Source organism: Equus caballus, chromosome 3 (assembly GCF_041296265.1).
Source record: "Equus caballus isolate H_3958 breed thoroughbred chromosome 3, TB-T2T, whole genome shotgun sequence".
Classification (NCBI taxonomy): Eukaryota; Metazoa; Chordata; class Mammalia; order Perissodactyla; family Equidae; genus Equus; species Equus caballus.
Genome location: NC_091686.1, coordinates 5,450,770 through 6,027,485, shown reverse-complemented (window position 1 = coordinate 6,027,485; position 576,716 = coordinate 5,450,770). Strand labels below are relative to the sequence as shown.

The 576,716-nt window shown below is 39.7% G+C and overlaps 4 protein-coding genes and 1 long non-coding RNA gene across 31 annotated transcripts; 3 read left to right on the top strand and 2 right to left on the bottom strand.

The window, feature by feature from the left end:
* Positions 1-15,813: 15,813 nt before the first annotated feature.
* RBL2 (RB transcriptional corepressor like 2) lies at positions 15,814-93,256 on the bottom strand. Of its 7 annotated transcripts, XR_011437306.1 has the most exons (25): positions 92,865-93,255; positions 90,527-90,657; positions 87,528-87,728; positions 84,248-84,312; positions 80,848-80,976; positions 78,465-78,625; positions 78,309-78,373; positions 77,232-77,418; positions 73,350-73,516; positions 70,821-70,930; positions 70,005-70,108; positions 66,495-66,632; positions 64,984-65,148; positions 64,353-64,464; positions 61,905-62,174; positions 61,423-61,703; positions 61,156-61,332; positions 51,982-52,053; positions 51,200-51,305; positions 50,460-50,665; positions 49,667-49,831; positions 40,297-40,468; positions 35,543-35,770; positions 34,392-34,535; positions 32,519-34,162 (listed from the first exon to the last, which is right to left on the bottom strand). XR_011437306.1 is itself a non-coding variant. In XM_070262941.1 (23 exons), the coding sequence occupies exons 1-22, from the start codon at positions 93,102-93,104 to the stop codon at positions 40,298-40,300; spliced, it is 3,423 nt and encodes a 1,140-aa protein (XP_070119042.1). In that variant the 5' UTR covers positions 93,105-93,255; the 3' UTR covers positions 15,814-16,930; position 40,297. The 7 variants fall into 7 exon arrangements, 6 of the variants coding, with proteins under 6 accessions (XP_070119042.1, XP_070119041.1, XP_070119043.1 ...); XM_070262941.1 differs by lacking the exons at positions 32,519-34,162; positions 34,392-34,535; positions 35,543-35,770 and adding an exon at positions 15,814-16,930; XM_070262940.1 differs by having other exon boundaries at positions 33,982-35,770.
* AKTIP (AKT interacting protein) lies at positions 27,529-38,945 on the top strand. Of its 6 annotated transcripts, none has more exons than XM_023636992.2 (10): positions 27,529-29,328; positions 32,044-32,155; positions 33,322-33,527; positions 35,860-35,924; positions 36,011-36,111; positions 36,594-36,682; positions 36,761-36,859; positions 36,950-37,057; positions 37,924-37,984; positions 38,146-38,945. In XM_023636992.2, exons 2-10 carry the CDS (start codon positions 32,114-32,116, stop codon positions 38,254-38,256), a joined length of 882 nt encoding a protein of 293 aa, XP_023492760.1. In that variant the 5' UTR covers positions 27,529-29,328; positions 32,044-32,113; the 3' UTR covers positions 38,257-38,945. The 6 variants fall into 6 exon arrangements, with proteins under 6 accessions (XP_023492760.1, XP_070119044.1, XP_023492759.1 ...); XM_070262943.1 differs by having other exon boundaries at positions 27,532-29,328; positions 38,149-38,945; XM_023636991.2 differs by having other exon boundaries at positions 29,297-29,523.
* A 22,534-nt stretch (positions 93,257-115,790) lies between the features above and the next one.
* On the bottom strand, positions 115,791-348,082 carry CHD9 (chromodomain helicase DNA binding protein 9). Of its 12 annotated transcripts, XM_070262934.1 has the most exons (43): positions 336,736-336,945; positions 330,529-330,645; positions 328,969-329,111; positions 285,422-285,504; positions 275,085-275,288; positions 265,644-267,266; positions 219,104-219,435; positions 205,188-205,299; positions 201,326-201,472; positions 200,310-200,378; positions 200,167-200,222; positions 199,357-199,474; positions 196,471-196,557; positions 196,106-196,243; positions 190,593-190,714; positions 187,131-187,374; positions 183,112-183,288; positions 181,657-181,800; positions 181,283-181,538; positions 179,963-180,173; positions 178,063-178,258; positions 175,611-175,778; positions 174,736-174,915; positions 168,344-168,454; positions 160,037-160,233; positions 159,380-159,579; positions 155,479-155,638; positions 154,952-155,041; positions 148,737-148,840; positions 148,164-148,281; positions 147,467-147,524; positions 144,275-144,317; positions 142,907-143,126; positions 141,131-141,333; positions 137,033-137,941; positions 135,869-136,032; positions 134,828-135,100; positions 133,917-134,085; positions 128,863-129,002; positions 128,329-128,550; positions 124,434-124,562; positions 121,638-121,742; positions 115,791-119,273 (listed from the first exon to the last, which is right to left on the bottom strand). In XM_070262934.1, the coding sequence occupies exons 6-43, from the start codon at positions 267,099-267,101 to the stop codon at positions 118,392-118,394; spliced, it is 8,712 nt and encodes a 2,903-aa protein (XP_070119035.1). In that variant the 5' UTR covers positions 267,102-267,266; positions 275,085-275,288; positions 285,422-285,504; positions 328,969-329,111; positions 330,529-330,645; positions 336,736-336,945; the 3' UTR covers positions 115,791-118,391. The 12 variants fall into 12 exon arrangements, with proteins under 12 accessions (XP_070119035.1, XP_023492745.1, XP_023492746.1 ...); XM_023636977.2 differs by lacking the exons at positions 275,085-275,288; positions 285,422-285,504; positions 336,736-336,945 and adding an exon at positions 347,570-347,689; XM_023636978.2 differs by lacking the exons at positions 275,085-275,288; positions 285,422-285,504; positions 328,969-329,111; positions 336,736-336,945 and adding an exon at positions 347,570-347,928.
* Positions 347,747-368,794, top strand: CHD9NB (CHD9 neighbor). 4 transcript variants are annotated; one of them, XR_011437304.1, is made up of 4 exons: positions 347,747-348,225; positions 352,355-352,545; positions 361,402-361,539; positions 366,382-368,794. XR_011437304.1 is itself a non-coding variant. In XM_070262938.1 (2 exons), exon 2 carries the CDS (start codon positions 355,043-355,045, stop codon positions 355,199-355,201), a length of 159 nt encoding a protein of 52 aa, XP_070119039.1. In that variant the 5' UTR covers positions 348,101-348,225; positions 354,938-355,042; the 3' UTR covers positions 355,202-355,336. The 4 variants fall into 4 exon arrangements, 2 of the variants coding, with proteins under 2 accessions (XP_070119039.1, XP_070119040.1); XR_011437305.1 differs by lacking the exons at positions 361,402-361,539; positions 366,382-368,794 and adding an exon at positions 354,938-356,044; XM_070262938.1 differs by lacking the exons at positions 352,355-352,545; positions 361,402-361,539; positions 366,382-368,794 and adding an exon at positions 354,938-355,336 and having other exon boundaries at positions 348,101-348,225.
* Positions 368,795-495,258: 126,464 nt separating this feature from the next.
* On the top strand, positions 495,259-544,472 carry LOC106782953 (uncharacterized). Of its 2 annotated transcripts, XR_011437677.1 has the most exons (6): positions 495,263-495,388; positions 535,644-535,734; positions 541,662-541,739; positions 542,980-543,119; positions 543,559-543,714; positions 543,987-544,472. It is a non-coding gene; the product is annotated as an uncharacterized lncRNA (long non-coding RNA). The 2 variants fall into 2 exon arrangements; XR_011437676.1 differs by lacking the exon at positions 543,559-543,714 and having other exon boundaries at positions 495,259-495,388.
* The last annotated feature ends 32,244 nt before the right edge of the window (positions 544,473-576,716 follow it).

The window sequence follows — 576,716 nt, the reverse complement described above, 5'->3', positions numbered from 1 at the left end:
TCTCATACATTTTAGCCATCATCCCCCAATCCTATCCTCCTCCCAGGCACTGGCAACCACTTACCTGCTTTGAATTTGCCTATTCTGGACATTTCATATACATGGAACCCCGTAATATGTGGCCTTTTGTGTCTGGCTTCTTTCACTTAGCATAATGTTTTCAAGGTTCGTCCACACTGTAGTATCAGGGCTTTATTCCTTTTTATGGCTGAATAATATTCCATTGTATGGATATACCACCATTTGTTTACCCATTTATCAGTTGATGGTCGTTTGTGTTGTGTCCAGTTTTTGGCTGTTGTGAATGGTGCTGCTACGAACCTGGGCATACAAGTTGTGTGGGCCTTCAAGCCTTTTAAGACACCTCTTTACTCAGTTTTGTCCCATTACAGGGAAGGCTCAGCTCTAATTTTTCATGGAAAAAAATTGGAAACCCTAAATCTCATGTCTTTTTATTTAAAAAAAATTCCACTCCAAAATTTTCTGTTTAGCTATTGTTTTGCAGCCTTTAACCCACTTGGAGACTCAAAATATCTCTGAAAATCATCTCAAAACAGTACTTGAACTTTGGCCCAACTCCTTCCTCTGGTGTGTTCCTCTCCCGTTTTTAGAACTTGGGACAAAGCTCAGGGAGGCAGTGATGACAATAGCTGAGAATAAAACACCACCCCTTACTGGCAAAGGGGGCTCCCTCACTTCACGCCCTCGCTCACTCTTCACACCTTTCCCCAGGGCCTGACCTGTGCCAGAGCTGCCAACCCCTTGGAGGAGGTGACAGGAGACATCTGGCAGGTGCAGAGATGGAGAAACCAGAACCCACCTGTTCTCTGGGAGCCCAAGCAAGGGACGCAAGGGAACCAGCTACAGAATAATTATAATGCCTCCCAAGCTCAACGATTCCCAAGGTGTGGAGGGCACACGTGTGTAAAATGGGAAGTGGTATTGGAGCACATGTGGACATGGCATAAATAACACTGAATCACAAAGGACAGAGTCACGCCCTTTTCAATGATCTTTTAACCCTTCAGATAAAGCACAGAGAATGTCTCAGTTTGGTGCTAACAGGTCTTTAACACCTTTCTTGAATCCCACCTCCTCTAAAAGGAAAAAAGAAGATAGAGACCCAAGTCTCCAGCTGTAATAATATTGAGCCAGAAATTGGAAACATTGCTTTCATTGTATTTATTTTACAGTTGGCTTCTAATTGACTAGTCTCACGAATTTTTTCCGTTTACTATTGTGACTTAAAGTTTACTTTTAAAATAAACATATTTTAAGTTTTTAAAAAGTGTGTTCATTTGAAGGAAAAGATTAAGTAAATAGGAGAGCAGGTGGCCAGCAGACGTGGCAGAAATCGTGCAGGTGGCATCCACACGGCCCCGGGAAATACACATGGATGCGCTCGGAGGGCTGAGGGAGCCCCAGCTCCGCCTGGAGACGCAGGAGAGCATCACACGAGGAGCAGCCTGGCATTAAATCACAGAATGACGGCTAATAATTTATAGATGGAAGGGTCCTTAGAGATGGGGTCCTAGCTGCAGCTTCTGCAAGTGAGGGAAACTGAGGCTCGGAAGCATAGGAGCCAGTAAAGGAACCCACACTGGGCTCTGTGGCTATGCAGCCACCACATGGGTCATAGCATCATATGCCATCTCTTGCACGGCACAGCTATGTCATGTCATAGGACATTCTCTTGCCAGCTGACCCAATAAAATAGTACATTTTGCTTCCAGTAATGTGACTAATGAGTATGGTGCATTGCGTGCTTCTGTCTTTGCCACTTCACAAAGCTCCATGGATGAGGCTCATTTGTGAAGAATGATAGAACTCTCCGGCTCTCTCTAGAAGTAAGACAACAACATGGTTGTAACTTCTACAACTGGTTATTGTGCTGCTCATTGAATATTTCCAATTTTCGTTTCAGATCATTTCTTTTCACATCGTAAGATTGTACTTCCCTGCCCTGCTAAGCTTGGGATAATTTGTTACACAGCAATTGATAACTAATACAAAGTCTGGCTTTTTTCACGTGGCATAGTGTATCTGAAATGCATCCACGTTCTTTCAGTCATTTGTTCCTATTTATTGGTGAGTGGCATGGCTTTAAATGGATGTGCCACAGTTTACTTCTCCATTTAGTAGTTGAACTTTTGAGTTTTTCCTTGCTTTTTGGCAATTATGAGTAAAGCCACTACATAGTGTGATCTTTGACTTCATACTGCTCTTCAACGTGAAATGGATTTCTCACTGTGATCCTCACAGTGACCCTCAAGGATCACTGTATGAGCTGGCTCCTGCCACTGGCCACTCCCACCTATTCTCTGTGGGGTCTTCACAGGCTCACCTGCTCTGTCTAGAGGCCAGGTGCTCCCGAGCCCAGGGCCTGGCACTTTCTGTGTGTGAGGGCTGAGGCTTTTGCCTGGTCCTTCCCATAGCTGGCTCTCGGATGCAGTGCCTCCTTCTCAGGGGACTTCCCTGACATCTCTACCCAGAGTCATCTTCCCCAGCAGGGCCTCTCCCCCTCACCCTGTGCATTTCCTTCATAGCACCCATCACAATCTGTAAACAACCACTGTTTGCTTCTTTCTCTCCTCTCCTGGAATGTAAATTCTAGGAGGGGAAAGCCCTTGTCTGTCTTGTCGAGGTCATAGCACATATTTTGGCACCTAATAGGTATTTTCTGATGGAATGAGCAGACGAATGAGTAGATACAATTGGGAAAGTAGCTTAGGTTCCACTTATGTAAGTCTGAGCGCCAGGTTACAAAATCTGTACTGTGTATAGGCAATGGGAAAATACTGTTGAAAAGGTAACTTGGGAAAATTCTGTTCACTGAAAATAAAGTTTGGGTTACAATGAGCCATAAAGAAAGCAGAGATCTGTGTACATATATCCTATAGACACTGAATATCCTACAATGTGGTGTCCAGTTCTGTTAACATAGGAACACAGGGAAATGGCACTTAACATTTAAGATATATCTGACCGATTTTATCACTTAAAATTTCTTGCAATTTAAGGACCTATTATTCCAAAAAATATAGAGCCTTGTTTATTTTCCCCTAGACCAATACTCAAAATTAAATGGGGGATGATGTTATCGTGTGTGTGTTCTTGAAAAGAAGGGCATAAAATATATTGATGGGTGTGTATCTCATTTTTATTGGCAGTAATGGTATGTGTGTAAAGACACAAATAAAAGTGCATGCAATACTCTGGTGTAACACACTGCGAGCTATAAATTTATTTTAAATGATGAGCTCTTAAAATAGACTCTCTTGGAATAACAACAAACAAATGTGATAATGTTTTATTAAAAGATTAATAGGCAAACCAGAAATCGCTTAATTTGTCTCTAAGGTTTCTGCCTGACGGCAAATCCATACAAGAACACACAAAAGGTGCTCTGGCTTTATTCAGTACAGTGACGTGACATGGGTGGGGTACCACATTGACAATATTCCCTGGAACCCATGATGGAGACCCTTTAGAGAAATATAGAAGTTTGGCACTTTTCCCGCAGAAGTCCATACTCATTCCACACAGTTTTATCAAGGGCCTTCCACGTGGCCCAGATACCCTGCCAGGACTGAGAATGAGCCGTGAATAAAGCGGACATGTTCCCTGCCCTCCTGAAGCTTACGGTCTAGAATGATTGCAAGGGCAGCCCCAACCTAGTCCTGGTGGAAGGGCCCTCCGTCCGAGTCATTTGGTTTGGTCTGGCTTTCTCATAGTCTCATGTAGACTTGCTCATGGGGCCTGAGCGTGGCTCACGTAGGCATCAGCAAGCAGGGCACATAACGGAGTCTTCTCACAAGCGGATCAGTTTCGTTCTAACTCTGGAGAAGTTTAGCTTAGGGCCCATCGCGACCCAAGGATGGCTGGCTAAGCTGGGGAGGGCCCCGTAGACGGGGTGTTCAGCAAAATGCCCCTTAGACAATTGGTGGGTAACAGAAGTATCTTGGAAAAAATATTAATCACCTTTTTACTTCGTCCTTTCTGAATGTGATCCTCTCCCCAGTTGCCTGGAGGCACCAGCCTTCCTGGGGGACAGAGGAGAGGTCACGGTTGTTTACAGCGAGGTTGCAAGAGAAAGCGTCCTGCTCAGTGTCTGACGTTCAGAATTGCTGTGCAGGGCCAGCCAGACTTGTCCCGGGACGATTGGCTGGGTTATTTTATCTCCTCAGTTGACATATCAAGAGCCAAGCGTGGAAGCAGCTATGCTGGGGTGCTGCCAGAGTGGAGATGAGGTCCCCATGGCCCTGAGGATGTGCGGCCTGTCCTCGGAGAGAGGAGCACATGGTGCAGACCTGGGGCTGTAAAATGTGTTTTTCCACGACCCACAGTAGGAAATTCCTTCTCCATTTTAACCAGAACACACATACTGTACACACACACACAGATAATCAAATTTCAGAGAACAGTTCTTAACCCTGTTTTATGTAGTATTTTCTCACTTTTAAAATTCTATTTTTGAGGTCAGCCCTGTGGCCGAGTGGTTAAGTTCACGTCCTCTGCCTTGGCAGCCCAGGGTTTCACTGGTTCGGATCCTGGCTGTGGACCCTGCACAGCTCATCAGGCCATGCTGAGGTGGTATCCCACATAGAGGAACTAGAACCTACAGCTAGAATATACAACTATGTACTGGGGGGCTTTGGGGAGGAAAAAAGGAGGAAAATTGGCAACAGATGTTAGCTCAGGGCCAATCTTCCTCCAAAAAAAAAAGAAAAGAAAATATTCTGTTTTTGTTTTCTTTGTTACTGTTGGTCATGACCCACTTTATTTCATCCCCCACCAATGGGTCATAACTCACAGTTTGAAAAACACTGAGGTAGAGGAATCGGCCTTGGCCCATGTGGGAGGAGGAAGGTAGGAGAGACGAGGTGAGTGAGAGAGGGAGTCAGATGTGTGTCTCTATTTCCCTGCTCTGCACTTTGGCCTAGAGGGAGAAAGATGTGACAAAAAGGAATGGGGGAGGCCAAAGGAAGACGTATTTCTGCCCCAGCTCCCCTGAGGACCCAGGAAATAGATCACCGCCCTCTGTGCCAACCTGGATTAGGCCACAGCAGACCAAGGAGGGTGGCATGTGGCCGGGCAGAGGAGCACAGATTTCCAGAGCTGCCTTCCATTCCAGGCTCTCATGGTGTGGATGCGACCAGGAGCTTTCCCCATCCAGGAGGGGAGACCCCACAGCAGAAGATGAGAGGCCTAGCCAGGCCAGAAGGTTGTGTAGGGGTTCATGGAGGGGCGAGCCTCTACCTGACAAACGTGAGGCTGTCAGGAAGACTGACCAGCAGAGGGAGACCAGGTCACAGGTTCCCCCTGCCAGCCAAGCAGTAGCTGGTGGTCCAGGGACACTGTCTGAGAGACGCAGGTACTCGAGACACTCGCCACAGCCCCCCCACACTCACTCAGTGCTGCCTCGGAGAGAGGCTGGCTGCGCAGGCGGAAGGCAGAGAAATCGGACAGCCCAAATTCTTTTCTCCTAGAAGGCAGAAAATTACCTCGAGAAGTTGTTAGAATTATTGTACTAGGTTGGACCTAATCTAGCCTCCTCACCCACCTTGCTTTGCACCAAATGGGGGCTCATGAAGACTAAATATTTTCTAGATAAAATAAAATATGTTCTATGCCCAGATAGGGTAATGCCAGTAAACAGAGCACCAACTCAGCTAATTGTGACCTGTCCCCCACATGATGCCCTGAGTCAGCCAGGGGAATGCTGCTAAAATGTTTAAGACTGGATGGTGGAGGGGAGCCCTGGTTTACGGTGTTTGACAATTTCCGTTGTGTAAATACTCCCACCTTGGCCAGTTTCAAGCTACCAGTGAGGTCACTGAACGCTGAGTTAGGAAACTGACGTGCCGTCCAGCTGCCTCTAGCACATCAGGCTCGCTGCCCACCCTGTCTGAGCAGATGGCCTGTGAGGCTGCCCACGTGACCAGGGGCCGGATAAACTTTCTAGCAATAAAAATTCCCTTCTCTAGACACTGGTTTAACTTACTCTATGGAAACGGCGCTCTGCCCCCTGTGGACAGCCCTTTAATTTAGCAGATCTCCCAATTCCCCAATTTCTTCTCTAAGCTTCTCTTTCAGGAAAACTTCAGAGTCTGTGCCTGCACTCAGCCACCCACCCAGCCAGGACACTCTTGTGCTTGAGCCAGCCCAACTGACAGAATCAGAGCAAACCACCCCCTGGAGGGAGCTCCAGAGGTCATCGAGGCCAGCCCCCTGCCTCTAGGCAGGACTCCTTAAATCGTCCCAGACAGAGCCCGCCTCATGCTGGGCCATTTGCTCTGAGCGCCCTGAGCAGCCAAGTAAAGTTTTGTGCTGACTGCGTGGAGCGCCGTCGGTGGCAGCACGCACCGCCAGCTCATAAGGGAATCATTAGTGACACGCAGCAGTGTGCGAGGGCCCCAAGGCCTGTGGCAATTAATCACCTTTCCTCTCTCGGCAGCACCAGCTGTCTCAGATGCAGCCATCCTCGAGGTAGCCCTTTAATTGTCCCTGGAGAAGGCAGGTGGGTGAGGGGCCACCTGAGCTAACGTTAGCAAGCAATCCTCCCGAAGAAAGAAGAAAAAAATTTTTTTCGAGTATTCAAATATTTCTCACTTACTTTCCAGAGTCTGTTATTGGTATAAAGGTTGAAGCTCAGGCAGCTTAACTGTTATGTGGAATGACCTTTAGTTTTAATATTAATATATTATCGTAAAGTCTATGCGAATCATGAATGCAATTTTGGTATTCATATAAAATGCCACACGCTGAACCCATTGCAACTTTTTTTCCCTCTCGTCCTCCAGTAGGCTGCAAACGGGGTGAATTAATATGCGTCATCTTCCTCTCCCCTTTATTTACTTAGAGAGGGTGGCCAGGCAACTTTATCAAGAGTAACATTATCAAGAGCTTTTCTGCAAGCTTCTTTATCATATTCACATCCGCATCTGCTCGACACTTGTCAGTGTCAATCAAATCGCAATAATACGCAGATGATTTGCTCATTTGGTTTAATAAAATCTTTCTGCTTATTTGCGCTGCCTCCATTACACCACGTAATTGCTGTGCCGCGGAGGTGAAAGGCAGCCAGTTGCCTGGGGGATAAGAGGAGACGATTGCTATATGAAGGATTTGTTTCTTTGCCTCTGTCTCTCCCCAGTCACTCATATTCCTAAAATTAATATTGTATTTGAATCCAGCCCAGCTATTCTTATGCAGGCTAACATTGTTATTACTTATTATTTGGATGTGAAGTCATTTATTTTTAGTTTTATGTCCAAGCTGTCAAGCTAAATTTCATTGTGAACTGCCACATACAATTTTTAACTGCCATTTAAAACGAGATTCCAACTCTAAATTATGGAGAGAGCTTGTTCAAAGGGCCAGCCTGACAGGAAGTGCAGCAAGAAGCCGCTTTCCCTGCAAATCAAAGGGGCTCCCCGGGATGCTGTGTGTGGAGGAGAGCGCACAGCCTTAGTACTGCATGCTGCCCTTGATGGTGGCCAGACCCGGTGGCCGTGCAGAGAGAGGGCGCGCAGGCAGGTGCAGAGCCCTGGGCGGCACCTCTACTTGAGTGTGTGCTGCTGCTGCTTAGAGAGAAGCGGGTAGGGACTGTGTGGCCGGCCAAGACAGGCTTGCAGAGAAGATGCCAGCCTGCCAAAGCTGTGGAATGATTTGATGTTGGGCCTGGGGGCTGCATAACCCCCTCAGGAGGCAGGGCTCTGCCAGGTGTGGCTGGGGAGATACCGGTCAATTTTCAAGTTGTTCATGGTTATGCTTTGGTATTCCCACAAAGGACACCATTTTTCATGGAGCACAAACAAGTATTTGGAAGCTTTATCTTGTCGGTTTAGCTGGATCCTGGTGATGTGGGCAGCTGTAATCCCAGGGACCACGTTCCCTTCTCCATGCCCTCACGTCTGGTATGACATTCGGTGGGAACGGACTTCCCACTGGCAGCCTCGCACCGGCAAGCACCCATTGCACCCCTCAGCTTAGTGCGTTACCTGAATCCACTCATTAACTGTCTGTGAAGACACCATCTGGGATAAATAGCAAGCTTGTCCTGTGAATGAAAAATGAAGATGCTGAGATGGAAGGAGGCTAAGATGATCAAAGCTCTGGAAGCACCAGATCCAGCCCAAAGAGGGGCAAAAAGAAGAGGTTTTGCCAGGAGGAGGCCCAAGAACAAGCTGGTGCTGGGATAAAGCGGCAGCTGCCGTCAACAGCTCTGGGACCACGATCTTGTCCCTGGGTCACCACCAAGGACTTGGGCTTTCTTTCTCCTCCAAGAAGGTCCAGTGTTTGAGGAAGCCAGTTGCAGACCAACCCAAGAGCCGCTCACGCCATCGCTGCTGTCAGTAGCACATCAAGGCTTGCAGCCACGCCCCGGGCCCAGGACGCTTTCCGGGCCCTCTGTTAAAAATGTCAGCGCCTGCAAATAGACCCCGAAGGTCCCCACTCCCACGCCCCTCCTGGCATCGGTCCCTGCTGAGCTAGGCCGTCCTAGACAGACCTCAGCCGCTGGGACACCCAGCCCCAGCTTCATGTCACACGGCAAGGCGAGAAGTGGGAACGTTTGGGTCCCTCCTCCTTTTCCTCTTGGTTGATCCCCCTAATCTCTGGTATTAAAAGGGCCTTAATTCTAAACGCACACACTTTGTCTTGAGTGCCGACTTGAGTTTATGAAACAGAACACACTCGTGGAGGGCAGAGGCGCTGCGGTGGCTGCGGAAGGCTGAGGGGGGTCGACCCCAGCAGGACAGGGTATTGGGGATTTCTCTGTTCCTCCGCCCCTTCGTTTCTTTGGCACGGCAAAGAGACTGGTGTTATTTTCACAGATCACAGATTTTTGTGAGCTGGGGCAGGGCGGGGGTACTTGAAGGGAGCTCCTAGTCCAAGCCTGCCCTGCCTGGCCTGTAGTCCAGTCCATCCGTCCTGCCTGAACACATCTCAGGCTGTAATTTTCGGTGGGTGAGTCATGGCACCGGCTATATTGTGAATCTCGCCACCAATGTTTTTATTTTTAAATAACTTTATTGAGATGTAATTCACATACCATACAATCCTCCCACTTAAAGTGCATGATTCAACGGATTTTAGTATTTTCACAGAGTCATGCAGCCATCACCACAGTCAATTTTAGAACACTGTCATCATCTCAGAAAGGAACCTTGTCCCCTTTAGCTGTCATTCCCATAAGCGCCCCTCCGCCCTAAGCAACCACTAGTTTACTTTGTTTCTACAGATTTGCCTCTTCTGGACATTTTAGGTAAATAGAATTATATAATACGTGGTCTTTTGTGACTGGCTTCTTTCACTTAGCATAACGTTTTCAAGGTGTATCCACGGTGTAGCGTGGATCACTACATTCGTGTGTTGCTTAAAGATAGGGACACCTTCTAAGAAATGTGTCATTAGGCGTTTTCGTCATTGTGTGAACATCATAGAACGTACTTATACAAATCTAGGTGCACACCTAGGCTATAAGGTACTAAGCTTATGGGGCCACTTATACATGAGGTCTGCCTTTGACAGAAACGTCGTTATGCAGTGCGTGACTGTGCTGTGTTCCTTTCTATGGCCAAATCATATTCCATTGTAGGAATAGACCACATTCTGTGTATCTGTTCATGGGTTCATGGGCATTTGGGCTGTTTGCATCTGTGGCTATTGTGAATACTGCTGCTATGAACATTCGTGTACAAGTTTTTGTCTGAACACCTGTTTTCAATCCTTTTAGATATATATATTCCTAGGAGTAGAATCACCAGGTCATTGCCACCAACTTTTGATAATATTTAAGACTAATTTTGGCCACAGTGACTCATGTCATTTATCTCCTTTCCCCCTTCTTCAAACTCCTCCCCCCATAAACAAATTCCATTGGCATAAACATTCAGAGTCAGCCAGGTCTATTTTACTGAAGATTTCATACACAGACCAAGGAAGGGGTCCATGGTGAACACCCACCCTTCCTGATGAATAAAAATCTCCCTTTGGCCTCCTCGGTCTCCGTCTCTCTTCTCTCTGGCCCCCTCCCCAACCTTTCTCCCTCCACCTCTGTCTTCTCCCCTCATTTGCTCCTTCTGTAGGCACAGCTCCTTCCAGCTCAATGCCCACACATACTCGTTAATACTCTCTTTAAGCAGAGAAAAGACCGCACAATGAAGAGGATAAGCCTGAACTCAGTAAACTAGATTCTTCAGTCACGGGGATCCACCCTCCTCAGAAAACACTGGGAGATGGAATATAATTTCTCCCAGCACATTACAACTGCCAATGGCCCCCATCCCAGGGACGTCCTCGTCAGCTTTCTGCAGGGCCCTTGGTTTATGCAGAGGTCTCACACCAGTGACCCAGCATGGGTTTGATTATACCCTCAGTGTTTGAGCATTTTTCAGTTTTCTGCTTTTAAAAGTTAGGATGTCTCCCATTAAAAAAAAATCCAGATTTCCAGTTTCTCTTGGAAAATTAGAAGACCTGACCATGGTAAACCGCGTCCTCGCCTGGCGCTGGTTGGCCAGATCTGAGCACTGGTTGCCCCTTAGGCTGGAAGGTACCTTACCCCAGCCCAGGCCTGACCCCTGTCCCTCACTTCTATGTCCTGTCCTGTGTTCTCTGTGGGCATTTGGATAGCTGGCCCATGCTCTATGGCAACCTCAATGCAGCGCCAAAGAAAGAGCAGGTCTTAGGAATACTCAGGACTCCGCCTGCTGAGTGTGGTCAGGCAGGAGCAGGTGACTCTGCTGAAGGCGACGTACAGGCCAATGACACGGTAGGGATGCCGTTTAACCCCCTCTGAGGAGCCGCGGAGATTTCTGTCCTTCAATAGAACGCAAGACTCATGGAGGTCAGCAACCACTGCCCAGAGAGCCAACCAAGCAGACGATTCATTCATTCAGCAAATATTTATTGAGCACCTACTATGTGCCAGGCCCTGTTCTCAATTCTGGGGACACGGCCAGAATATCAGAGAAATCAGAGAAATATCCCTGCCCCTGAGGAGCTGACATTCAAGAGGGGGAAACAGAAAATACACACGATACAGGAGTAAAACACATGGTTTATTAGAGGGGTGGGGGAGGGCAAAGCAGGAGAAGCGGGTGTTCGTGGAGCTGAGGGAGGCAGGGCTGCAACTGTGGACAGAGTGGCCACCGTGGACCTCACCGAGAAGGTGATGTCTGAGCAAAGGCCTCACGGAAGTGAGAAAGTGAGCCACATAGCTGTCTGGAAGCAGAAGAACTTTCCAGGTAGGGGGAACAGCGAGTACAAAGGCCCGGCACTTGGCACACTGAGGAAGGGAAGGGAAGCTGCCGCAGCTGGAGCAGCATGGGCAAGGGGGAGAGTGACGGGCGAGGACAGAGACTAGGGGGGGTCTTAGGGGACGCTGCAAGGCCCTTGGGTTTTACTCAGAGATGGGAAACCATGGGGAATGTTGAGCAGAGGAGTGACAAGCTCTGAGTTAGGTTTTGGCAGGATCGCCTTGGCTGTGTTTGCAGGGTGAACAGGGAGAGACCGAGAGGAGTCTTTGACAGCAATCCAGGTGGGCGGGGAGTAGGATGGAGGCAGATTAGCAGGTGAGAAGCGGCTGGATTCAGGATGCCCCTGAAGTAGCGGCAGCCCAGATTTGCTGATGGGTTCAGTGTGGGGGATGAAGGAGTCTAAGGTTCTGACCATTTACAACACGGGAGGCCTGTGGAGGATTGTTTCCAACATTTTGCCATAATTAATAACCTATTACCTTTGGAGTTTTGCACCTGTGTGAGCAGAAATCTGTTGGATAAGTTCCTAGATGCGGAATTGTTAGGGCAAAGGGCATGTGCATTTGGATTTTTAATAGATATTGCCAAAGGTGGTATCAATTTAAGCTTCCACAAGCCATATATGAGAGTGTCCTGACACATTTTCTAACACAATGTGTTACCAAATTATTTGATCTTTTCTATCTTAGAGGTTTTTTAAAGCGAGTTTTAGTTTGCATTTCTCTTCTTACAGGTGAGATTGCCTGTAGGCCTTGACACAGAACCCAGAAATGTCACTCAGCGGGAGAATTCGATGAGAAAGTCTGGATTTGGTGCCCGGTCCTTGCTTGGCCTCTTCCAATGGCCCAGGGCTGTTCTGGGCCCCTTTGCCCAAGAGGAAATAAACTGAGACGCTTATTCCCTCACGGGTTTAGTCAATGGACGTGGATCCGCCCTGAAATGGTCTGCTTTCAAAACAGAAATGGAGGAGCAATTCTTACCAAAAAAGGATGACTGGTCCATGGTGGTGTTTGAGGCTCTGTACCACTGATTCATTCATTCATTCATTCAACCGGTCAGCTACTGACTGAGAGCCTGAGATGCACCAGGCACTGGGCTGGGCTTTGAGGAGGTGAGAGAGTGAAGACCCCTGGGCTCAAGGAAACGGATGTTGTAGCAGGGGCCAGACAATAACCAAGCAAACAAACAAGGATTTCAAGAAATAGTAGGTCCTGTGAAGAAAGGAAAATAGGACCATGTGACAGTGACTAAAGAGAAGGTCTCTGGGGAGGTGACATTTCGGCTGAGGCCTGGAAGAGGAAGGGAAGGCAGTTGTTACGCAAAGATCTGGGGCAGGAGCTTTCCTGTCGGAGGGAGGAGGCTGTCCGAGGGAGCAGCCCAGGAGCAGAGCGGAGGCTCGGGAGCGGGGCCGAGTGCGCCGAGGACAGAAAGCAGGGGGCGCGGACGCGAGCCGGCCGCGGTCAAGGACTGCATTGTCTGCGGCTGCAGTTTGAAGCCCAAGGGAGGTTTAAGCGGTGGCGGGACGGGGAATGGTCAACAATCGGGGCCGGGGACGGCTGGGTAGTGTTTGCCCATTTTGTTGGTGTAAATATTCCCATCGTGAGGGATTCCGGGCTACTAACGTGAGGTCACTGAACTCAGTGCTGGAAAGAGATGCGCACAGACAGAGGCGCCATTGGGTGAAAACGGTAGGTCCTTCCAGGACTTGTTTTACTGAAAGGATTCTGTTAAAGGGCATTTTGTAAAGCAAAGCGTTACAGGCTGGTAAGAGGCGGCCCCAGCACACCACTGGGTTACGGCGGAGAGTCACATGCGTAGAGTCATATTCGAAAGATCATTCTGGCTGCTGCGCGGACCTTTTTGATCCTTGAACTCACACCTGCCAACGTTGCCTTCACTACAGAGCCAACCAGATCATTGCTTCCTACAGCCCGCCTTCCCTTTCTGCTAGCATCTCCCAGCCTCAGGTCTGAATTTTATTTCAACAAGGGACTTAATCTTGTTTGAGGCTGATTCATTCCAGCACCAAAAGCCACTTCTCTTTAACTTCTCCTTTTGTGTGGACATAGTCCAGAGCAGAAAGGAAAACCCTTTGTGACTTTCCACGCTGTTTTGGTTGCCCTCCTGCCGTGGGCATAGAGACTGGCTCTTGGCAGTGCCCTGTGGACTCTTGTCTGTCCCCCTGCCCCTGGCTCCTGAGCCACTCAGGAAACCACGCTCCTCTAAAGACTAGCCGATTGTGTCTGTGTTTGGAATGTCACGCATGGGGACAAAGAGACCTGTTTCTCTTTCATTTCCATGCAGGTTCCATGTCTAATTTAAGGAGGGGATGAGAAGCGTAAACAATCTTATGATGTCTCACCATCCTTAAAATTCTGAAATTACTTTGGTCTTTGTTGGTCAGCAAATAAATTAATTTTCACTTGAAGAAACATCATTTTGAATGCCTTTCATTCTGGTCTGGCCTCATCGCACGGTCCAATTACCGAGGCGGCTACCGCCAGCACGGACGCCGTGGGAGCCGTAGATCAGAAAGTGTTTACCCGACTTGCAGGCATCGATTCATTCAAGCTCTCTGACAGAGCTGATCATATTTTATTTTCCCAAATCTTCTCTCTCAAATTGATTTTTCAGAAAGTTTTTAATACAGGTTTATTCACCTGGCTAATCCATTTATCTTCAGTTCCACCTGTAAAGTCAAGAAAATCTCTGGGGTGACCTGGGAAAGGAAAGAGATGTTCTCTCTCTGCACTTAGCTCTCCACCTCCCCCGCTCTGACCCCTTCCGTGCATGCACACTGCACACACGCTCGTATGCACACTCAGACCCCACACACAGCCCTCCACACGTGCAGCTAATTAGCTGTGAGACTGTATACCTCACTTCACCTGCTTAGGACTCTGTTTCTTCTGCAAAATCGAAGGATTGCACTATTTTAGCTTCCAACTCCTTTCTGACTTGAGATCTTTAGAATCAAATTGTTAAGAGCTGGAAGGGATGAGGGAATCGAAACCAATCTCTTCTTTTCAGTTGGGGAAGCTGAGGATCTTGCTACAAGAGATGGCACCCACGTCCTAGCTAATAGTGGCAATCATGGCGGGCCAGTGATGGGGAATGGACTGCTAGACCACAGCTCCACAGCCCCTGCCCCCGTCCCTGAGGCCAGAGGTTACTTCTCTCTGTCCTTCTCAAGAGCAGAAAGACTTTGTTGCAGAAGCAAAGACCTTTCTCTGGGGGCACTCAGGCAAGTGGCCGCTTTGGGAGGTGTCCTCCTGTTGTTGGAGCAATTGAGTGGGTAGACAGACACAAATTAAAAGAAGCAGGTCTTGAAAACTAATACAAATGACATGAGAGGCTGTGGGTGGCTGTGTGTGCTCTCACGAAGGGCGTTACCATCGAAGAATCTCAAGCATAACTCCGACCCTTCCAGGCTCCTGGAAGTGTCGGTGTGCCGGGAAATGTATCAGGCACCGTGAAAATGAATGTGGTGGAGCCGCAGTGCGAGCTTAGTCTATGGATTGCGTCTGTCTGCGTGTCAGAGGCAAGCATGTCTGTGCCTAGGGTCCCCACCCTTCAGTAGGTCCCAACTGCAAAGGTAATAACTTGTTGACACAGCCCAGCCAAAGCAGCAGCCTGCCCTGGATTATGCAGAAATCGCTCGTGACCTTCGGCCCGTGGCTCTCTGGAGCCAGAATGTGTGCGCTCTGTCATGATCCTATTTCAGAGGGGGCTGCGCCTTTGGCACATGTGCCTGCCTTTTCCTCCACTGTTGGGTGGACTTCTTGGGTGTGTAGTTTACAAAAGAGAGGGGACAAGCAGAAGTATTTGTTGTCACAGGAGAACCTTCGCATTGCCCCCATGGCTATCAAACCAAACGTGATGTCATCCAGGGGCTTATTGTCACTATTTTGTGCTGCAATCCATCTCTTTCACACTCCTTTTTCACAACATGCAGTCAGCTGTCTCCTGTGTAAGCAGAGAGAAGAGCGTGACCTACCCAACCGGAGAAACAATCCGTGGCAATCCAAGGCCTCCCCTCGGCTACGCTAAGTTTTTGCCCAGGAGCTACCGGTCTCCCGTTAACTCCTTGCAACCATCAGCTCTGAGAGAATTGTTAACTGAGATTCTCCCTCAGATCAAGCTGAGGTGGCGCAGCTGCAGGAAAACGGATATAAAAGCACAGAAGGCCCAGCTGATTGACAGCCCTCTCATTCTTGAGTGGGCTGCTCTCTCATCTTTACAACTTGTGTTGTAAATACGGAAGATGGCCCTCTGCCCATGGGGTTACCAAGTGCTCAGTAATAATAAAATGTGACCCTTCTCCTGAATAAACAAGAGAGAGGGCAAACCAAGAGGACCATGGGAGAGAGCGTGTCCCGTCATTGAAGAGATGCCTCTCTTTCCTGTCCTGGATTTCTCTGCAGTGTAAGAGTCATATGCCAAATTATTGAAGTGGCCATTGTGGCCACCTGCCTCTGCCAGCTCCTGTACCCTTGACAGACCCCAGCTTGGGCCTATCCAAGGAAGGGACCCATGCAGTGACCACTTTCTCTTGCATTTGTCACATCTCTTTAATTAGACTGCAAGCTTTGTGAAGTCAAATGCTGTATCCACTCTTTGTTTCTTTATCCCTCACATAAAAAGGACATATTTTCCAGGTCTTTGTTTCCTTGGTGTCACCTCTCAATCATATAGAGACTGTTGGCTGATGAATTGGCTAGAATTCCTCATAGGAAGATAGGCATCCAGCCCAAAGGGGCACTATTTAGCAGCTTTGCAGGGGTTGCCAACTGGCAGCCTGGGGGCCATTTTTGGTCCCTTGTTCATTGGCCTGTGTTGTGTTAGAAGCAACATATCGAGGCAGGCATGTGGCCTGGCCACAGCGCCAGAGTTTTAGATCTATTGGCTCATACCTGGCTTGATTCCCATATTCATGTTATCTGCTGGGCCATTTGCCTTGTGCCCACGGCTTAGAGAATTCTATTAACACCTTGTTGGCAAAGACAGGTCATGGAGTCAATGGGGACAGATGGGGGCCCATTTTTACCCATGGAGAGGTTGGGACTGGCAAGAGCTTTGACCTTCATTTTATCATGTCTGTTTTCCTGGCATCCGAGATTGATGCTATGTGGTGGTTTGTGCCCCACCCCATCCTCCTAGCCACAGACAACGATGTGGACTGGAGGCCTGGCCTGTGCTAGACCATCAGAGTCCCTCTGCTGGGAACTGGGACCGCTGGACGGAGAGACATGAAGAACCAAGCCTGCCGAAGGTGGTGTCCAGGGCTGACATCCTCTCAGCTTAGGACCAAGAGTTTCTTGTTCCCAAGATTTCTGCCAGAAGTCCAAGACCCCAGAATGGAGGGTCTTTAGACTAGTTCATATCACATGACAATCCTTGAACCAGCGGGGGTGGTGGAGAGTGAGAAGGAGTGGAATATTCTGATTGGCCAGTCCTGGTTCACTTGGAGCTGGGGTTGAGGGGCGGAGTCAGTCCCATCTGAACAACCTGGATGAAGAGCAAGTTAGGAGGGTGAGCTCTCAAGGGAAAGTAGGGTGCTGTTATCTGGAGGAGAAGCAGAGCTTGGTGAGAGGGAAGACATCAAAACAGATTCCATTTCTGCTGCTTCTCTGGCTGTGGCCTCCTTCTCTGAGCCTCAGTTTCCTCATCTGCAAGATAGGGACAGTAAGGATTAGCCTACTGGGTTATCGTAAGGATTAAATGAACTAAAACGTATAGAATGCTCATCACACTGACCCAGAGTAACAGCTCAATAAATGTTAGCAACAACAACAATTATAGCTACTGTTACCACCACTGCTGCTTCCACCGTTACAGTGATCTTCACGGCCCCTTCTGGTTAAAGGGTTTCCTGACTCTAAGTGCGGTCAGAGAGTCATTATGGGAGACTGCCGACTCTGCTGACCCACGCTGCAGGCCGCTGGATAAAGCATCATTAGAGCACCTTGGTGCATCTGGCGCCTGCGGAGCTCAAACGTGGCCCAGCCCCATGTTGATACAGCGCATCGGGAAACCCTAGTCACAGGCCGGCTTTCCCCGGGGCCAACAGACGCCTCTAGGAGTGAGGACTGCAGAATGGACACTCATCTTAGTGTGGGAAGAAGAAAAACAATGAGGCCAGTACACAGCTGTGAGGAAGCAAGCATTCCAGGCCTTCCAAAGGCATTTATTCAGTCACCAAATCTTTACATGCTGAATTAGTCTCCTCAGGCCGCCCTAACACCACACCACAGGCTGGGCAGACAGCAGGAATTTATTTTCCCACAGTTCTGGAGACTGGAAATCCCAGATCGATGTGCTGGCAGGTGTGGCTTCCTCGGAGGCCTCGCCCCTTGGCTTGCAGGGGACCTCCCTTTTGCTGCCTCCTCACACAGTCTGCTCTCTGAGGGTGAATCTCTGGGGTCCCGTTGTAGGCCCAAATTGCCTCCTTTCACCAGGCACCAGTCAGCTTAGGGCCTGCCCACATGACCTCAATTTCATCATCTCTTTAAGGCCCTGTCTCCAAATATAGTTACATTCTGAGGTTCTGGAGGTGAGAGCTTCAACATACAAACTTAGGAAGGACACAATTCAGCTCATAACACATATCTACTGTGCACTATTTTTTTTTTTAGGTAAAAGGGCTATAAAAGTGACCAAAGGGGCTGGCCCCGTGGCCGAGTGGTTAAGTTCGCCTGCTCCGCTGCAGGCGGCCCAGTGTTTCGTTGGTTCGAATCCTGAGCGCGGACATGGCACTGATCATCAAACCACACTGAGGCGGCGTCCCACATGCCACAACTAGAAGGACCCACAACGAAGAATATACAACTATGTACTGGGGGGCTTTGGGGAGAAAAAGGAAAAAAATAAAATCTTTAAAAAAAAAAAAAAGTGACCAAAGCAGAAAAAAATTAAAATCCCTGATTTCACTGGCTTTACATGGGTCAGGGATGGGTTGGGGGAGACAGACCATAAACAAACGTGACTATTTAGTATGTTTGCTGATAAATGCTATGGAGTAAAATAAAGCAGGTCCTGGAGAATGGGAAGGAGTTGCTGTTTTAAGTCAGGTGGTCAAGGAAGACATCACTGACAAGGAAGCATTTAAGAAGGAAACTAAATACGTTGACTAGGGGCCGGCCCTGTGACCGAGTGGTTAAGTTCATGCGTTCTGCTTCAGCGGCCCAGGGTTTCGCCGGTTCTGATTCTGGGCAAAGACATGGCATTGTTCATCGAGCTGCACTGAGGCAGCGTCCCACATGCTACAACTAGAAGGACTTACAACTAAAAATATACAACTATGTACCGGGGGGCTTTGGGGAGAAAAAGGAAAAAATATCTCTAAATAGGTTGACTGATGAAAAGAATTATATACCATAACCAAGTGGGATTTATCCCTGGGATGCAAGGATGGTTCCATATATGCAAATCAGTCAATGTGATACACCACATTAACAGAATGAAGGATAAAAATCATATCATCTCAATAGATGCAGAAAAGTCATTTAACAAAATTCAACATTTGTTCATGATAAAAACTCTTAACAAGTTAGGCATAGAAGGAACTTACTTCAATACAGTAAAGGCCATATATGAAAATCTCACTGCTAATATGATACTTAATGGTGAGAAATTGAAAGCTTTCCTCTAAGATCCATAACAAGGCAAGGATGCCCACTCCTGCCACTTCTATTCAACATACTAGAACATACTAGAAGTCCTAGCCAGAGCAATTAAGCAAGAAGAAGAAATAAAAGGCATCCAAATCAGAAGGGAAGAAGTAAAATTCTCTCTGTTTGCAGATGGAATGAACTTATATGTAGAAAACACTAAAGACTCCACAAAAAATTTACTAGAACTAATAAATTCAGTAAAGTTGCAGGATACAAAATCAACATACAAAAATCAGTTGTGTTTCTATATGCTAACAACCCACTATCCAAAAAGGAAATCAAGAAAACAATTTCATTGACAATAACATCAAAAATAATAAAATAGAAATAAACTTAACCAAGGAGGTAAAGACTTGTATACTGAAAACAATAAAACATTGATTAAAGACATTTTAAAAGGCACAAATAAGCGGAAAGACATCCTGTGTTCCTGGACTGAATTAATGTTGTTAAATGTTCATCCTACCCAAAGCGATCTATACATTCAATGCCCTACCTACCAAAATCCCAATAGCATTTTTTATGAGAAAATAAAATCCTAATGTTCATATGGAACCACAAAAGACCCCAAATAGACAAAGCAATCCAGAGGAAGAAAAAAGCTGGAGGCATCACGTTTCCTGATTTCAAAATATATTACAAAGCTACAGCAACCAAAACAGTATGGTACTGACATAAAAACAGACACATACACAAATAAATATAGTTTTAAGTATTAATTTGTATACTTAAATTTGTCATGAGGGTAGGTCTTAGGTTAAGTGTTCTTAAAGAGGATGGGAGGAAATTGTGGGAGGTGAATTACATGTTTACGGCCGAGATTATGGTGATGGTTTCATGGGTGTGGCCTTATCGCCAAACTCATCAAGTGGTATGCATTAAATATGTACAGCCTTTTATACATCAATCATACCTCAATAAAGTTTTGGGTTTTTTTTTTTTTAAAGAAAACTAGCGTAAAAAAGAAATAACAAAACTATATTTGCTGCATATGTGTTCAAGGAAATTTTACTGTTTTTTCATTTATTTATTTTTTATTGAAGTAACATTGGTTTGCAGCATCCAAGTTTCAGGTGTACATCATTATATTTAGACTTCCGTGTAGCCTGTCACCACCAAAATTCCAGTGCTGTCTGTCACCACACAAACGTCCCCTTTATCCCTTTCACCCTACCCTAACCCCTTCCCCTCTGGTAGCCACCAATGTATTCTTTGTGTCGGTTTGTTTGTTGTTATTATTTTATCTTCCAAATATGAGTGACTTAATTAGGTATTTGTGTTTCTCTGACTTATTTCACTTAGCGTAATACCCTTGAGGTCCATCTAGGCTGTCACAAATGGCAAGATCTCCTCTTTTTATGGCTGAATAGTATTCCATTGTATAAATACACCACATCTCCTTTATTGATTCCTCTGTCAATGAGCACTTAGGTTGTTTCCAGATCTTGCCTATTATGAATAATGCTGCAATGAACACAGAGGTACATGTATCTTTTTGAATTAGTGTTTTTGTGTTATTTGAATATATACCCAGTAGTGGATTAGGTGGGTCATATGGTATTTCTATTTTTAATTTTCTGAGGGATCTCCATACTATTTTCCATAGTGGCTGCACCAGTTTACCTTCCCACCAACAGTGCACAAGGGTTCCCTTTTCCCCATATCCTCTCCAACACTTGTTATTTATTGTCTTTTTAATAATAGCCATTCTGAAGGGCATGAGGTGATATCTCCTTGTGGTTTTGATTTGCATTTCCCTAATAATTAGTGATGTTGAGCATCATTTTTTTTTTAAAGATTGGCACCTGAGCTAACAACTGTTCCCAATCTTCTTTTTTTTTTCCCCTGCTTTTTTCTCCCCAAATCCCCCCAGAACAGAGTTGTGTATTTTAGCTGTGGGTCCTTCTAGTTGTGGCATGTGGGATGCCACCTCAACATGGCCTAATGAGTGGTACCATGTCTGCGCCCAGGATCTGAACCCTGGGCCACCAAAGCAGAGCGGGCGAACTTGACTTGGCCACGGGGCTGGCCCCTGAGCATCTTTTCATGTGCCTGTTGGCCATCTATATATCTTCTTTGGACAAATATCTGTTCATATCTTCTGCCCATTTTTTGATCGAGTTGTTAGTTTTTCTTGTTGTTGAGTTGTATGAGTTCTTAACATATTTTGGATATTAACCCCTTAGATATATGGTTTGCAAAGATCTTCTCCCAATTGGTAGGTTGTCTTTTTGTTTAGTTGATGGTTTCCTTTGCTGTGCAGAAGCTTTGTAGTTGGATGTAGTCCCGTTTGTTTGTTTTCTCTTTTGTATCCCTCACTACAGAAGACATATTCAAAAAGGTACTGCTAAGACCAATATCAGAGTGTACTGCCTATGTTTTCTTCCAGAAGTTTCATGGTTTCAGGTCTTACATTCACGTCTTTAATCCATTTTGAGTTAATTTTTGTGTATGGTATAAGATAATGGTCTACTTTCTTTCTTTTGCATGCAGCTGTCCAGTTTTCCCAACACCGCTTATTGAAGAGACTTTCTTTTCTACTTTTAACATATCAATTTCTTGTTCTATATAATGAGATCCTACACTGAACAAAATAATCCAGTTACTCACAATTATGTCTTAACTGGCCAAGCATTTCATCACTTTAAAATGAAACACAGTATTGCAAAACTTCCCACAGTGTTTTGACAGCTGTGTTTTGGGAACTGCATTTTTATATCAGCAGAGATTGGCAGATTTCAGCACAACTCTTCATAACATTTAAGAACAAAATAACTAGCCATACCATTTTTCTTGTATCAGCACTGAAAGCCTACAATGTAATAAATACCATGTATTGATGGGGGAGAAAAATGGAAGTGTTGTGAATGAACTGTGTGGATATCTGGGGGAAGAGCATTCCAGGCAGAGGGAACAGCAAGCGCTAAGGCCCTGAGGCAGGAGCATGCATGGAATGTTTTAGAGTCCGTGGGGCTGGAGTGGAGTGAGGAGGGGAAATATGCATGGGGATGAAGTCAGAGAGGGAGCCTGGGACAGGCGAGCTGGTGGCAGCAGCTGGATTACCTGGGGCTCATAGGCCTTCAGTCTGCATGAGATGGGAAACCGCTGAGCGGTTTGAGCTGAGTGACACGGCCTGACCTGAGGCTTAATGTGCTTACTCTTCCTGTCGTGTTGAGAACAGAGGGAAAGGAGACGTAATGGAGGCCGGGGAAGCCAGAGCCCAGCGAGGAGGCTGGCGGTCATCCAGGTGGGAGGTCAGAGGTCTGGTGGCTCGGACCAGGCTGGCAGCAGTGCAGGCAGACGAATGACTGGGGCTTATCTGTTTTGCAGAAGCCCTTGCTCCTCTTCCTCTCTGTGCTGTGTGACCTTGCCTCTTACTGCTGAGGGACGTTTCTGGTCAGGAAGCAATAGTGGCGCACCCTCTCATCGCCCGTTTCCTGAAGGGCCGCAGGGGGCACAATGGCTGAGAGTTGGGGCTATCCCAGCAGGGAAGAGGAAGGCCAGGCCCCCACGGTTGTGGCAGGCAGGGCCTCCTGCCGCACCGCATGCTGTGGGATTTAAGGCGGAGAGACCCGAGGAAACACGCTGTGGGGAGCGAAGATGAGAATGGAAGTGGTCTGGGGCCGCGCGTTTTCTCCCAAACCCTCTTGGTAACGGGTTTCCCCAGCGGGCCCCGGAGGGCTCCTGGCCTGGGTTAATGTGCTTCCGGAAGGAGCCTGCTGACACCTTTAGACACCGAACAGCGCAGCTTTGACTCGATCAGCGATTAAATTTTTGTCCCGAGAAGCTGGCTCACACGACCCTCGGGTGATGGCCTCACTCTTGAGCGACTCATCTGAGTGACTGCACCTCCCGGCGACACCTCTGCCCCCGCATTTGTACCTAGACGCAGACGCCATCCCCTAGTTTAGCACCCTCGACCGTAGCCACGCGGGCATGCTTGGGGCAGGCCTTACATGGCACTGTCGCAGCCCGCCTGCGTGCCAGGAGTGCGGAGCCGTGCGGAGGGGGGCGGCGACCGCCTGCTCCCCGCACCACCCTGCGCCCCTAACCCCCGCCGCCGCCCTCGCTGCCCCGGGCGGTGTCCTCTGGAGGATGCAATCCTCTGCGCTCCGGGCGCTTCCCCGCTTGGACTTAAGGCCGTGAGCCCTCGTGTGCGCGGAGCGGCTCAACTGCCCTGGCCACTTATCCTTAGGGGAGGAAGATTCAAGTTCTGGTTTTGACAGAGGTGGGAGGAAGGTGGTTGTAGAGGGGTAAGTCCACGTGGGAGGACACCAACCCGGGGGCTCGGGGTTAAAGGCATGACCCTTTCCAGGTGGGGCAGCCCTGAGGAATGGATTGAGATAAGACCCTCAAGGCGTTTACGGTGTCTCAGACCAAAGGTTCAGTAAAGCCGCTTCTCCTGAATCCAGTCTCCGTGTGCTTGAACTCCTGTGGCGATGCCACCCTGCTTGAAACTATTAAGCACTTTGTTTCAGGGAAATATAAAACTTTGCTACGCATGAATTATTTTCAGGAATGCAAATGTAGGTGCAGGATTTTTTTTTTTAAGAGCATAGATTTGCTTAAAATGTACGCATATTATTTTCCATGAAAAACATACTTAGGGAAATGATTTGGCTGCATGCATTCTTCCCACTGCCCACCAGAGGGCACTCGACCACCAACCCTGGGGGTTCTTAGACACCCAGCGCCTTCCGAGTTCAGGGCCGCGTTGGAAGGAACAGGGAAAGGTTCGCGTGTTAGTGTCAGTTGAAGGGGAAGCGCCATAAAATGGAGTCGGGGAAACTGCTGCCTGTTCCTGGGGGAAATGCAAATACACGTGAACTCATTAGGCTACAGGGCAGTAGTTTGTGCTGCCGCCTCTGTGCAGACACATTCCCAGAGGCAGCAAGGGTGCACCTGGCTGTGATATTCCTTCAAGCAGTCTTTATTTCCTCTTTGCCACACATTAAGGAATATCTGGTACCTTGTCACATCAGAGAGAATAAAAAAAGTGAGCGTTCTTACAGGTACCAGTTACAGGGACCCGCGGCCTCAGCTTGGCTACAGAGAGGATGTGGCCAGTGTTCAAGTGTGAAATGCATAAACGTCCATCCTTAGGATCTCACTGCTCCCCTCACTAACATTTGCTGGCACAGCAACCACAGCTCGCCACCTAGTGTCTTCGGAACCACGTTCAGCTTTTGTGAACTGGATTCGACGTGACTAGCAGAAAGTACCCTGCAAGGGGCCATGCGAGCATGTCCGATTTATTGATATTTCTGAGAACAAAGTCACTGACAGGAGGGAAGTAGGAATGGCCAAAGGACCCAACTGAAAACATCAAAATGTACTAATATTTACAGTATCCGGTAGTGGAGGAACTTGTGTTAGCGCAGAGCCTGTGTCCGTTCTTAATTGTTCCTGCACAGACATTAGGCTGCAGTTCCACTCAGTCCATAGTCCAAGGAGAAATCATAAGCTCCTCACCATGAAGGACTCCTGCCAGAAGTGTCGAATCTAATCAGGTCTTCAGACCTTACAGTTTACAAGCAATACAAGGAATACAAGGAGAGAGGATGGAGCGGAACATCACAGGAAATCCAGAAAGAGAGACATCCTGGTCTGTTCGAATAGCCCACATCATAGGGGGCTGGGCGGGAGGCCTGTTCTAGAGATTGAGACAGAATGAGCAAATGCAACAAAAGAATCCTGATTGGATCCTGACTTAGGAAAATAACTATAAAAGCTTTTTTATGATGTGTGACAATTTGGGCAATTTAAATAGGCGTGGACAGGCAATGAGACTAGGAATTCAGAGAATTTTCTCAAGTGTGTCTGTGGCACTGTAGTTCTGCAGGGGAATGTCCTTGCCCTTGAGAGATACACGCTGAAGTATCTAGGAGGAAGGTCATGATGACTGCAACTTATTTTTAAATGACTCAGGAGGAAAAAATTAGTTTGGAAAAGGAAATATGGCAAAACCATTAAACCATAACCATTGTTGAATCTAGGTGTTGCGTACAAGGATGGTCACCATAGTCTACTTTCCTGTGTGAGAATTTTCATAATACAAAGTTGGAATAAATGATGTTGAACAATGTTATTTCTTTTAGGTGGCAGGCTCTCAAAACCACCGAGGCTCCTTGTCTTCCACGAATCACTATTGTAAGAAAGGAAGGTGTCTGTGGCTGGAACAGTGCCCCGCCCACAGCAGACCTGGAATTATTTATCAATGGATGAATATTGCTTTCTCTCTCTCCCTTTGGTTTTTTTCTGAACCTGCCACTCTAGCTAAAACTAACCTTGAGCTTTATCATCTTTCCGAATGCTTTGAAACCACAGAATGAGGTGGTTTTTGCAAAGATAACACCAATGAAAGATTGCTCTTGTGGCTGGTGGTATAGTTAGCAGACCGCTCAGAGAGTGGGTGGTTATTTGTAGCGACATGCCACGTTCAAACGCTGTTTGATTACAAAAGGAAATCAATGCTCCTCCAGCCCCCCACGAGCTGTAACGTTGTCTATGGGCTGCTTTTCCTTAAGGCATAAACATTCACAGTGGTCCACACCTACTCTTAAATTTGAAATGTTGTACTCTGTAAAATTCATCTGTCTATCCAGTCATCCATCCATCTGTCCACTCATGACTTTACTCAGGCGCCAGGACTTATGGGGAACAGGACAGGGAAGAAAATCTGATGCAACCAAAAACTTGGAAGCACATTTGTGACGTTGTCAGCAAGAACGGTAATGATCAGTGAGCATGGAGAAAGGGCAAAAGCCATATCGTCCCCTATAGCACTGTTTCTCAACCGTCAATCATTGTCACAAATGCATGATTTCCGCCATATCTGAGGATCATGACTAACTGTAGAATTATTACTTACTCAGCGTACTCCCCTAAATCCATTCACTTCAAAAACAACTTAAATGCCTACCGTGGTTCATCCTAAACATCACTGTCCATAAAATCATGGTTCTGGTGTGTCATACTTTTTTCTGATGTATTAAAACAAATGCACAGCTATGTAATCATCTCACGTTTCTTGAACAGTACATGTGATCGGTGATACGTGTACCACACTGTACAGGAATCTACCTTTCAGAAAAGGATTTAGGGGCTAATGGATAGGTCTAAAAAATTGGCTCCTGTGTGTGCACATGTGTGAAATACATACATATTTCACTAAACTGATCTAAACTGCTTTGTACAATTAATTTCCCAGAGACCAAAAGAAGAATGGATTCAGTGAATGTTTTGCTGATTAGAACACGAGCAGGTGTCCTGAGTACTCACTGAGATCACATCTATTAGTCCTGATGCAAGAATTAATCTTTCCACACAAATATTAGACATGCTCCAAAAGTCTAGAACAATGAATCCAGTATCAAGTGACTGAAAATGTTTTCTAGGTAAGGTTTAAGGTCAGCTGGGTTTTTTTCCTCAGTTGTATTTTAGTCTCAAAGAAATGGTACCTGGAGGCTGCCTCCTCATTTCTCTTTGAATAAATCATCCACATTCTGATAATGAGCTGCTTTCTTGGTGCAGAGCTGGGGGCGTGCAGGTTGGCAGGTGTTTTAAATATACTTTAGTCCCTTCTGTCCTTCGTCTGTCAAGTATTTATTGCATACCTACTATGTCCAGGCACTGGACTGGGTGCCAGGGGCCATGAAGAGCAAAAGCAACACGGTTCCTGCCTGGCGCAGCTTCCACGACAGAGCAGAGACAGACGCTAATAAGTCATCTCCCAAGTAAACAGAAAATTGCCCTGAGGAAGCGGTGCTTGAGCTGAGATCTATGTCGGGGGAGAGAAAAGAATATTCCAGGCAAAGAGAACATCTAGTGCAAAGGCTCCCTCCTGTGGTGGGGCAGGACGGGAGAGCATTGTGCCTCCAAGGAATTAAAAGAATGCGAGTGGCTGGAGCCTGGTGACAGGCAGGGATGGACCCACAGCCATGCTAAGGAGTCTGCTCTTTGCCCTCACAGTGAAGGGGAACCACTGGAGGGTTGGACACCTCCAGAACAATCGAGACTCTGTCAGCAGTGGGGAAGGGGAAGTGTCAGGCATGCAAGTACCAGTACTTACAGAAACACCCCAAGCATGGCCTATCCAAAACAGGACTATTTCCCCATTTCCCACCCTCCCATAAACAGTACGGTTCACTGTTTCTCATCTCAGTGAATGGCCTCACCATTCATCCAGTAGCTCGAGCCAAAAATCTAGGCATCGTCCATGATACCCGCCCTTGTCTTCACCTACCCCCATATCTAATCCAGGCCAAGTCCTGTCCATTCCACCTTGTAAATATCTCTGGCACTCCTTCACTTCTCCATCCACCATCAAATTCATGCACTCGTCTCTTGCTGAACCACTGCAACACTTTCCCAGATGTCCTCCTTCTCTCACAGCTCTGCAATCTGTTCTCCATACAAAGTGGCCTTTTCAAGATACTCATCTGATCATGTCACTCCTCTACCTAAAATCCAGGGATCCAGGGTAAATCTTGATTAGCCCGAGCCAATCCTGGTAGACTCGTTCACCTTGCCCTTGATTGGTTTAGTTGTGGGCGGAGACCCACTGACTCATTTCTGGTCACTGGAACCGGGGCGCTACTTCTGGGGAGCTTCTGGGAAAGGTATTCTTGCTCTTCGAAAGAGGCCATTGGACGAAAAGGATCCCTTTTATTTTGCTAGACACTGTCACATCTGGGTGTGTCTGGAATGGCAGCAGCCATCTTGCCAGCCTGAAAGGGCAATTCCAGGAACTGTATGGAGAGCAGTTCCTCGCTATGTAAGCCAGTTTGAGTCGGGTTTTCCGGGATACACGGCCGTGAGGATTCTAATTGATGGGTGTCTGAGGCATCCGGTGCCAAGTGGGCAGTTGGACACATGCACCTGAAGCTCGGGGGACGGCTCTGAGCTGGAGAAATGTATGCGAGTCCTTGGTGAAGCTCGGGGAAGGGATGAGGTTGCCGAGGGCAGAGCAGTGTGGGAGCGGATGACGAGCCTGCAGAGAAGGCGGCGACGGACTGGGCCAGACAGGTGCCTGGGGAGAACACCTGCGTCCAGAAGGACGTCCTGCTGCCTCCCCTTTTATAGTGATTGAGACTCATATTAAGGGCATTACCACATTCCTAAGTGTATTCAAACTGGACCAAAGGAAGCGGCTCAAGAGTGTTTTCAGCTGGAGAGGAAGTGGGACTTCAGAACCAACCCTTGGGATTAACACTAGGAGAGTTTGGCTGCCTGCCACTTAACAAGGTCATTTTACCAGAATTTCAAAGGCGACCAAAGATTGAACAATCCCGTGTTTTAAATACACTTTATTTATCAGAGAATATTTCTCCTCTTGTGAGAGTAAGATACTGAGTTGGGTGGAGACTGGAAGAGCACCCCAAGAGAAGGCACCGCTGAGAAAAGGCTTGGAGGTGTGAGAGCCGAGGGCAGTCGTCACAGAAATAGGTCCGAGGCAGACGTGGGAAATGAGATGGGAATATGGGAACGAGGACAGCAAAGGGGGTCCCTTGTAAATCCGGCTGAGTTTAGATTGTATTCAATCTGCAACGGCTCCCGCGGAAGGTTTCTGAGCGGTCAAGGGTTAGAGGCGGTAAAGGTGTCGCAGATCAAAGTGAGGGTTTGTGTAAAAAGAACTCAGAGCACCAGGAGCTGCGTCGCCGTGGGAGAGGGTCTCAACCTTCAGTGTGCACCAGCATCACCAGAGGAACTGGCGACAGATGTGAATTTCTGCTACTCACCACCTCCCGGATTCGGATTCTGTAGGTTGGCTCCAATAGGTGCATTTTTAAAAGCTGCTCTGGTGGCGCTACTGCCAAGGGATGACTTGGGAGTTTAGCTCCCGTCATCGGTATCCATTAGCTCCTCCGTTCTTTGACGGAGAAAACGAGCGTTTCTCAACGTTATAGAAAGCGTCCTTCCAGCTTCTCCCAACCTGACAGCCAACCGCCTCCCCCCTTCCCGGCCGCTGGGAGCCGGCGGCGCGACTCTGCCACCTCGGGCCTCGCGGCACCGCCAGCCGCAGCCGAAGGCCGGCCGGCCCCGCCCCCGCCCCCAAGTCTCCTCTCTCGGAGGCCCCAGCCCGCGCCGGCCCCGCCCTGGCCCAGCCTGGAAAACCCGAAGTCACAGTCTCCCTGAATGGCTGCGGCGGCCACGCACAGGCCCGTGGGCGGGTCTCCATGGTGACTGGCGGACGTCGGGACCAATTATGTCCAGGCGCTTGTTTGTTTCCTCCCCATCCCTCCCCCGGGGCGCATACTTCCAAGACTGACAGTTCGTTTCGGCGCTGTTACGTAAGGGGAGGGTCAAGTGCTGCCCCACCCGAGCGGAGCAGGTTTGATTGGCAGGACAGAGTGCTGGCCCAACGCCCCCGGAAGAAGGTCCTTGACGGACAGGTATGGGAGCCACTTGACGCCGGGAGGTTGGGCGGAAGCTTCCGGGCCCAGGGGCGTGGGGCGTGGGGCGGAGCCCGACGCTGAGAGCAGGGCGGGGCAGGGAGCTGGCAGGGGCTGGGCTGGCGCTGCGGCGAGGGATGCTGTCGGGCGGCGGCAGCGCTCAGCAGTCGGGAGCACTGCAGTGAAAGCACCGAGGTGAGTTGCACTGCCAGGCCGGCTGGTAGGTAGGCGAGCTCCGTGGAGTGCTTCAACCCGGGCCGCGGGCGTGCTGGGGCCCGTCATTTGTCTGCCCTACCGGGCGCTCTCGACTCCGTGGCGACGGCGGCCTTGCTGGGACACGGGGGCTGGGCTGGGCACCTGTCCGCGTTTGCAGGCACCTGCTGCGCCGGTTGCCGCGGGCCCGGGGCCCGGCGGTGGGGGTTGTCCGGGAGCTGGGCCGGCCGGCCTGAGGAAGGGAGACGGGCCCGACCGGCTCGCCCCGTCTGGGGCCCGCCCTCTCCGGCCCCGGCCCCGCGCCCTGGTTGAGGGGGACGTCCCCGAGCCCCGGAGGCCCTCAGCCCCGCGCCAGAGGGGCTCGCAGGCCCGTGCCTGGCCTCGAGCAGACTGGGAGGCCCGGACATGGCCCCTGCCTTGCATCACCTCGAGACAGGTTTGTCCAGATTCTCTGCGTGCGCGAGATGGGTTTCCGCCCCCGGCGAGGGTGCTCGTCCCGCCTGTGCCCAGCGAGCCGGGGTCGGCACAAGGCTCTTTTCGTGTTTTCTCTGGTCTCTGCTCTGTCGCCTCTTAACGTGGAATTTAGGGCTGGTCGGGGTGATGTATTAAGCTAGTGCCTATTTAGGGACTATGGCACATCGGAGGAAAGCAGCGCCCAGCTCTAAGTTTTGGCTGCTGTCATGTACGGATCATTCGACAAGGTCCAAGATACTGACTTCTCAGCTGTGTGATATAAAGGAGGGCAGTCCTGTTTTGTTTGTATGACTGAACAAGAAGAAACTTAAATTGTTCCGTGATAACTAGGATGCGTCCTATGTCTTCCTTCCATCTATGTCACTCTAGTCGGAAAATGCTATACCGTGCCTGGGTAGACTGGACATCTAATAGATGGTGGAGTTATTCCTGAAAAGTGTGCTAAAATCTCTCCAAGTTGCTGCTGGAAACAGACAGCAGTAGACAATACCTCCTACTTAAAGGGAGGAGGAACTGGGGGCCAGTTGTCTTTGATTTTTAAAGGCAAAGTCATAGAATCATTAGGTGTTAGACTTGGAAGGGACCTTACAGGTGACGGATCCACCCCGGTAAATTTACATGGTGGTGAGCACTGTGTCCCTTGGGAAGGAGACCTGTTCAATCAGGTCTGTCCTAGATGACAGTGGGATGCTGCACGTTACTTTGCATCTGAAAACCAACGTTTTCATTTGGGCCAAACAGGAAATGCATGACCCCATACATTTTTGATGTCCCAACCGTTTTCATCTGTATTATAGTCACCTTTAAAAGCAGATTTGCAGAGAGCTTTCAGCAATGAGTTGCTCTTTATTGGATGTAAGTCAACAGGTTAGTGGAAGAACCAGGATGCTCATTCCTTTGATTTAATTACCGGGTGGCATTACATCTTGGAAAGCAAAACAGCAGTAATTGGCACTGGCCGGGTATGGGAAACCTCGTACCCACTTGTGGATGTCATAGGCTTGTCAGAAAACAGAGTTTTGCTGATTAGGGACATTTGGTAAGTGATTTTCTAATGATTTGCTTCTTAGGAGTTTTAGTAAAGTGTTGCTAAGTTTTGACCCTTTTCACCTTCAGCCTTTTGATTGATGCAAGTAGGAAGTCAGAGAAGGCGCTCCACTTTAAACATAACCCAGCCTGGGGGAAATGCCAGAGCAGAGAAGTTGCTGTTCTTACAGCTTAGCCCCCTTCTTTTCCTTTGCCTCTTCGTGTTTTTAGTAAATGACCCACTGACTTTGCAACCTTTGAGACGTGCTTTCTCATCTACTTCTTGAAGCTTTGGTGGGAGATCTGTGTTTGTGAAATGTCTCTTATGCACTCCTCTTTTGCATTTGTATGTATTGCTTGGCGATTCCTTGAATGCCTAATCCTGCAGTTTCCATATTTTAAGTAGTTGAAAAAGGTAGTTTCTTGGGGATGGTCCCGACAGGACCCACTTACCCCTCTGTCTTCTTATATGCTCCACTTTCCCTCTGTTTTTTATTTCTTTGCCTACTAGTTTCGCTGGAGAAAATAATTTTTTACTTAAGAAAACTAATCAAAGCACTCTTAGATCAGCCCCCGCGGCTCTTTACTGCACGTAACTCCTGACCTTTTGTGTATATGGGTACAGTGCATTCTGAACCTGGCTTTCCCGCTAGTCCAGTGCCTTAGCTAGTATGCTAGCAGCAACTGCCGTCATCTGTATCTTCTGCATTGCTGGCCCCAAAGCTGAACTGTGTCACTGAATATTCTGAATCTTGGCCAAGGACTCAGTACAACAGATTCCTGTAAGCATTTAAAGGTGGGAAAGAAATGGGAGTCAGAAGAGGGGGGTGAGTATCGAAGGACCCTGTTTCTGAAGTATTTTTTCCCCTAGGTTTTATAACTATATGTAACATAATGTTATATTGTATTTCTATTTAGAGTGTCAGATTTAGTTCTTAACTACGTCAGAAGTCTTACCTGTGGGTGTTGATGTATTTCTGTGTTTTCCCATCTCATTTTAAGGTAAAGTGAATTCTGAGGACGGAGGAGTTTGATGACAGACCGCTGAATTTCTTTGTTTGGAGTACGCGTTATGAACCCTTTCTGGAGCATGTCTACAAGCTCTGTACGCAAAGTAGGTACAGCTGCTAAATGTAGTGAGGGAACCCATCTGTGTCACGATAAAGGCCAGTAATTCATACTGAGGTTGCCTGTAATCTTAACAAAATTACCTGGTTTTTCTAGTTTAGGTTTTACTTTTGAGAAATATTTATTTTGTTGCTTAAGGTCAGTTTTTAAGACTGCAATTGCGTCTCAAATAGAAATCATTCTGGTACTCATAATTCTCAGATTATTTTGACTTAGGTTATATTTACACATGATGAAATTTATCACACGTTATTGTAGTAGTTTTTCTTCTGAACTGCACGATTCCATGGTTGGAGAAGCCTTGGGAAAGGCCATCCAATGCGGTTGAGTCAGACTTGAGGGCACTGGCTTAATTTTTCTAAATGTCTACTTTTTAATTGCAAAAATAATACATTTTAGGAAAACAAAATATGCAAACAGAAAATGAACATAACCCCTAATTCCACCTCTAGGAGAACACTACTGTGAACCATCTTTTTTTCTATGCACATGATACACATTTTAATACAGCGAATTAAACAGCCTTTGGCTGTACTTTGAGCCAAGGAAGTACCTATGAGATGGTAGTTTAGTCTGACTCATTTAGACCTTTGTCTTTGACTAAGGGTGACAGTTTATGCTAGTGATAGTCCAAATGTGGAAACATATCCATTAGGGGCAAAATCAAAATTGGACCCATGGAAGTGAGCGCATAGCTTCATTCCGAGTGCTGGTAACTCACTTCAGTCATCTATGCTACTTATTTTGAGCTGCTTAGCACCTGACCTTCTGCAGGGTCTAAGTGCCAGGGACTTCTCTAGTCTTGGACAGTCATTTAATTGCTTTAGTAACACCTTGCCCTCTTTTTGGGGCGACCAGGAGAAACCATTTCTTTCTCTGTTTCACTTAAATCCTGTAAATATTGGGTTTATTGTCTTTATAGGACGTGGCTAAAGAGTGTTTTCTAATGCTTTAGTCTTGCTCCCGTTTGTTCTGCTCTGTGTAATGGCCTGCCTGCTCAAAGGACTTTCAAGTCATCTTGATCATGATGCTGAAATGTCCTTGTGAAAGAGTAACTCCGGCTTTTAGGTCAAGGACTAAGAGTCCATCACATGTACTCTTGTGATTCAAGAATCATCCTAACAGATGTTCTCACCACTTCGTCTTGAATAGCGATCTGATGGTGAAGAGAAGACATTAACGGGGGACATGAAAACCAGTCCTCCACGCTCTGCTCCAAAGAAACAGCTGCCTTCTATTCCCAAAAATGCTCTGCCCATAACCAAGCCCACGTCTCCTGCCCCAGCAGCACAGTCAACAAACGGCACACATGCTTCTTATGGACCTTTCTACCTGGAATACTCTCTGCTTGCTGAATTGTAAGTTCTTAACAAACTATTTGGTTAAATTTTGAATGACCCGTGCAGGTGAAGAATGAAATTTATTCTGATGGACTCAGTAAATGGCAGCCTTTCAATCTTAAAGCTCAAACCTATCCTCCTCCACTATCAGCGTTAATGTATATAGAACAATAAGAGGCTGTTGCTGGCGATATAACCTTTCTTTTTTCTTTAAAGCTTTGTTTCCAATTGTAACCAATCATATATTACAATATTGATTTACCAAGAAAAAATTTCCATGGCTTAACCTTTCTTGACCAAGGCCTAAGTAGTGTTATACAAATATCTTCTAAATGTAGTGATTCCTGTTCAGAGCTTGGGTAAATAAGATTTAAAGGTAAATATGTGCTTTAATTTCCATGTCTGTTTTGGAGAACAAGAGGAAGAAACTAAGGTTTATTAAGTATCTAGAGTCAGTCAGGAACTCAGTAACTTAATTTTTGGTCTCCCTTTATATGAGATGAGGAATTCATCTCCTGAAGAGGTTGTTGTAGAGGGCAGGACAGTGGGATGGTGGCAATCTATTCTTTCTTGGGTCCAACACAGTTGGGGGCTTGTGCTCCATTCTGGTGCTCACTTTGTAAAAGGCATCCTGACAGATTGAAAAGATGGTCCTGGATGGAGGTCAGAAAGCCAGACCTTAGGAGTGAACAATTAAAGGATCTGGAACCAATGACTTAGATAAAACTTAGGAAGTGATTATTAAAGCTATCTTCATTTATTTGAAGGTCTGTTATTAGAAAGGGGATTTGACTTATTCTGTATGACCCCCAATGACAGAACTAGGCAGTTACAGGGAAGTTATAAAAATTTGGGCTCCATGTAAGAAAGAACTTGACTTACCACCAAAGGCAAAATTTGGACTGAAGTTGCACGCATCTGCAGAGTGTGAGGAGATGAGCACTGCTGCAGAGTGCTAATGTTGATGACATTGCTCCTGGCCCAAGATAGGGGCTCAGACAGTGAATGAATCCAGATGGCATTTGACTGGATAATTTGTTCCAAGGGAAGAAAGCATGGAGAAGTCTTAATTTCAATCATTTTAGAATTCCTTTGTACATGAAGTTGTTTCAAAGCCTCCTGAGCCCTCCCTCGGTGTACTAATGTAATGGTCAGACGGTCCGAGGCCCCAGTGTAATGGGCTGAGTGTGATTTGGTAGCAGTGGTCTCTTTAGCTTTATAATGGAGGCCTTGTGTTTGAGGCTGGGCAGGGAGTTGGACAGGCTTCTATTGTGGTGTTAAATCTGCTGTCTGTATTAGAACACAAAGTTGCCTTTCTGGCAGATCTCCCTGTAGTAGATACATCTGCCAACTGTGCTGCTGTTGACATGCTGAATTTCAGTGACTTAAAAATGGAGTAACTACTTTAAGATGATTAAACATAAGTGCAATGGCAAATAGGTAGTAAAAACAATCAACTAAGCTCCAATAAGCTACTTCTCAATAAAATTCAGGATTGGCAGCTTGTCTTTTAAGGCCCTAGGTCAACACTGTTCCTTTCAAGGTCGGGTCACGGCCTTACTTATTTAGGCTCACAGCTCAGTTGCAAGGAACAGAGCAGAATGGCTGTCAGTGGGTGACGAGGTCCCAGAAAAGCCAGTGCAGCCTTGGTCAGTGTACGTGTCTTGTTTCAGCACCCAGCGTTTCCCACGCCAAGGCCCAGAGAGTTCAAGTGTTTGAATTGTGGGGTCAGGTTAGGAGCAGAGTAGTGTGAGCACCTCATGCTGATGCCTGCCTTCACCAATAACACTACGAATCTCAACATGGCCCTGTCACACGGACTGGCGTTCAAACTGAAAATGATACCTACGTGAGGGCAACACTGTGGAATTTTAATGTATTCTTTGTTACCTAAAATTGTGTTTAAAAATGGCTTTTGAATGTGTGTGGGTGAGATCTATTGTTCATAGTCACAAAAGCAATAATTTTACACATATTCTCATTTACCTAAAACAATATCCAGAACCTAAGTCAGGTCGCATTATTCAAATTACCTACAGGTTGGTTTCCAAGATGATGTTTTGGGGAAGCTGATTTTGGGAGGAAAACTTGATTCTTTGTGTACGCCTGTTTGGCTTTAATTTCTGAATCTGGGGCCTTTTTTTGGTTCAAGTTTCTCTCTGTGAGCTTGTGTTGTGAAGCCAGTAAACGTAGCAATCAGGGCCAGATGAGATTGTGATTACTTGGCTTGTATAGATCAGCTGCCCCTTGAGGAACCATTCCTGTTGTCAAAAAATGAATGTGAGGTGGTTTGATCTCTGTGTCATTTACAGCCAAACAGTTTCATCATTCTGTTGCTTCTGTTTTTTAGTACCTTGGTTGTGAAGCAGAAGTTACCAGGTGTCTACGTGCAGCCATCTTACCGCTCTGCATTAAGTAAGAAGGATTCACTATTAATTTGTAGCATATTTAGTTCCTCTGACACAGACTTTCGCCTTAATTGTTCTTATTTTTTCCTACAGTGTGGTTTGGAGTAATATTCATACGGCATGGACTCTATCAAGACGGTGTATTTAAGTTTACAGTTTACATCCCCGATAACTACCCGGACGGGGACTGTCCAGTAAGTAGGAGATAGAGTCTGCTGCTTCTGTTGGTCAGTGAGAAGGGCTTAAACGACTTTAAAGATTTTTGGTTCTTTTTCTGACCTCACACTTTTATGATTTCAGTTTCTCAAAATGTTTGTCTACTCAGTAGTCTTTTAAGGGGATTTACGTGCATTGTTGCATCTTTTGTCACGCCAACCTTTGCCCTTAGCTTTATTTACTTCTCTGCTCAGGGTGTGCAGGTGAGGCTGAAAGCTGTACCATAGCACTTACTATGGGAATGGCAATCACTGTGCTGTAGTAAAGAGTGACTTTTTCTTCCTTCATTGCAAAATGTAGTTTTATAGGAAAATGGTGAAAGTAGTTAACCATCCTCTTGAGGCAGCTCTTTGACTTAAATCAACATGACTGCCTTGTCTTGAAGCTCCTTTTACAGCTATCTGTATGGGTCTGATAAGCTCCACTGTGTCCATTAAAGGTTGTCTCTCTTTAAATCTAGCGCTTGGTGTTTGATATTCCCGTCTTTCACCCACTAGTTGATCCCACCTCAGGCGAACTGGATGTGAAGAGAGCATTTGCAAAGTGGAGGTTAGTAAATAAGTATTTCCTTTGGTGACATAAGTCAGCAAGAGGAAGCTTCAGTAATCATGCCATGTTTCCCTTTAGGCGGAACCATAACCATATTTGGCAAGTATTAATGTATGCAAGGAGAGTGTTCTACAAGATTGATACAGCAAGCCCCCTAAACCCAGAGGCTGCAGTACTGTATGTTTCTTTGCTTTGTTATTTAAGATAAATTTGAAAATGCAGCTAAGGAGATTTTGTTGGTAACTTTGATTTAAACTTTTAACACAGGTATGAAAAAGATATTCAGCTGTTTAAAAGTAAAGTGATTGACAGTGTTAAGGCGTGCACTGCTCGTTTGTTCGACCAACCTAAAATAGAAGACCCCTATGCAATTAGGTAAGTGGTACACTGCCTACGTAATTCAACTGCACTTTGCAGTACCGTGCTTCCATTTTCCGAGTGGTTTCAGAATGGGGATTTAAAAGTGTATAATCTGTTAGTTTGCAACTTTTATAACTTGCTGTCGACTCGATTTCTGATATTTCTTGGGCTCTTCCCTTAAACAATAAGCTTTACATTGACTGGCATATTGTGCAAATAGCAAGCCAATTAGTGACTTTGGTCTCCTTAGATCCTTATAATGTGCTCATTCAAATGTCAGGACTTTTCTTTTCAGCTGGCGGTTTTAGCTGGAGCTCCTCTTAACTGCCATATCCCCATGGACATTCGGATTTGGCGAAAGGGAGACTGAATAGTGTGAGAGTGCATAGTGTGACTAGTGGGTTCCTTTAGCGCTGTGGTATTTGATCTTGGGGGAGTGTGTCTGGAGGAGTATTGAGAACAGAAGAATTGGTGATTTCCCTTTGGCAACATTGGTTTGCTGGGCAGGTAGCATACTGTGGTGGTGAAGAGCTTGGGCTCTGCAGATAGACTGGCTGGCTTTTGCACTTACTGGCTGTGGTGACCCAGAGCAATTACTTAATTTTACTGTGCCCCACTTTCTTCATCTTTAAATAATAGAACGTCAGGGGTCATTGTGAGGCTTCAATCAGCTAACCCATGTAAAGTGCTCTAAAAGGGAGAGTCGTTACATGAGAAAACCAGTTAATGTCTAAAACTTACATGTTGACAACTGATTAAAGACTACTCTTTAAAAGTGTTGTTCCTTCTTAAGTTTTTTAGGGGAACTGGCTTGAGTATTAAAAAATGGATGTTACACAAATTTAGTAAGCCAGTTTTTAAATGTTTTTCTCTTCCTTAAGCTTTTCTCCATGGAATCCTTCTGTACATGATGAAGCCAGAGAGAAGATGCTGACACAGAAGGTAAGTAGACTGCCATTTTTGAAATAGTTAACTCTATTTCCTTTCTAAAGTGCTTCACTGGAGACTATTCATTATATACAAATAACTTTGTGGGAAATGAGTTGGTATAGTGCTGAAATCTCATCACTCATTTTTTGATGTCTGTTTTTGATTGTGCCTAGAAGAAACCCGAAGAACAGCACAATAAAAGTGTTCATGTTGCTGGCCTGTCATGGGTAAAGCCTGGCTCAGTACAACCTTTCAGTAAAGAAGAGAAAACAGTAGCAACTTAAGAGCTGGTGAATCCGGTGCACCATGCACTTTTCTGCTGGACTTGGGCCTAGTTAAAGCTGACCAATGGCAAGGGACTGCCTGAAGAGTAAAACTGTGTGAACGATGACTGATACCAGTGTTGTCCATGTATACTGAGGTTCTAACGGCAAGTTTTGGAAACCTCTCTTTAAGTAATGCATTACTTCTGTCAGAAGTGTCTTTAGGGTGGTTATCTAGTTCAGTACTCCAAATTATTGGGGACCTTGAGGATTAAGTATTTTTCTGAATATAATGCTAAAGGTAAGTCGCATTCATGTAAACTAACAGTAGACAGAGATGAGCACTCTTGAATGATTTCTGGATCAGTGGTTTCAGTGGTACATATGTTAGGGTATGGAGAGGAGAGGTATAGCGAGAGCAGCTCCCATAGCTTATTAGCACTTTTAAGTGGAAGATCGTTTGAACCTCAGTCTGCAGCCTACTGTCTTACTGATTTACAAACTGCTGTCAGTCACTGAGGCACACATTAGGTGAGTGAGAGGAAACCAGAACACTAGTTCAGTTTTGTTTTGTTTTTAAAGCAAATTACTTACTGTATTTTTATGGCAGGAGAGAGAAAAGGTGTTAAGACGGTTTCTAATGAAGTCAGATATTTAAATGATGAATGACTAATGTGTTTTGTAGAGAAAAAATAAAACAATAAATGATCGTTCTTTGTCATTTATGCAGGAAAGTAAATACCTTTTTCTCAATATAACTAAACAGATTAATTTATAAATGCTTTATTGAAAAATACACTTATTTTCATATAAAATTACAGTAGCAGTATCTTGAGAGGTTTTATAAATATTTTTGCAGAACACTATTCTAATTGAACAGTGTAAGTTCCATATTTCTTTCAGAGCAATGTGAAGTTACCTAGTAACTTTGTTTATACTGATTCAATTTACAATTGAATTTTCTCCCTAATAAGATTATTCGTTCAACGTTAAAACTGCTGGAACAATAGCGATTAATAAAGGTGTATATAGATAATTCAATAGCTGTTAAATAACATTTTCTAATTTGTATAAATGGTACTGTGTACTAATAAAAACCTAAATTCTCCAACTATTTTCTTAAACTGCCAGGAACACACTCAAAGATATTTTAAAATATATCACCTTAATAGACATGTCTTTTGGATAACTGCCTCCTAAAGGAAGAGGTCATAATTTTCCTATTAATCCCCTTAATTCAACTTGATTTAAAATCTTTACTTAGCCAGCTGATCCCTCTTAATAATCAAAAACTGGAGAATTTCAAATATGCCCAAAAGGTGGCTACTGGGGCTTTAACAATTTTAAAAAAGTACAAAAGCATCAAAGAAGATATTGAATGTTTAGCCTAGAAGTTTTATACTTAATAAAGTTCACATTGTAGAAAGTGCCATCGCAAATATACAGCAAAATCTGGGTTACAAAATCATGCTTTTTACAGCTCTAAAGTGCCACTTCTTATACAAGTTCACTCACACATTGCACACCAAACAATCAAGCACTTTTGTCACACTGCACCACACCTAATGGGAGAGGGAAGAATTACACAAAGGGAATGGGAGACATGGGCTAATAACCTAGGACCTCTGAATCTGGGCTCTCGTTATGTTTCAAGAATGCAGTAATTTCACACTCCTACCAGGTGTTTTCGAAAAAATACCTAGTTTTTGTTTTACTTTTTGTGAGGGCCAAAGGTGACCACAAAACGGGTAGGAATGAATCGAAATAGTTCCTCTGCTGGAACACGTCATTAGAGACCTCTTATACGAATATTTGAGCATACTTTGTTCTCTGCAATACTTGCAAAAGCTTTGCCAAAGAGTTAAAAAAAAAATCCAAGTTTGGATTCTAAGCAGCCTTGAGGGCAAGCACTGAATGGTAGGAAAAAAGGCAGTTGGGATGAGTCAGAATATCCTATGGATACTGGAAGGATTAAGGGAAAGAGCCCCATAATCGAGCATGCATTAAATGATGCTGCTAAACAGAGTTTGTGAGAAGACAGTTTCAATACCATGGACTAACCTCAGTGGGAACCTCGGTCATTAGCTACATCTTGTAGACGGCGCAGTAAGGCAGAATGATTTTCTGGGCAAATTCTTTTTGCAGGTGATTCACTTCCGTCTTCCAAAAGAATCCCTCGCTTTTTGGTTGGAGTTTCTCCTGTCCGGATCATACTGTTAATTTCTCTTAGTCTCTAGAGTGTGGAAAAAAGAGATATAAAAACTTTAAAATGCTAATATACACAGTTCAGTGTTAAGTCAAAGAACCTCAAAGGAGTTAAGTAATTTATCTTGAAGAGTTATAAACATCTTTATAGAGAAAAGAACTATTATATATCCTCCCAATTTCCCTTCTCAGCTGGCTGAGAGTGATGACTGGCTGGGGTAGAGGCAGAGTATGTCTATTTGCTAACAAGTTCCGGGGGTGATTTTGATGTACACTTTTCCACAATGTAAGAGTTCACAAATTTGTGACATTTTTTTCTTCCATTTTTTTTTTTTGTAAAGATTTTATTTCCTCCTTTTTCTCCCCAAAGCCCCCTGGTACATAGTTGTATATTCTTCGTTGTGGGTCCTTCTAGTTGTGGCATGTGGGACACTGCCTCAGCGTGGTTTGATGAGCAGTGCCATGTCCGCGCCCAGGATTCGAACCAACAAAACACTGGGCCGCCTGCAGCGGAGCGTGCGAACTTAACCACTCAGCCACGGGGCCAGCCCCTCTTCCATGTTTTTTTAAATAATAGTTTAGGGCATCACATTGCTATGCCATATTTAATCAATTCCAAACATCTCCATTTTCTTTTAAAAAATAGCACGATTTTACACAGTATCATGCCCTTTTTTTTTCAGTCTAGTGTAACTCATTTTTTAGCAGCCATTCTCAACTGGAATTTCACAAGAGAAGCCTTAATTCCCTAAGGCATCCATTGTAGTTAATTTATTAGTATGATCTAGAATGTGCGAGTTAGTTATATATTATCCTTTGGAGAACTGAGAACAGTTAGGCAAATTATTTTCTGTGTTCTGTGGTTCACATGAGGAACCCTGACTGAGAAAAACATTGCCAGAATGTTAGAGAGACTGGATCTGTCTGTAGTGCCTTCAGCATTAAGTTTTTCCAAAGCCCCAAAAGTCAGTTATCACATTATTTTCTGGTAATTTGTTGGTTAAAAAGTTTTTTTCAGTGTGCTGCTAATGTCCTTGTCCATGTTTCCTTATGGAAAACATGCGGAGCTTATTTCACACACATTTATTACAGGAAATTTCAGACATAGGAAAACAGAGACAAGAGTACATTCTCTCTTGACCATCACCTCACTTCAACAGTTTTTGTCAGTCTTGTTTCATCTCTATCCTCATTCACTTCCCGTCCCCCCAGACTGTTTTAAAGCAAATCCTAGACATATTTTATTCATAATACTTACTTTTATTCTTTATTTTGAAACAATAAACTTTTTTGAGGTTTTATATAAAGTCACCAATGTTGTTTATCATCAGCATATGCAGCTTCTCAAATCTTAACCATCTTAGAAAGGTTCCCTTTAACTCTTTCCTTTTTACCCACTTGCCTTCCCAAAAGTATGGTCTGCATTTGCTATCTCTAGTCTCCCACTTACTTGAATAGTCCTTAAATTGTTAATTGTACACATTAATTATATAAATGTTATTTGTATATAATGCATACATCTTTTTATGACACATATATTACATGATGTATAATTGTATATCTTAATATACATAGCACATTAATATACATTAATATATACTGTACATTAATGTGTTATGTTGTGTATATATATAATTTACATACAATACACAATTTTCTATACACCATAATTTATTTATATAATATGTACATCATAGTTTACACACAAATTTTTACTCCAAAAAAAATTCATACAGAATACACCTACGCTGCTTGTCCTCACCGAATTCCCAGAGACACTTACTATTATCATTCATTTACTGAACAAAGAAAAGACTGGGCAGCCTTCTGCTCTTTTAGGAATATGCTCATTAGAAATGTAATATTGTCTACTAAGTGGGGTTTCAAAAATTTTTAATGGTTTATTTCATGTATTGGTTGGAATATTTGCTCAGTCAACATTATGCCTTAGATCTTCCCATATCAGTATATATGGATCATCTCTCTCTAACTGCTATATAGTATTCTATAGTACATCTGCATCACTGTTTATTCCCCTATTGATGTATTATTTCCTCCCAATTGTTTAATACTATAAGCAAAGTTTCCATAATTTATTATTCAAAAAGCTGTACCAATCCACTGAAATTGCCCTGACAAGTGTCACTAATGATCCATCATCTTAATTGATCTTATGTGGTATGTGATAATTCTTTTCTCCTGGTAGTGTAAATATTAGGATATTATAGGTTGGTTCTAGACCCAAGGTACTGCTCACGTTGTAATATTATTCCTTGATCTCACCTATGACCTATCAAGTCATGATGGCAAGTCTTTCTCCAACCAGCAGTCTAATATTGCTATCATTTATTGGAGAAATTCCCAATTCTGAGCTAGCATTTTTTTTTTTAAATCTCCCCAGGTGGTGACAAGGTACATGCAGGATTAAAAGCCACTGATCTGGATGCATAACCTAACTTTTTTTGCACAAATAATGTCATTTAAAAAAAATTTACATATAGTAAAATTCACCCTTTGAAGTATACAGTTCTGCATGTTTTGACAAATACTTATACTCATGTAACCACCATGATAAAGATATAAAACAGTTCCTTCACTACAGAAAATTCCCTCATTTCTAGTTAACCCACCCAAGCAACCACTGATGATGTTTCTCTATAGTTTTGCCTTTTCCAGAAGGTCACAGAAATGGAATTTAGTGTCTTTCACTTAAGCGTTAATGCATCTGAGATTCACGTGTTGCTGAATCTATCAGTAGTTTGTTCCTTTTTATTGCAAAGTAGTAGGCCGGCCATTGTCTAGGTGTACCACAGATTTGTTTATCCATTAACCAGGTGAAGGATATTTGGGTTGTTTTCTACTTTTTGGCAATTAAGAATAAAGTCATTATAAACATTTATGTACATGTTTTTCTATGAACCTAAGTTTTCATTTCACTTGGGTAAATACCTAGGAATGAGATTACTGGTTATATGGTAAGGCTATGTTTAACTTTCTAAGAAACTGTCAAACTATTTTCCAGGTACAATGGCTATGTTACACCATTTTGCATTCTCACTAGCAATATATAAAAGTTCCAGTCGTCCCACATCATTGCCAGAATTTGTTACAGTCATTTTTTAGATTTTAGCCATTCTAACAGGCACGTAATGGGTGAAGTGTGTTCGGATCTTTTGCCTACTTTTAAATTTGATTGGTTGTTTTCCTATTGAATTTTGATAATCCTTTATCATACAATTCCTTTATCAGATAGGAGATATGTAAAATTTTCTCCCAGTCTGCGCTTGTTTTTTCTCTCTTTTAAAGAGCAGAAATTCTTAATTTTGATGAAATCCAATTTATCGATCTTTTATGGCTTGTGCTTTTGTTGTTCTAGCTAAGAAATCTCTAGGTAACCCACGTTCATAAAGATTTTCTCCCGTGGTTTCTCTTAGAAGTTTCATAGTTTTAGGTTTTACAATTTATGTCTTATGTTTAGGTCCATTTTGAGTTCATTTTTTTATATGGTACAAAGTATGGGTACAAGTCCATTATTATTTTTGTGTATGGCTATCCATTTGGTTCAGCACCATCTGTTGAAGAGGCTGTCCTTTCTCCACTAAACTGCTTTTGCACCTTTGTTGAAAATCAGTTGACCATATATATATGGTTTATTTCTGGATTCTATTCTGTTGATCTATATGTCTGTACTTTCACCAGCACCACACCATCTTACTTACTGTAGCTTTATAGTAAGTCTTGAAATCAGATAGTGTGAGTCCTACAACTTTTTCAAAATTGTTCTAATTATCCTTCGCATTTTCATATAAATTTTGGAATCAGTTTAATTTATACAAATAATTCTGCTGAGATTTTGACAGGAACTGGGTTGAAATTATAGATCAAGTGGAAGAAAACTGATATCTTGATATTGTTTTCCAATTCATGAACATGGTATTTCTCTCCATTTTCTCAGTCTTTAATTTCTCTCACCAGCTTCTATATTTTTCAGGATACAAGTCTTGCACATCTTTTGTCAGACTTATCCCTAAGTACTTAATTTTTTAATGCTATTTATAGTGTTTTTAAAATTTTTTACTTCTGATTCTGATTACTTGTGGCTAGTTATAGAAATACATTTCATATTTGTAATTATGTAACCTTGCTAATCTTATTAGTTCCAGTAACTTTTTGTAGATTTTGTGAGTTCTCTACGTAGAAAGTCATGTTGTGAGTTGAGACAGTTTTATTTCATCCTTTTCAGTCTGTGCAAGGACCTACAGTGACAATGTTGAATAGAAGTGGTGAGAGCAAATATCCTAGCCTTGTTCCTGATCTTAGAGGGACAACATTCAGTCTCTCACCATTAAATATGATGTTAGCTGTAGATTTTGTTGTATATATTCTTTGTCAGGTTGAAGAAGTTCCCTTAGAGTTTTTATCATAAATGAGTGTTGGAGTTCGTCGAATTTTTTTCTTCAACTACTGAGATTGTCATCTTCACTTTCTAGAAGATTTTGTATGGAATTGGCATTATTTTTCCCTAAATGTTTGGTAGAATTTACCAGTTGAAGCCATCTGGGCCTATAGTTTTGAGAGAAGATTTTTAAACTACAAATTCAACTTAATAGATACAGTAGTCTTCCCTTACCTGTGGGAGATAGGTTCCAAGATGCCCAATGGATGTCTGAAACCGTGGATAGTACCGAACCCTACCTATACTATGTTTTTTTCCTATACATACATACCTATGATAAAGTTTAATTTATAAATTAGGCACAGTAAGAGATTAACAACAATACTAATAATAAAGTAGAACAATAATAACAATATATTGTAGTAAAAGTTACCATAGATCTCAGCATATGATTTTTTTTCTTTCCTTATTGAGAATTTTCACCTTTTCACCAAAAGGAAGCACAGTGGCTTCTCTTTGGCATATCTGAATTGTCAGCATCACCACTCTTGTGCTTTGGGGCCATTATTAAGTAAAATAAAGGTTATTTGAACACAAGCACTGTGATACCACAATAATTATCTGATAACCGAGACGGCTACTAAGTGACCAGTGGGTGGGCAGCATATACAGCATGGACATGCTGGACAAAGGGATGATTTCACGTCCTGGGTGGGAAGGAGCAGAACAGTGTGAGATTTCATCGTACTACTCAGAACCGCATAATTGAAAACTTATGAACTGTTTACTTCTGAAATTCTCCATTTAATATTTTCAGACCATGTCTGACTGTGGGTAACAAACTGAAAAGCAAAACCAAGGATAACGGGGAACTACTGTATAGGGCTAATTGATACTACTACCTTTTAAGTGTGTTTCGGAAGTTTATGTCTTTCAAGCAATTTGTCCATTTCATCCACATGATCACATTTATTGGCAGAAAGTTGTTTTTACCTTCATTATACTTTTAATGTCTGCAGAATCTGCACTGACATTTCTCATTTCTGATATTGGTAACATCATTTCTTTTTCTTTCCTGATCAGTTTACACAGAGATGTATCAGTTTTTTTAATCGTCTCAAAAAACCCTACCTTTTAATGGCCTTAATTTTTTCTACTTTTAGTTGTCTATTTCATTGATTCTTACTCTTTTTCTAGTTGCTTAGGGTGACATCTTAGGTCACTAATTTGAGACCTTTCTTCTTTTCTAATATAGATATTTGGTGCAACATTTTGATATGTTGGATTTTCATTTTCATTTACTTTAAAATACTTTCCAATTTCTCTTTTCTTCTTTGACACACAGAAATATGCAATTTAGTTTCCAAATATTTGGGGGTTTCCAGACATCTTTCTGGTATTGATTTCTGATTTAATTCATCATTTGAATTAAATACATTATTTGAATCTTTTAAAAATTTATTGAGACTTGTTTTATTTTCCAGAATGTAGTCTATCTTGATAAATGTTCCATGTGCACTTGATGCAGTTGGAGTGTTCCATAAATGTCAGTCAGTTTGGTTGATAATGTTGTTCTCATCTTGAATATCCTTACTTATTTTCTCTGTCTGCTTCTATAAATTATGTTGAAATCTCTTGACTATTTTTTTTTTTCTGTCTAGGATTGTATGTCCTCTCTATCACTAGGAAATGACCTTTTTTGATAATGTTCTTTGCTCTGAAATCTATTTTCAGATATTAACATTAATGATATTAATGTAGCCATTCCAGCTTTCTTTTGATGAGTGTTAGCAGAGTATAACTTTTTCTATCCTTTTACTTTTTTAAAAAGCAGCTTTATTGGCTATAATTCACATACCATATAATAATTCACTTGAAGTGTACAAATCCATGGCTTTTACTATGTTCCCAGAGTTGTGCAACCATCACCACATTCAATTTTAGGACTCTTTCATCACCCCAGAAAGAACTCTGTACCATTAACAGAAACCTCCACTCCCCACAACCCTAGGCAATCACTAATCTTTCAGCTTCTATAAACTTACCCATTCTGAACATTTCATATAAATGGAATCATACAATAAATATCCTTTTGTGACTGCCTCCTTTCACTTGGCATAATGTTTTCAAGGTCCATCCATGTTGTACCAAGTATTAGTTACTGCTTTTTTATTGGAGTAATATTCCATTGTATGGATATACATTTTATTTATTCATCCATTAATGGGACATTTGGGTTATCCTCTCATTTTAAACTATTTGTGTCTTTATATAAAGTGGGTTACTGATAAGCAGTAGTTAGGTCTTGTTTTTTTTTCCAGTCTTATAATTTCTGCTTTTTAGTTGGTATATTTAGACCATTTACATTTAACTGCTGTTGTTTTCCCATGTTCTTTCCTTTTTTGATCTTTTGAATCGAGTATTCTGACTCCAATTCATTTTTTGCATTTAACTCTTTAATCCATTTGGAATTTATTTGGTTATAGGATGAAAATCAATACAGTAGTCCTCCCTTCTCTGTGGTGGATATGTTCCAAGATCCCCAGTGGATGCCTGAAGCTTTGGATAGTACCAAAGCCTATTTATACTAATGTTTTTTCCTATAGATACATATTTGAGGTGTGACAGCAAAACTAGCATAGATTTCTTTTTCTTTCTTCACATTTTCGCAGAAGATTCCTTCTTACTGTAGATCTTAGCAACCTCAGCATACAATTTTTTTTTCGTATTAAGAACTCTGACCTTTTCACTTCAAGGAAGCACTTTATGGCTTCTCTTTGGCATGTGTGAATTGCCAGCATCACTACTCTTGCACTTTGGGGTCATTATTAAGGCTTACTTGAACACAAGCACTGCAATACCATGACAGTTGATCTGATAACCAAGATGGCTACTAAGTGACTAAATGGGTGGGTACGAAATACAGCACAGATACACTCAACAAAGGGATGATTTGCACCCGTGGTGGGACAGAGCAGGATGGTGTGAGATTTCATCACGCTACTTAGAATGGCACGCAATTTAAAACTTAGGCATTTTTTATTTCTGGAATTTTCCATCTTATATTTTTGGACCATGGTTGACCACAGATGAAGGGGGACTACTGTTTTAGAGGAACTATCAGATTCATCTCTTTCAACTCCAGTTGCTTTTGGGACTGTTGCCGATTTATGTTTCCAGCTTTCACAATCCCACTGGGAAAATCACTGAAATTAGATTAAACCTGTGTAATTGTTGGAGGAAGTTTTATCTTTTTAATATTTAGTCTTCGTATTCAGAAACATTAGCATATCTTCATTTATTCCAGTTTTATTTTTAATCTAGTTCAAGTTAAATAATTTTTCTACAAGGGATAAACTTATTCCAAGGCATGTAACACACTGTTAACATTGTAGGAAAAGTTTTTCCATTATATTTTCTAACAGATTTTTGCTGCTTTTTTATTTATTTTCCCTAACTCTTTATTTTAAAAGATTTAAAGCCTACAGAAAAGTTGGAAGAATAGTACATTGGACACTCATTTATCAATCATTAACATTTTACCACAGTTGTTCTTTATATAATGTTTTTTCAGCTGAACCATCTGAAAGTAAGTTGCTGACATTTGGACATTTCACTTTTCTCCTACATAATCCAGTCCCATCATCAATACCAAAGAAATTTAAGTCCATATTAAATTTTCCCACTTGTCTCAAAAATGTCTTTTGTAGCTGTGCTTGTCTATGCAGGATGCAATCAGAGATCAAACATTGCATTTGGTTGTCCTGTCCCTTCAGTCTCATGTACGCTACAACAAGTACCCTCCCCACCATCTACCATTTCTTCGCGACACTGACTTTTGTTTTTTGAAGAGTCCAGGCCATTTGTTATATATGTGTGTTTCTAAGCAATCTTTATAAATAGAAACTGCATGTAAGGGCCTTTAAAATCCCATTACACCCCTTAACACAGCGTGTGATCCAGCCTTATTGCCTCAGGGACATTTGTTTTCTTCCCTTATCTGCTTCTTCAGGGATACCCTTCCACAGCTCAGCAACTTGCTAACTCTTCATCCGTTAAGGCCTGACTCAAGCTTCCCTCCCCATTGCAAACTGAGGCGGATGCTACCACAAAATCTGTGCTAATATGACTATCACACTATACTGCACAAAATGCCCATTTCCTCTATTAGACAGAGAATCCAGAGGACAGAGAGACAGCCCTGTTTGAGAAACAGCCACTCAGTAATCAGTTTAAGAGATCCAAATTTTCTTTTTTTTTTTTGGGGTGAGGAAGATTGGCCTGGAGCCAACATCTGTTGCCAATCTTCCTCTTTTTGCTTGAGGAAGATTGCCCCTGAGCTAACACCTGTGCCAGTCTTCCTCTATTTCATATGTAGGATGCTGCCACAGCATGGCTTGATGAAAGTTTGTAGGTCCATGCCCGGGATCTGAAGCTAGAAACCCCCGGCTGCTGACGTGGAGCACACAAACTTAACCAGTATGCCACCGGGCTGGCCCCTAGAGATCCAAATTTTCTTTCCCTAACAGGAATTTGGAATTTAAAATTTTACAAATGGAATAAAAAACACAAACTTTCTGATTTACAGCAGAATGTTCAAAATGCACAAACAGGAAAAGAAAGGAATGAAAATAAATCCAAATCCCTTACCCTTTTCCCACTTCTAAGTTCTCCCCTGAGTCCTGTCTTTTGCTCCATTGGGACTTAGTGGTCACTTTTCCCTGGTGGTTCCCGTCACTCGTGTGAGTACCAAGGGTTTCCCATCAACCCTGTTTCTAGCATCCTAAGCATTCTGGGGTTAGTAAAGGCCAAGATTTATGTCAGGCTCACCTTTGAAGGACTGTTGCTGAAGTAGTAGAAAATCTTTTCACGAGGAGAAAGCATTGTTTCATTTTTATGTGGGGAAATGTAGACAGGATGATTTTGAGACAACTGTATTCGGCGAGGAGAGCCTGTTCTTACAAATGGATAGGGAGAGAGCGGAGGAGCATCCATCTGTTAAAAAAATAAATAAATAAATCTATTTCTAAGAAAGGTAAACAAAATTTCTAACTAGATTTTTGTTTTGGAAATTTTTTTATTGAAAGAGTAAAGAAGTATAATAAATATAGTAGTTTTCTGAATGGTAAACAGTGATGTACCAGCAGCAACAATTAAACCTAAAGAAAACCAGACAAATAGCAAACACTCTGGTGCTTACTTTGTGCCAGTCACTGTTTTAAGTATTTTTAATACATTATGTCATTTAATCCTCACAACCACCCTATAAGCTAGGGACTACACTTATTCTCATTTATATATGTGAAAACAGGAGGCACAGAGAAAGTTAAGTAACTTGCAAGGTCACCACAACTGGTAAGTTTTGGACACCTTGAATGCATGCAGTCTCTCTCTTGCATTACTATTCTTTGTAGGGAATCCAAATACCATCTTATTCTCATTTAATGCTTCACAACAATAGAAATTATGTTTAAGTAAATTCTTTCTGTTAGAGACTTCCTCAGTTTTACTTAACAAAAGAATTATTTGTAAAACCAGTTTACATATGGAGCAGCTCAAACATAAGTGATTCCTCATTCCTCCCAAGTGAAAAAAGTATGAAATAATCCCCTGTCAGACTTACTACATTTGCCTGTAAGTACTTCATGGCAAAAGTTTTAATTTGTTTTATGTAGATGTTGTTGTAGAACTGAATGAGGTCTCCCCTCTCCTCCTCTTCCATGTCACTGTTGGCCCCTGTGAGACGAGTAGGTGTAGGAGGGGCACTGCTGGGCTGTGGAACCGGCAAGGTGCTGCTTGACCTCATGACAGGACTGGAGTCTCTACTGGCTGCAGCCGGTAGAACAAAGGGTGTGAGAAAGACGCTAGTGCAGATTGTTTTTGAAAAGAAAATTCAGTAGGATGAAGGCAAACAGCTACCTGCTCTACGTATTTAAGGGCAGCAAATGGGCACTCTGTTTTTCAAATCAGGGAGCATGGCGCAGATAAAATATTAAGTACTAACTTTACCTCCATGCCATAAATGTAGCAAGAATTTACTGAGCCCTGCAAACCAGCATGGTTTCAGTTCACGTGCCAGACTTTTCTGGAACTCAGGCCAACAAATTCCTGCCTTCTCTAACCTTCTCTAATTCCCCTAGAGAAAAATATCATGCACAATGTGCCTCAAAGCTATGGGATGAAGGACAAACAACTTTGTCACTAAATTTAGAATTCAGTTTATTCCAACAATCCTTTGCCAATAAAATATTTTCATAGTTTCTATAATAGTAATTTCATTCAGTAATCTTTAGTCTTTTAGGCCTAAAAAATAAGAGAAGCTCCTAACTTTGTTTTGTAAGAGTTCATAAAGATCCTACTTACTTCTGTCTTTGTTTAGTTCTGTTGGAGAATTCTGATGGCTTCTGCTATCACTACTACCAGAATTTCTTCTTTTCCTTTTCCCTTTTATCAAAACACTTCTATAAACCTTTAGAGAGACCACGAGAAGGGGACACAGAGTATTATTTATTGAGCACATCCTAGACTATGTGACCCTGACAGGTTATTCTCACAACAACCCCATGTAGTAATAGTCGTCCTCAGGAGAGGTTCATAAACACAGGCAAGGTTATATATGTATTAAATAACAGATCCAGGATTTACATCAGGGCCTGTCTGGCTTCAAATTCCAAGTACTGCCTATAATACTACAGAGCAGTAATTGTACCCAACCATAAATCAAGTTATTCTAAGTCAAATACAAAGAGCTGACATACCTATGTCTTTGAAATAAATCAACAATATTAAAGGTAATTGCATTTAATGTTACCTTGGTTTAATGTGCGGTACTATGTTTCCTAAACCAGACTGAAAGGTGAGATAAAAACCAAACAACTTCCTAATTTACATCTATCTTGTGATTATCTGAATTAAGAAATGACTCCAGAATCAAATATTTCACACCATTAATGTTTGGGGAAAAGAGGACGTAAGCTAATCAAGATGTGAAGTTGTCTGTCAATGAGTAAAGAAGATTAGAGGCTTCCCTTAGAGTCTTAGTTGTTTATCCTGGAGAAAAGGCCCCAGAATCAACTGTGGTTAATTTTTTGTATTCATCAAAGACTTTAAGCTTTATTTTCAGCCCTGAGGGAAAATTCAGTTACCTGGCTCCGGGCCTGTGGCTGAGTCCTATAACAACGCATAATATTCTGAAAAGATTTGTCTTCTTTTGTGACCTGGCAAAGAATAAGAGTATTCTGAGAGAGAAATTGACTTCCAGCAAACATGGTAAGGAGCTCTGTGAACCAGCTCCCCAGTGAAAATCACATTAAAAAAAACAGCCATTTAAAGTGTCTGGAAATGGTCCTAAGGGCATATAATAAATGAAGAAATGTCTACTCAAGAAAATCTTCTAAAATTCAGTAACAAGAGAGGGAGTAAGTGGTATCCGAAACAAGACCTGGAATAAAAAAGTACAGTAACAAATGAAAAATTCACTAGAGGGACAATACAGTAGATTTGAACGGGCAAAGAAAGAATGAATTAGCAAACCTGAAGATACAGATTGTGCATCTGAAGAATAGGAAAAAGAGTGAAAATAACAGCTGATTTCTCATCAGAAACTATGGAGGCTAAGAGGCAGTGGAAGAACATATTCAAAGTGCTCAAAGTAAAAAACTAAACTAAGGATGCACTATCCAGCAAAATCATTTTTCAAAAATGAAAGTGAAATACCACCTCAGAAAAACAAAAAACAGAATTTGCTGCCAGTAGAATCATCTTACAAGAAATACCAAAGAAAACTTCTTCAAACTAAAAGCAAGTGACCCAGACGTAATTCAAATACACCCGAAAAAACAAAGAGCTCTGGTAAATTATGTAACTGTAAAAACAGTATAAATGCATGTTTCTTCTCCTTCCTTCTCTTAACTGATTTAAAAAGTAATTGTATAAAACAATACATATATAATGTACTCCTGGACCTGTAACTATAGAAATGTGATATATTTGCCAAAAAAAGCAGAAAGGAGAGTAGGAGGAAAGGTATATTGTGCTAAGGAAATGACTCCAGAAGGCAACTTGAATCCATAGGAACCAATAAAGAGAATAAAAAATGATAAGCTTAATATAACTAAAACTATAAATACTTCCAGTCCTTTCTTCCCTTAGCTCCTTTAAAAGTCATAAAATTATATAAATTCATAATGTATTGTTAGATTTATAACATTTATGGGTGTGATCTGTTTAACAATACTACCACAAAAAGAATGAAAAGGAAACAGCTATATAGGAGTAACACTTCTGTATCTCACTGGAAGTAAGTTAGTATAAATCTGAAGCTGATTTTGATAAACTGCATATGTGGTGAATTGGGGAAGGGGGAGATACTGGTCAAAGGGTACTATAAGCTTCCAGTTATAAGATGAATAAGTTCTGGAGATTAATAAACAGCATGGTGACTATAGTTAACAATACTATATTATATACTTGAAAGTTGCTAAGAGAGTTGATCTTAAGTGTTCTCAGTACAAAAAAAAAAAAAGCTACATGAGGTGATGGATGTGAACTAATCTTATTGCAGTAATCATACTGCCATATATACATGTATCAAATCACATTGTACACCTGATACTTACAAAATGTTGCATGTCAATTATATCTCAACAAACCTGGGGGGGGGGAAGAGGGAGGGAAAAAAAAAAGATGTATACTGTAAGCCCTAAGGTAACCACTAAGAAAATAAGCTTAAAAAAGTTAAAAAGTCATTAGTGAAATTAAAATGCGACATCGGGAAGTATTCATCTAATGCAAATGAAAGCACTAAAGAAGGAACAGAGGACCAAAAGGACATGAGACATATGTAAAAAATAAAAAGTAAGATGATGGACATAAATCCAGTTATAGCAATAATAACATTAAATGTGGATGAATTAAATAACACAAAAGGCAGAAACTGTCAGACTGGATAAAAAAAGAGATCCAACTATACTCTGTCTATAAGAGACACACTTTAGATAAAAAAATATGTTTCAAGAAAAAGATAGAAAGAAACATATCATACAAACAGCAACCCCAAGAAAGCTGGGTGGCTATACAAATATCACACTATAAAATAGACTTTAAAACAAAAAATAAAGGTTACCAGAGATAAAGAGGGACATTTCATAATAATAAAAGGGTCAATCCATCAAGAAGTTATAATAATTACAAACATACATGCACCTAGTAACAGAACACCAAAATATATGAAGTAAAAACTGACAGAAATGAAGGGAAAAAATAAACAATTCAATAATATTTACAGAGTTCAATACCCCACTTTCAATAATAGACAGAACTAGGTGGCAGATCAAGAAGGAAACAGAATACTTCAACAACACTATAAAACAACTAGACCTAATAGACGAGAATATACATTCTTCTTAAGTGCATACTGAACATTCTCCAGCATAGACCATATGCTAGGCTATAAAACAAACCTTGATAAAAGGATTGAAATAATACAAAGTGTGTTATTTGACCAGAATGGATTAAACCTAGAAATCATTAACAGAAATTTGGGAAACTCACAAATATGTGGAAATTAAACAACACATCTAGATAACCAATGAGTCCAATCAAAAGAGAAATTAGAAAATACTTTGATATGAGTGAAAATGAAGACACAACATACCAAAACTTATGAGATGTGGCTAAAGTAGTGCGTAGAGGTAAATTTATAGCTGTTAATGCCTATATTGAAAAGAAGAGATATTAAATCAATTATCTGACCATCCATCTTAAGAAACACTGAAAAATTAAGAGCAAAAACCAAGCCTAAAGCAAGCAGAAAGAAGGAAATAAAATTAGAGCATACATTAATAAATGAAACCAACAACTGGTTCTTTGACAAGATCAACAAAATTGACAAACCTTTAGCTACGCTGACCAAGATAAAAAGAGAGAAGATTCAAATTACTACTGACAAAGAATAAAAAGGACTATAAGGGAATAAACTGTGCCAAAAAATTAGCCTAGAGGAAATAGACAAATTCCTAGAAAGACACAAATACCAAAACTGATTCTAAAAGAAAGAGATAATCTGAATAGACTCATGACAAGAAAAAGAATTATTCATCAATAAACTACCTACAAAGAAAAATGCAAAATTAGAAAAGAAAGGAACACTTTCCTGTGCATTCTATGAATCCAATATTACCCTGATAACCAAACCAGACAAAGCCATAACAAGAAAACTACAGACCAATCTCTCTTACGAATAGGACAAAATTCCTCAACAAAATACTAGCAAGCTGAATCTAGTAACATATAAAAAGAATTATATACCATGACTAAGTGGGATTTAAACCAGGAAGACAAGGTTGGTTTAACATATGAAGATCAATCAATGTGATATGCTATGTATCAATAGAATAAAAAGCAAACATCAACAGATGCAGAAAAAGCATTTGACAATTTCTAACACTCATTCATGAAAAAAACACTCAACAAATGAGGAACAGAAGAGAACTTCCACAACGTGAGAAAGGCATCCATGAAAAAAAAACCCATAGCTAATATCATACTTTAATGATGAAAGGCTAGATGCTTTCCTCCTAAGATCAGGAACAAGACATGAATTTCTGTTCTCAACACTTCCATTCAATGTACAATAATTATACTGGAGGTTCTGCCTAGAACCTCTAGTAATTAGGAAAGAAGATAAAAGGCATCCAGTATGAACAAGTAAAACTATTTCTATAAGCAGAGTACCTGATCTTGTACATAGAACATCCTAAGGAATCTACTAAATTAGAACTAATAAATGAGTTTAGCAAGGTTTGGAATATAAAATAAACACACAAAATCAACAGTATTTCTATACGCTTGCAATGAACACATCAAAAATGAAAATTAAGGGCCAGCCCTATGGCATAGTGGTTAAGTTTGGCGCACTCTGCTTTGGCGGCCTGGGTTCATGGGTTTGGATTCTAGGTGCAGACCTACCACTCAGCCATGCTGAGGTGGCGACTCACATACAAAACAGAGAAAGACTGGCACAGAGGCTAGCTCCGGGCTAATCTTGGCAGATGTTAGCTCAGGGTGAATCTGCCTCACCAAAAATAACTAATTAAAAGATGAAAATTACATTCATAACAGCACAAAAAAGAATACATAGGAAGGAATAAAGTTAACACAAGTATAAAAGTTATACTATGAAAACTGAAAAACTGTTGAAAGAAATTAAAAATGATCTAAATAAATGGAAAAATATCCTATGTTCATGGATCAGAAGATGACAAAATTGTTACAATGGTAATGCTTCCCAAATTGATCTACAAATTAAACACAATCCCTGTCAGAACCCCAGTTGACTTTGTGACACAGTCAAAATTGACAAGCTGATAGTAAAATTTGTAAAAAAATTTCAAGGAACTTACACTAGCTAAACTACTTTGAAAACAAAGAAAAAGGTAGGAAGACTCTCATTCCCTGATTTCAAAACTTTTGTCAAAGCAACAGTAATCAAGAGTAACTAAAAGCTGTCTCTCTAAGAACAGGAACCAGACAAGGATGCCCACTTTCATCACTCTTATTTAACATAGCATTGGAAGTCCTAGCCAGAGCAATCAGGCAAGAAAAAGAAAAATTGGAAAGAGAGAAGTGAAAATGTCACTAGTTGCAGATGACATGATTTTATATGTAGAAAACCCTAAAGAATCCATCAAAAAACTTTTAGAAATAATAAATATGGTAAAGTTGCAGGATACAAAATCAACGTACAAAAATAAGCGGCATTTCTATACACTAATAATGAAGTAGCAGAAAGAGAAATTAAGAATACAATCCCATTTATTGCGACAAAAAGAACAAAATAACTAGGAATAAACTTAACCAAAAAGGTAAAAGATCTGTACACTGAAAACTATAAAACATTGTTGAAAGAAATAGAAGACAGGGGCTGGCCTGGTGGTGCAGTGGTTAAGTTCGCACGTTCCACTTCTCAGGAAACCCTGATCCCGGGTGTGGACATGGCATCGCTTGCCATGCTATGCTGTGGTAGGCGTCCCACATATAAAGTGGAGGAAGATGGGCACGGATGTTAGCTCAGGGCCAGGCTTCCTCAGCAAAAAGAGGAGGACTGGTAGTAGTTAGCTCAGGGCTAATCTTCCTCAAAAAAAAAAAAGACAAAAAGAAATGGAAAAATATTCCACACTCCTGGATTAGAAGAATTAACATAGTTAAAATGTCCATACTTCCTAAAGCAATCTACAGATTCAATGCAATCTCTATCAAACTTCCAAAAACATTTTTCACAGAAATAGAACAAAGAATCCTAAAATTTGTACGGGGTAATAAAAGACCCTGAATACCCAAAGGAATCCTCAGAAAAAAGAACAAAGCTGGAGGTATCACACTCCCTGATTTCAAAATATACTATAAAGCTATAGTAATCAAAATAGCATGGTACTGGCACAAAAACAGATACACAGATCAATGGAACAGAATCAAGAGCCCAAAAGTAAACCCACACATCTATGAACAGCTGATTTTTGACAAAGGAGCCAAGAACATACAATGGAGAAAGGAAAGTCTCTTCAATAAAAAGTGGTGGGGAAACTGGACAGCTGCATGCAAAAGAATGAAAGTAGACCATTATCTTACACCATACACAAAATTAACTCAAAATGGACTAAAGATGTGAATGTAAGACCTGAAGCCATGAAACTTCTAGAAGAAAATATAGACCGTACACTCTTCGACATCGGTCTTAGCAGCATATTTTCAAGCAGCACGTCTGACAGGGCAAGGGGAACAAAAGAAAAAATAAACAAATGGGACTACATCAAACTAAAAGGCTTCTGCATAGCAAAGGAAACCATAAATGAAACAAAAAGACAACCTAACACTTGGGAGAAGATATTTGCAAACCAAATATCTGATAAGGGGTTAATATCCAAAATATATAAAGAACTCATATGTCTCAACAACAAAAAAATGAACAACCCAATTAAAAAATGGGCAAAAGATCTGAACAGAGATTTCTCCAAAGAAAATATATGGGTGGCCAGCAGGCACATAAAAAGATATTCAACATCATTAACTATTAGGGAAATGCAAATCAAAACTACAATGAAGTATCACCTCACTCCCATCAGAATGGCTATAATTAACAAGACAGGAAACAAGTTTTGGAGAGGATGTGGAGAGAAGGGAACCCTCATACACTGCTGGTGGGAGCGCAAACTGGTGCAGCCATTATGGAAAACAGTATGGAGTTTCCTCATAAAATTAAGAATAGATCTACCATATGATCCAGCTATTCCACTGCTGGATATTTATCCAAAGAACTTGAAAACACAAATGCATAAAGATGCATGCACCCCTATGTTCACTGCAGCATTATTCACAATAGCCAAGACTTGGAAGCAACCTAGATGCCCATCAGGGGACGAATGGATAAAAATGTGGTATATATACTCAATGGAATACTACTCAGCCATAAAAAGGGATGAAATCTGGCCATTTGTGACAACATGGATGGACCTTGAGGGTATTATGCTAAGCAAAATAAGTCAGAGGGAGAAAGTCGAATATCATATGATCTCACCCATAAATAGAAGATAAAAACAACAACAAACACATAGAGATAGAGATTGGATTGGTGGTTACCACAGGGGAAGGGAGGAGGAAGGAGGTTGAAAGGGGTGATTAGGCACATGTGTGTGGTGATGGACTGTAATTAGTCTTTGGCTGGTGAATATGATGTAATCTACACAGAAACTGAAATATAATAATGTACACTCAAAATTTATGTATGTTATAAACCAATATTAACGCAATACAAAATTTTTTAAAAAGTGTATGGTACTGCATAAAGAGATACACAGAGAGAGCAATGGATTAGCATTGAGATTATAGAAATAAACCCATGTGTCTGTGGTCAACTGATTTTTTTTTTTTTTTTTTTTTTTTTGAGGAAGATTAGCCGTGAGCTAACACCCACCGCCAATACTCCTCACTCCTCTTTTTGCTGAGGAAGACTGGCCCTGAGCTAACATCTGTGCCCATCTTGCTCTACTTTATACATGGGACACCTGCTACAGCATTACTTGGTAAGTGGTGGGTAGGTCCACACCCAGGATCTGAACCACTGAACCCCGGCCTACCAAAGCAGAGTGCCTGAACTCAACCACTGTGCCACAGGGATGGCCCCTGTGGTCAAGTGATTTTTGATAAGGGTGTTAAGACTATCAATGGAGAAAGAATAATCTTTTCAACAATAGTGCTGGGACAACTGGATAGCCCCATGCAAAAGAATGAAGTTGGACTCCTACCTCATACTGAATATAAAAATTACTCAAAATGGATCAAAGACCTAAATGTAAGAGAGAAAACTATAAAATTCTTAGAAGAAAATGGGGATTAATCTTGGATTTGGCAATGTATTCTTCAATATGACACCAAAAGGACAAGCTATAAAAAAAATAAATAGATTGACTTCATCAAAATTAAACATTTTTTTTGCTTCAAATAACACTATCAAGTAAATGAAAAGATAACACACAGAAGAAAATGAGAGAAAATATTTGCCAATCATATACCTGATAAAGGAGTTGCATCCAGAATACATAAAAAACTTCTACAACTTGACAGCAAAAAAGGAAACAACCCAATTCAAAAATGGGCAAAGGGGGGCCAGCCCTGTGGCCCAGTGGTTAAGTTCGCGTGCTTCACTTTGGTGGCCTGGGGTTTTGCTGGTTTGGATCCTGGGTGAGGACATGGCACTGCTCATCAAGCCATGCTGAGGTGGCATCCCACTTGCCACAACTAGAAGAACCCACAACTGAAAATACACAGTTATGTACCGAGGGGCTTGGGGAGAAAGAGGAAAAATAAAATCTTTAAAAAAAGAAAATGGGCAAAGAATTTAAACAGATGTTCCTCCAAAGAATATATACGAATGACCAGCAAGCAAATGAAAAGATGCTCAACATGACTGGTCATTAGGGAAATGCAAATCAAAACCACAATAAGGTACCAGTCAATACCCACTGGGATGGCTATAATAAAAAAAAGGAAAATAAATTGGCAAGGATGTAGAGAAATTGCAACTTTCGTGCATTGCTGGTGGGAATATAAAATGGTGCAACCACTGTGAAAAACAATACGATACTTCCTCAAAAAATTAAACGTAGATTTACCATATGACCTAGTAATTCCACTTCTGGGTATATACACAAAGAACTGAAACCAAAGATTTGAAGAGATATTTGTATACCCATGTTCATGGTGTCATTATTTACAATAGCCAAAAAGTGGAAGCAATCCAAGTGTCCATCAATAGATGAATGGATAAATAAAATGTGGTTTATCCATACAATGGAATATTCAACCTTAAAAAGGAGGGAAAGTAAAACTCATGCTACAACATAGATGAATCTTGAGGACATTATACTAACTGAAATAAAAGTCACAAAAACAAAATGCTGCATGATCCCACTTATATGAGGCACCCAGAACAGTCAAATACACAGAGACAGAAAGTAGAATGGCAGTTGCCAGGAGCTCGGGGGAAGAAGAATAGAAAGGATGAGTATGTAGTTTTACTTTGCAGGGATGGAAATGTTTTGAAACTAGATAGAGGTAGGGGGTGTACAGCATTGTGAATATACTAAATACCACTAACTTGTTCAATTTAAATTATTTTTTAAAAGTCATATAATAAAAAGTGTTGATGAGAATGTGGAGAAATCAGGACCTTCATATACTGCTAATGGAAATGTAAAATGGTGCAGTGACTTTGGAAAATAGTTTTGGAAAACTCTGGAAACCATTTCCTCAAATGGTTAAAGATGGAGTTACAATATGACCCAGCAATCCACTCCTAGGTAAATACCAAAGAGAAATGAAAACACGTCCATACAAAAATTTGTACACAACTGTTCAAAGCAGCATTATTCATAATAGCCAAAAAGTGTAAATAACCCAAATGTCCATCAACTGATGAATGGATAAACAAAATATCATATACTCTTACAATGGAATATTATGTTCTAAAATTGACTGTAGTACATATTTGTGACTATACTTAATCCACTGAGTTGTACAATTCAAATGAGTGAATTATATGCTATGAGAATTATATCTCAATAAAGTGTTAAAAGTGTTCTGACTAAACCTATTGTGGTAATCATTTCACAATATATGTAAATCAAACCATCATGCTGTACACCTTACACTTATACAGTGATGTGTGTCAATTATTTCTCAATAAAACTGAAAAAAAAAAAGTGTTTTGAGAGTAAGGAAGTAGCATCTTTACTTTTTCCTTTTATATTTCAAATGGTACTCACTTTTGCCATCACATAAATGGCACACATTAACAACTGGTCCAGATGTCTGTCCATCATAAGTTCAGGACACTGAATTATAGAGAATTCAAAGCAGGTCCAGATTTTTTTCCTCAGTTCATCTGAAATATCTAGTTTAGCACAAAGATCCCGAAGGCGGACACCTGCTAAGTGGTAAACCTAGTAGACAAAGAAAAACATTTCAAACTTTGTTCATCTAACACTTATATTTCCCAAGCTCATGACTGGTAAAGGTACATGAAAAATTACCTTTCTAAAGAAAAGGGATAAAGAGCTAGTCTTCCTGGGTCTAAGACTGCTGCTGGTTACAGGTGGGCCTTGTTTCTGCTGTTGTCCTCCTGGGGAAATCTGCTGAATGGCCACCTGACCAGGGACTTGCAAGGTTGTTCCTGACACCTGCTGAGAGCTCAAACTTCCAGCCAGGGCCTGAGCACTGAGGGGCTGAATGGAGCCAGTCACAGCTTGTGCCTGCCCCCCAACATTGACTTGGACTGGGAAGAATGTTATGCCTCCATTTTCATTGGCAATACCTATGGTTTGTTATAAAGAAAACAAGCACAAAGAAAAGTTGATAATACAAGGTTCTCCAGGCAGAGGTTTCCAATTTCTCCCCCTCCAACCCTTTCCCTCCCTCCACTCTCATTTCATAGTGTCATTCCAGCCAAATCTCAGGTATCTTTCCAATAAACGCCACAGAGAAAGAACTCAATAGCCAATTCTGCCTTCCTTACCTTGTACGGGAATGGTCACAGTTTGTCCATTGTTGGCTGTGACAGTGGCTGTTGCCATGGTGACCAAGGTCTGTCCAGGAACTGGTGTGACAGAAACAGCCTCCCCAGATACATTCTGCACAGGGACAGCATTGACGAGGGGCTGTGGGGGAATGCGCCCAGGTGTCCCTCCATCAGAGGGGCTATCATTCTCAACAAATAGCCGCCTTCTGGTAGAGCTGGCTGTTGGGGAGCTGTACCTATCATATAATGTGGTTGGAGATGTTATGCCTAGGGCCAAAAAAATTGAAACAAACCGTTTAACTCAAGGAAACTGAGATCTAATTTCCACCCAAACTATTACAATTTTCAAAACTAATCACAGTGCTGAAATGCTTCATACTTTAAAAAGCAAACAAAAATTACAGGAGTCACATCATAGCTACATTCAACTAACGAAAACTCAACTGAACACTATTAAGCGCAAAATTTAAAGAAAGAAATTTTTCTCTATTTGTCTCACAGTGCTCCCTTCTTCACTCCACCTTCTGCTAAATCAAACTAGACTTTGCCCTCCACTACCACAGGGAGTTGATGATTCAGGGGACAATTTAAAGAATTACTCTATTTTTCTATGGTATTTTTGACCACATTCAATTTCCACCTAAGACACATATAAGATGTGATTTCACCGTAAAGCCATTACTTGATAAGAGGAGTTGATGGACTTGATATTACTATGGTATCACCTGGAAGCATTTCCTCCCAGTTGTATGAATTTTCATCTTTGTCTTTTTCTATACATACAACATTACTGAAACTCAATAATGTTCTTCAGCAAGAATGGACATACATGTTTTGGATTCAATTAAGCTTAGTTTATTATTTTTTTAAACAACTTTATTGAGATAATTCACATACATTTCACTCATTTAAACTGTACAGTTCAATGGTTTTTGGTACATTACATAATTAATTTTTAAAATGGTGATAAAATATATATAACATATAATTTGCCATTTTAACCATTTTTAAGTGTACAATTCAGTGGCATTGATTACATTCACAGTGTTGTGCAACCATCACCACTATCAATTTCCAAAACTTTTTCATATCCCAATTAGAAACTGTGTTAACCATTATGGCTTAGTGTATTGTTAAGCATTCACACCAATGTCTGAATTTTTAAGAAGTAAGCATTCTTTTCCCTCTTCCATGTCCAGCTGTAAAAACTACACATCACTGGGTTTTTAAATTTCTAAAATATAGGTAGGTAAGTTATAAGAGGATGGACAGGAGTAGTCCTGATACACTGTGGCTTAACATTTCAATTTCCTGATGATACAAAAGCAAATAAACTTACTGGATTTGTACTTGGAACAAAGCTGCAGAGTCAGAAAGAATGCATTACAATCGATATCTTCTAAAATATTAAGAGATCTCATGAAAATGGAGAAGTGATAAGTACAAAGAAAATGAAGTTTAAAGCCAACTCCTAATCCATTGGTTAGGGAAGGAAAAAACTATAGAAAAAGAACTGCGGAAGACCAGCTGTCAGATCTATGGATCTGAGTGGATAATAAGCAGAAAAATAGTTAAGCCGTTATGACTCCTTTTTCAAAAATGAGGAAGTTTTCATAGAGATCATCTATATTTATTGAGTATGCACTGACATACAGTGATTCCTGATTTTAAAATTGACCTTTCTTCTACAGCTAGTGCTTATCAATTATATCAAAAAGTTGATCCAAAGAAAGAAGAATATCCTTCTAATAGCATCCAAGGAATTAGAACTTTCTGGATTTACAGAATTGCTTTTTAAAAAGTAGTTTTATCTCAAGTATATAAACTTAAACCTTGCACCTGGCAGATGTTATAAAGAGCTGCCTAAAATGTGACCAGATAAATAGCAAAACTTCCCAACGGTGTTACTTCTTGAGCCAGCACTGCTGTTACATTAACCAGAGTAGCACAGCTCAACTGAGAAAAGTCAAAGCTGAACAAACTCAAGCCATTCAGTCCTCTTAACTCACTGGCTTGTCTGTACCTAATTGGATAACACACTTCTATCTGTAAGAAGCTTTTCTGTCTCTTCTGATTTTAAAAGTAATTCATATTCATCTCAAAAAATTTACAAAGATCACCTGGAATTCCAGCAACGAATAATAATCATTCTTAATAGTTTGGTTTTTCCATTTCAGCTCTTTTGTATGCTTATAGATAAACATACATTTAAAATATAGGAATCATTAACACATAGTATTCTATCTTTTTTAAAGACACTTATTATAGTACATTTTCCTCTGTTCTTAAATCTTCTTCAAAAGCACTAAGTGGTCTATGTGACACTATAATGCACACACTCCTTTCTCCTATATGTACCCTGTCAACTTCACCTGTACTTTCAGACGGAATTTAAATCCCCAGATATTAGGCCTCCGAATAGTCCCTCTAGTATTTTAAACTTACTTCTTCCAAGTCCTCCAGTATCAGCACGAATTTCAGTCACCCTTCTGGGAGTCAAAGGGGAGCTAGCGATACAAATTTCATCTGCTCTTTCCAGGTTCTGTGGGGGCATGACCTATAAAGAATTATTTACACCAAATGTCATTATTCAAAAAAGCATTTTAATTAGAAATACAATAATCTAAGGCAAAAGAAAACTACCTTGGCTCATCAGTTATTCCACCTAAATCAATCAGCTGTCTTTTCCACTTTTATAACAAAGTTAAAAAAATTCTAGCAGGCTTAAAAAATTCCAAACCTAATAACTGGATACTAAATATGAATCAGCCTTCATTACTGATTTGGAGAATTAGAATATCAACCAATCTAAGGTACAGAAACTTCATTAGGAAATCAAGACAGAGCACTGAGTTCTTATTCTGTCACTGAAACCTTGGGTAATCACAAATTATTTCTAACGCTTTTTTCCTCTTAGATGTAGGGGTGATTGTACCATATTAAAAAACCCAGCTGCCGTCCTATCCCCCCATAAGGAAGACACTAAGTTTAACTGCTGCCTGTGAAAGAGGATTATGAACAGAGTTGATATTGATGCACTTTTGTTACAGAAAGATGTTAAGATAGTTTCACAAACCTCTTCACATGTAGGAACTCTGTTTTCATTGTCTCTAATTCTGTCCCAGAGTGGAGACTCTGGTTTCCATGCCAAATGATCCAAGATCTGTTCTTCGATCTGATTAAGGTGTTTTACTACCTCTCTACAAAGGCCATCTTCTGCTCTAATGAATATTTCTATAACCTAAAATAAAGAAAAATGCCCTGGTTTAATAATAATTTTTTCAAAAGAACTGGTTATTAAGTGTGAAAGCAAAATGAGTAGATTTACATTTTTTTAATATATTTATAAATACAACAAAGTCAGTTTGTCAAAAATTACAAGTATATTGGGGCCGGCCCCGTGGCAGAGTGGTTAAGTTCGCACGTTCCAGTTCAGTGGCCCAGAGTTTCGCCAGTTCGGATCCTGGGCGAGGCCATGGCACCACTCATCAGGCCATGCTGAGATGGCATCCTACATGCCACAACTAGAAGGACCCACAACTAAAAATATACAACTATGTACCAGGGGGCTTTGGGGAGAAAACAGGAAAAATAAAATCTTTAAAATAAAAACGACCATTATAAAGAACAGTAATATTTTGAAATAGCTGTTCTTCCTCTTACTATCTTTATAAATATTTAAACTGTATATATGAATTATATAAAATCTTTTTTATAATGATGTATTTCAAAATTTTTTAAATGAAAAAACATGCGTTGTCTATTGAGGTTGAAAAATATTACTCATAAAATTTCATATTTAAAACTCTAGGAGCCGGCCCAGTGGCGTAGAGGTTAGGTTCATGTGCTGTGCTTCAGCAGCCAGGGTTCACTGGTTCAGATCCTGGGCATAGACCTATACAAGCCATGCTGTGGCAGCATCCCACACACAAAACAGAGCAAGATTGGCACCGATGTTAGCTCAGCAACAATCTTCCTGAAGCAAAAAGAGGAGATTGGCAAGAGATGTTGCCTCAGGGCCAATCTTCCTCACTTCTCCCCCACCCTCAAGAAAACCAAAAATACAAAAATACAAAAATCTCTAAACATTAGTTTTGACTACTGTATGAGAATTAAGATAAATTCATACATTAAATCATTATCCAGAAGGAAACAACTACCAAATCAATGCTATAACTCTGTGCCCCTATATAACACGAAAAAAAATTTTTTTCTGAAAAACACTTTCATTAAATTTCCATAAAATAAAAAAATAAGTTGCCAAATAAGATTAGCTAGTGATATATTTGCTACTTTTTAAAAGACTTCTTAGCTCATAAAATCAAAGTATTCTAAAAGCCTTTATTAGATAAAACGAGGAATCAAATGAAGCTTTTACCCAAAATATGTCTTTAGACTACATTAAAAGAATTTATATAATTCTTAAGACTCTCCTATTTGTTCTCTGCTCCCTGACACAATGGAAATTATTAAATGTGTAATTAAAAATAGAAGTGTACTTAAATATTAAAATGAACTAGATGGGTAACAACAGGAAATTGAGTCTCATCTACAATTTTCTTATCACTATCAAATTTTGAAAAATACCTTATAAAAATGATAAAGTGGCACATCGAATATTTCAGTAACAAATGGAAAATTCCCAGGAGGCTTATAAGAAAAAGTGACGACCTCAAGGCAGCAGGCCAAAAGCGATCTATGGAATGCATCTTGTTCCAGAATGCCCTATGAAAAATCAAATTATTAACATTGGGAAACATTAGTCTACTCTAAGAAGACATTTCATACCCAGTCAAGTTAAATAAAAATACCAAAGGAAGTCTTATTGTCTAAGTTAGTGAGAAGTATGTGCTTATTTTCTTCGAAAACTTTAACTTTATAAATAAGCCCATTTTTTAGCAAAAAACATATTAAAGAAATGTATAAGAACTTTCAAAAATCTTACACATTGTGAAATATAGCTAATAAAAAAGAGTACATCCCTAACCAAAATACAATACACCCTGATGCTTAGAAGTATAATGATATGGAAAGGTGTTACAGAACAGTATTTACAGTAAGACATCACTGTCATAGAAAGATGGCTGAAAGGAAAGCAGGTGACTGGCTACATGGTCATGGACGAGAAGTCAACATGTTTATCTCAGGGTGATATAATCACAGATGATTTTCATCTTCTTTTTTTTTTTTTGCTTATTACTTTTCCAAAATTGTACATAAACATTTATCATTTTTAAATTAAAAAGTTACTCAGAAAACAAGAGCATAGGCAACAAGAGAAAAAACAGATAAACTGGACTTCATCAAAATTAGAAACTTTTGTGTATCAAAGGACACTACAACAAAGTGAAAAGACAACCCACAGAATGGGAGAAAATATCTGCACATCATAAATCTGATAAGGGATTACTATCCAAATATATAAAGAACTCCTACAACTCAATGACAAAAAATCAAATGACCCAACTCATAATTGGGCAAAAGACTTGAACAGACATTTCTCCAATGAAGATATACAAAGGGCCAATAAACACATGAAAAGATGCTCAGCGTCACTAGTCATTAGGGACATGCAAATCAAAACAACCATGAGATACCACTGCACACTGATTAGGGTGAATATTTTCTTAAAAAATGGAAAATAACGGGCTGGCCCCGTGGCCGAGTGGTTAAGTTCGCGCGCTCCGCTGCAGGCGGCCCAGTGTTTCGTTAGTTCGAATCCTGGGCGCGGACATGGCACTGCTCATCAGACCACGCTGAGGCAGCGTCCCACATGCCACAACTAGAAGAACCCACAACGAAGAATATACAACTATGTACCGGGGGGCTTTGGGGAGAAAAAGGAAAAAATAAAATCTTTAAAAAAAAAAAAAAAAAAAAAAGGAAAATAACAAGTGTTACAGGATGTGGAGAAACTGGAACACTGGTGCATTGTGGGTGGGAATGTAAAATGGTGCAGCCACTGTGGAAAACAGTATGGCAGTTCCTCAAAAAGTTAAACGCATAATTAACATATGATCCAGCAACCCCACTTCTAGGTATATACCAAAAAGAATTGAAAGCAGGGACTCAAATAGATACTTGTATACCAATGTTATTAACAGCATTACTCACAATAGCCAAAAGGTGTAAACTCAAATGTCCATCAACAGATGAATGAATGAAGAAAATGTGGTATATACATATATGTATCTGTTATACACATATATATGTGATATATATAATGAATATGATTCAGCCTTAAAAAGGAATGAAATTCTGATACATGCTACAACACGTATGGACCTTGAAAACAACATCCTAAGTGAAATAAGCCAGATACAAAAGAACAAATATTGTATGATTATATGAGGTACCCAGAATAGGTAAATTCATAGAGACAGGAAGTAGAATAGACATTACTAGGGGCTGGAGGAAGGGATGAATGGGAAGTCATTGTTGACTGGGTACAGGCTTTCAGTTTGGGATGATGAAAAAGTTTTGAAGATGGCTAGTGGTGAGGGTTGCATAACATTCTGAATGTACTTAATGCCACTGAATTGTGCACTTTTTTTTTTTTAAAGATTGGCACCTGAGCTAACATCTGTTGCCAGTCTTCTTTTCTTCTTCATCTTCTTCTTCTCCCCAAACCCCCCCAGTACATAGTTGTATATTCTAGTTGTGAGTGAACTCTGGTTGTGTTATGTGGGATGCCACCTCAGCATGGCTTGATGAGCAGTGACAAGTCCGCACCCAGGATCCGAACCAGTGAAACCCTGGGCCACCAAAGTGGAGCACACGAGCTTAACCACTCAGCCATGGGGCTGGCCCCCTGTGCATGTGAAAATGCTTAAAATGGTAAATTTTATGTTATGTACATTTTTTTTTTTTGAGGAAGATCAGCCCTGAGCTAACATTTGTTGCCAATCTTCCTCTTTTTGCTGAGGAAGACTGGCCCTGAGCTAACATCCATGCCCATCTTCCTCTACTTTATATGTAGGATGCCTACCACAGCATGGCTTGCCAAGCGGTGCCATGTCTGCACCCAGGATCCGAATCGGTGAACCCCGAGCCGCCGAAGCGGAACATGCGCACTTAACCGCTGCACCACCAGGCTGGCCCCTGTATATATTACTACAATTTAAAAAAAAAAGAAATTTGTAATAAATTTCTTATGTGAGTATACAGATATGCACTTATCAGACCCTAAACTGTAACTATGTTTTATATACCCTTCTGTATGTTTCAAAAAAAAAAAAAAATTTGTCATAAAACAGCATTTTAAATTCCTACAGCCATATTTTATATATAAAAAAAGAAATGTAAATAGTTACAAGGAATTAGAACAATTATTGGTCAATTTTATAATTTTCCTTAAAGTATCGTTTAAAAAGTCAGTTTTTAGGGGCCGGCCCAGTGGAGTAGTTGTTGGGTTCCTGCGCTCCGCTCTGGTGGCCCGGGGTTTGCCAGTCTGGATCCCGGGCATGGACCTATGTACTGCTTATCAAGCCATGCTGTGGCAGGCATCCTACACATAAAGTGTAGGAAGATGGGAGCAGATATTAGCTCAGAGCCAACCTTCCTTAGCTAAAAGAGGAGGATTAGCAGTGGATGTTAGCTCAGGTCTAGTCTTGCTCAAAAAAGAAAAAAATTTCCTCATGTCATTGAAAGTAAATATCACTTGTTTAAAAATCAATTCACATTCCTTAACTAGTAAAATCTAGGAAAAACAATTATCTTAGCCAAAGAGGAAAAGTTGAATATTTATGTTAAAGTCCTATCTAGTCAATACTAAATTTATTCTTGCTATATAAGGCTTGAATAAAAACTCTATGTTATTCAAAAACTCAATTAAGGCTAAGTCTGAATGTTTTAATCCCTGACTATAGAGTCTTACTATCCACAGAAATTGTAACTTATAATACATGGCCTGCTGCAACGAGAAACACTAAGTGAGATGACTCAGTACAGAAGTTTGCTTAGGTGCCAATCTTATTCCCTCAAAGCCATATATTATTTCTTCAATAATGGCTCTTTTGTTGCTTTTTTTTTTCCTGAGGAGGGCTGAAAGGAAACTACATTTTATTGTGCTAATCAATACAATGGTTATTTACTCACAGATAAATCCATGTCTCCCAGTCTTTTTTGTTCCTGCTCGATAACAGATTCTAATACTTTATAGTAGAGCATCTCTGCAAAACGAAAATGTTTGCTGGCAATTTCTGCGTAAATAATAAAAAACACAAAAATCACATGCAAAGAAAATAAATATTGTGGACAAGGAGGGTCTATCTCATCCCCTGCCCACAAAATAAAATTTAAAAACAAACTCAACACTTCATATATATGTACTTTCTATAGTTGCTGTTCCAGTCATGCCTAAAATTCCTTAATTTTCTTCATGGTAACAGTCAAAGTTTTCTAAAATCGTGAACTGAAAATTGCGCATAAAAAATGTAATAGCATTCCATTAAGATTCACACCTTTGTTTTGTATGTTTGAACAGAGCAGCTCTATGCAAAGAGGTATATAATTGGTTTACTATTCCACTCACACTTGGTTCTGATTCATGACATCAGACAACTCCTAGGACAGATGTGGGCATGTTAACAGTTATATATTTTGTCCTTGTTCCCAATATTTTGAAGAACCACTATACTTCAATATTTAATACCCAGTCTACAAAAGAAAACTAAAGATTTTGCAAACAAAAAAGTAACTGAAGTCCAACATAAAAAGGTATCAGTCTAAAATTTCTCTCTTACTGAGAAGGGCCCAGAATTCAGTTGGTTGACAAAAAAAATTGGACATCCATATTCTAGCCCTCAGTCTAAGTCATAAATCTTTTCTTCTTATTTCTGACTCAGTTACCAAGAAAGGACTCCATGTGGTTAAGTCAAAGATGAGAACAATATAGACAATATTAAGTCTTACCTTTAGCACAATTACTGAAATCCTCATCTGGCTGGAAATGCTGAGAATATATTTCATACATTTCTTTCAATCTGTTAGCAATAGCCTGGGTTGGATCTCTGGAACATGTCCTAAAAAAATAAGAAGAAATTAACTAATTTAAAGGTCTTGCCAAGTCACAAAGTGATAAACTATTTACAACTCTGTAACTTTACTAACCTATAAATACAAAATAGTTTGAAGAGAAACTATACACTTTCCAAATTAATCCAGGAGATCCCATACTTCCTTATTGAAGGTGTTGGTATTATCATTTTGAGTGAAAAAAATATTTGCGTGGAGCTGTACCTTTTACTGTAGTAAGTTTAATAACCTTGACCAGTACCCATTTGATGTCCAGGCCTGGACCCCACCTACCCTACACATCTGCAGTCACTGATGACAAACAAATTGCCCTCAACTGTGTCCCCAAAGGGCAGTACAACTCCCATTAAGAACTCCTGGAAGAAAACAGAATGAAGGGGTATATAATCTATACTACAAACTCACATAAAGCATTACTGGCATTCTACATTTTTTCTTCCAAAACAAGGTTTATTTCATTGACTTTTTCTTTTTTTTACTAGAAAGGCAATATTATGTTCAATGCAGAAGCATTATACAAATTGTCACCATGTGGGCTTTTCTAACAACTATATTTTTATCTTGATCATAAATATACATATTCATTGTAAAAGGGTAGCAAGTTTAGAAAATTTAAAGAAAGTAAAAATTAATTATAATCCTGCTAGAGATAGCTACTGAATATCATATGCAAGCAGAATTTTATTTATGAACACACATATGCAGGTACTTTTTTATGAAAACAGGACCTTTTGGTTTTACCTAGTATCTACTGGTAATACTTAACCCCACTAATGGTATTTAAGATTAAAGAAGCTGCTATGCCTAGTTAGAGACTGTAAAGAGATTTAGAAAATACAGAGATTAAGACAGGCTTCTAAAATGTATTTATAAAAGGCTTCTGAATTCTAGGTAAACAAGGTCCTCTGAGAAACATTACTTAAGAAGAGGCCATACAGACATAGCCTGTTGGGTGTTAATCACAATCAAGTTTATGAATAAAGCACATTTCATGAAAATTTAAAGGAAAATCAGTCAGCCTTGCTATTTAATGAGTCTAGCTATGAGTGGGAAATTACTGATATGTGTATACAGGACCTTCTTACACCATACCACCAGAAATAAAATGGGCTCCTACAGGGTCTGTGTTATCAAACCTTTAGGACTGGAGGGGCCTTGGAAGTAATTTTGTCAAGTAAATTTGCTAAAAATTATGCACAGGTAATGAGATTCAGTCTATTGTGCTTTTCACTAAAGCTCACTGATATTCTTGCCAGTCTCAGGCAGATCAAAGGAACTAAAGGCAGTTAACTTCCTTTTAGGCTAAGGGTGTTTTACATAGCTTACAGAAGTTACAGTGGTTTCCCACTGGTTATGAATATAACTCTCTTATCTTTTCAAATCTGACACACCCTTCAGAAATTTGCTCAGGTCCAATCCTCTTCATGAAGTCCTTTGACAACTTCCATCTTTACTGATCCTCCCTTTTCCTGAAATCTTAAGATAGAACAGTTGGGGGCTGGCCCTGTGGCCAAGTGGTTAAAATTCACACACTTCACTTTGGCGGCTGGGGCTTTGCCAGTTTGGATCCTGGGTGCGGACCTAGTATGGCTCATCAAGCCATGCTGAGGCGGCATCCCCTACATAACAGAACCAGAAGGACCTACAACTAGAATATACAACTATGTACTGGAGGTCTTTGAGGAGAAGAAGAGAGAAAAAAAAAAAGGACAGGCGACAGATGTTAGCTCAGGTGCCAATCTTAAAAAAAAAAAACAGTTGGTAACAGATAGCTTGGTAGTTTATTCTATAGTCTCTGGTGTCATTGGTTAGTGTATCCTGTACTATATTAAAGAAACCTGAATACTATGGACTGAATGTTTGGGCCCCATCCCCCAAATTCTTATGCTGAAACCTAATCTCCAATGTGATGGTATCTGGAGGTGAGGCATTTGGGAGGGGATTAGGTCATGAGGGTAGAGCTCTCCTGAATGAGATTAGTGCCCTTATAAAAGAAACCCTAGAGAGCTCCCTTGCCTCCTTCTGCCATGTTAGGACACAGCAAAAAAAAACCCCAGCTGTCTATGAACCAGGAAGCAGGCCTCATCAGGCACTGAGTCTGCTGGTGCCTTGATCTTGGACTTCTGGCCTCTAAAACAGTGAGAAATTAATTTCTGCTGTTTATAAGCGACCCAGTCTACAGTATTTGTTATAGCAGCCCAAAGACTAAGATACTGAGGAAATATAATCTTCTCTTCATACATCTTATATTGCTATGTCCTCTCCAGACTAACAACAGGACTGAGCATGCAACTGATATAAAATTATTAATGTGTGAATTAAGGCACTAATAGTGAAAAATTAAAATAGAGTATTGGAAAATGGTCAACAACTAAATCTTAGAAGGCAAGAAGGGCTCAAACTAACCTTAGAATCTGTTCCAGTTTCTCACTTGGTGCATTCCTGAGGCCTGTTAGCATGGTGTGAAGACGACTCAAGCTATGTGTAGCTGTAGAAACTGGGGTCACACAAGGGCTGTTATCCTTAATGTACCTCACACCAGTAAGTGGTGTGGAGATTCTAAGTGCTTTAGACTAAAGGGGGAAAAAAAGAACATTATTTCAGATCAGAAAGACTTTCAATTACTTCACAAATGGGAATTCAAGCGAATCGGATTTTGTCTTTACGTTACCGAGAAATTTAGTGATTCAAATATCACCATTCTTGGAATTTAAACATAACCTCACTAAGAGCCACCACTATCTATGTGAAGATGTGTGAAAGAACAATTTGTATTTTAGCCAACTAAAAAGTTTGTCTCTTAAAAGTTAAACCTTTAAGATAAGGCGTATTTCTCCATCATCCCACCTTCAAAATTCAAGCTTGAAGGCAAAAATAAGCATTAAAAAATTAAGGGTATCACTGGAAATGGAATTTCACAGCTCCCATCTACTGCTATTTTTGTATATACTCAAAGATTGACAAAAGACAGCTGTGAATTAAATCCGGCCCAAATGAAATCCACGATTTAACAAAAGCCCATCTAAACTATCAAACATGCTTCAGAGAGAGAGGATAAAATAAACATTCTTAGAGGCAGAATACAAGCCAATGCAGAAAACAACCTACTGCAGAATGGCCTTCTTCAGTCTTCTTGCCCCTCCTTTACCTTTAGTTACTAGAGTCTATCACAGTTTTTTTCCCTCTAAAGTAGACAGATCTTCAGAGAAACAAGTTTAAGTCGGCATTCTTGAATATAAATATGAAAAAGATACGACTTAATGTCAAAGAATTTAAGCATGAATACATATGTTAATAAAACATCTTTTCTAATTTTTCCAACAAATTCTGAAAGGGTGTAAGAGTGTTTTTCAATATTCAAGATATACTATATTGCCCTTTGTATTAAATGTACTTATTCTAGACACAGCTGTAAAAATACCTAGCAAAATTTTCACCTGGCAACAGAACTATTCAAGTTTCATGAGATACAGAAAAGTAAAGAAATTCACCATAAAAGAAATAAATCTATATGCTTTTTCTCTGACAAACAGGAGTAGAACCAAGATTTCCACTTTGTTTCAAAGAAATTAATTCCATAATTTTGTTTTAGGTCAACAAGGTGATCTGGGTAGATGAACTACATGCAGAAAGTTGCTGTCTGCCCTCGACAGCTTTTCTTGCTGCCAGTTTCTTCCCTGTATATGAACCAGTGCCTTGCTGGGAGAGAACAACATCTAATACTTTTGCAGGAGAAGCTACAGCAGCCAGAGCACCTCACCACACTGCCCACGGGTAGCAGAGCTTCCACAAAGGAAACAAGTACAACCACCACAAACAGCTTCCTGCCCACAGCCCTCAAGGTCAGCGTGGGGCTTCTAGGGAGCACCGTTAAAGTTCTTAGCTTAAAGCTTCCTGTGCATTCTCATCAAAAGGAGTCTTTCTTTAACTCTGGCATAAATATTAAGTTAGTGTTTTTAAAATATTAGGGTGTTCCTTTTCCAAGTAAAGACTTCTAAATTCTGGAGTGCCCCAGCGTTCTGTCCTGAGGTCTCTTTTATTCTCTATGAATTCATACCTCTAGGTAATCTCTCTTCATTCCATGGCTTTAAAAGCCATCCATATCCTGATGACTCCAGAAGATATATACACAGCCCTAATCTCTGCTGTGAACTCCAGTCTTGTATATCTAATTACTGCTCAACTTCTCTACTAGGATGCCTAAAAGACATCTCCAACTGAACACAATCATAACCCCAACTCTGGATTTTTTCCCCCAAACTCATTCTTCCCTCTCAATAAATGTCAATAGTAAATACTCATGGAACGCCTACTATGTGCCAAGCACTGAGTACAGCACTGGCCACAGCCCTCATGAAACTCATATTCTAATGCAGGGAGAAGGATAATAAACAATTCTTTCTTTGTTTCTATCCATCGATTGATCTATCTACCTACCTACCTACTATCAGACAAATTTTTCTTTTACCTACCTAGCCAGTGATAAATACTACGAGGAATACTAATTGTAGAGTAGTAGAGAACGGGAGTCCTGGGGGCTGGGGAGGATATTAGCGGTTTTATTTTATACAGGAGTCAAGTTATGAGAGACCTGAATGAAGTGAGGAAGTAAACTACATGAATATTGTGAAGAAACATGTTCTAGGCAGAGGAAACAGCAAAGGCACAGGCTTTGAGTTGGGGGTATGCTTGTTATAGCTGAAGAACAAAAAAGGAGGTTAATGTGGCATGAATGGAATGGGTGAGGAGGAAAGTGGTATGAGATGAATTCAGAGAGGTAGCAGGGCTAGATCACTGAAGACCTTACAGGCATTTGTAAGAACTTTAGCTTTTATACCATTTACCCAACTGGAGTCACCACGATTTTCTTTTTCTCACACTCTAGATCCAAACCATCAGGATATACTGTGGGTGTTATCTCCAACATACAACCCAGATACAACCGTTTCTCTGATCCAAGTCACCATGAACTGTCACCAGAATCATCGCAATCGCCTCTTAATTACTACTTTCACTCTCACCCCCATCCCACCTCCCCACAAGACATTTAAAAATGTAAATCAGTCAGTCACTGTTCTCTCTAACACTTTCCCAATAGCTTTCCTCTCCATCAGAGCAAAAGCAAGAATCCTTACCATACAGGCTTCCAAAGCCCTATGTGGTCTGCCTGTGCCTTTTGTCTCCTTCTCCCCTCACTTCTTAATCACTCTTTCCCTTATTCACTCTATTCCTACCACACTGACATTCTCACTGTTCCTCCAAAAAGCCAATCATATTCCTACCTCATGGCTTTGCACTTGCTGTTCCTCTGGCTTCAAATACATTTCCCAGCTATTTGCACAACTTGCTTCCTCACTTACTTCAGGTCTCTGTTAATGTTATGTCCTCAGAGATGCCTTTCCCAACCACCCTATCTACAATAGTTCAAGACCCATCCATTCTCCCTTCTCCTCAATCCTTTGTACGACTACTCTATTTTTCTTCAACTACCAGCATCTGATATGCTATATATTTACTTGTTTGGTTATCTATTGTCCATCTCCCCACACTAGAATATAAAACAGGATATTCATGGCTGTTTTGTTCACTGATGTATCCCCAGTGTCCAGGACACAATCTGGCATATAGAAGACTTTTAAAATATTTGTTGAATGAATAAGTAAACTAATCTTAAGTCTGGTCTTACAGGTGAGTTACCCCTTGGAATTATCCATACCGCCTCTGGAGGCACTTGTCAGCAGTTGAATATTTTCTGTGAACACCACAAACTGAAGGAAAACTCTTAGTCTCCATCATCGTAAGTGTCTGCATGAAATAACACCACACGATCCTGAAACTCAGTTTAACAGAATTTTCTTAAAAACTACAGATTCTCAAATCCTCTAGTCTCTTAGAAGAAGGCACCAATTCAGGTCAATCAACATTTTCTAAATGCCTACTATATTCAATATGTAAAGACTGTATATCACTAGCCCATCTTTTCAAAACCAACAATTATCAATCAGCATGATACATTTATTTAAATTTATATTAAATTCTTTTTCTCAGATCTAACCAAAAACTTTGAAAGTTGATTTTGAGAAAAATTAAATCAGTAAACATAAGAGATAACTTTTTCAGTTAAGGTTAAGTATGATGGGAATTTTCTTTTTTGTATTGGAAGCAAGTAAAACACACACACACAATTACCAAAATAAGAGAGAACCTCTGGCATGGCCGCTCCTGTAATTCTACTCTTCTGGCACAGCTGCTCCTGTATTTCCCCTCTCCTGGCATGGCTCCACTCACCTTGTCAAAGTGCTGCTGCAGGATGTTTTTCATCTGCACTCTTTCAGCAGTCTCTGTTCCTGAACCAGTATTCAGACACCTCGACAGAGTCCCAATTTCCTCTTCAGCATCCTCTCCAAGAAATATCCGTTCATCTAAATTCCCAACAGATAAAACATACTCCTCATAGGCCTTATTGATGGCTTTACTATAGGAAAAAAAAAAGGCAAAAAAGTACACTCATAGAACTGCCATTTCAGTTAATGTTTTAAGCCACTTAGTTATTTCCTTTTTTTAACTACTAAAAGTTCTAACAATTTTGTGAAAGTTAAATTTTAGTGGGATCACTGTTAATTATAAAAACTGAGGAGTATAAATCGCAAGCTTGCTACACTATGCTCCTCCATCATACAGTAAGTCTATTTTGCTGACAGTGTTTCAGGGTGTGTACACTGTACCAACCTGCCTGCTAGGTGCAGCTTCTGGTGAGAAGCTAAATTATCTTTCCTGGTTGCTCCAAGCACCTCTGAAGACCTCAGTACTTCTATATCATCATTTTTCTCCTATATGGTTCCAAAAGAATTTCTTTATTTCAAAAATTATGATCCAAAAGCTCAACTGTTAAAGCTTTAAAGAACAGCCATACAATTTTCGATAAATTTTAAAACATGTGCTTAGATGAACAGTTGATAGAATTTCCTATTGCTTCCCTCTATTGTCTCACAAAACATATTCTAAATTTCCAGGGTATAATTAATAAAAAGAGTAAACTCTGAACTTTCTTAAGTATATAATTTAAAACATTAAAACGGTTTTTTTTTTTTTTTAAAGATTGGCACCTGTTGACAACTGTTGTCAATCTTCTTTTTTTTTTGTTCCTCCTGCTTTATCTTCCCCAACCCCCCATACATAGTTGTATATCTTAGTTGCAGGTCCTTCTAGTTGTGGGATGTGGGACACCGCCTCAACGTGGCCTGACGAGCGGTGCCATGTCCGCGCCCAGGATCCAAACCCTGGACCGCCACAGCAGAGTGCGCAAACTTAGCCACTCGGCCACAGAGCCAGCCCCCAAAACGGTTTTATAACAGAAATACTCACAAACTCTCTCCAAAGTTCCCAGGTTCTAAGAACCCAGTAAGATTTTCTTCTTTTCCCTTAAGGAGCTATGATGAAAGAAAAGATCCTTAAGTCATCATATTAATAAAATTTTTTCCCAGAAAGTATTTTCACATTACTTCTTTACTACTTACAAACCTTTTTTTCGTAAAGTTTCCTAATATAAGGTTTCCAGAAATGTTCCTTTATTCCCTTTGCTTCCAAAACTAGGCCATCATGTAAGGAACAGAGTTTCTCAATGACACAAGGTGGGTCAGAGGAAGGTTTAGAATCCTTAGCATGAAAATCTTCAGACAGGCCTATGATGTATAGAATCATAGAACAGAGACATCAGGTAGCATTCAATAAACCAAACTGTAATAAACTAAAATATAAATAATAGAGAGTATAATCAGCATATGAGTTAGCATATGAGCATATAGGAAATAGTATATACGGGCCTAATTTAACTCTATTTAAATATACCTCAAAAATAGCAAATAGAGGTAAAGTGTATCACTACTCAAAAGATTTCAATTATGTAAGTACAGATGGTTAAAAAAGGAAAATTTGGGGAGAAAATATTTGTAAATCATATATCTGACAAGGGGTTAATCTCCATAATATATAAGGAAGTCACACAACTGAACAATAAAAAATAAAACAGCCCAATCAAAAAATGGGCAGATGATATGAACAGACATTTTTCCAAAGAAGATATACAGATGGCCAATAAACACATGAAAAAATGTTCAACATCACTAATCATCAGGGAAATGCAAATCAAAACTACACTAAGATACCACCTTACACCTGTTAAAATGCCTATAATCACTAAGACTAAAAATAACAAATGTTGGAGAGGGTGTGGAGAAAAGGGAACCCTCATACACTGCTGGTGGGAATGCAAACTGGTGCAGCCACTATGGAAAACAGCATGGAGATTCCTCAAAAAACTAAAAGTAGAACTACTTTATGCCCCAGCTATCCCACTACTGGGTATCTACCCAAAGCATTTGAAATCAACAATCCAAAGTAACATATGCACCCCTATGTTCATTGCAGCACTATTCACAATAGCCAAGACATGGAAAACAATCCAAGTGTCCATCAACTGATGATTGGATAAAGTAGATGTGGTATATATATATATATATATATATATATATACACACAATGGAATACTACTCAGCCATAAAAAAGACAAAATCATCCCATTTGCAACAACATGGAAGGACCTGGAGGGAATTATTCTAAGTGAAATAAGCCAGACTGAAAAAGACAAACACCAGATGATTTCACTCATGTGGAATATGAATAAACACATGGACAAAGAAAACAGTTCAGTGGTTACCTGGGGATGGGGGTGGGGGATGGGTACGGGGGGTGAAGGGGAGCACTTATGTGGTGATAGTCAAGAAATAACGTACAAGTGAAATCTCACATTGATGTAAACTATTATAAACTCAAAAACAATTTTAGTATATTGTTATATGTCTAAAACACGCAAAAATAAAACATAACTTTGCAAATAAGCCTTGCATTCAAATAAAAACTACCACTGGAAAAAAATTACTGTTCAAAGTATATGCTGTTTATATGCTTTCATTTAATTATATTAGATGTATTTATCCTATTAATTCATAGCTTATTCTTGCCCTAGACCCAGTGCAAGAAAAAATATATTTTTTAAATAATGAAAGAGGAGAAATATGAAGGGAAGCATCTATATAGAAATATAAACGGTAATTAGGAAGGAAACGAGAGAAAAATAGAATACAAAGAACATTACATTTACCAAACCAGGAGTGACTGAAGTAACTAACTCCACTAACTTTAAAAATCTACGTCAAGTCAGACAAGCTGAAAATCTCATTATAGCCACCCCAAAATCGACACTCAGAACCCTACACCATGGTATTATTCAAATAATGGTAGCATTATATACTAGCTCTACAAATATTTTTTAATATTTGCTTTGTAAATCATAATTTGGTCTCTTACCATACATCATTCATAGAAATTACATACCTAAAAGCCTTCCAAACACATTGCCAAAATAATTATCATTTCCATACATCTTTTAGTTTAAGAGCTAAAGATTCATTTTACTTACTTTAGAACCATAACTACTACTCTTCTGTAGAAAGAAAGTGAAATGAAGATTCTTTCAGTAAATCCATGTTGACCTATTGTGTGTCAAGCAAGAAGCTTGACAATGTAGAAAAATACCATCAGCTCTAACGTCATCTTTGCTACTCCAAATTGCTAAATCCCTTCTTCTTCTTAAGCATATTTCAGAAACTTCTCAAGTTGTCATCTAAGACTTAAACTTTACAATATTTGTAACTGCTCTTTCCATAAATATTTTTACAGAGAGCTGAACTCCTAGTCATAAGTACTCTGGATAACATGACAATCGAGCTTTTCAAAGCACTTAGATTCCCTGATGCTGGGAAACCTGTACTATGTCTACAACACCCAAGAGCAAACATAATGTAGAAATGTGAGTTGTCCAGTAAGCTTTGATTTACAAACTTACCTTTAAAATTAGGGTTCACAAGTTCTTTACGATTGGAACATTGAAGGGCATTTCCATAAACTAAGTCCAAAGCACACAGCAAAAGATGATAAGAATTGACCAAATCATCACTAATCATGGGGAAATTACCTACAGAATTATAAATACGAAGAGTTAAATTTGAATTAACTTTACAATATTTTAAAAATAATTTCTTCTTTAGTTAAAATATTATACAACACTATACAAAGCTGACTCAAGAGCTACATAAAATGTTTTGACAAGTTTACATTTTGAAATATTACTCTCATAGTTTAATAAATTTCTAAGAGTTTAACGAAAGCCAAAACTTTACTAAAAATGCTGTTCATTCACTCAATATTAACTAAGAATTTATTAAATACCTAATATTAAATGACCAAAATTTTATCACCATTGGTTTTTCCTTTGAAAATTCTGAACAGAAACAACTTCATAAATTATCTCAAACTGTAAGAAATTGTTTTGTATGAAAATATTTTTCTGCCAAGAAAACTAATAGAAATACTTAGACAGGAACAGCTGAAACAATGATTCATATCATTATTTTTTTAATGTATGTACTTTAAAAAGACCAGAAGCTATAATCAGACTCCTAACAGTACCATTTTAAATACTTTTCTACATAGTAATATAAGCTTATACAAATTAATGCAATAGGATAACCATGAAAGATACTTAAGTTCTAGAGCTAATATCCCAGGAGTAAATTGTTGATGCTTCATAACAAAGAAAAAAGAAACCCAAACTTAAATCTATAGACATGTCATTTCTCCAGTGCTGGTTTAAGTCCAACATGTAAAACAGTTTTTACAGGCAGTTAAACAGTTTTATTATTCTTAGAAATTAAGAAATATTTCCAGATTTTTTATAACTTTAAGCATATCCCTTTTTTCACTAAACACTGCAAATATATGCTTCATATTAATTTCACATTCTTATAACATCAGATGAATTCAATTTAAATAGCTAACATACATCTGAAGAATTATTTCTAAACCTCAATATTTTCACACTTAATGCCCACCCAAATGTGCACACACACACACACACACTCTCTCTCTCTCTCACACTGCTTTGTTTCAGGCTTTTTTCTCTCCTTTCCTCTAAAGTTACCACTTACCTCTATGTACCAGGATAAGTAACTCTTTTTTCGCCTAGATGCAAACACTCAAGAAATCAACTTAAATTAAATTAAAGAGAAAAAAGTATTTTTCTGTTGCCAGAAAGGCAAATGACAATTAATAGGTTAAACTTTGCCTTGAATAACCAAACTAACTTTCGTTAGTTCCACTGTAAAGATGTTTAATATTAAAATATACTCAGTTCCTCACATGTAAAGCAGGAAGTGGCACTTTACTGGTTTCAAGCTACAAAGCAGCCTATCACACTGACAAGTCTAAACTTGTCACTGGTGTGAACTTGCCATAGAAGGAAAAAAACAGCAGCAATCTAACTTCCAACAAAAAGCTAAAATGCCCCTGAAGATCAGAAGCTAATTTAAACTCCAGGACTGTCCTAACATGATATACTTTACATGTCAAATCCTGACTTTAGAAATAAATTTCACTTCGTGAGATATTTTATCTTGCAATCAACAAAAATAACCTATTTAACCTCCAGAGTTGACTTATTTATCGGGAATGAGATTTGAGATCTCATGTGAAACAGGAAGTGGCACCTATTGGTCTTCAGGCCACAAAGCCCTTCATGATGACAAGCCCAAACTTGTCACTGGTGTGTACTTGACATAGGAAGTCAACAGAGATAACAGGCAAAAAGTTGGCTACTTATCAGGAATGAGATAATCTGGGATGCCCACATGTTGCAGAGAAAGTCATGAGAAAGGTGGCTATAAAAGAGTACAGCTCCCCTCAAATAACTAGAACTGAATAAAACCAATTAAACTACTCTATTAGAAAAGATCTTAGTGAATCATAAAAGATCATAGTGCTGGACTGTGAGAGGACAAAGTCTCTTCAGATCAAATAATTATAGACTGAACTAATAATAATAAGATAAAGCTCAAACACTGAGTTAAATGCAGAGACAAAAAGTATACCACCCAAGTTGAACAAATGAGACCAAAATCTAAGAATGATAAAATTCCTTTTTAATAGTTTATATAGTACCAAATACATTTACTCCCAAGTACAAATACACCATAAAAGACATAAACAAAACAGATAAAAATCCTACAATTCAGATATACCTGCCCACAATCAAATGACAAGATTAATATCACATATAACCCCAGCCACAGCAAGCTAAAAGTGGCAGCAATTGTTGCAGCCACTGTGAAAACAGTTTCCTTATTTCATGCCACCGATCACATCACCTTCACCTCCACTAAAGAAACATGCCAATGTGATAAAAAGCAAAATAACAGCTTATTTTTGACAGAAGAAAGATTTTTCTTTTCAATCAAGCATGCAGCTCAGGCAAAAAAGGATGAGCTCTCTAACTAGCTAGAAAGGACCAACTATAATCAGACAAACCAAACCTCAAGACCAAGGGAGTGACACATACTTGCTAGAAGGTCTTCACATCCAGCATGAAACCAAGAGCTAGGAAATCTGGATTCAAATCCTAGCTCTGTTTCTAGCAGCTAGTTTCTGGGCCTCAGTTGCCTAATCTTTGAAGTAAATAAGTTTGGTTAGTTGACCTAATAATGAGAATATCTTATATTTATAAAACTCTTTCTAGCTCTATGATTCTTTGATTTTAACTTTGCATTTTATTGGGCTATCTTAATGGCAAAGGCATTCTACCCATCTATAGAAAAAAGCTACGTAACTTATGTAACTGTACTTTCTTTTCTTCTTTAGATTACTAAGAATCATTTCTACATAGAAATACAGAGAGGACAAAAATACAACAAAAATATATTTCACTGAATGCAAACCTTGGGTAGGTTAAATAAGATGAGAAGGGAGAGAAAATAAATTGTATGTAAAGAAATATGATCAAGCACATTTATCTGAACAAAATGCAAAAAGTAATCTGATCTACTTTGAGGATGATCAGTCCCACTCAACTAAACAACACATGTCTCATGAAAAACACAGCTCAAGATACTGGCACAGACACACTAAGGCGTTTTCAGTCCACAATTCAGGAGAATAATTGCTTTGGATGGAAAAGATGTTGTGTAAGAACAAAATTAAAAGATTTCCCATTTAATAAGAGAAGTTTTGGATACTGTAAAGAAAATCAAAAGATTCTTTTATGAAAAGCCAATACTTTAAAAACAATCTGGGATTAAAACCTTTGAGAAATTTTTCAGTAAGAATCTTTTCCTGATACACGTTACAGATTAACAAAAGCAGTACTTGAACATTTAAATAAACTAATATCTAAATAAATAATACTCTTTTCTTACCTTTTGCATATATAAAAAGCACCCAACAAAAATGGAAAACTTCAGACACTGTACAGGGCTGTCGCCTTTGGGGGGAGAAAAAAGTCATGAGATAATAGAAGAATTAGAAAAAGACATCACAAATGACTATAAATTGAGAAACAAAACCCACAGTTAGAGGGAGTGATAGCAGATTCACTTCACATGTATAATGTACAAGAAATTCTGTTCCAACTAAATATTGATAAGGAAATAGCTGGGAGCCAGGGAAAGAGTTCATCTCGGAAAGAAGAAAATTCTGAAGAACTATAAAAGCTTTTCGAGGACATGATAAATACAGTAGAAAATAAAATGAGTAACAACAGTTCTTTTGATGGCATCAGCGAGGCTAATGTTGCCTTAAGACCCAGGTACGTACTTAGATATTTCCCCAATTTTTTCCCCCTATCCTAGCTGATTAACTCTAAACCCTTCCTCCCTAAAGACATTCTAGAATATAGCCAGTCACAAAAGGACTTTTTAATGTAAATTCTGGGCTTCCTATAATTCCTCACACTTCTATCATTAAGAATTTCCTGCTGTATTTTGCCAGGTCGTCTGCTAAAGAGAGTTTCCGACCTGTTTTAAGCTTGGCTTTTCTATCAAAACCTCTGCCAATGTTTAGATAAGACATCTGTTATTTCCACATCCTGACAGCCTTATTCTAAAAAGGAGACAGGTTTAGTTCCCGCACTGTCATTAGTTACGTACACTTGCTCTCCATGTGCCTTAGTCTCTTCATCTGCTAAAAGATTATTCTACTTGGGTATAATATTGTACTTAATTCACCAGTCCATGGCAAGGATTAAATGTCAGCGCCCTGCTTTAAAAGTAGCCTCCTACCACAGGCATGTGATAAACTATCTAGCTTTGATGTCTAACAAGATAAAACTCAAACTTTTTAGCTTAACACTGAAGTCATTCTAAAAACTGGCTCTAGGGGCCGGCCTGGGGGCACAGTAGTTAAGTTGCACGTTCCACTTCGGTAGCCCAGGGTTCAAATGTTCGGATACTGGGCGTGGACCAACGCACTGCTTGTCAAGCCGTGCTGTGGCAGGCATCCCACATATAAAGTAGAGGAAGATAGGCACGGATGTTAGCTCAGGGCCAGTCTTCCTCAGCAAAAAGAAGACGACTGGCAGCAGATGTTAGCTCAGGGCTAATCTTCCTCAAAATAAAATAAAATTAAATTAAATTAAAATAAAAACTGGCTCTATAACTCTAGAACAAACCTAACCTACTCAGCCAAATGTCTTCTTGCTTTGCTGCTTCAGTGTCTTCATTCTTTATCCTCTGCATAGAAGGCTCTATATCTCCAAATTCACCTAGGAAAATCCAACACACTGTTGAAGACCTATTCTACTTATTCCATGGAACCTTACCTGACTGGCTCACACAGAGGGGTTTATTTTTGCCTACAAAAGTCCTACACTTCTATTATCTTTTGCATTTATACATGCCTCCTCTCCCTGACTATCCTGTACACTCTCAAAAGACAGCGTCTGTGGGTTTTTGGCTTTTTTAAATACTTGTGACCTACATGATACCTAATAAAGTACTTCACACAGTAAGCTCTCAATAAATACTCAGTGACAAACTTTCAAGGCTGGTGTGGTGAGATGCAGTACAGAGTCGTGGTGAAGCACGTGGGTTCTGCAGGCAGACTCCCTGAGTTTCAATAACGGCTCCACACTTACTAACTGTGTGACCTTGGCCAAACTACTTACCCTCTCACGGGCTTATTTTCCCCCAGCTGTAACAACAGTATTAACTTCATCAAGTTGTCATAGGGATTAATTGAAGTAAATACATGTTTAAGTATTAGAAGATTTCCTGCCCCATAATAAATGCTCAGTAAATGGCATACATCATTATTATTATTATCAGTCAAAAGTACTATTAAAAAGCATACAAAGTGACATAAATGTAAAATTTTTAAATAAAGTTATCTTATAATTTTCTTAATTAGAATTAGGTAGTATATAAACCCTAATAAATATCAAAGCAAGTACAATCAGAAATCATTTTCTACAACACTCCAAAAAAAAGAAGATATCCCATATCTTTCTATAAATGATCACATGAGCCTCACTCAGACTTGGAACAAGGCTTCTATCCAAACTTTAAATTCTTAATCGTAAATAGCCAATTCCCCAAAACTGCAAGCAAACTAGACCAGCTGCTTCCCTATCAGTGGGGTCAACTATAAAAAAATGTAGTTTGTTTTATTTTTAAAAGGTGCTCACTCACTGTAAACATCCTTCACAATTTGGGAAAATTTCTATATTGAAAGAGAAGCAAACATTATTCATTCGTTTATAATAACTCCTTTTCCCCTACTTTTCTTGTCAATGTTTTCCTAGTTCTATTTTTTTTTAAAGATTTTATTTTTCCTTTTTTCTGCCCAAAGCCCCCCCAGTACACAGTTGTATATATTTTAGTTGTAGGTCCTTCTAATTGTGGTATGTGCGACGCCACCTCAGCATGGCCTGGTGAGCAGTGCCATGGTCCGTGCCCGGGATCCGAACCAGCGAAACCCTGGGCCACTGAAGCAGAGCATGCGAACTTAACTACTCGGCCATGGGGCCGGCCCCTCAAGTTCTATTTTAAGAACAAATTCCCACTTCTACTTTATGAAAAAAACTTTCATGATAAAGGTAGAGAATCTGTATCCCATAACTGCCCCTATCTATCGGGAAAGATGGAAAACACTGAGCCAGAGTAAATGTATAGACTTTACAGACATGATCAGAAAGCACAAATTCCTAATAGTTTCAGTTCCCCTATTCTCTCCCCAATTCAGTTTCTCTACTCTTGATTGCTGTAAACATCAAAATAGAGAAGCCATTTCAGGGAGATTATTACTCAGTTTGACATAAAAGTTAAATAGTAGAAATAATCGATAGGTATTATATATAGAAAATAACAGAAATAATGAATATGGTCAATAATAGAAAATTAAGTAGTCAAATTCTATACCTAAGGTGGCTAATGGGGTAACATATCTAAGGTCTGACTTTTGTATTTTTGGTTGCTTACACGAAAAGGGAAAGTTTATGTAAACAAAGACCCCATACACTGTGCAATCTGAAAGAAGTCAAATTCTTCATGAAAAGCAAGAAGTTATTATTAAAAGAAAGCTACTGGAGAAACAGATTATGAAATCACATTTGTTTTTTAAGACTAGCAAAATACACTGAGGGATCAACACTGTAGCACAAACAGACATGTGTATTCCTGACTAACAAATATAAAAACATACCGCTGTTTTCTTCCTCTTTGTTGACGAGGCTGCTCCTCTTGAGGATATTTAAAAATGTCCTGGAAGATGGGTTCGTATTTCTTAAAAATTACAGCAGAAACAGTGAAGTTTCTTTCTAATCTCTCAGTACGTTCTCTGAAATGTTGGGGTAGATTTGCCATGTCTTCCCACTTCTTCATCTTGTTAAAAAATTCAATTAAGCTGATATTAAAAATAAAAAATGACATATTTTCATAATTAACACAAAGGTAAATGTATAAATATAGGTAATTAAAAGTAAACAAAAATTAACTCATTAAATTATATTACATTTAGACAGTGATATAAAATCACAACTTGTGCCTCTGACTAGCTTAATCTCTTACAGATTGGTTTATTTCTTTTATCTTCTTAATCTACTTTTCTTCCGAGATTACCTGTGGGTTTTTAAAAAATTATGAAATATATAAAAATACAAAATAAATAATTAACAATTAACCGAGTAACATAACCAACATTCATGTACCCAAATGCCAGATCTAACGAATATTAACATACCGAATCAATTTTGCCATATTTGCTTCAGGTTCCACATAAACAGCCAGAGTTCCCATTTGTACTCCTTCCCAATCCCATTCCCCACTCCTCTTCCCAGAGGATAACCAGCATTCTAAAGTTAGTCTGAACCCTTCCCACTCCTGTTTTTATACTTACTGTACTTACTATGTTTACTATACGAATATATATGTATCCATAAACAGTAAGTAGTATCTTTTGTATGTGTGGTTTTAAAATTTTATATAAATGGTATCATTCTGTAAGTAGCATTCTGCAACTTGCTTTTTCATTCAATAATGTTTCTGAGATTAATGTTGATATATGTAGATCTAATTCATTCATTTTAACTGCTAAAAATATTCCTTCATATGAACTTTCATGATTTTTTAAATTCATTCTCCAGTTGAGCTTTCTAATTTTTCATTATAACAAAAAATGCTGTAATGAACACATTCTTGTACAGGTATGTAACAGTTTCTTTAGAAACTACCCCAAGAAGTAGAATTACTGAGTCAGAGAATGTGCATTTTCAATTTCACTAGATACTGCCAAATTTCCCACTAAAGTGATTGTGCCAAGTTATACTCTCACCAGCGTACACCAGCAATACAGAGGTCCTGTTTCCCCACATAAAGACCAAACTTGGTATTTACCAGACTTCAAATTTCCCCTACTGATGAGAATGAAATGCTATCTTGTTTTTACTTTGAACTTCCTTGGTAACTAGTGAGACTGAACATCTTTGCCTATATCTATTAGCTATGTGGAGTTTTGGCCTTTGTGAAATTGTTTTATTTACCCATTTTTTAGTTGCTGTTTGTCAATTATTTAAACATTTGATAGTAGTACTTGATATAATTCTGGATACTGATCTTTAGTCAGTTATATGCATTGTAAATATCTTCTCCCAATCTGCTCTTTGTTTTTAATCCATCAGTCTATTATGGCAGAAAAGTAAATAATCTGAACCCATAGGTAAAAATTTAAAGATAAAAACTGAGTTTTTGAAATGGAAATAAAACTGAAGCCTGGGATTGTATTACTTGCATTAAAATGTTAGATAACTTTAGTTTACTATAGCTTATAATCATGATTCCATAATTTGACCTTTGCTTCTAAAGTTCCTTGTCCATCACTTAAGTGGATTACTCTGCCTTCACTTCTTTTCTTGGTAACGATTATGCTTTTGCATCTTATTTAAGTTCACTTCTGCAGGTTTACAGCCCAGGTGTTCAACTCTTTATGCACTGCCCCTTGTTCTGAAGCCTAAATATAACTCAGGATGGAGTTCAAGGTTAATAAACAGACTACGGCTAAAATATTACATTTCTTGTTAATTATTTTAACAGTAAGTGATTTTTTTTTTTTAAAGATTTTATATTTTCCTTTTTCTCCCCAAAGCCCCCCGGTACATAGTTGTATATTCTTTGTTGTGGGTTCTTCTAGTTGTGGCATGTGGGACGCTGCCTCAGCGTGGTTCGACGAGCAGTGCCATGTCCGCGCCCAGGATTCGAACCAACGAAACACTGGGCCGCCTGCAGCGGAGCACGCGAACTTAACCGCTCGGCCACGGGGCCAGCCCCCAGTAAGTGATTTTTTAAACCCTTAGGTCCATAAATTTTGACAGTGGTATTTCTCCCTAAATTGCCAAACATCCTTTTCCCACCAATCTTTAATAAGCCCTAAGAGAAAATTCACCCAAAGGCACAAATAATAAATGTAATCAATTCAATTACACAACAGACAGAAAAAGCAATTTCTGCCTCTTCTTTAAAACATTATTTGACTTTTTCTATAATTGATTATAATAGTGTCGCTTTTCTCCAAAACAGGAAACTGAGAAGTATTTACATGTACTGTTTATACTAAGTTACAAGTCCTGTACCTGTAGCTCAAAGTTTAATACCATATAGGGCCGGCCCAGTGGTGCAGCGGTTAAGTGCGCACGTTCCGCTTTGGCGGCCCGAGGTGTGCTGGTTCGGATCCTGGGTGTGGACATGGCACCGCTTGGCAAGCCATGCTGTGGTAGGCGTCCCACATATAAAGTAGAGGAAGAAGGGCACGGATGTTAGCTCAGGGCCAGTCTTCCTCAGCAAAAAGAGGAGGATTGGCAGCAGTTAGCTCAGGGCTAATCTTCCTCAAAAAAAAAAAAAAGCAAAGAAAAAGCTTTCCTAAAGTTTCTCAATATCCTTATTTAGACTTCTCCCTTTGTAATCACAATGATGAATCAAAACCTTTAATAGTAAATAGTAATTTAATACCTTAAAATTTAAATATTTCTCACCAAAGAAGTAAAATATAATGGACACTAACTTAGATGTGGTAAAGAAAAACCATGACCTAGCTTCTAAATTCAGTACTCCATAGGTACAAATGCTCAGAAAATGATGAGCAAAGAGAATTAATACCACCATGATGATTTTCAATTAGTCACACTACTTTTCAAACTCTAACATAGTTACCTCTGCTCTGAACATCGGAGGATTCTAGTTAAAGATACATAGTTTCCTTCAACTGTCCCTTTGCTTACAGTTGGCACAGATTTTCTGCAGGCCACATATAAGGCACACGCTAACCAGTGAAGATCATTTCCCTGTAAAATAAAACAAAATTGACTTTTAGCTAATGAGCTACATATATTTCAATATAAAAAAATTCTTGTGTTTAAACTGAAAGTGTTATTTATACGTTTGTGAGAAATTGTAATTTCAGTGATGGCCGGATCCCATGTGTTCTTTTTATAATGTGACATGGACATTCTTCCACTCAGTGGTAGGAGTCTGGGTTCCCTTACTTTGAACTGTCTTAACCAATAGCATAGGTGAAAGTGATACTATGTAACTTCCCAGATCATAAAAGGCAATACAGATTCCACCTGGCTCTCTCTCGGACATGTGCCTTGGGAGTCCCAACATGAGAGCAGAATACCTTGGGCAAATTACTTAACAGTCGCAGAGGCTCAAGTTTCTCATCTGAGGACTGTGAGAATTAAATGAGTTATAAGTATAAAGCACAGAAAATACAAGAAATCAAAGATAAAGTTCTATAACCGGTATTCTGTATTAAATACCACTTGAGCTTTATTTTCCATTGTACACTTCCATGAGCCTGACATCCCACATTATCTCACAGCATACCTGACTACAAGCTCCACAAGGGCAGGAATTTTTACGTTTTGTTCACTGCTCCATCCCCCGCACCTACAACACTGTCTGGCAAAGAAGAGGTGATTAAAAAATACGTGATAAGTGACGAAATATTCATTCATTTATTGGGTAAACTGAGCTAAGAATGTGAGATCGAAGTCTTAAAAAAATTGAGTCATCAGACGTGTTTTCAGAAATAATTTACTAATAGTCTATCATTTGTCAGTTGCTTATACACTGACTTCATATGACTTAACCTCTATGAGTTGAAACATCACAACTATATGGTGATAATACTTGTTTTATCTAATTTACAGGATCATCCTGAGGGTAAAAAAAGAGCTTATTTGGAGGCAATTACGCCCATCACCAAGAAACAGTCCTTCTCTTTGCCTGACCACAGGGACCACCGAGAAATACAGAGGAACATTCAGCCCGAACGCCTAAGTATATGAAGAGCTTTGTCAGCTCTAAAGCACCGTCTACATGAGGGCTTCATGTGCCAGAAACTACACGTTACCTTATTTAGCCTTTAGAACAGCTCTGTGGGGTAGGTACAAATATTTCAAATTGACATATCACAAAATTCAGTTTTGGAGTGGTTAAGTAAATTGTCCAAAGTCACCCAGGTCTGTCAGATTCCAAAGCCACTGTATCAGTCGCTTTTCTTGTTTTTTCTTTTCTTTTTTTTTTTTTTTGTAGATATAACAATGGGGAGAAGAAATTCAATTAAACTTCTATTAAGGCAAGAATAAATTTACAATAACCTTAGTGATTGATCCCTACGCAAAAACACCCAATTATAGTCAACTAATACCTTGCTTCGGCCTCCTCACTCTGAGCCCATTTGCCCTCCTCTTCCCACAAACTGTACAACAACTTAAGAAAATCCTCGGGCCTCCAGTTTAAATGCCACCCACAGGCCGGCGCACGGCGGATAAACATCCCGACTTCCGCGTCACTTCCCATTGGCCCGCAGAGGGGAGGCGCCTACAGAGCCGAGCCTCACTGGCTGGAATGGCCATTTTTCTCGTCGGCAAGCCCGTCGGAAGAGAGGGACGGAACACGCCTAAGTCACGGCGACTACTAGCGTCCTGTGCAAGGGCTGGGCTCACCAGAAGGCCCTAAAAGACGGACGGGGCGAGTGTCTACGCAGGAGGCAGAAGTCCGGGCCCTGGCCCGGGGCGGTCCGTCTTTGTTGACACAGACCCAAGCACAGCCCGAATCCGCACGCGGGGGCCCACGGCGCCGCGCCCGGACAAAGGCGCCCGGCCGCAGGGCAGCTCCCGGGGCCGCCGGAGCCCCCCGAGCCCGCAGGGCCCCGCCCCCTCCGACGGCCCGGACGGCCGCACCCGTGCGCTCTGCCCAAAGGTGCTGCATTCTGTCATCGTGAGCCCGGCACGACCCCAGCCTCGCGGCGCTCCTTCAGGGCAAGGGGCTCCCCCGCGGCAGCCGACAGGGAAGAGCCGCGAGACGGGTTCCCTGCGGCAGCTAGACGGCTTGGCAAACCCAGCCTCCCGGGACGAGGGTGCGCGGAGGGTCCCCGCCCCCTCCAGGCGGCGACCGGAGCCCGGCCTGCCGGGGCAGCCCCGCGGGCGCGGCCGTCCCCGCCGCGACCCGGCCCCGAGAGGCGCTCGCCGGCCGCCGGGCGTACCTCCAGCGTGTAGCTCTCGCTCATGCTCCGGTAGCTGTCCCAGGCCTCGGCCCGTGCCGCCTCGTCCATGTTGAGGCGGCTGCACAGCTCGTCGAACCGCTGCTGGGTCTGAGGGGCTGGCGACCGGGCCGGCTGCCCTGCGTCCTCCGCCTCGCCGTCGTCGTCCTCCTCCTCATCCGAGGCTGCCGCCGCCGGAGGAGGAGGCGGGGGCGGCGGCGACTGGTCGCCTCCCGACGGCATAGCGCACCCTGGGCGGCCGGTCCTCAGGTGATGTGAGGGCCCGGGCCCGCAGCCATTCAAACCGCGAAGCGCCCGCCTGTCGCCGCCCGCACGGCGACTGCGCCGCTGCCAACGGCGCTGGACCTCACGTAGGCACCCGTAGTTCTGAGCACGGCCTGCCGGGAAATGTAGTTCAGGCCGGAGGCCCGCGGGGGTCAAAAATCATATTTAAAAAATCAGCTCGCCCAGTCCCCCCGGGCTGAAATAAAAGCAGCGTCTGTACGTGTTAATTACTACCTCCCCATCGTAATACGATTCAGCAGGGATGTATTGAAGACCAGGCATCCAAGAAACATTGACATATGAAGGTTTAGGTCCAAGGTGTCCCCAGAAATAATACTCGTCACCTGGGTGTCCTTATCTAAAACAATAAGAATAATAGCAAGGGCCTGTATGCGTAAGTAGAAATTTCGTCGTCGCTCCTAATTTCTAGTTCTTTCCTATGATTTAATTTTATGTTTGCTTTTCAAATAATTATTGGATTTTTTTCAAAGCAGTAATTCTTTTTTTTTCCCATAGGGCAAATTTACGTTCACTGTAAGTGACATATTTCTACTATCCTCAGTCCCTCAACTGGCTTAGCTTTATTCCTTTATTTTTCTTTTTCCTTTCACATCTATAGTAGACTTGAATCACCTTATTTTCCGTCTTCTTTGATTTGTAAATGGATATAGTGTAAAACATTGTCATGCTCGAGGAGGCATGAGGCATTGCTGTTTTGCTATGGAATCACTTTTCTCTCTCTTCATTGACTCTTTGAACCAGCTGCCGTACTGTGAGGAAGCCCAGGTCACTTGGAGAAGCCTATTGTCAAAGATAAACAAAGCTGGACATTAGTTAAAGGGGTGGAAACAGATTTTATTCAGCCGCTACTGACAGTAAGGGAAAGACCTCAGCTCCATTCTGATTTGTGCAGAGGCAACTGGGCGATTTGAAGGAAGGGTGAATGGGGCCATCCCGATGGCAGTGGCATGCTAGTTACATTCGGGGCCCTGCTTTGGTGGCCCAGGGTTCACTGGTTTGGATCCTGAGTGCAGACCTACACACTGCTCGTCAAGTCCTGCTGTGGCAGGTCCCACATGGAAGAGCTAGAAGGACTTACAACTAAGCTTTAGGGAGGAAAAAAAAGAGGAAGATTGGCAACAGATGTTAGCTCAGGGTCAGTCTTCCTCACCAAAAAGTATACCTTAAGTAAATAAATGAAATAAAGGGAGCATGAAGGAATAGTGATAGGGAGCTCAAGCAAAAAATTACAAAGATTTGGCAAGTCTAAATGTGACTAGGCCAGCTGTGTCTGCTAGCTGGCAATTCGTTGAAGTTAAGATTCTGTTCTCCCACAGAGACGGGGAAACAGAGGCCCTGTCCTTCCTAATGACTGCATTTTTCAAAGGGATGGCTTTCAGGTCGTTGAGAAAGACACTTCTGATTCGTCTCCTGATTTGTAGGACTTACAAATACATCTCAAAGGGACAGAGGAGAGAATCACAATTGTAAGCCCTTTTCAGTAAATGCCAGAAGAAAGGGCGGTCTGGGCCCTATCATCAGGTTTTGGCTGGAACAAACTGTAAATCCTGGCAGTTTTGAGCAGTCTCAAGCAGTCATTTTAATGGGGAGCTAGAGTCATCCTAGGGCACAGCCTTACTCTGCTGGAAGCCATGCTAGCGTTTGGTCATCTCTTAGTGCGGAGGTTTGGACAAGAGTTCTGCAGTTCTCACCAAGTGCACGGGACCCAAGGCCCTAGCCCTCAGCCCCAGCCACATTGAATGAGCCAGTTTGGAGGCAGGTCTCCCAGCCTTCGGTCAAGCTGTCCCAGCTAACATTGTGTGGAGCAGAGATGGCCCTTCCCACTGACCCCTGTCCAGCTGCAGATTGGGGGCAAAGGAAAGAGTTATTATTTTTTCAGGTCATGAAGTTTTAGGATGGCTTGTTATGCAGCAATAAATAATCAAACACCTGTTAAGTGTGAGACGTATCTATCAATTATCATGAAAGAAAAAAAATCACTTAATAATTGAATTTTTTCTTGGTAATTTTTTATGCCTCTAGCAGTCTCTCCAATAGATTAAATATTTTAACCTTAAAAAGCTAAAATTACTTAATAATTGACAACATTCCTTCAAAAAAAGAGATAGGTTTTAAGTCAGAGCCACTTTTGATGATGGAGATTAACTGACTTGGACGTAACTTTTGAGCAAGTTGGTAGAATAGATTCTTAGACTATGCTTACCAAACAGTTATTTCTCTTATCTTACCTCCTTCTTCAGATGTTGGAGTGGCTATCTTAAAACACAAATCTGATCAGCTTGTGCCCTTGCCTAAATGGTTTCCTGCTGCTCTTCGCAGGAAGTCACACCCTGCACTGCCTACAGGTTCCCTCTCCCTGCCCTGCATCCGAGTTGAAAATCTCTCCCTCGGAGTTCCCCTATCTCTTCAGTCACTCCTTTCCATTCAAGTACCACCTTAGATGTCAGTTTCTCAGATATCCCTACTGAATATTCTCATGACAATGATGATAATCATAATGAATTGTTTACATGTTTGATTATGTTTCATGTCTCTTGTTCTCATGCTACACTTTGAGTGCTATGAGAGTAGCAACTATGTTTGCGTAGTTCCATTCTGTGACCTCAGACTGATGTGGTGCCAGGCATGTATTGACTCACCATAATATTTACTGAATGAATGACTGATTATGATCATTGAGATATATCTTGTTTTTATTAGAGCCTTAGATTTTGTGCATGTAAAATCCTTACTCACGTTGTGATCTGATAACTCAATAGAATGTCAAAGACCAAAAATGGCAGTCACGTAAAAATAAATTTTGTATTTACATTATGTTTATCACCTTAAAATACATGACTTAACTGTGAAACTTTGCAAAAATTTTATTTTATTTTATTTTATTTAAAGATTTTATTTTTCCTTTTTCTCCCAAAGCCCCATGGTACCTAGCTGTGTATTCTTAGCTGTGGGTCCGTCTAGTTGTGGCATGTGGGATGCCGCCTCAGCATGGCTTGATGAGTGGTGCTATGTCCGTGCCCAGGACTTGAACCGGAGAAACCCTGGGCCGCCAAAGCAGAGCGGAGGAATTTAACCACTCGGCCATGGGGGCTGGCCCCTGCAAAATTTTTTTATACAACAAAACACAGTGATCTTCAAACTTTTTGGTCATGTCTTTCTAAAAGAATTGCCTTCTAGAATATTTTAGAGTTGACATCTAGAATTTTTCATTAAAAGTTTGATTAGGTGCAAAGGATGTAATATCTAGCATGTAATCATAAACCTTTTAAAATAAAACCAATACTAAACTTTAAATGTATCCAATGGACTCTAAATACCATAACAATTTGATACTCACTATCATCTATTTTAAAAATACATGAACAAAACTTCTTTTTAACAATTAGAAATTTTCTGTCGTTCCTTTTTCTCCTTCACCTCATATTCCCATCCTACTATCCCAACAAAATTTTATCCTAATATGTTTTCTGCTTGAAAGTCCTTTTTGGATCTCTTTCAGATTTCCTTTTGACAAAAAAGTACGCACAAATTAATTTTTTAAGTGTCCTATTTATCCTTTTCTGTGAGATTCATTGAGGTTTGCATGCGGTGAAATTCCCTCTTTTACACGTTTGGCCCTATGAATTTTGAGAAATACTTACAGCCATGTCCACCACAATCAGGATACAGAGCATCTCCGTCACCCTGAAAGTTTCCTTGCGCCCCTTTGTAGTAAACCCATCTTCACATAGCCCCTGGCAGCTACTGATCAGTTTCTGTTCCCAGAGTTTTGCCTATTTTCCAAAATGTCGTATAAATGTAATCATAAAATGTATAGCCTTTGAGTCTGGCGTCTTTCAAGTTAGCAAAATGCTTTTCAGATTCATCCCAGTTGCTGCGTGTGTCAGTTCATTCATTTTTATTGATAAGTAGTATTCTGTTGTATGAATGTGCCAACGTTTATTCATCCATTCACCAGTTCAAGACGTCTTGTTGTTTCTAGTTTTTGATGGTCATGAGAAAATCTACCGTAACATTTATGTCTGTTTTTGTGTGACACAGGTTTTCAGTACTCTTGGGTGAGTATACTAGGAATATGCTATGGACTGAGTGTTTGTGTCGCCGCAAAATTCATATGTTAGAGTCCTAACCCCCAGTGTGATTGTATTCTGAGATGGGGCTTTTAGTAGGTAATTAAAGTTAAATGAAATCATAAGTGTGGGGCCCTAATCCATAGGATTGGTGGCCTTATCAGAAGCCACACGGATGCACTGCAGAAGGGCCACGTGGGCACACAGCGAGGAGGTGTCCAGGCAGAGTAAGATACAGTGGTATTACTGCGTTGTTTGGTAGCTAAACTTTATAAAAAACTGCCGAATTTTTTTCTAAAGTGGCTATATCATTTTGCATTCCCACCTACTTTGAAATTTCAGTCTATTTTCTGTGTTCATGAAGGCATAAGTGTTAAATTCCTTTCAGATCACATGATCAGATGGCTTTTATTGAGACTATGGCTTCAACTGTGTTTGCAGTTGGTTTACGTGTCTCTCATAAGTATTAAAAAAAAAAAAAAGATGCGCTGCTGCCAGCAAAAACTGTTGGTTTGTTTTGAATTTCCACTTGAGGGTGCTATCTACTCAGGCAGGGCTGAGGCCAATTCACATTTCACCTGGCATGGGGAGAGTCTCTTGTTGAGACCTGAGAGAACTGGCATTTTATTTGTGATTCATTCCAGCCAGGCATCTGTGTCCCTTATGGATCGATACTACGAGCCCAGCAGGTCTACCCCTCAAACCAGTTTTGCTTGTTGTGGATGAGGATCTTCATGCCAAAAATTTAATCCACAGTATAAACAACAGTTAGCTAGATTGAGTACCCAGGGAAGCTTGGCAATCTGGAATAAATACAACCTGCCCTCTTAGCCCTTTCTGTTATTATAAACAACTGTTGTCTTATGATGCCTACAAGGCCTGTTGGAGGGGATATTGGGCTACATACCCTCAACTGCTTTGTACTGCTGAGTTTTTAAACACTTTGTCTATTTTTCTCTTCCTTCTTGCATTCTGGCTATAAGATGTTTCTCTTCACCAGGGTCACCATATGACCTTTTGGGAACCCTTTTTCTCCTTTCTTTTATTGAGGAAGGAGTACTTGCAACTAAGTAACTGAGGTGGCTGAGAATGTGTGTCAAGGCAAGGACCAATGGACCATGAGCGAGGGCCTTGCTATGAATGGAGGGCATGGACATTAGTGATTGAGGTTAAGGAATCAACCTTGACCACAAAAGACCCTGAATAGCCAAAGCAATTTTGAGAAAGAAGAACAAAGCTGGAGGCATGACACTTCCTGACTTCAAACTAATTACAAAGCTGTAGTAATAAAAACACTATGGTATTGGCATAAAAACAGACACATGGAGCAATGGAACAGAATAGAGAATCCAGAAATAAACCTGCACATATATGGTCAATAAATTTACAACAAAGGAGCCAAGAATATACCATGGGAAAAAGACAGTCTCTTCAATAAATGGTGTTGAGAAAACCGGACAGTCACATGCAAAAGAACGAAACTGAACCATCTTACACCATACACAAAAATCCAACTCAAAATGGCTGAAAGACTTGAACATAAGACCTAAAACCACAAAACTTCTAGAAGAAAACATAAATGATAAGCTCCTTGACATCAGTCTTGGCGATGATATTTTGGATTTGAGATAAAGAACGAAGTCAACAAAAGCAAAAATAAACAAGTGGGACTACATCAAACTTCAAAGCTTCTCCACAGCAAAGGAAACCATCCACAAAAGGAAAAGAAAATATTTGCAAATCATGTATCTAAGAGGTTAATACCCAAAATATATAAAGAACTCATACAATCCAACAGAAAAGCAAACAATTTCATTAAAAAATGGATAGAGGATCTGAATAGACATTTTTCCAAAGAAGACATACAAAGAGCCAACAGATACATGAAAAGGTGCTCAACATCACTAATCATCAGGGAAATGCAAATCAAAACCACAATGAGATATCACCTCACACCTGTCAGAATGGCTGTCGTCAAAAAGACAAGAAGTAAGCAGGATGTGGAAAAAAGGAAACCCTTGTGCACTATTGGTGGGAATGTAAAGTGGTGAAGCGACTATGGAAGACAGTATGAAATTAAATTCAAAAATTAAAATTAGAACTACCATATGTTCCAGCAATTCCACTTCTGGGTATTTATCCAAAAGAAACAAAATCGCTAACTCGAAAAGATATCGGCACACCTATGTTCATTGCAGCGTTATTTACAACAGCCAAGACACAGACACAACCTAAGGGTCCATCAATGGATGAATGGATAAAGAAAATGTGGTGTATATATACACACACATATACAATGGAATATTATTCAACCATGAAAAAGAGGGAAATCCTGCCATTTGTGACAACATGGATGGACCTTGAGGGCATTATGCTAAGTGAAATAAGTCACACAGAGAAAGACAAATACTGTATGATCTCATTTATATGTGGAATCTAAAAACAAAAACCCAAACTCATGGATATAGAGAACACATTGGTGGTTGCCAGAGGCAGGGGATAGGAGGTGGGTAAAATGGGTGAAGGGGGTCAGAAGGAACAAACTTCTAGATATGAAATAAATAAGCCCTGGGGATGTAATGTACAGCATGGTGACTATAGTTAATAATACTGTATTGCATATTTGAAAGTCACTAAAAGAGAAGATCTTAAGAGTTTACATTCCAAAAAAATTTATAACTATGTGTGGTTGTGGATGTTAGCTAAACTTATTGTGGTAACCGTTTGACAATATATACATGTGTCAAATCATTATTTTATATATAGTATTATTATATACCTAAAACTCATACAGTTATATGTCAATTATATTTCAATTTAAAAAAAGAATTAAAAAAGAAATCAATTTTGGTCGTTCAGAGGTTTGGTCCTTGGGGTCTGATTATTCATTCGTTCATTTAGCCAGAGAGGCTGTAACCCATCCATTCAAATATTCAACAAATGTTTAGCGAGTACCTACTGTGTGTCAAGTACTTTGCCAAGCACTGAGGGTAGAGTAGTGAACGAGACAAGCGTGGTCTTTGCCCTCACAGAGCTTGTGATCTTGTGGGGAAAGCAGACCAAGAACAAGTAATTATCAAGTGTGAATAAATATAAAAGAATTTCAGGGAGCGCATCACAGGAGACTTAACCATGTGTGTGTATGTGTGTGTGTGTGTGTGTGTGTGTGTGTGTGTGTGTGTGTGCAGGGGCAGGGATAGGGTTGAGTGGGTGGGTGGAGGTGGACCAAGGCTTTCCTTTCTTCCCCTTCATTTCCCTGAGGAGAAATCTAAAAGTCATAGCTAGAGGAACGGAAGAGGGTAGAGGAAAAAGCTTATGCAAAGACCTTGAATCAGGAAAAAGCACGGGTGGTTCTGGGAGTTGAAGGAATGTGAACGTGGTTTAAGTGTAAAAAGCAAGAGGAAAAAGCCATGAGGTGGGGTAGAGATGAAGTCAAAGGCCTCGTGAAGATGTTGGACTTGATTCTAAAGATGACTGGCAGTCACTTAAGGTTTCAGGTCAAGGAGGGCAGTGACACGCCTCTTTCCCCAAACCTAGAACAGTGTTTAGCACTAAAACTAAAAGGTGTTCCACAAATATTTATTGACTGAACACCTAGCTTGACTTCCAGGTCTCAGCTGAATTCCGTAAGGCCCACTGCTCCTGAGACAAAATCGACCACGCTGATGGGACCGATTTCCTCAGTCATCACTCAAAAATGTAAACCCTTCTAGTCATTTCTCTCTCTGAGTAACTGCAGCCAGGATAAAATCTCCCCATCCTTCACTGTCACCCAGTCTTTCACCGTGCCCTCTGGAACTCCTAGCGTTTCCTTATATCCCACAGGCTTCAAGCCCAGGAGCAGGGGCCGTGTCCTCTCTGGTGCCCACGGTGCCGACCAGACCTCGCGCCTCTATCCTCGTGTCGTCAAGGCTCATGCCCTAAGCCCACTGTCTCCGTTCTTTACTGTCAGAAAATAGTAACACCGTTCTTCCAGTCGATCAGGCCATACAACTTAGGAGTTATCCCTGACTCCTCTTTCTCTCACCTCCTGCATCAATCCATCGGCAATTTCTGTCAGCTCAGTCTTCAACTATTCAAAACCTAACCAGCTCTCACCCCGCCATTGCCAATCCTCTGATCCAAGCTTCCATCATCTCTTACCAGCATTATCGCAATTTCCTCCTGTCTGGTCTCTCTGCTTCCTTCCTTCCTCCTACTGTAATTTCTTCTCAACATAGAAGCTGTGATGGTTAATTTTATCTGTTAATTTGGCAGAGCCACAGTGCCTAGATAGTTGGTCAAACATTATTCTGGATGTTTCTGTGAGGGTGTATATGGATGAGATTTACATTTAAATGAGTGGACTTTGAGTAAAGCAGTTTGCCCTCCATAATGTGAGTGAGCCTCATCTAATCAGTTGAAGGCCTGAGTAGAACAAAAGACTGACCTCTCCTGCGCAAAAGGGAATTCTGCCGGAGACAGCCTTCAGACTTGAGTGGCAACGTTGGCTCGTCTCTGGGGCCCCAGCTTGCTGCCCTACCCTGCAGATTTGGGAACTGCCAGCCTCCATAATCATGTGAACCAATTCTTTGAAATCTCTCTCTCTCTATATACAAATATATTTCCATGGTTCTGTTTCTCTGGAGAACCCTGACTAATACAGCAGCTAAGGTGACTTTTTAAAAAGTAAGTCATACCCCATCTCTCCTCTGCTCAGAATGCTTCGACGCTCCCCATCTGATTCAGAATAAAAGCCCAAACCGAGAAAATGGCCTTGTACAGTCCTGCAGGATCTGAGCTTCCACCCACCTCCTTAAGCACATCCACTGCAAACCCCACCCCCCTCTGCCCCTCTGGCCCGTAGAAATAAAGATACTATACACACAAATTTGCGATGTGGCAGCACATAGTGTTTTTAAAGTGATGAGATTGGGGTGTGATGACCAAGGGAGTGAGTGGAGAGGAGAGGATGAAGGACTGGCTCCCACGTTCGGAGTTCTGAGAGGAGAGGAGGACAAGGGGAGACGGAGGAGTGAGAATGAAGAAGGAGGAAAACAAGACGGTGTAGTGTCCTGGAAACTAAGTGAGGAAAGAGTACCAAGGCGGAGGGAGTGAGCACCCGAGTCTAACGATGTGGATGATATACGATGACTTAGGAATGATGTTGGGTTTCCTAGTAATGAGGACATGCATGCGAGAGCAGTTACGAATGGTGAGAGAAAACCTGATTGAGGCAGGTTTGACAGGGTTTGGGAGGAGAGAAGTGAAATGCAGAGATCTCCTTTGCTGCAAAAGAGAGCAGAAAAATAATGCAGGAGCTGGAGGGGGAAACGAGGTCAGAAGAGTTGGGTTGTTTGTTTGCTTTTGTGTTAAGAGGGCAAAACCACAGTATGTATGCTGTTGATAGAAATGATTCAGATCTCTGAATCCCTGGTTCCTCCTGCTTCCTTCCTTCTGCTTCTTTACCTGGAGGAAGTGACTCTTCTCTCCAGGAAGAATCCACTGCCTGCGCCCTGGACCTCCCACTCTCCCACCATCTCAGGAATCTTCTGCAGTTGATGATCCCTCACTCAACATGCTCCCATAATAGAAGCAAAACCCATATATATTTCAGATTCCCTCTGAGAGCCTACTATTCCCTGCCTCGAGGGTAGACTGGCTGTGAAAGAAATTAGTTGCCTAACTTCACTCTCATTTCCTTGCTGCCCACCAACTCTAATCCAAATTCTCCTTGCACCTTTCCATCCAGGAACTTTCTTGTCTTGAAATCCAGTGGCTACATTTCTATCTTCCTCATATTTGTCCTCAGCAGCTTCCAGCACCAATAACCACTGTCTCCCACTGTAACTCTTCTTCGCGTCCCTTACGGCCTCCGTGGAACCCAGGCTCTTGATTGCCCTCCTGCCTGTCTGATTTCTCCTCCGCTGCCTCCTTGTTGCCTCTCTCAGGCCTGTGTCCCCGGACCTCTTCTCTTTCACTCTACCTTCTCTCCTAGGCAAGCTCACCCGTTCCCTTGGCTTTGGTCATCATTGCTGCATGACTTCCAAATTCATCTCCGACTTAGACCTTTCTTCCGACTTCCAGTCAAAGTGCCTGCTCAGTGCCTCTCCTTGCATGGCTCGTGGACACTACAAAATAAACATGTCCAGGATACACTCCTGATCGTCCTCCCCAAATCCTCTTCACCTCCAGCCTCATTAAATCTCATTACTGGAACCACCACCACTCATCCAGTTGCTCAACCGAGAAACCTGGGAGCCATCCTTGTGTCTTTCATCCATTAAGTTGCCAGTCCCATGAATTTCACTGTCCAGATAGACAATCAATCAATCAATATATGACAGATACAGATATAGATATATCTTAGGAATTCCGTTTCTCTGGAGAAAACTCTTGTTTAATCCTCACAACAACCCCATGAGGTAGATAGTATTTTGTCTAACGTCACACACAGGCAAGTAAAGTAGAGCGGGGACTTCAATCTAGATGGTCTGGCTTTGGGTTCTATTCTCTTAACAGTTTCAGAAGTGCTATTTTAGATAGGATGGTCAGAAAATTGAGAGCAGAATGAAGTGGGTGAGCAAGCTAAGCAGAGATTTTGAGGGGAAGCATCTCAGTAGAGGAACTACTGAATACAAAGGGCTGGAGGAAGGTCGTGTGTCTGGAGCTGAACAACAAGGGTAAAAGTGGTAGGAACTGATCTCACAGAGCGGGTGTGGGGGCTGGCCTTGTCGCTTCTCATAGGCCAGGGTGAGGACTTTGGCTTGCTCTGATGCAGTGGGATGCCAGAGGAGGGTTTTGAACAGAGGACTGACGTGATCTGGCTTATGATTTTAAAGATCACGTTGGTTGCTGTGTATGAAATAGACTGAAGAGGGAGTGACGGCTGAAGTAGGCAGATCAGTTAGGAAGTTTTGCAATAGATCAGATGAGAGATAATGGCGACTGGGACCGGAATGGAGATGGTAGTGGTGGTGAAGCGTCCAGATTCAGGTAGTGCACATATGCAGATTCATGTGCCAGTACACACACACACACACACACACATTATTGTGAAATAATTTATATATACAGAAAAAATAATAGATAAAACAAAGTGTATAAAAACAAAATTGAAAGCATAATAATTAATAAAACCAATACTCATGTAACCACCATCCAAGTTAAGAACTATCAGCACCTGAGAAGGGCTCAGCGGGCCGTCCACAACAGCATCTCCTGTTCTCCAAGACGTAATCAGCAATGTAATTGCTGTGTTCATAATTCCCTTGCTTTTCGTTATAGTTTAATGCTTGTATATGTATCTCTCTAAACAATATAATGCTGTGTTTTGGAAAAATGCACAGCAAGCACAAACATAGCTGTGTCCAGAAAGGGCAGTGTTGCCTTTCCTTCTTGGATGAAGGCTCCCAGGAACAGGGAAGCTGGACAGGGTCTCAGGGTCAAGGTCGGGCTTTACCTTCTCGGGGAGTTTATAAGGGCCCCTGCTGGGAAGTCAGTGGGCAAAGTCGTGAGAGAGTCTTGGGAAATAGAGGGCTCCCCACAGCTGGAGGATCTGGTGGGGTGCGTGCAAGTCAGGGGCCGGATGTCCAGCAGGAATACGGTCAGAGGAAGTGGGCTGCTCTGTACGTTCAGTTGTAAGCTTGCCAAAGGCTCTTCCAGCTCCCGGGAATAGGGCAAAGCCAACCCTCTGTGGGGTGAAATGAGTGTCCTCAGCTGACCCAGGCAGTAGGGCACCACAGAGAGCAGGAACTCCTCAGTCCACGGTGCAGACAAGCCGAGTGCAGAGAAGAGTCTGAGGTACCTTACCAGCACGTCCTGTCCCAGGATTAAAAAGGGGGTCCAATGGCAGCAGTGGTGTTTGTGATGACACACACTGCTCCAGTCTGAACCGCAGCCCTAAGGGTCCCTCCTGTATGTGTTCCTCTATCTGGAAGCGTTCTCCTCAGCATTCTGAAACTACAGGATGCTGTGTTTCGGTGTGGGTTTATTTTCATTGACTGTGCTGGACATTCAGAAGTAACTCATGTCCTGCAATTCTGGTAAATTCTCTTGAATTATTTAGTTCCTGGATATTCTTTCCTTGGTTTTCTCTATTGTCTTTGCCTAGAACAGTTATTATTTGAATATTGGACCTTCTAAATTGCTCTTACCATTTTTTTAATCTTGCATCTCTGCCTATTTTCTGAAACATTTTCTCCACGTAATATGCCTATTTAACATTTCTATTGAGTTTTCATTTCTGCTATAATGGTTTTACTTTCTGACTTTTTGTTCCTTGAATTATATATGTATATATTCTATTTTTATATATATGATACATACGCTAATATATATTTTTTCCTCTTCTTTTTTCTTCCCATGGATGTAGTTCTCATCTCTTTGAAGACTTTTGGAAAGATTTCTTCTCTCTGCGAAGTTTCTGTTCCTTGCTCTGTGTTTGTCTGTTTAGGTTTCTATCTTCTATGTTAAAAGTTGTCCTCAGATGTATGGTAGATCCTGGCAATCCGCTCATAATTAAAAATCGGGGAATAAAAGCTGATAGATGTAAATGGCCATGAGGTTTCTTTTTAGGGTGATATAAAGTTTCTAAAATTGGATTTTGGTGATTATTATACAACTCTTAAATATACTAGAATCCATTGAATTGTACATGTATATTGGGTACATTTGTGGTATAAAAATTATATCTCAATAAAGCTGTTTTTTTTTTTAAAAAAAAAAACCTAAGAGGAAGCTCTGAGTATGTGCATGGGGTTTGATGACTGAAGGGCAAGATTTTTCAACCTTGTCAACTACTGATATTTTGTACCTAATAATTCCTTGTGTGGAGTGGGAGGTAGGATCTGTCCTGTGCATTGTAAGACGTTTAGCACCATCACTGGTATCTACCCGGCAGATGCCACTGGAACAGCTCCCCACCACAAGTTGTGACACCGAAAATGTCTCCAGACATTGTCAAATGTCTCCTTGGAAGGAAAATTGCCCCCCAATGAGAACCACTGCTGTAGGGTGATCAAAGTGTGCTTATTTGCTGGGAAATCATCATGAAACTAGCTTTTTAAGTATTTTCTCAGGAGAAAATTAGTCAGAGTCCCCAGGGAAATGTCTCTTAATCTCCTGTTGGAAAAAATGAATCTGAAGGCCAGAATTCTGGGAGCCAAGTAGGGGAAAATGGCTTGTGATATCTGCGTTAAGCTTTTAGTATCAGTTACTTAATCCTTTTGTTTTCAAATGGTACCCACATCCTTGCCTGTGCCAGGAGTCCCCTAGTCCAGAAACACTTCTCCAAATAATAGACCTCTAGACCTCTGCTAATAAGAGAAAGTGGCAGCCAGTGGCTGAGCGGTTAAGTTCGCATGCTGCACTTCGGCGGCCCAGGGTTTTGCTGGTTCAGATCCTGGGCACAGACATGGCACTGCTCACCAGGCCACTCTGAGGCGGTGTCCCACATGCCACAACTAGAAGGACCCACAACTAAATATACAACTGTGTACTGGGGGGCTTTGGGGAGAAAAAAGCAGGAAAAAAAAAAGGGAAGATTGGCAACAGTTGTTAGCTCAGGTGCCAATCTTAAAAAAAAAAAAGAAAGAAATGTAATATGTGTTAGTGTTCAGCTTTTCTGACTGCCAATTTGCGATTTAGCTTTTTTGGAATCTTATGTCAATTTTCACTGGTCTATTTTCTCTTCAGTTTCTGAAATTCTACAATTGTTATTTTTTTCTTATTCTCCCTGTGTTATGGGTTTGTCATTAAAAAAATTCTCTTCAATGTTATTTAGTGGAATTTGTGAGAATGCAAAATTATATGCATATGTTCAATCCACCACCTTAGCCAGAAAAAGGGGAACACAGAACTAACAGGGTTTGTTGATGGCTTGGATGTGGAGGGATGAGAGAGGGGGCTCAAGGATAACAAAGGGGTTAGGTCTGAGCAACTGGAAGTATGGAGGGGAGTAATCAAGAGTCTAGTCTGGGACATGTTAAATTTGAGATATCTTCTGGACATCTACGTGGAGGTGTCATGTAGCAAATTAGATACACTAGTCTAGAGTGTAACTGGAGGTCAGAGATGAGACGTAAATTTCAGGTTCATCATATAGATGGATTTAAAATCAAAGACTGGATGAGATTCCCTTGGGAGTGAGTGCACAGAGGAAAAGAAAAGAGATTCCAGAACTCTTGTTTTTCCTCTTGCTCCCCAGGGACTGCCCTTCGTAGAAGCTGCTAGCCAGCCTGAGCCTCATGAATCCGCCAAAGGGGTGGGAGGAGGGGAGAGGGGTTTCCACATCTCAGTAGGAGCTCTGTGGAGGCCAGGTGGTTTGAGCTGACACTGTTACCAAACACAAACACAGGTTGGTTTACCCATCACACAGTAGGGCCAATAACTGAAATATCAGGCTTGTGGCAAGGAAAGAGGGTTTATTATTATCCAAAGGCAGCCAGATGAGGAGATGGGAGTTAGAACTCAGATCCACCTCCTTGAAGGGAAAAAGGTAGGGGTTTTTATCTGGGAAATGGGAAGCATGAGGCCTTGCTGGTTGGTGCCTTTCTGCCAGCCTGCATTTGGCCTTGAAGATTGAATTTCTTTTTTTGGGAGAAAGATTAGCCCTGAGCTAACATCTGCCAATCTTCCTCTTTTTTCTGAGGAAGATTGGCCCTGACCTAAAATCCGTGCCCATCTTCCTCTGCTTTCTATGTGGGACGCCTACCACAGCATGGCTTGCCAAGCAGTGCCATGTCTGCACCCGGGATCTGAACCAGCGAACCCCGGGCCGCCAAAGCAGAACGTGCGCACTTAACTTCTGTGCCACTGGGCCGGCCTGAAGATTGAATTTCTTTTTCCTTGACTGTCTGGCCTTTTCTGGTTAGTTTTCATCTTCAGCCTGCGTTTGGCCTTGTGAGGCTGAATCTTGACCTCTGACCCTTACTTCCTGGGAGAGACAGCTCACTCTACACTAAGGAGGGACAGAAAGACCTGGTTAGTTTTTTTTTTTCCCTTCTTCTCCCCAAGGCCCCCCAGCACATAGTTGTATATTGTAGTTGTGGTCCTTCTGGGTGTACTATGTGGGATGCCACCTCAGCATGGCCTGATGAGCGGTGCCATGTCCGCGCCCAGGATCCGAACTGGCGAAACCGTGGGCGATGAAGCCCATTGCGTGAACTTAACCACTCGGCCACGGGGCTGGCTCCAGACCTGGTTAGTTTTAAACAACAGTTGATCATGTTGAACATTCGCAGCAGCAGTTAGCAAAGCTTCTCTTAAAGTTTTTGCTTGTGGAAAGATTTTTTTAACTCAGTTCTCGGTTTCAACAGGGGAAAATGTGGGTGTTTATTAAGGTAAAATTAAAAAGATTTTACCTAGAGTTTGTAACTTTTACTTTCTGTCAGTTTTTAAAAGCAACTTTATTGAAATACAATTCACATATCATAAGATTCACCCATTTAAAGTATACAATTAGTAGTCTTTAGTATATTCAGTTACACAACAAACGAAAATCTGTTTTAGAACATTTTCATCATCCTGTAAAAAAAAACCCATACCCATTAGCAGTCCAATGCCCCCAGCCCTAGGCAACCACTAATCTACTTTCTATCTCAATAGATTTGCCTAATCTGGACAGTTCATATAAATAGAATCATACACTATGTGGTCTTGGACTTAGCGTAATGTTTTCAAGGTTCATTCATGTTGCAGCATGAATCAGTACTTCATTGCCTTTTGATTGCTGAATGATAGTTCATTATGTGGATATATTACATTTTATTTATTCACTCATCCACTGATGGACACTGGGTTGTTTATATTTTTAGTCTATTATGAACAATACTAATATGAATATTCGTCTACAGGTTTTTGTGTGGACATGTTTTCATTTCTTTGGGTATATACCTAGCAATAGTATTGCTGAGTCATAAGGCAGCACCTTGAGAAATTGCAAAATTGTGTTCCAAAGTGGCTGTCCCATTATACATTCCCTCCAGCAATGGATGAGAGTTCTAACTTCGCATCTTTGCTAACGCTTGTTATTGTCTGTCTTTTCAGTCTGGCCATCCTAAGGGGTGTGAAGTTCTATCTCTTTTTGGTTTTGATTTGCATTTATCTGATGGCTAATAATGTTGAGTATATTTTCATGTGCTTATTGGCCATTTGTATATCTTCTTTGGAGAAATGTCTGTTCAAATCTTTTTTTTTTTAAGATTTTATTTTTCCTTTTTCTCCTCAAAGCCCCCTGGTACATAGCTGTGTATTTTTAGTTGTGGGTCCTTCTAGTTGTGGCATGTGGGACGCCGCGTCAGCATGGCTTGAAGAGCGGTGCCATATCGGTGCCCAGGATCTGAACCAGCGAAACCCTGGGCTGCTGCAGCGGAGCGCACGAACTTAACCATTCAGCCAGGGGGCTGGCCCCATGTTCAAACCTTTTTTCATCTTACAACTGGGTTTTTGTCTCTATTGTTGAATGGTAAGATTTCTTTATATATTCTAATACAAATTCTTTATCAGATATATGATTTGCAAATATTTTCCCCAGTTCTGTGGGTTGTCTTTTCACCTTCTTAAAGGTATTCTTTGAAGAGCTAAAGATTTTAATTTTGATGAAGCCAATTGATTTTTTCTTTTCTTGTCCTTTTGGTGTGGTGTCTAAGAAGTTTTTGCCTAACCTAAGATCACAGATTTATTCTTAGGTTTTCTTCTAAGAGTTTTCTAGTTTCATCTCTTACCCTTAGGTCTATGCCGTATTCTAAATGAACTTTTGTGTATGGTATAGAGAAAGGGTGCAACTTCATTCTTTTCTATATAATTATTCAGTTGTTCTGAATATCCTTTCCTCCATTGAATTATCTTGGCACCCTTTTCTTTTCTTTTTGAGGAAGATTAGCCCTGAGCTAACATCTGCCACCAATCCTCCTCTTTCTGCTGAGGAAGACTGGCCCTGAGCTAACATCCATGCCCATATTCCTCTATTTTACATGGGATGCCCCCACAGCATGGCTTGACAAGTGGTGCATAGGTCCCCACCCAGGATCTGAACTGGCGAATCCTGGGCTGCCGAAGCGGACCATGTGAACTTAACTGCTGTGCGACTGGGCTGGCCCCTTGGCATCCTTGTCAAAAATCAATGGGCCATCAGTGAGGGTTTATTTCTGAACTCTCATTTCTGCTCCATCGATCTGTATGTCTATCATAATTCATATACCACACTGTCTTCCTTATTCTGGCTTTGTGGTAAGTTTGGAAATCAGGAAATGTGAGTCCTCTGACTTTCTTCTTTTTAAAAACTGTTTTGGCTATTCTGAGTCCTTGCATTTCTGTATGAATTTTAGGATTCAGTTACGAATTTCTGCAAAGAAGCCAGCTGGCATTTCAAGAGGGACTGCATTGAATCTGTAGATCAATCTGGGGAGTCTTGCCATTTATTTTTAGGTCTTAATTTCTTTCAACAATGTTTTGTAGTTCTCAGTGTATAAGTTTTGCACTTGTAAAAGTTTACTTCTTTTGTTAAATTTATTCCTAGGTACTTTATTCTTTATGATGCTATTATAAACGGAGTTTTCTTGATTTCATTTACCGATTGTTCTTGCCTGTATATAGAAATACAATAGATTTTTTCTATTTTGATCTTGTATCCTGTAACCTTGCTGAACTTGTTTATTAGTTCTAATAGTTTTTTAGTGGATTCCTTAGGATTTTCTGTATACAAGATCACATCATCTGCAAATACAGATAGTTATACTTCTTGCTTTCCGATCTGGATGCCTTTCTTTCTCTTGCCTTATTGCCCTGGAGAGAACCTCCAGAACAATGTTGAATAAAAGTGGCAAGAGTGGACATGCTTGTTTTGTCTTGACTAGGAGAAAATATTCAGTCTTTCACCACTAAGTATGATGTCAGTTGTGGGTTTTTCAGAGATGCCCTTGGTCACATCGAGGAAGTTCTCTTCTATCGTTTGTTGGTCATTGTTTTTTTTTTTTTTCTTCTTTAAATCATGAAACAGTGTTGGACTTTGTGAAATATTTTTTCTGCATCTATTGAGATAATCATGGTTTTTTTTTCTATTAATAGTATAATGATTATTTTTTGTATGTTGAAACAATCTGCATTCTTGGGATAAATCCAACTTGGTCGTGGTGTATAATCCTTTTCATATACTGCTGGATTCAGTTTGCTGGCCTTCTGTTGAGAATTTTTGCATCTGTACTCAAAAGGGATATTGGTCAGCAGTATTCTTGTGATACTTTTGTCTAGTTTTGGTATCAGGGTAATACTAGCCTCATAAAATGAGTTGGGGGATGTTTCCTCTAACACCTTTGGAAGAGTTTGTGACAAACAGGTGTTAATCCCCACCCACCACTCCCGCCCCTAGAGAGTCTAGTAATTTGAGTCTTCTCTTTTTTATGGGCCAGTCTAGCTAAAGTTTCGTCAATTTGGTGATTCTTTTAAAAAACTACTTTTTGGTTTCGTTAATTTTCTCTATTTCCTATTTCATTAATTATGTTTTTTCCTTACTTGGTTAGGCTGATCTTTTCCTAGTTTATTCAAGTGGAAATTTAGGTTGATTTGAGAATTTTTTTTTCTTTTTTAAGATTGGCACCTGAGCTAACACCCGTTGTCAATCTTTTCTTCTTCTTCTTCCCAAAGCCCCCCAGTACATAGTTGTATATTCCAGTTGTAGGTCCTTCGTTTGGTTGTGCTATGTGGGACGCTGCCTCAGCATGGCTTGATGAACAGGGCCATGTCCGCACCCAGGATCCAAACCAGCAAAACCCTGGGCCGCTAAAGCAGAATGCACGAACTTAATCACTTGGCCACAGGGCCGGCCCTTGAGAATTTTGTTTTCTTGATGTAGACATTCACAGCTATAAAATTCCCTACATGCATTGCTTTGGCTGCATCTCATATGTTTTGATACGTTGCATGTTTGTTTTCACTCATCACAAAATATTTTCTAACTTTGAGATTTCTTCTTTGACTCATTGGTTATTTATGAGTATGTTGTTTAATTTCCACGTATTTGTGAATTTCCAAACTTAGTAATTGATTTCTCATTTCAGTCTATTGTGGTTGGAGAACATACTTCATCTGATTCAATCTTTTAAAATTTGAGACTTTTTAATGATCTATCATATAGTCTAGCCTGGAGAATGGTCCTTGTGTGCTTTAGAAGAATGTGTGTTCTGCTATTGTTGGGTGGAGTGTTCACTTGATGTTTCTCAGGTCTAGTTTGTTTATAGTGTTGTCTTCTGTTTTCTTGTTGACCCTTTGCCTACTTGCTCTCTCCATTATTGAAAGTGGGATGTTGAAGTCTCCAACTATTATTGTTGAATTGTATATTTTCCCTTCCAATTTTGTTAGCTTTTATTTCATATATTTTTTAGCTCTGTTGTTAGATGCATTATGTTTATAATTGTTATATTTTCCTGATAGATTGACACTTTTATCATTATAAAATATTCTCCTTTATTTCTAGTAACATTTTTCTTTTAAATTCTTTTTATCTTTCATTAGTGCAACTACTTCAGTTTTCTTTGTGGCTACTGTTTACATAGTATATCACAGGTATATCATGCATATCTATGATAGATACAATCTACACAATTCATATATGTATGATTTATATATGTATACATATATAGTTCATATATGTATATATGAATTATTTAATTATAATAAATGCAGGCATTTATCAGTGGAGAGATTATATACTAAATGATGCTGGGACACTGCATAACTATTTGGAAAAATTAGATTAAGTTTCCTATCTTAGGGGCCGGTCTGGTGGCATAGCAGTTAAGTTCACATGTTCCGCTTCTCAGCGGCCTGGGGTTGGTCAGTTCGGATGCCAGGTGCAAACATGGCACAGCTTGGCAAGCCATGCTGTGGTAGGCGTCCCACATATAAAGTAGAGGAAGATGGGCACGGATGTTAGCTCAGGGCCAGTCTTTCTCAGCAAAAAGAGGAGGATTGGCAGTAGTTAGCTCAGGGCTAATCTTCCTCAAAAAAAAAAAATTCCTATCTTATACTAAATGTTACCAAAATAAAGTTTGTCAACAAAGGCATTAAATAGTTAAAAAAAAAATGTATAAAATTTGGAGGTGGAAAGTTTTCTCTATGGAAAAATATAAAAACCTTAAACCTGAATAGATGGAATATTGAAACGACCACATGAAAATGTAAAACTTGCACATTAAAAAAGAAAAAAGCAAAATTAACAGGAAAACTGGGAAAAATATTTACCACTTACATGAGACGTTCTGCAAAGAACATGAACACTTAATGCACAGCAGAATACAAATGGCCCTAAGAGATAATTGATGTTAAATTACTAATAAAGAAATATATACTAAAACAGGACTCTGTTTTGGTAAGGAAAATTGGCCCTGAGCTAACATCTGTTGCCAATCTTCCTCTTTTTGCTGAGGAAGATTGTTGCTGAGCTAACATCTGTGCCAATCTTCCTTCATTTTTTGTATGTGGGATGCTGCCAGAGCATGGCTTGATGAGCAGTGTGTAGGTCCACGCCCAGGATCCAAACCCATGAACCCTGGGCTGCCGAAGAAGAGCATGAGAACTTAAACCACAGCACGACGAGGCTGGCCCCAGGAGTCTATTTCTTATCTATCAAACTGACCAAGATTAAAAGAATTATAATGCCCAGTGTTGCTAAGGATTCATAGGGAAGTAGTTTTATGCTGTGCTGTTGGGGTATAAAGTAATCTAACCTAACTGGTTTTAAAATTCGAACATAACTATTTCATGCCTAGGTATCTATTCTAATGAAAAAATCCTAAGTGTATGCAGTTATGTGTTAATATGTGCATAATGTGTTAATAAAGTTAAACACATTATTGTTTAAATAGCCCCAAACTGAAAAATATCTAAATGCTAAATAATTAATTGGGTATTAAATAAATTATAATGCCTCTATGTAGTGGAATGAGAAAGTCCTTAAAAATGTTGTGGAAGATTCTTTAATGACCTGGAAAGATTATCATAATACAGTAAATAAGAAGTTACCAAATGGTATGTATAGTATAACTCCATTCTTATTAAAATAACACATAATATGTATCGCAAAGAGAAATGACTCAAAGATTAACAATTATCTCTAAGTGCTCAGCATTCGGCATTATGGGGGGCTTTTGTTTACTTTGTGCTTCCCGTGCTCCTCCCATCTCCCAGATTCTCTATAATACGCCTGTCTTATTTTTTACTAAGGAAGAATAATTTAAAAATTCATCAAGATGTTACTTTTGCCTATTAATTTGACAAAGACTATCTCAAAAACCATACACAGTATGAGTAAGAATTTGGGGTAAATGAGCACGCACAAAATGTATGCTGCTAGTGGTAGTATAAATTGCTACAATGGCATCACTGTAAACTTGGCAACACAAATCAAAACCCTCAAAAACAGAGGAAGTATTTTCATTCCTGGGGATTAAGAAAATCATTAGGGATGGATGAAAAAAAATGCATCTATAGGCGCCAGCCTGGTGGCGTGGAGGTGAAGTTGGTGCGCTCTGCTTTGGCAGTCTGGGGTTCACAGGTTCGGATCCTGGGTGCGGACCTAGCACTGCTTGTCAAGCCACACTGTGGCGACGTCCCAGGTAAGTGGAGGAAGACTGGCACAGATGTTAGCTCATGGCCAATCTTCCTCACACACACACACACCCTACAAATACATATATAAACCCAAATGTTGATTTTTAAGTTCATGGTTAAATAAATTACATCTGTATGAGCCAATACTATGTATTGAAAACCACACTGCAGGATACTTATTGACACAGGCCAGTATATCAAGGAAAGAACAGTCAATATTATGCCCCATGTAGTACTGATTTAATATGAAAATTACTGTATAGTTGAATGTGTTTAAGTTAAGCGACTGTATGGTGAGACTCCACTGTTTTACCTTTGTAATTAGAGGAAAAACAAATTTCTTTCACTTTTATAAAAAACACTACTGGGGCTGGCCCCGTGGCTGAGTTGTTAAGTTCACGCACTCTGCTTCAGCGGCCCAGGGTTTCGCTAGTTCGGAACCTGGGCGCGGACATGGCACTGCTCATCGGGCCATGCTGAGGTGGCGTCCCACATGGCACAGCCAGAGGCACTCACAACTAGAATATACAACTACGTACTGGGGGGCTTTGGGAGAAGGGGGGGGGGGAAAGATTGGCAATAGATGTTAGCTCAGGTGCCACTCTTTAAGAGAAAAAACCCCAAAACCCAAACACAAAAAACACTACCAACAATGGCGATGAATTAGGAGAGACTCTTAAGACAAAGGGGAAAAATAATTACTAATTTCCAAAATGGACTCCTTTAAGAGGTTAGGTATATTTCTGAGTCTTTCTGGACTTTTTAAAGGTGCAGGGAAAGAAAACCTAAGAAAATAATGATATTGTTGATATATTTATAGCCAAATTCTGTCTTTTAAAAATTATTCCAACGCATTCTTTCCCTTTGAAGATTTGTGACTATGGTTTCTTTCATGGAATAAGATAAATTATATATAAGATTTAATAAAAAAAAAGAAGTGTTATCATGTACAGAAGCTGACATCATGGGTAGTCAAAGAATATGTTTAATAAAAAATAATTAAACTTCCATTTGCTCTATAGAACATCATAGAAAGTAATTTAATAAATTACAAATGACTTTTTAAGACGTTTGCTCAACTACAGAAAGCAAATTCAGACTACACAAAACACAACTGGTAAATATTGCAAATGTCCAAAAGAAAAATTGGACTAAGACTTGAATCATGAAACCTGAAACAAGGGCTATCAATACAAGGCAATAACAGCTATAATTCTTTTAGTAACTACCAACACATACTTGGATATCCTTTCAACTGCAACTTTAGTATTATGTAATTCTACTGATTTTTTTCCTTATAATCCTTAACTTTACACAACCATATTTGCATGTTGTTTTTTAAAAAGGTGATAGCCAGACAACTTTTCCCAAATCAATATTAAATAGAAGTGTCTTGAAACCCAAGAGAATGTTTAAAGTTAATATTAGCCTTAATGCTTTGAAAACTGCAATTGCCTTATTACATAGAAAGAGAATCACTAAGATGTTAACCAAATTCATTTGACTGTAATTAGGAAAATACTTTATCTCATAAATTGGATATAAATTAGATTTCAGTGATAAGATCTAGGGCTTTTTTTCCCTTTTGTTTAAATTGGGGAAAGAAAGGAATAAAGATCATGTGGGTAGAACTAGAAGGAGAGAAGGGAAATATGGATGATGTTGAAATACTCCACCGGCAAACTAAGTTAACTGTGTTTGAAAAACTTTGGCTATCTCATAGGTGTGTTCTAGTTAAACAAAAGTGCAATACTGCAAAGGGGACATACTAAATATGTAATATATAATTTTCATGATGAAGAATTACTACCCACTTCTCCTGGATGGGCATTATAGTGACTATTGCTAAGACATTGCATAAGGGACTATCAATTCAAAGTACTATTTTAGGAAAATACAAAAATCAATATAATCCTAATGGAACTCATAATTTTGTAAGTAAATACATATAACACTGTCTCTCTAATAAGGGGTTAGTTATTTTACATACAGAAACATAATTTACTGGTAAAGGTCTTGGAAAATCCAATATAATTGCTTAATTCATGACAAAACAACAGAGCTTTATCAAAACATACTGAAAATTTTTTCTGTGGGAGAGATGTGGGGTACTTTTTTCCCCTAAATTTATCCCCTCCCAAAATTTACCACTGACTTATTCAAGTACCAGAAAAATGCTAACATTTATCTCTCCTTAGCATGTAAATATTTTATCTCCAATTCAGTTCCAATTGTTTTAAATGTTTATGAAGATGAACCTGGACCTCTACCTTGTCAGAATAATAGCAGCTTTAGCAGGAGAAATTGTATCACAAATCGAATAGACAAATTTTACGTGGTAAAGGGTTCTAAGAAACTGATCAGAAGCCTTGGGCTTCCTTTTTCTGGTTTACAGGTATAACTTGTATATTTTTTGAGCTTATTCAAAGTGCATTTTCAAAATGGGCAACTCAGTATATTACACATAAACTGATAACCCAACACTGATTCTGGGCAACATTTAGTCTGCTTACACCTAGAAACTCAAAATGAATTTAGACTATCTGCACATTACTTTACCACTATTATCGGTTAATTTTGGAATATTTGCATGACATAAAACACAAATAGAAATCTACACAAATAAAGCAAACAAACAATTTCTTTTACATGAAGTATGCTGTGTTGAAAGTTCTTTTCAGTGGCATTTCATGAGTCTGCCTTTTCTGAACCCTGGAAATAGACATTACTCATCTGAGACATAATTATTTCTAATAGGAGGCCAAACTTTGAAAAGTTAAAACTAAGTATGTCTAGAGGGTGCCAAAGTCACATGACACAGAATTATTTTATGACTTAATTTTACTGATATCATATTAAGCTCAGCAAAAAAGCAAGTCATATTTCTTGCCAGATTAACATGATATATAGGATGTGTTTAAAAAACCCCTGAAAACAAGTATAGAATTAGAAACGAATGTAAACTTCCTAAACTAACTCAGCTGAGGTAACAGGTAGCCAGTTAAATTGGCTGATTGGGAAACTTATTTCTTCTTTAAAACACACTTGTACCTGAATTGGAAACATCAGCAGTGCATCACAACACTAGAGCATTTTCATGTAATTAAAGCAATGGATGGTGATGTAGATTCTACAGCTTTCATGACATTCATTAGCTGCCCAAATTATTGCTGAGTTTTGATCTGTAAATTATAGGTGTCAAGGAGGCTGTAAAACTATATTCAAATTAAATCAGGAATATGCATAAAGTATTCTGTGTTCACTGCAAATATATTAAATATACAACTCTTATTGAGCATAATTTTCATAAAATTAACCCCCAACAAAATTATAATGCCTTTTGTTGTAATTTTACACCTTTATGTATTTGATAGTACATGAGTTCAGAAACTTATGAATCTTAAGAAATATTACATGCAAAACGTCTCTGAAAGCAGTTTGCACTTCTAAACAAATAACTGAAATGTTCGGTCAGTAAGTTATTGATGCACTCAACACTGGGGTATTTACAATTAATAATTAAAGAAAAAATCCAAAATCAGTTCATAATTTAAGTGCAGTCTGAGAATCAGTCTTCATTACTAGAATCTGAATCCTCGGATGATGACGACGTACTATGAGATCCAGACGAAGCGTCGGCTTTCTCTGAACCCTCATCTGTGCTGTTTCCATTGAGAGGACTTGGTTCAGTTCCCCCTTTATCTTCCTGATCTCTAATTCTGGAATCTTCTTCCTTTACTTCTACAGACTTAGATGAGTGTAAGTCACTGTTTTTGTTTTTCTGTACATCAAAAGTATTGGACTGGGACAAAGTTGGAATATGAAGATTAAGGCCTGGAGTGAGAAGCATCCCTGGATAAAGTATATTAGATAGTAATAGTGGGTTAAGAGCTAATGGGTTGGCAGCTGCAGCTGTATTTAATGCAGCAGTAGAGGATGTTGAAGGAGAACTTGACACAGAGTTTTCTCCACTATTCTCTGAATTTTGGCTCTCTGTCCTTTCTTTTTTTCCTTCTAGCTCCTTAGAGTCATTTCCCTTTTTTTCTTCTGTTCCAGATTCTGCAGGCTTTGTCAGGAGTCCTCCCATGCCCAACAGATTTGGTAATCCAGTCATTCCTGACAGCAGCATGGGGAACATGGCGGCCACGTTTTTAGCTTCTCCTCCAGAAGAAAGGCCAGCAGGCATTCCCATCAGCCCTGCGGTTACTTGCAGTGACTGCAAGTTTTGTAGGTTTTGTTGTAAGGCCTGAAGAGTTGTGAGATCCACACCTGGAAGTAATCCATTGGCTAACAAAGGATTGCCTGAAACACTGGTGGCAGTTGCAGCTGCTGCTGCTGCTGCTGCGGCCTTGGCAATTCCACTTTTAGGCCGTCTCCCTCGCCTGCTTACTTCCTCTCTTACAACAGGACCAGTGAGAATACGTTCAAACATACTTTCTGGAAGAAACCCCTGGAAAAAAATTCATTTATAATAGTTATATTAAAATAAAATCAATAGCTATTGGCTTGTGATACAAGTAACCTATCAAAAATAGGAAATTAACATAATCAATTATGAAAGAGATAATCTAATTTCATATTATTTGTAAGTAGTGGCTTGAAACAGCTCTTCCACTTCTCATGTCATCATAGGATAAGAGAGCAGAAAGAGGTCCCTAGCATTCCTCCATATTGTGAGGCATAAGTTTGTAGAATAGTTCTAGAAAACACAAGGTCCAAAGAAACTTTTTCATGAGGGTTACTTCCATACCCTTAAATGTTTCACATCACCAATTGCTCTGGAAGACTAAAGAAGGGCCCCTCTTCTAATCAGGAAGAACAACAAGGAAAGGACAGAGGAAGTGAGTAAAAGATTAAGATTAAAATAAAGTTTAAAGATTAAAATAAGATGCTTCATATCAATCTTCTGACTATCACTTTGGGCATAAGAGAGAGAGAGCCAAGCTGAAAAAGATACTCAACAGGGGGGAAAAAAATCACTTGGCTCAGAAGAGCAGTAGTACCTGCAGAACTGGAAAGCATCATGTCCAGGACAACAGAGAACAATCTATCCTACTTTCTTGTAATTCTCCCATAATTTTCTGGGGCTCAAAACTCCTAGAAGTTTTAGGAGTTTAGAACCGCTAGACCAGCATTGTCCAATAGAAATATAATGTAAGCCACATAATGTAATTTTAAATTTTTTAGTAGTCATATTAAAAAAGGAAAAATAGAAATAGGTGACACTAATTTTAGTAATAGTGTCTAACATAATATAAACAAAAATATTACCATTTCAATATGTAATCTATAAAAATTGAGACATTTTATATTCTTTTTTCCAAACTAAGTCTTCAAAATCCCAAACCAGTGTTTTACACTTACAACACATCTTAGCTCAGACTCGCCCTCTCAAGTGCTCAACGGCCACATGTGCCCAGTGCTACCGTGTGTGACAGTGCAGCTCTAGATAGTGGTTTAAGACTTTCATGCGACTATTTTTTAATGTTGTTTTGAATTAATCAACTTATTTGTTTTCTTTACAAAAGCATTAGAGTTCACACTGCAGAAAACATGACATCACAAAAATACAAACAAAAAAAAAATCATCCACAGTTTCACCATTCAGAGATAACCACTGTTTACATTTCAGGATGTGTGCTTCCATTTTCCCCCTGCACATATATACAGATTCTACAATTCTCCTCATTTCCCTGCCTAGAATGAAAAATAGAATCATATTGAACCTAGTTTTATAGTCTCCTTTTTCATTTGGGCACCTGTAGAAATACCTACCACTTATTTAGCATTCACCATGTGGTTAGGCTTCACCATTCCAAGAGCTTAATCATTACTCCATTTAACATAACGTGAACTTTTTCTCCCTTGTTTTCAGATGTTCTTCTAAGATGTAATTTTTAAAATAATTGCGTATTTTCCAGTATATGGACGGAACATTAATATATTCCCAATTTTTTACTATTACACTATGATGAATATCTTTATATATATTTCTTTCCCCACATCTTTGATTATTCTTTGTGGCACTGTTCAAACAGTATCTTAGAGGTTATAATAACAGATCAGTATATATTGAGTCTGCATTCTAACTTAACAAGCATCTGAGAAATTTGTAACATGTTCTGCAAAATAAAAATTGTAAACTAAAAAACACTGTCACATGTTCACAAAATATTTAGTTAATTCTTAACTTAAAATTTAATCTTAGGGGCTGGCCCAATGGCATAGTGGTTAAGTTCACACGCTCTGCTTCAGTGGCTTGGGGTTTGCAGGTGTGGATCCTGGGCACAGACCTACACAGTGCTCATCCAGCTGTGCTGTGGTGGCATCCCATATACAGAAGAAAATAAAATAGAGGAAGATTGGCATAGATGTTAGCTCAGGGACAATCTTCCTCACCAAAAAAAAAATGTATTAATCTAGGATATAATTAAATAAAATTTAACCTAAGATAAGTCTAATTTTTAAAAATTATATACATAAATTTTTTTTTTCTGGTGAGGAAGGTTGGCCCTGAGCTAACATCAGGGCCAATCTTTTTCTATCTTGTATGTGGGACACCACCAGATGTGCCAATCTTCTTCTATTTTACATGTGGGATGCCAGCAGATGTACCAATCTTCTTCTATTTCGTATGTGGGTTGCTGCTACAGCATGGCTGACAAGTCGTGTAGGTCTGTGCCCAGGATCCGAACCGTGGACCCTGGGTTGCTGAAGTAGAGTGCACTGAACTTAACCACTATGCCATGGGGCCGGCCCCAGATAAATCTAATTTTTAAAATGATGTCTGAGTAAGTATTTATGAAATACTCACAGATTGCTTAACAACATCTCCCCATTCAGGAGCTACCCCATACTCTGAATTTTCTTTCAGGAATCTACATAAATCTTTCAAAGGAGGAGCAAATGCACCTCCAACCTGTAAATAAAAAATGGATTGTTAAGACACTTAAAAACACAATTACGGAGACATTTCTTACTTTTATTCTGTACTGTACAGAGGTTATTTCTTTAAAACACATGTATTCTTTGAACCACTTTTGATGATCTTTTAAGGGTTACCACGACCCATTAGGGCTACTAATATACCATATAAACATGTAGTAATGTAAATTTTAAACGTTTTAAGTAGAGTAACTGAAGCAGTAAAATGAATATCATTTACTGTGCACTTACTATGCTGGATAAGCAGTATTGCCTCGTTAAGAGTATATCTTTTGGAGTCAGACTTACAAGCTGTGTGAACTTGGGCAAATCAGTAAATCTCTTTGAGCCTCAGTTTTCTGATCTATAAAATGGGGATAACAATAATACCTCCCTCACAGAGTTTTATGAGGATAGAATGAGACAATTCAAGTGTCTAAGCATAGGGTCGGGCACATAATAAATGTTATTATTATTCTTATGATATGCCAACTATTGTGCTAAGAACTTTAAGTATATCATTTATTTTAGTTCTTACTACATTCTTTTGAGATAGCATAATTTCTTTTTTCAAATGAAGGAACTAAGCCTTAGAGAAGTTATATAAATTGCTTAAAGCTAGCTAGTAATGTTAGGGTCAGCTTTCAAACTCAGGTCTCAAAAACCCATGCTCTTATCCATTATGTAAACTGACACCTTAAAAGTATAAAAATATACATATCCTTTGTCTGTGGGGAGTGATATAACCAACTAATTGTAAGTAAATTGGAAAAAATAAACAAAAAAGCCTACATATAACAATGAGGATGAAACTGAAACAAAATAATATTTTGAAATTTGAATGATTTAAATGATTTGGACCTACCGATGTAATGTTCCTTTGGAGTCTAAAGATACTTCTTGACTAATTCCTTCTTCCACAGCTCTTTGAATGAATACATACTCTATCTTGATGGGATATAGACAGGGTTTAACACGGCCAGTTATAATAACCTATAAGTATTCCTATCTAGTATTTCCTATAGTCTTTACTTAGTCTCTGTAGTTTCTGTTGCCTTCTCCTTTTTATTATCCCCTTCATTAAGCTCCAACTTAAACTGGAGGCCCTATGGGTGGTTTATGGGGATTCAGCAGGTAGGTTATTTTCCTTAGTAACTCATGAATCCTTAAGCCTGTACTCTAGAGACTCAGGACAATAAAAAACTTTACAAAATAAGGGAAACGAATAGGCCACTTATCAGGTTACAACAATTAAAAATAAAATTTGGAGTCTTTAATATTAAGTTAAAATATGAAATTGTTCCATTTCCTTAAAACTGGCTAAGATAAATTTGTTCATATCCAGTAATGATAATTTTTATTACAAGATGAAGTGCAAGATTTGTAACACAATCTACACAAACATAACATTAGGTAAAATGCTACTAATGTGTTGTCACCTTCTTTCCCTAATACATGACATCACTTCAAAGTACTAACAAAAGTTGAATAAGGTATCTCTACAAAATAGCGAACAAAATTAGTAAGTTGGTGCAGACAACATTAAACTGTTATTTAAAAAATAGTTTTCTTCCAATTCCAATATTTATTCTGAGAAATTCAAATGATTTTCTGTATTTTTATACTAGTAGTGAGGTTATTTATCAGAGAGCAAAACAGAACTAGGGAATTAACACGACCTATGTAAGGTAATTTAATTTGTGAGTAAAGGAACTCGAGAAATTTGCTGTTCTTACACTGGGGCCATTTTCTCCTTTCTTATTTATTTTGTTGCTTGCTCATCAGAATAAAAAATAAAGTAAAAATATCAAAGCTATAAACTTACAAATGGGTGCCACAAATGTTCTATCATTTACTTTATGAAGCGAAAGAGACATACACCAATCCAAACATAAAAGAGAAACAATCTGGGGAAACAAATGTTGAGCCACACTTTGTTCAAAAATAGACTTTGGAAAATCCTTCTCTTACCATTCATTAATCAATAACACAAGAAGATAAGCACGGGGTACCATTGTTTATAAGGTACCTTTGTTTAAGACATTTTTTTTTCCATCTATCAGAAAATTATGTAATATGTCGATTTTGATAGAACAAGACACTTAATGGCAACCTGATGGAAAATTATGGTGATAAACATATAGTCAATGACGGCTCTGATGAGAATGGTGTCGCCTTTCATCAGGGTTTCTCAACCTTTGCACTACAGAGATTTTGGATTGGTGTTGTAGGGGCTGTCCTATATACTGTAGCAGGTTTAGCAGCATCCCTACTCTCCACCCACTACATGCCAATAACATCCTTCCCCTGCCTGCCACCTCTCCAACACCCACCTCCCTACTCTTGAATTGTGGCTACCAAAAGTGGCTCCAGACCATTGTCAAATGTCCCCTGAAGGACAAAACTGCCCGCTGTTGAGAACCACTGCCTTAAATGTAGTGCCCTTGTGTAGTGCCATTGCTTAGGCACAGATATGTAAAGTGACTTGCTTATTTCATTCAGCAGTTTAGCCAAAGATGTGGGATTTGAAATCAGACTGTGTAAAATTATAGTCCATGTCTTTTCCCAGAAGTCTACTAGGTTTAACCCATTTGCAGGTCTATGAGGAAATACTAATGAAATAGTGTTCTACAGAGATCTTAAATATTGAATCAATACAAAAGATTAACAACAAATATATAAATACCTTTCTGGCATTTCTTCTGTTAATCAGCTGAACACGTTCTTCTCCAGTGAGACTATTAATATCTAGTTTATTGGGGTTTCTGCAACGATGCCTTTTTTGTTTGGGCTTCCCCTCATGGAGCTGCATTCTCTAAAATGTATAGACAAAGAAACAGCTTTAAAATCTTTACCTATGCAAACAGTACAAATAAGCTGATCCAAGCAATTACAGCCTATAATATTGAAGAGATATCTTTCATATATCATATAGAATATCTTATATCTTCAATATATGATATTGAATAATTTACCCTTTAGTTATGCTTTAAAAATATTTAAGCTTTAAATATTTTTATATTTAATATAATAAAGGGCCGGCCTGGTGGTGCAGTGGTTAAGTGTGCACGTTCTGCTTCAGCAGCCTGGGGTTCGCCGGTTGGGATCCCAGGTGTGGACATGGCACTGCTTGGCACGCCATGCTGTGGCAGGCGTCCCACATATAAAGTAGAGTAAGATGGGCACGGATGTTAGCTCAGGGCCAGTCTTCCTCAGCGAAAAGAGGAGGATTGGCAGCAGTTAGCCCAGGGTTAATCTTCCTCAAAAAACAAAAAACAAACCTAAATAAGACTTTAAAAAGTATTGCATGAATCTTTTCCTCAAATTACATATTTAAATAATTATTCAAGGCTACCATAATAATCAAAGTTATCATTCTGTTTGAAAGTAGGCTCCCAAAATGAGGAGGACATTGCAGTTCTTTCCTTAAATATCCTCGAAGACCACTGTATTCCTACAGTGTCACTTGAGGAGTTACCAATAACGCTGGAGCAGTTCCTTTAAATTGAACGGTTCTTTACTTTTTCTCCTAACACATTTCAGCACCAGATTTTCTCTGTGCTCCGACATGATTTATATCTGTGCTAGTTAGTGGCTTTCATTTCTCTTTATCTCACTGACAGACTTTCTTATCTCTTCTCATGTAATCCTCACAATACTCAAAGATATTACTCTTATTTTACAAATGGGAATCAAGGCTCAGAGAGGTTATCTTCCTCAAGGTCATGGCAGCTAGCAAGTGGCCATATCTGGCAAAGAAACTCCATCAAACCATGCTGCTTACCTCTACACAAATGTTAACCAAGCAGGGCTTGATGTTTGTAGCTATTTCCAACCAATCAGAACGTTACAAGAGACTAACGCTCACACTCTTCAGCATGGCGTACCAGTCCCATCACAGCCTGGACCTAATTCACCTCTTCTATCCAGTTACTATTACCCCACTCATTCCCTCACATACTCTGTAATATCAGACCAGTCACTGTTTCATGAAGATGCCTTACAATCCTATCCTCTTTTAACTGTCTTCATAATTGTTCTATGCCAAAACATTGTAAATGCCTTAAATATCCTCCTCTTGTGTTAATCTGGTCAAATGCCTATTCAATCTTTCATCATCCAACAGACATATGTCAGCTCTATTTTCTTTCTATTTTCCCCAGATACTTTACTCTGCCCAGGTAATTATTTTTTTATCTGTTTCCATGGCATTTTATGCATACCTCTGTTATAGTATACATACCATGTTATAATTATTTAGTTATAGAAATACCATAATAGAGTGTGAGATACAAAAAATCATTAATGTAAAGCATCCTTGGGAAATCAAACTAATTATTATTTCATATTCTTTACTGCAATAAATGCTGCTTTCAAAGATGTCTTAAAATCTTAATAAAGTTATATAAAACATTTTAATAAAAGGTTTATTTGGGGGCTGCCCCAGTGGCGCAGCAGTTAAGCGTGCACATTCTGCTACAGCGGCCCGGGGTTTGCTGGTTTGGATCCTGGGCACGGATCTACCCAACACTTGTTGAGCCATGCTGTGGCAGGCATCCCACATACAAAGTAGAGGAAGATGGGCACAGATGTTAGCTCAGGGCCAGTCTTCCTCAGCAAAAAGAGGATGATTGGCAGCAGATGTTAGCTCAGGGCTAATCTTCCTCAAAAAAAAAAGAAAAAAGAAAAAATTAAAAAAATTGCAGTGAAAATGAAGAATAGCTCTAAGTAAAAAGAAATTAATAAAGATTCCTTTGCAGTTATAAGAGAAAAGTATGAAAATCATTCAGAGACTAGATTATAAGGGCCACGAGGGCAAGAACTTTATATTATTTGCTGTTTTATCCTCTATTCCTCAAAACAGTAACTAGCACACAATGGTTAAATAAAAATTTATTGACTGAATAAACGAATGCTATTTTCTAACATGTTAAGAAGTTATAGGGTTAAACCAACGATTTTCATTCTTTTTAGAAATGCAATGTTCATTCGATGATTGCCCATCATATTTATTAGATTTAATCAAAGGGAATGAAATAAAAGTTTATCTGAGAATTTGTGGCATTCTGTGAGAAAACTAGGGATATGAAAAGCATTCAAGAGTCAAGGTTCAGGCTGTCAAGTTATCTCCTGGTGACAATAATAGCAATGTAAAATACTGAACTGAATATGTGTTACAGATACAAATATATAAAAATATATTTACAGATACAGTCTCATTCTAGGGATTGGAGCTTTTTTGGTGCCTTTTCATGAAAAAAATAACACGGTAATTAATTTTTTCTGTTAAAAAAGTAACAATCATTTTACCTTTATAAAGCACTTTTTAGTCTTCAAAAGATTTTAATTTTTTAATCACTGACTCAATAAATATTTACAGGGAGCTAGATACTAGTCTATGTATCAGGAATTATGTGCTAAGTCCTGGGGATAGAAAGGTGAATAGGATCTAGTCCTTAAAAAGCTCACGGAGTAGCGGGCATCTTCATTTAATTATCCATTTAATCTTCATAATGGAGGCAGACAGAACAGGTCTGCTAAATTCACTGTATAGTGGATATGCCTTTACTTTTTTACCTTATAAACTACACAGAAATGTCAAGGGAGACTGACACAAAATTTGGTACATTAGCATCTGATAGTAAAGAATTATTAGCAAAATGAAACAGATTTCTATGAGTGAGAAAGCCACATGCCCATAAGACAGTGATTAGATAGCATTTCATGGGGCTGGCCCTGTGGCCGAGTGGTTGGGTTCATGCACTCTGATTCAGCGGCCTGGGGTTTCACTGGTTCGGATCCTGTGCGCAGACCTAGCACTGCTCATCAGGCCATGCCTCTGAGGCGGCATCCCACATAGCGGAACTAAAAGGACCTACAACTAGAACACACAACTAGGTACTGGAGGGACTTTGAGGAGAAGAAGGAAAAATATTTCAGAGGATAAGGAAAATGCAAAGGAAATACAGCAACTCTCATCTTTGATTAACGTAAAATTGTGCCTCTGGAGAGACAGAGAAGCTGTATTCTTGTAAGGTGAAGAAGATCTTAAGATAGTAGTTTGGACACTGAATTTAAGACATTAGCTGCGTGGCCTTGGGCTATTTACTTAAAATTTCAGCTTTTCAATTTCTTTATCTATAAAATAGTTATAACAATGCCACTCTGATAAAGTTGTGTTAAATGAGATAATGCATGTTAAGTGTTAAGTATAATGCCAGGCACACAGCTAAGTCTCAATAAACATTTACTATGATCATTATTATTATTTTAAAGTAAACTCCTTGAGAGAAATGATTGGAAGTTTTATACCTTTACAACCTTCTTTGGGTCTAACATGGTACTCTGTATATTGGAGATTATTTTTACTATTAAACACTTGTTGAATGCAGAATGGAAAAATGGAAAATAACACTGTATTCCAACACGGAAAAGACAGTAAATATTTTTTTCTGTTAACTTTCCTAAATCTTGGGCAGAACACATATTTAATATAAGTGGGTGAGAATTTATATTTCATCATTATAGGTTTGATGAATCATAGAAATAAAATATACCAAGATTTGTAATGTATCACCTACAGGAATAAAAGCTCCTAAATCTTCCACATAACCTGGATGCTCCTTAAGCCATTTCTCCAAATCCTTTCTCTTCGGTGCATCATCGCCTGCAAGTCTGGTCCCATCTTTAAGATTAATAACTGGAACTGGACTTTCTGTATCAGGAATTCCTTGAGGTTGAGTATAGGACAGTGCTGGATTCATCCCTGTAGAAATCTGTGAGGTGGTTAAGCCTAAGGTAACCTGTAGAAAAACACCAAATAAAATTTTTATTTCTACGCTTTATCGTTCTAATTTTGGTCCAATAAAGCAATTCTTTTTGAAAAGGAAAAAAAGAGTTGTTTAAAATTCTGCTAAATCTTTCAGATTTACAATGCTCATGAATCTTGGCCAGTGCTGGATTCTACTGAGATACAATCTAAAACTATGTAATGTGCTTCTAACTTCCTAATTATTATTACTCTACAAAACATTCACAAAACAGCAATATGTATATTCACGAGGATTGAATTTTGGACTCAAGGATCAGTGGTTTTTAAGTATTGTTTTACTTACATGATTAGGTGGTTTATTTCTGTTAAAAAAGAGGATGTCAACACCTTCTACATTCTTCCTCCTTCCCCGCCTTTTTTTGACTATAGGCTGGTTGTCTAATATAACTCCATTGGCACCAAGAGTTGAATGAATGGAAGTACCTAATCAAATTGAAAATGCAAAATAGTGATAAAAATCTAGTTCTTAAATTAAAAGTAATCACTTTTCTAAATATACAGAAGTGTTAGTTCTTATTTTACATATCCTAAATCAAGCAATTCTTGGAATAAAAACACCACCCCCATTCTCATTTAAAAACTGAGAGGGGGCCAGCCCAGTGGTGTAGTGGTTAAGTTCATGGGCTCTGCTTCGGCAGCCTGGGGTTTGTAGGGTCTGATCCTGGCTGCAGACCTACACACAGCTCAGCAAACCATGCTGGGGTGGCACTCCACATAGAAGAACTAGAAGGATGTACAACTAGGATATACAACTATGTCCATGGGCTTTGGGGAGAAAAAAAGGAGGAAGATTGGCAACAGATGTTAGCTCAGGGCTAATCTTCCTCACTAAACAGCATACCTTATTTTTTTTTAAAAGATTTTATTTTTTCCTTTTTTTTCCCCCAAAGCTCCCAGGTACATAGTTGTACATTCTTCGTTGTGGGTCCTTCTAGCTGTGGCATGTGGGACGCGGCCTCAGCGTGGTTTGATGAGGAGTGCCATGTCCGCGCCCAGGATTCGAACCAACGAAACACTGGGCTGCCTGCAGCAGAGTGTGCGAACTTAACCACTCGGCCACGGGGCCAGCCCCTGCCCATTTCAACTTTTGACTTGTCTCCTCAAATATCTTCCCCTGATACTCACACATCTCTTCCTTCTCCTTTTAGAGGAAGAAGTATGCCTTCCTCATGTATAAGACAAACCTTTCCCTTTTCTTCGGATCCATTAATTCCTACTTTTTCTAAAAGCTTGTTTTATCAATTATCTTTGTTTTCCTGGGCCAAAATATCTTATTCTACAGTAGACTCTTCTCCTCAACTTAAAAACATGGCCTGACTCAATCAAACGAAAAATAAACTTCTTTTAGCCTTTTATAACTTTCAAAACTTTTGAAAGGTTGGTCTCTATTGTGCTCCTCTTTTTCACAACCAACTCATCCCTCAATTTCCCAACTCAATTCTCAATGTCAATTAAGGTATTTTCTTTAGGATCACCATTAACCTTTTAGTTGCCAAATTAAACTGATCTTTCTCATTCCTCCCTTCAGTAGGCACTCAATAAAAATATTTGTAAGAGGTCTGAATGAAGCATTTGCATGTATTCAGTCATTTTTCCCAATAGCTAAGTACAAGGTACTACAATGGTGCAAAGAGAAGACACAGTTCCTGTCCTCAAAGAGAACGTAATCTAGAACCCTCCTAGTAAAAGAAAATATCATTAAGAACGAGATGTTTGCTTAAAATAGTTCACAGCTTGTAGTGAGAAATGCATTTTCAATCATTCAAGGAAAACTTTTTGAGCAAGTCCTGTGTACCCCTGAATAAGGAGCTGTCCTTTGGCTAGCGGTAACCTTATGGAGGTCACTTACCTTTGTCACACCTCAGTTTCAAAGAGATACCTTAATTCATATGGTAAGGAATAACTAATTACAATAGTTAAGATCATTTTTGCATATGAAAGCAACAAGGAATGTGACAAACATTATTAAAAAAAGAAAAGCTTTCATTACTCACATAGTGAATTTCATTATAATCACATTAACAAAAATTATGAATATGATTGAAAATACTTTCACCATATAGTACATTTTAGCTGTAATAATCAAAAAAAACTTTCCTAAAGTACCACTTTTAAAAGTACCATGCTACTTTGTAAGAATGCCTCATGGCTTCCCATTCTAATACGAATGAAATGCTTCACATCAACCCCCATTTCTGCATGGCCACCAAGCCCCAATCCTCGACACAGCTCAGTTTTTAATATTGTCTATCATCTAGATTCCCCTCTCCTAAGCAGGCTCTGATCTTATACAATTATCTCGACGGTAAGAATTTACACACTAGCTAGGTCAGCCTTATCCCCAAACCATACTATTTTCCTGACATCAAGTCTCTGGATCATGCTGTTCCCTGCCCTTCTTCCACTTCTCCCATCATTGTCATTTTCCAGAACGACTATTATTGCATCTTCTTCTTATAAATCCTGTTCAGTTTTGCCTCTTCCACAGGACTTGCCTAAGTTTCTAGACAGCAGTGACTTCCCTCTTCTCTAGTATTTATTAACTATAATGCTCTGGTTAGCAAAACATATCATCTTGTTTTTTAATGTACTGTCTAATATTTTAATGTGTAGGTCTAGTCTATGAAGCAACTGAAAGGCAGAGAGAGCGTCTTACGTTTCTTTTACTTTCCCTTTACTGTTATTCCAGTGCTATATAAAAAAGAAGTACTTAATGTAGTTATTTAGGAAAAACATCATTTGCACACACTCATGTGTCCATTTATAAAGATATCCTATTTGGCCATTCATTTGGTATATTCCACCTTGACTTCTGTTTTAAAAAGCACCAGTTACCTTGACTTATTTCTGAGTGATTTTTATAAACACCACTGATTTAAGTTAGAATCCAAAATGGAAAATTTAACCTATTCTATTCTATAAAGTCTGTGTTGTCTTTACCTGTAAAGACAATATTGCAACTGTAACAACATTAAAAATAGTTTCTTTCTATTGAATGCCTATTTATGGTGCCATACACTGGACTACGTTTTATAAATGTTTTCTTAAATCATCAAAAACAAAATGAAACAAAAACACAGGGGTATTACTAAGTGCATTTTACGAATGAGATCAGAAATGTTAAGTCATGGGCCCAATGTCACAACAGCTGGTAAATGTCAGCATTCAACCCCAGGCTGTTTGGCTCTACCATCATTTGTTCACTATTCCAGGTAGTTTCTGGAATGGGCTCATTAGTTTTGTCTTCTTGTTATAATTTATGCCATTTTACTATCCTTCATTAATTAAATTACATTATATTCTGTATCTTTACTTGAAGCTATCAGATCAAATTCAGGGGGTATCCACATAAACATAAAAAGGGCCTAGGCTTTGGAATATTAAGAATCATAGTAATAGCATTTGTTCAGCATATAACTCTAAAACCTGTGAGTACCAAATTTTAACATCTGTTTAGCATCTAATTATGTGCCAAGCTCCATATTAGCCACTTTACATATCCTATTTAATCCACTCAACATGCTACGTCTCTCCTCCTCCATAACCTCATTTCACAAACAAGAAAAGTGGCTCAAAAATGTTAACTGATTTCCTAAGAGTCATGTAGGGAGACAGATCTAGATTTCACATTTGCAATTATTAAGATGGATGAGATAGAATGCTTAGATAATAATTGCATCTAGTTTTAATGTTTGAGACTTTTTGATATTTTGTACAGCTGCAAATTAGTGTTACAATTACTACAGATACTATTAAAAACAGTATTCTTTACCAAAGAATTGCTCAAAGGCAAAGGTTGTACTATCTTTAGCTGCAAGAGTTGTCCAGATAGTAGAAGAATCAATCCCATTTTATAGTGAGGTTATCAGGGCACGAGTAGTGGTATTATTAAACTCTACTTAGGCTGGGCAAAAAAGCCCACAGCTTATCTTTCCCCATCTGTTCCCATTTCCTTGTGAGAAAAAGAGCCCCTTGATAACAACACCGTCATTGTAAAGCACAATTTGGGGGACTTATACTTCAGTAATAGTAACAGAAGTATGGCTGATTCATATTTTAACTGAAATTCATACATGTCTGAAAATCCAATAATTGGAGAATTACACTGAATGGTTAATGAATCCATGAGACCAAAGTGAAGCTAATAACTCTCATCAATTTATAATTTAATTATAATTTATAATTAAAAAGTGGTAATAGCAGCAATTGAAAATAGCAGTCAATTTAACACTTAAAATAAAGCATCATTTTCTCAAATTATAGAAATTCCACACAAAGTGCACATACACACATGTGCGCACTAGGAGTTTTGAAACGTTTCCAAGTATTGCATGGCAACTAGATTTCGTAGAATACTGAATAGAGTCCTTAGCCTTATGCAAAGGGAAGGTATAAAGGAAATTCAATCATTCATCTGCCATATTTGAAAACCTGCATTTTTTAAGATTAGTATGCTGTGGTCCACACATTGAGACTGTTGATCTTGAGTAAAATTCTCAATTCTTGACACCATATTTAAGAGGGACACAGACAAATTAAAGTAGAACTAGACCAAGACAAATAAAGCACGTAACACATGGCACCAATTCGGTATTTAATAAACACTTGTTGATCCAAATTGTCAAAAGGTTAGAAGAAATACAGATAATCTCAAGGGGAGATATAATCATTGCTTTTAAAATGTTAAGATTATCATGTAGACAGGAATAGGTTAATTCTGTGATGACTTTAAATATAGAACTTAATCACTGAGAAGAGCCAATTGCGGGGAAAATTTGCTTCCAAATAACAAGGAATTTTGTGATAATTAGAGCCACTGAATAATAAAAAGGTTTGTTTAAGGTAGTAACAATCTTGTTCCTACAAGTATTCCATTACAATGAAAGACTATCTTTCCAAGATTAGTCATAAACAATTCCTATATCCTATAGACGCCTGGACTATGCAATCTCTAAAGTCTTTCTAAAACTTCTCATTTTAACTTCCTCTACCAATCACCATTAATTTGTGACTTAGGTGTTTGTCTTTAAATTCACAGTATGCTTTCATATTGAAATGCTGTTTCAACTTTTGTCTGTATAAAGTTACTTGAGAAAATGAAATTTCTACCCAAATATTCAAGCCCCTCAAACTAAACTATCCTCTACGCTTTAAAATGTTATATTAAAAATTAAGTATTTATTTATATTTAAAATTATACTGATTACTTTACAGACTTAAGAGAGGTCCCAACACTTAAGAACAAATGAATTTTTATTTATTTACAAGAGTAAATAAAAGAATTTGGAAATGACAGGGAATATTTCCTGGTAAGGCAATTACTATTAGCATATTCACCTGATACTGGCAGAGATTTTGGAAAGCTGGCGAGGCTGGTCTCGGATGCGCTCTGAAGCTCCCGGAGCCTCGTGAGGTACTGCTGCTGCCCCGGAGCACCGTCTTCACTGTCGAATGGTCTTTTCTGAGCAGCTCCTTGCTTCTGAAACGTCAACTTCAAACCACCTTCCTGTTCAACAAACACCATTATTAAGAAAGAAACAATTAAAAAAATCTCACCACATGATACCAAGAGAAATTTTTTACTTAGAAAAACTGAATTAAAAACCCTGAAACATTAATCAGGTTCTCTTCTTGTTCATAAATCAACTGAAGAAAACATGTAACTGATTTCTATAATGAATATTAAAATTTCTATCTTAAATGAAAAAAAAAATCCAGGTACTATACACTTTTCTGAGCAAAACAAAGTTTTCCATGTGACTAGTACATTATAACACTTTCAGCTTCAGACATACGTCTCTACATACATTATTCGTGCCACATTTTACAGGATATTACCCATGTTGTAGATACCAAGTAATCAATTTAGCTTCAAAAATCATACTGAAAAATGAAATGTTACTGATAATAGCGCATGTTAAATGTTTAAAACAGAAAGTGCAGTGACATACCATTTAAATACTATATAAAAGAACCAAAACAATTAGAAATTGTCAGACTGTTTATGAAAGCATCTTGATCAGCAGAAGGACTATTTTCAGAAGTATAGGTAGAGAAACACATTTAATGATGATCCCTCTAGTAGAATATTCAAGTTTAATAACCTAGATATCAAAAAGAAAACAATCCAAATACCAGAAAACAAGTATGTGAAGGAAGTAAGAGTAAGAGCAGGCAGCCATTTGCAGGAAAAGCATGCTGCGCACCGCAATCGCAATCAGGTCCTAGGGCAATAAAAATAAACATACGTCTTTGATTTTCACTGTAAACTCCTTTTCTCGTACATGCTTCTTCACCTTTGACATCTGTGGCGACTGATCATGTTCTTCTTTAACACCGGCACCTGGAGGAGTGGGCACACTGGGCTCGCTATATTCTGTAGCTGCACCAGGGCTGTCCAGCAGTTTTGTGGTATAGAAAGAAGCCACTGTGTTGGCATCATAACTTCTTTTAACTGAAGGCCACTTCCCTTTCAGAACCGTTTGACAAATACTGTCCAACCGGTTGATCATCACACGATCCTGGAAAAGAATACGATGTCAAAGGACAACTTTATTAATTAGAGCTCTGGAGATCAAATGGCTCAGAGCCTTGATGGATTTAACCCTGGTACAACATACGTGTGACTGGGATGCATTCATATTCTCACACAGATATTACAATTCTGTAAGAAGTTATTCCAGTATAAATTCCATTGGTAAAGTTAAAAAGTATTATAAAGATATTTTCCTATTCCTTTGTTTTTATACTTAGTATAGTGGTACAGGTTCCTTGTAAAAAATTCAAACAACTCAGAAGTGTATAAAAGAGTAGAGAGTTCTCCACTCCTCCATTTCCCAACCTCACTCCTAAAGGTAAGTACTCTTGTACTAGTCTAGTCACGCACTGGAAGAATTCTATTAATCCAATCTGAACTTCTACCACTGAATGTACATGTACTTAAGTGAACTTTTTTCCTAGGTCACAATTGATTATGGTAAATTTCTGCAAGGAGACATAGTTGAAAGCACTTATTTCATAAAAAGTACTTGAATATTGTCTGTGAATGCAAGCATTCATTATCTTTTATTCTGAACATTCTAAGGTTATGTTGGGAAACATATACATTTAATTTTTACATTTAATAATTTACTTGACAGTAATAATGGATACTTTTAATGCTAACAACCAAAATATCATCCTACATTTTATAGTGACCTATTTTTCTACATAACAAGAATATCTATCATTAAAGCAATATAAAAAATACCCACAAAATGATCTATTCCAGCAAGAAATTATTCATTTACCTTTGGCCAATAGGAAGCTGCCAACATGTATCCACCTTGTAAGATATAAGCAGACTCTGGTGTCCCATTGTTCATCTGGAAACTATCCTGGGTCTCATCCTGGGTAGTGCTCAGTGATGCAACACTTTCTTCATCATAGGCTTTCCTGTGAGGGGTACCTTCTCCTAAAAACAATTATCACTGTATAAAAAAGACTACATAAAACAATTTACATACACTTTTCAAATCTCATACAATTATTCAGATATATTTGAAAATGCAAAAGTAAGAAGTAAAAACAAATGGTAAAAAAGGGAAAAAATTTACCTAGACTACAACAAAGTACTCATTATTTTTAAAATTAGCATAAAAGCAAAATAAATGGCATCAAGGAGTTTGAGAACAAAGGGTTAACAAAACGTCCCTTTCTCCATGAAAATTTGACCCTCAGTTCACGCTATTTCCCTGGAAACAGATAAACTGATTGATAGACTGCATCTGGACTGGGAGGACCATAAATACCTGTTGGGGATACTGTAATTCTCTCAGGGGACCCTCATCTCTGCTCAGAGATGTCCATTGTGGCAACCCTGAAAGTTATGCCTAAGGAGCTGCTACAGGAGATTCTGGCTCCTGTGGGGTATCAGGCTCTTTCAGCTAGAGTGGCTCCTGCACCCACTTGATACTCATTTCCTTGCACGTGAACTGCTGGACTGCTGCAAGGACACCTGCAGAAGAGGACTATTTAATACTACTCTACTGATAAGCTGCAGTTCCTATGTCTTTCTGATTAGGCAGCTGCCAAGTAGGGCTTATGATACTCTTGTTGGTCTGATTGCTTAATCTAAGAATCCTGGTGGCTGTTACAAAATATTATCTTTGTTTGTTCACTGATCAACTTGTTCCAGGAAAATATAATACTAAATTTAAGGCAATCACAAAGAAATAAAATTACATGTAAAATCTCTAATTCCTGTTTGACTAATCCATTTTGCAATTCCTTGAATACTGAACAGGGAGTGTATACCAGTAATTCTAGTTTCCTTTTCAATAGTGCTTCTCTAAGAAAATCTGTACATATAAAATTTTAGCTAACAATGTTAAACATACTTAAGTTATTTGAATCAATCCTTTTCATTTTCACTTGAAATGTCTTAAAATAGCAAAAGTATTTTATGCATATACCTCGCTTTTGGACTTCCTCTTCTTCACTGTCACTTTCTTCTGATGAAGATGAAGAGGAGGATGAGGAGGAGGAGGACGAGGATGAAGACGAAGATGATGCTGAAGAACAAGAGGAGGACGAAGAAGAACTAGAGCCTGATCGAGAGTGGGAACAAGACGAGGAGGAAGACGAGGAAGAAGAGGATCTGGAAGAACAGGACGACCTCTCAGAATCGGAGTCAGAATCAGAACTAGACTCCGATCCTCTTTTGTGGACTCGCTGTTTCTTAGAAGCTGGGTTGGGAGTTAGGGGTTCTGTTCTGGCTGCAACCATGCGTCTGTCTGCTTCACCTTTTCCACCAGATTTCTGGTTTCCAGTAGCCTGTGGTAAAATTCCATTCTTTGGACTTACAGGCTCAGACTTTATTAGTGTCCTGGTTTCCTCAGAAGACATAGATTCTTCTTCAGAAGACTGAGGCTCCTCTTTAAGGTTTTCACTTTTAACTTTCACATCCTCTAGAACAATACCTTTTGCATCTAGGAGCCTAGGTAGAGAGGTAAGAGGAGAAGCAGAAAGTGCTACTTGATATTGCTGTAAAAGTGGGGTAGAAGTCCTTGAATGAGCCATCTTACTTTGACTGTAGTTCCTTTGAGCTGCCATAAATGAGAGTTCAGGATCACGAAGAATGTGATAGTCTGTTCGGCTCACCCCATGTTTAGCAGCTCCAATAAGCAAGTCCCTATCATGAGGGCCACACTCCCACCAGACAGGTAAGTCTGGATTTGGATGGCAAAGCTTCAAGCGTTCAAACAATTGTGGATGTCGGAGGGCCTGCTCCCGTACTTTCCTTAGAAGTTCAATGCGATACAAAGTCCTAGAAGCACGTTCTTCTGTGATTGGCTGGATAAAAATATTTGGATCCACGAATTCTACATTAAAACAATAACAAAAATAGTAACCTCAAAATACTTCATTATAGATTTTAAACAAATAATGTAAGTTCTAAAATGTACCTCTAACTCAGTATCATTGTATAGTTTCCAGAATTTCCTTTTAATATTTTTAACGAGAAAAACACTTACTCAAACTCACTTATAAACACAAAGTAAACTGTTAAATAATGCCCCAGAAACAAACATAGGCCCACATGTCCCTAACTGCACCGAGGTAACTCAGGGCATTGCAGTGAACTCACAAGTACACCAAAGCCTTTCATAAAATTTGAGGGAAATTGGGGCCAGCCCGGTGGTGTAGTGGTTAACTTCCTGCACTCTGCTTCAGCAGCCTAGGGTATGCAGGTTCAGATCCTGGGTGTGGACTATATACTGCTCATCAAGCCATGCCATGGCGGCGTCCCACATATAAAAGAGAGGAAGAATGGCAACAGATGTTAACTCAGGGTCAATCTTCCTTACAATAACAACAACAAACAAAAAATTGAGGAAAACACAGTGATATTTGTCAAACACTGTATGAACTACTAGCTTGAGAGAGTTCACTTTCAACTTAAGACCATGCTATATTCCTTTTGGTGGAGGCCTAGCTTTGCAAGCAGAGATACTGGTAGCTGGGAAGAGCTCAAAAAGACCAGAGCTTGTTGAAATAATGCAGGGACCACCTGAAGGAGCTCCTAATGGCTAAATTCAGAACAATAAGAACATCAAAATGAATAATGATAGTATAGGATTATGACCTACAGAATAAATATCCACTAGTTCATATTGACATGAACAAATAATTGATGAAGTAGACTAGGAAGAAGGAACAGTTCTTCCTTGCAGTAGAATTCCACAATAAAAACTGCTGGAAGATCTGAGGGATACTAAAATCAATGGGTGAATGTTTGAGGAAAAACAGGATTTGTATGGTCTCCAAGTATCTCTTCAAGATACTTGTTGACTAGAGGGGAAAAGAGCAATTTTACACTAGAGAAACGCAGCACAAATCACTTAAAACAAGCAATCAAGGGTAACAGCATCAGTACTAAGACATACTGACATCATGAATCCCATGATATTATGTTCTGAGAAGGACACATCTTCATTTCTATGGTACTCCTGCTAAAAATGCATAACCTTAGTCCAATGATGTGAAACGCAAGACAAATCCAAACTGAGGGGTTTATGGCAAAATAACTGATCAATACTTTTCAAGGTCGTTAAAAACAAGAGAAAAACTGAGGATCTGTTACAGACTGCAGGAGGCTAAGGAGAAAGAACAACCAAACACAATGTGGGAGCCAGGAACAAAAAAAGACATCAGTGGAAAAACTGGTAAGATTTGAATAGATATTTAGTTTAGTTAACGGTATTGTACGAAAGTTAATGTCCCGGGCTGATAATTATACTATAATTAATCATGTAAGATTTTAACATGTAAGGATTTTAATCATTAAGATTTTAACTCTAAGGAGGCAGAGTGTGGGTTATATGGAAACTCCTTGTTCAGTTTTTACAACTTTTCTGAAAGTTGAAGAGTAGTTCAAAATAAAAAGTTAAAAAAAATCAAGGACCATGCAAAATTAACATAGAACAAGAAATAAGAGAGTATCCATTCTACTTCCAAGATTTGAGGCGTGCCCAACAGATGCACACATCCCATTAGTAAGTAACTGGGTATTTTAGAAAGAAATAGAAGTATTATTTTTCTTTCAGTGTATGTTATGTTTTCAAACAATTACCAGATTGTTAGGACATAAATACTTATTAAGTTGTTTGAACCTCATTATTCATTAAACAGAACTTTTGACCTCAAGTACTATGAAAAATTACTGAGACATTAAGGGTGCTAAGAACTGAGGAATCCCGTTTGGGAAACTCTGATCTAAGTAAAACCTCACTCACATTTCTAACAAGGAAACGCTACCTTTTCAATCATTATTTAGTAACTAACCCTTTCCCTTTTCTTTTAAAACTGGATTCAAAAGTGATGAATTGGGGCCGGCCCAGAGGCACAGTGGTTAAGCTTGCGTGCTCTGCTTCAGTGGCCTGGGATTCAGCAGTTCAGATCCTGGCCGCTGACCTACACACTGCTCATCAAGCCATGCTGAGGCAGCATCCCACATAGAAGAACTGGAAGGACTTACAACTAGGATATACAACTATGTACTGTTAGCTCAGGGCCAAGCTTCCTCACCAAAAAGTATACCTTTAAAAAAAAAAAAAAGTGATGAGTTTATTCACATAACTTTATATTGCTGATGAGAATTAAGGAAAAAAAGAGGGCCTCTCGGTAACCATAAATAATAGAAGACAAAATACTTAGCTTTATCTGTCTTTTTAAATCCATTTACGGTCTTACAATAGACCTTAAAGTAGACTAAAATCTACTCTGAATTATCTGGTATTTGAGTAATCAAGCGACTCACTACCCTATTCAGTGGACTGACAAATCTGTTAGGAAATAAAATTAAAAACAGGAAACAAACCTACATGAAATTTAAGTCCTTTTATAAACCACTGACATTTTTACTATGAAACCATAGTAAAGCCATAGGAACCATAGGAAGCCACTGGGGTTAGCAGTCAGAAACCATATTCAGTAAAGAATGGAGACGGCTGCTTCCAACAGCACTACTGAGAGGGACTGCTGACAGGAGGAGCTATTTCTCTGGGCTTCGAGAACAATGACATTCATCCCAGAACAGCTCCTTAGCTGAGCATTAGCACCTCTGATTGTTGTCTTTTTTTGAAGGCACTCCGTGATTGTTTTCCCACTAAAACTCTGTGAAATGTCTTTTGAGTGGAGACCTCATTCCTTGCAATATTATTCGTGTAAACCAGCCCTCTAGTGCAGTTCCTTTAAGCTGGACTGAAAATACAGCTTAGTTTCATTTACCAAAAGTTATCCTTTATCTTCTACCTGCCCCAATCATAAATCTAACACTAAATAAAAACACTGGCTGTTTCCTCAAAACTCAGTGGGTACCTTTAGTCTCTTTAGATCTCATTTTAATAGGAGGATTAAGAAACAGCGGATCTTTAAGCAGTTTATTTACAATTCTGAAAAAGTGCTGACGTGTTGAATTAGATAGTATTGAAATAAAAGTTGGAGATTTCTGAATTTTAGTGGTTTTGCTTTTTGATCAGAACAAGGAAAAAAAGAAATTTTATACATACCTTCCTTGGAAGGAAGACGACAAACCCTCCGACACATGGACATGAAAGCATACAAGTATTTCTCCAAACTATCATCAGTTTTCTTATGTAGCCTAGCCATAGCTCTAAATTTTGTCCAATCAAACTGGCCTCTGTCAGGATCAAATACTACTCCAAATGTAGACACAACCCTATAAAAATCAGCTTCTTCTCTTCTTGTCCATCTATTTCAAATCAGATTAAAGAAAAAGATACATTGGTCATTGAAAAAAATATTTACTAATGTTGAATATAATGACTATAATAAACATTTAACCTAACACTTTAAAGGATTAAATCCAGTGTTATTGTTTTGTAAATAAATTTTAAAATGCTAGTAGACTCATCCATCCAACCACGCTTCTTTTCCTTCATAATAATAGTTTTTTGCATATTAATTATGTGAGAAAACATGCATGGGATATAAGATTATATGATATGATAACCCTTCCTTTAGAATAAAGATAAAACATTTCAAACATATTTATAGCATAAGGTAGTATTTTGTAGTTTTATGCATTATAGCAACCTAAAGTATTTTAGGAAGATTAATCCATATCTGACAGACTGAAGGAAAATGTATGTGGTAGATTAGAGATGGTCATTAATTCTTTGCCAGTCTTCCTATTGAGAGGTGCCACCTATTTCCCTTTCCCTTAAATCTTGGTTGGCCCTGTGACTTTTCTGACCAAGAGTAGGAGACAAAAGTGACATTTTTACTGCTGAGGCTGGGCCTTAAGAAATCTGCAACTTCTGCCTTTGCTACTTGGAATGCTTCCTCTTAGAATCTGAGCTCCCAGTTGGCAGCCAGCAGCAACTGCCAGCCATATGAGTAAGGACCCTTTGGACCTTCCACCCATCTCAGCACTCCAGTCAACACCACAGGAGGCAGGAGAGCTACTCGGGCAAGCCACAGAATCATGAGAAACAAAAAACTGATGTTTTAAGTCACTATGTTTTGGGATGGGTTGTTATCCAACGATAGATAACTAAAACAGTTATCTGTTTCAGTGAACCCTATTTACAGAGGTTTGAAGATTATGTGTAGGATAGTTAGTCTGAAGTTTCAGACTCAGTAAATTCTGGTTACAACAAATGTGCTGTAAATGAAACGAGAACAATGATTTTATCTTCCAGAGAACATCTAAGGACCCAGGTTTAACAGGGAGGCCAGGTTATTGCTAAACACTCCTATTCTTTTCCACGTATTCCCTCCTTTTTAAGAAGAGAAAGCTTATGTGATGAGAGAAGCTTGCCTGTCTTCTTCACAAGGTCTCTTGCAAGAAGCTCCACTACTATTTGTTGCCCTTTCACATGGTAGTTCCAAGGGTTTATTCTCTGTAGAAAGCATGGATGGACTGGTCTTTCATACCTTCTTATATCTCATCAATGTCAAAATGTAAAATAAGATAGAATGGAATTTATTTCATGTAATTTAAAGATGTTTGATAATTTAACTTTTGAGTTTGCTCTGCACATTCATGTTTTTTCATACCTCACTGTTCATGAACATGACAAAAGAATGATTAAATATAAAGTATGTGTAATAACTATAAAATGCAATCATCTTTATTAGTTTTACCATATTTGTGTATATATGTGTGCGAGCATGTATAGATGTCCATTAAGCACTTTGTTTTGACCAACTTCTCTACCTATATGTTTTTCATAAAGTGAAATAATCACACCCTAACAGCCTTCAGAATGAACGACTATATTTAGATATTATATATTAAAAATTTAGTGCTATTGTCTTACCTCTGCTGTCTTTCTATCTTGGCTGCCATTTTAGGATTAAGAGTGGCTTCTTCATACAGAGGCTGCATTACACTGGCAGGCACTGAGAAAGTAGGTTGTAGCTGCTGGATTTGTCTGTTTTTATTAGTACGCTGATATGCTGTGATGAGACGCCTCAAACGTGTGGTTAAAGCTGACTGAGTAGGCCAATAAATTTTATCACCCTCCATCAGTTGACCATCTACATTTAAAGAAACTCAAGTCAATTAAGAAAAAAAAACACTAAAAAACAAAAGCAAAACAAACAAAACTAGACAGATACTGTAATGAAGCTTACCAAAGCAGCACAACCTCCCTACTTAAAAAATCTTTTTCTTTCAATCTGGTTATGTGAAAAACAAAAATCTCTCACTATAAAAAAGTTTTTTTATAACTACAGCCCTAAAAACATTACAACAAACTTTAAGAGTAGCTCACAGGAAGTAGGTCACAGCAGACTAAAGAACCACCATGTTATCTATTTAAAGAGAACTTGACTTGCACAGAAAATACAAGTCTTGCATTTCCAGGTCTAATATATGTTACTGGTTGGCAAATACTCAATGTCTTAACTTAAATTAAAAGTCAAACTGAAACCATGAGAAGTTGAATACTACACTTTTCTAACTGAAGCTTTCTGTATTAAATTTATCTCAATTTAATTAGAATCAAAACATTTTAAAAGTCATTAAGGAGAAACATACATTTAAAAAATTCAATATGACAATGCTGTAACTTTTAAGTTTTTATTCACCCAATAAAGTACAGGATCTAATTCCCTACTTCCAGAGTGTAATATTATAAGTATATACACCATAATCAAGCAGATCATTCATGCTCCGCAAAAACTACTCCTTTGTTCCAGTTGAACCACCAGGGCGTGAGGCACTATTCCCCTTGGGTGCCAGCTGGGAATGAGCGTACTCTAGCGACAGTCTATTTCTATTTGGTATCAGAAAGAAGTAGAAGCAAGATCCTGAACAGAAAAGTTTTGTAGAAACTGAGTGATAAAGAATGGTTCTAATGTGCACGTGGAATTAAGAAGTTGTTGAATGGACTATTGAATCAACACTATAATGATGAAATCTCACATGTAAGTTTAATAATCAAGCCATGAAATCATCAAAGCTTCTATTCTATAAAAAAGGAGTCACTGCATAAAGATTTGAAACAACTGAAAATAGTGTTAAACTCCCAATCAACTAGTATGTCCTATAATGATTCTGGGTGTCTTCTATAAAAATCTCATATACATTTGAAACACTACAAAAGTGTATTAGTTTATTGATCTCACGGTATCATGAAGACATAAATTTAAAATAATACTAAATAAAGACAAGTGCAATTTACCTCCATCTGCTATTACAAGATCTCCTGGTGAGGAAACATCATCCTTTCAAAAGAAAATAGAAATTTTAACAGGGTAACTGGATCATGACATAGATAAGAAAGGAGAATCAAACTTCTTTATAATAGAGAACTTTTCTGCAATAGGACTTTTAATGATTAATTTAGCAAAAATAAAATTTCACTTCCTTGCTCTCAATTCTTACCTTTCACGCCTCTTTATTGCTTTTGACAATCAGACCAGTCATTATTTACTAAAATTATTTCCTTTTCTATGATTACTTTTAGGCTAATTTCTTTTCCTCCATCCTTTCTCTAACTGTAAATATGCCCTAGGTTTTATTGTTAACTGCTTTTTTTTTCATTCTATATACCAACTCTCAGATCATTCATTCATTCTCATATTTGACCATTAGATAATCTGCAAATCTTTTATTTCTCAGCCTCAAACAGTTTGCTTGTGGTGTATATCTAATTTTTATCTGTCAACAGATCATCTCCAATTAGGTATCCCAACATTACAGTAAACTTAATACGTTCATAACCTTGGTGATTTTGTCTCAATGACTACTAGTTTCTATTGTTGTTTTAGAAAAGCTTAAAGTTAGAATTACCATCATTCTTTTGAAGGTAGGTCTTTTTTTATTTGGTTACTTTTACATCTTCTCTTTGTCTGGGGTATCTGTAGTTTTCGCAGGATATTTCTTGGAGTAGATTTAGTTTTATTTATCCTGTCAAGATTCACTTTAGTTTTTGAATCTGAGGATTCCTATCTTTCATAAAATCTGATATTTCTTAAAATAGGGCTTCTGCCTTATGCTCTCTAGTCTTTCCTTCTAGAATACCTATTAGACATTTGCCAGATATTATCATGCTATCCTCTTTGTCTCTTAGAAGTGTTTCATATTTTCATTGTGCTAGCTATTGATTTATTGGCTCTCAGCTCTAAATTTACCGTCTCTTTTGCCAGCTCTGAGAAAACAGATCTGGGCTCTTTAAACATTTTTTCCTAGCCGGCCAGTAATGATGTCAAGCTTTGTAAGTGATGGGAGCCTGAGAGACACTGTAGGAGGAAAGCGGTTTTACTTCCTGCTTCAGTAAGCTTCTTCCTTGTTCAGCTCCCACAGCACATGTAGCTTCCCAAGTGCCAGCTCCTGCAGTTCAAGCAGCTTCTTTAGCACCTGCTGGGCCAGCAGCTTTCCCTGGCAACCTCTCCCTTGTGTGATTTAGTAACAGTGTCTCCAGTGAGACACTTCCCCAGGGAAAACTTCCTTGGCACCCCTAAAGGGCAGATTTCCAGCAAGTTCCAGAGGTTGGATTTCCAGGAAGCTGTACCAGTGTGGCAGCACAGCAACTTTTCTGCCATCCAGTGAGCTACGGCCATGCCCTCCCCAAAAGGTCAGGATCTCAGCCCTGCTGGGGGTGGGACTCTTCCTTGGGTGCTCTCCGTCAGCCCTAGGAGCAGAGGTTATGCCCATATTCTTTAGAGTTCTCTTTCCTTCTTACTGGCCAATCTCTCATTACTTCAATCCTCTTATTATAGGCAATAATTCTTTTTCTTTCTTTTTTCTTTTTGAGGAAGATTAGCCCTGAGCTAACATCTGCTGCCAATCCTCCTCTTTTTTTGCTGAGGAAGACTGGCCCTGAGCTAACATCCATGCCCATCTTCCTCTACTTTATATGTGGGACTGCTGCCACAGCATGGCTTGACAAGCGGTGCATAGGTCCGCAACCAGGATCCAAACTGGTGAACCCCAGGCCATCAAAGTGGAATGTGCCAACTTAACTGCTGTGCCACTGGGCTGGCCCCCAATAATTCTTCACATTAAACTTTCCCTGTTCAATTTACTATGTGGTTTTCTATCTTGATTGGCTCAAACTGATTCATTATGCTACATTATGGATAATTTCCTCATGTCTATCTTCTAAATTATTTCTTTTCTCATGAGCTGTATCTAATCTGCTTCTCCAGCAGAATGTTAAATGTGTTTGTTGAGTTTTAAATTTCAATGACTGAATTTTCTAATTCTAAAGTTACATATAATTCTTTTTCATATGTCCCTAGTCTTTTAAAATCATATCCTTCTTTTGATCCTGGTTCTTTCTTCAGTCATTGAAAAATTTATTTATTTTCTATTTCAATAGCCCTATTATCAGAAATTCTTAGATGTCTAACCTTGTTCTTAGCTGCATGTACTAACATTCACTCATGGTGAATCATTCCCCATATATTTTAAATTTTAGGATTTCGACCTCATTTTATGGTGGGCTTTATCTTCAGGACTCAAGTATAGTCTGGATTGAAGTTGTTTCTTTCACAGTTTTTTTTCTTTTTGTTTCTATCAGGTACCTCATCAGTATTACTAGCCTGGGACCCCTGTTTATATTACATTTTTGGCTTGAGGGTTCCTGGACCATGCAGACAAAGTAAAAGAATCAAACCACAAACTCAAGGAAAGGCAGGCCTAAGGCTGTGAATTCTCAGGGGAGACAATTTTTCCCATACCAAGTCCACGCTGAGAGAAATGTCCTTGTTGTCTCCTTGTGCTGATTGTCAGAGACAGCTCTGACTTTATACAGGATTTGAGTTCTCACTGCCACACCTGGGCCTACGCTCATCTTGTCCTCATATAGGCATTAAAATCCAAGTCCCGTGGCTATCAAGACCAGCAAATCCTGTCTGAAAAGTCATCAGTTCCCCCACTCCACAGATTATTTTCTGTATTTCAACCCAACTCTTCTTCTTTTTGACTTAATATAAACAGAGTACTTAGAACTCTGCTTTAAGCAGGTCATAATTCCTCCAGGCACCATCCTCTATTTCAAAACTCTTTATGCAGGTATCGTTTCTATCTGTTGCTGTATACCGTTAGTATCTAAGTTATCACGGGATTTTGCCCTTGGACACCGTGTTTCTTAGTGCCTAGCAGTACGGCATGCGGGCAGGCCCCATTTCATCCACATGTCCAAATCAGCCTCCAGCTTGTCTAGAAGGGGAAATTGGGCAAATTCTGCATGATTACTTGTGATGTCTGCCAACCTAAGCTGATCACTAACTTAGATAATCTTCTGAAGAACAGAAGAATTATGTATAATGAAAAACATGTGAAGGAAAAACACACAAAAGAAAAAGCAAATAAAAGAAATCATGGAATAACTAGGATTGAGGATTTTAAAATATGACCCAAAGCATACCTCTATATCATCTTTAAAGATAGCTGGGGCAGGTTTGTATTCTGGATCTTCCACATCCCTGTTAAAATATCAACAAATGCTGTAATTATTGTACCGGACTTAAAATTTCTCTTGACAGGACAAACAAATGGAGTCTGGTTGGAAAGACTTTTTAGTTTGTTTTAAAGGTCTCTGAACTGAAGTCTCTGTTCTCTAGCCAGAGGAGCCAAAGCCACAGCATGAAGGCTGTTACATGGTAAGTCAAAAAAAACCTAGTTCTAATTTACATTTATTCCCAAGTTCACTTTTAAATGTGGTATTATTAACGTAACATAGTCTCTTATTTTTCTCTTTTGGTAAGAAAAGAAAGATAATAAAGGCCTTATTACATGTATAATGAACAACATCATATTTCTCTTCAATTGTAATATTCTTAGCTTTCTTCTTTCTTCTTATGCCCCTAGAATTCTATGGCCTTAATGGCCATGACCATTAAGAATGGAAAAATGAAGGACTCATCAAAAGAATGGGTGTGGGGCAGGTCTAGTCTCTTCCTTGATCATACTCTGTTGGCCAAGTGCTAACTAGAGTATCATTAACTTTTAGACTGTAAACTCCAATTCTCTTACTACCACATTAAAGATAAACATCACTGACACAGAATACCCTGATGTTGCTAGAGATATATGGAGAATTCACAGCTCTGAAATACACATACCCATCCATATAATCATTTGCCCTCTGTTCTGCAGCAACTGCTTTCTCATCAGGTTTTCCCACTCTTTCCAGGAAGCATAATGCTGGGTCTGCTCGGATAGTGTTATATTTTTCATAACCTGGAGGAATCACCAATTATGAACATAAAAAGGATAAAAAGAAGAAAGATGTATAAACATAAGCATTCCTTATATTTATAGTGAATGATGTTTCTGGACTAATGGAACCATATATTAAAGTTTTTTAGAAATGATCACAAACATTACATGATCTGGCAATAAGTATATTTAAAAATGTAAATTTATCAGTTAAAATAAAAAAGAGGAAAAATTGATCACACACACATATTTTACATAAGAATGCTTCCTGCTAGAGAAGCAGGTCACATATGCCACCCTTTCATGAGGAAATGTAGTGACTGACAGACATAGTTGGGTAGAGTATGCTTTATATGATGTATATAATAACATGGATGTCACTTGAATAAAGCTGTGAGTGGAAATCAGTAAACTCAGAACTAGTTGAATTACACTATACATAGAAGAAGACTCTATCTACCTTACTTCTCACTTACCATGTTTAAAAACTCCAATAAGAAGTGACTTATCAGCATCAAAATCCCACCATTCAGCAGGAACCTCTGAGTGGTCTGGTTCTGGGACCCAAACATCAATGTCACTTAAAAGAAAATTGTGATATGGCATTATGAATTATTACAAACAAGTCAAAGTAGAGGCAAAACTTTACCTAGCTTGGAAAAGCACTATGGTTTTTAATAAAAAGAAGTTAAGATTCTACTTCATTGATTTCTTCTAATGCTTCATGAATTTGCCTTCATTGATTTTTTTATTTTCTACAATTACCACCAATTGAAATTACAAAATCGCATGATATCAGCGAAGTTACCATAAAATGAATTAATAGTCTTAAGCTCAACAGAAGAAATAAGTTTCAACAAGGTTTACTTTACTCTTAAGGAATCATATTCTTTCCACTAATTTCCCTTAGATATTTATAGACGAAGGTTTCTATTGGAAAGTAGAGTCTTATGTCAGCAAACAACTCAACAAAAATCATCTGGTTCAAGTATTTCATTTTGTATATGAGAAGACTGAGCCCCTAAAAGGGCAAAAGAATTGCTTTAGGCTGCAAAACAAGTTCTGTCTCTCATAGACCCCTACTGTTAAGAAAATCACACTGAAAAATTAAGCAATGCTTACAGGTAAAGGAAAATGACAGTTTTTGATTCATAATTTGATTAAAACTCAAAGTGCTATTTTTACACTGTATATAAATAAAATCATACCATAAAATGACAAAATAATAAAGTACTAAAAATTATAATAAATCCATGATACTTTCTTTGGTAATTTTACTGTTTTCATGGGTATGAAACTACTATAGAATTTGTAATTTTGTAAACGTAATTTTTTACTTTGCTTATCACTTGAAATTGATATTGTCCCAGAAACCTTCTGCAAGTAACACTGAACACCTCTAAAAAGGAAAAGATGCCAAGCATAGAAGGAACGAAATGTTCACTTTTTTATCATTGTCTCCTCTAGCCTAGCAGACAGCTAATGTCTGACAACGATTAGCAAATAAGTATCAATATATACAGTATATATACTAATATATATAGTATATGTATTAGTATAATATATAGCAAATATATTAATATATAATATATATATAAACAAACACCATTTTTATATTTTATTCAATCAAAGAAGGAGTAGAGATTGGATAGGGTAAATTCCCTCAGGAAATCAAATATTCTAGTTGAGAATTTCCCTATCTGATACTCATGAATTATCAATTTTCAAAGAATCAGAGATATAATAAAACATAACAAATTATATTAAGTAGAATTTCTTCTCTTTGTCTTGGCACTATAATTTCATAAATAACAAAGGCCTATAGATTTGAAGAAATGGGGAGATTCCTACTTATAATTAAGTTGTGTGGCAAAAGTTAATTTGTAAGTTGATTGTCTTTGGGAACTCAAAATAAATTTCCACATAGAAATAAACTGATAGAGGCCGGCCCTGTGGAGGAATGGTTAAGTTCGTGCACTCCGCTTTGGGGGCCCGGGGTTTCGCCGGTTTGGATCCTGGACGTGGACATGGCACTGCTCATCTTGCCATGCTGAGGTGGCGTCCCACATGCCACAACTAGAAGGACCCACAACTAAAAAGTATACAACTATGTACTGGGGGGATTTGGGGAGAAAAATCAGAAGAAAAAAAAGAAGAAGACTGGCAACAGTTGTTAGCTCAGGTGCCAATCTTTAAAACTGATAAATGGTCAATATGTTCCTGAGCTAGTCCACAAGAATCCAATATTTAAACACTAATACAGCTGAAATAAAGAACAGTGACAATGAAAAGGAAAGACTTTTAAGTCTTATAAGTAAATGAAACATAAAAAATGGTTAAGATATTACTTTTCATAAGTGTTTCATAAGTGATTTGCTAGCCAAAAAAGTTTTTAACCCAAGCAATATGGAGACCTTTCTTCAGATTTTTAAAGAAGATTTTCTGTACTTAAATGAACATCTTATTATCCCTAACTTTGCTAAAAACAGAAGTGTCACAATCAGTATTTTCTAGCTTAGTGCAGCAAAACAGAAAGAGGAAGACTGATTTTCCTGTGATACAACAAAAGTTGAAAAAATGAGGAAAAAATACAGTTAAGGAAAATATTTATTTTTGATTGATTTCCTAACCAGGACTAAACAAAGCGCAAGCACTGAAAGACAAAGGAAAGAAGGAGGAACGCTGGAGATGGGATCCCCAAAGGGGAAAAAAGTGGGTCAGATAGGTCCCCTTACCAACCATCAGGTGGCACTCTAAGCTCAAAACAGTGTGATGATCACCTAAGGCGGAAGGTTTTCCTGTTTGCAAAGAGTAAAAGGCACTTAGTATATGCCTCATGTTCAAATGTGCCGTATGCATGTCATTAACAGCTAGGGAAAGGAGTATGATAACGTGCATGTGCTCCTGTTGTTGATTTCTGTTTTCAAAGATTCAGTTCATGTGCTTTCTCTTGCATAAAGCCTCCTTTAACTCCCTCAGGCTAGATCATTCATTCAAAATGTATTTAAATAGCACACACTATGTGCTAATAATGGCAATAATAAGACAGACTTACCCCTGTGCTTGTGAACAGGTACCTGCAATACTGCATGATGAGTGCTGTGACATGGTACTCTGGGTATGTGTCAAAGCCAGACTTGAGAGGTCAGGAAAGGATGAACTGATGTCAGCTGAGCAGTAAGAAAGGGAGAATGGGGGAAAGGGAATGTTCCAGCAAGAATGCAAAGGCCTGGAGGCACTAGTAATCATGGCGTGTCTGAGAAATGTGTCTCTGAAGTTCACAGAGAGACAGATTTGGAAGACATTAGTATAAAAACAAAAACTGATGCCACAGAAAAGATGAGAACACCCAAGAAAAGTAAGTGACAAGAAAAGAGGGCTATGTGAAGACATTTAAGAGACAGGTAGAAGAGGTGCCTGAAAAGCAGAAAGCTAAAAAGAAAATCTATAGGAGAATGGTATCACAGAAGCATTTTTTTTTTTTTTTTGTATTTTATCCTTCTTTTATAGCTGGGCATTTCGGTTACTCTGAGTTTTACTACTAGAATGAGTGTGACAACAAACAGCCCTTACTAACTTTTTTAAATTAAGATTATGATAGTTTACAACCTTGCGAAACTTCAGTTGTACATTATTGTTAGTCTTGTTGTAGGTACACCACTTCACCCTTTGTGCCCTCCCTCAACTCCCCTTTCCCCTGGTAACCACCGATCAGTTCTCTTTTCACAGAAGCATTTTAAGAATGAAGTGGTTAATAATGGTAAAGTAAGACAAACACTATGATGTGTCCATAGAATAGGAATGTTGGTGAAGAACCTCTTAAAGTGAATGGTGGAGTGACGGAGTAGAAGCTGAATTGTGGTGTAATGCACAGTGAATGGGAGAGGAGACAAAGGAGACAGCAAATATAGATAGTCCTTTAAGAAGTTTGGCTCTGAAATCAAGGAGAGTAATAACATGGTAGTGTGAGGAGATACTAGGTCCAAAAGTGCTGCATGTGTGTGTAGATGTTGAGGGAGATGTCAACATGTTAAAATCCAAATGAGAAGCCAGAGAGTGGGAGATTAATGAAAGGAAAACAGAGGGCTAATTCATACATCGAAGTTCCCAGGAAATCACAAGTGGATAAGATCCAGTCAGGCCAAGGGAAAACAGGAGTCAACTGCTCAACAAGTATCTACCGGGTGTCACTATCAACTAGGTTTTAGGGGCTGGGAATACAATGATCAATAAGACAGACAGCATACTTCACCTTCAAGCAGCTTAAATTATAATGGGAAGAGAAAGATAATATAAAAATAATATGTGTAATTTTTAGAGTAATAGGCATCATGAATCAGATAAAATAATCTTAAAAGTGAGAGAGAGTGACTGGCGGGCTGCTTTAGCTAGGGTGGGCAGGGAAGGCCTATCTGAGGAGGCAAACCTTGAGTTGAGACCTGAATGATTTGAAGAGGCAGCTCTGTGGAAGATGAAGGTAAAGAGTAGTTGTACCAGTAGGAACAGCAATGAATGAGCTTGACATGCTGGAGGAACAGGACCCCCAGTGTGGCTGGAGCACTGTGGCAGAGGACAGAGTGAAGCAACAGATCACAGAGTTACGTAGAGCCTTGGAGTTCATAGGGAGTTTGGATTTTATTCTAAGAGAAATGAGGAGCATCTGGAAAATCTTAAGAAGAGGAGTGCCACAGCCTGATTTTTGCTTCAGAAAGATCACCCTGGCTGCTGTGTGAAGGTCAGACTGTATATAGGCAGAAGTGAAGGCAGAAAGACCCAATCAGGAGGCGACTGCAAAAGTCTAAACATGAGATAATGGTGGCTTGGACTAAGGACCTAGCAGAGGAGATGGTGAAAAGCACTCAGATTTGGCATATACTTTGTTGAGCTAACAGGTCTTCCTAGAGGGTTTGAGAGGAAGAGAGGAATCAAGAATGAAACCAGAGCAACTGTGTGGTACATTTACTAGGATGGAGAAGGCATTAATGTGGGAAGGTGGGAGGGAAAGGACTGGAAACAGAAGATTTGGGAGAGCCAGGGAAAGTTTAAGATGTCAATTAGACTTTCAAGTGGAAATGTTAGAAGGCAGCTGACTCTGAGCATAGAGCTCAGGGGTGAGGTCTGGGATGAATATGTAAATATGAGAGTCATCTGTTTATAGATCATATTTGGTATGATGAGACTACATGAGTTCACTTAAAGAGAAAGTATGGACAAGAAAGAGAGCTGAGGACAGAGCTCTTGGTCCATCCAAAATTTAGAGATCTATGAGAGGAATAAGAGCTAGCAAAGGAAAATGAAGAGGAAAGACCAGTGAGGACGAAGGACAACCAGGAGGGTACAGCAGCATGGACGCCTACAGAAGACAGTGTTTCAAGAATAATGGCAAAGTAGATTAAGTTTAGAGAATTGATCACACTGTAGGTTATTAGCGGCCTTGTTAAGAACCATTTCGGTGAGATAGTGGGGATGAAAGATTAATTGGAATGGCTTGAAGAGAAAATGCAAGGTAGAGAAGTACAGACAGTAAGCACAGACAATTCTTTAGAGAGGTTTGTTGTGAAGGGAAGCCAAGAAATGGAGTGTTATTATGTATGTTACAGGAGTTTCTTTCCTTTTTTAAGTGTATGATATTAAGATATGCATATGTCAGGAGAGTGACTCAATAAAGAGGGGGGGAAATGATGATTCAGGGAAGAAAGGAGATTACTACAGGAATAAAGTCCTTAAAAGGTAATAGACAAGATCCAAGTCACAAGGGTTGCCCTAGGAGGTACATTTCTACTGTATCCCAAGGGAAGGTATAGGTGGACACATATGCAAGTAGAACTGAAGGCAGCTCTTGTATGATTGTGTCTCTGTATTTTTCCATGAAATATATAGCAAAGTCATCATTGAAGGGTGGTGGTGGTAGGGTGAGAAGATGGTTTGAGGAGAGAGGTGTGAAATGGTCCTCTTAAAGAGTAGGAAAGTGAATGTACGAGTTATGGTGGTTAAACAGCTTGTTTGTGTTTCATCTCATTTGAGAAGGATGCTCATAAATTCATAATGAATCAATTCAGCAGGGTTTGCTTGATTTTCTCCAGCAACATTCAACTGCTTAGGTGTAGGCAAGAAGTAAGTGGATATTTGTGATTTAACATGGGTTGGGGTTGTGCCACATATGTAGAACAGAGGGAAAGGCAGGCAAAGGATTTTAAGTAAGTAATGGTCGAAATCCAGATTTAAGAGGTAATTCTGTTACTGGTGATGGCAAGATTAAGTATATGACCGTGTGAGTATGTAGCTGTGGTGGGGAGAAAAAAAGATGACTGCGGATAAAGGGCAAGGAACTGAGAGACCAGAGTGTTGAACGGATCATACATGCACATAAAAGTCACCATAAACTCTTCCACTGTAGTAAGAGGGAAGAAGAATGAGCATAGAAAGGTTACATTTTAGATTTGGTGGCAGGAAGCTACTACTACTACTGTTATTATTGTTATTATGTTACAACTTTTAGTGAAAGAGCCAAAGATGAGATGTATAGAGGAAAGGCAACAAATTGGCAAGGACTAATTCTCTAAATTCAGTGGATTTTGCTTCTTGTGAATTTCACTAAATAAGGAGCCACTTTATATACAATTTCCTGGTCAGATAATTTTTGCCTCATCATGTTAATAAAAAATAAATAAAAACATGTTATTTAATTTACCTTGCATCAACTCCATCAAATACTTTCTGACACTCATTTCCAATGACTTCTTGCTTTAGATAATACAGCATTCTTACACGAAGCAAAACCCTAAAAATGAGGGGGGAAAATATCAAAAGACACAAAGATATTAATTATTAAAAAAAATTCCTCCATGGGGTTAAAATTAGAAAAGAATTTGGATACAGAATTCTTATAAAGAAATAATAATTACTTCTGATTAAATAAATCTCATTACTACCATATTATAAAATAGGTTTCTCCAAAATCTTCACAATCATCATTATTTAATATCCAAGTAAGATATAATGAGATCATTTGAAGGCCAGTTTTATTTCTCTCTCTGTTGATGACAACAGTGACATAAGAGGTACCATGATTTGCTGAAGGAACCCTGTAAGATTAAGATTAGCATTGGTCCTAGACCACACTGTCTCCGTACTCAAAATCAGCATGCTTTAAGATTGCTAATAAATTCAGAACAGTAAACTTTTAACAAGTTGTGTTAAAAATACCCTACTACCTACTTATTACAGTGGTGTTTTATATGTTTTTTGTAGCCTTCATCTTGAAGTAGCTGCTCAGGATTATATTTTCGAAGCCATTCTGCTTTCTGTATATCAAATGAGCTTGTTTGAGTCTTTACTTTCTTCCCTTTTCGACCCCTGGGGACAGGGGCCGATAGGCCTGTTAAAATGAGAAGGACACATGAAATTGGGGATAATTTATATAAAGATCTGCAATGTGAAACATTTTCCAATGCAAGAAATTTCTGAAGACTTTCAGAGGTCTATGTGGGCTATACAGAAATCTTCAAAATATTAATGGTAACAGTATTGACCCCATCCCAAGTGAACGTGATTTTGCACACACACAATTTCCCCCAAATATCCAACAATTCTGTATCTCAAATTAATCATTCTGATTTCCTTTTTGTTCCAAAACACATTATTTTTTTCCAAATGAAAAACCACAGGATCAAATCTGTTCCTCTGCTTTACTGTTTGCTTCCCTAGTTACAAAATAAATTTTGGTCTCTTGATTTTCAAAACTAATTTTACTAATAACATGAATAAGGTTTAGCCATTGTGGGGCCTGTTTAAGAGAACTAAATTCATTTTATTTCTTTGACATTTTTGTTGTGAAATATTTCTAAAAAACAAAAAAGTATTCCCACTCTTAATCCTAACATACTCTATATTTGGTCAGTTTTTCATGCAAGGAAATAATACATAGTTGAAGTCCAATTCACTCCTTCCTTCCCAGAGATAATCACTATTCTGAAATTGTTTTTTCATTCCATGCATGTTTATATTTATACTTGTATATTGGAGAAATATTTAGTATTTAAGTTTTCAGACATTATATCACACATGTAATTCTGCAACGTATTTCTCTTGATTTTTTTTTTGAGATTTATCCTTGCTGATTCATGGGGCTCTAATTCATCAATTTTAATTGTTATGTAAAAATCTATTGTACGACTATACCATTGCACATTTATTAATCTTCAATGGTGCTTGAGTTGTTTCATTTATAATTTTTCACAGTTACTGATAATGCAGTTTTGATTCTTCCTTTCCATTCTGATCTCATATATCTTTTCCTTGCTGTATTCTACCAGCTAGATGCTCCATCATAATGGTAAATAAAAGCATTACATGGATTTGTCCACTTCACCTTATAATTTTGGTGGGGTTTTTGCCTTTATATTTTGGGACTACTTTGTTCGGTGCACACAAGTTCATACTTGTTATATCTTATTTATGGATTATTTTTTGTTTCTTTTTTTCTAAAGACTGGCACCTGAGCTAACATCTGCTGCCAATCTACTTCTTCTTTTTTCTTCTTCTTCTCCCCAAAGCCCCCCAGCACACTGTTGCATATCCTAGTTGTGAGTGCCTCTGGTTGTGCCATGTGGGATGCTGCCCCAGCATGGTCTGACGAGTGATGCCATGTCTGCGCCCAGGATCCGAACTGGCGAAACCCTGGGCCACCGAAGCGAAACGAGGGAACCCAACCACCCGGCCATGGGGCTGGCCCCTGGATTGTTCTTCCTTATGTTTCTTATGTTTGGTTCTTCTGTTTTCCCACAGCTGACCTAAGCTCTCTCTGGTTGGTTAAGTCAGTTAATACTAATCTGTTTGCTTCCAGCTTCCAAAATTTTGTTGCTTTTCCCCCTCCCGTTCTCTCCACTAACTATTGAGATTGTATGCCTATTTTTATATATATATATATATATTATTTTTTTATTTTTTGAGGAAGATTAGCCCTGAGCTAACTACTGCCAATCCTCCTCTTTTCGCTGAGGAAGACTGGCCCTGAGCTAACATCCATGCCCATCTTCCTCTACCTTATTTGTGGGACACCTACCACAGCATGGCTTTTGCCAAGCAGTGCTATGTCCGCACCCGGGATCCAAACCGGCAAACCCCAGGCCACTGAGAAGCGGAACGTGTGAACTTAACTGCTGTGCCACTGGGCCGGCCCCCCTATTTATATTTTAATTATGGAATTAAGCATATATAAAAATAGATGGAATAATATGATGAACCACCATGTACCATCATCCAACTTCAATAATTACCAACTCATGGCCAATTTTGTTTTCATCTATACCCTGTTTACTCCCCAATCTTGTATATTATTTTGAAGTAAATCTAAGACATCAATCATTTCATTAATGAATATCTGAGTGTCTTTTAGCAATATGTAAAAGATAAGGCCTTCTTAAAAGAAAAATACAGTACCATTATCAGCCCTAAGAAATGTAATAATACTTCCTTAATATTTGGTAATCAAATTTCCAATTACTGAATAAAGATACTCGAATAAACAACCCTTGGGTTGTTTGTTCCAATCAGGATCCAAATAGCTGCAATTGGTTGAAGACTATCATCTCTTTTAGGTTACAGCAGGGTTTTCAACCTCAGCACTATTGATATTTTGGGCAGCATAGTTCTTCACTGTGGGGGGCTGTTTGGGCACTCTTAGCTTCTACTCACTAGATGCCAGTAACACACTCAAAGTTGTGACAACCCAGGTTGGGGGTGGGATTAGGGCACAAAATCACATCTGGTTGAGAACCACTGGTTTATAGATACCTTCTCCATTTCCTCCCCTCCTACTATTTATTTGTTGAAGAAACTAAAACTTTTGGGCCTGCAGAATTTATCAAGTTTAATGTCTTAAAATTTTTTTCTCTTTATTGACATTTATGTGGGGTTTCAAAAAGAAAGAGTGAAATCATATTTGTGTGAATCTTCCATCTTTACCAAAAGTCAGCTCTTGACATTAATTTCACTGCCTCCTATTAAGATGGGCCTCCAATGACCACACTAATCTCAAACAGGCGCTTTCTGCTGTTCTCTATTTCAGCACCTAGTTTATTTACTTCACCGTACTTATCACATTCTGAAATTATTTAACTAATTTATCTATTTTCTTATCGTCTGTCTACCTGGCCAGAATATAAGGTTCATGAGCTCAGGAATCTTGTCTATCTTGTTTCTTCTTATCTTCCCAGTACCTTGCACAAGAAGTATATAGCAGACACTTAACAGATATTTGTTGATTAAATAGAACAAAATTATAGCAGAAATTTAAGGGAAAACTGAATTTTTTATCAACATAAAAAAATTTATGTTGATAAAAAATTTTACGCAGAAAAGAAAGTTCTGTCAGCAAGGCTGTGGAAAAAAAAGGTACTCATATGTACCTCTGATATGATTGTAAATTGGTATAGACACATTGGACAGCAAATTATTTCTGAAAACTTAAAATGCATACTGTCCCATACTTGAATATACATACTAATTGCTGAGGAATTTGTTAAAATGCAGATTTTGATTCAGTAAGTCTGAGGCCTACGATTCTGCAATTCTAAGAAGCTCCACGGAGATGCTGATGTGGTTATTCCTTAGACCACATTTTAGGCACTAAGAATGTATATATGCCATACCTCAACAATTTGATTTCTTGATATTTACTTTAGTGGAAGATTTATTCATCTGCACAAGGAGGAATGTACAAGGATCTTCACTGAAACTTGTTTTTTAATTGTCTAAAATTGGAAACATCCTAAATGCCCATCATTAAAGGGGACGCTAAATAAATTATGGAATTCATACTATGGACTACTAAGCAAAAGTTTAAGAAATGAGATAGAGCTATATGAAAATGGATGGAAAGACTTCTAAGACATACTGTTGGGTCAACAACTTGCAAACTGATACATATATGATAACAATACATAAACCCCACCAAACTGATAACACTGGTATATTCTGCAGTTGGAACTTGAATTGAGGGTGAAAGTTAAGGTTCTTTAATATTATCTGTAATGCTTTAATATTTTATAGGTGAATATGTTAAGTACTACTTATATAACTAAAAATAAATTCAAAAGGAAAACAAGAATGTTCTTACCTAGATGATTTTGTAGCTCTCGTGTCTGCCCATCTTCAGTTGGAGTAATGAGATCCCATATGAAGCCTTTAATTTTCTCATCTCCTCGGTAGTGAACAAGGCAATATGCTAAGAGGGCTCGGCAAATGATTTCTACATCATGCTCGTTTAGCTGCCTTTTAAAACGGCCATGAGACAGAATCTCTCTCCATCGACCCCATCTGGTTAAAAAAGGTGTATTTACATTAATATTGAGTCTAGTTCTAGAGATAAACATAACTCACAGATAAAAGGCCTGAAAACTGCAAAAAACACATTTGTCATTAATAGGATTTGCCTAATAAAGTTTTCCCCCATGAGTAAAATGCAGAGCCATGGTATAGTAATTTTAAGGGTATTTTATTCAATAATGGATAACAATATTATCCATTTTGTATTACTGAATATGCACATTTGAGAACACGGAGTTTGACTTTAGTGCGACATTTATAATTTTAAAAACTTAAGGATATCTCATCATTCTGCTACTAAATATATGTTAAACATAGAAATTCAGGGTACTTTAAAAATAGATTTTATTGATTTTAACAAATAAAAAATATACCAGAATACAGTATCTGTTTCCTGTAACTTTACATACCAGACTACTTATAATAAACATTAAAAATAAGATTTTACCCATAAACCAGCAGATTTTTCTCTACTCTAAAGCATTCGGTTCTTCCATAGCCATTAGAACGGTCACAGGGTCTCCGGAGTTTAGGTTTTTCATCTCCTTCACTTTCGGCTTCAGATAATTCAGCCAATTCATCTTTTGTGGCACTAAAGGGTCTTGTTTGCTTCCTAATTCTTGGAGTGTCAATAACCAAGCTGTTCTGTAAAATTTAATAGCTATTACTTGAAGGTTTTTATTTTGCTTATAACAATGTTTTATCTTTTAACCTTTCAAATTGTACAAACAATAAAATAATTATAGAAAGCCAGAAAAAAGAAATGACTAACAATTCCATCAACCTACCAAATCAACTTAAAAATTTTCATATTCCTTAAAATCGTAATAACCATGTATATATAACTTTATATTATAGTCACAGGACAAAAGAATTATTTGGCTTTATTACTAAAATAAATTTTTATAAAATTATTTATTTATAAAGTTATTTATTAAATATAAAATTATTTATAAAATGTGTTTCCAAAGAGTCATACTACTGTACAAACAGCAAAGTAATAAGTGTATGAACCTCACTATACTCAATGCACTTTAATTCATTCAAAACAACTTAAGTTGAGATGTTTTTTACCTTTATTGTGAAATTTCTCTAAGTTAGGCACTATGTTATGAGCTGTGGACATAAGGATGAGTAAGACAGCTTTCTGCTCATAAGAAATCTGTATTCTTGAGGGTCAGACTAATGCGTAAATAAATAAATGCTATTCAGGATGAAATATTTTATGATACAAGATGGGTACAAAGGAAGTCAGAGGAAGCTTTACAAAATAGTGATACCAGAAAGAAATCTCGAAGAATAAGTAGTTTGCTAGGCAGGCAAGGAGGAGATGGCATTATAAGTAGAGGAAAGAACAAGGGGCTGAAATGGCATGAGATATTCAGGAAATGTTCAAGTCCTAGAGCAGCAGAGGTACACGGGAGGAGAGGAAGGTGATGAAGGTAGGTCCTGCTCTAGCACAGTATATACACAGTGCATCAGACTTTTAAAGGGGTACATGATGTTAATATGTCTTATTACTGGTGATGTTAACTTTTTTCGCCAAGTCTCTCCACTGTAAATTTATTAGTTTTCCTTTGGTAATTAATAAATATTATGGAAAATATACTTTGAGAATATGTAAAAAATTCTGATTCTCCTTGAATTTCACCCACTTATTTTAGAATTCACTGATGGATGTTTTCCGCTATGATTATTACTATGGTGGATTAATGGTGATTTTCTACTTCTCTTATTCTTTCTACATTTATTAATTGGTATTCTTCTGTAACAAAGAGTTGTCCCTTTTCCCTTGTCTCAGTTTAAAAAAAAAAAAAAAAACTAATTGTATTTTTTCTTGAGCAAATTTCCAAATGTCTTTTGCCCATCTTTTCAGATTTTGATATATTTCTGATCAACTTATATTAGCTTTTATATAATAAAGACATTAACTTTCATATACACTTCTGCTACAAATAGTCTCACCAGTTTGACTACATTTTTATTTTTTCAGTGCATAATTTTTAGTCTTACATATTTGAATATGCCGATCATTTCCTTTATGATTTTTTCTAATTTACAATGTTTTCCCACGAAATATCTGATAAAATTGAAATCTACTTCTTCTATTTTTTCATGCTTTGATTCAAAAAAATAAAATTTTTTTATTACAAATTGGAGTTCTCTTGGTACAGAGTATTAATATAATGTTCCCGCCAATGCTAACTCAATATTGTAATCACAATTATTAAATAATCCTTTTTTCTCTAATACTCACAATTATTAAATAATCCTTTTTTCTCTAATACTCTTTATTAACATCTTATAACTTGATCTTTTTCTGTTCTATTCTTTGCTTTTTATATCTTTCTCTCAGTATCAAATTATTTAAATTATGATTCCTTTATAATATATTAACATACTTTTGTATTTTAACAAATAGTAGGTAATGCCAGTCTGTCTTCAATGTATTTCACTTTCAGAAAAATTTTAAATATTTTTTTAATAATGTATAAATTAGAAAATGTAACTGCACAAGTATTAAAATCACTATATGTTCTATTTATAAATTCTTAACTCCTTAGGATAATCTACAAGGCCCTATTGATTTGACCCATATTTATGGTGTTTCACCTTACTTAACACCACTTTCAACAACTCCCTACATTCTGCCAAAATGTCATTGCTATTTCTGGAATACACTAAGCTTATTTTGGCCCATGGCTCACTGCCATTCCCTCTACCTTGAAAAAGCTTTTTCCTCACGTTTTTACATTGTTGGCTCTTTCTCATCATTCAAGTCTCAGCACAAATGTCCCCTGAGAGTGACCTCCCTTCACCACTTTACCTAATGTTATCTCCACTCCTCCAGGAATTCTCTGCCATCTTACTGTTTATTTTCCTCGCTCTCTGAAATTATCTTATATATTTGTTTACTTCTGTCTTACCCACCAGAATTTATAAACTCTATAAAAGTAGGGGTTTATCTTTCTTGTTCATACTAGTCGTAATGTGAGAATGGTATCTGGCTCAGAGTGTGCTCTAGTTGGATCCATAGTATAAATGCATACGAGTGCATGTGTATTACCAATAAATACTTTTGAAAAATCATAAACAAAGATCATACTATAAGTATTGTTCTACATCTCTCTTTTAAAATTTAACTGTCTTGGAGTTCTTTCTATGTCCGTAAATAGGGATCTACATAATTATTTTTATTTACTGCATTAGACAGTATAGAGGTACCATTCCTCTATCATAGAAGATTTAATTAGTTTCTAAATTTTTCTTAAAACAAAAAATGTGACAATGAGCATCAGTGTACTACATGATAATTGTACACGTGTGGTTACTGCTGTAGGACAGATTTCTAAGAGTACATTTAATATTCTTGATATTCTTGACTATTCTTTCTTCCAAGAGAATTTTAGATATTGTCTGGTTATATGAAAAAACTAACATTCTGATTTGGGTTGCATTTTGCTATTTATAAAATAACTTAAAATAAGTAATGTTTCTTTCCAATTGACAAATCTCCCAATTAAATTTGGCAATTTACTTTACTGAAATCATATACATCTTTCAGGAGGTATACTCCTAAGTGTTCTCTTTTCTCCTATCATACACATCTTTCAGGAGGTATACTCCTAAGTGTTCTCTTTTTTCCTATCATACACATCTTTCAGGAGGTATACTCCTAAGTGTTCTCTTTTCTCCTATCATACACATCTTTCAGGAGGTTTACTCCTAAGTGTTCTCTTTTTTCCTATCATACACATCTTTCAGGAGGTATACTCCTAAGTGTTCTCTTTTCCCCTATCATACACATCTTTCAGGAGGTATACTCCTAAGTGTTCTCTTTTCTCCTATCATACACATCTTTCAGGAGGTATACTCCTAAGTGTTCTCTTTTCCCCTATCATACACATCTTTCAGGAGGTATACTCCTAAGTGTTCTCTTTTCCCCTATCATACACATCTTTCAGGAGGTATACTCCTAAGTGTTCTCTTTTCTCCTATCATACACATCTTTCAGGAGGTATACTCCTAAGTGTTCTCTTTTCCCCTATCATACACATCTTTCAGGAGGTATACTCCTAAGTGTTCTCTTTTCCCCTATCATACACATCTTTCAGGAGGTATACTCCTAAGTGTTCTCTTTTCTCCTATCATACACATCTTTCAGGAGGTATACTCCTAAGTGTTCTCTTTTCCCCTATCATACACATCTTTCAGGAGGTATACTCCTAAGTGTTCTCTTTTCTCCTATCATACACATCTTTCAGGAGGTATACTCCTAAGTGTTCTCTTTTCTCCTATCATACACATCTTTCAGGAGGTTTACTCCTAAGTGTTCTCTTTTCTCCTATCATACACATCTTTCAGGAGGTATACTCCTAAGTGTTCTCTTTTTTCCTATCATACACATCTTTCAGGAGGTTTACTCCTAAGTGTTCTCTTTTTTCCTATCATACACATCTTTCAGGAGGTATACTCCTAAGTGTTCTCTTTTCTCCTATCATACACATCTTTCAGGAGGTATACTCCTAAGTGTTCTCTTTTCTCCTATCATACACATCTTTCAGGAGGTATACTCCTAAGTGTTCTCTTTTCTCCTATCATACACATCTTTCAGGAGGTATACTCCTAAGTGTTCTCTTTTCCCCTATCATACACATCTTTCAGGAGGTATACTCCTAAGTGTTCTCTTTTCCCCTATCATACACATCTTTCAGGAGGTATACTCCTAAGTGTTCTCTTTTCTCCTATCATACACATCTTTCAGGAGGTATACTCCTAAGTGTTCTCTTTTCTCCTATCATACACATCTTTCAGGAGGTATACTCCTAAGTGTTCTCTTTTCCCCTATCATACACATCTTTCAGGAGGTATACTCCTAAGTGTTCTCTTTTCCCCTATCATACACATCTTTCAGGAGGTATACTCCTAAGTGTTCTCTTTTCTCCTATCATACACATCTTTCAGGAGGTATACTCCTAAGTGTTCTCTTTTCCCCTATCATACACATCTTTCAGGAGGTATACTCCTAAGTGTTCTCTTTTCTCCTATCATACACATCTTTCAGGAGGTATACTCCTAAGTGTTCTCTTTTCCCCTATCATACACATCTTTCAGGAGGTATACTCCTAAGTGTTCTCTTTTCCCCTATCATACACATCTTTCAGGAGGTATACTCCTAAGTGTTCTCTTTTCTCCTATCATACACATCTTTCAGGAGGTATACTCCTAAGTGTTCTCTTTTCCCCTATCATACACATCTTTCAGGAGGTATACTCCTAAGTGTTCTCTTTTCTCCTATCATACACATCTTTCAGGAGGTATACTCCTAAGTGTTCTCTTTTCTCCTATCATACACATCTTTCAGGAGGTTTACTCCTAAGTGTTCTCTTTTCCCCTATCATACACATCTTTCAGGAGGTATACTCCTAAGTGTTCTCTTTTCTCCTATCATACACATCTTTCAGGAGGTATACTCCTAAGTGTTCTCTTTTCCCCTATCATACACATCTTTCAGGAGGTATACTCCTAAGTGTTCTCTTTTCCCCTATCATACACATCTTTCAGGAGGTATACTCCTAAGTGTTCTCTTTTCTCCTATCATACACATCTTTCAGGAGGTATACTCCTAAGTGTTCTCTTTTCTCCTATCATACACATCTTTCAGGAGGTATACTCCTAAGTGTTCTCTTTTCCCCTATCATACACATCTTTCAGGAGGTATACTCCTAAGTGTTCTCTTTTCCCCTATCATACACATCTTTCAGGAGGTATACTCCTAAGTGTTCTCTTTTCTCCTATCATACACATCTTTCAGGAGGTATACTCCTAAGTGTTCTCTTTTCCCCTATCATACACATCTTTCAGGAGGTATACTCCTAAGTGTTCTCTTTTCCCCTATCATACACATCTTTCAGGAGGTATACTCCTAAGTGTTCTCTTTTCCCCTATCATACACATCTTTCAGGAGGTATACTCCTAAGTGTTCTCTTTTCTCCTATCATACACATCTTTCAGGAGGTATACTCCTAAGTGTTCTCTTTTCCCCTATCATACACATCTTTCAGGAGGTATACTCCTAAGTGTTCTCTTTTCCCCTATCATACACATCTTTCAGGAGGTATACTCCTAAGTGTTCTCTTTTCTCCTATCATACACATCTTTCAGGAGGTATACTCCTAAGTGTTCTCTTTTCCCCTATCATACACATCTTTCAGGAGGTATACTCCTAAGTGTTCTCTTTTCTCCTATCATACACATCTTTCAGGAGGTATACTCCTAAGTGTTCTCTTTTCTCCTATCATACACATCTTTCAGGAGGTTTACTCCTAAGTGTTCTCTTTTCTCCTATCATACACATCTTTCAGGAGGTATACTCCTAAGTGTTCTCTTTTTTCCTATCATACACATCTTTCAGGAGGTTTACTCCTAAGTGTTCTCTTTTTTCCTATCATACACATCTTTCAGGAGGTATACTCCTAAGTGTTCTCTTTTCTCCTATCATACACATCTTTCAGGAGGTATACTCCTAAGTGTTCTCTTTTCTCCTATCATACACATCTTTCAGGAGGTATACTCCTAAGTGTTCTCTTTTCCCCTATCATACACATCTTTCAGGAGGTATACTCCTAAGTGTTCTCTTTTCCCCTATCATACACATCTTTCAGGAGGTATACTCCTAAGTGTTCTCTTTTCCCCTATCATACACATCTTTCAGGAGGTATACTCCTAAGTGTTCTCTTTTCTCCTATCATACACATCTTTCAGGAGGTATACTCCTAAGTGTTCTCTTTTCTCCTATCATACACATCTTTCAGGAGGTATACTCCTAAGTGTTCTCTTTTCCCCTATCATACACATCTTTCAGGAGGTATACTCCTAAGTGTTCTCTTTTCCCCTATCATACACATCTTTCAGGAGGTATACTCCTAAGTGTTCTCTTTTCTCCTATCATACACATCTTTCAGGAGGTATACTCCTAAGTGTTCTCTTTTCTCCTATCATACACATCTTTCAGGAGGTATACTCCTAAGTGTTCTCTTTTCCCCTATCATACACATCTTTCAGGAGGTATACTCCTAAGTGTTCTCTTTTCCCCTATCATACACATCTTTCAGGAGGTATACTCCTAAGTGTTCTCTTTTCCCCTATCATACACATCTTTCAGGAGGTATACTCCTAAGTGTTCTCTTTTCTCCTATCATACACATCTTTCAGGAGGTATACTCCTAAGTGTTCTCTTTTCTCCTATCATACACATCTTTCAGGAGGTATACTCCTAAGTGTTCTCTTTTCCCCTATCATACACATCTTTCAGGAGGTATACTCCTAAGTGTTCTCTTTTCTCCTATCATACACATCTTTCAGGAGGTATACTCCTAAGTGTTCTCTTTTCTCCTATCATACACATCTTTCAGGAGGTATACTCCTAAGTGTTCTCTTTTCTCCTATCATACACATCTTTCAGGAGGTATACTCCTAAGTGTTCTCTTTTCTCCTATCATACACATCTTTCAGGAGGTATACTCCTAAGTGTTCTCTTTTCTCCTACTGTGAAGCAGATCTTCTCCTTCGTTATATTTTTCTACCTCTGTTGGTACCGATATTTAGGAAGGCTAAACAGCATATTTATCATCTATCCAGTTAATTCACTGAACTCATTTATTAATTTTAATAGTGGTTTGCAGATTCCATTGCCATTTTAGGCATAAAAATACGCCATATGCAAATAATAGTATTTTCATAAATTTCTTTTCAAATTTACTTGTTTCATACAGAATTACACATATTTCCAAAATATATTAAAAATAATAGATTATGTAAGCTGATGGAGTTATTCCTCATTATAAAGTTTTACATTTTAAAAGGTTATCTCTTAAAATAGATCCCATGCATCAGTGCTTAATATAAAATTCTTCTAATCACTTAACAGTTATTCTGACAGTAGGTAAGGTTCACAAACACTGATTCCTATACAATTATTAGACAAGCGTCTTATGAAATGAACAATTATCAGTGAATAGCACATCAGTTCCATGAATTCTATTTCAGCATTGTGGTCCTTTCTTCCTTAGGTCTAAGGGAAATTATATAGTTTACAAAACGCCACTTTTTTGACTGCTTTTCTCTCCCCTCCTTTTATATTTGCATTAATGGGATGCGACACAAAGAACACAAAGTTTGTTTGTTTTTGTTTTTGTGTTTTTTGAGGAAGATTAGCCCCGAGCTAACATCTGCTGCCAATCCTCTTTTTGCTGAGGAAGGCTGGCCCTGAGCTCACATCCATGCCCATCTTCCTCTACTTTATATGTGGGATGCCTACCACAGCATGGCTTGCCAAGCAGTGCCATGTCCTCAGCCAGGATCTGAACCAGTGAACCCCGGGCCACCCAAGCAGAATGTGTGCACTTAACTGCTGCGCCATGGGGCCGGCCCCCAAAGAAAACAAAGTTAAAGAGCAAAATAAAAGTAACCTATGATTTGAAGACATTTTAAAAATAAAAAAAATCATAATTTTAAGAATATAAATAATAACCAAAATTAAACTTTCCCTGTATTCCAACCTATCATGACAGATACCAGAAGTATTAAATTGAAGCAGTGTCTGACTCAATATGTGATCATTCTACTACCCCGTCAATTTATTTAAGCAGATAAATTTATTTCAGTAAGTACATAGTTGAACCTTCAAATATTATAAAAATAATACCAAATTACCCCAACAAGTAATTCTTTTTAAAGGAAAAGAAATACTTACTCTGCCACTGATGGCATCTATATCTATTTCTGCTTTTTTAGCCCATTTTTGCCAGAAGTTGGGATCATCTAAGGATATGTCTGTCCGGTTTCCAGATGCCACAAAACTTGCCTGAAATACATAATGGCAGTTTTTCGAAACATTTTGAAGCTTAGAGGAAGAAATCTATCAAAGTATATTTAAAACATTCTCTCCTCACATTTACTGTAGATAGAATTTGAATTCAGTATACATACATATATTCAAAGGCTGTCTCAAATGCAATGGTCTAAAACATAGCACAGCATCTGCTTAAAGCCAAAAGGCTTAATGCCAACACAGGCAGGAGTTTTAGAGGCCAAGTTACAGAAGTTATTACTGGTGTTTAACTCTTCACTTTTGGTTAGCAAGGATCAAATCTTTTGGTCAGGAAACTACACAGGACACACATATGCTTTCTGGAAACACTACATAAATATTAAGAAATTAGGTTAGAACAAGAATTTCAAAACTGCTTGACCAACACAGTTCATTTTCTGGGACACTCCTACTTTACTTTCATCACATTTTTAGATAGCTATGTCTCCTAAAGGAAACACAATACAGGATATAAGAAATAAAGAAAAATGAACCACTGTATTTATTTTAAAAACTCTTTTCCATACAACAAAAATACTGCATAATCACTGTAAAGATTTAAGAAATTACAGAGGACCAAAAGAAGAAAATGTAAGTGATTTGTTTTCCTAAATATTGTAGAAATGATAAAACTTTTTAGTTGGAATAAACTTTAGATAACAGTTCAACACTGTAACTTATAAACTAATAACCATTATTTGCAACTGAAATTCCTGAAAATAGCTATGTCACTTCAAAGAAAAGGTATCAAAGTACTTTATAAAAATGAAATAAGCTGTGAGGATACATGATGCTTTAAGAAAAGAGGCTGAAAAATGCATGCTAACTCTTAGAAGAATAAATGGAAGAATATGGTCATATAAAAGTGAATTTCAAAGAATAAACGGATTTAAGATAATGCCTAATTATCTGAGACATAATGAAATGATAGAAATCTTCATTAAAAAAACCCATTTTGATGGAATTTTAAAATGCAGAAAATTACACATTAAAAAGATAATAAAACTGCTATAAGCAAACAAGCCATTTATGACATTCAAGATAAGTGGAAGCTTGAACACTGGAAAACTGATATCAAGGAATTACTGTTAACTTCATTTATTTATTTTTTTCTGCTTTTTCTCCCCAAATTCCCCCAGTATATAGCTGTACATTTTAGTTGTGGGTCCTTCTAGTTGTGGCATGTGGGATGCCACCTCAACATGTCCTGACGAGTGGTGCCACGTCCACGCCCAGGATGTGAACCAGGGAAACGCCCGGCTGCTGAAGCAGAGCACGCTAACTTAACCACTGGGCCACGGGGCCAGCCCCCTGTTAACTTTATTTTTAAATGTGATAACAGTATTGTGATTATGTTAAAGAAATCTTCATCTTTAGAGACACATATGGAAACATTTATAGAGGTGATACTACAATGTCTAGGATTTGCTTTAAAATAATATGAAAGGTAGGATAGTGATGAAACAAGTTAACCAGGAGTTGATAACTGCTGAAGCTGAGTGATGAGTACACAGCTTTCAGTATAAAGTTCTGTCTATATTTGTAGTTTGAGTCTTTATAAAACATCTAAAAAAATGAGTAGGAACGAAACTAAAAGCCTAAATGACTCTTGCTGAACTTTAAGATTCTGTTCATGACATTGCCTACCAAGTAATAAGTACATTTTTATTTATTTATTTTTTTATTTTTTTTATAAGTACATTAATTCCAAACATTCTTTTGAGATTGGGTTATTAAGATGCCTGTAGATAGTAAGTGTTTAAATATTATAAAATGTTTAAAAACGTGCATTTTGCTAGCATGTTTATGAAAGAGAAGTGACAGAAATAAATGCTTTAATGAAATGAATTTAAATTCTTTTTTTTCTTGCTCTAAATGATAACTTAATATCATGAAAGTACTGAAAATAGTAATTTCTTATTTCTTCGAGCTGATGAGTGTGGTTAGGCTGAATAATGACCCCCAAATATCTTTCTGGAATCTGGTAAATGTTAATTTACATGGCAAAAGGGACTTGGCAGAGGATCAAGGATCTTGCAATGGGGAGATTAGTCTATACTATCCCACTGGGCCCTAAATGTAATCACAACTGTCCTTATAAGAGGACAGAAGAGGGGATTTCACCACAGAAGAGGAAAAGGCTATGTGAAAACAGAAGCAGAGATTGGAATAATGTGGTCACAAGCCAAGAAACACAGGCACTCTTAAAAGCTGGAAGAGATAAGAAACAGATTCTCTCCCGGAGACTCCAGAAGGAACCAGCCCTGCTGACACCTTGATTTTAGTTCAGGTAAAACTTGTTTTGGACTTCTGACATCCAGAACTATAAGAGAATAAATTTGTATTGTTTAAAGCCACTAAATTTGTGGTAATTTCTTACAGTGGCAACAGGAAATAATATAGTGAGACATCTCTTAATGATAAGCCACATATTATAAAAACTCATATCCAACTTAAAGAGCAAAGGCTAACTGGTTTCATAAAATGAAAAGTAGATAGCCATCAGCATCTAGATAAAAGTGCATGATGATAATTCATCAAAGTGGTATGAATGAGTATGAGGAACAGACATCGAACTATGCTCAAGTAAGTCCTAAACTGTGAGGGGACTTCAATGTGTTAAATCAGAAATGAATTTCTCATAATTGAGAACATATAATATTCATATTTTAATATCTTCATTAATATACACTCATCAATTTTCAGGAACAGTGAAAAGTTCATTGAAGCTCACAGGGTTTTATTTTGTACTATAGTTTCATTGATACATGCCTTTTGAGATTTAACCAATCCAGCAAATGAACATTTCCTTTACATGAATCGGAGAACATTTATCATGAAAAGCTGTTAAATATGAAAACTCATTAAAAGGAAACAATTAGATTTTTGAAACATATTACTTTATGGTTGCTTATCTTAAAAAAAATTCTATGTTACAATGGATAATCACCTTTATTCTGCTACCAGATAACTGTTGATAATTAAAATAATTTGTCTGGAAGAAACTGTACTTCACGATTAAATAGCTTTTTTTATATTTATTATACGAGAAACGATAAATTTATTTTTCAAATAAATTTTTAAAAATATTTCTAAATAATTCCAGATGCTATTGTTAACTGACATATAACCTCTCTTCAAGATAACTTACAAAATTCTCAAGAATTGTTAACAATGGTTTAAGGCTTGAAATGAAATGCTTGTTGTGGAAGGTGTCATCAAGTACAGGTTTACTGACTACTTCCAAATGTTAAATCTTAATATCCTGTTCCCCAAAAAGCATTTTTCTTAAAGTGTATTCCTTCAATCATTAAATCCCTTTATTATTGGCAAGGAAAGACTTTTAAATGGTGAAATCCATCTTCTCACACATGAAAGTATAGCAGGCGCTGCAGAAGGGCCTAGAAATAAGCAATCCATCTGAAGCTTGATTCAGACTGTTTTGTTTTTCGTAAATTAAGCAATTCAAGGTCTTTTGTTTTATAACAAATTATAAAAAATCAGACTCGAAACTTTTCTATGTCTAAGATCCACCTGATTGCCTTTATGAAAATCTCTCAAAATAAGGTTTAGGTGATATAACCGCTTATAAATGAAGTTACCAATAATGACTTTTATTTGATGGATATGTACTACGTCTAAATAGTCCAACGGAAAGAAATACAGATTGGAATTACTTCATTTATCCAAACCACTGAAAAGAATTGTGCATAGCTGAAGTCTTTGGAAATTCCAGGAAAAAGTATAAAATACTATCTACTTTATTTTTTTAAAGATTTTTCATTTTTTTCCTTTTTCTTCCCAAAGCCCCCCAGTACATAGTTGTATATTCTTCGTTGTGGGTCCTTCTAGTTGTGGCATGTGGGATGCCGCCTCAGCGTGGTTTGACGAGCAGTGCCATGTCTGCGCCCAGGATTGAACCAACGAAACACTGGGCCGCCTGTAGCGGAGCACGCGAACTTAACCACTCGGCCACGGGCCAGCCCCAATACTATCTACTTTAAACCTTCGGTGCCATATTCCACTATGCCAAATGCCCATTATATAGTGGCATTCCCACCCAACTATGAAAATGAACAAATTATAAGACAATTATACGCAAATTCTCTAGACTCTCCTCAGCTATTGTGGTACCTCTTCAGTCAGCTCTCTTTCTAAATGTAATAGCAGTTACTTCCTGGTCCGAGGATTTAAAATAGATATTTAAATACTTAAGTATGTCACATTCTTAGAGCACAGCTGGTTATGATTAGCATATATCCAAGTAAAGTAATACTCACATAGCACTTTATATATAGTAAAGTAGGAAAAGCCAAGCATGCTTTCTTCTTTAACTCATAAAGGGTCAACTGTCTAAGGTTACTCCTTTATGATTCTGAATTTAAACCCTGGTGTTCTGACTTTCCAAGATTATCATCAACACTGTAAACAAGAAAACCTAGAATCACCTGTGCTTTGCATATGCCAACATTAAAAAAAACAAAAAACTTTAAGGAGAATATCTCTATGCTTAGCCTAACCAACAAAAGCAAACTTTTTTGATTAAATTAACTCAATTTCAGATAATTTCAGGGATGAGGGAAAAAATATCTGCACCTATTAGTGTGTTGACAACTTGGGTAGAGCCAAGGAATCCAAAGTAAACAAGATTTCTCAGGAAAGTAGCTACAGCCAGGGTGTATCTACCTAATCATGACTAGTTTTAGTTCTCAGCCTTTTACTTTCCTTCCATAGTATTCCTTTTGTTTCCACAATACTTTCTTCTAAATTATTCTCTATTAACTTCCAAATCTATATCTGTATCCTAGGCAACTATCCTGGACATCTCCACTTGGATGCCCCGAAAATGCCACAAATACAATAGTTCCTATATTTTATTTTCTCCACGTGAATATCTTTCTCCTGCATTCTGTATCTTACTTAACAACAGCACGACCCTCCTAGCTACTTGAGTCAGAAATCTTCAAGTCATTTTTGACTCCTCCTTCCACAAATTTCTAACTGCTCTTCAACTCCTGTTGACTGAAGTGGGTCTCCACTACCCTGGTTCACTCATCATCATATCCTATTCAAGCCACTTCTCTGGTTATGCTGATTCTATTCTTTCTCCTTTCCAACTCATTTGAGCCCTTCGCAGTTGGGTCCAACCTCCTTAACCCCTTCATTTTCATCTCCATTTAATTCATCCTGTGCATCCATACATGCCCATGCCATATTCCTTGAAATCTTTCTTGTAGTTTATCAACTTATGATTCATTTATGTGACTTTCTCTCTCTTTTTGTAACACAATGACCCACACTTCCTTCAAAACTCAGCTCAAATGTTATTTTCTCTGCAAATGCTTTTCTGATTCTCTGCTCTACTATTTTACACAGAATTAGTAATTTTCTCCTTTACTTTTTTCAGCAACTAGAATCCTTTGATTTCAGTATTCAGTAAAGTGCCTGACACAAGACTTCATTAGTTTGCTGAAAGAATGCAAGAGAAAAATTTTCATTTGAAGATTGATATCATTACTTTTGGTGTAGCACCTGTACGACCAGCTATAACACAGTGCTCTCTATAAATATAAAGATAGACTTCCAGGTTAAAAGCAGAAATGGGGATGGAGAATGAGGAAAAGGTAGGAAAGTAGTAAAGTGGAAGAGAAAATCTGTATGAATCAGTGCAGGCAGGACAGAATACTGCAATAAAAAACTCTTCAGATGAATGCAAGATACAGGTTTACCATGTCTCTGTTGAAAAAAAAAAAAGGAATGTAAAAGCAGTTAGTAAGCTTGTAAAATGTTTCCCCCAAATAGGGTAGATATAGTTATTAACACTTCTTTTCAAGACACAAATTTCATTTTACCTTCCCCAAATTAGATTTAAATATTTAAAATGAAATTAGAAATCCTTGCTCTCCGTTAAGTACTTTAAATTATTATAAGTTATATAAGATGATTTAATCTCCTACACTACTACTTATATTTTGCTCTGACTTTGGCATATGTTTTCTCATTTCTAAATTTGATTTCAAATGTTCTACTCTAATACAACTATTTCTAGTTATTACCCTTACTCCATTTCACTAGGATCAGAAGAGTACATATGAAATTTGATATGAGAGATTAGAAAAAATGAAGAAAAAAAATATTACCTATTCCTTTGAGCTAATTCAACTTATTTAAACATTAAGTAGGTGCTTTGAAAATAATTAGTAGAGTAAGAGACAGTTAAATTTGTTCAGCCACGAACATTTCTGGTATATGTGTAAGACAGCATTCACTGTTACCTTGGCAAATGTAGACCCGCGTCCTTCTGACTCAATTGTGATAGTCTTTGTGCGGCGCAGTAAGATCTGGTCGATGTCCTCCTCGCAGAACTTAGAGCCCTCGTCCTCTTCTCCCATAATGGCGCCATACGCACCTCTCCGAAGCAGATCTTCTATTTCCTTTTTGGAAAGCTGCTGAATCTAGAGAGAAAACAATTTTGGTAACTTTTTTTAAAGTTCATAAAATGAGTAAGTATCCCTAAAGAATGTCAAAGAACACAGAGGTAATGTTTAAATTGCATTTCGGGTTTGGGATGTACATTAAAGAGAATTCTCTGAAAGAATACATTGAAGCTGTTGACTCTACTATCTTTAAAATAAGATTTGCCATTTGCCTAAAATGGCTTCAGTTAAAACAAAGCCGACAGGAAAGGAAATCTCTCAAGGTTCTTATTAGCACTAGGATTCTACAGTTGTTATAAGCACAAGATATAAGACAACAATCTTGAGGGAAAATAATGGCAAGAAACGTCACGTATAATACGACAAAGCCAATGCTAGTAGTTTGACACTAAAAAAAAATTTGAAAAACTATAGAAATATTGCAGAAAATTCACAAATTGTATTTTCCTATGCCATGATATAAACCTTCTAAAAGTAGAGCAAAGAACTTTTACCTTGAAAACACATTCTTAGAATTCACAAGCACTGGAGCTAAACAGATAGAACGGAATTCAAAAGCATTAACTAAACATAGTTCTATTATGTAAGGAAGTGTTTCCTTACATAAAACCTTCTATTTAGTGTTCAGTATGGATCAAAATTAAATGATACATTAGCTGAAGTTAAAATTAAATGCAAACAAAAACTGCAAGTGAAAAAGAAAATATACTTACACCACCAACATTACTATCTCTTCCACTCATGCTCTGTAACACAGCCTTATCCAGACCCAGTTTCAGACTGGCTCGGTCAAACATTTCTCTCTCATATGAATTACGAGTTACTAGTCGGTAGACTTTAACTGCTTTATTCTGACCGATTCTGTGGCAACGAGCTTGTGCCTATAAAAAATGAAAGGTTATAGATTCAATTTATTTTACAAAATAGCACAAAAGGCATTACACAAAGGGCATTAATAGTAAACTATGTTGATTGAATATAAAAATATGTAAACATTTTTAGATACGCTTGCTACTGAATTAGATATAACCTTTTTCTGGAAAGGAAGGTGGAGCTTACTAAAACAAGAAATGATTCCACAATCAGCAATTAGTTAAAATTTAAACTTATATTTCAGAGATTATAAATCCATTAAGAATTACTGTTTTTTAAAGAGTGTCACCAATATAAGTTTAGAGAGGAAAATAAATTCTATGAACCGATTTTATTTTTTAGCTGCTGGCAACTCAAGCTTTAAATTTAAAATCTAATTTTAAATTTCTAGAATTTTTTCCACTATCCTATCAACAATCTTCTTAATAAATTTTAGTTGAGCTGGGTAATGTTGAGAGGGGCAAAAACCTAAGGTGAATAACTCTGGAGACCTAAATTTTATTTAAATGGAGAAAGAACTAACTATCGAATATGTAGACATGTTGGAAGCAGAGACATCAGAGATGACATAAGAGCTTCATATTTTATCTCGAGTTCCTACTAAAACTTTGTGTGATAAATTTTGAATCTAAAGGTTCTACACAATTAGTGGTCTACCTCCAAAATTATTAATCAACTTCTCATTATCTTCAGAATATTAAATAATAAATTGTGGCTTTAAAATTTATAGGTGGCGGGCTGGCCCGGTGGCACAGCGGTTAAGCGCAAAGGTTCTGCTTCAGTGGCCGGGGGTTCGCCGGTTCGGATCCTGGGTGTGGACATGGCACCGCTTGGCAAGCCATGCTGTGGTAGGCATCCCACATATAAAGTAGAGGAAGATGGGCAAGGATGTTAGCTCAGGGCCAGTCTTCCTCAGCAAAAAGAGAAGGGTTGGCAGCAGATGTTAGCTCAGGGCTAATCTTCCTCAAAAAAAAAAAAAAATAAATAAAATAAAATAAAATAAAATTTATAGGTGGCATTGATGCTATGCCCTTTGTTGACATCTTTATTCTATCCTTATTCATTTTGTGCTCTTTAGGACTCAGAATTGTGAATGAACAACTTTGTTCCAGGTCTAGGGAAAGTATAAGAGGTCAAATTTTTATTAGTCTATAAAGACTAGATCTGCATTAGCAGTCAGTAGGAAAAACCAAATGAGAGGGAGTAGTTGGGGAATCTGGCACAATTTTTCCAGTTCCTCCTCAGGTTCTATAATGTGACTGTATTATTTTATTTGAGATCAACATTTAGAACATCACACGCACAGTGGCAAGTTCTAAGTATAAATATGCATTCCAAGGGCAAATAATTATGTTTTGGGTTTAACCTACGTATTGGCAAACTACAGCCTGTGGACCAAATCTGGCCTGCCAACTAAGAATGGCTTTTACATTTTTAAAGGACTGTAAAAACCAACCAACAAAGAATGTGTGACAGTGACCTTATGTGGCCCAAAAGGCCTAAAATATTTACTAACTGACCTTCTACAGAAAGAAGTTTTCCCTGGTTTAATCTATTAATTTTAGATACGCCTTTGATATTTTGAACTAGATTACGTATAACTATACAAATGAGAAGTTAAAACCTTACCTTTTGTTAAGTCAGGTATATTCTCAATAACAATTTACTATAACTGGTCTTCTATCTTAAAGTAATTATATTAATTGCAATACAAATAAGATTATCATGAACAAGAGAATTTCTCTTACACTTTATCTTTCCTAGATGCTTCTCATCTGCAAACTTGACTCTCTTTGATCACTCTAATATTCCTATTTCTATGAAGTCCAAGTACAGTCTTAACTTATATGTATACCTTAATTTTCTACAATATTTCATAAAAAGGCATACTCTCTTATGTCTCAATTCTATGCATACTATATGATGATTGAGAAGATGAAATTAAGATAAGCAAGTATTTATTTTTAAGGATGCAAAATTCTGAAATTTTTATTACAAATAAGTTATTCTTAAAGCTTAGGCCTCTTTCAAATTTATGTAATATACTTTAAACAATTAAATACTGAACTCAAGTAGATAAACCTTTTTAGAACTCAGTAAGATATAAAATCTAAATAAATATATTTTATTGTCATTAAATTTAAATAATTTTACCTATTTTATTTGGCATAGATATTTCTTAGGGAAACATACATAGTAGTTTGCCCCGATTAAAATAAAAGAGGTCGATTATCAAAAATAGTTATAGGAATTTAAAAAAATTTAATTCTCTTAGCCAAGGAATTTATTTACCTGAAGGTCGTTTTGAGGATTCCAATCAGAATCAAAAATTATACATGTATCAGCTGCAGTTAAGTTGATGCCCAACCCTCCAGCTCGGGTACACAAAAGAAAAACAAATCGATCTGAATCAGGTTTACTAAATCGATCTATTGCAGCTTGTCGAAGATTCCCTCTGACTCTTCCATCAATTCGCTCATATAAATATCTATCAAATGAAATGCAATAAACTTAGATAGAGGACTATAACGAAAATGAAGACATACTGTATCAAATGTAAAGTCAGTTTTCCTGCAACATTATGTATACTATAAAATTAAGAAGCAACACTACCCCAACTAGTTTCTACAGTTTTACACTTCTCAGTGTTGGTGCTAAGGAGGAAATACCAAGTAATATAAAGATAAAAAATCTCTGCATTCCTGATGTATAGATAAAATACAATTACAATGAATGTCATTTTCAGAAGTTGGAATTAAAAAACAGTCCATTAAAACTACTTTGCTGATCTCATTATAATAAATGACTTTTTTTTTACAAGAAACAAAGACTTCCACAAAACTTTATACAAGAAGCCTACCAACATTTCTCTCTATCTCAATCATGTTACCTTCTCCACTGATATACTTGATCGTAAACTATAAATCCATCAAAGGCAAACTAGAATTCTAATTCTTTATAGTCATTATTGTCAAGCAATTAACTTTTAACACTTTTTATCTTTCCTCATTTAACATAAAACTCAGAATTGCTAGACATAAAGTAAAACAAAATACATAAAAATTTAGGAACCAGAAGAGGAATACATGTGACATTTGTCACACCTCTTCTAGTTCAAGACACTTTCTACATATAATTTACCAGTGTCTCAGCAGCAGCTCCACTCTTATCTCTAGTACCTGGGAAATGGGGGTGTGACTTCTAATAATGTTACTTTTGACATTAAAGAAATTTGAAGTTTTCCATGAAATTCATCATAAGGGAAATTTATCTTTATCTCATAATCTCTCTTTATCTCTCTTTGTGTAAGGAGATCAAGAAAATGTAAGAATGAATTTTTAGGACTAGTGGAGCTTAAACTTCCTTCTACTTACATGGTATAAAATTGAGACTAATAATACACATTTGGAATGAGACTAAAGGAGTAGAATACTGATACTAAAAATAGAACTAGAAATAAAAATGAAAAATAAAAATGAACTACATAATCTCCGATAATATAAACTAGTATAGACCTTTACTTATCTATAAGGGTCAAAATCCACTGAACTAAAATCTACAGCTGAATCTTCAGACTCCCTTTTATATTAATATGTTGATATTTGATTGGACCACTAATGTTCTGATAAAATATCCTATTTATCCAAATACTGATTAGACAACATTTAAGACTATCTTACTGTCACACATCAACAAAACAAAACCCCACATTAAATAATCAGAAAAGATTAAAGCATGAACACATTTTATATATGGTAAGAGTCAAAGTGCAGCAAGTTCAGGTTCTAATTGTAACAATGAAACAGATCTGAAAAGGATCTTGTATCACTTTTTTTGATTTTGAAGATGGTTATAAAGCCATTTAAAGTGTCATTACTACAAGGTTTATGAATCAAGTATAAAATCTACACTAATAAACTCATTCTATTTTTAGGTCAACAAATACCCATCAATTTGCAAAGTTTCCTTAACCAATCTCCTTAACCCCGCCTACTATTGTAACATATGTAGGTTAGGAAGACACTGACACATAATCCTAAGCAATCTTTACTCATAGATTTAGATAGATTCTTATGTAGATGAAGAGAAAGATGTAAGTAAGGTTGGACTATAGTACAGTGCTGCAAAACCTTAATAATATATAGTTAGCATAATGCATGGTATAATTCAGTAGATGAATTATATGCTTTACCTTTTATGTATGAGATAGTCCTCCAGGATGTCAAGGCAGCGTACCATCTGAGAGAAGATGAGCACTTTATGACCTCCTGCTTTCATTTTGGGAAGCAATTTATCAATAAGGACCAATTTACCAGCAGACTGGATCATTGCTTGAAGATGAAAATCAGAAGCAGCTGGATTATACGTATCTCTAAATTCTCCAAGTATTTTCTCTTCAGCACCTGTCAAAGAAATACAAGACAGCATCAATGCACAAATGCAAGCAACTCCCAACCGCTTTCTTTTTTTAAAAAATAAAAATTAGTGCTCCTCTGTGCTTCTGTAACATTAAAATTTTCTGATGGTAGGTACATTGCTTTTATTAGAATTACTTATGTTTGTGGCTAAATACCAACCAACTCAGACTACACAATTCCACTGAGGATATGGACAATGTCTTTTCATCTCCCAGAAACCTGGCATAATGCCATATATAAATTTACGTTCAATAAATGTTTAATGAATGCTATTAGGGAAAGAATTAGTGAAAATGTGGCCCTAACCTAGGTGAGTAAACATTTATTTTTAAACAAACATTTAATATTTAGACACCAATATAACAGTGATCATCACTGAAGGGTAATCGTAATTAATGTGGATGTGTCTATGGGCATCCTGTTGTCCATCAAAACAAGGAAACAAGAGAAACTAAAAGGGAAGTCATGTTATAGGTTCTTGATGCATACTTCCTCCAGAGAGTCTAGATCAGCATTAAAGGCTCTCTGCCTTCCCTCAGCCTGTCCAGTCATAAAAGAATACCAGGATTGCAAGTGAGTTAGTTACTGGGCTAAGAAAACCTTTGTCTTAGATAAAGTAAGTGGGGAGTACATTTCCAGGAACAAGTGAAAAGACTCATGCATTGTACAGGGAGAACACTAGTAGAGAACTTGACAAGACCTTAAAAAGAAACATTATTACAGCACCAAAATTGAGAGACACTATCTAGGTTATGTGGACTGGAAAGAAATCAGGAAAACAAATTGTAAATCTGGAGGCCAAAGATGGGCTTTGCCATCTTCGTCCATGAGGGGGAGGAATTCTGGTCCAAGTTAGAGTGAACATAACTCCTGCCCTTGTAACCTGGTGTGCTAACATAGGACGCTATAATGTAGTAGTTCATACCGTCCCTGATTCTGAAACACTTGTAATCCCTTAGAACACCAGAGTAAAGAGTTACAGGATTACTGCCTTTCCTTGTAAAAGCCACAATAGCTGTAGTAGTGGTGTGTTTTTTTATTCATGAGTATTTGTTGAAAGAAAAAAGTATTTGTTTGTCATCCTTTTTAGCTACCTTTGATAAGATATGGATGATTACAGCACTTCCTGAGCTCCATCATGGTATTGACCAAGTTAGGTACATTAGTCTGTCCTGCTCCTTTGGATAAAAACGAAAAGTTCTTCTCCAAAATAGCCCGGTAGTATTTCTTTTGAATGTTGGTAAGTTCTACTTCAATGATAGTTTCTTCCTTAGGTGCCAACTTCTTTTCCACATCTTCTTTCAATCGTCTCAACATCATTGGTTTCAGGATCGCCTGAAGTTTCTGCACCTGCATAAAAAATGATGAAAAGATATATAATATACATGCACATTCAATTACACATACCTATACATAATTACAATGATAAGAGATTTGATGTACTTATTTACAAAGAACAAAAGGATACCTGTTCCTCTGTTTTCAGATCCCCAAATTCTTGCATAAATGTTGATTCAGAAGGAAACCTTAAGGGTTCTAGAAAGTGAAGAAGACTGAATAGTTCTTCAACTGTATTTTGGAGAGGTGTGCCAGTCAAAAGCACTTTGTGTTCCTATATAAAGCAAGAATAATTCGTGTCAAACACCATAGCACTAAAATTATATGAAAGCTGACATAGGCTGTCAAATGTACAGTGTTTGAAAAGCAAGTATTTTTCTGACCATAATTTTCAAGAGTCAACTCAAAATACATCTCTACTCACAAATCTTCATTAACTTACTTTCTCAATCACTTTTTAAAAACTCTATATCATTCCTGTAATACTTCACTTTGCATGCTATTAATTTTCACCTATCCAGACTCTCAGAAAAAATGTTCTAAATAATTAAGAAGCATATTTTAGATCTTCTCAAAGAAACAACTGTTTAGGAACAAACAGGGTATTTCTTTTGCACTCAACCATTCTTGGTATGGAAATTTGTACACAAAATGGTGCTCATTCTTTATACCTTGGCTGATCGTCATTTGACTTTTCACACAAGAAGAAATCCTCAAATCATTAAGGCTACAATCCAACAATGTGAATGGTTGACTGAAATATGCTCCTAAACTAGAATTGCATTACACACGAAACATGATAGTAACAGAAGGAAACACAGAATATTTTTATGAGATAATAAGTACAAATTATCATTTAAAATTTGACTTGACAATACCTCTAAATTCCTAAGCTAAATATGTGTATGTGTATTGTACATGTATACTAGTAAATGGTCTAGAAAGATATCTACCAATCTGTAACTGCTAGGGTAAGGAGTAGAACTGGGCATGGGTACGGATGGAGAGGGAGGAAAAAGAAGCACTTTAATGTTTTACTTCATGTAGTTCTGTATATTTGAGTTATTTGTTCATATTCAAATGCTAATTATGTCATCTAAATTAAATCAAATGTTAAAAAAAAGCACAAAAGACGTTGATTTGAAAGAAGTAAACACACTAAGAAGAAGAAGACTTAAAAATCCCATTTATTAATTATAAACAACATATGCTAAGCATGTAGAATTCTGTAGGAACTTTATCCCTCTATCATAAATGACCTGAATATTATAACTTTGGTAAAAGGGCTTTTTATTAAAGAACTTCTGGCCTTGTTTTCTTTTCAGTGGTACAATCTACAGAGGTTTCTCCCAATTCTAGAAGTTAATCACTAATGCTTTTTGGAGGAAAGAGCTAAAAAATGTTAAGTCTTAGAAAACAAAAGTTTTTTTCCATATTAATTAAAATCAATTATCACAGATAGAAATCAGATATATCTATACTCTAAAATTTAAAAAGGCATGTTTTTAGCATTAGCTCTGACTCTATGTGACCTTTTACTATGAGCTAAGAACCTGAATTAAATCATAACAATGCTGTTACTTACCAAATTCATGAGTTTCAGACCTTCTAAAAGTTTACAATTTTTATTTTTTAACCTATGTGCTTCATCAATAATCACACATCGCCATTCAATTGCATTAAGCTCTCCACAGCCTCCAAGAATCATTTCAAAAGTAGTGATGATGGCTTGGAATCGGTAAGCTCCTCGAATGATACGTCCCTAGAAATTTATTATCAAATACAATAATTTGCTAGAATTTCTTGATCACAATCTTTAATTCCTGTCAAACAGCATAAAAATATATCTAACAACAACTGCTATAAAACATTTTCCACTTAAATATATGCGTAGACACTCCCTTTAAATGAGGAGTTTTAGTATGAAAACTGTATTAGATTGCTGTTTTCAACAATGTTGCTAAAAATTATGCCAACACAATTATATAATATTTATAATTACATCCAAATAAGAATTCCTTGATAAAATGTTTTATAATTTTTAAGAGTTGTAATAACAACTTTAGGTCAAGAAAGAAATGGTCATTACAAAATCTGTCCAAAGAAATCTCAGTAATGTTTATCACTTATATTCATGAGTCAACATATAATGGCAAATAAACAGTTAATATCAAATTTAGCCACTAAAGTCATTTATCCAGCAAATATTTATTGAGTTTCTATGTGCCAGACACTGTTCTAGGTGTTGGAGATACAGCAGTAATCAAAATAGACAAAAATAATCATCCAAGTAGAACATTTTAATGATTCAAATGCAGGAAAGAGCCATTAACAACAAAAAAATACTTATTTTTTGACAAAGGAAGTTAGAAAGTGATAAGGGTTGTGGAATAAAATACAAACGGGGATGCGGAATAGGAAATATAGGGTCAGAGGTGACCACTGCAATTTTATAGACAGTAGGTGGGAGGTCATTAGTGAGAAGTTACATTTGAGCAAGGTCCTGAAGATGAGGGAGAAAGCCATGCTGATATCTAGAGAGCTAGAGGAGAAAGCATTCTTGGCAGAAGCAGCAAGTGTGAAGGCTCTAATTTGGGAGTATCTTTGGCAATATTCAAATAATAGCAAGAAAGCCAGGGTGGTTGAAATCCAGTGAGTCTGGAGGGGATGAGGCTGTCTAAGGACTTCAAAGCGTGGTAAAGGCTTTGGCAGTTACTCTGAGCAAGAAGTGACTGGGGTGTTTTGAGACAAGAAGTGTCATGATTTGACAAATATTTTAAGAGTCCCTTTGGCTGCTGTGGTAAAAATAGTCTGAAAGTGGCCAAGGAGAGATCACAGAGACCAATTAAGAGGCTGTCATAGCAATCCAGGCAAGAGATCATCACTGGAGGTCATGAGAAGTGCTCAGTTCTGGATATATTTTGAAGGTAGAGCCAACAGGATTTGGTAATGGATAGGTGTGGAGTGAGATTAAGAGAGGATTCAAGTTTGATGCTAAAATGTTTAGCTTGCTAACAACTAGAAGTTGGAGTTGCTATTTACTACAAAGAGGAAATTCAGGATTTTAGTTGTGTACATGTTATGTTTGAGACATCTATTAGATATCCAAGTGAAGTAGTTGAGTAGGCATTTGGATATGACTCTGGAATGTAGGAACGAGGTTAGAATTGGAGATATAGATTTAGGAGTGTTCAGCGGTATTGATGGTACTTAAGTTGTGCAACTGAATGAAATCTCTGACGGAATGAGTATGGATATAAAAGAATCTGAAGACTGAGCCCTGGGTCACCCCAAGTTTAGATACAGGGAAGATGAGAAGGAACCAGTAAAGGGGGCTTCAGGAGTAGGTGGTGATATGCGACAGTACAAAGTCCTGGAATCCAAGTGAAGAGAATGTTTAAACAGGATTGAAAACTGTAAACTATTAGGATTAGGAGAAATGAAGGGTTAAGAAACTTTATGTGTTCTGATTTAGATTTGAATTCCTATTAACTTAGATTAATTCATCTTGATTGTATATACCAGCCATTAAGGTGAACAATAGATTCAGTAGAATATTATTAAAATTGGTATGAAGTCTAAGTCTATGGTTTTTATAATGCTCTAAAAGCCTGGAATATGATGCTTTGAGTTAAGCTGATATCATAGTGTTTAAGAACAATGACTTTTTTAATCTAATTGACCTGGGATTATTAGTCCCAGTTTTGCTCTTTGATTTTGGGGGAAATTACAAAACTTCTTTATACCTCAGTTTCCTCCTCTGTAAATAGGGATCATATTATTACCTATTGACAAGGCTGGCATTACAAAGATTAAGTGAAATACAATATCTAAAGTGTTTAGCATAATGCCTGGCACATGATAAATACTCAATAAATGTGATTATTAATGTTATTATCTGTTACTTTTTTCAGGGCAATTTAGCAAATATTAGCATAATTTTACTGCTATTGTGATTTCAAGCTATTTAATAACCTGAAAAAGGTGGAAGTTAAATATTCAATAAATTTATATTAAAATATATTTTAAAGAGTTAACTCTGAAGGTTATTTCCATATTTGAAGTACAGATCTATTTATCTCATTACACGAGACATCTTTATCTTTTCAAATTTTAAACCCTTCAGAAAATCTTCTAGAATGTATAAAATTTACCATAAAAATTTAATATTTAATATATACTCTTCAGTCCATAACACATCAAGAATCTTTCAGCTTTTTGGCTATCATATTTATACAAAACCCATAAGACATATATTGAAGCTGTAACCTTGTTAAAAATCTCTGAAACTCCCAATATTTTAATTGTACCTTCTGTAAAAAATGAGATTGAACTGTCATATTTATGATACTACACAGCTCTTAAATTCTACAAATGTATGACTAAGAATAAGACTATGGAAGGAAATCAAACTACAACCTGATTAAGACGTCATAGGATCCAAAGGTGCCTAGATGATAGTTTTCAATAGAACTGAGGAATAATTAAGGGATTACAGAGATGGTTGATTTCACAGAAATGTAATTGTTTCAACCATAGAAATAGGAGGGGAAAATGAAATTAAAGGAACAAAATTGGTTAATTCATTCTTTTTCAGCATCAAATACGTAGAAAATCAGTTATAATTGGGAGGCAAAAGTAGAAGGCTGTGCATATTTCTTTACTGCAACCTATATCACATCACATGGCCTCGCCATATGTCATAATAACCTTTATAAGACAGAGGGGCTGGTGAAAGAAAAATAAAATAGAGTGCCCGGCAAGAAATCTTTTCCAGTTAAAAAGTACAGTTTTTATGTGAATTTTGGTGTGTGTTATTTTAAAAAATTTTTAATCTAATAAAAGTCATATTATCATTCAAAACTGCAACTTGGGATGTCATGTTTTCTAGTCTTTTTGCTAGAAAATTCTTAAAATGTCATCTCTTAATTTTACGATCTGTGTATTTAGCAGAAAAATAAGAAATTTCTTCCTAAAGAGTAAGGTGACAGAGTAACACGGAAAATGTGCCCCTAGGATATAAGAAGAAAACCATCAAATCACCTGAGTACTGGAATAACCAATCCAAAGGGGAAAAAGATATACAGATGTATGCTTGTATCTGTATATAAAACAAACCAAATTTTTAAAAATGTCTACAATCAAAATTCACTGAATACAAAAGAGAACTTATGATTTTACCTCAATAGGCATTTAAACCCATGGTGTTCACTGAAGATTTAAATTTTAAAAATAGAGGAAAAAATACTGGAGGATATTCAAAGAGACAGTTATATTCTAAAAATAAATTTAATGTATATTTAAAAACAATTAATAAAACAATTATTCTAGTTGAAAATTTACGGATACAATCAAATTTGTACATTAGTATAAATCAGCATTCTTCTTTATAGTAAACTAGAGCATGAATCTGACTACTTTTGTCACTGCTCTCTTCAGCTACTAAAATTTACCGTAAAATGAATATGAGGAATAAAGAGATTGAAGTAAGATCTAAGTAGGCAACTAAAATCTATCCTAAATTTGAAAATAATTAACGTCATGCTTATTTAGCTTTTTCAAACCTGACCTTTCAAACAACAAACAAAATCACCAGTAACACACCTGCGAGTCCCTGAAGTACATCTCATATTGCTGTATCATCTGTCTGCTAATCAGGCTCCCATGGTAAACCACAACATTAATATCAGTCCATGTACGAAATTCTCTCTCCCAGTTTGCAATAGTAGAAAGTGGAGCAATAATCAGGAAAGGTCCTCTTATACCAGTCAGAAGGATTTCATAGAGGAATGTAATTGATTGAATGGTTTTGCCAAGACCCATTTCATCTGCTAAAATGCAGTTTCGTCTGAAATAAACAAATATATTATCCATGTATACATTGGGTTTTTCTGTATACTACAACGTTTTTAAAGATAAATATACAAAACCAAAGTTAAAATACTTGCATTTATAAAAATGTAAAAGTTTCAAAAGTGCAGACTAGGCTAAATATTAGAATTTTATTATAATCCTACAAAGGGAAAACTACAGATTTTTGTAGTTCCAAAATAAAGGTACCACTTGTTAGATGTTTGATTTTTTTTTAAAGAGTGAAATGGCAAGAGCAAGGCAAACTAAATATATTATTTATTCAGGAAGCATTTATTAAATACCTTCTATACCTCAGGACAGTATGAGAAGATGGGATACAAAAGAAATAGAACATGTTCTCTGCCTTCTAGGGGCTTCTATCTATTAGAGAAGTAGACATGCAAGTAAATAAATAAATAGTCACACAATGTGCTAGCAAAGAAGCACAAATAAAGCACTAGTTTTCAACTCTGGCTGTGCATTGGAAAAGCCTACAAAGTTTGGAAGAAATACAGATACCCAGGGCCTCCTGTATACATTCTCATTCAATGTGTTCATACATGTTGGATGAAAGCATAAAAGCAGTTGTAATTTTTAAAAAACGCCCCACAGATGATTATGACATCTGGCCAGTTAAGAATTATCAGTACTAAGGTTATAATGGAAGCTCAGAGACTAAGTGTCCAACTCTGGCTAGAAGAGATCAGAGAAGAGAAGACCTCCTCAGAAAGGAGGTCAGGAATGAGTAGGATTTTGCCAGGGGCCACAGCAAAGGAGTAGAAGTGTAAAGAACATGACCAACTGGGAGACCACGAGTTGTTTAATATGGTTTTGAGGGAAGGGTAAAGGGAGAGGATATTACTAAGATAAGCAGGGGTCATAAAGAAAGAAGGATAGACATCATTCTATTAGGCAATAGGAGTCACTGATAATTTAAAGAAACCTGATGAGATTAGGTTTGTATTTTGAAGTTTACTCAGGTGCTACTGTGAATATTAGAATGTGAGGTAACTAGAAGTTGGGGCACTAATTTGGAAAATATCGCAATGATGCAGGAAAGAATGGGTGGACACTGGAACTAAAGCAGGAGGGACTAAGAAAAGAGAACTGACTGCAAAGTTAATTATGAGTTAAAATGATTTGGACCTAGTGACCAACTAGATATATGGGGTGTAGAATGACAGCAAGATTTCAGTTTGGGTGACTAAATGAATTGCGTTATTCTTAACTGAGATGCAAAATATGGAGGAAGAACAAGTTGGTATGGAGGAAACAGTAAATGATAAGGCTAATTTTGATCTGTTGTGTTTAAAGAATTGTTGAGAAAGACATTAAAGTAGCAAGAGGCAAGCAGAAATATGGGCTTGGAGTTCAAGGCCTTAGTTAGAGACAAAAGTTAGAGATCATTAGAATATTACTGATAAGTGAAGGCATAGGGGAGTGCAGAGTATGGTAGGGAGGACAAACATGTAATATGAGCAGACAGTAAAAGACAGAACTATGGGCAAGAAAAAAAAACATTGAAAAGGCAGGCAGGGGAAGAAGAACCAAAAAAGACTACTAAAAGGAACAGACACAGAGATACTAGAGAGGTAGGAGAAAGTCGGAAGCTGTTGGGGATGAGAATGTGGGAAAAGTTTAAGGAAGGAAGGAGTAGCAACTACTATTCAACGCAGCAGAGACAGCAAATTAGAGCAGAAAAATATCCCATAAATTGGAAAATTAAGAGTTTCAGAGACTATACAAAATCAAAATCCAAACAACAGGTTTAAAGAGAATTGGAGATGAGGAAATGGGAAGAGCTCGTGCAGGCTACTCTTCCTAGAAATTTGCCTAGGAAGTTACAAAGAAGGCTCAAGGTAGCTAGAAAAAGAAAGCCAAGAGAAGATTTATTCTTCTCTTTTTTATTTTTGTAGATAAGTTAAATCCAAATTTGTTCACAGACTGAAGGGACAGCACTAGTCTTAAGAGATGGCTTGAAGATATGAGAAAAGGATGATAACTGATTGAAGTGAGGTTCTGAGAAGACTGGATGAGATGCCTACCAAGAGTTGAGGTGGTAGCACTAGTCTTGTTCCTATGGAGGGACCTGGTAACTTCTGATACATGAGGATAGAGGTAAGAATAGCTAAGGATGGAGACAGCATTTGTAGGCCTGGGTGTGAGAGCAGGCAAGAATTTGAACGAGTTCACCTACTGGCCCCTAGGCTTCTCTAAGAAGCAGTCGTATACAGAGAGTGATGGGGATAGGGTAGTAATAAAAGGTTTGAGGAAAGTGGTGAAAGGTTAAAACAAGCAATGTAGGAAATGAGGAAGTAAAATGATGAGAAAAGTAAAAATATATTTTGTTAACTATTTTATCTGGAAGGTTCTCTTGGGAAAAATGATGATTAATATTTAGAAAATATAAACCAGGGGAAAGAGCACTACATGGAATAACAGGTCCTCCTAACTCCATGTGACTGAGTCCCATGACTCGCTATTACTTAGTGTTACAACTCAGAAGAATCATGTGAGAAGTAAAAACACAGAAAAACAATTCTGAATAAGTGTCATCTAATTTTGCTATCATTACTAACAACAGTGCCTTCATTTGCTCTTTTGTACACACTTCTCTCTCAGTCATGGTACCATTTTTTACTTTTTTTGCAATTATCTTTCCAACTCAATAAAAAAAGTGAGATAATGTTCCATAAAGCATTTGAACAACTTGGAAAATAAATAATAATAAAAAGGGGTAATTCATTACTTGGTTCTCATATTTTATATTGTATTCTTTATCAATTGCTGACAATCTGCTTCTTTGAAGACTTAGATTAAATAATAGAGACCTATCTAATTTTTACAGATGTAACCGCTCACACCTTACTAACTGGATTCAATTATTGGCAGACAGTAATATAAGTCAATAAGTTGAAAAACATTCTGTAACATAGCAGAAGTTTTATGATGTTAAAAAAGGTGTTTCAAATTTAGTTATTAATCAACCTATCAACTTTCTTTTATTCTGAGTGGTACACATTTAAAGGAAGCTACAGTAGTCAAAATCCTAAATTATAATTTACATATCTTCCTGAGATAACCTCACTTCCAATAATGAAGACTTCATGACAGTAATAATATAGCAACATCAGTGCCTATTTTATTTAACATATTTTGGCACATATTTAAAAAACACTAAAATTTCTTCTTCTGTTAAGATACACTACATACCTATTGTACCAATTGAACAAGAGCCAGTTGAGTCCTTCCAGTTGATATTCCCTGAGTTGATTGCCATTTTTGTAGTCCCTGGATTGATCTATTTTCTTCCAAATATTAGAGGGTGGACGATCCTTTGTGGAAAAACAAAGAATGAACGATGTATTTCAGATTTTAAAATCTTCCATACATCTCATACATGGTAAAAGCATTGCTTTTAAAATAATCATAGAAGCATAACATTTTATGGAGTTATGATGAAGTTATATCAAACATCAGAAGACCATGTTAGTTCTACAATTTCTTCCAGAAATTGAAGAGGAAGGCATATATCCCAACTCATTCTATGAAGCCCTGATACCAAAATCAAAGACATTTCCACAGACCAATATCCCTCATGAACAGAGATGCAAAAATTCATAACAAAATCTTAGCAAATGGAATCTAACAATATATAAAAATGGTAATACATCATGACCAAGTGGAGTTTTCGCCAGGAATGGAAGGTGGGTTTAAATTTGAAAATTAATTGATGTTCATCAACAGACTAAAAACCAAAAATATGATAATCTCAATAGAAGAGAAAAGGGATGTGAAAAATTCAACATCTATTCTAATAAAAACTCATCAAATTTTGAATAGAAGGGAACTTCCTCAATTTGATAATCTGTATTTATGGAAAAGCCAAAGCTAATATACACAATGGTGAAAGACCGAATGCTTCTTAATATTAGGAAAAGGTAAGGATGTCCATTGTCACCACTTCTATTCAACACTGTAATGCAGGTTCTAACAAATGCAATCAAACAAGGAAAGGAAATAAAAGACACCAAGGTTGGAAAGGAAAATGTAAAACTATCTTAATTCATACTAGAAATGATCTGTCTATGTAGAAAATACTGTGAAAGCTACAAAAAGATAAACTAAGAAGTGATTTAAGCAAGGTTCCATGGCATAAGATCAGTACACAGAAAACGGTATTCTATATTGTTGCAACAGTTATAAATTTTTTTTAAAAACCATCCTATAATAGCATCCAAAATATAAAATATTTAGGAATAAATCTGATAAAAGTTCTGTAAGGCTGGTATATTTAAAACTACAAAACACTGCTAAGAGAAATTAAAGAAGACCTAAATAAATGTAAACACCTATAATATTCATAAAGACTCAACACTGTTAACTCATTAATTCTTCCCAAATTGAACAACAGATTCCACATAATCCAACCAAAATCCCAAAAAGTTTCGTAGAAATTGACATGCTGATTCCAAAACTATAGGGAAATGCAAAAGATCAGAAATATCCAAAACAACTTTTGAAAAAGAATAAAGCTGGAGGATTTATACTGACCAATTTCAAGACTTGTAAAAGTTACAGAATCAAGACTGTGTAGAATTGGTGTAAAGATAAAAACCAGATTAGTGGAAATGAACAGAACAAAATTCATCCACATATATTAAGTCAACTGATTTTTGACAAAGTTGGAAAGGCAATTCAGGGGAGTAAAAACAGTTTTTTGAAAAAATGGTGCTAGAACAATTAGATATTCATGGACAAAAAAATGAACTTTGATCCATACATTGCACTATATACCAAAATTAACTTAAAATGGATCATAGACATAAATGTTACCTAAAACACAAAATTTCTAGAAAAGAATATAAGAGAAAAATCGTTGTGAACTTGGGTTATGCAAAGATTTCTTAGATACAACACCAAAAGTATGATACATAAGGAAAAGACAGATAAACTGGACTTCATCAAAATCAGAAACTTTCGCTCTTTGGAAGACACTGTTAAGATAATGTAAAGACAAGCCACAGACTTGGAGAAAACATTTGCAAATCATATGTCTGATAAAGGACTTGTACTAGACTATATAAACAATTCTTAAAGCTCTATTTAAAAAAAACAAGCCCATAAAAAATGGGCCAAAATATTTGAATAGACACTTTATCAAAGATGTACTAATGGCAAATAAGCACATGAAAGGATGCTGAACATTATTAGTCATTAGGAACTGCAAATTAAAACCACAATGTCATACCATTACACACGTATGAGAATTGCTAAGATTAAAAAGACTGAGGATAGCAAGTGCTGACGAGGATGTGAAGCAACTAGAACTCTTCTACAATGCTGTTGGGAATGTGATATGGTATGACTGACTGGACAAAAGGTGACAACTTCTTAAAAAGTTCAACATACAACTACCACATGACCCAGCCATTTTACTCACAGGTATTTACTCAAGAGAAATGAAAGCACAGGTCTAGACAAAGACCTGTATACTACTGTTCATAGTAGCTTTATTTCTAATAGCCAATACAAATATTCATCAACAGTGAATGGATAAACAAATTGTGGGACACTACATTACATTAGAATACTACTCAGTAATAAAAAGGAATGAACTCTCGATACATGCAACAACGTGAATCTCAAAATAATTATGCTGCATGAAACAAGCCAGACAAAAAAGGAGCATACACTGTCTATATTCATATAAAACTATAGAAAATTTAAAATAACGGATAGAGACATAAAGAAGATAATACCTGCCTGGGGATGAGGAAGGAAGATTTGGGAAGAAAGGATTATAAAGGGGCATGAGAAAACTTTTGGGAGTGATGGATACTTTATTATCTTGATTATGGTGATGGTTTCACATGTCAAAACTTAAAATTGTACACTTTAAATATGTGCAGTTTTAAAAATTGTATGTCACTTCAACCTCAATAAATCTATGTTTCAAAAGGATGATGTAGCTGGGTCTGGTTCAAGATAGCAATGTAGGAGGATTCGGAACTCACCTCCTCCCACAAACACACTGAATCTACAGCTACATATGGAAGAATTTCTTCTGAAAGCAACCCCAAAACTAGCTGAGCGACTCCTTCACATTGCGCAAACAAGAAAAAACTGACATCGAGAAGGGTAGGAGAGGCTGAGACACAATCTCTCCATAAATCCAGCCCTCAGCATGGCAATCCACAGTCGGGAGGGAACTCTCCACCCTGAACTTCTCCCTGAGGAGTGAAGGGTTTGAAGCCCACATCTGGCACCTGAACTTTTAAGACCTGCACCTGAGAGATTAGCCCCCAAAACATCTGGCTTTGACAGCCAACAGGGCTTGCATCCATGAGACCCACAAGACTATAGAAAACTGAGAAACAGTTCTCAAAGGTCTCACGTGGACTCATCTGGCTTTAACTGCAGCAACTAGTATGGAGGCAGGTAACTATAAAGGATGATATATATCAAATTTTCTCTCAGATATTTATATCTACCTACATCTCTATTCCACTTTTGATATTCATGGTACAGAGTATTTCTTTCAAAATAAAGCTAGAAGTATAACACTGTATGTAAAAAAATTTATTCATTTACATATATAGTTATATTTATTCAAATATAATTTTTCTTCCTTAGCAATGAAAAGCTCTGCAATGAATTTATTCTGGACATAAACCTTCTGAAGACTGCTGAATAGGTGGAGAAATAACATTATCCTAGCTCCAAATTAGCAGGGTCTAGGTGCCAGTAGGATAAATAAGTTTCTGAGAAACAAGCAAAAGGTTTCCTATTGTCTTCCACTTTTAAATGATATTATACTGTTACTAATCAACAAAATTACACCTCTAAAAATTATCAGGATGCTCAGGGTCAGTGTATGGTAATTATGAATGAAGAACAAAATAGGCTACTAAAAACAGAGCTGGTTATTAAAGCTATGCTGCCGCTAAATGCAATTAGGATTTACTAAAGAAAATATTTCTTAAGTGGTAGCCAATGGACTTTAAAATAATTACTATATAATATTTTAGTTATTGATTAATTTCCATATTAAATCATATTCTCCATAATTTTCTTTTCAGCTATCCAATCACTATTAATATTTCATTAGTCTGAGTCAGGAAGAAATTTCATTTCCAGAATCTCAAAAAATACTTTATAAAATGCTTTATATGCTATTTTATTTAATAATAATAGACTGGCAAAAAAATCACTTACCTCCTACATTGTTCAACTATGACACACTAGCACTACTATCAAATCGATTTTATATTAATTAAGGGGATTAATTCTACTGGCTAAGCTCCCTTTACCAAGGACTACACTATGTAGCTAAGGCAGTGGTTTTTCCCAGTCATATTCAAGACAGCCTTTTTAAAAACATATGCCTGGGGTCCACTCTCAGATATTCTGATTCTGGAGCCAAGAAATATGGACCAGGCATCTCTAATTTTTGAAAAGTTCCAAAGTGATTCTGATATGTACCTCTGACTGAGAATCACTGATCTAAAGAAATAGCTTACTTGATAATGCTAAAGATCAGGTAACCACTGAGGCATAGCCCCCAATCCCAAAAAGAAAATCTTTCCCTTTCACAATATCCCTTGACCCACTCCTCTCTGAACTAGTTAACAGTTTTGTTTTCTGGTTCAAGGAAAGGCATTTAGAAGTTAAAAATGAATGGAGGTGAGCTGCTGTTCCCTTGGTAATAGATTATGGATATTACTGGAAGAAAAATTAATAAGACTAGAAAAAAATTATTATAAAAACAATATAATCTCTTCCACAGAACAATTAATTCATTTCTTCCTGTCTTTTCATGCAGAAACTCCCTCTTCAGTGAAGTAAGAAATTCCTATGACTAAATTATGCTTGAAAGAGGACAGGCAAAAACATTTAATAAAATCATAATGTGTCTCCTCAATTTGCATTTCTATTGATTGGCTCCTAAAACTAAATTCACATGACAATAATCCTATGTTTTAAAGAAATGAAAGTAAAAAATTATATAATTGTTAGCAATATTACCACTTGCCATAGCCTTCCAGTATTCCAGTTTCTGTACTAGAAAAATCAATAATCTACTCAAGTTTTTTTTTTGAGCAGGGATGAACTATGCATGTAGTGAGTAAGAAATCAGTGTACCTAATTTATGTAGGCCTTTAAGAACATTCTATACAAAGGTTCTTCTAAAAATAAAGTTACCATGGAAGCAGATGAACTAGTTATGGAGAAATAACCAGTTTATAGAAAAGGAGGAGAAGGTGGATACAGTATGGATTTTTCTTTGATAAAGAATTAATAACTCTACTTAGAGCTTAAACTGATATTCTTGATATTTTTATAAATGACCTGAGAGAAAGAGTAGTGGGAAATTTTTAAATTCAAAGATAAGACAGAAGTGTTCGCAACTTTTCTGGAGGGAAATTTGGAAGGAAATACTTACCATAATTTTAAATGCACATATGCTCTGACCAAGCAATTGCACTTCTGATTTATCTTACAGAAAGCTGTACAAGGCCTGAACGTTCAATCTAGCATTGTTTAGAACAGCAAAAAACTGGAATATTCATTAATGGACAGATAGTTAAATTAACATACATATGATACTATGCAGCAATTTTAAAAATACAGTATTAATTGTATACCAAAGACTAAATTAAAAATTCAAAGATTACATTAAACCTGCTGAATAAAGAAGTGCTAAGATTTTATAAAGTTCTTACCAAATGTCTTGTGTCAGGCCTTGAAGCTTGCAATTGTTCAAACTCTTCTATTTTTGCCAGATCTACATCTTCTTTTAGTTCCCAAGTACTATCTTCATACGGTAATGAGCACCACTTTACTAAGTAGTAAATAACAGGCTGTAAAAAATATTTTTTTCATTTTATCATTTTGAAAAAGAATAGTAAGAAATAGCTTAAATTGAGAATCATTAGAAATGGTTTAAATATACTAACTTACATCGATAAAAACTAATGAATCATTTTTTAGTGTTTTTAGGTCATTAACTTTAAAAAGGTAGTAAGTTTTAACATTTAGAAAGTTTTAGGTTTTTCTTACTTAAAAAATATTTTTACCAAATATTTACCTCACCAGTATCTTTATCTTCACAAAAAGAGACTTCTAACACTCTGTCTACTTCAACATAGTCTGGGTTAAATGGTTCTTCTTCCATCTAAAATTAAAAAGTTACTTAATTGATATTTCACAAAGAAGTAGATAGACAGAAGTAAAATAAAGACAAATTTACTAGCTACTCACTACAGAACAAACACATAAGTTAGACTTCAACTGAATTTCCCCAAAAATGGAATACTTTAATTTTAATTTCCAAAAGACATCTAGGATATTTTTCTATATTATGAATCACCCTGTTATACATAATAAAACCAACCAAATAGCACTAAGAAATGAGGTACTCCAGACAAGTAAGTTACTCGAGAAGATATACTCTTTAAAAATGTCCTAAAGCAGCCTGTGTATCTTTCTTTTGCTCTTTCCTCACGTCGAAGAGTTGAAGACAATCACGCCACCTGTAGGCTCATCTCTGTGGTATCAAACACTCTGTCTACTGACGGTTCCCGTGCTCAAGACCCTCTTACCTAGCTGAATGCAAACTCCCTATCTGAGCTACCACAAAATCAAGTGCACTCATTTACTCTTCAACCTTCTTCTGTATTTCTTCCTCCTGTATTTTCTATCTAGGTTAATGGTAACACAGACCCCTACCCTGTCAGCCCTACTCCGAGTTATACAAGCCAGAAATGGAGAAGTCATTTTAGATTCCCCCTCTTTTTTTTATCACCCACATCTAATAAGTCACCCATTCATACACACTCTACTTTTAACTATTAACTCAAATTGGTTCTTCCTTCCTCATTCTCACTGCCTTCTTATACTTGAACCTTTACAAATAATCTCCTAACTAGTCCCCAACTACTGTCTTACCTCCTTTTAATTCAATTTCACATGGTCCCCAGAGAGATCTTTCTCAAATATAAAACTTACAAATTGCTCCCTTGCTTCAAATCCTTCACTGACTACCCTGTTTGGGGATCACGTCCCCCACATTAGTTTTTTGGGGATAAACAGGATCCTACTTTTTCCTTCAGCCTCATCTCCTAATGCTTTGACACAGCTACACACTAGACTTCATGCTCCAGGAGTACAAAAACACATATTTTTCAAACTCCACATTCTATCACACCTCCATGTTTTTACACTCCTTCTTCTCTCTTCTGAATAGATTGCTGTTCCTTCTCTTGTCTGCTTGGCTGATTCCTACTCATTCCTCAAAGACTTACTTTCAACAGGCTGTCTCAGCTATCTTTGCTGCCCTTCCTCTTCTGCTTAACCTCTAAGTGCTGTAGTACTCCGTGGTTCTGCCTTTAGTTCTCTTCACTATCTTAAACCTTTCCTGAGTGATATTATCATTTCCACGTCTTTATATAGGACACACTTGGTAACAAAGAGCACTGCCTAACACCAGAATGGTAATGTGGTATTTTAAGAAAATCTGCATAATTAAAATTTATATCGTACCTGAGTCAAGTGAGAGAAATTAGTGTTCAAGAAAAATTAAGATTAATAGTTAGGTACTTCTAAAATCTTCAGCTCATTAGAAACTTCTATATCAGAGTGAGGAGGTGAGAAATTTTTGAGGACCTCCAATAATCCATAAACTGACAGGTCATTAGAATCATCAAATTTTTGAAGGAGATTTTATAGTTACAAAAGAAATGCAGTAATGGCAACTTCATGGTGGAAAAGCCTGCCAGATACCAATATAATATAATGATTAAAATTACCATCACTAGTAATGGGGCAAACAAGTATAATGTACCTCCTGAAATGATTCATTTCTGCGGTATTCTCTTAAAAAAATGCATGACCTAAATCCTGAGGAAACATTAGACAATCCCAAATTTAGGGACATTCTATAAAATAACCACCTATTCTCCTAAAAAATGTCCAAGTAATGAAAAACAAAGAAAGACTGATTTAAAGGAGACCTGACAAGTAAATGCAACATGTGACGCTGGGTTGGATTCTGGACCAGAACACACACGCACAATTTTTGGTATAAAAGTATTAGTGAAATATGAATAAAGTCTGTAGATGAGATAATAATACTACATCAATGTTAACTGTTCTATTATTATGTAAGAGAATGTTTTTACAAAATAAATACTGAAGTATGTGCAACTTACTTTCAAACGGTTTAGAAAAAAATGTATAGGCACGGGATAGAGGCAGAGAGAGAGAGAGACGCAGGTGGGCAGAGGCAAAGGGAGAAAGAATGTGAATGATAAAATAAACACAGTAAAATGTTAACATTTAAAGAATCTAGTTAAAATATATGTGAAATTCATTGTACTATTTCTGCAACTTTATTGTTAAAAATAAAGTGTAACAATTTTTCAAATTAAAAAGTCAAAAAAATTTAGATAAATCTAAAACTGCTCTAAAAAGTCTATTAAAAGAAAAGGGAAAAAAATCTTAGAGTAGGAAGAGACATGAAACTAATTAGTGAGGCCTAGATAGGTAAATGGATTATTCCAATGATTCTAAAAGATCATACACACACAAAACTGGTATAGAAAATACGCAATATATTTCATGCACTGAAAAATCTTATTTTCCACTTATTTGCTACATTACCATTTCCTTACTTGAATAACTTCACTGATAAAATTCTTTGAGATATTAACACACCCACATTCAATTCGAAGTATTGAAATACACACTAATTTAAAAATACAAGAGTTATCTACCACTGTGAATTATCAGTGTCTGTTTCAGCTAGCTTCCAAGCTAAAATTGGGGAAAGAAAATTACTATATGTAACTAGCATTTATATTCAAATATCAAAGTTGAAAGCCTAAGACTTAAAATGAATAGTAAGTTTTTATAAATACTACTGCACGTGTTCAGAGTTCAACACAAAATAGTTTCATTAATTTCTTTTTCTTACGTCTGCAAAAAAATGTGCTCTTTGTGCTTGTCTCAATTTGAATCGTTTGATTTTCTGCTGGATCCTTTTATCTTTCAAAAGCTGCTGTTCTGTGGCCCACTCACAGTGAAGATAGGAGCTAAAATTTTTGTAAAAGTAATATATTAGAATGATATAGAAAACCATGTTTTGGTTTTTTTAGATTTATTTTTAATCATAGCATCCAATATGAAATATTATCTTCAACTTTACAAATAGGTAGTTCATCATTTCATTTAATGTCAATAGACTCCATATAATTTCTAAAATAAAGCCATTGTGATCACTACAACCTAAGAAGACTGTAGTCGAAAGGTGTGCAATTTGCCACATAGAAATAGAATGGTAAGCTCAATCATAAGAGGAACAAGATACGATTTATCATTTACTTCTCGATTGTAATAGCTTTCTTAGGATCAGAAAGCTAACTTGTTTTGAAACCAATGTAATTTTCTTTAAAACACTTTCTTTCACTGACGTATAGGAAAAAGTTGGACAAACTCTGAAAAGTTCAACAATAAAAATACAACAAATAATGACTGTAATTTATAAAAGCATATTTTCTAAAGATTCTTACATTTGGGTGTTAATATTTTCTGAAAAAATTCAATTTTAACATGAAAGGTTTTCAAATAGTCTTCATTTTTAATGATTTTTAAGTTCACGCAATAATAAATAATAAAACATTTTAAAATGCAGACTAAATATCATAAATTAACTTAATATATTTAAACATATTAAATTATATTTAAATTAACAGCTTCCTATTATTTTTCTAACTCAAATACTTACTAATTCTTGTATTTTACAAAAAATTCTTCTGTATCAATCATCACTCCAGGTGATATCTAAGAAAGTAAAATCAATAATTATGACTTTAATAATTAATCAGGCCATGGAATATAAAGTGTAAAATGTAATGTACCTATACTTACTTCCTTTTTTACAATTCTAGAAGATAATATTTTGTCCACAATTGCAGCATCTTCTTCACTTGGATTCTCCTATGGAGGGGAAGAAAGAAAATATGATGGCACATTCTGAATATTCCTTTAGTTGCCACTTTGTATGTTTATGAATACACTAAAATTCAACAAACATTTATTTAGCACACGTGCCAGGCACCATGTTAAATGTTAGGAATACAAAAATAGAAAAAGAAACTATTGTTATTATTGTCCTAATCATCACATGCTGCATCATCATCATCGTAAACATATTCTGCTTTTTAATGTGCCAGCCATTATTCTAAGCACTTCACACATATTAACTAATTTAATTCTTGCAACTATACTATGAGGGAGATATTACTATATTCTCCATTTTATAGATTAGGAAGCTCAGGCATGGAGAAGAGAAGTACTTGCCTAACATGTCAGAAATCACTCAGCTGGCGGATGAGTGGTTGGTTCACAATCCAGATATGGGAGATTAAAAGAATTATACAAAGAGGAAAATGCATATGCAAAGACACAGAGGTGTCAAAACATGGCATTTGGGCAACTACATTCATAAAGCCAGAGGATAGAGTACTTGCAGAGAAGTAGCAGAAGATAAGGCCAAAAAATCCATACAAAAGGCTTTATATGCTGTGCTAATCATTATTTTTGTAAGACTTGGGAAACTATTAGAGGAGTTCTCAGTAGAAAAGTACTGTGATCAGGCTTGTAATTTAGATACATTCTGCAGATAAAATAGAGTTTGGAGGAGTTTCAAGAATATATGTCTAGGAGGTGGAAAATAAAGTGACAAATTGGACAAAGAAGCAAAGGGAAAAAAAAGATGAATTCCTAGGTTTTTGATCTTAATAACTTACAGTTCTAAAACTACAATATGGAATCCAGAAGGAAAAGTTGGAGCAGGTTTTAAGGAGGAAAGATAATCAGAGGGTTTTATTCTAAGAATTTATATTGGTTTAAAGCATTTTGTAGTCATAATCCCAAATTCTTACCACAAATAACTGTAAAGGCTGTTCACCAGGTAAAGGAACTGAATTCTTTTTTATTTTCATAGAGCCTTTAACCTCTTCTTCAGATTGTTTCCCTTCTGCATCTTCTGCATATTTTTTTCTTTTAATTTGTCGATTTGATCTTCTTTTCTGTAATGAACCATAAGGATCATATTTATATGATTTATTTTAAAGGACAGATTCTAAAAATGATTACTCCTAGTGTGGCAATTTTGTACATTAAATTTCCAAAACTGTATTCAACATTCATCTTTTCTCATTTTTCCTTTTAAATAAAGATTATAATTTGCCCTTTGTCACAGGCTTAAAGTCTTTAGTTTTACTTCCTAATGTTCCAAATAACAAAGATCAGTAATACCTTTATTACTTTTCTTTAGAAATTGTTGAGAATAAAACGATTTGTTTTATTTAACTATTTCACACCTTGGGAAAAAGATATTTTATTAGTAATATCTTTATGCTTTATTACCTTTCTTTATAAACTATTGTTAAGAAGAGTAAAAAGGTATGTGTTTTATTTAGCTATTTCATAGGTTAGGCAACATATTTTAAACTATTAACACTTGCACAGTTTTTGCCCAAAATCTAAAAAGTGCATCAAATGAATACTGGTTAAATAATTAATCAGGGGCAAAAAACTAGAAGAAGAAACTAAGTAATATTTGTTACAAAACCCACGAGCTTGTGTTTAAAACAGTATAGAACAAAATAATGTAAAATGTTTTAAAAGAGATACACAAAATAATAAAATATTAAATCTACCAAATAATTAAATGTGAATAAAGGAGGAACCACTGTTTTACTAACTTTCCTAGCTTCCCTTAAAAATAAAGAACATCACTGTCATAAAAACAGAAGTAGGCCTTTTAAAAAGTATTGCATGTAATAACAATTTTTAAATAATCTACGTAATTTAAAATCAGGTATCAAATACACATGGCTTTACTTACCTCCCTAAATATCTAATATTTGATGTTCCCACTATAAAAACAAAATCTCATATTGGTTGGAAAATCCCAAAGAATTTAGCTTTGCTTTTTTCTGCCTCCCCAAAATCTCACGGGTAGAGGCATCTCAGGCAACTGCTCTATTGCTCAACATTTGGTAAATCCACCCCTTCTTCCTTTTTCTATTCCATTTTCTTCTATATATTTAGTAACTCTCATGACATCTCCCCAAAATGTAACCAGCAAAATAACCCATGTGTTCGCCTTTTGGTTTCTGCCAATGTCTTCAATTTGGTAGGTCATTTATATTTCCATAGCCATGACAAAAATGGCTCAATTAGTGCAGCGGTATGGGGCCAAACTGTTACTTGCATCCAGAAAGGTTGCACTGGCCTTTAATGTACTTCTGACTCTTTCTCTTGAGTAGTAATATAGTGAGAGAAAGAAAGGCACTAATATGGTAAGTTAGCTCAGCCAAATGTAGCAGACAAGTCCACAGCTCATTTAGGATGGGTCACCATCTCTTGGCCACGAAGACATTTACATTTTCAAAACTCAACGTAACACTTTTGTTAATACGGGAGACAGGAACGTGGCATATAAAAATTATTATAAAAGGACTTCTAGAAACCCAATTTTCCCACATCCTATTTTGAAAAATCTGTGAAACACTTATTATTTTCTTGCGGGGGGAGGAATTCTATGGATCTCTAATCTAATACTAGGCAAAGGAATGTTTAGAGATCTGTTACTGGCACCATACAGTTCTGAATGTTCAAGAATAGTTTAATAATCAACAGTGACATTATTATTCTAACAATAACATGTATTACCAATGCTATGTCTGAGTGGGAATAAATCTTCTAAATAATCAAGCTTGAGAACAATTCAGCATACTTTTAGAAGATTCTGTTAGATGTTTGCAACATTAAAATTTCCTTTCTGGTCACTTAGGTATCTATTAGTACTTTGAAATGCTTCACTTAAATCTTTAGTAAATAGTAAGCGAGTGGTCTAAAAGAATCCTTTGAACTCACAAAAGTGTACATTTAGTTAATTCTTCACAAGATAGAATGAAAGCCACTCATTTACTGCTTCCTCATCATATGAAGACTTTACCAGTCTAAAAGGTTAATTTAAAAGTCTATGAGTTATAAGATTATAGCTGATTTCACCATAAATTATGTTTCACTAGAGCATATATTACACATTAGGCAAAGACAAACAGGGTGCCACTCTCACCAAATATCTTTCTCTGTCATACAATATCTCTACTACTTAAAAAAAAAGCAACCAAAAAAACCTAATTTGATGTCCACATTTTGGGCTAATGTGCTTTTTTCTGGCTTTGTTTCTCCATAATGTTTTTCAAAGTACAATTTAAAATACTGACAAAATCTTTCTTCAAACGTATTTTTTCTAGCTTTTTTCTTCTCATGTCTTAAAGGCTGAAGACATATCAGTCCACAGCACTTGACACAGAGGTCAGAAATATTATGTTTTTTAAGCATATATTTTTGATGACTAATTTTTTAATGACTAATACTTCATTACGATAATAACATATTACCTATTTCTCATAATAATCCTAACAGAATCTGCTGAAGGGGCTTTTGAAAAAAAATTTAAGTCTCTAAAAAGGGTCAGACCATTGAACTACTCTCTACTAAGATTAAAAGGTAAAAAATTAAATGTCAGATTAACATTTTTAGATTTCCAAACCTTAAGATTAAATTACTTTTCAAGCCTTCAAAACTTGGCAATCCATTGTGGTTGAAAGCTACATGGACCTTTCTATCATTTATTTATATAATGAAACATTTAAATATACCAATAATATAGATTTAACATTGTTTATTAGAAAATATTTTTTTCCTTCTCATTTTTCTGTGTTAAATGAACACATCTGTCAAACAACCTATAATACTACAGTGACGGGTATGGAAGAAATGTGCATGTTAACCTATTCTATCATTTCATTGTTTGGTAATTACATGATAGAAAAATGGCCAGCATTATTCTAGTAAAAATTAAAGTAAATTTTCTCACGTTTAATTATAAGTTTGCCTAAGTTACTGATGACATGTGAAGAAAAAGCCAGGCCATATAATATGAGGAGCTTCAGTCACTGCCCTTACCTCAACTCTTGCAGCAGCCCAGGAGCCTTGAGCCACTACTCTCCCATTGGATAAGAAGCTGCATAAGGAAGAAGAAAGGCCATTCAGGGGCTTTCTGGCCCCATAATTCAACAACTGCCACCACCCCTACGGCCTATAGGTCATACTTTAATTATTGGAGAGCAGAGGGTGGCCTGAATTATTATGACCTTCATTATATATATATTTTTTAACTTCACAAGCTTATTTTGAATATCCACCTATTCACAAATTTTTTTAAAAAAGGCAAAATGCACAGTATTTTTGTTTGCAGTAGGGGATTTTTAATATAATTGTTTTTGACAGAAGCAGACCAAAGGAATTATCTCTAGGGATGATTCAATCCATTTGCTTTATCATTTGTATGTGATTTTAAAAATTAATATCTCCATCATTAAATTTATTCAGAAGTACTTTATAAGTACAGGATAATAACAGCAGATACTTCTCCATACTAAAAGCCATCAGGGACTTTGGATTGTTACTTAACCTCTCTGGGCTTCAGTTTCATTATCTGAAATACGAGGGGTTTGGAGAGGATATGTAAGTTTCCTCCCAGGTCTAACATTCTATGGTAATACTAGTAGGAGCATATTGTAATAATGCTGTCATATACATTCTACCATACAATAAAATGTATTTTCACTATTAAACTACAGTATGAATATCCATAAAGCAGTATTATGCTATCTAAATAATTCTACCAGTGCTTCATTTCTCAGAAAAAATTTTAATACTCACTTGAGAATCTTCCTCTTTGAGTGTATGCTGTGGCATCTGCTCTGCATCAGATATCTCATCTGAAGACTCATTCTTTCTTTTTTGTTTCTTACCCAACGTAATAATGAGTTTGCTGTTTCAAGAGAAAAAGAGTAAACAGTAAGAACTCTTTGCATTTTTCCATTTTTGCTCAAATTAAGATTGTCAGGATAAACTTTCTTCCATTTTATATCTCTTGAATGTTCAACCAAAGATGATAATTATCATGAAATCCAAAAATACTTTTTCAAAACAAAAACTGTATTCTAATGGAACAAATACAGACCAATATACAGTTAACAATTTCTAAGCACGGCAAGGCAGTCAAGTTCTATCACATGTTTCTTAGGCTCAATATTATTTTTCATGGGCAAAATGTCAGGTGATGTAACTATAATTAGTAATTAATTCATTTTTTATTATCTTATATATTTGGAATGAGGGATTTTTTTCCTTCTACCTCTTCCTAAACACAAATTCTACTTAATGTCCTTGAATCCTACCTATTCCCTAAAAGCCTCTACCTCTTTCTACCTACAGTAATTTCTCCTTTACTTAAAATACTCTTAACAATTAATTGTTCTTTAATTATTTCATTTATGTTAAGGTTTATCTTAGCTAGAGTATACGTTCCTAGAGAGTAAAAACTTCCTTTTACTTTTTTGTGTGTGTGAGGAAGATTGTCGCTGAGCTGCGGCAACCTTCCTCTATTTTATGTGAGATGCCACCACAGCGTGGCCTGACAAAGTGGTGTGTAGGTCTGCACCGGGATCTGAACCTGCGAACCCCAGGCCGCCAAAGCAGAGCACACAAACTTAACCACTACACCCCTCCTTTTACTTTATATATTTCCACAATATGTACACGTTTACCTGCCTGTTTTTCTGATGTATCTATGCATATGTTTATGTGTATATATATGTTAATATTTACACACACATAGAAAATACAAATGTCTAAAATGAAAGTATGCTTTTCATTTTTTTTCCTGATCAGAGGTAGAAGTACAGAGCTCCCACATTTCCTCATGTGGTCTAACAGATGGGAGGGCATGATGTTAAAGCACCATACTAATCACAAACTATGCTAATTGCTAACCAAGAAAATTCTATGTTAAAAATCAGTATTCCAAACACAGAAAACTCCCCAAATAGTTTCAGGTATGATAAAGCAAAAAGATATTAGAATGTTTTTTTATTGTGATAAACAGTGGTTTATAACATTATATAAATTTTGGGTGTACATCACTATATTTCGATTTCTGTGTAGATTACATCAGGTTCACCAAAGACTATTTACAATCCATCACCATACACATGTGCCTAATCACCTCTTTTGCCCTCCTCCCTCCCTGCTTTCCCTCTGGTAACCACCAATCCAGTCTCTATCTCTAGGTGTTTAGTAGTTGTTGTTTTTATCTTCTATTTATGAGTGAAACCATATGGTATTTGGCTTTCTCTCTCTGACTTATTTTGCTTAGCATAATACCCTCAAGGTCCATCCATGTAGTCATGAATGGCCAGATTTCATCCCTTTTTTTATGGCTGAGTAGTATTGCACTGTGTATATACCACATCTTTAGCCATTCATCCCTTGATGGGTAGTAGGTTGCCTCCAAGTCTTGAGTAATGTGAATAATGCTGCAGTGAACAGAGGGGTGCATATATCTTTACGCATTCATGTTTTCATTCTTTGGATAAATACTCAGCGGTGGAATAGCTGGATTGCATGGCAGTTCTAGTCTCAAGTTTCTGGGGAATCTCCATATGGTTTTCTATAGTGGCTGCACCAGTTTGCACTCCCAGCAGCAGTGTATGAGCATTCCCTTTTCTCCACATCCTCTCTAACACTTATTTCCTGTCTTGTTAATTAAAGCCATTCTGACAGGTATGGGGTGATACCTCATTGTAGTTTTGATTTGCATTTCCCTGATAATTAGTGATGTTGAACATCTTTTCATGTGCCTACTGGCCATCTGTATATCTTCTTTGGAGAAATGTCTATTCAGATCTTTTGCCCATTTTTTAATTGGGTTTTTTGGAAGATTAGCCCTGAGCCAATCCTCCTCTTTTTGCTGAGGAAGACTGGTCCTGAGCTAACATCCATGCGCATCTTCCTCCACTTTATATGTGGGACACCTACCACAGCATGGCAAGCCAAACGGTGCCATGTCCGCACGCGGGATCCGAACTGGTGAAACCCGGGCCGCCGAAGTGGAATGTGTGTACTTAACTGCTGCACCATTGGGCCGGCCCCTAGTTTTGTTGTTGTTGAGATGTATGAGTTCCTCATATATTTTGGTTATTAACCCCTTATCAGATGTATGCTTTCCAAATATCTTCTCCCAATTGTTAGGTTGTCTTTTTTGTCTTGTTGACGGTTTCCTTTGCTATGCAGAAGCTTTTTGGTTTGTTGTAGTCCCATTTGTTTACTTTTTTCTATTGGTTCCCTTGCCCGATCAGACATGGCACTTGAAAATATGCTGCTGAGACTGATGTCGAAGGGTGCACTGCCTATGTTTGCTTCTAAAAGTTTCATAGTTTCAGGTCTTACATTTAAGTCTTTAGTGAATGTTGAGTTAATTTTTGTGTACGGTGTAAGATAATGGTCTACTTTCATTCTTTCGCATGTGACTGTCCAGTTTCCCTAGCACCATTTATAGAAGAAACTTTCCTTTCTCCCTTGTATGCTCTTGGCTCCCTTGTCGAAAATTAGCTGTCCATTGATGTGTGGGTTAAATCACACTTAAAAAGCTAAAGTGGAAGTTAGCATTGGATGTAAAGTGAACACAAAGGAAGAAGTTCTTATGTTTAAGAAGAGCAAAGGAGGCTTTACAGAAAAGGTAGTTTGAGATAGGAATTGAATGATGAAAGGGAGTTCAACAGGTAGTGAAAGAAGTTGTCGAGCACATTTCAGGTAGGGAGATATCAGAGAAAAATGAGGAGAACAGGCAGTGATAAGAGCATGTCAGGAACATACAGAGTACTGAAGGAGGAAGCAGAGAGACGGCCATCTAGATAGGGTGAAGATTGCAGAAGGCCTTGCATAATATGCAAGGAGTTAACATTTTAGTTTAAGACCAAAGCTCCATAAAGCAGGAATTTAAAAGGAATCTATCTGTCTTGTTTACCATTAACAACAAATGGCACTGAGATATTTCTGAATGAATGAAAAGAAAATAGAGCAATTAGAAGACATGAGAATTTTAAATACAGTCATGTGTTACTTAATGACAGGGAAATGTGTCATTAGGCAATTTGGTTGTTGTGTGAACATTCATGGAGTGCACTTACACACACCTAGATGGTATAGCCTACCACAAACCTAGGCTATATTGGTACTAGTATTATGGGACCACCGTCATCTATGTGGTCTATCATTGACTGAAATGTTGTTATGCAGCACGTGACCATAAATAAGCTCTGGGGCTGTAATGTATAGCATGGTGACTATAGTTAACAATACTGTATTGTATATTTTTAAGTTGCTAAGAGAGATCTTAAACGTTCCCATTGCAAGAAAAAAAATTCTAACTACATGAGGTGATGAATGTTAACTAAACTTACTGCAGTAATAATTTCAAAATATTATGTGGGGGACTGGAATTGGCCACCCCAAGATATGTCTCTTTGGCATGAGGATTATTTTGGGCTGGTTACTTAAAAAAACTGCATACAGGAAAGCAACTCTGAAAAGCAGAATTTACTTACCCTTTGTTAAGAGACATTTACATTGTAAAGGAAATCTCCATCTGTAAAGGTGTCTCCCTCTCCGTACCAGGAAGAAGGGGGGATGACCTTATCTCTAGAAACTCTTAAATCTGCATCTTCTTTACCGTACTTGTCTGGTAATCTCCCGTAACTGATTGCCCCCACCCCCAACAGCCTCCTTCGTCTTTAGCTGAAGATGATATTTAAGGTGGTGGCTTCAGCCATTTTGGCGAGTTGCTCAGGTTGCCTGAGCCTCTCCCATGTATATATTTTATAAAGCTTTGTTTCATTTTCTCCTGTTATTCTGTCTCATGTGAATTTAATTCGTTCTCCGGCCAGAAGAACCCAGAGTGGGTAGAGGAAATGTCTTCCTCCCCTACATACACGTATATCAAATCTATAAATCATGTTGTACATTTTAAATGAATACAATGTTAACATGTCAATTATATCTCAATACAATTGGGGGAAAAAGAAGTTTAAGCAAGAGAGCAATGCAACTAGAAGGAAGCGAAATGCAAGGCAGGGAAATCAGTGATAACGGAAATGACAATTCAAGTGAGAGATGAAAAGTGCAATATAAGGCCATGGCAATGTGCACGAAGAGGTAAAGAAAGATACAATTTTTTATTTTGGAAGCAGAACCAATAGGACTTGGTTATTGACTGGATGGCTAGATGTGAGGTCAGAAAAAAATTCTAGAATGATTTATTCCCAGGTTATTCTTGTATTGGTATGATTATATTACCTTCAACAGGATAATGGTAATTCTTACTTGGTATCTCACCTGCACTCTTCTCAGTATGTGAAGAAAGTAAGTAAGAGTAAAAATATAGCTTATGTTGGAACCAGGAAATCAGAGGAAGCACAAAAAGACATTCTGAAACAACATTAAGGAACTAACCACTATGGTTAGTTCCTCCCCCTTCTGGTCCCTTTTCCTTACTCTGGTTTCCTTGCTAAAATAAAAGTCTCTCTTGAGGTCATATCAGATACCACATGATCTTGCTCTTCCTCCGTCTCATCACAGTTCTCAAAAGAAGTTCTCTATGCTGACTGTTTCAGTTTCATTCCTCAACCCACTATAATCTGAACTCTTAAAACCATTTTTCATATTCAGAGCTTCTATTTATTCAGTGTTTACTAAGTCAGCCTCTGCTGACTTTACATGCATTCTCTCACTTGATGTTTATACAATTCTGAAAAGGCAAATACTGTTATTTTATAAGAAGAGGAAATTGAGGCTTAGAGAAATTAAATAACTTGTTTAAAGTCACACCAATAGTAAGAATAGAGATAGAAATTAAGTATGCCTCACTCCAAAGCTTGAACTCCTAATGTCTAAGGCCACAAATGATCTTTCTAATGCCAAATCCAATAGAAATTTAAAAAGTTTTATCTACCAGCATATAACTAATTACTTTTTCTTTTTCTGCACCCTTTTTCCTCCATGAAATAAGACTCTTCTGGTTCTCACTAAACTTCTTTCCCTCCTCTTGCTCCACCTATTCTTAGTATCTGGTTTTCAGCAGGATTCAGCCCTGGACAACTCTTTCCTGCCAGTCCCGTAAACTTTGGTACTTTTCTCAAAGTTCTGTCTTCAGCCTTCTTCCCTCTCCATATACTAGGAGATTTAACTGAATCTATTCTTAACTACCACTTAGAAGATTCTAAAATCTCTTATCTCTAGTTCAGAGCTTTCCCCCAAGCCTCAGATTTATAAATCGTTTACTGGATATATACATATGGATATCCCACAGATATCAGAATCTCAAAATGCCCCCAAATGCCAGCTCTCATTTTTCCTAAACCTAATAGTCCACTAATATTAAAGTATAATGTAAATTGAGAAAAGCACACATCAAAAGAGTACAGCTCAGTGAATTTTCTCAGATGAACATAAATATGTAGCCAACTTCAAGATCAAGAAATAAGACATCATTAGTTTCCCAGAAGTCTCCTCCTATGCCTCCTCTTCCATTAACAACCTCCTCCTAAGGGGAACCACTATGCTGATTGCGATTACTTAATACAACCTAAGGCACTTGTGTAGATGATTTTCAATGGTAAGGTCAGGGATAACCCTAAGAAAAATTAGGTAGTAGAGATATATATTTGATGCATTCCTTCATTTGCTATTCATCTTCAAACCTAAATCCATGTGTTAGACTAGTCTGTAGATGAGAACAAGCTAGTAAAAGGAAAGTTTAGTTACATAAATAACAATTTCCTATGAAACACAAATCAAGGTCTGTTAATACTCTTCAATATATTCCTTACAAAGGCATCTTCTCGGTGTTGGGTAGCCAAATGATTTATGTGAAATACATTTTGATACAGGATCTATGTGGCTGCTTAAAGGCTCACATCCCACTGAATAAACTTCAATGAAATCAGAAGCAGAAATATTTAAATCTTTTTGCATTTATGAATAACTATGAAGAGCTTCGATTGTTCCTGTCTAGTGGTATAAGGTAATTAAATGAGAACTCTCTAAGGACAGTGGACCAAGCTGCTTAAACATTATTTTTATAGATAAATATTGCCTAAATCTCTAGAAAAGAAATACTAATAAGTGTTGCCAAATCAATCTTAAACACTCAGCCTTCTTGGTGAAGGGGTGTAGGTTAGATAAAAATGTTTGCCATAATATCTTAGATAAACCTTTATTATATTAATTTGGAAAATGTACTGTAAAAAAATATTTATTTTTTTTAATTTTCCATACATTCTGTATTTTCCTTCAATATTGTTCTATAGGCCCAGAATAGCATCTTATTTCATAAACTTATTAACCAGTCTTAACCCATTCAAAAGTCTTTTTCAAATCCTAACTTTCTAAGAGATATTTCAGATATAGTAGTTTCCTATTAAACCTTTCAAAGTCCAAAACATTTACACTTGTCCTTTCTGTTCAAAAAAGGTACATTTCCATGGTAGGAAAAAAGTTGATTCTAAAACCTGGAGTCATTATTTACTGACAAAATTCTGAGTAAAAAAGAGATATATTTTAGGATTTAAAAACTAGGGTTACTTACATAGAACACTGATTCTTGGAAACAATGAAGTTGCATCAGTTTATTCTAAGTTCTAAAATGGTATATAGGTGACACTACGAAGGGGAACAAAAATTAGGTTGGTATTGGTTAGTAATTCCTAAATGTGTGGTGAGTAAGGCTTCATTAGAAGGCTGTCTGTTAAAAATAGAGATGCCTAGTTAGAAAAGATGAGATAAACCCAAATTGAGAGACATAACTGGCCAATATGCTTCAAAATTGAAAATATCATAAAAAACAAAGACTTCAGAACTGCCTCAAATTAGAGGAGTGTAAGGAGACATGACAGCAAAATGAAATGAAGGATCTGAAATGGAACCCGGCCAAGAAAAATGGTACAACTGACAAAATTTCCATGAGGTCTCTAAATAAGTTAATAGCATTTCGTAAGTGTTTACTTCCTGGTTTTGATAACTGTGTTTTCGTTACACAAGATGTTAATTTTGAGGAAGCTTGGTGAAGAGCCTAAGGGAACTCTGCCCTATTTTTGCAAGTCTAAGATCAGTTCAGAATAAAAAGTAAAAAAATACAGATTTGTAGGTCTTAATCCCAGGATTCTGATCTACTAAGTGGGACTCTACTAAGACTTCTAAGAAATTCTGAGAGATTCTTATGTTCAACAGGCTTTGGAACCACTGGCTGAGAAACGTACAGAAAACTCTATGGACAAATATTCAGGATAATACAACTATTTTACATTTATAGAACACAAAATATCAAAGTGCTTTTGCCTACAATCTCTCAATTGATCTTGAGAAAAACTGTGAGATAGGCAAGGCAGGTGCTGCTCCCATTATACTAACAGGGAAAACTTCAGCTCCAAAAAAATGAAATAAAGTGCCAAAGTCACAAATTTAGTAAAAGATAATAAATGTCTCTTTATTCCTAGTCTACTACTTCCAACATATCTTACTGATTTTAAAATAAAATGATTATACTACAACCAGTCAATAGATATTTAATATCAATAAACATAATTTAATGAATAAAGAGAAATATAAAACTATATTATCTTTTAGTAAATTATTAAGGTTGAAGATTATCTGACTTTCGAACAACCAGAAATTTCTATTGCTAGTACAATGACAAATGATAGCTGTAAATTTTATCTGAAGAAAATTAGATGATCCCAAAGCAGAAAAAGTAAAATAAAATCACTTAAGTAAAATACTCAATTACCAAAGAGCATTCCATTCTTCCATCTTGGATCACAAAGAGTTCACTACATTAATTGTAAAATTAAATTTCATAAAAATACAACAAAAATTTCATCATAGATACATTCTTCAAATAACCTGATAGTTTGCTATTCTTAGAAATATCACTAAAGCAATACAGAATATATTAATAATAAAGGCTTTATGCAAGTTTTGTTTTTTTAAAACATTAAAGAGATCTGTTATCAATGTTAGCAGACTGCAGCAACAGATATTAAGGCAAGCAAAAGAACTAAATATCAAAACATAGCTTGTTTCAGACAGCAAAGGGCAATTTAAAACTAAGTATAAATTTGAAATGTTAATTCATCTGATAAGTACAGGCACTAGAAAACCTCAGTGTTTATACTTGATGTCTATATTTGATTTTCAGATGTAATTTATGCACTCATCTAAATCCTGCCCACATGTTATTAGTAGAGGCTGTGTAACAAGCTGCGTTCTACACAGTGTCAATCTGTAATTGCCCCCTGTTGATTCTCTCATTGCAATAATTGGACAAACAATGAATCTTATCCAATTAGTCCATTTGTTGTAATTAATGCATCCAATTCATCATAAGGGAAGGAAACAAGCAAAAATACTATTTCACATTATAATTTTTTTCTTTGCAAGTCGAGTGAAAGACACTGAGGCTATTTTTAAAGTCATCAAATATAAACTTTCTTTTTTAAAGAAACACATTTAATTTGGTGAAATTACTCCAGTTTAAGATTCAACTCAAGACTCGAGCCTAAACTCATGTGGGAAAAAATAATCTGTTTTAAAAGAATTCTTCATTTTAGTTAATCCTCAAATTTGTGAAAGTAACGTTGTATCATAAACTCTTGGTAACTTGGACTATAAATTCCTTCCTGTTAAGGATGGACATCATTCTTTTCAAAAAGTTGAATTCACTAAGTTCTTTCATTGCTACTAAGAACACAAGTACTAAGTATTAATCATAATCAATATATTTATCAGCCCAGTTTAATTCTTAATCTTAAACAAGTTTCTTCTTTTTAAAAAAAGTAAATGGTCTTTACGTTAAAAAATATTGACAAAGTAGGAACATTAAAATTAAATAGTTTACTTTAGTGGTTCTAAGATACACATTTTTTGCATATATTCACATCTATGAAATCAAGACTCACCTAATAACCGAAGGATATATCATAGTTTTAACTGGCAATATTTTTTTTTTCTTACTGACATAAAATTTTTTTTTCTTACTGACATAAAAATAATGGTGTGTCTTATAATCAACGACATCCTAGATTCAATGAAATAGAGCACATTGTTTGCTAATGTATAAACCCTACTAACACATTTTATGTAAAGGTATACTTCTTAAAAATGGAACTGTAAATCTTAAATTCATAACAATAAAAACTGTATATATCAATTCTTTTGCAGATGAATATGTTTCAGATTTTCACTGAGTTTAAGTTTAGATGCAAGGAGTGAAATCAATAAAACATTTTATCTGCTTGGTATTTAAAAATTATAGAAATATAGAGATTACCAATAGCATAGAATTAATAATTAGAAATACATAATAAATTGATACTACAAATTTTTCAAACTGCTTTTTGATCGTATGCCAAGAAACAATTAATTACTACATTTATATTTTACCCAAACAGATATTAAATTCCTATGATTCTGAATATTTGCAATCAGAGTCTCATTTGTCACTTTATTAACATGGACTATAAAGTGATTCCTAATTTCTGATGATTCATCTTCTTTATCACTCAGATTTTGTTCATTCCTATTATTTTTCCCTGTTTTACTCAGAGGTAAATGTCTGTCTGTAGACATATGGACACACTTACATGTTAATTTTCTTTAAAAAATACACATACATATGTATTTATATATACAATGGTAGGTAATTAATAAGTATTATTTTCTTTCTTCCTTCTCAGGGATTCAAAAAGACTATAGCAAAAAGGGGCACAATATAATTTCGAGATCTAATTTAACGTTTTGTTGTTTTTATTTATAACATGACATCCTTAATTTCTACTCGTTTGTATTTCCTAATTTAGATGTTTTCTGCTTTAAGTAAAGAGAAAAGCTACTTGTAGCACCTGATAACTAGCATTTCTGTAACAAACAAAAGAATAATTATGAAGAATACAAAAAAGAAAACAGTTTAAGTTTAATCATAAAGGACTACTACAGATTAAATTTATAGGGACACAAGAACATTTTTAAATATAAAAACATTCTACCCATGTCAATCTGATCATCTATAACACAAAGAAGTAAATTCTGATAACATGGAAACAGTTTAAATGCCAAAGTTATAAACAATAAATTTAAAAATCCTCCAGTCAAATCATGTGATATTCTATCACATAAACTAAAACCAAATAGAGCCATAAGAAAATTCTACTGGAAGTCTTGGAATGAATTTATTTTAGAATTTAACTCTCTATTATTACTAAACCATTAATTATATCCTTGTGGTTTTATGAAGGATTAGTTTGCCATTTCTGTTTTTGATTTAACAAATCAAATTCAATCATTCTGTATCATTTACTATTTAATCTTCCACTCATTCCATAAAATTCATTTCATTCCATTCATGGAGCATCTACTATGTACCTACTCTTACTGAAGAAACACCTGCTCTTCTACTTGAAAGACAGCTTGTTAGAAGCTGACTGCCAAGATCATGAAAAATGTTAAAGTAGAAAAAGGTTGTTTCTCGTCCTACCTCACTCTTTATTTTACACCTGCCATTTCCATTTCAACTCCCATCCTTCCGCTCAACCATGGGCAACATGTTCAAACTCCAGGCCTATTTCAAACAAAATTTACCTGTCCTAAAAGCTACTCTAACTAAGCTGATAAACAGAGGCATGCTCATAAGTAAAAAGCCATTAATAAGTTAACCTATTATCCCTCTTAACAAGTAGCAACTATTTTTGTTTTTGTCTGTTTGATTTTGTAACTGATCTTATTTAGAAACAGAGCCTTAATGGAAGAGAAGCTTGGCAGGTGAGTGCGAGTTTAGGCTTGAAGGAAGGGGCGTGGCTCCTGGCCACGGCTTTTTTCTTAAATAGCTATATGGTATTTACGTTTTCAGAAAATAATAATGGCTAACATTAAATAAATTTGAGGTATAGTTCTATATGCTTTAGATGTTATTAAATTTTTTCATCCTCAAAATAACACTACCAGCAAAGTACTATCATTATCCCCATTTTACATAAGAGGAAACTAAAGCTTGGAAAGGTTAAGTATTTGTCCAGGGTCACACCGCTTGTAGGTGATAAAAGTGGGATTTGAACAAATGCAATTTGCTCCAAAGCCAAAGAACTTAACCACATTATCACACTGCACAGCCCACTCTAACTCACAGAACTGTTTTAAAGATTAAACAAGACTCTAAGAAAGCGCTCTGTAAAGGACACTCTATTCCTTGTATTTAAAAAAAATTAATCTATAAAAGTGACTGAAATAATGAAAAGGTTTCAGGCTCACTAGCAAGCAGAGGCAATATTGGCATTCCTCAGATTAGTCTTCTTAGATTATATCAAACCACATATATGGGTTAAATAAACATCAACTCTGACTATACATCCATTATAATCTATTGTTTACAAATTTAGTTACTTTTAACATTTATATTTCACATTGCTGGTGGTTAAGTTCCAGCAAACAGTCCCTTCAATTTTATCAAATACCAATCATTTGATATTAGCAAAAGCCCAATTCTTTTAAAACTAATAGAAAAATAAAATTTTACAAGAAAATATTTAACATATCATAAAATGCTGTTAATTAAAATGATGCAACTAAACTTAACTATTTAAAAGATGACTCTTCAAACAAAAATTAAAAACTGGGCAAATTAAAAATTATAAAATGTAGTGGCTTATTGGAAAGCATAGTAATAATATTTCAATCGACTAATACAGGAACTCTAGGTTGCATATGAATTTCATTTCCAACTATGCTTTTTCCTCCAACATGATAATAATCTGTCTTTATCTGATAAAAATGATCAAGATAACCAAGAAATTATTTACTCCAGCAGCTTAATAACAATATTTAGGCAAGTGTCAATTTTACTTACCTGCTTGCAACTTACAAATTCCTCTATCAAAAAGTTCGATACTCTCAATGAAGTTTTTTAAAGCAACTACTCAGTATCTCACCATGTATGTATCTTTCCAGTACAATTCTCACCTATTTTCTCAAGAATGCTCTCTCTAAAAATAAGTACTAAATTGACCAATGCTGTGCAATATTAAACTAATTTATTGTTAATAATCTACCTATTTCTAACAAAAATACAAATGTCACAGAATGAGTCAGATACTCTACTGCAATATATTACTATTCCCTACAATATTAATTTACATTTTTCAAAACTTCATGTTTCTCTATTACAATTTATTTCTATTTTCCCCGATGTACGTTGTTTTTTCTTAAACCAGATTTAATTCTGGTATCTTTTGCCTCTAGCTATTCCCCTCAAAATTTAAACTTACTGTAATTTGTGAAGTATCTCTCTCAATTTCCTCTAGTTTTACGCATTATTTTTTAATACCCTTCCAACCAGTACACTACTTTGTCTATATCTCTGTATAAGTTAAAAGTGGAAAATGTTCATTATATTAACTTTTAAATACATTAAAGGATTAAATATGGGGTTTCCTAAATTAAAACTAGACATAGTATTGGAAAAATAAGATACTTTCATACTGAAACCTTTAAATATAAAAGGAGTAGAAATTTAACTTTCAAATTTTACTTTAGCTGTCTGCAAATAAAATGAAAGATCAATAATATTAGTTATTGCTCTATTATAGCAAGAAAGCCCATATTGTTCAATGTTTTGGTTTGGAAGGCATCAGAATCTAATGATCTACTTCAATTTGGTGGTTGCATTTAAAATACTGAGAACTAATTTGGTTTACAAAATTGTGTTAGTTCTAAATACCTACGTAATGTATTAAGAATTTCTTAAGCAAACAAAGATTTTCATAATAAGGGAATTCTTTTTTTGTGTACTTTGTTGTGTGAAAAAAAGAAAACACTTACATAAACACTTTATGTAAAATTTCGTATAAAGTATTCAAAAATGACCAAATATTCCTGCAAAAACAATTCTAAACTATGTTGGCCTTGGGTTATTTTTACCCTTGTATGCAAAACAAATACCACATAAAACAAATAACAACACTTATTATACCACATAAAACAAATAACAACACTTATTATATTTTATTTTTTGAAAATGTATTAGATAAGTAGTGAAATAAAAATACCTAGGATTAATGTACCCTCCTGGAGCAATTCTTTGTCCTTATAATTCTCTTGGAGTATTAATCCTCACCTGGCCTATTTATTACATAAAGCAAATCAGAAAGACTGTAAGGGAGTAAATCAGTTAAGAGCCAAGAGCTGCATGTTGTTGATTTAAATGGTCTTAGTTTCCTTGCCGTTCCATTTAGTCCAAAGTTGTGGGTTTATGAGAAAATACTGTATTTCATGTTCCCGATGAAACATGGATGTTCCGATGAAGTACAACTAAGAGGTAAAGAAATCTTATAAAGAGTGTCAATACATGTTCTGTAAAGAAAGTGAATTTGGAACCGGCACTGCAATGCAAGTTTGATTTTATTTGTTTTTTTTTCCCTTTTTATGTTTTACATATGAAATATTTTCCTATTTTAAATTCCTTTTAATAATATTAATGTACAAAAAGCTATGTTCACAAATAGTAGGATTTAGTAAATTCTGGAATATTATCTAATTCATTCAAAAAGGAAATAAGGTACATATAGTGTCTAACAACTTAAAAGTCCAAAGTGGGAGAAAACACATCACATGCAAATCAAGAGTAAAAGATTAGAAAGATGGCACTTTAACAAAAAATTGAAAGGAATTACAGTTAATTTTTAAAAACTTACCCAATTTTTGTCTTCTCTTTTAACTTAGAACAAGTTTTTGTTTTTTTGCTCTCTTTGTCCTTTGGCTTGGATTTCATCCTTCTACCTTTCTTTTCTTCTTTTCCTTCAACTGAAGCACTAGGAAAGTTTTCAGGGCTCATAACTCGTGGAATATTGCGCTCCCCTCGCTCCTTTGCTTTTGCTATGGCCTCTGATATTATACGATTAGCCTTTTCTTGCTTGCTTTCTGATTCCATCTTTTTTCTCTGCTTCTTCTCAGACATGATCCTCACCTGGGTATTCTGCAACTTAGTGTATGTCCCAGGACCATCACTCTTCTTGGAAGATGGAGGCTAGAGAAACCAAAATATTTTTTAACAGAATATACCAAAGTACATCCAAAACAATTAACATAAGTATCTGAAAATTTAAAGTTAAGCCTAAAGAAGTAAAATACACGAGCAAATGTGAGTGCTACAAATTTAAAATTAAAACATTTTGCAGATCTAGAAAGTAGTGTAGGTATAAACAAAAAGCTCAACTACTGCTTTTAAAAATGAAGGCTGAAGAAGGAAAATATAGATTCATTGATATTTTCATAGCATTCTTGATTAGTTGATTCAAATTTTGTCCTGTAAATACTGCTGATTCAAATTTTATCATGTAAATATCCTGTGCATTTGGAATAAAAGTCTTTTCTTTCCTCTTCATTCCAGACCTCTGAAAAATTATTAATAAATATAGCAATTTTAATTTAGAATTACTCCTTATAGTTTATTGTGATTTTTAGAAAAATAAAGCCTTTCTGCTTTACAAGAAACAAGAACTAGAACCTGAAAACATTTAAATCATTTTAATGTGCAATCTATGCGGCAACATAGCTAGTTAGTAAAAAGACATTCCCATACTTAAAATTAGAGAAAGTTTTAGTTTTTCCATGAAAGAGTTAAATGCGGATTTTTTTCTCTTTATGTATCATAATTATTTTGCTCAAGCAATTCTGAAAAAAAAGTTTTATAGTTTTACGTTAAAATTATTAATATTTTAGCAATATCACAGGAAGCAGATCAATAGCATTTAAAAAATAATATCCTCTTCAAACACGCATTCATTCACATCTACTTAGATCACAGTTTTGTTATGTTCTTACCCGTAAACATGCCTCTGACTATAGCAAAGGAAAAAACCACCAGGAATTTCCAAACACATTTTCATGCTGATTCCAGTGTGCTTCACTGGATATCTTTTCTATACCTGCCTCATCAAAGGTTTCATAGCAGTGCTGCAGCACTGGGAAAGGAAGGAGGGCTTAGAATCGCTCACTAAAATGCCACCTTAAGGCCTACAGGCTATAACAAATAACCAAGACTCGAGAAAACAGCAACAAGCTCAAGATGGCGATGCAGTACGACTCCCGCAGCAGCAGCCAGTAATAAGGAAGGTTATTCAATCCCATTAGCCTTTTAGCCCAAAGAACCCCTCCTCCTCCCACTCATTCAGGCTTTCACTTACCCTTCCTCTTGGCCTCTTCACTGAAGACATTTTTGGCGTCAGACAAAGGGTTGCCCTCTGCTTTTTCACCACCCCAGGCAGTGCTCAAGAAAAAAGCATTGAAAGAAGATTCCTAAATGGCCTATTTAGCAAGCTGCAACCAAGAGATGCACAACCTTCCACAAATACACATTGTGATTTATCAACACATTTCTGCCTTGGCAAGTTTACATCCACTGTTCATCCTATTTAGATATGAAAAAGGCTGTAAACCCCTCCTAAAAAGCTGAGTTTCCTCAATAGCTGTAAGCAGATAGCCAGATTCCAACAAAGCACAGAAAGAAATGAATGCACAAAGCATCAAAATGCATCAGCATGAATATTAGAGATGTCGTTAAAAATACTGACTCCTTCTGCGGAAGTAGGCCAGCAGATGGTGCTACCAGTTATTATTCCATTAGACTCTGCAATTTAACCCCCAATGGACTGTTCTTTCCTCTATGTAACACATTAACTCTCGCTCTGCCATTTCCTGCACTAAAGTTTTTAAAAACATACCTACAAACCTGATCTTTAAAAATCATCTGAAAACTAAAACTGTGGTGAATCAACTTTATGCAGCTATCAATATTAAAAAAACAAAATCCAGTGCAATTTTTACTGGACAAAAAAACTTTTCTCCATGATACTCCAAAATATTTAAAAGATAAAAACAGCTGCAGATGAGCAAAGGGTTAAAGAGCAGGTCATGCAAATGAACACATAACAAGTGACTTCTCTTTAAGAAATTAGATAAGGTCTCTTACGATTCTTCTAACAAAAACTAACAATGCTATTTTTAAAATAGAGAAATAAAGCTATTTTCATTTAAATTCTAAAAAGAAGCTTAAAATTCTGAAACGAACAAAAGAGCTCTCTTTAGAGAATTACTAATCACACTTCAATTTTTTCCTTATTTAAACCTGGATAAATACATTATTTTCCTGACATAAAAAATTCATAAAACCTTCCTGACCTTTACTCCTCCTTCTATTTTAACTGAACTGCTGAGCTTTTCAGAGAAAACTTTAGTTTTAGTCTCTTGCTAAAAATAAGTTGCAAGTCCACCTGAATTTGATCATCAGTACAGCTTTTCTTTCTATAAAACACTGAGACTATTTAGTAAGCAATGCCCTTAAATAGCTAAAACAAAATTTACACTGCTTCAAAATTCAACTTGACTTCTTTCATTAATACCATTTTTTCAGTTGGCGTTGGCAAGTCCTCTGATATCTCTATCAAAGAAGCTGTTTTTTGTTTTTTTTTCCTTTTAGGCATCAACAGTCTCAAAACGGAGCGACGTTATATCCACAGTGTCCTAGAAAGACCAATCTGGAGAGCAGTAGGGGAAATTAAAGGCAGAGGACCACTAATGGCAAAGAAAGGATCTGACTGACCTGAGAGGGCATTTATGTAAAAATCATACTAACCAATAATAATGTCTAACACTTACTAAGTGCCAGACAGTAGTCTAAGCATTTTACGCATAAAAACTAATTCAATCCTGAATGATAATAGGTTAATAGTGAAAATGGAGAGAAGAGTAGTGAATAGGAGACTAACACAACAGTATTACAAAATGAAAGAATGGACCTGAGAGAGCAAACAAAAAAATCATAATGATAACAACAATAATAATAGTTAACACCTACGTAGTCCGTACTATGTGCCAGGCACTATTCCTAATATTACATATATATTAAACTCAATTAATCTTCAAAACAATCCTGTGAGATATATACTATTATCTTCATTTTATAGCTGAGGATATATAGAAGTGAGACATAGAGAAGTGACTTGCCCAAGATCACACAGCTACTGAAGGATGGAACACGTATTAAAAGGCAGAGAGCTTCATTATGGAAATCATGCTCTTCACCACTACTTATATCATATTTCGTTCAAATACCATAATTTACGTAGATTAATTTGAACACAAAAGAAAGTAAGTGACTTTCTCAAAATTGCCAAGACACTAGTAATAAAAATAGGATAAGATTTAGGTTTTTCTAGTGCCCTTTTCAAGATGTAGAAATCAACAAGATATGGGTGGGGTACGGATGAAGGGCAGGAAGAGTCAATGCTTAGCTTCTAGACCAAGTAGAGAAGGTAAACGAAAAGGAAATCTAGTCGAGAAAGGGTGTGTAAATGTGTGCAATAAGTTTAATTCTTTTCATACTGAATTTGAAATGAAAAGCCCTAGTAACTGGAAATTTGACAATGGGTCTTCAGAGAGAGGTGAGGGCTGAAGAAAAGATGTGGATTCCTTTGCTGTTTTTTTTGATACCCTTAACGCACAGTCACTATCCACAAAACCTAGGATGGTTTCTAAAATATCTCACTTCTCCTATAAAGCTTTTCAATAGATTCTATTACTTGATTCAAAATCCCAATTATTTAACAATAAATCTTAGCAGACAACAACAGCAAATTTGTGACCAAATATTTCTTCTATTAGAATACACTATTTTAAAACTATATTCCCACAGAACATCAACATTGAAGTGTTAAGTAATTAAATATTTTTAACATAGGTTATTTCCCAATTCAAACATAGACACAAACATGCAAAAGGGTAGTTGATAGACTTTTCCCAATATTATGGTTTCTCTTTTCCCCTATATAAGCAGTCATCAAATTCTGTCAAATCTATTTGTTGTTTGTTTTTTTCTCCTCCTCTGAGTCCCAAGAGTTCCTACTGTAGTAATTTCCCACTTGTTATGGTTATATTGTGTTTATGTAGGAAAACATCCTTCCTTATTTGTAGGAAATACATATTAAAGTCTTTGGGGGTGGTGGAACATCAGGTCTGCAATCTACTCTCCAATTCTTTACAAAGTGAAAATTTTTTTGTATTTCACTTGTGATTTTCCTGTAAGTTTCTCATATTTCCAAAATATGTTATTTAAAAATTAAAAAAATAAAGGCAAAGGCCTTGCTCCCCAAGAACCTGTATGTTAAATGAGAAAAAAATACATAAAAAGCACATATATTAATATTATATTCAAATATTTATAAGAAAAAGAAATCCTAGCAAAACATAAAGATGATATCATGTGGTATGTTAATTATTTTGATAGCAACTGGGAAGAAAATATGGATATCATATTTCAATATTGGGGAAACTCAAGGATTTATGGTATGAGTGTTTTTCATACTACAGGTCATGACCTAACAGCAAGTCATGATATAAATTTAGTGGGTCCAGACTAGCACTAAAACAATGAAATAGAACAGAACGAAAAAGGATAGCATCTAGGCTTTATGAATACTCTTCATACCTCTTATTACAAAATTAAAAAGTTTTGACACCACCTGTTACTCCTTTTTTCTTTTGAGGGAAAGAAACAAAGAGATTTGGGCAAGAACTTATAGATGTTAAAATCTGAGTGGAAATACACTTAAGTCTCTCTCTTCTTGGGGGAATAATTTTCCCACATTAGGGAATTCAACCATTTCAAATATTTTAGTTGCATACAAATAATTAAAATTATTGAATCATTAGTGTATGAACATGAGTAGAAATTATAAATATACAAAAAGAGAAGGGCAGAATGATCACAAGGCTACTCGACATCTACTATAGAACACAGGTTTCTCTATTGGGGGAAAAAAGTCCTACTTCACATATTTTTAAAACAACATGAAGGAATAAAAGCTCTCACATAATAAAACAGGTAAAATTCTTTAGTAAGAATAAAACACAGAACAAGGAATTTTCAACAACAGGGATAAAACTCCATGATAGCTAAAAATCTCCCAAACTTTCTCTGGAGAGAGGTCGCTTAGCCTTCAGGCCTAGGGGACAGGAGGTTTCCATGGAAGAGAACATGAAATAGAACAGAGATAGCAAGCCTTGAGCAAGAATGAGTTTTATTGCCTAGAGAGACAATGCAGAATAGAAGAACCAATAAGGAAACCCAAAACACCAAGTTCAAGGAGCTGGCTAATGAAGAGGAGCTAATGAAGGAAAACAAAAAGAAACTACAAGAATGCTTAAGATGAGTGTCAGGAAAGAGTAGGGCCATGGAAGCTGAGAGGAAAGAGCTAACAGCTCTGCAGTCAAAAGGAAAGTAAATATCTCATAGTAATCTGATATTATAAAGATAATATGTAAGGCATTTTCGTTCTTTTAAATTGTTTACAGTAAGCCAGTGTGCTGGTTTTTAATTTCTTTACTTTAAAAAGAGTCATAATAATTATTTTAAATAATAAATTTGTGATTAATTTTAGTAATATGTGTCAAACATTAGTGCGGTGACTTCTTTTAGTTTTTATTTATTGCATACAACATTTTTCCCACAAATTACCACTAAAGACTTGCTTTTAAAGAGAAAAGAGGGGAAAAAATTGATCCAAAAGCAAATTATAATCTGTCAAAGTCTTTTTCTGAGCTTTATCCTTAGAATTGTTTTTAGAGTTTTCGACAGACGTGAAATCATTATTTCAGTGCTTTCTTCACATTTGTAAACCGCCATGTTCACAAAGTAAAAGGCTTATTGTCATCATGTGACTGGTAGTAGTACCCAGGTTTCCACTTTTAGCTAACCATGACATTCATTGTTTTCAGTATCATAAATCTTAAATTTTACATTGATATAGTAATACCATTAAAAGTATTGCCTTTATTTTAATCATCCACATAGCAGTTCAGGTTCAGGTAAATCAGTAGATATTCATAAAAGTTACGAGTTTTTTAAAATAAAAATTTATTATATGACTTACAGGAAATACAGAGAGAAGGGAACATGTTAGAGGATATGACAGGGATGTAATCAGCAAAATCCAGAATGTGGGACACTCTACAAATGACTCAGTATCTTCAGTAAAGAAATTATACTAAATAAAACAAAGAAGTGGAACCATAGATTAAGAGACTTAAGCCTAAATGGAATGTCAAAATGAAAAAGCAGAAGAAGAAAAAGGACACTTAAAATACCTATCAACCAAAAGTAATGTGTGGCCCCTCTTTTGATAGTGACCTGAACAAGTCAACTGTAAAAATATATTTATTAAATTACTAAGGAAACTTTAACTCTGACCAGATATTTGATTATAAAGGAATTATAGTTAATTTTTAGGTGTGAAACTGAGTTTGCAGATGTGTTTTAAAGACAAAAACCTTTGTCTTTTACAGGCTGGCCCCGTGGCTGAGGGGTTGAAGTTCTGCATGCTCCGCTTCGGTGGCCCAGGATCAAGGGTCTGGGTCCCAGGTGCAGAACCACTCCACGCAGCAGCCATGCTGTGCTGGTGTCCCACATGGAAAGTAGAGGAAGATTGGCACAGATGCTAGCTCAGGGCAAATTTCCCTCACCAAAATAAATAAATAATGTTTGTCTTTTAGCTATGTAAACTGCAATGCTTACAGATGAAGTGACATGAATGAGATGTGCTTCAGCATAATCCATGGAGGGGTGGGGATGACACTGAGAAGGTCGTACAGAGGAAACAGTGCCTATACCTTATGGCAGTTGTAGCTGGGTGATGGACACTCTACTTTTGTATACACTTGAAATGTTATATAATAAAGAAATTTAAAAAGTTACATTCTGGGAGTAACAAGTAGTTTGGCATGATGAGAAAACTAGAGAAAACTAGATGCATGCGGAAGACTGGTAAGCAGTAAAAACTGAAAGGTAAAGGGTTAATTATCAAAAGTGTTATAAGTTATGCTAAAATATCTGGACTTTATGCTGAAGTAATTCCTTCAGCATAAACCAATCAATAAACGCTTACACATAGACAAGTACCAGGATCAGATTTTTAGATTTAGAGTTGTGAAGTGGTTTCTAAAAATACCCAAATACTTGAAAATATTTTTGATCTAGAAAAAGGCCATACATGATATGAAAACAAGTAATATTTAACTTATTTTATATTAGTTTGTATTGCTTTTTCAATGCTGCATTGTTCAAAAGTTTATTTTTGCTTCCAAACAAAAGTATATTTTTTAAAACATCAAACCACAAAACCTCAAAGTTCATTATTTACTGACAACATTAAATATGTTGAATTCGTCAGTCCATAAATTACTCATGACACTAAAAGCTATTCTCAGCTAATGCTGTGATTAAGAGAATGGGCTTCGGAGTCAGCCAGCCCTGGGTTCTCCTCCCAGTTTCATCATTTAATTGGGCATCAGCTTTCTCATCTGTAAAATGGAGATAACTATATCTACCTTCTAGGGCTGCTGTGAGACCTAACAGGTAATGCTTGTAAAGTGCTTACAATGGTGTCTGGCATAAAATACTCAAGAGATGTTAGGTATTATTATCGTTATTGCCATGATGTGATATTGTGCCCACCTCAGTGCATCGCATCAGGGGGTATATGATGTCAGTGTGTCTTATTACTGGTGATGTTAACTTTGATCACTTGGTTAAAGTAGTACCTGCCATGATTCTCTCCTGTAAACTTCTCCTTTTATAATTAATAAGCATCTTACAAGACTATGCAAATATCTCGTTTCTCATATACATTTGCCCAGTGATTTTAGCATGCATTGATGGTTCTTGCCTGTAGTAATTACTATTGTGATATTTGCCTAATAGAAATTTTCTATTTATATCATTCCTTCCATATTTTCAATTGGAATTCTATATAAACAAGAACTCTCTTCTCCCTCTTTATTTATTTATTCACTTATTCATTCAATTATTTATATTGGTATAAACTCATGGATATTTCTTCTATTCTTTGGATTATAATTTGATACTATGATTATTTGTTGTTCAAATTGTCCAGGCATCAGCCATATAGATCTCCTTCAAGTAGGGTCCTGAGTCCTGTGTACCCCCATCACATTTTGAGCACTTCCTTACTTTCTAGCACTGTAAGATATTCCAGGTTTAGGGTAAGAATAGTTTAATGGAGTAAAGTTGAGCTAGAAGCCATACTACAGTAGATTAAGAAGCAAATGGGAAAAAAGAAAGTAGATACAGTGAGTGTCAAATACTCTTCATAAATAAATGAAGGGAAAATGGTAGGCTACAGTGAATTGGGAACTTGAGTATGTTTATAGGCTGTAGAAAAGAATCCAGCAGAGTGATTAAAAACATGAGAGAAAGAAAAACTAGAGAGTGAGTTTTATTATGAGTAGAAAATTGGAAGCACTTTCCATACAACAATTCAAAATATCACACCACCAATAAAAAAATTATAATATTATGTATAAATATTGCTTTGGTAAATATGAACTTTTCATAGCACCTTTTCTAAAATGCTTCTTAGGGGGAAAAACATTAAAAAAATATTTCTTGAATATGTTAATTTACAAACCATTTTCCTTCCCAAAAGTTTCCACAATTTCTAGTGTATTTTATTAATTGATTTCACAATATTCCTATTGGTTAAAAATAAAATCAAATATTAATTATTTCTAACTTTGCAGATGAAAGAATTTAGACACAAACAGTACAAGTACCCATTTACCACAATGAAATGAGAGTAGAGTTCAACTGTTCAAAAAAACAATCATTTTGCTAAATATTGTCATCGCCCATCATTCCTACATAGGTGCCTAGTGATCCAAAATTCATAAAGCATTAAATTTATGACAATTAGGAATCAGTGCATCAAGTTGCCATCATCTATTTTTCCCCAGCCGAAGAGAGAGACTGGAGTGTGGTAGTGGCAGTCTCACAAAACTCATAGGTGAAATATACTCTTAAACAAATTAAGCAAGCAGCGGCATAAACTGACTGATAACACTAACATTCATACCCAGTTCTTCTGGCAATGCTTCCAAATGTATTAATAAGATAAACACAAAGGAAAAGATGTCTTTTAAGTCTTTCAAAAGGGAAATTGAGAGCTGGGTCCCTTGAAAGACACTTGTTCTTTATATATAATGCATTATGAAAATTCAACTTTTTAGAATTCTGATTCTTTTTAGAATCAAATTTTAGAATTCTGAGATAATTTCTAAGAAAGTATTAGACCACAAGTGATTATTAACAATAAATATAAATAATGTTAAGGGGAGGCTAGTATAAATACATTTGCAATAAGGAAAATTTTAAAATAAGGCATTTAAATCTAATACAGTTTTAGGCAAAAGAACATATAATTTTATTAGATGCTGAAGAGCAGCTATATATAAAAAGTCAAAAGCATTTCAGAAATCACAAAGTATATGTAATTTCACCATGTTAAAATTTCATCCTGCAGAATGCAAAGGAAATACTGAGAGAACTACATCTATGGATATAATTCTAACCACAAGAAAAAAATTATTCGTGGGAGCAGAAGTGATGCTAACCATATGAGAAAGCTAAACATGCCCTTTTGGTGTCCACGACAGGTCTAGAGTAGTTTTGTGTCACTGTCTTTGTAAAAACAGACCTAAAGTTAAAGGAAAAGAAAGTATCATGATATGACTTGCAACTACAAAAGGATAGACAGATCCGTAAGGTCAGAAAATGTAGTTCATCAAGTGAGGACTCAAAAACAAAATTCCAGCAATACAATCAGAAATTATTCTAAGCCAAAAAATAGTATGTCTAAAAACACTGGTTGTAGCAATCTAGATGTCATAAAGTGGAACACAAAAGACAGAATTAAGAACAACATGAGAGGCACTGACCTGTAAGAATATTGTTGGGAAGGCTATATGGCCCACAACGATGGAAGGTTTGATAAAATGTCTAAGGGCAATTAAAAATGCTGCATTGACTGTTTTGATCAAGAAAGGCTAGGATCTTGAGGGCACAGTGTGTGAGAGTGGGATGGATGGGGAAGGAAGGGTAGGGAAGGAGGAGCAGACAGATGATAGAGAACATAATTCTTCAAGTATTACTATACTTATTTCCACACTATGTTCCAAAGAGAACAATATTTATATAGGAATGGGTGTAACTCCGATGTTGGGTCTGAACCTGGTGGAGTAATGCTATATTTCTTTTAAGAATACGAAGCATGTCAACTGAGCCCTTCCAAAATTTATCCAAACAATTCTACTACCTCAGCTTACACTAAACTCCTCTAAATGAATACTTTCAGCTTAAATTTGTGAACTGCTGCCATCTGGTCAGTCTCCTGGGTCCTACTGGCCTTTCCTTTCAGCTTACTAACTCTTCAACAACCCTGTCATTAGTTCTTAGTTAGCCTCCCTCTTAGATCATTCCCAAAAATGCTGATAAAAAAAATATTATGATGCTGAATCTATAAATGGGCATGCTTGCACACACATACAAAACAACTACTTAAGTAAAAAATAAATAGTATATGCCTTAACAGCAGCTCATTAGAAAAATACCAGGGAATTTTAGCTCGCTGCAAACTAAATGAGTATATGGTGTAATGAACTTGCCAAAAAAGCCAATGCAATCAGACTGCACAAACAGAAATGTGGTATAATGAACAAGAGAGGTGATAATTACAGTATACTCTAGTCTTACCAACAGAAGCAAATTCTGTTTGGGGTTTAAGAGGAACACAAACTAGAACACTCATTCAAGACATATTATTTGAATACATGCTACTGCCAGACATTGTTATAAGCACTGGAAATAAAACAGTAAACAAGACAAAGTTCTGGTTTTAATGTAGCTAACATTTTAGAGAGGGAGGTAACAAACAGTAAAAACTGCAGGTAAGGATAAAGGCTATGCAAAGAATGAAAATAGGACCACGTGATTAAAAGTGAGGGGGTGATCATTTTAGAATGGATTCAGGGAAGATCTAACTGAGGAGGCCATTTATACTGAAATCTGAATGGAATGAAAGAACTAGGCATGCAAAGATTGGAGGAAAGACGAATCACAAATTATCTTAAGCAGGTTTGAGAAATTAGTTACAAGGCAAAGTGACCAACATACTGATTTTATATCTTAGTAAGAAGTTTCCCTAATGGATAACTTTTGCACTAGCTATACCTCCCAGTCTGTTCATTTGGAGACTATTTCATGGAAGTGAGTACTCTGCACCTCATTCCTCTTTAGATCTTATCTGTTCAGGTCCTACACCTTTAAGCTGATTCCTTCTCATAATGTGCCATCATTATTCTCAATGGTCTATTTCTTTAAGACAGTGTTTTTGAACTGTGAGCTGAAATCTCATTATGAGCCATCAATTCAGTGGATAGTCATTAATATCCTTTTTAAATGACATACACCAGTGTTTTGTGAAACACTGGTTATGTCTTAATACACACATACCCCTATGTATGTACATTCATAAACACTTATAAACAGACACTTCTATACTGGGTCCCAGCCAAAAAAGTTTGAAAAATGCTATTCTAAGAATTTAATGAATGCTTCCATTTCATTTCATAGGACAGTTCAACCCAGATTATTATTTTGATGTATCCTATTTTGGAGGTGTTGGCTAATAGATAACTATAAAATCAAAAAAACAAAACAAATCCCAAATTTACACCACAAATTAAGCTCTATAGAGCAGGGATTGTGTCCATGTATACCTGAAGCCGAACACACTATATGTCACACAGAATGAAAAACATTTGATGACTGAACGAACGAATAAAGGTTGAATAAAGTTCCAAAAGGCTATATTTTTTCTAACAGTATGTATACTTGTACAGTAAAGAATTTGGCCTTGTCCACAGAGAGCTTTGGCCTCTACCCTCTGCTTCTGGGAGGAAACCAATATATTCGATAGGTGTCTTTGTTTAAGGGCAGGGGCTGGCCACACCAGAAAGACCAATCACATGATTTTGGGTGAGGGGCTTTGAGTTATCAGGTACTAGTCAACGCAGAGGCTGAGATCAACTATTTGGACAACCAATTAATCAATTATGTCTTTTTAATGGACTCCAATAAAAACTCTGACACTGAAGCTCTGGTGAGCTTCTCTGGTTGACAATACTCCATGCACACTGTCATCCATCAATGGTAGGACCTGACTCCATGGGAAGATCTTTGTGTTTTAAATCCTTCAAGATCACCTTATATGTCTCTTCTTTTGGGTAATTTTAACCTATAACCTCCCCCGACAATAAAACATAACCACGAGTCTAACAGTTTTCATTGAGTTCTGTATTGCCTGCATATTCTTTAAGCCTCAATTCCTATACTGAGAAACTAATACCACTAGACCTCTAAATCTAGGTTAATGTCTTCATATTTCTTTCCCCTAATCCCAGTAGCTGTCCTTTGAAGCCTTGTCCTATAACTGTTAGGTAACAGTCTCTACATAGTGCCTATTCCTAGAGTTCTGGATGCTATTTTCTCACTCATTTGCTTTCAGGAGTCTGTGTGATATGTGGTTGAACCTCCTTAATCTCGCACAATTGCATAATTAGACTTCTTTCTATAAACTACTGCTAGGTCTTGCAACTCCCACCCCAACCCTCCTCCTCATCCCAAATGTAACACTACATAAACACATACATTCACACTCACATGCAGGCACACACACCTCTTTTCCAGGTCTTAGCCACGTTAGAGACATTGATCTCTTCCATGTCTGACCATGCAGAAGACTTCAACACACTCTTCACAAAAAAAGATAATGTGTTTTTGGCCATTAAGCCCATGAAAAGATGATCAATATCATTATCCATCAGGAAAATACAGATTAAAATAATGATGATGAGATACATAATGAGATACAATACACACCCAGTCAAGTGGCTAAAATTAAGACTGACATACCAAGGAGTGAAGAGAAAGGAGCAGCTGGACTTCTCATATACTACTGGTGGGAATGTACAACAGAGCAACTCCTTTTGAAAGCAGTTTGGGAATTTGTTATGAAGTTAAACATACACTTCATATATGACTCAGCAACCCTATTACCTCCGTATTTACCCAAAAGAAACAGAAACATATATACACAAAAAAGCTGGACTTGAATGTTCACAGAAGCTTTACTCATAACAGCCAAAAAGTAGAAACACCCAAATGTCTATCAACAGGTAAAGGGACAAACTGTTGTATATCCATAAAGTAGAATGCTAGCCAGCCACTAAAACGAGCAAACCATCGACTCAGACATCAACATAACTCAATCACAAATGCATTATGCTGAGTAAAAGAAGCCAGACTCAAAGGGCTATATACTGTATGATTTCATTTATATGATATTCTCAAAAAAGCAAAAATACAAGGGCAAAAATCAGTGGTTGCTGGTGGTTGGGGAAGTGTTGCTACAAAAGAGGATGACGGAATTTTGCGGGGATATGGAATTATTCTATATCTTGATTAATGTTGATAGTTACATATATATATATGTATGTCAGAACTATGTACTAAAAAAGTAACTTTTTACGATACTTAAATTATATCTCAAAAAAACTCCTTCTGATACATGAAATAACATGCATAAATCTCAAAAATATTATAGAGAGTGAAAAAAGCCAGACACAAAAGAGTCCATACGATATGATTCCATTTATATGTAATCTAAAACAGGCAAAACTAATCTATAGAGACATAAAGTAGATTAGTGATTGCCTGGGGCCAGGGACGAGAAGATGACTGCCTGCAAAGTAGAAAAAGGAAACTTTTTGGGGTTATGGAAATGTTCTATATCTTGATTGTGGTAATAATTACATGGGGGTATACATTTGCCAAAACTCATCAAATTACACTCAAAATGGGTATATTTTGTTATATGTAAATTATACCACAATAAAATTAATTTTAAAATCTACTTACTAAGAGAACATAAGGTAATAGGATTAATTTTACCCTGACAAATACTTAATAATTCCTCTTCTTTTATTAGTTTTCAATACAAACTAAAATTAGGTTGTTTTATCCTAACTTCTGTAACTTGTGCTGGTCTATTAGCTAGTGGTAGATAACCAATTTAGAAAATATTTGGTAAGAACATATTACACACATAAAATGTTCAACAGACTCTCTGGGGAACAGACAAAAAATATGAGATTCAATGTTGCCCACAAAAAAAGTTAACATTCTTATTGAAGAGATTTTATATATATATATGTCTCACATTTCATATATGAGCAAAGGAAGCAAAGTAATAAATAATCAGATATTTGGGGGAACAACTAAATCAATATGAACCACAGCGGACAGGGAGACTTGGATCTGTGTAGTCAGGAACAAGTTCATTTTATAATGAAGAGATAATGAGAAGGTATTTGAGGGAGTGAGCTAAGCGTGAGAAAAGGCATAAGTGAAATAAGATTTGGGTAGAGCAACATTTTACAAACTATGTTCTAAGGAATTGTGAAAAGTTAAAACATTTATATTCATATAAGATTCTGAGATGCTGCCTTGTACTTTTCCCTTCTTGGAGCATTTTGACAAAGCTTAATTTATTAAAAGCTCACTCTGAAAAGTCCATAGAGAAGTAGTAGTAACTGACCTTGAATGGACTGGATGTGGCAAAACTGCAAAAAACCTTTGCTTCCCAGTGTAGACGACAATAACTCTTTTGTATCTTTTAAAAGCCTTTTTTTTAAACAAAATTTTTTGAGTTCATAATAGTTTACATCATTGTGAAATTTCAGTTGTACATTATTTCTTGTCTGTCACCACATAGGTGCTCCCCTTCACCCCCCGTGTCCACCCTCCACCCCTCTTCTCCTGGTAACCACTGAACTGTTTTCTTTGTCCAAGTGTTTGTTTATATTCCACATATGAGTGAAATTATCTGATGTTTGTCTTTCTCAGTCTGGCTTATTTCACTAAGCATAATTCTCTCCAGGTCTTTGCATGTTGTTGCAAATGGGATGAATTTGTCTTTTTTCTGGCTGAGCAGTATTCCATTGTATATATTTACCACATCTTTTTTTATCTAAGCATCACTTGATAGGCACTCAGATAGTTTCCATGTCTTGGCTATTGTGAATAGTGCTGCGATGAACATAGGGATACATATGTTACTTTGGATTGTTATTTCAAGTTGTTTGGGTAGATATCCAGTAGTGGGATAGCTGGGTCATAAGGTAGTTCTATTTTTAGTTTTTGAGGAATCTCCACACTGTTTTCCATAGTGGCTGCACCAGTCTGCATTTCCACCAGCAGTGTGTGAGGGTTCCCTTCCCTCCACACCCTCTCCAAGATTTGCTAGTTTTTAGTCTTAGCGATTATAGCCATTTTAACAAGTGTAAGGTGGTATCTTAGTGTAGTTTTGATTTGCATTTCCCTGATGATTAGTGATGTTGAACACTTTTTCACGAGTTTATTGGCCATCTCTATATCTTCTTTGGAAAAATGTCTGTTCATATCCTCTGCCCATTTCTTGATTGGGCTGTTTGATTTTTTACTGTTCAGTTGTGCTAGTTCCTTATATATTATGCAGATTAACCCCTTATTGGATACATGATTTGCAAAAATTTTCTCCCAATTGGTGGGTTCTCTTTTGGTTTTGATCCTAGTTTCTTTTGCCTTAGTCTAATGAACTCCACCTTGTTTATTTTTTCTTTTGTTTCCCTTGTCTGAGCTGACATGGTATTCAAAAAGATACTTTTAAGTTCAATGTCAAAGAGTGTACTACCTATATTATCTTCCAGGAGTGTTAAGGTTTCAGGACTTATCTTCAAGTCTTTGATCCATTTTGAGTTTATTTTAGTGTATGGCATGAGATAATGGTCTACTTTCATTCTTTTGTATGTGGCTGTCCAGTTTTCCCAACACTATTGAAGAGATTGTCTTTTTTCCATTGTATGTTCTTGGCACCTTTGTTGAAGATTAGCTGGCCGTATATGTGCGGTTTTATTTCAGTTCTGGGCTTTCAGTTCTGTTCCATTGCTTTGTGTGCCTGTTTCTGTACCAGTACCATGCTGTTTTGATGACTGTGGCTTTGTAGTACATTTTGAAATCAGGGATTGTGATGCCTCTAGCTTTGTCCTTTCTTCTCAGTATTGCTTTAGCAATTCGGGGTCTTTGGTTGCCCCATATGAATTTTAGCATTCTTTGCTCTCTTTCTGTGAAGAATGTCATTGGGATTCTGATTTGGATTGCACTGAATCTGTAGATTGCTTTAGGCAGTATGGACATTTTAACTATGTTTATTATTCTAATCCATGTGCATGGACTCTCTTTCCATCTCTTTATGTCATTATCTATTATCTTCAATAATGTCATATAGTTTTCATTGTATAAGTCCTTTGCCTCCTTAGTTAAATTTATTCCTAGGTACTTTATTCTTTTTTTTGTGATTGTAAATGGAAGTGTATTCTTGAGTTCTCTTTCTATAAATTCATTATCAGAATATAGAAATGCAACTGATTTTTGTAAGTTGATTTTGTACCCCACAACTTTACTGTAGTTGTTAATTATTTCTAATAGTTTTCTGATGGATTCTTCAGGGATTTCTTTTTTTTTTTTAAGGAAGATTAGCCCTGAGCTAACTACTGCCAATCCTCCTCTTTCTGCTGAGGAAGACTGGCCCTAAGCTAACATCCATGCCCATCTTCCTCTACTTTATATGTGGGATGCCTACCACAGCATGGCTTTTGCCAAGCGGTGCCATGGCCGCACTCTGGATCAGAACCAGCGAACCCGGGGGGCCACCAGGAAGCAGAACATGTGAACTTAACCGTTGTGCCACCGGGCTGGCCCCCTAGGGATTTCTATATATAAGGTCATGTTGTCTGCAAACAGTGAGAGTTTCACTTCTTCACTCCCTATTTGGCTTCCTTTTATTTCTTTCTCTTGCCTAAGTGCTCTGGCCAAAACCTCCAATAGTATGTTGAATAGGAGTGGTGAGAGTGGGCATCCTTGTCTTGTTCTGTTCTCAGAGGGATGGCGTTCAGTTTTTCCCCATTGAGTATGATGTTGGGTGTGGGTCTGTCATATATGGTCTTTATTATGTTGAGGTAATTTCCTTCTATCTTCATTTTGTTAAGAGTTTTTATCATAAATGGCTATTGGACCTTGTCAAATCTTTCTCTGCATCTATTGAGAGGATCACGTGGTTTTTATTCCTCACTTTGTTAATGTGGTGTATCACATTGATTGATTTGCGGATGTTGAACCATCCCTGTGTCCCTGGAATAAATCCCACTTGACCATGAGATATGATCTTTTTGATGTATTGCTGTATTCAGGCTGCCAATATTTCGTTGACGATTTTTGCACCTATGTTCATCAGCAATATTGGCCTATAGTTTTCCTTTCTTGTGTTTTTCCTTGTCAGGCTTTAGTATCAGGGTGATGTTGGCCTCGTGGAATGTGTTAGGAAGTGTTCCATATTCCCTAAGTTTTTGGAATAGCTTGAGAAGTATAGGTATTAAATCCTCTCTGAAAGTTTGGTAGAATTCCGCAGGGAAGCTGTCTGGTCCTAGGGTTTTATTCTTTGGGATGATTTTGATTACTGTTTCAATCTCTTTATTTGTGATTGTTCTATCCAGATTCTATATTTCTTCTTGATTCAGCTTTGGGAGGTTGTAAGAGTCTAAGAATTTATCCATTTCCTCTAGATTGTCCATTTTGTTGGCATATAGTTTTTAGTAGTATTCTCTTATAATCCATTGTATTTCTGTGATACCTGTTGTTATATCTCCTTTTGCCTTTCTAATTTTATTTATCTTAGTTTTCTTTTTTTCTTTGTAACTCTGGCTAGGGGTTTGTCAATTGTATTTATCGTCTAAAAGAACCAGCTCTTTCTTTCATTGATCTTTTCTACTGCATTTTATGTTTCATTAGCATTTATTTCTGCTCTGATTTTTATTTCCCTCCTTCTGCTGACTTTGGGCCTTTTTTGTTCTTCTTTTTCTAATTCAATTATGTGTAGTTTGAGATTTCTTATTTGGGTTTTGTCTTGTTAAGGTGAGCCTGTATTGCAATGAATTTCCTTCTTAATATGGCTTTTGCTGCATCCCATATTAATTGGAACGGTATATTTCATTTTCATTTGTCTTCAGATACTTTTTGATTTCTCCTTTACTTTCTTCAATGATCCACTGGTTGTTCAATAGCATATTGTTTAGTTTTCATATCTTTGTCCATTTTTCAGTTTTTGTCTTGTAATTAATTTCTAGCTTTATAGCATTGTGATCAGAGAAGACACGTTATTATTCCAATCTTCTTAAATTTATTGAGGCTTGCCTTGTTTCCCAACATATGGTCTATTCTTCACAATGTTCCATGTGCACTTGAGAAGAATGTGTATTCTTCTGTTTCTGGATGGAATGTTCTATATATGTCTATTAAGTCCATCTAGTCTAACTTTTCATTTAATTCCACTGTTTCCTTGTTGATTTTCTGTCAGATGGTCTATCCGTTGATGTGAGTGGAGTGTTGAGGTCCCCTACTATTATTGTGTTATTACTGTCTTCTTTTAGGTTTGTTAATAGTTGCTTTATATACTTTGATGCTCCTGTGTTGGGTGCATAGATATTTGTATGTGTTATTTCTTCTTGATGGAATGTCCCTTTGACCATTATAGACTGCCCCTCTTTGTCTCTCTTTACCTGTCTTATCTTGAAGTCTACTTTGTCTGATATAAGTACTGCAACACCTGCTTTCTTTTGTTTGCCATCAGCTTGGAGAATCGTCTTCCATCCCTTCACTCTGAGCCTGCGTTTGTCTTTGGAGCTGAGATGTGTTTCCCAGAGGCAGCATATTGTTCAGTCTTGTTCTTTAATCCATCACTCCCCTCTGTGTCTTTTTATTGGAGAATTCAATACATTTACGTTTAGGGTGATTATTGATATATGAGAGCTTACTGATGCCATTTTATCATTCGTTTTCAGGTTCTACTGCATTTTCTTTGTTTCTTGTCCTGTGTATTGGTAGACTCGATTGGTCTACCAATCAAGTTATATTGTTTTTTTATGTTGTGTTTCTTTATTTTCTCCTTATTTATTATTTGTGTCTCTGTTTTGCTTTTTGCTTAGTGGTTACCCTGAAGTTTGTATTCAAGATCTCGTGGATAAGATAGTCCCTTTTCTGATGGCCTCTAATTTCCTTAGACTAAACGGATTCAGTCCCTTTCCTCTTCCACTCCTAAATTGTTTTTCTCATCTTATTCCATCTTGTGTTATGAGTTTGTGGTTAAAATGACAAGATTATCTTTGGTTTTGGTGTTTTCCTTCCCTTTGTCTTTAATGTTATACTTGAGTATTTGTTATCCTGCTCTGATTCTGTCTACCTATTTAATGCCTTACTCTGCTTTGTAACCCCTTGCTCCATTTTTTTTCCCCCAGGTATGAGGGCCTTTTTCAGGATTTCTTGTGGAGAGTGCCTCGTGGCTATGAACTCCCTTAGCATATGTTTGTTGGGGAAAGTTTTTATTTCTCCATCACATCTGAAGGACATTTTCGCTGGATATAGTATTCTCGGCTGAAAGTTTCTGTCCTTCAATGAACTGAATATCTCATTCCAGTCTCTCCTGGCCCGTAAGCTTTCAGCAGAGAAATCCACCGAAAGCCTGATGGGGGTTCCTTTGTAGGTTATTTTCTTCTACCTTGCTGCTCTTAGTATTCTTTCTTTATCATTCGGTTTTGTCAGTTTCACTACTAAATGCCTCGAAGTAGGTCTTTCTATACTGACATATTTAGGAGATCTGGCAGCCTTTTTCACATGGATTTCCTTCCTTAGGTTTGGGGAAGTTCTCTGCTATTATTTCTTTGAACATGGTTTCTACTCCATTCTCCTCCTCTTCTTGAATATCTATAATTCCTATGTTGCATTTCCTAATTGAGTCAGATATTTCTCGGAGACTTTCTTCCTTTCCTTTTAGTCTTAGTTCTCTCTCCCCTTCTATCTGGAGCATTTCAACACGTCTATCTTTGATGAGGCTGATACTTTCCTCTATGGTGTTCACTTGAGTGTCCAAGGAATCCATATTTTATTTCTTCCATTGTGCCTTTCATCTCTAACATTCGTGACTGATTCTTCTTTATAGTTTCAATCTCTTTTGTGAAGTAGCTCCTGAACTCATTAAATTGTTTCTCCACATTCTCTTTTACCTCGTTGAGTTTTTAAATAATAGCTGTTTTGAATTCTTTGTCATTTAGATTACATATTTCTGTATCCTCAGGCCTGATTTCTGGGTACTTGCCATTTTTTTCTCTGGTCTTGAGATCTAATACAGTGTTTGATATTGCTGGAGGGAGTTCTGTTCTTTTGTATCCTGGCATTATTTGGTCGCAGTTATTGCCTATCGCCACTGGGTGGGGGTGAAGAGCCATGTATTTTGAACCCTCTGCTTACAGCTGAAATCCCAGGGGCTGGAGCTGTGATGAGTCAGTGGTGGCAGAGGTGCTTTCTCCTGTGTGCTCTTGGGGTTTTCTCTCTCTATTCTCCTGCGGTGTTGGCTTGACAAGGTCACCCCTGCGAAAGCTTTCACCCCAGTAGAGGGCTTGCCTCAAGACTGCAAGGGCCCTTGGGAGTCCTTGACGTTCCCAAGAATGAACGTCTGCTCCCCTGTTCCTTCCCTCTCGAAGGCCTCCCGCCATCCTGGATTGCAGTCTTTAAGGAGAGGGATTGAAGATTTCTCTTACCCATTCCATCTCCTCCAAGGGGGATTTCAGTCTCTCTGCCCTCCGTCATACGGCTATACAGGTCTCTTCGTCTATGTGTTGTGTTTGGATGTCCTCTATTGGATCATGGATTTTTTTTCTTGTATATTGGAGGGAAAAGATTTCTGTGAGACCTCACTCTGCCATGATGCTGACGTCACTCCAGATAGCCTTTTTTTTTTTTAAGTACAGAATGTTTTTAAAAGTTGAGAAAGACATCAGGTTTGTCCCACCTATCTCCATCCCTCAGATAGAAAGCCATTTATTGCTGTATTCTTTAGCAGAAATAGAGGGACTCAATCAGTAACTTATCAGTAGATATGACCTTTTATATTTTAAAAAATCTTAAGAAAATATTTGCGAGTTGTATCTCATAAGGGACATATCCACACCATAAAAAGAATTCCTACAAGTCAAAAATAAAATGAAAAATAATCCAACTTAAAAATGGGAAAAGATCTTAATAGGAATTTCTCCAAAATAAGACATATAAATGCCCAATAACCCCATGAAAAGATGTTCAACATGTTTAGCCACAAGGGAAATGCAAATCAAAATCACAATCAGGTATCACTTCACATCTACTAGGATGGCTATAACCAAAAAGACATAATAAGAAGTGTTGACAAGTATGGAGAAATCAAAACCCTCATACACTGCTAGTGGAAACATAAAATGGTGCAGCTGCATTGGAAAACAGTCTTAAAGTTACTCAAAAGTTTAAACATAGAATTATCATATGACCCAGCAATTTCATTCCTAGGTAAAAACCCAAGAGAAATGTAAACCTGTACATGAATGTTCATAGTAGCATTATTCATCATAGCCAAAAAGTGGAAAAAACCCAAATATCCATCACTAATAAATGGATAAACAAAATGTGGTATAACCAAATAATGGAATATTTGGCAACAACAACAAAATGAAGTATTAAGACATGTCACAACACAGATAAACTCTGAAAACACTAAGCTAAATGAAAGAAGCCCATCACAAAGGACCACATATTGTATGATTCCATTTATTTAAAATGTCCAGAATAGGCAAATCCATAGACAGAAAGTAGACTTGCGGTCAGCAGAGGTTTGGAGTGGTGGAAAGAAATGGGGAGTGATTGCTATTGGGTATGGGATTTCTTTTGGGGGTGAGGAAAATGCTCTAAAATTGGTCATGGGAATAGTTTCACAATTCTGTGAATATACTAAAAATTATTCACTTGTGTACCTTAAATGGTGGACTGTAGAATATGTGAATTATGTAAGGTGTACATTACATCTCAATAAAGCTAATTTTAAAAAAATAATGAATTCTATGGAAGTAAAATAATTTTATTCTCATTCCTTTCCTGAGGATTACACAGTTTCACTGAATTTATACTGTTACTCTTGCAAAAAGTTGCTTTGGTCATTTAAGTAACCATGTTTCTTTTTTCTAATATATCTTTTACTTAATCACTAAAATATCAAGCAATTCCCTTATCAATTAAAAGAAAACTGTTTCAGCCACAGGGGCTTTCTACAGGTTACTTTATCTCAAATTAACAGTTGTAACTTACGGAAGTGTGTAGTAAAATTAGGTATGATGACACAATACACCAACAAGATTAATTTCTTCTGTATAAATATATCACTAGGTACTTTTTCAGTGTGCCAAAACAGTAATCAGAAGTTTTCAATACTAATTCAGTACACTATACATCATATTCCTGGAAATTTAGAATATAAATATTAACATTTAAAATACTCATTTCTACTTTTCTCATCTTTCCAGCCTTCAAGAATACTCTCTTTTTTCTCTCTCCTTTCATACTTGGACATCTCAAAAGAGTAGTCTACAGATCATACGAGGATTTTCTTAACACTTGGTTCCTCTTCCTCCATCCTTTCTACAAAAACTTCTTTCTTCAAGATCATCAGTTACTTCCCATAGCCACTCAATTTTTTATCTGTTTTATTCTGTTCAATATCTCCTAATTTTGATGCTGCTGCTCACCACTTTTTCTGGAATCTGTTTCTATGGATTCAGTGACACTACAAAGACGTAGATCTGATTATCCTTTATCTAATCCATGGTTTTTCTTTTTTCCTCCTGTCCCACAAAGGTAGGTTCGCCAGGTTTCTAGCCAAAACTCTGTTGGCTTCTCACTCTATGCTTTCTACTTCAGTTATTTTATTACGTCCCAAACCTTCGACTATCACTTTGTAGCAGATACTCCCAAAATATATATCTTCTGAAATCTAGTTTCACATTTTTCAACTGAATGTGAACCTCTCTATCAAAGTAGTCTTACTGCCTCTGTTTTCTTCCACTTCAATACCAGGTTAATCTAGTATAGGTTTTATTGTGCTGTTTCCTTGCTCAAAGTCTTCACTTAGCCTGGCATTCAAAGCCTCACACATGGCACATCTAACTTCTCAAATCTTTTCTCACTGCTCTCAGAATCACCCACTGACTAAAATAAAGGTATTTTCTCTTTCTTTAAAAATAACAATCTAATCACAATCACTACAAATACACACATGCTACCTTTCTTTTGATTCCATACCTATCTCTTTTAGTGATTGATAGGTATCAGATTAAATAGAATAATATTTGTAAAGAGTTTAGATATTAGGCACTCAAAAAACATTACCCAGGTATCGCACTAAGGACTGCACGTATTCGCTTATTTTAATACTGAAAACAATCTTATGTGGTGGGTACTATTGTTATCCAAATCTTATGGATAAGGATACTAAAGTATGGAAAGATTAACGAACTTGCCCAAGGTTACATGGCAGGTAAGTAATAGAAAGGAATTTTAAGCTCAAGGCTGCCTAACTCCAAAGTCACTATTTTGTTTTATTGTTAATGTTTGACTATATAGTATTTTTAACATAGAGATGTAAACTAACACCCATGAAATGAGATTAGATATTAGTATTTGCCTTATTTCCTTCAAATCTGTCTTTTAAATAAACGAACAATTATATATATATAACTTCTCCTCCTCCTCATTCTTTACCCAGGCATTTGTGGATACACACTTCTGTCATGAAGTAACAGCAACACATACTGAAAAGACACATGAGAAAGTCAGAAGAGTGGTTTGCTCTGGACAGGCAGAGGGATGGGAGTGGGGAATTCAGCAGTTATCCATCATGTTTCATGTTTTAAAATAAGAAAAAAAAAAGGAGTGACGTCAGCATCATGGAGTGAGCGAGCCTGGGACTCTTTCCATCCAACATACAACAAAAAGGAGCAACCATATTCCAACACAAAGTATCCTAACAGCACAGGAATCCTCGAAGAGTCACAGCAGCCAAACGACAGAGGGAGGAGTGGCTGGAACCCCCACGGAGGAGATGGAACTGGGTAAGAGAGACATTCGCTGCCTCCCCTAAAGACTGCGGTCCTGCCACGGGAGGCTCCATAAGTGAAGGAGCAGGGGAGGGGTCGCGCATCAGCGGGATCACCCAGGACACCCTCGTACCCTTGCAGCCTAGAGGGAAGCCATCTAACAGGGTGAAAGCTTTCCCATGGGGTGACATCATCAAGCCAAGACCCCAGGAGACCAGACAGGGAGAGCTGATGGGGAAACCCAGGTCTGCGTGCAGAAGAAAGTGCTCCCCCAACCCGCGCTGTGCTGCGCCATCTTGGCTGAAGGCAGAGAGCTCAGAATACGTGGCTCTCGACCCCCATCTAGTGGCGACAGGGTGTAACTGCAACCGAATAATATCACAATGGGCAAAACCTGTACTTTCAGCATCGAGCAGTTCATCAAAGCTCCAGACCAGAGGGAAAACAACAAATACCCAGAATTATGTCCTGAGGATTCAGAAATAAGTAAACTAAACGACAATGAAGTCAGAATAGGTATCATCAAAAAACTCAATAAGGTAAAACAGAATATACAGAAACAATTCAACGAGTTCAGGAGTTACTTCACAAAAGAGACTGAAACTATAAAGAAGAGTCCATCAGAAATACTAGAGAGGAAAGACACAATGGAAGAGAGAAAACAAAATATGGATTCCCTGAATGCTCACGTGGACACCATAGAGGAGCGAATCAGCATAATCAAAGACAGACATGTTGAATGGCTTCAGACAGAGGAGGAGAGAGAACTGAGACTAAAAAGAAACGAAGAAAGTCTCCGAGAAATATCTGACTCAATGAGGAAATGCAACATAAGAATTATAGATATACCAGAGGTGAAGAGAAGGAGAATGGAGCAGCAGGTGTGCTCAAAGAAATAATAGCAGAGAACCCAAATCTATGGAATGAGAGAGAAATGTGTGTGGAAGAAGCTTTCAGATTTCCTGGATTTGTCAATGTAAAAAGACCTACAGCAAGGCATATAGTAGTAAAACTGGCAAAAATGAACAGTAAAGAAATAATACTAAGAGCAGCAATGCAGAAAATAACCTACAAAGGAACCCTTGGTTTTTACAGAAACCTTACAAGCTGGGAGAGAATGGAATGACATATTCAAAACTTTGAAAGATAAAAATCTTCAGCCAAGAATATTCTATCCAGCAAAAATATCCTTCAGATATGAGGGAGAAATTAAATCTTTCCCAGACAAACAAAAGCTAAGGGATTTTGTAGCCACGAGACGCCCCCCTGCCCCCCCCCCACAAGAAATCCTCAGGAAGGCTCTTATACCTGAAAAAAGAAAAAAAGGGAGAAAGGGTTCACAAAACACAGGGTAAGGAGACAAATAGATAGAATAAGAATAGAATAGCAAATATGCAACTATAGCATTAGGATAAAGGAAGGAAAACACCAAAAACAAAGACAATCTTGTCACTTTAACCACAAACTCAAAACACAAGTTGGAATAAGATATGAAAACAGTAACTTAGGAGGGAAGGAGGATAGGGACTGAATCACTTTAGACTAAGGAAACAAGAGGTCATGAGAAAATGGACTATGTTATGCATGAGATTCTGAATACAAACTTCAGGGTAACCACCAAACTACAAAGCAGAACAGAGACACAAAAAATAAATAAGGAAAGAACTAAGAAACACAGAATAAGACTGCGGAAATAAATGGGTAGCCCAAAACACACAGGATGAGAAACAAAGGAAATGCAGGAAAACCGGAAAGTGAGTGACAGAATGACACCATTTAAGCCCTCATACATCAATAATCACCCTCAGTATAAACGGATTGAACTCTCCAATAAAAAGACACAGAGTGGCAACATGGATTAAAGAACAAGATCCAACAATTTGTTGCCTCCAGGAAACACATCTCAGCTCCAATGACAAATACAGGCTGAGAGGGAAGGGGTGGAAGACAATACTCCAAGCTAATGGCAAACAAAAGAAAGCAAGTGTCACAATACTTATATCAGACAAAGTAGATTTCAAGATAAGGCAGGTAAAGAGAGACAAAGAGGGGCAATATATAATGATCAAAGGGACACTCCATCAAGAAGAAATAACGCTTATAAATATCTATGCACCCAACACAGGAGCACCAAAGTTCATAAAGTAACTATTAACAAACCTAAAAGGAGATATAAAAAATGACACAATAATAGTAGGGGACCTCAACACCACACTCACATCCTTGGACAGATCATCCAGACAGAAAATCAACAAGGAAACAATGGAATTTAACGAAAAGCTAAAACAGTTGGACTTAACAGACATACATAGAACACTCCATCCAAAAATAGCAGAATACTCATTCTTCTCAAGTGTGCATGGAACATTCTCAAGGACAGACCATATGTTGGGAAACAAGGCAAGCCTCAATAAATTTTAAAAAGTTGAAATAATAACAAGCATCTTCTCTGATCATAATGCTATAAAGCCAGAAATTAATTACAAGACAAAAACTGAAAAACGGACAAAGATGTGCAAACTAAACAACATGCTATTGAACAACCAATGGGTCATTGAAGAAATTAAAGAAGAAATAAAAAAATATCTGGAGACAAATGAAAATTATAACATGCCATACCAACTCATATGGGATACAGCAAAAGCTGTATGAAGAGGGAAATTCATCATAATACAGGCTCACCTTAACAAGACAAAACTCAAATAAGCAATCTCAAACTACACCTAATTGAATTAGAAAAGGAAGAACAAAAAAAGCCCAAAGTCAGCAGAAAGAGAGAAATAATAAAAATCAGAGCAGAAATAAATGCTATTGAAACAAAAAAGGCAGTAGAAAAGATCAATGAAACAAAGAGCTGATTCTTTGAGAAGAACAAATAAAATTGACAAAACCCCAGCCAGACTTACAAAGAAAAAAAAGGAGAAAGCTCAAATAAACAAAATCAGAAATAAAAGAGGAGAAATAACAACAGACTCCACAGAAATACAAAGGCTCATTAAGAGAATACTACAAAAAACTACATGCCAACACAAGGGATAACCTAGAGGAAGTGGATAAATTCTTAGACTCCTACAACCTCCCAAAGCTAAGACAAGAAGCAGCAGACAATCTGAACAGACCAATCACAAGGAAAGAGATTGAAACAGTAATCAAAACCATCCCAAAGAATAAAACGCCAGGACCACATGGCTTTCCAGGGGAATTCTACCAAACTTTCAGAGAGGATTTAATACCTATCCTTTTCAAGCTATTCCAAAAAATTAGGGAAGATGGAACACTTCCTAACACATTCTATGAGGCCAACATCACTCTGATACCAAAGCCTGACAAGGACAGCACGAAAAAGGAGAACTACAGGCCAATGTCGCTGATGAACATAGATTTCAAAATTCTAAACAAAATTTTGGCAACCCGAATTCAGCAACACATGAAAAGGATCATACATCATGATCCAGTGGGATTTATACCAGGGACACAGGGATGGTTCAACATCCGCAATTCAATCAATGTGGTACACCACATCAACAAACTGAGGAATAAAAATCACATGATCATCTCAATGGATGCAGAGAAAGCATTTGACAAGATCCAATAGCCATTTATGATAAAAACTGTCAGTAAAATGGGGATAGAAGGAAATTACCTCAACATAATAAAGGCCATATATGACAAGCCCACAGCTAACATCATACTCAATGGGCAAAAACTGAATGCCATCCCCCTGAGAAAAGGAACAAGACAAGGATGCCCTCTATCACCACTCTTATTCAACACAGTACTGGAGGTTTTGGCCAGTGCAATTAGGCAAGAGAAAAGAATAAAAGGAATCCAAATAGGGAGCAAAGAAGTGAAACTCTCGCTGTTTGCAGATGACATGATCTTATATATAGAAAACCCCAAAGAATCCACTGGAAAACTTTTGGAAATAATCAACAACTACAGCAAAGTTGCAGGGTATAAAATCAACTTACATAAATTAGCAGTATTTCTATACTCTAACAACGAACTAACAGAAAAAGAACTCACAATCACAATACCATTCACAATCGCAACAAAAAGAATAAAATATCTTGTGGTGAATTTAACTAACAAAGTGAAAGACGTATACAATGAAAACTACAAGACTTTCCTGAAAGAAATGGATGACGACATAAAGAGATGGAAAGACATTCCATGCACATGTATTGAAAGAAGAAACATAGTTAAAATGTCCATACTACCTAAAGCAATCTACAGATTCAACGCAATCCCAATCAGAATCTCAATGACATTCTTTACAGAAATAGAACAAAGAATCCTAAAATTCACATGGGGCAACAAAAGACCCCAAATTGCTAAAGCAATCCTGAGAAAAAAGAACAAAAGGGGAGGCATCACAATCCCTGACTTCAAAACATACTACAAAGCTACAGTAATCAAAACAGCATGGTACTAGTACAAAAACAGGTGCACAGATCAATGGAACAGAATTGAAAGCCCAGAAATAAAAACACACATCTATGGACAGCTAATCTTTGACAAAGGAGCTGAGGGCATACAATGGAGAACACAAAGTCTCTTCAACAAATGGTGCTAGGAAAACTGGACAGCCACATGGAAAACAATGAAAATTGACCATTCTTTTTCACCATTCACAAAAATAAACTCAAAATGGATCAAAGACCTAAAGGTGAGACCTGAAAACATAAGGCTTCTAGAAGAAAATATAGGCAGTACACTCTCTGACATCAGTATCAAAAGGATCTTTTCAGACACCATGTCTTCCCAGAGAAGGGAAACAATAGAAAGAATAAACAAATGGGACTTCATCAGACTAAAGAGCTTCTTGAAGGCAAGCGAAAACAGGATTGAAACAAAAAAACAACTCACCAATTGGGAAAAAATATTTGCAAATCACATATCTGACAAAGGGTTAATCTCCATAATATACAAAGAACTCACACAATTCAACAACAAAAAAATCAAACAACCTGATCCAAAAATGGGCAGGACACATGAACAGACATTTCTCCAAAGAAGATATATGGATGGCTAATAGGCACGTGAAAAGATGTTCATCATCACTGATTATCAGGGAAATGCAAATCAAAACTACACTAACTTATCACCTTACACCCATTAGAATGGCAAAAATAACCAAAACAAAAAGTAACAAATGTTGGAGAGGTTGTGGAGAAAAAGGAACCATGCACTGCTCGTGGGAATGCAAACTGGTGCAGCCACTATGGAAAACAGTATGGAGATTTCTCAAAAAATTAAAAATAGAAATACCATATGACCCAGCCATCCCACTACTGGGTATCTACCCAAAGAACTTGAAATCAGCAATTCCAAAAGTCCCATGCACCCCTATGTTCATTGCAGAATTATTTATAACAGCCAAGACGTGGAAGCAACTTAAGTGCCCATCAACAGATGATTGGATAAAGAAGATACGGTATATATATACAATGGAATACTACTCAGCCATAAAAAAGGATAAAATTGTCCCATTCACAACACGGATGGACCTTGAGGGTATTATTATGTTAAGTGAAATGAGCCAGATAGAGAAAGACAATCTCTGTATGACTCCACTCATATGTGGAAGTTAAATTAAACATGTAGACAAAGAGAACAGATTAGTGGCTACCAGGGGAAAGGGGGGGTGGGCAGTGGGCAAAAAGGGTGAAGTGGTGCACCTACAACACAACTGACAGACAATAATGTACAACTGAAATTTCACAAGGTTGTAAACTATCATAATCTCAATAAAAATTTTTTTAAAAATAAGAAAAAAATAGACTTGAAACAAATATTACATTTGTTAAACCTAAGTGGTGGGTTTATGAGTATAATACTTCTACACTTTTATGTTTTTAAAAAAAATACCAACATACAGAGAAATGTTGATTAAAGGCTTAGACTAGAAACCATTATTTTTAAATGGCTACATCATGTGATTCTAATAGCTTTAAAAAAAGTATTGTCCTAAGTGGATGGCTGTTGAGCGCACTTGTTGAAAACACACTGAAAGTCAGTTAATATACAGTCTCACATATATATTAATTTAAAATACTTAATCTTATTGGGGATTTACAATTCCACATAATAAATATGAATGAAAAGTAGGTCTTTTAATACATTTAATGCTTTATTAATAGAATTCAGAACAGGCATGTGTGAAAGTCCATTTAAAAAATAATTATAAAAAATTCCAATTTTTCATTTAATGAGGCTAGATTTCTTCTCTACAGCTCATATTCTTATGTACACTTAAATAAATACTGAAATCTGATTGACGAAGGGTTTTTCTAAAAATCAGAAATGTGAAAAAAACAATGGCTCACCTAGAACATAAGAAACTTTAACTCAAATATAGTATGGAAACGACAACACAAACTGCACTAAATCCAAATGTAGAGTCCTTATCAGTACTCTTTTCCCAGACGATGTCAGTTTTCAAAAAGTGTCTCCAAAAGATTATCCTCTGAAGTTACAATAAAATCAATCAATAAAAATAAAGTTAAGCTTTATAAATCCATCGAATCTTTTGCAGTAAAAGCAAGGACCTTCATATAACTAAAGTAGCAAATTATATGACAGTGTACATGCTTAATTAATCATGCACAGCAAAATGTGTGTTATACTGTTTTTAATTGGAGACATCAGTCCTTCAACAACTTTTTCAGGATTATTACTGTCAACTAAAGGAATTAAATAGTGCTTTATATGTTAACTCATCCAATACCACACTGAGACACTAAACTTGCTTTACACATAGGAACAAATTTTAAAGAAGTACTTTGTCTTGCCTACATTAAATCCAATTTAATATCCAGAAGTACATCCGAGCTACTGTAAAAATAAAATTACATAGTAACTGAGGAAAAACTATACATTCTTATAGTTTTAGCCTTTTCTAATATTTACATCTGCTCATTCCTATAAGTTTCATATAATTATTCCAATTTTTGCTTAAGTACATCATATGAATTACTGCATGACAATAATTACTATTCCTAAAACAATTTTACACAAGTACAATTTATCTCCACCTTTAGCCCAAACTTAAAATTCTAAAGAAACTTGAGAAATTATGGCTCTCATACTCACTAGAGATAACTGTTTCAATAACTGCATCATTATTAATAAACACCAGAATGATGCTGATATGCACGTAAGAAATCCACAGTGCTGAAAATTAAATGTATCCCTTCTCCACATTTCAATAAGTCTAGATGGTTTCTCCCCACCAAAAGTAGACACCTATATTCCCCCTTATTATATTACTAAAACAGTTTTCAAATATTTATAATCTCTCATTCTTCTCTCCCCTCAAGATATAAGAAATCTAAAAGAGATCCTGAGCAATTCACTTGTCTTCCTCAGGTTATGCAAATCTCTTTGATTTATCCCAGTCTTAGCCAACATTTTTCCTAAAGGAAAAAGTAAATTTAGAAATCACATTAAAACAAAGGTAAGATGGGGCTGGCCCGGTGGCACAGTGGTTAAGTTCGCATGTTCTGCTTCTCTGCGGCCCAGGGTTCGCTGGTTCGGATCCCAGGTGCAGACATGGCACTGCTTGACAAAAGCCGTGCTGTGGTAGGTGTCCCATGTATGAAGCAGAGGAAGATGGGCATGGATGTTAGCTCAGGGCCAGTCTTCCTCAGCAAAAAGAGGAGGATTGGCAGTAGTTAGCTCAGGGCTAATCTTCCTCAAAAAACAACAACAACAATAATAAAGGTAGGGCAACAGATTTCAAGAATGTCAGAGAGGAATTCATAGCTGTTTACAGACCATTGCTCCTCAAAAGACATCCAAAATATACAAAAATTTGTATGTCAGGCTTAATTAGTAATTTTTTTTAAATGACAAAACAATAAGACAGGGTATATTTTTAATTCTCAAGTCATGATCAAAACTAGATGGTTAAAACATTTCACTGTGATAATATTTTAAGCGAAAATGATACAAAATTAAGTGGCTTGTCCCAACCACCGGGGAAACTTGAATATGAATCAGATTTTAGATGCTACGTGGAATTGTTAATTATCTTGTGTGTGGTAGTGGTTGTGCAGAAGAATCACCTCATGCTTAGAAGAAGTATAACGAAATATTTAGAGGTTAAAGTCTCACGGGGACTGCAGTTTCCTTTCAAATCACACAGCCAAAAACAACAAAATCTATGTACTTATCTATAAATAAAAATAAAACAAATATGGCAAAATGTTAACTACTACTGAAGTGAAAGGACATTTGTTTACTATTCTTTCACTTATTCACTTCATTTTATTTACTTTTCTGGATACTAAACATTTTTCATTAAAAAACAGAGAGAACAGCTTGTCCTGATCTCCTGCCGTCCTGACAACAACTCATTGACTGGAACAAACAAATGTATTCATAGGACAACTTCACTTTGAAGTCTGGAATCCCAAGATCATATACAGTTTTGCTTTTTAAGAAAATTTTAAAGCTATACAGTCATCCATAAACTCTTAAAAGTACTTCATAAATTGACAATATTTGAATTGATCGATACAAAGCCTAATGGATAGATAATGATGATTATTTCCATACAGAGAAAATCATTATTCTGGTTATAGACAAACTATCCACATCCCTCACTAATTTACCAGCTTTCACCCACTAACTTCACAAAACTATGCTACTGCTCACGAAGACAACACCGTTCTTTAGATCAGGTAAGAGGGGTCCCTTCCTTGGGTTGAAGAATTGAGAGAGTCTGGTTCTTTGGCCATGCTTCTCCTCAGGACCAAAAGGATGTACTACCCCTCCCCTCTTTTAGAACATGTTCCAGGTACACAGGAATTCTCTACCTAAAACAGTCTCACACCCACTTGCAGAGCCCACCTGGGTCTGTTCCCTATGTTTGTCCTCTCAAGGAATTCCTTGTATGCCAAAGAACACATATTGCCAGTATGTGCATGCTTAGGCCAAAGAGATGGGGAGGGGAAGGTGGAGCTTGGATATGTAGGCTGAGAAGACCACATGTGTTCACGAGGCCCCCTTGAGGTGCAGGATGGAACCAAGGGTGAAAAACGAAGTAGAAAAGCCCACTTCTGCCATATTCCGGATGTGGAACTCCAAAGAGTTCAAGAATTCTAAATTCAAATCAGTGCTTCCATATGTCAAGGAAGAAGGATAGAATATATTGAACAGTTTATTGGCTTTATTTAAAACTTTTAAATATTCTGACATACAACATGAGAGCTTCCATTTGTATTCTGTCCCTGGGACCTACAAATATTAGGGGCAAGCCTGCACAAAAACAAGTTAAGAAACAGTTATGTAAGAAAAAGAACAATAAAAAGGAAATAGGATCAGGAAATCTCTTCTTAGACTACACCACTAAAAAGCTATGTAGACTTTAGATCTCGGCCTCGGTTTCTACTACTATAAAATTTTTAAAAAACTGATTAATAATTAAAACTCCTTCTTGTTCTAAAATTTTTTTAAATCTTTAAAGCAAGGAATCATTATCAAATAAAAAGCTGATTTTACAATTTAGAAAGCACTTTCAAATTCACTGTCACATTAATCAGAAATGCCAAAAATATATATCCATACATTACAGATGAGAAAACAGCAGACAAGGTAATTTGCCTAAGACTATGATAGTCAGGACTTGAACCCAGTTCTCCTGACTCTAAATTCAGTGCTTTTCCCACTTGATCAAAGAAACTTACATCTGAAAACCCACTTCCAAAAGATTTATTGTCCAACACTGGAACTGAGAAACAAATGACTGATGCTGACAACAAAGACGAAAACTATCTAATTCCCCTCTTTCATAAATAACTCATTTGTCTGATCACAAAAATTCATGAATTCAACTTTCTAGTCATTATGGCTCAGTTCAGTAAGAGATACAACCACATGAGCAACATTAAGAAAGTGCTGAAAGCACGTGACGTAAAGGAACAGAGTCAACAACAGCATTTTTACATAAACATAAAAAGTGATTATTTCTAGTTGATTGAATGAGGGGTGAGTTTTCTTGTTATGCTAAATTTTTTAAAAAATACTTTCAACAACCATGTATTATTTTTGTCGTTGTCAAATGTCTACATCTCTTCACATACTAGACAGTCAATAGATGCTTGAACTAAATTGTTTTCATTAATAGATCTGAAATATCTGCTGAGTTAATATGTTATTTGGGGAGTGCACGCATATTCATTATATGGGTCTTATCTCCCTCATGAGTTACCAAAGGAGCATAATGCCTAACATATTGTCTTACATATGACAGGTGTTCAAAAGATAGTAGTTGAATTCATCAATAAATGTTGATGTTAAGAAAGAACAAAAAGGCTCAGAAAACCTGTGGTAGGTTAAAGGAGATTAAAGAGATAACTAAATGTAATGCCTGACCCTTGATTGGATCCTGGATTTTAAAACAAACATCTCTAAAGAATATTATTGGGATAATTTGAGAATTTGAAATTTGGATGGTATAGCATATATTATTGTTACCATACGTTAAAATTTCTTGATTGCGATAAAAGTATTACAGGAAAATGTACCTGCTCTAAGGAGAGCCATGTTAAAATATTTAATTGTCAAGTGTCATGATATCCCATTATTGCTGATGCTAAATTTTATCATCTAGCAAAGTACTTTTTATTAAAAATAAAAATAGAATGAGAAAGCAGGAAGGGGGCGGAGCAAAATGGCGGGGTGAGCTGACCCGGGATTCTCTCCCCTCCAAAATACAACAAAAGATTGGAAGAACTGAATTTCAGAGAATAAACATAATGCCAGCTCGTTAGAGACCTACAATACCAAGAAGGCGGAGATCATAAACCTTGCTTACACCCTCGGAGGCGCTGGAATGGTAGGAGAGAATATCGCTCCCTCCCCTAGAGTCTGCCATCGCTGCAGCGAGGGTCGGGAAGGAGCGGGGGAGGGGCTGCGAGACCGGGGGATCATCCAGGACTCCTGCTGCTGATTCAGTGGAGACCCGCTGACGGGGGAAAAGCTTCCGAGTGCAGGGACCCCATAAATCAAGGGCCTTGGGAGACCAGAGAACAGAACTGATCTGAACCCAGACCGGCACGTGTGAGTAACAGCACCTGCCCCCCGGCAAAGCCAGTGGGCCCAGCCATCTTGCCCCAAGGCAGAGAGCTCATAACACGCGGCTCTTGACCCCCATCTAGTGGCGACAGGCTGTAACTGCAACTGAATTCTACCACCATGGGAAAAAACCGCTCCTCTACCATCCAGCAATTTATAAAAGCCCCAGACCAGAAGGAAAACAATAAAAACACAGAATTAAGTCCTGAGGACTTGGAATTAGGTAAACTAAGTGATAATGAGTTCAGAGCAGCTATAATCAAAAAACTCAATGAGCTGGAGAGAAAGATAGAGAAACAAGCCGGGTTCTGGAGTTACTTCACAAAAGAGATTGAAATCATAAAGAAGAATCAAACAGAATTACTTGAGATGAAAAACACAATGGACCAGATAAAACAGAATACGGATTCCCTGAGTGCCCATGTAGACAACATAGAGGAGAAAATTAGCATAATCGAAGATAGACAGGCTGAATGGCGTCAGACAGAGGAAGAAAGAGAACTAAGAATTAAAAAAAATGAGGAAAATCTCCAAGAGATAATGGATTCAATGAGGAGTAAGAACATAAGGATCACAGGAATTCCCGAGAGTATGGAAAAGGAAAATGGAGTAGAAAGTGTGTTTAACGAAATTATTGAAGAGAACTTCACAAATCTAGGGATCGACGGAGAAATGTGTGTAGGGGAGAGTTTTAGATCTCCTAGATTTGTCAATGTAAAAAGAGCTACCCCACGGCACATAGTAGTAAAGTTGGCAAAAAGGAAAGATAAGAAAAGAATACTCAGGGAAGAAAGAAAAAAAAGAATAACCTATAAAGGAGCCCCTATCAGACTGTCAGTGGATTTCTCTACATAAACCCTACAAGTTAGGAGAGAATGGAGTGACATATTCAAAGCTTTAAAGGATAAAAATCTTCAGCCAAGAATACTCTATCCAGCAAGAATTTCCTTCAGATATGAGGGAGAAATTAAATCTTTTCCAGACAAACAAAAGTTAAGGGAATTTGTAACTAAAAGCCCTCCATTACATGAAATCCTCAAGAAGGCTCTCATACCTGAAAAAAGAAAAAAGGAAGAAAGGGGACACATCCACAGACTAGGGAGACCGATGGATAGAACCAGAACAGGATAGCAAATATTCAATTATAGCATTAGGGTAAAGGTAAGGAAACTACCAAAACAAGGACGATCTTAGCACTCTAACTACCAATTAATAAGACGAGTTGGAATAAAAAATGAAAATAATTATTTAGGAGGGGAAGACCAAAGGGTCTAAATCAGTATTGGTTAAGTAAGTAAGAGACCACCAGAGAATAGACTATATTATACATGAGATTCTAAATACAAACTTCAAGGCAGACACTAAAATAAAGTACAGAACAGAGTCACAAATCATAAATAAGGAAAAAGCTAAGAAACCCAGCATAAGAAATTGCAGTATTAAATGGGTAGTCTAAAGCAAACAGGAAAAGAAACACAGGAAAACAAGATAATGAGCGACAGACTAACAGCACTAAGTGCACATGTATCAATAATCACTCTCAATGTGAATGGATTGAACTCTCCAATAAAAAGACACAGAGTGGCAAAATGGATTAAAGAACACGATCCAACAATTTGTTGCCTCCAGGAAACACACCTCAGCCCCAAGGACAAACACAGACTCAGGGTGAAAGGGTGGAAGACAATACTTCAAGCAACTAGCAAGGAAAAAAAGGCAGGTGTTGCAATTCTCACATCAGACCAAGTGGATTTCAAAATAAGACAGGTAAAGAGAGACACAGAGGGACAATATATAATGATCAAAGGGACACTTCATCAAGAAGAAATAACACTTATAAATATCTATGCACCCAACACAGGAGCACCAAGATTCATAAAGCAACTATTAACAGACCTAAAGGAAGATGTTAAAAACAACACAATAACAGTAGGGGACCTCAACACCCCACTCACATCAATGGACAGATCATCCAGACAGAAAATCAACAAGGAAATAGTGGAGCTAAATGAAAAACTAAAACAATTGGACTTAATAGACATATATATATCACTTCACCCTGAAAGAGCTGAATACACATTCTTCTCAAGTGCACATGGAACATTCTCTAGGATAGACCATATGTTGGGAAACAAGGCAAGCCTCTACAAATTTAAAAAAATTGAAATAATAACAAGCATCTTCTCAGATCATAGTGCTATAAGGCTAGAAATTAATTACAAGAAAAAAGCTGAGAAAGGCACAAAGATGTGGAGACTAAACAACACACTGCTGAACAAGCAATGGATCATTGAAGAAATTAAAGAAGAAATAAAAAATACCTGGAAACAAATGAAAATGATAGCATGCCATACCAACTCATATGGGTTGTATTAAGCTGTATTAAGAGGAAAATTCATCGCAATACAGGCACATCTTAACAAACAAGAAAAATCCCAAATAAGCAACCTTAAAGCACACCTAACTGAACCAGAGAAAAAAGAACAAATGAAGCCCAAAGTCAGCAGAAGGAGAGAAATAATAAAAATCAGAGCAGAAATAAATACTATTGAAACGAAAAAGGCAGTAGAAAGGATCAATGAAACAAAGAGCTGGTTTTTTGAGAAGATAAATAAAATTGACAAACCACTAGCCAGACTTACAAAGAAAAAAAGGGAGAAAGCTCAAATAAACAAAATCAGAAATGAGCGAGGAGAAATAACAACAGACTCTGCAGAAGTACAACAGATTATAAGAGAATACTACAAAAAACTATATGCCAACAGAATGGATAACCTAGAGGAAATGGATAAATTCTTGGACTCCTACAATCTCCCAAAGCTCACTCAAGAAGAGGCAGACAATTTGAACAGACCAATCACAAGGAAAGAGATGGAAACAGCAATCAAAAACATCCCAAAGAATAAAACCCCAGGACCAGATGGCTTCCCTGGGGAATTCTACCAAACTTTCAGAGAGGATTTAATACCTATCCTTTTCAAGCTATTCCAAAAAATTAGGAAAGATGGAACACTTCCTAACACATTCTATGAGGCCAACATCATGCTGATACCAAAACCTGACAAGGACATCACGAAAAAAGAGAACTACAGGCCAATATCACTGATGAACATAGATGCAAAAATTCTAAACAAAATTTTGGCAACCAGAATTCAGCAATTCATCAAAAGAATCATACATCAGGATCAGGTGGGATTCATACCAGGGACACAGGGATGGTTCAACATCCGCAAATCAATCAACGTGGTACACCACATCAACAAACTGAGGAATAAAAACCACATGATCATCTCAATAGATGCAGAGAAGGCATTTGACAAGATCCAACAGCCATTTATGATAAAAACTCTGAACAAAATGGGCATAGAAGGAAACTACCTCAACATAATAAAGGCCATATATGACAAACCCATAGCCAACATCATACTCAATGGGCAAAAACTGAATGCCATCCCCCTGAAAACAGGAATGAGACAAGGATGCCCTCTATCACCACTGTTATTTAACATAGTACTGGAGGTCCTGGCCAGAGCAATCAGGCAAGAAAAAGGAATCCAAATAGGGAGGGAAGAAGTGAAACTCTCGCTGTTTGCAGACAACATGATCTTATATATAGAAAACCCCAAAGAATCCATTGGAAAGCTGTTAGAAGTAATCAACAACTACAGCAAAGTTGCAGGGTATAAAATCAATTTGCATAAATCAGTAGCATTTCTATACTCCAGTAATGAACCAACAGAAAAAGAACTCAAGAATACAATACCATTTACAATCGCAACAAAAAGAATAAAATACCTTGGGGTATATTTAACTAAGGAAGTGAAGGACGTATATAATGAAAATTACAAGGCCTTTCTGAGAGAATTGGATGACGACATAAGGAGATGGAAAGACATTCCATGTACATGGATTGGAAGAATAAACATAGTTAAAATGTCCATTCTACCTAAAGCAATCTACAGATTCAACGCAATCCCAATCAGAATCCCAAAGACATTCTTTACAGAATTAGAACAAAGAATCCTAAAATTCATATGCGGCAACAAAAGACCCCGAATTGCTAAAGCAATCCTGAGAAAAAAGAACAAAACGGGAGGCATCACAATCCCTGACTTCAAAACATACTACAAAGCTACAGTAATCAAAACAGCATGGTACTGGTACAAAAACAGGTGCACAGATCAATGGAACAGAATTGAAAGCCCAGAAATAAAAACACACATCTATGGACAGCTTATCTTTGACAAAGGAGCTGAGGGCATACAATGGAGAAAAGAAAGTCTTTTCAACAAATGGTGCTGGGAAAACTGGAAAGCCACATGTAAAAGAATGAAAATTGACCATTCTTTTTCACCATTCACCAAAATAAACTCAAAATGGATCAAAGACCTAAAGGTGAGACCTGAAACCATAAGGCTTCTGGAAGAAAACGTAGGCAGTACACTCTTTGACATCAGTATTAAAAGAATCTTTTTGGACACCATGCCTTCTCAGAGAAGGGAAACAATAGAAAGAATAAACTAATGGGACTTCATAAGATTAAAGAGCTTCTTCAAGGCAAATGAAAACAGGATTGAAACAAAAAAACAACCCACTAACTGGGAAAAAACATTTGCAAGTCCTATATCTGACAAAGGCTTAATATCCTTAATATATAAAGAACTCTCGCAACTCAACCACAAAACATCAAACAACCCAATCAAAAAATGGGCTGGAGACATGAACAGACATTTCTCCAAAGAAGATATACTGATGGCCAATAGGCACATGAAAAGATGCTCATCATCGCTGATCATCAGGGAAATGCAAATCAAAACTACACTAAGATATCACCTTACACCCGTTAGAATGACAAAAATATCTAAAACTAATAGCAACAAATGTTGGAGAGGTTGCGGAGAAAAAGGAACCCTCATACACTGCTCGTGGGAATGCAAACTGGTGCAGCCACTATGGAAAAAAGTATGGAGATTCCTCAAAAAACTGAAAATAGAACTACCATACAATCCAGCCATCCCACTACTGGGTATTTATCCAAAGAGCTTGAAGTCAGCAATCCCAAAAGTCCTATGCACCCCAATGTTTATTGCAGCACTGTTTACAATAGCCAAGACGTGGAAGCAACCTAAGTGTCCAGCAACAGACGAATGGATAAAGAAGATGTGGTACATATATACAATGGAATACTACTCAGCTGCAAAAGAGAACAAAATCCTTCCATTTGCAATAACATGGATGGACCTTGAGAGAATTATGTTAAGTGAAATAAGCCAGCGAGAGAAGGATAATCTGTGTATGACTGTACTCATATGAGGAATTTAAAATTATGGACTAAGAACAGTTTAGTGGATACCGGGGGAGAGGTGGGGTGGGGGGTGGGCACAAAGGGTGAAGTGGTGCACCTACAACATGACTGATGACATTAATGTACAACTGAAATTTCACAAGATTGTAACCTATCAATAACTCAATTAAAAAAAAAAAGAATGAGAAAGCAAATGTGGCAAAAAATTAACAACTAGTGAGTCTATGTGAATGGTATATGGATGTTCACTGTATTATCCTCTCAACTTTTTTGTAACTTTAAACTTATTCAAAATAAAAGTTAGGAAAAATAAATGATACTATCAATAAGAAAAAAAGGTCAAAACCAAAAACTAATCCACTTTAACTGAAAAAAAGCAACTAAAAGGGAAATTCCTGTATGGAATTCCTATTTTGTGTTTTAGCTTAGAGGACTAAGAATTCTGAAACTTATTATGAGCAATACCATGCCAAATGCATAAAGATTTAAACAAATTTTGATAAATAAAGGGAAGCTACTTAATTTATTAAAATAAGAATTTTAATTATCCAAGGAGACAATATAAATATTACTTGGGTAGTTTTTTCTCCTTTTTTTGTCTAGGGCATAACGGAGTGACAAGTTTTTTAACCGTTCATATATCTGTTGCTTTTCTGACTCAGAAACTAAGTTACGCTGTTAAAAAAAACCTAGCAAAGAGCTTGGGATTCTCGGAGTTCAAAGGGTATGAGCAAAGTACAGAAGATCTCTTGCTTTAGTTTTACATGGGTTTTCCTCTCTTTTTTATAAACTTTACTTACACACAAAATTAGCTATGTTTCTGCTTAAAATAATTTTCAAATATGTAAAGTATTCCAAGAGTCTTACTTAAGTGTCAGTAATGCCTAGAGATGTAAGAATTAAAAAAAGATCTGTATAATTAAAGCCTTTGGTGCTTAATAGAATATTTTTCAACTATCTAGAAAATATGCTCATCTATAATAAATAATTCCCTGACTCTGTTGGATAGCAGAGAACGTGTCACATTTCTTTACCTTTCATTATTTGTAATTGCCACTCAGGAACTAAATAGGCAATATGAATGATATGTCCTACAATGAAACCCAAAATTACAACTATAGCATCTTAAGAGTTGAAAAGAACCTACAATTTAGTCCATTTCCCACCCACTGTAGGAACTGCTTCTGTGACACATCTGAGCCACTCCATCTCCCTCCTTTCAGTGAAAGAGCTTTATTTCAAACTTCTTCCTTATAATACATGATAATCTGCTTTTCTGCGACTTCCACTTAGTAGGCCTAATTCTGACCTTTAAAATCCTTTAAACATTTGAAGATAAATAGTAAAATTATATTATTCAAATTATTTGAAGATAATTTAACTTTAGGATATTTGTTGCTATCATCTTAAACATAATGTTATAAAAAATGTCAAAATACTTTTGGAAGCAATAGCTATTTCAGTTTACTTTTTTCTTTGTTTTGTTTTGGAGTTGCTTTTTCCTCTGCTAATGGATAAACTATTTGCCAATATAGCCAAAACATGAGATGCATGGTCTTCTCCACTTACAGGTTCTAAAGCATGTTTTTGCTTGCTTAGTAAGATAGATGTTTGAAGGCGGAGGGTGAGTAGGGAGAAATCATTTAGCATATTATTGTTATATACCACAACGTATTAACATACTAAGAAGTAAAGTGAAAGTGCTTAAGACCACATATCACGAAGTGAAATTTGGTTTGAATCCAGTCTGGTCACTGGTTGTCTCCACACTGGCTGTGTGATTTGGGGTATACTACTTAACTCCTCTGTACCTCAGTTTCCTCCGATAAGAGAACTTAAGGAAATACTATATCCAATCAAAAGGATTGTTGTGAGGGATCAATGTGTTAATTTAGGTTAAGTATTTAGAACAGTGCTTGGCAAAATAAGTGTTCTATGTATTAGTTATTATAATTTTTGCTATTATTATACACCTACTTTAAATTGAATTATTATGGTAACATATGTAAGAAAAATATAAAGATATTTTAATTACCCCAATTCAGATTTTTCCAGATCTCAATAACAGCCTTACTTGTATATGGTACTTTAGCAATCTTATAATGGCAAACTATTCAGCCATTTAAAATCATTTTTAGAAAAGCATTTAATGATATGAAAAATGTCTGCAACATATTAACTGGAAGGTTAAAAAAGCAATTTGTCAAACAGCATAAACTATATGTTCCCAACTTCGTTTCTTAAAAATGCAAGACTATGTAGGTGGACGACATGGGAGAGACAGACACTAGATCTCACTGGAAACTTAAACAACAAGGTATCACCAGCGATATCTTTTGGTAGTGATATTACAAGTAACTTGTTTTTCATCTGTTTGTTTCCTATATGATCCAATTTTTTAAGTAACCATGCATTAAATTTTTTATCAGAAAAAAAATCCAATAATTTAAAATGTGCCTTTTATACAGGCTGTTCAAACCTAAGTATTCTTTAAAGCTTATAAGTAAGTTTCTCCACCTTCAGGAAAAAAAATAAATAAATATTCAAAGTAGTAAATAAAGTAATAAATTCATCAGAATACAAAAGCCAGCAAGGAATTATGTATAATTATTTATCTCCTAAAATTCTATTTCCTGTTTTGATTGCTATTTCAGCTATCCCACATAATACTTTTCACTGCTATAGAACTTTTACATTAAACTTAATTTATAAACATTGAAAGATCATATAATGCTCCATGTTATTTCCAATTTGCAAAATCAAAAGATTCCATGTTACAAAATAGTGGAAAGTATTTGTCATAAGAGAGCCACGAAAAGTTTAAAATATTATTCTCTCAAAACTCCTTTGCTGTAAAAATCAGAGATGAAAGGAAGCTAGCATTTTCTCTACTATGTTTTGTACTTACATTTATAAACACTTGCTGTAGCTTGTCACCTTTTTTCTTTTCTCTTTTTTAAGTGGTAAAATTCTAGAGTCAATTGTATAAGAAATGTTTTCAGCAATATTCACTGTTGTTAATGACTGACACAGACTTCAGGGTACTCTAAGACATTTGAAATTATATCTACAACCACCTCACCTCAGTTGGGGAATAAGAAAAAGCAAGGCTTAGAAATATTCATTACATATCCAACATTCTCACCAAAGCTTTCTAGAATTCTAAGGAGTGCCACTCACGAATTTTCAAACAGTAGATTAAAGAATATCTTGTTTCGACTATAAAAAAATGTATCTCATTTTTTGATTTTGAGAAACCAAAAATTATGCCACTTTATTATTTTCAAATCTATCCACTTTTATACATATTTAACAATGCTAATTCAGTCTGAAATGAAATTACTACAATTAAGAGAGAGTTTAAAAAAACTAAGAAAAGAAATTTCTTTCCATAGAACCTGGGAAAACATTGTAATAATATCAGAACTCCTTATTAATATAACATTTTGGGTATGTAGTAACCATAACCGTCTAGACCATGCCAAAAATTACATAAGCAAAAAACTTATACGCTCTGCTAAAATTTGTCATAAATTACATAACGTTAAATCATTTGAATTTCACATTATTTAGGATATGTGACCTGTAATTCGGTACATATAAAACCTGTATATAATCAATAATCATAATAACAATCCCCTCCCTTTTCTACCAATCCACCTCTCTTCACCTCTATAATCAGCAACTCTCAAATATCACTCTTAACACTAAGAAATAATAGGAAACTTGAGAACAAACTTTCAATAAGTCAAAAAAGTATTCCAAATCGACTGCCAGGTCAGGTTTGAACAGGGAACAAAAAGAACAAGAAATTAGCAAAACAAAAATTCTGAAACAAAAAGTGAGTAGATGTAAATAAAGCCTTATGAATTTATCAGTGTAGAATAAGATGATTTATGAAAGGTTGCTTATGATGGGTCTGAAAAGGATTTCTCTCAGACAGTACTATCTATAAGCAAGCATTAGGGACTACTTATTTATAATTACTCTCCACTCATTTCAAATCTATAAAAGGGAGTCTTTACTTCATTTTAAAGCCAGTATAACACGTTCAGAAAAACATGAATTAAAAAAAAAATGGTGACAAGGCTTTAGAAAAATAAAATTAAGGAGTGAAGTTAATAAATTTAGGGCTTCATAACTTCACTTCATATGCTGGACAAAGTGATCAGTCAAACTGGTCAGAAATCTAGAGATGAAGTTGATAGTGGAAGTGACCCCTAGGTTCAATCAGCAGAGGCTTTTCCCAGGGTCCTTCTAACTGAGATGCCTGATCCTCTTCCAGTAGAGGGAGCAAAATCATAATATTCTATTCATGCCACAAGAAGGGGAAGGGGAGGGTTTACAAGTGCCTTTTAAATATCTTAAAATCTATCCAGACATTTCAAAAAATGTACAGAAACTACCATTTGAAACAGAACTAAAATAAACCCAATGGAAAAGATAAAGATTTTACCTTTTTCAAACACTTCAAGCCTTTGAAATGAAAAAACAGTCCCTAAATATTTAATTTCAAGAAATGTGGTATATTTCACTGTCCACCTAATCTCAGAGGTAACCAAACTATTGAAGCATTTTATGAATCCTTAATTTAACAAGATTTTGTGAAAATGATAAACTATTACATTAGATACATTTTTTATTAAAAAAGTAATACATTCATGTGACAAAAACTATAGAAAACAAAGGAAAGTAAAATATACTACCCTAAAACAATCTATTTCCTCCAGTATTTTTTCATATGCATAGTTTCACACAGCTATGAAAAAAAGTATAATCATAAAAATATTAAGTTCTTAGTATATGCTAGGCACAGTTCTAAGCACTTTTACATGTTATAACTCTTTTAATCTTTACCAAAGCCCTATTAGGTAAATCCTATTATTCCACATTTAAAGATGAGGCAAATGAGATACATAAAAATTACATAACTAGCGAAAAGTCATGCAACTAATAAGTAACAGGAGCCAAGATTCTAACCCAGGTATTCTGGTACCAGAGGCTGCACTCTGAACCACTTTACTGTGATCTTAATTTTGAATTATGCCTTTCCCCCATCATTGACATATTCTCAGTGTTAGTCTTCAAAGTCTTATAATAAATGCTTATAATAGTCCATCTAATATCAATATGATAATAAACTATGCTGTTTCTAGTTGTCCCTTACAGATACAGTAAGATAAATATCTTTGGGTGTATTACTTTTGCTGTGTTTGGATTATTGTAATAAAGTATTTTTATACTCAGATATACTACCAAATTGCTTTTCAAAATATTTGTATCAGTTAACAAAGCTACATATGTAAGTTCCAATTTCACCATAAATTTGCCAGTACTAAGCATTAACACTGAAAATTTTTTCTAAGAGGTAAAAATGAAACCAAGCTCCAAACTGAACTATTATTAAAGTTGCAAATTATTCAGAATGTTTTGTTTAGTAATTCAATTTCTTTTTTGTGAATTTCAGTTCGTACACTTTAGGTATCAACAGTGATCTTTGCTTATCAATTTATATGAGCTTTTTATAGGACCATTAACCCTGTGTCTATCATATTTGCAATAAAATGTTCCCAATCTATTATTTCCTTTTAATTATAGTTATTAGGTTTTTATTTTTGATAATATATCTTTCTTTTAAAGGCAATCGGAATCTCAAGTTACAAAAGAGCTCTTAAAACCTTACAATTTTCTAAATATAGAAATTAGTCTATTGCTTTGAGCACATCAATGAATCACTTTCAAATATATGATTGTTAAAGCAATGCAAACCTATGTCAAAATATGCATATTCACTTAATAGAATTACCGAGTTTGAGAAGTCTTTAATGTCCCAAAAATTAATTCAATAAGCAAAAGTCCACCCTACCCCAAATCACCAAAATAAAAGAGCTACATACCTGTCGCTGCAGACATAGACGATTTCTGTCATGTAAATGCTGATGATTAGAAAGTGATGAATGCCAATTCCGAGCCTGACTATGCAAGTGAGTTTGAGCCATATCAGAAGGCCGTGTTACAAGATGTGAAGTAAACTGCCGGTCAAGGTCATGATCTAAAACATGACTTGAATTATCCTGCCCAAATGTTGACTCATCAAATTGGGGAAGGAGACCTTCCTGAAGGAGGTCTTCTGGGTCAAGTCCTGTGAATGGTTCAGTTTGAGACTCCACTTGATGAAGTAAATTCTCTTCTAAAGACGAAAAGCCATTCGCTTCCACATGATCATTGAAATGGCCCATTTGAGATCCTGAGTCAACAGGATCTGGGAAGTTCATGTGCACAGGAGATAATTTTGAATTGCTGTAATTACCCTGAGGATGTGATGAATGCAACACTTGGAAATTATTTGAATTCAATGATGTATTGGGATTTAGCATATGTTGAGTGGATTCTTGCTTGATTCTCCTATGAGGTGAAAAGGAATTACTTCCAGCAAAATCAGATAATGTCTGATTTGTATGATTGGGTGCAAGAACTGCAGAGGACTGCAGAAGACTATTCGGTGATACATGATTACTGGAAAAGGAATAATGTGAAGAAAACTGCTGTGAATTACTGACAGAACAAGAAGTCATATTTGGAGAAGGTCCATTAAAATTTCCTTCTTGATGACTGCTACACTTGAGGAAGTGCACTGAAGGATTTGACGTTTGAGAAAACTGCTGCATCGAAAGAGATTGTTGTGAAGTAGATGCACTAGTAATTTGTGTTGGATGGCTAACACTGACTCTGTGTGGACCGGAAACATTAACATCCATAAAATTTTTAGACTGATTAAGAGAATTTTGCCCTGGGTTAAGATTATTTCTGTTTTGTTGTGAGCGTAGTGAACTACACTGTGTTTGTTGTTCATTGGCCTGAAATAAGGCAAAGTCATGGTGTGCCACAAAGCTTTTATTTTGATGCATAGAGTGAGAATGTCCTTGTTGGTGAAAAGGAGATCCATTTCGACTTGAAATGCTAGTAGCTGTCTGATGGCCCCACATTGGACTGCCATCTGCTACATCTGGAAACAAACCATTGGGTTGGTTTTGGGGGTGGATCGGAGAACAATTAAACTGAGAGTGTGGAGATAACACATGTTCAGCTGGGCTACCAAAAGACTGATTGACTTGGTGAAATTTCATTGAATCAAACTGATTTAACTGCTCATAATCAGTCATCTTCTGATGTGTTGGAGTACCTTGAACATGGTTCAGTGAGTCTATGTGCAAAGGTTCAAATTCTGCACCCAAGTTCAGTTCATCAACTAGTGAAACCGGTCCTGGTTGTACAAATGCATCATCTGACAAACCTTCTAAGGTCTCACCAAAAAGATTGGCTTCATCAAAAAAGTCCATCATTGGATCCGTCATCTTGAAAAATTCAGTAACAATCTGGGTTGTTCACTCCAAATCGAGTATATTCAGCTTCTCTGTAGTAAATATTACTGGATCATTTCTAAAGGTCATCAACTAATCTGAAACAGGTCAACGTTCATTATTGCTCTTGATAATGACATCTCATAAAGTGCCAGAATCCTAGGAAAATAAGAACAAAAACAAAGTTTAATAATGAGTATTCATTAAAGTTCTACAAGGTTTATATATGATTTAAAAACAAAACTTCAGTGTACAGTATTTTTTGGTAGAATAATTCATTGTAAATAGTTCATTAATATTCCCTGAAGGAAAAAAAGCCTCCTGCAGGGGACATAAATATACACATTTAAAAGTAATAATGCATATTACTTCATTTTGAAATTCATATATTATGACAACAGATTGTAAAGTAAACTTGAGAATGGTATGTCAGACTCTCCTATACCATGAAATGGCCATTGCCTCCCAGCAGCTCTAGCATGTATAAAATACATACGTACTACACTTCAAAGTTATGTCTTGTTAAGATAGCTGACATCAGATTCTCTCAGATTAGTAAGTGTTTTGTGGTCTTTTGCTCTAGACCTTATGATCTGATAAATCTACTATTTCATTGGGTATACGTGGAATTGAATCAAGATGAGCAAGTGGATTAAGTCATGATAAACTGGCCCAAAATGAGATAAAATTTGGCCATCTGGTGGCCAATAGTCACATGAAAAGATGTTCCACATTACTAATCTTCATGGAAATACAAATCAAACCTACAATGAGATATCACCTTACATCTTTTAGAATGGTTACAATTACCAAGAAAAAAGATAACAAATGTTGGAGAGGATGTTGAGAAAAGGGAACCCTCATCCACTGCTGGTGGGAATGCAAACTGGTGCAGCCACTGTGGAAAACAGTAAGGAGATTTCTCAAAAAATTAAAAACAGAAATACCATCTGACCCAGCTATCCCACTACTGGGTATTTATCCAAAGAACTTGAAATCAACAATTCAAAGAGACCTATGCATCCCTATGTTCATTGCTGCATTATTCACAATAGCCAAGACACGGAAGCAATCCAAGTGTCCATCAACTGATGACTGGATAAAGATGTGGTATATATATATATATATACACAATGGAATACTACTCAGCCATAAAAAAAGACAAAATCATCCCATTTGCAATGACATGGATGGACCCTGAGGATATTATGTTAAGCAAAATAAGGCAGACAGAGAAAGACAAACACCATATGATTTCACTCATATGTGGAAGATAAAAAAATACATGGACAAAGAGAACAGATTAATGTTCAGAGGGGAAGGGGGTTGTGGAGTGGAAGTAAGGGGTAAAGGGGCACAAATATATGGTGACTGACAAATAATGTATGACTGAAATCTCACAATGTTATAAACTATTATGACTTCAATTAAAAAAAAAAACTTAGCCATCTGGGAGCCAGGCCTGATGGTCTAGTGGTTAAAGTTCACTGCACTCTGCTTTGGTGGCCTGGGTTTGGTTCCCAAATGTGCAACCACACCATTCATCTGTCAGTAGCCATGCTGTGGCAGTGGCTCACATAGAAGAACTAGAAGGACTTACAACTAGAATATACAACTAACTACTAGGACTCTGGGGAAGGAAAAAAAAAGAGAGAGGAAGATTGGCAATAGATGTTAGCTCAGGGCGAATCTTTCCCAGCTAAAAAAAAAAAAATAGGGATTAAAAAAAAAGTCTGCTATCTGGTCAGTTGACAGACAACACAGACCATGTGATACATTGGTGATGTCCCCAAATATTGCTACCCTAGTCCTCTTGCTCATCTGCCATGTCAAATCAGCTTTCCTGACAGCCAACTGACTTAGATATCTGTGTAGCAAAAGCAACCACTTTCCTATTAAGTTATATTCATTATTCTGTCCCTAAGTGCCCCCCATTAAATCATTTGGAATATACAGAATGCTTATTATATTTATTAAACTGTGTAAATAAACATGTACTGACAATCAAGCTGAGGCAAAAACAAACAGTAACTTGAGCTAAGCAATAGTCTTATGATAGTCTCAAGAGAAAAAAATGATCATATATATGTATACGTATATATACACACACAGATATACACTATTTGTGTATAGAAAGGATCTAATAGGTTACTTGCTAATATGAAATAGCTGGCCAATTTTCTTCTGGGCTTGTATCATTCCAAACATTTTTAACAAAGGTAATTTATGGTTCTGCCCCCACTGTCTTGCATAGAGAATCACAAATGGAAGTTCTTACTCCTTTACATAATAGTTTATTCAAAAATTAGCAAAGGCCTAAGAAACTTTCCTGGAACTTCTATTTTGGGAGGTCCATTTCAGGAAATGTAAATTTCCTAAACAAAATGTCTGCTCACTATTTAAATGTAGAAATACTTTCAAAAAATTCTGAGAAATAAAAACTACCAAAATCTGTATTAATTTTACCTAGAAAGTGACTTATCAATCACAATGGTAACTAAGTGCTTTAATAAATATATTATTTTAGAAAAAGTAAAATATGGAAAAAAATTATTTTTCCAGATTTTATAATTGTTTGAGACTGAGCAAACAGAGGGCTATGTGGTCCAAACTGAACAAAGCGTAAGCCAAAAAATAAGGTAGGTTAAATCACTTCTCTGGAACATATCCTATATTTAACTTCAGACTCTCGACTGGGGAACAATCTACAATTGACAAAATACTCACTTAATTTCCTCTTTAAGACCTATTGCTTTAATTCATTCTAGTAAATGCCTGTACCATTTTCCAACTTTATAAAAACATCACATCAGTCTAACTGCAACTTAAGCAAGTATTTATCGACTATCCATTACATCCAAAGCAACTCTGTAGAAACTACAAAAGTCCCTGCCCTCAGAAGTTCAGAATCTAAACAGGGGAGGAGGCAGATAATGGCCTAAGAAAAGCACATCATATACTGAATAAAATATGGTAAACATGGCTTAAGACGCACAAGTTCATCTGGAAGGTCATGTATAAAGAGAAGACAGCATACTTGGCAAGTTATTCAGGAAAAGCTTCTTGGAACAGTTAGCCTTTGAGGGGGGTCTTATAAATGAACTGGAAGGGGAGGCCATGCAAAGAATTTAGGAATAAAGAAATGACAGCAAGGAAGTACGAATATATAGGGAACATTATGACCACTGCAGAGGGTATACAAAGGGAGAAAAGTGGAAAATAAAGGCAGAAATATAACTGGAGCACTGCTGTAGAGGACCTTATCAATCAAGTACACTAAAATAATATATTCAGGGGACAGAATTCTTCTAAGGTTGAGACAAGTATTTAGAATCAAAATCAAATTGCTTCTCTATCTTCATTTCTACATTTATCTGATGCCAATCACATGATGATCACATAACATGGATTCAAATATCAATAGGAGAGAATCTCTATCTTTAAAAAATTTATAATCTAGAGAAGAAAACACAAATAGTGTGATGTATGTCTTAGCAGAGATGTATACAAAGCACTATATTATGGTAGCACAGATTAGATAGCCATTAATTATGTCCAGAAAAAATCAGGAAAGGCAGAGATTAGGTAACATTTGAACTGGGCCCTAAGAGTAAAAATAAGGTAACTGAATATAAACTTAATTCAGTGGTAAATTTACTTTCCTCAATGTCAAATAATTGCTTTTTCTCCAAGACATTTCTATATTCTCTAAATAGGTCTCTCAATACTTTTCTACTAAACAAATTACAGTAGTCCCCTCTTATCTGTAGGGGATACGTTCCAAGACCCCCAGAGGATGCCTAAAACTGCAGACAGTACCAAACCCTGTATATACTATGTTTTTTCCTAAACATACATACCTATGATAAAGTTTAATTTATAAGTTGGACACAGTAAGAGATTAACAACAATAATTAACAATAAAATAGAACAATTATAACAATATACTGTAATAAAAGTTACCAGAGATCTCAGGAACCTCAGCATACGATTTCTTTTCTTTTCTTTTCTTATAAAGTCAAGAACTTTTACCTTTTTACTTAAAAGAAGCACTTTACGGCATACCAAATTGCCAGCATCACTACTCTTGTGCTTTGGAGCCATTATTATGGTAAAATAAAGTTTACGTGAACACAAGCACTGGGATACCTTGACGACTGATCTGATAACTGAGACAGGTACTAAGTGACTAATGGGCAGGCAGTATATACAGAGTGGATAAGCTGGACAAAGGGATGATTCACGTCTGGGTGGGACAGAGCTCACAGCATGAGATTTCATCACACTACTCAGAATGGTGCACAGTTTAAAACTTATAAACTGTTTATCTGGAATTTTTCATTTAATATTTTTGGATGGAGGTGGATTGAGGTTGACCACAGGTAAGTGAAATAGCAGAAAGGGAAACAGCAGAAAGCAAAACTGCAGATGAGGGGGGACTACTGCAGTCTTCTCAGTAAGTTCTACACAGTAATAGTTTTGTCCCATGTAACATGATGACAATCATCCTTACCAAATTATTCAGTTCTCTATTAGCCGTCTCTTCAACACTTCTATACAGTATTAAATTTGTGCTACATTAATTTTTACATTGTTTATGAGCTACTCACAGCTATTTGAAATTCATACTTGGAGAAAATTTGGCTTAGAATTCACCTCCTATAGAAGACCTCTCCTGACTCAACTTTCTGTCTAGTAACCTGTGCACACCACAAATAACATTGCATTGTAATAACATATTACATTATACATAACATATGTATAACATACACTAGACTGAATACTCTTGGAAAAGAGAAACACCTTTATCATCTTTGTATCCTGAGCATGTTGCCTAGCATAGTAGGCATGTAATAAGTTTTTGCTAAATCAATGAATGACTGCATAGGTATTAGAAAGAACATGATACTTAAATTAAAAAACAAAAAACAAAAAACTAGACCTGAGCCCTGGCTCTACCACCTTCTAGCTGTATGACCTTGAGATCACATACTTTTGTTTTCATCTATAAAAAACAAAATAACAGCACAAACTTTCTAACTACAGTCTTGTTTGCCTCAAAGGTGAATTACCAAGTGCTAAATAAAATTAAAATACTGTCTCTTCCGGTAAGCTGTAACCCCCATTAGGGTAGGAAACAGGTCTTTTACAATCCCCTCACTCTCTTACACTGTACATAAAACTTGCAAGAGCCAGAGGGAACACTAAAGAAATGCCCAGAAGTGAGGCAGGACATGGCATTTCAGAAACCACTCAATAACATAGCATGGCCAGAGAATACTACTAGCCAGATTAGAGATGTAGAGAGGCAAGCAGAGGTCAGATATTCAGGGCTTTTATTAGCCATGTTAAGAAATCTGGACTTTATCCTAGAGCCAATAGGGAGCTATTTCACTGATTAAAATTTCTTCTCTGGCTTAACACTTAACTAACGTTTTTACTGTGGTGAAATTATCATCACTGGTAGCTATTAACATTTGAAATTATTTTTAGATAGCAAATAGCAGCTCTTCCAATGACAGTGACCAAAACACTCATGCTGTACTCAGAAACATTTTTTCACATAAAGTGATAATGATAGGGGATATTAGTCATTTTAAAGAATATCCTTACTTGGAAAAATTAAAAGCTGGCAAACTTGAGTTCACCATTTCTTAGTTAAAAAAAATTGGTCTGTGGACTTCTAGAAACAACTCCTCTTAAGGCATTCAAACTACAATTGAATAACTGTTAAAAAGTTCTTTAATCAAGTCATTTTCCTCCAGCCTTCCTAGGCATCCACTTTCAGACTGTTTAAAATAAACCTTCAACTATTGGCCCCAAATTACTCATTTCCCTGGGGTTCCCACAGAGCTTCTAAGTACACGATTGGTAGATAGTAGAGAATTTGACTAGATTTACTAGCTTAATGCTAGTAAATTTAAGTGACAATATACTAGTACTAATAAATAAATTTTCCAGTAGTGTACCGCAGAATTTTTCTAGTCTCAGCCTGGCTGGTTCAGTATTTACTATCAGACTTAAATGAAGGTACAGAAAGATTGCTAACAGGTGGTTTTAAGTTGGAAGGTAGAATTAATTACAATAGTTAACAGAATCAAGATACAAAAGAATCTCAAGAGAATGGAGCTATAGATCAAATCTAACAATTTGTAACTATGGGGTACTGTTTCCAGTGCAGATACCCAACTGTACAAGTACATTCAGGTTGGAAATTGTATAGAGGCCAAGCAGGTGACATAAATGAGTGAAGCTAGCTAGGAGAGAACTATGGCTAGCTAAAAAGTACAAAGGGGCAGCTACTAGTTAGCTTCAGTTCATTGTTGCTTCTAATTTTTAAAGAGCTAGTAATCCATCCAGATGTCTTTGGGAAATTTCCTGATTTTTAAATGCTGAAAACTAATTCAAATTCTTTATCTACAATGCTCTTGGCTAGAAAACTCAATATCATAATATATGAACTCTACATATACTAATTTCTGAAATTAATGCAGTCTCAATAAAAATTCCAGTATTTTTTTTCAAAGGTAGACATGGTCTAAATAGACAAAAAGCAAAATCAGGAAAAGATCTGAAAGAAACAAACAACCAGGGAGAACTAACCCTACCAAATATTAAAGCATAATAAAATCTTATCAAAACACTGTGGTATTAGCACATGAGAAGTTACACAGATACAATAGAAAGTAATTTAGTATCTCAAATTGGGGGGAATTGAACTATAAAATAAACAGGACAACTGGGTGGCCATTTGAAACAAAGAAAGTTAGATCCATATCTTGTTCTCAAACCAAGACAAATTGTAAACAAATAAAAGATATTAAATGTCAGAAATGAAAAGCCATGAAAGTATTGGAAGAAAACCTGGATGGGGCAATCCTGAGAAAAAATCCTGGACTGCAAAATATACTACAAAACTATAGCAATCAAAACAGTATGGTACTGGCACAAAAACAGACACACAGATCAATGGAACAGAATCGAAAGTCCAGAAATAAAACCACACATCTACAGCCAGTTAATCTTTGACAAAGGAACCGAGAACATACAATGAAGAAAGAAAAGTCTCTTCAATAAATGATGCTGGGAAAACTGGACAGCTACATGCAAAAGAATGAAAGTAGACCATTATCTTGCACCATACACAAAAATTTAACTCAAAATGTATTAAAGACTTGAATCTAAGACCTGAAACCATAAAACTCCCAGAAGAAAACATAGGCAGTACACTCTTTGACACTGATCTCAGCAGTACCTTTTCAAATACCATGTCTACCCAGGCAAGGGAAACAAAAGAAAAAATTAACAAATTAGACATCAGACTAAAGAGCTTCTGCAAGGCAAAGGAAACCACGAACAAAACAAAAAGATAATCCATCAGCTGGGAGAAAATATTTGTAAGTCATATGTCCAACAAGGAGTTAATTTCCCAAATATATACAGAACTCATACAACTCAACAACAAAAAAACCTGATCAAAAAATGGGCAGAGAATACGAACAGACATTTCTCCAAAGAACACTTACAGATGGCCAACAAACACATGACAAGATGTTCAACATCAGTCATTATTAGGGAAATGCAAATCAAAACTACAAGATACTACCTTACACCTGTCAGAATGGCTATAATTACCAAGACAAAAAATAACAAATGTTGCAGAGGATGTGGAGAAAAGGGAACCCTCATACACTGCTGGTGGGAACACAAACTGGTGCAGCCACTATGGAACATACAGTATGGAGATTTCTCAAAAAATTAAAAATAGAAATACCATACGATCCAGCTATGCCATTACTGAGTATTTATCGAAAGATCTTGAAATCAACAATTCAAAGAGTACTTTAGTTTCTACTCATGGAACAAAATTCAGATGTCGTTAAAGATCCATTAATAGATTACATAAATTAAATAACTTTATGGAAAGATTCATAAATTAGATTATTAAAAGAAAAATAGCCAACTGAGAATTATCACCTGCAACTCACTCACTGATGAAGTGCTCATTTCTTAATACATCAAGATTTCCTGGGTCCGGCCCCACGGCCAAGTGATTAAGTTCAGGTGCTCCACTTCGGCAGGCCGGGGTTCACTGGCTCTGATCCTGGGTGCAGACCTAGCACCACTCATCAAGCCATGCTGAGGTGGCATCCCACATAGCAAAACTAGAAGGACCTACAACTAGAATATACAATTATGTACAGGGGGGCTTTGGGGAGAAGAAGAAGAAAAAAACGATTTCCTATAAAGCAATAAGAAAAATACTAATAACCTAATAGAAAAATGGGTGAAGGATACAAACAGTCAGTTCATATTCTCCTTCAAAATAAGAGAATGTAAATTAGAACCACACTCATGTACCGTTTTTCACCTGTCAGACTGAGAGAGATTCCAAAGTTTGACAACACATTTTGGTAAAGCTGTGGAAAAAACACTCTTATATACGGCAGGTGGAAGTCTAAAATGATAAAACCTCTAAAGAGAGAAATGTGCCAATATCCAGAAATATTTCAAGTGCACACCCTTTGAGCAAATTCCCTTCTAAAAATTTATTCTACAAATATGTTCATATATGAGTGAAATGGCAGATGCAGGGGTATTTATTAATTGAAGCATTATTTGCTCCAGCAAAAGACTGAATATAGCCTAGATGTCTAGACATCAATAGGATGCTGGTTAAACAAAATGTCATATCCACTTACGCTGGTCGCACCAAATCCAGGTATTATATTCAATCTTGAGTGTCTCACTTAAAGCAAAATATGGACAAAATGGGACATATTCACAGGACAGCAACCAGACTGGTGAAGTTATTTGAAACCACGCTTCTCAAAGTTTCTCCCCTCAGTTGTCTTCTCTTCTCACTCTAGAAAATATTTTCTCTAGATAAGCTCATTCTCTATCTTCTATATACTGACAATTGTTAAATTTTATGTCCAGCACCATCTTCCCAGATGCCTCCTGAACTTTTCCATAGGTATAAACTCAACAGATCCAAAACAAAACTAATTATCTTTCTTCTAAAATGTATCTTTCTCCTACATGCTTTATTTGGCTAATGGCATGGTAAAACTGACCTTCCTGCCTAAAGTATTTCCCCACTTTAATCTATCATGCATACTGTGATCAGAGTGAGTTTTGTAAAACACAGATTTGATCATGTCACTTACCAATAGAAACCTTTTGATAGTTCTCTAATGCTGACCATATAAATATCCAACTTGGAATACAAACCCTGCAAATTTGTCTCATCTCCAGTACCAGCCCCCCATCTCTCCACATCATCTACAACCTAATTGCACCAACCTTCTTGTTATCTTTCTAATATGTCCTATTGCTCATTTTCCATGCCATTACTCACGCTATCTGTAGGACCCCAAAGGCAGATCTACAATGATAGGGACTAGAAAACTATAGGGAAAATTACTTTGGCTCAATATAAGAAAGAAATTTGAAATAGTCAGAGCTATCCAAACAGAAAGACAATGAGTTCCTTGTTACTAAAGTTACATATTCAAATTTAAAACAGGCTAACCAAGACCTCAATAGAGATACTGTAAAGAAGAGTCCAGCAGCATATTGGTGACTGACTGGATAACACTTTAAGTCCCTTCTGATCTTGATATTTTATGAATTCTGGCATTTGAAAATACTTGGTTTTAACGCAGCACCCCAAAGTTACTTATTAGTGGGTTTCAACAAGCTTTGTAGTTATATAGATCAATCTAATCTATATCTTTAATTGATCTAAGAATTCCACAGTGTCTTCCTCAAAACTGAAGATGATATTAAATTACATGAAATTGCAAAAAAATTTAGGAATACGTCAAAATAATCCTAATAAACTGAGGCGAAAATCACCCTATAAAAAAAATAAGATGAAATGAATACTAGGAAGGTTAAGTTCAAGCTTATAAAAACCTAGGTACTACAGCTGTCACTTCAATTACAGAATGGAAAATTGTTCACTAGGCAAAAATTAGACAGGAAAAAAACCCCAAAATAATAGCTAAGCACAATCTAAACATGCACCCTCAACATAGCTTTAGGAGAGCAAATGTAGTAAAGCTATCAGAAAGAATATACTGTTTTATAATGATAAGATTACACTGTATTATATATTATGTGCCAGAAAATACTCCTGTTATATCAGTTAGATGATTACTAAGGTTTTCATGTAAGCAAAAATGAAAAGGTTATGATAGAAAAAATGGGCAACATCATTGAAATTAAAAATTTTTGCACTTCAAAGGACACCATCAAGAAAGTGAAAAGACAACCATGGGAAAAATGGGAGAATGAGATAAATGAGGTGACAATGGGAGAAAAATTTTGCAAATCGTATATCTGATAAGGGACTTGTATCTAGAATATATAAAAAATTCCTAAAAGTTAATAGTAGACAAATAACCCAATTAAAAAGTGGGCAAAGGATCTAACTAACATTTGTCCAAGGAAGATATACAAATGGCCAATAAGCACATGAAAAGATGCTCAACATCATTAGTCATCAAGGAAATGCAAATCAAAACCATAATGAGATACCACTTCACACCCACTAGGATAAGGGGGAAAAAACCAAAACAAAACAGAAAATAACAAGTGTTAGTGAGAATGTAGAGAAGCTGAAACTCTCATACACTGCTGCTGGGAATGCACACTTTGAAAAACAATCTGGTAGTTCCTCAAATGGTTAAACCTAGAATTACTATACGATCCAGCAACTCCACTCCTAGGTATATACCCAAAGGAATTGAAAGCAGGGGCTCAAACAGATATTTACAAACCAATGTTCACTGCAGCATTAATCACAATTGCCAAAAAGAGGAAACAACCTAAATGTCCAACAACTGATGAATGGGTAAAAAAAATGTGGTACATCAATCTAATGGAATATTATTTGGCACTAAAAAGAAATCAAGTACTGATACATGCTGAAAACGCAGATGAACTTTGAGAACATGCCAAGTGAAAAAAGCCAGTCACAAAGGACTACATATCATATGATTCCATTTATAAAAAATGTCAAGAACAGGCAGATCTAGAGAGACACAAAGGAGATCAGTGGCTGCCAAGGAGTGATGAGACTGATGAGTGTTGGATAGTTATGCGGGTTCTTTTTGGGATAATAAAAATATTCTAAAGTTACTTGTGGTGATAGATATACAACTCTGTGAATATACTGAAAGCCACTGAATTATACACTTTGGGTGAATTATGTAGTATCTGAATTATATCTCAATAAAGCTATTTTACAAAGAAAAAAATTTAAGGGTAAAATTGTTTTGAGTCCTTTAATTTTCTGTTATATCTCTTAAATAAGGATGAAGATTATAGTGGTCAATTAAAATCTGATTCTCTTCAATGTAATTACCAACTAATTTTACTTGGAACTATTTGCAAGGTACATTTTTCTGAGAAAAAATAAAGCAAGTGAATTTACTTTGAAAGATTTGACCAAGTTACAATGGAAGTCTGTTAGACATCTCAAATAAAGTATTTTATCTGTCCAATGCAACTCTGAAACTATGACAGTGTTAAAGTAAGCAAGTAATGATAATTGGGAAACTACACTTTTGTGAAATTTAAAATGAATAAGAACTCTAGAGTAAACATATTTTTTAAATGACTCAAGAAAAAATGCCTTTGAAAGTAAGCTATCATGATCCTTTTAAAACTTCAATGAAAAAGGGAAACTAAAATGATCCTTACTGACTCTGTCACAAATGATAAACGCTAGGGGAGGTGTACTCTCACCCACAAAGTTCCTCATTATTACAGACCTAAAGAAAATAAAAAGCAAAGAATTAGCAAAAAACCCTTGCCTAATCCTATACACTTAATATAATGATTGTTACAATAAATATTAAAATGCTTTCCACTCAAACACAACACGTTATTTTTATTATCATTAATAACAGTGATATTATTGAGGAAGACTGCTTTAGAATGTCACATGACAACTCAGAAAATATTAGTGAAAATCAGAATGTGAAATTTAGGATACTTAGAATTTTAATTTTTTTTAAAAGGTAGGAAGTCCAGAGACTTTTGAGTAATAAATATTAATTGAAAGGGAATAAATATTAAATTAGTATGGATTCCATATTGCTCCTCAATTATTTTTTGTGTGTGAGGAAGACTGGCCCTCAGCTAACATCCATTGACAGCCTTCCTCTTTTTGCTTGAGGAAGATGGTCCTGAGCCAACATCTGTGCCAATCTTCCTCCATTTTGTATGTGGGGCACCACCAGAGCATAGATTGATGAACGGTGTGTAGGTCCACACTTGGGATCTGAAACCGCAAACCCTGGACCGCCGAAGTGCAGCACACGAACTTAACCACTATACCACTGGGACAGCCCCTGTGCATTGATTATTTAGAACTGACCCTTTAAAAGGTAATAGGGACTGCTAAGTTCTGTATTCATTATGAATTAAAGTAGGCAAGCAACTGTACTCCTCTCATCCAAGTTTTGGTATCATTTCTATATCTACTTTTCTCTCCTCTTCTGTAGACCTTTCCCGAGAAGATATGAAGATACAGATACTCACATACCAGAATAACAATTTCCTACCCTCAGCTGAAGTATTTCTGACCAACTTCCCAACCACATCACAAAGAAATTTGGAAATCATAAAAGACATAACTTTTTTTCAATTTCCTCCCACTGCTTTAGATTTTTTTAAGTTGAAAAATGTTTGGTTCTTATAACAAGACAAAGCAGTAAAAAGTTAATACTCTCTTTCCTCCACCTTCCTTTCCCACTCCCACCTGCTCAAGGACACTGCAACAGTCATTCTTGCTTTTCTCTCCTGAGTCATCAATTTTTTCATTCTACTAGGTCATTCTCATAGACATACAAACAAGCTGTTATTATTACAGCATAGGAAATAACTAAAAAATATACAGAAAAGGAAAGAATAAAATCAAAATGGTACACTACAAAAAAATCAATTAAATATTTTAAAAAGTCAGTAATGAATGGAGGAACAAAGAGTATGTAAGACATAAAAAAATCAAATAGCAAAATGATAGAAATAAGTTTTTGCCTTATCAGTAATTACTTTGAATGTAAATGAATTAAATTCTCAAATTAAAAAGAAGATATTGGCAGGATGGATAAAAACAAAAACATGATCCATCTATATGCTGTCTACAAGAGACTCACTTTAAATACAAAGCCACAATCAGGTTGAAAGGATGAAAAAAGATATCCTATACAAATAATAACCAAAAGAGCTGGCGTGGCTATATTATTATCAAACAAAACAGATTTAAGTCAAAAAAGGTTACAAAAAACAAAGAACATTATATATTGATAAAACATTCAATCCATCAAGAATATGTAATAATTATAAACATATATGAACCTAACAATAGAGCCACAAAATTTATGCAGCAAAAATACACAAAATTGAAGGAAGAAATAGTGCTAAAATAATAGGTGGAGACTTCAATAGCCCATATTCAATAATGGATAGAACAACCATACAGAAAACTAACAAGGAAGTAGAGGATCTGAACACTATAAACCAATTAGACCTAAAACACATATATAGAACACTCTACCCAACAACAGCACAATACACAGTCTTCTCAAGTGCACATGAAACATTCCCCAGGACAGACCATATAGTAGGCCACAAAACAATTTTTGATAAATTTTAAAAGACTGAAAATATACAAAGTATCTTTCTGATCCCAATGGAATAAATCTGGAAATCAATAAGAAGGAAAACTGGAAAACTCACATATATATGGATATTAAACAACACACTCTTAAATAAGCAATGAGTCAAAGTAAAAATAAGAGAAATTAGAAAATACTTTCAGATAAATAAAAATGATAACACAACATAGTGAAACTTATAAATTGCAGCAAAAGCAATGCTCCAATGGAAATTTATACCCGTAAACAACTACATTAAAAAAGAAGGATCTCAGGAGCCAGCCCTGTGGCTGAGCAGTTAAGTTCGCACTCTCCAATTCAGCAGCCCAGGGTTCGTTGGTTCGGATCCTGGGTGTGGACCTACACACCACTCATCAGGTCTTGCTGTGGCAGCATCCTACATAGAAGAACTAGAATGACTTACAACTAGGACATACAACTATGTACTGGGGCTTTGGGGACAAAAAAAAAAGGAAGATTGGCAAGAGATGTCAGCTCAGGGCCAGTCTTCCTAACCAAAAAAAAAAAAAAAAAAGGAAAGATCCCAAACTGATAACCTAACTGTACACCTAAAGGATATATAAAAGAAGAGTAAACTAAAACCAAAGGTAGCAGAAGGAAAGAAGTAATAAAAATTAGAGTTAAGGTAAATGAAATAGAGAAGGGAAAAGCAGTAGAGAAAAAACAATGAAATCTAACATTAGTTCTTTGAAAGATCAAGAAAACTGACAAAGCTTAGCCGAACTGGCTAAGAAAAGAGAGAGAAGATCCAAATTACTAAAAACAGAAACCAAAAAGAGGATATTAATACAGAGTCTATAAAAATAAACAGGATTATAAAATAATGTATGAACAATTGTACACGAACAAATTGGATAACCTAGATGAAATGGACAAATTATGTGTCAAACTACCAAAACTCACTCAAGAAGAAATAGAAAATCTAAATAGATCCATAACAAGTAATGAGATTGAATCTGTAATCAAAAATCTCCCAACAAGAAAAGCCTATGGCCAAAAAGCTTTAATGGTGAATTCTACCAAATATTTAAAGAACTGATACCAATTCTTCTCAAATTCTTCCACAAATGTGAAAAGGTGGGAACACTGTCTAACTCATTCTGTGAGGCCAACATTACCCTGATACTGAAGCCAAAGACATTAGAAGAAAAACAAAAAACAACAAAAAAACCCCACTAAAGATATCCCTTATAGGGGCTGGCCTCATGACCAACTGCTTAAGTTCGTGCACTCCACTTCAGTGGCCCAAGGTTTCGCTGGTTGGGATCCTGGGCACAGGCCTAGCAGCACTCATTAGGCCACACTGAGGTGGTGTCCCACACAGCAGAACTAAAAGGACCTACAAGTAGAATACAGAACTATATACCGGTGGGCTTTGGAGGGGAGCAAGAAGGGGGAGGGGGAGAAGAAGAAGAAGAGAAAAAAACCACTGGCAACAGATGTTAGTGCAGGTACTAATCTTTAAAAAAAAAAAAAAAAGATATCCCTTATGAATATAGATGAAAAACTCAATAGCAAACCAAATCCAGCAGCATATTATACACATACACATATATATACAACATACTACACACTATGACCAAGTGGGACTTATCCTAGGCATGCAAAGGTAATTCAACATACAAAAGTCAATGTAATACATCATATTAATAGAATGAGGGAAAAGGCACATCATCATCTCCGTTGACACAGGAAAGCATTTGACAAAATCTAACACCCTTCCTGATAAAAGCATTCGGTAAAACAGAAATAGAAGGAAACTTCCACAAAATGGTAAAGCCCATAATATGAACAACTACAACTAACATCACACTTAAAAGAATCAAAGCTTTTGCCCCAAGATCAAGAACAAGACAAGGATGCCCACTTTCACTACTTCTCTTCAAGATCTAAGAAGATCTAACCAGAGAAAACAGGCAAAAAAGTAAAATAAAAGGCATCCAACTTGGAAAGGAAAAAGTACAGCTATCTCTATTCACAGATAACATAATCTTATAGAAAACTATAAATAACACACACACACACAGTTAGAGCTAATAAACAAATTCAGCAAAATTACAGGATACAAATCTATGCAGAAAAATTAGTTGTATTTCTAGAAGATAGCAGTCAACATTCCAAAAAAGAAATTAAGAAAACAATTCCATTTACAATAGCCTTAAAAAGAATAAAATACTTAAGTATAAATTTAAGGAAGAACATAACAAGATATAGACACTGAAGACTACAAAACATTGTTGAAAGGAATTAGAGTACATCTAAACAAACGGAAAGACATCCTATTTACTAACTGAAAGACTTAATATTGTTAAGATGATAACACTACCTAAAGTGATCTACAGATTCAATGCAATTCCTATCACAATTCCAATGACTTTTTTGCAGAATTGGAAAAATTTATCCTGAAATTCATATGGAATTTCAAGAGACTAAGAATAGCCAAAACAATCCTGAAAAAGAAGAACAAAGTTGGAAGACTCATCCACAGAAAGACAACCCACAGAATGGGAGAAAATACATGCAAATAAATATCTGATAAAGGTTTCATATTCAGACTTTATAAAGAACTCCTACAACTCAATACTACAAAGACAAACAACCCAACTGAAAAATGGATAGGGGCCAGCCCCAGTGGCCTACTGGTTAAGTTCAGAGCACTCTACTTTGGCAGCCTGGGTTCAGTTCTTGCACATAGACCTACACCAATTGTCTGTCACTGGCCATGTTGTGGTGGTGGCTCACATACAAAAAGAGGAAGAAGGTTGGCAACAGATGTTAGCTCAGGGTGAATCTTCCTCAGCAAAAAAAAAAAAAAAAAAAAAAGACAAAGGACTTCAATAGACATTTCTCCAAATGATATAGGAATGGCCAATAAACACATGAAAAGATACTCAATGTCAGTCATTAGAGGAATACAAATCAAAATCAAAAGAGGAAAATATTGTATGACTCCTCTTACATGAAATATCTAGAATAGGCAAATTCACAGAGACAGAATGGTAAGAGGTGACCAGGGGCTGGGAAGAGGTGAAAGTAGGGAGTTATTTCTTAATGAGTACAGAGTTTCTGTTTGGGATGATGAAAAAATATGGAAATAGATGGTGGTGATGAATGCAAAACATTGTGCAAATTTGAAACCCTGTACCCATTAAACAACTCCCTATTTCTGCCTCCCCCTAGCCCATGGTAACCACCATTCTACTGTTTCTAAAAATTTGACTACTTTAGATACCTCATATAAGTAGAATCATACAGCAGTTGTTTTTTGTGACTGGCTTATTTCACTTAGCATAATATCCTCAAGGTTCATCCTTGTTGTTGCATATGTCAGAATTTCCTTCTCTTTTTTACAGCTGAATAATACTCCGCTGTTTGTTTATTGTGGCCCACTTAAAATTTTTTCAGCATTTTTCAACTTCTTTTTGAACAAGAAACATGATATGCTATAGAATCTACCCTTTGGTAGTATCCTTAGCTATTTTATGGGAAGTAGAGTAAAAGATGTATGGACAGCATATTCCAAACTGTGACCCAATTAACTGCTTAGAAAACAACAGTACTCTGAAAATAATTCCTTAATATGGACATTAATATGTATCTCTGCTTAACTTACTTAATATTTACAAAACAGACATTTTCAAAGTAGGCTAAAAGGATTCAAAAGAGAAATTTCATTACCCAAAATTATAGACTAAACCTATTAGTATTATTTGTCTTCCCCCTATCAGGAGACCAAAAATTCTGATTTCTGGTACTAACTAAATGTGTGACAACATATTAACCCTCTGGCCCTCAGTTTTCTCATCAATGACAAGTATGGATTGGATACTTGTGAAGGTGTCTCATAACTCAACTTTCTGTATTTTGGTTTATTTTCTATTCATATATTCACAAATGTTTCAAAACTCTATAGACTTCCAAGAAAGGAATTAAAAAACAAATACCTACCCCAACCAAACTAGAGATAAAAATTCCATTAGGGAAAAAAACCTTAAAATCCTCACAAGGAATAAATGCAAGAAAAATATAAAGTAGTGAGCTCCATATAATAAACTAAAAACTTATTTGAGATTTAACTTTAAAAATACTTTTTAATTAGAACAAATCATGCTTTTTTCCTCTTGATGAAATCAACTATAACATTCTATACCTAAAATTCCCCCAAAAAATTATGTTAAAGAAGGTCACTATGTTATTTGTAGGAGTATCACTGTCTTCATTTATTAATTTCTCAAGCTAACATGACCTTAACATATAACAACATGAGTCCTAGCAAAAATCAGAACCTAACAGAAAAATAAAACAATTAGTAATAGTCATCCAAAAGGACATCCTTCCAAATTATTTCCAATAGCTAATTAACAAATCCTTAGTTGTTTTATTAATGTACAATATACAAAATCATTACAGAAATCCATATGGTAAGTGGCTTTAATGTCATGTATTCCAATCTCTGCATTTGTTTACACAACTCTATTAAATCCCACCTTCAGCTCTACCAATCCTTGATCTGTTTTGGATTAACCTAACTGTATTACGTATATACGCAACTATTTAATTATAAAATACACAGAAAAATATCTGGCAAATAAGAAGCTCCAGAGTGAGTTCAAATTTTACCTGCTTTCTCTAAGCTGTGTAACCTTGAGCGGTTCTTGGAACCTCTCAGTCTGTTTCCTCCTCTGACCATCTACATTGCAGGGCTGTGGAGAGTTCAGAAGAATACATTCAAAGTCCTAAAATATAGTAAGTGCTCAATAAATATATATTTCCCTCTCATTGACCTGCAGAACAAGGAATATAGATCAAGATTCTACACTGACTTGCTGAAAAACTACTAACACCAAACCTGTTATATCTGATTGTACTTAGTTTCCAACTCATTTTTAAAATATTTATACTAATCAACAGTATGATCGTATGCCTAAACTTATCTTGGCCCTCCCAACATATATACTTGTTCATTTTATTCCCTTGCTAAAGATATCAATGCCTCTTCACCCTTATTTGCTTCCATTCCCCCATAAGTAATCCCTGTTTAAACCACGTTGAAATGTTGCCTGAGTTCACCAAACTTTGTCACATCTCCATTAATATGTACAGGAAGTTCTCTATGCCAATAACATCGCTCCCCACCACCCACTTTCCTCCATTTGATAAAGTAATGTCTTTGAGATTAAACTCAAGCTCTAACACCTCTAGGAAGCCTTATACATACATATGTACACAAACACACAGCCCTCAAAATGTTAAGCACTCATTTTTGTATTCCATACCTAATACACTGTATTATCATTCTTGGTCTACTTGCTTATCTTTCCTACTAAACAAGATGAGTGCAGAGATTGGTTCTTAGTCAACTTTGTATCTCTAACATCTACAAGCATAATGTCACATAGTAAATACTCAAATGCTTTCAAGAATTCAATAATATCATAATATAAAACAAAATGAAGCCTCTTGATCCTTAATATTACTCCAAAAGTTGAGATTGAAAAGCATCCTCTTAATAATATACCATTTTTATGACTTTAAGAATGCCCCAACTGAACTGTACACTTAAAAATGGTCAAAACAGTAAATTTTATGTTATGTATATTTTACCACACACACACACAAAAGAATGCCTCAGTGATCCAATTTAAAATTTAATTCCCAGTTATCCCTCAAAGAATCCTACTTTCATTGATAAGTCATTCTACAAGGGGAGGTATAGCATAGTAGTTCAAAGTATAGGCTCGGAAAATAGACTGGTACAGTTGGAATCCTGGCTTTATCACTTAGTAGGTATGAAATCTTAGGCAAATCACTTTTGAAGCTCAGTTTCTTAATTTGTAAAGTGGGGACTGCAACAGTACTGATCTCAGAACTCTTGCAAAATAACCATATAGAGCACCGTGTAAACAGTTTTCGAACTGTGCTCCTTGGACTGCTGGGTCATCTTTAGCCACTGAAAGGGAAGAGAGGGCTTTAGACTTCCTATTCCCCCATTTTCTCCCTAAAAAAGATTTTACCCTGAAAATTCTGCTCTTATTTTACAGATTGAGCTTTCAAGTAGGATTTTTCAACAAAACAAAGGATTCCTTGATATAAAAGAACTGAAAACCACTAATCTAAATAATACTCATCTAATGTTTATATTAACATCTCCCTCTGCAGATAGCTAATTATTAAAGTCAACTACTTACTTTGTTGGCATTCACACTTAATTTAGTTTTACTTTGCATCTCACAGAAAGGGAAATCTTTAAAACACAATCACATCTCTACTCTCGGTAAAAACTGATTGAGGATAACTAATTTTGGGCTGATACTGATAACAGATTACAAGTTTCCTAGTTGATACTGAGTAGGTCAAGTTGTTTAACTGAAGTAGTCCTGAACATCAATCATACTCATAACCAAATTAAATATAAATATATATATTCTAAAGCCAAATAAATTTCAATTAATGTAACCACGGGCCCTGTAGGACCAGTGCAACTGACCCCATCTTAACAACAGAGTAATTAAGCATGGCCGAGTGGTTAAGTTCGTGCGCTCTACTTTGGCGGCCCAGGGTTTCGTTGGTTTGAATCCTGGGCGCGGACATGGCACTCCTCATCAGGCCATGCTGAGGCGGCATCCCACATGCCACAACTAGAAGGACCCACAGCTAAAAATACACAACTATCTACCAGGGGGCTTTTGGGAGAAAAAAGAAAAATAAAATCTTTAAAAGAAAAAAAAAAGAGTTGTCTTTCAGGATCTGAGAGCCTGCCCTTGTCCAGTTCAGGCTGGTTGAAACCACCAACCCATTCAGTGGGCATGTGCAAATGCTGGATAAGTGACCCTTTTGATGTCAAAGGGCTTCAAACTCCAGCCTCAGACGATACTCACACCACCATTTTGTGAACACGTGTCCTACTAAGAGCCATGAAGCTTGACCATGCTTGCGCAGATTACCTCACTTCTCATCTCCAATCATCTATCTCTACAGATCAGACAGCCCTGCCCCTCAACCCATAAATTTTGCCCCAAGCCCTGGATCAGGGAGACAGATTTAAGAGCTGATGCCTCCTGTCTCCCTGCAGATGGATCTAGCAATAAAACTGTTCTCTTCCCAAAAGCTGATGCTGTAATAAGTGGTTTTTTTATGCACATCAGGTAGGAGAACCCTAATTCTGTGCAGTAACATTAGTATTAAAAACAGGAGATTGATTTAAATGCAGAATTTCCAAAGTTTGAAATACAATGGAAACTGAGACCCACGTTGATTATCACCATCTAACTTGCAGGGTTTAGAAATACATTCAAAGTTCCTAAAATATAGTAAGTGCTTAATAAATGTAGATTTCCCTCTCATACCTTTCACCTCTTTTCTGACTTCCCAAGAGCCTACAGTCAGTTCACACCCTCTCACGACTGTTAGGCTTCTCCAGACCTCTTCAGGTTCTTTTACTAATAATCTCCAATGCTGTCCTCTCATCTCCTTCAATACTCTGGTAATCTTTTTCACTCACTCAAATCCACCATACTGTATTAACCTCACCACTGTGATTTTTACCTCCAGGCCTCAGGACAATTAAATGAACATTTCCTGAATATTTGTAACATTTATAATATTTATTATATGCCTGATACCTCATTAATACAAGGTTAATACTAACCTTTACCTTCAACAAGGTCCTTGCTTTTATTTAGAAATGTCTAAATTCATTACCTTCTAGACTAGCTCTTTGCAGTTATTTTATGTTTTCTCTCCTCAAGCCTTCAATCCTAACTTCCCCATTTTCACCGAAGGACAATTTTGCCTCATAGTCTTCCGAGGTTTTCCAGATGAAATTCACCAATCACTTTTTTTCAGAAGCATCTATCTGTCTTTGCATCTATCCCTTTTTCTTCTAGCTATTCTCAGAAGAGGAAGCATGACTCTTCTCCAAAAACAAATCTCACCTCTTAATACCAATCCATCTAGCCTTTCAAAGGGACTTAGACCCACACACACTCCATCTCTCCCAAGGATCTTTAATCATTCCCTTGCAATTGCCTGCTTCCCTTCTAACTTTAGGCATCAGCAGATTTCCCTTACCTTAACAGAAATGTACAAAGTCATCTTATTTCTATCCTTCCATTCAATGACAAATATTGAAAATAAGTGATCTACTGCCTCTATTTACCCATTTGGCTGTTAGCCTCTTGTACTCTAGTTCTGCCCCCATAAAATTACTGCAACTGTACTTTCAAAGACAACTAATAACCTCCTAGACAAACCCAAATGTTCTCTCAATCCTTGTCTTTGACCACTAAGAAACAATTGCCATCACTAACCAAACAGACAGCAGAAGCTAAACTCAACTGCTATCTTCTATATGAAGCCTCCAATTGTTTACGCATCCCCATCTATCATATACTATTTAGGGTTTCAGTGCTGAGAAGAACAAGGTCTACAATTTATTCATCTCAAGTGCCAACTACCACCCTGCTTGGCCCATAATAAAAGCTGTTTAAATGTTTTCTGAATTCCGTTCAATCAACCGTTCCGCCTTCTGGAACTTCTTAGCTTCTATGACAGCAGACTATCCTGGATTTTCTTTCCCATGGCTTTCCTTGTCTTTCTGATTGATATAAAGTAATTTAACAGATAGAAGCTTCTATGCAGTGATTTCATTTCCATCAAATCCACTTACTTAGCATTTCAAATTCAGTCAAATGTTGTGTTGACACATATTCCTTAACATAACCTCTAAAATGTGATTTCACATTCAAATCCTTGAGAAACTCAATTCCATTTTTTTTGGAATACTAAAAATTTAATTTTTTTTCTTACTACTGACATAACATAAAGACATAAAACCCAATTTCCCACTACTTTAATAAGACCATATAGCATCTCATTGCACTCCTTTAGGTCTGCCCAAAAACATACTAAGAAAGCAAGAGATGGGTCCCTATTTATATAATGATGTGTATCCCTATGAGTAGCCCTGGGAACTTTGGTCATTTCTGACAGATTTCTATTCATCTCAGGAATAATATGTATCTTTATTATAATCTCGCTGCCTCATTCCCCAGGGCCCTATTTAAAAGTATCATGTACATTTCACCTACTACCTATCAAATTCGCTTGGACCAAAAGTTTTCTTTTCTTCCATTTCAAGAAGATTTAAGTTATAAATATGTATTTTTCATTCTTCCCAAACCATACCCCCAAATGGTACACTATCCATTCTATTTTAAAAAGCAAACATTTTTAAGGCTCAAGAAAAGACAGCGTCTCTTATTTGGCCATAACTTTGAAAATATAAAACTATGTTTTGCTCTAATCTGCTGTAATCCAACAGACACAAAACAAGCACTCATTTTTGGGCGAAAAATCTTTATATTTGCTGTTTCATATTCCTTTGTACTATGTCTCATTTAAGTAGAAATAACTATTCACTGTCAAATAGTCATTTTTGGAGATTAAAAAAAAAGAGCAAAAGACTTTTCAAACAGTGGTATTTTAATCAAACCATATAACTGAATACGGAGTAACTGGCATTCTTGTATACTGCTGAAAGGAGTGTAAACTGGAAAAACGTTTTTGGAAAACTATACAGCATTATTGCTAAAGTTGAACATATGTATACCTATGACCAGCTTTTCCACTTCTAGAAATATATACTCCACAGGAATGTCTGCACATATGCACCAAAAGACATGCATAGGGATGTTCATATCAGTATTATGCATAACAGCCTAAAACTGAAAACATGTCCATCATACATCAGAATCAACAGCATTGAGAATGAATGAATTATTCCTGCATGGAAAAACACAGATTAGTCTCAGACATAATATTAAGCAAAAGAATACGTACTATATGATTCCATTTACATAAAGTTCAAAACCAGGCAAAGCTACTCTCTGGTTTTGGAAGTCAGCATAATGGTTACCTCTGGGAAGGCTGAATGGGAATGATAATTGAAAGGGAGTATGGGGGGAGCTTCTGGGGTGCCAGTAACAATAACATTCTATTCTTTGACCTGGGTGGTAGTTTCAGAGACGAGTTTACTTTGTAATAAGTCATACACAGCTACATACTTAAAATTTATACACTTTTCTGAATGTCCCTAGTAACTTGAAAATTTTTTTAAAAACCTAAATGGAACAAGATGAACCATAAGTATGTATTTATAAATCACCATTTAGAGTATATATCATTCAAAAAAACATTGGTAAACAAATATAGGATGGTCTCTGACAGGACTTCAGTAAACTCTGTATACTACTGATTTCAATGCATGTTCACCAAAGCAGAACTAATTCTTCTATCTGGATATACAGTGAACTCACTAAATTATGCAATCTCTGAAATAAAATATTCCCTAAGACTAGAAACCTCAGGCAACTTAGTTTCTCTGTACATCAGTTTCTTCATCTATAAAACAGATTAAATATGCACCAAATCTAGAATCTTAAATTCTAAATTTCTTTTAGGTAAAGCTGCTCAGTTCCTGGAATGGAGGAAAAAATTTTAATGAATAAATATTTAATTGTCTTTTTCAAGATAAACACTGCAAAGATGATATGACCAAAATATACATTGAATTCTAGTCAGTTAATTCCATGAAAAAAGGAATAATTTTTGCTTTACTCAAACTGTGATAAATCACATTTTAAGATAAAATAAACTTTATGCAAAATATATGAAGCCAAACCATTATCCTAACCATTTTTTCCTTCTTCTTATAGAAGAACTAAGAAGATACATTCACAGTTATCTTTCAGAAGCACAGCCGTTGATTTCCAACAGAGTAAAATTTAATATACTTTATACTGCTGCTGCTTAGTCAGGAAAACTAAACTGGAATGATCACTGGACAAGAAAAATAATTTTTTTTTCAGATTTCAAACTATGTCCCCTTGTAGCAACAACATTTGAAATTACTCGTTAAAAAAGTTTTAAAGTATAATAAAAGAAATATTAAACGCTTAGTTAACTTCACTCAATAATGCCAAAGTATAACAGAAACATCAGTATCTACAGTTATTCAATAAATAATGGCTACTAATGACCTGAATTATAATTTTTATTCATAAGCACTAGAAGCCTCATTAAAAATGATAAATTTAACATCTGGCTGCCTACAAGCTAATAACTTTAAAGAGTGCTACTTCCTGGGAACACCAAGACTACAAGACTTTTCTTTTCTGCACCATCACCCAAATAATATATAAACATATCTAATACTACATTCCAGTTAACTTTTTTCTCAAACCTTCATATCTAATATAATCTATATTAAGAAAGTATCCACAAATAAACTTTCAAAAACTGAACTACATTGCTAAAAAGTAAGATCATTTCAGGTATCAATTTTTCTAGCATAAATATGAAGCTTGCTCCTTCCTCTCAAAACTCTGAATATTTTGGTGTCACACATAGTTACACCTATCCTGACTGAGGCACCTATCAGTCAGGTAAAGGCAGTCCCCACCTTCTGAAACACTTGATTTCTTGCCAAATCTTTCCTCCCCCATATCATCTTCACCTCAGTAAAGCTCATCACCATCTATCTAGTTCCTTAAGCCAGGACCCTGGAGGTCATTTTTGACATCTTTCCTTTAACTCCAATCCATCACAAAGTTAGCGGGCCTTCCCGCTCACCCCCATCTCTTCTTTCTCTGTATTTCAAATCACATCTTTTATATATATCCTTTTCCTTCCTTCACCTCCACAGCTGCTACCCTAGTTCCAGCTACACCATGTCCTATTCTCAGCAATGGTAGTAGTACAACGTCTGCTTTCACTCTTGCCTTTTTCCAATCCATTCTCAATCAAAGTGATTTTTTAAAAAATTTAAATTCAAGCAGATTATTCTTCTGCTTCAAAATCTTCAGTAACTGCAATGTCCTTAGTAAAACACCAAAGTCTTTATCATGCCCTGCAAGGCCATGTGTGGCCTGCTCTCTCTCCATCTCTCCCATTTCATCTTGTGCAGTTTTCCTCTCTTATTACGCTCCTGCCACCCTGAACTTCTTTCATTTCTTCCAAGATATTAAGCTCTCTCTTCCCTTCATACATATTTGTCTCTCTTCCAGGAACTTTGCTCCCTATCTGGATTCTTATTCTTTATGCCTTGACTTAAATATCACCACTTGAGAGAGGCCTTCTCTGACCACACCATCTAAAATCCTCATTTTTCTCTCTCCTAGCACTCTGTTCTCTTCCTTTATTTAATTCATCACAAGTTATAATTTTACATTTGTTTATTTACTTGTTCATTATCAGTTTCTTCTATTAGACTATAGATTCTACAAAGGTGAGGATCACTTAATACATTTATTATATTACATATAAAAAATTAATAAAGGGATCACTTAATAAATCTGTTTAATGAATTAATGGATGTGAATGACCCAGAGTCCAGAGGATAAATTATAGGTCAAAGTGACTTCCCCTCCTCTGGGTCTCCTGTTATCACTTGATCAGCTTTCCAACTGTTTCTAAAAGGGAGGAGCAAAAAGTGTTCCTACAAACTTAAAGGCAATACAACAGAGGGAATGTCTAGAAGTTGTACATAATATGTCAAATAAGTGAGACAAATAATAATGTTATGACCTCACAGGAAGGTGAAATCCCTAAGGGCTACAATGACAGGAGATGACTTTACTCACAAAGTGGAATTTGCCCTGAGTATTCACAGACTGATAAAATTCAGAGAGGTGGAATGTATGAGAGTGAAGCCCAAGCAAGGAAATAAACAGAGATACAAAGTGGTAGAAGATAGTTATAAAATTGGAATGTGGCAACTTATACTTACAAAGTAAATAAGTGTAAAAAGCTAAATCTTCTAACATTATGAAATCTGTATTGTGTTAAGACAATTATGTTAAGACCACAACAGCTACAAAACAATTAAAAGGTTACAATAAAATCATTCTATCTTCTCAGCATCCATAAAGTTCTTGATTCCAATTTTTGGCTTTTAAAGTTTTTCAAACATTTAGAACACGTTCTCATAGTTTTCATAATTCATTTTCACTCTGATCAACTGCCTCAACTTCCCACATTCTTACCTATGTTCTTTATTCACTATACCGATACCTGACGAAATTTCCCAGTAGGTCTATTATTTCAGTCACATTTATTTTTCCTTTTTAGACTTTGACTTCTCTAGGATTTCATTTACCCCCTCTGTCAAAGTGTTTAGTTTGCTTTTTTTCTATTGCATTTACATTAATGATCAACACATCTAACTCTTTAGAAAATTTAAAATGTTCACACGTACCAAAATTTTCATTTTAGTATTGATAGAAGCTTCAACAGATTTTACTTCTAAGTCTGTAATGCTACTTCGCTTGCTGCCTTTAAATTTATAAAACATTAAGCCCCTCCTTCAGTTCTATCTTGTTTCCAGGAGTAAACTGCCAAAGTCTAGTTCAATGCCTTATAGAAGGCATTCAATTACATCAGATAAGGGGTTTGGAGCTAAAAGTTTCCTTTTTTCTTTTTTAAAGATTGGCCCTTTAGCTAACAAGTGTTGCCAATCTTTTTTTTTTCCTGCTTTATCTCCTCAAATCCCCACGGTACATAGTTGTATATCTTAGTCGCAGGTCCTTCTAGTTGTGGTATGTGGGACACTGCCTCAACGTGGCCTGACGAGCGGTGCCATATCTGCGCCCAGGATTCGAACCGGCAAAACCCTGGGCTGCCACAGCGGAGCGCATGAACTTAACCACTCAGCCACAGGGCTGGCTCTTTTTTTTTTTTTTTTTTTAAAGATTTTATTCTTTCTTTTTCTCCCCAAAGCCCCTGGTACACAGTCATGTATTTTTAGTTGTGGGTCATTCTAGTTGTGGCATGTGGGACGCCGCCTCAGCGTGGCTTGATGAGCGGGGCCATGTCAGCACCCAGGATTCCAACTGGCGAAACCCTGGGCCGCCAAAGCGGAGCAGGAGAACTTAACCACTCAACCATGGGGCCAACCCCCAAAACTTCCAAGTTGAAAATTCTATAATTTTGTTAATCTTACTTGTCATAGACTTTTTCCACTGACAACACTGCTTTCTTATCTTTATTCATACCCATCCATTAGCATTATTCTTTTAAAACCATTTTCAGGTAAGGCCAAAAACTCTACCACTATTTGTTTCAAAACTTCTGCCTTTTCTTAAATCCAAATATAATTTTTGTATTTCAGAGGTCAGATCTCATGCAATACTCAGTATCACGGAATTGTAAAACTGGAGAAAACTAGAGCTCAGAGGTTAGGAAACCTGACTATAGCTACACAGCTGGCGAAGCCACCAAGTCCTGATTCTCTCCAATCAGCACTCCTTCCAAGCCAAGGCGGCTTTCCTGGTTACATCAACACGTTTTCTTCCTAATGCTATTGCTTATGTTCTTCTAAGAATATCATCTTCTCCTGGTTAATCAATCACAAGCTTCTTGTTTTTTAACTCTACAATATCCACCCACTCTCCTGAGACTGCTCAGGGATGACAGATACCTCAAGCAAATCTGAAAGGCAACTACTTTTTTTCCCCCAGAGCATTTCATGTATATTATTATATGATCTGTAGTTTATAGGAAACTCCCCAAGGACTGAGACCTGCCAATACTTTGTAGTACACTATAACTATTTAAGGTGAGGTGTTAAAGCAATAAAAGCAGAAACAGAAAAGTCTTGGAAGATACATAATACAGGTTTAACTTGCTTGGAGCAATAGTTGTTTTTCATTTAACAAGTATTTATCAAATATGTGTCATATGGAAAGCTCTGTGCTGCCTGCTCTTAGCAAAAAGTCACATTTAAATTCAGGTTCTGTAAATCCAACAGAAAAGAAGAAACCCTATGTTCATCCTTTTGCATTGCAAAAAACAAAAACAGAAACACACCCACACAACACACAACTCCCTCTGCAATGTGGAATCCGCCCTTAGGTTCACCTCCTGTACGTTCAAATGTTTACAGATGTAGTGTTCGTCTAAACAGTACCTGTACAAGTAGGCACAGAGTTGAGGCGGAGTAGCATTACACAAGATAAGCCGTCTTTTCTGTTCAGGATCCTAGCTAGTTAAGTAGAACTGGAGAGTTTAAAATCAGAGTAAAGGAAACTGTCAAAAGTAGCATGCAAGACTGAGAAACTAAACTGATAGTAATTTTATTAATGAGCATAAACTTTATTTAATACAGAGGAATTCTGAGGTAGTTACGAGTATTTCACATAAATGGATAAAAGTCACAATAGTGTCAAATCCCAGACTTCCAGGAAACCGTGCAACACTGTTAGCATTACGATTAAGAAAAAATAGCCTACTTTGTTCTGAGAAGTTTTATTTTTCTTAAAAAAAAAAAAAAAAAGGCAAAACAAAACCAAAAAAGGAACACACAGAAACCACTCTGAACTGGCGACTGCGACAGGCAAGTAAGACACCCTGGCTTTCCGGGTCGTGCTTGGCTTTGGGATGGATGTCCGCGAAGAGAGCCCTGGAACCACCCATCACGTCCCACACCCAGCGCCCAAGGAAGCGGCAGCAGACGGAGGCCGGCGGGGTCGGGCCGCTGCAGACGCGGAGGTCCGGGGGACTCCCCGGCGGGGCGAAGGAGCCCCGGGCAGACAGCGCGCCCGGCAGCCGGGAGGCCAGGCCCGGGAGAGCACCGGGGGCATGTGGGCTCGGGTCACCCAGCGCCCGCGCGGGACGCCCTGCCACGGGTCACGGAGACGAGACGGCGGGCGGGCGGGCGGGGAGGAGGCTGCGGGATGGAGGGAAGCCCGACCCCGGGAGGGAAGCGAACAGACGGAGAGGCCCCGACCTCCCGCGGGGCGGGGGGGGGGGGGGGGGGAGGCCTGCCCACCCACGCCCTGCCCGCCCTGCCCGCGCCTCCGTTCGACGCAACAGGCGCGGCGGCCGGGTCCCGACCCCGGGCTCTGCGGGCCGGGGGGCGGGGGCAGCCGCCCGCAGCCATGACAGGCGCGGGGCGGACCACGGGCTGGCTGGGCCGCACGTGCGGGCAGCGCCCCCGCCCCGGCCGCCCCGGCCTCCACGCGCGCCCGCCCGCCGCCCCCGGGCAGGCCCCTCACCTCCCGCGGCCCGGCCCGGCCCGACCCCCGGCCGAGCGGCGGCGGCACGTACTCACCGCCGCCCGCGGGCTCCCCGGCTTCGCCATGGCTGAGGCGCCCCCGCCGCCCCCCGCCTCGACCGAGACTGACACGCGCGGCTGGCCGGGCGGGGGCGGCCTCCGGCGACCACCCAGCTGACAGAACCCGCCCCCGCCTCTCTCCACCAGTTGAGCAGCGGCCGCTGCCCCGAGGCGCCCCCGAGCTTCCTCCTCCCGCCTCGGCGGCGGGTGGCAGCGCCGGGCGGCGGCGGCACTTACCGGTGGCGCGGCCAGGCCCCCCTGTCAGCGCGGGGCCGGGCGGGAGAGGAGGGAGGAGGGAAGGGGCACCGCCTCCCCGCGCCGCCGCGCACCCGCTGATTGGCCCCGTTCACTCCCCCAGCGCGACCCCACCAGCCCCTGCGAGCGGCACTCCGGCAGCACCGGCGCGCCATTTGCATATTTGTGCCCGCGCCGCTGATTGGCCCGGGCTCGGAGGGGCGGCTGTGACCGCGGCCGCTCCCGCCGCCGCTCCGGCCGCGTCGGGCGACCCCGGGGGGAGGATGCCCCTCTCCGCGCCCTTGCCCTCGCGGCGGGGCCCGACCGCGGGCGGAGGGCGGCGGGAGGCGGGGTCGCCGCCCTGCTCCAACATGGCCCCGCCGCGCCGCCGACCCAATCGCCGCTGCGGTTACTCCAGCAGCCCCGGGCGGCCTCGGGGCGGGGAAGTGCTGGGGCCGGGCGCCCTCTGGCCGGAGCGCGGGGCAGTGCAGTGGCCCGGGCTCCCCTCGCCGCCTAGCCGCGGCCGCCACGTCAGGCCGCGCCCTCGCGGCGGCCTCTCCCTCCCCGCCGCCACGTCAGTCCCGCCAGGCACGCCCCGGCCGCGCGCTGACCAGTGGCGGGGTCGCCGCCGAGGTCACTCACGCGCTGTGCATCTCCCCGCCAGCCCGGGACCGCCGAGGAACGACGAGGCTTTTCAAACGGCCGTGGTTTCGGACCCACGTTCTCCTTTCGTGCCGCGACCCGGATGACACAGCCTGTGCCGTGAAATCGGGAGCCAGGAGAGTGCCGCGGCGATGATGCAGCGATTCCGTCCAGGTGCCGAGCACCTGCCGCGGAGAAGGCGCCGGGGAGACGCAGCCCCGAGTCCTGATCTAGACAGAGCGCGCGGGTCTCAACAGCGGACAGCTGGGGCTGACACCTCGTCTCCCCGAGGTTCCGGCCCCCGTTGTAAACTGCACAGCTATGAGAGGAAAGAAAGAACAAACGAAAAAAGGAAACAAACAAAAAAAAAGACGGAGAGGGCGACACTGGTCCGGGAGGAGGGGGCATACTGGAAAACCACTGGCCCACGAAGGTGTACGGACACCTGGGTTCCCTCTTGCTCTGTCAGTAATTAACTGAGTGACCTACATTATATCATAACATGACCCAGGGCCTCGGTTTTCCCTTCTGTAAAATGAAGGGGCTGGACAAATTTTCTAAAAGCCTTCTAGCTCTAAAATTCTATGGGACTCTTTTTCAGGCCCTGAGCTGGCTTTAATACCTAACTAAAGCTTTAAAATCCGTATCAGAATGAGAGAGAGACAAAATAATCGAATGTTAGAACTCCAGTCAGTCCATCTTATGGTTGTTCGAAACTGTTTACAGTTTCAAATCCAGAGTGGGTGATATTTAACATCCACCTTACAGTTGACAGAAATCTCTTGAATTTCCGTCTCCCCAAAGAAGCATAGAGCAATGTCACCGTGCTTGTTTATGCCTGACCAGCATGGAATGGCTGCGGTATACAGAGAGCTAGTTGCCAAGTAATTTCATTCTTCATATTCCCCATGAAGGCCCTCCAGGGTAGATAACACATTTCTGTTTAGCTGAGATACTGAAGGGGATGGGAGGAAACCCTGCTGAGAGAGAAGTTACAAGTACAGCTTTGATTCCCCTCAAGGATACTTAATAACAACCACATATTGGATAAGAATGCACAGAAACAGTTCATCTCCGAGCTCCCTACACTACTTCTTATTTAAATATTGCTTTAGTCTGCAAATTCAACCTGTTGAGTCCAACTTAAGGCCAGTAGCATCTCATTTTTCTGGCATCATGGGAGAATAAAAAAATTCCATGTAAATGAAAACTTTAGCTACTTTACAGAACTTTTCTCCCCAAGAAAACTTGTTTTCAATACAGCCCTTTGAAAATTACTTTCACTTGGTGATTAAGGAGCATCATTATCAACATTATTGTATTCTGTCAAGACTAATGAATGCCCTCAGAAGTATGTAGATCTATTTGTCCCTATAATAAATGGCCTCTAGAATGCTGTTTTTATGATTATTTTAAACTGACATCTGCCTTTTAATATGTCTCCTTTCTTAGTCTGGGCTGACACTTCTCCATTCTTCAACCTAACCTTCTTTCCTTTTTTTTTTTAATGCTTCTCTTCTCCAATGAATTTAGACATAGATAAACTTTCATTAGTTTAGACACTCACATTTTAAGTAAAGATTTTCTGTGGGGTCTTCCTGTCGGTTAAGTACATGAGTTTTTGTGACATCTATTTTGACTGCTCAGTGACTGGTTTTCTCTTATTTCTTAAATCTTAGTGGTATTTTGGCAACTAAGATTTCTGAATATGTGCACTCTGGAAAAGCTATTGAAAAGGATAGCTCTACACCCAGAATTTAGAAGCTAGATCAGAAATACTACCCATTGCAATTTAAATTAATAAGAATCAATATCATCAACAACATCAGAATCTAGCAATATTGGGGCCAGCCCCATGGCCTAGTGGTTAAGTTCAGCATGCTCCGCTTCAGTGGCCTGGGTTCACATCTTCAGATCCCGGGTGCAGACCTACACCACTCATCAGCTATGCTGTGGCAGCGACCCGCATAAAAAATAGAGGAAGAGTGGCACAGGTGTTAGCTCAGGGCTAATCTTCCTCAAGCCAAAAAAGAGAAAGACTGGCAACAGATGTTAGCTCAGGGCAAATCTTCCTCAGGGGAAAAAAAAAATCTAGCAACACTGGCCTAGTATTTCCATCAGGCAATGGAATGTACAGAGTCAGGTGGTCTCAATGCTCTCCCAGTCTTCCTATCCCACTCTAGAGTAAAAATGGCTACATTCTTACCCAATGCCTTTCAAACCAAAAAGACTCTCTATCTGCAAACACAATGATTCCAGTCACTAGGAAGCCTGTGCTCTGGCTGTCTATGGAGAACAGAGAGTGGTTTTCCATACCCTGAATGAAGCACTCTATAAGGGTATCCAATAGGTGCCATTTACTGAAATCCAACTAGACCTTGCATGAAGCACTCTACAAGGGTATCCAATAGGCCATTTACCGAAATCCAACTAGACCTTGCATGAAGCACTCTACAAGGGTATCCAACATGTACCATTTACTGAAATCCAACTAGACTTTGCATGAAGCACTCTACAAGGGTATCCAATAGGTGCCACTTACTGAAATCTAACTAGACCCAGGCACTGTGTTAAGAGTTTATATTTGTTATGTCATTTTATCTTCACAACCAGTCTGTGAGGAAGGGATTATTTTTCCCATTTTACAGATGAAGAGGGTCCAAAATCTTGCCCTGGTTACACAATCATCGAGTGGCAGAGATAGGATGCAAACTTAGAACTGATTGATCCTAAAGCCTATACCTATTAACCATTATACTACATCCTTCCCTTCAGCCCTAGTTTCCAATTCTACATTTATCAAGCAATCTTTTAGTAACTAATTTGGCACCTTGTAAGTGGGAATTCCCTGTACAGGCATTTTGGTAGAGGCCACCAAAAAAGCAATGTCCCAAAATGTATATATCAAGCTTGGCATTTTCTTGCAAGTTTGAGGAATATGAACCAATGTTCTGGTACCTGTTCACTTTTGGGGGAACTGATACAATCAAGATCCTAAACCTGCAAGACTAAGGATTACACCCTACCTCAGTGAGAACTGTAGTAGTGATACCCACAGAACAGTCAAAACAACCTTGAAAAAGAAGAAAGTTGGAAGACTCACACCTGCTGATTTAAAAACTCACCACAAAGCCACAGTGACTGAGAAAGTGTGATACTGGCATAAGGATAGACAGATGGATCAATGGACTAGAATAGAGAGCCTAGAAAAAAAACCTTTACATTTATGGTCCATTGATTTTCAACAAAAGTGCCAAGACATTTAAATCGAGAAAGACAACTGGATATACAAATGCTAGAGAATGAAGTTGGATCCCTACCTCACGCTATACACAAAAAAATAAATCAAAAGGGATCATAGACCTAAATGTAAGAGGTAAAACTATAAAACTCTAAGAGGAAAACATAGGAACAAATCTTCTGGATCTTGGGTTAGGCAACGGTTTCTTATACATGACACCAAAAGCACAAGCAACAAAATATAAATTGGACTTGATTAAAATTAAAAACTTGCACAAGCAACCAAAGAAAAAATAGATAAATTGAACACGAAAATAGAACACCTTTTGTGCTTCAAAGGACACCATTAAGAAAGTGCAAAGACAGACACCAGAATGACAGAAAATATTTGCAAATTGTATATCTGATAAGAGTCTAGTATCCAGAATGTATAAAGAGCTCTTACAACTCAACAATAAAAAGACAAATAACCCAATTTAAAAATGGGCAAAGTCACTCTCGCCACTCCTATTCAACACAGTACTCAAGGTTTTGGCCAGAGCAATTAGGCAAGAAAAAGAAATAAAAGGTATCCAAATTGGAAAGGAAGAAGTGAAACTCTTGCTCTTTGCAGACAACATGATGCTACATATAGAAAACATTAAAGAATCCACCAGAGGGGCTGACCCCGTGGATGAGTGGTTAAGTTTGCATGCTTCGGCGGCCCAGGGTTTAGCTGGTTCAGATCCTGGATACAGAATTAGCACCACTCATCAAGCCATGCTGAGGCGGCATCCCACAAACCAGAGCCAGAAAGACCTACAACTAGAGTATACAACTACGTACTGCAGGGCTTTGGGGAGAAGAAGAAGAAGAAAGGCAAAAGATGTTAGTTCAGGGCCAATCTTTAAAAAAAAAAAAAAAAAAAAGAATCCACCAGAAAGCTATTAGAAATAATCAACAACTACAGCAAAGTTGCAGGGTAAAAAATCAACTTACAAAAATCAGTTGCATTTCTATACACTAATAATGAACTACCAGAAAGAGAACTCAAGAATACAATCCCATTTACAATCACAACAAAGAGAATAAAATATCTAGGAATAAATATAACCAAGAAGGTGAAAGATCTATACACTGAAAACTATAAGACATTATTGAAAGAATTGATGATAACATAAAGAAATGGAAAGATATTCTATGCACATGGATTGGAAGAAGAAACATAGTTAAAATATCCATACTACCTAAAGCAATCTACAGATTCAGTGCAATCCCAATCAGAATCCCAATGACAGTCTTCACAGAAATAGACCAAGAAATCCTAAAATTTATGTGGAACAAGAAAAGACCCTGAATAGCCAAAGAAAACCTGAGAAAAAAGAAAAAAGCTGGAGGTATCACAATCCCTTACTTCAAAATATAATATAAAGCTATAGTAATCAAAACAGCACGGTACTGGCACAAAAACAGACACACAGATCAATGGAACAGAACTGAAAGCCCAGAAATAAAACCATACATCTATGGACAGGTAATCTTCGACAAAGGAGCCAAGAACATACAATAGAGAAAGGAAAGTCTCTTCAATAAATGGTGTTGGGAAAACTGGACAGCTGCATGCAAAAGAATAAAAGTAGACCATTATCTTATACCATGCGCAAAAATTAACTCAAAATGGATTCAAGATTGAATGTAAGACCTGAAACCATAAAACTCCTGGAAGAAAATATAGACAGTGCACTCTTTGACATCGGTCTCAGCAGCACCTTTTCAAATACCATTTCTACTTAGGCAAGGGAAACAAAAGAAAAAATAAACAAATGGGACTACATCAGACTAAAAAGCTTCTGCAAGGCAAAGGAAATCATAAACAAAACAAAAAGACAACTCACCAACTGGGAGAAAATATTTACAAATCATATATCTGACAAGGGGTTAATTTCCAACATATATAAAGAACACATACAGCTCAACAACAAAAAGACAAACAACCCAATCAAAAAATGGGCAGAGGATATGAACAGACATCTTTCCAAAGAAGATATACAGATGGCCAACAGGCACATGAAAAGATATTCGATGTCACTAATGATTAGAGAAATGCAAATCAAAACTACAATGAGATATCACCTCACACTCATCAGAATGGCTATAATTAACAAGATGAGAAATAATAAGTGTTGGAGAGGATGTGGAGAAAAGAGAATCCTCATTCACTGCTGGTGGGAATGCAAACTGGTGCAGCCACTATGGAAAACAGTAGGAGATGTCTCAAAAAATTAAAAAGAGAAATACTATATGATCCAGCTATCCCAGTACTGGGTATTTATGAAAAGAACATGAAATCAACAATAAAAAGAGATCAATGCCCGCCTATGTTCAATGCAGCATTATTCACAATAGTTAAGACATGGAAGCAACCCAAGTCCCCATCAACTGATGAATGGATAAAGAAGATGTGATATATACAACGCAATACTACTCAGCCATAAAAAAAGACAAAATCGTCCCATTTGCAACAACATGGATGGACCTTGAGGGTATAAGGGTATAAGCAAAATAAGCTAGACAGAGAAAGACAAAGACAGTATGATTTCACTTATATGAGGAAGATAGACAGATAAAGAGAACAGATTAGTGGTTACTAGAGGGGAAAGGGGTTAAGGGATGGGTGAAAGGGGCAAAGGGCACATATGTATGGTGATGGATAAAAACTAGACTATTGGTGGTGAGCACGATGCAGTCTATACAGAGATTTATAAATAATAATGTACACCTGAAATTACACAATGTTATAAACCAACATGAACTCAATAAAATTTTTTTAAAAGACAGCAAAAAAATTTTTTAATTAAAAACAATGGGCAAAGTATTTTCGAATGGACATTTCTCCAATGAAGTTATATAAATAGCCAATACGCACATGAAAAGCTGCAGAACATCATTACTTATTAAAGAAATGCAAATCAAAACCACAATGAGATACCATTTCACATCCATTAGGATGGCTATAATAAAAAAGACAGGCGGGGGGCCGGCCTGGTGGCACACTGGTTAAGTTCACATGTTACGCTTCGGCGGCCTGGGGTTCGCAGGTTCGGATCCTGGGTGCGGACATGGCACCGCTTGGCAAGCCATGCTGTGGTAGGCATCCCACATATAAAGTAGAGGAAGATGGACGCAGATGTTAGCTCAGGGCTAATCTTCCTCAAAAAAAGTAAATTAAATAAATAAAAAAATAAAATAAAAGGCAATAACAAGTGTTGATGAGGATATGGAGAAATTGGAACCCTCATACATTGCTGGTGGGAATGTAAAATGGTACAAGCCATTTTGGAAACAGTTCTTTGAAAAGTTAAAACATAGTTATTGACCCAGCAACCCAAAAGAAATGAAAACATATGTCCACACAAAAACTTGCATACAAATGTTCATAGCAGCACTATTCATAATAGCCCAAAAGCAGAAACAACCCAAATGTTGAACGGATAAACAAAAGTGGTATATCCCTTCTATGGAAAATTATTCAGCCACCAAAAGCATTAAGTGCTGACACATACTACAAAACAGGGATGAACTTTGAAACATTATGCAGAGTGATAAAAGCCAGATACAAAAGGCCACATTGTATGATTCCATTTATATGAAAGGTCCTGAATAAGCAAACCTTTAGAGACACAAAGTAGATTAGTGGATGCCTAGGGCTGGGTTGGAGGGGAGGGGATGAATAATGGAGAATGATTGCTAATAGGTACTTTTTGGGGGTGATGAAAGTGTTCTAAAATTAGACTGTGGTGATGGTTGCACAACTCTGTGGATATACTAAACACCAGTGAAGTGCAAATTTTTTGGTAAGTAAGTACTATCTCAATAAAGCTATTAAAAAAAGTGATGCCTAGCCAGCAACTTCCAACTCTGTTATAGTATTACATTCACTGAATCCATATATATACATATACATATACATATACATATATATACATACATATATGAACATATGTTGAGACAAAAGGAACAGACATTTTCAGTATATTTATCAAATTAGTTACGCAGCAAATAATTTTTTAAAATCTGAAGATTATTGCAGTGGCACTATTATTTCTCATATTGGGCTCACCAGTTTTGTGACTTCGGTATAATTTACTTAATTTACAAGCATTTAAATACCTACACCATGTATATGTACCAGGCTGGGTGCTATGTCAGCTTCAGAAGAAGGGATTATTATTCCCATATAAAAATAATAAATTATTAATAATAAATATTGAACAAATGTGCGTGTATAAAACACCTTCTTACTCATACTTACTGACATTCATTCACAGGTCTCTTTCACAGACCAACAATAAGTACTTATAAATGTTAAGATATGCTTTTTTCATCTTTACACATTTTATGTAGATTCATAATTTAAATGTTTTATGGCTCATTCTATTATGGAATATAACATGCTTTCCATCTTACTGCAATAATGAATAGTAGCTTGAAGAGCGGAGACACTTTTCCACTCTAGGAAAAGAATCTGAGAGGAACTTTAGTTGATTCGGTAGTGAATAAAAAGCAACTTCACGTTAGCCCCTGGGAGCTGTGAAATTGCCTTCACTGGGTGAAGACATAGGTTCTTTCCAGAACAGGAGTGAAGGGATCACTAGAAAGCACTTTAGGCTTCTTTTTCAGGCTCCTGTTCAAGCAAATAGAAAGAGGGCTAGGTAGGCTTTAACTATAGCTTAGAGCACCTCCAAGATCATTTAAAAGCATGTTCAGCACTACTTTCAAATCTAGAGGCTGCTGCTAACAACACCCAAAGGATGTGTTCAGCCAGGCGGTCGCTCTTCAGACTCCTCCTCTTAGGCCTATTTAATCAGAGACAGATCTCAGAGTCACTCAGTTTTATCTAGTTTATCCCCTGCTTTTAGCCAGGAATGTACTTCAAAGCATGATCCTGACTTGACAGTTCAAGTCTTCCACTGTTCTGCTTTTATAAACAGTTGCTTGTGCTAATCTTAAAAGGTCTTCAGGAAAAAGAGGTTTTGCTGTTTTCCTTGGTAAGACATCCCTGAGCATCACTCTCTGTGTGCATCTGCTTCTCTTTGGGTAAGGGAAGCACTCCTGGAGAAGTTACATCTAAATCAGCTTTGGAGTTTCTACAGTTTCCATCAGTCCTTAGGCTGTGTGGTATAGATCAGACATAGCTTTTTAGGCACCACAATACCTGCCACGAGGCGAAAGGACCATATCTCTCTTGTTCATTGTATTCCTAGCACCTCACACTGTACCTGACACTTCACAGATACTCTTTAAATATTTGTTGAATGAATTCACTTTTTATTTATTTTATTTTTTTCTAAAGATTGGCACCTGAGCTAACAACTGTTGCCAATCTTATTTTTTTCCTGCTTTTTCTCCCCAAATCCCCCCAGTACATAGTTGTATATTCCAGTTGTGGGTACTTCTAGCTGTGGCATCTGGGATGCCACCTCAACGTGGCCTGACGAGCAATGCCATGTCCATGCCCAGGTTCTAAACCAGCAAAACCCTGGGCCGCGGAAGCGGAGTGTATGACCTTAACCACTCGGCCATGGGGCCAGCCCCAGACACGTATTTTTCTAATCAACTGGTCTGTTTTATAGGTTTTATGGGCATCTTATTTCAAGAAGAAACGCATCCTGGTGCAATTTAAATCCATCTTGTCTAGTTCAAGTTTCAAAAAAGAAAATTGCACCAGGTTTAACCTCTGAATATTTCTTAACTTGTTTTTCCTCACTAGTTATAGTCCTGACTATAATTTGGTCACCATCTTTCTGTGATCCCATTGGCTAGGTTTCACAGTCCTACTTATGTCTTGGGAAGAGCTTATAAAACTCATATATTACCATTAGGAATAAAATAAATCTTTTAACAATTACTACAATCTTTTTTTTTTTTTTTTTTAAATAACTGGGTGAGTTTTTTTCTTGCCTCATATGGATTTCTTAAGAAGGGCTTTCTTGGGGCTGGCCTAGTGGCACAGTGGTTAAGTGTGCACGTTCTGCTTCGGCAGACTGGGGTTCGCCAGTTCGGATCCCGGTGCTGACCTATGCACTGCTTATCAAGCCATGCTGTGGCAGGCATCCCACATATAAAGTAGAGCAAGATGGGCATGGATGTTAGCTCAGGCCCAGTCTTCCTCAGCAAAAAGAGGAGGATGGGCGGCAGATGTTAGTCCAGGGCTAATCTTCCTCAAAAAAATAAATAAATGAAAAGAAGGGCTTTCTCATTATCTTTTGAAGCACTCCTATTTTATCAGGACATCATTATCATCTCCTATGTAAAAGCATTTGGGGGTTATTGGAATTCTTGGACATTTTGGTTAAGGATGCATATTACTTACAGTTGTTTTCTTCACATAGAACTCCATGGCTCATTTTATAGAGGATGAGTAACAACATGCCAACCAGGAAAATTAAGTCCAGAATATATGATTGAAAAAATTTTTTAATTTAAGAGCAGAGGGACCTTAAAAAGTTTTGCTGAAAATCAATCAGTGTAGCTTTTTTCTCCGGTTACCACTAGATGTTAAGCAGTTAGTGACCTTACACAATTTAAACAGAAGGCTTGTGTGAAAACAAGGCAGGGAGCTGGGTCTGTGTAAAAAGTTCATAGAAATATTTAGGTCTCTTACAGGCATATATTTGATTTCTCCAACCTTACAGGTATTAGACAAACATCCCACCTTCCAGAAGGTTTGGTTGAGTGGAGACCTCAGAAATAGTAGGTCAGGGAATGAATATCTTCAAAATGAGGCCAGTTCTGCCACAGTGATAGGCTGTATTCAAGTGATGGTTAGCAACAAGATAAAAGACTAAAGAATTAGGCCAAATCCTCCAGATATCAAATATACAATTGAACTTTTTCCTTTTCATGGTTTATCTCAGTGTCACGCAGGATTACCTAACTTTTTCTCATAGTCAGCAATTTTTGGCTAATACTATGGCGCCTTCTTCACCCACCACAGAGTACTCTGGCTCCTAGAGGATACTCCTCTGTGTTTCCTTTGCAGAGCATGCACTATTTGGAAAGAACACACAGAGAGATTTGTGTAAACTATAAGAAAAGCCAGGCTGGCGCTTGCTCGCTATCTGCCACTCCTCTTTCTAGATAAACGAAAGTGACTGCAGTCTTTTCTGTTCCTCAAACACACCACTCTCCTTGTCTGGGGACCTTTTCACCTTCTATTCCCTCTGTCTTATCATTGGTGCAAGGTACAGCTGCTCCTTCAGTTCTTGCAAAAAAAGGCTCCTCAGAGAGGCCTTCTTTGACCCCTAATTAGTCGGTTTCCTTCTTAACACTTATCACAGTCCTGTTTGTGTGTTTATTCTGTCTCCACCCACTAGAAAAAAAGCATCTGGAGGCAGAGACAGGCTCAGTCTTGTTCCTGGAAGTATGCCCAGCATCTAGAACACAGGTGCTCAATAACTGTGTATTATACACCAAATGAACTGTTTGCCCAACATACCTGTAATACTCTGGCAGAAAGAACTGCTGTCATTAGGGGTTATCCCACTTGGTTTTGAAGAAGACACTGGAAGCCTCTATCAGAGATTCTCAAAACTTACTGCAATTAGAATCACCTGGGAAACTTAAAAATTATCTTTGCTTAGACCTAGGCGTGAGGGCTCTCAGGCATCAGTATGTTTTAAAAGCTCTTTGTGTAAGTGCTTGTCCAGCCAAGGTAGAAAAATACTGCTCTAAGTGACCCAGGACTCAATATTACCTGACTACTGAGTTCTTACCCTCGAGGTGAGTCCTTCCTGTGTCACTTCTGTTAGGGCAACCCGAAGCTTCTTTAGACTACTCTGTGGTTTCTAAATACCTGCCTCATTATCACGAAGAGGCAGAATTAGGCACAAACCAGATGAAAAATTGACCTTGCAGGAAAGAGAACAGGCATCCAGGTAACCTAGGTTCCTTCATTAGGACCTGTTCTGAGCGCCTCAGACTAAAGGGGGAAAGTTCAGCACCCTTCGCTCTTCCTTCTAAAGGAAAGTCAGGAACAAAGCACTCATTTAGCTGTAGAGGATAGAGGCAATCAATCAATCAAGTACTTGAGCCGCAAATCAAACTAAAAACAAAGCTCCCAAAGGAAAGAAGTGTCCAAATTCCATCGTCTTCTCTGGAGGAAACAGAGACCAAGCAGTGGTGCGCTCAGAAACACTTGTCCATATTTTTTGTTATGGCAAACTCTAAGCTTTAAGGCCTTACTTAGAACAAGGACCTCTACTTTTTTTTTAAGGAAAAACAATGGTTATTGATTTTTTTCTCAAGCCATTCAATTAACGAACTGGCTTTTTTTCTTTATTGTTCAACTCACCATTAGAGATGTTAACAAAAAATAGGTTAATGCTGAAAGTCAATTGGTTTCCCCTCTGGTTAGAAAAGCCAGAAGACTACAATAAAATGGAGGACACAAGATTAGAAATAGAAATATCTGAGTTACAGTCCAGCCCCTACCACTTGCCAAATGAATGAGTGATCAGCAACTTTTGTTGCCTGTGAAATGAGAATCATAACACCTATGCTGCCTGCCTCACATTGTTACTATTTCTTACAGATAATGTCCGCAACCATTCTCTGAAAATGTTTGCAAATGAAAATTACTGGTTTTCTGTCTTACAGGTGAACTTTAAAGAAAAAAAAAAATCCAGTGGTTACAGTAATTAGAAACATTGACCTAGGATATACTATGTGCCCAGCAAAGCGCTGAACAAAAAGACTGTCCACAAGCAATACTTGCTTTGTGACACACTCTCGGCATATCCCCACCATTAGGGAAATTGACTCTGTTAGATCAGAGCAGTAGGTAGATGGACAGAGAAAGCAATTTCCTTTGCAGCAGGAGAAACTCAGCTAAGCCAAGTGCAGAAATAACATGGAAAAATCCACTATTCATTCCCCAAAGTCTGTTTCCACCCCTAGATCTAAAGTTCCTTTCATTCCCCACTGAAGATGTCCAGGCCACGGAAGGGACTATTTAAATTCAGAGGCCCTCTTATCAGTCAAGATGAGGGCAACAAACTTGAACAGCTGTGAGTTAACAAGCTTCCATTCAAGGCTTTCAGGAGACAAGGGGATCTGGAAAGTTGAAAGCAGGTTTGCAGGTGATGCTAGGACAGCTTAAAACAAAAGAACTCCCTTCTAACCTCTGAAGGCTAGAAGCAACCTTAGAGGTTGGTTGAGAAAGTGCTGGGACAGGTATGGGCTGGAATGCTGTGTGGTCCATGCAAGTCTTTAACCTCACCTAGCCTTAGCTTCCTTATTTATTAGTAAAATAGAGACAAAAATATCTCCTTTGTAATGTTAATAATCTGAAGCTTAGAGATGACATACATAAAGTCATCACATATTAGATTATCAATAAATTATAGCTAATTTTTAAATGTCAGTTGAGCGGTTTTCAGACTTGAATGGCAGAGCACCTGGAAGTTGCAGATCACTGTGAAATGCTGACATAATTTACCAAATCACCTAACTAGGAAACGGTTTTTTAGAAGCAAATACAACTATATTGTATATGAGCAATATAGTATCACAAAAAAGAATACATCCGTTCTCCAAAACAAAGAAAGAAAATCCCCCAAAACAAGGTACTGAAATGGGTAATGTGTGAGAATCTTCCCATAATATTGGTTGGCTCCTTGTTGACTTGACTGATGCCTGAGGTTGGCGCCAGCAGCAATGGTAACCAGACAAGCAGTGGCAGGCACAGGGCGAAAAGACCTACCATTCAGATTAGCTGCAGGCTTCACAGAGTTTGCAAACCTCTCCTAATAACACCTTACACTAAAGCTGATAAAATAATTCAATGACTCTGAAACGTTTTTGAAAGCGGGAAATTCTTCACAAAGATTTTTTTTGTTTTTTGATTTGGCAGAAGCTCAAGAATTAAAACACAGAAAAGCAGAGGCCCCAAAGAGAAAACAGAACAAAGGCTCAGCTGCCTTCTGCCAGCCCTGGGATCCCCCGCCCTTCCCCACCCCTCAAAGGCATCTCTGAAGACTCCTGGGCTTGTGGGGTCACATTTTGAAAACCTTAAGTCCAGCCCCTCATTCTGCTGATAAACCCCAAGAGGCTGAGAGATCTACCGAAGGCGGTACAGTGAGTTTGCAAGAGAACCAAGACTAGGACCTAGGCCTCGACTTCCCAGTTCAGCATTTTCTCCCACCCCACCAGGACTACTCAGATGCGACTCGTTTCTCCAAAATAACCCATTGGCTAAATAGATGAGGCAGATCTTGGCGCAGGGGTCAACTCCCTAAAAAAATCTATCTTCTCAAACTGTCAGGTTGATCAGCTGTCTCTCCTTTGCCTACCTTTCCTATCATGTTCCATGCTGTACCAAAATTATCCGTTTATGTCAGAGATCATAAATTGACCTGCACAGTCTACCTATCTGGAATTAGTTGCCAACATTTAAAAATCAGAAGATTAGGCCTAAAAATTTGGATTTCCAGCTTCTCTTGAAAAATAAGAAAGTCTAGCAACATTGACCTCTCATACCCAATTGATAACAATCCCAAGAGCTGAGTAGAGGATGCACTCCCCAGGGTGGCACAGTCTCCACCAGTCCCTTCCTGTGTGTCCATTACTGTCTTCCCTGTGGGCATTTGAGTTTTGCCCCATGGTCCAAAGCTTATGTCTATAGAAGCATTTTTGAGAATTGAACTTATAGGAACAAAGGTAAACCTAAGATACAGATATAGGGGACAATCTAATTTCAAAAGATGAGGCAAATGCCATCATAAATAATGCTGCTTTCCTGCCTTGATTAAGGAGGAAAATTTCAGAGTTTCCTGACTCGTTTATTTTTCTGAGGGCTATTAAATTAACCATAGACTAATAGAGCTACAAGTGCCAGAAGCGCTTTCCTGTGTGTCCCCATTTATACCACTATCTACAGCACGACTCCAAACGCTCCAAGGCCCTCAGGAGATGCATTATTAAACCACTCATCAGCCTGTTTCCTGCATCCAGGGCACCTCAGTCAGCACTAAGGTTAGGAAGAACTGGCTGAGAGCCCCAGGATCTGCCCCAGGACTGGGCAGCATGGGCACGGGGGAGAAACAGGAGCAATTCTTAAGGAGCAGTTCAGTCCAGCAGTGGCCATCAGGCTCCCACGTCACATTCTTCCTCCCTGCACTTCCCAAGATGCGTTATCTCCACATAAACCTCCTCCTGTTCAATCACCTCACCCTCCTTGCTCGTTAGAACTTAAAATATCAGATAAACAAATTCACACAGAAGTTTTAATAGTTGATAACTAAATATTTTTACTTTAGCATTTTAACCTAAAAGAGTATATTACTAAAAATAGAATTTTAGGGATCATGAATAGTTGGTGAAAAGAACATTTGGAGATAAAAATAACTTACCCCTAATTATGCCGCAAAGGAGGAGGTTTATTTACTTTACCCGAAGGGCCACCATTGTATCACCTTCCCTCCACCAGGGCTTTGTTCAAACGCTACTTTTTCACTGAAGCTTTCCGTAACCACTTTAAATCAAAACTGTGACCCTCCCTCCTGCACCCCACTCTCGCTATGGCATTCCCCGCTTTATTTTTCTCCATATCACTTAGCACCATATGATATACTATGTTTTACTCATTTATTTTTTCTCTACCTCCACTAGAACACAAGCTCCACGGAATAAGGCTTCTTGTCTGTCCACTCCATCCTCAGCGCTGTGGCAGTGCTGGCCCATGGTGGTTGTCAATATCTGTTAAATAAATGAACCTGTTATGCCCAAGGCCCAAGGGTGACAATTATTTCAATAGTGAACAGACACAAAGTAGAACTTCTTGATGAGGAGAGTGACTATGTATTTTAAAGTTGGAAGGGGGCTCATAAGTTTTGATGTTGTCTTTCCTTTATGTATGTATCTTTTGGAACGAACATACACATTTCCTTTCCTAAAGATTTTCAAGGATGAGATACGTTCTTCTTTTAAAACAAAAGTCTAGAAGAGATGTAGGGCAGTCGATCTGGGAAGCAGGATGCTGAATGAGATGATTTTTTTTTCCAAAATGCTATAGTATAACCACACCATATGTAAGGTGTGGGTGTGGCGTGTGGTGGTGGTGGGGTGTGAGTGTGTGTACGCATAATATGGCAGTTGCATCTTTAACTAGATTATGAACCTTTCTTCTTTTCCTTTGGGCTAACAGTGATGGAGTTCAGCCCTTTATCTGAAATGTGTCCTAGTAAATACATGTAATAAGACCTAATTTGAGAAAGCAGCAGAGGATGTTCCTGGCTACTTACCTCTGCAGCACTGCCTTCCAGCTGTCCTTGGGGAAATAGCTGTTAATCGTTTTTTTGGTGGTATTTATACCTTTTTACTATGCTTCTTTGAATTCCTCAAATAGCACACTTGGAAAACTTTGGTTCATTTCCCAAATACAAACATCATGAAGCCTGAACTTTCTGGTTCAAGTGTTCTAACCTGGCACCAAGGCCAGAACACAAATTGATGGATCCCAGACCACTTTGGAGTCATGGTGGCAACACACGTGCTATTTGTATTGAATTAACTGGCCAGCATGCCGAGCAGTGGTGGGCACAGAAGAACAATGAGAAACAGACCACTGCAGCACAAGAAAATAACCCCTTCAGCAAAGTTCCTATCCCTGTTGTGACCAGAGATATCACCAGCGAAAATTCTAAGATCCAGGGGATGTAAGATTAGGTTTCCAACCCCAGATCAAAGCAGTATAGAATAGAGACAAGGAATGACCCACCTCCTAAGTACCTAAATTATGCAACTTCCCCGACACAACCTCATAGTAGAACCTCAATTCTGGTCTCTATCAAAAGCTGCAAACTATCCTAAAGAACAACATACACAAGGGGCTGGCCCGGTGGTATAGTGGGTAAGTTTGTGTGCTCTACTTTGGTGGCCTGGGGTTTGGATCCTGGGAGAGGACCTGCACACCACTTATCAAGCCACGCTATGGTGGCATCCCACATACAAAACAGAGGAAGACTGGCACAGATGTTAGCTCAGGGCCAATCTTCCTCAAGCAAAAAGAGGTGGATTGGCAAGAAATGTTAGCTCAGGGCCAACCTTCCTTACCAAAAAAAAAAAAAAGAGTAACACACATACAAGGTTATTCACTGCAGTACCATCAGTAATGACAAAAGTTTGGAAACAATCCAAGTGACCATCTTAGGGGCCTGGTTAACCAAATTATGGAATATCCATACAATAGAATACAAAAAAATCATTTTTGAAAGATGAGAACACTCTTTATGAACTGAACTAGAATGATTTCAAATGAGAAAACCAAGATGTGGAATAACAGAGTATGCCTTCATGAGGGAAAAAGGCAAAACAAGATTACATACATATACCTCTATTTTCTTGTATACATATAAAATATCTCTGGAAGGGTACATAAGACACTTGTAGAAAAGGGCACTGGATAATGGACAAGGTTTGGGAAAGACTCCTCAACATACATCCTTTTGAATTTTGAACCGAACAAATGCAATTCCTACTCAAAATAAATAAAATTAATATTTTAAAGAGAAACAAAATTAAAGGAGATTTTAAAAATTAAGCCTTTCTTAATCTCGGGCATATAGAAAAGAGAGTTCCTTGTAACATTTTTGTACCGCTTGCGCAGTTTTGGAATCTTTTTCAAAATAAAAAAGGTTAAAAAAAACCACAAACCTCTGCTCTGGGGTAAGGAGCAGGGAGCCTCGAGCTAGAGGCTGTCAAGAAGGGGAAGTGCCAAAGATAACGTGCTTGCTTCAGAGGTAGGCTTACACTGGCCTGAGAGCTGAGGGCAGAGTGAAATCCTTTCTTCGCTGCCATCATGAAATGGGCTTCCAACATGGGCAGTGCAGTTTCTGACTGTGCCATCAGAATCAGACAGAACCCTCTCCAATGGAAAATGGCCAACTCCCCCTTGTGTTGGTTAAATACAAGGAGAAGAAAGAAAACATCAGTTAACCCTTTTCCTCCATGCTTTGGCAACAGAGCATGTAAAACGCCAAACATGCAGGGAAGGACTCGAATGCAGTCAGAGCTCAGATTTTGGAAAAATTCTCTTAGCTGACCCTTGGGAAGAGGGGCAGCCCCTTGAGGACTCAGCAAACAGGGTATTTCCTCTGTGTGGGCTTGGCAAGAGTCCAGGTGCAAGGAAGGCGTTTATAATGAGGGATGCTTCCGAGAGAAGGGAGTGATGTGGAGTCAGAGTCTGCAGATTGGTGTTCCAGTGCTGACTCTACCTCAACGCTTATCATGTGATCTTAATTTTTTCAGCCTGAGTAGCCTCCTCTACAAAATGCAATCATAATCACTGCCTCATCTACCATCCTGGGCTGTAGTGAGGACCACAAGATAAAAAGGGATACAAAGCGTTTTTAAAACTATAAGGCACTAGACGTCAGGTTAATAAATACAAGACAAAATACCTTTTGATGTAATTATGAGGTTTTCAGAGGGGCAGATGTGATCTTTAAGATCAGATATGTCAGAATATTCTAGTCCCTTCATCTACTGTGTGACCTAGGGCAAGTCCCCTACCCTCTCTGAGCCTTACTTTCCTCACTGCAAAATAGGGTCAATGCTACCTACTTAACAAGGTGGCTATGAGAAAAAAATTTTTTTTTTTTGAGGAAGATTAGCCCTGAGCTAACATCTGCGGCCAATCCTCCTCTTTTTGCTGAGGAAGACTGGCCCTGAGCTAACATCCGTGCCCATCTTCCTCTACTTTATATGTGGGACGCCTAACACAGCATGGCTTGCCAAGTGGTGCCATGTCTGCACCCGGGATCTGAACCAGCGAACCCCGGGCTGCCAAAGCGGAATGTGCACACTTAACCGCTGCACCACTGGGCTGGCCCCGGCTATGAGAATTTAAGAGGAGTAACCTATATAAAATGCTGGGCACATAGAGAGATCACAGGTGTGACTTTCCTTCCCACATACCTTGGGTAAAGAATCATGGTCTTAATCAAGAGACACTTCATTCAGTGATTTGCTTCATTCTTCAAACTCTGTAGTATCTGCTTAATTTTTCTGTAAATCTAAAACTGTTCTAAAAAATAAAGTCTATTAATTTAAAAAAATATTTATTGAGAGGGCAGGGGATCAAAACTGGCTACTTCAAAATGTGTCTCTTTGGCTTGATTATTTTTTATTTATTTTTTTAAATATATTTTTTTCTGCTTTTTCTCCTCAAATCCCCCAGTACATAGTTGCATATTTTTAGTTGTGGGTCCTTCTAGTTGTGGCATGTGGGACGCCGCCTCAGCATGGCCTGATGAGTGGTGCCATGTCTGCACCCAGGATCTGAACCAGTGAAACCCTGGGCCTCCGCAGTGGAGCACGCAAACTTAACTATTTGGGCACAGGGCCGGCCCCTTGGCTTGATTATTTTTAAGAACAAAGGACTCCAAAAGAAACTTGGACCTTGCCCCTACCTGTCTAAAAGAATTTAAGATGGAAAGCCTGTTTCTGGAAGGAGCTAATACCCTAAGATAACATTATCTAGAGCCAGCCCAGCAAACACTTGTTTAACCCACATTTACACTTCCATCTCCATGTAAATTGCCTTCCTCCCTTTTGAAGCCCCAAACCACTATCTCCAACATCCTCCCTTGTCTTTAGCTGAAAACGGTATTTAAGGTGGCGGCTTTAGGCATTCTGGCGAGTTGCTCAGTTTTCCTGGGTTTCTCCCAGGTATACATGTAATACAGCTTTGTTTGATTTTCTCCTGTTATTCTGTCTCATGTCAATTTAATTTGTAGACCAGCCAGAAGGACCTAGAGGGTAAAGGAATTATCTTCTTCCCTTACAAGAGTGTAGAGTAGAGTGATTGAGAAGAAGGATTCTGGAGCCGGACTGCTTGGGTTTGAATGACAGCTCTGCCACTCACTAGCTGGATGATCTGGGGAAATTTATGTAAGAATTCTGTACTTCAGTTTTCTCATCCATAAGCACTATGTAAATTTTTGCTATTAATACAAAATAATGATAATTCCTGTTTTTTTGGTGAGGAAGATTGGGCCTGAGCTAACATCTGTTGCCAATCTTTGTCTTTTTTTTGCCTGAGGAAGATTGTCCTTGAGCTAACATCAGTGCCAATCTTCCTCTATTTTTTGTAGTTGGGACACTGCCACAGCACGGCTTGATGAGCTGTATGTAGGTCTGAGCCTGGGATCTGAACCTGCAAACCCTGGGCCACCGAAGCAGAGCGAGTGAACTTAACCACTACACCACCAGGCCGGCCCCAGTGATAATTATTTTTATTAGACATTGTACTCATGGGAATACAGTGGTGGACAAGGCAGTTTGAGGGATGCACTCTGAAATCACCTACAGTACCTTAAATGTAGAGAAATTTAGGCCCACAGAGGCTAAGAAATTCCATCAACGCTGCAGAGCTAGTTAGTGAGAGAGGACTAGAAAAGACCAGCCAGTGGGCTGGGCCGGTGGCGTAGTGGTTGGGTTTGTGTGCTCTGCTTTAGTGACCTGGTGTTCTCCAGTTTGGATCCCAGGTGCAGACCTACACACTGCTCATCAGGCCATGCTGAGGTGGAGTCCCACATAGAAGAACTAGAAGGACCTACAACTAGGATATACCACTATGTACTGGGGCTTTGGAGAGGATTAAAAAAAAGAGGAATATTAGCAACAGATGTTAGCTCAGGGCCAATCTTCCCCACAGAAAAAAAGAAAAGACAAGACCACCCAGGACTAAATTCCAGATTGCAAGCCACTGTTTCTCCACTGCCCCATGCTGTGCAACCAGATTCAAACCTGGAAAGTGAAGAGCCCTCGAGGTACCAGAGTGGATTCCAGAACGCAATTGGAATTGGCCCAATAATTCAGCACATTCCTGACCTCCACCTTCTTTTCACATCGCATTCCTTATGGTGTTGTTCTTGCCTGGCTAAATGTGGATCTTCCTACACATTTCAGATTTGGAGTTCATGGTGGAGACAACATGGAAATGCCACATCCCCCATACCACTTGCATTTCTTTTAAGCTTATGAATCATAAATATGAACAAGGGTTGGGTCTCTCAGAGACCAGCCATAAAGGAGCAGATCCAGGTCTGGTGGGGCCTGAGGAGTACAACGCTGGAAGGAAAGGAATACACGAATTAGAAATTAGGGACCAGGCCTTTGAAGGGACCCATGCAAGCAAAGGGCCCTAAAGCTTAAGCATAACTAGCTTTCTGGTAAATCCAGCTCTGCTCCTCTAGTTATCTAATTTCCTTCCTCCTCCTATCCTTTCCTTCTTCCCTTCTTCTTTCCTTCTATCCATCTCATGCGCACTTACCCTGCCACCTAGCACCCACTGTGCACCAGGCATTAACTTCATACGTTTACATTCTGATTAAAAAATTGGAGTACACTCCAATCTGCAGATTGTTACCCAAATTAGGATACATGCACAGCTTTTGAGATAAAAGGATAAAATGATGTATAACCAACCTGTGGGTGGTCTATACAGATGCTCTGGGGGCTGTGTGTTAGACTTGGTAGACCACAATGCAGCCAGAGGCTACAGTGTTCTATTGACATTAGTAAACACACCCAGAGGCAGGCTCTTCTATGTTTGGGACATTCAACCAATAAAATAATCCTCCCAGACGGGAGTGGGGAGTGACTTAACAACTAGAAAAAAGAATATCATATAGTTATGCACAATTATATACAACTAATAGACTATTTTTACACGTCATTCGATGTGATGCTCACGCCATCTGATGAAGCGTGGTTTTATTAAACCCCCATGTGACAGATTGGAGACGGAGGCATACAGTGATTTGCCCGAGTCACAGAGCTGCTAACTGGTAAGGCTAGGCTTTGAAGAAGTGCAGCACCCTTTCTAATTCAACAGGAACTGTGATCTTCAGTTAATATCGCTTTTTACAAGCTTGATGCCAAGGATGAGGCTTAAAGTTTGATTCTGAACTCTTCTCTTTTAATCCCCTTTCCCACAGCACCCCCGTTATCCTCACATCCGAAGGCCACAAAGACTGCACAGGCAGACCCTGCACAAAGAACCCATAGACAAAATAAGTAGAGGCCATTTTGTGGCTAACTTTAGCATTGGAACTTGTTCCTTGTAGGGGGGAAGTTTTCTCGGCTGGGATTATCCCGATGAGTCATCCAGGTCTATTCCAGCATTTGCACAGTTTTTCACCTCTCCCTGTCCCCTGTCCCGTGGGCAGCAATATCCCCCAACCCTGGAGCCATTGCATCTGTCCTTCACGGCTCATCCCAGCAGCCAGCTCAGTCAGGGCCTGGCAGGGAGCCAGTGAGCCCAGAGCAGGAGGGGAGGAAGCATGTGTCTCCCAGTGGCTGTCAGCTTTCCCAGCTGACTCAACTCACCACCCCCTCCTCCCTTGCCGGGTGCACAGCCACCAGCCTCCTAACTTTCCATTTTCAGGCCTATTCAGTGCTGGTTCTCTGGTGGTTCCCGTTCTTGGAGGGGGAGCACTCCCTCCCACTGCCTGGGGCGCCTGTCTGCAGCCTGGGGCTGCTGGTAGCATACTCGCTCTGCTGGCCTGGCTGGCCCTCTCTCAGGACAATTAGAATCGGCTGTAATGGAGAGTTCAGAATATAGGTCAAGGTGCTCTCAGAAGGGCCCAGGGGAGGATCACCTGACCGGGAGGTGGGTGACTCAGCGAGAAGGGAAGGGGTGGGAGCGGAATCTCCTAGCCCACAGGGCCTGGAGGAGGAGGTCAAGTTGTCTCGTCTGGCTGAGTGTCAGGGGAGGAGGAAGAAGCTGCTGGAGACAGGAGGAGGGATAAAATGACCTCTGGTGACCTATCTAAAGTGAAATCCAAATCCATTCCAGAGCGGGCTGTCACCCTCCGGTAGCTGAAGCCACTCCCAGGTCAAACTGCCACTGTGTCTGTAAAGACCTAATTAGCTGGCTCCCCTGCCAAAGTGGGGGATCCAATGCACAGAACGCTCCTCACTCCAGACTCGTCTGACCCAGGCCCCCCCGAAGAAACCGACGCCACCGGTATACCATACAAAGGCAGCCGTCCCTGGGAGAGGCAATTCAGTCTTTCCCCCAATTAATTTTGAATATGAAAATTACTAACCCATTTTATTTTACATCTCCACACGGCAGGGGCCTCCTTTCAAGGGTGCGGCAAAGGCTGCAGTTGCTGGAACAGCAGCTGCTCTGTCTGAGCCTCACTTCCTCTGCCTCCAGCTGCAGGTTCCTCCAAGCCAAGCAGGGAGTTTCCTCATTCTTGGGCTTTCGGCTTTGCTAGCCGGCCACCCTCACCTCCCACCCCCCAGCTGCTCACCACCCTCTGTGGGCAGCGCTGCTGGGACTCCCTGGTTCCATGAGTCAGAGCCAGGCTGGAGACAGACAGCAGGCTTCCTTTATTAAATCAGCCTCCTGCCCTGCACACCACAGTGGGAAGCTATAATTACTCGTTTGGCCCGGCTGAGAACTGAGCCACAGCTCGACTTGGAGGGATGGTTCCTGGTCCCTGCATTTATCTCATGCACCCCAGTTTGGGAATCAGCATAACAGCCAGGGGTTCAGGCCTGTCACATACGTCAGATGTTTTACATATGTAGTGGGGTGCACTGGACCTGGACACCAATGCAGATTGCTAGAAAAATTGCTATATTAAAGCTGCCAGGAATTTTTTGCTTTGTTTTGTTTTTTAATGCTTCCTGCCTCATTGCCAGTCTTATTTAAGGCAGCCTGCTCATTGTTGATGTTGTTGGTTTTTAAGAGATAAAAGAAAAGGCAACAAAACATTGTTTTGAATCTCCAGGACTGTTTTTATCCTTTAGGTATATAGATACAAAACCTCAGGCCTCCCAAGCCTACAGAAATGTTTGAAACCTGAAAAAAAAAAGCTGGCTCCAAAATGAAAAATAAAACCACAAAATCAAAATACAGTCAATCTCCACTAACTGTTCAATTGAGTATTCATGGCTTCATTCACTCCTTCATTTTTTTTCCTGGAAGCACACATTTATCCCATTCATTCAACAAATATTTGTGGAGCTGCTGCTTTGTGCCATGCACCGTTTTAGGCACAAGGGATGCGTAAGTGCTAAAGCGATTAAAGAAACAGATGGAACTAAGCAGACAAATATTCCTGCCCTGTGGGTCAATAACAGGCACGATAATAAGTAAATTATATGGTATGTTAGAGATAATAAGTGTGATTGATGTAAGAAAAAAATAGAGCAGGGTTAGGGGAATTGTTGGTAAAGCAGGAATTCATAAACATCTCGTGACATTTGAGAAGAACTTGCAGGTTAGATCTCAATGAGAGTTCTCAAGTCCACATGATCGCTCAGAAATTATACCCAATCATAAATGAAATGAACTACATTTGACTAGAGTAAAATTATAAAAATCTTTAAGCTTTGTTTATAACCAGAATGTGGGTACATTTTAAATATATTTGATAGGAGATAACTAAAAGTGCCATGGCATCTGTCCCTATCTCCGGTTATGTGTGGGTAGAGGCATTTCATTCAAGTATTTACTGGACACCTATAATATAGTGGTTAATGGCTTGGGTGTCAGATGCCAGGGTTCAGATCCTTGCTCCATCATTTACTACTTGTGTGATTCTGGGAAAGATACTTAATTTTAGTTCCCCATCTTTTATTTGGAATAATATAGAACCTACCTTTATAAGGTTTCTGGTAGGTGCTCAATAAATGTTGTCTATTACTGTTGTGATGATGATGACAATGGTAACAGTGATGAGGGACCAGGTACTGCGTTGGGACCCAGAGGGAACAAGACAATGACACGGTCCCAATTGTGAGAGGCTTTGCAAGCATACTGTTCTTCCTCACATCTTCACAGCCCCCTTGCAGGGTGATCCCCACTACACCAGTGACCACTGTTAAACATACCTGGACAGCCAACAAAAACAAACAGGCCACAACGACACACCATTTAATAATCTTTCAGTTGGAAAAAATGAACAAGTCTGATAATGCCAAGTGCTGGAGATGACGTGGATCAATAGGATCCTTCTATGTTCATTTTTGGTGGGATTGTAAATTGGTACCCTCATATTGTTTTCCAGGAGACGTGTGCAAGAATGATCAGCTCAGCACGTTCAAAGCAGTGGAAAGCTGTAACAACTCAAACGTTCATTGACAGGAGAGCAATTAAATACTTGTGGAACTTAATAGAGAGGATTATAATATAATAGTGAAAACAAGTGGACCATAGCTTTATGGACAGGATGGATGAATTTTAGCAATATTATTACAAGAAAAAAACTATATTCCAGAAGGCTACACACAGCAGGATATTCTCTTAAACAAGGTAAAAACAACAAAATCTAAACAATATGCTTTTAGAAAAACATATTAAATAAAACAATAATAATAATTATTTTTTTTTGAGGAAGATTAGCCCTGAGCTAACATCTGTGGCCAATCCTCCTCTTTTTGCTGAGGAAGACTGGCCCTGAGCTAACATCCATGCCCATCTTCCTCTACTTTATATGTAGGATGCCTACCACAGCATGGCTTGCCAAGTGGTGCCACGTCTGCACCTGGGATCCGAACCAGCGAACCCCGGGCCGCCAAAGCAGAACGTGCGAACTTAACTGCTGCGCCACCAGGCTGGCCCCAAAATTATTTTTCAGAAAAGCAAAGGAATGGTAAACTCAAGATTCAGGATGGAGTGAGGGAAGCACAGTGATGGGCAGGGCAGGCCCACATAGGGAAAACTGGGTGGTGGGTTCACAGGTGTTTACTACATTGTAAATAAATAAATAAACATAGATAAATAATAAGGAACCAGAAGCACATTGTGCAAGGTCCAACTGAAGGTGAAAGAATGTCATGAATCAAAGATTATGAATAACCCTGTATACTTGGAGTCAGTGAAAGAGAAACCAAAACTCTACTCTTGGGACGGGTAGGGAGAACACCTCGGAAGGTGTGGGCGTGTTGAGAGAGAGGGTGGGGAAAGGACCCTGAAGGAGGGCAGCGGCATGTGTTTCCAGGAGGATCAGGCAAAGCTGACCCTGGATGTGGAGACCCCTTCATCTGCTGTGCTTCTGTGCAGGTTGAAGACTGTCACCTGCAGTTGTCAGAGGGTAGCAGAGTTGTCACTGGGATGGGATCAGGGAAATGCCCCTGGCGGAGTTTCGTGCAGGTCACAGGTCTCCCTCTGTGGTGGCTGACTCTCAGTGCCCTCTCCCTGGGGTCTCTGCCAGGCCTGCCCCTGCCACTTCCTCCAGGACAGACTTCCAGTTTCTGTGTGTGGTGTTCTCAGACAGCCCCGCCCAGCCCTGACGGGAGGGATGCTGGGTGTGTGCAGAGAACCCTGTTCCAGCTGGGAGTTCTGGGCACCACCCCGAGGAGATGCAGTTTGATCAATGAGCCCATAGTCCTAGCCATCCTCTCTCCTGCCCTGTGGGGAGCCCAGGGGGAAGTGCCCTCAGACAGCTGAGCTGCCTGCTGTCATGGCCAGGCCCCATAAGGCCACAGGCAGGAGCAAGCATTTTTTCATTGAAAAAATCTCGAGGCCCCAAGGCTGGCACCAGGTCAAGGAACACTTGATTAGGCCCAGCTGACCGACTGACTTCATGGACAGAACTGGCACTCTCAGAGGCACAGGGAGGGTGGTCCTGCCTCTCTCATGTGCTTCTGCTGGGGGGGGGGGGGGGGGGTCAGGGCTTTCATGGCTCTGGGAGCAGCTTACATGACCCGACACCCACGTCCCAGAACAATCACTGATGCCTCCGAAGCTGGACTCAGAAAGACCCCAGATGAGGTCATAGCTGGGCAGTTTCCATCTGTCCCATTAGCTTAATTATCTAAACCTCAGTTTTCTGTCTATACAATGGGGACAATCATAGTGTCTTTGCCTGACTTAAAGGCACCGGTTATGAGATAATTGGGAACAAAGCGCCTATCAATCAGAAAGGTGCACACATTCATGCTAGAATATGAGCCCGTTGAGGGCAGGAACCACCTCTGACTCCTTCACTGCTGGACTCCCAGGATCAAGGGCAGTGCCTGGCACATAGTAGGTACCCAATAAAAATACTTCTTGAATGAATGAATTGGAATATTACCGATGAGAATAAAAATGATGATGATGATAATCATTAGTAACATTAACCGCATCGTGACTACTTGTCAGGCACAGAGCTAAAGGCTTTAATAGATCTATGCTTCACAACAACCCAATGAAGAACTAGTATCCACTCCATTCTGCAGGTGAGTTAACGTGATTCAGGGAAGTTCGTGATTTTCCCAAGGCCACACAGTTAGCGGAAGAGGTGGCCCAAGTGACGAGTTAGTGGTTCAGAGAGGCTCAGCACCTGAAAGTGGGGCACAGGCCTGAGGGGCTCCATGAGGTTCACTGGATTCTGACCCCCTTTCCACTCTTCAAGCCTCTACTATTAAAGCGTAGTTGCCTCTGGAAGACAGTTAGACCTAACTTTCTGATCAGGGAATCATCTGATCTAGCTGTTTGCTTCCTAAGTGTGAACAGTAGGGCTCTTTTGCAGGGATGGAATTCGGGGTGGGGGATGCCTGGGGGAATGGGGTTACACATGGCAGACAGCTGGATTGCTAAGAAGGGGGCTGAGAAAGCATTCGAGATGCATGGTGGCTGTTTATTGAGAACTGGCTTAGGACTTCAGGAGGGCACATGGTGTTTGGACTCCCAAATTGCCTTCATGGGGCGGGCTGTTATGGAGCAGCCAAAGGAGTCTAGAAGGTAGCAAGCTATACAGGAAGACAACAAGAAGGTTGTCTCAGAGAAGGGTTGCAGTATTGCGGAGTTATCAAAGGAGACTTGCTTTTATGTTTGAATTTTTTCTGGTAAGACGAGGTTCACATATTACTTGTGTAGTTAAAAACATATTTAAATAAATAAAAACTGAAGTGAAGTAGGGGTGGAGAAAGGTTGAGAAAAGGTCACGGGCTGGACTCTCCAAAGCAGCGCAGCTTCCAAGACTGCAAAGCTTGCGCCAGGCTGCAGCTCTCCAGGGCTTGGCTGATTTACTGGAGATGAACGGCAGCCCCCAGCCTTCCCAGGGCACGACGGCCAATGAGCCTGATCCGCAGCTGGGGGGGAAGTACTTGCCTTTGCAGTTGGCAGCATCTCCCTGCCTCATGAGAGACTCATTATGCAGTTTGGTCACATGCCCTATGCATTTTAATGAATGAGTCAGGGGACAGACTCAATTTGAAAGAGGAATCGCAGCTCTCAGGCTGGGTGAAGGGCTCTCAAGGGATGCTCTTGCAGCCTGGATATTACAAGTAAAGGAAAGAAGGAAGCCATTTCCACTTAGAAAAAGGAAAGGGAGGTCTGAGGAAGGAAGGTCAAAAGGAAGGAAGAAGGAAGGAGGAAGAGAGGCAAGGAAAGAGAGAGAGAGGAAGGATGGAACGAGAGAAGGAAGTATGGAGGGAAGGAAGGAAGGAGAGAAAGGGGCAGGAAGAACAGCCTAGAGTTCAGAAAACAGTCCTGGAACAGATGCTGCCCTCCCTACACTCCGTTACTCCTTTACCCTCCACTTATCCACTCAAAACATTCAGTGCTTTTTAAGTGCCAGGCAGGCACCACACTAGGCATGGGAGTTACAAGACAAATGAGACAGAGGCCTGGCCCAAAAGGAGTTTGCATAAAACCAAATCAGTTTGGTCACATCAGAGTAGCTACAACAGGGGTCTAACTTGGGAGGTGGGGTGGGCCAAACAGGGTGGTTTTCCCGCCCTCCTTGTGAGTACACCCATAGGAAGGTGGGAGGACCCCCCGATGGTCTCATGCATGTCCCATGTGCCAGATATGGGGTGAGTGTTTCACAGTTAGTATCCCATTGAATTAGGGCAAGAATCCCATGAGGCTGATCCTGTTACTGTCACATTTTTCACAGATGAGGAAACTGAAGCAGAGAGAGCAGCTTGCCCAAGGTCACCCAGGGATTTGAACCCAGGTCTGCCTGACTCCAGAGCTCTTGGCAGCTGGGTTCGATGCTGTCAGCCAAGTGCTGGATGGGGAATGCTGGGGAAGGCCTTTCCCTTCCCAGGCTTCCTTCCAAGAACACTCTGAACCCCCAGGAGGAAGAGGTTGGTGTGAATCCAGATGTAGTCAGCGCCAGCCAGCCTGGGAGCGGATCTGAAACCTCACTGAGTGGGGCTATGTGTGAGACCGAGAGCCCAAGGGCAGTGGGGAGAGGAAGGAAGCTCAGCCTTACCGCGGTCAGTTGGGGCGGTATGCCTGTTCCCAGCCTCCACACCACAAAACACAGGGCAGCAGATGCTCAGCAAATGGGTGTGTGGGAGTGAGACTTACCCTTCGATGGCTGCTGGGCAAGCAGTGTCACCGAATTACTCAACAAAGCCACCTCGGCTTTGAACTATGAGCCAGGCTCTGCTGGAACAGGGCATGGGGGGGTGGCACTCACCACTGTGAAGAGGATGTCTGCCATCCCCCTGCCCCCCAAGTGGGAGAACACAGCCTGGGAAGAAGCCAGGAACTGAAAAGCCACTGCACACCCACGGTCTCATGAATTTTTACAGCTGGAGAGAAGGAGCAATACACAAGCACAGCAGGACTCGAGGGCCCCGGGCTTCGTGCTGGAGAAGAAAGCAAAGCCACCTGCCAGCAACCTGGACTGCACACAGAGACAGCCAGCTTTTACTGAGTGATTACTACATGCCAGGGCTGTCACATACATTATCCCTTTGAATCCCCGCTGTCTCCTCGGGAGGGAGGTATGGTTAACATGTCCGTTTTACCCAAGAAGAGACTGATGCCCAGAAAGATTTATAACTTGCCAAGGTCACATATTTCCCGCTTCTGCTTTCCACTAAGAGGGATTTTCCCTAAACATCCTTTTTATCTTACTCTCACTGCTCACAGCAATGGAATAACTTATCTGATTAGAAAATTTGGGAATGCTATGGGCAAGGATCTGCTCTGCTCTATCCTTCTTCCAGGCTCAGTCAGGAAGCCAATTTTGTTCTCACACTAAGCTACATCCTCCATGCTAGCTTTAGTGATAATTAAGGTGGCACTTTGGCTCTTTGCCATTCCTTTGTCTTTTTGTTCAATGTGTTCAGAACCTGGATGCGGCAGAGGGGTGCTGTTTTCTGGAAGGCTCTTTGGAGATCCCAACAATACTTAGGAGGATCCTGAGAGCTCTGGCCACACCACCCACATTTGCCCAGAGGATTCTGCTCTCCCTCTATCTCTTGGCAAAGGCCTCTCTTGGCTCCAGGACCAATTTCCCTTGGGAGAAGTTAGCCCTTCAACTAGCACTGCCGCCTCCCCTCAACCTCCTTTTGTTGGACCAGCAGTTTTTTCTGGGACGAGGAAAACTAAGTCCTGTAGCCAGTTTCTTGGTGTAAAGAGAATCGTTCATGAGAGGGGGCTCGTGGGGTGGCAGTGTCTTGGCCTATGTACCAGCTCTTTCCGTCGCTACCTTCCAGGGCATCCACAATGGGTACTTGACCCACGCAGGCAGCTGCCAGTCTAGACTGCTTACCCTGGAACAAACCCGGGCAGCTGATCTAAATCCCATACACTGTATATCCCAGTTACCAGTTCCAGTGGATCTCCCAGGAAATTCAGACCCAGTTATGTCTCTGTGGGAATACAGGCCAAGTCCACACCACCTTGCTTTGTGAATGTAGGCAAAGTCTTTATCTGCTCTGTGCTCTGATTTCCTCATCTGTAATATGGGAAGCTAATACCCGTCCTCCTGTCTGTCTCACAGGACTCTTATGAGATCAAATATGTAGCATATATTTCAAAAGGAATAAAAAATGCTCCATAAGATAGAAGGCAATTACCACTTCATGAGCTTTGATAATGCACCCAAATACTCACTAAGCATTATAGTTAGCATTTTCAGTTTTGTCACCAGTACTGTCCACCTTCATTTTGATAACCATGCCCAACTCCCTCTGCAATTTCCCTCTAAGGAACCACCCCTTCCCTCACCCTCTCACAGTCCACGTAGATCCAGCGACACTGCCTAAGCAAATCAGTGCATCTCATTCTCCTTGACCTCAATGATTGCATCAGGGATGGTCACGTGACCTAGTCAGAGTCATCGAGACTTCTGTTAGGACCTTTGGAAAAGAGATTCTCTTTGGAGATTCTGAAAGGATACAGGGGCTAAAATTAATGCTGTCATCTTGCTACCACATTAACCCCAAACCAAAGTTAAAACACAAAAGATGGAACCAAGAAGTAGAGAGGAGCCAAGTCCTGATTTTGACATTTGAACCCCGAATCCAGCCATATCCACCTGTGGTATTGTGATTTATAATAAGAAATATATTATTTGGTCTTTGCCCATGGTTCCTGGCTCATAGCTCCTAAAACCCTTGGAATTTCCTAAGTGATGAGAGCAATAAAGGTGTCTTTCATTATATTAATGAAGTGACTTTTGGAAAGCACCTAAGGATGGGGGTTGGTTGCCAGAAGAACCAATGATGTGTTGGAGGGTTCGAACATCCAGTCCTACCCCCTGACCTCCAGGGAGGGGAGAGGGGCTGGAGACAGAGTTCAATCCTTAATGGGCAATGATTTAATTAATCATGCCTATATTATGAAGCCTCCATAAAAGCCCAAAAGCACTAGGTTTACATGTTGGAAATTGAGTGCAGAACCCTCTTACCACCCCTGGACATCTCAGCTTAAGGTGAGCCCCCAAATTCTTTTTTGCCCAAAGGTATCTTGGGTTGGATTTTCTGTCCCTTGTTACCAAGAGAATCCTAATGGATACAGCATTATCTCATTTAACCTTTTCAACAATTCCGAGTTAAGTATTATAAGTACTGTAACCCCCGCTTTGCAGAAGAGAAACTGAGGCACAGATAAGCTCTAAGACGTAAGGAGTGGAGGCAGGATTTGAACCAGATCTCCTGGTCTCTGGAGCCTGCATTCTATCCACTCCACAAGGACTTGAGAACAGACCTGAGCCTCATACTCATAGCTCCATCATGTACTTCAGTCAGCAGTAGTGCATCTGCTCAGAAAGGAGAGCCCTGATTCTCCTGCAGCCAGCAGTGGACGGAGGACATGATTCACTGGTGTTCTCTGTCCCATGTGCCCTCTTTCTGGAAGAAAACACCAACAGAAGGAGCTCAGTCAATTCCTGTGGGGCTTACGCTTGATGTTAAGGGCCTGGAGGGCTCGAAATGGCCCAATATCTTCTCCTCCTTCCAGAGACTGACGCTTCAGTCCACTTTAGAGGCCACTCTTCTCTGAAGATACTGGAGTCTGGTACAGGCCTCCTCGTGCTTACAGCCTGAGCTACTCTCAGTCATGACAGTTTTGTGGGAATAATGGCTTTGAAAGGGGTTTAGAGCAGCAGGTGCATGGCGGGGATGGCAGACATGGTACTCTGGAAGGGGATATGGGTACTAGAGAAAGGGACATCTGAAGACTGGGTTAGTTTCAATGGATTGAGGGAGCAAGTCTGCCATATAAGTTGGATGATGGGATAAAATAATACGATATCTGAGGTTTGCTTCAAAATAACACAGGGACGGGGAAAACTGGGTGGAGATATAAGATTGGCCATGAGTTGATCATTGTTGAAGCTAGGTTATGGGTGTATGAGGGTTTATTCTGTCTACATGGGCATATGTTTGAAATTTTCCACAGTAATTTTTTAAAGTATAATGAATGATTACAAAAACATGTTTTGTCCTTTATTCTTTACAGAGGTCTTCATGCATATCTTATATGTACCTCACAAATGATGTTTTCTCATTTTAAAGACGGTAAAACTGAAGCTTAGAGAGGCTAAGTCATTTAGGCAGGGTGGAAGTCAGAGCTGAACCCAGGCCCTGCAACTCCTGCATTCCAACGTTGTTCTGGAGCAGGGGGCAGCAGAGGCAAGAGGGTGATAGCCCCTGCTTGACGGGCGCTCACAGGCAGGGACAGGTACCAGGGGAGCCAGTCCTGTCTGCTTCTAAGTCTTGCCCAGCGGCAGCCCAGCCTGTGTATAATTGGACCCCGGCAGGGCCTGTGGGAATCACTGACCACACAGTGGAAAGCTGCCCGCCACCAATTTCACGTGCTCCTCGGTAGTTAAGAAAACACAAGCCTAGCACAGCAGGCTCTGGACCCTTTCATGGGCATCCTGAGATCTGCTGCCTGAACATCTGGGTCTGATAAAGGGAGACCCACGTGGGCCTCCCTGCCCCCTTTCCCATAGCTATTTCCACACGTACCCTTGAAGCTCTGTGTGTGTGGCTGGTCTTTTCTTTTCTTTCCTCCCGAACATATGGATTCCCAGCTCCTATTTCAAACTCAAATTCTCCTCTGCTATAAACTCCCCAAAGCTCTCAATTTCCTTTTTCCATTGCTCATTCTTTCCTAAAGTGCATGAAAAAGCCTCTCTTAGCTCTGTTCCAATTTCCTTGTTTATGAAAGAAGGGCAAGGAGAACAGCAATTTCAACAATCAAGGTTAACCGAAGCCTGATTCCTCCTTAGAACACACCTCCACATGAGAGATGAAAGCTTACCAGGTACGGGAACAAATCACAGGAAAGCCTGGCCTCCCCCCATCCTCATCCTGCAGGAGGCCTCATGCAGCGCCATCTGCTCCCTTGATCTGGCTGAAATGTCCTTTGTGAAAGTCACTAATGGAACAGAAAAAAGAAAAGTCATGGGCATGATTCCCAGAAGGTTACTGCTGAAGTGGGAGTGTGTTATCTGGGAAGGGAGGAACAGGTCCTTGCTTGCTCCTTAGCCTGTGGCCTGGTATTTCTTCATAACGGCAACTTACCCTTTAAAGGCAGAAAGAGCCCATCTCTGGGCTGAAATACTGGACGAATCAGCATCAACGAGAGAGGGGGGAGGAGGTTCAACGCATCACCAAGGGCCTAGGGGACTGGAGGTCCTCACCCAGGCAGAGACTCTAAGGTGCCATCAGGGGCCCAGCAGGTAATGTAAATGGCCTGGGGGATAAGATGATAAAAGGCAGCTGACACTGGTTTCAGCCTGGAGGAGCAAAGGGTAGTAACAGTGGTGACTGGAGATAGCAGGTCATCTCCGACAGGGACAGCGGCCACTCACCTCTGGCTGGTTATTATTGCGGAAGAATGTGAGGTGAGCCTGGCGTTGCCAGATCTTCAATTTTTCCAAAGAAGTGGAGATCTGGATTTTACATGAAGTTTCTTAATTTGTGAATTGATTTAAAAGAAAAAATATCGAAAGGCTGACATTATGACCTAATAAAAGCTGTCCGGCAGTCCAAGTTTGCCCGAGCACTCGTGGTCTGCAACCCTGACCCAGGAGGCAGGTCCCCCACGTCCGCAGAGCCCAGAGAAGAGGCGGGAGCAGGTCAGAGGAAGCCACGGCACCGCAGGCCTCGCCCTGCACACTAAGGAACTAGGGCTGTTCCAGGCTCAGGAAACACGTTCAGGCTTCTGTCACCTGCTCACGCTGTACCTGCTGCCACTTGGGTCTTTACTGACAACTCTCCCACCCGCTTCAGAAATTCTCCTCCTCTCCAGGCCAGTTCACGCGGCCGGTTCAGAACTCTTTCTTTGGGTAAGGCAAGTTGTAACTTCGGCCTCTGACCACATTCGAGTCAACCTTCAAAACAACTGAAAATTCCCCTGCCCACAGAAGACTCAAGCGACACCTTCCTTCCCTCAGACTCGACAAAATCATGACCAGTCACTCTCTCTACTTCAGAAACTCTTTTTTCCCCCAGAAAACATACCGTGCTTCAAGGACAACTTCTGTTCCTCATCTCTATAAGAGAGGAAAGAGGGAAACTGAGGCACACACTTGGGAGATATTTGCCAAAAGACAGATGTGGCAGGACCCCAAAGAGCTGGCAGCACCATGCACTAAGCTGTTTTTAAAAGTCCAGGTGTCTTCCTGAACTGCACACAACGAAGAGCAGAGACTCTCGTCACCATGGCATGGTCCAGGGCGCAGAGGGAGACGAGGAAGGATTTTAGGCCGAGGTGTGATAAACGAATCTCTTTCCTGGCATTACCTTTACTCCGTCATTTAGATTCTCCTAGGCTTGCAATTCCCTACACACTGAGAAGGAGAAAGATGAGTGGGAGGAGATGACAAGAGGAGACATTTCAGAGCAGGGGAAAGTGCCTTGCACAAGCGACTGCCTGCAGCAGGGTGTGTGCGTGCGTCTCTGGGTGTGTATGCGTGTATGTATTTGCATGCTTAGTTTGTATGCAAGCCATTTTGGTAGAAGGAGAATTGCTGTTTCTATACTTCAGTAAATACAGACCCTCGTGAGAGAGCCATCATGACTCTAGTCTCTCCCATCCCCCCAACACACTGCTATTCAATTAATCAATATATATTTACTGAGCACCTTCTTGGTATCTGGCACTATGCTGTGCACTGAGATTACATTAATGGGCACAGGAGACACAGTTCTGGCCTCAGAGGGCCCACAGTTTGAGAGGGAGGCACACAAGTGACCGGGAAACTGCAGTTGAGTGGGTAAGCCCTGGGACAGGGGAAGTGAGCATGGAGAGGGCCTGCGGCAGGAAGCTAACCTGAAAGGCAGAGGGGAGGAGTTGGGGAAGGCATTCTAGAAGAAGTGAGGTCTAAGCTGACATCTGAAGGATGAGTTGGAATTGGACAAGGAAAAGGGAAGGGGCGTGTTTCAGGCAGAGGAAACAGCACAGGCAAAGATCTGGAGGTTGGATTATCCCGGCGCTTGAGGCAAACCTCCTGTCTGAGCCAAGGCAAGTTCTATGCTGGGGAGGGCTTCAGGGGAGTTCCAGAGCCAAGCATGGGACCAACGTGGCAGTGGCCATAAGCCAAAGCTGAGAATCTTGAAAATCATTGTTCTCAGATTTAAAGTGCTCCGTTAAAAGCATTTAAAATGCTCTCTCGTCATTAAGGTACTCAGAATATAGGACAGAGAACTAAATGTTCAGGAGACATTCTGGAATACAGTCCCTCCTCCAAATAAAGGACATAAACTCTAAGGGTAAAGCATGGAACTGAGACAAACTGACTCTTAAATTCCAATTTACAGAGGACAAAGAACATTCATACTTTTGTCCTCTCTCTTACACACACATACACATTTACCTGGTGAACCAGAGTGTTAGACTTTTAATATGATTTTTTACAGAGGAGGAAACTGAGGCCCAAGGAGGAAAAGTATCCCAGGTTACTGGCTCGTTCATTCATTCATTGACTCAACAAACAGTAACGAGCACCTGCTGTTGGCAGGCTTGCCCAGGCGCTGTGTGTATTGCGGTGAATAACTTGGGTATTCCCTACTCACAGGAGCCAGGATTCAAACCCAGTGCTTTCGAGTCCAATGCCAGCCCCTCCCAATACACTGAGCTGCAGGCTACAGACTCTGTCTCCAGGGCAGGGCTCCAGTGGGTGCGTGTGTACCACCCCACAGTCTGCGCAGCACTACCACCCCCCAAAACATACCATCAAAGAAAAAACAGCAGAGTTGCTATGCAAATGTATCTTCAAGGCAAGGCGCAGAGCCAGATTTTCCCTGTAAGTCCCTCCCGTATAGAAATTGTACCCACTAAAAGTTGTCCCGGCCCTGGTTGTCTCTGAGTCACCAGGAAATTTCCTAGTCCATCTCCACCCCCTGCTCTAGCCTAAAGGGAATGCTTGTAAACCCTCACCTTTTGCAAGTCTTCCCTCTAAACACTGTCTGATGGAAGTATGAAAGGGACAAAGGTTCTTTCAAAGGAAAAGGGGGAAGGTGGAGAGGGAGGAGAAAGCAGGGAATAAGCAAGAGGAGAGGAGACAGCAGACCCACTTTGCCTCCCGCACAATTCTGCTGTGAGCCAAGTCTGGCCAAGGTCGGAGATGACTGGCAAAACCCGACCAGACAGACAGCCCTCAAAGATGCTTGGGAGAGGCTGGTGTACTTCCCCTGAGCCTGGGCAATGTTATTTCCCGGGGCAAATCAAGTCACAGAGGATAAAAGCTGATGACTGAATGTCTGGGGCAGGGTGGGAGGCCGTGCCAGGAGGTGGAGTGGAGTGGTGGAAAGGGAGGAGGGGTGGAGACTTGGCTGGTTTTGCACAGACAAATCTCTTCATTTTTCCAGACTGGAAAAAGCTGTTTGGGCTGTGCACATTTGCAGGGAGTCACGGTATTTACTATGCTTCCTGGCTCAACAGATTTCTTTTTGTCGTTCAGTCAAACGCAGCTTGTATTTTTCGTAGTCAGAGCTAAACAGACCATGGGGGCTCTTCCTCCACGTTGCGTTCAAAAAAACATCACAAGTGACTCGAAAAGTCCAGCTCACATGGGAGCAGGAGTGGGTGGGGGTAGCATGTTGTAGAGATAAAGGCCTGTGTGTAGGCAAACAGTGTCTTCCCCTTGGAAGGGTTTAATGACGCTGTTTATTTTCCCAATGTACATTTTTCTTTTTTGAGCAGCCATGAGAAGAAACTGCCATCCTAGAAACTGATTCCTGCAATTTGCATGTGACTCTCAACTATTCATGTTGACAGTGGTGTGGGCAGGGTGGAGGGGGGTGGGATAATCAAAAAAAGGGTGAATGAGGGAGTGGGGAGGGCAAAAGTGGTAAAGGGGCACATATGGATGGTGACGGATTCAAACTAGACTATTGGTGGTGAACACGATGCAGTCTATACAGAAGGCGAAATATAATAACGTACACCTGAAATTTATACAATGTTATAAGCCAATATGACCTCAGTAAAATAATTTTTTTAAAAAGTGGTTAATGAAAAAAAAAATCCAGCCGAGTGGTTAAGTTTGCAAGCTCCACTTTGGCAGCCTGGGATTTTGCTGGTTCGGATCCTAGGCACGGACCTACCACAGCTCATCAGGCCATGCTGAGGCAGCATCCCACATAGCACAACCAGAAGAATCCACAACTAGAATATACAACTATGTCCTGGAGGGCTTTGGGGAGAAGAAGAAAAAGAAAAGAAAAGAAGATTGGCAACAGATGTTAGCTTAGGTGCCAATCTTTAAAAAAAAAACAAGACAAAAAAACCTTTCTTGCCAAAATGTGCCGTTTCTAATTCTGGCCAGATGTCAGATTAGAAAGTTATCTGCTGAGCCACTGTATGCTAAGATATTAATTCAATCCACCAAACATTAATTGAGCACTTACTATGTGCAAAGTACAGTGCAAGGAGTGGAAGTGTCCAAGCCGACCACAATGTAGCATGTGTTTTACATTTTTAAGAGAAAACGGTGTGTGAGCCCAATGGCACACCCAGCCAATGGTGGGGTTTGAGGCACCAAGGATGGGCCAGGTCAGTGATGCCAGCCAAATCACCACACTGGGAGGGTGGTCATCAAATCTTGCTCAAACAACCTTGGAGTCATGCTGCCCAAGAGTTGGAGAGTGGGAGCCTCATCTGCAGAGATGACATAATGCCATATTCAGGCAACCTCTGACCTCTCCAGCCAGGGAGAGGGTAAACAGACAGACACCTCTGGTGGCGCAGGTTAGCATCACTTGATCCAATAGAACATAGCCTCTAACCTCCTCCTCTTCTTGGATTGGCAAAGCACAAAGTCATCTTGCATTCATTTTAAGAGAGAAAAGAGCCACATGGACTGCTCTTCAAACTTGCTTTTGAGCCAGGAGCCACAGGGAGTTAGAGGGGTGGAGGCGGGCAGAGGGAAGCAGGGGCGGGTCTTTAGGGGACCAGGGCAGTCGGGGGAGCTAACAGTTCTGTACAGTCCAAGTTCTCTAGGCCAGATGTAGCTCAAGTTTTTTTCCTTTTAAATGACTATTATGGGTTTCATTTCAAAAGTGGAAATGCAGGGATGGAAAAATGAGTTTCAGTTGCTATGGAAATAGGAGTTGGCTGGGGCCTGCAGAAGCAGCAGCTGGAGTAGAAGAAGTGGCCAGGAACTTGGCCCTGTGACAGAGGGAGCTTCCGGCTGGGGACAAGACAACAACAGGCTTTAGCAGGGAGGAGGAGAAGGACGACAGACGAGAGAAAAGGAGACAGAGACTGTGTCACCAGACACTGCAGCCTATGAATTCTGCAGACATTTGCAGTGACAGAGAACGGGGCGGTGGGGGGCAGGGAGGCCATGTGTCTATCTGTATTGCATGTGCATCCCCACAGGCCAAAAAAACGAGAAGCAAAATAAATCCAATGCCTGAAAAAGAGCAGAGTTTCACCAGCGACCCTGAGGTCAAGAAAGCCCTGAGACAGCTGAATGACAGAAGAGGAGAGGCCTGCCATTTAGAAGCCTCATCAAGGGTTGGGGGAAAGGCCTGAGCAGGGACCGGCTCTCATACTCTGTGCTCCTTCACCTTTTGTCCTTGCACAACTCCTCAAATTGAAACTGATGTGGGCCAGAAACACAGCCAACAAAATCCCCGCAGGGTTAGCAAGACTGTGGGGGTGGGCAAGCTGGTTGTTCTGCTTCATTGGCACCTCTGGGTGACTGTTTCTCTTCTGGGTAGAAAGTCTCCATGACCCTGGGGTCTGGGGTCTCCTAGTCTGAGGCTTCGAAGAGGTCTGAATGTTCTCAGCATCACATTCTGGGGAGACACTTTCATTAGGCCTATGGTGACTTCAGGCCTTTGCTGGGTCCCTCAGCAGAGCCCACCTGAAGGAAGATTATGCTATGCCCACTCCAACCCCAGGAAGAGGAACCACCCAGCCCCTCTCCTCCCATCACAGTGAGGGCGCGTGCACAGGGGGACCTCACACTCATGCAGGGACTCAAAGTTAGGCTTAAACACTATATAATCCTACCGTTGTCTATACATGCTGTCCGTGAGGAACACTGAGAGGATCACGCAGTTTAAATTGGCCACCGTTCTGGTATCTTGTTTTGTATTTCTTCATTTTTCAATATATCAGGAGTTTCAAAAAATGGAAGTGAGTATCAAAAATAATAAAATACTTAGGAACAAATTTAACCAAGGAGGTGAAAGACTTGTACACTGAAAACTGCAATCGTTGCTGAAATTAAAGAAGACACAAATAAATGGCAAGACGTCCCATGTTCATGGATTGGAAGACTTAATATTCAGAGGTCAATACTACGCAAAGCCATCTACAGATTCAATGCAATCTCTGTGAAAATCCCAATGATATTTTTTGCAGAAATATAAAAGTCCATACTAAATTTCATATAGAATCTCAAGGAACCCCAAATAGCCAAAACAATCTTGAAAAAGAAGAGTAAAACTGGCAGACAAACTTTCTGATTACAAAACTTACCACAAAGATACAGCAGTGAAAACAGCGTGCTCCTGGTATACAGACAGACCTATACACCAATGGATAAAACAGAGAGTCTAGAAATAAACCCTCACACAGATGGTCAAATGACTTTTTTTTTTTTTAAAGACTGGCACCTGAGCTAACATGTGTTGCCAATCTTTTTTTTTTGTTGTTACTGTTTCCTTCCTCTTCTTCTCCTCCCCAAAGCTCCCCAGTACATAGTTGTATATTCTAGTTGTAGGTCCTTCTGGTTGTGCTATGTAGGACACCACCTCCACGTGGCTTGATGAGCAGTGCCACATCCATACCCAGGATGCGAACGAGCGAAACCCTGGGCTGCCGAAGCGGAGCACACCAACTTAACCACTTGGCCACAGGACGGCCCCTGGTCAAACGATTTTTGACAAGGGGCCCAAAACCATTCAATGGGGAAAGGACAGTCTTTTCAACAAATGGTGTTGGGAAAATTGAATGTCCACATGCAAAAAAATAAAGCTGGACCCTTACTTTAGACCATACACACAAATTACTCAAAATGGACCAAAGACCTAAACACAAGATCTAAAACTATAAACTCTTATGAGAAAACATAGAGGAAAAGCCTCAAGACATTGGATTTGGCAATGATTTCCTGGATACAACACCAAAAGCAGAGACAAAAAAAGAAAAAATAGATAAACTGAACTTCATCAAAATTAAAATCTTTTGTGTATCAAAGTACACTATTAACAGAGTAAAACAGCAGAATGGGAGAAAATATTCGCAAATCATATATCTGACAAGGGAGTACTATCCAGAATATACAAAGAACTCTTAGAACTCAACAGCAAAAAAAACAAACTACTCAGCCTGATTCAAAAATGGGCAAAGGACTTGAATAGACATTTCTCCAAAGATATACAGATGGCCAATAAGCACATGAAAAGATGCTCAACATCACTAATCATTAGGAAAGTGCAAATCAAAGCCACAATGAGCTCCTATTAGAAGGCTATTACCCAAAAACCCAGAAAATAAAAAGTGTTGGCAAGGATGTGGAGAAATAGGAATCTTTGCGCCTTGCTAGTGGGAATGTAAAACGGTGCAGCCACTGGAAAGTGGTATGGCAATTCCTCAAAAAGTCAAATATAGAATTATCTTGTGATCCACCAATTCCACTCTGGGTATATACCCAAAAGAAGTGAAAGCAGGAATACTTGTAAACCCATGTTCATAACGGTATTATTCACAATAGCCAAAAGGTAGAAACAACCCAAGTGTCCCCTGCAGATGAATGGATAAACCAAATGCTGTATATGCATACAATAGAGTATTATTCAGTCTTAAAAAGGAAGGGAATTCTGACACATGTTACAACACGGACGAACCTTAAAGACATTACACTAAGCGAAAAACGCCAGTCACAGAAGGACAAATAATGTATGACTCCATGTATATGAGGCACCTAGAACAGTCAAAATTATAGAGACAGAAAGTAGAACGGCATTTATCAGAAGCTGGAGGAAGGAGGAAATTAAAATTAATTAAACAGTTAAACCCATTCTGTAGTGAGTATGAAGTCTCAATTTAGGAAAATAAAAAAGTTCTGGAGATGGATGGTGGTGATGGCTGGTTGTACAACAATGTAAATGTACTTAATGCCACTGGATTGTACATTTAAAAATGGTTAAAATGGTAAATTTTATGCCATGTATATTTTGCCATAATTGAAAAAAAAATATATATATATATATAAAAAACATGGAAGTGACCCAGGGTCAGCCTCCCAACCTCGGAGAGTTCTGCCAGCACCCAGGATATGGCCTTTCGCCTACTTCCCTTGTCTTGTCAAAACTTACCGCAGGTGCAAACAAGACCACAGACTGGTGTGGTGCATTCAGCATGAGTGGGCAGGACAGAAAGATGAACAAGGACGAGGATTGCTGAGCGAGGACAGTACGCCCAGCTTTGATGCGGGGTCTGAAGCGACAAGGCTGGAAGGCAGGAGCGGGCACAGTGGGTGCTCTGCAGTTCAAAGGAGGAGAGGAGACTTCTTGCTTGGCTGTTGGGTGGTGACACAGAGCAAATGGTGTTTAAGGGGTGTTTGAGGAATGAGGATGCGCAGAAGATGTGTGAACTGGTGGAGGGCATTTTAGGTGGGTTGATTGGCTGGAGTGTGATATGACTGCGAGGCAGAAGGTGGGAGAATGTAGGTGTGCAGGGGAGAGCAGGTGACTAAGGAGGAGGTGACACGGTGCAGGAACATCTGAAACACAAGCCTGTTGTCTTGGAAGGTAAGCATTGTAAAGGCACAGTTGGCCTTGGTTTGTAATCTTCTGGTGCCAGATCCAGAAGGAATTTGAACGCCAAACTAACAATAATCACAACTTCTATTCACCATGTGCACTTTACTCAATAACGCTAAGCAGTAGGTAGCAATATTCACTCCATTTTCTGCTGAGAAAACTGAGGCTCAAGAGGTTAAGCAACTTGCCTGGAGCACACACACGGCCAGGAAGTGGTGGAGCTGGGGTACAAACCTAGGCCCAGTGGGTCTCAAACTCTAAGACACATAAGAAATGCCTCCAGAGCCAGCTTGAAGACACAAATTCCATTTCCAGTGGCCGAAGCTGGAATAACTGGAGCAACAAAACACAGCAGTATTGGATTATAACCCAGACTATAAAATAAAACCCGTGAGTCCACACTATCATAAATCAAAAGAAAAATTAATGGGAGAGAAGAGGCAAATCTCCCATGCAGGAGAATTCCAGATAAATTATGTAGACACACTACCCTATAGGAGGGAATAGAAATGCCCACTTCTTCAGCCTGGGCTGTGCTTAGTGACCTCTTTCCAAGGTGCAGTACGGAACGTGGGAAATAGAGTAACCGTCCCATGGAGAAGCCTGACAAACACGCCCTCAGTCAGGGGATCAAGGTCACTATGAACAGGGGTAAGTCATCCTGATATTAGGTATGCTTGATATGATGTGATGAAATGCCACTTTACTTCTGGGGTATTCCTCTCCAAAACCCATAAGGCCAGTCTAATCATGAGAAAAATATCAGACTATTCCTACAGAGCAGTATTCAATATACTCTTCAAAACTATCAAAATCACCAACAACAAGGAAACCCTGATACACTGTCACAGCCCTTGGGAGCCTGAGGAGACAGGACAACTAAATGTAATGTGGTACCCTGGATGGGGTCCTGGCACAGAAAAAGGACATTAAGTAAACACTGAGGAAATCTGAATAAACTATGGACTTTAGTTACCAATAACGTATCAATATTGGTTGGTTAACTATAACAAATGCACTATGGTAATAATATGTTAATAACATATTAATAGGAGAAACTGGGTGTGGAGTATATGGGAACTCTCTGTGCAAGTGTCTCAATTTTTCTGTAAATCTAAACTGTTCAAAAAAAAAAAATGAAGTCTATTAAAAGCAAACCAATTGCTGGGCTGACCCTCAGAACCCCTGGCCCTCTGGTGCGCATCTGCATAGTGTAACAGAGCTGTGAAGGGAGCCGGCCCCACCCGCTGCCTGTCAATGGACTGAAGAGAAGCAGCGGATCCAGCAACATCTGGGGGGAGGGAAACAGTTCCCACCGAGGCCACCGTCCGCCTCTCTCCCTGAGGTGGGAGACTGTGCCTCTCTCACTAGACTGCAGCCTTCCTGGTGGGAGAACCGGATGTCTCCTGTCAGACTGGGCAGCCTCTGCAGGCAGGGCCCACTTTTCCTCCCGTGGAGCTCAAGGGGGCCTCCCTCAGTGGCCCCAGGTGCCAGATTCTCTACATGCATTTTATCTTCCTTTTAGGTAAGCCAAGGTTTTTTACATGGGTGGGAAGAGAGGCCATGAATAAAATGTACATTTTCTTAAGCCTGGCAAAAGGTCTGCTTGCTCCAAAATACTAAGACTCCTGGCTCTTCAGTGAAGCATAATCAATGCTCAGAAGCAGCAATCTCAACGATTTGTTGGGTTGAGTGCCATAAGCTTCCTCTCCTGCCCATGGCTCTCCAGCACCCCTTACTGTACCCCAGGCCCCAGGCTTAGCCAAGTGGTAGCCGTAATAACAGTTTAAAATTGTGATGCTGCCAGTTCTATACTAGAACAAACCCCCAAATCCCAGCAAACTGCTTCTTGGCTGCAAGAAGTTGTTACTGGGTGGTACACAGCAATTCACCCCAAAATAGGGGGAGAGTATATCGGTGGAATGCACACACAACGTCTGTGATTACTGATCTGCAAAAGTTCTTAAGGAGAGGACAGGATGTGCCTCTGGACAAAGCAGGAAGAGCCAGGCCTGGAAATCAAATCAAGACAATGAAAAAAAAAGGCCAATTGTATTAACATAAGCTGAAAGAATATTAGGTTGAGAGAAATGGTGATACGTGCGGGGCTCAGAAAAAGCAGCACTAAAGAGCAAGTCTTTGAGAGTCTGTCTTTTCTCTGACATGGTCCAGAGTAGTGGGAGCTCTGGAAACCCTCGAGCATTACAGGCAGCTCAGAGCGCTGGCCAGAGCTTCCTGGGATATGCTTTTGATAAGGATTTTAAGGTTGGTCCAGGGAGCAGTGGGAAAGCAAAGGTGCGGTAATTGATTAGTCATGTCTACCATGAGCACAGGGATGGGGAACCAGGACAGCAGTGCTGCCACTCTGGACCCTTGTATCCTTCAGAGGACACAAATATCTTAGGCTATCCTGGCTATTAAATCATTCATCTTGCTCGCCTTGTTTTGATTCCATGAATACCAATCCTCTAACTAGAATTTGGCTTCCCAGGTGGACTTTCCCACAGGGGAAAGAACGTGCTAACAAGCTGACAAAGTTTTCAGGCTGCTTCGCAGTGCTTGTCCCATTGTGATTTAATATATTTGTGGTCTGGCTTCCTCATCAGGCTCCTGTGAATTTGGCTGGTCTGTCCCTTTCAGCTTGATCAGCTCCACCACGTGCATTAAAGGAGCTCCATCTCTGGCCTGCAAAGAATGAGCATCGGAAGTCTCCAGCCCCCTGTGACGCTGGCCCTGAGGGGCTCTCTCTGGGTGACCAGCCTCCCTCGTACACGGCTATCTACCTGCCCTTTGCCACGTCAATCACCCCAACCATAGCCATCCACCCTGAGCCCAGAAGGAGCTGCCGGAGGCCTGCAAAAAAAGTGCTACAGCAACAAAAATAACTTTATAAGTTCAGCTGAATAAAAAAGAATAAGAAAGAAGCCCGGTGCATGGGGGGAGACGCCAAGAACACATGATCGAGAATAAGCAGAAGGAAGTGGCAACGTTTAATCTAGAGCAGGGAAGATCCGGGAGGGCAACCAGTTCCCCATCATCAAATATCTGAAGGACCATAGTGATGCAAAGGGGGCAGATTTGTTCCCTGGGGCTCCAGAAGAAAATATGACAACCAAGGGGTGGCAGAGACAGGTAGAGATTTTGGCTAGATAAAAAAGAGGAACCTTTTAAGGCATATTTCCTCTAATATCAGTAATTCAAATATCATCTTCACTTTTTTTCTTTTTTCTTTGTCAAATTTGTGAGAAGCAGTGTAATCCTGCTAAGAGCACAAACTCTGGAGCAGGACCGCCTGGGTTCATTTTCCAGTCTGTCCCTCGTTATCTATCTAACTTCGTACCAGTTATTTAACTTCCCTATGCCTGTTTTCTCAGTTAATAATGGTACCTACCTCAAAGAGTACTTAACCCATGTGATTGTGGTGAGGATTAATTAAAATATACATGAAAAATGCTTAGAATAGCACCCAGCATGTGGTAGGTGCTCCAGAAGCGGTGGCAACTATTATTTTTTATTACATTCACTGACCCTCTATACTATTATTTAATATTCTTCTTTAAGTAGATACATTATTTATATAGATTTATTTTAAAGGAAACTTTATATTACTACTGTCAATGCAAAGCCAGAAACACTTGCCACGTAGAGGGGGAAATTATAAAAATAAACAAAAAACAAAACAATGTTACTAAATTTTAGCTAGCTACTGTTGTCTGTTTGATGCCCTGAATTTGAGGACTGCTGTCCTCTCCATAAACAGAGAGATGAGCAAGTGTTACAAAAACATTCTAGTACTTCCTGGAGACTTCTTTTGTTGACTGTAGTGAGAAGAAGAGTCTGGCAAGTTCAAGGAAGTGAAAGGTCAGTGTGGCTAGAGCTCCTGCTCTGGGGAGAGAGAGCAGCAGAGTGCTGGAGAGGGAGGCAGGGGAGGATACAAGAGGTGGTTTAAAAAGAGGCACCTCCTAGTCTGAGGTGTCCATAGGAGGCCCCCGTGGTATGAGGAGCACACTTTAGAAACACTTTGTAGCCCACCTGTCCTCATCAGCGTCCCCAGGGAGGTCACCTGCAGACAGTTTCTAGCTGCACCGGCTGCCTCTCCCTTCTTGCTGCCTGAAGGCATTTTCTGGCTGCAGGGTGTGTACTGCAGAAGCGTGCAGAGGTGCCAGGATGGGGAAGGGCTCAGGAGCAACCCTCCAGCAATAAGGGATGGGAGGTGGGGAAATACCCCAGCTTCCTTACCTCTTTGTGGGACACTTCTGAGATGTGCTCCATACAATCTCTCCAAGGGTCCCCAGAGGGATTGGGCCCATTGACCCAGTGGTACCTTACTCATCAACACATCCTCTATTGGCTTTCACTCCCTTCCCTGGTCCGCTTCACTCTCATTGGGCTTTCTGAAATCACCTCCCAAATAAATTCCTGGCACCCAAATCCTTGTCTCATGATCTGCTTTTGGGGGAATCTCAACTACGACACAGTTTAAACTTTTGACAATGGAATGAGTTGCCCAGTGAGTAAGCTCCATTTTACTGGGGGCACTCAACCAATGGCTGAGAACGTTCAATGAAGATTCACGGGTCAGGCAAGGATTCAATTAGACAGGCATTTAGTATCCTTCTGACCCTTAGGTCCCATGATTCTCGACCAAGAGTTGGCAAACTATAGCCCGCGGGCCACAGCCAGCCCACCACCTGTTTTTGTACAGTCTGTGAGCTGAGAATGGTCTCCACCTTTTTAAGCGGTTGAAAACAAAATCAAAAAAAGAATAACATTTTGTGACCCGTAAAAACTATATGAAATCCAAATTTCAGTGTCCATAAATAAAGGGTAAACACAGCTACACTCACTCATTTCCATAGTGTTGATGGCTGTTTTCACTCTACAATGGCAGAACTGAGCAGCAGCAACTGAAACCATATGGTCCACAAAGCTCGAAATATTTACTATCTGGCCTTTTACAGAAAATGGTTTGCTGGCCCCTGTTCAAGATCATTATCCTGCAGGGACAAGAGGCAGACCGAGACCTGGGTGCCCGGTGGATGGGGAGGCTCTGCGCCAGACCTAGGATTGAGGGGGTAGTTTGGATCAGACTTTCACGTCTCCTTCTTCTCCATCTTTGTGGCCACCTCACTACTTCTTCTGCCCTCCGCAGGTATCTAGGACTCTTTCTCTGAGGCATTAACTTTTTTGTGCTAGGAATATTTTTGTTTTTAAAAGGACATCAGAACTTTTCTTCTCCACACTCTGCCCACAGGCCCAGGTGGTTTCATCCACGCTTGATGCCTTCTGCAGCCATTCAGTTACGGATTCCTCCTCAAACCAAACCAAACCAAACCTCCAGCCCAGGACCATGTCCTGAGGTCTCTGATCAATACTCCACCGTCCGTTCAATGTTAGATTAAGATGCGGGGTGGGGGTGGGGGTTTTGCTGCTGACTAGCGGTAAAACTTTGGGCAAATCATTTACTGCATGAGGCATCAATTTCATCATCTGTCCAAGGCGGAAATGATCCTGCCCAGCCTGCCAGGATTACTGTGCTAATTGGATGAAATGAGAGGTGCCCACAAAACACAGTGCCACCTGGCCCCAGCTTCTCTCTTCAGTGTATTACTGTATTATTGCACCTCTGCTCCCGTTGACCACCACACTCCCTGTGCTCTGGCTCTCCTTGAGTTCCCCAACCTTGCCAAGCTTTTGGCTACCTCTGGGCCTTTGCACACACTGCTTATTCTTCCTGAAACATTTTTTCCTCATCCCACCTCCTGCCTGGCTGCTTCTCAGTCTTTATGACCCCCAATCCAAGGCAGGCCCCTTCTGTATGCCTCTGCATCTTCGTGCTTGATTCTTTTACTGCGCATGCAGTAATATCTAGTTTCAGTCGATCCTCCTTATTTGCGGCAATTACGTTTTATCAAGTTGCTGTGAACACGGAATTAGCAAATACTGAACCACTGATTCTCGGGGAAAAACCTAAGGAGCCTCTGGTCACATTTTCATCAACAGATCAATGCTCAACCTTGTTTTATGTGTGTTTCTGTTTAAAGACATCTTATTTAATATATACTGTTGATTCATTCACACTGAACTCACAGCCATTACCACTACAACTCATACCTGAACAAAGCTTACCCAACATGTATTTTCTCTCTATGGGACATCACAGCATTCTTGTGCTTAGGAACACCAGACAGCCTTCAGCACCATGCGTGGGGGTGATTTTAAACAGCAAAATCACCAATAAAAAGAACAAAAATTTGAAAAACGTGGCACTAAATAGATCACAAAAAGGACCCTTGTTTACAGTATAAGAGGTGAACCAAGAAGGCAGAGCACCATGTTGTTTTGACCTCAGCCGGGAACACGCATGCTGGGTGACTCAAATTCTTTCCCACTCTGCACACATCATGAATGACTGTGAAACTGCTGAGGATATCGACTTGGGGGTTACAAAGACGTTTAGCAAGCAGGAGAGAATTCGTAAACACAGAATCTGCAAATGAGGATCTCTGCACTTTCTTCTCATTTCTCCCATTCACTAGAGGGAGTTCACTGAGGCTGGTTTACCTCTGTCTTACTCACCATTTTATCTCTAGCATCTGGAAAACTGTCCGGCACATAGTAGGCTCTCAAGGATAACTATATTTTGAATGAATGAATGAGTCGATGCAGTGAAAGTGTTTCATTTGCAGCCATGATAGCTAGTGCTCGCGGAGAATGCGCCCCAAGCTGCCCTGTGCCAAGTGCTTTCTCTACGATCCTCACTCACCAAGGGAAACAGCAGATGATCGTACGTGCCCACGGGCTCTGGAGTCAGACAGCTGGGGTTCAAACATGGGATCTGCCTCGTATTAATTATATAATTGTGAGCAAGTTCCCTGGCCTCTCAGAGCCCCAGCTTCCTCAGCTATCAAATGGGGTCATTACAGTTCTGCCTTGTGGGTTATGGTGAGGGGTCACTGTGGCAACGCACAGAAAACATTTAGCGCAGCACCTGGCCCAGCGATGCTCGTAGGAAACGTTATTTCTCACTGTTAATAATTCTCCTGGCAATTCTAAGAGGTTTACACTATCGTACCCATTTTGCAGATGAGGAAACCGAGGCTAGCGGTGGTTTCATGGGTTCTCGAAGGTCACATAAGGAAGGGCTGGCTCTGGGGACTCCAGGCCCACGCTGGTAACTACTCGGCTCTTATATAAATATAAGGGGTCATATTTATTAGTTCTAAGGGCTCTTACTCTGCCTGCTCACTACATCTACCAAAATGATGGGGGCAGCTCCAGCAGGCCCCCTGAACTTCTGTGGGATCCACCCTCCCTCCCTAGTGAGTCTTCTGTCATATTCCACATCAGCGTCTTTCTGTTCCCTGCCCACTTTCGGTTCAACCCTTTCAGAACCAGCCCTATTGGGAAGGAGGGTGTTGGTTTGTTATCTTGGGTTTGACAGCTCAAAGGCAGAGATATTTCCTGCTTAAAAGGCACATTAAACAAGAGGAGGGGGAGAAAGGGAAGAATCAGCATTCTGGGCTGCAACACCGGTCCTCAGGTTTTCTCTAACCCTTTGGATCAAGGGCCCTATGACTTAGCCCTAGCTGGAATCTCCTAGGAAGCTTTAAAAAATGCAGATATCCAGGCCCCAACCCAGACCACTTACATCTGAGTCTCTAGGGGGTGGAACTGGGGCATCAGCAGGTTTTTTTTTAACGCTCCCCGAGCGTTTCCAGTGAGCAGCCAAGTTTGAGAAATGGGGCTCCGGGTCTTTTCTGCATTCAGCTCCAAAGCTGAAGTCGCTCTGGGCACTAGGAATTGCGTTTTCCTTTTAGGACTTGCCGTGCGGAGATTTGGGCAGGCTTTCCAGGGGCGCAGGCTAGGGGAAGAGGTTTGCGTGCAGCGACCTGGTGCTCTGCCTGCCCCTAGGCCCAGCCTGGAGCCCGCGGGTCCCCGGGTCCCCTTAGGCAACAACACGTGTGGCCGCTCCGACTTCCCCGCTCAGACCGCACGCGGGGCTCGGCGGCCGCCGCGCCGCCCACCCCAACCACAGAGGTTCGAGGAAGAGGCCCGGGGCTCGGGAATCCTACCTCGGCTGCCGACGCTGCGCTCCAGTCCGCGGAATCCTGGGGCTGGGGCTCGGCGTGTCGCCGGGCTCCGCGGGAGCTGGCCTCCGCGCCGGGGGCGCCGCTGGAGCGCAGGCGCCACCTAGTGGGCGCGCGGCCGCGAGGCGGGAGCGCGGTCCGGGCGGAAGTGCCGCCGGGGCTGCCCACGTGGGCGGTTTCCAACGCGCCGAGCTCCCGGGCGCGGATCCCGGCTGGGTGGGACCACCTTCCCTCCCTAGAGGGCGCTGGGAACTGAACTTGCTGAACTTTCTCTTAGGGGCACGGAGGGGCAGCCAGGCCCTGGCTTCCGGCCGGGGATCCGTACTGGGATTTTCCTGGCTGGACTTAGCGATCTTTCCTTCCATCCAAAAGCTTTCAGTACACCCCAATTTGGCAAAGCCTCTCTTTTAATTATGCTGGGAGCATCAGAAGATGCAGGGGACTGGGTTTCTCTCAAGCCTACGGAGGCCTTTCCCCTACCAGCAACCGTTTATTATTGACATCCCTCCTGCCCCGCCCGCATTTTGCCCTCCTACCCTGTTCCCTTCAGGCTCTTTGGCTGAACTTTATTAACACTCAGTCTGCGTCAGACCCTGTGTAGCTGCGGACACCGTCAGGTCCCTTAGGAGTTGGCAACCCAGGTAATCTTTCTCACCCGGGCGCCCCTAGCATTTCTTTGGTTGGGGCTGTCCTGGCACTGCAGGACATTTAGAGGCTCCGACTCCCTGGCACTAATGTCAGTAGCCACCCCTTAGTCGTTGTCTGGGTGGGGGTGGGGGTGGGGGTGGGGGGGTGTAAACCTGCCCTAGGCTAAGAACCTATTAGCTGATAATTAAGATCAGGTGACAACGAAGTGCAGCCTCCAGGGGAGTCCCACTGTCAGGCTTTTTCAGAGCACTGGGCACCCTCAGCCGCCTTCCTTTCCTGAGGCTTCCCGTATTTATTATTTTTTCTGTGAAGACATGCCAAAACAGGGTTACAAAACTGGTGGACTATTCCAAGTGCTTACATTTCATTTATTTCTTCGTTCAACAAGTGTTAACTAAGCACCCATGTGCCAAACACTTTTCTACAAACAAGGGATACCACGTAGGACAAAACACCCCCAAATCTCTGTCCTTGTTGAATTCACATTTAATGTAACAAATTAACACTTGTAACACACACACACAAATGTAATACAATGTAATTGAGCTCTTTACAGGATAAGTACAGGATTTATAGAAAAAAATATGAATTTATAGGGCACCGAAGGCAGTGTGTCTGGCGGTGAATAGAAGTTTTGCAGAGTTATACGGGGAATGTCATCTTTCAATCCTGGCAGTTTATCTGTGTGATATCTGGGGATAATTAACATCACTAGTGGAAATATTAGAGACACTTTGTGAAAGTGAGGTCTGTGCCAACTTCCCCATCCCCCACCTGTGTGTGCCTACTTAATCTTTGGCCTCTCTGTGCTGGTGTAACCTGGTCGAAGTGACCACCAAGGGCAGAGGGGGAGGAGAAGGTATCACCTGTAGGCAATGCTTGGAAGGGCAAGGGGCAGCGTGTGCTTGTGCATGTGCACGTGTGTGCGTGTGTGTGTGACTGACGGGGGCCAGCCCCAGCCTACTCATGGCAGGCAGGTGCCCTGGTGAAGGTGAATTGGTCAGGGAAGAGCTGACAGGTCCACTTCTCATTCTTTCACTTTCAAGTGTCTCTGAGTCACTTCCAGACCGCTCTGGTACCAGTCTTTGCAAGAGCTCCGTCCCGGCACCTCACCCCACCGTCCCTCAAAGCATGCCTAGGCAAGGTCCTAGATTACAACCTCCAGGATTCTGACGTCAGGCATCACCTGATGAGGTTAAAAGCCTCCAAGAGACTTTCTCCTCTGAGTTCTCCTAACATTTTTCCCGTTCCAATAATCACAGTGTTTTGGAAACTACAGTTATCAACAGGTCTGTTTTCTCCATAGGTGGTCTCTTTGAGGTAGAAGCAGAGTCAATAATAATAATTATTATTATTATTATTATTATTTGTAAGGTATTAAGCACTAAGAACTTTAGATTGACTGTTTAGTTTAATCCTCACAATAATCCTATGAAGTTGGCACTGTCATTTTCCCCATTTTACAGGTGAAGAAGTCGAGACTCATAATTCTCAACTCATTTGCCTGAGGTGGAAGAGTTAGCAAGTAGTGTGGCCAGGGCTTGAATCTGGGTTGCCCGACTGCAGAACATTTGCCTTTGAGTGCTTCACTAGTGTTCATTGAGCACCTACTGTGTGCTGGACACTGTGTTTTAGCTATGGGACAGGATGGACCAGCTGCTCTCCATTTATCCCTCTTGTTCTTTTGTTCTGCCCATCCCTTCCTTGAAAGGGAGAATTTTGTTTCATTTTGTTTTTTAATAAATTCGCAGTTATGTTATGAGATATAGCCTATTTTCAGTAGGAAAGGTCTTATTTATCTTCCAGAGTGATGCTCTATTAAAAAGGGTGAGACTCTTCTATTGTCCAAAGTGGGTGGAGCTAGAAAGGGGGGCTCTAGGAACATGTACAGGATGGTGTCAGGACCCTGGCAGAAGGAGGGGTAGAAAAGGAAGGAGGGAGGGATGCCAAAGAGACCAAGGGGGAAGGGCCCGGATGCCCATCCCAGGAAGGGCACTTGGTCTTGTGAGGCTGACCCTGTGGACTGAATGGCAACTGGACTTTTGGTGTCACTGTATATCTGTGATTGGCAGGAGTAAGCTAATCACTTTTTGGTCATGAATTGCATCTGCAAACCCTGCCAGATGTTATGAGGTGTAATAGCAAGATGACATGTATGCTGTCTCATTGACTCTTCCCCAAAGTCCGGGAAACAGAGTCACAGATGTGAAGCAACTTTATGAAGGCCACACAGCATGTACACTGTAGAATTAGCATTCCATCCCTATGGAATGCTACGGATTCTCTAGCTGACATTGGTCCTAGATCCTAGAGAGCATCTAGGATCCTCTTAGGCTGACAGTGTTGCTTCTAACCGTGACCATTTTTAGCTGCCTTTCCATAAAGGAGTGAATTAAACTGAACTCCTAGGGAGAGGTTTGCGTTTCTTCATTTTGGCCATAATGTCCTTTTTCTCCTCCAGCAGCTGATATTCTGCTCATCCTTCTAGGTCCAGCTCCAGGAAACCCTCCTCTATCCCCTTTCCAGTGTGACCCCTTCCCTGTATTAAAGCACTTACTGCGTTCTGCCTCGTAGTTTTATTCCCTGTGAAGCTGTTACCTCCGCCAACAGATTCTGTGGCCCTTGAGAGCAGGAGCTAGGGACTTCTGGTTGCCTCTCCACATCCACTTTCCATTCCTCTCCACCCTGCTTTGCGTCCTGGACAGCTGACCTAAATGGGCAAGACCAAACGCTTCTATGCCCACTGACTTCAAGTTGAGTTTGGCCCATGGGAGCCCTGGGAGAGACCAGAGGGAGGCAGGAGAGTGAGGTGGGGGTGCTTGTTCCCCCAGCTCTCTTTCTGCAGGGTGTCTTGGGCTGGCCACTCTCTTGACCCACATCATGGCTGTATGGTGGCCCTCTGTACACAGCCTTCTCGGCCTCCACACCCAGGCCCCCTTAAATGCGATTCACTAAGGTTCTAGAAACTGTGCAAAACCCCAAATGGAAATTTGTACCATGTAGCTCAATAAACAGCTGTTGAGCAAAATTAGGGGCAGGTGTGTTTGTTTGTTTGTTCAAGTGAGAAGCAGAAAAGAAAGGATTTTAAATGATCTTGAGAACTAGGACCAGATGGCAAATAAGCCCCTAGGTTCCTTGCAAACAGTTTTTATTTGTTTTTTTGTTTAGATGATCTTTAAATTTTTAAAAGAATTTTCTTAGTATGCAGCAAATTTGACTTTTTAAAATTTTGGTGTACAGTTCTATGAATATTAACACATGGATAGATTTGTGTAACTACCACCACAATTAGGATACTAAACAGTTCCATCACCCCAAAAACTCCTTCAACCCGTCACTTTTGTAGTGATACCACTGATCTGTTCTCCATCCATATATTTTTTTTGTGAGGAAGATTGGCCCTGAGCTAACATCTGTTGCCAATCTTCCTAGGTTTTTTTCTCCCCAAAGCCCCAACACATAGTTGTATATCCTAGTTGTAGGTCATTCTAGTTCTTCTATGTGGGAAGCCACCACAGCATGGCTTGATGAGCTGTGCGTAGGTCTGCACCCAGGATCCGAGTTGGCGAAACCCTGGGCCACTGGAGTACACGAACTTAACCACTTGGCCACACGGCTGGCCCCCTCCATCCTTGTATTTTTGTCTTTTCAAGAATGTCGTATGAATGGAATCAAACAGTAGGTAACGTTTTGAGACTGCCTTCTTTCACTCAACATAGTGTCTTTGAAATTCATCTAAACTGTTACATTATCAATAGTTTATTCCTTTTTATTGCTGAGTAGTATTCCATCATATGAATGTACCATAGTTTATCTATCCATTCACATTCAGGTTGTTTCCAGTTTCTGATTATTAACAGAGCTCCTTGAAATATTCCTGTACAAGTTTCTGTGTGAATATAGGTTTTCTTTGCCCTGGGATAACATTATGGACTGATGTGTTCTCCCCAGATTCATAGGTCGAAGCTCCAATCCCCAGTGTGGCTGCATTTAGAGATAGGGCTTTTATGAAGGTCACTAAGGTTAAAAGAGGTCACAAGGGTGGGGCCCTAATCCCACGGACCTGCTGTCCTTATAAGAAGAGGAAGGGACACCAGAGCCCTCTCTCTTTTGTGAGCACAGAAGAAAGGCCAAGTGAGGATGCAGCGAGAAGCTGGCCGTCTGCAAACCAGGAAGACAGCTCTCACCAGAAACCAAATTTGCCAGCATGTTGGTGATGGACTTCTAGCCTCCAGAACTGTGAGCAAATGTCTATTGTTTAAGCTGCCTGGTCTGCGGTATTTTGTTATGGCAGCCTGAGCAGACCAATACAGGTAAATGTTCTATGATAAGTGTATGTTTAGCTTTGTGAGAAACTGTTTTCCCAAGTGGCTGTACCATTTTGTATTCCCATCAGCACTATCTGAGAGTTCCAGTTGCTTTGCACCCTTGCCAACATATGGTATTGTCAGTATTTTTTCCAAGGAGTTTTTATTTGTATTTTCTATGTTGGTATTTTTTTGTGTGCTGCATTTTGTAGGTAGTAATAGCTAAGGAAGCAGTCTAAAACTGAAAATATTTTGAAAGTGTCCTACCGAGGTCCCATCCATCTTTGGGCTGTCCATACACCATTTCTCTTTTCTTGTCTTTCTTTTGGTCTCATTCTATTCCTAGGGCAACGTCCCCTAGGCCGAGACAGCTGGTGATCCGGCAAATTGCAGTCCTCATCAGAGGTGAATCCATTTCTGAGAATTGAGGAGGTTGGGTGTGGGCAGGGCTGGCTTCATGGGCTCCGTGCTTCATTTAAAGTTCTACTGTCGTCGTCTTGAAATTCTTAATCATTTTTGAACAAGGGCCCATGTTTTAATTTTGCACTGGGCCCCACAAATTATGTAACTGGTCCCGGGTGTGGGGGCCACAGGCAGGGTGGGGCTTCTCACAGGTTCGCTTAGCAAAGGGCTCTCATCTGTTCCCACCGACCACGTCTCTAAACTAACCCAAGCTCAACCTGAAGGTTTACCTGGCTCCTGCGAACTCCTGCTGCCTGTCTCTTGTGCTCACTTGGGCTAAGCATGATTAATTTGGAGACTTCACAGGAGGATTGTTAGCTTAGGATCCCAATATCCAAATGAGGATTTGCCTTAATTAGGCACTCTTAATTGCAAGGCAAATGGAGCCTCCCTCTTCCACCCTAACACCCCCAAACTGTACTTTGGCATTTATGTGGGAGAGGTAAGTCAGCAGTATCATAATGTATTCCTAATTGTTACTCTGCCAGCCCAGCTGGCAAGACGTTCACTCAAAGAAAGGTGATTTATAGGGGAGTTTTACCATGTTCTTGCAGATCACTGAATGCCCGGGTCCAGGAGAATGAATGGTATTAACCAGAGGTGGGGAGAGGAGGATGGGGCGCATGGAGGGGTGGGGGTGAGAGGGAAAAGGGAATGGGGGGGTCACAGGCTTGGGAAGCAGCATCCTGAGCTGCTGCTTACCAGGCGCGTGACTGACCTAACGCCTCTGGACTTAATGATTTCAACTCTAAAGTGGAACCAACAACACTGTCTCCTAGGACTGTTTGTGAGGAGTAGATGAAAGGACTTATGTAAGTGTCAGAGGCTGGCGTGCACCAGTCCTCCATAAGTGGAGGGGAATTGATGTCACCTTTGACTGCTTTGTGCATATGTGGGAAAGAATAAATTTTTGTGCTTTTCTGAAAAGCCACTTCACAGACTTGCTTGATCCTCTTTCCAGCTTCCTAGGAGCTGGGTTAGGATTACCAGGCCCTTTTTTTAGAGTTAGGAAAAGGAAAGTGAGGTGATCAGAAAATAAAATCAGAGTGGAATAGAACTCAGGAGGGGCTCACTTCAGTTCCGTAGCCTGCAAGGCTTCGCTAGAAGTATTTACATCAGAGATCATTCATTCACAGCTTTGAAAACCTCAACCCACGTGTCCCAGATTAAAAGAGCAATGACAGGCCAAGGAAGCCGATGACATCTCTGATGGTGTGTGAAGATGGGCCGATGGGGTCTTTAAAATAGATTAACGTAGTGATAGAGTGGAATCCGATGACTTCGGCTCAAATCTCAGCTCTGCTATTTCCTGGCTGTTAGTAACTACCTTAAATAAATTACTCCATCTCTGTGCTTCAGTGCCTCCATCTGTCAAACGAGGATTAAATAATATGATCTGCCTCTTTGGGGTGTTGTGAGGATTAAACAAGATGAGGAATGTGAACTGTGCTTGGCACCGAGTGGCCCTCGGTCCCTGCTAGCCTGCTAGTTCTTTTCATTCCCTCCATGTTTGGGTAACCCCTGGAGTCCTCGGTGTTAGCCCTCCCTATTCTTCAGCCCTAGGTGGGGTTGGCACTCTAGGGTAGGGGAACGGCCTCCCAGCGGGGGGTCTGTGAGTCGCGGAACTGAATGTGACCCCGGGAGGGCCCCCCCCCACCCCAGGCTAGTTGCGTGGTAACGGGGCTTGCCCTGTGAGGACACGCCCTGGTGTTTACAGGTAACTAGGTGGGGGGTTGTAACTTGTAAAGAAGTTAAAGGTTAGACAAAAGAGAATTCTTCCGGGGAATGAATGGGGCTCAGTGCTTGGAACTCGCCGGGTCAGCAGGAAGGGCAGCCGTCCAGGCCCGGCCCAGCCCATGCAGGGGGGCCTCAGTATGCAGATGGGACCTGGCATCTCCCGGTGACCATAGAAACCCAACCAGTTCTCTTTCAACAGTGCTCTGAGGAAAGGTTATTTAACTCCGGCACCCGAGGATCAGCTGCACAGCCTCGCGTCTTCTTGGAACATCCCAGGGCGCTCAGCCCTTAGCATCCGGTTGAGATGGGATGCCACTCTAGCAAGAGCACCAAGGTTGTGGGGGAGTCTCAGGAATCTGGAGAACAGCCTGCGGGAGAAGAGCCAAACCTGGAGGCTGGCACTGAGGCAGCAGATGGCAAAGACGCCTCGTTGCAGGATGGCGCCCCTGAGCGGAAGAGCTGAGATGCTGTCCTCTGGAGCCAGACCCTCGCCTGGGTCCTGGAACTGCCTTTGGCCAGTGAAACCTGAGACAAGCCCCAGTCTGAGAAGCTCTGAATAGAGGGAGGAGAGAGACATCCCCACCTTTGGGAATCAGGCTTCAGAAGTTACCTTCATCAGCCTTTGCTCATTGGAGTTTCCAGGAAGATGAGGCCGTGAGGAATCCTGGTTCCCCAGCTCTCCGGTAGAGAGGACAAGAGAAGTCTTCCCACATCATGGGCCTTTTCCACAGCTTCTGGAAATGGAAGAGCCCCATGACAGACTGTTCTGGTTCTCGTGACTATCTGCAGCTGAGTTGTGACTGTCCAGGGACCCCCACCTGCCTCACCGTGAACTCTGAAAGCTCTGTGGTCATGGCGTCCATTGGGGTGTGTGGCTCTCAGTTCTTTCTCCTTCTCTCTCTCCCTTTTGTCAATAGCTGGCTGAATAGCCAACATCCCTAACAGGAAGGTTTTGCATTTGGCTCACTCCACACTGTTCGTATGAATAATTTAATATTTAACTTGGAGAATTGTTAATGAGTTATGGGAACAATCAGGATCAGACTGTGATCACGTAAACGGAAGGCCACAAGGCCTTGATCATCCAGTAAGTGGAGCGTTGAGAGCTGGTGGGAAGGAAGGAGGAGGGATTTGTGTTCCTGGGTTTTTAATCCCAGAGCAATGTCCCTCTGCTGATATTCATGTGTCTCCTCATATCCAAAGTCTGTCAATTTGCACCCTCTGGCATCTGAGCTCTCTGTATCCAGCCTTCGAAAATATTTCGCTGTTTACTAACATGTCTGTCAGCCTTTCTTTTTTCCCCCTACATGTGTCTTGTTTTTAATTTGACTCAAAAGTGTTTTAATTTGAAATCAAATAGACATGTTTGCAAATAAGTGATGACACAACACATTTGAGAGACAGGATCGAGGATCCGAGATTAGAGGATCAGCAGGGAGGGGCGGGTGTGATTCTGAAGGACACTTGAATAGAGAGGCTGCAGAGCACTTGCCTTGTGCCGGGCAACTTTACATGGATGGCTTAAGGTAACCATCACAACCATGCCCATTTTAGAGATGACGAAATTGAGGTACCAAGAGGTTAAGTAACTTGACTGAGTAGGGCCAACCAATATGGGGCGGAACCCAGATTTGACCTCCAGCAGCGTGGCTCCTGAATTCACGCTGCTAACTACTGCAGAGTCCTGCTTAAAGTGGAGGGTCTTTCTGTGAATAAATGGAAATCACGTCCCATTACAGCCTGTGCCTCGTGGGGACCATTTGTCTTTACTCATTAGGACCTACCTGCCTGTGGAGAAGTAGGCAACTGGTCAGCTGGGAGTTGCTCTTTTGTACCTTGGGTGATGCATTGAGGGCCTTTTATTTTTACTCAGGTGGCGGTGGGGGAGGGTATGGGTGGGGAGGAGAGAGATGGAGTCAAGAATGGGAGGAAGAGAGAGAAAGAAAGACAAAGAGAAAGCGAGGCAGCAAGCTACTGGAAATGACCCCTCTTTTTGGCCATAAAAACCCCAGAAACTGAATAGGAATCTTTTGAGATGACAGGGCAGCTGGGCTAAAGAGAAGGAAAGAAGGAAGGAAGGACAAGAGGTAAAGTAATTCAGCCTGAAAATTGACTACAGAAGGTTCCTTTTGCTTCAGCAGAGCCTGATGTCTTCCAAGGAAGGAGCAGGAGAGATGGGGCCCCGTGAGCTGGCCCACAGCTCTGCTCCGTCCCTGGAGGTGGCAGATGGTCCGTAGGCCAGGAAACAGGCCTGGGCTTGCAGCTGGGGGGCAGGAAGTTTGGGGCCTTTTTTTACAGTTTACTGGGGATAGGCCAAGCTCTGGTAGCTGCTTTCAATTTTTTTTTAGACAATTCTGCTCTTCTCCCTCCTCCCTCCTGATGGAAATTCATCCTGCAAAACAGGGCTGTGTCTGATAAGAAGCTGCTCACACTGTCCACCCTCAGGGCTCCTGGGAACAGTTCTCAGCTGGTGATGAGGCGTTGAGGCAGGGTGCCGCTTATTGCACCAGCCCCTGAGAGGCGGAACTCACAGCTTCCTACCAAATCAAAAGAAGAAGGCTCCAGGTCCTTTCAAGTTCAGAAACAGAGGGGTTTGTTTCACTTCCTTCTGGGAGAGTGCAAAGTGCTCATTTAATTAAATTCAAGATCTCTGAGGGCTTTTAAAAACAGGATTCTTCATCCACCTCCAGCTGTGGCAAGCATGTTGCAATTTGCCAGGAAGTTAATCTGTCTCAGGAAAAAGCACCCAGTTTCTGTCGAAGGACATTCCAATTGTTCCAATGGGGCCCCGTATCATTCATCTGTCTCCCTCTGAGGCTCAAGTGCCTGGTGAAAGTGGTTAGAGTTGTATTTGCTCAAACATAGCTTTAACCTCTCACAAGACAGGTCTGCACAGACTGCCCATGACTTGAAAGTCATTGCTCTAGCCTACTTCCCAAACTACTGAAAGACGAGGGGTTGGTTTACTACTCAAATTATCCATCCACCTATCCTTCTACCTGTCCATCCATCCATCCATCCAACCATCCATCCATGCATCCATCCATCCATCCATCTATCTGTCCATCCGTCCATCCATCCATCTGTCCGTCCATCCATCCATCCATCCATCTGTCCGTCCATCCATCCATCTATCCATCCATCTTTCCAGTTGTTCATCCATCCATCCATCCATCCGTCCACCTAATCCATCCATCTAATCCATCCAATCCATCTGTCCATCCATCCATCCATTTTTTCATCTACCCATCCTCCATCCATCCGTCCATCCATCCATCTTTCCAGCTATTCATCTATCTAGCTCTCTCTCCATTCATTCAGCTCTTCCCTTGGAATTTTCAGTTATAGGAGGCAATAAATTTCCCCTTTTAAACCAAATCCATTCATTAAGCAAATTTTTATTGAAATTCTACTCTTCTCTATCACTCATTCATTTATTCTTTCCTCATTCATTTATTTCTTATCAGTTACTGGGTGACTATGCTATGCTAAACCCCTTAGTGTTAAAATTTTGAAGCATGTCTTTGTGGGAGCACAGCCTGGAACAGGGTGGTCCAGAGAGAGCTTTCCAGCCCAGATAAGATCCACGTTGAGCCTTCAAGAGTAAGTAGGAGTTAGCCAGGGAAAGAGGATGTGTGTTTCAGGAGAAGGGGAACATATGACTCAAGATTGGAGGCTGCATAGGGCATGATGTGCAGTGTTGTGGGAGCCTGAAGGGCACGTCACACAATGACAGGGAGGTGAAGCTGGAACAGTATGAAGGATCAAATTATGGAGGGCCTTGTACTTTACACCAAGAGACTCAGAGTTCATCCTAATGGTGATGAGGAGTCCACTCCACTGAAGGGCTTTAGGTAGAAGAATGATGTTAGGATATCAATTGCTTTTGACTGCTTGGTATCCTGCCTTCTGGTAACAAATCCCATCTTTTCCCCTTGGGGAACCCTTTTCTTACCCAATGTCAGTTTACCAAATTGGGTGGGGCCGATCCCATTCTCAGGCTCCAGGCCAAGTACTGCATGTTCCTGGTCAAAGTGATTTGTTCAAGGAAGGGCATCTGACCCAAACAAGTCCAATGAGAGTCTTCTCCAGGAATTTTTGTTGAAGCAATTAGGAAAGAAGTATTCACTTTCTTTTGGAGTTAATAAAATTGTAAGATTTAAGCCTGAAACTTCTTAGTGGCAATTTTTCCACCACTGGGGATGACCTGTTTAAGAATGAATCCACAGAGGAGAGTGGAGCCGAAAGAAGGAGAGACATGTTCCTGATGAACTTATTTGGTCAACTGGATCCAGCCGTGCCAGAAGTCTAATTCTACTCCTAGATGCTTTACACAAGCCAATAAATTCTCACTTTTTTTTTTTTTGCTGACAGTGACTTGAATTTGGTTTCTGTCACTTTTGAAGAGTTCTGAGTAAATCAGATCAACTCAGATTTGTACATTAGGTAGAGTACCTGGGTAGCTGTTTGAGGATGGAATTGAGAGGATAAGGCTAGAAGCAGGATTACCAATTAGGAGGCAATTGCCTGACTCAGGAAAGGAAGATCTATCAGGTAGCTATTACTATTTATAGCTAATTTGCAACCAGCCACAAAATCTCATTGGCACACAAGCATAAGCTTTTTCGTCTTGTTCACATGTCTGTGTGTCACTGTGGTTCAGATGATTTAGACTACCTGAAGATGTGTTCACATGACAAACAGCAAGAGCACAAGAGACCAAGTCTAACTGCACGGCCAGAGTTATATTCTCTATCATTCCATTGCCAATAGCCAGTCACACGGCCAAATCCAACATCAACAGGGCAGGAAAGTACCTTCCTCTCATGGAGGTAGGACGGGGGCTGGGGGGTTGGGGGAGTGAATATTTTCTGAACAATAAGCTACTCTACCACAAAAGGGATGGAATGAAGAGGACAAATTCAAGAAATATTTATGGGGCAAAATCAACTGGTTTTGGTGATTTATTTTACATAGGGGTTGAGGGAGAGAGAGGAGTTATTACTGCCTATAAACATAGGTTCCCTACCTGCCACATACGAGGGGCCAAATAAAAACTGGAACACCAGGCTTATGGCAAGGAAAGAGTTTTTATTTCGGGTGATATCAGCCTGGAGATGAGAGTGAGCCCTCAAATTTCTCTCGTTTCACCTCATCTCCCCGAAAGAGGGGAGGCGAGGGATTTTAAAGGTTTGTGAGGAATGGGGCTGCTTGTAGAGAGGTGGGGGGAGTCAGTGGCTTTGCTGGTCTGAGCTTTTCCATCAGCCTGCGGTCAGCCTTGGGATGCTGCTTGCAGGAAGGAGGAGGAGATGATAAGGAATCCAGGTAGGAGAACTTGGCCATCTGTTTCCATGGCAGATAGTGGATTCTGGAGCCGGGGATCCAGGGAGTAAGCAGGGAAAGAGTGCTTTGGTTTTAATCCCACATATGCTGGGTTTAATATAGGGGGACTGCTATCAGGGCCAGCATCAGAGTCAAGGCTTCTACTTGGGTGATGAGGCTGATGATGGTGCCACCATGTGAGAAAGACTCTGGGAGAAAGGACAGGTTTAGAGGGAGGATGAAGAGTTGAGTTTTGGAAGGATTGAGTTTGAGATGCTTATAGGACAAAATAAAAATAATAATGACAAATGCTTATATCACTCTTACTATGTCCAGACATAGTTCCAAATGGTTTACATATAGGATTCATTTAATCCTCACACCACCCTATCCTCATTTTATAAATTAAAGCACAGAGGATTGAGTAATTTACCCAGCCTTTCAGCTCTCAAAAACAGAGCTGGAACATGAACTAGGAGGTTGGCTCCAGAGGCTGATACTTGGGGAATTTATTTGGCAGTTGCGGGGGCCCTCTTGCACCCTCAGAGCTGGTATAAAGATTATTTTAAAGTCAAAACATTTGTGCACAGAAGATGCAGAAAGAAATCTTATCTGAATTTCCTTATCTGTCTAAATCAGAGCCTCTAGAAAATATAGCTGCCATTAAGCCCCTCCGAGGGAGTTTCTTGTGAATTGAGCTGCCAAGAAGACAGACTGCCCATTCCATTAGCATCAAAAAGCCCAGTAGAACCTTCCATGCTCTCCCACTGAAGCCCTGAACACCCGCTCCCTTTGTTAAGTTGATATATACCCACCTTTTCCCCAGTACTAGTGATGCGGGCTCGGTGAGTTGAGGAGTCGAAAGAAAGATTTCTTGGACTCTCAAAGTCTGGCAGTAGTGCTCTTTTATTCAGAGAATAGTATGGAATAGCATGGGGACAGGACCCATGGGCAGTGAAGAGCTGCAATGTGTTGAGAGTTAAGGCTAAATTTAGAAGGCATGGGTATGTGACTTATTTTTACTAGACAAAGGAAAGATGATGTAAAAAGTCATTAAATGGTATCAGTGCAGGTGGGTCTGGTTATTGTGTGGTTGTATAACTTTAGATGTGCATTGGGTCATATAGATTGGCATGTAGGCCAGGATGCCCTGGGCTTCTCTCCCTGGGGCAGCCCTAATCCACACCATAAGATGCAGCGGGTCATATAGATTGGCATGTAGGCTGGGACACCTTGGGCTTCTCTACCTGGGGCAGCCTTGATCCACATCACTAGGAGCTCCCCCATGCAGCTATGGAAACATGCCCTGTGGTTTTGCCTGTTAATCTGTCTTTTTCTCAGTTAAATTTTCAAGTCTCAACCACTGGGCCAGAGCTGGAAGGGGAAAAATCTTGGCAATGAGGATGTGACTCTTGGGACTCCCTCATCACTCTGGAGACTGCCCCTGAGATCCCAGGACGTCTGACCACTCGGGCCAAGGTAAACTTTTTTTTCCCAGTCAGTCAGACTCTTGGATTCTGCTCTGGGTCTGGCCGAGTAAGGGCAGTAAGAGTTTCTCCTTGTCTTTTCTAAAAAGGTTTTCCAAATTTTAGATTTATAGGCGATAACTTGGTTATGACTCATTGTTTGGATGCTGTGACTTGTTATAGGTAGGCCTTGTGCCTGTATCTTGTGCTGCTCTTTTGTTTCATGCTGTCTATAAGTGTTATTTGCTTCCTCAGAGCTTGGCTTTGGAAATTAGAGAGAGAATTCTATCTGGTTTTCCACCTGCTGGGGGGTGCAGGTTGTCAGGTCAACTGCCAACCATCAGGTTGGAGGCCCCAAGAATTTGTAGTCAGCCAGGCAGAAATGTGAATAGCCTGGGCACCCATCTGTGACTGGTGTCCTACTGACCATTGCCAGCTCTCATGGGATTTGCCTAAGTCTAAATCTTAAAGGATCTCATCCTATAAGGACCCTCGTCTCTTTCCTCCTTGCCTTTGCTTATCACCTGTGGCAATGGAGATCCTCATTTTCTTTATCCCCGGCTACCTTTAGGTATGGGGCTGCATCTTCTGTGCCCTCTCTGGGGATGACTTTTGTCTCCACGGTTAAGCCATAAAAATGCTTATGGTCTGAGTCACAGTTGGAAGGAGTATGCTCTCTGAAGCTGGGTTAGAGTCTGGCGTCTTGGTTTGGAAGGAACCTCTTGGGCTGGAAGTTCTCCTTCCTGGCTTTGGTTTTGAGGCTTCTCTGTTCTCCTCTTGGGCTGAAAGTTCTTTCTGGCTTTTTGTTTCAAGGTCTTTCTGTTCTCCTACTTGATCCTGTGGCTCTTATGGGAACTTTTCAGTAGACTAAACTTCCTCCTTCTCAAATCCCTGCTGACCGTATGCTCTGCCTGTCTGGCACTGATTGTCTGCTTCCTTTCTTGTTGGCATGACTTTACTAAGGATAACTTAGAACGTCAACAGTTTCTTTGAGAAAGCTTACATCTCCCAAGCTGGCTTCCCTAAGATTTTTCCCTTCCACTCCAGCCCCTCAACTTCATATAGTCACTGGAACTGTGGTAATCCCGGCCCTCCTTTCAGTAGACTCTTAAGAGACTCAGGAACCCTTAAAAGCAACCATCTGAGGCTGAAAAAGAAAGAAAAAGACTAATTGGAAACAAAATTTAGTCCACAGCCTCTATTAGATTATGTGCTAGGAAAAAAGGAAAAATCTTAAAAGTCTCCTCCACAAATATTAGTAAAAAGCTTTACACCCATGGTGAGCAGGTAACAACTTATTCCATTTGCCAGAAACACAATTAGGATCAAAATATATAGTGGAGCAAAGACGAGAATCAACTCTTACATATAAACTAGTGAAATTTAGATGATTGTATGTCTTAGCCCGTTTGGACTGCTGTAACAAGACATCACAGGCTGGGGGACTTCAACAGCAAACATTGATTTCTCGCAGTCCTGGAGGCAGGATGCCCAGGAGCAGGGTGCCAGTGTGGTAGGGCTGTGGTGAGGGCCCGTTTTCTGGCTTGTAGACAGCTGCCTTCTCACTATTTCTTCACATGGCTGAGAAAGGAAGAAAGAAAGAAAAATGAAAGAGAGAAGGGGAGAGAGAGAGAGAGAGAGGAAGCTCTCTGGTGTCTCTTCTTATCGGGGCACTGATCCCATCACTAAAGCTTCCCCCGCATGCCTTAATTATCCCCCAAAGGCCCCATCTCCAAATACCACCATATTGGGAATTCCAGTTTCAGGGCATGAATTTGGAGGGACATAAACATTCAGTCTATAGCACTGTATTTATGCCTGATTCATGGCTAAAATTTTAGAATGAAAACTATAAGATCTGTATCTGCATCTGTCTGTATAGGTATGTATATTACGTATAAATGATATTTTCCTGCCTCTGGATGGTATTACCAAATTAATAAAGAAGCTCTATTCTAATTGACTTTGACAAAATAGACACTTATAGAAATTAAACATCCCCCAAACTCTCTGAAATACTAAGCCAAAAGTTTTTAAGTTCGCGTGATTTGGGTAAATGAGACTAGTCTAATATTGCTGGTTTAATAACAACAGCTGTGTTTTCTGAGGTATCAGCATCGAGAATGATACAAGTGTGTGTTTTTATTCTATTTGGGTTTGCTAGTCAAATAGACTAATGTTATATTTACTACATGTTTAAGATTATAAAACTTTTAGATTTAATTCTAATCAAATTAAGTCATTATTCTGGCAAACTTTATTTCAACAATAACTATGTTCTATAATAAATCTGCCTAAAAGTAGTTTCCCAAATCTTTTTGCTTATTTGCCACCTTAAAGCTATACTAAATTAAGTTACATGGTAGCTGTTGATTACACATCTGGGTCAATTCTGAATAAAGTAAAATATTGAAATGTTAATTACTGAACATAAATTAAGTTTGTATGCTTTTGGCTTCTTATTTTTACATAGAGACTAAAAACATTTGAGTCTGTTACTAAACATGTTCTTTTGCTACATTGAGAAATTGTGCTATGAGAAGGCATATACCTCTAGAAATTGTGAGACAGTATATTCATAAATTTGCTTATCTACTATAGGATGCTAGTATATGACAGACAGTTCACAATTGTCTGCTTCCTAGTTTTCTCTGGAAAATAAAGGTTACTAAGGGTTGAAAATTATAATCAATATATATAAATGAAACTGCTAGAAATAATGAAGGTGAAGAAAAGAAAAACTCCTGTATGAAAATTATGCAACGAAACTAGGATGTGTTTTTGATAAGAAAAAGTATACAAGGTGTGAAGATATGTTTTTGTTAAGGGAAAAAAGAGAGTAATTTTGTCCTAAAGTAGTTGTTTAAACGTTGTTCCAGAATGAGAAAGAGAAAAACCTGAATGCATACAGAAGGTTGTAAAGGATCTGCAAGAGTGAGGGAGAGAGAGAGAGAGACTTTAATGTTATGTGGTCGAGCTGGCAAGGATGGAATGGTTTTATTGCAAGCTTGTAAAGTGAGCTTTAATATCAATAGTGTACCAATGCAAAACCAGTGTTTGATTTTCTCTCTTAAAAGGACAGAGTTTCTTGGGTTGTTGGTGTCCTCTTAGTAAGAGATTATAAAAGGTTTTCTCTACCTTTTGAATGATCCATCTAGGAAACAAGGATTCTGTGTCTTAGAATAATTTCCTGTGTTGTCCTTATCATGTTCTTGATTATTTAAGAGAAATGAGTCTTCTCACTTTTTAAAAGAGCTGTCTTTTTTTTTATTAAAATAATCGCGTTGCTCCCTATATTTACTTTTGAAATCTTTTTTTTTTTTTTTTAAAGATTTTATTTTTCTCCTTTTTCTCCCCAAAGCCCCCCGGTACATAGTTGTATATTTCGTTGTGGGTCCTTCTAGTTGTGGCATGTGGGACGCTGCCTCAGCATGGTCTGATGAGCAGTGCCATGTCCGCGCCCAGGATTCGAACCAACGAAACACTGGGCCGCCTGCAGCAGAGCGCGCGAACTTAACCACTCGGCCACGGGGCCAGCCCCTACTTTTGAAATCTTTTATTGTTATTTTGGTTAAATGGACCACTAAGTATTGTTGCATAGTGACCTATGCACCTGGTTCATAACTGTTTAAACCCTTTGACATTTTTGACAACTTCCCCAAATCAAATTCTAAATGAAGTCTTCTTGATCTCAAATTGACTTTGAGGTGTCCCCAAGGGCCCCTGGAAAAGCTCTTGGTCTCTCCCTTTTTAAAAAAGAGAGATGTTCAACTGATCAGGTTTATTTGATGTGTTAAATTGCATGGAAAGCATTGTCAAATACCAAGTGATGCTTGACTTTCCCTAGGTTATATTTATATGGATAATGTTATTAATATAAGTACTTGAGAAATTTTATGAAATTCCTAGAAATTTGTCAATACCCTCACTGTTCATTATATGTCTGGTATAATGTTATCAGGCATGATTCCAGTTATTATTTAAAATGTTGTATGTCACCAAAACAATCAAATTTCCTTAGTCAAATTGTGTTATTTTTATAGTGAACTTTCATCAAGTTTTTATTTTAATTTTTAAATTTTATTTATTTATTTTGAGGAAGATTAGCCCTGAGCTAACATCTGCCACCAATCCTCCTCTTTTTGCTGAGGAAGACTGGCCCTGAGCTAACATCTGTGCCCATCTTCCTCTACTTTATATGTGGGACGCCTGCCATAGCATGGCTTGACAAGCAGTGTGTAGGTCTGCACCCGGGATCTGAACCAGCGAACCCTGGGCTGCTGAAGCAGAGTGCATGAACTTAACCACTAAGCCACGAGGCAGGCCCCTCATCAAATTTTTAAGCAGGGTCGTTTTAAGTCTTTTGTCATTCACAGATAGTTATTGTTTTACTCTGATGCTTTTCTGAAAGCTCTTGAAATGAGGTATGAGCCAGAATGCTTCATCTTCAACAAAAGGATGATCTTAGACTCACGGAAAGGACTATTACATGTGCTCTGTGGTATAGGCGTCTGATGGTTTTAATAACTTTGAGATCGTACCACTGGACTGAGAAAGTTTTCCAGAACTGCAATCGAGAAGCTGATGGGTTCACGAAACCGCCAACCCGAGAACAAGCAGAACAAGAATTAATTACATGGGACTGAATGAAATAACAAAGAATCATTATAATTTTTATGAATTTTCTGTTGGAACATTGCTGGTTCTTTATGTATCTTCTGGATATAGGGAACTCTTTTCTCTGAAGCTATATATAAAATTATATGTTTCTAAACAAAAATGGAACATTTACTTTTTTCTCCCTATTTGATCCTTCCAGAATTCAGAAACTCTTATTGAGTATTCTTATTTTCAGGGCAATATAGTTCTTTGCAGAAGTTCAAGAAGAATCTGTCCTTCCTGTAACAGGATATAGTTGGAAAAATTGGTTATATAACCAATGCTTTGACTGGAATGCCATATTGGAGAATGATGTGCACAGAATCAGATAAGATCAGACACTTTTAAGGAACTGAGAACCATAAAGGTTGACTTCATGTTGTAATTCTTACAAAGCCCTCTTGGAAGAACTGGCCTATTATCTGGATTGCAGGTTCTCTGCCTTGCAGGTGAGTAAGCAAAGTCACTTCCTGGCAGGCCCAGGAACCTTAGGATATTCTGGGGACCTCAAGAAGAGAGGCATTCATCCAAATCTATAGGAACTGCAGATGAAGTCTGGTGGTGAGTTCCTGGCTTGGGTTCTTAGCCTCAAGTACGTTTTTAAAAGTACAATCTGAGATTCCTCATGAAAAGTTCCAGCAAAGCAAATTTAAAAAGACGTTGTGGTCAGTTACCTTTCTTGCTGCACTTATGTAAAGATATAGGCCAAATCCAATGAAACAAGACTTATTTTGCAATCAAGAATAATCTTACTTTGATTATCTTTGATCAAAATAGAAGGTGATTGTAGAGAGAAAGTTTATGTTTCAATGGAATACTATAAGGCATCCTTGTGGGTTATCAGATTCTAGTCCTGTTCATTGTCTTTGTGCTATTTTTCATCTTTTTGTAAAGTGGCTCCCACTGTCTTGTGCATTTTATCAGTAATTAACATTTTCACCAAGAACTAAAACTGCCCTTCTCTCAAAGCACTGTAAGTCAAAGCTGGATGATTTCATATAACTTCAAAGGATTTATCACCACAATGATGTGGGCCACTCAGAAAGTTCACCAAACGCCCGTGTCTTCCACGCCTTGCTCCAGGAAATAACCATGATTATGACACTACCATTACCATCTTCACTAAAGACGTTTCGAACCCAACATCTAGAAATCTTCTCGACTGGCTCCCTTCTGGACTCAGAAACCGTGTGTATACTCTGCTCCAATCATTAATCTTTGTTTTTCTTTTTGATTCCTCATTCTAATCTATGTTCTTCTCCCCCATGGCAGATCTTTTACCTCAGAATTTCTAACATGAATCTCTCTCCACAGCAAACAACCTAGCTTCTTTTTTTGTGTGTGAAACTTCTAGGAACGTTTCAGATGAGGGAAATATGGGGACCCTCTCAGATCCCCAGAGTTGGTATAAAGATTATTTTAAAGTCAAAACATTTGAGTGCAGAAAGATATCTTTTTGAACTTCCCTTATCTGCCTAAAGCAGAGCCTCCTGAAAATACAGCTGCTGTTAACCTCCCTCCTGGGGAGTTTCCTGAAAATTCATTTGCCAAGAAGACAGACTGCCCATACCTGTTAGCATCAAAAAGCTCAACAGAAACTTCCATATTCTCCTGTTAAAGCCCTAAAAACCACCTTTCCTTTGGGCAATCCCATGAGTTTTCCATTCTGTGTGCTCTCCTGCTTGCATGTGTGAAAACATATCTTGTCTTTTCTTCTGTTAATCTGTATTTTTTCCAGTTAAATTTGCAGGCCCCCAAGCACTGGACCCAAGTTAGAAAAGGAAAGTTTTTCTCCCAAGAGAGTCATCAGAACACACTGTCAGTTAAAGCCTTGGAGAAGATTAGCTCCCTGAAGGGAGGGGCTGCCCACAGAAAGAAGAGAACGTTCAAGGAAAGAACTGAGGAAAAACCAACATCTAAAGGGTAGTGGGGTAGAAAAGCCACAAAAGAGCTGGAGAAGGCCGAAGATCAGATTGATGGGAGATAATGACCAATGGCTTCCATGTGTGGAGCATTTACCAAGTGCCAGGCACTGTGCTCAAAGACTCTATAAGCATTGTCTAATCTGCTCTTCACGGTAGCTCCCGAAGGCGGGTAAAATTCACACATTATTGGTGAAACAACACAGTCGTGAACCTTGAGTGAATTGCCGAAATTCACACAGCTAGTTGGTGGCAGGGCAAGAATTTGAACTCTAGAGGCCATGGTTTTAGCCATGGTAGTGGGTTGAATAGTGTCCCCCCAAATTCATGTGTACCTGGAACCTCAGAATGTAATCTTATTTGGAAATATGGTTTGAAGATGTGTTCAAGTTACGATGAGGTCATACTGGATTAGTGGGTCCCATATCCAATGACCGGTGTCTTTGTAAGAGAAGGGAGAGGAGGACTTGGATACAGAGATGTAGAGGAAGAAAGCCATGTGAAGATGGATGTAGAGATTGGAGTTATGCTGCTACAAGCCAAGGAACACCTGCGGCCACCAGAAGATGGAAGGAACAAGGAAGGGTTCTTTCCTCGAGGCTTCAGAGGAAGCATGGCCCTGCTGTCACCTTGATTTTGGACTTCCAGTCTCCTGGACCGAGAATAAATTTCTGTTGTTTTAAGCCACTCAGTTTCTAGTACTTTGTTAAGGCAGCCCTTGGAAACAAATACAGCCACTGTACCATCACTGGCTTTCTTAGAGGAGAAGACTCAAGAGAGTGATGTTAGCGAATTCCAGGAGGAGAGATGGATTCTTGGGGTTGAGTGAGCGTGGAGCTTGTCCTTCTAGAGGTGTGTTTCTGAATCACACTTGAGTCTTTTTCAGGGTATGCAAGGCCATTGCCTGATCTGGAGAAGTTTTACCCCTATCCATCTTGTTAAAGAAAAAATTATTCATGATTCTTGTTAAGGATGGTAAGGCAGACTTAATTCAGGGGGATTACTAGAATGGGATTTTGTAGTAGGAGAGTGATCAGGTTCGACTCCGAATACAAGAGGACAAGTGGAAATTTATAGCCAAGAAGGAGGGCAGGGGTAAGCGGATGGAAAATTACTATGAGGAAACATCAAGGCAAGGGGGATTCTTGCTAGACTGAATCAACATGATTCTTGCTGAAGGCGGATGAGGGTGATGAGAGTCGAAGATGAGGAATTTGATCAGATATCAAGAGTGGGGGATTTTTGCTAAACTGACCTAGCAGGATTCTTGCTAAAACTAAACTGAACGGTCCAACAAAAGAACTCAACATCAGGGCTTTAGGGCTTACAGGAATCTGACTAGAGTTACGTCAAGGAGAGAGTCTTTGTCGCTGTCCACACCATGGCTGTCAAGAGCCACTGATTATGATGACAGTGTGTCACGTTCATGCATTCAGCTCACATGGAGAATATCACCCATGATGCAGAGACACAGGTCAGGCTGTACTTTTCCTGGTGTGTGGAAGTGTGTGGGCTTGTGGTTGGGCTGGTGTGGGGGATGGAGAATGATTAAGACAGGTTCTTCAAATAAAAGATTAACTCCACTGGGCCCTCTCTGGGCTCTCTGGCCGATAGCTTCCTGCCCAGAGAGGTTATCTCTCTTGTCCCATGCCTGACACCTTTTGAAAGAGTAAGGAGGAAGTATCGTTGTGCCTAGGGACTGGTTAACATCCTGAATTAAGCAGCAGCAAATAAATTGAGCATCAAAACTGAGACTTTGAAGAAAAGATTACTTAAAAATCTCAATAAACTTCCTGACACTTCTTTTCTTCCTCTGAATCCTTTTGGAAAGTCTCCTTGTCCCCATCTCCTTCCCAACCTCCAACCGCACTTGAAGAAAACATGGGAAAACATGCTCATCATGCCAATAAAAATGCCAAAATCCTCTATTACCTGAACTTAATTTTTTTCTCATTAAAAGTAATACAGACTTTGTTTCTGGTTCCGTTTGGAAGTTGCCACTCCATTCTAACAATAAGTACACAGCTGAATAGACTGAAAAATCAACAATTCTTTTTGGCTCTATAAAAGCGGAGGACACAGGGCAAACTGCTGGCTCAAAGATTGGAGAGACAGACAGGCTTACCCAGGGAGTCACAGGTGCCTAGAGCAGGGACTTGTGAATGGAAACTGCCTTGGAACCAATGCAGGGGTAGGAAAGCCAGAACCATAATGAATGAATTGCTGGAGGCTCAGTGTGGACAGGTCTGAGAGTTAAAAACTCTAGAGAAACCCCATTATAGGGGCACCCTCACACTTTGACGAGTGGTAACTCCAACAGCTCAACTAGATTCTCACAGTAAATATCAGAGAAAAATCCTCTCGTGCTTCTTGCAGGAGGAGGGGAAAAGGAACCATTCTGAAAGACATCAAAGCATGCTGCTTTTTTTTGGCTTAAAAAATGGGGAAATTTATTATTTCATGTAACAAAATGCCCGATGGTAGGGCAGGCTCCAGGTGCAGTGTGCTAGGGCTCTGGTTCTGTCTTTCTGTGATTCTCTTTGTTCTGCCCTCAGGAATGTTTAGCGTCATCCTCAGGCTGGCCACTAAATTACTGCAATATTTACAGGTGTCTCATTTGGATACAACCATGTCCAGAGAAATAGAGGGGACTTTCCTTTTCTCCAACAAATAGAGACACCTTTGTCACAAGTCTTTATAGATCCCCCTTCACATCTCATTGTCTAGAACTGGGTAATATGCTCATCTCTAAAGCAATCACAGACAACAAAATGGGACCATTGGGATTTATTAGACCAATCAGGATTTGCCTCTGGATCTGAGACTTACATGGGAGGGGTTATACCTGAACAAACAATATAGGGCTTCTGCAGGCCATGAAGAAGGGGAAAAGGATGTTGGGTAGGTAATCAACAGTATCTGCTATAGTGTGAAACGGTGAACCACTGAGAGAAGGTCTTTATAGCCATAAAAGCTCAATTTTTTTAGCTTGAAGGCTGATTGTTAATTTGACCATGGGAAGTTCTTTTTTTTTTTTTTTTTTTTTAAAGATTTTATTATTTCCTTTTTCTCCCCAACACCCCCCGGTACATAGTTGTATATTCTTCGTTGTGGATTCTTCTAGTTGTGGTATGTGGGACGCTGCCTCAGCGTGGTTTGATGAGCAGTGCCATGTCCACGCCCAGGATTCGAACCAACGAAACACTGGGCCGCCTGCAGCGGAGCGCGCGAACTTAACCACTCGGCCACGGGGCCAGCCCCCCATGGGAAGTTCTTTTGTTAGTTTGTTTTTAGGGGAGCGGAGGTGAGGATAGGAGAGATCCTTTTCAGTTTTGACTCCTAGATCGTAGATTTTTGTTTGACCCTCACAGTCTACTTTCTCCATCTATGTTGAACACATCCAACCTCATCCTTCCATCTGAACAATGGTCCTTCTGCTCACCTCTCATTTTCACCCTCTCTCCTCACCCTCTTCCCCAGCTCCTCCTCAGTCTCACTATAATCAGGTGGCTCTGCCTGGTTCATTAGGGAGAAGACTGAAATCATACACCTCACCTTGCCCCTGGCATCGTACCTGGCTTATACCAGTCTCCTCTCTTGTTCTTCTCTCTTCTTTTTTGTTTTATTTTATTGAGATCACAATGGTTTGTAAGATTGTGAAACTTCAGGTGTACATTATTATTTCTCAATATTCTGTATAGACTGTAATGCAGAGCTCTCTAATCTTAACAAGGTCTGCCCGCAGGGGAAACTGGTCGATCAAAGCTTAACCTGCTGAGGTATTATCAGAGCCTAACTGACCTGGGAGAAAGAAATTATCTAACTCCAGCCTGCTCTAGCTATCCTGTCCTATCTAAGGGGGAAGAAAACAACTGAGGAATGCTTGTGAAGTTCACAGCTGGGTAGCACAGGATCACTAAAACACTGAGACCTAGTGTGCACTTCAGCAGCACATACGCCAAGACTGAGACCTAATCATTGGACTGTAGAATGCTTCCTCTCTCCCCACACTTTACCACCACATTACTAAAAACTATTTACAACAATTCTTGTTACATACTATATCATGTCTGGCTATCAAGAAAAACTACAGGGGGCCGGCCTGGTGGTGCAGCGGCTAAGTTCGCACCTTCTGCTTCTCGGCGGCCAGGGGTTCTCCGGTTCGGATCCTGGGTGCGGACATGGCACTGCTTGGCACACCATGCTGTGGTAGGCGTCCCACATATAAAGTAGAGGAAGATGGGCACAGATATTAGCTCAGGGCCAATCTTCCAAATTCCAAAATTTCCAATATTCCAATCTTTCCTCTCCTCAAAAACTGAAGAAGAAATAAAGACTTTCTCAGACAAACCAAAATTGAGGTAATTTGTTGCCGGTATAACTGTCCTGCAAGAAATATTGAAAAAAATTCTTTAAAGAGAAGGAAAATGATATAGGTCAGATACTCAGATCTATATAAAGAGAGCAAGAGCGTTGAAGAAGGATTAAGTGTAGGCAAAATAAAAACTTGTATTTTTCTTATTCTTAATTGATCTAACAGATAATTGTCCAAGGTGATAATAGTAACAATGTATTTGATTATATATGCTTAAGTATGTAACATAGATATATATGCTTATGTAGGCTTATTTTATATAAGTGAGATGAATGACAGCAATGATACAATGGATGGGAGAGAGAAATAGGATTATTTTGTTATCGCAAGGTACTCACACTACCTGTGAAGTGTCATAGTATTATTTGAAAGTGGACTTCAATTAGTTGTAAATTGCAAACTCTAGGGCAATAGGCAAAAAAATAATAAAAAAAGTGTAATATATACTAAGAAAGGAGAGAAAATAGAATCATATAAAATGCTCAGTTAATACCACAACAAGCAGAAAAAGAGTAGAATACAAAAATAAGTACAAAGAACAAAGGTAACAAATAGAAAACAGAAGCAAATAAGATAGATATTCATCCAACTACATTAGCAGCCACTTTGAATGTCAGTAGTCTAAAAGCACCAATTAAAAGACAGAGATTGTCAGAGTGGGCAATAAAACAAGACCTAATTATTTGTTGTCTATAACAAATCAATTTTAAATATAAAGGCACGTATAGATTAAAAGTAAATGGACGGAGAAAAGTAGATTTTGCTAACACTAAACAAAAGAAAGCAAGAGTAGCTATATTGATTTCAGACAGAGCAGACTTCAAAGCAAGGAGAATTATTGGGGATACAAAAGGGCATTACTTAACAATAAAGGCATTGGTTCTCCAAGAAGACATGACAGTTCTTAATGTATATGCACCTAACAGAGCATCAAACTATATGAGGCAAAAACTGATAGAACGTCAAGGAGAAATAGATGAATCCAATCATAGTTGGAGATATCAACTCCCTTCTATCAGAAATGGGCAGATCCAGCAGGCATAAAATCATACGGACATAGTTGAACTCAACGACATCATCAGTCAACTAAATATAGTGGACATCTGTAGACTACTTCATCCAACAATAGCAGAATACACATTCTTCTCAATCTCAAATGGAACATTCACCAAGACAGACCACATTCTGGGCCATAAAACACACCTTAAAAAATTTAAAGAATAGAAATTGTACAATATCTACTCTTAGACCACAATGGAATTAAACTAGAAATCAATAACAGAAGGTAACTGGAAAATTCTCAAACATGTGGAGATTAAATCACACACTTCTAAATAACACATGGGTCAAAGAAGAAATTTCGAGAGAAACTAAAAAAAATATTTTGAGCAAAATGAAAACACAACTTACAAAATTTGTGGAATGCAGCAAAAGCAGTGCTTTGGGGGAAATTTATAGCATTGAATGCATATGTTAGAAAAGAAGAAAGATCTAAAATCAATAATCTAATTTTCGTACCTTGGGAAAGTAGAAAAAGAAGAGCAAAATAAATCCAAAGTAAGCAGAAGAAAAGAAATAATAAAAATTAGAGCTGAAATGAAAGAAATTGAAAACAGGTAATCAATAGAGAAAAGCTATGAAACCAAAAGCTAGTCTTTGAAAAGATCAATAAAATCAATAAGCATCTAGTCAGGCTCACCAAAAAAGAGAGAAGACATAAATGACTAATATCAGAAATGAAAGAAGGGACATCTCTACTGATCCCATGGACATTAAAAGGATGATAAAAAAAATACTAGGAACAGCTCTATTTCCACAGATTTGATAATCTAGAGGAAACGGACCAATCCCTTACAAGACACAATCTGCCAAAACTCACATAGGAAGAAGTAGATGATCAGAATAGATGATCTATTAAAGAAATTGAATTGATAATTAATAATCTTCCAAAACATAAAGCACCAGACCCAATGGGTTCACTAGTTAATTCTAGCAAACCAATTTTCTACAATCTCTTTCAGAGGATAGAAGCAGAGAGAATACTTCCTAAGTCATTCAATGAGGCCAGCATTACCCCAATACCAAAACAAGGCAAAGATATTAAAAGAAAAGAAAACTACAGACCAGTGTGTCTCCTGAACATCGATGCAAAAATCCTCAACAAAATATTAGCAATTCAAATTCAACAAATTATACATCATGACCAAGTGGTATTTATCCCAGGTATTCAAGAATAGTTTAACATTCAAAAGTCAATTAATGTAATCCATCATATCAACAGGCTAAAAAAAGAAAAATTACATAATTATATCATTAGACACAGAAAAAGCATTTGAGAAAATCCAACACTCATTCATGATAAAAACTCTCAGTAGGGGCTGGCCCCATGGCCGAGTGGTTGGGTTTGCGTGCTCCGCTTCGGCAGCCTGGGGTTTTGCCAGTTTGAATCCTGGGTGTGGAAGTGGTGCCACTTGTCGGGCCATGCTGGGGTGGCATCCCACGTGCCACAGCTGGAAGGACACACAACTAAAAATATACAACTATGTACCAGGGGGGCTTTGGGGAGAGAAAAGAAAAATAAAAAAAATCTTTAACAAAAACCCCCAAAAACTCTCAGTAAACTAGGAATAAAGGGGAACGTCCTCATCTTGTAAAGAATATCTTAAAACCCCCCCACAGTTAGTATCATACTTAGTTGTGAGAAACTTGAAGTTTTACCACTAAGATCAGGTACAAGATAAGGATGTGCCCTTTCACCACTCCTTTTCAACATTGTAATGGAAGTCCTAGTCCATGAAATAAGATAAGAAATAATAGGGGCCGGCTCTGTGGCTGAGTGGTTAAGTTTGCACACTCCACTGTGGCGGCCCAGGGTTCAGATCCTGGGCGCGGACATGGCACCGCTCATTAGGCCACATTGAGGTGGCGTCCCACATACCATAACTAGAAGGACCTGCGATTAAGATATACAACTGTGTACGGGGGGGTTTGGGGAGATAAAGCAGAAAAAAAATAAAAAAAGGAAAAAAGAAATAATATAAGAAATAAGACAAGGAAATAAAAATATACAGATTGGAAAGGAAGAAGTAAAACTGTTTTTGTTCATAGATAAGAAGATTGTCTATGCAGAAAATCTGAAAGAATAAACCAAAAAACTCCAGGAACTAATAAGCAATTATAGCAAGGTTGCAGGATACAAGGTTAATATACAAAACTTAATTGCTTTCCTATATATCGGCAATGAACAAGTGGATTTTGAAATTGAAAACACAATATCATTTACATTGGCACCCCCCAAAATGAAATACTGACATATAAATGTAACAAAATATGTACAAGATCTACATGGAGAAGGCTACAAATTCTAATGAACAAAACCAAAGATCTAAATAAATACAGAGATATTCCATGTTCATGGATAGGAAGACTCAATATTTTCAAGATGTCATTTCTGCTCAACTTGATCTATAGATTCAATGCAATCCCAATCAAAATCCCAGAAAGTTATTTTGTGGATATTGACAGATTGATTATAAAGTTTATATGGAGTGGCAAAAGACACAAAGTAGCCAACACAATATCAATGGAGAACAGAGTTAGAGGACCAACACTACCCAACTTCAAGATTTGCTATAAAACTAGTAATCAAGACAGTGTGATATTGGCAAAAGAATAGACAAATAGATCAGTGGAAGAGCATAGAGAGCCCAGAAATAGACCCACACAAATGTAGTCAATTGATCTTTGACAAAGTTGCAAACAATACAATGGAGCAAAGATAGTTTTTCCAATAAATGGTGCTGGAACAATTGGACAACCACATACAACAAAACAAATCTAGACACAGACCTTAGACCATCCACAAAAATTACCAAAAGGTAAAACGCAAAACTATAAAAGTCCTGAAAGATAACATAGGCAAAAACCTACATGACTTTGCCTATAGGGGTGCCTATTTGTTCAGATTCTTCTAGGTTTTCCTCCATCTTGGAGATAAAGATGCTCCTTTCCTCAAAGTATTCCGAGGGCACCTCTCACGTGATAGTTTTATGAACTGCTTCAGTAGAGAAGGGGGAGGGAACGTCAGAGAGAGCTTCTGGCTTCTGCTGTTTTCTCAAACGCCTTCAACTTAAAATATTCAATATGCCATGATGCCACATTTTGGGGTAGCATGCTCTGAACCCTATCAAGAAACAGATTTTTATTCACTTGGGTATGTGAGAGTTCACAGAAAACATGTGACTCTAGGAGGCCGTTAGAATTTGAGGCTGATATACCATCTCAGTAGGGGATATGGAGGGGCAGAGAAGACCTTTTGGGTGAACAAACGACTTCTTAGAGGAGGGAGATGGGGGGCGAGGGGTGGATGGGAGGAAAGAAAGGATACTACGGAAACACAAATGACTTTTGAAACATGAATAGGCCCTTAGGAGAATAGATGAGAGATATGATAGTTTTCTTTTTTTTTTCCCCCCTGATGTTATATGTATTATTTATATGAAACGTCCACAATTGGCAAATCCAAAGAGACAGAAAGAAGATTAGTGGTTGTCAGCAGCTGGCAGGAGCGGGAATTGGGAGAGACTGCTAAAGGGTGTGAGGTTTCTTTTTGGGATGATGAAAATATTCAAGAATTACATGCAGCTGAAGAGTGCACAACCATGTGAATATACTAAGACACCACTGAATTGTACACTTTAAAAAGATGAATTTTGGGCTGGCCTGGTGGCATAGCGGTTAAGTTTGCATGCTCCAGTTTGGCAGCCCAGGGTTCGCAGGTTCAGGTCCCAGGTGCAGACCTACACACCGCTCGTCAAGCCATGCTGTGGCAGGCGTCCTATATATAAAGTAGAAGAAGATGGGCACAGATGTTAGCTCAGGGCCAGTCTTCCTCAGCAAAAAGAGGAGGATTGGCGGCAGATGTTAGCTCAGGGCTGATCTTCCTAAAAAAAACAAAAGGGTAAATTATATCTCAATTTAAAAACTGTATGAGAAATGAGAGTTTTGTGACAACGTCTGTTTGAGTGTGGTGGTGAGAAGAGAAGATTAGAGTTTTGGAGGAGAGGTTTTGCTTTTAGGCTGTTAAATTAATTAAACCAGAAGGCCATTAGACTGAGATGGCTCTAATGCTGTGGCAGCCTACTTAAGCTAACTAAAATCTAAGTCTGTAAATGCCGCAAGGTTACGAAATCGAAATGCGAAGGACAACCAATCACCAACAGACAACCAGGCTTTAAGCTGTAGCCAACGAAATAATTTCCTTTCTCTTCAGCACCTTCTCTAAATAAAGTAGGTCCTTTCAGTGGAGCTTCCTAACCACTTCCGGTTGGGTGTGGTCCCATTCGAACTGATCTTTGCTCAAATAAATTCTTAAAAATTTTAAAATATCTCAGTATATCTTTTAACAAGGCAGATAAGGGATTCTAGGAAGTCAAACGCCTTCAGCTCAAAATAATTCTTCTGCCAAAGTGGCATCTTTGGGGGTGGCATATCCTCATCCCCTTCTAACACAGCTTTTTTTTAATGCCCTGGACTAACATCCATCTGCGGTGGATGGACGAGTCGACAACAGAGGAACAGCAAAAGCAACTGTAATCCTTCTCAATTCCAGCCTCAGAGGCCAGTTTTAGCCCACTGACATTCAAAAAACCACAATCTATGATCCAAAATTAATTAAAGAGGAATTTTAATCCTTACTTCTCTCTTTAGAAACATTAAAAACAGATCCTTTTCAAAATCCACAGCAATCTGTATCAAAATTCCTTTCCTTCTCCTACCCAGTCCTGCCACACCGAGAGCTGCCTTGGAGCTTCTTATCAAGTGCCCTCAAACTCTCCCCCAGCTTCCAGCTCCTGTGGCTTCCTGTCTCTTGCTCCTCCCCATCCTCTGCCTTGTTCTTTATTATGTAGATCAGTTTGGCCTTGCTATTTTTTGTAGTTTCATTTCTGCTTTGCACATTACCTAATTCTCCGTAACAAAAAAGAGCCCAGGAATTAAGCTGGTAAGACTCTGTGCCTTCCTCTCACCTCTTTTGCAGAATCATCTTCTTGACATATTACAAAAACTCTGGAACCAGTCTGGCAAAGAAAAAACATTTTCCAGTGAGGGAATATGGGGAGGGCTCATACTTTTATAAACTTGTTCCTGTTACACAATTACATATTCCTCTTTGTCCCAAGATTTCTTTCTTTCTTTTGTGAAATTGCTAAGCATTGAATGCATTCATATACAGTTATTCTAAGGGCGTCTGAATACACACATCACATACACGTTCTCTCAATCTCTTTCTCTCTCTTCCTCGCTCCCCGGTCCCGCACTGATTAAAAAAACCCTTCTTTGTGCCATGGTGGAAATTAGGGAAACTTCCAAGAGAATGTGAATGAGACAAAATATTTAGAAGACCTATTTCAAGTGTCAGTTTACACACTGACTATAGTCCATCTCTAAAAATGTAATTATAATTTGGTTATCTCTCTGACTGCAGACAAAATAGCTGTCTCCACATATTTGAACTGTACCCACATGGGAACAGAGTAGGCTTAATCTATATCATCCCTAAGGTGAAACCCAGAAACGATGAGTAGAAGCTACGTAAACGCAGATTTCAACTCAACATAAAGAACTTTCTAAATATTTAAAGATATTCGTAATGAAATGTGTTGTTTCGAGAGATGGTAAGTCTCCTGTCCCTGGGGATGTTTAGAAAAAGACTGGACAATTCTTTGCTGCGATTGCGTAGAACTGTTCAAACATGGGATAGGATCTGAACTAGTCTGAAGCAATATAGACCAACGGTTAGGAGCCTGCGTTCAAAGCATGGCTTGACCACTTACCGGCTATGTGGCATTGAAGAAATTGTTTACCTGTTTTTTTTTTTGATTGTCACTGAGCTAACATCTGTGCTAATCTTCCTCTATTTTATGTAGGATGCTGCCACAACGTGGCTTGACAAGCAGTGCTAGGTCCATGCCTGGGATCCAAACCTGTGAACCCGGGTCCGCCAAAGCAGAGTGTTCGAACTTAACCACTACACCACTGGGCCGGCCCCTATTTATCCATTCAGATCCTTACTTTTCTCATGTGTTAAATGTTATATAATAATATAAAGTGTATATCATATATACATATATAATAGAAGGTATAATATGTGCATTACACATATATAGACATACATACATGTAATATACATAGGGTTGTTTTGAAGATTAAATGAGATGATGGGAAGTACATAGCATAGAGTAGATATTAAATGATAATAGCTATTATTATAACCATTATATCAGTGTGTATTATCAGAGTATTTTCCCAGGTGTAATGTCTATGAAAATAGTGGTTGGGTGTTCTAATAAGCCTGAGAATATCCCACAGAGTTTAAACAGGTCGCTTTGCTGTAGGACTTTTCAGATCCTTTAATGTCCTAATGTGCATTATGAAATTCTAAAGAGGGCAATAAAACATGAAAGATTTTCCCAGCTTTTTGGATCATGTGTTTTGTTTCTGGGCATCTTCAGAAGCCCGCGTTCCATGGAATTCACCTGGAGAAAGACTAGTTAGATGGATTCTAAGCTCCCTTCCTCTCATGACTATGTGATTCTCTGATTCCTTTGCTTAAGGAACCTCAGAGTTTCCTTTGTCACCTCCTTAATGTTCTTGAATCTTAAGGTCTGGGGATTTCCAGGGAGAAATGCTTCCCAAGGTCAGGGTTGAGGGGTTGAGAAAATAAGAGAATGTATTTCCTCTGTTTTTGATGTGAATGATTTTACTGGGATGTCTGATTGAATGGAGATACTAAGTCCTACCCACATGACAAGGTCCCCACCCAGCATTTTCCATTTTGTTTTGTTTTGTTTTGTTGCTGAGGAAGATTAGCCCTGAGCTAACATCTGTACCAATCTTCCTCAATTTTGTATGTGGGATACCACCACAGCATGGCTGACAAGTGGAGTAGGTCTGTGCCTGGGATCTGAACCTAGGAACCTGGGCTGCTGAAGGGTAGCATGTGGAACTTAACAACTAGGCCATGGGGCAAGCCTCTCCATTTAGGTTTTTGAATAATATCATGGAGGGGATGAAGAGAGGGCTGCTGGCAAGACAATGAGTGAAGGTGAGAAATAGGATCTCCTAGTCAAGGAGCTCACTGAGCTCAGTGTCTCACGTGCAGACACATCCCAGAATAAGTTTACTGAATGCATTTTCATCTGGCTCGTGTAGGGGAGGAAATACATTTGTTTTCCTCCATCTATTTTAGATTCATTGACTGGGACCCTGCAAATTAGACTAACAAAAGACAGGTAAATAAGAGGAAAAACAAACAATAATTTATTATGTGCATTGCACATATACACAGGAGTACTTCGTGAAGAAGAACTCAAAGGGATGGTTCGAACTTGGGCTTATATAGCAGCTTAACAAAAGAGAAATAATGTGAAGTGACAAGACAAGGGAAAAGGACTCTGAGCTTCTGGGGGTGGTAAATTGTGGGAAAGTAAATATATGGGGAAACTAACGGTGTCACCAACAAATTGCCCCAAGGAACTCAAGGGCGGTTCAGAAGCGTTAAACTGTTTAAGAGATGCTATCACCAGCTACCCTGAACCAGGCCAAGCTCCACCACAAGAGCCGATGCCTATGACCTTTGCCTCATCTTTTTTTTTTTTTTGAGGAAGATTAGCCCTGATCTAACATCTGCCAACCCTCTTCATTTTTGCTGAGGAAGATTGGCCCGGAGCTATTATCTGTGCCCGTCTTCCTCTGCTTTTTCAATATTTGGGATGCCTGACACAGCATGGCTTGACAAGTGGGGCATAGGTCTGCACCCGGCAACTGTACCGGTGAACCCTTGGCTGCCGAAGCGGACCAAATGAACTTAACTGCTATGCCACCAGACTGGCCCCACTTTTGCCTCGTTTTTAATGCTAAGATCTGCTCTCCTGGAGGAGCTTAGGCCTTATTACCATAACATGTAATGTGTGTGGGACCACGTTTTCCAACAGAGCCTGCGTAGGTGAATGCCTACCCCTCCCTTTTGAATATTCATTCCCCATCCGAAATAAAACGTCCCTGTTCCCCTTTGTTTGGGGACAGCCAGGACTTTGGAAATGATTCTGCTTGGTCTCCTATTTGCTGCAAATATGCCCTAATTTGTGCGACAACCACTTCTGGTGGAGAGTCTAATTTAACTTGCCGGGAGGTGAACCCACTTTGGTTTTGGTAATAATGGTAGATAAAGCTTAGTTAGTAGGGTTGGTTTATGTAGACTCTTGCTCAGTGCCATCTCGTCTCTGGTGATAAGGGTGTTATTCCCTTCTGGGTACGGGGAAGTGGGTGAGGCACCTTCACAAGGGGAATTCATGTTCTGCTTTCAGTTAGATAAGAGGAGAGCAGGCAGCTCGTCTTGTGTCTCCTTTTTGTCAATTGCTTGAGTTCAAAATAATTCTTATGCCAGGGGGTGGCATATTTTGAGGTGGCATACTGTGGAGCCCTTCCCTGGGGCAGGTGGGCAGGGTTCGACACCGAGGCGAGGGGACGAGCTGTGGTGTAAACTCTAAAGGGAAAAGCCTATAACAGTGCCTGACACGTGTTAACCACTTGGTAAGTATGTGTTTCTTAAAAAAATTATTTCCTGAATAAATGAATGGGCTAACATATCCACCTGAATGTCCTAAAGGCAGATTAACCCTAATTTGTCCAAAACCAAACTCAGGCTCCTCTCATCCTCCACTGCCCCAAACTCTGTTTCCCTCCCAGTGTTCCCTGTCAGAGGAAGCAGCACCACTATTCACCCTGTTACTCAAACTAGAATCTGAGGTCATCCTTGATGCGTCTCATCTGCTGTCATCCTCCCGCTTCTAATTCATCGCCAAACCCAGTTACTCTCTGTGTCCCTTGACTCTATGTCCATTATTCCACTTCCGCCACTATCACCTAGGTCAAGTCACCATTGTCTCTCCCCTGGACTACGTTTAGTCATGCTATTGTCTTTGAACCAGTCTTCAACGAAGCTATGGCCCAGCTGCAATCTTCTCCCACAACCGGTGGGCTCTTTGCAAAACACACACCTGATCAGCTACACCCTATCTGACTCCACAAAAAAACCACAAAAGCAAACAAAACAAATAAACTTTCTTCAATGGTTTTAACAAAGATAAAAATTCTTACATGGACAAAATGGCGTAGACAGACCGTTCGTCAGTTCCCTCTCCAGCCTGTTCTCCCACCGTGCCTCACACTCCTCCTTGTGCTGTTCCAGCTGCGCAGAACTTCTTTCACTTCCTCAAGTGCATCCCACTCCTCTTGAGTCTTGCATTTGCTGCTCCTCTGGCCTTTTGGATGTGGTAACTCTTGGCCCTTCCCTCATATTTTAGTCCATCCCTACTTGCCCAGGAAATCCTTCCCTGACCCCCTCGCCAAGTGGATTCTCCATGAACTGTCCTTTGCAGCCCTGTCACAGCTGTCATTTCACATTCATTTATAAGCTCTGCTGTCAGCCTCCCAGCGAGGTCTCCATGAGAACAGGAACTGCGCTTTCTACCATCTAAAAGGGGGCATCTTCTGCAGTACACTTGGTAAATACTCGATAGATGGATGCATGGAGTGACTTTAAAATACCCTTTTTTTTGTTTTAGGACGATCAGCCCTGAACTAACATCTGCTGCCAATCCTCCTCTTTTTGCTGAGGAAGACTGGCCCTGAGCTAACATCTGTACCCATCTTCCTCTACTTTATATGTGGGATGCCTACCACAGCATGGCATGCCAAGTGGTGCCATGTCCGCACCCGGGATCCGAACCAGCGAACCCTGGGCCTCCGAAGTGGAACGTGTGCACTTAACTGCTGTGCCACTGGGCCAGCCCCTAAAATACTTTTAATCAAGTTTTAATATATGTATGGAAAGCGAACATATCATATCAGTTCAATGAACTTCCACTAAGTGATGGATAGACTTGTAAGAAGTTTCTCTCCAAGTTTTGGACTCTCAAATTTAGCAGCTAAAGAGGAGCAGCATCTAAAGACAGCTATAGGAAGTGAGCACTAGAGGGCAGTAGAGGCAAAGGAATGGAGAGCCAGGCTCGCCAGGCTGTGGTACAAAACAGTGGACGCTCGCAATGTCTCAGAGGTGGAAAGGATTCCGGGAAGCTCCATGGCCATGCAGACATCTCTCTGGAGGCCAGAAGCCTAAGCAGGCTTCTTCGAGATGCTCAGCAAGCAGAGAGATGCCTTCTTGTCCCATTCCTCATTGTGCTGGTCAGTACTTTCAGGTGCAAGGAGGACAGCGTGTGTGGGTAATCTTAGGAAGACGCAGAGATGTGAAGGAGATAGAAATCTGGCCCAGGAATCACAAAGACAGGGTCTCAGAGAACTGGAATACGTTTCAGGTGCAACAGCAGCAATAATGACCTGGACATCTTATCACCCCTTAAGAGTGGACATCTGCTACCCCCTAATCTTGTGATGATGTTGTACTTGTGAACTTTCTGTCTCTGCTGCTCTTTCAATGGCTCTCCCTCTATTTTTGACTTGCAGCAACTGCCTCTTCGCTTCCACTGCCTTTCTCCAGCCCTCCACCCCCAAATACCTTACAACGAAGTGCGCTTTGAACTGCTGAATGGTAACGATCAAGTGGTCATCCACCATCCGTCTGATTGTGAGTGGACTTGTGTCCAGCCTGCTAAAATTAGCGGTGTGGACATGGCAGCAAAGCCACACAACACCAATCACCACAACTTTATGGAAGGTAGCCCCTGTGGCCCCTTTCCTCAGAAGGATGACAAGCACTGGATTATTCTTCAAAATACTTGAAAATGAATTAGAAACACTACCAACTCCTTACCAACCCAACTCAGCAGTCCCAGGCTATATTGCCTTTGATCATCGTTCTTCCTGGTTGCCAAATATATACCATCCTCCATTCATTCTGAACTAAAGGACTTGGAGGCTAAAAGCTTTGTTTGAATTTAGATTAGGCCACTTGCGAACTGTGTGTCCTTGGACAAGTCACTTAACCTCCCTGAGCCACAGTTTCCATATCTGTACAATGGGGGTAATCATTGCTTTTCCTAGCTAACCCTTTAGGATTAAAGTTAGAGCTCTCTGCAAGCCGTCGACCCCTGGATCAGTGGCTCTCAACCTCAGCTGTCCGTCAGAACCGCCGTGGTGCTTTAGAAAGGTACAGATGTCCAATCCTTTCTCTGGACACGCTGACTTACTATGTCTGGTCTGGGCCTTTGGGGGCATGTTTAAAATACTCCGTAAGTGATTTCACTGCACATGCTGAGTTAAGAACTCCCGTACTTCACCAAAGATAGATGGTATTTTTATTACCCAGGATGACCAAGGAGCTGAGGCTGTGGCTCCTGCCCACTCAGCTGTCCCCTGGTTCTCATTCTTGGCTGAGACCAGCCTGTGTGAAAGGAGTCACTTGTATCAGGGCTCCTGCTCTGGAGGGTACAGACAAAGAGAGACTCCCTGAGGCCAATGACCCTGGTCAGGACGAAAGTCATGGGCAGGGCATGGAAATGACCCAAGGAGTGTACACACCTCAGACCAGACACTGACATCTCGGATGAATGGAGTCCGAGTTCAGGGCACACCTGCGAAGGGCACATAACTCCAGGGAGAGTCAGGCTGGAATGAAGGTGAGTTCTGGCCCTCCTTCCTTGGAAAGGAGGAGTTTCAACAACCCCAAAGCCCCGCCAACATGTCCTTTCTGATGGCTCAGAAAAACCTGATTTCTGCCCGTGAAAACATAGATGAAACAAAAATCAATTTCAATTTAAATGCATTCCAACCTTTTCATATTATGGATGTAGAGCTAATTGCTCTGTATTGTCATATGCTGTAGGGCAGAAAGGCGTCATTAAAGTCCTAAAAATTCTTTCCATGAAATGGATTTGTGTGAGAGAGAAGGCCACTGATGAATTCTTCTTAAGTGGATTATTTTGGAAGGTTTATTTTTTTTTTTTTAGATATCTTTGGGAAACACTCTTAATTTTGCAAGAGGAGACACTTCCATGACACTTGTGTAAGTTTTAACAAACAGTGATTTCAGGGGTCAGTGCTGAGGAGGTTTCATTGATCCATCCCTTCATTCATTCTTCTTTCATTAATTCCTTTTTTTATTTGATGAAATTTCTGTGCTTACAACATGCCAGACTTTGTAGGGGCTATGCAGTGGTGAGCAACAGGAGACATAGTTTCATTCTTCATGAGGCTTATATCCTAGTCGGGAGACATCAAATAAACAAGTAAATAAATGTGAAATTCCAACTGTGACAAAGGCATTGGAACCAATAATGGGAGAGTTTGACTGTGGGATGTCAGGGAAGCTTGTTCTGAGAAAAGCTTGGTGAGCGCTGAGATCTCAAGATCTCAAGGATGCGTAGGTGTTAAGCATGCTGAGGGGTCAGCATATGCAAAGGCCCTGTGGTGGAGCAATGTTTGACTACTGGGAGAAGAAGGTCAGTGTTCCTGGAGCTCAGAGAGAGAGAAGTATGGGTATGAGATGAGGCTGGAGAGAGAGTGACAGTCCACACTATGCTGGACATTTTAGGCCACAGTTACGCTGTTGGTCTTTATCTTGACAGCAATAAGGATCTCTGATAGGGCTTTAACTAGCTTGGGGGGTGATGTAGGGAATGTGAGTACAGGCACACCTTGGAGGTATTGTGGGTTTGGTTCCAGACCACTGCAATAAAGCAATATCGCAATATCGTAATAAAGTGAGTCACAAATTTTTTGGTTTCCCAGTGAATATAAAAGTTACCTTTACACTCTACTGTAGGCTCTTAAGTGTGTAATAGAATTATGTCTAAAAAAAAAAACCCAGTGCAGATACCTTAATTAAAAAGTACTTTATTGCTAAAAATTGCTAACCGTCATCTGAGCCTTCAGGGAGTCAATCTTTTTGCTGGTGGAGGGTCTTGCCTCGATGTTGCTGGCCGCTGACTGATCAGGGTGGTGGCTGCTGGAGGCTGGGGTGGCTGTGGCAACTTCCTAAGATAAGACAACAGTGAAGTTTGCCACATCAATTGACTCTTGCGTTCATGAACGATTTCTCTGCAGCAGGTGATGCTGTTTGACAGCATTCTGCCCACAGTAGAACTTCTTTCAATATTGGACTCAGTCCTCTCAAACACTGTCACTGCTTTGTCAACTAAGTTATGGAATATTCTAAATGCTCTGTAGTCATTTCAACAATCTTCACAGGAGTGGATTCCATCTCAAGAAACACTTTCCTTGTTTATCCATAAGAAGCAACTCCTCATCTGTTAAAGGTCTATCCCGAAATTACAGCAATTCAGTCCCATCTTCAGTCCTCACTTCTAATTCTAGTTCTCTTGCTAGTTCCACCACATCTGAAGCTACTTCCTCCACCCCTCAAAGTCATCTATGAGAGCTGGAAACAACTTCTTCCAAACTCCAGTTAACGTTGATATTTTGACCTCTTTCTATGAATCACAAATTCCTTTTTTTTGGCTGAGGAGGATTCACCCTGAGCTAACATCTGTTGACAATCTTCCTCTTTTTTGTATGTGAGCCGCCACCACATCATGGCTGCTGACGAGTGGTGTACACCTGCACCTGGGAACTGAATCTGCCAAGCTTAACTACTAGGCCACAGGGGCCTCACAAATGTTCTTAAATGGTATCTAGAATGGTAAATCCTTTCTAGAAGGTTTTCAATTTATTTTGCCCAGATTCATCAGAGGAATCACTATCTATGGCAGCTATAGCCTTACAAAATGTGTTTCTTAAATAACAAGACTTGAAAGCCAAAATTACTCCTTGATCCATGGGCTACAGAATGGATTTGTGTTAGCAGGCATGAAGACAACATTAATCTCATTGTACATCTCTGTCAGAGCTCTTGGGTGACCAGGTACGTTGTCAATGAGTAATCATATTTTTTCTTTTGAGCACTGAAGAACTATTTATTAAATAATCAGACCCTCTACACTTATAAGTGTTATATAAGTAAACCTATACTTTTCTTTTTGGTGAGGAAGATTGGCCCTGAGCTAACATCTGTTGTCAATCTTCCTGTTTTTTTTTTTTTTTTTCTCTATTTAGGACATCATAGTTTATAACATTGTGAAATTTCAGTTGTACATTATTCTTTGTCAGTCACCCCTTGTGCCCACCCCCCAACCCCCTTCCCTTCTGGTAACCACTAATCTGTTCTTTTCTTTCTTTTTTTTTTTTGGAGGAAGATTAGCCCTCAGCTAACTACTGCCAGTCCTCCTCTTTTTGCTGAGGAAGCCTGGCTCTGAGCTAACATCCGTGCCCATCTTCCTCTAGTTTATACGTGGGACACCTACCACAGCATGGCTGCCAAGCAGTGCCATGTCTGCACCTGGGATCCGAACCAGCGAACCCCGGGCCACCGAGAAGCGGAATGTGCGAACTTAACCGCTGCGCCACCGGGCCGGCCCCCACTAATCTGTTCTCTTTATCCTCATACAGTGTTTGTCTTTCTCTGTCTGGTTTATTTCACTTAACACAATACCTTCCAGATCCATCCATGTTGTTGCAAATGGGACAATTTTGTCTTTTTTACGGCTGAGTAGTATTCCATTGCATATATACCACATCTTCTTTATCCATTTATCTGTTGATGGACACTTGGGTTGCTGCCACTTCTTGGCTATTGTGAATAATGCTGCAATGAACATAGGGGTGCATAAGTCTCTTTGAATTGTTGATTTCAAGTTCTTTGGATAAATGTCCAGTAGTGGGATAGCTGGGTCATGTGGTGTTTCTATTTTTAATTTTTTGAGAAATCTCCATATTGTTTTCCACAGTGGCTGCACCAGTTTGCATTCCCATCAGCAGTGTATGAAGGTTCCCTTTTCCTCACATCCCTCCAACATTTGCTATTTTTTCTCTTGGTGATTATAGCCATTCTAACAGGTGTAAGGTGATATCTCACTATAGTTTCGATTTGCATTTCCCTGATGATTGGTGATGTTGAGCATCTTTTCATGTGTAAATTGGCCAACTGTATATCTTCTTTGGAAAAATGTCTGTTCATATCCTCTGCCCATTTTTCGATCAGCTTCTTTTGTTGATGTTGTTCAGTTGTATGAGTTCTTTATATATTTTGGAGATTAACCCCTTGTCAGATATATGATTTGCAAATATTTTCTCCCAGTTGGTGGGTTGTCTTTCCGTTTTGTTCTTGGTTTCCTTTCCCTTGCAGAGGCTCTTTAGTCTGATGAAGTCCCACTTGTTTATTTTTCTTTTGTTTCCCTTACCCTAGTAGATGCGGTATTCGAAAAGACCCTTCTGAGACCGATGTCAAAGAGCATACTGCCTATATTTTCTTCTAGTAGCTTTATGGTTTCAGGTCTTTGATCCATTTTGAGTTAATTTTTGTGGATGGTGAAAGACAAGGGTCTACTTTCATTCTTTCGCATGTGACTGTCCAGTTTTCTCAACATCATTTATTGAAGAGACTTTCCTTTCTCCATTGTATGTTCTTAGCTCCTTTGTTGAAGATTAGCTGTTGGTAGATGTGCGGTTTTATTTCTGGGCTTTCACTTCTGTTCCATTGATCTCTGTGTCTGTTTTGGTACCAGGACCATACTGTTTTGATTACTGTAGCTTTGTATTATATTCTGAAGTCAGGGATTGTGATGCCTCCAGCTTTGTTCTCTTTTCTCAGGATTGCTTTAGCAATTCAGGGTCTTTTGTTGCCCCAAATGAATTTTAGGATTCTTTGTTCTATTTCCACGAAGACTGTCATTGGGATTCTGATTGGGATTGCATTGAATCTGTAGATTGCTTTACATAATATGGACATTTCAACTATATTTATTCTTCTAATCCATGTGCATGGAATATCTTTCCATTTCTGTATGTCATCATTGATTTATTTCAATAATGTCTTACAGTTTTCATTGTATAGGTCTTTCACCTCCTTGGTTAAATTTATTCCTAGATATTTTATTCTTTTTGTTGAGATTGTAAATGGGATTGTATTCTTGAGTTCTCTTTCTGTTAGTTCGTTATTAGAGTATAGAAATGCAACTGATTTTTGTAAGTTGATTTTGTACCCTGAAGCTTTGCTGTAGTTGTTGAGTATTTCTAATAGTTTTCTGATGGATTCTTTAGGGTTTTCTATATATAAAATCATGTCATGATTTTACACAAGCAGGGAGAGTTTCACTTCTTCCTTGCCAATTTGGGTATGTTTTATTTCTTTCCTTGCCTAATTGCTCTGGTCAAAACCTCCCATACTACCTTGAATAAGAGTGGTGAGAGTGGGCACCTTTGTCTTGGTCCTGTTCTCAGAGGGATGGCTTTCAGCTTTTTCCTGTTGAGTATGATGTTGGCTGTGGGTTTGTCATATATGGCCTTTATTATGTTGAGGCACTTTCCTTCTATACCCATGTTATTAAGAGTTTTTATCATAAATAGATGTTGGATCTTGTCAAATGCTTTCTCTGCATCTGTTGAGATGATCACGTGGTTTTTATTTCTCATTTTGTTAATGTGGTGTATCACATTGATTGATTTGCAGATGTTGTAATTTTCCTTCTTTTTTTTTTTAAAGATTTTATTTTTCCTTCCTCTCCCCAAAGCCCCCCAGTACATAGTTGTATATATTTTTTGTTGTGGGTCCTTCTAGTGGTGGCATGTGGAAGACCCCCTCAGCATGGCTTGGTGAGCAGTGCTACATCTGCGCCGAGGTTCCGAACCTGTGAAACCCTGGGCTGCCAAAGCAGAGCGCGTGAACTTAACCGCTCGGCTACCGGCCGGCCCCTGTAATTTTCCTTCTTTGTGTTGTCCTTGCCTGGCTTTGGGATCAGGGTGATGCTGGTCTGATAGAATGTGTTAGGAAGTGTTCTGCCTTCCTCAATTTTTTGGAATAGTTTGAGAAGTATAGGTATTAGATCTTCTTGGAATGTGTGGTATAATTCTCCAGAGAAGCCAATTGGTCCTGGACTTTTACTTTTTGGGAGGTTTTTGATTACTGTTTCAATCTCTTTACCTGTGATTGGTATTCAGATTCTCTATTTCTTCTTGATTCAGTTTTGAGAGTCTATGAGTCTAAGAATTTATCCCTTTCTTCTAGATTGTCCAATTTGTTGGCATATAGTTTTTCATAATGGACAGCAATATTTTGGAAAGACTCTTTCTTTCCAAGCAGTAGATCTCAACAGTGGCCTTAAAGTATTCAGTAAACCATATTGTAAGCAGGTGTGCTGTCATCCAGGCTTTGTTGTTCTTTTTATAGAGCACAGGCAGAGTAGATTTGGCATAATTCTTAAGGGCCATAGGATTTTTGGAATGGTAAATGAGCATTGGCTTCAACTTAAAGTCACCAGCTGCGTTAGCCTCTAACAAGAGAGTCAGCCTGTCCTTTGAAGCTGTAGGGCCAGGCGTTGACTTCTCCTCTCCAGCTAGGAAAGTCCTAGATGGCATCTTCTTCCAGTGTAATGCTGTTTCGTCTACATTGAGAATCTGTCATTTAGTGTAGCCACCTTCACTGATTATCTTGGCTAGATCTTCTGCAGAACTTGCTGCAGCTTCTCCGTCAGCACTGGCAGCTTCATCCTGCTCCTCCATGTTGTGGAGATGGCTTTTTCCCTTAAACCTCGTGAATCAACCTCTGCTGGCTCAAACTTCTCTTCTGCATCTCCCTCACCTCTCTCAGGCTTCATAGGATTGAAGAGAGTTAGGGTCTTGTTCTGGCTTAGGCTTTGGCTTAGGGAATGTTGTGGCTGATTTGTCTTCTATTCAGATCACTAAAACTTTCTCCATATCTGCAACAAGGCTGTTTCACTTTCCCGTCATTCATGTGTTCACTGGAGTGGCACTTTTAATTTCCTTCAAGAACTTTCTCTTTCCTCTCACAACTTGGCTAACTTTTTGGCACAAGAGATCTAGCTTTCAGCCTGTCTCAGCTTTTGACACCCCTTCCTCACTGAGCTTATCATTTCTAGATTTCGATTTAAAGTGAGAGATGTGCAACTCTTCCTTTCACTTGAACACTTCGAGGCCATTGTAGGGTTATCAATTGGCCTAATTTTAGTACTGTTGTGTCTCACAGAAGAGGGAGGCCCAAGGAAAGGAAGAAAGATGAGGGAATGGCCAGCCCATGGAGCAGTCAGAACACACACATTAAGTTCGCCATCTTAAATGGGTGCAGTTTGTGGTGCCCTAAAACAGTCACAATAGTAACCTCAGAGATCACTGATCACAGATCACCATAACAAATAGAATAATAATGAAAAATTTTGAAATATTGCAAGAATTACCAAAATGTGACACAGAGACATTGAGAATTACCAAAATGTGCTGTCATAAAAATGGCGCTGATAGTCCTGCTTCCTCCAGGGTTGCCACAAACCTTCAATTAGCAAGAAATGCAATATTTGCGCAGTGCAATAAAGTGAAGTGTAATAAAACAAGATATGCTTGTGCTCTGGCTACAATGAGGTGAGACCAATGAGAAGGTTATTACTGTCCACGCGCAGGAGATGGGAATTCCAAGGGAGGCTGGACCAAATAGATCAATTCCCTCCCGAGGGCGGGCCGGGCACTGGGCAGTTCCCCAGGGGCTGGAGCCGCACATACTGAGCAAGGTCTCCTCCTGGCCTCAGCTTTATCCACAGCATCTTAGGGGCTGCACAGCAAGTCTTCACCAGCTCCTCCTTTCTCAAAAAGGAATGAGAAGAGTTTGTACTTTTAACAGTTTTATTTGTTTTTGTGGTTTTAGAATTTACGTGAAGTTCCTGAAAACATCCTGGTGGATGTGCGCCAAGCCCTTGAGTAACAGTCCAGAACTCATGAGATGGGCCAGAATAGGGCAGAATTATTTCCTTTCTCTTTTTCCAAGTGTGTGTGCTGTTCACGTATTAAAAATCATCTACTAAGAGATGTTAGATGAAAAATTAGGAAAATGATGTGTTTGGCTGTACTTGAATCTGCTAGTCTCTTTTGTTTATATCATTAAAAAAAACCTTACTGAGCTGTAATTCACACACCATGAAGTTCACTCTTTTAAAGTGTTCCATTTAGTGGTTTTTGGTATATTCATAGAGTTGTGTATCCATCCATTTTTTAACCAAAATAGTGCCATTTTTCCTTCATTTTATTTTATTACAAACTTTCTATTACAGAAAATTTCAAACTTATGCGTAAGTTGAGAGACTATTATATGAAGCTCCTGGCACGCAACACCCAGCTCCAGCAGTTGTGAACACAGGGCACTGCTGTTCACCTGTAGTCGCCTCCTACCTGGGCGATTTTGAAGGCCATCTCAGATATCATGTCATGTCAGCTGCAAATACTGCTGTATGACTCTTTTGCTTAAGAAATAAGCAGAATATTACCATCAGCCAAAAAACATTAACAATTATTCCTCAATATCATCAAATATCCAGTGAGATTTCCCTGACCGAGTCCTCTTTTCTTCTCTTTCCTTCTCTTCCTTCCTTCTTCCCTCTTTCTTTCCTTCCTTTTCTATTCCCTTTTCTTTTCTTTTCTTTAAACGAGTGGCTTACTTGAATCAGAACCCAAGCAAAGCCCATATATTGCATTTGGTTGGTATATCTCTTATGTCTCTTTAATTTATGGGTTCCTCCTTTCTCTTTCTTCTTCTTTGCAATTTATTTGTTGAGGAAATTGAATTATTTTCCCTGTAGAATTTCTCTAAAGTGTTTAGTTTTGCTAGCAGCCCAGAATAGGAGGGAAAGTGGAGTTTGGAGCACGGACCTGGAGAGTCACGTGTATTTGGGTTCAAATCCTGGCTCTGTCCGCCTTCTTGCTGTGTGGTGCTTGGAAAACAATTCATCTGGGGCTGGCCCCGTGGCCGAGGGGTTAAGTTCGCCAGCTCCGCTGCGGCGGCTCAGGGTTCGGATCCTGGGTGTGGACATGGCATTGCTTGTCAGGTCACGTTGAGGTGGCGTCCCACATGCCACAACTAGAAGAACCCACAACTAAGATATACAATTATGTCCGAGGGGGTTTGGGGAGATAAAGCAGAAAAAAAAAAAAAGAGAGAGAGATTGGCAACAGTTGTTAGCTCAGGTGCCAATCTTAAAAAAAAAAAAAAAAAAAAGAAAACAATTCATCTCCCTCAATGAGCACAGAAGTTGCATGATGTTGAAGACTAAGTCAAATAATGCATGGAAAGTGCGTGGCACACAGAAGTTGCTCAATAAACCCTTCTCTTCTTTTTACTTAATTTTATAATTTATTTTATTTATGTATATTATATTATACTATATAATGATATTATTTTTTAAAACATTATTTTATTGAGGTCATATTGGCGTATTACATTGTGTAAATTTCGGGTGTACATTATTATATTTCAGCTTCTGTATAGACTGCATCGTGTTTATCACCAATAGTCTATTTTCATCTATCACCATACACACATGCCCCTTTACCCCTTTTGTCTTCCCACACCCCCTTCCCCTCTGGTAACCACCAATCTGTTCTCCTTAATTGATATTATTCTTATATAATTACATAACATATGATATATATGTATATGCAATATAATGTGATTTATATATAATTATAAAATATATTTTGTATTTTATTTTTGTAATTATTTTTAATTTTCTTCTTCAAGTGGAGACAGAAGTCATCAGTCCTCAGCCCCAGCTGGTCTTGACTGTCAAGGATCTGAGAAATTGGTGGACAGTTATTCTTTGAGGGTTTAAAGGAGTGCTGGAGCCCTGAGAAGCATTGTGCCTGGGGGTATACCTAGAGTCAGAGTCCTCTGCAGAGCTGACAGGTTTTCTTCATTACTACTCACCCCTGCACCACTTTTTCTAAGCTTTTACTATGTTCCTGGCCCTGCCATCATGGCCATTGTCATCATGTATCCACAGTTTCCTGATACATGAGCAGGCAGGCGATAAGCTAATCTGTGCTGCAGTGTTAGCTGCCCGAGTCTTGTCCCTTCAAGGGTCATTTTAAAAAGGAACTTAGCAGAGAGTAATATTTAATCTAGACAAAAACATCTGGGACTAATGGAGAATATTCAGGCACTGTGAGACTCAGAGGGAGGGAAATATTTCTTTGTAGGGGGCACTCAAATCATATCACAAAAGAGATCTTTGCATGAGAGCTGCAAAGATAAGCACCTTCCCATAAATTCATCCATCCATCCATTCATTATTTCATTCATCAGCCAACATTTATCTCCTATGTGGATAAACAGGCAAAGCTCCCGGTATCTGTTTTAAATTAGGTCTAATGCCCACATGGTGTCTTGACTCCACTCCACACCTCATGCAAAGAATCTCCAGCCTGAATATGAATTCAAGTGCCTCTGGGTGACAGAGGAGTGAGATGACCCTGGTTACTCGACAGAGTTTAGCCTGGACTCTGCGATTTTCCATCACATGTTCAGACTATAGCTTCCTTTCATGGCTGCTTAATTATTATGGCTCAGAAGACCATAATACTAAATTAAAGTGAAATGTAAGTGCTCTGCCAGTTTTCACATCTGCCAGAATTCAGCCGATAACAACAGGATTCCATGAGCAACTCCAAGTAAGAATTTGCTGTCGGTGACAAGGGGAAGAAAGAAAAAAACTCTTCTTTCCACATTTGCCCTGCAGCCAGGCTGACACAACAGAAATGGAAAACAATTGGCACAGGCATAAAATTCTATGACAAAAGGAAACTTGTGAAATAGAAAAATGGATTTCTTGGGGGAAAAACAACTTCCTCTGACAACACTGTATTTAGGAGAAGAATTCTGTAGTCTGAGAATATTAAGGTCATTAAAAGTAGCAGAGTTTTTTTAGGGGGAGATGGAAGCTCTTAATAACCTACTCTCCCAGCCCCCCAACATTCAACATTCTCCTTCAAATCTGTGTTAAAGTTAATCATCAATGAAAGCCAGAAATGATATTGGAAAATCATTCTTTTACAAACGGAAACTATTATAATTTAAAAGGGTGCAAATGAAACCATGCATTTTCAAAAGGAGATCAATGAAAAGCACTTTATTAGAAAATATAAATCACTTTTTAATTTCAGATGCAACAAGAAAAGAACTCATTTTTTCAGTTTCATTGAAATTGATTGGTACACCTGCAGAGAAAAGCAGCTTTATCATCTCGTTATCAGCCAATTAATATGGAGGTCTAAATGTGAATACTATTCCAGTTAACTAGAAACTGATGATTTTATTGAAGTCTTAATAGACTAGGAAAAGCTGCCTTCCACCCTGCTAAATGAGGTCAGTTGAGAAAAAAAATCGGAAGTGCATAACTTGGGATGGATGGAGTCTAAAACAATTTCCCTAACTTTTTGGATGACAGAGAAATGGAAGCAAAGTGATGTGTCTGAAAGCAGAGGGACCTGTTATATGGAAGAAAAATCAGAATATTGTGTTTTCTTTTAACCGAAACAGAGCACTATTTGGGTTTGATTCTGAAGTCTGACACTCTCACTATTCAAAACTTGATAGTCCTTAGTTCTTAGCCTCATCTCCATTTATTAAAATTTATTTTTATTTTTTCCTTTTTCTCCCCAAAGCCCCCCAGTACATAGTTGTATATTCTTCACTGTGGGTCCTTCTAGTTGTGGCATGTGGGACTCCGCCTCAGCGTGGTTTGATGAGCAGCGCCATGTCCGCGCCCAGGAGTCGAACCAACGAAACACTGGGCTGCCTGCAGCAGAGCGCGCGAACTTAAGCACTTGGCCACGGGGCCAGCCCCTCATCTCCATTTTAATCTCAGGGTGAGCAGAACCACAAAATAGATGAAGTTTATTTATCTCTCTTTCATTTTTTCCTTTCTGTCCTCATTTTCTGCCTTGAGATGTTCTCTCTGACTCACCAAAAACCTAGCAGCCTCAAATTCCCTGTAGCAATTCCCCTACCGAAACAGCTAAGTGCCCTCGGGATAAACTAACTCACGCTGAGGTATAACCGACTGGAAGGCTCAAAGTGTTACTATTGCCAACGATATATTAAAAGAGTGTTATCTAAAGCAGGGGTTGGCAAACTGTTTCTGTAAAGGGCTAGATAGTAAATGTTTTCTGCTTTGTAGGCTATAGGGTGTATCTGTCGCAGGTATTCAGCTCTGCCATTATGACATGAAAGCAGCCATAGACAATAAGCAGATCGCATGACTGTGTTCCAATAAAACTTTATTTACAAAGCAGGCCATGGGCTGATTCTGGCTTGTGGGCTGTAGTTTGCCAATGCCTGATCTAAAGCCACGGGGCTATAAATGGTGGAATCTTAGGTGTCAGGAAAGAGCTGCAGGGCGTGATGATTTTTTAAGAGATTAGGGGGGTTAAATGGTCAGGAGGCCTCTCTGGCATTCCTTAATCACTTTCAATTTTCTTGAAATTTACCTGTTCATTTGTTCATTCGTTCATTCAATCCTCAAGCCTTTGATTGAGAAAATGCGCATCCCCTCTGTCAGGAGGGGACAAGAACTGTAAGCAATAACTATTCTGTCAAGTGCTTGCAGTCAGTGGCAACAGTTGCTCTTCTTCGTGATGCTCTGAGTCCTTGCTAACACTCCTGTAGCTAGCTTCAGGCAGGTGTCTCCGGATAGAGACACTTTCTATGGAATTAGAAGGACTGGTCCCAAGTGCAGGAAATAGGTTTTGCTGTTGGAATGTGTACTCAGAATATCACAAATGTGTCTAAGATCGTGAGACCCATTTTCCACCCTTGAATCAGTGCTTACAGATCAATATGAATTTTATCCTCCAATAGTTACTTGGCAGGCTTCACACTCCTAAGATATTGCTATTACTCTGAAAGTTTAAAAAACTGCAGAGTATGTGGAATGTTATTTACTTATTTTGGAATGTTCTCTTAAAGATTTTTTTAAATTTATAAATGGAGATATTACATTATAGAATGTTTAGAAAACAGAAAAATGAAAATAACATCACGTATATCATAATACACCAGCAAAATGTAGCAAGTACCTGGCACAGTACCTGGTGCATCATGGATGCTCAGAAAATATTTGTTGAATGAATGAATAAATGTATATTTCTTTTGAAAACCCAATGAGTGGTAAATCTTTATCCTTTAAGGGTAGATTTTATTTTTGGAAATAGCCAATAGCCCTTTTATGTCAAGTGTGTTGACGTGGTAGATTACCAATATGGGCAACACTGTTCCTGAACATAATGAGGTTTGACTATAAAATATTGGGAACAACTGGGCTGCAAGTTAGAGGGTTTGGATTCTAGTCTCAGCCCTGCCATTAACACGTTCTGTAATCTTGGAAATCCATCCATGCATAAATTCATCCATCCATCCGTCCAACATCGCAAACAGGAGGGACATGGTCCCTGTTTTTCTGGAGTTTACAGTCTAGTAAGAGAGCGGACATTGATCCTTCTGTGGGGTTGAGGTGAAGCAGGGTTGGAACATTTATTCTAAGAATTGAAGGATCTCGATTTCTTCATCTGTAAAGCCAGACTTGGGCTGGATGATTTTTAAGATCCTGATATGGTATGACTGTGGCTTTATTGCTGCTCTTGATCAGAAAACAATTTTTGAAACAGGTCAGTTTCACCTTGCGTAGAGAACTGTTGTAGATTTGTTTTATAGCTTTTTGGGGGAGTTAGCATGCTTGGAGCCCCTGTCTTTGGATGTCTCCCCTTGGTACCCGAGGGGGAAGCTTCAGAATGTTTTCTGAAGGGCAGCAATTATATTGGATCTAGCCCTACTATTGGTTGCCTATGAAAAAATTCCTTACATCACCAAGGGGCTGCTGAGCAACCTAAGGGCATGCACCTCGTAACTGGTGTTTAGATGTTAGCTGCGCTCAGATGCCTGTCTTCATCGGGCTGGGACTCCATGTCATGATTCTGACCACTGGTCTGAGAGCTCAGAGGCTGCCGCCACAGCGTGGACCTTGTTCAAATGGGGCGGGTAGATTCATGGATCTTTAGGCATCATCTCTAGCTCATCATGTCCTGCTGGTCATTTCTCCATGCCTCATGTATCCAACTTTTGACACATTGCTTGAATGAGAGGGTTCTTTTGGCTTTGTGTAGCTGCAATGTTGGTTTCACAAGAGACTCACCAGTCACTGTAGCTGTATGAGTTTGGGAAAGTCTTCTGGGACTCAATTTCCCCATGTTTCTAATGAAAGGGTTCAATTAAATCATCATGGAGTCTGCTTATACTACTAAAGTTCTTCACGTCTAGAAGTGACGCCCAAATACCCATAGCCCATTTTCCCATTTTAAAAGCACCTTAGCAAATTGACTAGAAGTCCAGAACATCTTGTTCTCAGGACTGGATAAATATTAGGTTTCATTTTTAAATTAATTTTTAAAAAGTTACTTAAAAAAGTGATACTAATCAATGTAGAAAATTTGGAAACCAAAGAACAGAAATACTAAAAAATACTGCATATATGAATACATATATTAAGATCCCCTGGCCGAGTGGTTAAGTTCATGTGCTCTGCATAGGTGGCCCAGCGTTTCACCAGTTCGAATCCTGGCTGTGGACATGGCACTGCTCATCAAGCCATGCTGAGGTGGCATCCCACATGCCACAACTAGAAGGACCCACAACTAAAAATATACAGCTATGTACTGGGGGGCTTTGGGAGAAAGAGGAAAAATAAAATCTTTAAAAAAAAAAAGATCATTGTGTCATTACCCTATCCAGAGATAACCACTACACATATAGATGAATCTTTTTTGTTTTTGAAGATTAGTCCTGAGCTAACATCTGCTGCCAATCCTCCTCTTTTTGCTGAGGAAGACTGGCTCTGAGCTAACGTCCGTGCCCATCTTCCTCTACTTTATATGTGGGACGCCTACCACAGCATGGTGTGCCAAGCGGTGCCATGTCCGCACCCAGGATCTGAACTGGCAAACCCCGGGCCGCCAAAGCAGAATGTGCGCACTTAACCACTGCACCACCGGGCCGGCCCCCTGGATGAATCTTTGTTTATTGACAAATAATACCTATTTTGCCTATAGATTGGAATGAATAACATAGAGATTTAAAAAATGAAGTTACGCCCTATATGCTTTATAACTTGCTTTCAGTTGGCAGTATTTTGTGACTATTTCCAGTATTTATTCTTCTACTGATTTTTATAAAACATGATTTTTGTAAAAGACTGCAAGGTGTTACATTGGATGTCTATGGACAGTGGCAATACTTCCAGATCCAATTTCCCCTTTTGTGGGGCAAAATAGCTGGTGTCCGCACAGTCCCATGAAACTGCACCACTACCCCGTCTCCTTTTCTTTCTGCTCCTCCTTCTTTTCTTTTTCCTCTTCCTCTTTTCTTTTTCTTCCTTCCTCTCTTTATTCTTCTCCTTCCTCTCTCTCTTCTTTCCCCTTCTCTATTTCCTCAACTTCTTTTGGGGTTATAATTGGGCTGGTCATTTGCAGAGATGTCAGGCCCAAAAGTGGTTCGTGTGTGCATGTGTGTTTTGATGGCTACGCTTTTAGCCTTGAGTCTGCTGAGGCACTAAAGATACATAATGGAGACAATCTCTGAAAGTCAATCAGTCCTCAGGGAGTCATGACCTCATTGGAGGTATTCAAGTGGTAGATATGGTTCTAATATAAGAGAGGGTTTTTTTCTCCTTTAGGTTAGAGATGTACAGGATTGAATTGAATCATCTTGAGGAGTGAGTTCCCCATTACTAGCTGCCTTCAAGCACAGGCTGAGTGACCACTTATCATAGGCATCATTATGTTCCCAGACAAACAAATCATATCTAAACTAAAAATTTTGGTCCTGCACCAGCTTTGCCTTAAAGCTTCCCCAAACATTTCAGTGTGGTTATCCCTCTAGGTTAGATTCAATGATCTCTAACTCCTTCCAAGTATGACATTCTCTGATTCTGTGACTCTGTGACATAGGCCTTGATCTGAGGTGCTAGTATTTAACTTCCTGAAATTGATGCCGACCAGAAACTTAGATGAGAAAGGAAGTTTAACTAATTGCAAGTAATGAGATTTCAGTTTATCTGGGAATTTCAATTATTCAGTCTTTCCCTACCCTTTATTTTTGTGGATACATGATGGGATATTTTAATGACAAAAGCATTAAATGACACATGTGGAGGCATGTAAGACAAGTAATGTACATGCATTCTAGATGGACAAATGTTAGTTTCTACCTGCATGCTTGAACAAGCTACTAGGTCCTGTAAGGAATATCGCGCTAAAGGCCCTTTAAATGCCTTGACTGAGCAATTTGGCCGTACCCCATTTTCTCATTTCAAAATGTTTCAAGTTCCCTTTGCTCCGTGAAATGCATGAAAGCTGCTTCTGACCACAGAGACTAATGTGCTGTCCCTTTTATCTCCAAAACGGGTTCCCAATTGGTTCCAGGGAAAGTGATTTCCCCAAACCTGGCTGCCAGCTGTAATTGGCTTATATGTGACCCATCCGTTTCCACATGCTTGTTAGAGCTGGGTGCCGGGTCTCTCCAGTCCCTCCCAGGCCGCTGGACAGGAGCAGTCTGTACTAGCAGGCATGCTGGGAGAGCCCCTGGAGGTGAGTGGCCTGCTCCGCGTACTCGATGACCTGTTGGACGGAGACTGCCTTTGAAACCAGGCAGACACTGGGAGACACTGGAGGAAAAAAGGCCCCATCTTTCCTCTCCTCTTCTCTCCCTCTTGTTTCCTCCCTCTGCAGTTCAGAGGCAGCAGTAAGAGACTGCACAAACTGGAGCCAGATTGCTTGGGTTTGAACCTGGCTCTGCCACCTAATAGCTGTGTAACCTTGGGCAAGCTCCTCAGAAGCTCACTGCCTCAGTCTTCTTACCTGTAAAATGGGGACAATCATAGTACCTTCCTTATAGCGTTGTCGTGAAGACTAAACCGGTTAATGTAAATAAAGCACTTAGCACAGTGGCTGGCCAGTCACGAGAGCTGTGAACGTGTTTGCTTGTATTTGATTCAAGGAACTCAGCACCTACCGGGAACTTAGCCCAAGCCAGGTGCTGGGCACGTGCACTCATAGCCCTCGAGAGGCTCACCCAGCAGAGCCCCAGGGAGACGTGATTGACTTTTCCTTTTCCTCCTCCTCCTTTCCCATATTGCCTCCCCTCCCCCTTCCTTCCTTTCTTGTATCAGTTTCCTGTTGCCCCTGTAACAAATCACAAACTTGCTGGCCTAAAACAACACAAATTTGTTATCTTACAGTTTTGTAGGTCCGAAATCTCACGGGCTAAAAAAAAAATCAAGGCGCTGGTGGAGCTGTGCTCCTTCTGGAGGCTCTAGGGGAGAATGTGTTTCCTTGCCTTTTCCAGCTTCTAGAGGCTGCCCCCATTCCTTGGCTCATGGCCCCTTCACATCACTGTGTCTTCTGCTTCCATTGTCACATCTTCTCTGACTCTTCTGTCTCCCCATTTCCCACATAAGGACCTTTGTGATTACATTGGGCCCACTTGGATAATCCAGGATAATCCATCTCAAGATTCTTGACTTGATCAAAGCTGCAACGTCCCTTTTGCCATATTCATAGGTTCACAGATTGGAGGCTCCAACATCACAGGTTGGAGGCTGAGAAGTTCCATTTTTCCAGTCTCCTGCAAGCTGGAAAAATTGGTGGTATAATTCAGTCTGAGTCTGAAGGTGTGAAAACAAGGGAGCCAATGGTATGTATAAATTCCAGTCCAAGGGCAGGAGAAGATTGATGTCCCAGCTCAAGGAGGTGGGCAGGAAGGGGACAGAATCCTCCACTTCGTCTGCTTTTTGTTCTATTCAGGCCTTCAAAGGATTGGACGATGCCCACCCACTGGGAGGAGAGCCATCTACTTTACCGAGCCCACCATTCGAATGGTAATCTCCTCAAGAAACAACCTCACAGGAGGAATTCCAAGATGGCGCCGTGAGTAGTCCTCTTTGTCTCTCGCCCTTCGAGTCTACAATTATTTGGACACTTATCGCTTGACAAAGGATATCCAGACAGCATCTCAGGACGTCTGAGACACCCACGCGACTATACATCGGAAGGCGGACGGACTTTCCTCCGGGAGGATGTGGAAATAGGTGAAAACTCTCCGACCCCGACGGGCAGCCTAGTACCCGCAAGCGGCTTTCTTCCAACGGATGCCCCCAGAGGATCCACACACATCTAGGGCAGGAGCGAGAACACAACAGAGGAGCGACGGTGGAAACAGGTGACCAGAACCCTATTTAAACCCCCCGCAATTACTCCTAAACGCAGAGGGAAACTTTGGAGTTGCACACCTGAGCCCGCAGGGAGAGTCTCTCCCCGCCATTGGCGGGGAGACCCGGCCTGGTGCTCGGTGCGCCCGGAGGGTCCCAGAGAGAGACACGGAGGGCACGGAGGTCTCCCAGCTGCCGTTGCCCGCCCCGTGGGACTAGGGATTGCCGGAGATCTCGGAGAGGACCGGGGCGGGGGAACTTTCAAAGGCGGGTCCGGCGACCCGGTGGGGAAGCGCCGGAGCTCCGCCAGGCAGCAGACAAAACTCTCTGTCTGCCGGTAGCAGAGGGGCCACGCTGAGCACTCAGGGCTCCCGGCAGAGGCCCGGACAGAAGCCCAGAGGGCGGGGCGACCCCCAGCTGCCGTTGCCCGCCCCGTGGGACTAGGGATTGCCGGAGATCTCGGAGAGGACCGGGGCGGGGGAACTTTCAAAGGCCGGATCGGCGACCCGGAGGGGAAGTGCCGGAGCTCCCCCAGGCAGCAGACAAAACTCTCTGTCTGCCGGTAGCAGAGGGGCCACGCTGAGCACTCAGGGCTCCCGGCAGAGGCTCGGACAGAAGCCCAGAGGGCGGGGCGTCCCCCAGCTGCCGTTGCCCGCCCCGTGGGACTAGGGATTGCCGGAGATCTCGGAGAGGACCGGGGCGGGGGAACTTTCAAAGGCGGGTCCGGCGACCCGGAGGGGAAGCGCCGGAGCTCCGCCAGGCAGCAGACAAAACTCTCTGTCTGCCATTAGCAGAGGGGCCACGCCCAGCATTCAGGGCTCCCGGCAGAGGCTCGGACAGAAGCCCAGAGGGCGGGGCGTCCCCCAGCTGCCGTTGCCCGCCCCGGGGGACTAGGGATTGCCGGAGATCTCGGAGAGGACCGGGGCGGGGGAACTTTCAAAGGCGGGTCCGGCGACCCGGAGGGGAAGCGCCAGAGCTCCGCCAGGCAGCAGACAAAACTCTCTGTCTGCCGGTAGCAGAGGGGCCACGCTGAGCATTCAGAACTCCCGGCAGAGGCCCGGAGAGAAGCCCAGAGGGCGGGGCGACCCCCAGCTGCCGTTGCCCACCCGGTGAGGCTAGGGATTGCCGGAGATCTCGGAGAGGACTGGGGCTGGAGAGAGTTCCAGAGACCCAGCTTAGTAGCCTAGGGGGAAACCCTACAGGCTCACAGAAGCCTTAGGGAAAGCCTCTGCACAGCACCAGTAGAAGGCACCCAGCCGCCAGCCACAAGGCTGGAAGACCCCAGGGCAAAAGCAGCATAGCTAGGTGTACTAACCACAGACTGTAGAAGATGCCAATAGCTCTCCTGCGACCCATAGAGGACAAGTGAGATTCGGTGGGTGCCGACAGCAACCGAGCGACAAATAAAAGTGATCCCACCCCTGGCCGCTGGAAAAGCCCATAACACCGTTGCAGACCCCAAGGAGAGAGCGCATCTAGGTGGGCAACAACAGTAGGCACCTGCAGCCTGAAGCCCCCCGTGACGGCCCCCACGGCAGAGGAGGGAATCCAAAGGGCCACTGTGGCTACGAAGAGGGGCCCAGGCCCAGTTAGCAACTACGGACAGGGTTCCTGGTTGGTGAAGTATAAACAGCTGCTCCCCCCACTGCAGCAGCTGAAACAAGTGAAAGGAGCAACTAAACTCTATCTCCATGCGGAGGCACAAATCAACATCATCAAGCAATATGAAAAAATACATTAAATCTCCAGAACAGAAAGAAAGTAACAAATACACAGAAAACAATCCCAAAGAAAATGAGATGTATAACCTAAATGATGATGACTTCAAAACAGCCATCATTAAAATACTCACTGAGTTAAGAGAGAATTCTGACCGACAACTCAACGAGTTCAGGAGCTATGTCACAAAAGAGTTTGATACGATAAAGAAGAACCAAACAGAAATACTGGAAATGAAGAACACAATAGAGGAGATTAAGAAAAATCTAGATGCTCTGAACAGTAGGGCCGATAATATGGAGGAAAGAATTAGCAATTTGGAAGATGGCAATATAGAATTGTTGCAGGCAGAGGAGGAGAGAGAAGCAAGACTTAAAAGAAATTAAGAAACTCTCCGAGAATTATCAGACACAATTAGGAGATGCAACGTAAGGATTATAGGTATACCAGAGGGAGAAGAGAAGGAGAAAGGGGCAGAAAACCTATTCAAAGAAATAATGGCTGAGAACTTCCCAAATCTGGTGAGGGAGATGGATCTTCAGGTGACAGAAGCCAATAGATCTCCAAACTTTATCAATGCAAGAAGACCAACTCCACGGCATATAGTAGTGAAGCTAGCAAAAGTCAACGACAAGGAGAAAATATTAAGGACAGCCAGGCAAAAGAAACTAACCTACAAAGGAACCCCCATCAGGCTATCAGCAGATTTCTCAGCAGAAACTTTACAGGCTAGAAGAGAGTGGAACGATATATTCAAAAATCTGAAGGACAAAAACCTACAGCCGAGAATTCTCTACCCAGCGAAAATATCCTTCAAATACGATGGAGAAATAAAAACTTTCCCAGATAAACAAAAATTAAGGGAGTTCATTGCCACAAAACCTCCTCTTCAGGAAATCCTCAGGAAAACCCTCATTCCTGAAAAATCCAAAAAAGGAAAGGGGCTACAAAACCAAGAGCAGAGGAGATAAGTAGAAGGACAACAACAGAGAGTAGCAGCTCTACATCAGAACAGATTAAACCATGGGACGAGAAACAAAGGAAACTGAAGAAAACCGGAAAACAAGACACAAAATGGTAGTGGTAGGCCCCCACGTCTCAATAATCACTCTAAATGTAAACGGATTGAACTCCCCAATCAAAAGACACAGAGTGGCAGGATGGATCAAAGAACAAGATCCAACAATATGCTGCCTCCAGGAAACACACCTCAGCCCCAAAGACAAACACAGACTCAGAGTGAAGGGATGGAGAACAATACTCCAAGCTAATAATGAACAAAAGAAAGCAGGTGTCGCTATACTAATATCAGACAAGGTAGATTTCAAAGCAAAACAGATAAAGAAAGACAAAGAGGGACAGTATATAATGATAAAAGGGACTCTCCACCAAGAAGACATAACACTTATAAATATATACGCACCCAACACAGGAGCACCAAAATTTGTAAAGCAACTCTTAATAGAACTAAAAGAAGACATCAACAACAATACAATAATAGTAGGGGACCTCAACACACCATTAACACCAATGGACAGAACATCCAGACAGAAAATCAACAAGGAAATAATAGAATTAAATGAAAAATTAGACCAGATGGACTTAATAGATATATATAGAACACTTCATCCAAAAACAGCAGGTTACACATTCTTCTCAAGTGCACATGGAACATTCTCAAGGATTGACCATATTTTGGGAACCAAAGCAAACATCAATAAATACAAGAGAGTTGAAATAATATCAAGCATCTTTTCTGATCATAACGCTATTAAACTAGAAATCAACTACAAGAAAAAAGCAGAGAAAGGTGCAAAAATGTGGAGACTAAACAACACGCTTCTCAACAAACAATGGATCATTGAAGAAATTAAAGAAGAAATCAAATATTATCTGGAGACAAATGAAAATGAGAACACGACATACCAAATCATTTGGGATGCAGCAAAAGCAGTCCTAAGAGGGAAATTCATCGCAATACAGGCTCACCTCACTAAACAAGAAAAAGCTCACGTAAGCAACCTCAAACGACACCTAACAGAACTAGAAAAAGAAGAACAAACAAGGCCCAGAGTCAGTAGAAGGAGGGAAATAATAAAAATAAGAGCAGAAATAAACGATATTGAAACAAAAAAGACAATAGAAAGGATCAATGAAACAAAGAGTTGGTTCTTCGAAAGAATTAACAAAATTGACAAACCCCTAGCCAGACTCACCAAGAAAAGAAGAGAGAAATCGCAAATTAATAAAATCAGGAATGACAGAGGAGAAATCACAACAGATACCAATGAAATACAAGAGATCATAAGAGAATACTATGAAAAACTATATGCCAACAAATTGAACAACCTGGAAGAAATGGACAAATTCCTAGACTCCTACAATCTCCCCAAACTGAATCAGGAAGAAATGGAGAATCTGAATAGACCAATCACAAGTAAGGAAATAGAAACGGTAATCAAAAACCTCCCCAAAAACAAGAGTCCAGGACCAGACGGCTTCTCTGGAGAATTCTACCAAACACTCAAAGAAGACTTAATACCTATTCTCCTCAAACTGTTCCAGAAAATTGAGAAAGATGGAGAACTCCCTAACACATTCTATGAAGCCAACATCACTCTGATCCCCAAACCTGACAAGGACAACACAAAGAAGGAGAACTACAGGCCGATATCACTGATGAACATAGATGCAAAAATTCTCAACAAAATTTTGGCAAACCGATTACAGCAATACATCAAAAAGATTATACACCATGATCAAGTGGGATTTATACCAGGGACACAGGGATGGTTCAACATCCGCAAGTCAATCAACGTGATACACTACATTAACAAAATGAAAACCAAAAACCACATGATCATCTCAATAGATGCAGAGAAAGCATTCGACAAGATCCAACACCCATTTATGATAAAAACCCTCAGTAAAATGGGTATAGATGGAAAGTACCTCAACATAATAAAGGCCATATATGATAGACCCACAGCCAACATCATACTCAATGGACAAAAGCTGAAAGCCATCCCTCTGAGGACAGGAACAAGACAAGGGTGCCCACTTTCACCACTCCTATTCAACATAGTTCTGGAGGTGCTGGCCAGAGCAATTCGGCAGGAAAAAGAAATAAAAGGAATCCAAATAGGTAACGAAGAAGTAAAACTCTCGTTGTTTGCAGACGACATGATCTTATACATAGAAAACCCCAAAGAATCCACAGAAAAACTATTAGAAATAATCAACAACTACAGCAAAGTAGCAGGGTATAAAATTAACGTGCATAAATCAGTAGCATTTCTATACACTAACAATAAACTAACAGAAAAAGAACTCAAGCACTCTATCCCATTCACAATCGCAACGAAAAGAATAAAATACCTTGGGATAAACTTAACCAAGGAAGTGAAGGATCTATACAATGAAAACTACAAGACTCTCTTGAAAGAAATAGGCGATGACATAAAGAGATGGAAAGACATCCCTTGCACATGGATTGGAAGAATAAACATAGTTAAAATGTCCATACTACCTAAAGCAATATACAGATTCAATGCTATCCCAATCAGAATCCCAAGAACATTCTTCACAGAAATTGAACAAACAATCCTAAAATTCATATGGGGCAACAAAAGACCGCGAATTGCTAAAGCAATCCTGAGCAAGAAAAACAAAGCCGGCGGAATCACAATCCCCGATTTCAAAACATACTACAAAGCTACAGTGATCAAAACAGCATGGTACTGGTACAAAAACAGGTCCACAGATCAATGGAACAGAATTGAAAGCCCAGAGATAAAACCACACATCTATGGACAGCTAATCTTCGACAAAGGAGCAGAGGGCCTACAATGGAGAAAAGAAAGTCTCTTCAACAAATGGTGCTGGGAAAACTGGACAGCCACATGCAAAAGATTGAAAATTGACCATTCTTTTTCACCACACACCAAAATAAACTCAAAATGGATCAGACCTAAAGATTAGGCCTGAGACAATAAGTCTTTTGGAAGAGAATATAGGCAGTACACTCTTTGACATCAGTTTCAAAAGAATCTTTTCGGACACTGTAACTCCTCAGTTGAGGGAAACAATAGAAAGAATAAACAAATGGGACTTCATCAGACTAAAGAGCTTCTTCAAGGCAAGGGAAAACAGGATTGAAACAAAAAAACAGCTCACTAATTGGGAAAAAATATTTACAAGCCACTTATCCGTCAAAGGGTTAATCTCCATAATATACAAAGAACTCACACTACTTAACAACAAAAAAACAAACAACCCGATCAAAAAATGGGCAGAGGACATGAACAGACATTTCTCAAAAGAAGATATGAATATGGCCAATAGACACATGAAAAGATGTTCATCATCGCTAATCATCAGGGAAATGCAAATCAAAACTACACTAAGATATCACCTTACCCCCGTTAGATTGGCAAAAACATCCAAAACCAAGAACGACAAATGTTGGAGAGGTTGTGGAGAAAGAGGAACCCTCATACACTGTTGGTGGGAATGCAAACTGGTACAGCCACTATGGAAAACAGTATGGAGATTTCTCAAAAAGTTAAAAATAGAAATACCCTATGACCCAGCCATCCCATTACTGGGTATCTATCCTAAGAACCTGATATCAGATATCTCAAGAGTCCGTTGCACCCCTATGTTCATTGCAGCATTATTTACAATAGCCAAGACGTGGAACCAGCCTACATGCCCAGAAACTGATGATTGGATAAAGAAGATGTGGTATATATACACAATGGAATACTACTCAGCCATAAAAAAAGACGAAATTGGCCCATTCACAACAATGTGGATGGACCTCGAGGGTATTATGTTAAGCGAAATAAGTCAGTCAGAGAAAGACGAACTCTATATGACTCCACTCATAGGTGGAAATTAGTATATTGAGAAGGAGATCTGATTGGTGGTTACCAGGGAAAAGGGGGGGTGGGGGGAGGGTACGGAGGGGGAAGTGGTGTACCCACAACATGACTAACAAAAATGTACAACTGAAATCTCACAAGGTTGTAATCTATCATAACATTAATAAAAAAAAAAAAAAAAAAAAAAAAAAAAAAAGAAACAACCTCACAGACACACCAGAAATGATGTTAAATCTGGGCATCCCATGGCCCAGTCAAGTTGGCACATAAAATTAACCATCACGACTCGTCATGCAGTGCCCAACTTTGGATGTGCAAAAACACCGCTTTCTTGACTTTGTTTTAATGGATCTGATTAAATCCATCTGATTCTGATCCTGCTGAGTCCCCACCTTGCTGCTTGGTGGGAAATTCACTCTGCTCATTGGAGCTCTCCTTGTTTCTGGTTGTTCAAAGCTTGTGGCATCTCAGAATGCACACCCATCAGGCAGGCTGCTCCCGTTTTCACACTGTTGGTCTCCAACGCCACTTCTGAGATGCCCATTTTCCTGGACTGTGTGTCCCCTTTTAGATGCTATACATGCAGCCAGAAAACTTTGGTGGCCTTGATGGCCCCCATGCTCAGTCGCCAGTCACCTTGGGTGCACCTCATAGCGCTTCCTACTTGAGGCTTAACCACCTGAGGAAACAGGGTCTGAGGCCCTGGATCCGCTGACCTCCGGGGGTTCTCTCCTTAGTCCTCAGCTCCTGCTACATGTGTTAATATCTGGTCAAAGGACTCTTTCCAAAATTGAGGAAAGGAAGTGTCTTGTGGGCAGCTTCGGCTTTGGGCTTTCTTCCAACACCAACTCTTCCTGAAGCCAAAGGGTTTACGGCCACAGACTGAGTGGGTCCTTCAGAAATTCAGATGTTGAAACCCAGTCCCCAACGTGATGGTATTAGCAGGTGGGGCCTTTGAGAAGTGATTAGCTCATGAGGGTGGAGCCCTCTTCAATGGGATTAGTGTCCTTATGAAAGAGAACTCAGAGAGCTCCCTCGCCCCTTCTGCCATGTGAAGACACGGTGGAAGACAGTCTTTTATGAATCGGGAAGTGGCCCTCATGAAACGTTGAATCTGGGGACACCTTGGTCTTGGACTTCCTGGCCTCCAGGACTGTGAGAAGTAAATTTCTGTTGCTTATAGGCCATTCAGTCTATGGTTTCTGTTACAGCAGCCCAAATGGACTAAGGTCTGCCTGGAAAAAATGTAAGTTGAACAAGTTCAAGTGAATGGATCGATAACTTATCCTGCCCCAACTGGTCTTCGGATGATTTTCCACAGAACCCCACGCTTCCTCAGAGCAGAGACCGGGTTGGGGAAGGGCTAAGTCTGCCTCGCTCACTTCCCCCAGAGCAGCCGCTCTGACGCTCGCTGGTTTTGTGTATTGCAGAGTCTCCTAGGATTTTATTTAAAAGAAAGATTCTAAGGTTAAAAAATTTTTGGAACTACTGGAGTAGATGATCTTTAGGATGTCGGTCACTTCTAAGGTTCATAATTTTTGTACTTCTCAGAAAATTCAGTCGCTTTGTGAAGGAATCACTTATTCTCTATCATCTGGCTTTCTATTTAACCGGAATCCTCTGTTAATAAAAGTATCTATATAATATATCTACAGCACAATAGACTTTGTTCATAGCAATGCAGTGTATATGACCTTGGGAAGCATACAGCTTTGTCTATATCTCTTTTTTTTGCTAAGCAAGATCTGCCCTGAGCTAACATCCATTACCAATCCTTCTCTTTTTTTTTTTTTGCTTGCGGAAGATTAGCCCTAAGCCAACATCTGTGCCAATCTTCCTCCATTTTTTTGTACATGGAACACCTCCACAGTGTGGCTGGTGAGCAGTGCAGGTCCATGCCCGGGATCTGAACCTGCAGACCTGGGCTACCGAAGCTGAGTGCATGGAACTTTAACCACTCGACCATGGGGCTAGGCTCTATATCTCTATTTTTCAATGATGCGTTCTTAGACCTAGAATTATTTCATCAAAGGGGATAGATATTTAAGCATGATAGAATAGATATACTTAAATGTTCATCTATATATAAAAACATGTATGGATATATACATATATTTAAAATGATAAAATGCATGGTCATGGAAGAAAACTTTGAAAATACAGAGCAATATAAGAAGAAAATAGAGATAAGATTACCAATAATTCCAGATTGATCGCTGTTAACATTTTGAAGTATTTTTTCTAATATTTTAAAAATTATGTCACAACATACATACAAATATTAAAGCAAAATAGGGATCATGTAATGTTTGTAGTTTTATGTGTTGACTTTTTTCATAAAGTATTATTTCAAGAGCATTTTTCTCATGTTTTTAATCTTTTTAAAAACATGATTTTAATGATTGCATAAAACTCTATAATGTAGATATGCCCTAATTTCTTTGTCAGTTTCCCTATTATTGGATATGTGAAATGTTTCTAATTTGTCATGATTATTAATAAGATTGTGAGAAACGTGTCCATAGACAAATGTTTACTTACATCGCTACATGTTTCTTAAGATAGATTCAAAGACGTGAATTTACTGAATCAAAGGACATAAACTTTTTTCCCCCAAAGGCTCTTGATTGCTATGTCCAAAGTATCTTCCAGAAAGTTTACACCACTTTACACTGCCAATGGCTCTGTTGGAGTCTCAGTCTCACCAAATCTTTATTAAAAATTGGTTAATTGTTGAGTGAAATGTTAATCAGAGTTTTAGTGCCATACGTAATTTATTAGACTCTCATACTTTAAAACGTGACAACCTATATAGCTTTCAAATTAATGGAATTTTCTAGCATCTCCAGTAGAGAATTTTTTCCTGAAAAGTAAAGAATGCAGAAATAAGAAGAGAGCCAAAATAAGCCAGATATATAAAAATGGAAAAAGAGAAAAAATCCAGTCTTCTAGTCCTGATGTGACCTGTGTCCCAGCTGCCTCTTTCTCTGACTTGAATACACAGTGGTTATGCAGCAGCGTGGACTTCTGCCAGGCTGGTAAAAATACCTGGAGGCTGATGGTTGGGGTCTGACCTGAGGGCACCGATGTTTAGAATCCAACCCAGCGAATCTGTCATTTGTTAACTTAGGGATTTAGGTTTTAAGTCCACTGGGAAGGGGCCTGGGAAGCTGATCCATGAACCTGGTGCACTTCTCTAAATCCCATGGCAGGACGGCGAGGGAATGCCATGTCTGCCCAGCAGAAGGAGGCCACTGTGTCCCTTCGCATTAGTTCTTGCATCCTTTGGGAGGCTGCAGGGGCATTTTTTCCTCTACTTTTACAACTGGATGAGCTCAGATTCCAGGGATGGAGTTGAACCTGGAGAATCTGCTCTCTTCCTGCTTTGCTCTAAGTCAGTACCAAGCATTCTTCCTCCCAGCACGTTACAATGTCTGTAAAATTTCTTTTAAAACTCTTGAGCATAATTAATGGGATAGTAGGACATGTGCCAGTTAACTTGCCTGGTGGTCAGGTAACACACTCTCAGCGTGCAGTCGGCGGTGGACAGCTATCATTCTGTGACACGGAGCCAGACTCCACAGGTGGAGATACAAGGACTACAAGTCCTTCCTCCAGCCCTTCTAGATCACCAGCAATGGATTTGCTGATTAGCACGCTCGTGTCAAAAATGGATTTTTATTGGCAAACCTGGTGACTGTTAATTGGTTTGACGAATGTTCGAAATGAGCTTCAGATATGCAGCTTGGGCTAAAATATGTAGCTCAGAGATGTTCCCTTCCTTGCATGAACCTAGCAAGGCTTATAGCCTGTACATTGAGGGATGTCGCATGAACTTGATCTTTACTCAGTCCCGTGGCCAGCCATTGGCTGAGGGGCATTTCTGATGACATGATTCTAGTGAGCAGCTGTAGAATCCTACCCTACTCTGCCTGGAGTAAGCTTTCCATACAGGGAAAGTCTGGAGCGCCTGAACCATCAGAAAGCTGAGACTTCATCATCCCCCAGAACCGCTCACATGAACTGCTTAGTGCCTGCTTTGCGAATGAATGTTTATTTCATTAATGGTGGGAAGTGTGGCTGTTGGCAACCCAGGTCCATGGGACAGAGATTAAGCCTTTCTTCTGCTAAATCGGAGTTCACAGGGGAGTCGGGGGAGGGTTAGCTCATGTCAGCCGTCCCTTTTCTCCCAAAGGTCAGGGCCAGCTGGTTGTTCAAGATCTGCATCTGATTTGATTTGGGGAAACTCATCTGAGTTCTGAAAGCAATTCTGGTTCTCTAAACTTAAAAAATAAATAGAAAGAGAAAAAAAGGAAAAGAAAAGAAAAAAGCAAACAGAGAGACAGAAAGAAGAGGTTGACTATTGCCATTCAGGCTTCTGTGTGTAATTTAAATTTTGATGGATCCCTTTGATATTAGACATCCATATGGATGTAATATGGCAAGATAATCAAAGAGAACCTGTTCTGGAACACAGGCTCTGGACCCCTGGTGTGGCTATGTCAAGCTGCTGAAAGGCCAAGCTGGCTGTGCCACTGAGCTCCTCATTTGCATTTCTAACTGTGACCTGAGGGCCGGTCTCATGTATGAACAGGGAAGGTAGCTTCCCGAATGGTCTGCCCATGACCTTTTCCTGTCGCATCCTCTTGAGAAGATGTTAGGGGAAGTTTTCTAACTTGGCTGGTATGAAAGGCCAGATTAGAGTAATAAGCTTGACAAATTTCACAGTATTTCTCCTGTTGCACATCTAAATTCAGTGTCTGACACATGGTGAGTACCAATAAATGTTTGTTAAATGAATGAATAAGATTTACTTTTGAGTTTAATGGATCAAAAATTTTTGTCTGAATTTAAAATATTTGTTTTATTAAAGTCTAGAAACCATATTTGACAATATCCTATATTTCTATAAAAGTACTATTGCTAATGAATACCAATGGTAATAGACAACATATATCGAATGTTTACTGTGTGCTAGGCACTTGGCGTTCTATACATCATATAATTTAACCCTCACAACAACTCAGTTCTGGTATTGCCCTCAGCTTTCAATAAGGAAAGCAAGATTTCAAGAGGTTAAGGATGCTGACCAGAGCCATGGCTGGGAAGTACTTGGTTTACTGGCACCAGGCAGTCTGCTTCCAGACCTCCTGGTCTTAATCTCCAAGCCTTCCCGCCTCTCTGTTCTTTAGGAATTATGAACACTTTCCTTCCATAATGTCCTCTTAAAAGAAGAATTTTTTTTGGAGTAGCTCCTCTTTTGCAACACTGCCACTCAGAATCCTTTGTTATTTGTAGTGTTTATCAATAGCGTTCACATTGAAAATGTTAGTCTGTATCTTAATCTTAACATCCCTGTACATTAAATCTGTGGATGTCAGATTGTGATAACAAGAGCAGTAACCAGCTGTTGCGTGAATACTATATACCAGACACTTTGTACACATCATTGCTAACGCTCACCAACAACTCTGAGAAACTATTAGTCACTACTCCATCATCCCCATTTGTAGGTGAAGAAACTGAGGCTCAAAGAGGTTACATAAATTGCTTTGAGTCACATAGCCTACCATTAGCAAAACTGGAATTTGCACATAGGTCTGTGAGCTGCTCAAGTTTCTCCTGTTCTAGAAGGTGCTCAGGCCCATTCCTGGTAATAATATAACATTGACATGCACTGCCATCTACGTTTCCTCTGGGAGACGTCTCTTTTGTAAGACTTTCTATAGGATACCCAGGTGAATCTGACATAGTGTCCTGTCTGGTACGAAGCAGGTCAGACATTTGCCATGGACCTACCTGGGCTATTTCTTTGAGCCTTGACTGGCAGTATTTGTACTGACCCAGCAAATCCCACCATTAGAGGGAGGATGGCCCAGCTTAATCTCCAGGTAGGGCTGGGCAGACCCCAGCTATGTTCATCTTGAATTGGATTAATACTCTTACCAGTAATAAAAAATTAATTTTAGCACTTGAGCTAATTGGGATAAAAAAATGTGACACCCAAGCCAGAAATAAGCCTAGTGAAGCCCATTAAATAATTTAATGATTACATAATTATGTTCATTTAAAATGCAGGAATTGATTACTCTCAAATTAATTTTACCATCTCTGTACCTTTTAGAGCACATTTATTTTGAACAAAATGAAGGATTAGTTTCATTTCTGATGGGCACTCTGCCATTAATAATCATGTCTCATTATAATGAGAAAATGTTGTGTTTTGAATAAGTTCATATGACCATATATTTCCAGATAACAGACAAGCTTGTTCAGTGGAAAGATTTAAGCTGTTGAAAGGGTCTTACTAATTTGAATCATAAAATGAGTAAGTGGAAGATTGATGTACTCGATGAGCAGAAACGTGGATGAGAAAATCTGGTGCGATCCAGCTAATTAGGGGCTGGATCTGGGTGTTCTGGAAGCTCCAAACCAGTTGCCAGTTCAAGCATTGTGGGCTAGGAAGGGCTAAAAATGTTTCACAGTGGACATGTATTGAATGCTGTTCTAGCATCTTTTCCTTCCCACTTTCCAACACCTCTTAATTTCTATGTGGGAATCCCTCTCATTTTGAGGTAAAAGACTCTTTCTCAGGCTCCAGGAGCATAGCATATGATCTGGTGAGCCAATCATTGCATTTCATCCTTCTGGCCACAGTGGTTGGTACAGAGGTGGTGGGCATGTGACCCAAGGCCGTCCAATCAGAATGAATCTCAGGACCATTTCAGGAGATTCTGGGACACACTCTCTTTTTTTCTTTTGCTATGAATGAAGAAGCAGGATGGCAGCTAGTTGGGGCCCACAAGGGAAGCTGGTCTTAAGATGTACTGAAGAAGGCAGAACTGAAAGAGAGGAGGAAACCAGGTTTTGGTGCCATTGTTGAGCCCAAGGATAAAGGCTCTCCTGAATCTACCCTAGATCTTTTCATTCCGGAGGCCAATAAATCCCTTCCTTTCTTGGAGCCGTTGCTGCTTGCAATTGAAAACATCCTGAGCAAGGCAGCATTTAATAGGTTACAGGATGTTTCTTCATAGTGATACGATTTATGGCTGTGGAGTCACAGAGTTTCAGGCTGTGAGAGCCTTTAAGGGTCACCAGTTCCAATAGAGGTGCCACATAACAATCTGAGAAGTTGATTTGTGGTCTACTATGGGTCTCTTGCATTTATAGAACATTTTAAATTTTCCAGGATATTTTCAGAATGCTTCAGGTCCTCAGGATCAAGGCTGGCTGTAAGGAAGGCAGGCCCGGCTGGCCCACCATGAGATGGGCGGGGCCGCTTAGTGAGGGGAGACTCTCTCCGTAGTCAGAAAGATCTGACATCAATCTCAGCTTTTCCACTACGTAATCTGGGCTGTTCTTGTACCTGTAAAATGGGCATGATGGCTACTTTGTAAGTTCTTTTTTTTTTTTAAAATGTGTGTGTGAAAATTGAAATGGAGAATGTTTATGAAGGGCCTGGTGTGAAGCACACAGACAGCATAATCTTGTCAATTTTGCTTCTCTCTTCTTTTGAAACCAGAAAGGCCTTGATGTGCCAAAGCTTCTTCCCCCAGCTTTGTCCTCAGTCCCACCCTCAGACCCTCAAGGATTTATTTCCTGTGAAAATGCAGATATCTCTGGAGGATCTATTGATCAGTTATACCTTGGTGAAAATTTTAAATTATTAGTGGTTATTTATTTCTTAGGATCCATGAGAGATGGAAGCGAGCAGATTTTGATTAAGGATGAGAGGTTAGAAGGCACGCTTCTGAATGCCTGAGAGGGTGTTTTGAAGGAAGAGAAAAAGCACAGAACAGAGACAAATACACACTTTTGCAGGCAAAGGTTTTGGACTCACTTTAGGGTGTCTGAAACATACAATGACATTGGTGTCTTTCTGGAGCCATATCACAGACGACGAGCTTTTCCTTCAAAGTTTAGACACACAGTCTAATTATTACGAGGCACTCTGATAGCCTCTCTGGGGAGCCCAGCAATGACGCTCCTGCTCTTGTACGAAACATGAAAAATACACGTCCTGATATAAAGGCTGACTGACTATGGCATAGGCCCTGGGGAAATATTTTTTGTTTTTTTTTTTACATTTGTTGATTTTTTTTTAAGCCAAAAAGAAAATATATTTGTTCACATATCTGAAAACTCTGTGCAGTTGCTGACTGTAGTCGTGGCTGGATTCAGGTGCTCAGCATCATCAGGAACTTTGTCTCTCCATGTGTGGTTTTCTCGGTGTTGGCTTTATTTTCAAATAGGATGTCCCCAAGTGGTGGCAAAGATGACTACCTGTTTAGCTAACTGTTGTTACATATATAAATTTCCATTCTCAATGCAAGTTTGCCAGGTACATATTATTATCCTCATTCTACAGATGAAGAAACCGAGGTTCAGAGAAGTTTAGTGATGGTCACCCAACAAGTAAGGACAGAGCCTGTTATGGGTTTAATTGTGTGTCCCCTCTCCCCACATTTATATAGGGAAGTCCTAACCCCTAGTACTTTAGAATGTGACCTTATTTGGAGATAGGGTCTTTATAGAGGTGATCAAATGAAAGTGAAGTCATTAGGATGCACCCTAATCCAAACCTTATAAAAAGTGGAAATTTGGAGACAGATACGCGCATAAAGAAGAGACAGTGTGAAGAGACACAGGGAGAAGATGCTCTCTATCCCCCTGGGAGGCAGGCTTGGAACAGATCCTTTCCTCACAGCTGTCAGAGGGCACTGGCCCTGCTGACAGCTTGATTTTGGACTTCGAGCCTCCAGAACCCTGAGTCAATAAGTTTCTGGTATTTGAGCTGCCCAGTTTGTGGTGCTTTGTTACAGAGCCACAGGAAAGGAATACAGAGCCCACACTTGAGCTCAGCTCTGTCGGGCTCCAAAGCCACTGTTCTTTCTCCGTCATTGCTGCACACCAGACGTGGTGATGTGTGTGATATCTGTGAGGTTTACGAGATGGATTCATTTTCTGAACTGAAAAGCAAAATATTTTTCGGGAGGGGACTCTGCAAGTGCTGTCTGCTTTCACAGACCCCTGGAGGAAAGAGAATGTTTTCCACAGGCAGCTGTGCTTGAAAAACTCCCAACAATCCAGCGCAAGAAGCAAACACATCCTCTTCACACTGGGTAATTGCTGATTATGATTGGGAGAACATTTTAATTTGTTAAATTAAAGTTACATGTGTGTGCCCACGATGACAGCAGTTGATGGCCCTGACAAGGAGGAGCGTTTCTTCTGCCTTCATGCTTTCAACCTAAGGAAGCAGTTGGAGCAACCTGTCTCTTCTCTTCCAGGCTCTTGGCACATGTTATGAGACCGTCACAGGATATTTATTCTCTCACTCCCTTAACGGACATATATGAATCCTCTCCTATGTGTGTGTCCCGGCCCTTGATGCCACAGAGCAGTGTCATCCAATAGAAATACTGTGTGAGCCACTTAGGAGATTTTAAATTTTCTAGTAGACACATTAAAAAACAATAAAAAGTAACAAGTAGAATTTATTTTAATAATGTATCTAATTTAACACAACCTGTCAAAAATATTTTCATTTCAACATGTACTAAATACAAAAACTCTTAATGTGATGTTTTATAGTCTTTTCTTCTTACTAAGCCTTTGAAATCTGAGGTGTATCTTACACTGATGGCACATCTCCATTGAACCAGCCACATTTCAAACGCTTAATAACCACATGTGTCTAGTGGCTCCCGTATTGGACAGTGCAGATCCAGAGGACAATGCTACAGTGATGATGGCAGCAATAAGAAGAATCATATGACTTCTATTATTTTTGTACCATGTGTCATGAATGTTCTTCTCTACACACATTGTCTTTTTTTTTTTTTGAGCAAGATTAGCCCTGGGCTGACATCTGCCATCAATCTTCCTCTTTTTTGCTGAGGAAGATTGGCCCTGAGCTAACATCTGTGCCCATCTTCTTCTACTTTATATGTGGGACACCTGCCACAGCATGGCTTGACAAGTGGTGCCATGTCCACACCAGGGATCCGAATCGGCAAACCCCTGGCTGCTGAAGTGGAACGTGCGAACTTAACAGCTGTGTCACTGGGCTGGCCCCCACATTGTCTCTTTTTAAAGTTAAGTTTTGAAAACATTCACACAATTTGAAATAAAAACGTACATAAATTATATAGCAAAGTGTCTTGTCCTCAGTCACCATCTCCCCAGCTCCCTCTCTGTCAAAAAAAACCTCCCAAAAAACAAGAAACAATTTTAATAGCATGTGTCATGTCCTTACATTTTCTTTAAGCAAATATGAATGCATATTTTTATTTTCCCTTCTTTCTCTTAATCTAAAGGTATGTTTTTCACTAAACAATTTATATTGGAGATCTTTTCGTATCAGTACTTAACTTCTTGTTTCTTTTTACAGCAGCATTGTATGGAGACACCAAATTTAATTACTCTTCTATCGATGAATATTTAGGTTGTTTTCAGGGTTTGCAATTAAAAGCAATATTGAAATCAATGACTTGTACGTGTGTCATTTCACATTTATGCAAGGACTGTTGTAGGATAAATTCCCAGAAGGAGGGTGGCTGGGCCAGGAGGTAAAGGCATGTAAAATTTGAGAAGACATTGCCTAATTGTCCTGGATAGAGGTTGTGCCAGTTCATGCTTCTACCATAAATGTGTAAGACGTACACACTGTTTTGTTTAATCCTTAAAAAAACTGTGTGAGGTACATATTATTACACCCACTTTTCAGGTAAAGAAACTGGGGGCTCAGGCATGTTACATGACATACACAGTAATGTGTATGTGCTGTATGGGCAAAGCCCAAGATTCAACCCCAGTTCTCTTTCTCTCATACACACACACACCATAAACTTACAAAAAAATTGGGAAATACAATTCAAAAAACTTTTTTCTGAACCATTTGGGAGCAAGCTGCCAGCCTGACCCCACTCCCACGTAGGTGATCCCCGAACAGCTTGGGATGAATTTCAGTGATTGACTATGAAAACGCAATGACAAAAATCAGCACTGTATAACGAGTCTTTTGTAAGATTAAATTTATTCCATATAAAGGATGGTACTTTATGGCCTCCCAGCTTCTAGTGTGCTCATATGTCCTTTTTTTTTTTTTAAATAGAGCTATGAGTATGTTAGACCTGTTTAATTTTTACACTTTTATTATGAAAACTGCCAGCACTTACAAAAGTAGACCCCCTTGTACCTAGCACCTAGCTTCAACAAATGTCAACAACAACAACAACAAAAGCAAATCTTGTTTCTCAAACCTCCCTCTCGCTCCCCCATGTCCTACTGGGTTAGTTTAAAACAAAGAGTAGACATTATATCATTTTATCCGTAAAGACTTCAGTACGTTTCTATATAAGAACTATTTTTAAAAAAACTCACCACAATAGCTATGGTTGCTTTAAACCATATGGCTATTTATAGGGCTTTTTGTTTTTAAAGGTAGCAAGCAAATATTGGTCCGCTCCAAAAAATTTTTGGAAATATTGCTGGCCCGTGAAATCCCTGATCTGGACGTCACTACTGACCTCTGCTCCTGGACTGACGGCCCCAAACCCTCGCCCAGATGCCGCCAGAGCGCAGCGCGCCTCCCACACCTGCCCCACGGAGCCGACGTGAGTCCGCTAAGACCTGACGCTGGTGCAGTTTGGGGCTGTCTTTAAGATCAGTAACACAAAATTAGGAATACAAAATAACACGAGAAAGTGAATATAGTTTCAGTATGAGAAAAGAACTCACTGCAAATTACAAGTCAAAAAGCGGACACATACCACACACATCACGAAATCCAGGGAAACAACGTAATGTTTTTATTAATGAACTGACTGAACCACCTCTGTCACAGTTTTTTTCTAAATTCTTTGTCTGTATATGCTTTGATTGCCTCTCCATATGACAAAGACATTATAATACCATGTTTGGCGGAGAGATTAGAAAGATAATTCGGTTTTTCCTCCAGGATGATTGAAATTTGTTTTTTACCATCGAAGGTGGGTGACGTTACATGCAGACAGACCTGCTGTCTGCAGTGCTCCTTCGGGTCTGTGCCCTTGTCTGATGAACTCTGTTTCTCGAGATTCCATCAACAAACGTGCGTTTATCACTGTGGTCTCTGCACTCTTGGATATATTCCCGATGGGAGAACTCTTCCACTGTGATTAGGAGTCAATGAGAACAGAAACTTCTGCTTACGAGTGCACACATCAGATGTTGGGAGAATTTTCTAGAGACTAGCTTCTGGTTCTGTATCTTTAACATCTTGTTCTTCTCACTCTTTGCGAAGTTCCGGGCCTGGGCTCTGTAGAACATTTTCACATACCCACTGGACCTCTGGCCCTGCATCTTTGGGTCACAATGCCGGACGGAGAGCTGCAGGAGTACTCCTGGAAGCCACTCCGACTCAGGGACATGTAGTCATGGAAGTGACTGTGATCCCCAAAAATATATCTCACTAACCCCAGACTAGATGTAGCCCCGAGATAACTTCCTCTTAGCCAGGTCTCTCAAATCCCCACAGGCTCTCTAATGACCCAACATGGAGGGAAATGTGAAGGGCGAGTCAGAGTGGAAAGAGACAGAAGTTTTAACTGTTTGTGGCTAAAATATCTTATCTTTTCAGATTATACCCAAACCTGCGACTTTCTGAGCCCATTGTCAGGGCTTCATTAATTTCAAGGTAAAGTTAGCTCTGCCTCTGACTCCTTCTCTGATCTCACCTCCCACAGCTTTCCCATCATTCATTGTGTTCCAGGTGCACTGACCTGCTTCTTGTTCCTCTAGAATGCCAGACCCTCTCTGCCTCAGGGCCTTTGCACTTGCTGTTCCTTCCACATCAGATACTTTCTCCAGATATCCACACATAGCTCACTCCCTCACTTCCTTCAACTTTCTGCTCAAATGCTAGCTTCTCACCATCCTGTATAAAACAGCATCATGAAACCCCTATTTCTCTGAAATAAAATATATTTACTCATTTCTTTACTGTATTGTTTCCTTTTTATGAGAGTGTAAGGTCATGAGAGCAGGAACTTTATTTTCTTCGGTGTTGCGTCCTAGCACCTAGAATAGTGCTGGCCCAGAGTAATTTTTCAATAAATATTTGTTGAAGTGCAACTGGAAACCATGTAAGAATTTTGCACAGGAGAGACATGAGACTTGCCTGGGTCTGCCAAAAGAAATTAATCTCTCACTTACCTTTCTCCCAAAACATCCTTCCACAATATTCCTTAAATTATAATCACCTCTCAGTCTAGTTTTCTCTACTAGATTGCAGAGGACAGGGAGTATGTCCAACTCATCAACAGACCCCTACCACACGTATTTCAGAATTAATGCTGGCAGAATTCAATGGAATTTACTGTTTCTTTGCAGAGGAATTCTTGAACTGACTGTGTTTGGTTTTCTCAACTAACTAGATTATAAGCTGTCCCTGAGTAGGGGAAATTTCCCTGGCCATTAATATCCTCTCCGTGTCTCTTAGCAACCAATACACTGTGCTTCTTAAATAGAATTCAACCTTTATGTGTTTCTGTCTATACAATTTCTGTACTTAGTGTCTCCCAGTTCTCTATTATAATGGATTCCCAAGCAAAATTCCTGTATCTGTTAGAATACTTGCGGTTTCTGCTACTCAAAACCCAATTAAAAGCAGCTTAAACAAGTAGGGGTTTATTATCTCAGATGACAAAGGATGGAGGTAGAGAGGCTTCAGAAATGTTTGATTCTGTGCCTTAACTGAGTCTTTCAGCTCTGCCACTCCAGTTTGTCTCCTCATGGTCACAAGGTGGCTGCAGCAGTTCCGTGTAGTATCCTGCTCCGTGTAGTATCTCACACAGTGCTCTCCAGAGGCAGGAGAAGGCACTGCTCCTTCCCAGACATCTCTGAAATGAGAGGGAGACCTTCCCTGGAGCTCTGCAGTAGGCTTCCCTTCACTTCTTGTTGGCTAGAATCGCACACGTGGCCTTGCTTAGACCAGTTTGATCAGGGAAATGGAATTGTTCCAACTGGCTTCTGTTAATCGAGATTCACCCCCTGGGACTGCAGAGGGGTCCGGTTCTCAGTGCGGAGCCGCACAGAAGGCTGATATTCTAGCAGCCAGGAGGAAGGGGGCAGGTGTGGATTTGGGTTAGCACCCATAGCGTCTGCTGCATCTTCTACAGCCAGCCCTCCAGCCCGGCCTCCTTCAAGTGCTGAAAAATCCAAGGGCCACAGACACTTCTTCCCACCCAAAAACTAGTGCCATACTAGTTTCCTCAGTCAATCTCCCAAATAAAAAAATAAACTAAATTAAATACTAAGTGTATGACTTATTTAGTTTTAAAAAGAAACAAAAGTAGGTCAATTATCAATTAATTTGAATTAAAACTGAACATTGAACAAGTTGCTTATTCTCTCTGTGCCTCAGTTTCCTCATCCATGCATTGAGGATAAAAATAGTACCTAACTCATGGGGTTGATGTAAAGATCAAATAAATTATTATGCCATCGATTCTCATTATTCATAGATTCCATATTTGTGAATTTGCCTACTCACTAAAGTTTATTTGCAACCTCAATATCAACACCTGTGGCAATTTTGTGGTCATTTGTGGACAGGCAGTGAAAAACCTAAGTTGCTTGAAGCGTGTGTTCCCAGATGGGGTGGAAGAGGTGACGCTGCCTTCTTCTCTCAGCTCTTGTGCTGTAAACAGGGGTTCTTTTCACAGTGTGTTTAGTGCCATGTTTTAGCGTTTTTGGTCTTTTTGTTGTTGATTTCATGTTTAAAACGGCCCTCCAGCCCATGTTGAAGTGCTGGCCAGTGCTCCAGAGCACGAGAAGGCTGTAATGTACCGTGTGGAGAAAACACGTGTTAGATGAGCTTCATTCAGGCATGAGTTATAGCGCTGTTGGCTGTGAGTTCAGTGTGAATGAATGAACGGTATATGTTAAATAATGTGTCTTCGAATGCAAGCACACATAAAACAAGGTTTTATATCCATTGGTTGACAAAAATGTGACCAGTGACTCACAGGAACGTAACCTTGTATTTCCTCTAGGAGCAATGGCTCAGTATTCATTAATTCAGCATTTGTGGTGACTTTATTAACATGACTACTGCCAATAATGGGAATCAACCATATATATATTTATTTGGATGATGAAGATTGGCCCTGAGCTAACATCTGTTGCCAAATTTCCTCTTTGTTTTCCTCCCTAAAGCCCCAGTACATAGTTGTATGTCCTAGTTGTAGGTCATTCTAGTTCTTCTATGTGGGACGCCGCCACAGCATGGCTTGATTAGCAGTGCGCAGATCCGCGCCCAGGATCTGAACCTGAGAACCCTGGGCTGCCAAAGCGGAGCGTGTGACCTTAACCTCTCAGCCATGGGGCTGGCCCTGAGAATCAACCATATTTAAAGTGTTTAGGATAGCTTCTGTCAGGAGGAAGAACTATATGATTGCTAGTTTTAATGTCAACCACTATAATAACGATATTCTCTACACTAGAATAATATTAGAATATTCCCTGAAGTAAATGTGAATTGAGTCTATATTTCATTCCATTTAATTTATGTCTCTAGCAAAGTACATAAATAAACACAAAACAAACACACACAGCTGGTTTCACAGCCGGAGAGCTGAAAGCCAAAGGACTCAACTCCACTCAAATCCTGTCAGGTGACAACTGCAAATCCACGAGGGACAAGAGACAAGAGGCACTAAGCTTCAGAAGCTGCAGAATTCTACTTCCGTAGCATGACCTGTGAAGGAGCAGAAGTGCTGTCTCCTTGGCTCAGGTCTGGTTTCTGTCTCTCAGGCCAGCATGTCCCTGTCCTGGGCCCGGTTGAGAGCAGAGGTTCCAGCATCTGCTGAAGCAGGGCTCACTCCAGCCTCATCTGAGAGCGGCATTTCTAGGCACTCATTAGCATCCTCTCAATCTCTTTCCTTTTCCCTCTGAGCCCAGGTGCAGGGAATTAGAATCGAAGCGCTGTTAGAACATCACCTTTATAGGAAACGAAAAGAGCAGAAGACATTCCAAGCTGGGCTTTGGGGGAAAGAAGCAGATGATTCCATTCCCTATACTCTCAGCTTTTAATAGCAGGATGACACAACAGTTTCAAATCTATGTATAGAGCAGGCTATTCAAAGCCATTTACAATGTAAGATAACAATGCCCAAATAATTCAGTGTAAGTCTTTGATCTCCTCATTATAATGCCATTACCATACCATTATTAGCTAAGATTACAATGACAAATCAATTTTAATTGAAGTCTTTGGAGATGCCATTTATAATGCTATTATCACGTGAATTTGCAATGGAAAAGTTACTTGAGCAAGCTTGTTGAAAGAGAGCTATAATGCCACTATAATGGAAAATTTTGATGGTGAAATTATTCCAAGTCCCTAGGGACCGGTGATTATCATATAAAACCACTAACCACGAAAATGATGCTCCCCCTCCCCCAGTAATAAATCATGCTATGGATAGTATCTACTCATCAAAGAACATCTTTTTCATAGACAGAGTTCACAAAAATCATAGAATCTTGAAGCAGATAAAAGGCTCTCATTTTACAGATGAGAAACCAGACATAAAGGGAGGAGATGGGACTTGCCCAAGGCCATGCAGTGAGTTCTAGAGCCTGGACACAACCCCGGGTGTCTGACTCTTAGTCTTCAGGACTTTGGTTTCTTGACAAGACTTCAGGGCCCACGCCTCTCCAATGCATTTCAAGAACAGGACACCAGGAAAACAGACAGATGGCAAGATCAGCATTAGGCTGGAACCATTAGGCTAGGAAATTTCCAGATGATGGGGATGTTGCGAGATACTCGTTTTGGACTAGAAGATCCCAGTAGAATTTTCAATATGTGGTGATTCCCTGACTCCGGGGTCGGGAAGTTGGCCACAGAAGTTGGGATTTTATTCCGCTTCCATGGTTTTCTGTGAGAGAATGTTTCTTCCCTGAAAGAGAAGTTTAAACTCTTCCAGCTTTGGGAAGATAAAGACAGAAAGGAAAAATGACCACATTGCACCAAGGAGTTGCTTAATTCAGGCAACTAAGGACTTGGTAAGCAGAAAATCAGTTGACTAGTTGTTTGACTGAAGAAATCATTTAATTCAATCACCCTGGGAAGCTTCTGCCTCAAACTGGCTCCTTGTTAGAGTGTCTTTCACCCTTGGAGCGTGTCTTGTGTTGGCGCCCTTCGTTATCTCAATTTGTTCAAAACACGCCAGCCTCCTCTCACTTGAAGAAGCTCCTCGTGTTCCCTGGTCCTGGCAAGCCTCTCCTCTTTTCTCCGCTTCTGTCCTGAACCACCCTTAGTGGAGGGGACAGGACCGTGTAGGGAGCGCATTCTTTCCTCCACGTCCATTTCTTCCTTGGACTGTTGTCCCTGGGCCAGACCCCCTGGCCCATTTGCCCTGAACTTGTTCATTCCTTAACAACGGTGAGCAGCTGACATTTTTGGAGGGTTTGCTGTGTGCCAGGCACAGTGCTAATGACTTGATTTAGCAAATCTAGTGGTAATTACAACAACATGTGAACTTGGAGCATAGTGGAGTCATTTATCCAAGATCTCGCACGCAGCTGCAATATGGACCTTGGATGGTTGGATGCCAGAGCCTAAGCTCTTAACCGCTTCGTGTCACAGAGGCAGCTTAGTTTGGCGGAGTGGCTGGGCGTCAGACCCCGGAGCCAAACTACCACGTTCACATCGTGGCTCTTCCACATACTAGCTGTGTTGCATTGGGCAGGCTACTTAACCTCTATGTGCCTCAGTTTCCTCATGGCAGACATCACGCTAATAACAATTACTCAGTTCAATGTGCTATTGTAAAGCTGTTATGTGCAAATACTTAGAATAGTGCCTGATGCACAGATGCAGTCCGGAAGTGACAGGTTTTTGCTGCTTCCCTTTGCAACGACGGTACCAGGTTCTCTAGATCCTGTCAATTTTGAGTAAGGATGAGAGGGGAGATGTAGTAAATTGGTGATTTTGCATGAATGTACCCTCCCATGCTAAGTGTGGATGTAAACATTTGACTCAGGGGCACAGTTTAAGAGGGAAATCCTGACTTTAGGGGAGGCTCCTAGCTGCTTTTGGTGTACAAATGCCAGTTTCGAAGGGGCAGGATTTGAGAGGATGAAATCAGTGACCATCCTGAACTGGGATGAAAATCAATTTCATAAAGTCAGGGCCAAAATGTTCACGTGCATTAGTAGCTGTGGGAAAAGCAGTGTAACTAATTACCCTTGGAGGAGTGGCTTTCAGTTAAGCTTTAGACAATCTCAGGAAAATTCCTTAGGTCAATGTCCAGCAGGCCACGGGCTGAACAATGGCTCAGGAATGTCAGAATCCTGAGTTCTCATCCTAGCTCTGCTCCCGACCTGTTCTGTGAGCGTAGTCCCTTAATCCCCCACGCCTCTACTTTCCTCCTGCCAAATGCCAGCCGTCTCCCTGGGTGATTTTGAGGGATAACCAATAAAAAGGATTAGGGACAAGAACTACCATCCAACTTGTTAATAAAAGTGGCATTTTGTACTCAATTACTTGCATCTAAACCCTTTACATTCTCCCTTTGGCATCCCCGACTCTCTGTCTTTCTTGTTCTTGGACTTTTCTCCCCATTCCCCATGGAAAAGCAAAAACATGATATACATGGCACAGTATCTTACAGTGAAATGACAATCTGGATGGAGGAGAATTGGCCATGCTGCGACATTTCGAGCAGTTGCAGTCAGAGGGAGAAATTCACCTAAGGGATGCCCCCAGCCCAGCAAACAAAGAAGCATTCGAGAAAATGCCATAGCAGCTCGGTGTCTCACAAAGTGACCTGGGTGTTGCCGTCCGTGTTAGCTTGGCCATTGCCTGAGCAAGGGTAATGCAAAGGTTCTGAATGCAGAGAAAAATAATAAAATTTCCAGGGTGTTGGAAATTAAAGTAACTCCACGAGCATAAATAATGAACACAACATTGATTAAAATAAATGACGTACTTTGCTTTAGAAATGTTATTTGAATAACTGATACTGTACTTTGTCGGGCTACGGTTTCAAATGCATTTGATTATACATTTTAATGTTTCCGCCCAAACAGTCTTTCAAATCAGTATAAATTGCTGTCTGTAGCAGGCATGTCTTGATCTTTAGCTGCCATGACAACAGGATACAGAGAAATGCATTTTCATAACAATTGCTAGCAATGTTTAGTATCACTGTTACTTTGTGTTGGGAAATGGCTGGCCCTGGGAAAAAAACAGCATTGTTTTCTTTCACTTGAAAGTTTTTGTCGTAATAATTGAAAAAATAGGTAGAAAATTGTTGTTTAGGGGAAAAGTAGGTAGATGGAAATAAAGCCTGGGCTGGGGGGTGAGGAGAGAGAGAAAGAGAGAGATTCCAGCTTGGAAAGAGAGCTCCAGCAGTGAGTGCGCAGTGTAAAGCTACCTAGACAGTAATCGGGTAATCAGATCAGCAAACTGAGTCAAATGATGCAATTTTAAATGACATGATCAGTTTTCACAAACTGGAAGAAATATATACACATTTCCTTCCCCTGCGCATTTGTTTTAACCCAAATCTTCTAAAATAGCCCAGAGAGAGCAAATCTGAGGAGTTTCAGAAATTAACACATTCTTTTGGACAATATACATTAAAAAAATATTCCAGGCAAACATGTACTCCAGAAAAAAGGCAGTGGAGGGGCTTCTTTCTCGTAGTTTTCTGAAACCACGACATCTCACGTCTAGTGGCCCCACAGTAGAAGGGAGGCTGTGTGGCCTGGTGAATAAGGGAGTAAGAATAGCTCTAGGCAGGCAGAACTGGGTTTACATCCTGGCTTTGCTCTATACCCAGTTGGGGAGGTTATTTAACCCCTTTCCATTTCAGTTTCTTTATTTTTAAATTAGAGTTCATAGAGCCATTGGGCTTGGGGAGGGTTAAATGAGATGAAGTGTGAAAAGGACTTTGCAAGGTGCCTGCTACATAGTGAATGTTCAGATGTGGCAACCATCACTAGCATTGCTGCAGGGTAACTTGTAACCGATAACGAAAGTCTGGATCATTCTATTATTTCCTACATCAAGCTCTCAATCTTCCTTAATATTGGTTTTTAGATTATTAGAGGAATTAGATAATTCTCAGATTACTAATGCTGTGTAGTTGTTGGATCAGTCATGGTCCTGATAGGAAACAGAATTTCCTCCAAAGGGATTAACTGAAGAGAGCTCAGTGAAGCAACTGTTTACAGAGGTGTGGGCCAAGTTGAGGGACTGATAAAGGACGCTGAGGCCTTAGGGACCATCAACAGTGGAAGCCTGAAAGGGCAAGAGGAGGAAAGAAAGTGACTTGAGTTAAGGAGAGTTGGGGGCACAGAGAAGAGGCAGCCACTGCTCTGCAGCAAGGGAAACAGGGAAGGAAGACCTTGCCCCTTCTCTCCTCTCACCATCTGCTCTCCTGCTGGGGCCTCCCATCGGCTGCTTCTCACTGGAAGCCAGAGGGCAAGGGATTGGGGTGAGGCAAACCACAGAGGTCAGCTCCTTGGAGACACGGAGCAGGGAGAGAAGGGCAAGGAAGGGATCCGCGCAGGCAAGTGGAAATGAGATCAACCAGCCATACAGTGTTTGTCTGTACTTAGTGTGACTTTTGGCTCCTAGGGCAGGCCTTAAATAAATTGCTATAGAGCCGTTTTTATTTATTTGTATGTTATTGACACACCTCTCTGATGAAATTGTTAGCTCATCGAAGGCAAGGACTATGGCTTGTTCCTGTTCAGTCTCCCTCAAACTTTAGCACAAGGTGAAAAGCAATGCTGGCTGTAAATAACTATATACCTCATTATTGGGAGTAATGATAATCGTTATTATTATAGCAGACACTTACAATAGCACTTACTATGTATCAGCTATTAACATAAATACTTTATATATCGTAACTGGTTTAATTCTCACAATAACCTTATGAAGGTACTATTATTACCCCCATTTTGCAGATGAGGAAACTGAGGCCCAGAGTGGTTCTGTAGGAGCTGAATAACCAAGAGCTTCTTACTGTCTGTGTCTACACAGACATCAAAGACCTCAAAGACACAGGAGATGCAGGACAAGCTAGAAGCTCCATGTGAGGAGAGCTGGGCGGATTTCAGAAACTCCTTTTTCTAGAGGCGGGGATTCCTAGTCTTCCCTGCGAACATTTTAGGTGGTGTGTAGACAGGGGGTTTTACAACACTGAATTGGATGGAGAGAGAATCATTCCTTTTTAGTTCTCTTCCAAGCCTTCTGATTACACTAAGGAGGAAGTCTCCGATGGGTGCTAGTCTCTACCACCAACCACCTGCCAAATCTTCCTTTTTACAAAGAGAGCAGACCTCAGACTCAGAGCCTTTGCAGGCAACAGTATCGATCTGGAATTTTAGACATTTAACTTTTATTGTATTTTATGAGAGGTGATATTAATTCTCCCCTTTTAATAGTGAAATAAAATTTTCTTTTAAACAGCGTTTATTTAAGTTAAAAATAAAGTGCCTTTAAAGAAAAATATTCCATAAATAACAATGCTGGTGCTATGCAGAATACAGGTGATATTCCATTTGGGCAAAATTTTGGAAGTGTTTTATGAATGCCAGAGTTCGAGAATATTTACTTTAAGGAGCAGAGTCTGAGTGGTGAACTGCCCCCTAGGCTCTGAGCCCCTCCAGACTGGTGATCATTGTCCTGGGATAACGTGTGTGTTTCTGTCCTTTCACCAATTTGTCTTATTTCTCAATTTTACTTACTTCCTAGATAGTTTAAAGGAAACAGGAATGAATAAGCTTTTTCTTTCCCGAACACTGAGGGCTACCTCAGATCGATTCGTAGGAGTCTTGAAAACATTTGTAAACGACTGCTGTAGGCTGAATAATGGCCCCGAAGATGTCGGGTACAGATCCCTGGAAGCTGTAAATACTACCTCATACGGCAAAGACTTAGAGGATATGATCAAGTTAAGGATTTTCAGATGGGGAGATTATCCTGGATTATCTGTATGGGCCCTAAATGCAAGCCCAAATATTCTCATAAGAGAGACAGAGGGAGATTTGATACACACAGAGGAGCAGGTGATGTGAAAATGGAGCAGAGAGAGGTGTGAAGATGCTGGCCTTGAAGATTAAGTGATGCGGCTACAAGCTGCGGGATGCCCGCAGTCACCGGAAGCTGGAAGAGGCAAGGAACAGATTCTCCCCCAGAGCCTTGAGAAGGAGCACAGCTCTGCAGACGCTTCAGTTTCAGCCCAGTGATACTGAGTTCAGGCTTCTGGCCTCCAGAACTGTGAAAGAGTACATTCCTCTTGTTTTAAGTCACTGTGTGTTTGGCACCTTGCTACCATAGGAAACTAATCTGTTGCCATAGGAAACTAATGTAAAGCTTGCTGCAGGAACAGAGTGATCAAGATACCTTGGATACAGTGGTAAATGACCTCTAGTCCTTCTTTTCATCCTTGCCCAATGCTCTCAAGACTCAAAGTCCCAGGTGGGACTGGTGGATGGGGTTGGGCTTAGATCGTGTGTCTGTCCCTCCCTCTCATCCCCATTCTCCTGGGGTGTGGAGAGGAAGGAATTGGATCTTTTTGTTTAAGCGATCATCAAGAATTACTCTCCCATGAAGACTGTACCCAAGAGCGGCGAGGTCTATCCCCCAAGGACATTGCAGAGCTTTTAAAAATGGGGAAAAGACACTGAGCAGCCTCCAAATGACAACCATCTATCACAGCTATTACTGTTAGTATTATCATGAGATTATTCTTATTGAAGTTAGCAATTGCTAACTATAAGTTCAGTAGAACAACGGAGAAGAAGGGACAATGTCAGGACTAGAACAGGCAGGAAAAGCTTCATGGAGAGGATGCTACCTGAGCCCTGAGTCCTGAGGCATGGGCTGGGTTTGGAGCAGAGAGAGGAGACGAAGTTATTTCAGTCACAATATGGTGATCAAAGACTTGGGGGACGGGAGTGTGTGGGTCTTAAAGATTTTGGGCAGAATACACATCCTATGGGTCTTTATCTTCTATTTTGGAGCCTTCTGAACACTCTGTTATCCCCAGAGGTGGTAAAAATAACATTGAATGTGTGAAGTGTATTTTTTTCCTTCTCCTTTTGTGTATCTCCTCATGGCATTCAGAAATGGACAGAGAAATGAGAGATATAGGATTAAGGAAGAAACTTCTTTGCTATCAGGGGTTTTCAAAAATCAAAGTGATAAAAGGAAGAGAAAATTCCACTGATCGATATGCCAGTCCTGATATTCTGGTTTCTATTTCCTCCACAAAAGAGATGATCTAAGATTGCTTGACATCCAGCTTCAAGTGACATACAGAATCAGGAACCAAATAGACACACACCCACTAAGCTGAAGTGCTTTTATGTGAGAGCGTGGCTGCATTTTGGAATCACCTACACCATTAAGGGGAGAATTCTAGAAAGGTGATATGTTACATTAGGCCTTGACTTTACCCGCCTTTACTCATTCAAAGATCACCATCAAGATTTTTGCAATATCCACATACCACTAATACTATTATGTTCTAAAATATTTAAAGAAAAATCAATCAACTTTTCTTCTTTGGTAATGAAATTCCTCATGGTTTTGATATTACCGTATATTTTTCCATGACTAAAAATGTGTTTAATGTTTATTTTATTTCTTTATAAAGACATTTTATTGAAATATAATATGAATATTTAAAAAGTGTACAAATCATACATGTAGAGCTTGGTGAATTTTTCCAGGTGTATACATCCCGGTAACCAGCCCCAGAGCAAGTCACAGAACAGGAGCGGGACCCCGGAAGTCTCCCTCACATGCCCTCCAGTCAATATGCTCCTCTAAAGGAAGACATTTTTCTAACTCTATCCTGTCAATCTGCTTTGGTTGTGTTCTGCACGTTGTCTAGACGGAATCCTAGAGTGTGGACTCATTTTAGTCTAGCTTCTTTCATTCAGTATTATGCTTCACAGTGTGTATGTACAGTGGCTGTCTTTCTTTGCAGCATAATGTTTGCGATGGATACAGAGGTGCACCAGTCAGAGCTCTCTTGAAGGAAAGAGTTTTGCTAGGAATGCTGTCCGTGGACAGCCTTCTGTTTGCCTCAGCTGCAGAATGGCTCCTCACCCAATGGCATGCTGTTCCTGGTGGCCAACACTCACTGGCTGATTGCGGCAGGATACGAAGGCCGGTCACTTTGGCTCACCGTGGGATAGTTCTGGTTGGTCTTATGTGTTATGTATTGGCCAGGCATCCAGGAGCCTATATTGCCGTTCAGCTTCTCCCTCTGCTTCCTGCCCTTCTCTTCCACAAGGGCTCATTCTGTGACTCCCTGCATGTCAAACTCCATTTCACTTCTGATTCCAGAGAACACTACCTGTGACAGTTGGCACTGGGAGTGATCCAATAAAGCAGGCAATATGATACTGCCAGGGAGTGGGATCACTTGCCATCCGGCTGGCACTGAGGACTTTATTGCTGGTGGTTGATGGAGAAGCGATAGCATGTGGCACAAGGTGGTAGGTACGATAGTTAAAACTCTTACCCCTGATGACTCGGGATGGAGTGGAAAGGGATGTATTAACTAGTGCCATGCATCAGGTGTTTGAAAGATATGGGGAAAATCAAAACTATAAAATCAATAGAGTTAGATGACGATTTCTAAACGCTAGGTACATACAATTATCACAGTGCATCGCAGAGTTAGAATGGTGGCAGGAGTGGCGAATGAGAGTTAAGGAGATGGTTAATAAAACGTGGCTTCCTAGAGATAATACAAGCGCCACCCAGCCTGTACCACCAGAAGACATCACAGATGAATGACCTGAAGAAGGCTGAAGACAGTGACCCCAATAAAAAAATAATAATTCCTTGCCTCGTTTCCAGATCTGAGCCAGTTTTTAGACTCAGAATTCACTGACTGAAGAACATCTCAGGTCTCCAAGAAGAAGGCCCCTGCAACACTGCAGCAAATACACATGGTCATGTTTTTCCCGGTCTTTCTCCAAATGAACCGACAGCCACTAATGAAGGTGCCTGTACACTGGGGAAAAGGGAGCTCTCAGACATTTCGAGGGATGTGGACTTAGTATCTAAGCCGACATTCTTACCTAGAGACCTATAGCACCATCTTGGTCCTCATTTTAGAGTGGAGGCATACGAGGACCAGGTAAATGGATTCTACTGCATCTGCAGATCCACCCAGTGGTTATTTCCCTGGTCCCTGGATATAACTGAGATTGACATACTTGGTAGTTTGGTCCTAATCTGTGGGGTATGAGCTATCATAATGAGGAACGCCAAATGGAAACTGCTTCCCTTCCCACCCCCAGCCAAGATGGCAAATAAGAAACAATATTACATCTCAGGATAGGGGATGGTGGAAATTAGTCACCCTTAAGGATCTAAAGGTCGGCGATTCTATCATATTTCCTTTCAATTTATTAGTCTGGCTCCTGTAGAAACAAGGTGGATTCTGGAGGATGGCAGTAGACTTCCACAAACATAACTAAGGGCTAGTCCCAATTGCAGCTGCCATCCCAGATGTATACATTTGCTAGAGCCAAATATTATGGTTTCAGATATATAGTATGCAGCCATCATAATATAGTCTGAAAGAACCCTTTGGGCATCCTACAGAATTTCACATTGATCCGCTATATTGATGATATTATGCTAAGTGGGCTGGATGAGCAAGAACTAGCTAGAATGCTGTAGCATGTGTTCCAGAGCATGAGAGATAAAACTTAGGAAGATTCAGGGGTCTGCCACACCAGTAACGTTTATGGTTCTCAGGGATCACGGAAATGCCAGGATCCCCTCCAAAGTAAAAGGCAAATTATTGCGTCTTTCGAATTATTGCATCCTATCATGAAGGAGGAAGCCCAGTTTCTGGAAGACCCCTTTGGATTCTGGAGGAACCTTATTCCACACCTGAGAATATTGCTATGGCCTATATAGCAGGTGTCACAAAAGGCTTCCAGCTCCGAGAGATGCCCAGAACAGGAAATGACTCTGCAGCAAGTCCAGGCTGTGGTGCAAGCAGCCATGTGACCATATAACCTGGCAGGCCCTATTGGTGATCGTGGGAAGAGATGACACAGTAAGAGTCCCATTGAACTGCAAGCTATAGGTGCTGCCTGAGCACTTCAGGTTCCTTGTGTTCTCCTCAGAGAACATGAGACAAGGAGAGGAGTCACCATCTCGGCAGGACAATTGACCAAGATACCAGGAGGAGGTAGGGCTGCTTTTGCAACATGCAGGGAGGAGTAAGTGTGGCACCCAGGCCATCCACTTGAACGCCTCTTGCCTCTCCCTTGCTTAACTGTGATGTTAAATGGACAAGTGCAGCAATCCTGCCCTGAGAAGAGCGTGCGGACCAGGAGCTCAGACTCTTCAGCAGTGAGAGTCTGTGTCCTGTCACCAGATGGGCCACTGAGACCAGCACAGGTGGTAGTTGAGGGTGAGGGTAGTCTAGAATGGAGAGTGGAGGAGGGAGGTGATGAATTCCAGTGCGAGTCCAAGACTAGCTGCAAGGGGGTGGGCTGTAGTTCATCCCACTGACTTTCCTTTCTAAGTTTCCCCCGGGAAGGCCCATTGGAATCCTGGAGGAACAGCTCCTTGAACAAAATCGAAGAAGTCGATCTGAGCAGTGCCAAGTGGGGACTGTGGTGAATGCTAGGGTTTGCCACCCACATCTTCCTTTTAGAGAAGAGTTTGTCTCCCCAGCTGCTGGGAATGCCGTCAGCAGGGAGCCCCTAAACTATCAGCTCCTTCAGCTGCAGAGCCGCCTTGCCCTCCCCAGGCAGCCCACCTCTAGTGACAGATCAGGGCTGGAGGACAGAGCATTTCAGCCCACTGCAGGACAGCTCTGAGGGACCACGTACATTCCAGGTCTCACGCTGTTTGCCCAGGGTTTGATGGACCTGTATCATAGTTTAACTTTTCTCTCTGCCCAATCTTGCTTCCTTCTACAGATGTTGATCCCTGGGGCTCTTTGCAAGGTATAGAAAGGTCCTGGAAAGCTCACAATCCCTGACTCTCTTTTTCCGGTGGGGAAATGTGAATTCTTAACCTTGGCAACACTGAACTGTTCAAATTACCAATGTTCAGAGATTCTAGGGGACAAATTTTGAGGAGAAACTTCTCCTCAATGATTGAACCCTATTTCAGACAAAATTTTTGGAATGAAGTCGGCTGATCAGAATTGGCAACCCAACTGGGATTTCCTCTCAGCAAAACATGATACAGAAGAAATGATACAGAAGAAATTTATCTTTAGTGCTCAATATACAATATGACTGCATTTAACTTTCTGGAAACACACAACTGGTGCAGGGGAAAGAATGCAGCCATTGGAGGTGGATGGGTTCAAATCCTGACTCCTCCACACAATAGTTGTGTGACTGGGCAAGTTACTTTAATTCTCTACGTCAGTTCCCTCATTTGTAAAATGGGCAAATAAAACCTTCTTTAAAGAGTTGTAGGAATTAGAGAGTGTGTAAAGCCCCTAGAGTATCTGTTAAGGGATTAGCTATCAATAAATGATAATGTAAAAAATTATTTACTTTTAGCTCCTTCCTTCCATTTTTGTATGTCCAGCTTATCATCTCAGGGAAGAAGGCAATTTGATTAATGCCTGTTCATTAAGATTTTAGGGATTTAATGTGTCATTTCTTCCCAGGGAAATTGCATTTTCAAAAAGGAGGCACTGTGATGTCTCAATAAAGGAATGACATGCTGATCATAGGCATTTGGGGGGACGGGGCCCTTAGATTAAATCCCGTAAAGGAAATCGCTCTTCATGTCTGGGTAAGGTTGACTCTCCCAGCTTTCAATGAAGAGGAAAGATAAAACTTTCCACTTAAGGACCACTGCCCTCTCCCCCCTCGCCTATCCACGTTGAGAACAGTTTGCCTACATCTTGCTTTTTCAAGCTGGACAACTGAAATATCTTCTAGCTATTTGTTCCAGTAGTTCAATATATATTCTTGGTTATATCAAATATTTGATATTTTAGGAAATCAGCCTTGTTAAATTAAAGTGGATAAGATGGCATTTTAAGGTCACCTTGGCATGATCAAACATGACGCTGACATTTACAATCCATTTCCATCGCTTCTCACATGTTTCCTTGTCAGTTAAATCCAGACTCTTCAAATTTAAAGGAGTTTCAGATCTAATAATGCAATTATAAATATTGTACCTGAATCAGTAACCGTCCACGGATTTCCCTGCAAGTTCCAAAATCTTCATAGGTCCTTTCCCTTCACTTAAAAAAATTTTAAATGATTTTATTATAATGTTACCTGCGTAAGTATAAACAAGTATAAGTATTAAATGTTTTATATACTCATTAAACTTACGCCTATTTTACAAAAGTAAAATAAAAGCCAAAGTAAATTTGCACATTAAATAAAAAGAAAACTACAAATTAAAAGACATGTAATTAACAACATTAATTTAAGGTCATAGAAGACACGATTTTGCAGAAACCACACTGCCGTGCATGGAATGAATTAGGGCCACACTGCTGTGGTCAGGTTTTTTCTCAGGAGGGGCTTCTTTCCTTCTTGTAGACTGAGTGATGACTCGGTTCTCACGCCACACGTCTCCCTTCCAACCACCGTGGAACTTTCACATTGCAGTTTGCCGTGGCACCATTACCTCCAGATTGAAAACATCTTTGAAAAATGGAGTCTGCCTCTCCTCTTTCTTTAATAGGTCACTATAACATAGTGTCCAAACGTCAACTTAGGCATAGAAATTGTGTGGGGATAGTTAGGTCAAAGGTGATCCAGATAGAAAATGCTTAATATTTACAGATGCTTATAAAATGCAACTTAAACTATCATAGAGATATTTAAGGGCTGAGTATTATATGTCCACCATCTTCTTCAGGAATCCAGAGACCCCTGTTTAAGAAATACTCATCTATAGAATGTAAATGAAACAAATTATAATAATATAACTCTCAACAGGATGTGCAGTGAGAAAAATATGGGAATGTTCCCTGTGATTAGGACAGTAAAAAAGTCTTCTGGGTGACCTGTAGGAAATGTTTTAAGAATTTAACCACTAAATACTTTATTATGTTAAAAATGCATAACACAAAATTTATCATTTTAGCCATTTTAAGTATGCAATTCTGTGGCATTAAGTACATTCATGTTATTATGCAACCATCATCACCACCCATCTCCAGAACTTTTTCACCCTATCCAACTGAAACTGTACCCATTAAGCACTAACTTCTCACCGCCCCCTCCCCTCAGCCCCTGGCAACCACTGTTCTACCTTCTGTCTCTATGAAGTTGACTGCCCTGGGAACCTCATATAGGAGGAAAATATGTGTCCTTTTGCGACTAGCATATTTCATAACATCTTCAAGGTTTATCCATGTTGTAGCGTGTACCAGAATTTCCTTCCTTCGTAAGGCTGAATAATATTCCATTGTATCTACATACCATGCTGTACAAAATCTATTCATCTGCCAATGGACACTCGGGCCACTTCTCCCTCTTGGCTATTGTGGACAATGCTGCCATGAGCATGGGTGGACAAATATCTGTTCCGGTCCCTGCTTGCATTTCCTTTGGGCACATATCCAGAAGTGGAATTGCTGCATCATATGCTAATTCTAACTTTTTGAGGAATTGCCATACAATTTTCCACAGCAGCTGTATCATTTTAGATTCCCACCACAGTGCACAAGATTTTCAATATCCCTACATCCTTGCCAACACTTGTTATTTCCTGCTTTTTTGGTAACAGCCACCCTAGGAGTGTGAGATGGTTATCTCGCTTTTTTTTTTTTTTTTCACGATTGGCCCTGAACTAGCATATGTTGCCAATCTTTTGTTTTTCTCTTCCTCTCTCCAAAGCCTAGCAGTGCGTAGTTGTATGTTCTAGCTGTGGGTCCTTCTAGTTCTGCTATGTGGGACACTACCTCAGCATGGCCTGATGAGCAATGCTAGATCCGTGCCCAGGATCCGCACTGGCGAAACCCGGGCCGCTGAAGCGGAGCGCATGAACTTAACCACTCCGCCGTGAGCCGGCCCCCGCATCTCATAGTTTTGATTTGCATTTCCCAAATGACTAGTGACATTGAGCATCTTCTCATATGTTTATTGGCCATTACTATATCTTCTTTGCAGAAACATCTTTTCAAGTCCAGGCTCATTTCTTGATTGTTTTTTATTTTATTGAGGTCATAATAGTTTATAACATTGTAAAATTTCAGTTGTACATTATTATTTGTCAGTCACCATATATATTTGCCCCTAATGTCCACCCCCAAACCTCTTCCCCTCTGGTAACCACTTATCTGTTCTCTTTGATCTGTTCTCTTCATCTATGTATCTATTTATCTTCCACATATGAATGAAATCATATGGTGTTTGTCATTCTCTGTCTAGGTTATTTCGCTTATATTCTTATACCCTCAAGGTCATACATGTTGTTGCAAATGGGAAGATTTTATCATTTTTATGGCTGAGTAGTATTCCATTATATATATACACACACATACCACATCTTCTTTATGCATTCATCAGTTGATGGGAACTTGGGTTGCTTCCGTGTCTTGGCTATTGTGAATAATGCTGCAATGAACATAGGGGTGCATAAGTCTCTTTGAATTGTTGATTTCAAGTTCTTTGGATAAATATCCAGTGGTGGGATAGCTGGGTCATATGGTATTTCTATTTTTAATTTTCTGAGAAATCTCCATACTGTTTTCCACAGTGGCTGCACCAGTTTGCATTCCTACCAGCAGTGTATGAGGGTTTCCTTTTTTCCACATCCTCTCCAACATTTGCTATTTTTTGTCTTAGTAAATAAAGCCATTCTAACATGTGTAAGGTGATAATCTCATTGTAGTTTTGACTTGCATTTTCCTGATGATTAGTGACGTTGAACATCTCTTCATATACCTGTTGGCCACCTGTATATCTTGTTTGGAAAAATGTGTGTTCGGATCCTCTGTCCTCTTTCTGATCGGGTTTTTTTTTGCCGTTGTTGAGTTGTATGTGTTCTTTATATGTTTTGGAGATTAGCCTCTTGTCAGATATATGATTTGAAAATATTTTCTCCCAGTTGGTGGGTTGTCTTTTCATTTTGTTCTTGGTTTCCTTTGCCTTGCACAGAAGCTCTTTAGTCTGATGAAGTCCCACTTGTTTTTCTTTTGTTTCCCTTACCTGAGTAGACACGCTATTAAAAAAGATCCTTGTAAGACTGGTGTCAAAGAGTGTACTGCCTCTATTTTATTCTAGCAGTTTTATGGTTTCACGTCTTACCTTCAAGTCTTTAATCCATTTTGAGTTACTTTTTGTGTATGGCAAAAGATAATGATGTACTTTCATTCTTTTGCATGCGTTTGTCCAGTTTTCCCAATACCATTTATTGAAGAGGCTTTCCTTTCTCCATTGTATGTTCTTAGCTCCTTTGTCAAAGATCAGCTTTCCATAGATGTGTGGCTTTATTTCTGGGCTTTTAATTCTGTTCCATTGATCTGTGTGTCTGTTTTTGTACCAGTACCATACTGTTTTGATTACTATAGCTTTGTCGTATATTTTGAAGTCAGGGATTGTGATGCCTCCAGCTTTGTTCTCTTTTCTCAGGATTGCTTTAAGTATTTGAGAATATTCTGTTGCCTGATATGAATTTTTAGGATTCTTTGCTCTATTTCTGTGAAGAACGTCATTGGGATTCTGATTGGGATTGCATTGAATCTGTAGATTGCTTTAGGTAATATGGACATTTTAATTATATTTATTCTTCCAATCCATGTGCTTGGACTATCTTTCCATTTCTTTATGTCATCCTCGATTTCCTTCAATGTCTTATAGTTTCATTGTATAGGTCTTTCATCTCCTTGATTAAAATTTATTCCTAGATATTTTATTCTTTTTGTTGTGATTGTAAATGGGATTGTATCCTTGAATTCTCTTTCTGTTAGCTTGCTAGTGGAGTATAGAAATGCAAGTGATTTTTGTAAGTTGATTTTGTACCCTGAAGGTTTGCTGTAGTTGTTGAGTATTTCTAATAGTTTTCTGATGGATTCTTCAGGGTTTTCTATATATAAAATCATGTTGTCTGCAAACAGCGAGAGTTTCACTTCATCCTTGCCAATTCGGATAACTTTTATTTCTTTTTCTTGCCTAATTGCTCTGGCCAAAACTTCCTGTACTGTGTCGAATAAGAGTGGTGGAGTGGGCACGCTTGTCTTGTTCCTTTTCTCAGAGAGACGGCTTTCAGTTTTTCTCTGTTGAGTATGATGTTGGCTGTGTGTCATATATGGCTTTTATTATGTTGAGGTACTTTCCTTCTATACCCATTTTATTGAGAGTTTTTATCATAAATGGATGTTGGATCTTGTCAAATGCTTTCTCTGCATCTATTGAGATGATCATGTGGTTTCTATTTCTCATTTTGTTAATGTGGTGTATCACATTGATTTGCAGATGTTAAACCATCCCTGTGTCCCTGGTATAAATCCCACTTGATCATGGTGTGTGATCTTTTTAGTGTATTCCTGTATTTGGTTTGCCAATATTTTGTTGAGGATTTTTGCATCAATGTTCATTGGTGATATTGGCCTGTAATTTTCCTTCTTTGTGTTGTCCTTGTCTGGCTTTGGCATAAGGGTGATGTTGCTCTTGTAAAATGTGTTACGAAGTGTTCCATCTTCTTCAATTTTTTTGAATAATTTGAGAAGGATAGGTATTAACTCTTTTTTTGAATGTTTTTAGAATTCTCCAGAGAAGCTATCTGGTCCTGGACTTTTACTTTTTGGGAGGTTTTTGATTACTGTTTCAATTTCTTTATTTGTGATTGGTCTATTCAGATTCTCTATTTCTTCTTGATTCATTTTTGGGAGGTTCTATGAGTCTAAGAATTTATCTGTTTCTTCTAGATTGTCAAATTTGTTAGCATATAGTTTTCCATAGCAATCTCTTACAGTTCTTTGCATTTCTGTGGAATCTGTTGTGATTTCTCCTCTTTCATTTCTATTTTGATTTATTTGAGCCTTCTCTCTTTTTTTCTTAGTGAGTCTGGCTGAGAGTTTGTCAATTTTGTTTATATTCTCAAAGAACCAGCTCTTAGTTCATTGATCCTTTCTACTGTTTTTTTTATTTCAATTTCATTTATTTCTGCTCTAATTTTTATTATTTCACTTCTTCTGCTGACTTTGGCTTTGTTTGTTCTTCTTTTTCTAGTTCTGTTAGGTGTAGTTTAAGATTGCTTATTTGAGATTTTCCTTGTTTGTTAAGGTGGGCCTGTATTGCTATGAATTTCCCTCTTAGGACCACTTTTGCTGCTTCCCATATGAGTTGGTATGCTGTATTTTCATTTTCCTTTGTCTCTAGACATTTTTGATTTCTCCTTTAATTTCTTTAATATTTGTCATTTTACCAGCTTTTTTCTTGTAGTTGATTCCTAGTTTCGTAGCATTATGGTCAGAAAAGATGCTTGATATGATTTCAATCTTCTTAAATTTATTGACACTTGCCTTGTTTCTCAACATATGGTCTATCTTTGAGAATGTTCCATATGCACTTCAGAAGAGCATGTATTTTGCTGTTTTTTGATAAAGTGTTCTGTAGAAATCTATTAAGTCCATCTGGTTTAGTTTTCATTTAGTTCCACTATTTCTTTGTTGCCTTTCTGTCTTGGTGATGTATTCATTGATGTTAGGGGAGTGTTAAGGTCCCCCACTATTATTGTGTTACTGTTAACATATCCTTTTAGGTTTGTTAATTGTTGCTTTAAGTACTTTCATGCTCCCGTATTGGGTGTGTATATATTTATAAATGTTATGTCCTCTTGGTGGAGTGTCCCTTTCAGCCTTATATACTGCCCCTCTTTGTCTTTCATTGCCTTATTTATCTTGAAGTTTACTTTGTCTGATATAAGTATGGCAACATCTGCTTTCATTTGTTTGCCTTTAGCTTGGAGTATCATCTTCCAACCCTTCAATCTGAACCTGTGTTTGTTTTTAGAGTTGTGATGTGTTTCCTGGAGGCAGCATATTTTTGGGTCTTGTTTTTTTAAGCCATCCGGCCACTGTGTGTCTTTTGATTGAGAATTCAATCCATTTACATTAGAGCGATTATTGATATCTGAGGACTTAATGCTGTCATTTTATCACTTGTTTTCTGGTTGTGCTGTGTTTCTCTTGTTTCTGGTCCTATGTATTTTGGATTGCCAATTCAGTTTGGTGGTTCTCTGTGTTGGTTTTCTCAGTTTTCTCTTTATTTATCATTGATGTCTCTTTTTTGATTATTTATTTAGTGGTTACTGTGAGCTTTGTATAAAAAAAATCTTGTAGATGAGATAATCCATTTTCTGATAGCCTCTTATTTCCTTTTTATAAGCAGCTTCCATCCTTTTCTTCTTCTCCTTCGAAGTTATTGTTGTCACAATGATTCTATTTTGTGTTGTGAGTTTGTGGTTAAAATAATGAGATTATAGTTATTTTTCATGTTTTCCTTCCCTTTATCTTTAATGTTATAATTAAATGTTTGCCAACTTGTTCTGATAGAGAGTTGTAATTTTCTAATTTTGTCTTCCTGTTTATCTCCTTCCTCAAGGTGTTTTTTTTAGGTATGAGGGCTTTTTTGATAATTTCTTGTAGGAGGGGTCTTGTGGAACTCCCTCAGCTTTTGTTTATTTGAGAAAGTTTTTATTTCTCCATAATATCTGAAGGATATTTTTGCTAGATAGAATATTCTTGGCTGAAAGTTTTTGTCTTTTAGAGTTTTTAATACATCATTCCACTCTCTCTTAGCCTGTAAGGTTTCTTGTGAGAAATCTGCTGAAAGCCTGATAGGGGTTCCTTTGTAAATTATTTCTTTTTGCCTCATTGCCCTTAATATTTTTTTCTTTGTCATTGATTTTTGCCAGTTTTACTAATATATGCCTTGGAGAAGGTCTTTTTACATTGATGTAATTAGGAGTTCTATTAGCTTCTTCTACTTGTAATTCCAGCTCCTGCCCCAGGTTTGGGTAGTTCTCAGCTAGTATTTCCTTGAACAAGCTCTCTGCTCCTTTCTCCCTCTGGAATATCTATAATCCTTATGTTGCATTTCCTAATTGAGTCAGATATTTCTTGGAGAATTTCTTCATTTCTTTTTAGACTTAGTTTCTCTCCTCCATCTGAAGCATTTCTATACTCTGTCCTCCAAACTGCTAATTCTGTCCTCATTAATATCAGGTCTGTTATTCAAGGACTCCAGGTTTTTTCTGTATCTCATTCATTGTGTTTTTCAGCTCCAACATTTCAGATTGTTTTTTCTTTATAGTTTCAACCTCTTTTGTGAAGAATTCCCTCTCTTCATTAATTTTATTCCTATATCATTGAACTGTCTTTCTGAATTTTCTTGTAACTCATTAAGTTTTTTTTTGTGATAGCTATTTTGAATTCTCTCTTGTTTAGATTGTAAATTTCTGTGGCTCTAGGATTGATGTCTGCGTGCTTGTCATTCTCCTTCTGGTCTGGAGTATTAATATATTTCTTCATTTTGTTTGATGGGGTGGATTTGTGACTTCTGGTTGCAGATTCCACCTGCAGCCACTGGCTGGGAAGTCTGAAGCTGTGTATTCTGAGCCCACTGCAGTCCCTAGAATCTGTGCCTATCATTTGGAATCTATGCTGACAGGATCCATCTGCGATAGCCTGCTCACCACTGCTGCTTTACAAACACATGCACATGTATTCTGGCAGGGGTCCCTTGCTCTGGTCGGCCAGCCAAGCTGGTGTGCTGGGCAGGGGGAGGGACCACTTTGGCATATTAATTTTTTTAAGCTGGTTATTCTTAAGAAACAGCAGACATATGTGAAGCTCTGAAAAGTGAGTAGAAGTTACCCTTTTGTAAGAAACATTTACATTTATGGGGAAATCTCCATTTGTAAGTTTGTCTCCCTCACTGTACCAGGAAGAGGAGGATATCTAAATCTCTAGAAACTGTTCTCAATGGAGAAAGCATGAACTTAAATCTGCATAACAACCTTACCCTTGTTTACTGTACTTTTCCTGGTAACCTCCCATAACTGACTCCCCAACCCCAACATATTCTTTTGTCTTTAGCTGAAGATGATATTTAATGTGATGGCTTCAGCCATTTCAGGGAGTTGCTCAGTTTTCTTGGCTATCACTCATGTATACAGGGAGGTATACATGTTATTAAACTTTTATTTGTTTTCACCTCTTCATCTGCCTTATGTAAGTTTGATTTTTAGACCAGCCAAAGAACCTAGAAAGATAGAAGGAAAATTTTCCTGTGCCTGTAATTTCCTTTAAAACTACTTATTACATGTATAAAAATATTTGTTATTATATGATTGTAGCCTTTCCTTGTCTTTGAGCGATTTTAAAAATCTGTAAATTGTAGTTAATGATAGACATGCAAATTCTGTCCTACTTAGTAGGCTTAATTGATTTCCTTCTGCTCTTGAGAAAAATCAGCTTTGCCAGAATTCATCTTTTTCAACTTTTCTTTACTCCATAAAAATTTGTGATTTTTGCTTCTTATTTAACCAGTTATAACATCTACCTGGTTCCCTCTTTATGAATAAAATAAACTCTTTACATGTGTTCATTTTTATTTCTGTATGAGAGTTCTGACTTTACCTGTTTTTGAAAATTCTCTTTTAACACATAAATGATACATGTTTGTTTATTGTAGAAAAAATAAAACAAGAAAATATCCATCAAAATCCACCATATATAGGTAAATGCTATTAAATTTTTGATTATACAAATGTATGAGTCAATAAAAATATTCTTAAAAATGAGATCATAGCATACATGTAGTTGTACTGTGTTTTTTTTTTCACTTAAGGAATTATTATGGTCTCCTATTTCAATAAACAAACATCTGTATCATCATTTTAATGTAAACATCTTAATGTTCTCTGTTTGCGGAGCAAGATGATGGGCTTTTCCCAAGTAGGCCCAACTTCCCAAAAGTACAACTGTGGTTTTCCCAAGCAGGATTTCAATTCTTCATGAACCAAGTTTGTCAGTGGCTATCCTAATGACCCTGAGGGTTACAGATTTTCCAAATCCAGTAGAATCAAAAGCACCAAAACTGGTCTTTGTGGTTAATAACCTCTCTCTGTTTTACTATCCAAAAACTGATTATTTGTGAAATTCTTCAAGAGAATTTTTATGTAAAAGGTGGAATACTGTTTAGTAGTATTTTCTTGTTAAATAAACATCAGTTCTTTGAAAAGTGTTAAATTCACGTTTGGTGACATGGCTGATGCAGACTTTCCACTAAGCTAGACACCAAGGCTGCCTATTGCTCAGGAAATGGTACAACACTCTATAAGCCTTTGCATCTGCCCAGCTTCTCCTAGGCCCTGTTCCTAACCATTGTGCTATACTGAAATTGCTTCTAAGGTCCTACAGTCCAGGGAATGGTCTTTAACCTTGGTGGGAATTAAAATCACCTGGGTGGCTTTTGAAAATATGAATAACCCAGCCTCAGGGTATCCCTATTGGACCACTGGATGAAAATCCATGTAGTGGGCCTGAGTGTCAGTGTTAATTTTTTTAAAACGCCTCAAGGTATATTATAATGTGCAGTCAACATTGAAACCCACAGACATTGATAGCAGCCTCTATTAAATACAAACAAATACCACCTTACCTATTAACACCACAACATTGAATGGTTGCTTGTACAGTGCTCCCTCAGTATCCATGGGGGACTGGTTCCAGGACTCCCATGGATACCAAAATCCATGGATGCTAAATCCCTTGTATAGAATGGGGTAATATTTGCATATAATCTATGCACATCCTCCTGCATACTTTAAGTCATCTCTAGATTGCTCGTAATACCTAATACAACGAAAATGCTATGTTAGTAGTGGTTACACTGTATTGTTTAGGAAATAATGACAAGAAAAAAAAGTCTGTACACGTTCAGTATAGACACAACCATCACAGGCCTTTCGATTCGTGGTTGCTTGAATCCATGGACATGGAACCCACAGATAAAAAGGGCCCACTGTATTTCTTCAGAGAATAGACTTGCAGAAAAGGGAGAAGCCCTATGGAAAAGAGAAGGCAGGAAGTATCTGGACATTAGTTATAGGCAGATTTAATCCTACCATAAAGAAAAGTTTTGATAATTGATGTGATCGAAGCATGGGATATTCTCTTTTGGAAGGAAAGGATTGCCTCGGGTACCATCCCACATTGCTGATGTACAGAGGATGGGTGTTCCAGGCAACAATTACCATCACTACTACAAAGGATATTGTTGCACAGAACTTGCACCTGGGCAAGTTTCTCTAAGGTAAATCCCTAGAAGTTGAATTTCTGGTCCCAACTTTACAAGGTATTACTTTCCAAAGTCTATCAATTACTTCCTCTCCCTCCCTTCCCCTTGAGTTTTTCTGGTTCCCTATATCTTTCTAACATTTGATATTGGACTTTTTGCATACTGATAGGTGTGAAAATGATGTTTCATTTTAGTCTAATTTTCATTTGCCTGATTATTAATGAGACTTAGCCATTTGGGTTTCTTTCTCTCTGAATTTCCTATTCATATACTTTGACTATTTTCTATTGGGTTGTCTTCATAATGATTTATAAGCATCAAAATATACTCTTGATGCTAATCAGTTATTGGTTATACGGATTTCTTGTGTCTTACAGTAGGAGTGTTATTCATTATTGGATATTGATCTATATTAAGTATCCTTGTTTAACTTTCTTATAGTTCTAATAATTTATGTATATTCTTGGGCTTTATACATAGATAATGATATTATCTGTAACTAATGACAATTTTTTGTTTGTTAATCATATATATATTTGTTTGTTAATCATATATTTCTTGTTCTATATATTTAAATAGACTTTGTTTTTATTAAGATAAAAAAATACATAAATAGAATTTATTTTTTAGGCGGTTTTAGGTTCACACAAAACTGAGTGGAAAGGACATAACTCCCATACACGCCCCTGCTCCCTGCTCCCACACATGCAAGTCTTCCCATTACCAACTTTCCCCACCAGAGTGGGACATTTGTTACAATGGATGAATCTACATTGACACGTTATTATCAGCTAAAGTACATCGTTTACATTAGGACTCACTCTTGGTGCTGTACATTCTACTCTGCTGTACTGTTCTACTCTGCCTCTTCATCCCCTTCTCCCTGCTAGCTCCCGCCAGACGCTGATCTTTTTACTGTCTCCATAGCTTTGCCTTTTCCACAGTGTCATATAGTTGGAATCACACAGTGTGTGGTCATTTCAGATTGGCTCTTTTACTTAGTAATATGCATTTAAGCCTCCTCCATGTCTTTTAATGACTTGATAGCTCATTCCTTTTTAGGGCTGAATAATATTTCATTGTCTGGATGTACCAGAGTTTATCCATTCATCTACAGAAGGACATCTCAGTTGCTTCCAAGTTTTGGCAATTGTGAATAAAGCTGCTATGAACATCTGTGTGCAGTTTTTTGTTTGGCCTTAAGTTTTCAACTTCTTTGGGTAAGTACCAAGGAGTGTGATTGCTGGATTGTATGGTAAAAGTATGCTCAGTTGTGTAAGAAACTGCCAATTGTCTTCCAAACTGGCTCCAACATTTTGCATTCCCACCACAATGAATGAAAGTTCCTATTGCTCCACATCCTCAGCAGTATTTGGTATGGTCAGTGTTCCATATTTTGGCCATTCTAATAGGTGTGTAGTGGTATTACATTATTGTTTTAATTTGCAATTCCCTGGTAACATAAGATGCAAAGCATCTTTTTCATGTGCTTATTTGCCATCTTCATATCTTCTTTGATGAGGCGTACATTCAGATCTTTTGCCAATTTTTAATCAGGTTGTTTGTTTTCTTAATGTTGAGTTTTAAGAGTTCTTTGTAAATTTGGGGTAGCAGTCCTTTACCAGATATGTCTTTTGCAAATATTTTCTCCCAGTCTGTGGCTTAACTTCTCATTCTCTTGAGATACATATATATATATTTAATTTCATGTATATACATATATGTGTGTGTATATATATATATTTAATTTCTTTTCTTTCATATTGCACTGGCTAGGACCTTCAGTAGAATGTTGAGTATTACAGAGGAGTAACAAGCATCTTTGTTTCTTTCTTTAAAGAGCCCACATACATCATGTTTTAGCTTTAGATATGATGCTTATGTGGATTTTTGAAAGGTGCCGTTTACAACTTAAGGATCTTCTCTTTCTATTTCAAGTTTGCTAAAAGTTATTTTTCTCTACATTTATTGAGATTATCACATATTTTTGTCTGCAAATATGATGAATTATATTAGTAGATTTTCTAATGTTAAACCAACCTTGCATTCCTGGAATGAGCCCTACTTGCTTATAATATGAAATATTTTCTATATTCTTGGATTTGGTTTGTTAGTATCTTATTTAGGATTTTTGTACCCTTAAAGGTGAGTGATGTATAATTTTCTTTTCTTTTACTGCCCTTGTCTGATTTTGATATCAACGTTATATTGATCTTATGAAAGGAGAATGCTTCCTCCTTTTTTTCTTTTCCATCCCAGCTGCTTATGGTAATTAGACCTAAGTCTCTTTTTGCCTCAGTTTCCTAATTTGGAAAATGGAAATACTGACCTCATAAATATGTTTTGAAGATTAAAACAGTTAACATAAATAAAGCATTTGGAACAGTGTCATAACACAGCAAGCGACCCTTTAGTTTTAGCTATTATTGCAATTATTCTACTTCCTAAAAGTTTATATAAGAGAGGGATAGTGTGCTCCTCAAGGTTGGGTAACACTAATCTGCAAAATCCTCTAACATTTTTCTCTTTGTGGGTGTATTTTAACTTATTCATTTTCAGTTTTATTTTTTCTTCTTGAATTGCTAACTTGAATTGTCAAGTTATATTTTTCTAGCAGTTTGTCCATTTCATCTGAATGTTCAAATGTATTGGCTTAATGTTTATAGTATACTCATTAATGTTTAGTTATTGCCTTATCTGTATTTATGGCTCCCTTTTCATTCCTAATATCACTTTTTGGGGGTGTTGGATGCCTAGCTAGTTAAATTTTAGATTCCTTTTCATATATATATTTGCTTTAATCATACCTCCCAAGTCCAGGTTAGTAGTGTTTTTCATTGTTACTGAGTTTTAAATGTTTTCCAATTTTCTCTGTAATTTCTTACTTGACCCATGAATTAATTATATTTATAAATTAAACATTTCCAAACATATAAGGTTTCCATGATTTTCTTTTTGTTATTGAAGTTTAATTGTATTGTTCTATCATCAGAAACTGTGCTCTATATAATATCACTATGTTTCAATATCTGTAACACGTTTATTTATTTCCTATAATCCCCCTCTGGAATGTGATCCCCAGGAACAAAGGAATTTACTCTGTTTAGTTTGCTATCATGTCCCTCGTGTCTAGAATGTGTTTGGCACAGAGTGGTAACTTAGCATTTGTTGAGTGAAAGAATGATTGATGCTGATAGTAATGCTTGCTGATCAGAGCCTATTTCTTCTAGATGATCTTTCTTGGCCACTAGGAAGAGGATGCAAATTCCGATAGGCTGCAGTCCATGCTGGTAGACTTGGTTCCATGGCTCATATCCATATGTGTCTGAAAACCATCACTATTTCCCGAGTGTCAAAGTTCTAGAGACCTTACGTACAGCATAGTGACTATAATTAATAGTACCATATTATATACTTGAAATTTGCTAAGAGAGTAGATCTCAAGTGTTCTGACCACATACACAAAACATAACTATGGGAGATAATGGATATGTTAATTAGCTTGATTGTTGTAATCTTTTCACTGGGTATACATATATCAAAACATCACATAGTACAACTTAAATATATACAATTTTTGTTTGTTAAAAAATAGGTAGAACTTAGAGGAGTATGTCTACTTCCAAAATAATTTGAATCAGAAGATCTGCCTACTTTCAGCACCCAGGCATTGATGTGACCCCTGCTGCCCACAGATGGTAGAGGTTAAACATGGCAGAACTGGGAATCCTCATAAAAAGTTTTGTTTCCCATATTTAATGTTCTCCACAAAACAATATTCATGCATTCTGTCAAACAGTTACAGAGTAGAGACAGCTGGCCGTTACTCAGCTTGGTGTATCAAATAGATATTTTTGAAAATATACAAGCTTTGAAGATTTTTATTCTTCAGACAACTTTGGCTTTGAAAACTCTGTATATCTTAAAAGCAGTTCCATAATGTCAGTAGTTTCCTGTGATTGATAGTCACAGCACGCTGAGCTCACAGAGACATTAAAAATGTGGCATAGGAAAAGGAAAAAAGCACTTTACAATATTGGATTCTGTAGCAGTAAGTAATCTGCTCTTGGCTTTCCTTCCCTTTAGCGAGGGTTTTGCCCCCTCCTTTTCTGAAAGGTCTGTGTTTTATTACATTCTAGTTTTGGACATACTAATAAAAAATTTTTTTTCCTATCCTTGACAGAATCCTATTTCTCAACATAGACAGAATTATTGGATAAGTACTGTAATTCTGTTTCTCTTTGGAATGCTGATAGCTCAAATTAAAAAACAAACAAACAAATACAAAACCTCCCATAAGTAGGAATACCGGGTAGAACGCTGATGTTGGTAGGTCTCTCCTTGGGACGATGGGGATGCTTATGGGCTGTTTCTCACAAAGGGGGAGGTGCTTCCATTGCTGAGTGTGGTGGCTGAATGTAAGGGCTGAATGACACGGAGAAGCAATAGGACAGTATGTGGATCATTTGGGGAAATTCAGGGAAGTTATTCTTTTTGAATGTGGAAGTAAGTTATTATTTTCCCTAACTGGAGTGTCCTGTGAATAAGTTATGGTAGGATAGCTGCTATAACAAATAGAAATGGGAATGTAATGACTCATCACATGAGTTTATCTCTTGCTCAGTAAATGTCTGGAATGGGTGTTCATGCTGGCAGGGTGGCTCTCTCCGACTAATTCACTCAGGAACCCAGGTTCCTTCCATCTTGTGGCTCTGTCATTCCCTAGAGCAAGGGTAGCAATTTTTTTTATGGTAAAGAACCAGATAGTAAACATTTTAGGCTTTGCACACTCTATGGTCTCTGTCACAATTATTCTATGCTGCCAATGTACCGTGAAAGCAGCCTTAGACAATAAGTAAATTAATGGGTGTGGCTGTGTTCTGGGGCATAGTTTGTTGATTTCGCTCTTGGGGCATTGTTTACTGATCCCTGCCGAAAGCCTGGTCATTTTCTTCTGTACCCAGCAGAGAAAGGGAAGGAACATGGAGAAGCTATTGTGGGAGGTTTCCATAGGCCAGGCCTGGAAGTAAAACACATCATTTCCCCTCACTTTCCATTGACCAGTGTCAGGTTTATGATAATACCCAGTTGCCAGGGAGGTTGGGAAATGTTGTCCGGCTGTGTGCCCAGGAAGAAGAGGAAACACATTGGTGAACAGCTGGAAATCTTTGCCACATCCAGCACAATAGAAAATCTGACAATGGAATTCAAGGTCCATCTTCAAAATATCCTACCATGTTCTCAAAAGTAGGGCTCGAAAAGCACGGCTTTGTGATCAGACAGACCTGGGGTTGAGTCCTAGCTGGGCAGCGATCTAGCCTTTACCCCTGGGTAATTTGTTTAACCAACCTGTGTCTCAGTTTCCTCACCTGGAAAACAAGGGTAATAAGGCTCCTCGGGTCATTGTGAATGTTAAATAAAAGTGATGACAATCACTTCATGAGAGTTCAGTAAATAGTAGCTATTATCATTATTATTTGAATAATGACTTACCCCACTTCCTAGTAGAGTACAGTTTAATGCTTTGCTGCTGGGCTGGGATCCTTGCTTCACTGCTTACTAGCTGTATAATTTGGACAAATTATCTAACCTCTCTGTGCCTCAATTTCTTCATTTATAAAATTATGACAATAGCGGTACCTATTTCCCAGGGTTATTGTGATGACTAAATGATTTAAGACACACGAAATCATAGGTGCCTGGACTTAATAATGCCCAATAAATGGTATCTATAATTATTATTTTGATGCATTGATTCCCGGTGTCCAAAGGAAATACTAATATGATAAAAATCGTCATTATGGTAGTATGCATACATTCATTCATTCAGTAAATATTGAACATCAATGGGCCAAATTCTGTGCTAGGCTCTGAGGATATGCATGGTGAATAAGTCTGACCTGGTTTCTGTCTTCAATGAGTTTGTTAATAGATTTTTTTTTTGAGCAGTTCCTGCAGTGAGCACTTTCAACATGTTATCTAGTTTTATCCTTTGCAATAACTCTGTGAAATTAGATATTATTGCCTTTATTTTACAGATAAGGCAGGAGGTTTAGAGAACTTAAATAATTTGAGCAAGGCCACAGAGCTGGTAAGTGGTAGAGATGGTATTTGAAACTATGTCCGTCAAACTCAAGTGTTAGTGTTCTTAACAATCACGCTGCGCTGTCAGATCTGGCCACATAAAAAGATTTGCCTGGCAAAGTCGACACTGTTTAATGGGAATGTAGGTTGGAAGTGGAGGGAGGAGGGGGCTGTGATGGTGAAGGTGGCCTCTTGGCCTCTCTGGGAATTCAGTTCCATCTCTGGACTATTTATGACAGCAAATACCCTCTCTACTTGGATGACTTCAAACGTCCCCCAGGATTAGAAACATGCAATCTTATCAACCAGGTTTGGTTCCCGTCTCCAGGAGAGCTGGGCTTTTCAATTTAACCACTGGCTTAAAAAATGGAAAAAAAAAAATAACACAAAGAAATCTACTGTCTCTACCCTTCTTTAAAATGATGAATGCTTTTTTAAGGCAAATCCATCATTGGTCACTTGAGGGAGGAAATGTCAAGAAAAGTTATGGTTTGTTAGCTTTTACTTCTTGACATTATACAAGAAAGTAATTGCAGTACAACAAACACCGTGTTGCTTTCCCTCATCTATTTATATAGCAATCTGACAAGGTGAATATATACGTTACTGTGGATTTGGAAAAACAGTCACACAGGCTCTGTGACTCATTCTATTGTCTTATCAGTGCCCATCAAGTGTGCTTTCCCTGAAGAAAACACGTGGCAGAGGAATTGGTATCCTTTCATGTAGATTCCTGGATATTAAACAATTGAACTCATTTTACCCTCAGTCCCATTAGCCTCTTATCTCAAGTTCTTAGAGCTTTAACATGGACGTATAATAAAACAAGCACAAATTCAATTCAATACAACAAATATTTATTTAGCACTCACTGTGCGTGAGATACTACGCCAAACAGAGATGCCGTTAATTCACAATCTGTGATAATTCAAACGCAGCCTGGGCTAAATGTTGCCATTTATGAAAAGAAAAAAAGAGTCTGCTAAGCAAATCAGCGAGGTCTACTTTACTACATCTTACACTATTCTCCTGAAAACTCATCTGTAAATCAGAATTTAAATGCACAAGGAGAGGTTGCTGTTCAAAGAATTTTATCATAAGGTTTCTGGAGAATATATAGTCACTGACAAATAAGGATTTTTGTTAGATGTTTAAAAGGCGAATGACCACTTTATTGAGGGATATTCTGCAAGTAGTACTATCAAAAATCCCAGGGCTTGTTTCTATGACAGCCATGATCTCTTTGTGGTTGGGTAGTCTGGTTGTCAAACAACTTAAATAGAAGAGACATGTTAAATTATTTTTTTTCTTCTGAAAGATGTTAGCCAGAAAACAAAGGTATAGAGCTTCTTATCCTGCGGTAAAGACCTCTTTAGTTCTCAGCATAGAGACACTAAAACTATATTTAATAAGAAGAGGCAGAGTGAGTTTTCAGTGTGTCTTAACCTTTTATTTTGCTGAAATTGCCTTAGAAAACCAGCTGGGATCTCAAGTGAGTTATCCAGGGGTATAACATTCAGAATCATGAGACAATATCTCCTGTAGAAAGAATATAGAAAGATGATGTTACTTTGCATTTTGGTTACTGGTTTTTATAGCCCCTTTATTGAAACTAGTCCCTTTGCTGTTCCTGTCTCTATATTATAAAGAGATTGATAGAGCTGACTCCAGAGAGTTTGAATTGAGGACCATCATTTATATGTCAGTACTGTGTAGTAAAAAATTTGGCCTTGCCTAAGGAGAGGTCTGGCTTTGCCCTCAGCTTTGGGACATAGTCTTTGTCATACATGATTGCAGTCTCTTTGTTTAGGGCGGGGGCTGGCCACATTGGATCTTAGAGACGGACCAGCCGTACCTGACAGGCTTAGGGTTGGGGCTGGGCATGCCAGAAAGACCAACCATGGGATTTATGGTGGAGGTTTGGGACATGTGCTGTTAGTTGACTTGGAGACTGAGTTCAGTAACTTGGGAGATCATGACAATGTAATGCAGCCCCAATAAAAATTCTGAACAACTGAAGCTCTGGGCAGCTTCCTAGGTTGGCATTACTCTGCGTATTGTCACATATTAACACTGGGAGGGTGATGTATCCTGACTCCATGGGAGAGGACAACAGAAGCTTCACGTTTGTAACCCTCTCAGATTCTAACCTATGCATCTATTCCTTTTTCTGATTTTAATCTGTATCCTTTCCCTGTAATAAACCATAGTTGTGAGTATAATAGCTTTCAGGGAGTTCTGGAAATCCTTTTAGTGAATTATCAAAATCGAGAGTGGTTTTGTAATTCCTCAAATTTGTAATTAGTGTCACAACTGAAGGGAGTCTTGGGGCCTGCTCTTGTATATCATTGCAGTTTGGCTCACTACAGTTAAGTATCAGCTGAAAGGGGTCTACTGACACGCAAATGTGTCCACAGCACATGATAACGTGCCTCAAAATGCCTCCAAACAAGAAAATTCACTTCGAGGTACTTGTAAAATAGTCTGAATTTGATAAGTTTAGAAAAACAGCATTGGACAGAACTCTTTTTATGTAACCACTTGAAATTAGAACAATCTTAATGATTTTGAAAGATTTCAGGGGTTGCAACTTAAATACCTTAAGGACCCAGGCAGGTAACCTAAACAAGTGACGCGTTAGGCGAGATCTGTGGTGAACTGAGAAACATGTGTCTAGTTTAAAGGCATTCAGAGTTAAAAATGTAAACACTAGAAGGATTGTAAAAAGTGCCTGCAACAGAAGCTGGCCCAGAGACCACCAGTTTGCTTTATCTATAATCTGGACTGAAGACTCCTGTTGCAAATTGGTCATTTTTTGTAAATAAATGTTGTAAGACTATTCAAATTTTCTATCTGCATCTCTTCTTAAGCCAATTTTTGTTGGAATTTGTCCTTTCAACTAAATTTATTTCAAACTTATTGGCATAAAGTTGTTCATATTATCCTCTTATGATCTTTTTAATGTTTATAGAATCTGCAGTAATGCCTCATTTTTAATTTCTGACTTTGATTATTTGTACCTTCTATCTATTTTTCTTAGAGTCTTTTCATGATTTTATCAATTTTCGTAGCTTTCCCAAGAATTAACTTTTGGATTTGTTGATTTTCTTTATTAATCTTTATTCACTATTCTGTTAATTTTTCTTTCTGTATTTCTTTATACCTCTTTTGTTTTCTTTTTCTATCTTATTGACACACATGCTTAGCTTTTTGATTATCCATCTTTATCTTTTTCTAATAAAACTATAAATTTTTCTTAAAGCATAAGTTTATCTGTAGTTTATTAGTATTTATGTATATACATAAATAATTTGCTATCTATTAGTTTTATCATCATTCAGTTAAAATATATATGAATTGCCTTTGGAATTTTTTTTATCCATGGGTTATTTAGAATTATATTTTTAAATTTTCAAACTTATGGATTTTTCTAGCTTTTGTTTTATAATTGATTTCTAGCTTCATCGTATTTGGGTCAGAGAACGTACTCTGATGGCTTCAGTTCTTAGAAATTTTTCGAGACCTGCTTTATGGATCAGCAATATTTGTAAATATTCCTTATGTTCTTGGAAAGAATATGTGTGTTTTCCGTAGCTATTGGTTGCATTTTCTATAGCTGTGCAGTAAGTCAGCCTTGCAATTGCATTGCTCACATCTTCCGGATCTTTAGCGATTTTTGTTTATTCTGCAAGCTATCATCGAAATCTCCCACTGTGATTTTGCTTTTGTCTCTTTTGTCTCTTGTCAATATTTGCTCTATGTATTTTGAGGCTATGTTATTTGGTACACACAAATTTCTTGTTACTATATCTTCAGGATGAATTGAAAATATTATCAACAGGATAAAGGTTTTGCCTTAAAGTATACTTTTTCTGATACTAATATCTTATAGCAGGGTTTAAAAATGTAATGCTTATATGGCATATTTTTCTGTCCTTTTATTTGTAGCTTTCTATATCCTTATGTTTTAGATATCTTTTTTGTAAACAACTCATAATTTTAAAATATCCAGTTGAAATTATTTATCTTTTAATTGGAATGATTGCTCCGTCTACAGGCACACCTTGAAGATATTGTGGGTTTGGTTCCAGACCACTGCAATAAAGTAAATATCACAATAAAGCAAGTCACATGAGTTTTCTGGATTCCTAGTGCATATAAAAGTTATGTTTACACTATACTGTAGTCTATTAAGTGTGCAATAGCATATGTCTAAAAAAATGCACATACCTTATTAAAAAATACGTTACTGCTAAAAAGCACTAACCATCATCTGAGCCTCAAACAAATTGAAACCTTTCCCCGGTGGCAGGTCCTGTAAAAAATACCGATATTTGCAAAGCACGATAAAGTGAAGTGCAATAAAGCAAGATATGCCTGTATATTTAGTGTAATTACTGGTATGTTTCAGTTTAAGTCTACAGTCTGACTATATGACTTGTATTTGTTCTACATGATCCATGTTTATTTTTATCTCCTTTATTATAGTCTTTTAGTTTGGAGGTATGTTATATGTTACAGAGATAATATTTGCAAAATCAATATCTAGAATATACAAAGAGCTCTTTTTAATAAACAAGAAAATTATGGGGAACACAAAAAAGAACAGAAAAAGATGGGGAAATCTCAGCAGTTAACTAGTATGTGAAGTGATGCTCAACCTTATTTGCAATCAGAGAAATGAAGATTAAGATAACAAGGAGATGCCACTTTACACTCATAAGATTTGTAAACGCTAAAACATTTACAGTCATTTGTTGCTTAATGATGGGGATATACTCTGAGAAATGCGTCATTAGGCGATTTCATCATTATGTGAACATCAGAGTGTTCTTACACAAACCTAGATGGGACAGCCTACTACACACCTAGGCTATGTGATACTATTTTATGGCACTACTGTTGTATATGTGGTGTGTTGGGTTTACTGAAACGTCATTATGCAGTGCATGACTGCATTTGGATAATACCAAATATTAGCAAGAATGTGGAGAATTGGCAAATTGTATGTACGACTTGTGATTATTTAAACTTATCCAGCTGTTCTTAAGCATAAACCAGCAGTATTCAGTAAAATTAGGCATTGTATAATTCAGCAATCCCACTCTTGGGTAAAAGCCTCAGAGATACTGGCATAGAGATGTACCAGGGGACATGCATGAGGATGCTAGTCATAGCATTGTTTATAGGCAGGAAGGGAGTGGAAGAAACCTAGACGTTCATCAACAGGGGACTAGATTAAAAAACACAGTAGATGCATACTGTAGAATATCATTTGACAATTAGAAGCAATGAAAGTAAATAAATCATAAGAAGAGCATTGAGTGAAAAGAGTAAGAAACAAAATTAGATCTATAGCAAAAATGTGCTATATTATGCTATATTATTATTTGTATAATATTTTTTATATTATTACTATATCATTTTTCAAAGACATAAACAAATCTGAGTACATTTGCCAAACGTGGTAGAGTGGTTGCCCCTATAGGGTGGATGGGAATGGGAGAGGGGATCATAATGAAAGGCAAAATATATTGAAGTAAAATTAAACAATACAAGGGCATGTATGGGCCTATGATGATAGAACGATACCAAGGATAGAGTGATTAACTCAGCTTGAGAAGGGAGTGGTATTACATCAGTGATTGCAGAACCCAAATCACTTGTGTTATAATTTTTGCCATATTTGCAGAACACCTAGACAGTGTATTTAATATATTCTTTAAATAGCTTCAGTTAAAGCATAAATATTTTATTTACAAAGGAAGCTTTTTATAACGACTGTAAATGGAAAACTGGTATGTTTTCCTAGTAAATAGAAGGCAAGTATAAAAGTCATTACCTGGAAACAAAGCAATTCTCTGAAGTTCCAGCTGGATGCTGTGGCCTGTGAAAGGCTGAGACTGAGGTTGGCTCTTCTAGAGAGTCACTGAAGACATATTAACACCAGCCTACAACATTCCTTTCCTTTGCAATCAGAAGAGGAAAAGAAAATTGAGAGGGGAACATAACTTTTCTTTTTTTTAAAGATTGGCACCTGGGCTAACAACTGTTGCCAATCATTTTTTTTTTTCTGCTTTATTTCCCAACCCCCCCGGTACACAGTTGTATATCTTAGTTGTGGGTCCTTCTAGTTGTGGGATGTGGGACGCCGTCTCAACGTGGCCTGACGAGCGGTGCCATGTCCGCGCCCAGGATCCGAACCCTGGGCCGCCGCATCGGAGAGCTCGAACTTAACCACTCGGCCACGCCGCTGGCCCGGGAATATAACTTTTACACACTGTGCTTCAGAAATATTTAATGCCATTGGTTACCATTTGGTGCAACGCCTGAAGTTATCTTGAGACCCATCAGTGTTATGCACCCTTCACTTTGGGAAACACGGAGTTAATGGTTGCTAAGGTCTTTTCCAGCTTTCACTTTCTGAAATTGAATGAAATTAAGAAAGGCAAAATCTTGCTGCAAACGAGGAAAATTTCCTGGTAGTAAAAACACCAGATAACAGAATGGATTTCGAGGAGCGAGAATAAGCCTTGATTGCTAAAATGCTAAAATGCTGCTGTGGCTACAAGAGAAGGCCTGGAGGACTAAATCAACTCTTCAGATCTGTTCCCATTTCTCAGAACTTTGCAAATGTTGCTTAAACGCTGGGGCTGATCCAGGCGAAGCTCACTGGGACCAGGGGCTGGTGTTTAAGGTCATTGCCTTGGAGGAGTTAGCAGGCTCTGGAGCTGTGCTGTGGGTGGTGTACAAAGTAGACAAAGGCAGAATTCCTGAACTCGTGGTTCTGTTGGTCTGTGTCTTACTTAGCAGTTTGCAGAATAACGAATGATTTAGGAAGTCACCCTGAACATTCCCTCTTGATCGATGGAGGGAATAGATATTATTGACCATGATTTCTCCTGGACCTTATGAAGACTATTTAGGTTGCAAGTGACAGAAACCTACTAGCAAAAAAAGCGACACACTGTTACCAGGACTGGTCCGCCTTCCTTTTTTCAGACTGGCTGTCTCCACATCATGGACGTCCATCCTCCCAGTTTCAACTCCTGAGGGAAAGAGAGCAAGAGAGCTTCTTTCCCCCAATGGATTCTAAAAGTACTTGGAGCCTGTCATTGGCCACAACCAAGTCATGTACCAGTTCCTGAACCATTACCACAGGCAAGGAGAATGTGCTGAAGCGTGGATTCAGGCTCCACACTGGAGGTGGGGGCGAGGCCGGCCCCACCCAGAAGACACGTCTGAGGGTGGGGGAGGGAAATGCATGTTGGGAAGGCAAATCCAACAGATACTACTTCTTTGAGGTTAGACCAGGGGTCAGCAAAGTTTTTCTTCAAAGGACAAGAGAGTAAATATTTTATGCTTTGTAGGTCACTTACGGTCTGTGCCACACCTCTCTCTCTCTTCTTTCTCTCTCTTTCTCTGTCTCTCTGTCTCTGTGGACGTGTCTGTTTTACGATTCTTTAAAAACGTAGAAACTTTCTTAGCTTGCAGGCTGTACAAAGTTGGCTGCGAGCTGGATTTGGTCCATGGGCCACAGTGAGTGACCTTTGAGTTAGATTAACCCCTCTTTTCTGTGTCCCAGGATGACTTTTTATAAGGTTTACTGTCCAAGTAAATGCTTCTAAGACATGAACTCTAGTCCAGAATCTCCATGAGGCAGGGCCGGGGCTTCTCTTCTTCGCTCGTCCTCCTCCTCCCCCTCAGCCCCCTCTCCTTCTCCCCCTCCTCCTTACTCCTCTTCCTCATCTTCTTTTTCCTTTTCCTCCTCCTCCTCTTTCTTCTTCTTCTTCCTCTTCTTCCTCTTCTTCTCCTTTTTCTTTCTGCTATTATTACTATTTATCATGCCCTCTTTTTATATTCTATATCCAATGTCAGGCACAATGTCTGGTAATTGAAGTCACTCAATAAATATATATTGAGTAGATAAAAGCTAATTCTCAACCCCCACTGAGAAGGTCACACCTCCAGAGGCTTGGAAGAAAATGACATGGTCCTCTTTGCTGTTTCACATTCTTGGATGATTCTGAGAAGGTGGGGGGGGGGGGGGGTGGTAGAAAGAAACTGTCAAAGAGCCAGGAAACTTAAGTTTTAGCCCTGGCTTTGCCATAGCTTTGTGACTTTGGACAAGTCATTTATCTTCCTTGGCTCTCTCTTTTTTTTTTTTTTATGAGGAAGATTAGCCTTGAACTAACATCTGCCGCCAATCCTCATCTTTTTGCTGAGGAAGATTGGCCCTGAGCTAACATCCGTGCCCAGCTTCCTCTATTTCATAGTTGGGACACCTGCCACAGCATGGCTTGACAAGCAGTGTGTAGGTCCACACCCGGGATCTGAACTGGTGAACCCCAGGCCGCGAAGCAGAATGTGCAGACTTAACTGCTACACCAATGTGCTGGCCCTTCCTTGGCTCTTTTTGCTTCTTCACTTATAAAATAAAGGGATTGGATTAGGAAGTGGCTAAAGTTTTCTATAGTTCAAGATTTAACAGTAGAAAGGAAAATATGAAACAGCAGTAGGACTAGAAGGGAAGGGGAAATTGTGCCTATATTGTGGGGTGACTTTGAAAATTGATTTTCAGGAGTTTGGTTTTCTGAAGAAATACTAATGGCTGAAACAGACATATAATCACAGCTATAATGGAAGGAGGGCTTGCCAGTTCATTATCTTCGAAAGGAATTGAAAATGTTCCTTTCAGTTGAAGGCTGGACTATTTCTAGTTCTTTTTTCAAAGTATGATGCTTCACAATATGTTAAGAAGCTTACCTCTCACTACACACATGGCAGACATTTGCAACTGGAGAAATTATCCTCTATGTAAATATTGCCCAGCAAATTAATCAAACTTCTACTGAGAACTGATTAAATATCAGGTGCTTAGTTAGATGCCTCAAAGATGGAGAACAGATGGTTCCTTCCCTCAGGGAGTTTTAATCTGGAGATGTTGAATGGAGAATCATTTAGTTCTAACCAGGAAAACAGAAACACATCTAAGTATCTAAAATGAGGGAATTTAGTGCCGAAAGTAGTTACACAGATGATGGAATTGTTGAGAAGCCAACGGGATGATGCGGTGACCCAGGAGATGATGCCGACCTGCTACTAGGATGGTTTTTAGAGGTGTGGAAAAAGAAATGGCCCAGGGTAAGTGAGGTGGAAATGCCAGAATTTCCATGGAAGGTGCTGGAAATAGGATTGAAAGGCTCCGAGTAAGGCCAGAAAATCCACCAAATGATTGTGTGCCATGGAAAGGCTTGCAGGATATACCATTTAATAAGGAAGTAGGAAATGTGCTGATGAGAGGGACATCAGCATCCCTTAGAAGTCTGGTAAGGGCTCCTCGTCAGGGCAGGGCTAACTGTAGGAGACACCATAACAGAACTGGGCTTATTGACAGCAGTGGGGAAGCTGGCTGTCTGGGAAAATGGAGGCCAGATGGTGACATTAAGCGTCAGGTGGACACAATTATTGTAATGAAATGAAAGGTCAGAGGAGCAACCAGGAAGGCACTTCCTGCAGACAATTATGAAGATCCTTAATGGAAAATGGCATCTCCAGGGGTAAAAGAGATGAGCAGCCAGTAAAATTATTCTTGAATCTGTACAATCCAAAGAAATCAAGGATGGATGATTAGGAGGCTGAGAGCAATCACTTCCAATAAAAAGGCACAACCCTTTGCCCATTTTTGTAAGACCTAAGCTAGTTTTGGAACCTGAGACCCAGTGAAAGGACAGTTCTCCAGGAGGAAGGACTCGGCAACATAATGGCAAGTACACACAGTAATGATTCCTCCAGGCTTCCTCAAAGGGACTTATAACTATTTACTTGAGTAACTGTACATTGGGGAAAGGGGAATGCCCAAACATTTCAAGGAATATTGGACACAGGGTCCCAAATGACATTGACATCTAGGAGCCAAAGTGTCTTCATGAGCCCCCCCATGAGAATAGGGGCAGAGGGGACCAGGTTTGAAGTCCTGGTTATGGTCCAGCTCACAATACATGAGGTCTATGGACTCACCTAGTCATCACATCCCAGGTTTTCGAATGTATAATTGGGCTGGACATACTTCATATTTAGCTTAACCCAGAAATTCAGTCCTTGGTCAATGGGGTAGGAGTTGTCACAATGGGAAAGGGCAAATGGAAGGCTCTAAAACTGCCTCCCACTTCCCAACCCTGCCAAAGATAGTCAAAGATAATATCTCATCCCAATGAGGATGCCAGAAATTAGTGCCACTCTAAAGACATAAAGAATGCAGAGTTAGTGGTCCCCATCATATCTCCATTCAATCATTAGTCTGGCCCCTGCAAAAATCAGATGTATTCTGGAAGCTGACAGTGGACTACTGCATCCTTAACCAAGTAGTAATGCACATTGCAGCTACTACATCAGATGTAGTCTCTTTGTTAGAGCAGATTAACAAGACCATAGTATTCTAAAGGCTAATGTATTAATAGAAAATTTGAGGTTCAGTAGGGCTAACAGATCAGGAAGTAACTATCATCAAAAAGACTGTTATTCAGGGGCCGGCTCTGTGGCCGAGTGGTTAAGTTCACGTGCTCCACTGCGGGGCCCAGGGTTCGGATCCTGGGTGCAGACATGGCACTGCTCGTCAGGCTACGTTGAGGCGGCGTCCCACATCCCACAACTAGAAGGACCCACAACTAAGATATACAACTCTGTACAGGGGGGTTTGGGGAGATAAAGCAGAAAAAAAAAAAATATTGGCAACAGTTGTTAGCCCAGGTGCCAATCTTAAAAAAAAAGACTGTTATTCACAGTTCCCAAGGGAGGGGCACAACATACCTTGGAGGGCCACACAGGGAAGCACCAGGGTTGGTCAGGAGGCAAAGGGAGAAGGGGAAATGTGGGCAAGATCTTCATTGTCGTTTCCTCAGGAAGGAATGGGTGAGGCAGGGTAAGTAGGCTCAGGATGGGCTAGTTTGAATAATTTCAGCAGCTGGGGCACAGAGGCTGTCCTGGTTATCTGGTACCTGGCCCTGAGGTGCTTAGGGAAGAATGATAGTGGCCCAGAATATGAGATCCCAACAAAGAAAGTGGTTGAGGATGAGGGCACTGGGTGGATTGGTTAGTATTTGAAAAGTATGCTGGTGGGCGAGTTGAGCACTGTCTCTAGGAATTGGCTAACCATGGGAGGGGCAGCTCCTCCAGGGTCAGCAAGGCCTCAGACGTCAAACATCAGAATATAGAAAATAAAACGTGGCTAATACACACAGACATATAGCATGTGGCCATTGATCTGGCAAATGTGTCCTTTTCATTCTCTATTAGAGGAGGATCAGAAAAAGTCTGCATTCACACAGAACAGTCAATAGTATACATTTACAGTTTTGCTCCAGGACTATGTTAACTCTCTACCTCCTATCCTAATATACTCTGAATAGATCTGGGCTGTTTGAACATCCCACAGAATATCACACTGGCCCACTACATTGACAACATCACGCTAATCAGAAGTGGCTGGCATGTTGGCAGCTTTGGTAGGGCAAATGAACTCCAGAGGGTGAGAGAGAAAAATCTATGAAGATCTGGGGGCCTGTCATAGCAATAGCATTTTTTGGTGTCGACTTGTCTGAGGTGTGGTTGTTCAAAGTTGGGGGTAATAAGGCCCTCTTGCCCCAACCGGGGGAAGCCTTGTGGGGTACACTCATCTTTGGGACTCCCCACAGTATTGCCAAAATTTCTGTTGAGATCTCCTCACAGCTTGACCTCTCCCTCTATCAAATCTGCTTCCTTCCTTTCCCTTCTCTGGTGTTGATGCCAAGAGTACTTCCTAATCATCATCTTATACCCTAATCTCCATCTCAGAATCTGCTTCCTGGGAAACCCAATCTGTGACAAAGACTTTTCCATCACTACTTGTCAAGCATCAAACACTCACAGAAGAATAGGTCTGTGAGGACAGATAGGAAAGAAACCTTGCAAAGCAAATGAGTGCTGTTCTAGAAACGCCAATCATTGCTTTCTCTGCCCATACCCTCACCTATAACCTCAGCTGAATGCTGGCAGTGGCATGTTTTGTACTGTGTGACCAAATTCCTCTTACCAAGTTGAATGTACTAGCAGTGAGAACTTGATCCCAGGGTAATTCATCCATTGGCTGGCCAGTGATAAGTGATTTCGGTGGTCTAGTGTGGAAACCTGATGAGCCAGGTTAATCAAATGCTCCACTCAGGAGTTTGGAATGGAGAGATGGAAACTGAGCTGATTAGCTATTGTGCACAGGGGATAAAAGGGAGGTAGGGACAGTTTGGGAGTAGACAATACAAGCTCTGTGAAGAGGATACAGCTAGTAAGACAGGAGAATATAGAATGGAAGGAAGTTGAGGTGAGGAGAGGAGAGGAGACCTGATTCTTCCTGCTTCCCACTTTCAGTTCCTGTGGGTCCTGGCTGTTCTTTGGGTCTCATCTTCGGGTTCCATGAGATGCTGCTGAGAATCCCCCTCAGCTGAGCTCGACTGAGTGGGTCTGTCTTTCTCGCAGCCAAAAGAACCTGCCTAGAATGGAAACTTAAGGAGCATCACTTCCTGTTTGGTTTATCATGTCACTTTCTTTCTTGTGTTATTAGATGCTCTCTATGTATTGTTTTTATCTCTCCATTTAAACCAGGAGCTTTTTGAGGTCAGTGTTCTGTATATTTTCAAGAAGGCTAATGATAATAATAATAATAATAATAGTAATAATAACAATGGCTCATGTTAACAGCTTTTACTACGTGTAGGCACAGGGCAAGGTGCTTACCCTGAGGGTAAAACCAGGGAAAATGAACTTGCCATACAGCCAGAGAGAGGAAAGGAAGAATTTATTCCTCTTAGCGTAGTATTTTTTGTCTTAAGATTTCTTTGTCTTCTTAACAAAAGTGATATGTGTTCATTAGAGAAAATTTGGAAAATACAGAAAAGCACAAAGAAAATTAAAAATCACCCTTATTCTCGCTATTAGAGATGACCATTGCTACTACTTCGGTGCATATTCTTCTGTTCACATACACACGCATTCTATTTTGTAATTTTTTCCCTACACAATCTGACTGCACGAACACTTCCTATGCTATTAAATATGCTTCCGGGGCATGATTTTTGAGAGCTGCCCGGTCTCCCTCTATATGACAAGTGTCAGGGAAGCAATGGAACGAAGGACCCTGGGAAGGGCCCTGTACTCTCGGGCCTCTCCAGACCGTTCCAGGTAGATTCCGCCTGGAGCAGGGGGAAGGGCTGTATGACCTCTGGAGGGCACTATGTTTCCAAAATTCTGAAAACAAGAAATTCTTGCATCTCCTTTAAATCCTCCTTTCTTCTGCTTCCTTTATTTTATGCCGCTTTTGAAAATTTTTGCTTTTGGACACCTGGAGCCTCCTGAGAATTGGTGCCTTGGGGTTGGTGTGCACACGGTCTGGGTTCTGGGGCCAGACGCGGTGGCCAGCGTCTCCTGGACCACCCTTTGAGCCCTCAGTCGAGTCCTCGCTGCCTGTTCATTTCCCTGCATAACACCAGAATCTACCAGCAGATGGCGCTGTGAGCAAGTGCGTGTGCCTGGGTGTGATTTACACAAGCCCTTGAAGGCTTTAAATATTTATCCACAAAATTCAATAAAGCTGTTCATCAAATCTAATGCTTGGAATTTGGGCAGCCCATGAAAATATTATAATATTTTGCCCGAGGTTCCAGAATCCTCTTCTGTATGGTGTGTTTGCATATTCAGACTCCCGATATTTGTTTATCACCAGCAGGAAGGAATTCATGTTACATATTGGAGATTTTGCATGAGACTGGGCCTGGGAATCCTTCCTAAATTTTTTCTAGATATTGCAGGGATCGTGAGCTCCTTACCTGATGAGAAGTCGTCTAGGTGAGGCACAAATCTGACCCATCTCTGTATCCTCAGCACCCAGCAAGTGCATGGCAGATAGGAACGGCTTCATGAACAACTGAATTTAGGGAGGGTGCTGCTGCATAAGGTTACTTTTTTATTTTGAAGGGGTGTGTGTGTGTGCATGCGTGCATAGGTGTGTAAAGGGGAGGGGCATATTAGTTAGTAATCCTCAATTAACCTGATGTGTGTGTGGCACTGCCCCCCTAAGGAGAGTTAGGAAATGCATCTGGTTGTCACAATGGTGGGTGGATGGCGGAGAGAGAGTCCCCACTGGCATTTAGTGGACAGGGTCCAAGGATGCTGAAGAAGCAGGAAACAGTTCAGTACAAGGACTTGTCTTTTGCGCCCCCTCTAAGAAGTCCTGTATGGCTTCTTTCTAGGTGACAATGTTAACCAAGCCATGTAACTTCTCTGAGCATCATTTCCCTCATCTGTAAAATGGAGATATAAACATTTATCTGGAATACCTCATAGAATTGTGGGTTTTAAATAAGTAGCATATGCTGCTTTTATGAATTATAAAACATTGTGTGACACAGCAACCTCCCTTGGTCCACAGGGAAGTTTCACCCATAGCCTGGCCTCGTTGACCAAGGAGCTGTAACCAGCTGAGGCCTGAGTCACATAGGCAGGACTCAAACCTGTTCCTCCCTGAGTCTTCAACATCTGAGTTACTAGATTCGCCCTCCTCTCAGTTGCTCAAGCCCCAAATCAGAGCCATCTTTGATGCCTTCTTTTCTTTCACCCCCACCTCCAATCTTTCAGCATGCATATATTTCTATGTTAAACATTTAGCTCAAATCTGTCTCTTCTCTTCATCTTTCTTACTTCCATCTCAGGCCAGCTGTGGCCTTTGACCTCCTGAGTGAACCGCTGAAGCTAACTAGTCTCAGGGCCTCCACTCTTGCTCCCTCTGCGACATTCTTCTACCCAGCAGCTAGAGTGATCTTCGAAATATGCACGTCAGATTGTGTCACCGCCCAGCTTAAAACCCTCCACCGACTTCCCACTTCCCTTGGAATTAGAGCCACTGCCTCCACTGGCTTGTAAGGCTGTGCATACTCTGGTCTCTTCTAACACCTTTTTGGACCTCGTCACATAGCACTGTCTCTGTGCTCATCACAGTGCACTGACGTTCTTTCTGATTCCCAAAATACCAAACTCTTTCCTGCCTCAGCAATTTTGCCCTTGCTGTTCCCTCTATCCAGAATACTCTTTTCCAGCTCTTTTATTTCTTCAAATCTCAGTTCAGATGTCCCTCCTCGCAGAGGCTTCTGCTGGCCTCCTTGTGTAGACCAGTCCTACGAGGCATTTGCTATCCTATTATCCTGTGTAATTTCTTTTACAATGCTTTTCACCCTCTGAAATGATCCCATTTGTTTTTATCCATTTATTAGTTTATTAGAATGTTATTGCCAAGAAAGCAGGCACTCTGTCTGATTTCTCACTGCTGTTTTCCTAGAGTCTAGAATACTGCCTAACACTTAGCTAGAGCTTAATAAATGTTTGCTGATGAACGAAAGGGTAGTTTTGGCTCAAGTTTCCTCGTGGGGCTGCGTAGACCAGGCCCACTCATCCAAAGGCTTGAGTGGAGCTGGTGGATGTGCTTCTAAGATGGTTCACCTACATGGCTGTTGGCAGGAGGCCTCAGTTCCTTGCCACATAGACCTCTCCATAGAGTTGCTCATGACACTGAAGTTAACTTCACCCAGAATAAGCAATCTAAGAGACAGCAAGGGGGGAGCTGTGGAGCTTTTTATGACCTCATCACCCAGTGTCACTTTTGCCACATTCTGTTTGCTAGAAGAGAGGCACTAAGCCCAGCCCACACTCAAGGGGAGGGTAATTAGAGGCTGACTTTTGGAGGGAAGTGTTTGAAGAATTGGTGGACATATTTTAAGTCCACCCAACCCGGGTCATCAGACGCTAAGCCTAGTGCTCTTTCATGAATCGTAATACCTCTCTACCAGGCTTCATCTACCCCTTTACAGTACGTCATTGGTAACAAGGTGGCAAGAGGTGAAAGTATGAATGGTTAAAACACAACTGGCCCTACCTTTGGAACCAAAAGAGACTCAGTCTAGTGACGTGGGATCACTCTTTGCCTGTGAAAGAGAGCCTGGGGAACATATGCACAGGCCTGACTTTTCTCTTCCTCTTCATACTGACTTCACTTCTTTCAACATTGGTATTTGGTGGTGGGAGGTACAGATACAAGCTTGGCCCTCAAGCTACAGAAAATGAGGATCCAGTGAAAATAGCATAGAAAATCCAAAGCCAAGGGAAGCTTGTCTTCGAGAATCTTTGTTAATTGAAGTAATTAAATCAGCAGGAAGCCATCTGAGCAATTATCACATTACAAGGAAAGACTCATTTTAAGGCTTTAGAATAAACATGCTAATAAATAGCTATTAGTTTATATTTGTAAATACCACCGGCCTATCAGGAAATTTGCTAATAGGTTTTTAATTAAGGGGAACTGCCCCTTTCTAGTAGGACTGCACTGTCTTGAGTTTGACATCCTTCCCTTAGTTTGGATGTGGCGCCTCGGAGTCACCTTGAGAAACTGGGAAATTGGCTTGATCTCTTTATCTGCCGATAGTTTTTTGGGATCATTGATTAGATTATTCTATCAGGAGCTAATTCAATGAAGTCTCTATGTCCCCACAGGTGGAGGAACCCAAAGGCTTGTTACCATGGGAGAAACAAGGTTCTTACAGAAATATAGTTGATGCTGTTGTCACAGGACCAAGTAATGAAGATAAGAGCCATGATGACAGTGATGTGCACAGGTGTCTGTGTGAACTTCTCCCCATTGAAAGCTGATGATAATTTTTCAAGGAACTATTAATTCTTACTTTTTTATTTTTAAGGATTTATCTGTTTTGAAGTTCCTTCCAATACATCATCTTATTAATCCTCTCCAAAAGCCTATGAAGTGCATGACACAGATTTGGTTATCCCCATTACCTGGATGAAGTAACTGAGGCAGACATGATTGAACGTCATCCAAGAAGTCAAGGACAGAGTTGGATTGGACCCAGGTCTTCCATCTATTCCTCGGCTCATTCCACCTTGATGTTTCCTGGTCTTCCTTTAATGTAGAGGGGCCTAATTATTTGGGGCTCACTTTTAAGAATCTGCAGACTTTTTCTGAGAAAAAAAACCCATTTGTACACTCAATTTTGTGAACAACTGAGGGGACTTAATCATCCCCTGAAAGTCAGTGGTGGACCCCCTAAGGGTCTGTTTATCCCAACATAAGAATCCCGGCCATTTACGCAGCAACAGGGTACAATCCGCCTAGCGGAGGTTTAGACTTCATATGAGAACTGAAGAGCCAACTTTTTTGGTTCTAAGTGGAGATTCCCTTGCCCATCAGTTCCCTTCAGGTCTGATATTTGTCAACAATTAGGGAAAAAAGGAAGCTGGTTGAAAATACCAAATACAAGGGATTTATCTTCTTTGTTACATTATCAGAAGGCATGTGTGTTAACTTTTCTTTAAAATCTATGTGATTAAAGGTCTTGGAATCAGATATCCTAACACATTTTCTCACCCTTTTCTCCAATTCAGGGTCTAATGGGGGGGTTTTTGCTTGGATTTGGCATTCACTGGCTCTGTTTCATGGGCACACCCACGTTTCCCTCCCTTCGTAGAAAGATCAGTGGCAGAGTAATATGATAAAGTTCTTACTTGACACACTGAGTAGTCTGTAATATGCTAACATTTCTGTATCATGTTAGTATTGCATTAAGCTAATGTGACACTAATTCAAGATGACAGGAAAAATGACTAATACAATAAGACCTACGTCTAGTTCTCTAGGGCTGCCACACGTGTCTGATTTAATTCACCTGAAACCTCCCATGGATGGGTGGGGTTAAAGTGCTGGAGGGCCCTTGAAAGTGGAGGTTCCTGAAAAACCAAAACAACTGGATATTCCCTGCCTGCCTTTTCTATCCCTCCCTCCACATTCCCAAGTCTGGGGTGGCTGAAAAAAGAGGGGTGGTCAAATAGGAGGAGTGGTTGGTGGAATGTTTTAAGTTTTGGATTAAGACAGGCCTGGAACCAGGTCTAGGCTCTGCAAAATATTGATCTTGGGCAAGGTACTTAACACTTTTGAGTTTTTTTTACCATAAAAAAAATAACACAATAACCTCATAGGGGCAATTTTGAGGATTAAATAAGGCAATGCATACATAGGAAGTATTCAAAAAATGATGATGAAGGGGATGACGACAACAACAACATCTCACTTGGCCTAGAAAAAGAGGAAATTACTTGAAAACACTTGGATCTAGAGATTTACTTGATTTTTTTTATTGCAGTAAAAAATGCATACATAAAATTTCCCATCTTAACCACTCCTGAGTGTACATTCAGTAGTGTTAGGTATACTTACATTGTTGTGTAATAGATCTCCAGAACTTTTTCATTTTGCAAAACTGCAACTCTCTTCCCGTTTAATAACAACTCCCATTTCCCCCTCCCCCAGCCCCTGGCAACTACCATTCTACTTTCTGTCCCTATGAATTTGACTCCTCTAAGTGCCTCATAGAAGTGGAATTATACAGTATTTGCCTTTTTGTGACTGGCTTCTTTCACTTAGCATAACGTCCTCAAGGTTCATCCATGTTGTGGCATGTGTCAGAATTTCCTTCTTTTTTTAAGGCTGTATAGTTTTGGGTCTATATACACAATGGAATATATATATATGTATACACACAATGGGATACTATATATATACGCATACACCATATTTTGTTAATCAACTCATCTGTCAATGGACATTTGGGTTGCTTCCACTTTTTGGCCATTGTTAATAGCGCTACCATGAACATGGGTGTGCAGATATCTCTTTGAGACCCTGCTGTTAATTCTTTTGGATACATACTCAGAAGTGAAATTGCTAGGTCACATGGTAATTCTATTTTTAATCTTTTGAGGAACCAACATACTGTTTCCCATAGCAGCTGTACTAATTTACATTTCCATCTCAACAGTGCAAAAGAGTTCCAATTTCTCTGCATCCTTGTCAACACTTGTTATATTCTGTTTTTTTTTTAAAAAATTTGCTCTTTTTTCCTGATAGTAGGCATCCTAATGGGTGTAAGGTGATATCTCATTTTGGTTTTGATTGACACTTCCCTAATGATTAGTGATGTTGGGCATCTTTTCAGCTGCTTGTTGGCCATTTGTATATCGTCTTTGGAGAACTGTCCATTCAAGTCCTTTGCCCATTTTAAAAAATTGAGTTATTTGCCTTTTTGTTGTTGAGTTGTAGGAGTTCTTTATATTTTCTGAATACTAACCCCTAATCAGATATACAATTTGCAAATATTTTCTCCCATTCTGTAGGTTGTCTTTGTTGATTATGTCCTTTGATGCACGGAAATCTTAATTTCCTTCTTGTCCAACTTGTCTATTTTTACTTTTTTTCGCCTGTGCTTTTGATGACATCAGGGAAATCCTTGCCAAATCCAATGTTACAAACTTTTCTGCTATGTTTTCTTCTAAGAGTTTTACAGTTTTAGTTCTTAACATTTAGGTCTTTGATCCATTTTAGATAATTTTTGTATATGATGTAAGGTAAGGATCCACCTTCAGTTTTTTGCATGTGGATATCCAGTTTTCCCAACACAATCTGTTGAAAAGACTGTCTTTTCCTCATTTTATGGTCTTGGTGCCCGTTCCAAAAGTCATTTGGCCTTATCAGTAATTTGTTCTTCTTTGTCAAGATTATTTTGGCTATTCGAGGTCTCTTTAAACTCCATATGAATTTTAGGATAGATTTTTCTTTTTCTGCAAAAATCATCATTGGATTTTGATACAGATTACATTGAATCTGTAGATAGCATTGGGTAATTTTGACATCTTTTGTTTTCCAACCCACGAACACAGGATATCTTTCCATTCATCTGTGTTTTCTTTAATTTCTTTCAGCAAAGTTTTGTTGTTTTCCATTGTTTTTGTTGTTTTACCTCTTTGGTAAAGTTTATTTCTAAGTATTTTATTTTTTCTGATGCTATTGTAAATAGAATTGTTTTCTTCATTTCTTTTTTGGGTTATTCAAGGAGACTTACTTTTTGTTATTTATTTTCTTGATCAGTGTTTCATTTTTCAAAATCATATGGGCATGTGGTAAAAAGTTCACACAGCATGAGAGTGTATACAGTGAAAAATTAGTCTCCCTCCATCTCTGACGTCCAGGTCCAAGTTCCCCTTTCCAGAATCCGTCATCCTTGCTAGTTGCTTGTGACACCTTCCAGAGAGATGCTGTACTGATATAGTCATCTTATGAACAGATGGGATGCACAGCACATACTGTTCTGAACCTTGCTTTTTTTCTTTTAAACTCAGTATATCTTGGTGATAGTTTTATATCAGCACACCAGGCAATACCTCATTCTTTGTAAAGGCTACTAACACTGTAGTTGTGTACTTTACCTTGTTTTAAAAAAACATTTCCATAGTCAGGGGTATTTAGATTGTTTCCCGTTTTTGCTTTTAGAAAGAATGCTTCCATGAACATTTTGTACATGTAGTTTTGAGCACATATGCGAATATAGCACTAGGATAAATTCTTGAATGTGTTTCTAGAATGGCAATTGCTGGGTCAAGATGATGTACGTGGGAAGTTTTGGGAGATTGTATGAAGTTTGTACCAATTTATATGCAAGTGATAGCATATGAGGATGGAGGTTTCCCCATATCCCTAGCAGCATTTTGGTTTTTGTCAATCTCGTAGGTTAAAATAATGGCATATATTTAATGGTTTAATTTACATTTCCATAATTACAGGTCGTGTTAAGTATATTTTTAAAGGTTTTTTTTTTTTAACTCTGTGAACCACATTGCATATTTCATGCTTGTTTATTTATTAGGTTGTTGAACTTTTTTCATTAACTTGTAAAAAACTTCTTATGTTATACAAAATTAGCTTTTTGTCACGTGTCATACTTTTTTACAGTTTTTGTTTGTTTTACTTTGTTTATGGTGATCACTTTATTGTGCAGACATTTTATATTTTTATGAGATCAATTTTTAAATTTAAAAAATTTTAAATTTTTCTTTGTGGTTTGGGTTTTATATCATACTTCAAGTGCCCTTTTCTATCCCAAAATTAAAAAACAAAATTATCTCATGTTTTCTTCTACTGTTTTTACTTTATTTTTCATGTCCATGTGTTTGATCTGTTTAATATTTCTTTTGGGGTGAGGAGTGAATTAGGATCTGGCTTCTTTTCTCCAGATGGCTAGCTGGTTGTTGTAATATCTTTTATTGAAAAGATTCTATTTTTCTCCACTGACTGAAATGCTACCTTTGTCACATAATACACTTGCAAAGTCTTTAGATCCATGCCTAGACTCGATATTCTTTGCTGTCTGTTTCAGGCACCTGGACCAAATTATTTTAATTAGTGCAGCTCTATAGTTCCCTAGAATGAGTTTTACTCATTTGAGAAATATTCTATTGATATATTGAGATTATATAAAATTTATAGGTTGATGTAGGGTGAAGTGACATCTTTACAACACTCAACCCTCCTTCTGAGAACAGGGTTGTCTTTCCATTCATCTGAGTTGTCTTTCATGTCTCTCAGAAGTGCCTCAAAGTTTTATTTTTATAGATTCTGCACCTTTTAAAGTTTATTTCTATATATTTTATCTTTTTAAACTCCTATTTATAAATGAGATTTTTTTCTTCCATTGTGTATTCTGAGTGGGATATTTGTATATAGAAAGCTATTGTTATCTGTATATAAAATTTAAATACTCACTTTACTGAGTTCTTTTTTTTCTAATAGCTTTTTAGTTGATCCTCTTGGCTTTCAGAGGTATACAATTACATCATGTACAAATAATCATTATTTTGCCTTCCCTGTTCCAGTTTTAACCATCACATTTTCCTGGCTGGCTAGAGCATCTAGAACAATGTTAAATAGTGTAGTGGTGGTGGGTTTCTTATTCTCTTCCAGACTTTAACAGCAATGATTTGGTAATTCACTATTATACGCGATGTTGACTTTTTCTTTCTATATATGTTTTAAAAATCATATTAAAGATCTATTTCCCTGTATTTTAATAAAGAGTTTAGTTTTTTCAACCAAGACTGATTGTGGTTTTTTCTCTAATACCTTTACTAACATCTTTGATGATTGTATCATTTTCCTCCATTGACATGTGACTAGTCAGTCCCTAATGTTGACTATCTTTGCATTTTAAATCATCATATATTATTCTTTAGTGTGCTGCCAGATCTTAAGTGCTGATATTTTATTCAGGATTTTTGCATTACTATTCATAAGTGAGATTTAGTCTGTGTTTTTTTTTATTATGCTATTTTTTTCAGATTTTGGTATCAAAGTTTTGCTAGCTTTGTAAAAAAAGTTGGAAATAATCTTTAAAGACTTTGAACAGTTGAAATAGCAGTAGGGTTATCTGTTCTGTGAAGGTTTGGTAATTTTCCTTTGTAAAACCATCTGGGTCTTCTACATTTTGGGTGGCTAGCTCTTTCATTCCTTTCCGAATTACTTCTAAAATTAGTGTATTTTTTTTAAAAAAAACGAGAAGAAGTGTAGCTGAATGTGTTTCCACTTGTGATGTAAAGGCATTACAATAAGTTAATGTCTATAAAAAAATTAGTGTGTTTAGACTCTTACCTCTTTCTGGATCAGCTGTGATTATATTTTTCTGGGAAATTATCTATTTCATCCCTGTCTTCAACTTTACAAGAAATTAGAGTCTTTATTATGATTCTTTGAATTACCTTTCATTATTTCTCCATCATCACTTAATATTTTATACTTATTCTGTTTTCTTCTTTCTTTCTTTTTTAGATTAATCGTATATACATTTTATAATGTTTTTCCCCAAAGAAACAGCTCTGGGACTTTTCTCTAGTCACAACTTTTTATGTTTGTAAATCATTAATTTCTGCTTTTGTATCAACTTATTCCTTATCTTTGACTTCCTTAGATTTATTTTATTATGTTTTTTAAAGGTTTGGAAGTTTTTCTAACTTAATTTTATTCTTTCTTGTTTAGTAATATATTTTAAGCTTTGAGTTTCCCCTTGCACATTGCTTTAGTTTTATTCTATAGTTTCTGATTGACAGTCTTTTCCTCTCTGTATATAGCCTGAAATTTTGATTGGATTTCTTTTTTGATCCAAAAATTGCTTAAGATGACGTTTAACACTTTTTCAGGTGCAGTGTATTTATTTATTTATTTATTTCTAAAGATTGACACCTGAGCTAACATCTGTTGCCAATCTTTCTTTTTCTCCTTCTTCTCCCAAAGCCCTCAGTACATAGTTGTATATTCTAGTTGTAGGTCCCTCGGGGTCTGCTATGTGGCGGACACTGCCTCAGCATGGCTTGATGAGCTGTGCCACATCCGTGCCCAGGATGTGAACTGGGGAAACCCTGGGCTGCCAAAGCGGAGCATGCCAACCTAACCACTTGGCCACGGGGCTGGCCCTTGCAGTATATTTATTATTTAGTGCATTCTTATCAATTTCTAGCTTTATTGCTTTGTAGTTAGAGTATGCTATCTGAGGGTTTTTTTTCTTGTGTTAAAATACATATGACGTAAAATATACCATTTTACCCATTTTAAGTGTACAGTTCTGTGGCATTAGGTACATTCACCTTGTTGTGCAACCTTTACCACGATCCGTCTCCAGAACACTTTCATCTTCGCCAACTGAAACCCTCTACCCATTAAACATTAACTCCCTCTCCCCATCTTCCCCTTCTGAGGTGTTTCTAATGTGGAAAATTTGTTGAGGTTTTATTTGTGGCCTCAGTCACATATGGTCATTTTTTGTTTGTTTTTCCCTGGAATGTCCTGTCCATCCTTTTCCTTCCAATCTTCTGAGGAATTTTGCTTTAAATACATGTCTTATGAGTAACATAGAGTTGGACTTCACATTGTGAGCCAATCTTAGATTTTTTTAGTAGATGTCTTAGAGTGGGGATTCCCCAGATCCCGACACAAGGATTCCGGAGCAAACAACATATTTGGGAGGTGATCCCGGGAGATGCTAGAAGGGAAGTGGGGAGGTGAGACAGGGAAGAGAAAACAGCCAACACAGGAGGCGAGAATTAGCAGGTAACGGCTCAACCCCACTGGGGACCTCTGGAAGATGGTGTGGTATCCACCTCTGCATTATCTACTCAAGGGCTAAGGACCCGGGATATTTATCCTCCACTGCCGTTCTTCATTGACAGGGGCTGCTCCCTGCCCTGCCCCTTGTGTGGGCTGAGCATGCTCCTGCAGCCAGAGAAAGTCCTCAGACCCAGTCACAGGTGCTTGTGGTAAGAAACCATTGGCTTCTCTGGAAATGGTGAGAACTTAGGGGTTATGAGCAGGGCGCTGACAGCATCCACTCTGAGAGGTGAAGTTAGCTTTGCAGGGCGAAAGGATTTCTGGGATGCTGGGAAGCTGGGCCAGGAATAATGTTCGGAGTCACCTACGCACTGACTTGCCTTTTTTTCCCACTGGATTAAAATGCACCTTGCCAACCTTGAGTTTGACTGGAGAGTTGGAGAAGCTGGGACCTCTGTAAATATTTTCTATCAAGGCCACCGATTGTTTATGTACCTTGTTCCTGTAACTCCCATGTGGAGCAGCAAAAATTGAGCTTCTCATTTCTAGCAGGGCCTTAACCTGATGGGCAGCATCACGAGAAGCCGCAGCCCCTCTGGGGCCTCTGGGGGCCAGACAAGCCAGTCATCGTCTATACGGCCATTCCGCATCTGTGAATATTCTGTATTTTTGGCTAAACAAATCAGGAACTAATCTTACAATGAGTGCATGAATCTTTCGATTTAAAGCTTAGTTGAATGAATGCTGCTATCCCATTTACACGTCTGGGAAGACGGCTGTGTCTTAGATTGGCCTTGTTTTCTGTTAAGCTTTCTGTTTTTAATTCTGTCGCTGCCACTGCCTATTTTCCTTTTTCTCCTCTTCCTTCTGTCTTCCTCTTCTTCCGCCTCCTCCTCCTTCTTCTGTAATTTGCTTGATGGTATTTTCTTTGGTTTGTTTTAGGTTTATGTATTTACATGTGTTGTCATGTTTCTTCTGATAATTTGGAAAGCTTACACTTATAAAAATTATTTTAAAATAATAATTTATATACTATATGATGAACTCATTTTAGGTATAGAATTTGATGAGTTTGACTAATGATACACCTGTGTGATCACCACTCCAATAAGATAAAGATCATTTCATCACCACCCCAAAGTTACCTTATGCCCCTTGATGATCAGTCCCTTCTCCACTCCAGCCTCAGGGACCACTGACCTGCTTTCGTACGCTTGATCAGTTTTGCTTGTCTTAGAAATTCATACGAGTGGAATATTATACTTTTGTGTCTGCTTCTTCCACTCAGCCTAACGTTTTGAGATTCATTCATGTTGTTGTGTCCATCAATAATTTGTTGTTTTTTATTTGTGAGTAGCATTCCATTGACTGGATATACCAAAATTTTTTTTTATCCATTTAACCTGCTGGTGGACATTTGGGTTATCTCCAGTTTTGGGCTATGATGAACAAACCTGCCACAGATATTCATGTGCAAATCTTTGTAGTCATGGGTTTTCATCGCTCTAAGGTGAATACCTACGAGTAGAATGGCTGGGTCATATAGCAGGCGGATATGTTTAATTTTTTAAAAGAAGTGTCTTCCAAAGTGGTTGTACCATTTTACACTCCCGCCAGCAATGTATGAGAGTTCCAGTGCTCCACGTCCTCATTAACACTTGGTATTGTTAGTCTTTTCAACTGTAGCCATTTTAGTGGGTGTGTAGTGGTACCTTGCTGTGATTTTAATTTTGCCATATCCTGATGATTAATGATGATGAACATCTTTTCATGGCCTTATAGGCGGTTAGTATGTCTCTTTCAAGCCTTTTGTCCAAGTTTTTAGTTTTTCTGGCAGATCATTATGACTTGATAAAGTGCACTTAGCTCTCCTTAAATGCCATCCCCCAAGAGATTGGTGTATATATATTGTTATTCATCATTTTTCAATGGGGCTAATTTTTAAAATTAATAGACAATTATTTTCTTTGAGTAGTTTTAGGTTTACAGAAGACGTTGAGTGAAAAGTACAGAGTTCCCATATCTCTCAACACCCCTCCACCCCGCATTTCCCCTATTTTTAACATTTTGCTTCAGTGTGGTACATTTGTTATAATTGATAAGCCAAGATTGATACATTATTATTAACTAAAGTCCATAGTTTACACCAGGATTCACTCTTTGTGCTTCACATTCTATGGGTTTTGACAAATGTATAATGACATGCATCTACCATTATAGTATCAAACAGAATAATAGTTTCACTGCCCTAAAAACCCTCTGCGCTCCACCTGTTCGTTCCTCCTTTCTCCCCTGGAGCTTAATCACTGATCTTTTACTGTCTTCATTGGTTTCTTTCACTTAGCAATGTACATTTAAGGTTCCTCTTCAATGAATTCAAGGTTAACTTCAATGGGTTTATTTTTATACCTTTAAAAAGTATATAGTTACCCCTCACATCTTCTCTCCTCTCTCTGCCATCCAAATTTTTCTTAGTTATATTGTGATTTCTCCAATATTATGATTTATAACATTTATGTACTAACCTATAACCATGATGCTCACAAGTGTTTAATCCAATTTGTTGCTCATCCCCAGTAATTCACTATTGTTTGTCAATTATCTTCTTGGTTGACTAGAATTGCACTTGGGAAGTTTCTTCAGAAAGTGTTAATGGGAATAATATTCTTGAGTTGGTACATGTTAGAAAATGTCTGTTGCTTTTACACTTCCTTGGGGAATTTGTAGACCTCATAACACTGTCTTTTAGCATTGACTGTTGCTGTGGGGTGGTCTGAGAACAGAGTGACATTTCTCCCCCAAAGATGTGACTTCAATTTTTTCTGCCTCCTTGTCCATAGGATTTTTAAATTATTATTGAAGTTCAGTATTTTTTACTAGAATAAGTCTTATTTTGCCCAATCTATGTAAACCTTTCCTGGGACACTGTATGCTCTGCCAATCTGTAGCTTTCCCTTAGTTAGAAAAGTTTTCTTGAATTTTACCTTTTATTATTGTTATTTTTTTCCTGTTTTACTTGTTTCTTCAGAGACAGCACCACTAGCTCTCCTTGTTTCCCCATCTACTATTTTCTCTTTGACATTTAATATTTTTTCTCTTCTATTTCATTATGCTCAATGTCCTTAAGCCAGTTCTACATGTCTAGAAATACCAATTTTCAGTAACACCCGTTCTCTTTTTTTGATGCTTCTAATGTGACTTTTATTTTTGTGATAATTTCGTTTTTCTCTTACATTTTTCTTCTGAGCTTTGTCAAATCACTTTTTTACTTCCTTTTGTTGATTTATTATTTTCTCTTTCAACATTTGTGTCTTTTCTTTGGGATCTTGTTTCATGGAGATTATATTTTCTTTAAATTTTTGATCTCATGGAGAACTGATGCTCATAATTTTTACTTGCTTCTAGGTGGTGTGTGTGTGTGTGTGTGTTTTTAGCTGCCTTTCTTTTGACTTTTTCCTTGCATATGTCTGATGGTGGCTCTTTTAAAAATTATCACTCCTCTTTGAATCCTGACTGGTGGCTTCTTCCTAGACTAGTTGTTTGCTAAAGGATAGGGGTTGGGGTGGAGGGGATGAGCTGGGAGGAAGGCAGTTTGAGGAGTTGGTAGATCGAGTTTCAGCCTGTGGTCCCAGAAATATTCTTTTTTTTTCTGGAGAAGACTCACCCTGAGGTAACATCCACTGCCAATCTTCCTCTTTTTGTATGTGAGCCGCCACCACAGCATGGCCACTGACAGATGAGTGGTGTAGGTCTGTGCCCAGGAACTGAACCCAGGCAGCTGAAGCAGAGTGTGCTGAACTCACCCACCAGGCCACCTGGGCTGGCCCCCAAAAATATTCTTTTAAGAACTTTTCCTGTGGCTCTGATTCTTCTTCAAGTTAGTAAGAAGACTTCTAGACACATTGTATGACACGGATTTTTTTTAAAAATAATGTATGTTAGCCTTTATTTTGCTTCAGTTGACAATACCTAGCAGCTGCGCTTCCCTTCTTCCCCGCCTGACCAGTACGTTTTTTGCTAACTTTTATTGGTGTATTCTCTTTCCCTCACTCTCTCTCCCTCTGTCTCTCCCTCTCTCTCTCTCTGTCTCTCACACACACACACATTTACCCAAGTGTTATCATACTATTCATATTGCTCAATTGTAATTAGATTTTCCTCAATAGATATAATGAATATCATCTCATGCAAATAATTTTTTTTTGGTATTTTGTTCAAAGTTTATATTTGTTATATGCCAGAGGGTTAGTCTGTTATAAACTGCTCCGTCATATCTGGATCTAGAAATTCAATTAAATGTGATCTTGATTTGGGGTTTTATAGTTCAAAAGTTATTTTTGTTACAAGCCAGATACTCGGTACATAGTAAATATGCACTAAATTCTTTTGATTATACTTCCTAAATTATTTTACATTTATCTATTTCTTTCTGTCATCATTACTGCCGTTCTCACCCAAGATGGCATTACTGGACTTCTGTAGTATCCCCCTGACTGGTTGTCCCATATTCACTCTTGTGCTTTTTGAGACATCCATCTCATGTTCTTGTTTGTGGCACCATGATTTTTCTTGGGAGAGCCATCCAGTTCCATTAGACATAGTCTTAGTGGGAGTATCAAATGAGGTGCTCCTTGCTCCTTCCAGCCCACTCACCCGGCCCAGAGTGGGCACGTGACTTATGCTAGGCATTCAGATTCTTTTTCCTAAGAATTTTAATTTTGAGCAGAATGTAGTAAAGATTGAAAATGACTGGAGTTTTGCATCCCATTGGCAGCGCCAGAAGAGACTGTCCATTAATTTTTGCTTCCAAGTCAGGTTCTTTAGATTTTCCTTTGCTTCTGATTCCTAGCCCATGGACTTCCAATAAGTTACTTTTTTTTTTTTTTTTTTTTTGCTTAGATTAAACAAAGTGAGTTCCTTTTGCTTAACAACCAAAGATTTTTGCCCAATATTCACTATATTAGTTAGGATAAAGACTAAGCTGCTGTAGCGGAGACCCCAAAATACAGTGACTCAAATAAGATCTAGGTTTCCTTCTCTCTCATGTGACCGTCCGGAGTGGGTGAGTGGGTCTGTGCCATGAGGTCACTCGGACCCAGATAGCTTCCACCTTGCTGCTCTGCCAATTCCTAGGCTGTTGTCCTTGTCCTCTTGATTGATGCTGGGACACTGCCACATCACCATCCCAGCCCGCAGAAAATGTGAGAGGAAGCCCACGACAAACACTGTCCTCTTCAAGAAGGGAGTGTAAGTTGCTTACTCAGCTTATGCTCACATCATACGGCAAGTCACATTTCATGATACACCTGGCTGGAAGGCAGGTTGAGGAATGGAGGCTCTACTGGGTGAGCATGTGCCCAGGAAGAAGGATTTGGGGACAATCGGCAGTGTGCCACATGCCATCCTTCAGATTCATTCCTCACAGAAAGGAGAGAGTGGTGTTACACACACACATACCCTGCACATCTAAACATGTCATCTTCCCCCTGAAAACCCTTCCCAGGCTTCCCACGGTGGTTGGATTCAGACCACAACCTTCACATGGCTTCTCAGGCCCGCACGCTGTGTCTCCGCCCAGCTCTCCAACTCCAGGCCCTCTCGATTACCCTGGCATTTTCTTCATTTGTTACACAAGCTTCATTTTTAAAAATACATCATGAGCCATTTTCTCTACTTGAACATTCTTCTGTCTCTTTCCCTTGACTTGTTAATTCCTACTTACCCTTCATTTCTCAGCTCAGTTGTCACTCTTTTCAAGGAAGCCTTCAGAGACTCCAAGATCAGGTCACAACCCCCTGACAAACATTTTTGTAGTACACTGTAGCTCATTTTCTATCACTTAATGAACTTAAGTAATCATCTGACTGGTCAATATTGTTTTCCCCTGCCCCACATCAGCCCCATGAAGACCAGAAACACACCCACTCTATCATCTTAGGGTCCCTGGCACCCAGCACAGGGCTTGGCACACAGAAGACCCTCAAAAAATACGAGACGAATCCATGAATGAAAGAAAGATGTTGGGGGTGGGGGGGTGGATAGCTGCATGTTTGAGATGAAAGTTTCTTGGTTTGAAGATGCTGGGGTAGACTCTAGGTGTGTTTTTTGGGTGTCCTGATGCTAGATTCTCAGGGATGAGGGGTTCAGGCAGTGGGAGAAGAGCCAAAGACTGCAGCTACTGTTTGAGATTTTAGCTGGGAGCCCTCTCTGCCCGGAAGCTCTTCAGTGCTGACTCCCAGCTGGGCCAAGCAAGATCTTTGGATACTCTGTTTTTCTTGCCCAAGTACTTGGCAAAGAGAAAAGGAGGAAGAACGGGGAGAAAGGAAGGAAAAGGAGAAGGAGAGATGGGGAAAGAAAAGAGCAACGTGAATGATGATGTTCCATGCGTAGCAGCTAAGGTGTTTATGCTGGTTAACGACGGCAATGGCCATTCTGTACATTTGTCCTGTTTTCACTGTTCATGAACAGTGTTCACAGATGTCACTTCATTTTCTCCTTTCTAACAGCACTTTGAGGTAGGCAAGACAGCACTTACTATCTCCATTTAAAAATAGCTTTGATTGTTTTTATTTCTTGTTGTAAAAATGATATATGTTTCCTACAGAAATGTCACTACACATAGGTAAACAAAAAGAAAAAAAAACTTATCACTCAGACACAGAAACTGTTAGCACGTTGATGTGTATCTTTCTTTTTTTTCCTTTTTTTTCTGCTTTATCTCCCCCAACCCCCCCCGTACATAGATGTATATCTTAGTTGCAGGTCCTTCTAGTTGCGGGATGTGGGACGCCGCCTCAATGTGGCCTGACGAGCGGTGCCGTGTCTGCGCCCAGGATCCGAACCCTGGGCCGCCGCAGGGGAGTGTGCGAACTTAACCACTTGGCCACTGAGCCGGCCCCAATGTGTATCTTTCTTAATCTTTGCTCCTGTATATTTTAGTATTCTCATTTTACAGGTGAGCAAGAGGCTCAGGAAAGATAAGGGTTTGTATGTTTCTTTCTTTCTTTATTCTTGTAACTATTTTTTTCTAACAACTTCTGTACGAAAACGATTTGAGGTGTTGGGCTGACAAGCCAGTGAGTGATCAACTCTTACGGAACCCACCTCTTCAGACTCTTATTTTGAATTCATGTGGCTGTTTCCACTTCTCCAACCGGTGAAACCTCATGAATAAGGATTTGCCTTCCCCTCCCAGTGAGGGCTGGCTTAAGTGTCAAGAGACATGGGCCTGGCTCTGGAGAGAGTGGTAAGAAGGCAGGCTGTGGATGGGAAGCATCAGGAAGGCTGATAGAGCCCAGGACAGATGGACAGACTTTCTGATGCCACATTCTGATGCCCACCCCAACAGATGACAATTAGCAGCCACCAGCTGTAAAGTGACTGTAAATGCTGCTTTGAATAAAATGAGTCTCTTTTTCTGAGTGTTTAGAAAAACATTTAAAAATCCAACAATGAGTGTTTGCTGGCAGCCCAGAGGCTATGTGGCACTGAAGGAGGGGCTGGTTATTTGCCATAGATGAGGGCTCCTGTTGGTATACTCTCTCCAGCCGGAGCAAGAAGCTCTTGGTCCATTCAGAGTTGCCACTTTCTTGCTGCCCGACCTTGAACAAGTTCCCTTCTTCTCCTTGGTCTTCAATTTCCCCATCTGTAACTGGTCTCCCTGCTCCCGTTCTCGCCCTCCTCTACTCCCGCCCCATGCCCATTCTCTACATAGTCTCTGGGAATGATCTTTCAAAACTGTAAAGTTGTTTGAATCAATCCCCTGCTTCAAAATCCTCCTACGTCATCCCCTAGCAATGGGAGTACAGCTCCAACTCCTTCCGGGAGGCAGAGCCACGCAGCGAAGTTCCGTGCCGTCCGGTGCCCACCTGCTTCTCCAGCCGCATCTTTTACCCACTCCCCCTTGATCTCAAGATGCAGCCACACCTGCGGGATCCAGGCTGGTTTCCTGATGTGGGACCTTTGTGTTTACTCTCCCCTCCGCTGGGAACTCTCTGCCCCTGGAGAATATGGCAGTTTCTTCATCGTCCAGATCACAGTTCAAACGTAACCTTCTTTCCTGACCACCTGCCTCAAGGGGTCTCCCCAACCCCCATTCATTTTCTACTGCTTAATTCTATTTTATTTCTATTATTTTACTTACCACTATTGACTTTATGGTCTTTCCCCTCCCACCCTTCTTACCCCCATATCCACACCCCTCAAATGTAAGGTCAACAAGAGCAGGCACTTCTGACGAGGTGATCAGATTTTGATAAATCAGTATGACTTCACCACATATCCTAAAAGTCAGAAATTGCAGCCAACAAAAAGATCCCAAGACAAACACTGTCTTCCTTTGTAGATTCAAAATGCTTTTCTGGACAAATGCTGTGCTCTCTTTCAGCTATATGTCTTCCAGAGTTACATTGTATCAAAATGCCTGCAACCACATTTCTGTCCAACATCCCAAGTGAAAAGGGGAAGTATCAGTCGAAGGATTTTGTCATACAGTCCTTTCTATAATGAGAACAATGGTTATTAAGACATTTGTACCAGTTGTACCCTTGTCCTCTTGTCCTTCTCCTTCAATCATGCCAGCCTGACTTCCAACTGCCAGCGCTTGCATTTCTTTACTGAGAACTTTCTCTGGCTTTAGACTTTCGTTGGTCACTGAAGCCCACGTGGCACACTGACAGTAGCAGGGAGTTGATGCCCCTCCCTCCAGGAGCAGCCCTCAACCAGTGCCGATGGGAATTGGTGGACAAATACCCCACCTCCCTCACCATTCAGGTGGGATGACTCTGAGGTGTGTCCCACTCTGCCTTTCAGAGTCCCCGGCAGGACTCAGCGCCATTTTCCCACAGTAGTAACCGACTTGGTTGCGCATCCCACGTAGGCTGTCTTCACTTCCCTGTCTCACTTCCACCTCCACTCCCCATGTTTCCTGCAATCATCTCCCATGTAAACAACTTGGACTTGAGTCCTTGTCTCAGGGTTTGCTTCTGGGGGAACCCAAACAAGATAGTGCTATAATTATGGGTGTGTTGCCCATTACCAAAAAGGCATGATACCATACATGCTATTCTGTTGCTCTATTTGCTTTTTTCAGCCATCAGTAACCATACTTATACATACTGATCTATCTCATTTGTTTTTGCAGTAAGATTCTCTTACTTCTAAATTAATGTTAAGTGATATATTATAATTTTCTTCCATTATTCCCAGAACCCACAATGACTGTAGGTGATTGTGTACCCCTTCCTCTATGTCTGGGTTTTTCAGTCTCGGCACTAATGACATTTTGGTCTGTATATTTCTTTGTTGTAGGTGGCTGTCCTGCACACTGTGGGATATTCAGCAGCATCTCTGGTCTCTACCTTCTAGATACCGGTGGCACTCTCCTAGTTGTGACATCTAAAAATGTCTTCAGAATTGCCAAAGTCTCCTTGGGGGAAAAATGGTCCCCAGTTAAGACCCAGTGCTATATGCAAAATTCTACCCAAATCTAGGAGTGTGTCCAATTTTACTCACAGACTTTCTTGGGTGTCAGGGTACATCCTAACTGAAAAGTAGCACAAAGTTTATTCAAAAGAGCTCTGATGAAACACACTTTTGGCATTCTGCTAATTATTGGCCCCTGGGGATTTGTATCACATTTAGCTAAGCTGGAGCTACATTTCCCAGAATTCCTTTCCTTGCATGGTCCTAGGTTAGGCTTGACCACGAGGGAGACCTGGGTAGAATTTGAAAGGTAGAAGTGAAGCGGCTACCCTATTTCAATGGAAGGTGGTGTAAGGTCAGGTGCTGCTGCCGCTCATGTTGGATGTTGTGAATCTGCTGGTCACATGGTTGGTGTGGACCAGCAGTGGGGCCCACAGCTCCTCCTACTCCTGCCAGCTCCTTCTTCAGCTTCTTTGAACCCTAGGTCAGGCTCATGTGCAGCTGACCTGCAGGTCACCTGTATTAACAATGCTGTAGACTTGGCATTGGTGACAGATCAGCATGGGTTCCTGTGAGAGCTAGACACCCATTCTGATTCCCCTTCATGGTTCCAGAATGTTCTTCTGGTTCCATTTGGGCCTTATTCGTCCTTACATCATGCCTATCTTCCTTTTTTAATGGCCAAGCCTGCTGACTTTAGGAGCAGACACAGGGCAACAGACCTTCATAGACTACTAACTGACTCCTGTGATCACCAATGACCTAAACCCCAATGACCACCAATGACCTAAACACCAATAACAAAGCTGTCCTTTCACTCATGGGGGCTCTGCTTCTCTGATGGAAACCTAACTGATAGATAGACACTCCCTTGGGTTTTCAGGTACAATCTGACTGAGAGATTACATATTCAGATTGCTCAAAAGGGCTCTGATGAAACCATTTAATGCAGTTTTTGGTGTCTTGCTCTTTACTGTTCCCTGGGAAAATCAGAAGAAGGAAAACTCATTCTTTGCTCTCTCTCTCTTTCAATCCACCTCAGCTGTTGCCCCAGGGCATCGGGGGCCCTTAATATTGACTCAACAGAACTGCAAGGTGGGACAATCAAGAGAGGATTCATCATGTGGCAGGATTTTTCTGCACAAACTCAGGTCAAGTCTCTAAAAACTCAACGTTTGGAAGTGTTCCTCTCATTTGAGGGTACGTGCCCTCTTCTCCCCCCAATTTACTCAGTGACATGTTCTCCTTCTTGTGCAGATGCTCTGTCACCTGCATGCAAGGGGTTAATTTACCCAACTGCCTGTGGACTCGATGGGGTGTTCCATATTTATTTCAATTATATAAGTATACCGGGCCAGTGTATTTATTTTAAATCACATTATCTACAGCTTCCCAAGCAAGTGTCAACAAAAAGAACGGTTTCAATTTAGTAGACTTTGAATGGTGTGCAGTTTATCCTGCCTTCAATTATACCCTCTCCAGTAAGTCACGGGCAGCTTCGGGATTATTCAGGGCAAGGTAATGCTATCTGAAAGCATTGATTTTTCCCTCCTCTTCAAGAACAGTTCACTGAAGGATGCACTGGAGCCTCCTTAAAGGAAACATAAAAATACATTTCTCAGCTGCAACTTCTGAGAAATCTCAATCTTCGAGGCTCTGGACGAGACTGCTGAGGAAGTTTCTAACCTTTAAAGAAAGTTGTGCAAAGCTGGTTTCAAAGGAACGACCATAGCGGGAACCACGTTTCTTGGCTTGAAGTGATGGGAGATGGGTGGAATAAAGCAGAGGAGGATGTCAGAGAATTCCTGCACTCCATCTACTTATAAATAAAGAAATATTTATTGGGCACCTACTATGTACCAAACTCTGTGGTGGGAGCTGGGGATACAGTGGTGGGCAATAAAGACCAGAGCCAGCTTCCTGAGCATGTGACCTGTGCAATTGCCCAAAGCCATGTGCTTAGGAGGGCCTCATGCTTGGTTTAATTTTCTATTGTCACTGTCTTGAAATTCTTAATGATTTTCAAACAAGAGCGTCCACATTTTCATCTTGCGCTGGACTGGTCCTGATAAATACATAGTCATTTCTGCTTTCTTGGAGCTTCAAGTTTAGTAGGGGAGACAGACGCGAACTAATTGCATAAGTTACTAAATCCAATTGTGATGTTAGCTGCTAAGGGACAGGTACAGGAAGCTTAGAGAGTATGTAACAGAGAGACCCACTAGTCTGGAGTCAGTGAAGGCACACAGAAGAGCCATTTAAGCAGACATGAAAGATAGGTTCTGAAGACATGCAGAGTTTCTCTAGGGAGATCATCCAGGTGGAGCCAACAGCATGTGCAAAGGCCCTCAGGCAGTTAGAATCAGAGAAGGGCCAGTGAGAGTAAAGCCTAGTGAACACTAGAGTAGAACAGGATTCCCTCTTTGGCCAGAACGCCAGGATCTGGATGTACTCTGGTCAGATTTATAGATTTTCCCAGTTGGTAACTTGAGGTAACCCCTAGACTCCTTTCTGTGGGTGCTGTCCAATCCGTGAATTAATCCAGTCTCCTTCATTATTACAGTTCTTCGGAAGTGGGTGGATATCTCACAAATGTCTTAGTTTCTTTCTTCATTCTAAGTTACTTAAATTTAAATTATATGCAAATAATAATTATTGAATATTTATTTAGGAATCCAGGAGGAAGATGTCATCCACAAACTTACCCAAAGCCTTGGCAGGTTTTACACGCAGAGTCTGCACGCTGTTTGTAAGTTCATTACACTACGGCATGTTGAGGAAGCCACTGTATTCTTGTTTGTTCTTTTCCTACCTCTTTGACGCTTGAAAGCAGGAGTTCCCTAGACCTTGGCCTTCTAGAATCTGGTGAATATCCCTCTGCAGACTCATTCAGGTTGTGATTTTATAGTTTGCTTCTCTTTCATCGCTCCTCTTTCTAAGCTGTAGAGAACTGTTCTATTAAAGTCTTTTTACAGGTGAGTGGGCGACTCCACACTATTTGCAATGGGAAGAAAATTGAAATTCATTGTACATTGGAAAGTTTACTTGGCTGACACATTTGCAATTTAAAGTCTTGGGGAATAGAGAAACTGGAAGTGCTTGGGGAAAGAAAAGAACCTCCAGCGATGAGTACTTAAGTAGCCCCATAAATCACATTTTAAAAGACAGTCCATATGTTTACTGAATTGATTTTCCTGGACAAACGGAAGGAAAATGTAAAATAAAAGAATAGGAAACTCTACAAATGACTCTCATCTGGTGCCGTTTTGCAATGGTATCCTGTTGACACCTCACTTTATGGCCTGGTTAAAAATTTCAAGCAGACTTGACTGGGAATTATTAGCAGAGGAAATAACTTTGGGCTCAGGGACAGTAGTGGGATTGAAAAAAATGTTTTATCTCTTTCAGTCTATTAAAGTGAGTTACACGTATGGATTTTCTAATATTAAACCATTCTGGTACTTCTGGAATTAATCCATGTTGATTGTGGTTGTGTGTGTGTGTGTGTGTGTGTTTTAATTTTAATTACATTTAATGTAAAATTCAGTGACATTCAGTACATTCACAACGTTGTGCAACCATTTCCACAAATGTTTCATCATCCCCAAAAGAAACTCTGCATCTATTAAACAATAACTCTCCATTCTCCCCTCCCAGAGCCCCTAGTAATCTGTGTTCTTCTTTCTGGCTCTGTATGAGTTTGCCGATTCTAAGTACCTCATATAACTGAACACCTACAACAGTTGTCCTTCTGTGTCTGGCTTATTTCACTTAGCATAACGCTTTCAAGATTTACTCGTGTTGTAGCATGTATCAGAATTTCATTCTTTTTTAAGGATGAATAATATTCTACTGCACGTATATATCACATTTTGGCTTTTAATTCACCTGCGGATGAATTTTTGGGTTGTTTCCATCTTTTCGGTATTGTGAATAATGCCAGCAGCAGAGTTTTTGCTGGGAAAAGAAATGGGTGTGCTTGTCCTTCTGCATGTCTTTACTCACTTTGTGGTTGCTTTGTGTTGAGAGGAATGGTTGGGATTTGAATCTTGTCCCTGTCCCCAGTGCCTCTGTCTAAATGGGAATCCTGTGCCCCCTGTCATAGCAGATGGCTAGTACAATGGTTCAACCTATAGTTTTGGAATCAGACAGCTGTGAGTTGAAATCCTGCTTCCCCGACTCCCAAGCTAGTGGAACTTTGGCAAGCTTCTCAACCCCTCTGAGCCTCGGTTGCCCCATTTGTGGGAGGGAGGCTGTTACACCTCCCTGGGAGAGTTACTGCAAGAATTAAGGTAGTGTCTGAACAGCCCGTAGCTCAGTGGGGCCTGTGCTGAGAGATCGACTGTGTAGAAAGCACTCAGTGGCCGGTGGCCATTGTCATCGCTGATGAGAAGCACCAAGCAGAACACTGTAGGGGGAGAGCTCTTGCCCTTAGACGGTCCCCTTACAAAGTAGAGGCTGCTGGGACAAGCACTCCTTGCTGATGAGAAGACTGAGACACTTAGAATGTCAGAGCAGGAGGGACCTTAGTGGGACCTCAGATGTCTGATCGTTGGTGTCACGTGGGGAGCTTGATGACGCAGATTCATGGTCTCCACTTCAGGCCAATGAATCTCCAGGGAGAAGCTCGGAAATACACATTGAAAAAAATCTGAGATGACGTCAAGGAGCTGCCATGCTTGGGAGCCTCTTCCTTGTCCACTCCTATTATAACAACCCTACATACCCATCTCTGGAGTTAAGGCTTCTGTAGAAACTGGACCTCTGCTTCATCTTAGTTTAAGATCTGTGCGACTGAGGAAGGCATCGTTGGTTTTTCAGGAACCCATTGTTTTTGGAAACTTGCCTCTCAAAAATTAATTACGGAAATGTCATAAAAAGGTGAAAGATTTTTGAGGAGAGTCAGACATAAAAATTACATTTTGCAAATTGTACTTGGAAAGAATTATTTTAATTGAAAGAGCTATTCCCAAGGCTAAATCCTGAACGTTCCTATAACCTCAGAGTGTTCAGTTCATCCTTGTCAACTGCTTTCTCCTCAGATGTAGCCTAAATATACCACTTAAGTAAGAGCTTCTTAGCGGCTGCTGCTTGGGGACTATGTATGTGAACCCCGAGCGGTGAATCATTGCAGAGAATTTGGTAACCACGGCAGGCCAGCAGGCAGATAATTTGGGGGCCCAAGAAATTGCACTTCCTTCTTTGTCTTTGTGAGAGGCTGTCTGTCCAAAGAGACAGCTATCTCTCCAGCAAGCTTGAAGGCAGCCCTACGAGTTGGCTTTATTCAGTCATTCATCCATTCATTCCACAAATATTTATGAAATGCCTGCTGTGTGCCAGGCACTGTGGAGCTAGGGACGTACTGGTGAATCACACTGACACAATCCCTGCAAAGTTAGAGGTTAATATTGAAGGGAAAGACAGACTTTGTATGGGTAATTACAAGTGTGAATCATGTTACGAAAAAAAGAAGCCATGGGTGCCATGGAAGCACGACCCAACACCTTGAATAAGAAATGAGGCGAGAGACGGCTTCTCCCTGGGTCCTTCTGAAGGATGAGTCATTGGCATTTGTCTCTTGGTGTTATCAAACTGGAATACACAAAAAATTAATACAGGCTATGTCTGTGGTACTAACACTACTAGGTGAGGAATATTACCTGTCTGATGAGAAATAACTGATTTGTCCATTTTGATGTCCATTAAATATAACAATTGTGTGCGTAAATTTGACGTGACTTTTCTCACATGTAAAAAATAAATTTGGATCCTGGGAGGCAGTGATGGGAAGCTCAGTCAGGAGGCTATTGGAATAGGCAACAGGGACCTGAGCCTTGAAAAGTGACAGTGATCACGGAGAAGCACAGGTGATGGTGTAACGTTTGAAAAGTATGAACCATGTGTTTTTAGTTTCTTGCATTTCTCTCCAGCTCTTGCTAATTCTCTATTTGTCTTAGAAGAAATTCAGAGAAAAGAATCTCTTCCTGATTTTGAGTTTCAAAAGCCTGACCCTCAGAAGAACAGGAAGGGTTTGAGTTGCCTAAGAGGAAATCTTCTGGCTCCTAATGCTAGAAGAGATTCCCAGGTGTGCGAATCATTGCCCTCCTGCTCCAAGACCCATTGCTCAGCCCTCCACTGCTCCCTGTGTATCTCAGCATTGACCGCTGCAGACTCCATCCCGGGCTCTCCTGCCTGTCTGGCCTCTGAGTCAGTTTGTCTAAGGTGTGGCACAGACATTGTATCAGACCATGAGAGGAGGGAGACTTCAGGGAATTTCTTCTTCTGTTCTCTTTGCTTCCGCTGGCATCTCTGACTGCATTGGCATCACCTCTGTGGTTCCAGCTCCCAGCAGGCAGCCCCTTCCTCTCTGCTTCCAGCCTGTAGGGAGCATCTGGGCTCTCGAAACACTACGTCTTCCCTTTGTCCCTCTGTCCCTGCAGCTCTGCAGGTGTTTCATTGTCTCCTGATGGCCTTGTCAGTTTTTCTAACACCTTTGTAACTGGTTCTCCACATTAAAAGCCCTCAAAGCAACCTAAATTCTGTTTTCCTGACTGGATGCTGACTGATAACCCTGAAGTCTTCAAGAGGGCCCACAAGGAAGAAGAGACATGGATGGGTTCTGGGTTGAAAAAGCAGACCTGAAGGGCCCATGTGGACCAGACAGGAGTTTCTCTAAGATACCACCTGGCCTCCATTTGAGCACCCATTCAAGCGAGCACCATGGATTGCAGCACGTGGGAGCTGTGGGAATCGAATCCTTAGACCATTAATTGTTCTTACCTTTGGCAACTGGCAAAGATTCCGCTTGGCCAGTAGCTGCAGTGACCTTGTTTGTGCCCCAAACCGTAGCCCTATATAGACAACCCCCGTTCAAGACTTCCAAAACACTCCTAAGTCCTCAAGACAGAGGATGGGGTCCTAGCCTCTAATATACCTCAGCCCAGGCCACATACAGTAAGAATATTTGCATCTCATGTTGCCTTCTGTTCAAGAACTGAGAAAGTTAGAACTGGAAATTACCTGAGAGACCATGTAATCCAAATTTTTCATTTGGCAGATAAGGAGGTTGAGGATCAGGGAAGGAATTTCAGCTGCCCAAAAACTCCTAGCTCGTCTTGCATCAATTACATTTTGGTGAATATTAGCATCTTTTATGGAGAATCTCCACCGGTACCTTTTATACCCTGCATAATCACATATATTCTAAATTTTAAATTATTTTGTGTTTGAGAATAGAAAGCAGCTACTGAACAGAAGTTTGCATGTGCCTATATCTTTATCTATTCATGCATATTCGGTGGTATAAAAATGTCAAAAGTCTATTTTGGGATTCTGCAAAAGAGAACTCTTTCCGGAATGACACTTGAACTGTTAAATATCATCTCAAATCTCATTTTGGGGGCTATAACCTTCTAAAAGCCTGGCATAAGACTAAAGTGGATTAAGGTTGAAATTTTCCAGAGGCTTTGTCTCAAACCAGTGAAGTACTTCCAATCACTTTCTTTCATTATCAAAACGAGAACGGTTTCTGAATCTCCTGGTCCACCGTTATTATTTAGAAGAATTGTGACCATAGTTGAGAGAATAATTGCTGAACAGACTTCTTGCTATCAAAACAAATTTAGAAGGGGGAAAAAAAACCTGCATCCTTAACTTTATTAGATAGCTAGATCATCTTTTTAAGAAGGGCAGTGACTGCTAATTATTTTGCTCTTCCTCCAGTTTTCTAAACAAGGAATAAATTCTGAGAACTCAGTGTTGAAGGTTTCAACTGTTTTGTGTTTAGGATCCTGAGCAATATGTCTGAATAGTTGAAAGACATATGCATTTTGCAACACTCTCCCCACCCCCAGGAATGAACTCTTCATCTTTAACAAGGTGATCTGTCCAGGCCTAGGTAGATTATCTGTGAGATAATTTGGTAGGTAAATGCAAAACCAAGATCATCTCTATTCCATTCCTTGTGAAATTCCAAGCGGCATTACTAAGGACTCAGGCATAAAAGTTTAGAATCTGTGTCTTTGCATGAATTTAATCATCTCCATCAGAATCCTTAAGGAATTACAATAACAGTGATTCATTCATAATTCACAATTTCCATTATCTTCTTTCTACATCTAGTGTGGGGGGTAAAATTTATGGCTTCATTTACATTGTGTTCTATGAATAATAGAAGAAATACAGTAAAGACCCATGGAAATGTTCTTGCTGCTGACGCTGTTTGGAACACATCTGCATCACAATAGCCTTCTCGCCTTCCACAGTGCAGGATCCGCCGAGCTTGCAGCTGCGAGGGGAGCATTTCAAAGGGGCCATTCTCATTATACAGAGCCTTCTCTTTCTTTGAACTTCAAAGCAGAATGAGGAGACCTTAAATGATATGGGGTAGGTATGTGATGAAATTGTTACTTCAGGTATAAATATCCTCAATTATGTGTTTATGGGGAAACAGTCATTCAGTGGAGCAAATATGTTTGCTCAGAATGATATCTGACTGGCAGCCAGGAACAAATTTAATCTTAAGATTTCTTTGAGCTGTTGGGGCCTTAAGGATAATCTAAACCAAAGCCCTCCTTTTGCAAAAGGGGAAATCAAGGCATAGAGACATAAAATGACTTATTCAAGGTCACATAATGGAGGGAGGGTCAGAAACACAAATTCCTTGCTCCTGGTCCAGTGCTCTTTCCAGGATATCACGTTACCTTTGTTTTAAACACAAAGCACCTGGCTTTGTGACACAGCAATGAAGCTAGGAGTAATCCTCTTGGCGAGGGATTTTCAAACATGGAGCGAAGACATTTTCAAGGATTTCTCCCTTAAATAATAATCTCTCTCAATTGAAAATCTTCCTGACAAACATTTTGAGATTTGAAGAAAGAAATTTGTCATACTTCTGCGATTAAGTAAATCTCATTTTTCTTCTCCCAAGGAATGACAATAAAGCTGACGAAAACCTTACGACATTCAGATTTCTTCCCCCGGTGTCTAGTGGTTGCGTAGAGCAATACTTTCTCACTATTCCATCCACAAAAGAACAAAAACTAGCCTATATTTAAAGAGTGGTCTGTCCTTTGAATCAGGAGCTTTCCAACGACCATATGGAGCATGACCCAGCCAAGCCAAACCCCCTCCACATGGTAGGGGTTCAAGGCATTTTCGTGAAAACTTAAATTAAAAAATGTGCTTTTACTTGTAGATTTTGTTGGCTACAAAGAGTCATTTCTAAAACCTGTTATGTTCATCACTCCCTTCCCTGTGCCATGCTTCCTACTTCCCCATCCCTGGTCTTTTCCTATTTTGTTTTTGAAGAGAACACAAATCATGGAAAATCATTATATAGAAAGGCCTTGGGAGGGATGTCTTGTTTCTTACAGGAGACTCACAAAGCGTGCTCTGTCTCTAATTTTATTAAAGTAATTCAGATATCATGTTAGGAGGGAGGCCTTTTGTAGCTGGAAAGGGCAACTGATATTAGTAGGCAAAACACATACAAATTCAACAGCGCGGTGATTCACAGACGCATATTCTCTGTGATCCAACATGTCTAATACATTTAGTCATGCACAATAAAAACCAAACAAAAGAATCAACTATCGGCCTTTCACTGCCCGCTTCCCACCCCAAGTTTTAAGGAATTCCTCCAGTTATGCACAAAACAAAATCATGGTCCCCCCACCCCAAGTCAGAAGGAAAACTCAAAGCGCATCTACTCTAGACAAGGAAGGAAAAAAAGAGCAGATCGCTTTATTTACCTTCCTGTGCTAAGTGCTTGCATTGCCCTAAAGGAAGTGTAATTTGGCAGCAAGGTGATCTCACTCTATAGAGAATTCTAGTAGGTACCGACAGAGTGTGACCAATAGCAGCAAACTTGGATTTCTATGGAACTTTGTAAACTAGCCAAGATCCAATCTTATTGCCCATTTCAAAAGTCCACCCGCTAAACTAAATTCAACCTGATTAAGACACTCCTTCAATTCCAGGGTAAATCAGTGTCTGCTTTTTACATACTAGGCTGTCATTCACTCTGTTACAAGATCTGCTTACTAAGTGTAGGATGAAGACCAGGTTTTTGATTTTGACTTGTATGACTCCCGAGGAGTCTAAGAACCTGCTGGTCTACTGGATCCCTCTCCTTCCCATAAACTATGCTTTTTCCCCACCCACCACAATGGGATGGGGATGGGCAATTAAATCTATACAGACGTGCAAACCTTGTTTCTGGACCCTGCTTCTCTTCAATCTGGTTATAGAAACTCAAGTTTTGTCTGTTTAATTCTACTCTGACTATTCTTTTCTGAAAGAGACATGCATGTAAAATAAAGCTATTAACTTTATTTTACAGACAGCAGAGAGAGAGAGAGAGAGAGAGAGAGTTTCTACTTTGTGGGTGCACAAAGCAATCTGCGTTTTTCTCTGGGTGATTGCCTTTTTATTCCACTTTATTTTAGTTATGTATTATTTATTTTGGTTGACGTAGTTAAGAGCAAGCAAGAGCAAACTTGTAGTTAGTGCCTGAGAAATCCATGCAAGGTTGGCAATTTGGTGGCTTAAGGGTAGACATAAAATGTCCAGACAGAAGTCCCGGCAATCAGGCTGTTTAGGTCAGTAGTTTCCAACTGGGGGCGATTTGGCCCCCAGGGGACATTTGGCAATGTCTGGAGACACTTTCGATAGTCACAACTGGGGAAGACTTGCCAGCTGCGTCTAGCAGGTAGAAACCAGGGATGCTGCCGCCCCACCTGCCGTGCGCAGGACAGACCCCACAGCAAAGAATCACCCCGCCCCAAATGTCAATAGCGCAGTGGTTGAGAAACCCTGCTCTCGATCAAGTCTCACCCAGAATATTGTGTCTGGTTTCAAGGCCAATTCTTTAGTAAAAATCCTGCCACTCTGGAGCTTGTCTCAGGTGTGTGGCTGGAAGGTGGGGGGACTTGATATTATCAAACACGATGAGGCGGAGGGGACCAAGGCTGTTTGGGCCAGAAAAAAAGAGGCTCAGAAGACACGGAAGTTGGTTCTATTACTTCAGAGGCTGAATTGAAAGCCACAGGGAGAGAGATTTTGGCGTCACATGAGAAAGTCATTTCAAACAATCAAAGTTACCAGGAGTAGAATAAGCTCCCTTGTGAAATAATGGGTATCCTGTTAGTGGGTAAGTTGAAGCAGACCCACGAGTACTGTTTCCTTAGAATGGAAGCTCCCTGAGAGCAGCCAGGTGCTCATCTTCCGCACCACTGTTTCCCCAGGGACTCGCACAGAGTCAAGATAGAGTAGATACTGAATAAGTGATTATTGAATGAACAATTATTACTCATCGAAGGTATTTATCAAAGACATTGTAGACGACATTCAAGGATAGAAAGACTTTCATTTTTCTTTTTCGTTTGGCCTCATATTTCTAGCTGACTCTTAGGAAATATGTTATCTGAATTTTAAGATAATAGTAAGCAGAACTGAGAACCAGCAGAACTCGATAGAATAATTTTAAGCTATATTGGGGAATTCATTTTCAGAGACTATGAATCCATATGTAACCACGCATTGACATGAAAGTTGTGTCCCACTTTCAACAACTCCAACATAGTAGATAACCTAGAGGATATATATTTTTAACTTTTTATTGAAGTATTACATACAAACAGAGAAGTGTACATGAGATAAGTCTACAGTTTGTTGAACTTATTTTTCTTTTTAGGTATGCTTTTTTTTTGATGAGGAAGATTTGCCTTGAGCTAACATCTGCTGCCAATCTTCTTTTTTTTTTTTTCGCCAAAGCACCAGTACATAGTGGTGTATCCTGGTGGTAAGTCCTTCTAGTTCTTCTGTATGGGATGCTGCCACAGCATGGCTTGATGAGCGGTGAATAGGTCAGCACTCAGGATCCGAACCAGCGAACCCTGGGCAGCCAAGGTGGAAGCACAAACTTAACCACTACGCCACGAGGCGGAACCCTGTTGAACTTATTTATTTATTTAATTTTACTTTTTCTAGCTTTATTGAGTTATGATTGACCTATATCATTGTGTAATTTTAAGATGTACAAAGTGATGATTTGATACACGTATACATTGCAAAATGATTACCACAATAAGGTTAGTTAGCACATTCATCGCCTCACACGATTACAATTTCTTTTGGTGATGATAACAGTTAAGATCTACTTTCTTAGAAGCTCTCAAGTATGTAATATTGTTAACTACAATCACCACGCTGAATATTAGATTCCATAACTTGTTCATCTTATAACTGGAAGTTTATACCCTTTGACCATACAGTTTGTTGAACTTTTAGAAGCTGAACATCCCCATGACTCTACTACCTAGAGGGAGAGCCTGAACATTTCTAGCACCCCAAACCCCTATTTGTGTTCCCTGCGGTCACCATCCCCCGAAGGGAAGCCACTCTTATGACTTCTAACAGCATTGAATAGTTTTACCTAATTTTATGCTTTATATCAACGAATGAGTGTGTGTACTCTTCTGTTTCTGTCTTCCTTCACTCAACTCTATGCTTGTGAGATGCATCCAAATTCTTATGTGTGGTCGTAGATTGTTTACTCTCATTAAAGAAAAGTATTCTATTGTGTGACTGTACTATAAGTTATTTATCTTTTTAGTCCTTGGTGGGCATTTGAGTAATTTCCAGTTTGGGACTATTATGAGGAGTGTCGCTATGAACATTCTAGAACGTGCTTGTATCCTTTATGTATTGCGGTGTACAAAACCACAACAACAAACCAACAATGGTGTATCATTTGTTATGATTCTGTGGATTGGCTTGGCAGTTCCTCTGCAGATTCTTTCTGGGCTCATCATGCACTATATTCAGCTGCAATGGAAGGTTCGAGATGGCCTCACTCACATTTGCAGTTGGTGCTGGCTGTCAGCTGAGGCGTCTTGCATCTTCTCCACATGGGCATAGCAGTCTCAGAGCAGTGTTCCAAGGGGGTGAAAGCAAAAGCTACAAGACATCTTGAGGTCTAGGCTCTGGAACTTGCACACTGTCATGTCTGCCACATGGCCAGCCCAAATTTAAGAGGCTGGGAAATAGACTCCACCTTTGAATGGGAGGGGCTGCTAAAAATTGTGGCCATGCTGTTAAATCTATCACCATATCTTTTGGTGACTATTTTACACATTTCTGTTGTGGCTGGGTCACAGGTTGGGAGATGTTGTCACACAGTTTTCCAAAGTGGTTGCCCAGTTTCTACTCCCACTAGCACATATGAGAGTTTGGGTTTCTCCACATCTTTGCCAACGCTCAGTGTTTTGGAAGCCATTTTGTTTTATAAAGATTCTTTTCTAATTGAATCAACGCGAAGCTACTTCCAAACAGTCAGCTCCCTCATTACAAATTTAAACCTCATTTTCAAAATGTATTTTATACGCAACTAAAAGTTAAAAAAACCTTGCCCAAACCCTGCATCCTCTTCCAGATAAATCAAAGCACCTCTGTATGTCTCAGCTGTATTCTCCTGTCCCAACAATGGGCATCATTGTCTCTTCAGTCCCTGCGAAGATCCTCGACACCTTTGGCCAATCTTTTAGCCTATGTCTAATCTATGAACCATCCAAAAGTTTCTATTTTATAAAAATAAATTTAAAAAAAAGAAAGAAAAAGGAGTTTTCAGACTAAAGCACTTGCAGTCCACCCCGCAGTCTGCGTGTAACCAGGCATGAATATCGGTTCCCTAACTCTGATACGTGAGAAATGTAAATGTATTTTTCCATAATCAAACTTAATTTGCCTATCGAGCTTCCATTCTGAAAGGGATGGTAGGGATGGGACAGAATCTCAATCAATTCAGGGTCTATTCCACTCAGCCCTGCACATTTCTCCTGGGGCTGTATCTAATGTCTGGGGTCCCTACTCATGTTACAGCTTTGTAGGGCAGGGGTATCAAGTCCTGGACCCTCAAATCTCACTGCTGGCATTTGCTAACACAGTCCCATCTGGTCTGGGTCATTGATCCAGGCTGCTGGGTTGTCCTTCACTTCTGAAAGCCCAGCTTTTCTGGCTTTGATCTCTGTCAGCTATTTCTGCATCCCGTTTGGGATCAGGGGAAACAGCTGATTGCTCTCCTGTTCCGCTCTGAGGCCAAGGGCAACTTGCTGGGTTTGTCTAAGGCCCTTCATCTGGTGTACACTTCATTTATTCCCACCTGGCTTTGGTTGCAGGCAATCCCACTTGAGACCCCTTTTTGTGAATCAAAGAGATTGGCCACGTGGCAGACACTTGTGGCAACAAGTAGAGATGCTTCTCCTCTACTTGTTGACTGCCTCTCTCGTCATCTGTCTTTCCTTGAAGCTATTGGACTCAGTCTGGGAAGTCAGGGACGGACGGGGTGAGTTTGGGGGACCGTACTGTATCCTTTCTTGCATCCTGAGTTCCAAACGCATTGAGAAGGGTACGCAGATGGAGAACACATTCATGCATTTATTCAAATAAGGACTTCTTGAGCACCTACTATGCTCCCAAGAAAGCTGGTATCTAAGAATGGGACTTAGGTCTGAGTCACAATGAGCTTACATACTGTGACTGTTAGTTTTATGTATCAACTTAGCTGGGCTTTAGTACACAGTTATTCAGTCAAACGCTAATCGAGGTGTTGCTGTGAGGATGTTTAGCAGGTGTGACTAACATCTACAATGAGTGGACTTTATGTAAAGGAGATTATCTTGGATAATCTGGGACCTTGATCTAATCAGTGGAAAGGCTTTAAGACCAAAACTGGGGTTTCCTTGAAGAAGCAGCAATTAAGACTCCAACATCAGCTCCTGTTCGAGAGTTTCCAGCGTGCCCAGACAGCCTGCTCTATGAATTCTGGACTTGCCTAGCCAGCTCCCACAAACGTGTAAGCCAATGCCCTATAATAAATCTCTGTCTGGTGGAAGCCTGATTGGTACTCACACTTCCACGCTGGTCACAGGCAGCTGTGGTCCTTAGAGCAAAGAGGAAAGATGCTTCCAGTAGACAACCAGCATACAGAAAGGAAAGAGAGAGGAAGAGTGAGAACCACGCGTTTCCAATTTCTTCTCCCTGCTGTCCCTCATCTAGGGCTGGGTGACAGAGGGCCAGAGAGGAGCCAAGAGGGTTAAACCAAGGAGATCCCTCCGCATAGAGGAAAACATTGCAAATCTTCTTTTATTCCCTCAAACACTTGATGAAAAGCAATGATCAGGAACTGTGAGAGAAAATGTAATTTTATGTACTCAAATGATAAAAAGTTCAAATCTTAGATCTGCCATCTCTGATGAAATTATTGCCTTTGATCAAAATGCTCATTGAAAGAACTCAAATTTCAGTCTTCCTCCTTCCCTCTATAGCATTTTACTGAGAATGTTACCCACTATATTACAATCCAATAAGATGCCAATTGTAATCCAGACTTTCAAACAATTATCTCACTAAGCCCAAGACATCATACTACAAATACTTGTGCAATGTATTTTAATTCAGAATCAGTCCAGTTTTTGTATGTCTGCTGACCATAGGGAACTTCAGATTACAGAGTCTAGACTCACTTTCATATCCTTTCCTCCTCAGGTCTACATTATTTCTGTGCATTGCACATCAGCATGGTGATTTTAAAGGGGCTCCGGAGAAAGGCAGATCTAGTTTTAAATCCCTGTGATGCCTTCTATAGGTTGTGTGTCCTTGGGTCAATCTCTCTGAGGTTTTGTTTCTACACCTGTGAAATGTGGATGATAACTGTACTTTGCTTCGAGGGAGATCGTGAGGAGTGAGTGAAATAATATATGTGAGGTGCTTAGTGGGGCATCTGAGTAAGATGTCATTCGGAGTCCGTGCATTTTACTTTCAATTCCTACTAAACAACACTAAAATGATACTAAAAAGAAGTCTTTTGTTTTGTTTTGAATAAATGAATGGGAGCAGGAACAGCAGCAACAAATTTTTGGAAACCTTTACCAGATAAATAGAATGTAAGTGACTCAGCCCGCTTGAAAAAATGGAATCCCAAGCCTGCAGTGTGGGAAGGCAAAAATCAACCTGATTTAAATCACAGCCCCTAAGGCTTGGAATCAGGAACACAGACGGGGTGAAGCAGGGCATCCGAATTCAGGAGGAGCAGTTGAAAGTTTGTTTAAGAACATTTTGAGCTTCAAATCCCCTCCCCCACGGCATACAGCTGGACAACTGCCCCTCCTCCATCCCAACAAAAGACCAGAAGTGTATTCTTTGGAGAGGCTAAAACAGAGGGTCTCTGGATTGGGGGATCCCAGTCATACCTGAAGGTGGGGTTACCCCGCTGAAAACAGAGTTTAAGCGAATGAATGCATTCTGGCTGCTAAGACCCCCAACTCTCCCTTTAGTCAGCTTCTGGTAGCGACATTCAGGCCTTTTTCCTTCCTAGGAGATGGAAAGAGTCTTTTCTGGGGAATCTGATCCGGTTTTGGATGTTTTGCAAAGAAACATCCCAGCCAGATTGCCTGATGAAGTTCACAGTCAATATGTCGCACTCAGAGCTTCTAATCTTTTTTTCCTTCTCCACACTCTTAATTCAGCAGACAACTGAACTACCAGACTAAGAGAAAGCTTAAACATTGAAAGATAGAAATAGAAATGAGCAGAAAACATTGTGGTAAAAAATGGAGACCATGCAGGGAAAAGAAATTAGGAAAAAAACTCTATTATTATTGTATTCATAAATCAAGAACAGGATGCTTTAAAAAGAGAACATTTGGGAAACAAAATAGAACTCTCAATAACTACAAATGAGAGTAGAAATGAGAAATTCAGGGGCCAGCCCCATGGCCTAGTGATTAAGTTTGGTGTGGTCTGCTTCAGTGGCATGGGTTTGGTTCCCAGCTACGGACCCACACCACTCATCAGTGGCCATGCTATGGTGGCAGCCCACATACAAAATAGAGGAAGATTGGCACAGATGTTAACTCAGGGCAAATCTTCCTCAGGGGGGAAAAAAAGAAAGAAATGAGAAATTCAGGAGAAGGGTCTGAAGATTAAGCTGAGGAAAAGATAAAGCCAAGAAAATCTCCTAGAAAGTAGAGAAAAAAGATGAATTGGTAGAAAGTAAGAAGATTGAGAGAACCAGTCCATGAAGTCCAATATCTGAACAATGGGAGTTCCAGAAAGAGAACATGGAGGGAGAAATAATTGAAGAACATTTCTCAGAAGTGAGGGGTGAATCCCCAGATAGGGAGAGCTGGGCTGAGTTATCAGCCCAGTGGATGGAAATAGATCTACACCAGACCCATATTATCTCAGAATACTGGGGACAAAAAAGAGAGAAAAACTAGTCAGACACAAAAGGCCAGCATCAGAATGGTTTCAAACTTCTCAACAACCATACCAGATGCTGGAAGACAAAGGAGAAATACCTTCAGATTTGAAAAAAGTTTATTCCCACTTGGAATTCTATACAAAGGTCAAACTATCAATCAAGTATGAGAGAGAAAAAAGATGCTTTTTCGGTAAGCAACGTTTAAACAATTTTTATCTCCCACGTATCCTTTCTCAGGGAGCTACTGAAGGATGTGCTCTACGCAAAAGAGAGAATAAACCAATAAGGAAATTCAGGATTCAGCATTCAGGAAAGAGGAGATACAACACAAGAGAGAGGCAAAGGGAATCCAGAGGAAGATGCTGACAAGAGATCTCAGATAGTAACCATGCGTCAGGTCTGGAGGGCAACCATTTCAGGTTGGAGTGTATCAGAGGCCTCCAGGAAAGGTCTCTCAAAGAAGAGGAAGTTGACAGAATATCTGATCACCTAAATAGTTTGAAAAGAGATTTAGAAAAAAGAGAGTTCGGAGTTGAATTAGTGTTAAGTTCACAAAAAACAAAACAAAGCGAACAGAAGACAATTATCTTTAAGGAAACTAAAATTTGTACAGGAAAGAAAAACAATCATTCGTTTGCTCATGACTCCTCTGTGAACAGCGTTTACAGAGTCGTGATGTCAACACTGAATATTGATCTAGCAAAATTACAAAAAAATTATAATGGGAAGTTGGGAGAACGGAAAGTTGTACTGGAAAGTGTGTGGTGAGGAGTAGGGGAATGAATACAAATTCAGTCGTCATTATCCATACAACGAGGTCAATACACAATGTCTAAAACTAAAAAATAAAGACGTGATAATAAATATGTTGTTCAGAGATGTGAAGGTAAATATCCAAACAATCTCTTCAGAGAGTTGAAAGTGATGATCTCTGGGAAGACAGAAGTGAGGGGAAGGGTAGAGAGTCGCTGAGTTTTGCATGAACTTGTGTAACTCTTTGACTCTTTAAATATGAACATTTATATCTTTGATAAACATAAAATTACAAAAAGTCTCAGCAGAGTGCCTGTTGTGTCATGAGTCCTCAATAATTCACTCTTATCAGTTTTATTGTCCCTAGTTTTCTCAATCCTGGGCAGATGTCAAAGGAAGCAAGGAAAACCCTTCTTGATGCAGAACAATTCAATCTCTGTGTTGGCTCTAGTCAGTTTTCTTCATGATCATCTAATTGTTGAATTTCGAGGAAGACGTGGAACCCTACGATACCTCAGGAAGTAAAAGGAAAGAAGCAAAACCATATTCATTGATTGCCAACTTTGTGTTCGGGATGGCGCACTTATATGAGGTGCCTGATTTCATTTACCCTTAAGATCACTCTACGCTATAAGTATTATCATCTCCATTTGATAGTTGAGGACACTCGGCCTCAGAAAGCTTAAGTAAAATTGGCCCTTGTCATCCAGTAAGAAAGGAGTGGATTTGGGATTTGAGCCCAGCTTTGGGGCATAAGTCCGTGCTCCTGCCTTGTCATCCCCATTCACAGAATTAAAAAATATATAGACGAAGCCTTGGATGACAGTGTCATAACAGATTAATGAAAGAAGTCCGGATGTTTGGAGGACAGGTGGAACTGGCAAGGTCCAGCCACTTGTGTTCTTTTGTCAGAAATGGACCCCTGGGCTAGCTCCTGGGCACTGACCCAGAGGCTGCCCTTCTTCTCTTGTGGTTTTCAGGGCCCGGTCTTGCCAACTCTAGACCCACAGAACGAGTCTGCTGTTTGTTTAATCTTTTAGATTCCTCCTGACAGAACAACTTGTTCTCCTGCCCGCTCTGTAAAGTAGGTGAAGCCTGAATGTAAACAGAGCCTTTCTTTTTTCCTGTTCAAAATGGAGAGATGCAGTTGAAGCCAGCATCTTAAGTTAAAGGGTAGCAGGGGGCTAATTAAACCACTGGAGCGTGCAGCGGTGAAGTGAGACCCTATAAACAAGGGTGCCACATTGTGATTCTTCTGGCTTCACCCAAGTCCAAGTGGTCAGAGCGGGTAAGACTGGAATTTGGGACTACCGGTGACCTCAGGCTTCCCTGGCGTTGCAGAGGGATCGGTGCTTATCGTAGAAAATGCGGAATATACAGAAAAGTACTGTGTCAGTCAGAGTCCATGTGGGAAAGAGATGGCACAATCACAAAGGCCAAGAGGGTGTGTTTACTGCCTGGACTTTCTACAAAGGTGTGGGTAGGACTAAGGGAACCCAGCAAAGAATGGTGAAGTGCCTCAGGCCAGCAATAGTGAGGAGCTGTTACAGCGCCTAAGCCTGAAGGGGTTTCGGAAGGCTGAGTTCACCAGATCCTAAAGAGAGTCACAGGTATAGGAGAGAACTGAGACTATAGGCCGGGGGATAGAATCCCTTCCAACCTGGGAATAAATACCCCCATGTCTCTCTCCTCCCACGCTCTGATCACCTGCTTGTATCTTCCCTTGGTTGAACCCAACTAGAAACCACAGGGCAAGGGAATGTGTTAACACAGTGGCTAAAAGTCAGCCTCCCAGGACACAGAGCAGGGTGGAAGTGGGTGGAGAGTGGGTTTGGCGGGGGCAGAAAGAAACAATCCAATACAGGTATGAAAAATACAACAGAAGTCACTCGTGGTCCCAGCTTGTTTAACTTTTGTGCCTGCCCTCTTCTCTGTGTCTTGGCCATTGCTTTGGCTCTCCTCCTCTCTTTGTGTGTCTTTGCCACACTGTAGATCCAGTGCTCCAAATGGTGCCAACTCTTCTCAAGGAGACGAGCACTCAGAACAAGTATATTTTTATTGTGAAGACATCTGCACCTTCTTCCCAGCCAAAAATAACATATGGAAACGTTTCCCACATTTTCACCAGGGGGCACTCACTCCTTTCCCATGGACGCCTAGAAATGTTTTTTTGGAACTATTTACTGGCCAAAATAGAATCCTTTTTGTAGCCACGGTGAATACTGGAATCAGCTCTGTCCTGAAGTAATTTCTGGCCAAACAGTGTTTCTGTTTAAAATAATATGACTGGACTCAGGGTATGCATTCTTGGTAAATGTTTAGGATCCAACTAGCATGTTCCATTTGGAAAATGCTTTGAGTCTAAACGCTGCCTTTCTCTTCTCCATTGAAATGAACAAAACCAAGGAGACATTGAGACGATAATCTACGCGTTTAGTTTGTAGGTATGCTTTTCAGAGCCGAAAGCCCAACAAATCAAAGCAGGAAAGCAAATCCTCTCTTTGGGGACTGCCTTGTAACCCATCCCCACGATTCATCCTGAAGGATAAATGGAGGCTTCCTGGGGGAAACATGCTTTCTCAAGTATAAATTCTCCTGAAAGGAAAGGCATTTGTTTGGTATCGTATCAATCCTATTTAGCTATTAGGCATGACAGTGACACACTCTTTGTCAAAGAAATCATGCAGACGGTTGAGTAATAAAACAATGTATGAGGAGTGGGTGGGAGGCTTCAGACACATATTTATAAGATTCCCTTAAAAGTGTGGATTGTGTTTGAGACTTTACAAAAATAGAGATCTCTGATTCCTTTTACATAAGCATTATAACTATAGGGAAATATAAAGATATATTAAAATATACAGAATGGACAATGATGGGAAAAATTGGCTCCTGTTACCCTATTGCAGTCTTGTTATAGAGACTACTTGGTCTATCATTAAGTTGACCAATCAAAGGGAGAAGTTACCATTGGTTTGTTCTGATGAAAAAGCTTATCCTTAAGTCTGGAGACTGTATGGTGTAATGAATAAGAACAAAAGTTTTGGCATACAATCAATCTGGACTTGAATCTTGGCTCTACCATTTCTTATCTCTGTAACCTTGGGAAAGTTATGTAGCCCCTTGAGCCTTAGTTTTCTGATGTATAAAATGGGGGATATTATGCTATCTACTTAATCAGGTTGACATCAAGATTAAGAGTACAACACAGGTAAAGTATCTGGCACATTAAAACACTCAATACTTAGTGGGTATTGTTGCTATTTTTATAATAAAACAATCACATCAAAAATTTAGAGAGACTACATTATAAAGAAATCATCACATGGGTTGAAATAATTCATTGCTGAGCTTTCTTCCCCCAATTAACTTTAGTAGCTAGCTATGGTAGCGCTAATTAGTTATTTAAAAAACAACAGCTGTTTGAGTGGATTTACTGTCATAAAACATAGGATCCTAGAGCTGGGAGGACTAACAGATACATCTCGTCCAAACTTCTTTTAAGAGAAAGGAAATTCTTTAAAAATCTTTAAAGAAAAGCTGATGAGCCTGCAAAGCCACAAATTCAAAGTATAGATAAATAACGTAGTTCCTACTGATTGAAAAATTGTAATTTCTACATTACCTCTTTCCTTACAAATCAATGAGCAATTTCTTTTTGGTTTTTGTATTCCAGCAGACCCGTAAATTTACTTTCACTGCTTTCTGTAGAATTTTGAGACATGCTAGAGAATCTCTTATTTCAGGTTTTCATGGAAAATTGAAAATGAAATTTGATTAAAGAATTCTTTCATGATGTGAAGGACAAAGTTATCTTGTAGAAAATAAGCTAGGAAGATCAAAGTAGTGAAGGCCATCAATTGTGGCAGGTTGTTCTGCTTAAATAGTGTGTATTCATTTGAACATACTCTTGGCCTATAGCATGTATTGAGAAGAATGAGTTTTTTTGGGGTTGCTCAGTTGACGGTCCTGCTTTTGGGAGCCTCTGTATGGGGCGGGCGAGAGTACAACTAACCCAGATGGTCCCATCTTAATAGATCTGAATTCGAGTCTAGCTTATTATTTGTACTAGTAAAACCCAAAAGAGAAGAGTAGACTGGTCTAAGGCTGGTTTTGTTCTCTCAATATGAGCTACTATGTCCAAAGTTTCATATATTCTAGTCCTGTTTGATCTTCCAATTTGGCCATTTTTGCCATGATACAGAAAATATGTTAACTCTTCCCATGTAGCATTACATATGCTGAATAATGGACAGAGTTGAGATTCCAGCATGATCTCTCAACTCAATCCAGGGAATTTGCCCAGTTGAAGATAATTTCTCTCTCTTCCGAGAATTCATAGTTTTACACTTATTCTGCTCTCATGATATTTTTAGTTTTTTACTTACAGGATTGTAATTTCTTAATAAACATTGTTTTAAAAAGTAATAATAATAAAACATGAATATATTCGTGTCCCAAAATCTTAAAAAATATGGATCTAAAGGGGAAAACAGAGAGTGTCTCCCAATTCCATGACTCTTCTTACAGGTAACTACTCTTACAGTAAAGAGACATATCCTTCATGCCTTTTTCTATGCATTTATGTTAAGGATTGCTAACCCAGCTGTCTGTTGGGGCCTGGCAGATAATATCAATGAGTGAGGGCAGCTGGATATAAGACAGTGGGGCAGAGTGGAGAGTGTGGAGAGCTGGAGATGCGTGGGCAGCAGCTACTTAGCTGCTCCTGCCAGCTATTGCCATGTGGAAGGACAGGTCCAGTGTGGCAAAAACTTCCTATTTTCAAGAGAAGACTGAAATGCAGATTTTGAAGTAAAACTTCCCGATTTTTAAATCCTGACGACTATTTCAAATATTTTATAGTCACCATTCAAGGTAAACAAAACCTATCTGCAGGCTTGGTGTGGCTAATGACGGCTGATTTGTGCCCTTTGATTTATATCCTCCCTCATTATTTACATATTGCCTGTACTATTTGCATTTTCTTTCAAGGCTAATTTTTGTTTTAAAAGGCAAGCCACTTTCCTTCCGTATTTTGTATCCGTTCCATAGGACCCCACTAGACAAAAATACACCTCGTTCCAAACTGCGGTTTCCATCTACACAGTGTCCCCAAGATCATCTCCCCATCAAAACTGAAACTTACGAAGAAAGCAAAACAAAACCTAAGCCAAAGCAATAGGAACCAGAAATAAAATGATAAGAATGAACAACAGGAAAGAAGTCAACCTTAAAAAAAAAATAAGTGTAATTGAGGACTTGGTTAAAAATAGCCCCCCAAAGATGTCGCTAACAGTGGTCAATGTAGGCACATCCATACAGTTGTATTGCTTTGATGCTTTCCCCAACCCATGCCCCATCTGATCTATTTGATTGGCTGACAGCAGGATCCCTCGCTTGTTACTCGATTGGCCAGAGGTTGGACAGGGTTGGGAAGGCACATTCCATCCTTACGTTCTGATCTCTGAGATAAGTCCTCTAAATGGAAACTGAGTTGCCCACAGGAAATTGAAAAGTTGGAAAGCAAAGGAAGTTGATTTAATGGTCCTTTTGGAGATCACTTCATTTTGATATTCACAGGGCAAAGGAAAGCAAAGAACAGAGAGGAATCTGTAATTAGCTTTGAATTTCATCCAGTACATTCAGGAATGATCTTATTTCTAATAACTTAAGCCTGGAAATGGATCTACAGAGAAAAGCCTTTCTTAGATGGGTAAGTATGCTGTGACCTCCCCTTGATGCCCTCTGTAGGGTGCGTGCTTGGGCAGCATGCATCACAGTGGACTTGAGGGCCTGAGGAGCGGGGCAGGCAGGAAGATATTTAGCCCGAGAATACTTTGACAACCTCTAACTTGTCTTCCTTACTGCACTCTTGCTCCATCCTATGGATTGGCGTGATCCTCTTTGCTGAAAATCTATCACGTCACTTCCCTGTGTAAAATTCTTCAATGGTTTGCTTGCCATCAGATGAAAGTTTACACTTTAACCTAGGCTCTCAACCGAACCTAGGAGACACTGCACTTTTGGGCTCTTACTTGCCTCTCCAGTGTCCACTCTGGGCCTTCCTTCTCTCTGTTTGCAGGCTAACTTAGTCTTATCCTTCAGATCTCCGTTTAAATTGCATTTTCCCTGGGAAGTCATCCCTGCCGCTGTAGAACAGCACTGTCCAATAGAAAATAACACGAGCCACATTTAAAACACATTAGAATATATACTTAATAATAGAAATAAATATAAAAACAAATAAAATATATTTTACATGTAATATGAAAAAATATAAAAATACTCTAGATATTTTGGGATAAATCTTTGAAATTTGGTGCATTTTTTTCACATGCAGCGCATCTCAATTAAGCCTGGCCACATTTCAGGTCTCAATAGCCACATGTGGCGAGGGACTCCCGTATTGGACAGCACAGCTGTAGAATAAGTTGACTGCCTTTCTGTGGGGCTTGTCTCTTAGCTCCTGTGCTGTGCTCCAGCCACAGAACTTCTGTCTGTCCTTTAGGTCGATCATGTTCTTTCTAACCTCTGGACTCAGCATAGGTTATTTCCTCTGCCTGAAACGTCTTCCCCACTCCTCCTGTATCTGGCTAGCTCCCGTGTAATTTTCAGGTCTCAGCTTCCTCCAGAAAACCTTCCATGACTTTCCAAATCCACGTTAGTGTCTTTCCTATATGTTCTCATGTGTTTCTTAAGAAGCATCATAGCGTGGCCCCTGCTGTATTACCAGCACCCGTTTGCCAGTTTGTTGTTCCCTCTGGATTGTGCGCTGTATGTGTCGGTATCTCTGACTAACCAATCCAATGCCTAATACATACCAGATGCTCGATAAAGCATTACTTTCTGATTTTCAGATATCCAAACCAAACTTTTATACTCATTTTTTGGTGGCTGAGTTAACATATGGAATCAAACGTCTCAAATTTTTCAAAGTTACAAACTCAAAATCTCGTTGATTTATTTTGTCAATAGTATTGTACCAACATCAGTTTTCTGGTTTTGACAACCTACTATGGCCATACAAAAATATAATCAGTGGGGGAAACTGGGTGAAGGGTACATGCGAACACCACACGATTTTTCAGGTGAGTTTTAAACTACTGCAAAATAAAAACATTTTGAAAAAGCGTTTTCTCAACTTAAAAATTGTAGGTAATCACAAAATTCCACAGCCCACAAATTCTGTTGCTCAATATTATTGAAATGCTGTGTTCTAAGGGCCAAACATGGGAGTGGGAGAGGACACAAAGTGGTGGTTCCTGGACGTTGTGGATTCGTGGCATACTTTTGAATATTAGAATTTGGCAGCCCTCTTAGAACGATTAGGAGACTAAAAACAACATTTAAGCAAATTAGGAATAATTACAATGCAATCATTACCACAGCGTGACAATGTTTCCCAGTGTTTACAATGCAGTTAGTGGTCACCCTTTCACACCACCCTGCTATTTGAGCAGAATCGTTTACTGCCTTCCCTGTACTCTCTTAAGTACTCAGAAGCTCTTGCCCTTTTGACCTTACACTTTACTCTGGTTCATGGAAGTTTGGACCTTCCACAGTGTTTTCCTGCCTGCTCAACTAAACTGCCCATCAGGCAGATGCTGCTGCAATTGTACGCATTTTCAGTTACACCCCCCTTCAAAAAAAATGGCATGCTGGGCAAAATTTGGTTGTACCCCTGTGCCAGGCTGATGGTTCATTAGCATGAAGCAAGTCAACAATTGAGAAACATTGATCCAGATATTATAGATGGAAAATCTACTTATGTTCTTGGCCAAAGCAAACTGTTTTTATAGAGCCCAATTAAAACTCCATGTCTTTTTTGGGCATTTTAAACTCTGTTGACCTTCTCATTTTTCTTTTAGTTCAGTCTACACCGTACATTCTAACATGTGAACTCTTGTGTCATTTTGTAATTCTTCTCTAAATATATGTTTTCTCATTCTAGTAAGAACTTGTAAGTTCCATGAAGATAGGAGAACCATCTGCTACTTCTTTTGTGTCACCTCTCCCTTGGCTCCTGAGTGAGTTCAATTCCATTCTGTCCGTAAATTCTAAAAATAATCATTGTTGATTTATCTAGATTAGATGATTTGAACAAAGGCGAGAAAACTTTAATCATGCCTGTGTTGAACTTGCGGTTGAAAATTTTTGCCAACTGCTGCGCAAAAAACACTGTCAAGAGAATAAAAGACAAGCCACAGACTGGGAGAAAATATTTGCAAAAGACACATGTGATAAAGGACTGTTATCCAAAATATTCAGAGAACTCTTAAAACTCTACAATAGGAAAACAAACAACCTGATTGAAAAATGGCCAAAGACTTCAACAGACACTTCACCAAAGAAGACCTACAGATGGCAAATAAACATATGGAAAGATGCTTCTCATCATATGTCATCAGGGAAATGAAAATTAAAACAACAACGAGATGCCGCTACACATCTATTAGGATGGCCAAAATCCAAAACACTGACAACACCAAATGCTGGTGAAGATGTGGAACAACACGAACCCTCATTCATTGCTGTTGGGAGTGCAAAATGGCACAGCCACTTTGGAAGTTTCTCCTAAAACTGAACATGCCTCTTACCACGAAATCCAGCAATCATGCTCCTTGGTGTTTACCCAAAGGAGTTAAAAATTTTGTCCAAACAAAAACCTGAACAAAGTGTTTATAGCAGCTTTATTCATAATTGCCAAAACGTGAAAGCAGCTAAGATGTCCTTTAGTACATGGGTGGATAAATAAACCGGTATATCCAGACAATGGAATATTATTCAGTGCTAAAAAAAAAAAGAGCTATTAAGCCATAAAAAGAGTTGGAGAAAATGTAATGCACATTACTAAGTAAAAGAGGCTATCTGAAAAGGCTACCTACTGCATGATTCCAACTATATGACATTCTGGAAAAGGCAAAACTATGGAGACCGTAAAAAGATCAGTGGTTGCCAGGGTTTTGAGAGGAGGGACAGAGGAGTAAGCAGAGCATAGAGGATTTTTAAGGCAGTGAAAATACTTGTATGATACTATAATTGTGGATACATGCCAATATACATTTGTCCAGACCCATAGAATGTACAATTCCAAAAGTGAACACTAAGACTGGTGGAGGATGCTGATAAGGGGGGAGGCTATGACTGTGTGGGGGCAGAGGGTATATGGGAAAGATCTGTACCTTCTTCTCAATTTTGCTGTGAACCTAAAATTGCTCTAAAAGAAGTAAAGTATCAAAATGAAAAAAAAAAATTCTTGCCAATACAGACACGTATCCTTTAAGAAAAACATTCTATATTTATAATATTCACTTATTCATTCAGTAACTATTTATGGATCATATACTATGTACCTGCTGTTGAGTAGCCTCTGAGGGTACAAGGGAAGCGAGATAGATGTGGTCCTTGCCTACATGGAACTTACACAGGACCCCCTCCCTCAATGGTACCCTAACACTCAACACATCTCAGTCTTGAAAATGTGGGCTGGTCACACACAAATGGCTCCAGTACACATAGGCTCCCAAAGGGCAACACCTCCATGTATGGCTTGAGAAAGGGGCATGATTGTGCCTGAGACAATAGAAAGTACTGAATTCAGAATCTTTAGAGCACATTTTCCAGCTGGCTTACCCATGCTGCTCATTCTCTTTGTTTTGGATATAGCTTCATTTTTTTCTGTCCATAAAAGCAGTACATCCATTCCTTTCTATGAATATATAATAAAATGGTGTCCAATTGCACATGCTGTTTATTAACCTGCTTTCAAAAAGCCTGACATATGGTGGACCTGTTTCCAAGTCAACAGATAAGTGGGTTTACATACACACTAGAGTCGGAAGGCAGAGTGCTTGTGTTCTCAAATCACACTGCCTGGGTTCACATCCCCAATTCCAGAGTTACTAGCTCTGTTGATGTTGAGGAATTTACTTACCCTCCTTCTGCCTCAATTTATCAATCTTCCAAATAAGGAATAATAATGTGACCTACTTAATTGTGTTGCCACAGGATTAAATGAAAATGTAAAGCACAGACTGAGAACTCAATCATATTAGCTATCTGTCTATGTCGATTGTTTTCAAACTAGTTTAAAGTAGTTTGCTCTTATAAAAAAGAGTTTTGCAGAGCCCTAGATAAAGAGACACACACACACACACACACACACACAGAGTGAAGCTTCTCTGGACGAGGCTAAGGTGAGGATCCTGTCTCTGATGCCCCTCCTAGGTATTCTAGAGAAGTGGCTCTCAGATTGCAGTTTCTCTGGCCACCACCTGGAGAACTTGATGAAAGTACAGAGGCCCAGACCGTTTGTACTTCAATGAGCCTGGGCCTCCACGTTACTTTATTAGCTCTCCAAATGATTCTGGTGTGCACAGAAAATTGACAACCGAGCTCTACAATTCTCTGGAACACTTTCAAAGCCATTGATCCGTGTCATAATTTTTAATGGCCACATAAACTTCATAGAATGAATACACACTGATGTATTTAAGCACTCCACTATTGATGGATATTTAGGTTGTTTCCATTGCAACAGTTGCTGCAGTATTCTTACACATATATATCCTTCTGTACATGTGTGAATGTCTGCAGGATAGATTTTTAGAAATAAAATTTCTGGGCCCGGAGTATGTGTGCTTTAAATTTTAATAAATATTGCCAAATTGCTTTCTGAAAGGTTATATCAATTTACTCTCCTGCCAACAGTGTTGAAGAGGGTGCCTCTCTCCCTACTCTGTCATTTTTCTCTTGACTCCGGTTTTAACATTATTTATTTTAGGGCATTGATGAAATCCACATCAGTGATAAACAGATCCGTAAGCACCCAACTGATTACCTTTCAGAAACAGATTCAGCAGCCCCATTGATAGTTCAGAAATCATTTTCTTATCAGTGACCTCCTCCATCACACAGCCAAGGCTTCCACTAACATATATGCTTATCTTTGTATCGCCGGTGTATTAAAAAATATAAGAAATTTTGCCACTTCTCTTGATTTCAGGCCGAGTTTTCTATTTTCTATGAAAGAGGTTATTATTTATAGCCAAGAAATTCTGAAGTCAAAAAATATAATTCTCTCATTGTTGAGTTCCTAGATGCCTTCCTCCTATCAGAGCCGTATCTCTGAGTAACACATCATGGGAGTGACAGCTCTCTGGTGATTTAGGAGCCTGCCAGATCATTAGAGCATTACCAATGTAAGGATGTAGTAGTGTAACACATCATCGGCGTGTTATCGCTCTGTGATGAATTGCTCCAAATCAGAACAATGGCCTAAAGAAACTATGATTTCTTTTAGAGTTAGAAATGAAATCTTTTTTTTTGAATAGGGAATGAAAAATATGAATGTTCTTCTTTCACAGTGGAGAGAGGTTTAAATCACATATTTTTGATCTTTTGATTATCCTGTAGTTGTTGTCTAGTTTGAGCTAGAGACAAGGTCTTCAGGTTGGATGGAGGTTTTCTAGCTATGAAATTAATTACTTGTGCTGAGAGAAGATAGGCATTCAGAAAAAAACGCCTTCTTCACTCTGATCCTTCTGGTGTGTTTCCCTCTGAGTGGGGGGGCATTGTGAATGGGGAGCTTTTTCATGTGCGCATGTGCTTTGAAACGGCAACTCCTTAAGAGCAGAGACCATCTTCTTAATAGCTTGGTCTATCACCAGAGTGCCTGAACTGTGTGTGTTGAATTCCTGGTGATGGAAAAGAGAATGTGTTCTTCCAAAGCCGGGAGTTCCACCATCGAAGTCATTCCTTTGCATCATGATGGTGCCTTTAGAATGGGCTCCTTAAAGTGGAGTTGTGCCAATGTGAGGGGCGAGAGGTGCTGGATTAACTCCACACCATTACCGGGAGCAAAAAGGATCTATAGGGCAAGGAACAAAATGTGTGTAACCACCATCTTAGATTTTCACTAAAGACTGGTTAACACCTTGGGCTTACATTCTTGCTCTGTCGCTTTCTATCTGGGCAAGTTGCTTGACTTCTCTGAGCCAGTTTTTTCATCTGCAAATGGGGATGTAGCTAGTAACTGCCTTACAGGATGTTGTGATGATTCGAGGAGCTTTTGCACAGACAGGGCTTAGTACAGCACGGGGCACGCTGTAAGTTAAGTGCCTTGTAAATGTGGGCAGTGGTGGTTGTGGCTGTTGTTATTACTGTTATTATTTTAAAATTTGCTGCCAGAAGGGAAAATGCCTTGAAGTTTTGAAAGCTCTGGGGGGCCTCATGGGCATGCTAGTGTCTTCAAGCCCAGAGCATTTACGTTCCTTGTTTCCTAGCCAAGTGTTTTAGCTTCTCTGAATTAAGATCTGTACCAGTCACTTGGAAAGACAAACTCTCAAATAGGACATTCCAACAAGCTACAAGTACCTGCAGTGAATTCCCTTATAACGAAGTTTCGGACCTGATGAGAGAATCTGGAACTGGCCATTGGCATGAAAAGCAGCGTGTGCAATTTAAAAATGATTGAGTTTATTGGGAGCTGCTGCTGCTGTTAAATGAGCCGGGCACTATGCTAGTGTATTGCATTTGGTCCCTTCAACAGCTGTATGAGGTAGGCATTAACACTCCCACTCAGCAAATGAGAAAAGTGTGGTTCAAAGAGGTCAGGGAACTTGCCCAGGGACACATGGCAAGAAATATGTGGAACCAGGATTTCATTCATAAGGTTCTGATTCTGGAGCCCCAGGTCTTAACTTCTACACATTTCTGGAAAACACGTATTTCGCATTCACAGGGTAGATCTGCATGTTTTGAGGTGTGTGGCCCACCTAGAGGCATTCTGTGAAATAGATACAAATGGAAAACACACCAGAAAATTAACATCAGTATCTTGGTGGATAACAGAGCTTTGAGAAGCCCTGGTTACCCTGTGTCCTGGCCATCGGCGCAGTCTGAGTTCACCTAACCCAATGGAGCCTTCCAGGAGAGGCTCCCTTGCTGCATTTGACTTTCTAGCCACCTCTGCAGTCTCTTCTCATTGTGCTCAGCCTGTGCAGGGACGGCATGCGTGCGGTAGATAAGCAATGACGGGCTGTAAAAACCGCCCTCGCATCTCTTCCCCCTCCCTCTTCATTCCCCCTTCAAAGCAAATTGCAAAGAACAGTTCCGTTCTGATCACGCATTAAAATGTCATCATAGCACAGAGTTTTGATCAACTTAATCCTGAATCTTGCTGCCGAAGGCTGCGTCGGCAGTCCAACTTTGGGTTATGGGAGAACAATGATCTTCTGTGGCTACCGATTTTTTTTAAAGCACATTCAAATGGAATAAACACATCAATGCCAGAGACAATATTATAAATTATTTCAGTGAACTTTTAATTTCAGTGAGTAGATGGAAAGTAAGTTTGTGAAATGAGTTTTTCCTGGTCTGCGGGAGTCCTGTTTTCTTTGGAATGGCTTTGGGAGGCTAAGGAGGCCAGTATTTCCCTTTATTTTTTATTATTATTTTTTGCAGTTGTTTTGGAAAACAATTTTCTCTGACATGTAGCTGGTTATTTTATGACTTTAAGAAATATATTGGTTTATTCATCTGTTGCAACTATAATAATATTGCCATTGGAGTGCAACTCAGTAATAAATCAGGCCTTTCCTTTCCACTCTATACAAATAATTAAAATAAAAATCGACTGTGCCAGTGGATTTGCTCTACAAGCTGAATAGAATTGTGTGCTATAAGTCTAGATATTTTGGTTGACACAGGACTGTATATCTTAAAAATAAGAAACCAAAAGGTGGGAAAATAAGACCTTATTTCATTACGTGCAATTTATGACATTTATCTTGAAGATGAAGTTGCCTTCCTCTGCTGCCTATTAACTAGGAGCCAGAATTCGAACACTGTGGAGTGTTCATGGCGGCACGTCCTCTCCCCACCCCCTTGCCAATCTCTTCCTTCTCTCTTCTTTCCTCTTTCCCCTGCATCATTAAAAAGCAAGTTGAGGTTCATTATTGTAGCTCGGGAAATAAGGGCCTGTTATTTATGGACGCATTCTTGCATGTCATATACATTTTTATTCATGTCCTACCTTTTTCCTGAAAAGAATTAAGGCAGCTTGCAAAAATACATAACTCAAAATAAAATAAAAATGAGTCAGTCAGAAAAATTGGCGGGAAGGGGGAAATCAGTTCAGAAGAATAAAATGAAGGCAGGAGATGGATGCACGCAGCGAATGCTGTGCAGTCTGCCATGTTGCTAGAGAAGGGTCATGCATTTGGCTTGGAGACTCCTAGTAGGATTAATGCTGTAATTCCCAGTAACCATTAGATTAGAAACACATTAATGACTCAAGAGAAGCCAAACTGTGCTTGCTATTGACACCAGAGAGACTTTTCCCTTCTGGGTCCTCACCAAGAGGACTGTAACTGAGGGACAAGAGTCTTCAACAACATCCTTAAGAAGCACAATTAATAAGTTGGGCTTTTCTTTATACCTGCACCTCTCTGAAGGCTGGTGGCACAGCACCAAGCAGTAAAAGTATTTCTATGGGGCCCAAATACGCAGCCTAGACAGGCAGTTCTCTCCCGCCCTTGCCCAAGCCGAGAAGAGATCATAGCACGCCAGTGCAGCGGTTCTGAGACCTCACTGGGCATAAGATCTACCCAACAAGTTTGTTAAATTTCCCACATGTGAGGATAAGCCGGGCTATGCTACAGGAACAAACAGCTCCAAAATCTCAAGGGCTTAAAAGCTGCACAGGTGATTCTGAAGCACCCTCCTGGTTAAGAAGCACCGGTACTGAGTTGGGAAAGAATTGAAGCAGTTGAAAACTAGTTAATCTCTAAAACTAGTCTATTTCTTGCTTATGCTTCAAAATCATTGCAGGTCAGCTGGAGAAGTCGCTAGAGGGTGGGTGTGGCGGAGTCTCTGCTCTGCGCCTTTTGCACTCAGGGATCCAGGCTAAGGGAGGCTGCATCTCCATGCTTCCATGATTGCCGAGGCAGAAAACAGAGGGGGCAAGTGCACACTGGCTCTAAAGCTTCCATCTGGAAGACAGGCATGTTACTTCCCAAGTCCAGTTCCTTGGTCAAAACAAGTCACTTGGTATTGCTAAACTTCAAAGAAGGCAGGATGCCACCTTGGGCCTGGAAGAAGAGAATCTGTACTTTGTATGGAAACCCCAGCTGCTTCCAATGCAGATGGTTTCTAGGCCATATTTTGAGAAGCACTGGTCTAGAGAAAGGGCCAGAAAGGAAATCTTCCATACATACTTCCTCTGTGCTGAGTGGTGGCACATTTGAGGTAACACGCTGGCCAATATTTGCCTTGTAGCACTTCTGTGGGAACAGCAAGTACTAAGCCATGATAGGATTAACAGTCACATATTATTGAGGGTAGGGTTGGGGAACCTAACAAGGACATTCCTGATTTTAAGATGGCTCCCCTTCCAAAGGAAGGTGGGCCTTTTACTGATAAAACTCCTATAGGTTGAGCCAAGATTTTCCTCAATCAATAGTTTTGGCTCTGTTACAACACTTACCATAAATTTCCAGAGTTCTATGTCGTAGACCAGAGGTTCTTAACTAGACGTAAGAGACAGAATCACCTTGAATCTTTGGAAAATAATAACTTGCTGGAAAAATCTAGGCTGGCTCCTGGGCTTAGGTATTTTTATTAAAGCTGCACAGGTGATTCTGAAGCACCCTCCTGGCTAAGAAGCACAGGTACTGAGTTGGGAAAGAATTGAAGCAGTTGAAAACTAGTCCATCTCTAAAATGTCTCAGTAAAGTGCCCCTGAAATGCTTTATTATTTTTCTAATGCCTTTTTTTTTCTTTTGCTGAGGAAGATTGGCTATGAGCTAACATCTGAGCCAATCTTCCTCTACTTTATATGTGGGATGCTCCCACAGCATGGCTTGATTAGTGGTGTGTATGTCTGTGCCCACGAATCTGAACCCATGAACTCTGGGCCGCCAAAGCAGAGCACTTGAACTTAATCACTATGCAACTGGGCCAGCCCCTCTGTTGCCTAAATTTTAGAAATTAAAGTGATGAATGAACATAGTTAAAGATAAGTTAGATTGTACTGAAAAGCCTTAAGATGAAAATCGTCATCCTTGCTTCTCAGAGGCACTCATGTTTAACTCTTCCATCCATTTCTCCTGGGATTAGCTGCCATATCTGTAAAGTGTTCGTACTACTTTCTCTTTATTGGCCGCACGCGGAGATGAGGTACAGCAGTGCTAGCCAGGAGAAATAGAATGGAGCCTACACACATAATTTTAACTTTTCTAGTAGCCACATTTAAAAAGAGTAAAAAGAAATAGGTGAAATTAATTTTAATAATACATTTTGTTTAACCCAATATACCCAAAACACTGGCATTTCAACATGTTATCAATATACCAATTATTAATGAGATATCTTACATTCTTTATTTGTACTAAGTCTTTGAAATCTGTTGTGCATTTGATACCAAGAGCATTTCTCGATCCTCAAAAGTCGCAATTCCAGTGCTTCATAGCCACATATGGCTAGTGGCCACTATACTGAATAGCACAGACCTAGAGATTTCCTATTATGGTAGATGAATATTTAGCTTTTATGCAGGTTAAGAACATCATGACCTGTTTAAACAGTTTTCTCAATGCAGCGCTGAAATGTCTAAGAGTGAACAATAGTGAAATCAATGCTCCTCGTGTAGATTACAGGTCCGGGAAGCCTAGCTTGGGAATCTGTCAAGAAGCAAATGAGCTTATATATGGCTCTTTGTTAGGTTAATTATTCTTTAGTTTTGAGGAATAGGGATTAACATTTAGAAGAAAAATATGGGAGAGATGGCACTTTGCCATCCAGTTTGATAAGACTGCAGCCACAGAAATGACAAAGGGAAACGAGTTGCAAGGATCAAGGTTAACTAGTTGGGTCAGCTTTTGGACAGATCTGGGGACCTCATCTCCTCTTCCGGTGCTATGTTAGTTTAGGATTTTTAATCAACTGTTAATATGAAGGGACTTTACCTAAACCAGTCAGAAAGCTACTTGCATTTTAGAAATCCAGGGAAATTAATCTTTGTCCGGGGATTTATCATTTCAGCCTCCCAACATCCATTTCCGCTTCTTCTAGTAAAAGTACCCCAATCTCTCCCTGAAGACTCACCCTATCCCCTACTCTCAGCCCTGTGCTTCGGGAAGTATTAATTCTATGCTGAATTGCAGTGGTGGAATGCCTGACTTGGTTCGGCCACTTAGAGAATTTTGGTCCCTGGGCCACAGGGTCAGGAGTGGGTACGCTAAACTAAGCCAATTAGGCTGAATCAGAGACATCTTGGGGTTTTGTTTGAGTGAGTGAGAAGATGCACTCATTTCCCTGGGCTTGAATCTAGAAGGATGTGATCCTAGAGTGGCCAGGGCCACCCTATGAAGCCTGGGAATGAAGGCTACACAGCGGGTGGAGATGCTGACACATAGAGAGGAACTGAATCCTGATGACCGTGTTTCAGCTCCAGAATTCAGCTGTGCATGGTTCCAGAGATCTACTCCTGACGAGTAAATCTCCCGGTTTCTCTTTTGACACCACCATTTTATGTTCGTAAGTTTTTAGTCATTTTTTTCCATTTTGATACATTCATATTCCTCCATAACAACATTTCCCAGTGTGGATTTCTCAGTTGACAGTCCTGTAAGATTCTTTTAAGAAAATGTGTTTCCCTGCTCAAATGAATTAGATAAATTCTATAGACCACATTTTTCCACTTGGTGATTCTTAATGCACTTGAGTACATTAAAAGCTCTCAAAATGTTTCAAGTTAAGAAACTTGATTAGCTCTGTTTTTGCAGGACCTACTGAGCCATGGCACCATCTTTTGGGCTAACACCTATTACTATACTGTGGGACACAAGTTTCCAGCTTCTGTTCTAGGAAGGAAGGAATTCTTCCGTGTTTCAGGCGATGAAGCTGGGGCCACCTCCAATTGTGGTACCCCTGGAGATGTTTATGTACCTCTATGTTGTTAAGGACCACCTATGAGGAGCCATCTATCCAAATAGACATTATATATCTGACAGAGAAAAGGTAAGTATTTCAGGCACAGATCTAGATTGCTCGGTAACCCAATTAGGATAGATCTCATATTTAAACCAAGCAGATAGGCTTAAAAGTCTATTCATTCATTCCATAATTTATTCATGAAATCAACAAATGTTTATTGAGTCACTACTTTGTTATAGCCCCTAACATTAAGGAGATAACAATCTAGAGATCTTCATATGTGAAGGCAACTTGCAATACTCCAATTATTGCTCTTTGGGTCCTTTCTTATACCCTAATGACCATTTATGCTGATCTGACTTGGGCTGACACGAACCTATACCCCCAGACAGGCAGAATTTAATTACTCATCATGGAAAGCAGACAATATGATCATAGGACCTTACATGGATATAAGATTTTAAATTTTGATAAGATAGCACCTTCTTTAACCCTAACAAAACTTGAGATAGCTAGGGCAGCTATTTTTACCCCTATTTGCATGGGGATAAGAGAGGTCTAGAGAAGTAAAATGGACGGCCAAGGGCCACTTCCTTTCAAATACTCAAAACCAGACTTGGGATCCAGTTCTGGAATTCCCGAGTTTTCCCGTTTCTACTCATCAGTGCCATTTGTCACCTGCTCAATTTGCTCCAATACCCAGGATGTGAAAGGTCAGACATAGACTTTTGTTGTCAATACATGGTAGCCACTAGCCATACATGGCTATTGAGCACTTGAAATGTGGCTGCTGCAGCTAAGGGACTGAAATTTGAGTTTATTTAATTTTAATTAATTTATGTTTAAAGACTAATACTCAATTTAAGTATTGGAAAGCTTTTAAGCATGTTTAAAATAACACGAGTATATGAATTTACTTTTTCCAATGTAAATTTTAAGATATCTAAATATAATAGATCATGTCTTTTTTTGCTGAAGTCTCAGTGTCTGAATTGAGATGTGCTATAAGTGTAAAACACTCATCAGATTTAGAAGATGTAGCATGAGAAAAGAATGCAAATTATCTCAATATTTTTATATCAATTATGTGTTGAATGGAAAATACTGTGGATAGATTGGGTTAAATAAAAATCTATTACTAAAATTAATTCCACCTATTTCTTTTCCTTTTTTGAATGTGGTTATTAAAAAATATGAAGCTACATATATGGCTTGCACTATATTTCCAGTGGACAAGCTCTGATGTAGACTATGTTGGAATGTAGTGAATGTCTAGCTGCAAAATTCTAAAGCCAAGTAAAATGGGTAGTGGGATACACAGAAGTAGAGTTCAGAATATGGCCTTGGGAGTCACTCGGGTTTGGTCATGTCTTCTGGCTCTAGTATCTGCTAACTGGGCAAGTTACTTGACCTCTTGAAGCCTGTCTCCTTACCTGTAGATTAGGGATAATGTTAACATCTATTTCATTGACTTTTTTGAGGATTCAATAAGCTTATGCACGTATAGCACGTAGACTAGTATTAGGCAATGTTTAAATACTCATTACTTTGTTAGCAATAATAATAATTATAATAATACCATTGGCATAAAATGCAAATAGAATCCCCAGGCTTAGTAAATGATGGTACTTTTTTCTGAGCTTCATTTTTCTGAGGTGTCATCTGCAGTTGCAATTCATTGCACTGGACTGCATTAATCATACCCTGTTTTGTTCTTACTGACAGTAATGAATAGTAACTGATACGAACCAGCCTGCTAGGTCACTGATGAGGTGGCTGCAAATGCTCTTTTCCAAGGCAGTTCTTAATTACCTTTTGTGTGTGAAATACCATATGCCATAATTCCTCTAGCTGGAAATCTGCTCTGGGTTACAATGCCATGTTAGTTTTTTAAACAATGTCTCTGGTTGACTTCTCCTCTGTAAATCTCAGGGAGAAGTTTGATTCAGTTGTTGTTCCTTATAATTTTATTCTTTAATTGGGTGACTTTCGAATTCTCTCTTTTCCATCTCATTTTTCTATTATTATTGAAGTCAGTGGCTCCAGCTGTGTTTTGAGGGTTGGGTTGAGTATGTGCTCAATTACTTGGAGGCACCAGAGCTCTGAATGGCAGTGATGTTTATCCACCTGGCTCAAGGCTATAGATGCAGCTCTATCACATATAAATGCTGTTTTTAGGACATTATAAATTGCTATCAAACATAATGGAGTCTTATGACTTTTAAAAGTCTGGGGAAATGCTCCCTTATTTGAAGGTCAGGTTTTTAGCCTTCTCAACCATCCAGAACACATCTGGAAACATAGATGTGAGCGAAAAAGACCTTTCAGCTGCTAAGAACACAGTTGTTGCCAAGCATAGTATTTTATCCAGAAGGAGAGGGCGAGATTTTTCCAAAAGACACTGACTTATGAACGAATCTGAAGCAGAGGCTGGCAAACTTTTTTTGTAAAGAGCAGATCGTAAATATTTTAGGCTTTGCAGCCATGCAGGCTCGATCGCAACTCTTTAACTTGGCCGGTTATGGAGTGAAAGCAGCAGTAGACAATGTGGAAAGGAATGAGCATGGCTGTGTTCCAATAAAACTTTATTTAAAAAACCAGCAACAGGCTGGATTTGGTCCATAGGCTGTAGTTTGCCCACCCCTGATCTAAAATATAGTGGCAGATTGGAAGTGGCAGGGCAGAGGGAGGGCATCTAGAAGGAAGAGCTGTTGAACGGAAGGAAGAGCAAAATGATATCTTCAAGGTAGAAAGAGCCTTAGAAAAAGTGCATCCATCCAGGCTCCTTCCATGTGGGGAGAAATGATTCTGGGAGCATAAGAACATGATTGATTATATGATTTCAGATGATCACTGAGGTTCATAATGATAACCCCACATCCTCTAGGACCTATTAAAATATATTCCATATATTCTGATTAAAAGACAGAGTATTAGGGAACATATCTGAGAGAATTACACCAACTAGATGAAAATAAAAAAGGAATTTTGGTGCTTAAGGTGGTAAGCGTCAGTTACCTGAAAGCTCTTATGAAATGAATTCTCCATTTTCTGAAATGTGTGCTCTTGAAGTAAGACTGTATTTTTTTCCCAGTTTTATTGAGAAATAATTGTCATATATCACTGTGTAAATTTCAGACATACAGCATGATGGTTTGATTTACATATATTGTGAAATGATTACCACAATAGGTTCAGCTCACATCCATGTTCTCATTTAGATACAATAAAAAAAATGAAAGAAGAAAAAGGAAAAAGATTTTCTCCTTGTGATGCAAACTCTTAGGCTTTACCCTCTTAACAACTTTCCTACATAGCATACACGGGTGTTAGCTATCAGAATCACGTCGTACCTTACATCCCTGGTACTTATTTATCTTACAACTGGACATTTAGACCTTTTGACCACCTTGCTCCAATTCCCCCTCTCCCTACCCTCCGCTTCTGGTAACCACAGGTCTGATCTTTTTTTCTATAAGTCTGTTTTTTTAGATTCTACATATAAATGATATCATACAGTGTTTGTCTTTCTCTGTCTGACTTATTTCACTGAGCATAATGCCTTCAAGGTCCATCCATGTTGTCACTAATGGTAAGATTTCCCCTTTTTTATGGTTCAATAACAATTCCACTGTATATATATACATATATATATATACACACACACACACACTACACTTTCTTTATCCATTCATCCATGGATGGACGCTTAGGTTGTTCCCATAGCTTGGCTGTTGTAGATAATGCTGCTGTGAACATGGGGGCGCAGTTATCTTTTCAAGTTGGTGTTTTCTTTTCCTTTGGATGAATACCCAGAAGTGGAATTGCTGGATCATATGGTAGTTCTATATCTGATAAAAGGTTAATATCCAAAATATATAAAGAATTCATGCAACTCAATAGCAAAAAAACAAATAAGCCAATTAAAAAATAGGAAAGGACCTGAATAGACATTTCTCCGCAGAAGAAACGTGAAAGGCCAAAGGTAAATGAAAAGATGCTTAACATCACTAGCCATGAGGGAAATGCAAATTAAAACCACAGTGAAATATGACCTCACACCTGTTAGAATGGTCATCATCAAAAAGACAAGAGATAGGGTCCGTCCCCGTGGCTGAGTGGTTGATTTCGTGTGCTCTGCTTTGGCGGCCTGGGGTTTCCCCGGTTCAGATTCCAGGCCATGGACATGACACCACTCATCAGGCCATGCGAGGTGGCATCCCACATAACACAACCGGAGGCACTCACAACTAGAATATACAGCTAGGTACTGGGGGGGTTTGGAGAGAAGGAGAAGGGAAAAAAAAAAAAGAAGATTGGCAATAGATGTTAGCTCAGGTGCCAATTTAAAGAAAAAAGACGAGACAAATGCTGGTGTGGATGTGCAGAAAAGGGAATCCTTGTGCTCTATTAGTGGGATTGTAAATTGGTACAGTCACTATGGAAAACGGTATGGAGGATCCTCAAAGAATTAAAAATAAAGCTACTGTATTTTTTGTCTTTTTTTCTCTTTAAGCTTGAGACTAGCTAATAAAATTGACTTTCTATACAGATCTTTGAACAGAGTCTCTGTGGGGCTTACAAGAACATTCAAAATCTACATTACTCCCTTTTTTAAAGTTATCTATGCAGAATGACAAAATGTACTTTATGCTCTCAAGATTCGTGCTGACTGCTGAAAAACAGTATTCTCCTAGGAAAAAGGGTATCTTGGACCACTCTGGCTAAACCTGGGGAGGAATTGGTTGTTTCCAGTTTAGGACCTCGGGAATCCCCAGCCCTCTCAAGAGTCAGGCTGCTGCTCAGTTGATGCCTTTGAGGATTTTCCAATACCTCCTCCAGGACTTTTTCAAAGGAAGGAAATTCTGTGACTCCCCATTCAACGGATGCTTGCTATTTCTCCTCCTTGCTCTGATTCATTCTATGCTTATCATTATGGATAAGGAACACCCATAATGGCTTGGATTTTTCTTAGATATAGTTTATGTTCACATTATAAGATAAACATTTGTACAGGCCGCTTTGAAATTTTCCCAGGTTATTTCTAAAACCTCTCAGGTTTTTACCAGGAGGAGGTGACCATCAAGGATAAGTAAAGATAAAAAATTTTAAAAGATATCTTGACTTTACCCTTTGCAAAATTGTTTCCCTCCTATCTATGAGTTTGTTATAACTGCAATAATACTGCAAAGTATTGTGTGAGATTAATGATGGGGGCCCCAGAGCCAGACTCCACAGGTGCAAATCCTGGCTTCATAGCTTATGGCTGTGAGATGTTGGCTAAGTCACTTAAGCTCTGTAGGTTTGTTTCTTCATTTGTAATATGGAGCCTGTAATTCTATATTTTTCAGAGTTGTTGGGGGACTAAATGAGATAATACACATGGCATGCTTAGCACCATATAGGGCTGCCAAGTACAGCCATGTAGGTTGTGAACTGCACAACTCCAGGAGGCACCAGTCACACAGACTACAATTGAACGTGGCAGCTTTGGCACAAAGTCAGTGCTTGCTATATGAAGCTCTTCTTATTACTATTACTGATCAGAAACCCAAGGCACACAAATGTCATGAAACCTGTCTATGATTGTACTCTTCTGTGAAAAAATCATCATTATGTGGCAATAACTATGAGGCACACATTGTTATCAACAGCTCTGGTATACTTCATATTAGATTTCTGCTGTTGGATTAAGAAAACCAATAATGACCTAGTAAAAGCTTAGGCTACATTTTTGTTTTTCTGTGGATTTGATTTATCTGTAACCTGATTCCAGAGTTTTCTTTGAGATGACTCTTTAGCCAGTTATTCTTAGGAAAGTGAAGTTCTTTCCTTTCGCTCATTCATCATTCATTCATTCAGGAAATCCTGTTAAGTATCAACCTGTGTGTGACACTGTTCCAGGCACAGAGATGTGAAGATGACTAACATGGTTTCTCAAGGGGCTCACGGACTCCTGGGGAGGCAGACAGGTAGGCAGTTCACCAGAGCAGGGTAGAGATGCCCCGAAAGGGTGAGTCGTCCATTCACTCAGTCACTGTTTTTTTCACCCATTTAAGGAACGTATGTGTAGTACTGGTTATGAACCAGGCTGTGATGTGGTGGTGGTGACAGGATGCCAAGAGTAGTAAAACTTGGCCTCTCTCCTAAAAGAGCTCAGGGCAGGCCTCCTGGAGTCAATGAGGCTGGAACCAACTCTTAACAGGACAAGCAGGAGGAGGGTGCTGGTCAGACGAGGAAGGGAATGGTGTTGCAGGCAGCCTGAGGAAAACCCAGGTGCATTGGGTGGGGCTGAGGACTTGGTGTCTGGCCTGGGTTGGTGATGGTGTCCAGCTGTACCGTTTACAACCCCTGCAATCTTGGCCAGTCCTCTTTCCACCTCTAAATTTCAACTTCTTCAACTGCCCAAATGAGAAAAATAACGTTCTTTCCATTAAAAGCCCTGAAGGTTTTTGAGAGGTCCAAATGAGGTAAGTATGTGAAATTTCTTTGGAAATTGGAAGGAATAAAGTACTATATAAAATAGGAGAAACGATCATTTTAAGTCATGTATATAAACCCGATGAACTGTGTCTAAATTAAGCTACCGTGAAAGCCTGAGACAAAGACTTGGAGGCAGGTGATCCTAGGAAGCTGGAGTAAGGGAATAGGGAGAAAGCAACGGGTAAGGAAGACAGGTCACCCTAAGAGTGTTCAGTGGAGGCTGCTGCTTAGTCAGCAGAGGTTTGCTTCTACCTGGATCTCCTGACAAGTACAGAGATGCTTCTGGAAAAGCCCACCCAGAGGATGGGAGGTGGGGTGTTTCTCCATTGATTCCTATCTCTCTCCTTTAGAGCCTGTGTCTGGGTTACAACGGTCAAAAGACAGTTACCTAGGGAATGTTTATAGTGTTCAGATATCTGGTTGTTTCCAGCTTTTAGCTCTAATATTCCTTATAGTTATACAGACATATTCTCCTCTCTCATTTTTTCTCCTCTCTTGTTAATTGAATGCCTTCTGGGTAAGAGCCCCCAAAATTAGTGTTGCAAATTTGTTAAAAGGCTTTTTCTCCTCTCAGTTTTGATGTTGCTTCTTTTGAGATAATCTTTCTCATCCCTGAACATTCCCATAGAGCATTGGTCTGGCCAAGAAGTACATTCATAATCAAAATGGAATCTTCTGTAACCAAACGATGATTAGATAGCCAAACAATTTTTGAATTCAAATAATTTCCTTATTAAGTAGGAATAATACAGTGGCTTTGTGTGGACTGCGCCTGGCATTCTAAGTCCTGAAAGTTCTTTGAGGGTTTGATAAATGTGCAGTCTATCATAGGAAAACATGCTAAAAGGAATATAGAATTTTATAAATATATATGTACATCCTACAGGGCCTTGATCATCCAGCAAGCCTAACCTATCAAAAGGATGCTAAAAATAATCTCATCCACAAAGAGGTTCTGAAATGTGACTTCTGAAAAAACACTGTCATATGACTCTGCTGTAATGTAGTATCTTCTATGTCAACGAGGTCTAGTTTTCAAATTCTTTGATTGTCTCTTTAGCACAAGAACAATATGTCCACATTTTTAAGATTTAAATGAGAATGCTTCCATTCACAATTCTGTGCTAGGTGCCTTTTTATAACCCAAGGTACTGCTGTCCTCAAGTTTAGTATCTTTGAAGGTGAATATAGGAAGACAGGAAGTAGGCCAAATGTGACCTAATTATTTGAGTTTCTGCATGTGGCAGCTGTTTATGACTGTAGCTGTTTCCACTGAAACAATTAGCCCCCAGTCCTCATTCCTGACTCTTCAGCATCCCTGAGTAGGCAGTTATTTCCCCTAATTAGCTGAGTGATCTTTGGCAAGCCACTTTATAGACGGAAAACTGAAGGTCAGAGTGGAGAACGTTGGTAGCGATGCTTCCGTCGTCGCTGTCCAGCACCTAGCGCGGCGCTCTGCATGTAGCTCTGCGTGTAGCGTGCACTCATTCCAGATGCATTTTTGAGCATCTGCTATGTGTCTGGCATTGTTCCAGAGGCTGAGGTTACCGTGGTGCCTGTGGCAGACAAAAGCTTACACTCTGGTTTAGGAAGACAGACAAAAGCTAGTCAAGAAATAAGGATTTCAAGCGGTGTTATAAAGAGGGTTTGGGTATGGCTTCCGACACTGAAAATCTGGGCAGGTCTTGCTGAAAAGGAGACATTTGAGCAGAGACCTGAATGACAAAGGGTCTGTCTTGGAAATATCTACGGGCAGAGGGAACACCAACCTGAGATCCTAAGACAGGCATGAGCCAGGCATCTCTGGAGGAGAGCAAGGAGGCCTGGAGCATTGTAAGCAAAGGAGAAGTTGGCATGAAGTAAACTGAGGCAGGGGCTAGATTGCGAAGGGCCTGGAAGATGTTGGTTTAGGTTCTACTCAAAGGGTGATGGGAAGCCATTGTAATATTTTAAGCAAGAGAGTGACTTGATCTCATTGAAGTTTTTATAAGATCACTCTGGATGCTTTATGGAAAATAGAATCAGAGTGGGGATTAGAAGCAGGGAGGCTGGGTGGAAGGCTGTTGCAGTAGTTCAGACAGACGCTGATGGGTGATAGGACGAGAGAAGAAAAGTGGAAGAACGGGAAGTGCCTTTTAGAGGTGGATCAAGAGACAGGACTTGGATATGGAAATGGTGGAAAGGGGAAAAGCAAGGATATTTCTTTTCTTTTGTTTGAGAAACTGGGTAAATAGCGGTGCTGTTTCCTGAGATGAGAGAGACATGGAGAGAGGAGCAGGTTGAGAGGAGTTTAAAACGTATGTGTAGAGATGCTGTCTTAGTTTGAGTTTCCCCAGAAGGAGATCCTGAGATAAGGATTGCAGTGCAATCTGATTATTTGGGAGGTGATCCCAGGAAATGTTGTTACGGGAGGGCGTGGCTAAGGCAGGGAGAGGAAGGCAGCCAATCGAGAATACATGATCAAGTAAGTTACACCGTGAGCAAGTTCCCCTTGGAGAACCCCGGGGGTCGGTGTAGAACATGCACCTTGGTGTTATTCCACCCGAGTGGCGAGGAAGCTGGGTTTCTTAATCTGTCAACTCCCTGCAGCCGTTAACTGAAGGCTGTTCCTGGGGGGAGAAAGTGTTTCCTGGCACCTCTGGCCTGCTGTGTGCATAGGTGGAGCAGCCTCCAGCCATCAGAGAAAGCTCGTAGGTATAGAGATGCTGCTGCTGGCAGCTGGAGGTGTGTCAAGATAGGGATATGAGCGGCACCTGCTACAACGCCAAATAGGCAGATGGACCCAGGTCTGTAGCTCAGGAGGGAGGCCAGGACCTCTCTGTGTATAGAGTATTTCAAGCCACGGGACTAGAATAAAATCACCTACAGAGAGTTTGTGGATGGAGAAGAGAAAGCTCTAGAGCTTAAAGTCCGTGATGTGCCAACATTTAGAGATGGCCTCAAAGAAAATATTAAGAAAGAGTAGCCATTGAGGGTGGAGGAAAATCAGCAGAATGTGGTGTCATTGGAGCCAAGAGGTCTTCAGCGTACTGGGAGCCATCAACCAGGTCAAATTCTGCTAAAGGCAGAGAAGCTGTGGAGAAAGCACAGAGGATGGTGTGGCTCCCTGGGGCCACTTACAGCAGACACTTGGTCCCTAAGGTTATTATTATGAATATTAGATCTCCAAAGATCATATTTAGATTATTTTATTCTTTTGGTCTGCCTTTCGGAAGCTTATGAAACAGGATCTCCATATTGTGTAGCTGGAAACTGTAGAATTCACCCCCTTGGATTCCTAGTAGGGGCTCCATAAATCTTGTTGAATGTATTTTGATGACTCTTTCCTTCAGTATCAGGACTTTTCTTGTAGCGGGAAATTTCTGGACAGTGGGAATAGAAGATGCCACAGTAAAACACCTACTTTGTACCTTTGAGATTTCTAGGAGCAGATCAGTCCTGGAAACATATTTTTTTGTGTAGTACTCATACCAATGGCTATTCTGGAACCTGAATGACCAAGATGGTTCTTATGTAAATGTCTCCTAAAGAATAAAGTGACTTGGGTCTCTTAATCAGTACTCTTCCACCAAGGCAATTCTCCTCCTAAGAACTTTTATACTCTTACATTTTAAAAGCACAGTGAGGAATGCCAGGCATTTCAGAATCCACAGTATCTAGGAATGTATCTTTGCTTGCCTGTCTTTAGTATGTCTATCTGCAAAATGAGATTTGAGGGGGGACTTCTTTCCAACTCCTCTCAAATTTGCCACTTCAGCTGTATAATAAACCAGTATGACTTCCTCTTGGCCTTGGAGAATGTTCCAGGCAGAACATCTGAGCTATTTTAACGTCTTCTCTTTATTGTAGTCTTTCAAGAAATGTCATTATCACATTCCTGTCTTCAGATGAGGAAGTGGAGCCAAATGGAAAGCTAATCGTTAAGACCAACGTGTCACTTTTGGGAAACTCTTGTGGAGGTAGCCAAAGTGAGTTACTAGACAATTATTTAAAGCTAAGAACTGAAATCCCCTAACACTGTCCAGGATTTAGTTTTTACCAGTTCAGATTAGAGGGATGTTTCAAATCACTTCCAAGCACTGAGTTCAGACTGATGCTTTTGCTGTTTCTTTGAGCTTTTCTATTTCCTAAGAATCAACATCATGTCTCATGCTTTCATCTCCAAGACTTTGCCTTCACCTTAATTGTGATAAAGATTTGGTTGAAAGAGTGGTGTATATGTGTGTGCGTGTTTGTGCACGCATGCATATGTGCACTTGCATGTATTTTATATGGATTTTTTAACCAAAACAAATCAATTTCCTATTTCCCATTGAGCTGTATGTTTTACAAGTTGTGTTTCAGTCTAATTTAAGTCACAGATCATTTTCAATATCTTGAGCAGTGTGTGAAGTGAAAATTACCCTCTCTCCAACACCTTCTGTGACTCCTGGCACTTTTTTGCTCTCCATGCCTGTTTCTGAGCTACTCCTGTGAAGACAGTGTAGCTCCAGCTGCAAAAACACCTCTGCTCGACCTCGTCTACTCTCTTCCATGTCATGTTATATGTTGGGCTTTGATGTCTCCAAATGGATGGGGAGAGAGAAGCTGAGAAGGGCAAGGTTGGGGGTCTAGTTTAGGAGTTGTGGGGGCGGAAGAATGGGTGATTGTTTCTCTGTCAGTTCTGCCCTTGGGCTATAGAGTTGGGCCATATGTAGTGAAGGAAAGTTAATTTCTCTTACCTTCTTTGGAGCTATCTATCCTCTTTTGATGCAGAGAGTATCTACGTGTTTTTGAATCAGTCTTGCTTAATCATACAGCAAGAATCAATCCCCTCTGTCTTTGGGTCTATAGTCTTCCCCCTCCCACTGCAATCTTTGGTTTACAGTGTTGTAGACACTCGAGGCCTTTTGTGTACCTTTGTAGGCTTTTAATTGGGAGGTTTGGAGTATGAATATCAGTTAACCCCCTTGCCAACCTAGAAGTCGTGGAAAGAGAGGAAAACCTTCCAAGACGGTATGTGATGCTCCACTCTCTCTCGGACCCTGCTGCAGAGAAAACCGTGCTGGGAGATTGGAATTGAAATGAGATAAATACTGCATTCATCTAATTTAGCAAGAAACTTTGCACCTGAGACAAAGAACAATTTTTTTCTTATACTTCAACACTGTGTTAACTAAAACGTTGAATTACAGATAGATGTAGCTTTTTTCAAATGTCTCCAACTGTCAAGGACGCTCCTGATTGTTCATTCAGAGTTTTTTTATATATCCCTTTATCTGCAATATTCCTCATTAAAAATCAGGATATGAGAAATGATAGGAGAGTTTAAAAGTTTAAAGTTACATTCAAAACTGCTCAAATATTTCAAGTTCTGAGTCTTTATTTCTCCTCCTCTCTAAAGGTGCCTCTAATTGTGGCCCTTTGTTCCTGTGTTTTGTTCAAGGACCGCCCCCCCCCCCCCCCACCAGGCCCTTGAGGCCCGCCCCTGGCTGGCGTGGACAGAATCTGTAGGCCCTCAGGGGGGATGCGCAACCTGAAGTGATCAGTCACAAAACCGTTTTCACTGTCATTAAAACCTCTTTGTGAATGATCACTGTTCTTTCTTCACATTAGACAAAAATTAAAGACTGGTTGAATAAAAAATAATAGCTCTCCATTTCCAAAGGGGAAATGGCTCTGAGGAAGAGAGGGAAGAAAACTTTCTCAAAAAATTCAATCTTTCATTGAAAAGCACTTTAATTTTCCTCAGATATTCCAACATGTTGTTTCCTCGCCCAGGATAGGATAGTCTAAGCAAGCAAAGTTTTCAGTGTTCCACTCCAGCTCTTGTTTTCCAGCTAGTGCAGCGCGCTCTGCTGTTCTCCATAGGCCTGCAACACCGCTACTGTGTACAGGCCGTGTCATGGTGAAATATGGCAAAGGAAGATTCCGCAGTTTTCTCAGCCAGATAGGGATACAGGCCTCACACTGCAGCCACTTTCACACATCATCACACGACCCCCATGCCAAGGAGTAAGTCACAGAATAAAAGGGCTTTGGAGGCCCTGTTAGATGTCCGACAAATTGAGAATTATGAAACATTGCCAACATTGTCTCCTTGAAGCCAATTAGCAGCTGAGTTTGAGACTGTTTTGAAACCTAATGGCAAAATATAGTGAAAAAATTGATCACACCCGATTAAGTGGGGTCTAAATTTTAATTTAATTGTTTTGAGTCTTGCAGGTTTCTACCACGGGTGAGCATTTGCCTTGAAAGGAATGAGCTGGTTGAGAGATGAGGAAGCTGAAGGAAGGAATATCTTTCCAGATCTCAGGTGAGGAACTTCTGAACTTCAGTTTCTTCACCCGTGAAATGGAAGGGTTGGAGCGTGTGGCCCTTGCTCTGCCCAGCTTTGACCTTAAATGTGAGTTCTCAATGTAATGTTACGAACAGTTCAAAAGCCATAGGAGCGGGGCCTTCACACAGAATTCAAATCACTGAAAACAAGTTTTCTATCACTAAAATCCATGTGAATGGTCACTGTCCTTTTGTCACATGAGATAAAATATGAATTTAAATAAACACATTGTAACAAGATTGGAAAATAGAAGAATGGAAGTGTGTGAACACACGCACATAATGCCACACCTGAGAACAACTACTAGTGGCATGTTAACGTATTTCTACCAGTCCTTTTCCTATATATCAGGCATTTCATGTAGTTGTATTATCTTGTTTATAGATATTCTTGGGTTTTCTCTTAACATTATAATGATTTTGCTTATTTGCGCATATTCTTCCTTATTTTCTTTTTAATAGCTGAGCAGATATATTTAATTATTTCCCTATTGCTGGGAAATTCATTCCAATTTTTACTCTTACAAATACTATTACAATAAATATCTTCATTCCTATGAATCTGGTCTCTGTCCAAGTCAATCTCACTTCAAAAAAAAAGCAGAATTGTTTGGTTGGCTCCTAATACAGAACTCTGGCTGATCCTGTGTTATGCAAACTCCGTTTTATCTTTGTGTTTACAGTTACTCACGATGTTTGTAAACTGCTTATGGATTTGTTTGCGCAATCAACCCCAAATTAGACCTGCTGGTCACTTGACAAAGCTAACTGGGCACAATTGGACAGGAGAGGCTTGCAGTAGAACCATATTTGCAAAGAGCAATATGGAATACACTGTGTGCCATAACCCTCGTGTTGACGGGGGGAAGAATATTTTCCCCGAGGATGTGTGGCACCACTTTTCTCTCATTGCCACTCTTTGCAGTGGCAACCTGATTGTGCCCCCTAGGATGTGGGTCCCTAACTTGTGGTAGAGGAGATAACAGATGACCAGTCCCATAGCAGTGTCTTCCATGCTTCTCTCAAGCCTGCAACAGTTCCTTGCCATTAATATAACCACTGAAGAGTGTTAAATTTCTTAGTGCTGTGAAAATTGGTATTAAAAGAAGTACTTTCAAAAAGAAATGGGAGCTTAAGAGCTATAATAAAAGAATAACCCTTAAAGCAAGTCAATTGGAAAGCATAATGAAGTTGATAGTGGTCTTTTTAGTTTAGTCATGAATTTGTTAGAGAAAAAATGACTTTTCTGAAAACCACCATCTGTGCCATAAGTAGATCCATTAACACTGCTAAAGACACCAAGAAGGTTACGCTTGCTGCCCCGGCAGTTCCCCCCCATTGCATTTTAATTTTATTGCATTCACTGTTCGGGTTTTCCCGAGTCTCGTCCACTTGGCCATGCCAGAAGGCTCTCGTTACTCCCTAATGGATTGTGATCTTCAGGGTGAACTTTGCCTCTTGAAACAAAAGTCCCCTGTGTTACTCAGACCTCTAAGTGTTGACAGTCCTGGCGAGGGGCCGCAGGCCTTAACGACTCCATTTGCTTAACTCTGCCGCATGTCAAATTCTATTACGCTGGCATCTAAGGGACAGACCAAAGTTTTTGGACGAAGTTATGTTTTGGCATGTCAAGTTCAGGTTTAGCCTCATTTACTACAGAAATGTTCTTAAACTCTCACACAAAGAAAAATCTATTTTAAACATATTGGACTCTTTATATAATTTTCTTAAGTTAGGAATATTCTTTTTTGAAATGCAAATAATCATCCTTCAATTGGTCTATTTTGAGTAACATTTTCAGAATTGAAACCCATATTAAACTTTTATGTAATTTGCAAAATAAATATTCATCTTCTTTTCACCACTCTGAATTCTTAACATTATAATCTACATAACAGTATGTGCATGTATGTTGTGCCTCATTCAATCAACAAATATTTATTAAGCACCTATTGTATACTTGGCACCTTGTAGGTGATGGGTACGTGATTCCTGCTCTCCTGGAAATATTCTGTAGGGATTTCATGTACTTCCTCAATTCGATTTCAAGCTTCTTAAGGGGCAGAGATCATGTCCAGACTTCCTTTTTTAGGTCCTGAAGAAAGCAAAATCTATGCAGGAAATACTTCACAGATGCTAAATGAAAGAATGAAAAAATAATGAAATCAGATGAAACTTATATTGCTTAACAAAACTGGCTTATCATATGGGATTTGGAATTCTTTTCACGAAGGCTGTTGGAATGGGCTATGAAGCTTCTGTTCTCTCTTTTGCTTAAAGTTCCCTCAGCCCAGTGGCTGAGGCTCTTGATAGTGGATGGCAGAGAATAGAGAGTAGAGACCGTTGAAAGTACTTGAGATGTGAGAAAAGCTATTTCTGCGAAGCTAGAAAGGATCTTAGCAGCTCCCAGTTCACCCTCTTCTGTAGATGTGAGAAACGAAGCTTAGTGAGCTTGAGGGACTTGCTCAAACTTGCCCAGTGTCTTAGTGGTAGTGGCAATGCCGGGAATGGAACCCTGGTTTTGGAAATCTTAATTCTTTCTGCCAAGTGTTATTTTTTATTTAACACTGGTATACTACTTATGCCTCGGTTGGGGTTTTTAAGTGATAAGCAACAGAACTTATCTCTGAACAATTTAAGCAAAAAAGGGAACTTCTTGGAAGGTAGTGGGTGGTTCACAAAATTAAAGGAAGACTTGAAGAACTAACCCTCTGAAAAGACTGAAATCAGAGTTTCTCCGTACCTTTGGAGAGCAGGAACTAAAGGACAGTCCCTTCTGGGAGTCACCATCAGAGTGAATCAGCACCAAGAGTTTCCAGTTACTGCGCTCAAGATTCCGTTCCAGGGAGAGACCTCTGATTGGTCTAGCCTGGGTCACCTGCCCACCTCTTAGGCAAGGGTGGGACACTTTGATTGACAGTCCCAATGAGTCTATACCTATTGGGGGTTCCAAATCAAAACAAGATGCTGTTATCAGAGGAGGGAAAATGGATCCAGGGCAGGCAAAACCTACAGAGCTCCAGCACTAAAATGACTCTATTTGCTCATTAAAGCAAGTCTTCTGAGTATTCAGGCATTGCCTTCTTCAAATATTTGCCACTCTGTTCATGCCTGTAATTTTACCTCTGAACCCTGTACTCCCAGCACACTTCCACTTTACAAGGAAGATGAGAGTCTCTGAAGGGAGACCCTTTATTACTCCTCTGCTTTACCTTAACATTTCTCTTTCGTTTCAAGTTTCTTTCTCTCCCAAGACTATAACCCTTCACATAAACTCTAGATCCTATCATCATCCACCTCCTTTTGGGGTACTTGCTGCAAAAATACCTTCTCTATCTACCCTGTACCCCAATGACCCTGTGATTTAGATTGTGTTGCATCCTTACCTCTGGTGATAGAGCATGAGACACTCAGCTGTCCCCTGAATTCCAGCATGTATTTCCAGCATTGACCTAGGGGTTTCTCTCTGGAAGAAGAAAGAATCCAGGAATAACTGAGACCCATAGGAGAAGCCAAAAGATGGGCATATGATGAGCAGATAGGAGAGTCAATGAAGGAGGAATTGAAATTGCAAACGAGGGAAGGAAATGTAGAGTGATATCATGTATCATGGACAAAATAGTATGGAGCTAGTTTTGGGGCCTTTTGAAGAATCCTTACCAGATTGGTTTGTATTTATTCAATATGGTGGCTTTTGCCTATGCTGATTTCATGGTGTCCCTCAGCATCTGACACCTCCACCTACATGACCCACCTTAAACTCAGCATGACTAAATAGCATCTTCCCTAATTGCCCCGTGCTTACATCAAAGCTTCTTCTCATTCCCATCATTGTTTGTCCAGCAAAAACCAATAGATCTTTCTCTTTTAGGAAAGCTCAGCATGGCCACAAAAGAAACAACATAGAGTAATGAAAAGAATTGACCACGGTCAACTCATGGAACTTTTATTCTGTATTAAATATCCACTCTTGAGCACTTTGACACAAATTCCTTCATCCTGACTCACATCCCAGATGAACTACTTCCTCTTGAGCCTTGTGACTTAGTTATTGGGAGCTTGTACCCTTCTATTTCCCTTAGTTCTGATTTAACATGTCAGTCTAGCTGTGGTCTCCATTGCTTAAAGGAAAATTTTGAATGAAACATCTAATCGGCAGGTGTCTGATGACCTAGGTACTGGTGTTCATAGTTTCTTCCTAGAAAAATTGGAGTTTGCCAGATGTGACACTTTTAGTGGAACCACCTTTATCCCAGTCACCATGGTTAAAAAGTCATTGGTCAGAGGGTGTTTTGTTGTAAGTAACAGAGACCCACTAAATTAGCTAAGTAGCTAGTTTATTGTAAAGATGCACAGCAGTCTCAAAAAAACAAATAGCTGAGTTTCTGGAAACTGCTAAGTCTTCAGATGACCTTCTCTTTGTCTGCTTTTTCTTTGCTGCTTGCATGCTCTCTCATTGCCAGGGAACCTCTGCTTCATTAATCTCTTCATACCTTTCCATAACAGCAGCTCATGTGTGTTTTGGGGCTATTATGGCTCAGAGACTCATCCCTGATTCTCTTTGAATTTTATATCTCCAACTTGACATCTCTCCTTCATTTGCTTGAGTGAGACCACTGATGATCTCTGATGTCCACCCTTGAAATAACTAGCTGCTGCCAGAGGTCAAGGTCATTTGGCACAACTATGGTCATGCAGCCCCTCCTCTGCAGGGTAGTGGTGGGGAGCTGTCCAAGGTCAGGGCTGTGGTCAGACATGCTCTAAACATGTCTCTTTCGCTAGAGTGTCCCTCTTCCTTTATCCTGTATCTTGCCTCTGGTTACTAAGTACTGCACTCTAGTCCGAATTAATGATTTTGACTCTGATGCACAAAGCCCCCAGTAGAGGCCTCTGTGGGGCCTCACTCACCTGGCTTTCTTGAGATAGAGACTCAGCATCTCCAATCCAACAGGAAGCGACTCTCAGGAAGCCTTTGTCTGTTTCTGTGAGAAATAGTATTGGAAACCGATGAAGATCCATTGCTGAAACCCAACAGTGAGATACTTAACATAGTTACTAGCTGTGCTAACTGATTTAATGAACAGGGAACATAACAAATGAGCGTGTTTACCAAGTTAACTTGTGAAAATGAATATCTGTAATTAAAGTGGCTCACAACTGACAGGCAAACGGGAAATTATTGTTATTATTATACACAAATCATCTTAAAATACCAGAACTTAGTAAATGGGGGGGAAAACAAACAATGGCTAAAACTGTCTGCTAAATAAAAAATAATGACGAACACCTGTGGTCTTTTTATAGGACTCCAGTGGAGATTTTTTTTTTGAAGACCTAATTATGCTTTTGTAATGCTACCATTTCATTATTTCTCTGTAGCATTATTAAAAGAAAATGTCCATATTTTCTCTGTGTAAAAGGTCTGGCACATGGATTCAGGCATGGGGTTTTCTTAATGCTATAGACACTCTGACAGTTCTAGCTACTTACTGGCAAAGAACATTGGCCTTGGCAAGGCTGGATTTTTCTCTTTGGTAATCCTGGAGCCCGGCCAGGGGTAAGGGTGATGTAGACCCTTTCAGACAGACTCTGCCAGCAAGTAACTGAGAACCAGTGTGCTGAGTGGGTACAAAACCAGCTCTGCAATTAGACTCCCTGGTCATGAATCCCAGCTTTGTCCCTTCCTAGCTCTGTATCCTTTGGCAAATTACTAAACCACTCCGAGCCTCAATTTTCCCACTTGTAAAATGGGGCTAATCATTATATACATCTCATAGAATTATTGTTTGAACTAATACGTGACAAGAGCTTATCATGCTTGGCACATCATAGGTGCCAATAAATGTTAGCTACTATCATTACCTACAGGTTACCATTCTCTGTGTGTCTTCTTTAACCAAGCAGATTCTAGGAATACAGCACTAGGATGCCCAGCCACGTAGTCAGGGAGTACAGCAACACGAGTGGTCCAGACCTACAGAGGTGAGAGTTTATTTTCTTTATAGCACTAAATCACTTGAAAGTATCTTGCTTGCCTATTGTCTGCTTCCTCTCATTAGAATGTAAGCTCAGAGGAGGGAGAATATTCCAGGGCTAACATGTTAAACAATCCCAGGGGAGGCTGTTCACATTGTCATATTATGCTTTCACGCTGCAGGGCTGCTGTGCACACTAAATGCAGTGTGCGTGGTACCCCTGGAGCTGTGCAACACGATGGTCTTGGATATCCCAAAGGGACTTCAAATAGAGTTCAAAATTGACCTCACCCCCCTCCCAACCCTTCTCTCCGCTATGACTCTCCTCTCTTTTGGTGGCAGCACCATGTGCCCCATCACTCCAAGTAGGAACCTTGGGGAACTGATGGTTGGATGTGATAAGCATCTCAACTTCCTCCTTCCACTTTGGTTCCTTTGTGACTCTCTTTCCAAATAGAAGCCGGAGTGATCTAATAAGCTTAAATTGGGTCCTATCACTCCCTGCTAATGTCCTCCAGTGGCTTCTCACTGCACACACTGCAACACTCAAACTCTATCACGGCCTAAACGGTCTTATCTTATGCCACACTCTCTTGATCATACAGGTACACTAGTTCCAAAAAGGTGGTCCTGCACTATTGGCATCACAGGAACTTAGAGATGCAATTCGTGGGTCCACACCAGATCTATTGAATAAGAAACTCTGGGGCTGAGGCCCAGCAGTCTGTGTTTTAACAAGCCTTCTAGGTGATTTTGATACCTCACTGACATCTTCCTGTTCCGCAGACACAGTAGACATCTCTTTGCCTGAAATGCTTTTTCCCAGATCTCTACATAATTTCTGGGACCAGCTCTGCTTCATTAGGAGTGTCTGTTCGAAAGTCATTTCTTCAGAAAGGCCATTCCAGACCACCTTGGTTCCCACTGTTGCTCTCATTACTCTAGCCTATGTCTAGGTTTATTTTCTTTACTGTACTGAACACACTTGAAATGATCTTCCTTGCCTGTTTGTCTGCATCCTCCCACCAGAGTGTTAGCTCCATGCAGATAGGCACCTTATCTGGTTTTGATTACTGCTGTGTCCCCAGAGCTTGGAAGAGTGCTTGCCACATTGTAGGTGCTCAATAAGAGATTGCTGAGTGAACGACTATATGAACATTTTAATAGGTGTGTGTGACAGACTGAGTCGTTGACCTCAAATCTTCACCACTCCCTGATTCTATGTCTTCTGCCATTTGACTTTACAGCTCTTGCCACTAGAGAAGCATTTCCCTCCGTGGAGTAGCTCGAAGTGGTACTTACATGGAGCAGCTCTGGATTCAACATACAGTTTGGAGCTGAGCTCAGCCTAGATAAGCCAACCCTCAGCCAACCTTCAGACTTCTGAGCAAGCAAAAATTATTGTTTGAAGTTCCATAGTTTTGGGGTGGACATTAATGCATTATTGTGTCAACAGCTAATACTGCATAGATATTCTGTATGTGTTAGGTACCGTTAGAATCAAGAAGGAGTGATAATCAATCTTGTTTTCAGGACAAGGGTAAGAAAGATTTGAGAGGAAGTAATTACTGAGTCAGTCTTTTTGAAAACTAAATAAAAGATTACCTGGTCGATAAGATGGGGAGAGTATTTGGGCAAAAGAAATTATACGAGTGGAGGGCTTCATGAAAGTGCGAGCAGCAGCTGGGAAGGCGCAAATAGCTCATTGGGCAGAAAGCATGTGGAGAGCAACTTAAAACGAGTTTTTAAAAGAGAGTAATTACACCTTGCGTTAGCAAAGAACGCTTCAGCTTAATGAACATTTTTGCACATGTTCTCTTGTGCAGTGCTCATGATATCCCTGAGGCAACGCTCTGTAGAGTCCGGGAGAACCTTGGTTAGAATCTGAGTGTTGCGGCCTTGGGAAAGTCCTTCTGAACATCTCTCAGCCTCAGCTTTCTCCTCCATAGAATGGTGTTACTCTCGAGATCAAAAGAGATGAAGTATGTACAGTGCCTGGTGTGCAATAGGTATTTAAAGTCTACCTGCACCCACCCCATTTCACCTCTGAAGAAACAGAGACTCAGGTCAAGCAACTTTTCCATGTGTCACATTGCTAAGAAGTAGCAGGTTTGGGGCCATGATTCACGTTTTAGGGCTCTCCCATTGATGCCACGGCTTTGTTTGACAACACTGAGAGAAGAGGTCAAACTTGGGGAGGGGTCGGTGGAAATATGAAGAAATCATCTTTTTGCTGTTTTTTGTTCCCCTTCAGCCATCCTGGAAGCAGTGCCCCAGGGAAATGCGGAATCTAGACCACATGGACCATTAGCACCAATCACTTGCCAAGAAGTGAAAAGCAGGAGGGGAGTATTTCGGTTGATGAAGCCAAAAAAGTAGAAGTCACCCTCCATTTCTGCCTTTTCCCTACCTCCACTTGCCAACCTCTCTCTCTCCTGTGGATGGATCTGTCTTGGATCTGGCTGCTTCTCTCCAGCCGACCCCGTGCTACTCAGTCACTACCTTGGCCTACAAAGCCCCCTGTGAGGTCTCGCTCTTGTCTACTTCTCCAGTCTCGTCTCCTCTTTCACCACTCTGCTTTTTTGGAATGCTTTGGCCACACGGCTTCCTTTCTGACATTTGGTCATACCAGTTCTTTCCCTCTTGAGGGCTCTTCTATTTGCTCTCTGCGTGGGATGATTTTCCCAAGCTTTTCATCTGTTATCAAGGAAATAAATATGACAAATGACAATGGTCACAATCCAGACTCCTTTTTTGTTTGCTTATTATCTGTTTCCCTCCAATGGAATGTAAGGGCTAGCCCCTTGCCTATTCTATCCCTCCTACACCTCCAGTGTCTGGCATACAGTGGGTGCTCAAGAAGTCCTTGTAGACTGACTATATTCAGGAACAAGGACAGATACTATGAGCCCTGCCAAGAGAGCAGGTGTGAGCCAAAGTGTGGGGAGGGCTCTGAGGACCAGGCAGCCCTGGTAGATTTTCATGGGTTGCCTGTGGCTGTGGGCTGGGCTGGGTCAGAGTGATTAGACACAGCCAGGAAGAGGATTCTAGTCTGGTTTGCCCAGTGTGGGCAGCACCCCATGCACAATTCTCTTTTTTGCGCCCCTTCCCAACTTATATCAAACACTGCTTCATCCTCTGTCTCATTCTTTCAGTCCTGTTCTTGGTTTTCCACAAGACTGAAACAGAAGTCGCAGAAGAGGATGGCGGGGATGTAAATTGCTACAACTGCTTTGGAAAAGAATTTGGCACTGTCTTGTAGTATTGAACATTTACATGTTCTAGGATTTAGCATTCCACTCCCTGGCATGTGTGTCAGAGGTATCCTTGGATGCATGCACCAGGAGACATCTAAAAGAATATTTGGAGCAGCCCAAATGGGAAACAACCCAAATATTCATCATATGAGAATATTTAAATCAATTAGGGTATAGTTACACAGTGGAATATTACACAGCAAAGAAAATAAGTGAATCGCAGTTACATGTACCAACCATGAATGAGTCTTACAAACGTAAAATTTTCTGAAAAAGCAGGCCATTAGAGACACCATTTAGTGTTATGCTATTTTTATAAAGTTCAAAGACTAGTAAAATTAAGCGAGATGTTTAGGGAGACACACATGTAAAAAACAAAAGAAAAAAACAATGAAAAATCTTGCCTCTAGAGATGAGGTGGCAGGGAGGTGGGATAGGAAAGAAGCCCAGAGCTAGACACAATAGTGGTCTACCTTGGGTACGGGCTCACAAGTCTTCATTTTGTTATGTTCCTCATGATTTACATACAAAATAATACATGTAATTATTAAATATTATGTAATAGACTAATAGAAGTTCTCTGGACTGGGAGTCAGTGGATTGATTATTTGTTTAGTTTTAAACTGCCATAAATTGCAAAACGTGTCATCTATTTAATAAAAGCTTTTTGGAAGAGAGGGGGAAGAAATGTGTTTAGAATCAAGAAATTAGATTTAATGGATCAGTTTCTAGAGGTTAAACTCCCACCCTTTGCTAATATGACATGAACCTAAGAGTAACACTGTGGGGAGACAACCAGCTTTTGGGATAGATGATTCTGTGAGTGTGTCTTATTTCACCACTTGTCCTCTGTCTTGGAAAGTGGATATAAATTTGGGGGAAAAAAGAATTATAGAAGATACGAAATATCCTTCTAAGTTTTAAGAGTGGAGATGGGTGAGATTAATAGCAAGAAGGTGAGCCGCTTTTGTGAAGGTTTCTTATTTTAAAGGAGGAGCCCATGTTTCCCTTTCTCCCATGGCTTCTCTTACTTCTGGGTCTGATCCTGGAGCTCAGTTCAATTATATATAATGCTTGTCTAAGGGATAAGTGGTGAAAAATAGGGATCTTGAATTTAAAGAAATTGATGCAGGCTGTTAAAGCTACTGTTCAAATAATTTTGTGTCTTACTAGAATGGGTTGTAGGAAGCCCACCCCTTCTTATTATTAATTTCTGTGTCACCCCTTCAGGCAAAGAATTAAGAAAAAGTCCATGTGCTATAAAGGGTTCTGTACCCGTGGAGCCATTATCCCTGAAGAAAAGGGTTAACTAGAAACCATTTCTTCATGTTCTGTGATTCCCTGTGGGCTTTGGTCACAGTGCACAAAGAAGAAATTGAAGTTGGGATGAATAAAAGGCAAGAAGTAATCAAGAAGTGGCAGGAGACAGTCCGCTGAGTAGCTGGCCTTGGTGCCTTTCAAGCAGCTCTTGTCCTCTAAATTAAAGGAGAAATTGAAAACATGGTCGTAAATATAAGACAAAAGTCAATGACAATGCAATGAAAATCTTACCATTGTGCTCATAGAAAGAGCCCCCTGGTGCCTGAGTTAAATAAAATAAGGCAGTAGTGGACATCCTGAGTCAGACAACTTTGTGTAAAAATTCTCCTCTCCAGAAACACAGACTGTGAAGCAGGAGCCGGAAACCCATGTCGTGCATGGAAAGCAGAGTGTTAGAAAGGGCAAGGTAGACCCTACTGGACTCCTTGTCCTTGAGCCTCAAAGAAAGGCAAGGGCACATTGGGTTAAGGAATTTTGAAGCCAGGGCTGTGGAGAAGACATCTTTTCATTTATGGGAGCTGATGAAAGGGGGTACTCTTTGACCCAGAATAATTAGAAAAGAATGTTCTAGAAATTTTGAGTTAGCCCAAGGAGAAAGATGCCAATAATATGGCTAGGAAGGAATAGTTAAATAGTCTTAGAAGGCAGCCACGGTGGTTAAAATCAAGAGCTTTGAAGTCAGACACAAGTTCAAATCTCTACTCTGAAATTTATTATCTGTGTAAAGTTGGGGAAGCTACGGAGACCACATAAACCACAGTTTCCTCTTTCTACAATGGGATAGCAGTCCTTACCTTGCAGAGTTGGTCAGACTAAATAAGACAATAAATAGGAAACAGCCTGGTGCTCACTCTGTACATCGGGCCATCACTATTCAAGTCGTGTGAAATGGTAGCGGTGGTGAGAAATCATATTGATATTGGTGACATACCGTCTCCCGGTAATTTAGACTCTCAATCCTTTTCTACTAGAAAAGGAGGCTTTCTTTCCCAATTTATTCCTACCTAAAGAATTACATCCTTTTACGCAGACAAAGTGTTATTTAGAGATTTCCAAAATGCCACCTTGATTTTACTGTTGACATAGATGAAAAGTGGCTTTTGTAGATTTTCTTTTTGATATACTATGATCTCTCAACATTTAATAAAAAAGAATTATTTTGACCAAGACAGCTCGTCAATTCAGCCAAACAACTAATTTGGCAGATTCTCCCTTCTCTCGACCAGAGTGACAGGCTGTTTGCCAACTTGATCTAATTGACTAAATGTTTTGGTACCTCGTCGACACAGACTCAAGTGATGTTTTTTCCTTTGTTATTTGCATGGGAAAAGGTACCGAATTTGAAGAAATCGGGTGATCTTGGTGAATTTAAACCATTGCTTTTGTGTTTGCTTTTTAATTTGGTCCTTTGAAGGCTTAAGATCCAAAGGCGATAGGGAGGACCTAGAAGAGGAGATTGGAAAATGATTCCTGAACGGATCCCGGGTAATTGATTGTCCCGCTCAGGGGTTGGGGTTTTAGAATGGAAAGTGTGGGCAGCTTAAAAATAACTCAGAGCTTGGTCCTGAGGACCCATCCCCAGGACATGGGACAACCTGCAGTGGTTGTAAGGAAGCCCAATTTGTCTCCGATTTCCGTACCCATTGCCCTTCTTCCACCAGTGTAGAGGAAATTTAATTTCTCTGGGCCTCCGCTATTTATTCCTAATTCTTTAAGAAGTAATTCTATAATTTCCTCCTGGAGAATTATCTGTCTCCTGCTTAGTATAGGCTTGCTTTGTGGGACTTCAATCAGGTTACCCTTCCCTCTTCTTCCTTGGTCAAAATGTGAGTCCCTGCCCTCCTGGGGCTCGGAATCTTTAGCATTTTAAGGGCAGAAAATGTCTTAGTTGCTCATTCATCATAGTGGGGGGCTATGAGAAGAAGATCATGTCGTGCCTGCTATCCAGACCCCCAGTCCTGCTCTGCTTCCTACACTTTTCTGAGCTTGGTTCTCTAGCTTTCCCATCAACTCCCTAATCCTAACCTCGTCCTGTACTATTTGAATGCTTTGCTTTTCTAAGTCAGATTCTATTTCTGTGGCTTGCAAACAAAGATAGGACTGTCACACTCGTTGCCCAGCCAACAGACATTCTCCTCTCTATATTCTATGCTTATAGGTCTGTCTTGTACAATAGAGTCTGGCTCTAGATTCACTTTCACGGTGTCTCTTGAAGCGAAGTAGAGGTGACTGTGTTCGTTTGCTAGGGCTGCTGTAACAAAGAACCACAAGCTGGGTTGCTTAAACCACAGGAATCTGTCTCACAGTTCTGGAAGCTGGAAGTCCAGAATCAAGGTGTCAGCAGAGTCGCTTCCTTCTCAGGGCAGTGAGGGAAGGATCTGTTCCAGGATTCTTCACTTATAAAGGGCTGTCTTCCAGCTGTGTTTTCGCATCATCTTCCCTCTGTCTGTGTCTGTGTCCAAATTTCCTCTTCTTATAAGGACACCGGTCACGTTGGATTAAGACCCATCTTAACGACCTCACTTTAACTTGATTACCTCTGTAAAGACCTTATCTCCAGAGGGGAACACTCTGAGGTGCTGGGGGTAGGACTTCAACACATAAATTTTGGGAAGGCACAATTCAACTCTCAGCAGTGGTTAAGTGACACAGTTCTAGCCCATGAGGTGTAAGTGAAATGCTATTTCTGGAAGGAGTTTTCCTGCTTGTTTATAGAGAGAGAGATGTTTAAAGGAAAGACCTGTTCTCTCCCTTCCTACTTTGGATGCTGTAGTGTTAGGATATAAAACTCAGGGTTATGGCAGCCATCTTGTGATCATGAAGTAATAAGCTGGAGGTTGAAAATCTACATGTGAAGGATGGTGGATTAAAAGGATGAAAGAAATGAAAAGAATATGGATCCTGGTGCAATGCTGAACCAACTCAGAACACTCAGCTCCAAGGAGAGCTATCTCCAGTGAGCACCTACTACCAGTGAGATGACTGAATGCTTTGTTGTTTAGACTACTGTTACTTGTTACCATTCCTCCTTGAGATAGAACCCTCCCAGATCCAATATAATCCTCATTGGCTTATCACTTCACTCCTTTCCTCATTTCCCCCACACCCTCAGATGATTAACTTACCCAAGGTGTGAATGTCTGTTATCACATCTGGTGATAAAGTTTCAAGGTCATCCAACTGCATCACGTCTACCTCATCTGATGCACAAATTCCACATGACAACTGGGTCAGTGGCAGAATATACCCACAACCCACTCTCTCTTGCATTAGATCACCCCACCCCTGGGAAGTGCCATCCATTTCTTGGCATTTTTCTTCCAGTTTGCTGGAGGCAAAGTGGACACCACCATGAAGTCATGAACGTACTGTGGCCGTGAGACCGGCCACAGGGCAGCCAGCTTTTAAATTAGGATTGCTTCTCCTTTTATGTCTTATTCAATTTTAATTATTCATTTATTTAAATAACTTTCCTATAGGGAAGACTTGATCAATGTCCATAGCTGAATCAGGGGGGAAGAGAGGAATAAAATGATTCAAATCATTCTGAAGATAGTAAAGTACTTACCTTTCAGGGCTATTATGAGGATTAAATGGGTTAATATATGTAAAACATTAGTACAGTGCCGGGCACATAGTAGTGCTGTGTATGTATTAACAATTAATGTGAAGTTTATCAGTTTATCATGCTGCTGGTTGTTTATCTACTTAAAGGAGGGCTGGGACATTTCCACATAATCTATGATAGCCTGGGATAGTGGTCCCCAAATTTGGCCATGTATTAAAATCAACAAGACCAAAGTGATGCCCAGCCCTGCTGAATCCGCACCCTGGGACTGAGGCTCACCCAATCTGCGTTTTTAGACTGCTCCCCACATGATTCTGATGAAGCCAGCCTCACACTGTATTTGGAAATTATTGATAGTATGAAGGAAATGGCTAAATTTTGCTTATCAGCTCTTAGCTGTGGTGGCACTGGGCCAGGTGTCGTGGAAAAACCTGTAAGGATCATTTAATCTAGCCCCTCATCCTGTAGACGGGGAGATTGGAGGCTGGAGAGGTTGAATGACTTCCTGAAGTTGCACAGTTAGTTAGTGGCAGAGATGGAGCTAAAGCTCCCACCTGGAACCTTTCCTTTGAGCTTCTTTTCCACCCTCTTATCCCCTACTAAGCGATGTGCTCACAAATGGCAGGGTGGGGCCATCTTCATTGTATTTCTCCTGCTATCATGGTTTCCAGAACAGGGTAGGACTTTAATATAAACGTTTGCTGGTGAACAAACTGTACTGAAGCCATCTACCTCTCTGACTCACGTGCGCAGAAGAGCTCAGTTTTGTGGCAAGTGGAGAGTTACGTGCTCTGCCCTGATGGGAGCTCAGTCAGGTGGGGAAAAGGTGAGGTTGTGTCCTCTGTTGTATGTGGACTGATTCTCCAGGGCTTTTTGAGATTCTCATTGAAGGAAGCTTTTCCTTGCTACCTCTTGCTAGCAAGACCTCTGCCTGGAACTTCATCTTGGCCAAGATGCTTTTGGTTTAAGGGCCTAGAAACCAACTTGAGCTTGCCTAAGTAGGAAGGGGGATTTATTGAAAGGAGACTGGCATATCTCATGGAGTCCAATGGCCTCAGGGTGGACCAAGTCCAGGAGTTAGAAAACCATTTGGGACTCAGGCAGCTATTTCTTTCATCTTGGCATCTCTGTTCTTCTTTCCCTGCAGATATGCCTTCTCTGCTTCTCCAAGGTCTAAGATGGCCAGACCATAATTCTGAAGATTTGCCCCTCTTCCCAAATCCCTTAGTTCTAGGCATAGGGAGAGCTAATCTCTAGGTTGCAATTCTAGATTTCTTGGAAAGGGAATTTATTTGGCCCAAGTAGGACCACGGGTCCATCTGTGCTTAAATTAACTGTGGTTAGGGACTCCAGGGTCACAAAATACTGATGCAAGTGTCAGTGTAGTTGTGAGCAAAGTGTAGCTTTTGTAGATAGTCTGAGAGGGGGTGTGTGTATGTGTGTAAGTTGACAGACTCTCTAAGCACTGTGAGAGGTGTGTTTGTCAACTTTACTATGAGAACAAACAACCCCCAAATCTCATTGACTTACTACTAGAAATCCTTATATCTCACTTTCTACATGCTGCGGCTCTACACTGTGTCTTCTCAGCCAGGACCCAGGTGGAAGGAGCAGCCCTTATTTGGGAAATATCTTTCTTGTCATAAAGAGAAAAGAACAAGAGGCCAAGACAAACTGCACCTGCTCTGAAGGCTTCTCCTTGGATGTGGTTTGGCTCAGGTCTTCTCACAGTCCATTGGCAAAGAAGTCCCACGGCCCAGCCATGAGACTCCCCACAGGGAGGCGGGAGTGCACGCCATCTCCAGGGAGGTTCTCGCCGTGGGCGGGCGGTGGGGTCCTCAACCAGGGCAGGGCGCCAGTAAGTGTGGACAATAACACAGTTGGCCACAACAGGTTTTAATAATGGCAACAATAATTGACCTTTAACAAGTGCTTAAAATGTGCTAGACACTGTGCTAAGAGCTTTATGCAAATTACCTCATTTAATTATCCCAATTACCTTATGAAATCGCCACTATTATCCTCACTTTACATCTGAGAAAACAGAAGCTTAGAGAGGTTAAACAACTTGCCCCTATTATCCAGCCCAGAAGTGGGACTGCCCAGATGCAAACCGGTGTGCTCCGGGGACTACTGCCTGGATCAGCTTCCTATGGCTGCAGTGGCCAATGGCCACAAGCTTAGTGGCTTAGAACAATACAAAGCTTTTATTAGTTCTGTAGATCAGAAGTCTGACCTTGGTCTCACCAGGCTAAAATCAAGGTGTCAGCAGGGCTGCATTCCTTTCGGAGACTCTAGGGAAGAATCCATTTTCCAGCTTCTAGAGGCTGCCCACATTCCTGGATGCATGGCCCCTTCCTCCATCTTCAAAGTCAGCAATTGCGGGTTGAGTTTTTCTTACATCTCATCACTCCTACCCTGCTTCCATTGTCGTATCTCCTTCTCTGACTCTCTCTTCTGCCTTCTTCTTGCACTTTTAAGGACCCCTGTGATTACACTGAGCCCAGCTAGATAATCCAGGATAATCTCTCTGTCTCTAGCTCCTTAATTACACTTGCAAAGCCCCTTTCGCCATGTGAGGTAGCATATTCATGAGTTCCGGGGGCTAAGACATGGACATCTTTGGGGTACCATCATCCTTCTTACCACGTTACCCTTCGTTTGGTGCTATATGCGGCCTTCAAGAAGCTCCTGAACACTGATTTTCCATAAATCAAGACCAACGGTGCTTACGCACAGATCAAGAAGGAGAGAAAATAATTCAGGGAATCAATGTAGAGCTCAAAGCTCATCATCTATTTGTTAGTTGTAAAGGAGGGAGAACCTATTGCTGGCTCTTAAAGTAGAAAAACCAACGAATTTCATTACTAGTGTTCCTGGCATGATGCCATAATTAATATATGGTAACAATATTACTAAGAACGAAAGCACACAATTATGCCCTTAAAAATGTCAGCATGAAAAGTAAACTTAATAAAAGATAGGCACAGGAACATACATAACGAAGATTATCTTTAATAATGAAATTATTTATGACCAAACATTTTTACTTAATTTCAGTTCAATTCTAAAATAGTCACAGTAATGTCATGATTAAATATTAATGCTAACAGAAACAACCTAATTGGGAGGTTATTAAAGCTTCAAATTAAGTTTCTTTTTCTTTTCCTAACAAAAAAGTTCTGCCTAGAAGGGCAACGGGGGATTTCTAGCACATGTGTTTTATTAACATTGATTTGCGGGACCGCAAGAGGGACTACGTCAGAAGAGTAATATTGCCTGAATTTCTAGGCAATATTAATGAGACATTTTCTGTCTCTCCTTTGAGTAACCAGAGGAGTAGTTACTACTCTTGTCTTTCTTGGTACAGAGCTGACTGTTGCTTGGGGTGTAACAAGTTATCACTTGCTGCCTAGTAAATCATCCCAAAACTTGAAACAATCATGTGATTGTGCACGATTCTGTGCATTAGCAATTTGGGCTGGACTTCCCCTGGTCTCATCTGGGGCCACTTTAGGTTGCTTGACTGGAGCTGGCTGTCTACGGTGGCCTAACTCACATGTCTGGTGGTTGGTGCTTGGCTGTCAACTGGGCCACGTGTCTCCAGGAGGCCAGCTCAGGCTTCTTTACATGGTAGTTGGCTTCCAAAAATTGGGAGAGAGAGAGGAGCATCCCAATTCACAAGTGCTTTTCAAGCCTCTGCCTGTGGCAGGTTTGCTGAAGTCCTCTTGGCCAAAGGAAGTCACATGACCAACACAACAGTTGTGGAAGGGAAATACACACAGACATAGACACAAGGAGGCATGATTCACCTCGGGCCATGACTATATCCATCTGCCACATGGGGAATGATCTAGCATGCATTTAACATTTTCCAGAGATAAATGATACAGGAAATGGAATAAGAATGTTTTACCCCCACTGTGTCCAGTGGGGTTGTTTCTCCAAGAAAGAAACCATACAAACTTCATTCATTCAACAACAAGCTCCGTGTAAAATTTCCTGTTAGCTTCTCAAAGGCTTTGGGTAGAGGTGGAGAGCTCATGATTAATGATTCACGAATTGTGTGATTTCATCGTAAGCTGAGATGCATGTAACACCCATTTCACTTGACAGGGTCCTATACTGAGCAGCACCTCGAGAGGCTATGTCATTACTTTACAGTGCCGGAACCCAGATTCAAATTGGGCTTCTCCAAAGAGTTGTGTACGTGCCTTTCTGTGCATCTGGGTATATTCTTACAGATTTTCTCGCTACTTTATCCATTACTGAGAGAGGATTGTTGACATCTCCAACTGTAATTGTGGATTTGTCTATTTCTCTTTTTAGTTCTGTCAGTTTTTGCTTCATATATTTTGAAGCTCTATTATTGGGCATACACGTTTAGGATTTTTAGATCATCTTGATGATTTACTTCTGTATCGTTAGATATTTAATGTCTGTAATATTAGAAATATCATTAGAAGATTTCAGGTAATATTCCTGTTCTGAAGTCTACTTTGTCTAATAGTAATAAAGTCACTCTAGATTTCACTCGATTAGTGTTGCATGATATCTTTTTCCCAGTCTTTTACATTTAACCTATCTATATTCGGTTTCTCTGGTGGCTTTCGGGACTTTTTTTTAAATCATTGGTTTTTAGCCATTTTGTTACGATATCGTGGTGCAGTTTTTTTTAAGTTCATTCTGGTTCATTGAATGTCTTGAATCTGTGGGCTTATAGATCTCTGGAATGATTTTCTTTCTTTGTCAACCATTTTAATTTTGTAATTGATAATTGACAGACAAATCATAAACAAGTTTTGAATTTGCTAAGACACAAACAGCAGAATATTGACTAACTCTGGTTGTGTCGGAAACAACCAGTTTGGTATAACCCAGAAAGAGTCAATTCACGTAGGGACTGAAACTTTCCTATCAGAGTCAGGAAAGCCAGTTCTTGTTCTACATCTGCCATTGATGTGCTTTGTGAACTTGGGCAAGTCACTACCCCTTTGCTAACTCAGTTTTCCTATTTTGAAAATGAGGAATTCGGGTCTTCGGAAGCCCCTTTCAACCTCTACATTTTAGTATTCCATGATTTAATGCAACCTTTTCAAAGTATGCTCCAGAAAACATGAATCTCATGTAATGATTAGAAAAACAACGGCCTCCCTGTTCAAAGACATCTGGGAAACTTTGCATACTATTGTATTTCATAGAATCTAAAATCCCATTAAATAAATGTATACCATTACATTCATGTGCCGCATAACAACGTTTCAGTCAACGATGGACTGCATACACCATAGTGGTCCTATAAGACTCGTATCATACAGCCTAGGTATGTAGCAGCCTTGTAGTACGTGATACCGACCCAGATATCAGTTTTCCCACATTAAACCCAGCATATATGGGGTTAAAACCAAAACACTCATTCCCTGCTTACTCTCTGGCTTCCTGGCTCCAGAATCCACTATCCTCCATGGAGACAGACACCGTCAAGGACAAGCACCTGGACTATCTCCCCCCACAAAGAGATACAGACTGGTGGGAAAGCTGCTGACCAGCAAGGTCACAGGCTTCCTCCTCTCTGCAAGTGTCTCAAGGCTAAAGCCAAGCTGGTGGGAAATCTCCGACCAGCAAGGCCATATGCTCCCCCTCCCCTACATAAAGCCCCAAATAAAAACCCTTCCTTTTCGCTTTTCGGGGAGTTTGGGATTTCAGAGTTAGCTGCCCTCTCTCCTTGCTCAGTACTGTGCAAAAATAAAATTCCTACTTTCTTACACCACACCAGGTATCAGAGATTGGCTTGCTGCACAACGGGTGAGTGAACTCACTTCAGGTTCAGTAACATATACAATGTAGTACACAAACATTTAGGTTTGTGTAAGTACACTCTATAATGTTCACATAACGACAAAATTGTCTAATGACATATTTTCTCAAAATATATCCTCCTCGGGGCTGGCCCAGTGGCTGAGTGGTTAAGTTCCCGTGCTCTGCTGCAGGCGGCCCAGTGTTTCCTTGGTTCGAACCCTGGGCGCGGACATGGCACTGCTCATCAAACCACGCTGAGGCAGCGTCCCACATGCCACAACTAGAAGGACCCACAACGAAGAATATACGACTATGTACTGGGGGGCTTTGGGGAGAAAAAGGAAAAAAATAAAATCTTAAAAAAAAATATATATCTTCTCATCGTTAAACGACATACAACTGTACTTTACGTTCAACTAAGAAAGAAAAGATGCTACCAACTGAACTGCAAAACAACTTTCTTAGCAGCTGGAATTTTTATTTTATACTTATTGGAAGAGCTGTATAATGATTACATAGATAGAGACTTTTATGGTAACCACTCTTGTGTAGACCTAAAGAAAATTTAAGCAAATTAAATTACCTAGGTTTCCTCAAACTTCATGTTGACTTTTCTGGATCCCTTTTTTACTTTGAGTCTCTGAAGTTTGTGTTTTTCCACAAGGTGTCTTACTCTATGTCATCAAGAGTTTGGGTGATGCAACATTTCTTAAAACATACTCCACTATTGTCTCCGGGATTTTCTTCCAAGTCACTGACACCCACTATACAAATTTTAATGCATATGTTCAGGCACAGCTGTTTTCTGGTTGGCTACAATTGTAAGATGCATTCTGATTTTGGAAATGTTCAAATGTGAAAAAAAATGTGCATTTTGGAATGAAAGAGATATGGTATAATCCCTTCTTGGATATGCATAAAGCATGATGCATATTTAAGGCTCTGAGATACCCTATGCTAGAAAAAGTCTGTTTGACTGTGTTTATTCCAGTGTTTCTCAAACTTAATTGACCCTGGCATCTAGGCCCACTCCTAATATTTTCAGGGCCCTGACAAGAGTGTAAATGGAGGCCCATTTACTATACATCTAAATATTTGAAAGTTATAAAGTAAGCTAGCAAAGTGCTGTGTGAAATATACTGTATGCTGCTATCTTGACAAATATACCTTCCTAATTACCAGGAAATCCGGGTTTGAGTTTAGAATTCTTGGACTCCTTAGACTTCTTCACTGGGAGAGCTATGCCTTGGCTCTTAGCTCACAGTCTGTTCTTTCTCCCACACCACCCAAATAGTATGGGTTGCATCTCAAACTACAAGAAGCCTCTGGTATACATGTGTGGACGCTCCAGCTGCACATCCACATCTAAGCTTCTTCCCATAAGAGCTGGGAGGCTGCTTGGGCACGCAGAGAGTGGGCTAGAAGAAGGGGTGTGAGTTCTGAGTAGACATGTCCCCTTGGACTGTGGACCCCTCGTCCTGAAGGGCACAGCTGGGGCAGGGTCAGAGCAAGGCCTCTGTAGCTCGTGACTCAGGCCAGAGGCCTCTCTTGCACGGGCCCAAGGATAGGATTGCTAGAATGTTTTATTACATAACAACTCAAGGAGTAGGCAACATTTCCACTCTGAGCGGGGATGGTTTTATTCGTCAAAATGCTTATACTTTCTTTTCCTTTCTTTTTCTCTCATCTTCCCTTCTCAACTCTTTTCTTTAAAATCTCTCCCTTAGTTCATGAATAACACTCAATTTTTGTATAACACCTTTTCCCCCAAGGTCATTCCTATCCTTTCCTCTCCATAACATCCTTAGGAGGAACCAGGGGCAGTAATTAGTACTCTCTTTTAACAGCTGAGGAAACAACTGCCCAGAGCAGTCAAATGACTGGTCCAAGCCACTGAAAACAGGCACTGTTCGACAAGGCCTCCTTCCTGAGCTTTGTCACTGACCAAGACTACTCTCTGCCCAAGAAGAAATCCATCTCGCCTGTTAAGAACATGGTTGCATATATTAATGGATTTCTGTGACAAATCCCTGATTGTAATGTCTGTGCCGGGAGATGCCGTGTGGTAGGATGCAGAGAGAATAGGCCAGAGAAGAGCAGGGATCTAAAAATAATACACTGTAGGTAAACAAAATCCCCTTACTCAAGCGCCCCTGTGCCCAAATCTATTGTACAAAAATCTTGATATAAATTCAAGTTAAACAAAGGGAGTTTGTTTGACCATCTGGAACAGTCTCTCAGCCGTCTGAGATGTGTGAGAAGAAGGGCTCTACCAATGGAATGGAGAGGAAATCCTGTAAAATTGGGTCATGCCCCTCTGCAAAGCACAGCTAAGAAAGTGTGTATGTGTGTGTGTGTTCTTTCACATGTGTGAACAATAAGCACCTATTTACAAGTGCAACCCAAGAGATACTTTCCTTCTTCTTTTCTAGAAGTCTGTACTCAGATTTGTCATCTAGATGAGAAATAGAAGCTGGGCTTTGAAGTCACCCTGTAACTCTCTCTTTTTGGTGTTTGACCACAAAGGTGGACATTCCCGGGCTGAGCGCCCTGCTGTGTTCAACCCAACTGCACACGTTCACCTAGATTGACAACACTGGGAAGGCCCTTCAATTTTTCAAAAGACTTGGAAAGCAGGACTCCTCTTTCAGGGACTTTGTGGGCTTCCAACACAGCTCTGCAGCGTAGGCCAGCCCCTTCCACCCCGATTACAGCAGGAGACTGAGGAATGCTAATTTCTTTTCTGTGTGGTACTTAAAATTCTAACTCTGAGCCAGTTCACATCACAACCAGACTAGTTATTAGACTGTTGTCAGTAACACCTCAGGTCTCATCATATCTCTATGAGCTGTGGTATATTAATTAGGGTCTCTAATGCTGTTGTTAGTGAGAATTCTAAAGTGCAATTAGCATTAATAGCTGCTGTAATTGACAAGAACACTTCCGTTGCTTCTCTAAAACGCTTTGTCCCTTCCATTGAAAGCTGCAACACACGTACGTGTAATCAGGGAACCTGTGGAGGACAGAGGACTTTGTCATGAGAATGACAGGTTACAGATCTAGCCTTTCAAATTATAACCTAGAGTTAACACTGCCTTTATCCCTTAGTCCCTAATCTAGTAGTGTTTACATGACTATAACTCTCTCCAAGATTATGCAGATGTTCTATATGACTCATGTTTACTCCAAATATACGTCAAAGAGGTGGAAAAGACGTTAGAATGCAATTTGTGCTTATGAAGAGGTGGACGGCTAAGGTCAGAGATATTATTTATCTTTTGATTTCTGCGCTAGTCTTTATGAATATAAATAAGAACATGACTCCCCAGGAAAACACAGTTCATAGGGGAAGAAGCATGTGCTTGATGCTGTAGGAAACCCTGTTTCTTTTTGCACCTTCAGCAGGAATGAGTCAGTGATGATCTTCTTTTATGACCCAGCTGGACTCAAATGATCAATGAAATGGTTTCATATCCTGTTGTTGGTGTTGTTTTGCTCATGTCTTTTTGTGTGTGAGGAGAGCAAGAGTGAAGAGCGATGAATGGAAAGGGGAAATCATCAGCATTGCGAAACATGGTTTTTGGAAATCTTGAAATGGAAAAGATTCCCAAGTCTTTTCTTAGACTTCACTGATTCTTAATTTCTACCTTCTTTTCTCTCCTTGTGTTTCACAGTACTAGCCCCTTTGTAGAATTTTTTTCCATGTTTCTTGGGCAAAATAAATCCCTTTTGTGGTCCCTCCAGGGTGGCACATGGTTTGGTAAAAAGTGAATTGGGCTAATAATTAGGAGCCTTGACTTTGACTTGGAAAGTAGCTTTCCTTTTCTGGGCCTCAGTTTTCTTATCTGTAAAAGGAAGGAATTATTCACACTGATTTTTAAGACTACCCTCCCCACTTCCTTGCTTTATGATTTACGTAATAATGCTCTTGAGATAAAGGTTGTGTTCCATCTTAATAAAACATCAATTTTTGGAATGGAAGGGAGATAGCGAAGTTTTGGGGAAATGTAAGAAAATTAAAGTCAAGAATAGAGAGTATAAGATAAGAATTCTGGAAAGCTCATTGCTCACAAAGTGGGACAGAGGCTAAAAAGACACCTGCAAGGAACAACATTTCATTTTGGACACTAATGCTTTTCTGCTACCACATGACAGAACTAGAGTATCCAAGAAAAACCTCAGGCCATCACCCTGAGGGTTTTACATTTGCTTGTTTGTTTGTTTACTTACTTATTTCAATGAAAATTTACTAGGTGGACAACCTATCAGTCCAAGGGTTTTTTACTGTTCTAACAATGAGTTCATAGGATTGGGTCAAATAGACTACTTTGTGATTTTTAAGACAACTGGAGAAGATAGCAGAGGAAGTGAGAGTCATGTCGTAAATGAACATAGCACTCCTTAGCAATCCTTACCAAGTATTTCCAACTCTCTGCCTTTGGAGCATGTGGTAGTATTGCACTTCCTGTTCCCCTGATGGTCTGATGGGGTCATGCACCAGCCCAGGTCAGTGAGTTGTAAGGGAAAGTAAAGTTTGTCTTTTCTGGGCTGGAATATTGCATTCCCGGTGCAGGACTGTCCAGATCTTCCTTTTGCCCTGGCACAGTGACCAGCAAGATCTAGGGGGAGTAGTGGAGGGGCTGCTCCATCTGCCTCCATCTCTGAGTGACTGCAATGACATGAGCTCCTCTATTGACCTAGGATGGGTGTATTGTGAGTCATGACCACTGTTGCTATAAGTCCCTGAGCTTTTGGAATTGCTTGTTACCAGAGCGTGTTCTAGACTATTCTGATGGATGCGGTCAGTCTGAGACCTAGTTCGATGCACAAACCACAGAGATTGTTCTGGCTACAGATGCATGTCTTAGAGTTCTCCAGAGAAACTGATCAATAGGTGAGATGCGTGTGTGTGTGTGTGTGTGCATGTGTGTGTGTGTAAATACATTTATTATAAGAAATTGACTCACATAATTACGGAGGCTGAGAAGTCCCCAAAATCTGTAGTCAGCAAGCTGGAACCCCAGGAAATCCAAAGGTGTGGTTCTAGTCTAAGTCCAAAGGCCTGAGAACCAGGAATGCCAGTGGTGTAAGTTCCAGTGTAAAAACCAGCAGGCTCCAGACCCAAGAAGAGCCACTGTTTCAGTTCAAGTCTGAAGGCAGGAGAAGACCCGAGTGCCAGCTCAAGCTCTCAGGCAGAAGGAGCTCCCTCTTACTCAGCGTTTTTGTTCTAGTCAGGCCTTCAACTGATTGGGTGAGGCCCGCTCACATTCAGGGAGGGCAACCTGTTTTACTCAGTTTACTGATTCAAATGTTAATCTTATCCAAGAACACCCTTACAGACACGCTCAGAATAATGTTTGACCAAATATCTGGGCATCCTGTGGCCCAGTCTAGTTGAGACCTAAGATTAACCATCATGAGATGCATTTGAGGCATGGTGGGAAACAAGTTCATTCCATGGTGAACAAACCCAGGAGCCAATAGAGTAACAGAATCTGGTGTAACGGTCAGTTCATTTGGCCAGTAAAACCCAAAAGACCATTCCATTGAGGGAGGGACAAATATCTATGGCTTCTCCATAAAAGTCTCATTGCATAGCTGCCCCTGGTTAGGTGCCAATGTGTGGTTCCAGCTTGTGTCTCTCCAGGTACTTGGGATGCATTTAGCTCTGATCTCGAATTTATTCTCTCTAGTGCTCTTTTTGAATAATGGAAAAATCTTCATCTCCCTCTTAGAAAATCCTGTTATTCAGCCTAAAAGTTGACTTTTGGGCAAAATGTTGTCAAGAAGACACTTCCCTGGGAAAACAAAACAAATCCAATGTAAGTTGGAAAGTCTACCCCAGAGACCCCTACACCCGTTAACCATGGCTATTCTTAGTTTCCTTACACATATTCCCATCAGCCTCCAAAGAGAGGCTGGCTTTCCGTGGACTGGGAGAGAGTGTCAAAAAAAGGTTTAATTCTTAAGATTAGAGTTAGGCTCTAAAAGTATAGGGCAAAAACTGTATATAATCAAAATTTTCCTTAAAAAATATTTTATGTTCACTAGGAAATATAGCAAATATGGTTTGGGTTTTTAATTATCAGACCTTAATAAGTCCAGCACTGCCATATGCTCCTTGAGTGCTGGAATCGTGGTTTCTTGAGTTGAATAGATCTTGAGTTTCTGAAGAAAGAGTAGTAGGCTTACGTGTAGGGACCATATTATATTAAAAATTCTTTTTTGCCCACTGAGCGTATTCAATTGACTTTGTGGAAACTGCTTGTTCGTATGAGCGGCTTCCACTGCCCTGCTGCAATGTATGGCCAACATCAGCAAAAGAGAAGCTCAGTGCGGACTAGCACATGAAGTTTTGAAATTCTCAGCATTTTTAGTAGACTTCTGCCCATCTTAGATATCCCTAAAGGTCACCAGCGCTGTAAGCCCAAGGAACCACTCTAGTGGCAGATTTCCAAAAATTAGCCGGGAGCTCAACTCCTTGTTAAGTGAAAGTGATTAAAAAGGATTCCAAGCATGCAGCCCATGACTGCTGAAAGCGGCAGATGGTGTGAACTAGTACATTATGTCAAGGAATCCATGTACATTTTTGCAACCATTTACAGCTCTTGGTACATTTTAATACTCCCAGAATGCTGTCATCACAGGATCCTGGCCAGCTGACCCTTGTCAAATGTGCCATTTCTTTTTCGTTTCCAAAAGGCTTCATTTCAGTTGCATTTTTCTATCCTCTCCTAGGAGAATCTAGTCTGGAGGTTTTGTTGAGAATTCAAGGCATTCAAAATCACTCTTTAAAAGTCTCTCGCTTTACCCATGTTCTCATTTGTCTGGGATAGATGTTGGGGGCTGGGGGACATTTACTTTCTGGCTGTTCTGTCTATTGGGGGTGGCTTCCCCTTGCTTACAATAACACCTCAGGGAAGACAGAGGCAACAGGCATTCACAAATTTCAGTTTTTCGGCCCTATAGCAACTGCAGTAGCGGGAAGCGCACACTTTGGTAGACCAGGTGGTTCAAATCAGACTCCCTAATCCAGGCGGGTCCTTATGCCCTGCGTGCTGATGGATTAGCAGAAGAAAAGATGTAAAACGTGAGCCTGTACTGACCCAGGAAGATGCACAAGCCACTGCTTACTCATACTGTCTTTGTTGGAGCAGCAGCTTCCATTTGCAAAATGTCTGGGAATAATGTAAAAATGTCCCAGCCTGTGTCTAACATGTAGTTCATCTCTTACTTCACACGAAGCTGTTTTGCAGTTTTGCTGCAGGACTTCCTTGAATGTGACATCCTTTCTCATAGTTGATGAACCCCTGAGGCCTGAGCCAATCAGCAGAGACCTGCCCTTAGCCGTGGTTGGGGCGTAAGCAGGGCACTGGAGGTGGTAGGCAGTCTCCAGGGCATTTCTTTGGACTTCTCGAGCTGTTGTGGTTCCAGCTGTAGGGCTAGTTTAGCCAAGTGAGGGAGAAGTGCTCCCGGGCAACCAAGAGCAGAAGATGAGGCTGACAGGGTGACAACTGAGTCAGTCTCAGCTGGAAGGTGGCTATGGGCAGCACTGAGGATGCTGATTCACGGGTCAGGTAAGCAAACTTGGGGATCCCTCATAATACTTGAGGGGAAACCCCAAGAAAAAGGCTGGACTTTGGATAACCTAGGAATAGGGGCAGGTGGACTCACTATAATTTGAATATTAAAAGAAATATAATTTGGCCAGTACCAGTATTTCTCCCCTTCTCCCCAGGCTTCTAGCAGTTCCAGAGCTCATTCCCGTATCTTCTCTCCTTGAGCTCATCTCAACAGTAGAATCTACAGCCTCTGGAAGGGTCAATATTTGCATAACAAATTAGTCATGGATTAGACTGGACAGCCCAGACACTGTGAAATGTACCAGTGGCTGACTCTTTTGAGGCCCTGATGACAAGATGACACCCAGTGGGTGGAAGTAGTATTTTCTCTGAAGGAAATGAGTGTTCCCATTGTCAATCATCCAGGGAAGTGATTAATCAGGGGCAGAAAGTGAGAAAGCTTTGTATGTTGAGCTGGTAATGAAGGATGTAAAGTTATAGTGCTCATCATGGGCTATAATGCTCTAATTTTGTGACCTGGGGCAAGTCCTACAGGAAATGGATCAAGGTAGTCAAATTTAGATGGGGAGAGAGGAGGAAAAAGTCAGCTGGTGCAGTGTGAGAGGGTGGAGCCCTGAGAAGTTGAGGCGAATCATGACCCCGGGGGGAAAGCAACATAGACATGAAGGCATGGCTGATGAACAAGACCATCTTGTCCATTTCCCCACAGGCCAGCCCTGGCAATCAGCAGATAAGCGCTTGAGCGTCTGTTCGGTAGATACCTGTTAGATTATTTGTTCCATAACTCACACCTCCACCAGTCATTTGTAATGACAGGAGAACCTGGCAGCAGCTACTTATCTGGTTTCACTTGGGAAAGGAATGAAGCACAAAGCAAATGGAGCTCATTGGAAAAGCAGGTCACCTTTCTTCTTCCATAGGGAGTCCAGACCCCACTCTTGAATGTCCAGGGCCTGCATTACTCAGAGATGAGGAAGCTGGCTGCCCATGTATTAAGCTTTCAGCCTTACTGCAAAGCTCTGCTCTCAGCAAAAATATCTTCTCTTTATTATCAGTTGCCTAGAATCCTCATGCTGTTTCTATAGGTTAAGCACTATTTTCTAAGAGTCCCATATGAAAATGCAAATATCCGTGAATAGGTAGTACATGCAGGTGTTGTCAGCTATTAATGCAGCACTGGGAATTAGTTTAACCCTGAGTTTCCCCAAGGAGGCTCTGCACACCCCTTGCGGTATGGAAGATGGCTGGAGGTGGTACCCACAACAGTCTAATCCAGTATCCTTTTTTATTTTATATTTTTATTTGTGCTGTCATTTTCTATTTAAGGCAAGTGGGCCTGTTGACTAATGTTAAAGAGATAAAATTTCTTTTAAATTAACTTTAATTTTGAAAAAGGCAACTTGAAGATAAATATTAAGTACATTATCAGATAGATGTACGGGGACATGGAAAAGATCCTGAATGACTCTAAGTTTGGGAAACACTGGTTTAACAGCATATCTAATTTCATGAATAGATGGCAAGGCCCTGTAATGGGGTGGGTGAGGCAGAAGAAGCAAGGTTGTGAGTTCTTGGTGTTAATTGACTAACTGACTAATGATGGTTGCTGGAAACAACTGGAGGGCACAGGAAAGGTACTGATTCATCACGGGGACCAGGCGGACTAGAGGGTGAAGCCCCAGTTCTCGCTCTGGCTCTGCCGTGACTCAAAAGCAGCTGATAAGGTCCTAGGCGCCTGTTGTTTCATCCTCCTCTCAGATAGAGAGATACCAGAGCACCAGAGATACTGGGCAGAGCAGTGTTTGTGCCTAGACTTCCTCCCCAGCGGCAAGAAACCTAAAATTAGGTACCAGAAGAACATCCCCTGGGGTGTCTGTCTAGAAGAGGAGCCTGGGAATGGCAGACACATTGGAGGTTAATGCTGGGGCCAGACATGGGGCAGTGAACATGCCTTGAAGACCAGGACTGGAAAATTCCCCAAAGGCCTTGGGACATGACCAAAGGTGTTTTTAGGGTACCTTGGCCTCAGCTATGGCCAGGAGGTCACCTAAGCTGGCTCTGCCTATCTTAGAGGGCAGTGACCCTGGGTTTTTCAGAACTTGCTCCCCTCAGGGGTCAGCTTGTGGCTTTGAAGAGCTGGTGCTGGATGGTCAGCCGCATGAGGCAGACACTGGCGGGTCTTGCTCACCAGTCTCCCCAAGCCTTTGGGTGCATATTCGGAGCCCGGTAAGCATTTTCTGAATGAATGAACATTGGATGCATTAAGCTGAGTTGGATGAGCTTGAGGAGGTATTTCACCTCTCTGAGCCTCAAAGTTTTCATTCGTAAAGTAGAACCATACTGTTGGCTAAATCATACCCTTAGTTCAGTTTGCCTCATACAGCTATTGTGAGAGCAACTAAGCAGTATTAATAACAATACCTTGTGTTCTGAGTGCTCACTATGTGTCTGGTATTGTGTTCTGTACCAAGAACTTTCCATGCATTCATCTATCGCAGTTGTCCCCATGACGGAGGTACCTGCTGCAGGACAACTATAATATTTGCAGGGCCCAGTGCAAGATGAAAATGCAAGGCTCTTTGTCCAAAAATTGCCAGGAATTCCAAGGCGGTGATGGCAGAGCCCTAAACCCAGTGCGAGGCCCTGCTGAGCCCGGGGTCCCGCGCAACTGCAGATGCCGCCCCTCTAGTAGCTGGCCCTGACTACTGTCTTCCATTTGCAGATGATTTAACTGAGGTGTAAGGAAGATCACACTCCGACAAGGTCTCTGACTACCAAGAGGCACACAGGATTCATATCCTGACGGTTTGAATCGAGAGCCCAGATTTGTTGCCACTGGTCTGTAACACCTTTCCAGGAAGATGATGCTTGCAGGATGAAGCACGGCATAAATATAGAGTGTTATTTTTTTTTCACCAACAGAGGCAGCCTAATGAATGAAGGCCATAAAAGAACCGTAAGATGAATCAGTTCTGGGGCTCTAATGTACAGCGTGGTGATTACAGTTAATAATATTATGCTGCATACTTGAAATTTGCTAAGAGAGGAGCTCTTAAGTGTTCTCACCACACACATACCCAAAAAAGATAACTATGTGAAGTGATGGATGTGTTAATGAACTTGATTGTGGTAATCATTTCATAATGTAGACGTATTAAATCATCACGTTGTACGCCTTAGAAAAATTACGTTGTACAACCCAAATATATGTAGTTTTTATTTGTCAATTATACCTCAATAAAGCTGGAAAAAACACAACAAAACAAAAAAAGAGGCCACAGCAATGAGGAAATTTCTGAAACCCGCTTCCTCCCAGAAGCATTAGCCCCCGCCAGCAGGCTGGGCCCGCTGGACTCCTGACTCTCACACAAAGAACCCTCTCCTCACACTGTCTTCCACCCTCATTTAGGGACCATAAACATTGTGACAGGTACTGATTGGTCTGAGGCCATCAACATGAGTTTACAAAAGGGGAGGTCATGCCTAATCAGCGTGATTAATATCGTCCGGGAAGTGTCTGTTTCCAAGCCACGCACGAGAAGGAAGGAGCTAGAATCTGCTTGGGCTTTGAGGCTCTCGGTACTGAAGGCGGGCAAAATGGTGGAGATGAAATTGGGAGCTGACAGTGAAATATTGACCTGAATGGCAAAGCCAGTTTGTCAAAGGCTCCTGTGAATCCGGTAGCCAAGAAGCTGCGATTAGCTCCTTCACAGAGAATTCTTCAGTCTCTCACCCCGCCAGCTCCCGGGGTGGGGGGGGTGGGGGGGGGCTGGAACGTAGGTCTAGAACTCTCCCCAAAACCCCCGCCTCTGTGCTGACATCCCTCATGTCTCACTTTTACTTCCTGTTTGGGAAAGAAGGGCGCTGTGCTTAGGGAAGTCAAATCTCCAGTGCAGTTACAGCTGATTTTGGAACTGAGCTCCCACCCAAGACGTACACAAAGACATCTTTTGAAGTCAATGAGCACTCCATTAACCTAAATGAAGGCTGTAGAGATTTAATGTTACAACCAATGGAGACTACCCTCCAGGCAAGAGGTGTGCTTTCAGAATTCTCCTCCCTCCCCATTTACTGCAGGGATTGGAGTGATCTTGGAGGCAGAGCAGAGGGATGGACAGACATCTGCATCTAGCCCAGGAGTCAGCAAACTTCTGCAAAAGGCCAGATAGGAAATTTTTTAGGCTTGTGGGCCATGTGGTCCCTGTTGCAACTGTTCCGTTCTGCTTTTATAACGTGAAAGCAGCCACTGACAGTATGTAAATGAATGAGGGTGTCTGTGTTCCAATAAAACTTTATTTACAAAAACACGTGATGGGTTGGGTTTGGCCCAGGGGCCATAGCTTGTCAACGCTTGATCTAAAGTTTCCTTTTGGAGGTCTCAAAGTTGGACATGCCTGGGGATTACTGTGGATAGATTTATAGAGACAACAGTGGTTTAAAGGATTTTCTAAAGATGATTTTGATTACGTGTAATTTTGCAAAGACTTTGTTTCCAACCCTAGCCTGACGTGCCGTTATACATTCTTTATTTATGTTTTTGTAACGTCTGAGAGGAGAGTTGTGTTCAGGGGAGGTAAGGGAACTTATCCAGTCACCCAGCTAGGGAGTGATGGAGCTGGCATTTGAATTCTGTCGGTCTAATTTTAGAACCATTTCTTACAAACAAACGTCTAGAATTGACTGATCTAGAAATTACTTCTCTCTCAGGACAGTGCTGCGCACAGCTTAGCGTTCAGTTAGCTGCCTGACAGAGGCTTTTTGGTGATTAAATGATACAATTAGGAGGAAAGAATAAGGACACCTTGTAGGGGAGGTTACAACAGACAATAAGGGCCTCCACTCTCCAATTAGTCCCCGTCCACATCCAGCTCCCCTCTCCCCAAACTGCCTGCAATGTAAATCCTTTGAAATAGAATAATGCTTTCAGTGGACCTGGATGCTTTTATTAGATGTCAGGATCATATTTGGCCAAAGTCATGGGACTCGCATTTCTTGACAAAGTATGATGTCATTTAGAAGTTTATGTTCTTGACATTGTTTCGAGAGTCCTGTTAAAAAAGCCAAATATGTTTTTATGGGCTCTCACGGCAGGGAAGCAGCCATGGTAATGCACAGCCATATCAATTAGAAGTGGATTAATTAAGCAATAAGACAGGAGCAGCAGTGCATTTCAGAGAGGTTATTGCACGGCTCATAGAGTGCTGCTGAGGCATCCAGCCAAGAGTTGAGTGACTTCCACTGGCCAAGGCATTTCAGCCATCCAAGACGTGTAATGTTCTCCCAGAAATAGTATCCCCTGCCATCCATTTCCACCGTGAGAAATAAAAAGACCCTCATATTAACTAGGTGTTATTAGGCATGGGCAAATTGACAGCCATTTCATTATTTCATAATTATGATTAATGGCTTTCCCAATGAAGTCATCGTCTGCTCTCCTAAAGCCAATTGGTCCCTTTTGGGACGATGTCACCAAGTCATGGTTAATGTTCCTAGAAGCATGGAACGCATAGAATTTCACAAACCCTGGGGAGGTAGGATGAGTCCTAATTGCCTTTGGAGACCGTTTGCATAGGACGCCGGCCTCTTCTTGGGGAAAGTGAACCCTGAAGAGGCCAAGAGGGGTGGAGGTGCCTGAGTGTGGCGATGGGAGAAGCAGAAGCAAGAAGAGGCGGGGCAGTAATTGCCACCAGTCTTTAAATCACACTTTGCTCTCTACTAAGCACGTTCACATGGATTTTTTCATTTGAGCTTTTTAATAATTCTTTGACGTGAATGAATGCTGTTATTATGACTATAGAAGACAAAAACAGGCTCAGAGAGGTTAAGCAACTGGCTTGAGGTCACAGAACCACTGAGTGGCAGAGCTGGCATTCCAACTTAGGGCTTTGAACTAGTGCTTCTCTTGTTCTGTGGGCAGAACCCTGCACCAGGAATGACAACTACGGTGCTGGGCAAATGCACCCATTTGATCAACAGGAAATTGCTAAACACTTCTTTTTTTGTGCTAGGCATTCCAGAAATACAAAGAGGAATAATTAGATTACAAACAATGTGATGGGCTGAATAATGTGCCTGTGCCTCCCCCACCCCCTCATCCATATGTTGAAGTCCTAACCCAGGTACCTTGGAATGTGACTGTATTTGGAGAGATGCTCTTCAAAGAGGTAATTAAGCTAAAATGAGGAAATTAGGATGGGCCCTAATCCAATAAGAGTGGTGTCCTTATAAGAAGAGGAGATTAGGGCACGGATACAAGCAGAGGGAAGAACGTGTGAAGACACAAAGAGAAGAGCGCCATCTCCAAGCCAAGAAGAGAGGCTTCAGAAAGGACTAACCTGCCAATGCCTTGACCTTTGACTTCTAGTCTCTAGCCCTGTAAGGAAATAAATTTCTGCTGCTTGAGCCGCCCAGTCTGTGGTACTTTGTTACTATAGGCCTAGCAAACTAATACAGATAGAAATAAAACATAACCCAAGGTAAAATGTGATCGGAACTAGAAGAAAGGGCAAATAAAATTGATAAAATACAATGAAAACTATTTTGGGTGTGAGTGTTCAGGCCGTATGTATCCAAATTTTAAATATTCATACCCTTTGACCCAGATATTCCACATTTAGAAATTTATCGTAAATAATCAGATAAATTTCTGTGGCTGTATTAAAAATGATGATGAATGCAGGATCACAGAAAATTGGAAACTATCTACATTTCTGTGGGTAGAGGATTGGTTCAACAGAGTGGAAGTCCATCGATACCGTGGAATATAATGAGCCGTTGAAAAGGACAAGGTAGACCCAACAGCACTGATGTGAAAGATGTCTACAATATAGCATAAAACAAAAAAAGGGCAGGTTGTATAGGAGGATTCCACTTATAGGTATTTATGTTTATTAAACATCCAGAAGGATGCCCCTCGTTACCAGTGCCCTTCTCTGGGGGGTGACCACGTGGAGGACTCAGACTTTCTACTTGATGCAAATGTTGAAGAGGAAAGATGAACTCTGATAGGAGGGTCGGCTTCTAAACCTCATCAGTAAACCATGTTTTCTCTCCTCATAGGAGTGGTTCTGAGAGGTGAATGGACGCACACGTGTTTGGGCCAATAAAACACAGCAAAAATAGCCAACACTGATTGAATGCTGTTCTATGTGCTTCATGTGAAATAGCTCATTCAGTCCCCTCTGCAGCTTTATGAGGCAGTGTGATATTTGATATATAATAAGATACTTATGTATATATACTTATATATGTATTTAGTTTTGGTCCTTGTTTCTGGCACAGAGCTCCTAAAACCCTTGGAATTTCCTAAGCGATGAGAGGATGAAGGTGTCTCTTGTTACGTTAATCAGGCGTCTTTTGGGCGTCACCTAAGGATGCGGGCTGGTAGCCAGCTGAGCCAACTGTGTGATTGGAAGGTTGGAACTTTCAGTCCCACCCCATGACCTCTGGGGAGGGGAGAGGGGCTGAAGACAGAGTTCAATCACCAATGGCCAGTGATTCAATCATGCCTATGTAATGAAGCCTCCATAAAACCCCGAAAGAATGGGTTGCAAAGAGCTTCCAGGTTGGGGAACCAGCATGCTTCCATGTGCCACCATGCTGGGCACCAAACTCCACGAGGACAGAAGTTCCTTTGTTTAGGACCTCACCCTATGTCTCTCTTCGGCCAGCTGTTGATTCATATTCTTTAATATCCTTTGTAATAAATTGGTAATCTAGCGAGTAAATGGGTTTCCTGAGTTCCGTGAGCCATCCTAGCAAATTAATAGAACCCGAGGAGGGCGTGGTGGGGACCAGCGGTGCTCAGAAGCACAGGCAGCAACCTAGACTTGCGATTGGCGCCTGAAGTGGAGGGTGGTCTTGTGGGACTGAGCCCTTAACCTGTGGCATCTGATGCTATCTCCGGGTAGACAGTGTCAGATCTAAGTTGAATTATGGGACACGCAGCTGGTGTCTCAGAATTGCTTGGCGGTGGAGGAAACCCCTTCTCCCACGTGTTGGAATTGGTGACCAGAACTTTTAGGTAGGTTCTGATGTGAACCTCGATTTATGAGATAAAGTGAGGTCCAGAGAGGATATATGAGATAGTTGTCCAAGGTCACACAGCTAGCAAGTGGCTGAACTGAGATTTGAACCTAGGTAATTAAGCTCCAGAACTTTATCATAGTTAGGAAGATGTACTCTCTTTAAGGGGATTTTATTATTCAGTGTGTATTGATCCTGCGTGCAGGATGGAGACGGTGATGATGATGACAGCAGCTTCCGATTATGGTGCATTTATATAGGTCAGGCAATTTGTTCTTTGCATGTGTTATCTCTGTAATCTTAATAGCAGCCCTAAGAAGGTAATATCATTAACATTCCTATTTTTCAGATTAGAAAGCTGAGGCTCAGGGACCTTAAGCAGCTTACCCAAAGAAATACAGTGGTAAGAAGTAAAACTGGGTCCAGAACAAGCCTCTTAACTACCGTGCCTTATGGCCTTCTAGGCAGCCACTCAGCTTCAGCAATACCATGACCCCCCTCAATATACACATTAAGTTGAAATCAGGATTGACTGAGCATCAGTGGCCACTTGAAGGATGAGTAGAGGAATTCGGCTTTTCCTGGAGTCACTGGCTTCTCCCGGCTCTCTGGGTCATGCATTTCTTAGACTCCACCCCAAAATAGGCACCTGGAAGGCCAGACGGGGCAGGGGTTTCTCAGCAGAAACCGTGTAGATCAAGGACTCATGACCAGAAGTGCTGTGGAAACTTCCAGGGCTGTGGAACACTCTGGGGTGGCTGAATGGAGAGCTCCAATAATGACCGAGATGGACTTTCCCACCAGCCTGGTGGGTTGGGGGCTTAGAGTCAAATTTAATTTGATTTAAAGAAAATAAAGAAAAAGCCATTTCTCTAGCATGCCAACATGTGGTCGGAGATTTATACCCATTATATGTAGCCCATTTGCCATTTCCTGAGCCCTGTTTTCATTCCGCCATCTCTGGGGCTTTGTGTGTGCTGTTCCCTCCAGAGTTGCCTTCTGTGCCTTTTCTCCTTTCAAAGTCCAAGCCATTCTTTCCAGAACCTGCTCAGATCTCAAGAGTTCTTAGCTACTCCAAAGGTGAACTTCTCTCTCCCTCCTTATGCTCTCATCCTTAAACCTTTTGGTATCTTGGTCACAGTTTTACCACATTTTAACTTGTAGCATCACAATATGGGTAAGTGATTCCCTCTCTTTCCCCCCAAAAACCTGTGACCATACAAATACAAATTTGTGGATTCATTTATTCCCTGTATTTGTATCCATCATACCCCTCTTTATTTTGTTTTGCATCTATCAGGTACCTCAAAATATGTACACTGATTTAAAATGAAGGGGAATCCATTCTCAGAGTTTGCTGCCAGCTCTATTTTTCCCTTTTACCCCAATCCCTAGACTTATTTTCTTGTTAATAATAATAATTGGTATTTATTGGGTACTTACTCTGTGGCACTGTATGCTCAGTGCTTTAATGTACGCTTTCGTTCCTCAAAACAACCCCTGAGATAGTTGTCATCATTGTGCCCATTTTATAAATGAGAACACTGGGGCTGCCATATAGGAGGCAATCAACAGAATGAGTGTAGAATAAATGGTGAGTTTATTCAAGGTCACATTTCTAGAATGTAGTAGAACTGGTATAGGGAGCCAGCTCAGCCTTCATCTCTGCACTTTCTTTCCTCTTTACAGGACCAGCTATATAATTTGTGGGGCTCGTTGCAGAATAAAAATGTAGAGTCCCTTTGTTAAAAAATTCAGAATTTCAAGATGGCAACAGCAAGCATTAAACCAAGTGTGGGGTCTTTCTAAGCATGGGGTCCTGGGTGACTGCAGAGATTGCACACCCATGACACTGGCCCTGCCTCTCTGCTCACTCTGACCCCTTCTCCCTCCATGAAACTGAACCCAAGCCCTCTGGCCTACCTTAAACTTGACTCTTTCAGGACTTCTGGGATGTTTCACCTATTGACTTTCCTTTTTTTTTTGCTGAGGAAGATTTGCACTGAGCTAATATCCACACTAATCTTCTTCTATTTTTCAGTATGTGGGCCACCAGCACAGTACTGTCGCTAACAGAGTGGTGTAAGTCTGTGCCCGGGAACCAAAACTGGGCCGCCAAAGCAGAGCATGCTGAACCTAACCACTAGGCTACCAGGGCTGGCCCCGACTTTCAATTCTTTTAACCTGCTGCTTTTTTGTGTTCCAGGTACAGGTTCTTGAAGGATGAGCAAGAGTTAGAAAGGAAGTTTGCACTTCGGTTTGAGGTGGGGTATGAGATGGTGGAGCTGAAAAGCTGAGTGATCAGGGCTTGTGTGAATGTAGGGCCCTCCTCACAGATGTCAACGGTGCCGTTGAGTTTGATGGAAGACATGCTCAGTTGAAGGATGGTTTGGGACATGACAAGAATGAAGTTGAGTAGATTAAGGAGAGAAGGGCTGTCATCACAGCACTAACTATAGTTGCTACCTATGAACATTGAAAGCCGAGCCTTGTGCCAAGACCTTTACATCCTCTTAAAAAATTTTAATTCTCACAAAAATCCGATGAGGCAAATAATATTAATATGCCCTATTCACAGGTGAGGAAAGTGAGCCTAAAATCCCTGCAGAACTTGCCTAAGCTCGCATGTGCCCCAGCCGGGATAGGAGCTCAGATCTTTGTGGTCAACCCCGAGGCCTCTGCTCTTATGTAGTGTTCTTTTTGTTGTACGTAGTTTGAGTGATGTACTTGAAAGAGCCAGACTTTCGGTGGGGAAAATGTTGAGATGTTGGCGACTGATGAGAGTTTGCTTTCCCCCTCTGTCTCCGCATGGGCCTCTGGGACTCCAAGTAGCACCTCTCCCGGCCCCCTCCAATGAGCTCGTTTACAATAGCTTCTCCTGTGAGGCAAAATGGCTCCTGCTGGTGGGGCTGGTGGCGGGGAAGTTATCTAATCCACTTAGAAAGTTGTTCCTCTCTGGCTGGTTCGTCAGAAAAGGTGATACCTGAGTCCAAAGCTGAGTAATTAAAAACCCTCAACACCAGTTGAAATCAGCTGGCTAGTGTGCAACATGCTGAGTCTTCATCCTCTGGGCTTGGGGTAATGACTGTCTTTTAACACCAGTCTCAATTGTAGTTTGAATCGCAAAAGAGGAAAATAGAATAAAACAGGAAAATCTCTTAAAAAACAGAAACAAACAAAAACCTACGTGTAATTATATTTCCATAATTTTGCATCCCCCATTACTGTTTGAACTTAAAAAGCGAACCCCAAACCCAAAATGACATACACCTTTTTGGAATGTTGTTTGACTTCAAGTCATCATGAATTTTTTTCCTGTAGGACAAAATCTCACATTTACTCAAATAGCATACAGTTAATTCCATTTCATTGGGAATTCATATGGACTTTATGTGTCTACGCTAGCAAGTTATTATGAATTTAACACACTTGAGTAGGAATTTGCCTTTTCAGAGCAATGCAGAGTCTTCTTGGGTAACCCAGACAGGCTCCCTTTTTCCTGGAGGTGAAGAGTGTGGGCAGGAATTGGGGATCGGGCAGGGGAGGTAAAGATTCTTTTTCAGGGACCATTATCCTACTCAGCAGCTACTTTTGAGCGGATGGAGACTATCTACTGGCGAGTGTGTCCATGAATGAATAAATTCTTCCTAAACAGTTTGCTGTCCTTTTCTCCTCTCCTGCTTGTCCTCTTCTTTTTTCCCCACCCAAGTCAAAATAATAATAATAATAGTAATAACAAGCTATTTTTTTGAGTGTTTGCCAAGTGCAAAACACAGTGCTAAACACTTTATATATATTTTACTTACAACATCTCATTTAGGCTTTGCAATACCCTGTGAAGAAGGCATTATTTTTATCTCATTGGGAGGGAAACCAGGGCGAGGAGAGGTCAAGAAACTCGCTCAAGGTCATACAGCTAGCACGTGGCAGAACTGTGACGAAAACTTCATTTCCCAGCTCTCAGACGCATTGTCTTAACTACTGTGCTTTGAAGGAATACTCCTTCAAAAGAGACAGCTGAGAGCGGACGGGTTGTATGGATGCGGAATGGAGTCATGATCGGTTCCAGCTTTTTAGTTCTGTGACCTCACACTCTGTCCCAAACTTTGGTAATCAGCCAATAGCCTCAGCAGATACTTTCTAAAGGATGTCTATTGCAGCTTTGTATAAAATAGAAAAAAATGCAAATGACTGAATTTTTCATCAGCAAGGGACTAGAGGAATGAAGGACGGCGCCTGCCCATGGTGGAATACCCCCCAACCACTGAGAGGAATGTCAGGACTGAAGAGACACAGTCAGACAGGTTCAGGAACTTGTCCCAGTTCATATTTGTGTCTTCTCCTGGCTCCCAATCCTGACCTTCCTACTTCCTCCCTAGAATGCCCAATAGGTTTCAAGTGTCATGCCATGAGATAGCCAGAACCCTAGAATTCCCCCTAGTGTGATCCACACTGAGGGGGAAAATGAGAGGCTCAGTAGCATAGTGGTTAAGGAGTGACTTGGCCTCAGCAAAACCTGGGTTTGAATCCTGAGCTGGCAAGACTTCATAGCTCTCCCCACTCTCCCAGCATGAGCTTGGAGCAGATGTGGTGGCTTTATGGTGGATCTAGAGGGTAGGCTTCACCTGACTCCTCCTCTTCCTCTGGCTGGCACAGAGCAGCAGAAAGAAGCCTGGGTGTCTGAGAGCCACCAGGAGAGGGCTGGATCAGGTGAGCCCTGTGACTGGACACAGCAGTGACCTCTGGGGACTGAGTGATGATCAGCACCAGATGGGGACCTCTCAATGGATATCATTGTGTCTAGGTGCCTCTCTCCTCTTGCATTAGCCAGAATTCTCCAGAAAAACAGAACCAATGGGATAGATAGACAGATAGATATAAGAGGAGATTTATTACTGGAATTGGCTCACGTGGTTACGAAGGCTGAGAGCTCCCATGATCTGCCATCTGCAAGCTGGAGACCCAGGAAAGTTGGTGGTGTAATTCAGGCCGAGTCTATGGCCTGAGAACCAGCAGGTCGATTGTGTAGGTCCTGATCTGGGTCTGAAAGCCTGAGAACCAGCAGTGCTGATGACGTCCAAGCGCAGGAGAAGAGTATGTCCTAGAATGAGCAGAGAGAGCGAACAAATCTGCCCTTCCTCTGCCTTTTTGTCCTATTCAGGCCCTCTAGAGACTGAATGATAGCCACCAACACTGGGGAGGGCCATTAGCTTTACGCAGTTCACCAATTCAAACGCTAATCTCTTCCAGAAACATCCTCAAAGACACACCCAGAAATAATGTTCACCAACTATCTGGACACCCCTTAGACCAGTCAAGTTGACACATAAAGTTAACCATCACACTCATAATGGCTTATCTTTAGATGAGTTCTTCAAATCTAAAGCAGGCCACAAAAAAGGGAGGAATCCCAAACTCCTGAAGCAAGATCT

Bases quoted from the DNA above. Each gene is read 5' to 3' on its own strand.
- AKTIP (XM_023636992.2), top strand. From the start codon at position 32,114: ATGAACCCTTTCTGGAGCATGTCTACAAGCTCTGTACGCAAA. The intron at 32,156-33,321 runs GTAGGTACAGCT...CGTCTTGAATAG, and splicing joins CTACAAGCTCTGTACGCAAA to CGATCTGATGGTGAAGAGAA. The intron at 33,528-35,859 runs GTAAGTTCTTAA...TCTGTTTTTTAG, and splicing joins TACTCTCTGCTTGCTGAATT to TACCTTGGTTGTGAAGCAGA.
- RBL2 (XM_023636990.2), bottom strand. From the start codon at position 93,104: ATGCCGTCGGGAGGCGACCAGTCGCCGCCGCCCCCGCCTCCTCCTCCG. The intron at 66,633-70,004 runs GTGAGTAAATAA...GATTTTTCATAG, and splicing joins TGGGAGACATGGATTTATCT to GGCATTCTGGAACAAGATGC. The intron at 61,704-61,904 runs GTAAGGAAGGCA...AACAAACCATAG, and splicing joins TGTGACCATTCCCGTACAAG to GTATTGCCAATGAAAATGGA.
- CHD9 (XM_023636982.2), bottom strand. From the start codon at position 267,101: ATGACGGATCCAATGATGGACTTTTTTGATGAAGCCAATCTTTTTGGT. The intron at 155,042-155,478 runs GTAGGTAGTAGG...CCTCATTTTTAG, and splicing joins ATAAAACACCACTGTAATAA to GGTTTTGCTTCGTGTAAGAA. The intron at 148,841-154,951 runs GTAAATTAAATA...TTTTCTTTTAAG, and splicing joins TTTGATGGAGTTGATGCAAG to TGACATTGATGTTTGGGTCC.
- CHD9NB (XM_070262938.1), top strand. From the start codon at position 355,043: ATGGGATGCCACTCTAGCAAGAGCACCAAGGTTGTGGGGGAGTCTCAG.